Raw genomic sequence first — 576,716 nt, 5'->3', positions numbered from 1 at the left:
TTTGAGAGAAGGCAAACATTGACCAAGATCAAGCACAATGCATTTTACGCATATTAACCTCAACTGATACGAGTGGAATTCTCTGCCACAGATGGCAGTGGAGGCCAATTCACTGGATGTTTTCAAGAGAGAGTTAGATATAGCTCTTAGGGCTAACAGAATCAAGGGATATGGGGATAAAGTAGGAACCGGGTACTGATTTTGGATGATCAGTCATGATCATATTGAATGGCTCGAAGGGCCGAATGGCCTATTCCTGCACCTATTTTCTATGTTTCTATATTGTTCTCCCGCACAGCACATATCATTCATGCATTTCATCAGCCAAATGATTTTTAACCTGCTATCCTTTGGATAAAATGTTAATATTTTTCTTATTCTCTTATTTGGATGTTTACATGATTCCATTACACTATATTAAAAACAACAGAACATTTTACTACCATATTAGTTAGAGGTTTTCCCTTAACCATTATTACAAATATATGCTATCTTTTCATCTCAATTATGTTTATAGAGTCAGAGAAAATTTATGAAATACAGAAGATATTCAACTCATTTTATCAGTACTGGACAAAGAAAGGCTACCATCCAATACCAGGTACACATCTCTGTAGATCACAAATATTCCAGTCCTGTGATAAGTGTTTCTGCCTTTAACATCATTTAAAGCATGAGTTCTAGTCTCCTACCTTCCTCTGGGTGAAAATTATTTCCTCATATCTCTTCTGCATATTAAGTCACGTAAATGCCCCCCCGGTTAATAAATCCTATGTAAAGAAAAAGTGTATCTCATAGAGTCATAGTGATACAGTGTGGAAACAGGCCCTTCGGCCCAACTTACCCACACCGGCCAACAATGTCCCAGCTACACTAGTCCCACTTGCTTGCGCTTGGTCCAAATCCCTCCAAACCTGTCCTATCCATTAGAACCTGTCTAACTGTTTCTTAAACGATAGGATAGTCCCAGCATCAATTACCTCCTCTGGTAGCTTGTTCCATATACCCACCACCCTATTTTATTTAGGCTCCTCATAATTTTACACTTCTCATTTAACCTTTCCATCAGCCAACTCTGTTCCAATGAAAATAATTCCAGCTTATATAATTTTTCTTCATAGCTAAAATTCTCCAGTCCACAACATCTTTGTAAATATGCTCTACACCGTCACCATTGCAATTCCATCTTTTCTTTTGCTGTGGCCTTCCGTTTGTGTATTTGTAACCTAAGTAATTTTTGTTTTATTGGCACACCACCCAATATCCTGCTATTCATTGGATATTCTCTTGTCTTTTTGTGCATCTTCAAAACCATTATCTCACACTTCTCTGGATTAAATTCAATTAGCTACTTTGCCCATTTTTGCATCATCAGCAAACATGGATTTTGTAACCCTCACCTTTAGGTCTAAAATATTAATATATGTTACAAAATTGGAAGGCATCGGGTACCGGGTCCCATAGAATTCCTATGATAATAACCACAAAGATACCCCTAAGGTAATTTTGGATCCTCTGCCTACCATTTAGGATCTTGCTAAAATCTATGAAGGCTACAATAAAAGCATTGCCCTTATCAATCGGGGATAGTCAGCATAGCTTTGTTCAGAGAAGATTCCATATGACTATAATTTTATTTTATTTTTTGAGGAGATGACTAGATGTGACGTTGAGGGTAGAGCTGTTTATGCAGTTTAAATGAACTTGGAAAGGTTTAGACAAGTCCCACATGGAAGATTGGACCAATAGGTAAGACCCCATGAGATCCAGGACAATTTGGCAAGTTGTATTCAAAATCTGCTTGGTTATTGAAGACAGAGACTGGTGGTTGAAGATTGCTACTGAGATTGGAACCATATAACCAATAGTATACCATGGGATCAGTACTGGGACCCTTGCTGTTTGTTAGAAAAAGTAAAGATCTGAATGTGTATGCATGAGGCATGTTTATTGAGTTACAGATGACATGAAGATTGATGGCAAAAAGTGTACAGAGTAAGTCGTTGGCAATGGAATGATATTGATCAAATACTAATTGGGACAGTGAAATGGCAGATCAATTTTAATCCTAAAAAATAAGAGGTGTTACATTTTGGGGGATTGAACAAGTCTGAGAATCCAAATGAATGGTTAGACTCTAGGAAGTGCTGAGGTACACATGGATCTTGTCATACAAGTCTAAGGATCCTTGATGGCAGCAACACAGGTAGATAAAATGGTTAAGTAGGCACATGGGACACATCATTTCATTAACTGTGCATAGAATATAAGAGCAGGGAGGGTATGATACAACTGTATAAAACATTAGTTAGGCCATATCTGAAATACTGTATGCAATTCTGCTCGTCACACAATAGTTTAAATTAATCAGCCTGTCAGTTCCTCCCTTTTTTAAATAGTGGTACATGGTTATGATACTGTTCAATATTAGAATAAAAGATGGATATTTAGCACAAGACATTTAGCATATACAGTAGTTGTTAAATATATAAAATAATATAAATACGTTCTTTGCTTTTGTTCCGCCTTGATAGATGCCATCTGAGGTGAGAGAAAATTAGGGAAACAATAAATCTTCAGATTTGCAATAAGTTAAAATGCAAGCATTTAAAAAATGCAGACAATGGCCACGTGATCAGATTATTATTGGATATATTTAAAGAAACCGGCAATTGCATACGCTGGTTTACCAAAAAAGGCACAAAGTGCTGGAGTAATTCAGCGGGTCAGGCAGCATCTCTGGAGAACATGGTCAAGTTCCAATATATGGCTTCGAGCTTATTTTCAGAAGAGTTGCTTTCTCTTTTGATGCATATGACAGATGTACTTTTAAGGGCGTGTCTCACTTATGCAATTTTTTCGGCAACTGCCAGCGACTCATAGTTGTTGCAGGTTACCAAAAAAATGGCAACTGGACCCCCCTATGGCAATGTCTACGACAATGCCTACAACAACCTACCACTTAGTCGACGTCAAGCTACGGCAAGCTATCAACAACCAGCGACCCATTAGGACGTCCACCTATGACCAGTCCCACAACAACCTACGTCCACCTGCGACAAGCTACTACGACAATGTATGACCCTGCCGGCGACAACTGAAGACAACTTAAGACAATTCAGTCGCCAGTACCTGTCGCTGGTTGACAGAGGTAGTCGCCTATGGAATTCACCAAAGTCAGCACCGGCAACAACCTACTTCACCCTGGTGACAACCTACGACAGCACCTACATCAGGAGAAGTCAAGCAACGCTCATTGGCGTCAAGCCAACTGTCGCCGAAAAGTTTTGAACATTTCAAAATCCAGCGGCGACCAGAAAAACACTACCATTTTTTGGACGACTGAGGAGACTACTCACGACCATTCAGGCGACACACCAACTGCTGCCTGTAGTCGCCTAAAAAATCGCCTAAGTGGGACAGGGGCATTAGTCATATCCCAATGGTCCATCCTGGCAGCCTGGGGAATTTTATCAAAAACTAAAATTCTTGGAACCACTCAGTCATTTTGTAAGTATCTAGGAGAAAAAACAAGTTAACTTTTTAGCGATCAGCTAAACTTAAAATATAATTCATAGACAATAAGAAGTCAGTTTTTTTAAATTCTGAAAATAAAACATGCAAAATAATTACTTTAAATATTAAACTTATGGGCTAATAATGGGAAAAAAGCTCATACTTAAATTCTGGAAAAATGCGCCTACACCAACAATAAAAATGTGGATATCAAATATGTTTGAAACACTACATCTGGAAGAGATGAGATTCCTCTTAGCAGGCAAAGCAGACCATTTCCAAAAGACGTGGTCTACGTTTTTGGAACTATTATAAGCATAAGGTGCAATAGTAATTAAAAATAAATAGATAAATAAATAAAAGGTACCAGGATCTGGTAACGGGGTGTAAAAACAAAACAAAAAAAAAAACAACAAAATAACAAAAACAGACTTGGTTGGTAGTCCCCTTTCTGCGGAGTTTAATGTTATAATAGAGCAATTGTTTCTCCTTTCCTTTTCTTTCTTTTCTAGGGTCTTCTTTCTTTCTTTACTTCCTTCTCTAACTTCTTTTCTAAGGGGCTTTCTTTTCTCAACACTCTCTTGCACCTTCACGACTCTTGCGCACTTTCTTTACTTTATTTACTTCTATCTTTTTCTTAAAGCTCAAAAAATGAAGCGGTACAAAAAATGTATTAAGACATATGTGTTGGGTAGTATTGTAATTTACCGTACTTCTAATAAAAAATAAAAAATAAATAAAAATTTTTTTTTAAAAAAGATATTAAACTTATATATTTCAGGGAAAAATTAGATGGGGCTGTCCCACTTGGGCGACCTAATTGGCGAGTTTAGGAGAGTTTGAAAAAATGTCATATTGAAGACCTCCTTCGACTATGTAGAAGACCTCTTTCGACCTCCTTCGACTATGTTGAAGACTAGCTTCGACTAACTACGACTAATTTCGGGAAAATTGGACACCCGGATAGTAGAGAGTGAAGATGACCTCCTTCTATCTCCTTTGACCTCCCTTCGACCTCCCTTCGACTGTGATGAAGACTATCTACAACTATCTTCGACTACCTTCGACTGCCCTCGATTACCTACGACTAACATGCCGACCTACAGGCAGTAAAAAAGTATCGATTTTTTCCATGGCAAACATTTTTTACTCGCAGGCATTTTTCAACATATTGAAAAATACGCCGCGACCTAGCTGAGGCCTCGAGTACACGGGGACTACTCTCAAGCATGAAGGAGTTACAAAGACATCCTACGACCTCATGCCGACCATGCTGCGAGTATGAGTTGAGGGCAAACTCGACAGAACTCGCGGATTAGGTCGCCCAAGTGGGACAGCCCCTTAAGATTAAAAACTAGGTAAATCATTAATTCAAAGCATGTACAAAGAATGGGGACGAAAAGACAATAAAGGAATATAGGAAATAGAATGAACAGGATTTTAAAATATTTTTAATTAAGATTGTCATTAGCCTTTATTTTAATTTTATACAGCTGATATTATGCAGTTAATTGTGCATGAGCTAAAAATTTGCAAACCATTTGACCCAGGCAGTCTTGTCAGCAGTATTTCATTAGCCTTTATATCTGGAGACTCTACACTATTTTTTCATGATTAATAAATGAATTTGAAACGTTGTTTTTGTCACCATAATAGTCTTAAATCTTGCAGCGAGAAAGAAATTCAGGTTTATTAGGCTGTACGGGAGTAAAAAAAAGGAGTTAAGATGCATGATTAAAAGAGTATAGATCAAATTGAAAACATAAATTCAGGCAGTAAATATAGCAAGAAATACTTCAGTACTTCAACAGTAAGCAAGAAGTCAAAAAGAAACAAACAAGTTTGAATTCAAATGTAAAATATTCTGTGATTTTTTTTTTTTCAGGTTTGTAGATGTGAGACTAGAAGCAACATCTCCCCCTTATCTTGAATGACATAGCATATCTAGTGACTTTGATATCAATGAGATGTAAGTTGCAGAAAGGTTAGTACAGCTCAGAAACAAAACACCCAGAAAAAGAGACAAGATAGTTTTGTGAAACATTATGAGGATGTCACTGGACAATGGGACAAGATTAGGAACAGATGAATATGTTACTCATATTTTAAAAGTATTTAAAATCAGTAAGTCATTTATGGAAGTTTGAATCTCATATAACATTATAATTATCAAATGTAGTTTGATATTCTGCAAGCTATCTACAAGTACATGTTTTATAAAAAATGACACAAGGTGCTGGAGTAACTCAGCAGGTCAGGAAGCATCTCTGGAGAACATGGTTAGGAGATATTTCGGATGTAGACCTTTCTCTCGACCTGAAACGTCACCTATCCCTATTCTCTAAAGATGCTGCCTGACCTGCTGAGTTATTCCAGCACTTTGTGTTCTTTTTGTATATTAATGAGCATGTGCAGTTCCCTGCTTCTGCATGTTTTATAATGCTTACTAAGCTAGAACCATGCTCCCATGGTGTATTACAGATGAAAGTTGAAAAGAGCCATGTGCCTCACAGGGCAATTATGGGGCACACAAGAGTCAAGCAAAGAGTTAAAAGTCATATGTAACGGGAGCTGAACAATGAAATTCTTACTTGCTGTAGTGCAAAATCAAAGTAGGTAGTGCAACCAAAGTCCATTGTAGATGGATGCTGAGATTGGGTTGTGGTTAAACCGCAACCCAATCTCAGCATCCATCTACAATGGACTTTGGTTGCACTACCTACTTTGATTTTGCACTACAGCAAGTAAGAATTTCATTGTTCAGCTCCCGTTACATATGACTCTTAACTCTTTGCTAGGGTTGTGCAATGTGGTTCAAGAGCTTGATAGTTGCTCAGAAAAGACTGCTCTTGAACCTTGAAAACTCAGTCCTCAGGCTCCTGTACCTTGTGATGAATCTGGGTTTTATGAGAGCCCTGTAGGAAGATGAGATGGAGAGGGGGTGATTTAGGCAGGCATTTCAAGAGTATGGGATACAGGCAGCAACAGGCCACCAAATGTAGCCTAAAAGATTCGACCAAGAAAGTCAGAGAGATTGAAAGTGCAGAGCCGTAGAATTGGAACAGATTACAGAGGATCATTTGAAAAATATATTAAAGTCTTAGCAGATAATGCAAAGCCTGTCAAACCATTGGAGAACAGCAATCAACACATTTTATAGAACATTAAATGATATAGAACTGTCAGAATATAAAATAAGAAAAAGATATGATCAAACTTTAAACTTGCATACCATGTTGAGTGCTGGTCACTGAGACAGACAACATTTATAGCTTGGTGAAAGTTCATGCAGAAGCCTCAAAGCAGGTCTTAATATTTGACATCAGATTATAAAGGAAGTTAATGAACCTTGTCCTTTACTGTCTTAAAATAAGATTTTGAATGTTATTCTCCTAAGGGACAGTTAAGACAGGTAATTAAAAATAAATAAACATGGGCCTTTATGTTCAAATTAATGAAAAACAAGTTAAAACTAATATGAAGTTCTGCACATAAACACTGTTCAATGTACAAATAGATCTCCAAGTAGAGTGTGAAAATCCTGAATTGATTTGAGAACGAAATAAATATTACTGCGAGGAAACAATTATTACAGTGAGAAGATTTAATGGTAATTTTAACCTGAGTATTGTGAGCAGTTCTGGTGCCCAATTACAGGAAGGATGTGAAGGCATTGGAAAGGGTGCAGAGGAGGTTTACCAGAATAATGCCTGGATTAAAAGGTATTGCCTGCAGGGAGAGGTTGGACAAACTTGGATTGTTTTCTCCAAAACGCCGTAGGTTGCAGGGACACCTGAGGAAGTATATAAAATTATGAGGCATAGATAGGGTAAATAATCAAAAAAAATTTTACCAGGATGGAAATTTCAAATATCAGTGGCCATATCTTTAAGTTGGGAGGGGTAAAGTTTAAAGAAGATATGTGGGGAGATTATTATTATTTTTTACACACAGAAGGTTGTGAGTGCCTGTAAAGCATTGCCAGGGGTTGGTGGTTTAAGCAGATGCATTAGTGCCATCTAAAAGACTTGTGGATAGGCATGTGGATGTGCAGGAAATGAGGAAGATGGGTTAAGATCAGGTAGATAAATCATGGTTTTGGCATTATGTTCAGCACAGACATCATGGGGCAAAGGGCCTGTTCATGTGTTCGATGAAATGGGTAAAATTGCTTTCTTCTTCTATGAGTGCCTTGTAGTCTTATGAAAGCCAACTAACATATTTCATGCGGCAAGCTTACTCAGCTACCTACAATTAGCCTCAAAGTCAGAGGTCCATTGGTGCCTTCCTCTGAAGTGTCCAGAGCCCAGCACAACTAAGGTACACAAAAATGCTGGAGAAACTCAGCGGGTGCAGCAGCATCTATGGAGCGAAGGAAATAGGCAACGTTTCGGCCCGAAACCCTTGGGTTTCGCCCCGAAACTTTGCCTATTTCCTTCGCTCCATAGATGCTGCTGCACCCGCTGAGTTTCTCCAACATTTTTGTCTACCTTCGATTTTCCAGCATCTGCAGTTCCTTCTTAAACGCCCTGCACAACTAGTTCTGATATATGCCTCAACATTCTGAATAGAGCACATACCAATGAACATCCAGTAACTTAATGGTACTATATTTAATATGTGGACTTTTCAGAGTTCCTGATTAAATAGACACAAAATGCTGGAGTAACTCGGCGGGTCAGGCAGCATCTCCGGAGAAAAGGAACTGGTGACGTTTTAGGTCAATACCCTTCTTCAGACTGAAGACTGATTAATAATACAGACCTTAAGATATTGATGAGCAAAGCAGATTATAATTAAGAGAGAGATGGGATATAATAAGGGAAAATACATAATAGTATAGCTTATTACTTAAATGTAAACGATGTGAACCAATAATACACATTGATGAGGAACTTTATTCCAGTCAACAATATGGAGAAGAAATTATGATAAAAAAACAAAATTCCAATATTAAGGATATGAGCAAAAAGATTTCTGAATGGGGCTGCAAACTAGGCAAATCATACATGCAAATTGATTTACATTGATTCTATACTATATTTTCACCCAGTTTTCTGAATTTAAAAATGCAGCCATTATTTCAATGTCTTTTTTTGTCATTAATAATCATTTTCAATGATTTGATACATTTGATACCTCATTTATCTATCAATTTTACTGTATGCAAAATCATGCATTTCACATATATGGATTAACAGAACCTGTTACGCTGAAAATAATAAAAAAAACATTATTGATGCAGTTTACAATGCTTTTATATGATAAAGAAAATACTTGCTGCCGAGGGGTATCGAGGCTGCCAAATGATAATATTTTGCCCAGATTTTCTTCAATATCAGAAAATGTGAACAATCAGCGGGAGTAAGAGTAGACCATACAACCTCTTGAGGTTGCTCTGCCATTCAATAAGATTGCAGTGAAGCTTCTTCCTCAAATCTACTCTCCTGTCTGATGATACAGATTACAGATATCAGTCACACAATGTAGTCCAATGTAATGTGATTTGAAGATATCCAACAGAGCAACAAAACTATAATAATCTATTTTTACTGAGAAACACTAGTTTGGGAGCAAGCTCAACATATTATTTGACTTAGACGAAAGCGTACAGAAGAGAAAAACAGATATATCAAGACTTAATGGTTAGGTGACATTTAACGGATTTTGAAAGGCTAAGTATGCTTTCACTGTCATTTGCTAAGTCAGTGTGTCTTACAGATATTAGTAATTGTGATGTTTACATTCAGTTACCATCATCAAAATATGGTGATGATTAAGCAATAGTTAGTAATGCTCTGTTTTTCGAGATCTCAAATTAGAATGAGAATAGATATTCTCGGTCTTCCTCTCTTGAGATTAAAATCCCTTTGTTTTTATCCACGTTTACAATCACAAACTGAAAACATATTATGTATAATTAGTTCAGTCACTCATGTATGTCTTTCTCCCGCACACACACCCACACAAACTGTGTTTCAAAGCTTCTTGATTAAAGCATTTAAGATTTGTCAGAGAGTTGCACAACACAGAAGCAGGTCTTTCGGCCCACTGCATCAACGTCAATCAGCAAGCACCTCACTGCTGGTTTTGCTTCTCATATCCCCATTATCTCCCCTTGTGTCTCCTGCTACCAAACTGAATTGGGGGCAATCATCAGTGGTCAATTAATTTATCAACCAGCCCACCTTTGGCATATAGGATGAAAATAGCCCCTGGGAGAAGCCCATGCTGTCGCAGAAGAAATGTGCAAATTCCAGGTTGACAACACCCAAAGTATGATTGAATCCAGGACTCTGGTGCTGCAAAGCATAAGCGCTAATGTCCATACCTGTGCTAGAACCAAGTGGGACTTCTCCATGGAAGTCTCAGTTTCCTGCTCTGTTATGGGCCCAAGGTGGCAACTTCAAAAATGTTCCAGCAAATAGATTTCCCAGCCTGAGCGCTGGGATGTCTATGGAAATTCAAACCACAAGGACTAATGGCAGAATGCCAGAATACCACTCTGGTCAAAAATGTCAAGTTCAAGCTTGCTGGAACTTGAACGAGAAATATTTAGAGAAGGTGTAAAAGGGACAACTGTCAGAGAAAATCTCCTCTTTGGTCACGGTGATTAATAATGATAAATGCTTGTGAAAATGTTGGCTTTTGGTCGTACTCACCTCAACTTAATGGAACCAAATGTGTGTACTACTCCTATTCCTTTCTTCTTCACATTGATTACATATAACAGTGCAGCACAGGAACAGACCCTTTGGCCCAGAATCTCTTTGCCGAACATGATGTCTAGACCAAGTTTTATCTGCCTGCACATTCTTCATTCCCTGCATATCCACGTGCCTATCCAAAAGTCTTGTAATTGCCAATTGAGTACCTCATAGTTATGCTAGTGGAATCTTATGGTAGTGGATAAAACTGGTTCTTCCTCATATTTAGCATTGGCAACCAAAAATATTTATTTATGTTGGTTTAAATATGCATGTTCTTAAAAAGTATTAAACAGCTTATGTTAGACAGTGTAATAATTGCTTCTACTAAGGATAATTTGATTTGCAAAGTGCACCATAAATTAGTTAGTTGCTTTATCTATATACAACGATGATAAAATACTTACATATATTTTCCCATTACAAAGTATTTATATTCAGAATGGGATTTAAAATGATAACATAAAGAGTATTGCAGGAGTAGGAATCAGTGCATTGGAAAATGTACCTCATACAAGGTTTTTAATATTTAGATATGTATAGGATATAAAACCATCTCTTCTGAAACGGAAACTCATGCCATTTAGAAGATTCTCTTAGAGAAGGTGAAATGGAAAGAACTTAGAAATTCTGAAAAAGATAGAACCTTGAAGAGAGAGAGAGAGAGTTGACTATAGTTTCTATTCAAAGTAATGGGAAAATGCATTGGGCCAAATCTTGCTGACTGCGATGGCTGGTTCCAAAGGGAATCATTGGCATCCAGCCATTCAGATGGAATGAAGTCCCAGATTTATGCACACGTGCTGTGCATCAGGGACTTGGTGATTGACAGATGGTACTGTATCCAGCACTACATTCTGTTGCTTGATTCCACATGGAATCCATTGCTGAGGCCCAGACTTGGTGAGATTCCCAGCATTACACTGACAATGTGTTTCTCCATTCAATGCCAAATCTGACATCACACTTAATTTAGCAGAGATTCTAGTGCAAAAATCGATGTTAAAGAAGAAGAAAAGTTTATTTTTGATTATTTGGCTTTCGATTAATGTTTATAGGTTCTAGGAGCAGAATGAGGCCATTTGACCCATCAAGTCTACTTTGCCATTCAATCATGGCTGATCTATCTTTCCCTCTCAACCCCATTCTCCTACCTTCTTGCCATAATCCCTGCCATCCGGACTAATCAAGAATCAGTCAATATCTTGCCTTAAACACATCCATTGACGGCCTCCACAGCCATTTGTGGCAGAATTCCATAGATACACCATCCATTGGCAATTAAATTGTTTTTAATTATGTTTACATATTTCATATGTTTGAAATCGATGTTTTTTTAAACATTTCTATCTTTCCACAGTTATATAGGTCTCTTAGCGCTTTGACAGATGTCCTAAAATTAAAAAGGTCTGATCATTAATTGCCGCTAAATCAAGTTTGGAATTTATTGAAGGAGTAATGACAGTGTATCAGATTCTTGCTTAATCCCACGGAATATAGGTTAATACTGTCAACTCTAGTTCTACCACTAAATAGTGTGCAATTATTACACTTTGGGGCTTTATATCATTACTGTAAATCATCATCAGAGGTTACATATATTATATTTACCTGAATAATGAGAGGATCGTGTCGACCTAATCAAAACATTGTGAAAAATATAATTGTCTTTTTCCAGAAAAGGATAACTGCTGCTCTTGAGAATGCATTATTTCAGAACTCATTTATGTTAAATTAATCAAAGATATAATAAGTTTACACAAACTGAACTTTAAAGTATAACTCAATAGCACAGTGCAAGAGAGGAAGTAATCATTCAAACATATCAAATAGATGTGGAGAACACAATTTAACCAGTTATAAAATTGATGGTAAAATATGGGTTTAATTGTCCTGGAAAGCAAATGATGTTGAGCAATTCATGGAAGGACTAGAAAAGTATTTGGCAGGGAATGACACAAGAATTAGAAGAGCTTTCAGACTTTTGTAACTTCGTATTAAAGTTATTGTAACTTTCAAACTTTGGAACTAATTGGGTGGAAGCTAAGAGCCGGGGTGGAAGATTGCAACCTTCACGTGGTCCACCCTGTTTCGACTAATGCAATCAACTTGACGTGCACAAACGGAAAATCAAATAGAACAAGTTGTCCAACAACTTTAGGCTGTGCACGCCACACGAAAGAAGAAGAAGAAGAAGCTAAGAGCCCTCTGTGAATTTGTAGAAGTAACATTTGATTCTTATGAAGTTATGGGGCATTTAAGGGCTCGCAAAAGTTCATACAGAAAGTCACACAGCCCTCTTAAACAAAACAGAAAATGCTGGGGATACTTAGATATGTTCTGATGAAAGGATTCTGACTTGAAATAGTAATTCTGCTTTTCTCTCCACAGATGCTTCCTGACTTGCTGACAAAGTTTGGCATCTCATGCTTTTATGGCAGATTTCCAGCACCTGCAGTTTTTTTGCTGTAAGTCCTCAAAGTATTTTAATAATAATAACTTTCTAACCCAACCTTCAAATGTGCGCACAAGACATTTTACAACTAGAGCTGGTTGTATCAATTTAAAATATGGTAAAGCAAATTCAAACACATGATTATACAAAATGAAAATATAATGCAGGTCACTCTACATCTGAGAAAAGTAAATCAATGACATGGAACATAGTAAAATACGTCCAGAATGTCTGTGCCGAACATAATGCCGAGATAACTAACCTCAATTGCCTACACATGATCCTTACCCCTCCATTCACAGCATATCCATGTGCATATCTAAAAACTTCTTTTTTTTTTTTTTTCTATATTTTATTTATTAGAAGTAATGTACATTACAGCGATATAAGCCAAAAATAGCATAATACATTTCCTGTACCACTTCTTAATTTAAACCTTAAAAAAGAAAGAAAGTAAATGGTAAATGGTAAATGGTAGGGAATTGAGGAATGCAGTTGAACAGAGGGATCTAGGAATAACTGTGCACAGTTCTCTGAAGGTGGAATCTCATGTAGATAGGGTGGTAAAGAAAGCTTTTGGTGTGCTGGCCTTTACAAATCAGAGCATTGAGTATAGAAGTTGGGATGTAATGTTAAAATTGTACAAGGCATTGGTGAGGCCAATTCTGGAGTATGGTGTACAATTTTGGTCGCCTAATTATAGGAAGGATGTCAACAAAATAGAGAGAGTACAGAGGAGATTTACTAGAATGTTGCCTGGGTTTCAGCAACTAAGTTACAGAGAAAGGTTGAACAAGTTAGGTCTTTATTCTTTGGAGCGCAGAAGGTTAAGGGGGGACTTGATAGAGGTCTTTAAAATGATGAGAGGGATAGACAGAGTTGACGTGGATACGCTTTTCCCACTGAGAGTAGGGAAGTTTCAAACAAGAGGACATGACTTGAGAATTAAGGGACAGAAGTTTAGGGGTAACATGAGGGGGAACTTCTTTACTCAGAGAGTGGTGGCTGTGTGGAATGAGCTTCCAGTGAAGGTGGTGGAGGCAGGTTCGATTTTATCATTTAAAAATAAATTGGATAGGTATATGGACGGGAAAGGAATGGAGGGTTATGGTCTGAGTGCAGGTAGATGGGACTAGGGGAGAATACGTGTTTGGCACGGACTAGAAGGGCCGAGATGGCCTGTTTCCGTGCTGTAATTGTTATATGGTTATATGGTTATGGTTAAAGTAGAGAGAGTTAGATAGGATAGTAAGTGCGTGAAAGAGTGATGAAGAGAGACCCATAGAAACGTAAAACATGAAGAAGAGATAAAAAGAAAATCAAGGAGAAAAAAAAGAAAAATGAAGAAAAATAGAGAACAAAAGATATAAGCAAGGAAAATAATATAAAAGGGATATACCTACTTCGTATCTTTACACACCCCTCACCAAGTCCTGAAACCATTTATTTTCAAAATTAAAAAAATAAAAATAATAACTTCTTAAACATCACTGTCATACCTGCTTCCACCACCATCCTTGGCAACGCGGTCCAGACACCCACCACCCTCTGTGTAAAACAAAGTGCCTCCTCACATGTACCTCTCGCCTTATAGCTATGAGTTTTCAACCCTGGAAAAAAGAATCTGACTGTCCACCCTATCTATGCCTCTCATAATTTTATAAATTTTTATCAGTTCTCCCCTCAACTTCTGGCATTCTGGAGAAAACAATCCAAATTTGTCCAATCTCTGCTTGTAACTAAAACCTCCCAATCCAGGCAGTGCCCCGCTAAACCTCTACTGCACCGTATGGCGCCCTTAATGGCCGCCTCGCCAGCAGTCTCTCTTGTCCCTTCTCTGTTTTTATTATTTTAAGTATGACTTGAATGTTTGTTTTAATGTCTCTTGGTATGTTTTATGTGGGGGGGGGGGGGGGTGGGTGGGATCGGGGAAAACTTTTTCCAGTCACTTACCTCGATGGAGATGCGATTTTTCTCCGTGTCGCATCTCCGTCCCCCCCTGCGATCTACAACGTGGAGTGGGTGCGGCCTTTCCTGGAGACCGGCCTGGAGCTTCAAGCCGCGGGTGTGGCGCTGACTTACCATTATGGAGCCTGGGATCTTTTGCCGAAGATCGCCGGTGTTGGAGCTCCGCGGGGCCTGTGGACTTTAACACCGTGAAGCAGCGGTCTCCGGTAAGAAGCGGCCCGACGCCGGAGTTTCGATCATCCAGATGAGAGGGCTTGAACAGCGGACCATCTGCAACAGCCCCGTTCAAAGGCCCCGACCACGGGTGAAAAAAGGAGGAAGATGACTGAACTTTATTGCCTTCCATCACAGTGAGGAATGTTGATTCCACTGTGGTGGATGTTTATGTTAAACTTTATTTTATGTGCTGTGTGTATTTTTGCTTTTTTACTTAGTATGGCTGTATGGTAACTCAATTTTCACTGTATCTTAATTGGTACATGACAATTAAATTGAATCTTGAATCCAAAGTCATCCTTCCTGTAAAAGAACAACCAGAACTGCATGCAAAACTACAATTGCAGCCTAACCAAAGTCTTATAGAGCTGCATAATGACTTCCTGACTCTTATGCTCAATATCGATAAATATGAGCAAATCATACACCTTCTTTACCACTATCTATTTGTGTTGCCGCTTTCAGGGAGCAACAGGTCTGAATTCCAAGACCTCTCTGCAGGTCAATGCTGTTAAGGGTCTTGCCATCAACCATATACCTTCCCCTTACAATCAACATACTTCCAGTGGATAGCATTCATTGGAATTGATGTTCAGCATTTTTATTTTTTGTTTGATCCTGTAAATTTATGTTGGTCTATAAATTTATCCAAATTTACAATTAAAACACAACTTGTGCTATAACACCAGGATAAGCACTCAACGAAGAAAACCAAGCCCAAAGCCAAAGTACAATCTAAACTGATTATACTAACATATGCTATGGACAATAACTAACTCCTTATGCAATAATCAGCTACCTAAATGTTAACAAGCACATTGAAGAAGGGTTTCGGCCCGAAACGTTGCCTATTTCCTTCGCTCCATAGATGCTGCTGCACCCGCTGAGTTTCTCCAGCATTTTTGTGCACCTTCGATTTTCCAGCATCTGTATTTCCTTCTTAAACCATTAAAAAAACTGATTGTGTAGGAGCAAGTATATAGTTGGGGTTATCAAGTGGGCACCTCCATTCACTGGTGTGGGCTGGGAGATTGCAACCTTCACTTGGTCCACCCTGTTTCGACTAATGCAATCAACCCGACGTGCACAAACAAATAGATGTAGTGTTTAGTTGGGCTGTGCACGCCATACGCAAGAAGAAGTTCACTGGTGTGTCATTGAGTTAGGCCCACGACATCCCGGGAAGGCGCAACAGTTAGTTCTGGCATCCCAGAATAAACCCCCTCAATACCTGCACTCACTTTGTATCTTTAAAAGTTTCTTGGAAAAAAAGGATTAGAGTCACAGTCGTACAGCATGGAAACAGGCCCTTCGGCTTTGCCCATGCTGACCAAGTTACCCTGTCTCCACTCGTCCCACCTATCTGTGTTTGGCCCATATCCTTCTAAATCTTTCCTGCCCATGTGCCTGTCCACATGTCTTTTAAATGTTGTGATAGTACCTGCCTCAACTATCTCCTCTGGCAGCTCGTTCTATAAACCTACTACCCTTTGTGTGAAAAAGTTGCCGCTTGGATTCCTATCATATCCTTTCCCTCACACCTTAAACCTATGTCCTCTGGTTATTGATTCCCTAACTCTGGGTAAAAGATACTGTGCATTTACCCTATCTATTCCCCTCAAGATCTCATATACCTTTTTAAGATCACCTCTCATCCTCCTGCACTACAAGGAATAAATTCCTAGCCTGCTCAACCTCTCCCTCTAGCTTAGGCCCTTGAGTCCTGGCAACATTCTCGTAAATCTTCTCTGCACCTTTTCCACCTTAACACCATTTTTCCTATAACAGGGTGACCAAAACTGAATACTATACTCCAACACTTGACCTTAATGTTAAATGGCTATACGTAGAGCAGTTGCCTGATATTTCTCTATCTGTTCTCAACAAGCAACTTTCATAGCCCTTTTTGAGTTATTCATTAATATTCATGAAATATATCACTGAGGTGTTTCTAATATATTTTCATGTCATAGAAAACCAATGAAATGCTGAAACTATTCTCTCATGCATAAGTGTAATAAATGTTTCAAATTGTTACACTTTACATCCATAGAATATACCATCAACTTCAAAGATAATCATAACCATTGCATAAACTACAGATTTGTGAATCTGGTATAGAATCACATTAAAATTTGTGTATATTATAAATAACTTTTGATAACACTCATATTGCCTTTACTATTGTAACAGTTGCATGTTCAACTGAGGAAATCTAATATTTTCCAATAATCCAGATGAATAGACCAATAAATATAGATAACTTCCTTTTGAAACCATAGGATCATTTCCTGTGTGTTAAATGATTTGCTTAATCTGCATCAGTGATAATGGGTCTGTTCCAGAATCAAATCTACTATAGCTACCTTCATGGATTAAGTGAGATGTCATGCTCTTGAGCAGTCAAAGCATTTTATATCTATAACAGCTGATTCACATGACCAAGATCTATTTTTACAGGAAAAGGACCCAGGAGTGTAACAAATCCAGGAGTGATCTGGACTCTCTAGTACATCCGCACTTTAGCTTCTTCAGAGGCAACTAACAACAAGTGAGATATTTAGTAAGCAGCTTTATAGTAAAGCGAATGGTATGACCAGAGTTCAGCTGATATAAATTACATTTGTGCATCATATGAAATAAAGAACATATGATACTACTTCTTTCAGTTACTTACTATAGTGAGTTTATACAAAATCCACAAACCAGGCTATTATCTACTCTCTGTTTTTTTGTTTCGATATTTGGATAGCAAAGGAATCAAAGGATATAGGGTCAGTGCAGGAAAGTAGTGCTGAAGTAAGAATTCAGCCCTTGTCCTAATGAACGGCTAAAAAGGCACAAAGGACTATGCTCCCATGATCTTATGTTTCCATAGTCACTCTTTGGAATGGATTGAACTGTTATCACAGATTCTATATTCTGATTCTACAGATAACCAAAGCAGTGTAATCCATAGAAACATAGAAAATAGGTGCAGGAGTAGGCCATTCGGCCCTTCGAGCCTGCACCACCATTCAATATGAGCATGGCTGATCATCCAACTCAGTATCCTGTACCTGCCTTCTCTCTATACCCCCTGATCCTTTTAGCCACAAGGACCACATCTAACTCCCTCTTAAATATAGCCAATGAACTGGTCTCAACTACCTTCTGTGGCAGAGAATTCCAGAGATTCACCACACTCTGTGTGAAAAATGATTTTCTCATCTCAGTCTTAAAAGACTTCCCCTTTATCCTTAAACTGTGACCCCTTGTTCTGGACTTCCCCAACATCGGGAACAATCTTCCTGCATCTAGCCTGTCCAACCCCTTAAGAATTTTGTAAGTTTCTATAAGATCCCCCCTCAATCTTCTAAATTCTAGCGAGTACAAGCCAAGTCTATCCAGTCTTTCTTCATATGAAAGTCCTGCCATCTCAGGAATCAGTCTGGTGAACCTGCTCTGTACTCCCTCTATGGCAAGAATGTCTTTCCTCACATTATGTGCCAACAGGACATCAGATCCTGAGACCCTGTCCCTGGTAGCCCAAAGCAGAGTATAAGCTTTAGCTGTCAGATCTTTGTCTGAGAAAACAATCTGCTCTCCCAGGTATTGAGGAAGGAACTGCAGATGCTGGTTTATACCGAAGATAGACACAAACTGCCAGAGTAACTCAATGTTATTCTGCTTTCCTAGGTGTTTCTCATTATCATAGACATGATCCTATTACTGAATATGGGTTTTTTTATGGGACAATATAAATAGTTTGCATATTATTTCAATCTCTGAGACAACTTCAAATTATTATTTAAACGGATTTCATTCAAAATCCAACATAGACCTGTCCTGGACAAATACAAATCCATGCATATCTATCTACATATTTACACCCAATACATATATACATATGTATTTTTATAGATAGATACAAAATACTGGAGTAACTCAGTGGGTCAGTCTTTCCCATACCTCTAGTTTCCCCCTCCCTGATTCCAAGTCTGATGAAGGGTCTCGACCCGAAACATCACCTATTCCTTTTCTCCTGAAATGCTTCCAGACCTGCTGAGTTACTCCACCATTTTGTGTCTATCTTCGGTGTAAACCAACATCTGCAGTTCCATCCTACATATTTATTTTTATTTCTCTGTGTGCCATAATACAATTGGCTCAGCTGAGATTTGAGAATAATGATAACTTGTCATCCTCATTTGATCTGGCCTATAGAGATGATCCCGAGTCCTGGGCCTATGTGATGGATACTTTGCACTGAACATAGAACATAGAACAAGTATAGCACAAAAACAGGCCCTTTGGCCCACAATGTATGTGCTGAACAAGGCAATTAATATTTCACTTGAATGGATTGTTCGGGTACTTGTATGGTAGGAATGGACACATACCTATACTGACTGTGTCCCATCCAAGAGTGAAACAGTCCTTTTCAGGTTAAGCAATGATTCATTTGCACTTCTTCCAAACTAGTGCATTGCATTCAGTGCTCACTACATAGTCTCCTTTACACTGAAGAAACCAAATGCAGTTTGGGTGACAGATTTGTGGAGAATCGCCATTCAATTTACAGAGATGACTCTGAAGTTCCAGTTGCCCTTCACTTTAATTCTCCATTCCACTGGCTCTCAGAGAGAGTCACAGAGTTGTATGGCGCAGAAACAGGTCATTCAGCCCAACTCGTTCATGCTAACAAGTTGCCTGGCTGAGCTAGTTCCATTGCCTGCATTTGGCCCCTATCCTAAACCTTGCCTATCCATGTATATGTCTAACTGTCATTTAAATGTTGTAATTGTCCCCGCTTGTACCTGTGGCCTCCTGCACTGTTCCCTACAGGGCCTAATGTAAGCTTGAGGAACAGCACCACATCTTCTGTCTGGACATATTGCAGTAGGCGAGACTCAATATCGAATAAAACAATTTGCTTTTTTATTTATAGTAGACTGTGAAACATAGACTAAAATTTTCAATTTGTAATCTTCTCTCTCCCTCTCTCTTCCTCCATCAGATGTATTCCTTTCCTTCCTCCACTAAGCAACTTAAAACAACCCTGTTTTCCCAGTTTAATGAAGCCTTCACCAATCTAAAGTGTTTCACTTTTCCACAAGTGTTCACAGCCTTTTTTTTAACTTCAGGCATCTGCAGTTTTCGGATTTTCATAGTGGAAAATTGCCCACTATGTCAACATAGGACAGGATAAATTAATACAAAGGACAGGATAAATTAAATCTAGCCATTTTCCACCTCATTAGTCCATTCACAATTATCAGCAGAGTAATGGAAGGTGTTGTTGAATATGCTATTTAGCAGTACTTGGTCACAAATAGCTCAATCACTTCTGTTCAGTTAAAATTCAGTCAGGATTATTTGACTCCAGTCTAAACTTGAACTAAAAAGTCACCACTTTTTTAATGATTGGAAGTCGGTTGTGCGCAAATGGCCTCCCACAAAAGGAGTTTGACATGGAGAGGTACAGATTCTTTAGTTGAAGGTTGGTGGGGACGCCACACGATGGCTGCCTCGCCAACGGTCTGTCTTCATTCGTCGTTTTCATTCTTTGTGTTTTTAGTTTGTTGTAAAATGTATGTTTCAGTTTATCTTTAATTTTTGTATTTGTGGGGGGGTGATGGGGGGGCGTGGGGGAAACTTTTTTTAAATCTCTTTGCTCGATGGAGGCACGACTTTTTCCGTGTCGTATCTCCCACCACACTGCGGCCAAACATCGTGGAGTTGGCAGCCTCCTGTTTGAGACCTCTTGAGCTCCAAACCGTAGAACCTGTAGACTTTAACATCTCGGAGATCGACTTCGGGGACTCCAAGCCGCAGGAGTTTCGAGTGTCCCGATGCGGGAGCTTAGACCGCCACGGCATGGGAGCCCGATTGGCAGCTGCCAATGGTTCGACTCCCCCGACCGCGGGAGGAAAGGAGGAAAGAAGATAAAACTTTATTGCCATCCATCACAGTGGGGAATGTGGAGGTGCTGCTGTGGTGGATGTTTATGTCACATTTTTATGTAGTTGTGTGTCTTGTTGTTTTTTTGGTATGAATCAAATTCCTTGTATCTTGCAAAACATACTTGGCTAATAAATTACGATTATTATTATTATGATGATTATCATAGATAGTTAATTGACAGTCACCTGACATTCCATGAGAGGAATAAATCGGGTAGATGCACATAATCTCTTGCCCAGAGTAGGGGAATCGAGGACCAGAGGACATAGGATCAAGGTGAAGGGGAAAATATTTAATAGGAATCTGAGGGGTAACGTTTTCACACAAAGGGTGGTAGGTGTATGAAATAAGCTGCCAGAGGAGGTAATTGAGGCTGGGACTATCCCAACGCTTAAGAAACAATTGGACAGGTACATGGATAGGACAGGTTTGGAGGGATATGGACCAAACGCTGGCAGGTGGGACTAGTGTAGCTGGAACATATTGGCCAGTGTGGGCAAGTTAGGCTGAAGGGCTTGTTTCCACACTGTATCATTCTATGATTCTATGACCTCCTGCCTTGGTGTCAACGACAGCAAGTCTCATGTCACATCTAGAAGTCAGCTATCTGACACAAGCTTGGACCAAACCCTGATGAAGCAAGCTCACATAAAACCTTGGGTCATGAGACTCTACACAGGATATTTTAGTTTAGTTTATAGATATTGCCCACCGTGTCCGCGCCACCTAACAATAGATCTATGCCATCCCAGCTTTACATTCCACACACTTAGGGCAAATTTACAGAAGCCAAGTAATCTACAAACCGGCACGTCTTTGTAATGTGGGAAACTGGAGCTCCCAGAGAAAACATACGTGGTCACAGGAAGAACGCACAAACTCTGTACAGACAAGTGAGACAACACCCCGTAGTCAGGATTGAACCCAGGTCCCTGGCACTGTAAGGTAGCAACTCTACCGCTGTGCCACTCTGCCACATTTTGGTAATGAGCACTATCATTAACACAGTTTTGATGAAATATATTCAAAATAAAGAAGTTAACTTTTGACATTATTCTTTTTCCCGAGCATTTAGAATCTGCTGCCAGGGTACTATTTCTGCAGGAGCAGGTGACATCACAGTAGCTTTCAATGACCAAATGGGTAATCTGGATTTGTTGCAAAATTGTGGACTGCATTGCAAAATCTTCAAAAACACTTTACATAAACAGATGGTCAGAAGCAATTTCCGCAACTTTAAAATGGTTAACAGTGATAAAGTGGACATATATTAAATAATTACTTTCCATCAGCATTGAGTTTAGCTGCCTAGTCTAACTGGAAGACTAATACTGAATCAAGAACTTGGATTTACCAAAATTCACTTAAGGGAACCAACTGGCATTGATTAATTGATTAAAAGATACAGCATGAAAATGGGCCTCCCAGACCGCCGAGTCTACACCACCCATCGATCACCCATTCACACTACTTCTATGCTTTCCCACTTTGCATTCACTCCCTACAGACCAGGAATAATTTACGGAGGCCAATTATTCTACAAACCCACGTGGCTTTGGAAACCGGAGCAGTCACAGGGAGAATGTGCAAACTCCACTCCACAGACAGCACCTGATATCAGGGTCAAACCCAGGTCTCTGGTGCTGTGCGGCAGCGGCTCTACCAGCTATGCCACTGTGCCGGAATGAATAAAACAATTGTAATAAAGATTCCATAGAACCAGTTGGTTTCTATCCTTGGGTATTAAAATATGTGACAATATCTCTGATGCCTTGACTTTAATCTGGCACCGATTTTTTAATTCTGGAATGTACTTCAGATAGGAAAATTGCTTGTGTTTTGGCTGTGTTATGAAGGGGAAGTGGGCCAGAGGATTCAGAATCCAGAAAATTATAGATTCGTTAGCTCTGTTCTTGGAATAGATGCATAATTAAGAGTAAAGTGACCATCTTGAAAGATTTCACTTGATCTAAGAGGCTCTTGATCAAAGGATTTGCTGGGAATAGATCTTGCCTGATAAGGAAATGCAGAATAAAATGTGGGTATTTGAAATCTGGAATAGTATCAGAAAATCTGGAAATACTCAGCAGGTCAGGCAGCATCTATGCAGAGAGAAAAACACAATTAACATTTCAGGTTAATTACTTTTCATCTGATGAAAGGTCTTTGAAACTAAAACATTAACTCTGTTTCCCCCGCCACAGAAGCTGTTGGAAATTTACAGAATTTGTGAAGAGAATAATTATGGGTATTACTTATACTTTCATAGCAAAAGGATTTGAGTATAGGAGCAGGGAGGTTCCACTGCAGTTGTACAGGGTCTTGGTGAGACCACACCTGGAGTATTACATACAGTTTTGGTCTCATAATCTGAGGAAAGACATTCTTGCCATGGAGGGAGTACAGAGAAGGTTCACCAGACTGATTCCTGGGATGTCAGGACTTTCATATGAAAAAAGACTGGATAGACTCGGCTTGTACTCGCTAGAATTTAGAAGATTGAGGTGGGATCTTATAGAAACGTACAAAATTCATAAGGGGTTGGACAGGCTGGATGCAGGAAGATTGTTCCCGATGTTGGGGAAGTCCAGAACAAGGGGTCACAGTTTAAGGATAAGGGGGAAATCTTTTAGGACCGAGATGAGAAAAACATTTTTCACACAGAGAGTGGTGAATCTCTGGAATTCTCTGGCACAGAAGGTAGTTGAGGCCAGTTCATTGGCGATATTTAAGAGGGAGTTAGATGTGGCCCTTGTGGCTAAAGGGATCAGGGGGTATGGAGAGAAGGCAGGTACGGGATACTGAGTTGGATGATCAGCCATGATCATATTTAATGGCGGTGCAGGCTCGAAGGGCCGAATGGCCTACTCCTGCACCTATTTTCTATGTTTCTATATGAGCTTTCAGAACACGTTTTGATAAAAGATATCATAAAACAACGTTTTTGGAATTGAAGTAAACTGTTAACAAAATAATTAAGTATTAAGAGAAAGAAAGTCAACTTAATGTAAAGCTACTCAAATTGAAGAATGTGAAGAATGATCTGCAAAAATCTCTGCTTGATTGTCAAATGGTCTTAACCATCTGAATGGTAGGAGGGAAAACGATATATATTTACCAATGGCACAAAGATAGATGGCATTGTCTACAGTATAGATGGACGCATTAAATTACAAATCAATGTCAATAGATTAAAGCAAATGGGCAAAACAGTGGCAAATGGATTTCGATGAAATCGTTCACTTTAGACCTAAAAAGGATAGAACGGAATACGTTATAAATACTGAAAAGCTGGAAACGATGCAGGTGCTAAGTGAAAAAAATTTCTGGGATAGAAAAGAAAACTTAAATTAGAGGGGAAGTGACACTGAGTCCACACCGACCAGCGATCGCCACACATTTACGCTTTCTTACACACACAATGGACAATTTACATTTATACCAAGCCAATTAACCTACAAACCTGTACGTCTTTGGAGTGTGGGAGGAAACCGGAGATCCTGGAGAAAACCCACACAGGTCACGGGGAGAACGTACAAACTCATACAGACAGCACTTGTAGTCAGGATCGAACCCGGGTCTCTGGCGCCGTAAGGCAGCAACTCTTCCGCTGCGCCACTGTGCCATCCATATAATCAAATAATGAGGAGAAATAGTAAAAAAAACATTGCGTTCACTGAAATTTAGCAGATTATAGAGTGGTTTAATTGAAGTTTTCAAGATATAATTGAAAACACGTCTAATATCTATAATTACAATAGGATATTATAGACCACAACAGATCATCAGCAGATGCTATCTCACAGGCTCTCCACTGCTCTGGACCAGTTTGCTTAATAGGAACAGATACGTCAGGCTGCTGTTTATCGACTACAGCTCGGCATCCAGCAACATCCACAAACTCATCACCAAGCACCAAGACCTGGGCCTCTGTACCTCCCTTTGCAACTGGATCCTTGTCTTCCTCATTGGCAGACCTTAATCAATGCATATCGGTTACAACGTCTCCTCCTCACCGACCATCAACACGTGGTCAAGAAGGCTTTCGGCACACTGGCCTTCATCAGTCAATGTATTGAGTATAGAAGTTGGGAGGTCATGTTACAGTTGTACAAGACGTTGGTGAGGCCACGTTTAGAGTATTGTGTTCAGTTTTGGTCACCCAGTTATAGGAAAGATGTGAAGCTGGAAAGGGTGCAGGGAAAATTGACGAGGATGTTGCCAGGACTCGAAGGCCTGCGCTATACAGAGAGGTGCAGGCTAGGACTTTATTCCTCGGCGTGAGGAAGGATGGGGGGGGGGTGATCTTATAGAGGTGTATAAGATCATGAGAAGAATAGAACAGGTAAATGTTCTATTTCCAGAGAAAGGAAATCAAGAACCAGAGGACATAGGTTTAAGGTGAGGGGGGAAAGATTTAATAGGAACCTGAAGGGCAACATTTTTACACAAAGGGTGGTAGGTATATGGAACGAGCTGCTAGAGGAGGTATTGAGCGAGGTACTATCACAACATTTAAAAAATATTTGAATAGATACATGGATAGGATAGGCTTAGAGTGATATGGGCCAAATACAGGCAGGTTGGACTTGTGTAGATGGGGCATTTTGGTCGGTGTGGGCAAGTTGGGCCGATGGGCCTGTTTCCATGCTGTGTGACTCTATGCCTCACCTCAAGGCTGCACATTCTCTGTGCACCTATCACTGTGCTGCTAAGCACAGCTTGAATCTATAAATTTGCAGATGACACCACTGTTGTCCAAATCATGGCTGGTGATGAGGCAGTGTATAGAAGAGGGAAGGAACACCTGACTGTGTGGTGCCGTAACAGTATCATCTTGCTGAACCTTATCAAAACCAAGAAACTAATCACGAACCAGAAAGGGGAAGGTCGAGACAATATATGCCAATTTTTATTGGTTGGTCAGGAGTGGAGAGAGTTTGCAGCTACATTGTCTTGGGTGTTTATTCTTGGATAACATGTCCTGAGACCAGCCCATAGATGTAATCACGAAGACAGCACCTTAGAGCTTCTACTTTCATAGAAGCTTGAAGAGATTCAACATGTCAGTGAACCAACCCTTGCAGATGCTGTGTGGAAAACATCCTGACTGGTTGCATCAAGGCCTGATATGGTGATTCCAAAACACCGGAACACAAGAGGTTGCAGAGAGTGGTGGACTCAACCCTGTCCATCTTGGACACAGTCCTCTCCACCAACATATACACGAAGTTCCACATGAAGTATCTCCATGAAGTTGGCATCTACCGTCAAAGATCCCCATTGTCTGGGCCATGCCCTCTATTCACTGCTACCATTGAGCAGAAAGTGCAGAGGCCCAAAGTTCCACACCACCAGGTTTAGGAACAACTGCTTTCCTACAACTATCAGGTTCTTGAACTGACCTGCACAACCCTAATCCAGCCTCAGCAATGGACACTACAGGCCACCTTTTGCACTACCATTGACTTGTTTTCTAATTGTGTTTTGTACTTGTGTTTTTGAAGTCTTTTTTTTTTCAGTCTTGTGTAATTTATGTATTGTTTGCAAGTTGTGCTTTCTAAGTTTGTGTATCTGTAATGCTGCTGCCCAGCAGGATTGTCATTGTAACTGTACCTCACCGCAGTGGTGCTTATGACAATAAACTGGACTTGAACTGATACACAAATAGAAGCTATTTCAAGGAAGTCCAGTGCAAGGAGACACTATCTAAAAAATGGTGCCACGTCTTTCAGTCGTCAAGTTAGGAAACCTATCTACACTTTAAAGGAGCATTTTTTAAACTTTTAAGCGAGTAATATATAATATTTGGCATGCTGTGTCAAAATCAAATTGACAGATTTTTGTTAAGAACCCTATTGAGAGAAGGGGAAAGGGGTTCTATATCTGTCCCAATAGAGTTAATTAATACATCATATAATAATACTTAAAATGTATTTGAGTAAAACGATTCTGTATTTTGGGGGAAGGGAGTGGTGAGGATGCGTGTCTTCATTTAATGTATTTTGATACCAGTCACATTTCCTGAGGACATTTCTGGCTGTTGATGTCTTCACTGAAATTTGAGATCCTTTTCTCCCGGTGTTTGGAAATAGATTCACTCTGCTGTCTGATTGGGTTGTATATGTTGTGGAAAAGAACAATGAGCCGATGTTACCCAACAAAAATGTAATCACTTTAAGCACCATCGCGCTAAAACGAAAGTTTCATGCGGGGTGAAACAAAAATATAGCAAAGTAAAAGGCGCTGACACTCCAATCTCACATTCGCAAATGTTAGAATCCACTTTGTTCTTTGCTGAGCCCTTTTGGGAAAAGGTCATAATTTAGAATTTTTGCAGTTGATAAATGATATTTGTGTTTGTGTTCACACGCACCGATTGATTTGTTATAGTGAAAATGGTGTTTCCATAATAACATGTAGTGCCGTTAGCTATTAGGTAAACAGAAGACTAGCTGTTATCCAGCTGGGAAGCAAACTGAAACAGATAGCACCTCTTTATGGGCAATAAAATGTCAAAGAGACGCCTTATGTTGGGAGGTAATCAATTTCACCCGGTCTTGACACGTCAGCTGTTCATATTTTTCCCTTCACCCAACCTTTTGCAGCGGCCTGAACTCACTGCACAGCAAAGGAGGCTATCGGTGTGTATGACCTGTGTTGAAACCACTGTTTAGCTCCCTGATAAATCTGCAGTGGTAGAGGGTTGTCAGGGCAATTTTCCCGCCATTCCCAGCCAGGCTAAGACTGCCGTTTCCGGGCATTGCCTATGCATTATGCAGCAGGGCTGCTTTAAACTGACAGCCCCTCAGCCGACATCCACTTGAAAAGCAATGGCGCTAATCAAAGTAGACATATTTGAATGTCCAGACACACACACAGAGAAATTTACTAATCAAAAAGTGTATTTCCTAGGGCTGTCTCCAGAGAAATCCGCGGGAAGAAATTGGAATAATTTATTAGCTTACAAGTTTTCGTTGACAGTTAGCCCAAGGCTATTTATCTCTGTAATAGAGAACGTCTCCAATGTGGCAAAATTGACCAAATCAAACAGCTTTGATCAGAAAATGAATCTGGCAAGCCTATCTGTCTCTGCGTCCCTGGAGGATGGCGGGAAACAAACAAAAAGATTTAACAAGTGGTCAATATGAGAGAACGAATTTGCAGTTCTGGAAGCCAAGCAACTGTGGAACATTCTCACAAATAGGAATGATCTTTGAAAACCAAAAGATGAATTCACTCTCCGATTATTCCCTTCGGCGTTCAGACAGTTTCCCAGCACTGGTCAGCATTAGCTTGGAAGGCCTTCCAAAATACTTAATGTTGTCTAAACAACGGTGTTGTGGACTAATGTGTAATTTTAAGCAGCTAACCAGCATGGTCCTTATTAATTTATCGTGCTCTGACAAAAAAAAAAACCCCGCTCCTCTGGCTTCTTACACGCTCACCTCACGTAACCTGTTTTAAACTCCATTTGGAACTGTGCCTACAATCACCTTTGCAAAATCTCTCAAGTAACCGCGCACAGTCTAATTAGTATGCATTATCAATTAACAAGCTTAATAGCCGGCAGATTGATTAGATCCTCTGTTGTAGGGACAGAACTCATGCGAGACAAAGAATGAAAAATCGTCACATGCTCAGGCTGCAAGGTTTTGCTGTTTTGTAAGCAACCCTCTATCCGACGCCAAATTCCTCGATTCCTGTAATTAATGGCCGTGCAGACTGTGAATGGAGAACAAACGAGTTCACTTTTAATTCTTAAATAAAACTCCGCCAAGTAATGAGTCGGACCGCCATGGCTAGTTTGCCTCTAATTGTGGTTTCCATTATTACAACCATGCCTTGAGTTGCCACAGCTTAAAGACACGACAGAGCAGTCAGTCAATCAGTGGGAAGCAGTTAACAGTGTCTTGAATATGTAATACCCATCCACAAGAAAAAGAGGGGAGAGGAGCCGATAGGAGTGGGCGAGGTGGGCAGATTTCTGGCCACAAAACTAGAAGGTCAGCAACATCTGTTCAACAGAAACCGGATTTTTAAAAAGGGGGCACGGAAGTAAGCAGGTGGATAAGATAAGCTTGCAAAGCTGGGTATCCAAAAACGTGTTAAAATAATGTGAGCTTTGGAGCAAAATTATACTTCAGTGGTGTGAAGGATGCAACAGAGAACGTGCGAGGTCCATCTTTTCTTCCAAGGGCATTGACTAAGAGTGTTGAGATCAAATCCTGTGTTGGCTTGAATTGATCATAATATCAGTAAACAGTATCAAAGTTGAGGATGACGGCAGATGCCGGATCATTCCGGACCGGGCTACTTACACTTCCGTGCGAGTGTGCCAACACGAGTGTGTGTAGTTATTTGGTGGAATAGTGGTGTGTGGGGGGGGACTAGTTGTACCCTGAACATGTACAACGCCTGTGTTAGTTGAAATATGCAGCCCCTTCTGATTAACAACATATAACAACAGATAAATACAGGTAAAATTAAAACAACGAACTGTGTTTGTAACGCAGTATATTAAACAAAAAATATATATTAATCCTAAATTGCGCTGCTTAATTGGATTTATTTTCTTGAGGATCCAGGGCATCGTTAAAATATAAACGTTTCCAAATCATTTATTGAATTCATGCTATAAAAAAAAATCTAATAATGCTCCACGCAGTTCTAATCGAAAATGTTATTAATACACTTGTTTGGTCTACACTGTTCATAACAAAAAAGGAAAAAAAATACTGGAGGCTGTTTAGGATTCATTTAATGTAATATTCTCCTCTGCGCTACTCTTGTGGCCTAGTTTGCAGTCAGTTCATTCAGCACTGATGTATATTTCATTGTCCAAGACTTAATTTTGATTTATTGTCCATCCATAAATTAGAAAAATATGCTTTGGAATTCCATACCGCGGAAAAGCTGTGCCTGTTGTCAGGGGAATGGGTGATATTTAAGATGTCAGAAATACATATTGGATTAGTGTGCTTTGTTTCCCCACAACAGCAGGTGTTTAATCATATCTGATGGCTGAAGTTAAATGCATTAGGACAGCACCAGCTAAAGAGCAGAGAATTTTTTTTTGTAAATCTTTCACAAGTCAGAATAATAATTACAAAAAACCCACCAATTTACTCCGAAGGAAATGTTTTTAAAAATCTATTTATATTGGGGTTTTTTTTTAAAATATTCCGCAAATTATCATGGCAACTGCGAAATCTTCTTGTCGACCTCCTTGTGTGCCGCTGCTTCTTTTTAACTCCTGGATTTTCCAGATGGGGGCCGAAGAGAAGATGTTCAAGAGCGCAAACATTTCAAGGTCAACCGGTGAACTGTTACAAGCCGGCGAGATTCATGGCGAAAATTGTGCGTTTTGACACAACAACGCTTTGATTAAAAGGGAAACTAATAGGTTTAAACAGGCACTATGAGGATGTAGCCAGACTTTGTTAGCTTTCCGCAAATTACTTAGCAGAGCGCGGATGGAACCGAAATTGTGTTATACCTGATAAAGAAAACATACTGTATGCTGATGCACAACATCTCCTATAAGATGCGTGACCTATTATGGTGCAGTCATTTATATAAAACAATGGGATTATCAGGGCAATCAGAAGTTAAGATTCACTCCCTGGTTTATTTATTTATACATATCTAGTTGCTGAATATATGTAAATAGGAAGCAGGCACGATTACTGTCTTCAGAACAGATGTCTGGTATTCAGAACACAGTAAACACATTACTCAAATGTTATTTGGACTGATGTTCTATTTAAACACTGATTTCAGAAGTCATATATTGCTGTTAAATATTGTAAGGCATTATGGAATAATAATAAGGGAGTACATTATTGGTAAGTAACGCCTTTCAGAGATAGATTTAAGAGTCCATCATTTTAGAATAGTGCGTACATTCTCATTCACTGCAGACCAATGACTATGGTAACTTTTTAAACGTCCGTGCAATTAATTTAAGATGGATGTGCCTATTCATAACACCTACAGTTATCATTTCGATTATCTATATTACAGGATCTTGAATAACGCACGTTGTTTATCTGATACTGAATTCATTTATGTGTTTAAAAAAAAACCTTAATACACCTGAAACTTGCCACTTAACAAGATGTTTATCTTCAAATACAACCAGCAAAGTAAAGTCTACCTATGTAATACGGAAGGGTAGGGATGAGTGGGATATGAGATATGTGCATGTATGATCTATGCTTACTGATTTCAAATAAAATAGTCTAAATGCTGTCGTTTAGAATGTTAATGGTTGCAATTCACTAATATTAATTGCACGTAAAATTGTGGCTAATGTAATTGAAAAATAACTAAATAAACTTATAGCAACGCACCTATCTGCATGGTCCAATATTTGCGACCATTTACATCAAACATAATTTCTATGTGTGGAAATGTATCCTATAGAATTGCAGGTGATGAGATAAAGCAAATACCACGTATTAATGTTGGTCATATTTCCTGGTGTCTTCACCTTTCAGTTTTATTATTTGGCCTTGGCCATATTGTTCAAATATTTACCTTTGTATTTTAACATATTACACGTGTATAAATCGGTGTGGACTATTCGCATCCGTATCTATCCATGTATCTTTGTTCCCACCTCCCACCACCCACACCCCTCCTTATACGTCTGTCCAGTTTTTAGTCGCCTCTGGTTTCTTTCCAACACAAGAGGGCTGCTATTTCTCTCTATTCAGCATTACTCAGTTCAATGACACAAAGCAAATTGCATTTAATAAATTAGCTTAATGGATTCCGCAATTGGCTTGTGAGCGCAGTGCTTCCTCTGGTTAAGCAAAACATTTATATTCTATTCCATCTCTTTACTTATAGGGTTTAAATCCTTGCCATGTGGCTGGAAAGCAGTTAGTCTGGCTATTTTATTTGGCCGCCCGGGGCTGTTTTGGCTGCTAATCGCCGCTAATCCTTCAGCCGCTTGTTTATCCGATGCCCGAGGCCAGAAACCGCGGGGGTTTGATAAATTGTTGTACGACATGTTTAATTTCCCTTTCTCACAAGATTTGCTAAAAACACTAATGAAATATTAATTCCTTAAGTAAGTGGAAAAGGGAATTGAATGCGTTGATCGGATTAAAGTGGCAGCCTGCGGTGATTTAGGAGCACTGATAATTGGTTAATAGGAAATGGGTGAGGATAGAGGGTGAACTGTTATTTGTTCACTCATAGCCGCTAGCGAGAGCAATGAACTCGGATCCATAGACTGCGCAATGCTTAGGACATTGCCACCAGTAACATGCTGGCCTGAGGGAGAATAGCCGATCACTTGCTGGATGGATGTTCGGGGTTGGCCGCTTCCAAGCTTGAACCTGATCATATGATTTATTTACAAATCTTTTACAACCTTTTAGTGCCTCGCGTCACTAAATAATGTCGTGGTGGGTGTATGGAACGAGCTGCCGGAGGAGGAGTTGAGGCAGGGACTATTGCAACGATTAGGAAACAATTAGACTGGTACATGGATAAGACAGATTTAGAGGCCAAACACAGGCAGGTGGAAATGGGACATGTTGGTCGGCGTGGGCAAGTTGGGTTGAAGGGCCTGTTTCCACGCTAGAGTCTATAACTTAAAAACAAATGATCCAAACAGTGTCCCCAGTCCAAAGTGGCGCGTGAACTATTATGGAGAGGCTATCGATATAACTCGACTTGCACATCTAAGGCAAAATGTTGTACTCGTCAGGAACTCAGTCATCAAGCCTTGGAAATAAAACTAAAAAGTGTTGTGTTTTTGAAAGCTGAATAAAATGCATTGCTAACAAAATACATTGATTTATTTTAAATGCGAACGCAGAATTGATTTGCAGAAACTAGAGTTGACTGGATGAAGTGGATTTTGTTTCAGGGATTTAGTTCAATGTTAATCGACCCGAAACGTCACCCTTTTTTTAAAATCTCTCCAGAGATGCTGCCTGTCCCGCTGAGTTACTCCAGCATGTTGTGCCTATCTTCGGTTTAAACCAGCATCTGCAGTTCCTTCTTACACAACTGGTCTTTAGTTTACCCATTTGCAAAATTTGTGTTCAAATAAGCTTTACTGATTACAAAAGCTCTTCACTGTACCTCGGTACAAGTGACAACAAACTAAACTTCAATAACAATAACATAATGGGCAGCATGGTGGCGCGGCGGTAGAGCTACTGCAGAGACAAGGGTTCGATCCTGACCACGGGTGCTGTCTGTATGGAGTTTGTACGTTCTCCCCATGACCTGCGTGGGGTTTCTCCGAGATCTTCGGTTTCCTCCCATATTCCAAAGACGTACGGGTTTGAGGTTTAATTGCCTTGGTATCAATGTAAAATTGTCCCTTGTGTGTGTGTGTGGGGGGTAGTGTTAATGTGCGGGGAGCGCAGGTCAGTGCGGACTCAGTGGGCCGAAGGGCCTGTTTCCGCGCTGTAGCTCTAAACTAAACCGAAGAACCCCGTGTGATGCTTATAATTGTCTTTGATTTCGGTCTCAAGTCTTCATACCATGAAACCACAAAACAAGGGCACAACTTGAACAGCCATTTTCAAATATTTTGGTACTTCAGGAGCGAGATATAAAGGGTGTTTTGTATTCTGTCGCAGTACAATATTACTTCATTTTACAATGACATATGGTCGATTTCCAGGTATTTCTTCAAACCATCCACTAACACCAGCTACAAGCAGTAGTTTTGAAATTAATTACTCATTCCCATTCCGAGGGGCAATGTTATGACATCACTATATATTGTTTTATAATCCTTTAACAATCAAAGTGTTTATAAACTGGAAATAGATGAAAGAGATTCAATTCAATGATAGTTCTGAAAGACTGCGCAGTACTTCCATCATAAGACTATGTCATAGCAACAGAATTATACCATTCAGCCCATCTTCTACTCTGCCATTCAATCATGGCTGACTTTTCCTCTCAATCCCATTCTCCTGCCTTCTCCACACAACCTTTGACGTCCTTCCTAACCAAGAACCTATCAATCTATGCCTTAAAATACCCAATATATTGGCCTCCACAATGAATTCCACAGATTCACCACCCTCTGGCGAAAGAAATTCCTCCTCATCTCCATTTTGAAGGTAGGTCCTTTTATTCTGAGGCTGTGCCCTCTAGTCTAGACCCTCCCATTTCTGGAATCATCCTTTCCATGTCCACTCTCACTAGACCTTTCATTATCCGGTGTGTTTCAATGAGATCCCCCCTCATCCATCTAAACTACAGCGAGTACAGGCCCAGAGCTGTCAAACCTTAGGCTTTGGGGCAGTTTCATTTAGTTTGGTTGATGGTCATTGTACCAAGGTACAGTGAAAAGCTTTTTTTTAATGTTTTTAATTTAATTAATTAATTAATTAATTTTTAAATAGGTGCAGGAGTAGGCCATTCGGCCCTTCGAGCCTGCACCGCCATTCAATATGATCATGGCAGATCATCCAACTCAGCATCCTGTAACTGCCTTCTCTCCATACCTTTAGCCACAAGGGTCACATCTAACTCCCTCTTAAATATTTTGTTGCGTGCTAACCAGTCAGTGGAAAGACAATACATGAGTACCATTTAGCAATTCACAGTGTACAGATACATGATAAGAGAATAACTTTAGTGCAAGATAAAGCCAGTAAAGTCGGATCAAAGATAGTCCACGGGCCTCCAATGAGGTAGATAGTAGTTCAGGACTGCTCTCTAGTTGTGGTAAGATGGTTCAGTTGCCTGATAACAGCTGTGAACAAATTGTTCCTGACGCAGCTGTAGAGTTGCTGCCTTACAGCGTCAGAAACCCAGGTTCGAACCTAACTGCAAGTGTTGGCTGCATAGACTTTGCATGTTCTCACTGTGACCGCATGGGTTTTCACCGGTTGCTCTGGTTTCCTCCCGCACTCCAAAGACGTACAGGTTTCTGGGTTAATTGGCTTCGGTAAAAATTGTAAATTGTCTCTAGTGTGTGTAGGATAGTGCTAATGTACGGGTGATAGCTGGTCGGCGTGGACTCAGTGGGCGAAAATCCTTTTTCTGCACTGTGTCTCTAAACTAAACTAAATGAAATGCTCGTATACATTACCCAATCATCCCGGGGATCATTAATGTAAACCTCCTCTGGACCCTCTCCAAAGCCAGCTCATCCTTCCTCAGACATAGGGCCCAAAATCCTCTATATCTTTCTTAACTATGTCCCTGTCAAAATGTTTTTTTTAAATATTGTTCTTTGTTCCTTCCATATTTGTACAACCCTTCCATGTGATGAAGCTGCCTTCGGGTTCATATTAAATTGTTTGCCTCGCACCTTAAGCCTATGCTCTCTGGTTCTTGATTCAGCACCTCTGGGGAAAAAAGACTGTGTGTATTCCCACAGCTGGATACAGCCTTAGCAGAGATTGTGAAGGAACAGGGGAACTTAGACAGCAATTTCTTGGTCACTGGGTGTTGCTGGCCAATTTATACTTAATAAAATTGAACACTCCTTGCCTCAGTGCTATTTCTTCAGCAAATTCTGGCCACATAACAGTGTTTGTCGTTTTACAGAGTAATTTCATGAAATTGTGATCCTTAGAGTAAGCATTGTACGCAGGTGTGCATTAGTAATTCAGGTGTATATTAATCATTATTTAACCTTCATAAGAGTATAGTTTTGAAGTTTGTATCCAAATTACTGGTGGCGTTTCTGACAGGTGAGCGTGCATACTGAAATATTTTAGTTTCATAACATTCAAGACCTCTGCTGCCAGAATAAGAGAGTCTATGTATCTATGAGAGCCAAATGTTATCTAAACTTTAGAGTTCAGCTTGTTCACAGTAGACTCAGGAACCAGAACCAAACTAATGCCAATATATGGAAGTGTGATGGATGTTGTGCTTGGGGAAATGCAGACATTTCCTTTCAGCTAAAGCAGCTTTAACAAGTAGAAAAGTCTTGGTTATCTGTTTTGATTTTACATCATCTGAATGGTAGCACTGCATTTGATCTCAGCGTCTCAAGGGCGACACGGTGGCGCAGTGGTAGAGTTGCAGCTTTACAGTGCCAGAGACCCGGGTTCAATCCTGACTACGGATGCTGTCTGTACGGAGTTTGTATGTTCTTCCCTGGTTATGGTCCAATGATGTTACCACCTGCGTGTGAACAACAGTAACGTGTAAAGTCAGGATCGGCCGTGGTATTCAGACCCGGTGCTGAATGTTCCTCAATTTATTTGGACCTGGACATAACAAATTGCCCTTTGCATGAGACACCAGGCAAGGTTTGATTGCTGAAGAACCACATCCAATGGCTTGGGGAGAGTCAATTGTCGGCAGGACTGAGAAGAATATATCTTTCCACATCGTGCGAGGAAGGGCAATATATGCTGATTGATTGGTAGGGTAGGTTTATCCTGAGGTACCTGCATATGGTGTCATCCAAATAGGTAAATCCAAGACCCCCGTGTGGTTGCAGCCACGTGCAGCCACATGGGACCCATTTAACATGATTTACTAATGAAGTTAATTAAACTGCAGTTATCTCAAAGTTTCTTCAAACACATCTCCAAAACATACAAAGTCCACCGTGATCATCATTAAATTTAATCTCAATATCAGTTTGGTTTAGTTTATTGTCACGTGCACTGAGGTACAGCGTGTGCCCCTTCACCAATGTGCCCATGTTCTTCTGAAGTCTGTTACTGTTTACAAGACGTCTGAAGTTTAGTGTCATCTGCAAATTTTGAAACCATTCCCACCAAGACCAGGTTGTTAAAGGACAACAAAAAGCAAGCAGTGATCTTAATAGCAACCTTTAGAGGACATCACACACAACTCAGTCTGAAGAAGGGCCCCAATCTGAAATGTTACCCATCCTTTTTCTCCAGAGATGTTGCCTGACCCACAGAGTTACTCCAGCACTTTATATTTATCTTTGGTATTAAACAGCATCCGCAGTTCCTTTCTATACACATCTTCAGGTTCAAGTCTCATAAATGAAGGAAGATACCACACGCCAATTCAATGGAAGTGTTGCTGTACTGGTATTGTTCATTGCCTCATGGTCTAAAATATTTTTCCTGGACGTCGATGATGCTTCAACACTATTTTGAAGAACCACAAAATTATTCTAGGGGACATGACCCACAACCCAAAAGCAAAATAAGTGAAAGCGGATTATCTAACCATTGCCATATTAGTCTTTATGAGAGCATGCTGTGTGCAAATCGCTGCAATTCTTCTATATTATAATGTCAATTATACCTGAAAAAAACTTTAGAGCTTTAAACTTTACTTTAACTTTTTGAACTTATTTTTAGTTTAGTTTGGAGAAACAACACGGAAACAGGCCCTTTGGCCCACCCAGTCCTCGCCGACTAACGATCACCTACATTGGTACTGTCCTGTACAGTAGGGACATTTTACTGAAGCCAATTAACCTACAAACCTGTACGTCTTTGGAGTGTACAAGAAAACCGGAGCTCCCAGAGAAAACCCACGTAGTCACGGGCAGAACGTACAAACTCTGTACAGACAACACCCGAGGTCAGGATCAACCCCAGGTCTCTGGCGCTGTATGGCAGCAATTCTATCGCTGCGCCACTCCGCCGCCTATATGGTTCATTGATTTAAACATATAGTGACATCCACAATGGAGTCAAGATATTGTCTAGGTTAGTGCACATCTCTGTTTTTTACAATCCTCCACAAGGGCATAGCAAAAATACCTAGTGTTTCAATCTGGACCAATAATCTACCAAATAAGGAGTTGTCATGGTTGTTGTGCAGCTGGCTGGGTTTGAAGGTTCAGGGAGGAATTGATTGATTGATTGAAAGATACAGCATGGAAACGGCATCCTGCCCACCGATCCCACGCCAATCATTGATCACACTAGTTCCACGTTATCGCACTTTCGCATCCAGACTTGGGGCAATTTACAGAGGACCTTTAACCTGTGAACTTGCATATCTTTGGGAAGTGGGACCCAGAGGAAATCCTCATGGTCATCGGGAGAACGTGCAAACTCCACGCAGGCAGCACCCCAGGTCAGCATTGAACCAGGGTCTCTGACACCGTGAGGCAGCAGCACTACCAGCTGCACCACTGTAACGCCGTAGATCGGCAATGAGGGTTATTGTAGATTGTAAGGAAGCCACAGAGCTTTTCAGCATGGGTGGATTGCAAATACTTAAAACTATGTTTCACTCCATATATTGTTACTAAAATACCTGTACTCTGTCTGCCTCATTTGGTAGAGATCTGTGTGGTCTGCTTGCAAGTGTGGACATAGCAAGATTTTATCCAGCAAATATATTGTGAATTCAACCGTATGATTATAGGTTGTTTGTCCTAAGTCTCTGAACTTGAATAGAAAGCCAAAACCAAAAGTATATTATGTCGATAACTGCCTCTTTGCTAATTTGTCTATGCGATCTTATTCATAAGCAACAATAATTTGATTAGTTCAAGTCTTTGTGAAGAAATGTGAGTTTATATACATATTTTCACTTTTATGGTTGACACAAAGAGGTGTCCTTGACAATCAATCAATGTTCTGATTTGATGCCAATGTTTGACAACAGTTAGAATCTTTAACCGTAAGAAGTACAATATTGATGACAAAGATGGGGGCGGGGGAGAATACCTTTATTTTTACCTGGCCATGTTCAACTGATGTGTTAATCATTGGTAATGTTGGAGTTCAATTCTATCTACCAAAGGTAGATGCTAACATGCTAACAGATGCTAACAAGTCTGTAAGATTTCCAAAACCCTTGCCCTTCTCCTCTACAAAGTACTAGGGTAGATGGAGCATATCCTCCTGAGAGTTCCCCTCCATTTCACACACCATCCTGAGTGTGACTTGCTATTAAATTAAATTTAAAATTAAATTAAATTTCTTTATTTATATAGCACATTTTTAGTCAACTTGCATTGACCCCAAAGTGCTTCACATAATTACATTCACACACACAGGCAAAGGTGGGTGAAGTGTCTTGCCCAAGGACACACTCAGGCAAAGGTGGGTGAAGTGTCTTGCCCAAGGACACAACGACAGTATGCACTCCAAGCGGGATTCGAACCAGCTACCTTCCGGTTGCCAGCCGAACACTTAACCCATTGTGCCATCTGTCGCTATGCCGTTCATTGGTCTGGATCTAAATCATGGAAGTTCCTACCCAACAATATTGTGAAAGCAAAACACAAAGTGCTAGAGTAGTTAAGTTTATTTTATTTTCATGTTACCTGTCCATTCCCTCCATAGACTATCTTTAATTGGACTTTACTGACTTTACCTTGCACTAAACATTATTCCCTTATCATGTAATTTATACACTGAAGATGGCTCAATTGTGATCATGTAGTGCCTTGCCGCTGACTGGTTAGCACGCAACAAAAGCTTTTCACTGTACCTCTTGACAATGCACGTGGCACTAAACTAAACTGAACTGAACTGAATTGGAGAATTCAGTGTCCAACCGAATACCATTGGGTTGGAAGCTACCTGACCAGACCATGAGGTACTATTCCTCCAGTTTGCGTGTAGCCTTACTCTGGCAATGGAAGAGGTCAGGGATGGAAAAGTCGGCGTGGGAATGGGAAGGGGAGTTAAAATGGTTAGCAAGCAGGAGATTCTTGGCGGACAGAGCCAAATATCTTCACCAAAGGGATTATAACACCACCACCATTACAAGGGTGATTAGGCTGGACAAGTGAGCAACATCTGCATTGCAAAGGGTGATTAAAATATAAACATTTCCATGGAAGGTATTGCAACCTAATCATTTTGTGTTTAAATGTCTTCTCAGAATGATATTTTACATTGAATTATTTTACAATGTCAAGGTTCAGCTTCAATGAGATGATGCATGTCTATAGTCATTGTCTCTTGAGTAATTTCCACTGCCCTTTCATATCATTGGTGGAGTACTTCATGCAGGAAGAATCCTATGCAAAACATCTGTTTCCAGTCCATCTTTGCTCAGCGATTTTAAAGCATGAAACACACAAAAGGGTTGAGAGACATCATGTTGGTTTATAATGTTAAGGAAACTGTGGCAGTTCAGACGAACACAGTATTATGTATTCATCCAGCTAAATGAACAGATTTTCTGTTGGAAATAGCCATGCAAGCCATACTAATTAAAAGTAGACAGGTAATTTAGTCTCGATTATAGAGAGACGCAGAGTCATTACAAATGCAGTGCCATCTTAACATAGATTGTTAGGAGTCACTAAAACATATTCACCATAAAAAGTTCCAATTTGTATTTGAAATAGCTTATTAATGTTAATTTTAAACAGAATTGCCTAAAATTTGCAATTGTAACAAAGTTGAAAATCTGTTAACATTCAGAATTATTACTTTGTAAAACCAGCAACAAATCTGGCCTCTATACATGGCACAGAAAAACATTGAATAATCTAACTTGTTGATAATGATCTAATGGTACTGTTCTCATCTTCAAACCAACCAATATACCATTGGATGTATAGGAAGGAGCTGCTGATGCAGGTTTAAACTGAAGATCGACATAACAATTTGGAGTACCTCAGCGGGTCAAACAGAACCACTGGAGAAAAGGAATAGGTGACGTTTCTGGTCGAGACCCTTTTTCATTGGATGTATATGACCAGACACCTCAGGCTGAAGAAGGGTCTCAACCCGAAAAGTCACCTCCTCCTTTTCTCCAGAGATGCTGCCCGACCTGCTGAGTTCCTCCAGAATTTTGTGTTTGTCTTCAGTGTAAACCAGCATTTGCAGTTCCTTCTTATACAACATACTGTTGGACCTTAGTGTACACCTGAGCTCAGCTCTTACTTTAAAGTTTCCTTGGTGCGACGTACCCAAATGGGGTGGCACAATGGCGCAGCTGGTAAAGCCAGAAACGCAGCTTCAATACTGACCTCAGGTGCCGTCTGTGTGGAGTTTACACGTTCTCCCCGTGACCGCGTTGGTTTCCTCTGGGTGCTCCTGTTTCCTCCCACATTCCACACACGTGTGAGTTTGTAGGTTAAATATGTAGGAAGGAACAGCAGATGCTGGTTTACACCAAAGATAAACCCAAAATGCTGGAGTAACTCAGTGGGACAGGCAGCACCTCTGGAGAAATGAGGTTACGTTTCAGGTCGAGTTGCTCCAGTATTTTATGGAGGTTAATTGGCTTGCAGGTTAATTGGCCATCGGCCTAGTGCGTGGGGAGTGGATGCGAAAGTGAGATAACATAGAACCAATGTAAACGGATGATCGATGGTCGGTGTGGATTTGGTGGGTGAAGGGGCTATTTCCATGCCGTTTCTGCGAATCAATCAGTTGGGTCTGACCAGATTAACAAGATAAAAAGAGTGAAGCTTCCTCAAAAAATACATTGACAGCCAGTTAAGCTGTGTCCCTAAACTTACTGTCTGTCAAAACTGTAGAACAGCATGAATGTTTGACAACATCTCTGATATTCATAAATATTTGTTTTAAAAATCACAAATTATAAAAAATAAACTTATTGTACATTTTTAAAGCATTTATTAGGAAAATTAATAAAGCACTAAATAACAGAAACACAATTAAACAAATTCTAAACAAATAAATAACTAGACAGAATCTATGAGATAACTGTAAATTATCTGAACATCTCTGAACTTGCACAAGTCTAATCTCGTACAAGTAAAGTAGGCAGATTTCTTAATTTCCAGATAAATGTCAACCAACTCAACACGCAGTTTAGTTGTCATGAAATTCAAGATTTCATACAAAGCAAGCATTTTTCAAGGCATATATATATATATATATATATATATATATATATATATATACTAGACCAAGTGCAGGCCCATTGGGTCTGTTCCCCCAACGTGCGGTTGCGGCGGGGGCAGGGGGGGCAACATGTGGTGTTACACACACTAACTACTACCCCGCACACACGCTAACTACCCCCCTTGATATTATATTAATATTATTAATTTGCTCCTTTTACCCCATAACCGCCCTATCCACTGACGCATAGCCCCCAACTCGCAGGCACGTCTAGAGAGGGGGGGGGGGGGGGGTAGAGAGTGAGGGCAGATAGAGAACGGGGAGAGACAGGGAGAGAGGGAGAGGGGGGTGGAGCAGAGGAGGAGAGGATGGGTGGGTGGGTGGGGGAGAGAGGGGGAGGGGGAGAGAGTGGGGAGGGGGGAAGGGAGAGAGAGGGGGATGTGGTTGGGGGAGGGGAGGAGAGCGGGGAGGGTGAAGGGGGAGACAGGGGTAGGGGGATGGCAAAATGCCATACACCCACACACACACACACACACACACACAAAAGTTTTAAAAGCATATAGATATATGCTCCATACACGCACATGCACGCACACACATCCGTATACACACACACACACACACACACACACACACACACACACACACACACACACACACACACACACACACACACACACACACACATATATCTATTTATATACCGCAAGTAGGAATTTCATTGTTTCATTTTGGGATATATGACAATAAAACAGTCTTGACTCTGGAGAAAATGGAGTTTCTTCCCAACTGTTATCAGGCAACTTAACCATCCTTACCACAACTAGAGAGCAGTCTGAACTATTATCTACCTCACTGGTGACCCTCGTACAATCTTTGATCAAACTTTACTGGCTTTACCTTGCCCTAAAAGTTATTCCCTTCTCATGTATCTATACACTGTAAGTGTCTCTATTGTAATCATGTATCGTCTTTCCACTGACTGGTTAGCATGCAACAAAAGCGTTTCACTCTACCTTGATACACGTGACAATAAACTAAACTGAAAGGCCATTGATTGCGATGAGTAATGACTATCTTATGATCACTATTTCAGTTGGTCAAAATGGTGCAAGGTCCATCACTTACCAAAGCATAACTGGAATGGCCACAATATCTACAATGTCTACATTCCAAAAACTATTCGAAAAGATTACAGAAACATCGCCTGAGGAAACAAGAATAATTAAAAAGAAAAGAGAACATTGAGCTCCTTTGTGAGGGATGCTAAAATCAAGTCTGTTACTGTTAAAGGATTATAGCAATTTAAATAACAGGAGCTTTATAATAATCCCCATTGCTTATAATATACTGCATGTCAAATTCATCAGAAACAAATTAAAGCTAAACATTATGATATATAGATGTATGAAAATAAATTACACCACCAATAGGAAGAGTTGAAGGATTTAAGTTACGTTTTTCCATCGCTGAAGATGATGTGTGTGTGCGTGAAATGGGGTGGGAATATGGTTATGAATATTAATAAGAATAAAATATTTGGCTGCGACTTGGAAGAAGGCTGAGGGGAAACCGATGCCTGGGATCACTGAAAGACTTAATAATCTTCAGAAAAAAAGGAAGTCACCTCACGACCAGTGCGTTTTCAGAACGGTTCATGTTCATAAGTGATGAGCAGAATTAGGCTATTCAGCCCATCAAGGCTTCTCCGCCATTCAATCATGACAGATCTATCTCTCCTTCCTAACCACATTCTCTTGTCTTTGCCCCATAACCCCCGACACCCATACTGATCAAGAATCTATCTATCTCTGCCTTAAAAATATCCACTGACTTGGCCTCCACAGCCTTCTGTGGCAAAGAATTCCACAGATTCACCACCCTCTGACTAAAGAAACTCCTCCTCATTTCCTTCCTAAAAGAACGCCCTTTAGTTCTGTGGCTATGACCTCTGGTCCTACACTCTCCCACTAGTGGACACATCCTCTCCACATCTATCCAAGCCTTTCACTATTTGGTACGTTTCAATGTGGTCGCCCCCTGATGAGAAGGATGAGATGCGGCAGATTGTCTAGGTTGCCATGTTTAGTTTATACTGGAGTGACTGGCAAGCTGCTGTCACACCTGTTATTTTGTCCTTTTTAAGATGAAGCTTCAGTGTTGGCGTTCCATTTGGTTGTGAGCAGTTTGACTGTTCATCAGACTGTTGCAACTTAGAGCTGGGGGAAGGACCGGCAACACCATTGAGGTGATGTGATCCATGCCCATCCGTCATGCTTGGGGAGCAGTAGGGTATAGAGGAGCAACAAGTGTATCAAAAGGCAGCCACACGCCACACAAACAGCAGCTTTCAAATATCCAATTTGGGGCAAATTGTTTCAATTATTGGTTGTAAAAGGAGAAATCTGCTTACTTTAAAATTTAATGGTTGGTTTTCAGATTGAATTTTAATTGCATGTTCACGCGCGTGATGGGCAAGACATTAACATTGAGGCTGGAAGGATTGCGAGAGGGAGAGAAATTGACTTAAAGTTGGCAAGAGAAAAATGATTTTTGAAGAAAGACAGAAAGTGCTGGAGTAACTCAGCAGGTCAAGCAGCATTTCTGGAGAACCCGGATTTTAATAAATTTTATTGAGCCATCAAAAAATGGGTACAGATTATGTTGCCATATCCAAGCTCATTTTTTCCAAATGTACATATCAAAACAGAACATTTGAGTATTATACAACAATATGGACGGGCACGTTTATAAAAACAACATTAAAAACAAACAAATAAATAAATAAATGGCGGGTGAAAAAAAAGTAAATAATTTTTTTAATAAAATAAATACATAAATAAAGTGCAGACGGAGACTACAGTACATAGGGAGCAGTTCAGTGTAACAATTATTTGTGAAGACTCTTGTTTCTAAAGCTTCTAACTCTCTTGTCTTCTATCCCTTATAATTTCATTAAAATGGATGGTTTAGAGCAGGGGTGGGGAACCTTTCAATGTTGGAAGGCCTCATTAAGTTAGTTGTAATCTAATAAGGCTGCATCCAAGAAACTTCAATTTGATATAGGATTATTTTGTTGAATCTTCTTTTACTCTTTGGTATTTTAAATACGTTCATTTTAAGATTAAAATAAAAATAATAAAAGACGAACAAAAACATATTAATAAAAATAAAAGGATTTGTTCTACAAAATTTGGATTCATTCAAAAGGCCACACTAAATGGCCTAGAAGGCTGGATGTGGCCTTAAGGCCGCAGGTTCCCCACCCCTGGTTTAGAGCGTAGATAGATTTGTGTTATGTGTCAATATTCTTCTGTGCAAGAAATGACATAAATGGTTGCCAGATTTTATTAAATTGGTTGACTCTATCCTTTAGAACATATCTAATTCTTTCTAAATGTAATGTACTGGTCAAGTCATGAAGCCACATTCTGGAATTGGGAGCTGTTGTTTTTTTCCATGACATGAGCAGTAGTTTCTTTGCCGTAATGAGACAGTAGGAGAGGAATTGTCGTTGAACAGTTGTGAGTTGTCTTGATGTTTCAGATACCCCAAAGATGATTAATGAGATATTTTTACATATATCAGACCAGAAAGAGATGAGTTTAGGGCACGATACAAAGTTATGAAAAAGAGTAGCATCTGAGGAGTGACATTTATCACGAAGGAGAAACATTTGGATGTCACATGACCAGTTGAGTTATTCTAACACATTATATCTTTTTTTATAAATCAGCATCTGCAGTTCTTTACTTCTAGAGAGAAAAAAAAATGTGTGTTTAAGTTGTAACTAGTGAAACTAATGTTTTACTTAATAGACAATAGGTGCAGGAGTAGGCCATTCGGCCCTTCGAGCCAGCACCGCCATTCAATGTGATCATGGCTGATCATCTCCAATCAGTACCCCGTTCCTGCCTTCTCCCCATATCCCCTGACTACGCTATTTTTAAGAGCCCTATCTAGCTCTCTGTTGAAAGCATCCAGAGAACCCGCCTCCACCGCCCTCTGAGGCAGAGAATTCCACAGACTCACCACTCAATGTGAGAAAAAGTGTTTCCTCATCTCCGTTCTAAATGGCTTACTCCTTATTCTTAAACTGCGGCCCCTGGTTCTGGACTCCCCCAACATCGGGAACATGTTTCCTGCCTCTAGCGTGTCCAAGCCCTTAACAATCTTATATGTCTCAATGAGATACCCTCTCATCCTTCTAAACTTTAGCCCAGCTGCTCCATTCTCTCAGCATATGACAGTCCCGCCATCCCGGGAATTAACCTTGTAAACCTACGCTGCACTCCCTTAATAGCAAGAATTTCCTTCCTCAAATTAGGGGATCAGAACTGCACACAAGACTCCAGGTGTAGTCTCACTAGGGCTCTGTACAACTGCAGAAGGACCTCTTTGCTCCTATATTCTGTATAATTTTATATTATGTGTTTGTATGTAAATTGTGTTGTGTCTTGGTTCTTTTTCTTGTGTGTATGACTGCAGAAACCAAATTTTGTTTGAACCTCAATGAGGTTCAAATGACACAAATAAATTGTATTGTATACTATATTGTATTATATTATTATATGATATTATATTTTATATTATATATAAATATTATATAATGTATTGAGTATTGAAGTTGGGAGGTCATGTTGCAGTTGTATAAGATGTTGGTGAGACCACATTTGGAGCATTGTGTTCACTCCTGGGCACCATGTAACAGGAAAGATGTTGTCAAGCTGGAACGGGTGCAGAGAAGATTTACAAGGATGGTGCCAGGACTAGAGGGTCTGAGCAATAGGGAGAGGTTGAGTAGGCTGGGACTCTATTCCTTGGAGTGCATATCCTGGGAAGCCACGAGCCACGCACGCAGCAGGAGTGTCCTGGGGAGTCCACCCGCCCCCGAACAACTACGCCGCCGAAGACCAGAACGACGACCGGAACGCACCCCGGTAGGCTCAACTCACCCCACAGGCCTCCCAGGGGACTGCGGTGAAGCCGGGCGGCGAGGCCTGTCTGGGCCGAAGGAGCCTCAGTGGTGGTGGCGATCGGAGCCTCGGCGATGGCAGCGGGAGACTCAGCGGCGGCAGCGGGTGCCTCTTGGGCGGCAGCGTAGGCCTAGGCGGCAGCATGGGCCCACAGCAGCAAATTGGGCCTCAGTGGCAACAGGAGCCTCAGGAGTCCAGAACCAGGGGCCACAGTTTAAGAATAAGGGGTAAGCCATTTAGAACGGAGATGAGGAAAAACCTTTTCACACAGAGGGGTGTGAATCTGTGGAATTCTATGCTTCAGAAGGCAGTGGAGGCCAATTCTCTGGATGCTTTCAAGAGAGAGTTAGATCGAGCTCTTAAAGATAGTGGAGTCAGGGGATATGGGGAGAAGGCAGGAACGGGGTACTGATTGTGGATGATCAGCCATGATCACAGTGAATGGCGGTGCTGGCTCGAAGGGCCAAATGGCCTACTCCTGCACCTATTATCTATTGTCCATTGTCTATTGATTGAACCTGGGTCTCTGGTGCTAGAAGGTGGCAACTCTACCACTGTGCTGCCCGAATAGATTAATTTAAAATGGAGGAAAAAAGTGGGTGGAGTTTGATTTTTGGTACTGTATATACTATGGAGTCGAAAAACGATGCACTTTTGATTCATCCATACCATAGAAAATGCTAAAGCGAAAGTAAAAGCTAAAAGCTAAAGTCAAAAGAAAACCTTTCTTCATACATTTATCTGTCTCTGAATATCGGTCCTGGTCTGAATGTCATTAAAGTGGGTGGTGTTGTAGATAGTGAAGATGGTTGTCATAAGAGTAACTATTTGCACAAAGTGTTGTGGGTGTATGGAATGAGCTGCTGGAGGAGGTAGTCAAGGCAGGCATTATCGCAACGTTTAAGAAACATTTAGACACATACATGGATAGGGTACATTTAGAGGGATATGGGCCAAACGCAGGCAGGTGGGACTAGTGTAGCTGGGACATGTTGGTCAGTGTGGGCAAGTTGGGCTGAAGGGCCTGTTTCCACGCTGTATGACTCTATGACTCTATGTCGCCTGTTCACTCACCTCCCCTGACACCACCTGGACTGACGAGTTCCTTTGTGTTTTGTCCAAACTACCAGTCAAAGCCAATAATTGAAATTCATTTTCCAACCAGCCAGCAATGAATTTGTCCAGCTTTTCTTATCCTGCAATCGGACTGCACAACGGAGAACGTTATGTTTTGGTGCCTGAAGCACATACACGGCTCATTTTCCAATGGTTCAGGTGTAGTTGTCTAACAAGGTCATGCAGGAGAAGCTGCTGGTTTGAATACGTTTTTTAAATGCTCTGAGGAAGTTCAAAGGAGGTCCTAATTGACTTTCGGATAGTGTTTCAGGTCACACACAAATGCACAAGGAAATAGCGACGCAAGGAACTGCAGATGCTGAAATCTGGAGCAAAACACAAAATGTTGGAGTAACTCAGCAGGTCATAGAAACTATGTACAAACAGATCCTTCAGCCCAACTTGCCCACACTGGCTAACATGCCACATCCACACATGTCCCACCTGCCTACGTTTGGTCCATATCCCTCTAAACCTGTCCTATCCATGTACCTGTCCAACTGTTTCTTAAATGTTGGGATAGTCCCTTTCTCAACTACCTCCTCTGGCAGCTTGCTCCATACAACCAAAAAGTTACCCTTCAGATTCCTATTAAATCTTTTCCCCTTCACCTTAAACCTATGTCTCTGATCCTCGATTCACCTACTCTGGGCAAGAGACTCTGTGCATCCTGTCTTCAAGATCGGCTGCAGGAGGCACCTCCCTGTGACACAGCTGTGGTCGGAAGAGGAGAGGGGGTCTTTGGGATGGGCTTACCTCGACTTACTGGATCTTGGACGTCCAGGACTTCTAGTACGTGGACTGGACTTTGCACTTTGGACTGTTTGTGTTTTCTTTTTTTTAAACAGTGCCGAAATTGTGGCGATTGTACATTTATGGCTGTGCAATTTTTTTGTTACTGTGCTGTGCGTACGTGACAATAAAGAACCATCGATCCTGAAACATTAACCTTAATCCTTTTCCCGCAGATGTCGCCTGACCTGCCCAATGACTGTTGCTAACATTTTTGCTGTTTTGGTTCAAATTTACAGTATCTGCAGTTTTCTTCTTTCCCCCTTGGGGGCGGCATGCTGGCTCAGCGGTAGAGTTGCAGCTTTACAACAACCCGGGTTTGCCAAAGCCAAAGACACGGGTTCGATCCTGACTACGGGCGCTGTCTGTATGGAGTTTGCACGTTTGCCCCGTGACCCGCGTGGGTTTTCTCCGGGTGCTCTGGTTTCCTTCCTCACTCCAAAGACCTACAGGTTTGTAGGTAAATTAGTTTAGTTTAGAGATACAGCGCAGAAACAGGCCCTTCAGCCCACCGTGTCCGTGCTGGCCAGCAGTCCTCGCACACTGACACTATCCTACACACTAGATGCAATTTACAATTTTATCAAGCCATTTACCAATCCTGTACTTCTTTGGTGTGTGGGGTGAAACCGAAGATCTCGGAGAAAACCCATGTGGTCACAGGGAGAATGTACAAACTCCGCACTGACAAGCACCCCTAGTCAATATCGAACCAGGGTCCCTGGCGCTGTAAAGCACCAGCTTGGTAAAAATTGTAAATTGTCCCTAGTCAAGTCAAGTCGTCACATTTATTTATATAGCACATTTAAAAAACAACTCTCATTGGCCAAAGTGCTTTACATTTGTTATAAGAATAGTATAAACAAACAAACTACATACATATATACATGTAGCCCTCGCTCAGTGGACGTCAGGAAAGGCTTGGGAGTATAGATAAGTTTTTAGTCTTGACTTAAAGGAGTCGATGGAGGGGGCAGTTCTGATGGGAAGGCGGATGCTGTTCCACAGTCTAGGGGCTGCAACCGCAAAGGCGCGGTCGCCCCTATGCTTACGCCTAGACCGCGGGATATTCAGCAAACCCCAAGTCGGCCAATCTGAGGGACCTAGAGGTGGAGTGGTGGGTGAGAAGACTTTTAATGTAGGAGGGGGCAAGCCCATTGAGGGCTTTGTAGACATAGAGGAGGGTCCTGAAGTGTATACGGAACCGCACAGGGAGCCAGTGGAGAGAGGCCAGGATCGGGGTGATGTGGTCCCTTTTTCGGGTGCCCGTCAGGAGTCTCGCTGCGGCGTTTTGGACCAATTGCAGGCGGGACAGGGAAGATTGGCTGATGCCAGTGTAAAGGGAGTTGCAGTAATCTAGGCGGGAGTAGATGAATGTGTGTGTAGGATAGTGCTAATGTGCGGGGATCACTGGTCGGCGCGGACTCGGTGGGCCGAAAGACCTGCGTCTGCGCTGTATCTCTAAATTAAACTAAACCAAGCCTTGAAATGGGCCCTGGGAGTTGCTGAGGAGAAGCCAGGATGCCTGGTCTTCCAATTGTACCTTTCTGCCCACGGGGAAAGCAGCTGAAAACTGCTCAGCTTCCACCCAGCAGCAGAGCGGTGGTTGCAAACTCACCACATGGGAAATCACAGGCACAATGCCTTCATCCCATCGCAGAGCGGCACAATTTACTGCTGGCCCCATGACCCACTTTCCCCATGGTCTGGCCAGTGTCACCAGAAAATCAGTGCATCAGAATTGGTTTCGAAAATTCTAACGAAAGATACAGGTTCTCAAAAAACAAAAACATGTCACTCCGAGGGTGGTGGGTAAATGGAATAAGCTGCCAGAAGAGATCATGGAGGATGGTAATAACAGTGAAAAGATCACGTACATGGATCGGAAAGGTTTCGAGGCCAAATTCGGTCACACGGGACAAGCGAAGATATGGCGTCTTGGTCAGCACGGGCAAGTTTGTAAATGCAAACCTCCAGATTCAGGGACAGTTTCTTCCCAGCTGTTATCAAGCAACTGAACCATCCTCTCATCAGCTAGAAGGCGCTCCTGAACTACTATCTACCTCATTGGGGACCTGCAAACTGTATTTTATCGGGCTTTACTGAACTTTCTCCGGCACTAAATGTTTTACCCTTTATCCTGTACACTGTGGATGGCTTGATTGTAATCTTGTACAGTCTTTTCACTGACTGGATAGCACGTCAACAAAAGTTTTAAATTGTACCTCGGTACACCTGACAACTAAGGCTGGGCTGAAGGATCTGTTTCCATGCTGAATGACTCTATGACAAAATACCACCAACAAAACCAACAAAATTCAGTTCTGTTATGAACACAATGGTCTGTGGCAAGGGGTTGCAGTGTGACGAATTAAGACCATATAAACATTTATGCGTAGGAAAGAACTGCAGATGCTGGTATATACTGAAGATAGACACAAAGTGCTGGGGTAACTCAGCGGGTCAGGCAGCATCTCTGGAGAAAAGGGATGGGTGACGATTCGTGCCGGGACCCTTCGCCAGACTCTTAAACATGTATTTTTAGTTTAGTTTAGACATGCAGCATGAAAACAGGTCCTTTGTCCCACCAAGTCCATCACCTGTTCACACTAGTTCCATGCTATCCCACTTTGTGATCCATTCCCTGCACATTAGGGCCATTTGTCTGAGGCCAATGAACCTACAAACCAGCAAGTCTTTGTGGGATTTTGGAGGAAACCGGAGCACCCGTAGGAAATTCCACGGCGTCACAGGGAGAACGTGCAAACATCACAGTCTCGTCTGGTAACTCGAATGCCCAAGAATTAGGAAGGCTGCAGAGAGTGGGTGGGCGGCCTTTTTTGGGTGGGCGGCGCGACCCACATCGCAGCGACCTCTGCAGTCCGTCTGTCTTTTTTTATTTTCTTTGCCCCGTTGAGTGTAGTTTATAGTGTTTTTTAAACTGGGTATGTGTGGGGGGGTGGGGGAAACTTTAAAACCTTTTCCCTGTACGGGGGACCCGGCCTTTTCCCTGTCGGGTCTCCGTTGTCGTTGGGGCCTAGCACCGTGGAGCGGCCTCCAACCGGAACGACCTGGGGGCTCCAGTCGCGGAGCCTGCGGACTCACCATCGTGGAGCTGGCCGGCTTCGGAGCGTGGGGAGCAGTGGTGGCGGGCGGTTGCGACCCGACACTGGAGCGTCGGAGGCTCCAGCCGCAGGCCCAGTGGACAGTAACACCGGGAGCCCGCGGGTCCCTGGTGGGAGACCGCTTTTCGGAGCTTCCGCAATGGCAACTCTCCCGTCCGAGTTGCGGGGTTGAAAATGAACTGGAGCGGGGCCTTACATCGCCCGGTGCGGTTTTAACGGCCGCGGGGCCTGCTAGCGCCCGCCGGGGCTCCAACATAAAGACCCGGAGCGCGGCCATGCATCGCCCGGCGCGGCCTTAATGGCCGCGGGACTTACCTACCATCGCCCACCGGGGGCTTTGACATTGACATCGGGAGGAGAACGAGGAGTACAAGGGAGAGATAAGACTTTGCCTTCCATCACAGTGAGGAGGAGATTCACTGCGATGGATGTTTGTGTAAATTGTGTTGTGTCTTGGTTCTTTTCTTGTTTGTATGACTGCAGAAACCAAATTTCGTTTGAACTTCAATGAGGTTCAAATGACAACAAATAAATTGTATTGTATTGTATTGTATTGTATTGTAAGTGGTGGACATTGCCCAGTCCATCACGGATGGGTGTTGACCTTTCCACCATCAAAGGGATTAGCAGGAAGTGATGCTGCAAGTAGGCAGAGCCCTGTCAACTGACCTCAGTCAGGTGAATGACAACAACAGAGAGAGCAGCAGTGCCGCAGCTTGGCGCCAACCCGGAGCAGGCACCATTTTTAGGGCGGGCACCTACGGTTGTCGAACCGGATGGCATCACCCTGCTGTAGACTTTTGCTGCCTCAAACGCAAGAAGAAGAATGCCACGGATGTGGAGAGGATGATTCCACTCGTGGGAGATTCTAGACCAGAGGCCACAACCTCAGAATAAAAGGACGCAGCTTTAGAAAGGATATGAGAAGGAATTTCTTTAGGTGATGAATCTGTGAAATTCATTGCCACAGATGGTTGTGAAGGTCAAGTCAATGGATCTTTTTAAGGTGAAGATTGACATATTCTTGATTAGTACGGGTGTCAGGAGTAATGCGGAGAAGGCAGGAGAATGGGGTTGAGAGAGAAAGATAGGTCAGCCGTGATTGAATGGCGGAATAGACTTGATGGACCAAATGGCCAGTCACATGATCATACTTCAGGTGGTCTAATGATCAATAAACCCATAATGTGGCCAGGTGATAACAAACTTGTCCTCTGGGTTTAGGCCGGCACAGTGCCGGGTTCGATCTTGACTACGAGTGCTGTCTGTACGGAGTTTGCACGTTCTCCCTGTGACCGCGAGGCATTTCTCCAGGGGCTCCGTTTTCCTCCCACTCTTCAAAGGCGTACAGGTGTCTAGGTTAATTCACCCTAGCGTGTAGTGTAGGGGTGATCGTTAGCCGGCGCTGACCCGGTGGGCCGAAGGCCCTGTTTCCACGCCTAAACCAAACTAACCTAAACCAAACTAAAAAGCCGCATGCTGCGGGGGATTTAAATTCCTCATCGTTTTATTTCGGGTTCAGTGGGAGAATTAACCTCTTGACCAGCGGGGTTGGGCCTCTAACCTTGGACCCGTGGGGTCAAACCTTGCTGCCTCCAGCAGCTGTGAAGTGGAGAGCAGCCACCAGCTCCTCACTGCTGTCTGTCGATGCCAGGCCAGTTAGCACATTAATCCAGTAACAATTAGGTGCCAGCAAGCAATGGAGTTTGCTTGATGATAGCCTTGGGCTGTGTGCTTGAAGCCTTAATCAGGAGTGTAAACTCTGCTATATTTCAATTTGGAGAGGCGCTCTTCCGCTCGGAGGCCCGCAGCAGCGCGATAAATAAAACGCCTATTTACTTCATCGCCAACACTTAGACATCCAGTGCACTTACCAACATCTCCCTAATAATAAGCAATCTGCAAACCCAGGCGTAAATCAACCTTTTTTATGCCTAATGATTAGTGAAGCCATTTTCCTAACACCTGACAGAGAGACGGAGAGAGAGGGAAAGAGAGAGAGAGAGAGAGGGAAATGCTAACCCACATTTAGAGGATTTGTTTAATGTATCAACATGATTAACATGCACTGTTCCAAAGATGCCGAAGGAAATGAGGTGTACAGTGAAACCTAACGACGTGCATGTCATAAACATGAAGGTCAGAAACACAACTTTTTATAAAAAAAAAAATTTTAAACAGGGTTTTTAGTTTTATATATGTTTTTCTAATACAGAATGAAGTTTATTTTTGAAATTTAATTTAAAAAAACTTTTTTTTAGTAAAAAAAAGAATATATTTTAAATCCATTTGAAGATGGGGTCTCGACCCAAAACCTCATCCGTTCCTTCGCTCCAGAGATGCTGCCTGTACCGTTGAGTTACTCCAGCATTTTGTGCCTATCTTCGGTATAAAACAATATATAGTTTCCATCACCAGCCACGCAGCAAAAAAGGGTAGAAAAATGCAAATATGTGAAGCAGAGTGAAATGGAAACAAAGGGTGGAAAGCTGAACTAAAGTCGCGTTTTTATTGGGATTATGTTGGGATTAAATAATTCATACAGAATATATGGTGCTGCCTCACTCTTCCTGAATCAAGTGAAGTCAATTTGTGGTGGGTAGATCGTTTATAATCTGAAAATCAATAGCAGACCCCACCGATGATAACAATGTGTGTAAATGACTCCATAAACATTCATTAACCATTTCCAGGTGACAAACAAACAGAGGTGCTGTAAAGTGCATCCTTACTTGGGGGTGGCTGATGTAAAACTGCTGAAGATGCTCTTCTGGGAACATAGAAAATGCATTGCCTGCAAGATATAGAAACATAGAAAATAGGTGCAGGAGTAGGCCATTCGGCCCTTCGAGCCTGCACCACCATTCAATATGATCATAGCTGATCATCCAACTCAGTATCCTGTACCTGCCTTCTCTACCGCTGATCCCTTTAGCCACAAGGGCCACAGCTACCTCCCTCTTAAATGTAGCCAATGAACTGGCCTCAACTACCTTCTGTGGCAGAGAATTCCACAGATTCACCACTCTCTGTGTGAAAAATGTTTTTATCATCTCGGTCCTAAAAGACTTCCCCCTTATCCTTAAATTGTGACCCCTTGTTCTGGACTTCCCCAACATCGGGAACAATCTTCCTGCATCTAGCCTGTCCAACCCCTTAAGAAATTTGTAAGTTTCAATAAGATCCCCCCTCAATCTTCTAAATTCTAGCAAGTACAAGCCGAGTCTATCCAGTCTTTCTTCATATGAAAGTCCTGCCATCCCAGGAATCAGTCTGGTATTAGTATCAGGCATTAAAGCTACAGAGGTTGATTTAGGTTTAGACCAGGGCGGCCTCATTATTCCATTATATGGGTGGAACGGTGGCGCAGCGGTAGAGTTGCTGCCTTACAGCGCCAGAGACCTGGGTTTGATCCAGACTATGGGTGCTGTCTGTACGGAGTTTGTACGTTCTCTCCGTGACCGCATGGGTTTTCTCCAGGTTCTCCGGTTACCTCCTACCCTCCAAAGACACACAGGTTTGTAGGTTAATTTGGCTTTAGTAAAAATTGTAAATTGTCCCTAGTCTGTAGGACAATGCTAGGTGGTCGCCGGGCGGCGTGGACTCGGTGGGCCGAAGGGCCTGTTTCCGCGTGCTACCTCCAAAAACTAAATTAAGTTATTATTGTCAGGCAGAGTGAGGTACTGTGAAAAGCTTTGTTTTGCACGCTATCCAGTCAAATCAGATAATAACACACATGCATAGAATCAATCCAAACTCAAGTATGTATTAGTTTGGAATCTGGGCATCAGTGAATTTGTGCCGTGTCTGGAGAGAGAAAGCAGGATTATGTAGATAAGTGGTTCACCATGAAGGCCGGGTCGGGCCAGTGATGAGGTCGGGTCGAAGCCTGGAGTGGAGTAGGGGCGAGGACGGAGCCTCGGGGGTCGAGGTGGACGGGCCGCATTGCCGGGAACAAAGGTTGACCCGGCGTGGGTCCCGCAGAACGTCACACCCTGGCCACTCCCTCTTCTCCCCTCCCCCATCAGGCCAAAGGTATAGAAGTGTGAAAAAGCACACCTCCAGATTCAGGGACAGTTTCTTCCCAACTGTTATCCAGCAACTGAATCATCCTACCACAACCAGAGAGCAGTCCTGACCTACACCCTACCTCATTGATGACCCTCGGACTATCTTTGATCGGCCTTTGCTGGCTTTACCTTGCACTAAATGTTATTCCCTTATCATGTATCTATACATTGTAAAGGGCTCGATTGTAATCATGTATTGTCTTTCTCCTGACTGGTTAGCACACTACAAAATATTTTCACTGTACCTCGTTACATGTGACAATAAACTAAACTGAACTAAGAACAAAGGGGGCGCTGAAAACTGTTGTGGGGGGGGGGGTGCCAAAAGCTAAGGGGGACCAGGTTGGGTGGGGGTGCGTGGGAGGGGGGGGGGGGGGGGGGGGTGAAGAAGGGATGAGTACTTTTTCTAACTTTGTCGGTGCCTTTGTGGTGACTCTTGTGTACTTTCTACGCAAAACCAACGGATCTCACTACGCCTAGTGAGGTGATAATAAAGTATCATCATGATACTTGTGGTGGTGGTGGAGTGAGGCTGGGAGTAAGGGGCTACGCAGTCAGTAAAAACAAATCTGGACTACAGGCCACTAAAAGGTCTCAATAATCAACAACAAAAAATCCAAACGTGATTTTATTGCCTCAGTTTACGGTCATCAGCGTCTGGAACACAAGTGCTTCGGAAGAGATTGAGTGAGACCCATTAAGGGTGAGAAAAATCACACCATCCAGCTCAAAATGTGCATGTCCCTTGTTACAGAAATAAAGAACAAGCGGGGAGCAGCGCTGTAATGTCCAAATGGTAGTTAGCACCAGTAGTTGTTGATAGGTTAATTAGTATTTTTATTCCACCTCCTGACTGCCAACAATGTGCGAGGGAGAGAATCTGGTCGCTAAAGACCCCAATGATATACGACGTCATTTATTGAAACATGAAATGTACCCACGTGTTACAAACAGCAGTAAAATCTACACCCATCTATTTTAGTGTGAAAGGCACGTTTTAATGACTTATTTCCAGCACATCAATAAATTACCATTGGCAGCATCACCCTGCTCTAATTTACACGTTATATAATGAATAAAATAGTCAAAACGACACGTGGAGAGGCAAGGAGAGGTGCCGAGTTACCATTCCTCCTTCTTTCAAATCGCACGGACAAGTCTATCATCCAACCCTTGGGTCGTTTGACCTGCCTTCAGTAGTTCTAATCTCAAACGGGGGCTGGATTTAAGTGGAGGGCCGCGTATAATCTCTATTGAAACATTACCGTAGGACACAAACTGCTTACAGACCCTACTTATTAAAGCCGACTCTGCTTCCCCGTCCCCAATGCAATCAACGACCACTGGGGAGAGAGTGTAAACAAAGAAATGGTTTAACGCCTTTCATTCTCAATAGCGCCAATGAGCCACGATTTCCTTTTAGCTCTTTGACAAGATCTCAGGTGGAATTACATGGATTAAAGGGGGGTAGCAAATGAGGCTAGTGTATAAATTGAGTCGGGGAGGGGGGGTGGGAGAGAACCCTGCATGTTCCGAGTGTGGAAATGAGATGCACATTTAAATCTCATCCATCCACCGCCTGTGACCACAACCGTGTACCTGCCTGCTTAGCCCAAGGATTAATTAATTGAGGCTTCAGGAGACTATTGGAAGAGCATTATTGCATTTGATACTCTACATCTGTGATTTAAAGCTCTTTTCAGTCCCCTGTCCACAAGGGAGGATTCTTAACAAGGAAATTAGCATTCAGCTTAGAGTGTGGCACTGGATCAGTGAACGGATAGAAATATTAATGATGCCTGTGCACCAGCCAGTCCATAAATCCTGACCCCCTTCCCAGCTCAACTACTCTAACCACATAGCCCCAGGGAGATAAACACAGAGGGCCATTCCTAATACATATAATGATTTAAAAAAGAAACTGTTAGATAAGCACACACACACACGTAATATATTTGTATATGCTAAACAACATATATAAGAATCCAGGTTTGGTTTAGTTTAGAGACACAGTGCTGAAACAGGCCCTTTGGCCCACCGACCAGAGACCATCCTCGTACACTCACACTATCCTACACACACTAGGGGCAATTTACAATTACACCAAACCAATTAGCCTACAAACCTTTTCAAAAGGGAACTGCAGATGCTGGAATATCGAAGGTAAACAAAATTGCTGGGGAAACTCAGCGGGTGCAGCAGCATTTATGGAGCGAAGGAAATAGGCGACGTTTCGGGCCGAAACCCTTCAAGGGTTTCGGCCCGAAACGACGCCTATTTCCTTCGCTCCATAGATGCTGCTGCACCCGCTGAGTTTCCCCAGCAATTTTGTGTACCAGCCTACAAACCTGTAAGTTTTTGGGGTGTGGGAGGAAACTGGAGCACCCGGAGAAAACCCACGCAGTCACGGGGAGAACGTACATACTCCGTACAGACGGCACCCGTAGTCAGGATTGAACCAGGGTCTCTGGCGCTGTAAGGCAGCAACTCTACCGCTGCTCCACTGTGCTGCCCTAGTGTGGTTTACCCCCAAGCTGTAAAGGGAAGCCTTACAGGGAGAGATCCCAGTATTCACATCACACTAGGAACTGGCCCAGTAATATTGCCAAATGTCTCTCAAGAAGCTAATAATATTGTTTTAAAAAATTCAGAAGGCATTAGAACACATTTTGTTCTTTTTAAAAGGGCGGCACCGGAGAACCGGGTTCGATCCTGACTACGGGTGCTGTCTGTACGGAGTTTGTACGTTCTCCCCGTGACAGCGTGGGTTTTCTCCAAGATCTTCGGTTTCCTCCGACACTGCAAAGATGTACTGGTTTGTCAGTTAATTGGCTTGGTATAAGTGTAAATAGTTCCTAGCATGTCTAGGGCAGTGTTAAGTGTGTGGGGATCACTGGTCGGTGTGGACTTGATGGACCCTAGGGCCTGTTTCCGTGTTGTATCTCTAAACTAAACTAAACTAAACTAAACAGTTGGAAAGACTTTAGTTGTGTTTAGAGACACATTGTGGAAACAGGCCCTTCGGCCCACCGTGTCCGTGATAGACTAGCGATCACCCGTACACTAGTGTAGTATCCTACACACTAGAGACAATTTTTACAGAAGCCGAATTAACCTACAAAGGTGCATATCTTTGGAATGTGGGAGGAAACCGGAGCACCTGGAGAAAACCCACGCAGTCATGGGGTGAAAGTACAAACTCCGTACAGACAGCACCAGTAGTCAGGATCGAACCTGGGTCTCTGCCGCTGTAAGGCAGCAACTCTAGCTCTGCGCCACCGTGCATTTGTTAAATATTAGTTGACACCTCACTGGATGATCAGTGAATCAGATGAACGAACTGGACATCAAACTTTATATTGGTATTTAATTCATGGCCATCATGCACTATTATTCAGATTTGCCTATTTAATCCTCTGTTCCTGAAATTTTTCACACACAGAAATTTAGCCAAGTAACCAAAATTAACCATGATATCCACATCACTGTGTGGTAACATTTTAATCGACCACCAGCTATTTCAAAGTTTCGACTCGGATTCATTGCAGGATAAAGTTGACTATATTCAGAGAAGATCAGGAAGGAATACAGGACTGCAATCAGAGTTAATGCACAGACCCAATTACTTAGTTGAAGACACAAGACACTGGGCGTCACAGTGGCACAGTGGCAGAGTTGATGCCTTACAGTGCTTGCAGCGCCGGAGACCCGGGTTCAATCCCGACCAAGGGTGGTGTCTGTAGAAGTGTGTATGTTCTCCCCATGACCGCGCGGGTTTTCTCCGAGATTCTCAGTTTCCTCCCGCACTCCAAAGACGTACAGGTATGTAGGTTAATTGGCTGGTATGAGGTGTAAATTCTCCCTAGTGTGTGTAGGATAGTGTTAACGTGTGGGGATTGCTGGTCGGTGCGGACTCGGTGGGCCGAAGGGCCTGTTTCCGCGCTGTACCTCTAAAACCCTAAAACTAAAAAGAGAATGCAGATGCGAGAATTTTGAGCAAAACACAAAGTGCTGGAGAAACTTAGCGGGTCATGCAGCATCTGTGGAGGGAATTGGACAGATGATGTTTTGGGTCTGAACGAGTGTCGTGACCCGAGCCATTGCCTGTCCATTCACTCCACAGATGGTGCCTGACCCGTTGAGCCTCCAGCACTTTGTGTTTTTAGCAATTAATAAGATGTAATTTTCAGTAAACTGAGTGATATCCCAGCACGTGAAGGAAGATTGAACATAATTGTTTGGGATTTAGGATTGAAAGGAATGAGGTCAAAACCTTGGCCTCTACCACTTCCTTTGGCAGCTTGTTCTAGAGATGCACCACAGAAAGCATTTTATTAGGATGCATCGCAGCTTGGTTTGGGAACAGCTTCGCCCAAGACCGCAAGAAATTGCACGAATTATGGACGCAGCCCAGACCATCACACAAACCAACCTCCCTTCCATTGACTCCATTTATAGCTCACGCTGCCTCGGCAAGGCCAGCAGCGTAATCAAGGATGACTCTCACCCTGGCCACTCCCTCTTCTTCCCTCCCATAGGGCAAAAGGAAAAGTGTGAAAACGCACACCTCCAGATTCAGGGCCAGTTCCTTCCCAGCTGTTATCAGGCAACTGAATCATCCTACCACAACCAGAGAGCAGTGCTGAACTACTATCTACCTCATTGGTGACCATCGGACTGTCTTTGATCAGATTTTGCTGGCTTTACCTTGCACTAAGCATTATTCCCATATCACTGTGAATGGCTCGATTGTAATCATGTATTGTCTTTCTGCTGACTGGTTAGCACACAACAAAAGCTTTTCACTGTACCTCGGTACACGTGACAATAAACTAAACTAAACTGAACTGTTCCACATACCCCTCACCTTCTGTGCTCCCCTGGCAGTGTGTTCTTCCTGGTAACATTCTTGTGAATCTTTTCTGTATCATTTGCAGATTAATAATATTATAGCTAGATGACCAGAACTCCACACAATACTCCGAGTGTGGTCTCATCAATGTCTTGTGCATTTGTAACACAATATCCCAACTCTTCTACTTGAATGCCATGATCAGTGAAGGCAAACCTGTCAGATGTATTTGTTTAGTTTAGATTAGTTTAGAGAAACAGCGCGGAAACAAGCCCTTCGGCCCACCGGGTCTGCACCCACCAGCGATCCCCGCACGTTAACACCATCCTACACCCACTAGGGACAATTTTTACATTTACCAAGTAAATTAACCCACAAACCTGTACGTCTTTGGAGTGTGGGGGGGAAACCGAAGATCTCGGAGAAAACCCAGGCAGGTCACGGGGAGAACGTACAAACTCCGTACAGACAGCACCCGTGGTCGGGATGGAACCCGGGTCTCCGGCGCTGCATTCGCTGTAAGGCAGCAACTCTACCGTGACCGCCCATCACCATGTCCACTTTTGTCTCCACTTTCAGAGTGGCAACTCCGTACTTGTACTCCTGGGTCTCTCTGTCCCACAACAAGTCTCCAGGGCTCTGCCACGTACGGCATACGTCCTCTATGGTCTAACCGACCAAAACATTCTGTCCTTGTCCAAGTTAAATTCCGTGTCTCCCTATGGCTTTAATAATAATAATAATGGATGGGATTTATATAGCGCCTTTCTCAAGGCGCTTTACATCGCATTATTCATTCACTCCTCAGTCACACTCGGTGGGGGTGAGCTACTTCTGTAGCCACAGCTGCCCTGGGGCAGACTGACGGAAGCGTGGCTGCCAATCTGCGCCTACGGCCCCTCCGACCACCACCAATCACTCACACACATTCACACACAGGCAAGGGTGGGTGAAGTGTCTTGCCCAAGGACACAACGACAGTATGCACTCCAAGCGGGATTCGAACCGGCTACCTTCCAGTCGCCAGCCGAACACTTAGCCCATTGTGCCATCTGTCATCCCTTCAAGTCCTGGCAAATCTTATCTGTACCTTTGCCATCTTCCGAGGACATACCCTGAAATGTTGCAATGCGCGACAAGAAATTGCACATACAGAAAAAGACTTGAAAATTTGGATTATTTTTGTTAAAATAATTTATAGTACAAGGCAACACAGATGGGAGCAAATGTCCCAATGGTTCAAAGATGAACAATGAAAACCCATGAGTGGAAAAGGACATTGAGAGATTTGAGGGTAGGAGATGCTCTTTTATTCAGAACAGTGAACTGAGGAATTCACCTCCAAGAACAATACAGGTAAAGATTGTGTCAAGGTTTAACCAAATTGAAGATTAGTGTTTAGTTCAGTTTAGTTTAGTTTAGGGCTTGTCCCGCTTTCACGATCTAATTCACGACCTATTTTACACGTGGACATTTTTCATCATGCTAGAAAAAATGCTCCGACCTACTTGATGCCACAAGTACCTACAACTAGCATCATGGCCTGCTACGACCTACCTACGACCTCCTACGACCTCGTGACGACCGTGTTGCGAGTATGAGTCAAGGGCAAACTCGGTGATGGTCGTGAATTCGGTCGTGAAAGTGGGACAGGCCCTTTAATTGTCACGTGTGCCGAAGGTACAGTTAAAAGCTTTTGTTGCGTGCTATCCAGTCAGTGGAAAGACTATACATGATTAGAAATAGCGCCATCAACAGTGTACATAGCACAGTTAAAGAAAAAATGCTGCTGTTGGAGTGAAGATTTGAAAGAGTGGAGCGATTATAATGCGTGATTGCGGGCCAACCTCTGTGACCAGCACACAAAGAGTCGACTGGCTTGGGCGCCATCATGGATCTGAAATGTATCTTCTCAGCTCAATGTAGTTATGTCTCCTCCACCTTAGAGTCTTGGAATTTTTCAGCACCAAAAACAGGTCCTTTGGCCCATCTTTTCAATGCTGACCAAGATGACCCCTCTATGCTGGTCGCGTTTGCCTGTGTTTAACCCTTATACTGGTACGTGCTTCAACTACCTCCTCGGGCAACTTATTCCATATACCCACCAACCACCCTCTGTGTGAAAGAGTTTCCCCTCAAGGTCCTCTCACCTTCCCCCTCTGACCTTCAACTAATTTCCTCCGGTCTAGATCTATTCGCCTCATGATCTTACACACCTCCACCACACCCCTCAGCCTCCGGTGCTCGAAGGAATAAAGTCATTGCAAGTCATTGCAACGAGCAAGAATAACTGTTGCAGATGGGCTGAAATTCATGCAGAAATTCTGCCAAAATATAAGCTTTATCGAGCCCATTGATGTAGTTTTAATACATCTGATAGTCCTTTTAAAATAATCTCTTCTAAAAAACTGGATGATATATACCCCATGGATTTCTCTTGACACTGTATTTATAGAAACAGCCCGCCGGGGATATTTTAGGGATACAGAGCAGAAACGGGTCAGTCTGCCCTCCGAGGCTGCCTCGACCAGCGACCACCCCGGACACAAACCTACACACTCTAGGGACAATTTAACAACTTTCCGAAGCCAATTAACCTACAAACCCGCACATCTCTGGAGTGTGGGAGCAGCAAAAGAACCAGAGCAGATAGAGAAAACCCACACAGTCACAGGAAGATCGTGCAAACTCCGTACAGACAGCACCCGTAGTCAGGATCGAACCCTGGCGCTGCAACTCTAGAAACATAGAAACATAGAAAATAGGTGCAGGAGGAGGCCATTCGGCCCTTCGAGCCATCCCAGGGACCAATCTCATGAACCTACGCTGTACTGCCTCAATCACAAGGATGTCCATCCTTAAATTAGGAGACCAAAACTGTACACAATACCGCTCCCTTTAGGAGGGCACATTCATTGTGATCATGGCTGATCGTCCCCTATCAATAATCCGTGCCTGCCTTCTCCCCATATCCCTTGACTCCAATAGCCCCTACAGCTCTATCTAACTCTCTCTTAAATCCATCCAGTGATTTGGCCTCCACTGCCCTCTGTGGCAGGGAATTCCATAAATTCACAACTCTCTGGGTGAAAACGTTTTTTCTCACCTCAGTCTTAAATGACCTCCCCTTTAATCTAAGACTGTGGCCCCTGGTTCTGGACTCGCCCAACATTGGGAACATTTTTTTTTACTGCATCTAGCTTGTCCAGTCCTTTTATAATTTTATATGTTTCTATAAGATCTCCCCTCATCCTTCTAAACTCCAGTGAATACAAGCCCAGTCTTTTCAATCTTTCCTCATATGACAGTCCCGCCATCCCAGGGACCAATCTCATGAACCTACGCTGCACTGCCTCAATCACAAGGATGTCCATCCTTAAATTAGGAGACCAAAACTGTACACAATACCGCTCCCTTTAGGAGGGCACATCATCCAAGGGCGTACACACCATTGAGGATAACTGGGGATACTGTGGATAGGGTGAGCTGTTTTAAATATCTGGGAGTCCACATCTCTGAGGATATGACATGGACATCACACGCCGCAGCACTCGTGAGTAAGGCAAGGCAGCGCCTTTACCACCTCAGGCAATTGAGGAAATTCAGAGTGTCTCCGAGGATCCTCCAGTGCTTTTACTCAGCGGCTGTGGAAAGCATCTTGTCCGGAAATATTACCATCTGGTTTGGGAATTGCTCTGCCCAGGACAAGAAGGCTCTGCAGAGATGTAGTGCGTTCGGCCGAACGCACTATGGGAACTTCACTCGCCCCCCCTGCAGGAACTATACATCAGGAGGTGCAACTCCAGAGCCAATAAGATCATGGGAGACCCCTTCCACCCCTGCAACGGACTGTTCCAGCTGCTACGGTCAGGCAAACACCTCCGTTGCCATGCGGTGAGAACGGAGAGGTTGAGAAGGAGTTTCTTCCCAGAGGCCATTCGGACTGTAAACTCCTATCTCACCAGGGACTAACTTTACTGGACCTTTTTCCTTCCGCCCACAATATTTAATATGTAAAAGAATATGTGATTCTGTTTGTAGTTTGTTTGGTTGTTTGTTTGTTTGTCTTTTTGCACAAAGTCCGCGAGCATTGCCACTTTTCATTTCACTGCACATCTCGTAAGTGTATGTGACGAATAAACTTGACTTGACTTGCCTCTGGAGTGATCAGTGGGGTATGAGGGAGTACTGGCTGCCTCTGCACATTGTATCTATGTGCAGATGGAGCTCAGATGGACCCCATTAATTAATAGCACAACACTGTGCTCCGTGCTCTATGCAGTGGAGCCACCTTCCCATCATCAATTTAAAATATTCTGCAAAGGATTGGTTTCAAACAGTGAGCAGAAAATTAAGTGTGCTTGAGCAATTAATTGAGATATTAATGTAATTACCACCCCCACCCCCGCTCGCCCTTACAGTAGCGCAGTGACATAAAGAAACAAAACTCAGGCAGCAGTATTTAACATACTGTTGGCTGCACAAAGGAACATGACTCCAGTCTTGCAAACACTGATGAGCTATGAAACTACATCTATCAGTTAAGAACCTGCTAAGTACATTTCTTTAATGAATGTTGAAGCACATTATAAAGATATTGGGGCTGCACGAGGGCCCAGCGGTAGAGTTGCTGCCTTACAACAGACAATAGACAATAGGTGCAGGAGTAGGCCATTCGGCCCTTCGAGCCAGCACCGCCATTCAATGGCTGATCATGGCTGATCATCCACAATCAGTACCCCGTTCCTGCCTTCTCCCCATATCCCCTGAATCCACTATCTTTAAGAGCCCTATCTAGTTCTCTCTTGAAAGCATCCAGTGAACCTGCCTCCACCGCCCTCTGAGGCAGAGAATTCCACAGACTCACAACTCTCCGTGAGAAAAAGTGTTTCCTCGTCTCCGTTCTAAATGGCTTACTCCTTATTCTTAAACTGTGGCCCCTGGTTCTGGACTCCCCCAACATCGGGAACATGTTTCCTGCCTCTTGCGAGTCCAAACCCTTAATAATCTTATATATTCCAATGAGATACCCTCTCATCCTTCTAAACTCTTTGATGAACTCTTTTTCAAAACTGCTGGTGGGACATCAACCGCCTCAACTTCTCCACTCCCCTGTCTCACTTTAACCTCTCCCCCCCCGAACGTACAGCCATCGACTCACTCCGCAACAACCCAGACTGGGTTATCAAAGCCACCGACAAGGGAGGTGCCGTGGTAGTCTGGCGCGCTGATCTCTACAAAGCTGAGACCATGCGCCAACTCTCAGACACCTCTTCCTACTTACCCCTGGACCATGACCCCACAGACGAGCACCAGGCCACCATCTCCAGCACCATCACCGACTTCATCAACTCCCACGCCCTGCCCTCCCAAACCTCCAACATCATCATCCTTCCCCAGCCCCGCACGGCCCGATTTTACCTTCTCCCCAAAATCCACAAACCTGACTCTCCTGGTAGACCCATTGTTTCTGCCTGTTCGTGCCCTACTGAACTTATTTCCACATGCCTCGACTCCATCCTATCCCCCCTGGTTAAATCCATCCCGACCTCTGTTCAAGACACCTCAGACACTCTCCGTCATCTCCGGGCATTCCATTCTCTAGGCCCCCATCCCCTCATCGTCACCATGGGCGTCCAGTCACTCTACACCTCCATCCCCCACCAGGAGGGTCTCGAAGCCCTCCGGTTCTTCCTTGACTGGAGAACCAACCAATCCCCATCTACAGATACTCTCCTCTGCCTAGCGGAGCTGGTCCTTACCCTTAATAACTTTTCGTTTGACTCCTCCCATTTCCTCCAAATACAAGGCGTAGCTATGGGCACGTGCATGGGCCCTAGTTATGCCTGCCTCTTTGTAGGGTACGTCGAACAATCCTTGTTCGAGGCGTACCAGGGCCCCATCCCCGACCTCTGCCTCCGTTACATCGACGACTGCATTGGTGCCACCTCCTGCACCCACACACAACTCACTGACTTCATCAACTTCACCACTAAAGGGCCTGTCCCACGAGCATGCGACCGCATGCAGCACGCGCGACCTATCGTGGTCACTTGAGCCGTACGGCCTCGCGGGGCCGGTCCCACTTCGATCGCCGGAGCCGTATGGAGTTGTGCGGAGCTGGTCCTGACATCGCACAGGGCTCCTAAAAACTGACACTGTCCAAAAATTCCGTGCGGCAACGGCCTGCCGGCCCGCAGCCGCATTGTGGCCGTACGCACCGCCTCGACGGGCGTGCGCAGCGTCTCGACGCCATACTCAGCGTCTTGACGGCGTACGCCTAGCGCGAACTTCCCGCGGACTTTGCTCGAACTTCACGTCAACTCGTACGGGATCACTCGACCTCTGTGCGGCCCCCGCTTCCGGTTTGGTCGCGCTCGCTGCATGCAGTCGCATGCTCGTGGGACAGGCCCTTTACTTCCATCCGGCACTCAAATACACCTGGACCATTTCCGACACTTCCCTACCGTTCCTTGACCTCACTATCTCCATCGCAGATGATAAACTTCTGACTGACATCCACTACAAACCCACTGACTCCCATTGCTATCGAGACTACACTTCTTCCCACCCTGCTTCCTGTAAGGACTCCATCCCCTACTCCCAATTCCTCCATCTACGCCTCATCTGCTCCCAGTATGAGGTGTTCCACACCAGGGCATCCGAAATGTCCTCATTCTTCAGGGAACGGGGATTCCCCTCCTCTACTATAGATGAGGCTCTCACCAGGGTCTCTTCAATACCCCGCAACACTGCTCTCTCTCCCCATCCCCCCACTTGGAACAAGGGCAGAGTCCCCCTAGTCCTCACCTTCCACCCTACCAGCCATCACATACAACAAATAGTCCTCCGTCATTTTTGTCACCTCCAACGTGACCCCACCACTCGCCACATCTTCCCATCTCCCCCGCTGTCTGCCTTCCGCAAAGACCGCTCCCTCCGTAACTCCCTGGTCAATTCTTCCCTTCCCACCCGCACCACCCCTCCCCGGGCACTTTCCCTTGCAACCACAGGAGGGGCTTTACCTCCCCCCTCGACTCCATTCAAGGTCCCAAGCCGTCATTCCAGGTGCGACAGAGGTTCACCTGCACCTCCTCCAACCTCATCTATTGCATCCGCTGCTCTAGATGTCAGCTGATCTACATCGGTGAGACCAAGCGTAGGCTTGGCGATCGTTTCGCCGAACACCTCCGCTCGGTTCACAATAACCAACCTGATCTCCCTGTGGCTCAGCACTTCAACTCCCCCTCCCATTCCGAATCCGACCTCTCTGTCCTGGGTCTCCTCCATGGCCAGAGTGAGCACCACCGGAAATTGGAGGAGCAGGACCTCATATTCCGCTTGGGCAGTCTGCACCCCAGCGGCATGAACATTGACTTCTCCAATTTCCAGTAGCCCTTGCTGTCTCCTCCCCTTCTCAGCTCTTCCTCAGCCCTCTGGCTCCTCCTCTTCCTTTCTTCTTTCCCCCCCCCCCCCCCCCCCCCCCCGCTCATCTTTTCTACTCTTTTATTTTTATACTGTCCCTGACGTTCCTTGTCTGCCTCGGTCGCCCCTTGGAATCTTTCTTCCTCTTTGGAATGAACTGATCCTGCACCTTCTGTATTATTCCCAGAAATACCTGCCATTGTTGTTCCACTGTCATCCCTGCTAGGGTATCGTTCCAGTCAACTTTGGCCAGCTCCTCCCTCATGGCTCCATAGTCCCCTTACAGCACCAGAGATCCGGGTTCGATCCGTACTACGGGTGCTGTCTGTACGGAGTTTGTACGTTCTCCTCGTGAGCTGCGTGCACTTTCTCTGAGATCTTCGGTATCCTCCCACCCTCCAAACACGTACAGGTTTGCAGGTCAATTTCATATGAAGAAAGACTGGATAGACTCGGCTTGTACACGCTAGAATTTAGAAGATTGAGGGGGGATCTTATAGAAACTTACAAAATTATTAAGGGGTTGGACAGGCTAGATGCAGGAAGATTGTTCCCGATGTTGGGGAAGTCCAGAACAAGGGGTCACAGTTTAAGGATAAAGGGGAAATCTTTTAGGACTGAGATGAGAAAAACATTTTTTACACAGAGAGTGGTGAATCTGTGGAATTCTCTGCCACAGAAGGTAGTTGAGGCCAGTTCATTGGCTATATTTAAGAGGGAGTTAGATGTGGCCCTTGTGGCTATGGAGAGAAAGCAGGTACAGGATACTGAGATGGATGATCAGCCATGATCATATTGAATGGCGGTGCAGGCTCGAAGGGCCGAATGGCCTACTCCTGCACCTATTTTCCATGTTTCTAATTGGATTGGTGTAATTGTAAACTGTCCCCAGTGTGTGTGGGGTAGTACTAGTGTGCGGGGATCGCCGGTCGGTGTGGACTTGGCAACAGCGATGTCAGCATGTTTGCAAGGAAAGATAGCATGAACTGTCAGGGATACTCTCTGAAAAGAGGGAGTCATTTACAAATTGTCATTAGTATTCATTAATCAGTTGACAGTGAATAAATTAATAATATAATGTGTTGGTACATGTTGCAGAACAGTTGCAGAAATCTCCAGTCTTGTGGTCATTGGTGATCATACGCAACTCACACACATAGTAAAGTCCTACTTACTACTCGTCATTTGTTCATCAGTTATAGGAGTCATTCGGCCCATCAAGTTTACTCTGTCATTCAATTATGGCTGATCTATTTTTCCCTCTCAACCCCATTCTCCTGCCTTCTCCCCATGACCCCTGGCACCCTTAGTAGTCAAGAATCCGTCTTAAAGATATCCATTGACTTGGTGTCCACGGCTGTCTGTGGCAATGAATTCCACAGATTCACCAGCCTCTGACTAAAGAACCTCCTTCTCATCTGCTTTCTAAAGGTATGTTCTTTCATTCTGCGGCTGTACCCTCTGGTCCTAGACTCTCTCGCTAGTAGAAACATCCTCTCCACATCACTTGAAGTCCTCCTTCATCCTTCTCAACTCCAGCGAGTACAGGCCCAGTGCCGTCAAACGCTCATCATATGTTAGTAGAATCATTCCTGAGATCATTCTTGTAAACCTCCTCTGGACCCTCTCCAGAGCCAACACATCCTTCCTCAGATATGGGGCCCAAAACTGTTCCAAATGCGGTCTGACCAGTGCCTTATAAAGCCTCAGCGTTACATCCCTGTAATGGTCTTCCCCATGCGGTGTTGGATAAAGCTGTTTTGATAGCCATAAAACATATTATGATATGATGACAGTTAAGACCAATGGTAGGTATACAAAAATGCTGGAAAAACTCAGCGGGTGCAGCAGCATCGATGGAGCGAAGGAATTAGGCAACGTTTCGGGCCGAAACCCTTCTTCAGGTCTTAAACACTAAGACCAATGGTAGTCTGGCGGATGTGGGGAATGGGCCAGTGGGAGAGGGACTGGGGGATTGCCTCCAGCGCCTGCAATGTCGGCTGCAGGAGGCAGTGATGGTTGGTCAGGCGAAGAGAGCAACGTTGGGTCATGGGCCTGCAGCAGCGTGGGGCTTACCTGGGCTTACCTGGATCGGGGGCGCTCCAGTACTTACAGCAGGTGGACCCCACTTTGGACTGTTTCTATGTAAACGGCACCAAAATAAGGTATGGGTTGTGCAAAATAATGTCACTGTGCTCTGCATACGTTACAATAACGAGCTGGGGGTGGGCACAGTGGCGTAGTGGTAGAGTCACTGCCTTACAGCACCAAAATCCAGGTTCCATCCTGACTACGGGTGCTGTCTGTACAGAGTTTGGAAGTTTTCCCTGTGACTGAATGGCTTTTCCCCGGGTGCTCTGGTTTCCTCCCACACTCCAACGACTACAGGTTTGCAAGTTAAAAATTGTAAATTTCCCCCAGTGTGTGTAGGATAGTGTTAGTGTACGGGGATCGCTGGTTGGCACCGGCTCGGTGGGCTGAAGGGTCCGTTTCTGATCTGTATCTCTAAACTAAACTAAAAACTAAATTAAACCATTGAACCATTAAAAGCTTATTTTATACTGTGGTTGATTGGGTAATTATTTTTTATAACTGTGTTTATAGTGTTTATTTTATGCTGCATGTAACCATCTGGATTTCACGTTTGTTCTCAAATGTTTTCCTTGTTGCAGGTAAAGGAATGACAAATGAATAGAAATTAATTAACTGCAAGAGGAAGGATTTGAACTGTCATCTCTGGTCGGTGGACATTTTCTACCAGGAGACTTTATTTGGTTAATGAGTCCGAACATCACCACCACTTGGTGACACTCTGTCGTCCAACATTCAATGTTGTTGGTCATAACTAATCATTTAAAACCTCTTGTTGAAACTGTTGGTGATTTTACAGCAATGGACATAGAAACATAGAAACATGGAAAATAGGTGCAGGAGTAGGCCATTCGGCCCTTCGAGCCTGCACCGCCATTCAATATGATCATGGCTGATCATCCAACTCAGTATCCTGTACCTGCTTTCTCTCCATACCCCCTGATCCCTTTAGCCACAAGGGCCACATCTAACTCCCTCTTAAATATAGCCAATGAACTGGCCTCAACTACATTCTGTGGCAGAGAATTCCAGAGATTCACCACTCTCTGTGTAAAAAATGTTTTTCTCATCTCAGTCCTAAAAGATTTCCCCTTTATCCTTAAACTGTGACCCCTTGTTCTGGACTTCCCCAACATCGGGAACAATCTTCCTGCATCTAGCCTGTCCAACCCTTTAAGAATTTTGTAAGTTTCTATAAGATCCCCCCTCAATCTTCTAAATTCTAGTGAGTACAAGCCGAGTCTATCCAGTCTTTCTTCATATGAAAGTCCTGACATCCCAGGAATCAGTCTGGTGAACCTTCTCTGTACTCCCTCTACGGCAACAATGTCCTTCGCCATTCGACATATCGCCATTAGCAAAAACCTACCACAATCAAAAGGACACAAAGTGATGGAGTAATTCAGCGGGTCAGGCAGCATCTCTGGCAAACATGGATATGTGACGTTTCGAGGCGAGACCCTACTTCAGACTGAGTCTGAGGAAGGGTCTAGACCCGAAATGTCACCTATCCATGTTCTCCAGAGATATGTAGTAAGGAACAGCAGATGCTGTTTACAACAAAGATAGACATAAAATGGTGGAATAACTCAGCGGGACAGGCAGCATCTCTGGAGGGAAGGAATGGATTCATGTCGAGACCTTTCTTCAGTGATGCTGCCTGACCTGCTGAGTTACTCCAGCACTTTGTGTCCTTTAGTGTATTAACCGGCATTTACAAGTCCTTGTTGCTACCACAACTATAGGATGTGGGTACGATTTGCATTTATCACACGCCATCCTTAATTAGCGAGTTCGGTATTCCGATTGAGCATGCCCAGGACATAGGTCACTCGCCATAAACATTGCTGGTAGCTGAGCAGCTGAACCTTCGTTTCATCCGTATTTTCCAGCTTTGATTCTTCTAGACAAGAAAATACAGCTTTCAAACTATGAATTAGTTGTATTAATTGTTCCTTTGTACAAAGCTACAATGATTTTGTCGTTTTTATTGCTTTATGCTTTGGTGAGTGAGCGAGGGTGCAGACCTGCGTTTCGTCTGTGGTCGGGGTTGGGCCCGGGCCTCCGTCGCTGCCATCTCCATCCACTCCCGGGTGTCCCGTCCCTGCTCGGGGATGGCCGGAGATGTCCGGGGTAGCCCTGGGTTGGCGGGGCGCCGGTGGCCCCAGACTTGTAGCCGGTGCGGTGTCGGGGCGCTGGCTCCGGCTTGGATCTGCTCCGGCTCCCGGGGGTCCAGGGACCATCGGCTGTGCCTCTCGCCTTGTCCAGTGGTTGTCGTTTGGCCCCCTCAGTGCCGGTGGGGGCCGAGCGCCGGTCATCGGCGGGGATGCACACTAGGTGCTACGGTGGCTCAGCGGGTCAGGCAACATCTCTGGAGAAGGGTCTCGACCGGAAACGTCACCCATTCCTTTTCTCCGGGGATGCTGCCTGTCCAGCTGAATTGCTGCAGGGTTTTGTGCCTATCCCCGTTCTTGGCTGGGTAGAGTCCAAGGTACAGGCCAGCACTATATGGGTCGGTGCAGACTCAGTGGGCCTGCTCCCACACTGTATCTCTAAACTGAACTAAACTAAACTAAACTCATCCTATCACTTGACACCTTCATTCGCTGAATTATTCACAGTATCTAAAGTATCCACTCAAGGTGCAAGGAACTCCAGTACATCACTTCCCAGGTCGGTCTTCGGATTTTAATAATCTAAATTCTAGAAAAACAGGTTGGCACGGTGGTGCAGCGGTTGAGTTGCTGCCTTACAGCACCAGAGACCCGGGTTTGATCATGGCCATAGGTGCTGTCAGTGTGGAGTTTGCACGTTCTCCCCGTGACCGCGTGGGTTTTCTCCGGGTGCTCCGGTTTCCTCCCACACTCCAAAGACATATAGGTTTGTAGGCTAATTGGCTTCGGTAAGAATTGTAAATTGTCCCTAGTGTGTGTAGGATAGTATTAGTGTGGGGGGGTGACCAATGTCAGCGCGGACTCGGTGGGCCCTGTCTCCACGCTGTATCTCTAAACTAAATTAAACTAAACTAAACTAAACTTATTCTATCTCCTGGCATCTTCATTCACTGATCTATTCACAGTACTTGATATATTCTTGCCACCGTATTATAGGAAAGATATTGTAAAGCTAGAAAGGGTACAGAGAAGATTGACGAGGATGTTGCCAGGACTAGAGGGTGTGAGCTATAGGGAAAGGTTGACTAGGCTGGGTCTCTATTCCTTGGAGCACAGGAGAATGAGGGGTGATCTTATAGAGGTGTATAAAATCATGAGAGGATTAGATCGGGTAGATGCACAGAGTCTCTTGCCCAGAGTAGGGGAATCGAGGACCAGAGGACATAGGTTCAAGGTGAAGGAGATAATATTTAATAGGAATCTGAGGGGTAACGTTCCACACAAAGGGTGGTGGATGTATGGAACAAGCTGCCAGAGGAGGTAGCTGAGGCTGGGGTTATCCCAACATTGAAGAAACAGTTAGACAGGCACATGGATAGGACAAGTTTGGAAGGATATGGACCAAGCGCAGGCAGGTGGGACTAGTGTAGCTGGGACATTGTTGGCCGGTGTGGGCGAGTTGGGCGAAGGGCCTGTTTCCACACTGTATCACTCCATGACTTTATGACTTTAACTAAAGTATCCACTCAAGGTAGGGGTAACTGCAGTAGATCATTTCCCCAGGTAGGTCTTGTATACATTTGGTCTCATTGACTATTTGGCAACAGTTGCCAAAAAATATAATTATCTTCACGACTTGAGAAATCCTAATATGTATTCTGGATGGCCATTGTCTCGGTGTCACTTGCAGGCTCGGAGCTGTCCACATTAACTGTGCACAGAGGCTAATAACTCTTATCAATAGCGACAGAAGTTCTAATTATACACTGTATCTGGTACATTACCCAGCTGTGCCATCCACTCAGTTGCAACAGTCTCTGCTTCAGCTGTTTATTAAATACAAATTCTCCATCATTGTACTTCCACCATGTCTCATCTACGCTCTCACTATGGATATGTACCTTCATTCTTCCGAAATACTGCAGCTGGTGCACAAAGGCGGCATAGTGGGGCAGCGGAAGAGTTGCTGCTTTCCAGCGCCATGGACTCGGGTTCGATCGTAACAAGAGGAGTTGAGTTCAGGAGCAAAGAGGACCTTCTACAGTTGTACAGGGCCCTAGTGAGACCACACCTGGAGTATTGTGTGCAGGAAGGACATTCTTGCTATTGAGGGAGTGCAGCGTAGGTTCACGAGGTTAATTCCCGGGATGGCGGGACTGTCATATTTTGAATGAATGGAGCGACTGGGCTTGTATGCACTGGAATTTAGAAGGATGAGAGGATATGTTATTGAAACATATAAGATTATTAAGGGTTTGGCCACGCTAGAGGCAGGAAACATGTTCCCGATGTTGGGGGAGTCCAGAATCAGGGGCCACAGTTTAAGAATAAGGGAGTAAGCCATTTAGAATGAGGAGATGAGGAAAAACGTTTTCACACAGAAGGTTGTGAATCTGTGGAAGTCTCTGCCTCAGAAAGCAGTGGAGGCCAATTCTCTGGATGCTTTCAAGAGAGAGTTAGATAGGGCTCTTAAAGATAGCGGAGTGAAGGGATATGGGGAGAAGGCAGGAACGGGGTACTGATTGGGGATGATCGGCCATGATCACAGTGAATGGCGGTGCTGGCTCAAAGGGCCGAATGGCAATATTGACAATACTTTCTGAGGAGGCTCAAGAAAGCTCACCTGTCCCCCCAGATCCTGTCCAACTTCTACCGCTGTACCATCGAAAGCATCCTGACCACCTGCTTCACGGAATGGTACAGCAGCTGCACCACAGCTGACAGGAAGGCACTGCAACGGGTGGTGAAAACCACTCAGCACATCATCGGTGCCCCGCTCCCTGCCATGGATGCCCTCCACCGAAAACGGTGTCTGAGACGGGCCGGGAAAATCATCAAGGACCCCTCCCACCCCAACCATGGACTATTTGCCCTCCTCCCATCAGGGAGGCGGTACAGGAGCCTCAGGTCTCGCACAAGCAGGCTGAGGAACAGCTTTTTCAATAACACCATTACACTGCTGAACTCACAGTCCCGTCGCTAGCTATCTTTAGACTCTCCCATTTGTACACATTTATTTGCCTATGTACCAGTTTAATTCATCCACAGTCCACACATTGTTAACCAGTATTTTTATTTTGTATTTTTATTTTTACTTCTACTATCTTGCACTATGACCAGACGCTAAACTGCATTTTGTTGTATCTGTACTCGTATTTGTGCAATGACAATAAAGTTGAATTGAATTGAATTGTCTATTACAGGTGCTATATGTACGGAGTTTGTACGTTCTCCCCGTGACCTGCGTGGGTTTTCTCCCACACTACAAAGACGTACAGATTTGTAGGGTGATTGGCCTGGTGTACGAGTAAAATTCTCCCTAGTGTGTAGGATAGTGTAAGTGTGCGGGGATCACTGGTCGGCATGAACTCAGTGGGGCGAAGGGCCTGTTCCTGCTCTGCATCAATACACCTTACTAAACCTGACATTAAAAACAAAGAACATGCTAGAAATACACAGTAGCACAGGCAAATTCTGTGGGGGAGGAGAAATGGACATCTGATGGTTTTTCAAAGCATTTCCTCTCTTTCCCACTGTTATTTTTCAAGTCATCTCCGTTTTGTGAAATAACATAGAAACATAGAAACATAGAAAATAGGTGCAGGAGGAGGCCAATCGGCCATTCGAGCCAGCACCGCCATTCATAGTGATCATGGCCGATTGTCCCCTATCAATAACCCGTGCCTGCCTTCTCCCCCTATCCCTTGACTCCACTAGCCCCAAGAGCTCTATCTAACTCCCTCTTAAATCCATCCAGTGATTTGGCCTCCACTGCCCTCTGTGGCAGGGAATTCCAAAAAATTCACAACTCTCTGGGTGAAAAAGTTTTTTCTCACCTCAGTCTTAAATGACCTCCCCTTTATCACGGCGCCTCACCGCGCCTCACTGCTGCCTCACAGCGCCAGAGACCCGGGTTCCATCCTGAACTCTGCTGCTGTCTGTGTGGAGTCTGCACGTTCTCTCTGCGACCCCGTGGGTTTCCTCCAGGTTTCATAGTCATAGAGTGACACAGGGTGGAAACAGGCCCTTCGGCCCAACTCACCCACACTGGCCAACAATGTCCCATCTACCCTAGTCCCACTTGCCTGCGCTTGGTCCATAACCCTCCAAACCTGTCCTATCCATGTACCTGTCCAACTGTGTCTTAAACGATGGGATAGTCCCAGCCTCAACTACTGACAGAGTATATCTTAAAACCTCCCCGAACTGTTCAAAGAGATGGCCATCTGCTGAATCGCATGCCTTCAAAGTGTGTAAATAATCACACCTCGCATCTGTCTGAAGGGTTTCAACCTGAAACATCACCTAGTCAAGATTGTTTTATTGTCATATGTCCCAGGTAGAATAATGAAATTCTTACTTGCTGCAGCACCACAGAATATGTAAACATAATACACTGTGAATAATGTGGTAAATGAGAGAGAAAAAACATCCAGTGTGTATGTATGCACATACACACACATACACACACACACACACACACACACACACATACACACACACACACATATACACACACACACATACACACACACACACATATACACACACATACACACACACACATATACACACACATACACATACACACACATATACACACACATATACACACACACACATATACACACACATATACACACACATATACACACACACACATATAATAATAATAATAATAAATTTTATTTAATGGGCGCCTTTCAAACATCTCAAGGACACCTTACATAGTATATCGGAATAACATATAATCGGAATATAACAATAAAGACATCACAGAGACACAAATTAAAAACAGGATTCAATCCAAAAACAGAAAATCAAAAACACAGTGTGAAGAGGGAGCAGCGGCAGCCAAAGCGCGCCAGCGTCCACTCTCTCTTCACGGCAGCCATCTTGGACACAGACCTACAAGACTACAAATAGACAAAAAAACACACACATATACACACACATACACACACACACATATACACACACACACATATACATATACACACATATACATATACACACATACTCAAAAAAACAAACAAACAATAATAGTAATAAGGAACAAACAATATCCATGTTCACCAGTGCCTCTGCCTGACCTGTTACTCGAACACTTTTGGAAATCAGCATCTGCTGTTCCTTGTGTATTAACAGATTTTCCCCCTCATTATGATCAATTTTTCATCACTCACTTCTTGCAACCACAAAGGTTCAATGGTGCTTTATTGTCACGTGTGCCGAGGTACAGTGAAACTTGATTTACCATACAGTCATTCAAAAAAAAGCAACAAGATACAAAACGACATCAAGATTAAACATAAACAGCCTCCACAGCGGCGTGTGAGAATCCCCAGGGCACACGGCATAAGCAGAGACCCACAGCCATCAGTTCAATATCTGGGCCACACACACACACACGCGCTCCTTCACCGTGATGTGACCAGAGTTGTACCCACCGCTGTCACTCTCTCTGCAGTCCCCGTCCACTCGTACAGTCAGAAAGCCGTCCACACTCGCACCAGATTCCGTGATGTCCACGGCACTCCCTCCGCGTCCCCACCAGCGCAGGCAGCACCTCCATCTTGTTTTGTTGGCAAACTCACATTCTCCACTGTGATGGAAGGCAAATAACGTTTACCTTCTTCCTCCTGCGGTCGGGGTGATAGAAACATCCGCAGTTGGCGATCGAAGCCCCCGCAATGGGGTGGTCGAAGCTCCCGCGATCGTGGTGGTCGAAGTGCCTGGGGTTGGAGCTCCCAAAGTCGGTCCCTAAGAAAGCGACCACCAGCTCCACGATGTTAAGGCCGCAGTGCGGATGGAGATACGAATGGACAAAGTTGCATCTCAGTCGAGGGAAGGGATAAAAAAGGTTTACCGTTGAGATACTCCAGCACTTTGTGTCCTTTCATAAATCAGTTCCTTGTGTCTCTGTATAAATAATCCCAATTGTCATAATTCACAATCAAAATGACTCCTTTGGCTCACACTGTTCGCAATGGATGACCCTTCACTAGTCTGTTTGATAAGTTCAGTTTACTGAGCATAATACTCTAAATGCGGCCTCACCAACTGCCACCTAAACAATTGCAACAAGACCTCCCAACTTCAATACTGGAAGATTTTGAAGATTATCGAAGATTATCGCCTCTTCGAGTTATGCCCCTGTCCCACTTAGGAAACCTGAACGGAAACCTCTGGAGACTTTGCGCCCCACCCAAGGTTTCCGTGCGGTTCCCGGAGGTTGCAGGTGGTTGCCGGAGGTTGCAGGTGGTTGCCGAAGGTTGCAGGTAGTGGAAGCAGGTAGGGAGACTGACAAAAACCTCCGGGAACCGCACGGACACCTTGGGTGGGGCGCAAAGTCTCCAGAGGTTTCCGTTCAGGTTTCCTAAGTGGGACAGGGGCATTACTGAGCAGCCAGAAGCACATTGTGCCCGGCTTTAATGCAGGCTTTCATAATGCAAGGGGTGAAAGCTTATTGAAAATAAAGGAATTCCTTTATAGTCGGTAACATTCCTGCCTTACAGCTGAAAAGTAGAAAGCACAGTTAGGTCTGATTAAAGAAGTAGGAATTCTCTGTTCTTTTAACCATTTCACATCATCCATTTGCCGGCAGAGGTAATTAATTTGAAATCTGAGACCCGAGGAGGATGATAAAATGATCATCGAACATTGACACCATCACATTACTAACCACCTGTGTACACTTACCTGCGAGTGACATTAAGAAGATGTGTCACGGTGGGCCATAGTCTGAGCTGCTCAAACAGCGACTTGAATTTCCAAGATGGGCTGCAGAATGATAAAGTGCTTTTATTATATATTATAAATTATCGTGAAGCAATTGTCCAATGGAATTGCTACACTTACGGTTATGAAGCACCTTATAATTCTGCACACAGCGGCTTGACATAGACTGCGCTAATATGCAATGCTATTTAGTGAGAAGCCAAGTACATAGAACATGCTTAATATCCAATTTAAAATAGGTTGCCTCTCATTTGCATTGGGGTGAGAATTGGTTATAGCAAATCTTAACCTGAAAGAAAAATTCCCAATTTAATTGATAAAGAACAATTAATTTAAATCTTGACAGTCCAGCTTGGTATTTTCTCAGTAATTTAGAACGTGGTACATTTAGACCAAATGTACTTCCTCATCCCTCCTTATGTAGAGATAATGCTCAGGTTTTTATTCATCCACAAATAAAGAGGTAATTGAATATATGTTATCAAGCCAATCATTAAGATCGTATGATAGACTCAAAGCGCTGGCGTAACTCAGCGGGCCAGGCAGCATCTCTGGAGAAAAAGGATCGGTCACTTTTCAGGCTGAAGAAGGGTCCCGACCCGAAATGTCACCCATCCTTTTTCTCCAGAGATGCTGCCTGACCCGCTGAGTTACTCCAGCACTTAGTGTCTATCCTTGGTATCTGCAGATCCTTTCTACATATAACATAAGGTCATAAGTGATAGGAACATAATTCGGCCCATCAAGTCTACTCCGCCATTTAATCATGGCTGATCTATCTATCCCTCCTTAAGGGCCTGTCCCACCAGCATGCGACTCCATGCGGCAAGCGCAACCTAACGTGGTCGCTTGAGCCGTACGGCCTCGCGGGGCCGGTCCCACTTTGATCGCCGGAGCCGTATGGAGTTGTGCGGAGCTGATCCCGACATCGCGCGGGGCTCCGAAAAACTGACCATGTTCAAAAATTCTGCGCGGCAACGGCCTGCCGGCCCGCAGCCGCATTGAGGCCGCACACACCGCCTCGATGGGCGTACACAGCGTCTTGACGGCGTACGCAGCGTCTTGACGGCGTACGCCCAGTGCAAACCTCCCGCGGACTTCGCTCGAACTTCACGTCAACTCGTACGGGATCACTCGACCTCCGCGTGGCCCCCGCTTCCGGTTTGGTTGCGCTTGCCGCATGCAGTCGCATGCTCGTGGGACAGGCCCTTAACCCCATTCTCCAGCCTTCTCTTCATTAGCACTGACACCGGAATCAAGAATCAAGAAAGGTGAGAGGAGAAAGGGGAGGAGGGGGGATTGGGCAGTCAGAGAGGGGAGAGTGGGGGTGGGGGGAGGGAGTGGAGGGGATGGGGGAGGGGGGAGAGAGCAGGGGAGAGAAAGCAAGAAGAGAGGGGGAACTGCAAGAACTGACAGAGGTGAGTGAATATGAATCAAATCAGGGACAGAACAAGAAATGAAGCAACTGAATAAGATTTAGAAACAAAGAACTAAGGAGCAAAAAGTGAAATTTCACAGTTTTCATCATCTATATGATCAGGAATGAAAACAAATACTTTAAATTGTTATCTTTCTTCACCAAAGTGATTGATTTACATTTGAATAACAACCATCACATTGAAATTACAGTTACAGATACTATGCAGTTATATTTCAAGACTATATTGGTGGGATGTGTATAATGAGAAATTAACACGATTTTATTAGATATCACAAAGTTGGAACACAACGCACTTTTCAGTTCAGGAAGGAACTGCAGATGCAAGTTTACACCAAAAAGAGACATAAAATGCTGGAGTAACTCAGCGGGACAGGTAGCGTCACTGGATAGAAGCAATGGCTCGAAAGGCCGAATGGCCTACTCCTGCACCTATTGTTTATTGTCTATTGAATGGGTGACGTTTCGGGTCGAGACAGAGTCTGAAGAAGGATACTCCAGCACTTTACTGTTCAGAGTTGTATAAGTAAGTCATTTGGTTTTAGCTGTAGTCCTCAAAAAACATTCAGAAACCCTCCCAGCCACTGGTCAATATGATTACAATTAACTAGTTACTAGTCGGCAGAAATAGTTATGTTCCCGATATTCCAGACGCACGGATTAATAATGCACAAGTTCACATTTAACTATTACAACTAGAGAACTAAAATGGATTTAGTACCCTGAATTAAGGGGCTAGTCTTCGCAATGATGATCAAAGTTATCTTTACTGACCAGACTGGATTGACAGTACAAATCTAGGTGGTTCTTTCATTGAACAAGGAACTGTAGATCAGAGGAACAGGCCCATGGGCCACACTGTCTATGCTGAACATGACGCCAAATTAAACTATCCTCATCTGCTTGACAATGTTCCCTCCATTCCCTGCATATGCATGTGCCAATCTAAAAGACTCTTAAACGCCACTATCAAAATCAAAGTCAAAGTCAATTTTATTCGTCACATACACCCAAAGGTGCAGTGAAATGAATTTGCCAGCAGCGATACACTTAAAAAGAACACACAATACACAATACGATTTAACACAAACATCCACCACAGCATCCTTCACTGTGGTGGAAGGCACAAAGTTCAGCCAGTCCTCCTCCCTTGTTCACCCGTGGTCGGGGCCATGCACGGTCGAACACACTCGGCACTTTCTTATCGGAGACTGCGGCTTCAGGATGTTACAGGCCGCAGGCCGGCGGTCGGAACTCTTCTCCGGCGATCTCCGGCGAGGGATCCCAGGCTCCGGAAGGTAAGTCCACGCCGCGCCCGGGGTTTGTATCTGAATCCACCATCATCCCTGGCAATGCATTCCAGGCATCCACCACAATGTGTAAAAAACATCCACCACAATGTATCTATATACTTTTAAAACTCTGTGTGCGTGTGTGTGTGTGTGGGTGTATATCATTTTGATTTTGCCTTTGATTTTGCCTTTGATTAATTACTCCACAAAAACCAGACGCAAAAACGCCGAGATTTTTACCCTTTCGCTAGCGATTTTACTTTTACATTCGCAAATCCACTCCTCATTAAATTTAGTCATTTTTCTGTACACATTTTTAATAAAATCCTTCTCCCCCCCCCCTCCACAGTAATTTTTTCGCCTCCCACTGGCCACCTTCTCATCACGTGCCCCGCGCGACCATAACGGCTGCTGCCGCCCGGCGCTCCTCCACTTCCCCCCCACAGACGGGCTCTGTCACGCTGGCGGAAGCCACAGATTGGCTGGTCCAAATCGCAACCGCACGTTGCGGGAACAGACCCAACGGGTCTGCACTTGGTCTAGTCTTCTTTAAATTTTGCCCCTCTCACCTTAAAACTACACACTCTTAGTATTTGACATTTCCACTCTGAGAATAAAGGTTCTGACTGTCGACTCTATCTGTGCCTCCCATGAATTTATCTACTTCCACCAGGTCTCTCCTCAACCTCCCGCATTGCAGGGAAAATAAATTCCAAGTTTGTCCGACCTCTCCTTGGAGGTAATCACCTAATCGAAGGAATTACTTCTTGGAAAGAAATCTGTTGAATGAAAATCAAAACTGATCCAAAGTCCAGGGCCTGAGAGGTCAATGGTTTCTCTTTCTGGAGATACAGCTTGAGCTGCTGATTGTCATGAAGTCATAATCTTATGTGCCCCCCCCCCCCCCCCCCTCACAGGTCACCCCCTCAGCCTTCTTCACTCCAGGTAAAACAAGCCCAACTTATCCAATTCTTCCCCATAATCATAGTCCTCCAGTCCAGGCACCACCCTGTTAAACCTCCTCTGCATTCTCCCTGAACAGTGACATCTTTCCTGTTGTGTGGCAACCAGAACGGCAAACTTATGCCCCTGTCCCACTTAGGAAACCTGAATGGAAACCTCTGGAGACTTTGCGCCCCACCCAAGGTTTCTGTGCGGTTCCTGGAGCTTCCCGGAGGTTTTTGTCAGTCTCCCTACCTGCTTCCACTACCTGCAACCTCCGGCAACCACCTGCAACCTCCGGGAACCGCACGGAAACCTTGTGTGGGGCGCAAAGTCTTCAGCTGTTTCCATTCGGGTTTCCTAAGTGGGACAGGGGCATAACAGTCAAATACTTCAGTGGCGCAGCGGTAGAGTTGATGCCTGACAGCGCCGGAGACCCAGGTTCAATCCTGACTACGGGTGCTGTCTATACAGAGTTTGTACATTCTCCCTGTGACCTGCGTGGGTTTTCTCCGGGTTCACCGGTTTCCTCCCACACTCTAAGGTCATACAGGTTTGTAGGCTAACTGGCTTCTGCACAATTGTTTATTTGCCCCTAGTGTGTGTACGATAGTGCTAGTGGCCGGCACAGACTCCGTGGGCTGAAGGGTCTGTTTCTGTGCTGTATCTCTAAACTAAACTACTTAAAGCATACATCTTTATTTTCTCCACAGGAGCCACGTAATCAATGACAATTCTCCCTCCCTCTTACTGTCCCGGTTCAAGAAACAAGCTGATTACTTGTTAAAATAATAATTTATGCATTCTTCTTCAGTAATGACAGACAGAAATGTACCCGTCCTGATCACTTTCAGAGTAATGGAAATGTCTAATCGTTTCATTCTGATCTTTTATCCCACTGATCAACTGAAACAAACTATTAGCTTATTATAACCATTCACGGTCCTGAAGATGGGATGAGCAGCGGGTCATGCAGATGTTTCCCGTAATGGGAGAGTCTAGGACCAGAGGGCACAGCCTCAGAATAAAAGGATGTAGTTTAAATGATGAGGAGGAGTTTCTTTAGCCAGAGGGTGGTGAATCTGTGGAATCCATTGCCACAGACGGCGGTGGAGGCCAAGTCATTGGGTATTTTTAAAGCGGAGATTGACAGATCCTTGATTAGGGAGGGTGAGAATGAGTGCAGGGGAGAGGGCAGGAGAATGCGATTGAGAGGGAAAGATATATCAGTCATGAGTGAATGGCAGAGCAGACTCAATTGGCCAAATGGCCTAATTCAGCTCCTTTGTCTTACGATCTTCTGACCCTTATGCTTATTCCACTGTTCATTTGGATTCAGGTTGATTCTAGCTCCATTTATCTGCCTTGAGTAACTTAATAGAAGAAACTCCATGAGTTCTTTACGGATTATAATATTCAAGATTGATTAATATTGGATATTTTACCATAATGAGTGATATTAAATCAATTATAGCAGTAATGGTAGGAGGGAAGGTCAGCATTTATCACTCTTCCTTAATTGCCCTTAGACTGAGTGACTAATTAGTTGGCAGCCAAGTGCCAGTCTTGGTGATGTGGCTTTGAAACTAGAGTATGTTTAGGCCAGAATGGTCAAGGGCTAAAGCAAGCAGTGCTGAAGACAATCGATATTGTCAAGCTGGAAAGGGTGATGAGAAGATCTACGAGGATGTTGCCAGGACTCTCGGCAACGAAACATCTTGACCCGAAACGTCACCCGTTCCTTTTCCCCGGAGATGCTGCCTGTCCCACTGAGTTATTCCAGCATTTTGTGTCTAATTTCGGCGTAAACTAGCATCTGTAGTTCCTTCCTTATACATGTTTTATATTATATATTTGTCTTGCGGGTTTTATCCGCCTTTAGATTAGTGAGAATAAAACTCATTGTGTGAATTTGTCTTGGAAAAGTTTTGACAAGTTCAAAACTAAAGGGAAGAAAAGCATTGAGTCAAACTTGTGTGGCACGGTGGTGCAGCGGTAGAGTTGCTGCTTTACAGCATTTGCTGCGCCGGAGACTCGGGTTCGATTCTGACTACAGGTGCTCTCTGTACGGAGTTTGCACGTTCTCCCTGTGACCGCGTTGGGTTTTCTCCGAGATCTTCGGTTTGCTCCCACGCTCCAAAGATGTACATGTTTGTAGGTTAATTGGCTTGGTGTAAATGTAAATTGTCCCTAGTGTGTGTAGGACAGTGTAAAGGGCCTGTCCCACGAGCATGCTACGTGCATGCGGCAAGCGCGACCTAAAGGGCCGGTTCACCATCATGCGCCTGCATGCGGCGCGCGCGACCAAACCAGAAGCGGGAGCCGCGCGGAGGTCGGGTAAGTGACATGAAGTTCGAGCGAAGTCCGCTGGAAGTTCGCGCGTGATGTACGGCGTCGAGGCGGTGCGTACGGCCTCAAAGCGGCTGCGGGCCGGCAGGCCGTTGCCGCGCGGAATTTTTAAACACGGTCAGATTTTCGGAGCCCCGCTCCATGTCGGGACCAGCTCCGCACAACTCCATACGGCTCAAGCGACCACGTTAGGTTGCGCTTGCCGCATGCATGTGTATGCTGGTGGGACCGGCCCTTTAGGTCGTGCTTGCCGCATGGAGTCGCATGCCCGTGGAACAGGCCCTTAAGTGTGAGGGGATCGCTGGTCTGCACGGACTCGGTGGGCCGAAAGGGCCTGTTTCCGTGCTGTGTCTCTAAACTAAACTAAACTAAACTAAACTAAACTAAACTCGCCCAAAGATGCAGCATCAGCACAAATGTCAGGATTATGTTTCACAGGAGAAACTGGTTCCATTTTGCACCTTGGTCGTGCGACCAGTGTCACAATCCAACCCCTCTATCTGGTCAATATCCTGCTACCTGGTGCATTTACCCATTAGTTTATAGTAAGAAAGCCGGCAGACTCCTGTTAATGTTGTTTACCTATTCTTGTTATAAAGCATGATGATATATTTTGTTGATTGCACTGTGACAAGAACAATGCAGATGACTGATACAGCAGTTAAATTTTGTTCCGTATTTTATATCGAAGGAGCTTCAAAGGTCTTTAAAGTTCAAGCTGTAAAATACTTGGTAATAAAGCATGAATGAGACAGAGAGGAAAAAGCTTTTAGCATGTATACTGAAATTCCCCTACTAGATTACTCCCACAATTGATATTCCATCCACTCCACTTCATAACGTGCAGTGTTGGAACAGGTAAGCCTCTTTTCAAAATATACGTCTCTACTGACCAAAAAATTCCTTTCAAAGACATACGTTTTAATTTCCTTTTGAAGTTATGGAATTATAGTCATACAGGTCCTTCAGCCCAACTTGCTCATATCAACCAACTTGCCCCATCTGCACTAGTCCCACCTGCCTGCATTTGGCCTATATTCCTCTAAACCTGTCCTATCCATGTACCAGTCCAAATGTTTTTTTTAATATTGTGATAGTCCCAGCCTCAATTACCTCTTCCAGCAGCTCGTTCCATACACCCACCACTCTTTGTGTGAAAAAGTTACCAGTCGGGGTCAGATTAAATCTTTCCCCATCACCTTAAACTTATGTCCTCTGGTTCTCGATTCCCCTACTCTGGGCAAGAGACTCTGTGCATCTACACAATTACAAACCTCCCTTTGTGTAAGACCTGCATCCATCTGTCCCTTTCCAGGCTTTGTCCACCCACCTGTCCACCCCCCCTCCCCCCAACCCCACCCCCACCCCCACCCCCACCACATCTGAAGAAGTGTCCTGAACCACAAGGTCACCTGTCCACATTCTCCATGGATGCTGACTCAGCCGCTGAGTTACTCCAACACTTCGTGTCATTTTTTTTGGATTTGTCCTGCTCAGATAACAAACATTTTGTACACCTTTTCAACCTGTGAACAGCGACTGTTCCTTTTTCTATCAGAACCTACCATGTCCCTTAGCAAATGCGTGGAAAAAGATCAGGAGTTTTGACGCAGATTATTAAATAGACCCCTCGATGCTAGTCATTCGAAGGGATTGAATGCTATTTTTTTAATATCATAAACCAGACAGAATCTTGAAGTAATAATGTATGCAACAAATAGTGAATGCAAATCGGTTAAACAACGGGCTTTCAGGCATTTTATTTGACAAAACTAAAGCAGACAAACGCAAGGTGCTGTGCTGAGCTGGAGCTGTTAAATACAGGCCATGGAACAATAAAATCTTATGGGGTGTTTAAATACGTCGCTTTTATGTCTGATATATTCATGTGCCCATTACTGAAATGGCCTTTAAATGTTGTCCTGACGGAGGTGGGAGTGCAACAATAAGGCAGCTTGTACAGAGTAGCAGAATGGACAGGGTGGCACGGTGGCGCAGCGGTAGAGTTGCTGCCTTACAATGCCACAGTTCCGGGTTCGATCCTGACTACGGGTGCTGCCTGCACTAGTTTGTACATTCTCCCTGTGGTTTCCTCCCACACTCACACTTCCAGGATTAATTGGCTCCGGTAAAAATTGTAAATTGGCCCTAGCGTGAAGAGTGGTGCTGGTGTGCGGGGATCGCTGGTCGGCGTGGACTCGGTGGGCCGAAGGGCCTGTTTCCGCGCTGTATCTTAGACTTAGACTTAGACTTAGATCCTTTATTTATCATTCAGACCTTTCGGTCTGAACGAAATGTCGTTGCCTGCAGCCATACATATAATAATAAACAACAAAACACACAATAAACACAAATTAACATCCACCACAGTGAGTTCACCAGGCACCTCCTCACTGTGATGGAGGCAAAAGTCTTAAGGTTACAGTCTCTTCCCTCCTCATTCTCCCTCTGCGGTGAGGCGATATGTTGTTACCCCACCGGGCGATGGTCAGTCCCGCGGCTCAACCGAGCTCCGTGAACGGGACGGTTCAAGCTCCGCGGCCCGGGGGTGGTCGAAGCTGCCGCCCTCCAGTCCAGCGGACGCAGCTGTTGCCGCGGGAGCTCTGGAAAACAGGCACCAGCCTGTGACCTGTGAGCTCCCGACGATGTCGTCCACTGGCCCGCGGCCGAGCCCCGGATTCAGGTCGCCACCGCCAGAACGCCGCCTCAGCTACCGGAGCACCATCTCAGCCCCGAGCCGGGCCGCCCTCACTGGAGCACCGTCCCAGCCCTGAGCCGGGCCGCCCTCACCGGAGCATCGTCCCAGCCCCGAGCCAGGCCACCCTCACTGGAGCACCGTCTCAGCCCCGAGCCGGGCCGCCCTCACGGAGCACCGTCCCAGCCCCGAGCCGAGCCGCTGCCACTGGAGCGCCCGAACGCCGCCACAGCTCGAAGACAGCCAGCCTCGCGTTGGTGAGTCCTGGCTGGCTCTGCCTCCGGAGCCTCGAGGTCGGTCGCAGGTTGGAGGCCGCCAGCTCCGCCATTAGGCCTCAGCGCAGACGGAGGCAGAGAAGGGGGATCTCTAAACTAAACTAAAAAAAGATTCAGCAGGTTAAACATAATAAACATAAAAACTAAAATAATATAGGCCTTCCAACTTAAATTCAGAGATGTGAAACTTTCTGTGCTGTTTCTCTAAACTAAACTAAATCAAAAAGATTAAATTGTGTTGGTTGTGGTATCGTGTTAAAAACCAGGAGTGTCTTATAAGGAAGAATTGACAAATGTCTGGGATTCTTCACATCAGTCTTCACAACTGAAGATCCTGGTCAATGGCAAAATCCAGACACATTGCTCAGGATTTCACAACATCATTCCACAACGTGGACCCACCACATTTTGAAGAATGTACACCACGCCTCTATGCAAGGGGACCGAGGAAATTTGGCATGTCTCCAATGACTCTTTCAAACTTCTACAGATGCACCATAGAAACACACTGTCAAGTTGCATCACAATCTGGTTTGGGAACAGCACTGCCCAAGACCACAAGAAATCGCAGACACGAGTAGCAAATAATATATGGCCTGGATATAGTGAAGGCGGAGAGGATGTTTCCACGAGTGGGAGAGTCTAGGACTTGAGGTCATGCTTTCAGAATAAAAGGACGTACCTTTAACCTATGATGAGCGTTTGTCGGCACTGGGCCTGTACACGCTGGAGTTTAGATGGATGAGGGGGGGCCTCGTTGAAACATGATTAGTGAAAGGCTTGGATAGAGTGGATGAGGAGAGGATGTTTCCACTAGTGGGAGAGTCTAGGACTAGAGGTCATAGCCTCAGCATTAAAGGACGTTCTTATAGGAAGAAGAGGAGAAATTTGTTTAGTCAGGGAGTGGTGAATCTGTGGAATTCTTCGTCACAGAAGGCTCTGGAGGTCGTCAGTGGATATAGTCAAGGTGGACATAGATAGTTTCTTGATTAGTACAGGTGTCAGAGGTTATGGGGAGAAGGCAGGAGAATGGTGTTGAGAGGGAGAGATCGTCAATGGGTGGCACCTCGAGCCGGCAGCCTCGTCAGCAGCTGTTTGTCCTTGCCACTTTTTTTGTTTTTAGTATGTCTAAAAGTGTGTTTTAGTGTGTTTTAGTGTGGGGGGTGGGGCGGGAATTGGGGGAAACTGTTTTTTAGTCACTTACCTCGGTGGAATGCGACTTTTCTCCTAGTCGTATTTTCGCCCTCCCTCGCGGCCTCACAGCTTGGATTGATGCAGCCTCTCTTGGAGTCAGGGCCTAGAGCTTCAGCAATGGGCGCAGCGCAGACTTTCCATCGCGGAGCCGGGCGATCCTCGCCGGGGGTCGCTCGAAGAAGTGCCCCGATTGCTGGTCCGCAGACTATGACATCCTGAAGCCGCGGTCTGCGGAGCTTCTAGCCGCGGGCACGTTGCGGCTTTCCATTGCGGAGCGGGCGAGCCCTTGCCGGGGATCGCCAGAAGAAGAGCTCCGACTGCCAGCATGCGGCCTATAGCATTGTGAAGGCCCGGTCTCCGGTAGGAAGCGGCCGATTCGGGACCTCGAAGCCACAGAGTGTCTGTCCGTCCCGACGTCGGAGTTTCAAGCATCCTGTACATCGGGCCATCCATAGTGGCGACTGCGGAGGGTTCATGGCCCTGACCACGGGTGAACAAAGGAGGAGGACTGACAAAGTTATTGGCTTCCACCACAGTGAAGAATGTTGATTCCACTGTGGTGGATGTTCATGTTATATTCTAGTGTGTATCGTGCTTGTTTGTTTGTATGGCTGCATGGTTAGTCAAATTCCACAGTACCTCAATTGGTGCATGTGGCAATAAATGCAAACTTGACGAACTTTGAACTTGATCAGCCATGATTGAATGGCGGAGTAGACTCGATGGGCCGAATGGCCGCATTCTGCTCGTATAACCCATGAACTTATGAACGGGTGGATGGGTCCATCACACAGATTAGACTTCCCACCAGTGATTCTATCTACATCTCATGCTGACTGGAGAAAGCAGCCAACATAGTCAAGTGTTCTTCCCATGCTGGCCATTCCTTCTTCTCCCTGCTCCACTTTGCCCACATTTCCACCCAATCCCCATCTCCCTCGATACAGAAGCTTGAAAGCGTACACCATCAGACGCAGGAACAGCTTCTTCCCCTCTGTTAACAGGCTTCTGAACGGTCCTTCCATAAGCTGGGGAACTGTCCTGTTCACCTCTACCCCATTGCAGACAGTGGACTTTGACCATGGAACTGGTGCGCTACAATGCTGAGAACTCTGTATTTGTATCTTACCCTTTGCTCTACCTATTACCTTTGAGTTTGGACTGATTATATTGAAGTACAGTTTTACCCTACCTGATTGCCTTGCGTGTAAAACTAAACTGATGTCTGTACCTTGGTACACGTGACAATAGTAAACCTAAACCTGATATAAAGAGCTGGAGTAACTCAGTGGGTCAGGCAGCATCTCTGGAGAACATGGAAAAATTATGTTTTGGGTCCAGACGTTCCTTGTATCCACCCACACGAAGCCTAAACCTAAGGTTCCCAGGTTCGATCCTGACCACGGCTGCTGTCTGCACGGAGTTTGTACGTCCTTCCTGTGGTGACCGCGTGGGTTTTCTCCGGGTGCTCTGGTTTCCTCACAAATCCCAAAGACGTGCGGGTTTTGTAGGTTAATCGGCCTCTGTAAATAATCTCTAGTGTGTAGGATAGAGCTAGTGCATGGATGATAGCTGGCTGACGCGGACTCGGTGGGCCGAAGGGCCAGTTTCCACACTGTACCTCTAAATCTCAGCTCTGATAGTTTGGCATTATTATTTTGCCTTTCAAAGAGAGCGAGACATGAAGCTGGCAGTTATAGACGACAGCGAGTCGAACGTCTGTAGTGGGGAAAATGCTTGAGAGCGTTATATGGGAGTTATCAATGCTGATCCAAAGTGTGTCAAGACATAAGGAGAAGGCTGTGTAGCTGTATTACTGAAGCAGCATGCCCATGTGATTTGCTGGAATTCTTTGAGAAGGTAACTAAACCTGTTCAATGAGGGGTGCAGGGTGGATACGGTGTTGTTGCGTGTTCACATCTTGCTGATAAGGTTCCACAAATGGGAAATAAATGATTGACTAATTAGCTGGCTGAACAGAAACACAGGTCAGCATTGCAAGGCACAATCAGATGATGGCAAGTTGAAAAGCGTGGACAGGACAGGAAGTAACAAAGTTCTGCATTCATTTTGATGGATCCCCTGCTGTTCAAACTATTCCCAAATCATTACATTTGTAAAATATAAAAGTTGTCAATTATAACTTACTGTGCAACCAGGCAATCGATTTAAGGGAAATAAACTCCTGTACACTAAGTCTAGTTTAGTTTAGTTTAGTTTAGAGATACAGTGCGGAAATAGGCCTTTTGGATCCACTGAGTCCATGCCGACCAGCAATCACCCCGTACACCAGCATTATCCTACACACTAAGGACAATTTACGATTTTTATCGAAGCCAATTAACCCATTAACTTGAGATGGAGACAAAATGCTGGAGTAACCCAGCGGGTCAGGCTACATCTCTGGATAAAAGGAATAGGTGACGTTTCGGGTCGAGACCCTTCAATCTGAAGAAGGGTCTGAACCCAAAATGTCATCTATTCCTTTTCTCAAGAGATACTGCCTGACCTGCTGACTAACTCTAGCATTTTGTGTCAATCTTTGGTGTACACCAGCATCTGCAGTCCCTTCCCACACAACCTCCAAAACTGTACTTCTTTGGAGTGTGGGTGGAAACCAGAGCACCTGAAGGAAACCCACGTGGTCACGGGGTGAACGTACAAACTCCGTACAGACAGCACCCGTAGTCAGAATCGAACCCAGGTCTCTGGTGCTGTAAGGCAGCAACTCTACCGCTGCGCCACCGTGCCACACCTCGAAGAGATTGGTTCAACTAATAGATCTTAATAGATGAAATACTTAGAGATGCAGGTAGGAGCAACCTCCGAATAATTAAAGGCTTGGATAGAGTGTATGTGGAGAGGATGTTCCCAGTAGTGTGAGAGTCGAGCAGGCAAGAAAGATGGAATATGTTGGTCAGCATATGCAAGTTGGGCCGAAGGGCCTGTTTCCGCGCTGTAAGACTCTTATGACTCTATATGTAAATACAATCAAATCAAATTCAAGTACAATAGACAGACCAAAGGGGAAGGTACAGAAAGGAGAAAATAGTTCTCAGCATACATTGTAATGCATCAGCGCCATACACAAAGTCCAATGAACTCAATGGGATCGAGGTGAATTGGACAGTGCCCTGGCTTATGGTGGGAGCATTCAGAACCCTAGGGGACACGGATAGGCAACATTTCGGGCAGGTCTCTTCATCATAGTTTGCGATTAAAAAAAATGCATTAAACTACAGAACTGTGAAACAAGAGAATAAATAGCTGTAGTAAGGAACTGCAGATGCTCATTTATACCAAGAACAGAGACAACATATTGGAGTAACTCAGCGAGTCAGGCAGCATCTCTGGAGCAAAGGAATAGGTGACGTTTCGGGTCAGAATCGCTCTTCAGAATAAATAGCTGGTCATTGTTTCAAACGCTGATTCCATCCGAGATCCAATCGAACTGTTGATTGAATTGCTGCATTGCATGGTAAGACCACAGAACTCATTCATTATTTTATTTATCCGTATTTTATTTTTTAGTTTTAGTTTAGCTTAGAGATACAGCGCGGAAACTGGCCCTTCGGCCCACCGAGTCCGTGCTGACCAGCGATTGCCCCGTACTCCAACACTGTCCTACACACTCTAGGGGCAATTTACATTTGAATCGAAGCCAATTCACCTACAAACCTGTCTTTGGAGTGTGGGAGGAAACCAGAGATCCCGGAGAAAACCCACGCAGGGTCACGGGGAAAATGTACAAACTGCATACAGACAGCACCCGTGGTCAGGATTGAAGCCAGCGTCTCCGGCGCTGTAAGGCAGTAGCTCTACCACAGCACCACAGTGCCACCTAAAATCCAATCCGGCTGTTGATTGAATAGCCGTGTTGCATTGTAAGACCACCATTATTTTATCTGTCTGTATATCCCTGAACAATTGCAGATTTTACTGCTTTAGAACAGGGCATCTTGGTAATGTTAGGGTGGCCGCAGTGAAAGTACTCCTCTTCTTTTGTGAATGTGGGGCAAAAGACAAACACATTTCTACCACCACTCAGCCGTCTGAAATGCAATATCAGAATAAGACAGAGTGAACAAATGCAAAAGAGCTAGATAATTTACATCAGAGTTCAAATCTAAATGAGTACCTAAAAGAAACAACACTTCACTTCATAATACATATTGTTAGTATTATACAACGAATGTTGGCCCTAATTAAAACCCAGAGAATCATCACAGCAAACCATGGTCACAATACATGTTGGAAATTGTGTTACAAATCATGGCTCTCTTTTCTTTCTCTATGCAGGCCATCATTTTCTCAAGTTTACTTGTCCCACCATTTATTGTTTGAGCATTTGGTTCGTGAACAAACCTAGCGGCACATTCTGTTTTATTTTCTGATTGCCTTATTAACAAAAGGCACAAATCAAGTAGGCTGTCACAATATTGAATCCTTTATGCAGCCCTTTAAATGATTTGCTCTCAATATTCTTTAATAGAATGATGAGTATATTGTGGCTGCCTTAAATAAACCAAACACAGAATAACCTTAAGTACAAATGTGGGGGTGGGGTGGGGGGGGGGAGTATGAAAGGACACTTCACGTTGAATTCTCTTTATATTGACAGGACATTGTCCATTCAATGTACGGAACTCACTCACATTTGCTGGCTTTTTAAATATAAAATACAATTAATTAATGTGGCATAAAGGAGTTGGTTAGAAAAGCCAAGTAATGCAAGGCTTGTACTCAAGGGGTTGGTAGCAGCTGGTTGAATGCTCTTATTCATGTCCATCACATGGAGGCAGATTCATAAGTGCACATGTACTGCATAAAACAGCGAGAAGACTGCCTCAAAAGCATCTTTATTCCGACTACGCACGCCCTTCTCCTTTCCAATACAACATCATATTGCTTATCCCAGAGATTACTTTCCACTTTAGAGATGCAGCGTGGAAACAGGCCCTTCGTCGTCCCACCGAGTGAGTCCAAGCTGGCCAGCGATCACTCCGTACTCCAACACTATCCTGCACGGCAGGAGCAGTTTACAATTTTCCAATTTACAATTAACCTACAAACCCGTTCGTGTTTGGAGGAAACCGGAGCATCCGGAGAAAACTCACGCGGTCACAGCAAGAATGTACAAACTCCGTACAGACAGCACTCGTGGTCAGGATCGAACCCGGGTCTCTGGTGCTGTAAGGCAGCAACTTTACCACCATACTGCCCTTCCTCCATCAATTGTACAAACCGGCTTCATACCTCAGATGTTTTAGTATTTCATGAAATAAAAAATGATGACCTATTAAAATAATGAGTTAATATGCAAATATTATTCACTTTCGATTATTACATGGAGAATTACAATTATTACATGGATGTGTATGTGAATGTATGAATGAATGAATGAATGAATGAATGAATGAATGAATGAATGAATGAATGAATGAATACGTTTATTGGCCAAGTATTCCCATACAAGGAATTTGTGGTTCAATTATGTGCCAATTATATGCTTGGACTTCAATCACGGGAATAATTGATGATTATTTCATTTTGTCCTCAGTACCAACACCATTGCTGCTTTAGAGTTTACTTTAGTCTTTAGATATAAGGCATTGGCTTATTCTGATTTGTTATTTTGACGTTATCGGTAGCGGGAAGCAGTTGAACATAGTACGTGAATGTATAGCACAGGAACAGGAACAACAGTGTCTGTGCCAAATATCATGCCAAGTTAGACTGATCTCTGCCTGCCTGCCTGCGTGTGATTCATATCCCTCCATTCCCATTGCCCCCATCACTACCTGAAAATGTGTTTCCCACCACCCTCTGTATAAAACACTTCCCCCACACATCTCCTTTTCACGGTAAAACTCTACCCTCGACTCCTTGACGTTTCCACCCTGGGGGACAAAGTTCCCACGTCTCCTTTAAAGTTTTTCCCCTTCACAGTAAAGCTATTCCTGCTCGTATTTGACATTTCCACCCTGGGGAAAATGCTCTGACTGTCTACCCTATCTCTGCCGCTCAGCATTTTATATACTTCTATCTAGTCACCCCTCACTGTCCAATGTTCCAGAGAAGATGGTCCAAGTTTGTCCAACTTCTCCTTATTGCTCATACCCTCCAAACAAGGCAGCATCCTGGCATTCATCTGAATAAAAATAACCAAGCCATAATGCCATTTAGGGACTAATAGGGTGGCACAGCTGTGCAGCGGTAGAGTTGCTGCCTTAAAACGCCAGAGACCTGGGTTTGATCCTGACTACGGGCTGTCTCTGTATGGAGTTAGTACCCAGTGACCGCGTGGGTTTTCTCCGGGTGCTCCAGTTTCCTCCCACACTCCAAAGACGTGCAGGTTTGCAGGTTAATTGGCCTCTGCAAATTGTCTCTACTGTGTAGGATGGTGCAAGTGTATAGGGTGATCAATGGTCGGCACGGACTCGGTGGGCCGAAGGGCCTGTTTCCACGCTGTATCTCTAAAGTCAACAGTCTAAAGAAAAGACTGGAAAGACACAGAGGTTTGAAAGATAGGGAATGAGGAAAGAACAGAGAGGCAGAAAGAAAATGAGAGTCAGAGAGAACGCGTGTGTGGTCAGTGTGTGAGGGTCATATTCTACACAACTACTACACTGGTTGCGGGAACAAAATCATTTCCGAAGGGTTGCCAATGTGTTCACCAAATCAAACCGCTGGCACAAGTAAACAAAGCGGCTACAAGATAGATGCAGAGCGGTGATGCCTAATAGTTGAAGGTTTTGTAGTTAACTAATTCAGTCTAACCTTAGAGGGGATAGCAATTCATTTGTATTTGTTAATCTATGTATGTCATAGGAGTCTTACATGGTGGAAACAAGCCCTTTGGCCCAACTTGCCCACATTGGCCAACATGTCCCTTCTAAATTAAATTAAATTAAATTTCTTTATTTATATAGCACATTTTTAGTCAACTTGCATTGACCCCAAAGTGCTTCACATAATTACATCCACACACACAGGCAAAGGTGGGTGAAGTGTCTTGCCCAAGGACACAATGACAGTATGCACTCCAAGCGGGATTCGAACCAGCTACCTTCCGGTTGCCAGCCGAACACTTAGCCCATTGTGCCATCTACACTAATCCCACCTGCCTGTGTTTGGCCCAAATCCCTCTACATCCATGTATCTCTCCAAATGTTTCTTAAATTTAACCTCTACATGAAAAATGTCCCGCTCAGGTTCCGATTAAATCTTTCCCCCGTCACCTTAAACCTATATCCTCTGGTCATCGATTTTCCTACTCTGGGCAAGAGACAGGGCGTCTAACTAATCTATTCCTCTCATGATTTTGTACACCTCTATAAAATCACCTCTTATCCTCCTGCGCTCCAAGGAATAGAGTCCTAGCCTGCTCAACCTCTCCCTATAGCTCAGGCCCTCAAGTCCTGGCAACATCCTCGTGTAAGCAAAATAGTTGAAGGGATTTGTGGTTAACTCAGTCAAGTCTTAGAGGGATTAGCAATTCTTTTGTATTTGTTAATCTATGTATGTATTCTATACAAAGATCACAATGCCTTTCCCAATCTGTTGTGCCCTGTTTGAACAGTTCAGTGTTTACTAAAGCTTTGTGGCTTCATACACTTATTACTGCAGCTAATCTAGTAAACCTTTCACACGGCCGTGATCACCCACTTTGGTGCAGATGGGACAGGCTTCTTGTGCCACCAAGCAACAAATGGTTCGGGTATGTTCTTCCATTGCATTTTGCCTATTGAAGCATTTGCAACCTAAGTCAACTTGCCTCATATTTCTTCTTGAAACCTTTAGTTTGGTTTAGTTCAGAGATACAGCGCGGAAACAGGCCCTTCGGCCCTCCGAGTCCGCGCCGACCACCCCGTACACTAACGCTATCCGACACACTCTACGGACAATTTCCAATTTTTACTGAAGCCAATTAACCTACAAACCTGTACGTCTTTGGGGTGTGTGAGAAGCCGGAGATCCCAGAGAAAACCCACGCGGTCACGGGGAGAACGTGCAAACTACGTACAGACAGCACCCATAGTCAGGATCGAACCCGGGACTCTGGCGCTGCAAGGCAGCAACTCTACCGCTGCGCCATTGTGCTGCTTTTCAAGTTGCAGAGCTCTGAAACACTAAGTAATCAGTGTCAAGAATCATGATTACATTTGTATTTATTCCCTGGTTGTGGAAATTATTAACAAGGCCAACATTTCCTTTGCCTGATCTGAATCTTTTCAGAAGGGAGTGAAGAGTGAACTATACCAACCGCTCTGGATCAGATTCAGACCAAACAGGCAAGGGGAGCAAATGTCCTTCCTCAAAGCACGTTAGGAAACTGCACGCCATGTGTGGTCCACGCGCTCGGCCTTTTGGATTGGCCCCTGATCCAGCCAAGCCCCAGGCTGTTGCCGGGCCTCCAGCGGCCCTCTCCACCCTCGATGTGGACTGCACTGCCTCCTGTAGCCAGTCTACTCACCGGCCCTCTGTTCCGATTCCATCCCCTCTGGTCCACGGGGCAAGCAGCGGCTTCCAGGAATCTTTCCCAGAAAGCTGATCCAGGAATGAGTAGGTTAACCTATGATGGGCGTTTGTCAGCACTGGGCCTGCACTCACTGGAGTTTAGAAGAATGAAGGGGGGACCCTCATTGAAACATACAGAAGAGTGAAAGGTTTGGATAGAGTGGATGTGGAGAGGATGTTTCCACTAGTGGGAGAGTCTTGGACTGGAGGTCATAGCCTCAGAATTAAAGGATGTTCTTTTAGGAAGGAGATGAGGAGAAATGTCTTTAGTCAGAGGGTGGTGAATCTGTGGAATTCTTTGCCACAGACAGCTGTGGAGGCAAAGTTAGTGGATATTTTTAAGGCAGAGATTGACAGATTCTTGATTAGTACAGTGGGAAGTGTTGATTCTGCTGTGCGGGTAAGTTCATGTTAAATTCTATCGTGTATTGTGTGATTTTTTCCCCTATGGCTGTGTGGTAATTCAAATCTCACTGTACCAATTGGTGCACGTGCCAATAAATATAACTTGAACTTGAACTACTATCTGATCTGATTGGATAGCATACACGGCAAAGCTTTTCATTGCATCTTGGACTATGTGACAACCACCCAAGACTGACATTTTTAGAGGAATTTGAGAATCTCAGTCAAAAATCTAATCGTGTTATTAGTAATTTAAAATAGCAATTAGTCAGGACAAAAATGCCAGACTATTTATTGGGCAGTGAGATTAAGTTATTGCAAGGAATTAGTTGTTGAGATTTGTATTAGTTAAGTATTATAAAATACACGTTGCTTTTAGTAGAACAGGTCTATGTTCTTAATTAACATTTCAATTCGACCACCACCTGGTGGCGGCGCTGGGGAGTTATCGGTAGAGGAGGTAATTGCTGACATTATAACATTAGGACCGCGATTGGAAATGTTTACTTACGCCTTTCATAAAGCGCGTTTAAATATGGAAGAGCTCGGCGTGTGGGTATGTGCCCAGCATTTGGTTGGGGAGATGAGTCAGTCAGTGTAAAGCGGGCGGAGGGAAGGAAAGGAAAGGACAGAGGCTGGAGTTGGTGTAATATCCCACACAACCCAACTTTCTGTGGAAACAACTACCTCAATATGTCAGTGTCTTTAATGTTGTCCGGGGGTAAAAACCAGCCCTAGTCTTATTGTGGAGGCGCATGGTGTGATCTAGAGGTATGATATGTTGAAAGGAAACCCGTGATCAGTACCTTGCAGGGCTGCTGGAAAGGTTAACAATAGCATAATTCAGGTCTGTTTAGAAATCTGATCCAAATCTGATCTTGACAAATGTCTTCAGCGCATAAAAATATCAATCTAGATCATCTCCGGTTGTCCTTCGGCAGCCGGAGCCCTGAGAGGGTGAGGGGTATTGAAATGGCCAAAGATAGCCACCAGAATGGAAAAAAGGAGAGGGGGAGAGAGAGGGGGAGAGAAAGGGGAGAGAAGAGGGGGAGAGAAGAGGGGCTTATTACACCAACTCCAGCCTCTGTCCTTTCCTTCCCTCCGCCCGCTTTACACTGAATGACTCACCTACCCAACCAAAGGGGGGGGGGGGGGGGGGGAGGGAGGAGAGTGAGGGAGAGAGTGAGGGAGAGAGGGGCAGGAGAGAGGGGGGGGGAGAGAGGAGGTGGGAAGAGGGGGAGGGTGGGGAAGAAAAGGGTGTGGGGGAGAGGGGTGGGAAGAGGAGGGGTGGGGAAGAGTGGGGGGTGGGGAAGAGGGGGGAGATGGAGAGGGGGGGAAGGAGGGCGAGAGGGAGGGGGAGAGGGAGGAGAGAGGGAGGGGAGAGAGAGGGGGAGAAGAGGAAGGAGAGGAGGGAGAGAAAGAGAATGGGAAGGGAGAGAGAGAGAGGGGGGGATAGAGATGGGGGGAGACAGAGGGGGAGAAAGAGAGTGAGAGAGAGGGAAGGAGACAGAGAGAGAGGGAGAGAGGCTATTTGAATACTGATGTGTCCCACAACAGCATCCGTTTCCATTAATGACACGCTCATCAAGGGCGAACAATGGGACCAGCTTTAGCTTTAGCGTTGATGTGTGTGCGCTTGTCAGCGTGTGTGCGGGTAACGCCACCGAGCCTGTCAGTCGCCGGCCCCAGTTAGAGACCTGGACGCTAATGAGAAGTGCTCCCTGCCATCAGCGCAGACAGGTGCTTCCGTAGCTGGGACATGCTCCATTCCCTTCCCCGAAACCGCTCTTTCTCCTCCTGAACATCCCCCTGACAGGACACCGTGAAATGCAGAAATTAACAGCCCCATCATGTTGCCGCCGCTGCTGGCAGGGAAAGCAGAAAATCAAGTTGTCACACACTGTGTGTGTGTGTGTGTGTGTGCGCTGATAAACATTCTCCAGCGCTGGCTGCCCTGTAATAGCGAGCGGGAGCTGGGCGATGGATCACAGCTTCTGGCTGCATTTACCATATCATTAACACCTCGTCCTCCGGCGCCGGAGTCGCCACTAAAGCCGAGCTTCACATAAACAAGCCGCATCATTGATATATTTCACACCGCCAGCGATCTATGTGTGGATAGGCCTCCAATCTTTGCGGCATGCATCAAATTAATTAAAGTACTTAAATAACACAATAACAGCACATGTCGAAAACGCGGAAAAGCTGAACTGATAAATCCGCGCCAGTGCTCGGGATTTATGTAACAACAGCCACCAGAGATGACAAATTAAGGGCACACACACACACAGAGGTGTTTAAAAAACACGGCGGTGGTTATATTAGGGGGCTTGAATACCAAGCATCATCACCACACACCGATCTAAAGAAATGAACCAATGAAGATCAATTAAGTGTTATAATGTAATAAAATGTGTTGGTGTTTAGTGTGTGTGAACCCATTCTAATTAGTCTCTCACATTGTATGAATTAATCCTTTTCCTTCCCCCCCAGGTACAAAGGGAATTGTGATTCCCCCAGCATTGCTTGATAGCCGACCATTAGTGCCAGCACACATGCAGAGAGGGTTGAACTGCATTGCACTCAGCTCCAAACATCTACCATTCCGGCTACTGCACTTTTACTCAATTGGCTCCCACCCTGGGCAGGCTGGTCGCTGCATGCAACCACACTCACAGTGGAGTCGAGCGTGGGCCACTGCTCAATATTTTACTCTTCAGAAGCTTCAGCCGGAGCCACAGCTCGACATTGACCTCCAGGTTCAGCGGCAAAATCATGAGAGGAATAGATCGGGTAGACGCACAGAGCTCTTGGCCAGAGTAGGGGAATCGAGGACCAGAGGATATAGGTTTAAGGGAGGGGAGGGGTTAATTAGAACAGGAGGGGTGACTTTTCCACACAAAGGGTGGTGGGTGTATGGAACGAGCTGCATGGAGATAGTTGAGACAGGTACTATCAGAACCTTTAAGAAACAGTTAGACAGGTACATGGGTAGAACAGGTTTAGAGGGATATGGACCAAGCGCAGGCAGGTGGGACTAGTGTAGATGGTACATGTTTTGGCAGGTGTGGGCAAGTTGGGCATAAGGGCCTGGTTCTACGCTGGAAGACTCCATGACTCTAAAAGAATGGTGGTGCTGGCTTGAAAGGCCAAATGGCCTTTTCCTGCACCTATTGTCTAAAAGCTTCTTCCCAACAGCTATCAGGCTATTGAACCCTGCAACCATCAACTAAAGTTTGAACTACAAACCCCCTTCGTTGCACTAAGCTTTTGTTTTGTTTTGCAAGAATATTGTTTTCTTTATTTATTGAAGTTCTTTTTTTGTTTATGATGTTATCTATTGAGTAGCATGTTATCAGACCTGTTATGCTGCTCCGGGTACAACAATTCATAGAAACATAGAAAATAGGTGCAGGAGTAGGCCATTCGGCCCTTCAAGCCTGCACCGCCATTTAATATGATCATTGTTCCTTTTAGGATTGAATTGTTCAATTCATTGTTCCTTTTAGCTACACTCTAGGTAGCAATAGTAAAAATGCCACCTGCATTGTTCAAAATACATGGGGCTATCACATTCTAAACTTCCATTAGACGTTCATAAGTTATAGGAGAATGAGGCCATTCAGTCCATCAAGTCTACTCTGCCATTCAACCATGGCCGATCTATCTTTCCCTCTCAACCACATTCTCCTGCCCCTAGAACTTTAATATACTCCATATCAGGTTATAAGGTCCACCAAATGGTGTGTAATAATAGATGTAAGCACGGTGGCGCCACATACACTTTGGAGAATGGCCGCCGTCATATCTGGACACAAAGTGCTGGAGTAACTCAGTGGCTCAGGCAACATCTTTGGAGAACATGGACAGTGGATGCTTCAGGTCAGGACCCTCCTTCAGGTCACATCTGTCCATTCCTTGATATAATTACGATGTGTGGTGCCATGATGTGGAATATGAGTGGATTGAGTACGAGTGAAGCTTGGTATCTGCTGGCTTGTGTGGCCCAGAAACCCAGGAGGATATTGTGTATTGAGCTACAAGAGCAGCCAGAGTTTTACATTCTAATTGAATTTAATTGATTTTTTCCACAAACCAGTTGACAGTAGTTGAACAATGACAATCCAATTGCACAAAATCATATTTATCAGTCAAAAAATACACAACTCTTTCAACTTGACAATTTGGAGTATAAAGTTCAGGCTGCATAATTACACATTAGCCTGATGTGTACGGAGAAACCGTTTACTGAAAAAAACAATGTAGGTTTTGGTAATCTCTGCATATTGCTATACCTTACCTTATCTTTTTCCTCAACTCGTCATTCACTGCCATTTGTTTAAAGATGCCAGGTTACAATTTTATTTAATGCCGGGGAAGTTGGGCGGGGAAACAAGTGCCAGATATACTCATTTTATTTCAGAAGTTGAGGGACTATGCCTTTAACACAAGCTGAAGGTGGCTGCTCACAAATCAGCACCACCACCGTAAATAGGTTCAATGGATTGAAAAGGAACCGTGGAAAATATAACAGAAGCATTACAAGGATCAATTTTCAGTCAGATTGCAAAACCATCCTCTGACAAGATTAATGAGAATATGCTCTTAATACTCAGCACATTGATACAGAGAGAAATGTTGAATTCGATTTAAATCTGAATCTAAATATTCACATAAACATTTAGAAGACAGATGTTCAGTTTGAGATGAGGATTTCAATCCTTTCAAAAAGAGTGCAAAAAGCCACAAACTTGTCAGTTAGATTGTTTTAGAAATATTGCTAGGATGTATTTGGGCAGTATAGACTTCATGAAATGGGGTTTCAAATGTATGTTTAACACAAAGATCACCCATCTCAAGCGGAATGCTCAGAAAAAAGGCTTGCATCACTGGTAACTTTGATATTACAAACCAACCATTTCTTTAAAACGCCAGTGAGTGGATTGACTTTTTTTTTTGTAGTGCGTGTGGTCAATAGACTCAATAACTAACCCCATTGATTCAGCCAAGCAGTCACCTACAACAAGTGAAATGTAAACATACCGTGTTTCATCCAATAATTCTCTTCTTGTAATACCTTATGCCTTCGCAAAGTAAATATTCTCCAGTTCACTGTCTATATAACTGATATATATGTGTCTCCTGTAAGTACAGCGGTTAGATAGACAGCTGTCTGCAGCGAAGTGGAGAATATGTTCTCTAGAAATGCAATATTACTACAATTGTAGCGAATCGTGAGTGAATCGCCAGTGAAATATAGCAATTCATATTATACCCAGTAAATACTTCCGAGCCTGCTCCCATAAATGTTGCTGCCAAATCGAGTATGACAAAGCATTAAACAAATGAGGGGTAAAAAAAGGAACAAAGATGGAAAGGCTATTCAAAACTGAGAACATAGAGAAAGATATCACTTGAGAAATGTTATGGTGTGAACTGTGAAGGCTAACTAGCGAGAATGGGGGGGGGGGGGGGGGGGATTAAAGTGGATCAATAACCATTATTTAACCATTTGTACATTTTGCTAAATATGGGGAGCTTATCTTTGGGTACAGTTACTATTCAGAATTGCTGTCATAAACATTGGAGACCAATAAAATTAGACTTTGGATAAATATATTATAAAGGAAGCCCTGATATTTAGAATTTCTAAGCCAGAATTCCAAAAATAAAGTTAAACTGACCAGTCTCCACCGTTATATGGTAAAATATTTAGATATTATCTTTAAAATTGTAAATTATCATTTTATCTTCCCATTTAATCAGATGTTTTTTCCCCTGCAAAGCTATTTCAGCAGATCTAACCACTGTTAAATACTGCACACCAACCCTTGCCTTTTCATAATAAATGTCAACTTGTTAGCGCAGCAGGCTTTGTTTACCAAGCAAAATCTGCCGGTAACAAATATGGTTCAATTATCATGTCAGAAATGTTCGCACAGAACTGGCCCCGAGGTTCACCAGCTTCAAAAATCCTCCAGGTTTTTAAATCCAATAAAATCAAATGAGTGAGAAAAGCCATCAGCCCGTTAAAGTCGAGAGATGTGCCATCTCATCTAGAGAGAAGCAGACCATTTCCATGTCTAGGCTGACAGAGCTGTCTGCACTGGGGATAGTACTATTCTAGTTGATTTATGGTATAATAGTGTGACAAATGATGACAAAAATAAACTTTTACTGCAGTGAACTGCTCCTTTATTTATGAAATTTTGCCAAGTACTGAAATCTTTTATCTGCAAGTTGTACACGGAGTGGAAACGAGTGATTATGGTGCAGTAATAGTAATACAGTGGTGGAGGCAGACTCCGCTGTAAATGGATTGAGGTAAAATAGCTATCGCACCATGATAAATGTGAACAGCGTTTTGCTGACAGATGATCTAACAGGTGTTCATAACAACTATATAAGAGGATTTATTTATGACTGGCCACAGCCATGGTACTGTAAATCAACTGAAGCAGCTGTACACCAGCAAACACACGTCCCTAATGTAACAACTACACACAACATGGGGAAAAAATACCGTTTGGAATCCTAATCATTAAATAATTACTGCACACATATAGACCAAATCTAGCTGCAGCACTCAGAGCCATTTGGAAATTTAATAAGCACTCTTTTGCATTTTACTTCCAAAACAAATGATGGAGGAAGCAAATAAACACTAGTACCAGCATCTCCAAGTACTGTTGGTGACTATTCTCAATAGACTAACAATAGTAATTGAAGAACTGGCACATAATCAAGATTAAGATGCAAGCAAGCTGTTCCATAAACAGCCATTTCCCCCTTTTACTTTGACATGGAAAAAAGCTACCGAGATTTATTACATTATTTTCCAATTTGGTCTAACAAATAAATCAAGCACAAACTGTACTTTTCCCCCTTTATGATTAGGGAAAGCTGCTTTCAACTTCAAGATATTGCAGCCTGTAAAAACCAGCAGAAAAGATCTAAACAGTATAACTACTAAACTCTGTAAGCTCGAACAATCATTGGTAATATATCGTTTGCAAAATATATATATTTGTTGGCATTTTTACCATCAATTACCACAGTGAAGATTCTGTTCCACTGAAAACCATTGCAATATTTTTTCCAGTCTTTAGGAATGCCATGATTCAGAACCATAATAAAAGAGGAAGGAAGGACGCAAAGAACGACGTACCTCTTTGTAGCCCAAAGGCGCGGCTTGGCGTTGACTCCTTTCCACGCAGTAAAGTAGCCACTAGGAGGTGTACAGGAACAATTTCAAGCGAGTTCCCTAATGAAGGAGATGGAATATGAAAGAAAGTGGGTTCTCCATCCAAGTCTGACGTGAGGTTTGTGTGTGTGTAGGTCAGCCAATCTTGGTTGCTCAGGTCGAGGGAGCCAATGTCCACTTGTGACATTTGCAGAATGCATTTAACCACCAGATCACAACCAAATGAATTCTGATAAATGATGATTACACCCAAATCTATATTTCCTGGCATTTCACTGACACACCAAGCATCCTTGTACTTTCACAATTTTTAATTATTTTTTTCCAGAGATCCAATGTTTCACTTTCTTTAGAACTATCCGAGAAGTGAAAGCACCTTATTTGACCACGATTATATAGGCACATGAGACAAAATACTGAGATACACTTTGCAACATGAATGGCTAAAAGGGCATTAATACAACATTGGCGCAAACAATCATCAAACATGACTTTTGGGCAAAGTCATACATTTCTTTGGTTTTTGAATTTTGGACCAATATATCTTCAGTCGAGTGTGGGAGGGTCAGGGATCAGAAGGCATTATGGCACAATCAGTTCTTCTCAAACAATAATCTCATGAACAGATTATAAATCTGCCTTATGATTCTTTTGCAGGCATCTTTACCTCAAGGTGCATTTCTTGGAAACCACACAGTTTTATTATTAGTTGCTCCAACATCTCTGGAGAGAGCTAATACAGAACAAAAGGTTGCGATGTTAACCTGCATTGAACATTTAGCCACTAAAGAAATACACCCCTGGCGATAATACGATGGGAAACACAACCAACTACAAAGCGAGTATCTCAGAGTTTAGTTAGTTATAGGGAAATGCGTTGGTTTATTAATTGGCAAAATTAAAAAGCATTGTGGTTAGGGAAGTGGTGGAATTCCAAGGCGGGATGCAAGATTGAGGGGAGTTTGATTGTAGTTGAGCGGAGATGAAGGTATAGATGAAAATGATAGTAGTGGCAAGCCAAAACGCTGCCTGCCACTCAGTTGCTAGCAGATGTATCCTCTTCACTCTTGAGACAACACAGTCTTAAGGTCCCGCAGCAGTACAGAACCGATCACAGTCTTTTCCGTGTTGATGCTGAGCTGCACCGTTGACCCTTCCTTCACTTGCATTGTGATTAGTACCAAGGCACCACTGTTCACAGTTTTAGCGACAAACCTAAAAGAAAAGTTAATTCAATAAACAATTAAATACTTAATATATCACTTTCCTCGTCCAATTATAAACCCTTGCAGATCACCCACAGATCATGTGCATGTAGCCAAGCACATAAGTGACACAAAGACAAAAGTGCAAACATTATACCCATAGATGAACAAAGATCACAAAAGATAAAACACATCCTCCATCTAAGGCAGACAAAAATGCTGGACAAACTCAGCGGGTGAGGCAGCATCTATGGAGCGAAGGAAATAGGCAACGTTTCGGGTCGAAGCCCTTTTTCAGACCCTTCCTCCATCCAATATTAGTTAGGGGCTACTTTAACTATCTATGTGGAGATTCGGCGTTTAGTACAATTTTTTTTAAATTTACAAAACGAAACTATTCAGAATAAAAATATACAAAACAAGAACTATGCAAAAAAAATCTTCTGATATTCTCAGTGTCTATTCATTCATTAGTATCATATTTCAGTAGTGTTTGCAACTATCCTTAAAACAACAAAGGTACATGGATAGGACAGGTTTAGAGTGATATATGGGCCAAATGCAGACAGGTGGGACTAGTGTAGATGGGGCATGTTGGTCAGCGTGGGCAAGTTGGGCTGAAGAGCCTGTTTCCATGTTGTATGACTTCATGACGAGCACCCTTTCCACTCTTGTGGCACCTGCAGTGATCTCCCTTCCATTGTATGAGGGGGTGCTCCCCACCAAACTCTGCCTCTCAATGTCCTGCAGCTGGAAGTCCCTAGACTGTGGTCCTCCCCCACAGAGCCTTGGCGTTGGCTGCACCGAGCTTCAGCGAGTCCCTCAGCACGTACTCCGGCAGTCTGGAACGGGCCAGTCGGCAACATTCCCCGACAGACATCTCACTCTGCAGGGAGGCCAACAAGTTTTAGGCACACCAATCAGTGTCTTTCAACGAGTTGGTGATCTTCCACATATTAAAAAAAATCAAAATGTTGGGGGAGTCCAGAACCAGGGGCCACAGTTTAAGAATAAGGGGTAAGCCATTTAGAACGGAGACGAGGAAACACTTCTTCACACAGAGAGTTGTGAGTGTGGAATTCTCTGCCTCAGAGGGCGGTGGAGGCTGGTTCTCTGGATACTTTCAAGAGAGAGCTAGATAGGGCTCTTAAAAATAGCGGAGTCATGGGATGTGGGGAGAAGGCAGGAACGGGGTACTGATTGGGGATGATCAGCCATGATCACATTGAATGGCAGTGCTGGCTCGAAGGGCCGAATGGCCTACTCCTGTACCTATAGTCTATAATGAACCTTTTCAAAATAAAAAAATATACAAACCATGAACTGTACAAAGATTCTTCTGACATTTTCAGAGGCTATACATATATTCATTAATGTCGTATTTGGTAGTGATCACGGAAATATCCCTTACACCCAGTACCCTTGCCAGTCATGTGGCCCCCGGGGGTGATAATCCTTCTCTTGTTTGAAGACGTCTCCACCACATTCTACCCCACAATGTCCGGCAGCGAAAGGATGCCTGGCAGGGAATGTTTCTGAATGGCAATGCTCCACACTGCAGGAGTACGTTCTGAGGGAAGTACTGAATCTTGGTCTTCCACATCAATTTTTAATTTTTTTAATTTTTTAATAATGAAACTAGACTTTATTCAAGTAAAATAAATATGTACAATACAGGAACCGTGCAAAAAAAAAAATAGTCCAACATTCTCGGAGGCTGTACATACATTCAATACTGTTTACCCAAATCATTCAATTTTACCCCACACCCTTGCCACTCATGGGGCCCACTGGCGTGAAATCCCGTCCCTTATTTTGAGGGGCGTCTCCACCACACCCTGCCCCCCATGTCCAGCAGCGGGAGGAGCCTAGACTGTGGTCCTCCCCCGCAGAGCCTTGGCGTTGGCTGCACCGAGCTTCAGTGCGTGCTCCTGCAGTCTGCAGCGGGCCAGTCAGCAACATTCCCTGTAGGATATCTCACTCTGCTGGGAGGTCAAGAAAGCTCAGGCAGACCAAAGGGCGTCTTCCACCGAGTTGGTGACCTTCCAGCAGCACTCGATGCCTGTCTCTGAATGTGTCCCTGGGATTCCATATAAAGGCAAATGTCACCTCACTGCCCTGGATAGGCAAGGCCAAGCATGGCCATCCCCGAGCATTGAAGACACTGGATTGTCACCATGTTTGGGCTATGCTAACATGTAATAGGCTTCTCAGCTGCTGGTACTACCCTTAAGCACTACAAACACCAGCAACCAACCATACAGGGTGTAACGTTTCACTTTTGTCTTCCCCCTCCTTTGCGTTGCATGTTTGTTTACTTTTGCATTGTGTGGCTGCTTGGTGTGAATCGGCCTGATTGATGGCTCTTACCCTGAGAATAGCACCACTTGTGAGCACGTCTTTAAACAGGTTCACACTCATAATTTTATTCAATTTTCTGAGCATTATTGCTTCACATTATTATTTACTAATGTGGACGGCACTTTTAATGGATTTTAGAATCACTTGTTGCAATAAAAAATAAAGTAGAAAATGTGCAGACAGGCTTGTTCAGTCTCCAATTCAACAATGAAAGTGTTCCAATCTGCCTAGGCAGAGACGTTTGTTTTAAATGTGATATCGTAAGGTTTTAGAGTCATCGAGTCTTAAAGCACGGAAACAGGCCCTTCGGCCCAACCTACCCACATCGGCCAACATGTCCCAGCTACACTAGTCGCGCCTTGCTGTATTGAGGAAATTCAGAGTGTCTCCGAGGATCCTTCAGTGCTTCTACTCAGCGGCTGTGGAAAGCATCTTGTCCGGAAATATCACAATCTGGTTTGGGAATTGCTCTGCCCATGATAAGAAGGCTCTGCAGAGAGTGGTGCGTTCGGCCGAAAGCACTATGGGAACTTCACTCGCCCCTCTGCAGGAACTATACATCAGGAGGTGCAACTCCAGAGCCGATAAGATCATGGGAGACCCCTTTCACCCCTGCAACGGACTGTTCCAGCTGCTACGGTCAGGCAAACGCCTCCGTTGCCATGCGGTGAGAACGGAGAGGTTGAGAAGGAGTTTCTTCCCAGAAGCCATTAGGACTGTAAACTCCTGTCTCACCAGGGACTAACTTTACTGAACCTTTTTCCTTCCGCCCACAATATTTAATATGCAAAATATGTGATTCTGTTCCATTCTGTTTGTAGTTTGTTTGTTTTTTGCACAAAGTCTGCGAGCATTGCCACTTTTCATTTCACTGCACATCTCGTGTGTGTATGTGACGAATAAACTAAACTTGACTTGGCCCTTTACCCTCTAAACCTTTCCTACCCATGTAACTGTTTAATTGTTTCTGACACATTGCGATAGTCCATGCCTCACCACCTCCGCTGGCAGCTCGTTCCATACACCCACCACCCTTTGTGTGAAACATTTACCCCTCAGATTCCTATTACATTTTTGCCTCCCCTCATCTTAAATCTATGTCTCCTGGTCCTCGATTCCCCTACTCTGGGCAAGAGACTCTATCCGCCTACCGGATCTATTCCTCTCATGAGTTTTTTTGTAGAAAATCTGCCACAAAAGCATGGTTCCTGGAGATTGACAAGGACAAGACAATGATATAGGATTTTTTTCTTCTTAGGTGGTCCTTTGGAATAGAGGATGGCTTGCTTTTGCCGTTGGTTTGTGGGTTCTGAGGCCAAGATGAGAACCATACATTTCCACAGATGGGGCTGTGACGCTTGATAGGGGAGGTGGCTGGGGAGTTTGGGAATTGATACATCTCCTCCTCACGTTTACATGGGGCTTCTCTGTGCTCAGGAGTAGAGACTCCAGATTCGCTATACCGCCCTGCATGATCCTTCCCCACTCTAGGCAAGTCATGGGTCATGGGTCACCATTCCTGGTTGTGTGTTTCTTCAAGGTGGCTTTGTGCACATCCGTGAATCACTTTGTCATTCTTCCTGTGAATAGAGTCTTGGTTGTAGATCTATCGGTTAAACTCACTGCACGATTGCCATCATGATGGCAGTCAAAATGGCGACGAATTTCCGTGGGAAGCTAAGTTTGAGAAGAGTGTTCTGTGGACCGCACGTTCTCATTTTGACTACGTGGGTTTCCTCTGGGTGCTCCGGTTTCCCCCCACGTCCCAAAAACCTGCAGGATTGTAAGGTAATTGTCCTCTAAATTGCTCTTATGCCCGTCCCATTTAGGAAACCTGAACGGAAACCTCTGGAGACTTTGCGCCCCACCCAAGGTTTCCGTGCGGTTCCCGGAGGTTTTTGTCAGTCTCCCTACCTGCTTCCACTACCTGCAACCTCTGGCAACCACCTGCAACCTCCGGGAACCGCACGGAAACCTTGGGTGGGGCGCAAAGTCTCCAGTGGTTTCCGTACAAGTTTCCTAAGTGGGACAGGGGCATTAGTGTGTAGGGAATAGATGAAAAAGAGCTATAACCTAGAACTAGTGTGAACGTGAGAACGATAGTCCATGTGGACTCAGTGGGCTGAAAGGCATGTTTCCATGCTCTATCTTTCAACTCATCAAATGCGTGGAATATCTTTCTTGGAAAATAATCAGCTTTACACCTTGAGTATGTGATGCATTTGTGAATGAAGGGGTTTACGTTGTAATACAGCATTCTGTTTTTCATACAGCCCTTCAAAATAAAGGAATAGTACATTTCATTCTAATCCACATGTATTTAGAGTGAAGATCATTTAAACGCAGCTTGTCATGTCCCACATGCCTAAGAACGAGTCTTGTAACCAATATGAGGAACTTGGCTGTAAGATTTTTACTAAACCAGTGGCCCTATTGCAGGACGTTTGTATGTAATTGAGGGTGCAGAGAGGTACATATATTAGTCTTCACTGACCGCACTCCAACTACTATTGCTATTTCTTATTTACAACAATAAAATGAGAAAATGCTCATTATGAAATCAATTTAAGCTCAAAATTGTGACTGCAATTCCTTCAAATAACACACATGTTGTTAACTAACAGTTTTTCCAATAAGCCTGAAAAAGTCAATACTTACAAAAATTGCTTTTGTCTCCGGTGTGCGTTGAATTAACCAATGTTGACCAGAGTGCCAGTACACTGGAATAAGGGTTAGCATGACTTGAGGAAGAAGCGTCAGCCAGTATACTGGCATTCTGGTGGCATTCTGCATTTCCTTGCTAGGAAGCAGCGTGACACATCAGGCTAAGGACAGAATTAGGATCTTGGTCCAAGCTGTGATTGATCACTCATTATTCAGCCCTTAGGTTAAGAACAATCAACGTGGAAATTGTACCAGACACCAGTACCACCTGCAGAACCACTGCTAAACCATAAGCAAGCTGAGACTAATGGCTGGAAGGAGAGAGAGAGAATAGAAAACCACTTGGGTATTGTGGGGATAGGTGGTGGGAGGAGATGACTTCTTACCTAATATATAAATTTAAGACATGAAACAGTTATTCAGACCAGTAAGTCAGAATGCCTCTGACTTTAAGTTCTGATAAAGGGCTAAGCTAACTTTGTTATTTTAGTTTCTCTCACCAGATGATGTTTAACCCGCTGAATCATTCCAATCAGAGCATTTTCTGCTATTGTTTCAGATTTCTAGCATCTGCAGCTTCTTGCTTCCATTGTCATTCAATTCATGGCCATCGTTTCTGAGATGGGAATATAAAGACTTGATGCCCCGAGGGGCAAGATTTTCCATATAGAAGAATGTGGTTTTATGGAGTGAGTTGCCAGAGGAAGTGATGAAGGTGGGTACAATTACAACGTTTACTAGACACTTGAACAAGTACATGGGTAGAAAGGTTGAGCGATATGGGCCAAACACAGGCACCACTATCGTACCTGCCTCCACTACCATCCCTGGCTCTGCTATGCCCTCTTGTGTTGGACATTTCCCACCCTGGGGTAAAAGGTTCTGACAACCTACCTTCTCAATGCCTCTGCTAATTTTATATATTTCTATCAAGTCCTCCCTCAACCTCTGACAATCCAGAGAAAACAATCCAAGTCTGTCCTACTTTCCCAGTAGCTGAAACCCTCCAATCCAGGCAGCATTCTGGTAAACCTCCTCTGCACCTTCTCCAAAGCCTGAACATCTTTCCTGTAATGGAGAGAACAGAACTGCATGCAATACTCCAAATGCGGCCTAACCAATGTCTGAAGAAGGGTCTCGACCCAAAACGTCACCCATTTCTTCTCTCTAGAGATGCTGCCTGTCTCGTTGAGTTACTCCAGCATTTTGTGTCTAGTTTAGATTACTTTGGAGATACATCGCGGAAACAGGCCCTTCGGCCCACCGAGTGCACTCCGATCAGCGATCCCCACATATTAACACAATCCTACACACACTAGGGACAATTTTTACATTTACCAAGCCAATTTACTGACAAACCTGTACGTCTTTGGAGTGTGGGAGGAAACCGAAGATATCAGAGAAAACTCACGTAGGTCATGGGGAGAACATATAAACTCTGTACAGACAGCACCCGTAGTCAGGATCGAACCCCGGTCTCCGGCGCTGCAAGCGGTACAAGGCAGCAACTCTACCGCTGCGCCACCGTGCCATCTATCAAAGTCCTAAAGTGCGACACCATGACTTACTTCCTGACTTTTATATTCAACTGCTCGTGGTAAACGCTATCTGCCATTTTATAAGCTCATTTCCGTTCACCAATAAATACAATCTTAAATTCATAATTTCATTCCTTCAAATGATTCAAGCCATGACAAGTGTATTGAGGCTGAGCACTGAGATGAAACAGTAGGCTGCCTTTTGCCCCTTCAATCATGCCCAATCTTTTAGCTCAACTCCACTAGTTAAACTAATCTCATGTCCCTCAGTTTCTAACTATTGAACCATCCTCTGCAGCTCTGTTGGATCGAGCATTCAGAAAATTCACTATCTTCTGCTTGGATAAATTTCTTCCAATTTGTTTTTAATGGGTCGCAACATCCTGAGAGGGCAAGATCATTCAGTCTGAAGAAGGGCTTCGGCCCGAAACGTCGCCTATTTCCTTCGCTGCTGCACCCGCTGAGTTTCTCCAGCATTTTTGTGTACCTTCGATCTTCCAGCATCTGCAGTTCCTTCTTGAACAAGATCATTCATTGTTTGGAAAGTGAACCATTTATTTGCTATATTTTTGATATTTATTCAATGGAATTTTCAAAGTCCAATTCTTGAAACCGACAATGCCAATAGCCTTCAGACTTGGAGATACAGTGTGGAAACAGGTCCTTCGGCCAACCGAGTCCGTGTCGACTAGTGATCCCTGTACATAGCACTACCCTACACAGAAGGGACAATTTACAATTTTCCCAAAGCCAATTGACCAACAAACCAGGACATCTTTGGAGTACGGGAGGAAGCCGGAGAAATCCCACGTGGTCACAGGAAGAACGTTTAATACTATACAGACAACACCTGTAGTCAGGATCGAACCCAGGTCTCTGGTGCTGTAATGCAGCAACTCTACTGCTGTTCCACTGTGACGCCCCATTACTTTCGCCTATGTATAATTTTACATTTGAATCTGAAGCTCCCTGTTAACCAAGTAATCTAGGCCTGTATTTAAATAGACTGTGAAAGGAATGCTGGACTGGCAAAAGTTTATCTTATAAACATTCACGAACATGTTGAAGATCTTGTGGCACTGTCTGAACTGTAGAGGAGGTGGTGTCCAATATTTCTCCCAAAGCTTTTAACAGCCAGTGCTCATGAGTCCTTGTGGGTAAACTGGCAACTATGTAACAAAAGTGACGGCACTTCAAGAGTAAAGCACTCTGAAGAATGTTTATTACATCAGTGAAAGTTCTTTTTAAAAGCCATTTTCTTTTATAATGTTGATGATGTACAAATGATCATGCAGCTTGAAGTCGACACAAGCTTCCTTGTTAATGTCTTCTGAATATATATGGAACATTATTTGTACACAAAATGCTTGGAGCTGGCTTCATTCCTAGAGTAAAGAATAGATGTGGTTGTACAGCTACAAAATATAACAAACTTTATTCTGGATCTAATCCTGCAAAATTGAATTCCAAGACACTGGAAACCAGCTAATTACATGGAATTAAAAGCCAAACTGTCTCTTCAGCATTGCAATTGACTGAAAAGCCATTTTAGCCACAATAAACTTCTGTCAATCCTGCTAATTCTTCCTGCATGCAAAGCAAGTCACCAGGGAGACAAGTGAAAGGACAGCACAGTGCCAACAGCCGCCTGTCTTCCACATCCAGAGAATCTCCTTTTGTTGTCACGGCAAAACAAAAAAGTTGTCGCACATGGGTCTTTTGAAAACACTAACAAATGTAGAGCAGTCCCTGACCTGCAGTGACCCCACTCTGCAGGCCGATCTCATTTTCCCCTTTCTGAATGGCACGTGTCTGAATCAGAGCCATCTGCCTCAATTTGCACAACATCTTTCGCCACAATAGGTCCCAGTTAGCCCTGACAACAGCTCACAATGCTCCAACATAAAACACCACTGGGCTGACAGCACGCCTTCAGCTATTCAGCACCAAAGCAAATGGTCAATGTCTCACATCTGACAATTAATGCAGGCCGTGCACAGTGCCTGTGGGGGTCCTGCGGGAGAGGCTTAATTATCATCACCACAAGAGACAGAGTTTATCAGCAGATAATCAAAAACTTTCACTTCAGATATAATTAGAATATTAGCCACTTAAGCAGGGAACAGATTCTTTTTAAATGAGCTGCAATTTTCTTTCAGCCATTCTACCATAGCAACACGACCACCTATCAAAGTAGGACACTAATGGCAATGCCAACAAATATATTTTTACTTGTGTTTAACATATTTGGTTAAAAATAAAGAGCGGATGCTGCTTTTTAGTTAATAATACCTAAATATCATTAAAGATGATATTTCCACTATTCTTCTAATCCTGATTTGATTTTAAAAGGTGGAGCTAAATCATTCATAATAAACCAGCTTAAAGACTATTAATAAATCAGACCTAAATCCTCTCCTAAATAATGCCTTTCATTACCCTGGCTAACAGCCACAGTGAAATGATTTTATCCACTGATGAAGCAGCTAAAATCTTACAAAGAAATCGCTGTTATGATTTGGAACATAACTTTCAATAATGCTCATTTTTATTCAATTAACACATTATTCACGTTACAGAAAAAGCCATATTTTCTCTCAAGAACAATACAATATGACACATACATGAGGAATAAACAGATCAGCTTAATGTACAGATGAAAGGTTTCAGATGTGATGCATTACATTTGTTTCGCCCTCGACGGAACTCAAGCTAACAATGGCGGCACCGCTTATCCAGAAGGTCGTGCGCCGCAGAAAGTGCCCCGGACGCCGCTGAGACAGATAATACTCAGTGAGTTATTCCACGCATGGGATGGGGACGGGGATGGTGATTCCGATTTAAGTAAAATCCAATTTACGTGAGGGTTCACGGAACGTAACCCTTACACAAGTCAAGGTGTGCGTGCATATGCACTAAAAATGATGTGGACTTTTTAAGGATTGCTTAAACTGTTTCATGCACATTGGCTTTAAAACATTGCAAATGTGGAAGAAAGTAAGGGAACTGTGATTCCAGAAATGATGGGAAAAAATGAGAATGAATTGCAGGATTATAGCAGAAAAAGAGAAGGAGGAATGGGACTGATGGGAACCAGCATGGACACAATCAGCTGAAGGGTTCTTCCTGTGCCATAAAAAGTCATAATTAAGTTATAAAATTATACATAGTCTGAATGGTGGGTATACTGACAACTGAAACATCCCTCCACTGGTTTTCCACTTTTATCCAACCTGAATATTTCTTGTTTTTCTTAATCTATTTAAATCACTATCTCAAAGATGTGATTAAGATGAGAGGGTGCAGAAAAGATTTACAAAGAGATTGCCTGGACTCAGAGACGGAAACCGCTGTCAAAATATGGAGGGGACAGCGGGGGACACAATTTTTTGGCGACTGCGCGCGCATGCGCACACTCACAGACACGCGCGCGAGGTTTCGGAGGCTCAATCCAGCGCTAAATGCAGCTCAACTCTGCCTGTCTCGCCGGGTTAACCTACAGCCCTGCGTGGACTGACAGGACACCAGCGCTGCTTCTCCGCGCTGGCCATATTTCCTGCAAGTCCAGGCAGGTTAACCTGGCGGGACATGCAGAGTTGAGCTGGGTTTAGCGCTGCTTCTCTGCGCTGGCTGTGGGCTTGGGAGTACAGCTCGCGTCTGACTCCCGACCTCTCTGGCCACCCGTGGGGGGGGCACTCGGCTGGGGACGGGACAGCGCCGAAGAGCCGGCCGGGATCGATCCTGGCTGAGGCGCAGGTCTGTGTCACGTCTCCCTCCTCCAATCACCGCACTCTATCCTCAGTCCCACCCCCCCCCCCCACTTCTCTCTCCTCCAATCATCGCGCTGAATCATCATGTCCCAACCCCATTGCCTGCTGACCCACGTCTCTCTCGTCCAATTGGCGCCCTCGATCAGCAGTCCCACCTCCACTGTCTCACGGAAAGCGGAGATTGCACTGGGTTTTAAAATCCGGATTACAAAAACTTAGGTGGGAATGTCCCCCACCTCTAAAAACAGAGGGGCCCTGGCCCACCCTGGGTTTTCCGCCCCTGCCTGGACTGGAGGGCTTGATATATATGGAGAGATTGGAGAGGCTGGGTCTGTTTTCCCTGGAACACAGGAGGTTAAAGAAATGACAGGTGGAAGTTTAAAGGGAAACTGAGGGGTAATCTTTTTTTCACACAAAGAGTAGTTGGTATCTGGCATGAGCTGCCAGAGATGGTGATGGAAGCAGGAACAATATTTAAGAGGCACGGGGACAGGTACTTGAAAGAGCAAGGCGTAGATGAACACAAAATTAATGCACGCAAGTGGGATTTGTATATAGATGTGATGGTCAGTATTGATGTGATTGGCCAAAGGGCCTGATTCTATGCTTAATCATAGAATCATAGAAAGTAGGTGCGAGAGTAGACCATCAGGTCCGTCGAGCCCGCACCGCCATTCACTCATGGCTGAACACTAAACAGACACACTTACCCACAAACAGTAGACACAAGACACAGAACACAAGACACTACCCTCCCCTCTATACCGCTATCACCCCTCTCCACCCCAAGAACCGCGTGATCTCCTGGGGGAGGCAAAAAACCGGATAAAAACCCAGGTCCAATTCGGGAAAAAAATCCGGGAAATTCCTCTCCGACCCCAATCCAGGCGATCGACACTTGTCCAGGAGATCACTCAGGTCTACTATACTAACCATACCTAGGTCCATATCCCTGCCCTCTCCCCGTAGCCCCTTATCCCCTTGGCAGCTAAAAAACCATCTATTTTTGACTTAAATAAATTTAACGTTTCTGCTTCCACTGCTCCCTGGGGCAGTGAACTCCACAAACTAACCACCCTCTGGGTGAAGAAGTTCTTCCTCATCTCAGTTTTAAAAGAGCCCCCCCTCACTCTGCAACTATGTCCCCTAGTTCTAGCCTCCCCGATCATTGGGAACATCCTCGGTGCATCCACCCGATCAAGGCCCCTCACGATCTCATACGTTTCAATGAGATCGCCCCTCATTCCTCTAAACTCCAAAGAGTAGAGTCCCAGCTTACTTAACCCTTCCCCATATGTCAATCCCCTCATTGCAGGAATTAATCTTGCAAACCCCCGCCGCACTGCCTCCAGGGCTAGTACATCCCTTCCCAAGTATGGACCCCAGAACTGCACACAGCATTCCAAATGTGGTCCCACTAATACCGTGTACAACGCATTTAGATAAAGCACTTTCAGATGATTTTTACTACCCTTCCTTCCGTTTTTGCCCCTTTTACATCTAGAGCTTTATCTTCACACATTCTGGATCCTCCTGTCACATATTGATTTTCACATTTTAACTCTATGATTCAGAGAAACTTCTCGGTTCCTTCTCACCCGTACAAATCTTTTGCATCAATAATTAATAACACTAGCACCTGAGAAAATCAAAGAGAAGCCGTGTGCATCTGAAGAAGGGCCTCGACCTGAAATGTCACCTATCTGTTTTCTCCAGATATGCTGCTTGACCTGCTGGGTTACTCCAGAATTTTGTCTCTATCTCTGGTATAAAGCATCTGCAGTTCCTTTGATTACATTTTGGGAAAATCAGGACAGACTTCTATGATGAGAGATGCTCTTTCCATCTTTCAGTTTAGTTTATTGTCACATGTACCGAGGTACAGTGAAAAGCTTTCAGTTTCAGTTTCTTGCACTTCCTTTGGTATGATATGCTGTGTTTCCCCAGATAATTGCAAGTTTCTGCAACAGAAGGTTAGATCACATGGGATCCAAGGAAAGATAGCTAAAAGGATATAAATTGGCTCCATGGAAGGAAGCAGAGGGTGATGGTGGAAGGTTGCTTCTCGGACTGGAAGCCTGTGACGAGTGGTGTGCCTTAGGGTTTGGTGCTGGGCCTGTCACTGTTTGTCATCTACATCAATGATTTGGATGAGAACATACATGGCAGGGTTAGCAAGTTTGCTGATGATACAAAAGTGGGTGGTTTTGCAGATAGTGAAGATGGTTGTGAAAATTTGCAGCAGGATCTGGATCGATTGGCCAGGTGGGTGGAGGAATGGTTGATGGAAGTGTGAGGTGTTGGATTTTGGGAAGTCTAACATGGCCAGGACTTACACCGTGAATGGTAGGCCTCTAGGGAGGGTTGTGGAGCAGAGGGATCTAGGAGTGCAGGTGCATGGTTCCTTGAAGGTCGAGTTGCGGGTAGATAGGGTGATCACGTTGGCCTTCATCAGTCAGAGTATTGAGTATAGAAGTCAGGAAGTCATGTGTCAGTTGGATAAGACGTTGGTGAGACCGCATTTAGACTATTGTGTTCAGTTCCGGGCACCATGTTATAGGAAAGATGTTGTCAAGCTGGAAAAGATAGAGAAGATTTATGAGGATGTTGCCAGGACTGGAGTGTGTGAGCTATAGGGAGAGGTTGAGTAGGCTGGGTCTCTATTCCTTGGAATGCAGAAGGATGAGGGTGATCTTTTTGAGGTGTATAAAATCACGAAAGGAATAGATCGGGTAAATGCAGACTCTCTTACCTAGTGTAGGTGAATCGAGGACCAGAGGACACAGGTTTACGGTGAATGGGACTTTTCACATAAAGGGTGGTGGGTATATGGAACAAGCTGCCAGAGGAGGTAGATGAGGCAGGGACAGATAGTTTAAGATAGTTTAACATTTAAGGAACAGTTAGACAGGTAGACACAAAAAGCTGGAGTAACTCAGTGGGTCAGGCAGCATCTCTGGAGAGAAGGAATGGGCGACGTTTCAGGTCGAGACCCTTCTTCAGACTGAAGAAGTTAGACAGTTAGACAGGTACATGGATATGACAAGTTTGGAGGGATATAGCTGGGACATGTTGGCTGGTGTGGGCAAGTTGGACCGAAGGGCCTTTTGCCACACCTTATCACTCTATTCACACATTTTAATTCTTTGGCCATTTTCTCATTTAAATCTCTCATGCTTTCCAACCTACCAGAGATCTTGTAGAAATAAGGAACTGCAGACGCTGGTTTACAAAAATAAAGACACAAAGTGCTGGAGTAACTCAGCGGATCAGGCAGCATCCCCGGAGAACATGGATAGGTGACAATAGACAATAGGTGCAGGAGTAAGCCATTCGGCCCTTCGAGCCAGCACCGCCATTCAATGTGATCATGGCTGATCATGGTGGTGTTTCGAGTTGGGACTCTTCTTCCGACTGAATGACCCAAAACATCAGCTATCCATGGGATGTTGCTTGGGATGTTCCAACATTTTGTGTCTAACATGGATAGGACAGGTTTGGAGGGATATGGACCAAGCTGAGGCAGATGGGACAAGTGTAACTAGGACATGTTGGCCGGTGTGGGCAATTAGGCACGTTTCCACACTGTATCACTCTATGACTCTATAAAGAAGTTTCCTTCTGTTTTTTTCTTTCCCTGACTTGAAATTTTAGCTGTTTGCTCCTCTTTAGAAGCTGCCCAATCTTCTGTTAATTTCCACAGTTTTACAATTGTGTTCCACTTCATTTATTGTTTGATTTGGAAGAGGAAACAACTGCACAGTTGCTGGAGTTAAAATGTGCTTGTAATATAATTACATTTACTGGTCCATATTTTACTGATGCCCCTGTCCCACTTAGGAAACCTGAACGGAAACCTCTGGAGACTTTGCGCCCCACCCAAGGTTTCCGTGCAGTTCCCGGAGGTTGCAGGTGGTTGCCGGAGGTTGCAGGTAGTGGAAGCAGGTAGGGAGACTGACAAAAACCTCCGGGAACCGCACGGAAACCTTGGGTGGGGCGCAAAGTCTCCAGAGGTTTCCGTTCAGGTTTCCTAAGTGGGACAGGGGCATTAATCAGCTTCTGTACTATTTCCATTCTATGAAATGGATAACACTGATTAAGCTGTAATTTTTCTGCAAAATGGAAGAATGCTGATCAATTTTGTTGATTTCTTTTAAACTATCAATCTTTGGTACCACATATCAATTTCAGTGCAGGGGTCCTTTGCATAGTAATATTTCTACTTTCAACCTATTTTTGTATGATGTTTGTAGCTCTAACATAGAACACATTTTATATAATGGTGTCACAGTTGTGCCACAAGGATGTGGCTTAACTTTTACTTGGAATTTTTGAAAATAAAGCAAATATTCTATTCATCTATCCCTCCGATCGCAATACAGATATCTCATTATTGTCCATGCATGTTTTTAGCTTTTAAATACAAAGTGCTCTTCAGTTTAGTTTTTAAGGTATTATGGCGGGACTGTCATATGTTGATAGAATGGAGCGGCTGGGCTTATACACTCTAGAATTTAGAAGAACGAGAGGATATCTTATTGAAACATATAAGATTATTAAGGGATTGGACACGCTAGAGGCAGGAAACATGTTCCTGATGTTGGGGGAGTCCAGAACCAGGGGCTACAGTTTAAGAATAAGGGGTAGTCCATTTAGAACAGAGATGAGGAAAAACCTTTTCACCCAGAGAGTTGTGAGTCTGTGGAATTCTCTGCCTCAGGTGGAGGCCAATTCTCTGGAAGCTTTCAAGAGGGAGCTAGGTAGGGCTCTTAAAGATAGCGGAGTCAGGGGATATGGGGATAAGGCAGGAATGGGGTACTGATTGTGGATGATCAGCCATGATCACAGTGAATGGTGGTGCTGGCTCGAAGGGCTGAATGGCTTACTCCTGCACCTATTGTCTGTGGTCTATTCTACTATCCAGAACATCAACTGGGAACTAACGAACAAAACACACCATGAAAAGAGACTTAACTGCCTGCAATCATAACCTTTTGCTTATTCCCCATGCGAAAAGTATTTTGTCTAAATTTAAGAAAAAAATTCTCGTTCGATCCCTTGAAAAGTTAACGGATGTCACATATACTGGTCGGCTGCACATGATATAAAGGATCCATCATCTGAAACATAGCTAGTCACAAACGTGGCATTTATAAATACTGACAAAACACTTCATCCTATCATAAGCTGGACAGTTCATTTTGAAGCAGTTGATCTCATATTCAATGTTGGCAAATCTATGCTAAGTGTTTAAAAAAAAAGAAGAAAAAAAAGCTCCTTCCTTTTTGTGTCCAACAATTTTACGCCAAATCTGTGAAAGCATTTAGAATTTAAATTAGCAATTAGTAATACACTAAACAACATAGTTTTCCAGGAGTTACAATAAATAATGTTGAGAATTTTGCCCGGGCCTCTGTGCGGTCTCTCTCCAGCTTTTTCTGCCTCAATCTGTTTTTCGTTGAATAGCTCAGTTTTATATTTGTTAGTTAGCAACAGCTGTGACAATGGCCCTTGGAGGGTAACAATTTTTTTGACACGAATCCTTCAATTACTGATTGCTGAAGCAGACACAATCCTATTAGCAAGAAAGATGATCACAGAACGCACTGCCCTGCCCTGGTTTGTACAAAAATAATTAGCCCAAAGTTGTCAAATGTTGAACCAAACCACAGAAAGGGTGGAGATAAAGCAAGAACAGCTTTATGAAAAAGGAAAAATTTACAGAATCTAGGCTGACCATCAGATCAGAAAACAAGATTGTACCCATTACTGCTGCTAAAACATTATATATTTAAAATCGTTCAAATGTTCATTAAAAGATTGCATTCACTGGCGCAAGGACCAAAATGCCTCTACATAAAACTAAAGCACTTCAAACAATTTATCACACTGCTTTGAGTTGAACAGAAATATTTCAAAACTGATTTTCTTTTTTAAACAAATAAGTGCAAAATGGGGAGCAGGAGGAATAGTTTGAGATTAGTGCCTCATTCCATAGTGGGGGATGAAAACTTGGCAGAAATTATTATTATTTTTTAAAACGCAGCATCAAAAAGAATTTAAAAACTGATCACGGACCACTTGGAAAACTATATGCTTCTGATTCCAATGCAATCAAATTCTGCGATGGATTCTAAAGCTGACTAATCCCATCTAAGCACTTCAAACAGAAGCAGTGATGCCCCCTAATGGTTCAGATGTATGTATCTCCCCCAATGTTTTAGTAATGGAATGGAATTTCTCTTGTCGCAAGCTTACCTATTAAGCAGGCAGGCAGCCAGTCAATCGTGGCATTATCAATCAAAATTTAAAAGAGCACAACATCACGACACATTGGCCAATTAATCTAAACTCTCCCGTCACTTCAACCACTTTTACCTTTTATTACATTTCCACATCTTACATGGAAGTAATTACTCCAATTTATGAATTAGAAGATACTTATTTGAATCTATTGAATAAAAATCAGTCAGTTAAACTATTAGAGATTTAAAAAAACCTACTTTGACACTAACAAGCAGTAAATGTGATAAACAGTAGATTAGTTTAGATCTAGTGCAAATATACAGCAAGGAAACAGGCCCTTTGGCCCACCAAGTCCACGCGTTCAGGCACTATTCTGACACACTTGGGACAATTTACTGGGGCCAATTAACCTACAAATGGGATGTGAGAGGAAACCGGAGCACCTGGAGGAAACCCACACAGTCTCAGGGAGAACGTGCAAACTCCACACAAACTGCACCCGAGGTCAGGATTGAACCCGGGTCTCTGGCGCTGTGAGGCAGTAGCCCTACTGGCTTCGCCACTGTGCAGCCCATGGTGTGGACCATTTTTCTTTCACTATCTGGTGAAGAAATTACGATACGATACAACTTTATTAATCCCAGGAGGGAAATTGTTCTGCCAACAGTCAGAAAACACAAGATACATGTAACATGAAATTAAAGTCACGAGTGGAAAGCGCAGGATTGGGGATGTGCAAAGTTTGGGGGGGGGGGGGGGGGGGGGGGAGGATGGAGGGAGAAGGGGAGTCAGTTGACCCCACGACAGAAGGGGGAGTAGATGTAGTTTGACAGCCACAGAGAAGAAGGATCTCCTGTGGCGTTCTGTGCTGCATCTTGGTGGAACCAGTCTGTTGCTGAAGGTGCTCCTCAGGTTGACCAGTGTGTCATGGATGTGGTGAGCTGTATTGTCGAAGATGCTCCGCAGTTTGAGGAGCATCCTCCCCTCCAATGAATCCAACTCCACTCCCAGGACGGAGCCCGCCTTCCTGATGAGCTTGTTGATTGTGTTGGCGTTCGTGGCCTTCTCGACCTGCCGCCCCAGCACACGGCAGCTAAAAGATGGCACTGGCCACCACCGATTGATAGAACATCTGCAGCATCTTACTGCAGATGCGAAGGAGTGGAGCCTCCTCAGAAAGTACAGGATGCTCTGTCCCTTCTTATACAGTGCCTCAGTGTTCCTGGACCAGTCTAGTTGACTGAAAATTAAAACACTTTCAGATTTGATTGCCCAAGTTAAATGGCTGACGACAAGCTAATTCTGTCTGCCCTTTATATCTTGGTTCCACCTTTCAGGTGACAGGAAGTTTTTACAATATTAAGGATAGACAGTTCAGACTCAAGAAATCCAGCTGGAATTCTAAAACAAGCTCAATCTGACGAGAATGCCTTAATTGTTGCAGTGTTGAACTAATTAGCTACGCTGCAATAAGCTTACACTTTATCAAGCATAATAAAATTAGATGGGAGTTTAAGGAGGAGCACTCATCAAACTTAACCTGCACGATTTGTTTTGTCGTAATTTAACCTTTCCATTCTTCAGGTACGCTGCAGTTTCCATGTGAACCGACAAGCCGGTTTAAGCTTTCTAACATTATGTACTCGAGGCTGCCAGGGATTTTCACTCCCACCAGCAGGAATCTGAAGTAGCTCTGCAAAACCCAAGTTCAGCGCTGTGGCACATTTTAAGCACATTTACTTTCATGACAATTTGGCAGGAATTAGATAAATTAAATCAAGCTCATTTTCTAAATCCCCCAAAGATGTTGAATGGGTATTGTCCTTTTTTTTTACCTCGCTTGTAGAAAACTGGTCAGCTGGGAATAACCTGTTACGATTGTTATGGCTTTGAAAGTGAGGATGTTAGAATTATTTCAGGCTAAAAGTGACATATGCCGGGGGCAAGCAATTCTTCAGTTCCATTTTTTCATTGTCCAGGAGGAAGATGTGAAATGGCACGGAAATGGCTCCTTTGGTCCAACCCTTCCATGCTGCGCACAATCCCCATGTATGATACCTATTTTCCCACCATCCTTCCAAATCTTTCCCATGTCTCTGTAATGTTGGTGTAGGACCTGCTTGGTAACTGCTGCTTCTGCAAGGCCTTTCTTGAAATATTGTTGGATATCATTAAAAAAGCAAGTTAACATGTATTTGGGTAGCACTGTAGGTATTTTACAAATCAGCACCAACAAAAGGCTGTATCAGTAAATGAGACAATCATAGGTGATCAGTTTTAAAACATAACTCTAGAAATCAGCAGCAGGTTAATGAAGTAGTTGGTCGTATTAGACGGGGAAGATGAATAAATTAATAACAATGAGGGCGGCACAGTGGCGCAGCAGTAGAGTTGCGTCCTTACAGCACCAGAAATCCAGGTTCGATCTTGACAATGTGTGTTGCCTGTATGTAGTTTGTATGTTCTCCCTGTGACCGTGTGGGCTTTCTCCGGGTGTTCCAGTCTCTCCCAACACTCTAAAGATATACAGGTTTGTAGGTTAATTGGCTTTGGTAAAAATTGTAAATTGTCCTGAGTGTTTAGGATAGTGCTAGTGTATGAGTGATCACTGGTCGGCGCGGACCCGGTGGGCCGAAGGGCCTGCTTCAGCTGTGTATCTCGAAAGTAAAGTAGAGTAATTTATCTAAGGCCAGTAGCAGAGAGTATTCAGTGGATGAGAATGTGGGAATGAAAAATATAACAACTGATGTACATCCTTTTCACAATGGCAGGCAGTGACTAGTGGGGTACCGCAAGGCTCAGTGCTGGGACCCCAGCTATTTACAATATATATTAATGATCTGGATGAGGGAATTGAAGGCAATATCTCCAAGTTTGCGGATGACACTAAGCTGGGGGGCAGTGTTAGCTGTGAGGAGGATGCTAGGAGACTGCAAGGTGACTTGGATAGGCTGGGTGAGTGGGCAAATGTTTGGCAGATGCAGTATAATGTGGATAAATGTGAGGTTATCCATTTTGGTGGCAAAAACAGGAAAGCAGACTATTATCTAAATGGTGGCCGACTAGGAAAAGGGGAGATGCAGCGAGACCTGGGTGTCATGGTACACCAGTCATTGAAAGTAGGCATGCAGGTGCAGCAGGCAGTGAAGAAAGCGAATGGTATGTTAGCTTTCATAGCAAAAGGATTTGAGTATAGGAGCAGGGAGGTTCTACTGCAGTTGTACAGGGTCTTGGTGAGACCACACCTGGAGTATTGCGTACAGTTTTGGTCTCCAAATCTGAGGAAGGACATTATTGCCATAGAGGGAGTGCAGAGAAGGTTCACCAGACTGATTCCTGGGATGTCAGGACTGTCTTATGAAGAAAGACTGTATAGACTTGGTTTATACTCTCTAGAATTTAGGAGATTGAGAGGGGATCTTATAGAAACTTATAAAATTCTTAAGGGGTTGGACAGGCTAGATGCAGGAAGATTGCTCCCGATGTTGGGGAAGTCCAGGACAAGGGGTCACAGCTTAAGGATAAGGGGAAAATCCTTTAAAACCGAGATGAGAAGTACTTTTTTCACACAGAGAGTGGTGAATCTCTGGAACTCTCTGCCACAGAGGGTAGTCGAGGCCAGTTCATTGGCTATATTTAAGAGGGAGTTAGATGTGGCCCTTGTGGTTAAGGGGATCAGAGGGTATGGAGAGAAGGCAGGTACGGGACACTGAGTTGGATGATCAGCCATGATCATATTGAATGGCGGTGCAGGCTCGAAGGGCCGAATGGCCTACTCCTGCACCTAATTTCTATGTTTCTATAGATTAGGAAATAGCTGTCGATAGCATTAATGCAAGTTCACAAAATAATTTGTACATTTTCTTTGCTCATTAAAAGCCAATTTAAATTGTGGAGAGCTATTTTATGATGCAATTAAGCATGGCTTTCAAACAGAAAAAAACTCAAAAAGAAAAATTGCCAATCGGTTATTGGTTTATAAGAGTCAAGAGTGTTTTATTGTCATATGTCCCAGATAGGACAACAGGACTCAGATACAGTGAAAAAGTACGTGTACGTGCTATCCAATCAAATCATACCACTCAACAGTACATCACGAGAGAGAGAAAAAAGGACAGAATGCAGAAAACAGTGTAACAGCTGCAGAGAAAGTTCAGATAAAAAAAGTGCAAGGGCTGCAACAAGGTAGATTGGAAGATCATGATTCATCCTTAGAATACATGAGGTACATTCTAGACACTGATAATGGTGGAGAAGAAGTTGTTCTTGAATCTAGTGGTATATGTATTCAAGCTTTTGTACCTTATGCCTGACGCAAGAGTGGATAAGAGGGAATGACTGGGATGTTGGCTGCTTTCCCAAGGCAGTGTGAAGTATAGTCAGAGCTGATGAAGGGACAGGTGGGAGAGAGGCAGTTAGTATGATGGAGTTAAGGTACACCAGTCATTGAAAGTAGGCATGCAGGTGCAGCAGGCAGTGAAGAAAGCGAATGGTATGTTAGCTTTCATAGCAAAAGGATTTGAGTATAGGAGCAGGGAGGTTCTACTGCAGTTGTACAGGGTCTTGGTGAGACCGCACCTGGAGTATTGCGTACAGTTTTGGTCTCCAAATCTGAGGAAGGACATTATTGCCATAGAAGGAGTGCAGAGAAGGTTCACCAGACTGATTCCTGGGATGTCAGGACTGTCTTATGAAGAAAGACTGGATAGACTTGGTTTATACTCTCTAGAATTTAGGAGATTGAGAGGGGATCTTATAGAAACTTATAAAATTCTTAAGGGGTTGGACAGGCTAGATGCAGGAAGATTGCTCCCGATGTTGGGGAAGTCCAGGACAAGGGGTCACAGCTTAAGGATAAGGGGGAAATCCTTTAAAACCGAGATGAGAAGTACTTTTTTCACACAGAGAGTGGTGAATCGCTGTGTTTACAACGCTCCGCAATTACTAGGAGTCTTGGGAAAAGCAGTTGCCATACCAAGCTGTGATGCACCTGATAGGATGCTTTCCACTGTTCATCGGTAAGAATTGGGGCAGTCACTGAACATATGTTGAATTTCCTTAGCCTTCTGAGGAAGTAGAAGGGTTGGTTTGATTTCTAGACTGCAACGTCAAGGCGGCTTGACCAGAACAAATAGCTGGTGATATTTACTCTTTAGAACTTGAAGCTCTTGACCATCTCCACTTCAGCACCATTGATACAGATTGGGGCATGTACTCCATCCCACTTTGTGAAGTCAATGACTAGCTCCTTTGTTTTGCTAATGTTTAATGATTGTGGTCGATAGGTCAAGAAGTTATTTCGCCCCCCCCCCCTTCCTTTCGCCCCTCCCCTCCATGCTGAAACCTGGCTGACCTGCTAGCAGGCATTCAATGGTCAATTGCTGCACAGATTTATGGTGTATTTTATGCATTGATACAAATATTTATCAACATCTTAAACATCCGTTCCTCCACCATTGCTGTCCTACAGGTGTAGAATGCATTCCTGGTTGGTACTTCACAGCAACAAGGCAAAGCAGCTTGGGCAGGAGCCTCCAACAATTGTCACACCCTAACAGCAGACAACGAATACGTGCACAAGTACACAACAGTTATCAAGTTTTACACCGCCCTGGCTTTCACCGTACTTCGTTTTAACCAGGTAAAAATCCTGGAACACTCCACCTAATAATATTATGGGAGCACCAACCCAACGGATATTACTAGTTAATAAAAATGGCACACTGCAATCTTCGCAGGGCCAATCAAAGATGGAGAATAAATAATGGACTTTAATCTAAACACAAAATGGCTGGAGGAACTTAGCAGGACAGGCAGCATCTGTGGAGGGAATGGACGTACGACGTTTCGTGTCGGAGCCCTTCTTCAGACTGAACAAGCTATGGAGTTCAGTCTGAAGAATGGCCTCAATCTGAAACTACTACTGCCCATTCCCTCCACAGATGCTGCCTGACCTGCCGAGTTCCTCCAGCACATTGGTTTGATCAAGATGACAAGAATACAACTGTAATTTGAGTCTCCAAAGAACAAATTTCAAAGGTATTACCAGTAGCACAACAAGAAAGTTTTTTTTAAACATCCAGTAAAACATGGATGTTAAATGATTGTAAATGCATGTTTATTCCGTTCGATATTATCAGCAGAAAAGAAGTCTAGTACCATTGAAAATATGACATTTCAGATATTGCTTTGTGATTTATGTGGCCGTACTGAGTTTAATTTCACTATTTTCTGCAACATACAGTGCCCTCCATAATGTTTGGGACAAAGACCCATCATTTATTTATTTGCCTCTGTACTCCACAATTTGAGATTTGTAATAGAAAAAATCACATGTGATTGAAGTACACATTGTCAGATTTAAATAAAGGCAATTTTTATACATTTTGGTTTCACCATGTAGAAATTACATAGTAATTTTATACATAGTCCCCCCATTTCAGGGCACCATGATGTTTGGGACACAGCAATGACATGTAAATGAAAGTAGTATTTAGTAATTTCTTGCATATCCTTTGCATGCAATGACTGCTTGAAGTCTGCGATTTATGGACATCACCAGTTGCTGGGTGTCTTCTCTGGTGATGCTCTGCCAGGCCTGTATTGCAGCCATTGCAGCCTGTATTGTTTTGGGGGCTAGTCCCCTTCTGTTTTCTCTTCAGCATATAAAAGGCATGCTCAATTGGGTTCAGATCGGGTGATTGACTTGGACACTGAAGAATTGATCATTTTTTAGTTTTGAAAAATTATTTTGTTGCTTTAGCTGTATGTTTGGGATCATTGTCTTGCTGTGGAATGAACCGCCAGCCAATGAGTTTTGAGGCATTTGTTTGAACTTGAGCAGATAGGATGTGTCTACACACTTCAGAATTCATTATGCTACTACCATCAGCAGTTGGATCATCAATTAAGATAAGTGAGCCAGTACCTTCAGCAGCCATACATGCCCAGGCCATAACACCCCCACCACCGTGTTTCACAGATGAGCTGGTATGCTTTGGATCTTGGGGAGTTCCTTTTCTCCTCTATACTTTGCTCGCCATCAATTTTCTTTATTATAGAGACAATTCTACTGTCGTCAGCTGTGGAGGTCTTCCTTGGCTTGCCAGTCCTTTTGCGATTAGTAAGCTCACCAGTGCTCTCTTTCCTTTTAATGATGTTCCAACAGATGATTTTGGTAAGCCTAAGGTTTGGCTGATGTCCCTTAACAGTTTTATTCTTGTTTCTCAGTCTCATAATGGTTTATTTGACTTTCATTGGCACAACTTTGGTCCTCATGTTGATAAACAGCAATAAATGTTTCCAAAGGTGATGAAAAGACTGGAGGAAAGACTAGGTGCTGAGAGCTCTCTCATACCTGCATTAAGGAGGCAATTAACCATACCTGAGCTATTACAAACACCTGTGAAGCCATGTGTCCCAAACATTATGGTGCCCTGAAATGTGGGGGGGGGGGGGGGGGGGGGACTATGTATAAACACAGCTACAATTTCTACATGGTGAAACCAAAATGTATAAAAATGGCCTTTAATAAAATCAGCCAACGTGCACTTTAACCACATGTGATTTTTTTTTTCTATTATAAATCTGAAATTGTGGAGGACAGAAGGAAATAAATAAATGATGAGTCTTTGTCCCAAACATTATGGTGGGCACTGTACCTTAGATATGATTTCTTAAAAGGAAGGCAGCAAAATTGTGATTGCCAATTGAGATCACTGGACAGAAACGTAAGGAGCTGTTCAAAAATAGAGACTAAACCAGATGACTTAATAATTAAAACATGCCATGGAGTTCAAACCTTTAACTATATACTGATCACTCAAGGATCACTCTCACCTATTCAAATTGGTAGTTACACCTCCATATGAGATCAGTTTTTAAAAGGCAACCAAAAATAATAATTATCACATTTTGCATGCGTATTTTTTCCCTGCAAAACCAACGTTTTCAGGAACAATGTCAAAGTAACTGGGAATGGGTTACCTGTGTACGTTATCTTGGCTGGAAGGCACCACTCCGACGTTAGCCACGCTTACCACCTTATTCACAGTTGCTTGGCAGGAGTTGTTCTGTGGAGCACCTGTTATAGTTGTAGAATTTTCATTCATTCCTGTTAATTTTCCTGCAAAAAGTACAATTGCTCCAGTTACATAAATGACAGTTAAACCAATGCCAATGTATTGACAGCAAAACCTGCACGCATTTCCCACACAGATTCAGAAATCAGTACATCAATATTTTGAGTCACGATGAGAAAAGAAATGTGTCGACTATTCCAGGCATTCAGTATTGGAGATAGCAGGAGTAATCAACAGGAAACACCTGCCAATTCCACAAAGCTGATGCACATTTACTTATGTACATCAAGCAAAATCCAGAGCATAAATGTACATTTCCTGATATATATTTCAGTATGAAACTTAATATACAGGTCGCCAGTTTTTGAAAAAAATGCCAGCCACTATATCGAGAAACAGTAACTGCCATTTGGTATGATAATTTATAAACAAAACAATTTTCTAATAAGGTATATTTTAAACAGCTGAAACCATCAAAAGTGATTTTGCAGAAGAAATGAAAAAAGTTATTGTATTTACAATTTATTTATCTGAATGACATTTTTATGAGATCCCAGGGTTGATGCACATATTGAATCAACATGGCAATGTCTCACATCAGTATAACGATTCTTGCTTGCCTGCCTTATAGCATCACATATAGAAAAGGTAAAATGAGCATAAACGAACACGAATAGACACGTTTTCAATAACAGTTGTTTCGGCTGCTCCTTCCTTAATTTTGTTTGAGGCCAATCTTTTATATATTCTGGCTTTTGCTGCAGATATTCTGCATGAGTTCCGAACAGTAACTGTATTCAAAATGCCACCTCGTACAGTATGATATTAAGGATAGGGAATTAAAAAAAAAAAAAGTTGGATCAAAATTAAATTCACCTAAATGTTCGATAATTTTTTAATTAAAGCTTCCTATCAAGAGAAATTGATACTTCCATATTTTCATGTATATACATCCTTATATAATAAAGAGGGATTGTGAGGCATGTCAACTAATCAGGCTCAATGGATCATAAATACAGAATGCACTACGTCAGGCAGTGAAATAGGAATTTTATTTCTATGTGAGAGTTATGATGCATCTCATGAGTGGAAATAAAAATCCACAATTCACTGCTCTCCATATATTCCGTTTTAAACACTTTGACAAATCTTTTTAATATACATTAATATACATTAAGTAAGCTTTAATGAGGATATTACAAGCATGGATGTAAGCTTCAATTATTCCTATTAAGACATGATACAACTTTATTCCTTGTACCCAATGTATCCAACTGCGATCCTGCAAGCCTCCCAAGCATGAACTCTGCACTATGTTAATGCGATATCAGGTCCGGGTGCCACATGTTACACCAGAATATGAGGAAGGATTGGAACTGAGTCTCCAAGTATTTATTTCCAAATGTAAACACTGTAAGCCGAGACACAACAAGGGTACTTAATGCAGTAAAGCAATGCTGCCAAATCACAAAACTATATTAGATACGCAGGAAAGAACTGCAGATGCTGGATTACAGACATTAAAATGCTGGAGTAACTCTGTGGATCAGGCAGCATCTCTGGAGAAAAGGAACAGGAGACGTTTCAGGCCGAGGCCCTTCTTCAGACTGAGTCGGGGACAAGGGAAATTAGAGGTATGAAAAGGTTCAGAATAAATCAGAGCCGGCACCATATTAGATTATTATTTCCCCATTACCATGAATTTTATAAATCAACTGACATTCATGTACGAGAAGAGTGTTGAAACCAAAAAAAAAGCTTGGAGATATAATTCTTTAAGTCCCTCCTATATGTGCCTTGTGTAGAGCAATGCAATTCTACAGTCCTATTTGCAGGGCCAGATTTAGATGAAGAGAGGCCCTAGGCTATTCCACTTGTGAGGCCCCTCCCAATCTCCTATGTGAGGCCCCTCCCAATCAGCCTATGAAGCCTATAGGTAAATCCGGCCCTGCTGAGGCCCCCCTAGATCTCGAGGCCCTCTTAAGCTTGTGAAGCTTATATGGAAATCCGGCCCTGCCTATTTGGCAAAAGGAAACCAAATAAATCAATGATGTTTCTTAAGGACTGTGATGAGAGGGGGAAAAGTTTAAAGCAGATTTACAAGGCAAGCTTCCTGCACATATATCTGTAGGTGCCTGGAACCCCTGCCAGGGGAAGTGGTGGAAGCAAATACAACAGCAGCATTTAAGAGGCATTTACGAGGATGTTGCCAGAACTTGTGGGCCCAATCTGTAGGGAGAGGTGAGGCAGGCACTTTATATTCCCTGGAACACAGGGGGATGAGGAGTGATCTTACAGAAGTGGATAAGATCATGAGGAGAACAGATAGAGTAGATGCACAGTCTTTTATTCATAGTCGGCAAATCGCAGACTAGAGTACATAGGCTTAAGATACGAGGGGAAAAAGTTAATAGGAACCTTAGGGGAAACTGTCTGGGGGTGGGGGGGGGGGGGGGTATATGGAACACAGTGCCAGAGGAGGTAATTGAGGCAGGTTGACAATATTTCAAAAACATTTGGACAGGTAGATGGACAGGGAGGGTTAAGAGGCAGTACAAGAAGAGGAAGGGTGAGATTGGGGCTGGTAGATGGTCTATAGAGGGGCAAGGGGTGATGGACTGGTGGAGTCAAATTTGGGGGAGGGGGGTTGGGGGGGGCGGGGGGCTCCTGATATTTAGCTTGAAGAATGCAAAAGTAGCAACCTGCTCTCAAGGGACATATCACAATGCAGCATTAATTTAACCGCTAGGGAACTGACGTACTGTTGTTACTTAATGAATAGATACCTCTGTGAGGGAAGGGTTTGAGACTGGTGCTCTTGGTGGATCTGAGGAAAATTGATATCTGTTTAGCGTAGTTTATTTTAACAGAGAGATACAGCGCCGTGCCAAACAGTGACCCCGCGTTACACTTGCACACACGACTCCCTAGGAACAATTCACAATTTTTACTGAAGCCAATTAACCTATAAACCTATACGTCTTTGGAGTGTATGAAGCACCGTGGGGGAAACCCACGCGGTCACGGGGAGAACGTAAAAACTCCGTACAAACAGCACCCGTGGTCAGGATCAAACCCCTGGTCTCTTGCACTGTAAGGCAGCAACTCTACCGCTACGCCACTGTGCCGGCCCTGGGCGAAGGAATATACCTGCAGGAGACGTTCTTTGTGCAAAATAGGGGCCCTGAAGACTCTCCAAGGTCAGAGCTATGTGCTCTTGGCAGGAAATTGCTGGGGGAGGAGCGTTGTAGGGAGTAATAAAAAATAGTTGCTGTCTATGAATGGTTGGATTTTTTTTTTGCAGCCGGCAATGTTTGCTGCAATGGACTTGAAGTCAAAGTTTTATCTTGAGAATGGAGTTTTGGTGAACTCCACAATGCAGACAAGAGCAGTAAACTTTGATGTTGGTGGAGATTGACAGTAGCTGCTTGGAATGATCCTATGGCTTGGAAGCTGAAAGTAATCAGAATCATGACTTAGCGGTATGGTCTTGACTGTCTCTTTGAGTTTGCAGGAGGTCACGGGTCTCAGACCACAGCTTTCATTGCATTAGCATAGATTGTGATCAATTAAACAAAAAAGGTTTTTATGCAGATCAAGATTTGAAACCTGAATCATGGTCTGAACAAGGGTCTCGACCCAAAAACATCACCATTCCTTTTCTCCAGAGTTGCTGCCTGTCCTGCTGAGTTACTCCAGCATTTTGTGTCAATCTTTGGTGTAAACCAGCATCTGCAGTTCCTTCCCACACATAAAGATTTGAAACCTAATGGTAAAACTCAAGGTTTATTGCACAGTGACTTTCTATGGGTTCTGGAACCTGAACAGCTTATAATAGGACACCCGAGGCCCTGGAAAGATGCACCGTTGTCCTCTTCGCAATATTGTCCAGTCAATGGAAGGATAAATACCCAACTTCCGTGCCCTTTCCCAAGATGGTGGTGTAGCGGTAGAGTTGCTGCTTTAGAGTCACAGAGCCAGGTTTGATCCTGACTAGGGGGGGGGCTGTCTGTACAGAGTTTGTACGTTCTCCCCGTGCGTTTTCCCCGGGTGCTCCAGTTTCCTCCCACACTCCAAAGATGTACAGGTTATTTAGGTTAATCGGCTTTGGTAAACATTGTAAATTGTCCCTAGTGTGTAGGATGGTGCTAGTGTACGGGGATTGCTGGTCGGCGCAAACTCGGTGAGCCGAAGGGCCCGTTTCCACGCTATATCTCTAAAATAAACCCGCAGCATTGAGACTAGTTATCCTCAATTAGCTCCCCTTGAGTACTCCATGTCAATCGTCTGTCACTCTCAGAATCATGACTAGCAATATAGTCTCGACTGTCTATTTGAGTTTGCAGGAGCTCACAGGTCTCAGAGAGAACAAAGAATGCAGCTTCTGCCCCTTTGAACTGCAGTTCCAGGGATTGGGAGTTAGTCATTCTTCTCAAAACAACCATGTCATTTTTCAAAGAAGGGTTTCGGCCCGAAACGTCGCCTATTTCCTTCGCTCCATAGATGCTGCTGCACCCGCTGAGTTTCCCCAGCAATTTTGTGTACCTTCGATATTCCAGCATATGCAGTTCCTTTTTGAATAGTTTGATGAGCAAGTTGGTTATGAATTGTTCACTTATTAAAAGTGGCAAATTTCACACTGGTACCGAAACACCTAGAAATGTGAAATATATTTTCAACTGCACAGCACTATTTTTTCTTGGAGTCTTGTGGAAGAATTTCTAGGCTGTTGACTCTTAACTGGCGCTGAAATGGCTGAACAATGTACTCATTTTAAGGGCAATTAGGGATGGGCAATGGCAGCCATAAAAAGATTAAACAGAGAAATCCTAAAGTCATGGATGGTAGAGAAGTTATGGACTTCTTCAAAGCAGTTCGCAGTTTTTGGCTCTGAACTGCACTAACACTGTGATCAGTTGAGTAATACACTAATAGTGGGTTTACAATGAACATACACAAGATAACACCCTCTATCAACCTGTCTGTGGAATTCTCTGCCTCAGAGGGTGGTGGAGGCAGGTTCTCTGGATGCTTTCAAGAGAGAGCTAGATAGGGCGCTTAAAAATAGCAGAGTCAGGGGATATGGGGAGAAGGCAGGAACGGGGTACTGATTGGGGATGAACAGCCATGATCACATTGAATGGCAGTGCTGGCTCGAAGGGCCAAATGGCCTACTCCTGCACCTATTGTCTATTGTCTCCATTGTATAACACTGCTTTCTGACAATAAAGTTCACTATGGTACTCTGGAAAATGTGGACTACCGCTCCTATCTTGCAAGCCACCTCCCAGTAAAAACATTTACCAATGTTTTCATTGCATCAACACAGATTATGATCAGTTGAAGAAAAAGGGTTTATGAAGATCAAGACTTGAAACCCGATGGTAAAACGCATCGTTTATTGGGCAGCAGTGACCTTCTGTGGGGTTCTGGCAGCTGAACAACTTACAGTAGGCACCTCAAGGCCCTGAAAAGGTGCACCATTGTCCCCTTTGCAATATTGCCCATATTCAATGGACACGTCAATCTATGTCAGACTCTCCAGATAAACATTTCATTCTGAGCTCTGTCATGGGACGAGTTTATCAGATGGAGAGCAGAATAGATAGAAGGATGTGCTCCAATCATTCTGGGAAAAATGGTAACATATCAGGGCAGTACAGTCACACAGCTGGTAAAGCCGCTGCCTTACAACGACAGACATCCTGGTTCATCCTAACCTCAGGTGCTGTCCATGTGGAGTTTGCATGTTCCCCTTGTGACTGCATGGGTTTCCTCCAGGCGGTGAAGAAAACTAATGGCATGTTGGCATTCATTGCGAGAGGATTTGAGTTTAGGAGCAAGGAGGTCCTACTGCAGTTGTACTGGGCCCTGGTGAGGCCTCACCTGTGCGTATTGTGTGCAATTTTGGTTTAATTTGAGGAAGGACATTATTGCTATTGAGGTAGTGCAGCGTAGGTTCACCAGGTTAATTCCTGGGTTGGCGGGACAGACATATGATGAAAGAATGGGTCAACTGGGCCTGTACTCACTGGAATTGAGGGGATCTTATAGAAACATATAAAATTCTTAAAGGATTGGACAGGCTAGATGCATAAAAATCTTCCCGATGTTGGGGGAGTCCAGAATCAAGGGTAATAGTTTAAGAATAAGGGGTAGGCCATTTAGGACTGAGATGAGAAAACATTTTTTCACACAGGGAGTTGTGAATCTGTGGAATCCTCTGCCACAGAAGAAAGTAGAGGCCAATTCACGATGTTTTCAAGAGAGAGTTAGATTTGGCTCTTTGGTCTAAAGGTATCAAGGGATATGGGGGAAAAGCAGGAATGGGGTACTGATTTTAGATGATCAGCCATGATCATATTGAATGGCAGTGCTGGCTCGAAGGGCCGAATGGCCTACTCCTGCACCTATTTTTCTATGTTTCTATGCTACGGCTTCCTTGCACACTCCAAAGACTTGTGGATTGTAGATTAATTAGACCTCTGTGAATTGCCCCCAGTGTGCAGGGAGTGGTGAGAAAGTGGGATTACATAGAACCAGTGAGAGCGAGTGCTCGATGGTCCCACGTGGACTTACTGGGCCAAAGGGCCCGTTTCTATGCTGCAAGACTAAACTAAACACAATACCTTGCCCATGACCTGACAAAATGGAGAAGCAGCATTTAGAATGGCACCGAGAATCTAAAGCCCTTGAAGAAGGAGCACACAAATGCCCTGTGTAAATGCATGAAGGAGTGCACCAGCTCACAGGCTACTCAAGTCGCCATCGATGAATGAGGTTTCAACATTGCCCCCATTATCATCACAGAAATAACAAAGCTGGACTGGAAGCAAGTCACCCTCAATCCCGAAGGATTACCCAAGACGACAACAGAGACCCAACATGTATCCACTCAATAAAAATCCAATATAAAATGGTGGGAAGGCATTAATAAAACATTAATAAAACTCAACAAAGAATATAATATTAAAAATTGCACGCATCACGGGCTTTTTTGATGTATCAACACGAATAACAAGCCTGGTAAACCACTGTTCTCAGCTGCAGCTTTGAATACATGCATTTGAACAAATTTAGTCTGCACTGTAGAAGATTGTTGAGACTGACCATCTTGTAACATGTAACATCAATCCATGTAAAATGAACACAAATCGGATAAGAGCTTTAAATTTTACTCCAATGATTTGGACAGGCAATTCATGAACAAATGTGTGCAAGCCCAGGCTTTTATCTACCTGAACGGTTAACAGCAGACAAGAGAAGACAAAAATAATTTGGACACCACCCTGCTGCAAATTACAATCTTAAAATTTAAAAGCCTTAAATTTAACTTGCATGGTAATTTATTTTACATAAACATAACAGGTCAGAAGAAAATTATGCTCTTTATAGATTTCAAGAATGTTGCCTTAACACTTTGTAAATCTCAGCGTTTCATATGCATTGGTCGAAAAAAAGAGATTCCGCAGACATTTAGCATTCACTAGTTGCAGACGAGCTCGGTATAAAGGTAGCTACAAATTTCTGCACTCACGATTTAAACCACCAGCATTAAGCTCTATTCAGCGCAAAGACTGAATAAATTAATGTAACCATGTTTATGTTAAAAGCCTGCTCCCTCAGCATGTAATTAAAGGAAATGTTGCACAAAGCCCGTACTTTTGTCAACCTCCTGTAAATGGAAAGATGGATAGCACTCAGACAAGTGAATGCAATGCTTCATATTTAACCTTAACGCTCTTGTCATTAATGGTTTGCCTAACTTGTTCTTTAAAAGACAAGGTACTGCTCCATTGAAGTAAAATTAAAAATCAACTATACCATGCTTTTCAGAACTGAAGATTCATTATCTTCGGCTAATGTATTGGCATAAAACACAGTAACATCCTATCAAGTGAGGCGCACATTCAATCTGCCTTTTACTCGTGCCGTTTTATTGTTATAGGCAATTTGTACCACTCAGCATGACAGTGTAAACTGAATCAAGATTAATTTACATGGAGTAGAACACTTAGAGGAGCAGCGTGGTAAGCAAATGTATTGTCTTGATTGCTGAGGTGGAAAAGAACCTGGAAAGAAAGAGTGCACTACAATTAAGGAGCATCAAATGTGACTGCTTTAAGATAGCTTGATGATATAAAAGCAAAGTTTATATTCGCTTATTTCTGCCACCGATTCCTTGCCTGTACAAATGTCAGCCTCAATGGAGGAGCTGTCCATATAGATTAACATACGTTAAAAACATTAGAGGATTTTGAAGAATCTAATGGTGGAAAACTAACCCAATTCTTGATTTACAGATTCCCAGAACCTACTGATGGTATTTTGGTAAGTGGCGAAGAAAGCTTTAAATGTGCTTTGATGTTTAAAAAGACAATATTTGACCAGAATACAAGAAAAACTATTAATTCAAAACGTTCAAATAAAATACGTGTTCAGTCTTTTAATGCTATTGGTGAATATAAATGTTTAATATCGGAGACAGTTGACTGGCACAGCGAGCACGCCGAGACTAAACTCATTTATGAACTTGCTCGGCATTAAACAAAAACCTTTGTAATGGAATTACAATTTTACAGATGGATACCAAGAAGTGAGAAGTGTAGAACTGTTGAATAAAGCAATTTACTGTGGACATAACAAAATTGGTACATCTTTTCGTTCTAACTTTCAAAAGTTGATGCTTAAGCCGATAATTTAAAAACTAATAAGGATATAAAGGGAGTTTTACTTCACATGACACTGATATCAAGGGAGTTTTGCTTCGCACTATAGTATCAAGTTTTAAATCCCTGCTAGAGGAACAGTGCGTCTCAGAATTGCTTTTGCCCAACACTATTTTAAATCACGAGTGATAGGCAGCTTTGAAATTCTGTCCTGTCAAACGATTCAGATAGATCTTTATATTAAACACATCAGTTAACGAAGAAATGTGAAATAAAAGCAAAATTCAGCGAAAAGTTAGGAAGTGAGGGCGTATCAGTAATAAACATTAACATTAATGGTTAATGACCACGTCAGAACTGACAGCAAGGGTAAGTTTTAAGTATGTAGGTAACGAAAGGGTGACAGTAGAGAATAACAGCACACGAGAAAGTCTGTGATATTTTGCCCTGCCCTAGATGACTAAATGACAAGAAGCATTGTGTGCAGAGTAAGGAAGGCTAGTGATAGGACAACACAGAGATGAGAGGAGCTGTAATGGAGAACAGCATACATATCAGTAGTTCCTGCCCCCAAAATGAGCACCATTAGTTTCAATTGAAATTTGTACCTCAGTCTGGAAGGCCGCAAAATGACACAACCGAAAATGATTTCTTGAACTTTTGTGAACTTTATCGGAAAAGTGAATGAGGCATTGATTAGAATAGGGTCATTAAAAAGAAAAAAGACGATAATGTTTGCAACTAAACAGATGCTCAACAAAGTGATAAAATAACACAAAATTGGAACGGCGGCTGACACACACACACACACACACACACACACACACACACACACACACACACACACACACACACACACACACACACACACACACACACACACACACACACACACACACACACACACACACACACACACACATACACACACCCCTTCACCAGCCCGTTATGCAGGCGGGGACAGGGCAAGCTGGGGGGAGCACTGTCTGAGTGAAATTCACACGGTGCAAAGCGAAGGTGATATAGACAGACACTGCGATGAACAGGAAGGTTGGCGCTGTAATTAAGATGGCTAAAGCACAGTGTACGGTAAGTCCTTTAAAAGAGGTGGGGAGAGGGAGAAGGGGGGGAAGAAGGAGTGGAGATAACTTTTAAGAAGCCAGAGTTACACGGCTGTGAAGCTCGGCGGACATTTAACATTACCAGTCAGTTATCCTTGGTTCTGAAAATTACTGCTTACGATTTTTTCCCCCAATGAAATTCACCGGTCAGCACCGGCAACAACCTACGCGAACCTTCGATCTCCTGGCAACCCACCAGGACCTCCTGGCGACCCACCTACGGCACGAGAATTCTCGCTACTCTACATGGCGGCTTCATTCTAGTCACCGCTAATTTTTCAACATGTTGAAAAATTCGCGGCGACCATAATGAGGCCGCGACTAGTTCCTAGAATGTGGGAACACCTCACGACCATGAAGGCGACTCCACGGCAACCACCCGCGAACATGTGGCGACTGCATGGTCTCCTGCAGAAGCCTAAGTGGGACAGGCCCATTACAGCGCCAGAGACCCGGGTTCGATCATGACTATAGGTGCTGTCTGTAGGGGGTTTGTAAGTTCTCCCTGTGACCACATGGGTTTTCTCCAGGTGCTCCGGTTACCCCCCCACACTCCAAAGTTTGTAGATTAATTGACTTTGGAAAAATTGTAAATTGTCCTTAGTGCAGAGGATGTTAGTGCACGGGGTAATCGCTGGTTGGCTTGGACTCGGTGGGTTGAAGGGCCAGTTTCCGCGCTGTATCTCTAAAGGCTAACTCAGCGGGTAATGCAACATCTCTGGAGACCATGGACAGTAGACGTTTCGGGTCAGGACTCTTCTTCAGACTAATTCAACAAAGTGACCTCCCCCATTCTTGAGATCATATCATGACCAGTACATATAGTGTCCCAATTGAAATTACAACCGGACTTGTATCTTACAATGGAGCAGTGTTTGAGATGGTGGAAAGGTTTGAGGTGAAAGAGAGGAGGAAAAGAGCAATAATTAAACTGCATTTACCTCTCCCAGTCTATCAATCATATCATGACCCCCCCCCCAGTAATAAATCAGCAAGCTGTGTTAGCACAGGAAGGTGCCGTGGGTGCCAGTTTCTAAGGAACTCGGGGTGGATGGATGGGAAGATGCCAACTAATGGTACGGATCTGATACTGTGGATCATGTGTTGAATGCAGAGACAACGGAGTGGAAGATAAACACAAGGAGAATTCTACACTGGTGCTGGGAGACGGGGTATGCAACAAGGGAATTTCCCACTGTGGAGGCAAACCTTTAGGTGAGCAAAGACCGATCAGAAGCGCAGGCATAGAATCAACTGGCCAAATCAACTGAAATGGAGATGGTGAAACTGAGAGAAAGGAATGAACCGCTTAAAAGAAATGGGGTGCAGTAGAAATAGGACTAATTAAATTAAAGATTATACATTGCATAATGCTCCTCCCATTGAAGAGAGAATTAAAGAGGGAAAAGTGTTCAGATTTTTAAATGTTCCATACAATGCGTACAATATAGAATTGTGCAATAGTCATATTCTAGATTTAAATGTCCACTTGATTCAAATACTGAGCTAATTTAAAAAGCCGAAGAACACAATTTTTTTTGCCAATTACAACTTTCCTCATTTACTTGAAATAAATGGAGAAAATCCACTGAAGCCACAAGTGTAATGCAGTTAAATCTTGATGAACATAACTAATTTGCCAATAAATGTTATGGTTGGTTCAGGATGTCTGGGTAATGAAAGAGAATGAGAATAGTAAACAGGAATATCCTGTTTCGACCTAGTACAGTATTTATTGGAGGACATGGTAACCCGTTGTACTGTGGTAATATTTAGTACACATCTTTATCAGCTAAATGTTGGCAGTCTTCTATAATTAGATACTATACAGGTTGGATCAGGAGCTCATACAATGAATGAAACAATTGCTTAAATAATCCCCATAAGCAGAAGGAGATCAATTTATCAGCAGCGTGCGTTGATATTTGAAATCCCAACGTAGTGTTCGCAGATAGATCGACTACCACTCAGTGATGCCGCTGCATTAGGAATATTGCATAAAAACATATCTTTTGAAAAACCTTATTCAGAGTAACCTTTCTGGTCGATTAAACATCGCACATAGCTGCCACATTTACTCACAGAAGGAATCAACAACCATAGAAGGAAAATAGTGAAAGACAAAGGAGTTTTGGCAACAACTCCATCGAGGTTCACTTCAATTCCCAGGGAGTCCTTCTTCTGTGAACTGATGGTTCTGTTTGACTAATCAGAAAAGTGGCTCACTTACAACAAAAGCAAACAAAATGTAACCAAAAACCTCAGTGCACCAAAAAAAAAAAGCACACAGAGAAAACAAATCTTCAGCAGGCAATATTTTCCTACATTTGTAAAGCATTTAAAATAAAGAGCTCCAGATAATAGTTTAGAGCAGACTTTGCAGCCGCACATGCACTCACCTGGCATTGTAGTAGTACTGGAAAACACAAAGACAAGCTTTTGCCAGCAAAAGAATAAGAAAGGCAATGTTAGTAAGATTGTCTGTAAGGACCATATATCATTTTTTCTAATAGGCACCATTAATTTCATATTTCCTGCGCTGCTTAACAAATGAATGGGGGCGAAAGCATTAATGGTGGAAAAATGTTCATCTGCAGATCATGCTGTGGAAATAAAGCATTTTTAAACACATCTATCTCACTCTCAACCCACACCTTCACTCATATTTTAAGAGAAAAGGAACTGCACGTTCAAAATGTAGATGCAATTAATTTAACTATACCAGGTGTTTAGTAGGATTTCTGTATGGAAATTAGATCAAAAGAATACATTTATAAAGCTTTTGTACACATTTAACAATTTACAGAATAGGCTGACTTAATATCTGAATACAAAGTGCCTAAATCAATTGAGTTTTCCTTTTCATTTGATCTTCCAGTATACATTCATTCTTATACTCTGGAGGGTTTATTGTGCAGATATTTTTTTGTGAATGCCGTTAATGCTACTGGCCAAGCAGTTTCTGGTAAAAACATATGAAGGCCTCCATGATTAGTTGGAAGGACTGACTCCGACTCTCTTGGGAAAATGATTGGGGAAATATCAGTCAGGCCAACTTACCCATGAGAGTTTAGCCATTCAAGGCTCATATGCACCCTTCCTTCCACCCCCATTAACTGGATGACAAGACACTGAAATAAGCTCATGTAAACAGGTCATGAAAACAAAAAGATATATATACTGGTGTCAGAGAGTTACTGTTTTATAACAGATGGGTTAAATTACCGTATAAATCAAATAATTTAATAAGGCACTTAATATTTTTCAACCAAGGTAATTCTCAAAAATTACTTATTAATCTTCTGGAAAGCATTGAGGAAAATGAAACAAACCATGAACATTATAAGATCATTTGTATTATTACATCAGGATGAGAGAAGAACATTGGTTTCTAATATAGATGTCCCATTTTAAGAATTGTATTCATCTCTAAATCAATCCTTCCTTCACTGCGAAGAACCGGTAATGGGAGAGGCCAAACGCAATTTAGGAAACCTGTCAAAAATCCATCTAAATATATAAGCTTCAGAATGCTTCAAACTCTTGCTCATTCCCTCAACTATACATATACAATTTTCTAAAAATATGACTTTTGTTGATGTCCATAAAGACTCACCCTTTAGAACCAATTCAATGTCATTCAACTGGTCAAACACAAGATGACAAAAAAACATATGCTCCAAATTCCATCACCTCATACCATGCAGCTGTTGGTTATATATCCCTTCTACAATGATATAAGATTTCACGTAAATCTAAACCAAAGGCGTAACATTTATCTGCACGCTGCAGTTACAGGCAACAGTAATTTTGCTGTGTTCTTCTTCAAATTTAAAAAAGACTTATGTCTTGCTCATTAATATAAACATAACTATGCCAACATAATTATAGGGTATAGAATTCTATGCTGTTTCATTGCACCCAGTATTTGAAGATGACCGATTTGAAAATATATTATACCTTTGTTCTCTCCATTGCTTCCTACACCCGTTTCTATCACTACATACATTGTGCTCTGGAGTTCTAATGTGTAGGTATTCTAAGATCCCATCTTTTGTTATGCATGGAGCACTTGGGGAAAAGTACTGGCAATGTCATTGATGGATCGCCTGGAGAAGGGACACTGCTTTTTGGGAAAGAATTTGGCACAGATTGCAAATATACAAGAAAATTTTTCTGCTAATCAGAAGCCGTCTACAGAAACCAAAAGCTACTGAATCAAAGAATGATACAGCGCATAGACCAAATTTGCCGCTCATGCTTTTGATGGATGCAAATTAATTTGATGAATATAATATGAAATTAATTCCAGTTCCTAAGACTTTCCCCATTGCCCTGTAAACTTGGTCTGTTTGTTTTTTTGATGTTACTATACAACTCACACTAACCATTTTTGCAGGCATCGCATTCCCGATTACAACCAACTGCTCAAGAGGAATTCTTCTTTATTTTCCCTTTGGTATTTTATCAATCACCATAAATCTTCCTGCTATAATTAATGAACCTTTTGGTACTAGGACACAATTTAATTGATCATGTTGAAACTGTTCCATCTTCTCGAAGGAGAGTAAACGTAGATTGTTCATTCTCTCTGCTAAACAAGCTGCATTATCGCTGATATTCTACCATTGTAGTACATCTGTTCTGCACCATCTCTAAATAATTGACACACCACTTTAACAGAGCACCTAGAACTAAAGGCTTACAAATGTCGATAAAGGTTTGGCACAAATATCTCTATTTTGCATCATATTAATAAATAAGAATATAACACGCAGAAAATATTCTGCCACTCCGATGGCATTGGGTGAGATTGAAGACAGGGTGAGATTGAAGACTCTAAGGCAGCAACTCTACAGCTGCACCACCATGACTGCCCTTCTTTAGATTGACTATTAATGGGGGAGAAAGCTGGAAGAGAGGTGTGGGGGGGGGGGGGGGGGACAAAGCCTGGCAGGTGATAGGTGAATACAGGTGAGAGAGGGGCTTTTGATTGGCATAGGGGGTGGACAAAGGCTAAAGACGAAAAATGAGACAAATGGGTGTAAGATAACGAGAGAAGAGGAGTGTAATGTGGAGCTAGAGGAAGGGATGAAGGTGGAAGGGAAAGGGGACGGAGACGAGGGGAAAGGGGGGCAGAGTGGTGGGGGGAATGGGTGTGCACTTAATGGGGACCATGAAGCACAGAGATTGATCTAAAAAAATTATCAGCTCACAAAGTTCCTTCATGGAAGTAAACCTGCCTTCGTAACATGGGTGGCATAGTGGGCCAGCGGTAGAGTTGCTGCCTTACAGTAGCAATGTTACAACATTTTGCGATTTTTAAAATAAGTCTGCAATTTATCCCATCAGATAAAGCATAAAATGAAGATTAATTTGACACCTAATTCACTTACATATCTTCAGTATTAAAAAAGTTATGGCCATTTTCATGCTCGGAAATTGGCATCTTGTTCCCTATTGCTTTTCCATTGACTTAACTCAAAAGCTGTGATCGAGGACAGTCAAAAGCCCATAACTTTCTTAAAAATCAAGAGAACTGAAAGAAATTTTCAGTTATTATAGATTGAAGCATTCTGAAACAAATATAAAACATCTTACTTGGATGACCTGAAATTAAAGCATATAATTAGTTAATTACCTAATTGTAGCTAATTACAAAATTGACCGTTGTGACGGATATAGTAATAAACACCCAGACTGCCTTGAAAATTCAAAAATGTGATATTCTCAAGATCAGAACTTTAATATTATTGTATTATATGCTGTAAATCCGTAATAGGTAAATAAATTACAATTTCTAGCAATAGACCAAGTCTTTATGGAGAAGATCAGTTGCTAGCTGGTACATTGGCATATCATAATCAGTAGCATCATCATACTCCTCAGATTGTAACCAATAAGCAAATCTGTACACCTTGTTTTTTCTCAACTTTTTAGTTTTGGCATTGTAAACTACAAGTTTTTGCTCTTCAAATCACACATGACACGCCTTTCTGCCCACTACTTTCCCATTAACAATGTCCTGTAGATTCCATTTCTTACGAAAAGGATATTTTTTAAAAATAGCTAAATATCCAAACAACAAACTAATCCCATTCACATAAAAATTCACAATATAACATGATTTTTAAATCTCACTGTCATGAATTTATATCCCAGATGGAAGGAATTTAATGTTTAATTCCCATAAATTAATCTAGAAACATCCAGCCAAAATATAATCAAATTATTGTTTTTTGCACAATACATGTGACTCAAACTGTTGTGAATATTTAGTTTAAAAATAATGATCATGGGGAGAGAGAGAATAACACAATATAGACAATTTAGAAAATGGACATTTTAATCATCTTGCTTCTGGAACGCGATCGATTGGAACGTTGCATTTGCGTTGAATTTGAACCCCATATCGGCAGGAAAAACATTGCCGGTTCGTATGGGGCCAAAATCAAATTTTCGCCAAGTAATTTTGATTATAGTCATCCTAAGAAGCAAGTTTATATGTAAAATAAACTTACATTTAGTTTTGTCCCGTACGTGAGATCCGTCACGTTGTAGGCGTTGACGGCGTTAAAAGTTGCTTTATATTTTAATATAATCATTAAATTGTCTCGCGATTATATTTAAAAAAAAATCGGGAATGGAAGTCCGAACGATTTTTCTGCAACAGCTGGCAGCCCGAGGAAATCGGCCTCGGACAGGCGGCAGAAAACTGGATTTTAATCCCGCCCCCCCCCACCCCCTCAAAGGCGCCAAATTTGCGCACACGGCCAGTGGCAGAACTGCAGCACCACTGAAGGTAAGTATTGTAACATTGCTACTTACAGCGCTAGAGACTGGGTTCGATCCTGACTACGTGTGCTTTCTGTACGGAGTATACACATTCTCCCTGTGACCAGGTGGGTTTTCCCCAGGTGCTCCGGTCTCCTCCCACATCCCAAAGACGTGCGGGTTTGTAGGTTAATTGGCTTCTGTAAATTGTCCCTAGTGTGTAGGATAGAACTAATATACGGGTGATAGTTGGTCGGCGTGGACCCGATGGGACGAAGGGCCTGTTTCCACACTGTATCTCTAAACTAAACTAAAACTAAACTTGCTCAACTTATTTGTGAATCTTGTGGTTGCTACTTAACTATCCTCTGAAGTGACCTATCGAGGAGTGGTTAGGGTTGAATAATAAATTCTGGCCATAACGGCATCATGCAAATAATCAGCTCATTCCTTACCTTGTTCTTTTATGAAATCCTTTTCAGACGTTGTGACCGGGAGCAGCAGCTCCCCGACTGGAGGTTGGATGTTCACACTAAAATGGTCATTGCTTGTACTGTAAAATATTAGAAATTATGAAATTATGAATCAAATATGAACAGTTAACGTCCAATGTATATATTGATACCATTATTTACCCCATATTACCCCATCGCAAAGGATTAATATTGTCACGTTATTTCAGAGCAAACACATTATGACATATGGCGCTAAATAAGGGAATCTTTCCAAAGTTAATTTTTAAAACAGGTAGTTATGATAGCCTAATGTTTTTGTGCAATTCTATTTCTAAAATAAATAATATTGTCACGCCTTTACAGAGCAAAAAAATTATGATATAATAGAATTTAAAAAAAAGATACATTTCTTCCTGGCTCTTCTTGTTTCACAGAAATCTAAAAGATCCACTACAGTCAGACAAAGTGTTTGGCATGCAAAACCATGCACAATGATTGACACCTCAGGCCAATTGATCTCGCTGTAACCTCCATCTCCCCTGCCCCTGCTAGCATTGCTCTAAAGCTATTGATCGGAACACACAGCCGATCAGTTTCCATTTTCTGATTTCAGGCAGGCCAATTAAGGAGGTGAGTAATTGTGATTACACTGCTAAAAGATCAATCGAATTCGCTGGAAGATTCAATACTTCTTCAGAGGGACCAGAAGGCAAACATGATGAGCAGCGGTATTCAGAGATGAGCAAATACTTTGGAATAAAATGAACTTTTATTTCAATATTCTGAGCCATACAAGTGCACTCCAAGTTTCAAATCAATATAAAAATACAAGCGGTGTCACATATCTCTGCTTTTCCATTAAAACCCATTATGTTTTGTATTCATATCCATAACAGTATTCAGCTTAGAATTTATTTTGCTAGTTATGTCAGATAAAAAAAAATTCATGTTGATAGCTGCTCATATCGACTTAGATTTTGAGATGGCAGCCTTGTGTATTGTGAATGGAATCACATTTTAAGTCACAGCTCTGCTTGATCATTCAGCTCACAGTTTAAACCATTATAATAAAGACCTCTTTTTGATGTCTATGCCAAAGCCATTAAAAGCACCTTAATCAAAGAGCAGCGTACCCCAATCATTGATCTGGAATTTATCCTGCAGATGAGGAATAAAGAATTACACTTTGGAAACTCGCATTTTTATTCATTCGGAACAGCACAGACCATAGTTGTCCAGGAACACGGAAATGCATGGTAGCAGGAGACAAAAATCAAAAAATGTAACAAGGCTCAAGTCCCATCCCATTTTCAAAACTCACAGACACACAGTTGTGCTACAATATTCAGGAACACAATAGGTAATCTTTGTTAGATGCAAATTTATTGAATTACTCCAGAACAAATCAGACAGAAATGAGGTAGTGATACAAGTAAAACTTAAAAAGTTGCACCAATTCACGAGGAAATCATGTTCATGGGTTCTAGGAATAGAATTAGGCCATTTGGCCCATCTACTCCGTCATTCAATCATGGCTGATCTATCTTTCCCTCTCAACCCCATTCCCTGCCTGCCTCATAACCCCCTGACACCCTTATGAATCAAGAATCTGTCAATCTCCGCCTTAAAAATATCCATTGAATTGGCTTCCACTGCCTTCTGTGACAATGAATTCCACAGATTCCCCACCCTAAAGAAATGTCTCCTCATCTTCTTTCTAAAGGTGCGTCCTTTTATTCTGAGGCTCTGGCCTCTAATCCCAGACTCTCCCACTTGTGGAAACGTCCTCTCCACATTCACTCTATCAAAGCCTTTCACTGTGTCTTACAAGATAAAAATTTTGCTTGACATTCAAATTTTCGGAGTTCAAGCTGTTAACATAGCTAATCAAAACAGGGTTGTTGCAGTCGTTGAAAAATGGATGCATGCCTCATAATGCAGAGTAAATTTACCGCTTGATAGGTTAGTATATATATACTACAAAATATTTGTTCTAATTAGTCCTCTGAAGCATGCAGCTGTGTTATTGCACTCCCACCAAATGAGATGAACACTTGATTTTATGTGATAGCTATAATTTTAAAACTGCAGTGCAATGATTTTTATTACTGCACCAGAAGCTCAATGTATTTTTTGCTCAGGTCTCTCCTCATCCACATTCCCCAAAAGTGGAAACCCTTCAAAAGAAACTTCAGTTGAAGTCTTGTTCTATATATCATCATCATCGTTGAAAACATCACTGGGTACGGTGCCTTACAATGCTATGTACGACAGTGATCGCAACTTCTACTGAAGTGTGGATGGCCGTTGGCTCGCATGGAGCTCAGCCACCCTTTTGACAGGTCTTGTTTTTGGTTCTGCTGGGGGACCACAGCAGGACCAAAAATTCTATTTCTAAAAAAAATGTTTGCAAAGGATTATCATTTTATTTCAGAGCAGGACCGTCTCCCCCACCTGGAAAAACCAAGTGGGGGAGACGGTTTTGTCGCCGACTATCCGACCACGGAGCAGGTAGCACGGGATGACATGGTACCCATGGTAGGGGGAACTCCCCCGACCTGACCATACAACCATTTCATTCTTCTCAATTTTTTCCAACAAAGTCCCAATTTATTTTGCAGGTTTAAATATTTAGACTATTTTGCAGTTTTATTTTGCAGGTTTTAAATATTTAGGGCGGTCACGGTGGCGCAGCGGTAGATTTGCTACCTTACAGCGAATGCAGCGACGGAGACCCGGGTTCGCTCCCGACAACGGGTCTGTTTGTACAGAGTTTGTACATTCTCCCCGTGACCTGCGCGGGTTTTCTCAGAGATTTTCGGTTTCCTCCCACACTCCAAAGATGTACGGGTTTGTGGGTTAATTGGATTGGTAAATGTAAAATCTGCCTCCAGTGTGTGGGATAGTGTTAATGGCGCGAACCCGGTGGGGCGAAGGGCCTGTTTCCGCGATGTCTCTCTACACTAAACTACAATGTTTGGTGAAAACAAGCACACGATTTACAAGTTGCGTGGCTGTTTGGTTGAAAATCCCCCATGACATTAAAACTCTCTGTCAAATATGGAACAACTGTTGGTAGAAAATGCCAGAATAAATCAGGGCCAGCAGCTGATGACCAAGGAAGGGTGGAGCCGATATTGGCTCATTGTTGGCTGGAGAACTGGAGGGTTCAGTCCTCCACCTAAATCCAATTATCCAAAATGGTGACATATTGCTCAATTTTTCCTCACAGCAGTCACCAATTAGCATTGAGCATTTGAAAATAAACTGGGCCTGTATTCGCTGGAGTTTAGAAGGACGAGGGGACCCCTCATTGAAACTTACTGAATAGTGAAAGGCCTGGATAGAGTTAATGCAGAGAGCATGTTTCCACTAATGGGAGAGTCTAGAACCAGAGGGCATAGCCTAAAATTATAAGGACGTACCTTTAGAAAGGAGATGAGGAGGAATTTCATTAGTCAGAGGGTGGTGAATCTGTGGAATTCTTTGCCACAGACTGTTGTGGAGGCCAACGGATATTTTTAAGGCAGAGAATGACATATTCTAAATTAGTGAGGGTGTCAGGGGGATATGGGGTGAAGGTAGTAGAATGGGGTTGAGAGGGAAAGATAGACCAGCCATGATTGAATGACGGAGTAGACTTGATGGGTCAAATGAGCCTAGAATGTATGAATTAGGTTCACAAACTGGGCACTTGATCATGTTGGATGGAAGTATTTTTTATTAGTGTACTGATGGTGATGGTCCGGAGATTTCCAACTTTCCCTGCCCCATGATTTTAGGTTTTCATCTTACAAATGGACTGATTTTTAAATGCACCAGGAGTAGAATGACCTCATTGTACATCAAGATGTAGAAATGCTGAATTTTAAAACTGAGATTATTCAGCTTTGCACAGTTGAAGAAAACAAGCTAAAAACGGGTGCACTGTTTACTGCTTTCAGGGCAAGTGTCAGTCGAGTTTGCAGTATTCTCCCAAGGCTGAACTTTCAAGTACCTTGGCAGAAGTTTGACCAATCCTCTTGCTCTACAGGAGACTGTTATTCTTTATCTTACATTGTTGCTTCACATTAGAGTCCATCCTTTACTAGTAAGGAGGTTTCAATATTCATTGATCTGCTTTTCACTGGGGTCTGTTATTGTGATGGTACCAGGATTGGCTAGGACTCCTGGTAGCCCTCATTGTGAAAGCATGTGACAAGATTGTTCTCAACATTAAGGTGCTGAATTCAGGTAATCGTGCAACCATGACTTCAAAGTGCAAAAGCTGAAGTGTAAAGTAGGCAACAAGGGCAACATTGATGTGAAAGTGGACCATATTAAACAATTTCATTTTTCAAACTGTGTTTAGCATCAATGTTGCGTTTTGTGCAGGCTTTTTCTTTTTACCATCTTGCCGAATGTGCGTCATTTAAATATGACTTGTGTGTTTGTGTGTTGTCTGGTGCTGCTGCAAGCACGATTTTCATTGTACTTGTACCTCACCATAGTTGTGCAAACAACAATAAACTCATCTTGACAACTTGAAAATAAACATGGCGATCATGCTGCTTTCACCAACAATAAGGGACAGCACAGTGGTGCAACCTGTAGAACCACTGCCTTACAGCATCAGGGACCAAGGTTTAATCTTCATCTTGGGTGCTTGTGTGGAGTTTGCATGTTCTCGATGTGACCTTGTGGATTTCCCCGCATTTCCTAAAGATGTGCAGGCTGGAAAGTTAATTGGCCGTTGTAAATTGCCCTTTGTGTGTAGAATCTTAAAAACATAGAAACATACAAACATAGAAAATAGGTGCAGGAGGAGGCCATTCGACCCTTCGATCCAGCACCGCCATTCATTGGGATCATGGCTGATCGTCCCCCATCAATAACCCGTGCCTGCCTTCTCCCCATATCTCTTGACTCCACTAGCCCCTAGAGCTCTATCCAACTCTCTCTTAAATCCATCCAGTGACTTGGCCACCACTGCCCTCTGTGGCAGGGAATTCCATAAATTCACCACTCTCTGGGTGAAAAAGGTTTTACTGTGGCCCCTGGTTCTGGACTCGCCCAACATTGGGACCATTTTTCCTGTAGGGAAAATCTTGTAGGGAATTGAAGACAATATGGAGGGAATACAATTTGGTTAGATGAATATAGGATTAATGTAAAAAGGTGACTGTCAGTATGGACTTGGTGGGCTAAAAGGCCTATTTCTATGGTGTATCTCTCTGAATCTACAAAGTGATCATGAGATTGGATCGAAAGCACAGCTTAAAAGCAAAATAACAAGTCAGTGTGGCTAAGCAGTGGAGATAACAGAATGCAGACTGACTGCTTGACTCAAGGAGCTTTATCAGAAATATACACATACCTGCATTGTTCATCTCCCAGCAGAAACAGATTAATCTCTGTGGGGTCACAAAGAATGGAGAAGAAAGCTCTGCTGCAAGTCTGAAAACAAATCTAGAAACCCTCACTGCAAGCCATGGCTGTTTTCACCATGCAGGGTAGACACAAAATGCGGGAGTAACTCAGCGGGACAGGCAGCATCTCTGGAGAGAAGGAATGGGTGACGTTTCGGGTCGAGATCCTTCTGAAGAAGGGTAGTGTTGGAAATAGAAGGTACACAAAAATGCTGGAGAAACTCAGCGGGTGCAGCAGCATCTGTGGAGCGAAGGAGATAGGTAACGTTTCGGGCCAAAACCCTTCTTCAGACTGATGCTGTTGATGCTGATAGTGTTGGAAATAGATGCTTTCAAGAACCCACACCTTTACCAATGAGAAAATGCTTCTCGCTTTAAAGGTTTTGAAAGACCACTCAACTCTTTTATTGGGGGCAATATAAAAGGCAACAATAAATTGAAACTTTGCCCATGTGTTCTTATAGTGGCAAATGAGCAATAAAGAATTGCATAACATTTCTTCTCTCACACCAGAAACTCACACAATAGACAGAGCTTCAGTAGGTATTTATAGAGTACCTGGTGCCCAAGATGAAGATATCCAAAAGACCATTTGAACATCTAGATCTTTCATTAAAATAAAGACACAAAGTACTTAAGTAACTCAGTGGGTCAGGCAGCATCTCTGGGGAACATGGATAGTTAACATTTTGGATTGGGATCTTCGTCTGAAGAAGGCCCCCGACCCTAAATGTCACCCATCCATGCTCTCCAGAGATGCTGCCTGACCCACTGAGTTACTCCAGCACTGTGTGTCTTTTTTGTGTCCGCCAGCATCTGCAGTTCCTTGTTTCTTCATTTTACTGCACTACTGAAAAATCTCCTCAAGGCATGCCTCTCCTCCTCTGTATGAAGAAGGGTCCTGATCCATAAACGGCATCTATCCAGGTTCTCCAGAGCTGCTGTCTGACCCGCTGAGTTTCTCCAGCACTTTGTCTTTTTTAGTAAACCAGCATCTGCAGTTCCTTGTTTCTTTATTTCTTTCTTATTTTGGGGACACCAAGCTCATGGACCAAGGCATTAGAGACATTTTTAACACTTACTAAACTTTCTGGACTCTCATTCAGGTAAAGAGAAATCTTGTATCCATGATAGACACAAATGCTGGAGTAACTCCAGCAGCAAGCAGCATCAATGGAGAGAATGAGTGGGTGACGTTTCGGGTCGAGACCATTCTTCAGTCTGTCTCGACCCAAAACGTCACCCATTCCTTCTCTCCGGAGATGCTGCCTGTCCCACTGCGTTACTCCAGCATTTTATGTTTATCATCACTGTAAACCAGCAGCTGCAGTTCCTTCCTACACATTTCTTCTATCCAAGAGTTCTAGAAGAAATTTCACATATTGGATGTCATTAACCTCACTGAAGCTGCAGAGGATGAAGTTTTAGTTAATTGTACAAACAATGGGTGGAATATGTTGATTCCCAGTGCAGTGAATGACTTGGTTGACATTGAACCAATAAGTCAGTGACTCTGTCATGGCAGGTGGGATTTGAGGAGACTGGAGATGATGATGTTTCACAATTACTTGCGTCCCATGCCAAGCTTCTCACTAACAAGATCCTGACAGAGCTTCACATGAGAGCAGTCAACAAAGAGAATTACAATGACAACCTGCTGCTAGAAGATGACAAGAGTATGACAACAAAACGTCTGCAAAAGCTTTTCAGGTGTATTGATGAGGCTTTGAGCATTCCTAAGTGTCACGATCATCTGGCAGATAGCTCTGCCAAAGTAGCATGGTGTGTAAAAGAACAGCCTGTCACATTATGGGGAGATTTATGATGCCAAGCAGCATGAAAGGCAGTCAATGCTGGATTTTTTTTTTTAAAGAGTGAAAACTGCCAATTGATAGCCTTTATGCAGGAGGATGAGGGGTGATCTTATGGTGCACAAAATCATGAGAGGAATAGATCGGGTAAATGCACAGAGTCTTTTGTGCAGAGTAGGGGAATCGAAAACCAGAGGACATAGGTTTAAGGTGAGAGGGGAAAGATTTAATAGGGTCCCGAGGGGTAACTTTTATTTTTATGTAAAGAGTGGTGGGTGTGTGGAACGAGCTGCCAGAGGAGGTAGTTGAGGCAGGTACTATCGCAACATTTAAGAAACATTTAGACAGGTACAGGGATAGGATCGGTTTAGATGGATATGGGCCAAATGCAGGCAGGTGGGACTAGTGTAGATGGGACATGTTGGTCGGCGTGGGCGAGTTGGGCCAAAGGACTTGTTTCCACACTGTATCACTCTATGAAACAGAGGAACCAGGGCACATGGACCTCGATATGAGGACAGAAGAATGGGCCTATTCTGCATGGAGTGGACAATGCCAAATCTTTGGATATTGAGCTGACAATAGACGACCCTCCACCATGGAGCATGCCTCCTGAAGCATGGCCATCCTTCTTCTCCGCTTCATTCACCATCAACATCAGCTCCCGCACAGACCGCCAGCAAGCCAATCCCAGTCATTACAATTATACTAGAAATCTGTTGAGTTTCGACGTATAACCAATTCAACTTCCCTTTTACACCGGACAAATAGCGCACTGGATCACTGGATTCATGGAATAAAAGATCAATGTGGTAATTGTTGCAAGTCTTCTTTCACCCCCCCCCCCTCCCCTGACATCACCAGCCGCCTGTCCTATCCATGTTGTTTGTTCTAACATGTTCTCCGGTGGAGTGTTCCCAACTCGCTGCCATGCAGCAGGCTCCTTTCATAAAATGGTTTCAGCAATGACTTGTGTAGAACACTCTTGTCCATCATCTTCCAGTCTAAAATACAGTTAGTTACCACAACTCACTTTTTCCCCTGTTCGTAGGCCACTTTCAAACCAAAATCCAAACTGACACTAATTCCATATTTCATAATTCCATAAATCCAAACTGACACATCCCAAAGACTGATAAGCCTCGATTTTCTTCATAAGATTTTTATGGCACTTCATCAAATGCTTCGTGAAATATACATAAATTCTTTCCCTTTCAGTTCATAATTACCCGGGTTTCTGTTCGAAAACATCACCTCACCGCCATTTTCTTCATCCACCTTCTCTTTTTGGCCATAAGTAAATTACTGTTTGCAAATTCACACAAAAAAATGACAAAGTGCTGGAGTAACACAGCATCCCTGGAGAACATGGAGAGGCGACATTTCGGGTTCGGACCATGGTTCAGACTGATTGCAAATCCATGCAAGCTCTCCTTAATTAATGCACAGCTCTCTAGGTGCCTATAAAACTTTCTCCTTGATAATCGTTTCTAAACTTTACCTACTACTTAAGTTAAACTGACAGCCAGTAATTACCAGGAATGTCCTTGTATCCTTTCTTTAACAATGCTGCTGCATTTGCCACTTTACAATCCCATGGCACTTGTCCCAGACTTGGGAGGAAAAGACAAGCTCGTCTACTGGAGAAACAAGGAACTGCAGACGCTGATTTACAAAAATAGACACAAAGTGCTGGAGTAACCCAGCGTCAGGCAGCATCCCTGGAGAACATGGGTAGGCGGCGTTTTGGGTCAGGACCCTTCTACAAACTGATTTTGGTGAGGAGGAGGAGGGATAGGTAGATTCATGCTGGAAGAGAGGAGGGGGCAAGACAAGCATGGCAAATGACGGGTAGATACAACTGAGGGGTGGGTGGGGGGGGGGGGTTGGGGAAGGGGTTAATAGCTCTTCTACTATATTGTGCCACTTCCATAAGTAACCTGCATCCAACTTGCTACAATGGGGATATGGTGAGGCATAAAGGCATGGGAAGAGCAAAGGTACCACCAGTAATGACCTATTATTTGGAACTTTTATCTGGTGCGGTGTGCTAGTGCAGCCTAGCCTTCTGAAATCTGGTCCCACCTCCATGCATCTGTGTTATTGCATTCACGTACCAACGTTTTGCCTACTCTTATTGTTGTCAATCAACTCCACTTCAATCCCCTGGCTTGCTGACAGCAGTACTTAGAAAACTCCGAGATACTCAGTAGGGTTGGCAACCTGAACAGAAGGTCTTTTCCAAATTACTTGGGTAGTAAATAATGGCATGAATCATAAAAAAATGATGGAATACCAACTTTAGAAATGGTTAGATTAATTTATGTGAATAGACAAAAACAGGTACAAGCTATAATCACTGTATATATTTAAAATAAGCAAAGGAGGCTGAGAATATGAATACCATTTGTAAATTTTATGGTATTTGAGACGTATGGACCTAAGCTTTCTTTGTTAAGAGATGCTGACATCCAAGATAAAAACGTGAAAAAACAAACTAGATTACAATGCCAGTGCATAGTTCCATGGTTTAAATAAAAACATGAAATACCCGAGGGACAGCCACTCAACAAATGTAGCACTGGTGATTTTTAAATGTGCATTATAACTGTTGAAATAAATAACACTAAAACAAGCTACCTAATTTAACAGAGACTGACATTTGTCTTGCAAATACACGCTGCTTCCATTTTATGTAGATTCGGTGGATTTTCACTCTCTGTTTATGAATTCAGAGCTGGGAGACAGATTACAAATCTAAAATATTTCTGCTGCTTTCAGCAAACCTACCATACTTGAAAGTTAGCAGCCTGTGTGGAGTCACAGAAGTCGATACCCATTGAAACGGTTTTTGATGTCCCAGGCTCAAGGTTGTCTGCAAAAAGAAAAATATATGTTTTTGAGTAAATGGCAACACAAGATCAGTTTACAACATGGCACATTGTGCTTAAGCATTGCTGTATCACACCATGCAGCCAAGACATTGCGTTCGTCCTTATGACTTAACTTTTCTAAATAACAAATATTCACTTTCTTTCGTCCATCTTTCAGTGTCAGAATTTTCCACTTTTGGCCATTTCAAACATATATGTTAACCAGCTCAGGGTTTCTTAGTCTTCTTCTTCTTAGTTTTAGTTTAGTATAGAGATACAGTGCGGAAACGTGCCCTTCGGCCCACTGAGCCTACGTTGACCAGCGATCCCCGTACACTGGCACTATCCTACACACTAGAGACAATTTACCATTTACAGTAGCCAATTAACTTACAAACCTATACGTCTTTGGAGTGTGGGAGGGAACCAGAGCACCCGGAGAAAACCTATGCGGTCACAGGGAGAATGTACAAACTCTATACAGACAGCACCCGTCGTCAGGATCAAACCCGGGTCTCTGCCGCTGTAAGGCAGCAACTCTACCGCGCTGCCCTTATGTTAGCTTGCATCGTAACTGTATTGAACCATTGGATATCGTACAGTCAAGCCCAATTTTGTCCTTGACTGATATTTACAAATATATTTCCTTCAGGATGAGGTAAACAGGAAATTAGCCAAAAGACCAAGCCCTTTCTACACTAAGATGCTAAAATTGTAAATTACCTACCACTGTTCAGTAACAGTAAATTATCTAAATGCACAGAGAGGGGATTGGTGACTTTTACATATGTTACAACTGTACAAAGACTGCTATAATCAGCAAACCCTCATGAAAAATGTATTTGAATTCCCTGAAACTTAATTTGCGATTTCTCGAAAAACTCTGTACTTCCACAACCTAGATTTCCTTTCTCATTTGTTTCATTAATGTCAAAACATTTTTTTTCCAATAAATTCTCATACTCTGCAACTCCAATCAAAAAGGTGATCTTGATCTCAACTATACATACTAAAGGGAAAATACAAGTAGATTCCAGATATAGAAAGGGTCCAGATGTTTCGACGACTGCCATAGCCTCAGAATAAAAGGATGTTCCTTTAGAAAGATTAGGAGGAATTTCCTTAGTCAGAGGGTGGTGAATTGTGGGATTCATTGCCACAGAAGACTGCAGCTGCAGTTAATGGATATTTTTAAGGCAGAGAAGGTGTCGGGGGATTATGGGGTGAAGGCAGGAGAATGGGGTTGAGAGGGAAAGATAGATCAGCCATGATTGAAAGGTGGAATAGACAATGGGCCGAATAGGCTAATTCTGTTCCGAAAACGTATGAACATATTCTCTCATCACAGATGGAAAAAGACTTGAGGAAGGGTAAGATAGAAATGCCTGTGCATACAAATATGCAGATTCATTCTTCAATTTTAGAAGTGAATAGGGCTGAAAATGTATTTGCTGTCTTATTGTTAGAAAATAGATGTTACAAAAGGAATCCAGAATATGCAAGCTTACGCTGTGTAAAAGCGGACATGGTCACAACAACTGTATTTCGGTACCTATTTCATGGAAATCATGCATTTTCATTCCCGATGCAAGCTTCCGCTCTCCGATTTTGATGTTCTGAATTTCTTGGTCAGAGTTGTTCGTGAATGTGATATGAACGGACACCATTTTGGAATTGTAAATGCACGGCTGACGTGGAAAGTGATAACGTGCGCCAAGACCCTTTCCAGACATACGGTGAAGCAGCTCAAATGATTTCTCTGGGACAAATACAGGAGTGATAACCTAAACATTAAAAAAAAACACCAACTCAAACAGGGAAAAAACATCAATACAAACCACACTTCTTTTTCTATTACATTTCAAAGTGGTTAAAAGTTCATAAAACATGGAGCGTTTCCTTTCTGCCGATTCCCAAAGTTAAATTCCGTATTCCTTTTAGAGTTCAATTTTCTTATTTCATACAAGAAATATGCAAACTATATTTCAATAATGAAATATGAGAATATGAAAACAGATAAGTAGATACCATATTTATGAACTTTTGTAATGTATTTCCTTAATGTGCACCTAGTTAATGTTAGTAAAAACGAAGCCATGGAAATAACAGGGCAGTGACAATATAGCAGTATGGGGAGTCACACAGGAGTTGGAATTGTGAACAACAGTTTTTGAACAACAGTCACAAACAGTTTTGTGATGGATTGATTTCACAAACCTGGGTATCGGAGCTCTAATGTTCGAGCTAATAAGCAACGTAAGTTAGACATAGCTTGTGGTGCTGGAGAGATTAGCAAACTCCTATAGGAAACCCATGCAAGTCACGGTTAGAACGCACAAGCTGCATACTGACAGCACCCGTGGTCAGGATCAAACCCGGGTCTCTGGTGCTGTAAGGCAGCAACTCTACCTCTGTGCCACCGTGCCACCTGACGACAGTAACTGGCAAAGAAATCCTGAAGTGTGGAATGTTAGGGAGGAGTATAATTTGTTTTGAGTTATAATGACCTGTATGAAAAAGATGCAATTTCAATACTAACTGCCAAAAGGCAATTATGTTTACATTAGAACGCGAGAAACCTACAGGAATGTAGGGGGGGACAGGTGACTAAGACTAACTGGATGGCTCTTTCACTCCGTGCTGATGGAATCAATATTTTGAGGATGCATTTTATCTAACTAGAAGCAAATAACTGAGCAAAACACACCTCCAGATTCCGGGACAGTTTCTTCCCAGCTCTTATCAGGCAACCGAACCATCCTTCCACAACAAGAGAGCAATCCTGAACTACTATCGACCTCAGTGTTGACCCTCGGATTATTTTTGATCGGACTTCACTGGCTTTACCTTGCACTAAACGTTATTCCCTTATTACTTATCTGTACACTGTGAATGGCTCGATTGTAATCACATATTGTCTTTCTGCTGACTGGATAGCATGCAACAAAAGCTTGTCACTGTACCTCGGTGCACATGACAATAAACTAAACTAAAACAGAACTGAAAGCTGCTATATAATGTACTTTTTAATCCCTTTTCTCTTTTTTTTTAAATCCAGACATGAACATGAAAATGACCAGTGCTCTGATCCCCATAAACCCATTCAAGAGCAAAATATACATTCTAATAATATTTTTGAACAAGTTGTAATCTATCACATATTCCTTAATTACTTACTAATAAAAATAGGTGCCTGAAAAATTTATGGATTACAATAAACATTCTACTGTTTTCCTTTCACAATTCATAAACAAACTGGGCATAAATTGGCCATTTTATGATCCATTATTTCCACAGCAGTCAATACTTGCAAATTTATTTAAGGGATCTTCAAATGACTATGTTTATCTACAATCTTTAAAATTACATCAGTGGTTCGGTTTTGGAAATGCTCTTTTTATGCAACTGCTGGTCACTCTGCGATTATTCCTGGGGTGTTTTGCACGAGGAAGCATGAAGAGTGTAAAAATTCTGAACAGAACACTTCAAATGAGGAAAATCACATAATGCACTGAAAGGACACCACAGACTACTCACATATTTCATCTGTTTATTGCGATAAGCAAATAGCCCATGGAATGACAGCACACATAACTGTCAAATGAGTAACACTTAGGTTTAGTGAAACATTTATATGGGCCTTTACCTCTCTTAAAAACAGACAGCATCTCTCAATGTCATCTGAAAGAAAAGTCTTACATTTTTAACACCACTAAAAAATAACTGAAGAGTGTAAAATGACAAATACCTTGTGCAGTTAGCTGGTAATGGACCATACTCTCAACTCATTTAGATTTATGCAATATAAACTTGTCACTAATAATTAATTTATGAGACAGCTGTTCCCAGAATCTTCCAAGTCTATCGTTATGAAAGCTCTTAAGCTATACCTTCAAAAAGTGGAGGAGGTTTCAAAGCAATCTTTTAAATAAATAGACAGATCTCTAATAATCTAAAAGCAAAGGAAAATCTTATAAACAACAGGTAGCACAATGAACTAAATTAGGTTAACTGGAAATAATATTACTGAATGCACAACTAAGCACCTCTGAAAATTAAAGGCACTGTTCTGTCTCCACATATGCTTTTTGGTAATGGTAACTTACAGTGGCTCTGTTTGTAAAGCACTTAGTGTCACTTATAGTTAGTGCAAGCAATAGTTCAAACAATTTGTCTATTTTGTATGAAATAAAAATCTATTTGCAAGTTGCTGAGTTTTATGAGGTGATGCCTTTGCTTCATTAATAATCAACAGTTCACCGCCCAGTCATTTTTCACAGGAATTGCACCCAAAGCAGCAAAGACAAGTTTTATTTTTGAATTCCCTTTTTTTTTTTTTTTTTTTTAAAAGAAGCGGTGCACGGCAAGTCATATTGTTAACATAATACGTTCCACTTTAAGTGCCGAACCACTGGTTTGCTTAAGTTGATTTCCAAGCGGCCAGTTCCCAGCTTTACCCGAGATATCCAAGGAGCACAGCAAGTCTAAGTAAAAGACTCGCAATGAGAACCAGTCGGAGCACTGACACAGGCCTTTAAAGGCATGCGATCTACTAAGATTAAACCAATATACGCACTACCCGGCTTACGTTAGGGTTTATGCTTCATGAACCGTTATTTACAAGAATGATCCCAGAAATGAGTGGGTTAACATATGATGAGCGTTTGGGGCCCTCTTTGAAACGTACAGAATAATGAACCGCTTGGATAGAGTGGATGTGGAGAGGATGTTTCCACTAATGGGAGAGTCTAGGACTAGAGGTTATAGCCTCAGAATTAAAGGACGTTCTTTTACAAAGGAGATGAGGAGGAATTTCTTTAGTCAGAGCGTGGTGAATCTGTGGAATTCTTTGCCACAGACAGCTGTGGAGGCAAAGTCAATGGATATATTTAAGGCAGAGATTGATAGATTTTTGATTATTACGGGTGTCAGGGGTTATGGGAGACGGCAGGAGTATGGAATTAGGAGGGAGAGATAGATCAGCCATGATTGAATGGCGGAGTAGACTTGATGGGCCGAATGGCCTAATTCTACTTTATCACTAATGCTCTTATGATGCAAGGCAGATTTTACGCAAGCTATGCCAGTTAACTTTGGTGGGGGTAGGATTTGAGAGTGGGTTCATGAGGTTCATTCACGGGATGGCGGGATTGTCATATGATGAAAGAATGGAGCTAGTGGGCTTGTATTCACTGGAATTTAGAAAGATGCGAGGGGATCTTGCAGAAACATATACAATTATTGAGGGATTGGACAAGCTACATGCAGGAAACGCGTTCCTGATGTTGGGGGAGCCCAGAACCAGGAGCCACAGTTTAAGAATAAGGGGTTGGCCATTTAGAACTGAGATGAGGAAAAAACCTTTTTCACCAGAGAGTTGTGAATTTGTGGAATTCTCTGCCTCAGAAGGAAGTGGGGGCCGATTCACTGGATGCATTCAAAAGAGAGTTAGATAGAGCTCTTAGGGCTAGCGGAAACAAGGGAAGTGGGGAGAAAGCAGGAATGGGGTACTGATTGGGGATGATCAGCCACGATCACATTGAATGGCGGTGCTGGCTCGAAGGGCCAAATGGCCTACTCCTGCACCTATTGTCTATGTATCTATGAGAGGGTAGCATTGTGTGAGGCTTGAAATATATAGAAGGGTGCAAACTTCTACCGCTATTTTTCACAATTAAACATACAAGTGCACAATTTACTTTCATTACTTCAAATAATATAATTCTAAGTAATGGTTATCATAAATCAGCGTCAGAACTGTACGGCAAAGAAACAGGTCATTTGGCCCATGTCCATACCAATCTTTTCGACCTTCTTGCACATTTGATATTGATATTGGTTTATTATTATTACTTGTACTGTGATACATGAGCACATCAGGTCATATGAAAGAATAAACAGAGTGCAGAGTATAGTGTTGCAACGACAGAGAAAGTGCAGACGAAAAACTTTGCACTGATGATATCTTCCTGAATTAGTCTATATCATGTGTAGGAAAGAACTGCAGAATGGTTTAAATGAAGGTAGACACAAAATGCTGGAGTAACTCAGCGGAACAGGCAGCATCTCTGGAGAGAAGGAATGGGTGGCGTTTCGGGTCGAGACTCTTCTTCAGACTTAGCCTATATCATTCAGACTTAGCCTATATCATTCTACACATTGTCAATTTAAATACCCGGTCTGAATGCATTTTAAACATTGTGATTGTGTTAAAACAGGCAATGGTACGGAACGAGAACAGACCCTTCGGCCCTCAATGGCTGTGTTGAACATAAGTAAGTAAAGTAAGTAAGTTTATTGGCCAAGTATTCACATACAAGGAATTTGCCTTGGTGCTCCGCCCACAAGTAACAACATGACATACAGTGACAGTTACGAATGACTAAGAAAACACTAAACATTAATAATAATAAAACATTAATGATAAAACACCATTGATCAAGCATGTGAACCAACAAAATACTAGATCAAAGTACCAGATCAAGTACGTGATGCCAAGATCAGCTCTTATCTATCTGCATGTAATCCATACCCCTCTATTTCTACCTATATGCCTATCAGAAATGTCTTAAATGTCTTTGTCATATTTGCCTCAACCATCACCCCTGACAGTGCATTCCCAGCACTCACCATCCTCTGTGCAGAAAAACTCGCCTGGCACACATTTAAATATTGCTCCGTTCACCTTTAGGCTACGTCCTCTAATATTTGGATTTTTCCATCCTGGGACAAAGTTTCTAACTGTCTACCCCATCGATAACTCTCATAGTTCTATATACTTCTGTGAGGTCTCCCTGCAACCTACACCACTCCAGAGAAAACAATCCAAGTCTAGCTAACATCTCCTTGTAACTAATACCCACCAATTCAAGCATCATTCTGGTAAACATCTTCTATACCTTCTCCAATGTCTCCATGTATGTTCTGTAATGGGGCGAGCAAAATTGCACACAATACTCCAAATGCAGTCCACCAAGGTCCTATAAAGCTGCATCACGACTTTCTGACTCTTATACTCCGTCCTATGAAGGCAACTATACTGTATACCTTCTTTACCAGTCTACCTACTAAGGTTGTTGCTTTCAGGGAGTTATAGACTTGGACCCAGACAGTTGTGAATTTGTGGAATTCCCTGCCACAGAGGGCAGTGGAGGCCAAATCACTGGATGGATTTAAGAGAGAGTTAGATAGAGCTCTAGGGACTAGTGGAGTCAAGGGATATGGGGAGAAGGCAGGCACGGGGTATTGATTTGGGATGATCACAATGATCAGCCATGATCACAATGAATGGCGGTGCCGGCGCGAAGGGCCGAATGGCCTCCTCCTGCACCTATTTTCTATGTTTCTATGTTTCTATGCCATTAAATGTAAATTCCCCTTGCATTCAACCTCCCAAAACGCAACGTCTCACACTTGCTCAGATCTGGTATATCACCGCCCAGTTTTTGAAGGTATATCTTAACAGATTCCATAAAGATAGATTTGAAAGATTCTGGGAGCAGTTATCTCATAAATTAATTGCTAGTGACAGATATCAAGCACGATTGGCGTAAAAACCGTTCTCCTCAAATCCTCATTAAAATCTCTTCCTCTCACCTTAAAACCTTTGCTTTTGAAACTATGGGGAAACTGATTCTATCAATCCTAACTGTTCATTATTTTATATTCCTCTATCAAATTACTTCTCAGCATCCTTAGTAACAGGGAAAACAAACCCAGAAAAGCAAGCTAACACCATTACCCTCTGTTTCCCATGATCAGGCCAATTTTGGATCCAATTTACTAACTCAGCTTGCATCCCATGAGCATTAATCTTCTGGATCCTGCCACCATGCAGAATCTTGTCAAATGCCTTAGTGAAGTCCAATCAGACTGCATCTACCACCCCGCCTTCATCAATCGTCTGAATAACAAGTACTAAGCACATGTCCCCAACATCCCTCCTCATGTCCTCAACAACCCCCACCAACTTCTACAGATGTGCCGTGGAAAGCATTTTATTGGGATGCATCACAGCGTGGTTTGGGAACAGCTCTATTCAAGACCACAAGAAATTGCAGAGTTGTGAATGCAGCCCACAGCATCTTGCAAACCTCCCTCCCTTCCATTGACTCCATCTACACTTCATGCTGCCTCAGCTAGGCTACCAGCAGGATCAAGGACGAGTCTCACACCGGTCACTCCCTTTTCTCCCCTCTCCCATCAGGCAAGAAGAGGTACAGAAGTTTGAAAACGCACACCTCCAGATGCAGGGAGAGTTTCTTTCTAGCCGTTATCAGGCAACCGAGTTGTCCTCTCATTAGGTGGAGAGCGGTCCTGACCTCCCACCTCACTGGAGACCTTTGAACTATCTTTAATCGGATTTTATTGGACTCTATCTTGCACTAAACATTCTATGTTTTATCCTGTATCTGTACAATGTGGACGGCTTGATTGTAGTCATGTATAGCCTTTTCGTTGACTGGATAGCATGCAACACAATGTTATTCACTGTTGCTTGGTACATGTGATAATAAACTATGAAAATATCCACTCAAATATAGCTGCAATTTCAGCCATGATATCATTAGAGATCACTAAAACAACTGCAATAAAATCATAATCAATATTAATGCTTGAGCAAGCAGGAGATCAGTCTAAAATCAGAGATCTGGAATAAAATATGCATTCATTACTTGATTAATTCTTTCAATTTTTTAGCAGAATTATGATGCTATTAATAGTATCAGATTTTCTTTTGCAGGTACAAATCCCATCGTCTGAAAAGCAGCTAAACTAATGTGACACTATTAACTGTAAAGGGCCTGTCCCACTTTCACGACCTAATTCACAACCTTTTTTACTCGTGGACATTTTTCATCATGCTAGAAAAACGCCCCGACCTACTTGATGCCACGAGTACCTACGACTAGCATCACGGCCTGCTACGGCCTACCCACGACCTTCTGACGACCATGCTGCAAGTACGAGTCAAGGGCAAACTCGGCAGAGGTTGTGAATTAGGTTGTGAAAGTGGAACAGGCCCTTAACTGTATCACAGTATGGTATGGCAACTGCTCTGTCTCCGACCGGAAAGCACTGCAGAGGGTGGTGAAAACTGCCCAACGCATCACCGGTTCCTCGCTCCCCTCCAATGAGTCTGTCCAGAGCAAGCAATGTCTGCGAAGGGCGCGCAGCATCGTCAAGGACTGCTCTCACCCCAGCCACAGACTGTTTACCCTCCTCCCATCCGGGAGGCGCTACAGGTCTCTCCGTTGCCGGACCAGCAGGTTTAAGAACAGCTTCTTCCCTGCGGCTGTTACACAACTTAACTCTGCACGTGGGTGATTGCCAGTCACCCACCCCCAGACACTCCTTCCCCCAGAAAAACTGCACTACTGCTACTGTATGTACATATATATATTTTACTGTTCCATTATTCTATGTTCACTCTTCTGGGGGAGATGCTAACTGCATTTCGTTGTCTCTGTACTGTACACTGCACAATGACAATAAACATTGAATCTGAATCTGAACTCTACCAATGTCTCATTGTGGAGGGAAATCAAGAACGAGGGAGGGAAAAGCCAGCACTTGAGGCAGTGCCGTGATGGGAGGGGGGGGGGGGGGGGAACAAAGGAGCAGCCGGCGGGGGTACTTTGTAACTTTATCAGCGCCGTTTATGTGGTGACTATTTGCATACCTTGAGTAGGCAAGCAAAGAATTTCACAGTGACTTGTCACATGTGACAATAACATATTCCATTCCACTGTGCAGTGGAGAACTAGTCATCAGTGATTAAGAGCAGAGAAGCTTATAAAAAGCCGTGGAGCAAGGTACGACCTGAATATACTATTCTACCATTTTTGAAAGGTGCATAAAGCAGAGAGCAAATATCACTCACAGAAAAAACACACAAATGCCTGTATTTCCTCAAAAGACCAAGGAATTACAGAATGTCTCCTACTAATCTCTACAGATTACTAATTTCTACAGATGCACAATAGAAAGCATCCTATCCAGATGCACACCATTAAATAATCCACCTAAGACCACAAAATAAAAACATCGCTGAAAGTGGTGAATACAGCCCAGTCCATCACACATATACCTGCCTCCACCCACCATCGACTCCAGTCTATACTTCACGCCGTCTCAGGAAAGCAGTCTACGTAATCAAGGACAACTGGCACCTTGGTCATTCTTTATTCTTCCTCCTCCCAGAGTGCAGAAGATACAAAAGCTTGAAACCATGTACCACCCGAACAGCTCCTGCCTGCTGTTACAGACTCTTACATAGATCTCTTATGTGCTTGGATGAATCTAACCAGCTGTGGCAATGACACTTTTTTTTAAATCTGAAGTTTCTCTGCAGTTGTAACACTTTATTCTGCACTCGGTTTTCTCTTTGTATGACCTGTTGGACTCATGTATTTCGGTATTTGTGACTAAAATAAACCAATATCAAGCTTGTAACCACCTTATTTTACAACCTCAAGACAACGGCAATAAAATATAAAACATAACCAAGAATACATCCCTTCACAAGGAATATGCCAATGTTAAACTCTCTAACTAAATTCCACCAGTAGTTTGATTTTAGATCAGGTAATTATGGTAATCTGAAATAAACTGCCAGAAAAACATTGTCAGAAACAGATTAAAATGGAATTTCAAAACAAATCTGGTTATTGATTGAAAAGAAGAAAACACAGAGCTTTGAGAAAAGTGCAGGGGAGCCGAGCCAAATAAATACTTCGTTCAAAAACCCAGTGGCATTTTGGGCTGAAGAGTCAACACGAGAACAATTTGTTGCAGAGTCTACGATCTTGAAAAGCAACATTCTGCAAGAATATAGATGCCTTGCTAAATCAGATCACTGCCTTCCATATATAATCAATTGCTAGAAAATAAATCTTACTTGAAACTGTAAAGCAATGCCAATATTTTAATCATTATATTTGTGCTTTAAAAGATGTCACATACAATAAGCAATACATAGTCATTTGAAAAGGCAGGGTTATAAAAATGAAATATTGAAGAAATAAGATGTAAAAGCTGCTGTAATTTAGAGCTGTGTTTACATATGGTCAACTTATAGTTTCTTAAAGGTAATGCTATTTAAACTGACCTTGCTGATACAAGGTGGATATACATCACTGCAGTTTGACTAACTCATTTTGGCTGTCAATAAGTAACATCTTAATCTTTGCTTTAGCTTGTCCAGAATTACAGCTCAACAATGCTGTCATTTTTCAAGGTCTGAATTTAGCTTCAACTGCATATCATCACCAGTTGACAAAATGGACATCCTGTGAGCCCTTATTTCACAAACTCTCTTCTCCCCCCCCCCCTGTAATGTAACTATAATTCAGAACAAATTACCTAGCCTTGACTTAGCAGTCTATCTTTGATTTTTCACCCCTTCTTTATGAACAAGTGATAAAGCATTTGGAAATGTTGATTGAGGGGGTCTATTATGCTTCAACTTAAAGCTGAGGTGATTGATGCACAAAGTAGTCACCTTCTGAGCATGCTACAAGGCAGATATCCTTTTTGTCAAATGACCTGAAAATTCTGCTGACGTTCTAAAAGAACCCTCAAGGATACCAGGTAAGAGAATCACTTTCATATTATACACAAAATGCCCTGATGCAGGAGCTGCTTTTGCTCCAATAACCTTTCTGTGACATTCATCTTGAATTATGTAAAAACTAAAATGAAGGAAGTAAACAGTAATCATTTCAGCCCTGAGGCACAACTTTCACCTACTGTTGCAACATTAATTTTGTGTCGAGCTAAATAATCATGGAATGTTTCTGACGACAGTTTTGACTGAGGGATTTTCGCTATTCTAAGGGGGGAGAGATGTTGACAAAACCACTTTCCCAATCACTTAAGCTGGAGAGAGTGCAGAAAGGATTTACGAGGATGTTGCCAGGAACCGAGGGCTTCGGCTATAGGGAGAGGTCGGGCAGGCTAGGCTTATTCTTTGAACTGTAGGAGGATGAGAAGTTAACTTATGGAGGTGTGTAAGACCTCTCTGGGTAAGAGTCTTTTACCCAGAATACACGAATCAAGAACCAGAAGACACGAGTTTAAGGTGAGAGGGGAAAGATATAATAGGAACCTGAAGGGCAACTTTTCAGTACAGTGGGTGGTGGGTGTATGGAACAAGCTGCCAAAGGAGGTAGTTGAGGCAGGTACTATAACAACTCCGGGTGCTCCAGTTTCCTCTCACATCCCAGACATGTGAGTTTATAAGTCAATTGGCTTTGGTAAAATTGCCCTCTTATGTATGGGGAATGGATGAGAAAGTGGGATAACATAGAACTAGTTGTGAACTCGTTGTAAATGGGGCATCTTTTGACCTATCCATGCACCTGTCGGAATATTTCTTAAACGTTGCAATAGTGCCTACCTCAACTACCTCCTCCGGCAGCTCGTTCCACACATCCACCACCATTTGCATGAAAAAGTTACCCCTCAGATTCCTATCAAATCTTTCACCCCCTCACCTTACACCTATGTCCTCTGGTTCTCAATTCCCCTATGCTGGTCAAGAGACTCTGTGCATCTACCTGATCCATCTATGACAATTTTATACACCTTTGTAATATCACCCTCATCCCCCTGTGCTCCAAGGAATAGTCCTCGTCTGCTCAATCTCTCCCTAAAGCTCAGGCCTTCGAGTCCTAGAAGCATCCCTGCACCCTTTCCAGCTTGACAACATCTTTCCTATGACATGGTGCCCAGAACGGAAGACAATACTCTAAATGAGGCCTCACCAATGTCTTATATAGCTGCAACATAACCTCCTAATGTCTATACTGAATACTGTGAGTGCAGTTGGTGCTGTACTCGTGCAGGGAAGTGTATATTATCACATTCCTGTTTAAGAAAGAACTGCAGATGCTGGAAAAACCGAAGGTAGACAAAAATGCTGGAGAAACTCAGCGGGTGAGGCAGCATCTATGGGCGAAGGAATAGGTGACGTTTCGGGTCGAGACCCTTCTTCAGACTTATCACATTCCTTATGCCTTGTAAGTGCTGGAAAATTTCTACAGAGTTAGCCAAGTCACTCACTACAGGATACCTAGCCTTGCACATCTTCTTTTAGCTACCGTGTGAGTGGCTAATGCAGTTGTGTTTCTGTCAACACTGAATCCCAGAATGTCGATGGTAGGGTCTCGGTAATGGTAAAGTGGTTAGATTCGATTGCTGAAGATGGTCAAAATTACGGCATTAAGATTATTTCCCACTTATAACCCACGGCCGAATGTTATTGGGCTGAAATTGGGGTAACAGTTGTAGAAAAGATCTGAAGGGCAAGCGTTGGTTCGCATAGTTGAACCGTCTGTTCAATAAAATAGTGGTCTGCTTTCATCATATCAGGTTCCAAGTTCCACAGACTGCAAAACAGACTACAAACATGATTGAAGATGCCATTTATTGCATTGGCAAAGGTGACCTGCAAAACAATTAATGTCAGTGTGTCATTTATTTGTGATCCCAATTATTTGTTTTATTTTTTATATGGTGATGGTGAGGGCGGCTGGGAGAGAGAAACAAACAAAGTTGGCTTTGCGTTCAGCCAGCTCACAAGTATGAGACAACTATTCTCATGTTACTGCACAGAACCAGCTGCTATCAGGCAACTGAACCATCCTACCACAACCAGAGAGCGGTCCTGAACTACTATCTACCTCATTGGTGGCCCTCGGACTATCTTTGATCGGACTTTGCTGGCTTTACCTCGTACTAAACATTATTCCCTTATCATGTATCTGTACACTGTAAGTGGCTCCACTGCAAACATGTATGGTCTATCCACTCGCTGGATAGCACACTACAAAAGCTTTTCGGTACACTTGACAATAAACTAAACTGAACTAAATCCCCAATTTTGAGAAATATTCGAATCGGAGGTTTGCAAAAATGATTCTAATAAATCCACACGAGAATTAATACAGGTATTTTAGAATCTGTATGAATGCACCATCCAAGGTTGTTTCCGGAGGAACAAGTTTGAATGAGTACTTGGTGGAAGTTGTGTAACAGATAACTGGCATTTGGCCTGAGTCAGCGAGGGATAATATTAAAATTGTAAGGCTTTCAGGTATTGTGTCTGCACAGATAAAACACAGCAATCACTAAATCACTTCTATCATACTTGTGATTGCTATTATGTTGGTGAAAACATTTAGAACCATATGCTTGCAACCAAACGTATCCAGTTAACATCTTTACCAATAAATCAAATGACAGATTTGATACTATTTTAAGATCTTTAAATTGTAGAAACCAATTAACAGAATAGCATAATTTCTTCCAATACATTACCACTGACATCTTGTAAGAAGGCAACCATTTGTATTTTACATAATCTGTAAACAATACATGATGGCACAAGAGGTGACACTTTGCGGGTAGCATGCAGAACACTTGTCTGTGGAAGAGTCCCAACCCAAAACGTCATCTATCCATGTATAGTTTAGAGATACAGCGTGGAAACAGGCTCTTCGGCCCACCGAGTCTATGCTGACCAGCAAACCCCTTACACTAACACTATCCTACACCCGAGGGGCAACTTATAATTTACAGAAGCCAAATTAACTTACAAACCTATACGTCTTTGGAGTGTGGGGGGGAAACTAGAGCACTCGGGGAAAAACCACGCAGTCACGGGGTGAAGTACAAACTCCTTACAGACAGCACCCATTGTCAGGATCAAACCCGGGTCTCTGGTGCTGTAAGGCAGCAACTCTATCGCCACTGTGCCACCTTTGTTCGCCAAATATGCTGCCTGATCACTGACTTACTCCAGCACCTTGTGTTTTCACTTGCCTGCACACGTTCTGACTTTTTAGAGCTGACATTGCAGCTAGACTACAGAAGTGGGAAACAGTTTAAGCCATTTAAATGCACCGCCAATCTTCCAATCGCTCCGACGGTCTCAACCCCTGGAACACAAGCACAGCACTTGCAAAATGGACACAAAAAGCTGGAGTAACTCAGCGAGACAGTCTGAAGAAGGGTCTCGACCCAAAAGCAAACCCATTCCTTCTCTCCAGAGATGCTCCCTGTCCCGTTGAGTTACTCCAGCTTTTTGTGTCTATCTTCGGTTTAAACCAGCATCTGCACTTCCTTCTTAGGAGCCTGTCCCACTTTCCCAAGTTATTCACAAATTCTCCCGAGTTATTCACAAATTCTCCCGAGTTTTCCCCTTGATTCAAACTCGCAGAATGTTCGTAACGAGTCCGTAGGAGTCTGAGGATATATCGTAGTGGCTCGTTATGCCAGCTGTAGGTACTTGAGGCTATATTTTTACTCGTGGACATTTTTGATCAGGCTGGAAAAAACGTCCCGACTTACCTGATGCCCCGAGTACCTACGCCTGGCATAACGAGTCGCTACGATATATCCACAGCCTCCTACGGACTCGTTACGAACATTCTGCGAGTTTGAATCAAGGGGAAAACTCGGGAGAATTTGCGAATAACTCGGGAGAATTCGTGATTAACTCGGGAGAATTCGTGATTAACTCGGGAAAGTGGGACAGGCCCTTTACACAGCACTTGCAAGAGTCTGGTAAACCTCCGATAAGCTCGAAATCATGGTCACCAGAGAGGCCTTCAGGTAAGATTCATCCGACAAAACACATTACCCTCCCTCCTTCGCATTCATCTGCAGAACAAGACAGAAGACCAAAGAGGAAGGCTGCTGTATCAGAGGGATACAAGGGACTGCTGTGCATTATGTTTCAGAGAGACATGGCTCACCACCCAACTCTTTGGACACAGGTCTCCAGCCCGAGTGTTTCCCATCCACTGCATGGTTTGATGTCAGGGTCAGAAAAAGAGATGAGACGGCTTTGTCTGCCTCATGATGATACTTGCCATGGTGTTTGGTCTTGCCCCATTCCTGCTTCCCCGTCCCCGAACATCTTAATTGCTCTCCTTCCTAATTACCGAAGAATTTATCTGCAATCAACCTGCAGTTAATATGCCAGCTCAGGCAGACATTAAGGCAACAACGCAGGTATAATGTCTCTCCGGAGACATTAAGGCAACATTTGAGGTCTGAAAGTGCCACAACAACTAGAACTACACAGCTTATCCCGGAGCCTTCCTGTGATTGTTGGGGACTTCAGCCAGGCCAGTTTGGAGCAGTATATGCCAAGCTACCTTCAACAGATCCCATACAAAACTGAAGACCCAACATCCCGGTTGTTAAACACTTTAATTCCCTTTCCCATTCCCACACAGACCTTTTAGTACTAGCTAGGTCTCCTCCATTGTCAGAGTCAGGATAAATGCAAATTGGAGAAACAGCATCTCATACTTTGCTTGGGCAGCTTACAGCCCAGTGGTATGAATTTTGATTTATCTTACTCCAAGTAACCCCGGCATTCCCTCTCGCTCCATCACTCCTCCACCAAAGTCGCACCAGTTCTCATTTTCACCCAACTTACAACCTGTTTCCTTATATGCATCGTTATATGCATATCTTTCATTCATTGATCTTTATCTCACCATCGTCTATATCTCTCGTTTCCCTTATCCCCAACTCATCTGAAGGGTATCGACCGGAAACGTCACCCATTCCTTCTCTCCAGAGATGTTGCCTGTCCCGCTGAGTTACTCCAGCTTTGTGTCTAAAAAGTGTCTTACAAGTATGTATACTCAATTGTAACGTGTATTCCGTTACAATATACGGTATTGCATAATATAATGTTATATTACATAAGATATATATTGTATATATGCACAGTATATGTACATATATACAGTTTCCTCCATAATGTTTGGGACAAAGACTCATCATTTATTTATTTGCCTCTGTACTCCACAATTTGAGATTTGTAATAGAAAAAATCACGTGTTTAAAGTGCACATTGTCAGATTTTATTAAAGGCCATATTTATACATTTTGGTTTTACCACGTAGAAATTACAGCTGAGTTTATACATATTCCCCCCCTAATTCAGGGCACCATAATGTTTGGGACACATGATGTGTCTAAATGCCTCCTTAATGCAGGTATAAGAGAGCTCTCAGCACCTAGTCTTTCCTCCAGTCTTGCCATCACATTGGGAAACTTTTATTGCTGTTTATCAACATGAGGACCAAAGTTGTGCCAATGAAAGTCAAAGAAGCCATTATGAGACTGAGAAACAAGAATAAAACTGTTAAGATACATCAGCCAAATCTTAGTCTGACCAAAATCAACTGTTTGGAACATCATTAAGAAGAATTAAGAATTAATGCATTTCGTTGTCTCTGTACTGTACACTGACAATGACAATTAAAATTGAATCTGAATCTGAATCTGAAGAAAGAGAGCTTACTAATCGCGAAGGGACTGGCAGACCAAGGAAGACCTCCACAGCTGATGACAGAAGAATTCTCTCTATAATAAAGAAAAATCCCCAAACATCTGTCCGACAGATCAGAAACACTCTTCTGGAGTCAGTTGTGGATTTGTCAATGAACACTGTCCACAGAAGACTTCATGAACAGAAATACAGAGGCTACACTGCAAGATGCAAACCACTGGTTAGCTGCAAAAATAGGATGGCCAGGTTACAGTTTGCCAAGAAGTACTTAAAAGAGCAACCACAGTTCTGGAAAAAGTTCTTGTGGGCAGATGAGACACAGATTAACTTATATCAGAGTGATGGCAAGAGCAAAGTATAGAGGAGAGAAGGAACTGCCCAAGATCCAAAGCATACCATCTCATCTGTGAAACACGGTGGTGGGGGTGTTATGGCCTGGGCATGTATGGCTGCTGCAGATACTGGCTCACTTATCTTCATGCTGATGATAGTAGCATAATGAATTCTGAAATATATAGACATATCCTATCTGCTCAAGTTCAAAGAAATGCCTCAAAACTCAATGGCCGGCGGTTCATTCCACAGGAAGACAATGATCCCGAACATACTGCTAAAGCAACAAAGGAGTTTTTCAAAGCAAAAAAATGGTCAATCCTTGAGTGGCCAAATCAATCACCTGATCTGAAGCCAATTGAGCATGCCTTTTATATGCTAGAGAAATCTGAAGGGGACTAGCCCCCAAAACAAGCATAAACCAAAAATGGCTGCAATACAGGCCTGGCAGAGCATCAACAGAGAAGACACCCAGCAACTGGTGATGTCCATGCATCGCAGACTTCAAGCAGTCATCGCATGAAAAGGATATGCAACAAAATACTAAACATGACTGCTCTCATTTCATGCCATTGCTGTGTCCCAAACATTATGGTGCCCTGAAATGGGGAGGACTATGTATAAACACTGCTGTAATTTCTACATGGTGAAACCAAAATGTATAAAAATGGCCTTTATTAAAATCTGACAATGTGCACTTTAACCACATGCAATTTATTCTGTTACAAATCTTAAATTGTGAAGTACAGAGGCAAATAAATAAATGTTGGGTCTTTGTCCCAAACATTATGGAGGGCACTGCAGGTATGTGTATATCTACAAACATCAGCAGTCAACACACTCATCCCCTCCCAACTCATCACCAATTTCCTTAGTCCTGAGCCTCTGTACCACCCTTTGCAACTATCCCTGACTTCGTCATCAATCATGATGGATTAGTACCAACATCTCCTCTTCACTGACCATTAAGGTGCACCTCAAGGCTGCATACTTGGCCCTCTGCTCCCCTCTCTTTATACCCATGGCTGTGTGGCAAAGCACAACTCCAATGTCATCGACCAATATGAAGACGACACCATAACTGTTGGCCGATTTACAGGAATTGATGAGACTGTGCACAGGAGGGAGAGATGACACCTGGTTTAGTGGTGCAGCAACATCTTCTCACTCAACATCAACAAAACCAAGGTTGCCTCAGAAAGGGGTAGTCAGCTGAGCACTTGACTGAGGAGCAAACCTGTTTATACTACTCATGTTCAGAAGTCCACGGAGCATAATTAGACCATTCAGCTTATCAAGTCTACTCTGCCATTCAATCATGGCTGATCTATCTTTCCCTTTCAACCGCATTCTCCTGTCTTCACCCCTTAACCACTGACACCCTTACCAATCAAGTATCTATCTATCTATCTATCTATCTATCTATCTATCTATCTATCTATCTATCTATCTATCTATCTATCTATCTATCTATCTATCTATCTATCTATCTATCTATCTATCTATCTATCTATCTATCTATCTATCTATCTATCTATCTATCTATCTATCTATCTATCTATCTATCTATCTATCTATCTATCTATCTATCTATCTATCTATCTATCTATCTATCTATCTATCTATCTATCTATCTATCTATCTATCTATCTATCTATCTATCTATCTATCTATCTATCTATCTATCTATCTATCTATCTATCTATCTATCTATCTATCTATCTATCTATCTATCTATCTATCTATCTATCTATCTATCTATCTATCTATCTATCTATCTATCTATCTATCTATCTATCTATCTATCTATCTATCTATCTATCTATCTATCTATCTATCTATCTATCTATCTATCTATCTATCTATCTATCTATCTATCTATCTATCTATCTATCTATCTATCTATCTATCTATCTATCTATCTATCTATCTATCTATCTATCTATCTATCTATCTATCTATCTATCTATCTATCTATCTATCTATCTATCTATCTATCTATCTATCTATCTATCTATCTATCTATCTATCTATCTATCTATCTATCTATCTATCTATCTATCTATCTATCTATCTATCTATCTATCTATCTATCTATCTATCTATCTATCTATCTATCTATCTATCTATCTATCTATCTATCTATCTATCTATCTATCTATCTATCTATCTATCTATCTATCTATCTATCTATCTATCTATCTATCTATCTATCTATCTATCTATCTGTGCCTTAAAAATATAAATTGAATTAGCCTCCACAGCCTTCTGTGGCAAATCAATAAACTCCACAGATTCACCACCCTCTGACTAAAGAAATACTTTCTCATCTCCTTTGTAAAAGTACATCTTTTATTCTGTGGCTACGGCCTCCAGACCTAGACTCTCCCACTTGTGGAAACATCCTCTCAATATTCATTCTCTCCAGGCCTTTCACTATTCGGTAAGTTCCTGTGCAATTTTGGAGCACAGTATTACAGTATTGCAAAAAATAAATAAATAAATAAAAATAAAAAGGTTTGTGTTTTAATTTTATAGGACTCTGCTGAAGTATTTTAAATAGTGAAATAAAGGTTGTATGGAAAATAATGCAAATGCCAAAATCCAATTACTGGGTTTGTGATTAAGTATGGGAGCACTTCCAATGATCTGACAAACAATATTAATGCACAGTGTTTTGTGCCCTTTGGTATTGTTAGCAATTCAAAGTAAAGCAAGTGGCACAGCGAGGCTCACTTAAAATGAGCTCAACTCATTTAAGATAAATTCACACCGTAGAATGGAGAATTAGAATGATTTAAATTAATTGTTGCTGAGACAGTCTTGAGTGTTAACATCACAATTTCCACAATGTGTAAAATCACTACATTTCTTTGATGGAAAGACAAATTCTGCTTAAGATTCAACGACAGCTGCACGTCCCACTCAAGTGCTTTCAGATTCTTAAGAAAGCAAAATTGCCACAAAACATTGCACTAGTTAAGGCCGTGAATACATCAAAATAAAGTACATTATTGTTATCGTGAACCAGCGATGTTCCTATCCCATTATAATACTTCAGGATTAGGGATGTTAAAATTTGACAATAACTATTTTGTGTACATATTAACTATACAATCTTGCATCTACTTCAAACCCACTGACTCCCAAAGTGAAGATAGACACAAAAAGCTGGAGCAATACAGCGGGACAGGCAGCATCTCTGGAGAGGAGGAATGAGTGACGTTTCGGGTTCTTCAGACTCCCAAAGTGGACTTGACTACACCTCCTTTCACCCTGCCTTTTGCAAGGATGTCATCCCTTACTCTGATTCTCCATCGCCGCCACATCTGACCCCAAGATGGGGCTTTCCATTCTCAGACATCTGACATATTCTGTTGAAGACACAAGGAACTGCAGGTGCTGGTATACAAAGTAAGCCACAAAGTGCTGGAGTGACTCAGCGGCTCATAAGTTCATAAATGATAGAGGCAGAATTAGGCCATTCAGCCTATCACGTCTACTCCGCATTTCAAACATGTCTGATCCATCTCTCCCTCCTAATCCCATTCTGCCTTCTCCCAACAACCCCCGACACTCGTACTAATCAAGAATCTATCTATCTCTGCCATAAAAAATCACCATTGACGTGGCCTCCAAAGCCATCTGTGGCAATGAATTCCACAGATTTACTACCCTCTGAATAAATAAATTTCTCCTCATCTCCTTCCCAAAGGAACGTCCTTTAATTCTGATGCTGACCTCTGGTCCTTGACTCTCCCACGAGTGGAAACATCCTCTCCATATCCACTCTATCTGGGCCTTTCACTATTTCGGTAGTCACGCAAGCTCATGGAACATATCTGGGGAACCTGGATGATCTTTTGGGTTGGGACCCTCCCTTAGACTACGAAATGTCTCTTTCTCCCTTGCTGCTGTATATGGACCTCTCGCCCCATGTCTCCTCTTTTTCTTCAGAGTTTTCACGCTGGATACAATGCCTCCAATGAATGAGAGTCGTTAGATTTGTATCTTGTTTGAAGCCTGCTATTCATCAATAATTCAACTCCAGTCATTGACTGTGCTGCTGTCCGTACGTGAAGAAATGTGCAGGTTGTTGAGTTTGTGGATTCCTCCCAAGTTTGAGCCTTCAATGCCTCTGGGAGCTTGCTCTACTCCTCCATTATAGCTAAAATGGGATGGCAGAATTAGTGTGTCTCATTCTGCTACATTGAAGGAAAGATGCAGTGGAAGTGCAGGGAATGGTTGGATATGGGTCGTGTACAACTTGTGCCGAAAGGCCCATTCCTGTGCTGCACTGTTTTATGTTCTATTTTAAGTTCCTTTGCTCCTTGGCTACCTCTAGTTATTGTTACACTTTTTGTGTCCCTGTTATTCCTCATAATTAATCCCTGGGTTTAAGCCTTTCCAGCAGTTAAAAGAATTTGTTTTGAAATCATAAATGTGGCTTGACACGATCCTGACTCCAGTCGGAGAGTGGAGCACACCGCGGCTCAGTGAACATCTGGGTCATTGTATCCAAACCAAGGTCGTTGCATCATCTTAAAGTTGATAAAACGTTAATCCCACAGATTGGACGGAGGTCCCAAAGATTTATAATTGTGAACTAATCTGACTATTTAGGTATTTTGTCCTCATCGGCCACTGTCCAGGGAAAGTGTGGTCTGCACAAATTAACCATGTACGTTGGGTTACAGTAGAAGTGGCTGCATTTAACTAATTCAGGATGAGAGTTAATACATGGAGAAATAAAAAAGAGGAAGGGAAAATTGGATCGATTGTGTCAACATGAGAGATTTATCTGGAGAATTAAACAATGACAAAGGCTCACAAAAGTGCTGGAGAAACTCAGCGGGTGCGGCAGCATCTATGGAGCGAAGGAAATAGGCAACATTTCAGGCCGAAACCCTTCGGTGGCCTGTTTTATATTGTAACTCAGTTAAAGTCAAACAAAGGTTAGAAACATTGAATGAAGAACCTTAATTACACATAGTGAACAACCAACTGGCTTGCTCAATGTTCGGTTTTGGCTCAACTATTCCTTGCTTGCTTTTACTGGCTGACTTTCCCCAAACAGGAATATGACCATCCCTCCCTAATCACAACACAAATTACATTTATGAACAAATTGTGCTTGGATTTTATTCGTGGTGGAAAGCGTCAAACATTGGAATGGAGAAGACTGGACCAAAAGGGGAAAATTGATAATAATGGCAAAAAAAAAGGAGACTCAATATTAGCCTTTAAAGAATGCACTAATAGTGTTTTGAAAAAACAAAAAACAGGTTATTTAAAGAAAAAGGAGCTAAATGAACAGTTTGGTCAGACATACTCAGTTATCACACAAAGAATGAGCATAAAATTGCTAAGATTTCAGCATTAATTACACAATTTCAGGCAGATAAACCATAAAAATAGCTGATGTGGAAAATGGAAATGTCATAACACGTTGTGGGTGGTGGGGGTGGGGTGGTGTTACTCTTGTTTGGTTAAAGGACGCAAGTAAAAGCAGGCAGGGAACAGCTGACTGTAAAATGAGCACTGCATGGGATTTGAGATTGAGCAAAGAAATGTGATTATCATAGTATTGACCTATAAATGATCATAGCAACTATTGCGTAATATATATAGGGAAAAAAGAGAATATTTGATTTTAAAGGGGTTTTGCCATTGTCAACATCACATTAGAACAAGTAAAACACGTTGTTTATGCTTATGTGTGCAACACACGGCACCATTTCCTCAGGGCATTTATTACCTGTTAAAAAACAATCTTTTGGTGAGTGGCAGTTCAGGGTTTTTGAGAGCAGGCTGCAATATTTCTTCGGGTCTGCTGAGTCATAATTAAAGCTGAACCAAGCGGAATTGGAGAGGGAAGGTCAGCAAGGTGGCGTATGAGAGATGAGGCTGGGCTGATGGGCACCAAATGAACAAATTATGATGGGCCCCACTCAATGTGATGAGGTCAAATGCTTGTTTCTACCCACTGACAGTTCAATTTCCCTGAAATGTCTCTTGATTCACTATGACCTAATTATGAATGAAAAGTTATCAACTGCCCACACTAAGAAGATCTTAAGTACTATTTTGCTAGAGCTCCTAATGTCAAAATGTTATTGGAAATTGCATGTTGGCCTGAAGATTTTCCAAACAGTGCAGGTTAATCTAAAACAGGAGTGATTGCCATGTAATAATTTCTAAGAGGGTATGTAGTACACCCAAAAATATTTGATTTGATTTGATTAAGTCAAAGAAAACAATGTATAATTAGCAACATTTAAACTCCCTATAAAATGTTTTTACTGATACATTTTTCAGTTTTTCCACCATTTTACTCCATTTGGTTAAAAAACATTTACATGCGGAGCTGATTAACATTAAATAGTTAAACTTTTCTTGCTTCATATAAAAGATTCCCCAACGTGCTACACACTTTAAGTACTATTTCATTCCAGATAAGATTCAACCCTCGAGACTAATTTTTCTTATTAATAACAAAATGAAGTTAATCTTAAAAAGTCTTTATTGCATTTAATTTATCATCTGCCATCAAAATGATGGATTACAATTAAAATAAAATTACGCAAATCCAAGAAAGGAACTGTACCCAGCCTAAAATGAGCATTATTTTAAAGCAAGGTTATAATGATTTAAAAAAAAGATCCGCACTTGCTTTTTCTCATTTTGTGCAGATTCATTATTTGACTGTGGTTGCTTAACAAATAACACATTCAATTATTTTCTGCATAAGAAAGAGCACATTATAATTAATCACCCACAAAGCTGAATTAATCATCCAGACCACTGTGACAAAAGTATCCAAGAGATCTACAACCTATTGGTTCAATATCCTTTTGAACTAATTTACTTCACATACCCAAGTGTTTTTTTCCCTCCCCATACATGAATCTAAATATGACTGTTAATTTATACAATGAAACTAGAAAACTGGCCAACATACAATAATTGAATATACATAAATGTTTAATTTTAAATGTTAATATAAATAAATGTTTAATTTTAAATGTTAAGGTTTACACTTGTTTTACAGCCTATAGAGAATGAATGTACACCCTCAGGACAGGATGGCTTTGACTTTATGATATCAAGGCTAAAATGAGCAATATTTGTATAACCATGTACATCCTTCCTGTTCAAGAAACCTGTTCTCAGCCTTTATACCCCCCTCCAGGGGCAATGTGATTTTGGACAGACTCAAGTACAAATAACCGACCAGAAAGATGGCAAAACTACTTAATATCTTGTCAATTAAAGATTTGTCATACAGCATATTGCTGTGACTTGCACGTGCTCCGTATGTACATGGGTGTTCTGCAAGCAACAAGATCATGTCTTTTGTTTGCAAGAAGCTGGGAGAGTTGAGTGGTCTGAGCACTTCAGGCAGCACCCACATGCCTGCCAAAGGTGGATTACATCTCAAAAGGCAGCAATATTTGGCAAAGCAATATGGCTTTAACCAAGGCAAGAGCAGAAACTGTGTTTAAGTCTTAATAGAGGGAACAATATTTTACCGCTAAGTCTGAAGAAAGGTGTCGATCCGAAACGTCACCTACTCCTTTTCTCCAGTGATACTGCCTGACCCGCCTTTATTTCAGCAATTTGAGTCCATCTTTCGAACTGTATTCCACGTTCAATGGTGCTTTATTTTCATGTGTGCAAATGCAATGTGAAATTCCTTTCTTACAAACAGCCCAGCAGAGTAATGACATACCAAAGCACATCCCAATTAACAAAATGTACAGAAATAGTCCACAACAGGTGCCATGATTTGGCACAATTTTTGAAGTCTAGTCCACGCTCTAGTTCTTATGAGTGGTGCCAGTTCCAGGCAAGCCCCAGGCTACTGCACGGCCTTCAGCTATTGCCTTCCTTGGACATGCTTCCCCCCCCGTTTCTCTCCCTTTGCTCTATCTATTATACATGAGTTTGAACTATTGTATCTATGTAGGGCATATCTGATTTGTTTGGATAGCATGCAAAATAAAGCTTTTCACTGTACCTCGGCCAAAAGTTGAACTTTCTTAACTTGTCTCAATCTCACCTTCTCCAAAACCTTTATTTCACTGTAAGAGCACACATTGTTGCCTTTTATTAACAAGTATTGTTAGTCCAAATACTTTAATATTCTTCAGACAAGAAGAGTCTCGACTCGAATTGTCACCCATTCCTTCTCTCCAGAGATGCTGCCTGTCCCGCTGAGTTACTCCAGCTTTTTGTGTTTATCTTTGGTTTAAACCAGCATCTGCAGTTCCTTCTTACACACTTTAATATTTGAATTCCACATCCCCTCCAGTATACATGAAGAGCTAGGATGTGATTCTCTCTCTATCCGTGGCAAAAATCAGTTACAGGTGTGTGGATTTTGTAGGCTGATCATCCCTTCATCATTTCTGTTATCATTACCTAAACCTTAGTCCAATAATTCCTCTTTTTTTGTGGATCTGATCAATGGAGAAATATGTGCAGGAGAAATATATTCAGCTATATTTTAAGTGGCATAGATTGAGTTGTTTTTTTTTTAAACAGGGCTGCAAATAAGGATATAGGAAATTGCAAAGTAGATTATATTCCCCTCATGCTCGCCTGATTTCAATAGGAACAAGATTTATATTATACATCAGTAACACCTTCTATTTGGTCATTTTTCAGGATCTTGGGTCAATAGCAAAACCAGCATTTATTTATTCCCTATTTCTAACAGCCCTGAAGCAGCTGATAATGAGCTGCCAACTTGAACTGATGTGGTCCTTCTTAGTTTAGAGATATGGCGCGGAAACAGGCCCTTTGGCCCACCAAGTCTGTGCCGTCCAGTGATTCCCATACACTTGGGACAATTTACAAGTTACAATTTACACACACTAGGGACAATTTAAAATGTTACCAAGCCAATTAGCCTATAAACCTGTACATCTTTGGAGTTAGAGGAAATCAGAGCACCCACGCAGGTCACGGGGAGAACGTACAAACTCCATAGAGACAGCACCCGTAGTCAGGATCGAACCTGGGTCTCTGCTTCTGTTATGAGCATGTTCCATTTTGTAGGAGCGTAATGCCACATGGGGCAGCACCGCAGAGCAGCGCCAGAGACCCAGGTTTGATCCTGACTACGGGTGCTGTCTGTACGTTCTCCAAGTGATCACGTGGGTTTTCCCCCGGCTGCTCCCGTTTCCTCACACACTCTAAAGACCTACAGGTTTGTTGGTTAATTGGCTTTGGTAAAAACTGTAAGTTGTCACTATTGTGTGTGTGTGTGCGTGTGGCTAATGTACGAGGATCACTGGTCGGTCCGAACTCGGTGGGCCTAAGGGTCTGTTTCCGCGCTGTATCTCTAAACTAAATTAAGATGATGGATGGTGTCCTTGAAAAAAACCAAGGAGTGACTTTACAAAAATTGTGCATTTAATTGCTTTATTGATGCTGTCGCGGACTTGGAGGGACTGGTGTAGATGAAATCAAGTAGGCTAATTCCTCATGCTGGTTCACTCTTAATCCAGTGCAGTCCCCCATCTAGAAGCCTTTCATTCTTCTGCCATTTCGAACAGGAAGCTACCAAGCTCCTCTTGATTTCTGGATTCTGTCCCCATTTAGAATAAAGTCTACTCCTCTATTCCTACTACCAAAACCATGACTCCACATTTTGCTGCACTATATTCCATCTGCCACTTCTCTGCACACTCTCCCAACATTCTAGGCCGCCATTCCCACATCTTCACCATGGATGTCCAGTCACTCTACACCTCCATCCTCCACCAGGAGGGTCTCAAAGCCCTCCGTTCCTTTCTCGACCGCAGAACCAACCAATCCCCGTATACTGATACTCTCATCCGCCTGGCGGAGCTGGTCCTTACCTGTAACAACTTTTCGTTTGACTCCTCCCATTTCCTCCAAATCCAAGGTGTAGTTATGGGCGCGCGCATGGGCCACAGCTATACCTGCCTCTTTGTAGGGTACGTCAAACAATCCTTGTTCGAAGCGTACCATAGCTCTATCCCCGAACTCTACTTCCACTACATCGACGATTGCATTGATATGGGTGCTACCTCCTGCACCCATACACAACTCACTGATTTCATCACTAACTTCCATCCGGCACTCAAATACACCTGGATCATTTCCGACATCTCCCTACCGTTTCTAGACCTCACTATCTCCATCGCAGGTGACAGACTACTGACCGTCATCTACTATGAACCCACTGACTCCCATGGCTATCTGGACTACACTTCTTCCCACCCTGCTTCCTGTAAGGACTCCATCCCCTACTCCCAATTCCTCTGTCTACGCCGTATCTGCACCCAGGATGAGGTGTTCCACACCAGGGCATCGGAGATGTCCTCATTCTTTAGGGAACTGGGGTTCCCCTGTTCAATTATCGATGAGGCTCTCACCAGGGTCTCTTCTACACCCCGTAACTCTGCTCTCACTCCCCATCCCCCCACTCGTAACAAGGGCAGAGTCCCCCTTGTCCTCACCTTCCACCCTGCCAGCCGTCACATACAACAAAAAATCCTCCGACATTTTTGCCACCTCCAATGGGATCCCACCACTGGCCACATCTTCCCATCTCCTCCCCTTTCATCTTTTCACAGAGACCACTCCCTCCGTAACTCTCTGGTCAATTCGTCCCTTCCCACCCAAACTACCCCCTCTCCTGGCACTTTCCCTTGCAACCGCAGGAAATGCTACACTTGTCGCTTTACCTCCCCTCTTAACTCCATCCAAGGGAACATACAATACACAATAAGATTTAACACAAACATCCACCACAACATTCTTCACTGTGGTGGAAGGCACAAAGTTCAGTCAGTCCTCCTCCAATGTTCACCCGTGGTCAAGGCCATAAATCTCTGCAGTCGCCGCTACGGACGGCCGGATGTACAGGCCCTCTCGTCGGGACAGTCGAACACACTCCGCAGCTTGGAGGTCCCGAATCGGCGCTTGCTTACCGGAGACCACGGCTTCAGGATGTTGTAGACCGCAAGCCGGCGGTCGGAGTTCTTCTCTGGCTATCCCCGGCGAGGGATCCTGCCGATGGTAAGTCCACGCCGTGCCCGCGGCTAAAAGGTCCGCAGACCGCGAATTCAGGTTGTTATAGGCCGTGGTCCGGCGGTCGGAGCTCGTCTCTGGGGATCCCCGACGAGGGATCCCAGGCACCGGACGTCGCGTCCGCGGCTAGAAGCTCCGCAGACCGCGGCTTCAGGATGTAAGAGTCCGTGGGCCAGCGATCGGAGCACTCCCTTCTGGCGACCCCTGGCATGGGCTCGCCCGCTCCGCTATGGAAAGTCCACGCTGCGCCCCACTGCTGAAACTCCGGGCCCGACTCCGTGAAAGACCGCTCCAATCCACGGCGTTAGGCCGCGAGGGAGGCGACATGGAAAAAGGCCGAAAGCGGTTTCCCGCTTTCCCCCCCTCACCACCCCCCACACAAGACACACCGAGAGACACAAAAAAATCATTTCGACAAAGTTGAAATAACGAACATGCTGCTGGCAGGGCAGCCGTCTCGCAGCGCCCCCACCAACCAGAACTATTGACTATTGATAATTTACAATTAAGAATTAAATTGTGGATTAAATCAAGAGATTTTCTGTGAAGATATTAAGCAGCTTGCAAGATTTTCACTGGAACCTTGCAGCAAAATGTGGTAGTTTCAATGCTCGTTTCAATTTTTACAGATGTAATTGAAGGTTAATTCACTGCCTTGGGTTTAACAAGAAGAAGAACTACTGATAGACATGCAGTTGGCCTTTCATTTTGTGGGATTATAACCACAAAATTACAACTGAAATTATAGTCATCAACCTATATGGATGGCACGATGGCGCAGCTGTAGAGTCGCTGCCTTACAGCGCCAGAGCTCCTGACTACGGGTGCTGTCTGTACAGTATGTACGCTCTCCCCGTGACCATGTGGATTTTCTCTGAGATCTTCGATTTCCTCCCACACTCCAAAGACGTTCAGGTTTGTAAGTTAATTGGCTTGGCATCAATGTAAATTGTCCCTAGTGTGTGTACAATGCTGTTAATGCGCGGGGATCGATGGGCGGCACGGACTCGGTGGGCCGAAGGGCCTGTTTCCATGCTGTATTGCTAAACTAAAAAATGCCTCTAAAAAGGTCCAGTAACCAATTTAATGCAAGTATAATATATAAATTAATCAATCAGCAAAAACCACCAATGTATTTGATCCATTAATTGAGCCCTTTGTCTTTTCTTGCTTCTTCTGATTTTCCACTTCCCCTGTGTCACCCACCTGGTTCCAGATGCCTATCAACGACATACTAAACCTTCTGGTTCTTCTCATTCCGCCCCACAACTGGCTCCATTTGCCACCATCCCTCCCTTAGCTGGTCCAACTTATTACTTTATCTATCAGATCCCATCTCTGCAGCCACTAGCCCCTCCCCACCCCCCCCCCCCCATCCCTTCTTTTCACCTTTCAGTCTCTATGTCTCCATCTCCACCCTCCCTTCCACTTATCACTTTATCAGATTACATCTCTGCCACCTCTTACCCCCACCCCCCTCTGTCTCGATACCATCCTCCCCTCCCCCAGGCTCTATCTACCCATTTCTGTTCTTTTCCTGTCTCCACCATCACCCAACAGCAACAGTAGTCTACCTCTACCCCTCCACTCACCTGGTTCCATCTGCCCATCATCTCCCTTCTCATCTGGTTCCCCCCCCCCCCCCCCCCCCCCATCTCATGCTAGCCCCTCTGCCTCACATCTTCATACCGGCCCCCTCCCTCAGCACTGTCCTGATGCAGGGTCTCAACCCGAAGTGCCAAAATATCCTTTTGCCTCTGACGATGCTGCTTGACCTGCCGAGTTCCTCCTGCACATTGTTTTTCACCGTTTCCACACCCTGGCCTCTTCGGCATATTTTTCTTCACCATACATTTATCCAATTCTGTCTTGAAGGCTACAATGTCCTTTCCATCACATCTGAAAGCAATGCTTTCCTGATTCCAACTACACACCATGTAAAAACAATCTTTGTCACTACTAATTCACTTCTCCTTTCTGAAGGGTCTCGACCCGAAACCTCACCCATTCCTTCTCTTCAGAGGTGCTGCCTGTCCCGCTGAGTTACTCCAGCTTTTTATGTCTGCCTTTGGTTTAAACCAGCATCTGCAGTTCATTCTTACACACTTCTCCTTTATATTTGTGACCTCTTTTCCATGATTCTTACAACAAAGTGAATAGCTCCCATTATCCACTCTGTCATTTTAGATACTGATATTAAATTTCCCCCTACTCCACCTGCACACTGCCACTCCCAAATCCTGACTAAACCTGTTCCAGACTCTCCAATCTATCTCTGTAACTCTATGAACAAGAGCTACTGAACTGGTATCAGTCCCTCACCCAACCATCAAGCAGCATCTTTGGTGCTGGAACCATGCTTCAAGCACGACTGTGTGCAAGCAGATGAAGCTGGCATGCTGGATGCAGTCAATGGACAGAGACTATAGGGCCGGTCCCACCAGCATGCGACTGCATGCGGCAAGCGCGACCTAACGTGGTCACTTGAGCCGTACGGCCTCGCGGGGCCGGTCCCACTTCGATCGCCGGAGCCGTATGGAGTTGTGCGGGGCTGGTCCCGACATCGCGCAGGGCTCCGAAAAACTGACACTGTCCAAAAATTCCGCGCGTCAACGGCCTGTCGGGCCGCAGCCGCATTGAGGCCGTATGCAGCGTCTCGAAGGGCGTACGCAGCGCCTTGACGGCGTACGCAGCATCTCGACGCCGTGCCGTTGCATGTTGACGTAACCGCCCGACGCCGTGCAACATCCAAATTCAGTCGGCCCGCCTCCTGCCCAGCTGATTGGTGAGTATGATGTCGGGATCAGCCCCGCACAACTCCAAACGGCTCCGCGGTTGGAAGTGGGACCGGCCCCGCGAGGCCGTACGCCTCAAGCCACCACGTTTGGTCGCGCTAGACGCGTGCAATCGCATGCTGGTGGGACAGGCCCTTAATTGCACATCACAACCTCCGGTCCATCTTTGGGGCTCGAGCTCAGTGGGAAAATGGGTAACAAAAAAAAATCCATCACAAAATTATAAAGGGCTTTCATGACTGGGCAAACTGTTTACACTCCATGATTTAGAATCAGGAAAACAAATCTAAATCATCAGCAAAAGTATAATGAGGTTAAAAATTACAACTTACAAATTACAAGCCAATTAAAAAAAAAAGGCTTGTTGGAAGGAACTGCAGATGCTGGTTTACACCAAAGATGGACACAAAATGCTGGAGTAACTCAGAGGGTCAGGCAGCATCTCTGGAGAGAAGGAATGGATGACGTTTTGGATATTCCCTAGGACATTGAGGGAAGTTAGTGTATAAATAGCAGGGGCTATGACAGAAATATTTCAAATGTCATTAGAAACGGGAATAGTGCCCGAGGATTGGCGTACTGCGCATGTTGTTCCATTGTTTAAAAAGGGTTCTAAGAGTAAACCTAGCAATTATAGACCTGTTAGTTTGACTTCAGTGGTGGGCAAATTAATGGAAAAGATACTTAGAGATAATATATATAAGCATCTGGATAAACAGGGTCTGATTAGGAACAGTCAACATGGATTTGTGCCTGGAAGGTCATGTTTGACTAATCTTCTTGAATTTTGTGAAGAGGTTACTAGGGAAATTGATGAGGGTAAAGCAGTGGATATTGTATATATGGACTTCAGTAAGGCCTTTGACAAGGTTCCTCATGGAAGGTTGGTTAAGAAGGTTCAATTGTTGGGTATAAATGCAGGAGTAGCAAGATGGATTCAACAGTGGCTGAATAGGAGACGCCAGAGAGTAATGGTGGATGGCTGTTTGTCAGGTTGGAGGCAGGTGACTAGTGGGGTGCCTCAGGGATCTGTGTTGGGTCCACTGTTGTTTGTCATGTACATCAATGATCTGGATGAAGGTGTGGTAAATTGGATTAGTAAGTATGCAGATGATACTAAGATAGGCGGTGTTGTGGATAATGAAGTAGGTTTCCAAAGTCTACAGAGAGATTTAGGCCATTTGGAAGAATGGGCTGAAAGATGGTAGATGGAGTTTAATGCTGATAAGTGTGAGGTGCTACATCTTGGCAGGACAAATCAAAATAGGACGTACATGGTAAATGGTAGCGAATTGAGGAATGCAGTTGAACAGAGGGATCTAGGAATAACTGTGCATAGTTCCCTGAAGGTGGAATCTCATGTAGAAAGGGTGGTAAAGAAAGATTTTGGTATGCTAGCCTTTATAAATCAGAGCATTGAGTATAGAAGTTGGGATGTAATGTTAAAATTGTACAAGGCATTGGTGAGGCCAATTCTGGAGTATGGTGTACAATTTTGGTCGCCCAATTATAGGAAGGATGTCAACAAAATAGAGAGTACAGAGGAGATTTACTAGAATGTTGCCTGGGTTTCAGCAACTAAGTTACAGAGAAAGGTTGAATAAGTTAGGTCTTTATTCTCTGGAGCGCAGAAGGTTAAGGGGGGGACTTGATAGAGGTCTTTAAAATGATGAGAGGGATAGGCAGAGTTGATGTGGACAAGCTTTTCCCATTGAGAGTAGGGAAGATTAAAACAAGAGGACATGACTTCAGAATTAAGGGACATAAGTTTAGGGGTAACATGAGGGGGAACTTCTTTACTCAGAGAGTGGTAGCTGTGTGGAATGAGCTTCCAGTGGAAGTGGTGGAGGCAGGTTCGATTTTATCATTTAAAAATAAATTGGATAGGTATATGGATGGGAAAGGAATGGAGGGTTATGGTCTGAGTGCAGGTAGACGGGACTAGGGGAAATAATTGTTCGGCACGGACTTGTAGGGCCGAGATGGCCTGTTTCCGTGCTGTAATTGTTATATGGTTATATGGTTATATGGGTCGAGATCCTTCCTCAGACTCAATAGGTGACATTTCCGGTCAAGACCCTTCTTCAGACTCAAATGAAGAACTCTAAAAAGAAATTCTGATCATGCAGAAAGAATGGCGAAGCATAATCCAGAACAGGGTTTAAGGGAATAAGTAGTCAAAAGTTAGGAAGTTTTAAGGCTACTCGTACAAAATAAAAGATGATTATTTCTTCAGTAGACAGCCTTCTGCGATGTGAAGGGCCCAAGTGGATCCTTCAGTGTTGAAAAATATGAAAGGTTGGCCCTGAGTAATATTCAGGAGCAGTAATGGGAGCATCTAAACTGACCTCACCTTGCTGGTTAAACGGCAAAATACAACGGAAACCAGTGAATACATTGATTGCTGACCAAGGAAAAATACCGATGGACTTTAGGAGAGGGCAAGTGAGAACTCGGCTATGATATGGAGGAGGAGGCGCTGTCCTGAACGGCTGCCTGTCCTGCAGCTGTCCGTTTTTTTTCACTTCTTTTTTATTATTTTTAGTATGTCAAAGCATCTAGTCAGGGGGTCTAATCTTTTTATGTGTGGGGGGTGGTGGGGGGGAAGGGGGAAACTGCTTTTCAAGTCCCTACCTGGTCGGAGGGGCTGCCTTCCTCCGAGCAGAGCCTTCGACCTGTCCTCGCGGCCTACCAGCGGGTCCTGGAGCGACGTTTCCCTGAGGTGACCTGGCCAGAACCTCGGCTTTGGCGGCGGCGCAGCGCTGGAGCGCTGTTGCGGAGCGGGCGATGCCTTTCCTGGGTCGCCGCGCTGGAACTTCAGTATGCTGGGACCGCCGATAAGAACATTGTGGAGCCGCGGTTCTGTGGAGCGGCCAGCTGCGGCGCTGAACTTTACATCCCGGAGCCTGGGATCTCTCACCGAGATCGTCAGTGTGTGGAGCTCCGTCCGGCGCGGTCTATTGGCTTGGAAGCCGCGGTCTCCGGTGGGAAGGCGGCCGTTCCTGGCACCCCAAGCCGCTGGGGGTTCTCCCGACGCCGGAGTATCATCACCCGGCGAGAACATCGGGCGCCGTGGCGGCGACTGTGGAGGCCTCAATAGGCCCGACTCTGGGTGGACAAGAGGATGGGGACTGGACTTTGTGCCTTCCCAGTGTTTTGTTTTTGTGTTTTGGTGTTGAACTTCTTGAATGCTATGTTGTATTTTTATTAGTGTGCTGCAAGGATATCTGAATTTCCCCTGAATAAGGGGATTAATAAAGTCTAATCTAATCTAATCTAATATCCTTCACCATTAAATATTCTATGATATCGCTGCTGTGAAATGGAAAGGCAACCCAGGTCATGAAATAAATGCTGTTTTCTGGAGAAATGTTTTTGAGAATAGAAATCAATTTTCCCCTCAGCACAACAGCATTATTCAGTTACGTATAATCTGCAGCCAATCTGAGGAGGCAGAAGGTAATGGACCAGGGTTGTTTTTGCAATTGGAAGCCGATGAACAGGGGTGTATCACAGAGCTCAGTGCTGGGACCCTTGCTTTTGGTTATTTCTCATATTTCCTTATGACTTTGAAGTCGGCCCTTCATCGGGTCTGAGCCGGTTTCCAGAGCAAACAGTCCAATTCTCCCCCTTCCCCCGACACAATTTATTTTCCTCTAATCCATTCCCTCTCGCATCCTTATCAACACCCTCCCAATTCCACTGCCATTCACCGACATGCGAGGCAATTTAAAGCAGCCGATTAAACTACCAATATGTCTTTTGGGACGTGGGTGGAAACCAGGGCGACATAGTGGCGCAGCTGCTGCCTAAAGGGCCTGTCCCACGAGCATGCGACTGCATGCGGCGAGCGCGACCAAACCAGAAGCGGGGGCCGCGCGGAGGTCGAGTGAGTGACGTGTTGTTCGAGAGAAGTCCGCGGGAAGGTCGCGCGTGACGTACGGCGTCAAGACGCTGCGTATGCCCGTCGAGGCGGTGCGTACGGCCCCAATGCGGCTGCGGGCCTGCAGGCCGTTGCCGCGCAGAATTTTTGAACACTGTCAGTTTTCCGGAGCTCCGGGCGATGTCGGGACCAGCTCCGCACAACTCCATACGGCTCCGGCGATCGAAGTGGAACCGGCCCCGCGAGGCCGTACGGCTCAAGTGACCACGTTAGGTCGCGCTTGCCGCATGCAGTCTCATGCCCGTGGGACAGGCCCTTTACAGCGACAGAGACCCAGCCTCGATCCTGACTATGGGTGCTGTCTGTATGGAGTTTGTACGTTCTCCCTGTGACCGTGTGCATTTTCTCCAGGTGCTCCGGTTTCCTCGCACATTCCAAAGGCGTGCGGGTTTGTAGGTTAATTGGCTTCTGTAAATAGAACTAGTGTGTGGGTTTTTGGTGGATGGAGCGTACTCGGTGGGCCAAAGGGCCTGTTTGCACACTGCATCCCAAAACAAAATTAAACACAGAACCTGGAGGAAACCTTCCAGGTCACAGAGAGAGAGCACACAAACAGCACCCGAGGTTAGGATCAAACCCAGCTATCTTTTTTTAAAATACATTAACAATCTGGATGTGAAGATACAAGGAACCACATGTGCTGGCTTGCAAGTAAAAATCAAAGTGCTGGAGTAACTCTGCCGGTCAGGCACCATCTCTGCAGGACATGGATAGACGACATTATGTGTCAGGACCCTTCTTTACATTGGAGATGAAATGAGGTGGTATGATTGCTGCTTCCACCATAAAGATTAGCCGTGGTGTTGGTAGTGACAGTAATCTTCACTCACTTGTTGTCCTTTGAACATGTTGGCCTTTATAACAAGAGGAATCTAATATAGGAGCAAAGAGGACCTTCTGCAGTTGTACAGAGCCCTAGTGAGACTACACCTGGAGTATTGTGTGCAGTTTTGGTCCCCTAATTTGAGGAAGGACATTCTTGCTATTGAGGGAATGCAGCGTAGGTTTACAAGGTTAATTCCCAGGATGGCGGGACTGTCATATGCTGAGAGAATGGAGCAGCTGGGCTTGTACACTCTGGAGTTTAGAAGGATGAGACGGGATCTCATTGAAACATATAAGATATCAAGAGAGAGCTAGATAGGGCTCTTAAAAATAGCGGAGTCAGGGGATATGGGGAGAAGGCAGGAACGGGGTACTGATTGGGGATGATCAGCCATGATCACATTGAATGGCGGTGCTGGCTCGAAGGGTCAAATGGCCTACTCCTGCACCTATTGTCTATTAAAAGAGGACACTTGTTTGAGTGAATTGATCCATCAAGAGAAACTTGACATATTCCAAATGAAGTGGATTTCAGGAAAGATAAAATTAAGGACAATCACATTGAAATTTACGGCCAAAATTATACAATATTTGGAAATCAACATTTTGAGATGCTTGAAATCCAAAATAAATACAGGGAATAAAAGGCGCCATTCCACAGGTGAGGCTGCATCTGCAAGAAGAGAGTGTTGATGCATTTATGATCAACAATGCATTGAAGGAGGATGATTTCATCTGATGTTCACCAACCTGAAATGTTAATTGTTCCTTTTTATGGAAGCCTTCTGGCCTAATGAGAGTTTCCATTATTTTTGTTTTTTTATTTTAAAAAAAAAGAATCATACAGCAGCTTACTATGCCATATTTCTCCATTACCAGCTCAACTGAACCGATGTAATCTGTGGTCGCCCCCACCTCGTGTTCTACCCTAATGATCGTCTCAACTCTGGATGCTGGATAATTGCCGTCCTTCGTCCCCATGGCAATTATTTCCAAAGTCATGAGAGTTCAATTCCCTTCCTTTGTTCAAGCTGCAAGCCCAGCGTCCAATCTGCAATGGCAGCCATTTCTTATGGTCCATGAGACATAATGGACACTATGTCCAGCTTTTTAAGCTGGAAACACTTAAGTCACTGGTTTTGTTTCCCACTTGCTCCACTTTCTACCCCAGAACACACACACACACACAAACTAAGCTGCAAAGATAGTCCAGATGCATAACGGAAACTACTCTCACCGTAACTAGGAAGGACTGGCATTGAACGGCTAACTCATTCATGCTAATTAGAGCATCTTGATGGGGTTACCAATTCAGAGAAAAAGTGGGTAACCATTTTAGGAGGACTGAATATTTGTAACATTTAAATCTGTTTAAAAAAAGTCAGGGGATTTCATAGCGTAACAACCAGATCCAATTCGCTGCTCGAAACCAACTCTGCCTCACCAAATGTCTGTTTAATGTGGCGGATCCGTTTCCCCATCCATCTCTTCATTATATGGATAAGTGGGTGAGCAAGTCCAGGCAGCGCAATATTAATCGAAATTCAAAGTAGATAAAACTCAAGTCCGAAGAAGGGTCGTGACCCAAAACATCACCTATCCATGTACTCGAGAGATGCTGCATGAACTGCCGAATGAGCAGGACTGGGTCTTCTTTTTAAAGAAAAATAAATAAATTGAGGAAGGACATTCTTGCTATTGAGGGAGTGCAGCGTAGGTTTACAAGGTTAATTCCCGGGATGGCGGGACTGTCATAGGCTGAGAGAATGGAGCAGCTGGACTTGTACACTCTGGAGTTTAGAAGGATGAGAGGGTATCTCATTGAAACATATAAAATTATTAAGGGCTTGGACACGCTAGAGGCAGGAAACATGTTCCCGATGTTGGGGGAGTCCAGAACCAGGGGCCACAGTTTAATAATATGGAGTAAGCCATTTAGAACGGAGACGAGGAAACACTTTTTCTCACAGAGAGTGGTGAGTCTGTGGAATTCTCTGCCTCAGAGGGCGGTGGAGGCAGGTTCTCTGGATGCTTTCAAGAGAGAGCTAGATAGGGCTCTTAAAAATAGCGGAGTCAGGGGATGTGGGGAGAAGGCAGGAACGGGGTACTGATTGTGGATGATCAGTCATGATCACATTGAATGGTGGTGCTAGCTCGAAGGGCCGAATGGCCTATCCCTGCACCTATAGTCTACTGTCTATAATATAGGTAAAATGGAACATTACCATAAAAATTATGCACTTTGAGATGGCAGATAAGGCTAATATATATACAATGAACAACAGGACCTGGGGAAATACAGAAGATGGATGTTGGCAGGCAGTCCAAAGTAACAGCAACAGATTGATTAGGCGATTAAGATGAATGGGAAACTTGCTTTGGCACACACAAGAGCAGCAGGGATATTATGGCACAACAATATAAAACATACTAGAGGAAGCATGTAATTACACAGGATGGGGTAGTTCATCAGAATGTCGCCTGGGAAGGAGCGTTTAGTTAAGAGGAGGCTGGTCAGGCTACATTTGTTGTCCTGGGTTTGCTATCAAAACAAACGCAGGACAATCCAAATGCTGTAATTTCAAGGGGCATTTGGAAAATTGAATTAGTTTAGTTTATGATTGTCATATGTATCAAGGTACAATGTAAAGCTTTGTGTTTGCCTGCAATCCAGTCAAAGTGACGACCATATATTACAATCAAGCTGTCCACAGTGTACAGATACAGGATAAACAGTATAACATGTAGCGCAAGAAGACATGACACAAAATGCTGTAGTAATTCAGTGGGTTAGGCAGCAACTCTGGAAAAAGAGAATAGATGACGTTCGTTTAAGAAGGAACTGCAGATGCTAAAAAATCGAAGGTAGACAAAAACGCTGGAGAAACTCAGCGGGTGAGGCAGCATCTATGGAGCGAAGGAAATAGGCAACGTTTCAATTCGAGACCCTTCTTCAGACTTCTTCAGAGTCTGAAGAAGGCATACAGCATAGAGCAGCCACACCACTCATCCCAGCCAGCACAATACCAACCTTCAAAGATAGCCTCTCCATAACATGGGGCGATTCATTATAGCAGATAACGTAGTTGTAGGACAGGGGTTCACACTGGGTTCCTGGTCCAGTGGGATGCAGAGTGTAACCTGTCTTGTTATTAAAGAAAGTACTACTGAGGAGCACAAAATGCTGGAGTAACTCAGCGGCTCAGGCAGCATCTTTGGAGAAAAAGAATAGGAGATGTTTTGGGTTGAGACCCTCCTTCAACCCAAAATGTCACCTCTTCCTTTTCTCCACAGTTGCTGCCCGACCTGCTGAGTTACTCCAGCATTTTGTGTCTATCTTCAGTGTAAACCAGCATCTGCAATTCTTTCCTGCACTATTAAGGAGCATTTGGTCTGGAGGATCAAGAGCGCAATGAAACAACGCGTGGGGCTTGATTGGGAGAGCCGGAGCAAGGCACTAACCTTTTCCTAGTCACCACAAACCAAGACATCATCTCTCTCCAACCAATTATCCTACTGAACATTTCCCAACAAATTTCATGAGCCCTTAAAAATGGCAGATGAGCTAACCTTCCCTCTCATGGGCCAGACAGTGCTGAACAATGCCTGATGCTTAAAATCATGGTTCACAATCCCTGGATGCTAGCATGTACCCGAGCCAAACAGAACACCTATCTCAATGATCCTCTGCACCCAAGACTCTAAAGGCATGGTTTGAATGGGAACTCGGTAGTTGGTGGCAAAGTACTAAGGCTCTGGCATGCTTGTCTGTGGAATTCTCTGCCTCAGAGGGCGGTGGAGGCCGGTTCTCTGGACTTTCAAGAGAGAGCTAGATAGGGCTCTTAAAGATAGCAGAGTCAGGGGATATGGGGAGAAGGCAGGAACGGGGTACTGATTGGGGATGATCAGCCATGATCACATTGAATGGCGGTGCTGGCTCGAAGGGCCGAATGGCCTTCTCCTGCACCTATTGTCTATTGTCTACATGGTAAAGCTGGGGATAGAGCTTTGCCAGCTACGAATCCCACATATAATTTTGTCACCTATTCCTTCGCTCCATATATGCTGCCTCACCCGCTGAGTTTCTCCAGCATTTTTGTCTACCTTTTGGTGACAAGCAGACACATTTTCAAACTATCATGGTTATTCAGCACTGTTACTAGATCTTGCTGCTGAGTTATCAGGGAATGAGAGGGTAGACAAAAGTGCTGCAGCAACTCAGCGGGTGCGGCAGCATCTATGGAGCGAAGGAAATAGACAACGTTTCGGGCCGAAACCCTTCTTCAGATTAATGGAATGAGAGGGTGGGAATGTGGGGAAAATAGTTATCATGGAATAATTAGTGGGGGAAATGTGATCGAGTTGTGAGCAGTGTTAAATTAGATGGGCCAAACGGCTTCCTCCTGCATCATTAAAAAATAGGATATATAGGAATAATTCCTTTAAAAACTGCCATTATAAATGCACATAAATGCAATTGTATCTCAGTCCCATTTTTCATTTGACTTTAATCACATTTTTATGTGTTTGAGGCAAAAACCTGGCACCTTAAGTTTATGCTGCATGCCCACAAGATCAGAAACACAACAATTGGGCGGCAGCTGGTGCCTCACAGCGCCAGAGACCCAGAATCGATCCTGACCTAGAGTGTTGGCTATGTGGAATTTGCACGTTCTCCCTGTAACACCGTGGATTTCCTCCATGCTCCGGTTTCCTCCCACATCCTAAAGACGTTCAGGTTTGTTTCTTAATTGGCTTCTGTAAAATTGACCCTAACGTGCAGGGAGTGGATGTGAAAGTGGGATAGCATAGTGTGAAGAGGGGGTCTGTGGGCACTCAGTGGGCCAAAGGGCCTGTGTCCATGCTGTATCTCTAATCAAAATCAGTATAGAAACATAGAAACATAGAAAGTAGGTGCGAGAGTAGACCACCAGGTCCGTCGAGCCCGCACCGCCATTCGCTCATGGCTGAACACTAAACAGACACACTTACCCACAAACAGTAGACACAAGACACAGAACACAAGACACTACCCTCCCCTTTATACCGCTATCACCCCTCTCCACCCCAAAAACCTCGTGATCTCCTGGGAGAGGCAAAAAACCGGATAAAAACCCAGGTCCAATTCGGGAAAAAAATCCGGGAAATTTGTCTCCGACCCCAATCCAGGCGATCGACACTTGTCCAGGAGATCACTCAGGTCTTACTATACTAACCATACCTAGGTCCATATCCCTGCCCTCTCCCCGTAGCCCCTTATCCCCTTGGCAGCTAAAAAACCATCTATTTTAGTCTTAAATATATTTAAAGTTTCTGCTTCCACTGCTCCCTGGGGCAGTGAATTCCATAAATTAACCACCCTCTGGGTGAAGAAGTTCTTCCTCATCTCCGTTTTAAAAGAGCCCCCCCTTATTCTGCAACTATGTCCCCTAGTTCTAGTTTCCCCGATCATTGGGAACATCCTCGGTGCATCCACCCGATCAAGGCCTCTCACGATCTTATATGTTTCAATGAGATCGCCTCTCATTCTTCTAAACTCCAAAGAGTAGAGTTCCAGCCTACTTAACCTTTCCTCATATGTCAATCCCCTCATTGCAGGAATTAATCTTGTAAACCTTCGCTGCACTGCCTCCAGGGCTAGTACATCCTTTCTTAAGTATGGACCCCAGAACTGTACACAGTATTCCAAATGTGGTCTCACTAATACTGTGTACAGCTGCAGCAAGACCTCCGTGTTTTTATACTCAATCCCCCTAGCAATAAAGGCCAAAACTCCATTGGCCTTCCTGATTGCTTGCTGCACCTGCATACTAACTTTTAGTGATTCATGTACTAATACCCCTAGATCCCTTTGCGTTGCATTACAACGCAGCTCCTCCTCATTTAGAAAATAACTTGCCCTATCATTTTTTTTCCCAAAGTGAATGACTTCACATTTATTAGTATTAAACTTCATCTGCCAAGTTGTTGCCCACTCACCTAGCTTATCTATATCCTTTTGCAGACTCTTCCTATCCTCCTCATCCCCTACTTTTCCTCCCATTTTTGTATCGTCCGCAAATTTTGATATATTACACTTGGTTCCCTCCTCCAAATCATTTATATAAATTGTGAACAACTGGGGTCCCAGCACCGACCCTTGCGGAACCCCGCTAGTTACCGGTTGCCATCCCGAGTATGAACCATTTATCCCCACTCTCTGCTTCCTATTTGTTAGCCAATCCTCTACCCATGCTAATATATTACCCCCAATCCCATAATTTTTTATTTTTAGCAATAGTCTCTTATGTGGCACCTTGTCAAAAGCTTTTTGGAAGTCCAAGTATACCACATCCACCGGTTCCCCTTTATCCACCCGGGTTGTTACTTCCTCAAAGAATTCGAGCAGATTCGTTAAACAGGACTTCCCCTTCACAAAACCATGCTGGTTCTGTCCGATGAAGTCATGTTTATCCAAGTGCCCCGTTAGTGTTTCTTTAATAATTGTCTCTAACATTTTACCCACCACCGATGTTAGACTAACCGGTCTATAGTTACCCGCCTTCTGTTTACTTCCTTTTTTAAATATAGGTGTTACATTGGCCATTTTCCAATCCACTGGGACCGTTCCTGCCTCCAGGGAGTTTTGGAAAATTATCACCAATGCATCCACAATCCCCACCGCTATCTCCCTCAAGACCCTTGGATGTAATCCATCAGGCCCAGGGGATTTATCCTCCTTCAGTCTCATTAATTTCCCTAATACCACCTCCTTGGTGATCTTAATAGTATTTAGCTCCTCCATTCCTACCGCCCCCTGTTTATCCAGCGTTGGAATATTTTTTGTGTCTTCTATGGTGAAGACTGATACAAAATACTCGTTTAATGCCTTTGCCATTTCCATGTTCCCCACCAACAACTCTCCAGTCTCACCCTCCAATGGACCAACGTTCACCTTAGCCACCCTTTTTCTTTTTATATAGCTATAAAAACTCTTACTATTAGTTTTTATGTTGTTTGCTAATTTCCTTTCATAGTCTATTTTCCCCGTCTTAATTAATCTCTTAGTTATTTTTTGCTGACCTTTAAATGCTATCAGGCAAATACACTGATTTGAAGATGCATTCCCCTCTGGCTTTTCAAGCAAACTATTCAAACTCACAATCAAACTGTACAGCATAGCCCGAGTTGTTCAGCCATCAACTGTTTTTAGCTGCATGGATACGGGCTAATCATAAGCTCATTCAAGTAACTTTTAAGTGTAATCAGAGTTTTAGCCTTAATCACCTTTTCAGGCTGTGAGCTCCAGAACCAATTTACATTGCCCTGCCCTTCAGTTCCAAAATACCATTCCTCACATGAAAAAAAAAGCTTTTCCTAAAATACCCATGATACTTCTAAACCACCAGTCACCCCTTCACCCTGCTTCGGGAAATAGCATGATTAGGAAGGACATTTACACATCAATAAAATCTTCCTCCAGCCACCTCTGCTTCATAGGAAAATTATGTGTTTTCAAGAGACTTCCTGTCACAAAGCATTGACATGCATCAATGAACAAAGTCCATGAGAGGTTTAACACAGCAGCAGAGGAAGAAACCTATACATACTGTATTGGAAAATGAATACACTTTGACTGTATAAAAGTGAGGAATGTTTAAAATTACATTTCACGAATGCTTAGTTTCATCTTAATGTATCTTGGGAAACATTTTGGGATATGTTATATTCACAACTTGACATATGGCAGCAGATATATTAATCAGGCTCATGCATCTTTCCCAAAAAACGCCACCATGTGTGTTTTGCTCACTGCGTGTCAAAGTCGGATTCATGTTAGTGCTCGAGGACTAATTGTTATTTTTGTCACCAGCCCTCCGCTCTATCATGGAGGGCAGGATGGAAACAGGCCGATTCGCTGGCCATTCCTCGTCCAACAATTTCACTTAACCATATAGCCTTGAATAAGCTTTAAACTTACATTTATGGTAGAAGAATTACTGGAAAGTGATAATCCTTCCAAATCCGCAGCTAATCTTGACGTCTTTGCTGGCTTTGGGACCGCCACTGGTGTTGACATATCGGAGACTAAAACAGGAACAAATCCCAATTAGGATTTTTTTTTTAATAACTTAATGAAGAAAGTTGACCGATAGAAATTCTTGGTGTTGCTGACATTTGTTTTTTTTAAATGAAAAAATGCAAATAAAAAAATGGAGTCATAATTTTACCAAATCAAAGATAAATCGTAAAATTAGTTGATCCACAAAGTATTTTCTGTGATTGACAAAGCATTGACTGCAGTTGCCTGAAGAGTCTACTGTCACAAATGTTCATGATGAATTAAATGGTATTCAACTGTTTAAGTGTCCAGTTCCAACACATTACTTTTCATGTCTTAGTATAAATACTTACGGTCAACCAGATCGAGCAGTGAAACGTCCTGCTTGATGGTGCCCATGGCCCGTGGCACTGATTTACTCTCCTCTTTCTGTCAAGGAAGAACATTTATTTGTAAATAGTCATTATTATCAGATAGTCGGAGAAAATCATACTTAAATTCAAGAAGATTTACGGCAAAATAAAAAAGCCAAAATATATGTTTAGGATTGGGAGGGGTAGGGGCGAGAGTGTTACAGATCTGCAAAAACAAACTTATTTTTCCTGCAGGATTTAAATATAAGTAAAGTCCTTTTCAATAGCAATCAGTTTATTTATATTTGTTGATTGAGTTTAGAGATACAGCGCGGAAACAGAGCCTTCAGTCCATCGGGTCCGCAGCAACCAACGATCATGCGTACACTAGTCCCACGTTATCCTTGTATCGCATCTTGCACAAGCAGGGCAATTTACAGAAGTCAATTAACTTAGGTCTCTGGTGCTGCAAGGCAGCAACTCTACCACTGTGCCGCTGCAAGCTAAAGGCTGTATGTTATATTGTTAAACGGAGTATTATTATAGACAATGGACAAAAGACAATAGGTGCAGGAGTAGGCCATTCGGCCCTTTGAGGGTTTCTATTGCACCAGTGTCAATAGAAACCATTGTTAAATCCAATGGCCACTTGTGGTACAAGACAAATGGTGTTGCGATTACTGCGGGGAGGTGATAAGGAAACCATTTTTTCTTAGGAAGTTTTCTCATACCAAGTCAGCTTTTTTTCAGTTTATTAATTTCTAAAGTAACTTTTAAGTCCTTCTCCATGACACAATTGAAATTACGCTAGAACCAACTCGGCCGCATAATGCAAATAGTGTTCCCTAAAACATCACTGTTACGGAAATACATTGTAGCAGGAGTACTGAATTTATAGGCGAAATCTAGTTGAGTAGTTCCTTATTGTTTTAATTTTGCAGCATTTTGTTAACATTCTTAAGAGGATTATGAATTACATTTAATACAGACTCAATAGCATTTATTTCTCAGGGTATCTTCAAAAATATATAAAAATTAAGGGCGCTTAAGAAAGAACTGCAGATGCTGGAAAAATCGAAGGTAGACAGTAGACAAAAAATGCTGGAGAAACTCAGTGGGTGAGGCAGCATCTATGGAGAGAAGGAATAGGCAAAGTTTCCCACCCCCCCCCCTTCCCCTCCACCTTCCCAGCCCTCCCACAAAGCCTACCGTCACTGCCTTTTTCTTTCTTCCCCCCCCCCCCATCAGTCGGAAGAAGGGTCTCGATCCAAAACATCGCCTATTCCTTCTCTCCATATGTGCTGCTTGATCCGCTGAGTTTCTCCAGCATTTTTTGTCTACCTTTAAAAATTAAGGACTATGGTTTAAAGTATTAGATTATACAAATTTTACTCCAAATCCTTCAACCCAAGATGTACGGTTTTATATCAAATGTATGAGCATTTTAATGCAACATTTTTGTTGGTCGCCACTATATATGTGGAGGTAGACTTGGTTAGAGTCTGCAGTTTAATCGCTCCAGGGTTTGGATGAGATGACAGTCTCTCTGTGATGCCACAAAGGATCCAAAGAAAAATGAGTTTGGACAGTCTTAATGCAGTTTCGAACAGGGCAGAGGTCGACAGCAAAAAGAAACTGCCTGTCATTTAGGAGTCCCAGGTTAGTTGATGTGAGAAATTGAAATGTCACACTGGTGAATCAGGAAAGTTCTTAAATTCAAGATAAAACAATGCTGAATTGAGTGAAATTATAATTTGCTTCCCATTTCAGATATAGCTAATCTGCAAGTATTTTACATTAACATAAAATACAGCTACATTTAAAGTGCGAAGAGCTTCATCGAGAGCAATAAAATTCACAATTACTCTCTTTTAATAAATGTTACAAAATTTCAGAACATATTTATTACTTTCTATTAATAAATGTTATAAATTTTCAGAACATAAAGCAATTATATTTATTAAAAAATTGCTCAGAAACTTAGCTCAACTCTTTCTAACTCACTGCAGCTAATGCAGCTCTGATTCTTGGTTATACTTGTTATTGCGAGTCAAACAATGCATTAGGGAGCCAATGACAGAAATAACCCATCCTTGTGCATGTTTTTCTCACCTTTACCGAAGACATGATAACTTTTGAACATAGGGATCTATAGATTGCAAACTTATCCCATGGGTGAATATTCTGTACACAGGGACGGACAGCGAGAGCTGACAAAATGCTCAATTATAGCCAAATTGATAGCTCAGTCATTTTTGGTCTCATTCAACGTCGACATCTGTGGACTTTCTATCAGAGGGACAAGCTGGATATTAGCATGAATCCAAGCTGAACTTTCTCTCTCCAGCTAGAGGATGCTGATGCCAAATGATACAATACCGTATAGTTTGGAGATACAGTGCGGAAAAAGACACTTCGGCTCAGCGAGTCCGCACCGACCAGTGATCCCCGTACACTGGCATTATCCGACATACTGGGGACAATTTTTACCAAAGCCAATTAACCGACAAAGCTGTTCGTCTTTCGAGTGTGGGAGGAAACCGGAGCACCTGGTGGAACCCTCTCCAAGACAGACGTGAAGCTCACCGTTTGACCTGTTTTTACAAAATGTTAAATGGTCAGCTCGACATAGACTACAAGACCTACACCAACCCCAAACCAATTAGGAGCAGACGAGGGCATTCGATCCAATTTGTGATCCCAGCTACAAAGACAGATGTATACAGCAATTCGTTCTCCCCCAGCACAATTAAAGCATGGAATAATCTCCACCCAACTATAGTTACCCAACCAGATGCAACTAAATTTAAAGTAGCTCTTTCTTCCCAATAACCCTTTCTGGCTTAAGCCCTCCCTTCACCACCTCCAGTTTAAATTCCATTTGGAATATTTTGGAGGACCAAGAAACCAAGAACCACCTGGGGAAAACCCACGTGGTCACAGGGAGAATGCACAAACTCTGTACAGACTGCACCTGTAGTCACAATCAAACCCGGGTCTCTGGCGCTGTAAGGCAGCAGCTCAACCGCTGCGCCACCGTGCCATCCCAATGAAAATGTGAAAATAGTGCAATAGTATAATACTGTAATATTGGACACAGTGTTGTTTACAGTGTTTGGGGTATGTAGTTCAACCATTCTCTGATTTATGTATCCAGGTCATTTAAGAGCTACCCCTTGGCTGTATAAAGACAAGGGAGCTTCATCCTTTGCACTGCCATTTACATACATTAGCAGCTGCAGCAAGATATTGCACAGCACTCTGGGAGTCTGAACAGAGTTATGCTATCAATTGGAGAAATGTTTTTCAATTCTGGCCACCTCATCATGGGAAGAATATGGAGAGACTGGAGGAGATTTACAAGAATGTTTCTTGGGATAAGGGACAACAGATACAAGAATGCACTGGCGAGGTCAGGATGAAAGAGTTAGTTATTAATCGATTGTTGTCATATTTAAGCTCTCCTGTTGTAAAGAGCCAATTGCTATTGCATTGATAGCCATCAGATCTGCGAGAAACAGAGTATGCCGATGTAAGGCAATGTGATGGCGATGGTGGCATTGGCAGATTTGCAAGTGACGCAGGGCTGGGTGACTGCGAGCTGTGGGAAGGATGCTCTGAACTGAGGGTGACCACAGGCTATGTACCCACTGGTGGTGCGACTCAAGTATGGAAGTTTCACCTACAGGCCCTCAGTGATTAACTAATTATGTATACACAGCAATTAACCCATGCCTTGCCAGGTCTGCATTCTAAGGCACGAGAAGCGCAGAAGACACTACCAGTTGAACACAGGGTTGAGTTGATACTGTCAGACTACATACTGATAAGGTATTGGGACGGAAGAAATTGAAACTGTGTTGAACAGAACTGTACCAAGTGGTATCAACAATATCAACCGCCAAGAAGATTGAAGATCACCTCGTTGGATTAATCTGAGTGACTGTAAATGGTTCGGAGAACCAAGAAGGACAATGTGGCTATTGACCCTACTTTTATTCTGGGGTTGGACCTACTCTGTTTTCACTACAGCATCTAGTAGTTCCCGAGTGATTAAGCCGCGGGTAAATGGGACCCGTAGATATGGGGGGGGCATGTATGATAATTAAAGGATGGTACAAAACCCTGTTTAAACCAGGGTGGAAGGTGAATTAAACTAAGGCATGGAAGATACCTTGTTTGAGAATAACGAGCAATTCCCATGTACCATTAAATACCTAATGTCATTGCAACTGCCCAGAGAACGGGGTATAGTTTATTCGAAGGAATATGTGGAATGATAATTCACTATGGATCTATTGTACTGCCAATCGCGGTATTAACCTGTGTATTGAAATACCTGAGACTTCCTTATGTACTGAAATGTCTGAAGCCTCTACTATGTACTAACCAAGGACTGTAATGGTTATCAGATTCTGATAAAAAGGAAGGAATGAAAGAGTTAGTTATTAATCGATTGTTGTCATATTTAAGCTCTCCTGTTGTAAAAAGCCAATTGCTATTGCATGATGGGATACTTGGCCAAAATCATCATGGCAAAGTTTTTTTTTAAACTTAAGTTTAATAGTTCACAGTTAAGAAAGGGGCCAAGGGAGATTACTAATGCCATTTGAATGCCTGGCTTTTGGCAAAGAGTGAAAAACAACTCCATATTCGTAGGTGGCTGATGGTCCCTGGTACATTACCTCATGCAATTGATATTGTCTGCAGGTATATTAACCCCGGTTTTCTGGTATTTCTATGTGTGTTGCTGGAGTACTCAGAAATGTAAACTGTTGCCTCTGGGTCTCTAGAACTACACCCGTCAGACGTTAAAAATTAAAGCTTTTGTATGGTCTTAACAATTTGTACTTTGTCTGTTTTTAAGGAAACTTTTTCAAGGACGCTTTTCTTCGAAGGAGAGAACGCCAAATGGAGATCTGACAAAAACTTATAAAACAATGAGGAATCTAGAGAGTGTATAGTGGGAGGCTGTTCCGTTTGGTGGAGAAGTCAAGGACTAGAGGTTGGAAGCAAAATACTGCAAAGACTGGAAATCAGAAATTAAGCAGAAAACTCCAGAAATATTTTGTAGTTTAGGTGGCATATCTGCAGAGATGAAAACAATGGACATTTCAGATCAACTATGATTGTAGTCAACTTGTAAACAAGGAGAAATTGAAATAAACTAGAATTTGTAGTGCACTAGATCAACTAGGATTGTAGTCAACTTGCAATCAACTATTAACCATATAACCATATAACAATTACAGCACGGAAACAGGCCATCTCGGCCCTACAAGTCCGTGCCGAACAACTTTTTTCCCTTAGTCACACCTGCCTGCACTCATACCATAACCCTCCATTCCCTTCTCATCCATATGCCTATCCAATTTATTTTTAAATGATACCAACGAACCTGCCGCCACCACTTCCACTGGAAGCTCATTCCACACCGCTACCACTCTCTGAGTAAAGAAGTTCCCCCTCATGTTACCCCTAAACTTCTGTCCCTTAATTCTGAAGTCATGTCCTCTTGTTTGAATCTTCCCTATTCTCAAAGGGAAAAGCTTGATCACATCAACTCTGTCTATCCCTCTCATCATTTTAAAGACCTCTATCAAGTCCCCCCTTAACCTTCTGCGCTCCAGAGAATAAAGACCTAACTTATTCAACCTATCTCTGTAACTTAGTTGTTGAAACCGAGGCAACATTCTAGTAAATATTGATTGCCTCAAACTAGAAAAAATTGAAGGCAAGTCTGATTTTATAAAGGCAAAGCAAGAAGTGTATTAATAGGAGCTGAAAATGTAAGATCTAGAATAGAGAAGAGGAGAAAAGAGATTCAATGAGAACAGGATTGATGGAATGCAACCAATCTTTCCCAACAGGCTAAAAAAAATTGTGGGCCATTAATGTGCGGCCCTTACCTTCCAAATCAAATATTCTAAAGTGTTTCAAAAGACATCAACCGAAGAACATAATATTGGAAAGGACAGCTAAAAGTCTGGTCAAGTAGTAGTTTCATAATAGTCTTATTGAAGACAGGGAGGAGTAGGGATAATAAAACACAAGGAAATTGCAAATCATAGAACATGCGTATCTCAGGAGACATTAGACAATCATAGGGAAGAGCAAGGGTAATGCATACAAGGCCAATCGAATCATCGTCAGGATTTAAAGAAATATGTAAAGACCAAATCCATGAAGAAAATGAAACAGAGGATGAAAATTAAAAAATTGACTCCATGTCCTCAAATATGTCAATGAAGACATGATACAGAATTGGCAAGAATTTCAGCAAAGATGCACCATATCAGAATATCTGATCAGCTGATCAGGGCGGAAATGAGAAGTGTCTTTGTCCAAAGAATAGAAAATCCAGAAGCTCAGTGGATTCACAAGGGGCTCAGACATTTAAAAAAAAAATCTGTGCAGCAGTACTCACCATGATGTTGCGAATGGCAGCCCCATACGGACATATGGGGTCCGCACAATACCTGTGATATTTGGCGCCTGCCATTTTTCTTGGCCATTTATAGAGGCAGACGTGACCCAGCTATTGCTGGGTGCAGATTTTCTCCGGGCGCAATATCTGCTGGTGGACGTGAGGGGACAGTGCCTTGTCCACGCTTCTACGCTCGAAGCAATGTCCTTGCGCCTGGCTGCATCTGTTGTGCCAATTCACAACCTGGTGGCGGTGGTGGACAATATTTAGGCACAAATTTTGGCAGAGTACCTGGCTAACCTGACCCCTCTGTTTGACTTGATCAACCCAAAGCATGGGGTCCAACATCACATTCTGACTTCAGGACCATCGCTTCGCGCCCGCGCCCGCAGACTGGCCCCCGACAAACTCCGGCTTGCGAAGGCAGAGTTCCAAAAGAAGGACGCAATGGGAATTGTCCGGCGATCGAACAGCCCACAGGCCTCCCCTTTGCACATGGTGCCCAAGGTCTCCGGCGGCTGGAGGCCTTGTGGCGACTACCGCCGCCTGAATGATGCTACGATTGCAAACCGGTACCCCGTCCCACACATTCAGGACTTCTCTGCCCATCTAGCTGGAACTAAAGTCTTCTCCAAATTCGACCGGGTCAGGGGATACAATCAGATCCCCGTGCGACCGGAGGATGTGGCCAAAATGGCGATCATCACACACTTTGGGCTTTTCAAATTTGTGTGTATGCCCTTCGGCCTTAAGAACGCCGCAGGCATTCTAACGTCTGATGGACACTGTGGGACGGGGGCTGGATGGTGGGGCACATGCTGTGGGACACATCCTGGTGGTGAGTCATTCACGGCAGGAACATTGCGCACACCACCGGTTGTTGTGCCAGTGCCTGAGCGAGTTCAGGTTGGTATTAAACCCGGATAAATGCCAGTTTGGACATCGGGCCATCGACTTCTTGGGCCATCGTGTGACGCAGCACGGCGCGGTCCCTCTACCAGACAGGGTGGATGCCATTCGCTGGTTTCCACGGCCAACCACAGTGCGGGGCTTGCAGAAATTCGTCGGAATAATAGTTCTACCACCGATTTGTGCCGGCGGCGTCGAGATTACTGCGGCCGCTATTTCTGTTGTCAGGCAAGCGGCGGGACGTGCAGTGGACTGACGTTGCCGTGGCAGCCTTCGAAGGGGCGAAAGAGGCATTGGCTCGGGCGATGATGCTGGTACATCCACTGGTCGATGCCCCTACAGCACTAACTGTGGATGCCTCGGCCTCTGCGGTTGGTGGTGTATTGGAACAGTTTGGAGACGGTCACTGGCGGCCTCTCGCTTTTTTCAGTCGCCAACTCAATTCGGCGGAGCATAAATACAGCACGTTCGACCGGGAACGGCTCGCTTTATAATGAGGCATTTCCGTTATTTCCTGGAGGGCCGGAACCTCGTTGCATTTACTGACCATAAGCCCCTCACTATCACCTTTGCCAAGGTGGCCGACCCTTGGTCCGCTCGGCAGCAGCGCCACCTCATCGCTATTTCCGAGTTCACGACAAACATCCGCCACATCGCCGAGAAAACTAACCTGGTCGCGGAAGCCTTGTCCCGCCCGGCTGTTATGGCCGTTCTCGACGCATCTCCAGGAATCGATTACTCCACTTTGGCAGCGGCACAGCTAACGGACGAGGAGATGAGAACGTACCGCACTGCCATCACAGGGCTGGTGCTCGAGGATGTGCCTTTGGGTTCCGCTGGCATCACCGTCCTGTGTGACATCTCCACGGAGCAGCCGCGGCCTATTGTTCCGCCGGCCTGGTGTCGTTGGGTTTTCGACGCCATTCATGGTTTGGCCCACCCATCCATCCGGCGACAGTGGCGTTGGTTGCTGCAAGATTCGCATGGCACGGATTGCCGAAGCAGGTCGGTTATTGGGCCCGGACGTGCATTCCCTGTCAAACATCGAAGGTTCAGCGGCATGTCCGGGCGCCAGTTCAAGACTTTGCGTTGCCTCACCGACGTTTAGACCACGTCCACGTGGATATCGTGGGGCCGCTGCCTCCATCCTGCGGCGTTTTACACTTGCTTACGGTGGTGGACCATTTCACCCGGTGGCCGGAGGCCTTCCCGCTTGTCCATACCTCGACCATGTCATGCGTGCGTGCCCTGGTGGCCTATTGGGTTGCCAGTTTCGGGATATCGCTGGACATTTCATCTGACCGGGGTACCCAATTCACGTCGGAGTGGTGGTCAGCAATGGCTCGCCTGTTGGGGCTCAGCTCCACCGCTCATGGCCTATCGCACCCAGTGGAATGGGTTGGTGGAACGTTTCCACCGCCGGATTAAGGACGCTTTGAAGGCTCGCCTCACCGGTCCCGGTTGGATGGACAAGTTGCCGTGGGTCCTGCTAGGGATTGGCACCGCCCCAAGGGAGGACTTGCAGGTTTTATCAGCCGAGTTGGTTTACGGCGTTCCACTGACCGTGCCCGGGGAGTTTATCCCAATCGCTGGCGGCCCCCAGTTGTCGCCGTTATCCATGTTGGTCTGACTGCGGGAGAGGGTCGGCGCCCTGTCTCCTGTCCCAACGTCTCGACAGGGTATCGCTCCATCTCACGTGTCGCCGGCTCTTGCGGACTGTCAGTAAGTCTTCCTCTGCCGCGACGCCCACAGGTCGCCCTTGCAGCGCCCTTATGAAAGCCCTTTTCGGCTGCTACGGCACGGGCCCACGACTTTTGAATTGGACATGGGGGGTCGGGGGGGAAGACCGTATCGATGGCTTGTTTGAAGCCGGCCCATTTGGACCTGAGAGAGCCAGTCCAGGTGGCCCAGCCTCGCCATCGAGGGCATCCACCATCTCGGGTCCCACCTAGTTCATCCTTACCAGAAAATAAACTTTTGTGTGGGGACGTACATACGAGGTCCAGCCACCTTGTTCGGCTGCCTGTCCATTTTTGTGCCTCCGGTTCTGGGGGAGCAGGGGTAATGTGGCGGCACTGGGCGATGAGCCACGCACTGTACATAACCTTCGACTCTTGGGGGGGGGGGGAGCGGATACGTGTCCCAATGACGAGAGACAGTGTGGTCACGGGTGCCCCTGGGGAGTATTTAAGGGTTAATCGCGTCAACAGTGTTGGTGAGTGAGGAGAGTTAGTGTACAATAAAGAACCAGTATTTCGGACAAACTTCGAGTCTGCCTCGCTCTTTAACGGACAACTCCGCGTCCGCTACAATGATGTCAAGTTAGGAAAAGGGGAAGTACAACGAGATCTGGGTGTCCTTGTACATCAGTCACTGAAAGTAAGCATGCAGGTACAGCAGGCTGTGAAGAAAGCTAATGGCACGTTGACCTTCATAACAAGAGTACAGGAGCAAAGAGGCCCTTCTCCAGTTGTACAGGGCCCTGGTGAGACCACACCTGGAGTATTGTGTGCAGTTTTGGTCTCCAAATTTGAGGAAGGACATTCTTGCTTTTGAGAGAGTGCAGCGTAGGTTCACAAGGTTAATTCCCAGGATAGCTGGACTGTCCTATGTTGAAAGAATGGAGCAACTGGGCTGGAATTTTGAAGGATGAGAGGTTATATTATTGAAACATATAAGATTAAGGGATCGGACACGCTAGAGGCAGGAAACATGTTCCCGATGTTGGGGAGTGCAGAACCAGGGGCTACAGGCTAAGAATAAGGGGTTGGCCATTTAGAACGGAGATAAGGAAAAACATTTTCACACAGAGTGTTGTGAATCTGTGGAATTCTCTGCTTCAGAAGGCAGTGGAGGCCGATTCTATGGATTCTTTCAAGAGAAAGTTAGATAAAGTTAAAGATAGCGGAGTCAAGGGATATGAGGAGAAGGCAGGAACGGGGTACTGATTGTGGATGATCAGCCATGATCACAGTGAATGGTGGTGCTGGCTCAAAGGGCCGAATGGCCTACTCCTGCACCTATTGTCTGTTGACAAAAAAAAAGGCGTAATTCACAACAGAAATCTTGGCTTTGATTTCAAGAGGCAGGAAGCATTGCTTCAAGTTTATGAACACTGGCAAGAGCATTAGCATCAGTTTTGGGCATCAAACCATCTTGAACAGATCACTGCCCAGTATTTCTCAATAATCACATTGTTCAACTGCCCACGAATCTCATGGAGTCAGTCATACAGCGTGGAAATGGGCCCTTCGGCCCAACCTGCCCACGCTGACCAACATGCCCCATCTACACGAGCCACACCTGCCTGAGTTTGGCCCATTCCATCTATCCTATCTGTGTACCTGTCTAACTATTTCTTAGACATCGCAATAGTACCTACATTAGTATCTCATTAAACCTGTGTCGAGCACCCAGAGAAATCCTTTTGAAAGCACATGGCCTTTCTAACATGGATTTCATTGAAACAATTAACACTGAAAATTTGAAGAGCTTGATAGCTGGCTCGCGGCAGAAGGGTGACAACGTTGCCAGCTGGAGGCACAAACTGACCTGAATTTAACACATGGTGAAATAGACTTAAAACAACACAAAATCTACTCCTTTACCAACATTCCTTGATCCCCATTTCATAATCTGTGAGGGACAGATTGCATACAGAATGCAGCACAGCACAGCACAGCACAGGCCCCTCGACCTACAATGCCCGTGCCATATTCTCCTCTGCCTGCACATGGTCCATATCCCACCATTCCCTGAATATCAATGTGCCTATCTAAATATCTCTTAAAAGCGATTGTATATGCTTCAATAACCACCCGCGGCAGTGAGTTCCAGCCATCCACCACTCTGCACACAATACTCCAAATGCAGCTGATTCAAATTTTATAAAGCCGCTACATGACTTCCCGACTCTTATACTCAATGCCCCGACAGATGAAGGCAAGCATAACATAGAAACATAGAAAAAAGGTGCAGGAGTAGGCCATTCGGCGCTTCGAGCCTGCACAGCCATTCAATATGATCATGGCTGATCATCCAACTCAGTATCCTGTACCTGCCTTCTCTCCATACCCCCTGATCCCTTTAGCCACAAGGGCCACATCTAACTCCCTCTTAAATATAGCCAATGAACTGGCCTCAACTACATTCTGTGGCAGAGAATTCCAGAGATTCGCCACTGTGTAAAAAATGTTTTTCTCATCTCAGTACTAAAAGATTTCCCCTTTATCCTTAAACTGTGACCCCTTGTTCTGGACTTCCCCAACATCGGGAACAATCTTCCTGCATCTAGCCTGTCCAACCCCTTAAGAATTTTGTAAGTTTCTATAAGATCCCCCTCAATCTTCTAAATTCTAGCGAGTACAAGCCGAGTCTATCCAGTCGTTCTTCATATGAAAGTCCTGACATCCCAGGAATCAGTCTGGTAACATATGCCTTCTTTACTTGTGTTGCCACTTTCAGGGGAGCCACGAACTTGGACCTCAAGAACCCTCTTGTACATCATTGCTGCCAAGAGTCTTGCCGTTAAATGTATGCTTTTCCCTTACATTCGACCTCCCAAAACGCAACACCTCTCGCTTGTAATTGTGCAACTCACGCAATCAGTTCAATCAGATAAACTTTTAACAATTTATTTTACTTTAATGTATCATTAGTCCGCTCTACACAAAGAAATGGATGTGTAGTTTAATTTTAAAAAGTCTGAAGTAAAAAGAAGCAGATTATTTTAACAAGAGTGACAATCTCAACTGTCAGGGATGTTAAATACCTCAGGTTTATATTTTTCAATGCATTTGTCTAAAATGTCAGATGTAACTATTTCAATAATAAAAAATTCTATTAAAGAAGAAAAATGCATGACAATCCAGTCACCAGCTACCTCGATTTCCCTGTGACAGACAGACAAAGTAACAGTCGCCGAAAAGGCTTAATAACAGAAACAAATAATGAAGTTAAAACCATATCCGATCAAATATTCCTGAATCAGAGATTCATTCTGGTAATAGAGATGGAACCTAGATAAGTGCATTTGTGGCACAAAGCCGGAGAGTGAGGATTTCTCCAGCTCAATGCATAATTTATAGCCTATGCTTGCAAACTGTGTAAAATGAAAATTTCACACCACAGCACGAGCAATGGAGCTGCTGAGAAGGCAAATGAAATCGTATTTTACTGTGCAAATTTTATTTCTTACTCTGCCCACATTTATACACAATCATTGACAAACGAAATGCATTGACAGGTCTCCCACTGATACCACTTTGTTCACACTTATAAACAGATCGGACAGAAAGATATAGACAATTTGTTTCTTTATATTTAAAAATAAGGATCAGAATTTTTTTTTTCAATACTCGGTGCCTGCACTAGATTCATTCATGAAGGCACCATGCGCCTGTTTATTTCCCTTTGTATGATCACACAATCATCATAGCAACCATGTTTCCCTAAATTATGCATTTGAATGTTAGTCCATGCATTTTGTTTTCAATGGTACTTTGTCACATGTATCTAAGTACAGTGAAATTTATTTTTTGCATTTAATTTAATAAAAACCTTATTATAGGTAGTAAACAATAATACTCAAGTACATGAGTGTAAGAATAGAGGCAATACGCAAAAGTCACCACATGAACTATTAATCCTGAATGGCCCATTTTTCTCATTAAATCCATTTTGTTCTGATTAGGACACATTTCGGCTGAGCTTCATGAAATATTTGCTTAAGGAATTGTCGTGTTCATCAACTGAGCTTTCCTAATATAGACAAGTCAAAAGTCAAGTTTATTCGTCACATACACATACGAGATGTGCAGTGAAATGAAAAGTGGCAATGCTCGCGGACTTTGTGCAAAAAAAACAAACAAACAAATAACAAACTACAAACAGAATGGACCAGAATCACATATTCTTTTACATATTACATATTGTGGGAGGAAGGAATAAGGAAAAAAACAGCAATTTAAAAAAAACAGTAGATTGGTACAGTAAAGTTTGTCCCTGGTGAGGTAGGAGTTTACAGTCCTAATGGCCTCTGGGAAGAAACTCCTTCTCAACCTCTCCGTTCTCACAGCATAGCAACGGAGGTGTTTGCCTGACCGTAGCAGCTGGAACAGTCCGTTGTAGGGGTGGAAGAAGTCTCCCATGATCTTATTGGCTCTGGAGTTACATCTTCTGATGTATAAATCCTGTAGAGGGGCGAGTGAAGTTCGGCCGAACGCACTACTCTCTGCAGAGCCTTCTTGTCCTGGGCAGAGAGTAGTGTGTATTCTTGTAATTCTTATTGAACGACAACTCTTTCAATAAGGGCTCAACTTATTAAAGTTGAGGACATTGGTTCTGTATCCAACATGTCCTCTTGAACTGTATTTGGATTTTCACAATGTAATCATTTATTTTTAAGAGCATCCTTAACAACAAGATCCCTTATGGGCCTGTCCCACTTTGGCGATTTTTTCGGCGACTGCCGGCGACTGTCATAGTCGTAGCAGGTCGCCGAAAAAACGGCGACTGGACCCCCCTATGTCAATGTCTACAACAACCTACCGCCTAGTCGACGTCCAGCTACGGCAAGCTACCGACAACCGGCGACCCATTAGGACGTCCACCTACGACCACACCTATGACAACCTACGACAACCTATGTCCACGCGCGACAAGCTACGACAAGGTAAGACAATTCAGTCGCTGGCACCTGTCGCCGGCTGACGTAGGTAGTCGCCAATGGAATTCACCGAAGTCAGCACCGGCGACAACCTACGTCATCCTGGTGACAACCTACGTCATCCTGGTGATAACCTACGATGGCACCGACGTCAGGAGAAGTCAAGCTACGCTCATTGGCGTCAAGCCAACTGTCGCCGAAAAGTTTAAAACATTTCAAAATCCAGCAGCGACCAGAAAAACGCTACAATTCTTTGGGCTGAGACTACTCACGACCATACAGGTGACACCCCGGCGACCATGTGGGGACAGCATAGTCGCCTAAAAAAAATCAGGGACAGGGACATTAATCAACCTATCACAAGACACATGTCTCTAAAATAGTCTACTCCTGGATAGATTCCATAACATATTACTCTGAGAAATGTTTCCCGACACATTTTGCAGAATAAAACTACCCATGATAATTGTAATTCTTTTCTTACATGCTTTTGATATTTCTCTACTTACTATTTGCCTTAATATGTCGAAACAACTTAAGCGACTCTTTGTGGAGTTTGCACATTCTCCCTGCGACGCATGGGTTTCCTCCGGGTGCTCTGTACAATAGGTGCAGGAGTAGACCATTCGGCCCTTCGAGCCAGCACCGTCATTCAATATGATCATGGCTGATCATCCACAATCGTTCCTGCTTTCCCGCCATATCCCCTGAATCTGCTATCTTTAAGACCTCTATCTAACTCTCTCTTGAAAGCAGCCAAAGAATTGGCCTCCACTTTCCTCCCACATCCCAATGACGTGCAGGTTTGTAGGTCAATTATACTCTGTAAATTGTTCTGATGTGCATGGAGTGGATGTGAAAGTGGGATAACAGACTAGTGTGAACCAGTGCAATGGTCAGCGTGGACTTAGTGGGCTGAAGGACCTGTTTCAACGTTGTATCTCTCAACTAAATGGGCCGCATAGACCACTCTCAACCACATCTTTTTTCTCCCTACTATACAAAATTCCTACCTAAACAGATTGCACCCGTTTCATTGATCAGTCCACAGATACTGTCTTTGATCAACATGCCTCCTCCTCCTTTTAGCCTATCCTTATGAAACAACAAATAATTTGGAATATGGAGTTCCCAATCCCAGTCACCCAGCAACCACATCACTGTAATAGCTATTAAATCATGCTCATGTATTTCTATTGGTGCTGTCAACTCATCTATCTTGTTACAAATGCCTCGTGCATTCAGATAAGGAGCCCTAAGCTTTGACTTTTTACAATTGTTACTTTCTCTGCTTTCAATTTCTGCTGCGCATTTCTGCTTACATTTTCTGCCCTTCCTGTCAGATTTGATTTTCATTCACCCCTTAACTTCTCTGTGCTATTGCCCTCTCGTTTCTTTTTGATTTATTAAACGTCCCCTCTCTTGAAAAAGCAACCCCTCCCCCCCAACTAAAATTAGTTTAAAGGCCTGTCTGTAAATCCCAGTGATGTGATTCATCAGAACACAGGTCCCATTGCAGTTCAAATTACTCCAAACCAGTGCCGGTCCCAGTGCCCCATGAATCAGAACCCATTTCTCTTACACTAATCTTTGAGCAACGCATCTTTTTTAGCCTCTGTCAAATTGCAATACATTATATAATTGCACAAGATCAAATAAAACAAAAGCACTTTTCCACACAATAAAGTTTAACTTTAGCTTACAAGTATTTCTAGGAACTTGCAGATCACCCTGCAGAATTTTACAAGTAAAATCTAGGAACTTGCATTGACATTTATCTCCAAGTGCACATTGGATCTGAAGATCCAAAATGACTGACGCATCGAGATTGAGACTTCCCAAACGCTCCTTCGATCTGGCAGAATGTCAGCTTGGCAGGAGCAACAAATTCAGGACATGTTTGGAACATATCTAAAGAATGGTACAGCACAGGAACATGGAATAGTACAGCACAGGAACAGGTCCTTTGGTCTACAATGTTTCTGTCGAACATGATGCCAAGTTAAAAGGACCTCATCTGCCTGTACCTAATCCATATCCCTCTATTCCCTGCACTTCCACATGCCTATCAAAATATCCCTTGAACATCACTGTTGTATCTGCCTCCATTAACACCCCTGGCAATGCATTCCAGGCCCCCATCATTGTGCAAAACAACTTGTCCCAGCCAGTTCCATAAACTTCCCTCCTCTCACCTTATAGCTATGCCTGCTAATGTTGGACCTTTCCACCCATATTGTCTATTGTCTTTAAGAAGGAACTGCAGATGCTGAAAAATCGAAGGTACACAAAAGTGCTGGAGAAACTCAGCGGGTGCAGCAGCATCTATGGAGCAAAGGAAATAGGCAACGTTTCGGGCCGAAACGTTGCCTATTTCCTTCGCTCCATAGATGCTGCTGCACCCGCTGAGTTTCTCCAGCACTTTTGTCGACATTGTCTATTGTCTTAGAGCTATGCCTGCTAATGTTGGACTGTCCACCCTGGGATAATGGTTCTAACAATCTTCCATATCTATGGCTCATAATTTTGCACACATATTATATACATTTTATATAACTATAATGAAAGTTTAAACTAAAACTTCTATGCATTAATGATAAAGATATGGTGTAAACAAAGTCTTTAGTGTAAATATGTAGACGTGTTTCATTTGACAGAGCCCTGACGATGTTGCATGAATGTTTCCCCTGGTGGAAGTGTAGTAGGGACTGCATTCTCATGACAAGGATCAACAAGACTGAGAGGAGGAGAAATCCAACAGAAGGTATGAATTTTAGAAGTCCTCCGTTGCAGTAGGTCAAATAATTATACTCAAGGCTCAAAAAGAATTTGAAATTATATGGATGCAAGGTTTATCGAGGTTTTGCTAAAAAATAGAGCCAAGGGGTCAAAGATCATTTGGGCAGCACAGTGGCGCAGCAATAGAGTTGCTGCCTTCCAACGACAGAGACCCAGGTTCGATCCTGACTACGTGTGCATGTCTGTGCGAAGTTTGTACGTTCGCCCCGTGACCTGCGTGGATTTTCTCCGGTTTCCTCCCACACTCCAAAGAAGTACAGGTTTGCAGGTTAATTGCCTTTGTATAATTGTAAATTGTCCCTAGCATGTGTAGGATAGTGTTAGTGTGCAGGATGGTGCCGAAGGGCCTGTTTCCGCACTGTATCTCTAAACAAAACTAGACCAGTTAAATGGCAGCACAGGTTCTACTTCCATTTCTATTTCTTTCATTAAAAAAACAGAAAATATTGGAAACACTCGGGTCAGGTAGCATTTGCGGAAAGTAAAGGAAAATTAATATTTTAGGCTGGAGGCCCTTAATCAGATCCTAAGTGTGAACTTTGTTTCTTTTTCCACAGATGCTTCCTGACCTGCTGAAAGTTTCCAGCACAAAAGTTTTCTTGTTTATCGTAAAAAAATCTGAAGTTAATTTCAATCTCAATCTTGAGAAAATTAAAATTTAACAAGTTTTAATCAATATAATTTACAAAAGAAAACATTGCAATTATAAAATGTCATCAGGTATTTCAAATGCAAATGTGCCAGTAAATAAATTAGAATATTAATAGGAACCTGAGGCATAACTTTTTCCATCTAAAGAGTGGTGGGTGTATGGAACGAGCTGCCAGAAGTAGTAGTTGAGGCTGTTACTATCGCAACGTTTAAGAAACATTTAGACAAGTACATGGATAGGACAGTTTACTGGGATATGGTCCCAACACAGGCAGATGGGACAAGTGTAGATGGGACATGTTGCTCAGTGTGGACAAGTTGGGTCGATGGGCCAGTTTTCGCACTGTATGACAACAAAAACTTTTCATTGTACCTCAGTACACATGACTATAAACTAAACTGAACTGAACTCTTTGAAAATGGTCCCGACCTGAAACATCACGTATCCATCTCGTCCACAGATGCTGCCTGACCTGCTGAGTTACTCCAGCACTGTGTTTTAGTTGAATTCAATATTCTTCCGGAAATTCACAATGTATTTTAACATTACTCCTCTATGAAGCATTTTCTGATACGGATCATTAAAATTATCGATATGCACGAGAATTTTCATCCCAACCAATGGCAGTTTGCTTATTTATCTTCGTCAGAATATGGCTGGACATGTGGAGTTGCTCACCACTTGCTGAGCTAGCACACCCACAACTACGTGCTTACTGGTAAAATCAGTCCCTTACACTTCAGGGAGCAAGGAGTCGGCAGGCCTTTCTGTAAATGAGCATAAACTGCTGGGAGGAGGATGGCATCTGGCTTGTGCGTTGCAGATAGTGGAAGGGCTCAGGGAATTCCAAGAGATACGAGAGACTGGGAAGAAATGGGTTCTCTCTCAATTTGAGCTGACCTGGGCATGTGTGGCGGGATGTCAGGGGAGGGGGCCATGTGAAAAATCTGTGTGACATGTTAATTGGAGAACACAGAACAGTGCAGCACAAGAATAGGCCCTTCAAAGTCTGTGCCAAACATAATGCCAAGACCAACTCTTATCCGCCTGCACATAGCTGATATTCCTCCATTCTCTATATATCCATGGGGCTTAAATCTCTTAAATGCCACCATTGTATCTTTCTCAACCAGCACCCCCTGGCTGTGTGTTCCAGGCACCCACGGCTATTCGATGCAAAAAAAAAAAAAAGTGATCAGCGCATCTCCTTTAAACTTTGTCCCTCTCACCTTTTTATTTATTTAACCTTTATTTAACCAGGAAAAGTCTCATTGAGATTAAAAATCTCTTTTACAAGAGAGTCCTGACCAAGACAGGCAGCAACACAGTTCCACAGTTACAGACAATAATTTAAAAACAACAGAGAACATATAAATAGAGTCACAGTCAGAACATCATCAAACAAAGCATGTACAGACAGAAGAGCCCACTTCAACATCATTAAGAAGGGATTTAAATCTGTTTAGAGAAACCAGCTCCTTAAGTTTCGGTTCATTCTGCAGCTGGTTCCATGCGAAGGGAGCAGCATAACTAAATGCCCTTTTCCCCTTAAAGCTATGCCTTGTAGTCTTTGATGTTTCCATCCTGGAAAATAGTTTCTGTATGTCCACCCTATTGTGCCTCGAATTAAATGCTTTCTTCAATTAGTTCTATTTATTATAATGCTTGTGTTAATTTATTTAAATAATATTTAAAATGTTCAACATATTTTAACTGCAAGTTTTGATCCTGTACACAAGGTACAGAGTGAAATAAAGTAAAATTGCACTAGCTGAATTGAAAATACTTTGACAGGGAAGTTTGCAACTCTGCTGGCTATTTGTTTTATTCACCACTCAAGGTTTCTGGAGCTGAAATTACTTAGAAGTGGAAAGGTACACGTTGATTAGGGGAATACCATATTCAAGCCAGTATAACATCAATCCCACGCTGAGAAAAAAAAACATTAACTGAAATAAAATGGTCTTCAATATTATTCTCTACTCTGCATTCCACCTTGGCTCTGGCTTACAATTACATTCACACTTTTACCGACTAAACCTGGAGGAAATGAATGTTCAGGCTGGTAAATGAGGACCATTGGCTGCTCTCTGGATGATGTTAAGCAGTTACTCACCGAGGCTCCTTTGCCAGCTTCTCAAACCCACAAACGACAAAGAATAATAATACTTGCTAAGAGGAATTCTACGACCTGTCGCTTCTCCTCCAATTCTCACTTCATTCAGACATGGTAATAGTATTTTTGTTGCAGACACTGTAATTCTGTTACACTTGGCCAGCATTCCCTCCTACGTGGATCAGCAGATAACTTAGTAAAATGATACTGAATCGGAATCGAGGGGAAACAGAAATGGTCTGAAATATTTCCTTGTTTTTCCTCCACATTTGCTATAATGTTCTCATCAATCCTTGATGACTTCACAAAAGTGCCAGGCAGTTAGAGTCAACAGCAAGAGACAATCCAACCAAAGATCTTTGACCATCAGAGTCTCCCACCATTAATATTTCCATCGTTACCATTGACCATTAACTGAATTGGACCAGACAAATAAATAATGTGACCCTAAGAGCAGGTCAAAGGCCAGGTATCCTGTTGTATTGGCTCACCCTCCTGACACATCAACAAGTCTAAACACCATCTGTAACACACGTCCAGAATAGGATGGAATACTCTCCACTTGCCTGGGTGTGCACAGGTCCATCAACAATTGGGAAGATCACACCATCAAGAGAGTAGCCTATTTCACTGCTCCTCATTTACCACATTCAATGCCTCCACCTCAGCACTCCAACACTGTGGCAAATATCATCAACATTATAGACACAAAAAGCTGGAGTAACTCAGCGGGACAGGCAGCATCTCTGGAGAGAAGGAATGGGTGACGTTTCGGGTCGACATCCTTCTTCAGACCATCAACATTATACTCTGCAGTTACTCATGGGGCTACTTTGCCCGTACCTCGCAAACGTACACATTTTGTGCAGCGCAGTGGCGCAGCTGCTAGAGCTGCTGCCTCACAGAGCCAGACACAAAAGTTTGATTCGGACCGGGGGTGCTATTCATGTGGAGTTTGCATATTCCACCTGTGAACGTGCGGGATACCTTAGGGCATTCCAGTTTCCTCCCACATCCCAAGGACAAGCAGGTTTGTAGGTTAATTGGCCTCTGTAAATTGCCCCGAATGTGTAGGGAGTGAATGCAAAAGTGGATAACATAGAACTAGTGTGAACAGGTGATCGATAGTCGGCATGGACTCGGTGGACAAACTGGGCTGTTTCCATGCTGTGCCTCTATAAACACTAACAAATGGAACCATGAAGGGCAGGAAGACCAGGTACATGGAACTCCACTACTACAGGCCTTCCTCCAATTCTCCTTTCACCCTGACGTGGTAATTGTTTGTCATTCTGGTCTTCATCATCAATGAAATAAAAATATATTCTTCTACATTGGTACCAACTGCTTACACCATACAAGAAGAAAATCTCCCTCCAAAGAGGAAGATGAATTGTCTTCTCAATTAACAAATGGTTAAATTACCTTTCGCTTTATGGTGCTGTCCACTTCAGAATCGCTCTCAGATTCAGAACTATCTTGCGATGAACTTTCCTCAGACTCACTAGTAGTTGCAGATTGTACGTTTTTCGACTTGGTTTGGCCGTTTTCTGTGCAGCTGCTTTCACTAATGATGAAAACATTGCAAAAACAAAATCAATGAATATTGTTTCCACGTTATCTTTTTCAAACTAAATATACAAATAACTAGGCTTCTGAAATAAACTAATTCTGGCACAATATTTTTGCCCAGAATATACAATCACATGAAGAAAAGTAATAAACTATTACACACAGTACTCACATGATGAACCTCTAATGTATTCGAAAAACAATTTGCTGATCAGAATGAGAATCAGAATATCAGCACCTCATATTTCGCTTGGACAGATTACACCCCAGCAATATGAATATTGACTTCTCTAATCTCTTTTGATGTCTCATTTTCACACCTTACCCTTCCTTATCTATGCGTCGCCCTCTCCCCTGATTTAGTCCGAAGAAGGGTCTCGACCCACAACGTCACCCATTCCTTCTACCCAGAGATGTTGCCTGTCCCACTGAGATACTCCAGCATTTTGTGTCTATCCTTTTTATATTTAAATGCTTGCACAAGACTAGCTGGTAAAAGCTGAAGATTTTAGCCAGCGACCTGTTACCACCTTCCAAGATTGTGAATTGTTCTGAGAGGGATGAGTATTAGATTACAACCAGTTGCTGCAAAAAATAATATCATGGCAAGTTTAAGACAAAAGTACGCAGAAGGGGAAATTAGGAAATATTCTTTAGACTTTACTTTAGAGAAATAAGTGTGGAAGCTTTAGCCCATCAAGTCCGCGTGGACCAGCGATCACCCCGTACACTGGCACTATTCTACACACCAGGGACAATTTACACTTTTAACAAAGCTAATTAACCTATTTACCTGTATGTCTTTGGAATGTGGAAGGAAACCAGGGCACCCGGGGAAAACCCACGCGGTCCCAGGGAGAATATACAAACTCCCTACAGACAGCACCTGTAGTCAGGATTGAACCCGGGACACTGGGGCTGTAAGACAACAACTCTACCGCTGCCCCACTGTGCCGCACAAGTGAGGATGGTGAAAATTTCAAGGAATTTAATTTAGGAGAAATTCAATTGCTAGATATTAATGGTTACAGAAAAGAACAGGTGAATGCCTTGTTGCAAATTGTGTGTGAAGATCATTGCAGGTACAAAATCGTTCTAAAAACCACATTTCTCCACCCTGAAACCAAACAAATGTGAGAGTAATCACGATGCCTTATCTATCCTGAGACAGTCAATATCTACGGGACCCTCCATAATGTTTGGGACAAAGACCCATCATTTGTTTTTTTGCCTCTGTAATCCACAATTTGAGATTTGTAATAGAAAAAAATCACATGTGGTTAAAGTGCACATTATCAGATTTTATTAGAGGCCATTTTTATACATTTTGGTTTCACCATGTAGAAATTACAGCTGTGTTTATACATAGTCCCCCCATTTCAGGGCACCATAATGTTTGGGACACATGGCTTCACAGGCGTTTGTAATTGCTCAGGTGTGGTTAATTGCCTCCTTAATGCAGGTATAAGAGAGCTCTCAGCACCTAGTCTTTCCTCCAGTCTTTCCATCACCTTTGGAAACTTCTAATGCTGTTTATCAAAATGTGGACCAATGTTGTGCCAATGAAAGTCAAAGAAGCCATTATGAGACTGAGAAACAAGAATAAAACTGTTAGAGACATCAGCCAAACCTTAGGCTTACCAAAATCAACTGTTTGGAACATCATTAAGAAGAAAGAGAGCACTGGTGAGGTTACTAATCACAAAGTGACTGGCAGGCCAAGGAAGACCTCCACAGCTGATGACAGAAGAATTCTCTCTATAACATAGAAAAATCCCCAAACACCTGTCTGATAGATCAGAAACACTCTTCAGGAGTCAGGTGTGGATTTGTCAATGACCACTGTCTGCAGAAGACTTCATGAACAGAAATACAGAGGCTACACTGCAAGATGCAAACCACTGGTTAGCTGCAAAAATAGGATGGCCAGGCCTGGCAGAGCGTCACCAGAGAAGACACCCAGCAACTGGTGATGTCCATGAATTGCAGACTTCAAGCAGTCATTGCATGAAAAGGATATGCAACAAAATACTAAACATGACTACTTTCATTTACATGACATTGCCTTGTCCCAAATATTATGGTGGGCTGAAATGGGGGGACCATGTATAAACACTGCTCTAATTTCTACATGGTGAAATCAAAATGTATAAAAATGGCCTTTATTAAAATCTGACATTGTGCGCTTTAACCGCGTGATTTAAAAAAAATTACAAATCTCAAATTGTGGAGTACAAAGGCAAATAAATAAATGACGTGTCTTTGTCCCAAACATTATGGAGGGCACTGTATATAATGGCACTGTTTAGTGTTCAGTTAGAAGGACCTTCAATGGGTATGAGGAGCAGAAGCAGCATTGTCATTTCGACATCGGCGTACGTGGAAGCACATCTTGACTGATAGTAGACCAAAATTACACACCAATGTGAAAACATCCATCACATACAAACCACTGTGAATCCCATTAACTTCAGTTGGAAGCCCCCCCCCCCACCGAATTCTTTAACAAAAGATGTACAACTTTTCAAATTCAACTCAGTGGAAAATTGGCACATTTCCACCATCTCTCCTGATGATTAATAGTGTTGATCTTACCACGGATAATTTCCAAAGATAATCTAAAGAGTGGTCTTTATTGGTAACTGTGTTTGTAAAGTTTTACAGCAATGAAAAGCCAGAATTAATTTAAACTGCAGATATCATTTGTTCCATACAAGAAAAACAATATAAATCATTTTTTTAAATCATTAAGACCTGACTTAAGTTAATAAAGTTATAATTAGGGCATTATGTTGTATTTGCTACGAGGTGGCAGGTCAAGCTGCCTTAATTACTGTCTATAATAGATGGAGCAGAGTGCGTGCTAAACCCCAATCAGTGCTGTCAGCTACAAAGAAAAAACCAAGGCAGCACATCACCAGCATCAGCAGCAATCAATGAATGAAAGGCCAATGATCTCTGCAATTTCCGACAAGCAAGAATGCAGTCTGTCAAGTAAGGTTCTTGATTTTCAAATTAGTAGTACGCATGTACTACTTAATATTAGAAACTGACATAATAAATGCATTCAGGAAAAAAAAACTCTACTAGTTACATGATTAAAGCAATAGCACAAATTTCATCAGTAAAGTCTGCCAAATTGTCTTGCACTTAAAAACACGACCCTACAATTAGCTGAACCCCAGTCCCCGTTTCAAGAGAGTAAAACACAATGCTGAGTAACTCAGCGTGTCAAGCAGCATCTGTGGAGGGACTGGATCGGTTACGTTTCGGGTCTGAATCCTTTTTCTGGTTTGCTGTATTTTACTGGACTTATTTGACTGTATTTGACTTATTTTAGTCACGTCACAACGCAAAGGTATTCCCCATCAGGCTGGCAACACTCTTCAAATTTAGTGGAGATTTGAAACAAGCTGAAAGAAGAATGCAAAGCTTTTAAAAATTGAGGGCGGCACGGATGGAGCTGCTGCCTTACGGGGCCTGAGGCCTAAGTTCAATTCCAACTATGGGTGCTGCCTGTATGGAGTTAGTACGTTCTCCCTCTGACCACGTGTGCTTTGCTCGGGTGCTCCGGTTTCCTCCCACACTCCAAAGACGTAGATGAATTTGGCTTCTGCAAATTGTAAATGGTCCCAAGTGCGTAGAATAATGTTGGTGTACTAAACTCAGTTACCAGTTTAATCTGCCCTACCTCTGGGGAAGTTATTAGAGATATCAATTTAAATCTTGACACATTATCGCAATAACAACATAGTGCCATGATAGGAGCTTGGTAAATACCCTTTGTACGTTCTCCCTATGACCTGCGTGAGTTTTCTCCAGGAGCTCTGGTTTCCTCCCACAATCCAAAGACATGCTAATTGGCTTGGTATAATTGTAAATTGTCCCTTGTGTGTGTTGGATAGTGTTAGTGCATGGAGTGATCAAAGGTTGGTGTGGACTCAGTGGGCCGAAGGGCCTGTTTCCGCGCTGCATCTCTAAACTAAACAATTGTGGGCTGCATTTTTACCTTCCTTCACTCTTCTTCTCTTTTTCTGATTCACTGTCACTTGAATCTTCACTTGAACTTTCACTGCTCTCTTCACTCTTGCTGCCAGATTCACTCTCGTTACCAGATGCTGGAAATTGAATGTTAAAGAAGTTTAAGACCGTTTTATTTCCGACACTTCGAAATTCAGGCCAAGTTCACCAGTAATACTGAACCACGTCTTATCCATCCAGACACAATTGTGCCAAGGTTTTTTTTAAGATATATTAAAAGCTCAGATATTCCAAAACCACTCAAACATAAATACAAATGAAGATTAAAAATAAGCATTAGATCCTGTTGCAATATTGGAACAAATATGAATAGGATCATTTGTGTACCATTGTTTGCTTACAAAAAGGCTTAACTCATAATTGTAGTAAGGAATAGGGCATAAGTGGATATGCACCTCCTAACATGATACGTAGTTTATTGGACAAAGATAATATACCATTTCAACCTCAAGATTATTTTTTAATTACCTGCTGTTTTTATGTATTTGTTATATGTTTAGATCAGCCTTGGAATCAAGAAACGGAGGACATAGGTTTACGGTGAGAGGGGCCTGAGCAGTGCTTCCACACCTCAAAACATGTTTTCCTTAAATAATCCCAAATTTCATGGAATTTTATGGTATTTCCTGAAATTTTCAAAAATGCATCCTGCGTGCTATTTGTTGTTGGGGATTTTTTCGCGGGCACACGTTAACAACACAGAGAAGAACAAGGCAAAACAAATCTATGTAACTATACTGTATCTGCCTGCTTCTGTTACTCATTTGTACAGTGTTTTGCAAGGCAGCTTTCGTTGCCTCCAACAGTTTTCGTGGCCTTCGTTTTTTCAACCTGCTCTCATGTGTCTCAGTCTCTGCTTTCTCTCCCTATCTCTCTCCCTCCCTTCCCCTTTCCCTCCCTCCCAACAGGGGGCGCTGACCTGTGCGCGGCTGCCCAGCCTGCAGCTGTCTGTCTTTTCATCTTTTTTTTTTTTTTTAGTTAGTTAGTTAAAGTGTTTTTGTTTCTGGAGTTCTAGACTTTTTTATGTGGGGGGTGGGGGGGGGGGGGGGGGGGGGGGGGGGGGGGAAGGGGGAAACTACCTTTCAGGGTCCCTACCTGGTCGGAGAGGCAGCTTTTCTCCGGGCTGCAGCTTCGACCCGTCCTCGCGGCCTACCAGCGGGCCTGGAGCGGCGTTTCCTGTCGGGCACTGCCCAGAACCACGGCTTCGGCAGCGGCACAGCGCTGGAGCGCTATCGCGGAGCGGGCGATGCCTTGCCTGGGTCGCCGCGCTGGAGCTCCGGTGAGCTGAAGACCGCCGAGTAAAACATCGCGGAGCTGTGGGTTTGAGGAGCGGCCAGCTGCGGGCGGCGGTGCCGAACTGTACACCGGGAGCCTGGGATCTCTAGATGAGATCGCCAGTTTGGAGCTCCAACCGGCGCGGCCTTGTTGGCTTCGGAAGCCGCGGCCTCCAGTACGGAAGCGGCCGTTCCAGGGTTCCCAGGCCGCTGCGAGGATTCTCCCGACGCCGGAGCAACATCACCCGGCGAGAACGGCCAGGAACATCGGGCATCCGTAGAGGCAACCGTGGAGGCCTCAATGGACCCGACTATGGGTGAACTGGGGTTGGGGACTGGACATTATGCCTTCCCTCATGGTGGGAGCCATTGTGGGGGGATGTTCTTTATGTTTAATTCTTATTAATGTTATGTCTGTATTCTTTCTTTATGTGCTGCATTGGCAAGAAGCATTTCACTACACCTAGGTGTATGTGACCAATAAATAACCTTTGAACCTTTGAACCCCTTCCCGCCCTGCTCCCTCGCGCCGGCAAGTCAAGAAGCTGCAATCAACCCCCCCGCCCTCTATCGAGCGCGCGCGCCCCCTTACTTTTTTTCTCTCCCTCCCTCCCTCTCTTATTCCCTCCCTCTCTCCCCATCCCTCTCCCTCCCTCCTCAAATTGTAACTGCAATCCCACCGCCCACAGGTAACTTTTCACCACTAGGATTATCCAGAATTCTACTACTGCCTGAAAAATAATCAAAGACTCAACTTCCACTGAGAAAGAGAATTCCAAAGACTAATTGTTATACAAGAATTTTCCCCGACCAGTCTATGATCCATAGCGCTGTGGCCATAGCGCTATGTTTAAAGCCCATAGTGCTGCAGCCGGCAGCACTATATTTAGAACCCATAGCGCTGCAGCCAACAGCTCTTTGTTTAAATTCCCACACGTTAAACTGTTTAAACCTTTGAGCGCCAAACCAGCCAAACATTACACCCCTTCGTGGGCCAGATGCGGAAATTTCCCGAAATTATTCAATTTCCCGAAATTATTCAATTTCCCTAAAATTACCCGAAGACAGCCAGAATTTCCCGAATTTCGGGTAATTTCCTTCAAAGTGGAAACACTAGGCCTGAGGGACAACCTTTTCCACTCAGGTGGTGGTGGGTATATGGAACGAGCTGACAGAGGAGGTAGTTGAGGCAGGTACTACAACAGCATTTAAAAGACACAGGTACATAGATAGGAGGGATATGGGCAAAACAGAGGCAAATGGGACTCGCTTAGTTGTGTCATCTTGGTCAGCATAGATTGAACAGCCTGTTTCTGTGCTTTATGACTGTGCAAGCCAAGCACTGATAAAAAAAAGTATAATGAAAGCTGTTCAACACCAAACGCAGAGCTCACTAGATTTTTAAAACAAAACCAGAAATGTAAATGCAAACATTTACAAACAGACGATTTCAACATTGGAATGACAATGTTCATGTTACATGAACAAGACATAAGACACATATCAAACGCCAAATAACATGTCAGGTAGAGTAAGCTCATGACAATCTCTCCAAGCAATCACTCACCTTCGCTGGATTCTTCCTGCTCTTCAGAATCAGAGTAAAACTTCTCAGCTGAAGTGTCTTTCTTTGATTTTAGTTTACCTACTGGTGTTACCACTTCTGTAATCTGTGAATGAACAGAAAAATAGATCAGATACTTTGTAAATAGATCAGATACAGAAACATAGATCAGATACAAATGAGAAACTCAAAAATGTCTACATTTAGATCAGTGGCGGACTGGCCAGGGTGTCAGCTTGCCCGATGGCAAGTGGGCTCCTGATGAAGTGGGCCCCCTATATCAAGTGGGCCTCTGATGAAGTGGGCCCCCTTTGTCTCCTGGCAACCAATATATTTAGACCCAGTCCGCCACTGTTTAGAACTGAACAGTTTTATCATAATGATCAAGGACACCAACTTAATTTACACTGGTATGAACCATTATATTTTTGTTCTTTCATTTAGTATATTTTGGTAAGTTTCAGTGTCAGTACAGTAAATGGAATTCTAAAAGTAAATGGCATATATTTAAATGATGGCTGCCTGACTTTATTTAGGAAGTGTTGGGAGAACAGGATTGTTTAGTTTTATTTTAGTTTATTGTCACGTGCGAAAAGCTTTTGTTGCATGCTAACCAGTCAGCAGAAAGCCAATGCATGATTACAATCGAGCCATTTAGATACTAGCCATATAGATACATGACAAGGGAATAACGTTTAGTGCAAGGTAATGCCAGTAAAGTCTGATCAAGGATAGTCCGAGGGTTGTCCAAAGATAGTCCACAAAGATTGGGGCAAGGATGGAAAATAAGTTTCCTCTAGACTACTGAAGGGGCTGGCTTGGAAGTCATTGGTCATTTGTATTTTTGAGGTTTAGCAGCAGTGTTTATGAACAGTTACAACAGGAATAATTTCATTCATAATCCCATAGAAAATAAAAACAAAGATAAAAATATTGCAAAATATTTAATATATCTAGAAATGTAATCCTGCTAACATTAATGTTTTAATATTTATGGATATACCAATAATCTTTAGGGTTTTTTTTGAATAGTACTATGTATAAAATCATTTTAGTTTGGTAACTTTCCATCTCAAGTTATTTGCTTTTTCTCCTGCATCAATTCTCTGCTCTGTATGTAGGCTTTGAGAGGGTGAAGAGAAGGTTTACCAGAATGCTGCCTGGATTAGAGGGTTTCAGCCACAGGGACAGTTTGAATATTGTTTTCTCTGGAATGTCAGAGGTTACATAGAAATAGGTGCAGGAGGAGGCCATTCGGCCCTTTTCGAGCCAACACCGCCATTCATTGTGATCAGTGGCGGACTGGCCAGGGTGTCAGCTTGCCCAATGGCAAGTAGGCCCCTGATGAAGTGATAGCAAGTGATGGCAAGTGGGCCCCTGTTAAATGATAGCATTGTAGTTGTGGATGGGCCCCTTTGGCTCCTGGCAACCAATATTTTTAGACCCAGTCCACCATTGATTGTGATCATGATTGATCGTCCCCAATCAATAACCCGTGCCTGCCTACTCACCATATCCCTTGATTCCACTAGCCCCTAGAGCTCTATCTAACTCTCTCTTAAATCCATCGAGAGACTTGGTCTTTACTGCCCTTTGTGGCAGGGAATTCCACAAATTCACAACTCTCCGGGTGAAAAAGTTTTTTTTCACCTCAGTCTTAAATGGCTTCCCCTTTATTCTAAGAAGGTTGAGGGGTGACTTGATAGAAGTATATAAAATTACGAGAGGCATAGATAGGGTAGACAGTCAGAACCTTATTCCCCAGAGTGGAAGTTTTTTTTTGAAACAGAGGAGGCAGATACGATGGCGGCATTTACGATAGGCACATAGAAATGCAGAGAATAGGGAGATACATACGGATCATGTACAGGCAGATCAGATTAGTTTAACTTGGCATCATGCACGACAGATACATTGTGGGCCTGTGCTCCACTGTCACAGTGAAGCCACATGCAAATTGAAGGAACAGCACCTCATATTTCACTTAGGCAGCTTACACCCCAGCAGCATGAATGCTGTTTTCTCTAATCCCTAGTCATCCTACTAGTTCCACTGTTCGCATCCCTGTAAACCTTCATTATCACCTCTTCCCCAACAATGGGCCATTATGGGCTCCACCCTTCCTCGGTCATCTATTGCTGGCCCTGATTTGTTCTGACCTTTTCCTACTTCCAGTTCCCTCTCTCCCTCCCACCCCCCATCCACTTTCAGTCTGAAGAAGAGTTCCGACCCAAAACGTCACCCATCCTTTATTCTCCAGAGATGCTGCCTGACCCACTGTGGTACTCTAGCACTTTGTGTCCATCTTCGGTATAAACCAGCATCTGCAGTTCCTTCCTGCACTGTACTGTCCCATGTTCTCCTATTTACATAACCTAGCCGGGCCATTGACAATCAGTAAACTTAAAAATGTCATACCTGCTGAATAACTTCCACATTTCGGACAGAAGGATCAGGGGCTGTCTGTGGCCAATCTGGAAGCTCCAGATACCCATTTGCTTTTGTATTCAACGAGTGAGATAACGTGCTCAATTGGAAACGATCTCTATCTGTTGAATAAGAATAAAAAAGAGAAAAACAATAACATGGGCTTTGTGTCAGAGCCTTAATCAGCACTAGTGATAATTGGTACTGCATTATCTCAAATGCCATTGTGTAAATAAAAAGGGGAGATGATTCTTCATAGGTCAGAAAACTGATTTCAGACCATAGATTGCAATAATCTCACCTATAATGGTCCAATAAAAAAAGCTAATCATTCAGTGTGTTTGGAGGTGTTGCTGTGAAATGCAGCTCCTCTAAAAATTACTTTACTGTGAATATTAAGAATGACAGCGCAGCTAAACAATCCGAATACATGTCTTGGTACAAAACCCGTGCAGAATTTTAATACTATTTTGCTGCCAAGCTTATCGCTTTCCTAGTAAGCTTAAAAGTTAACTACAAAATAAACACATTTATTAATTTATTAATAGCAATATGCTCCATTACAATAAACTCAACTATAAAAGTACACATGTAAAATTCAAGAACCTAAAGTTAATATCAAAAACAAAAAGTAGGCTTTAGTACACAACAGTGGTAACTTTGTCATCTTAAAGTGTTCACATTATTAATGTTATCTACATCTTGCAGCGTACACATATGGGCTGCTTCATTTGCTGACAAGTTGCAAATGGAATTGAATATCCTGCAATCATCAGCAAATATTATATTCCCACTTCTGAAGATGGATGGAAGGTATTTGATGAAGCAGCTAAAGATTGGCCGAAGACATTGCCCTGAAGAATTCACGTGGTGATATTTTGGGGTCAGATGATTGTTTTCCAACAAACAAGCACATGATCACAACCATTAGAATGTTTCCCACATGACATCCAATGTCTTTCATTTCACCAGGCTTCACACTTGGGACCATGCTGTCCTGCCGCCAAAGGCAGTTATTCCCACTTCACCTCAGGAATTTAGCGGGTTAGACTAGGATTATGACATTTCTGGAGCAGAGCGATCCTGGTCCATCGGTAAGCAAGATATTGACGAGGAAGTGCTTGACAGCACTGTCGCCGACACCTTACACCACTTTGCTCCTGAATGAGTGTAGACTGATGGGGCAGTAACTAGAATTGGATTTGCCCTTGTGAACAGAACATACACAGCATTGTGACTGTGATGGACCAGAGGTACAACTAGCCCTTAAGCAAGTCTTCAGTCCACCAGCTGGGATGTGGTCGGATTCTAGAGTCAGGGTCACGCAGGACGGAAACACGCCCTTCAGCCCAATTTGTTCATGCGACCGTGACAATTTGTCTGCCACCCGGCCCATACCTCTCTAAGCCTTTCCAACTCATGTACCTGTCAAAATGTCTTGGAGAGGTTGTTTTTGTACCTGAATGAAATAGTTAATCTGATATTTTGTTCCATATACCCTGTGTGGAAAAAGTTGCCCCTTAGATTTCTACCAAATCATTCCCCTCTCATCTTAAAGCTATGTCCTCTAGTTTTTAATTTCTGTACCATGGGAAAAATAAACTTTGCATTCACCCTATTCCCCTCAAGATTTTCTCCACCTTTATAAGTCTTCACTCCATCCAGTGCTCCCAGGGTGTTTCTTACACCAGCAGCAAGTGCATGCAATACTGATGTCTCTCTCAAAACTGGACATGTGAGTAAGGCTTGGAAATATCATTTTGACTATCTTGACAAAAATGTGCCTGTCTAACATATTAAATCGGAACACAAGTTCATCAATAACAATTAACGAGAAGAGTGGGATAATGAAATGGGAAGTTAAGACCATATTGAACGATACACAGTTTTTAGAAACATGTGGAATGAAATAGGATCTGAATTTTAATAATGATGTTGAATATGCATGAAGAAGTAATCATAAAGACAGTAGTCATTGGCCTGGGGGAAAAAAAACAATGTGCTGGAGTTATGCCCCTGTCCCACTTAGGAAACTTGAACGGAAACCTCTGGAGACTTTGCGCCCCACCCAAGGTTTCCGTGCGGTTCCCGGAGGTTTTTGTCAGTCTTCCTACCTGCTTCCACTACCTGCAACCTCCGGCAACCACCTGCAACCTCCAGAAACCGCACGGAAACCTTGGGTGGGGCGCAACGTCTCCACAGGTTTCCGTTCAGGTTTCCTAAGTGGGACAGGGGCATAACTCAGCATGTCAGGCAGCATCACTAGAGAACATGGATAGGTGATATTTCAGATCGGGGCAATAGCAGTGAGGGCCCAACCCCCAACGGCTTCTCAAATATGTGAAAACTGTGTATTAAATAAAGAATTAAATAAATAACTTGGTCAATATCTCTATTTTATTTAATGTAGAACATAATGGCATGGATTGTGATGCAGCTTTTCAGCCATCTTTGGTTGAAATCATTGGTCTGGATGATTTCTGATGGTCCAGATTTCCAATGAAATCGTTAGAAATTACAACAAAAGACACTTGTTAGCATTGTGCGTACTTTCTGGAATTATTTTTTTGTGGTTTTCAATGAAAATATTCCACAACTGTTCATCTCAGTTTCTACCGTTGATTTGAAAGGAGGAAACGTGGTAAATTAACACTGTTCGCTGCCACATGTATTCCTGCCTTACAACTCTGTTGGAGTCAGAAATTATAACCAACGGAATGAAAATATACATGTGACACCTGTTAATTAGATTAGAGAGCATTAGTAGAGAGGGGAGGGGGCAAAGTGCAACAGCAAATCGATGGAAACACATATCTGGATCCTAACTTTTGACTGCCATCCTAATATGACTTTTACGTTCTGACTGCAGACACCCAGATTCACAATATAGCAGTGTCCTTCTGCTTCATTTATGAAGCAACCATAAAGACTAATTAGTTCTTCCGCGATCATCAGGCCTCGTTGCACAGTTTAAAATAATTCTGTCATATTGCAGAAGGATTGTGGAGGAAAGTAACGATGTGCCCTCGTGACAAAAGGAAAAGCAATAATTTAATAAACTCCTACTTTTTGCCTCATTGAGGAGCTTAATGGAATGCAAGCAAGCCCAAGACAAAATTTTCCGTGGATGTCAGGATAGGATAAGATGGAAAAGTGTTCCGAATGCATACAAGAGATTAAAGATTATTAGAAATTTATATTGCACAATATTTTTAGTTGAATACACCATCAAGGAAGTTTATTATAACATTGCAGACGTCCATTAATAAATTTGTTTATAATGTAGTCAATTGATAAATATAATTTTATGATACTATAAACATATCCTTTTCTGAATATAGGATGTGATTTGGTCAAGCATCTCAAATCAACTACAGTGTTGTCTGATCCTTATAATTCTAATATACGTGACATTGTAACTGCTGATAAGTACAAAATAAGCTACAACTACAACAAAATAGCTCCTACGATCATCCAGACATTAGAGGAAGTCAAATAGCCTGCCAAACATGCACTCAAGTGAAAAATATCAACTGTTTTGGATTTCATAGCATTCACAGTTGGAATATACAATCGTAGGCATATTAATGCTGGGATAGCAATTATACTCGTCAATCCTCATGGATAAAGCCAGAGTTTGAAATGCAATGAATTTTTTGTTTTAAGTACCTTTAAATGGAGAATCGAGGATTGGTGCTGGCTTTTGGACAAGGAATATTTTCTTGGCATATTTGCTTAAAGCTCCACTCTTCTCATTTGGAACTATCAGCTGCTTGATAAATCTTGTACGATCTCTAATGTCATAGTTCTGATCATACTTGGCTACATTTAATATGTACTGCATAAGCAATTTTGTCTGTTGGCAAAACAAAACAAGAAAATAATATATGTTATTTACGATTATTGATAACACTGAATAAACATATTCAGAGCTGTAATAAGAATGAATGGTCATGGCCGACAAATGTGGCTCCATTGGGAATACACATTCCGAGGCAGCAAATGAAATTTTAGCTAAGGCACATGTCCTCATCTGTGCTGAGTAGGTGAATGCTGAATTCTGAGAAGAAGCCAGGCGCTAGATTATTAAACTGCTGAAGTGGAAAGAAAGGCATCATTAAAAAATAATCATATATGGCAAAGCTGGTGAAGAGTCTACATGAGGATAATGAATCTAGAAATATAACTAAAAACATAGCACTCAAATGTTAATCTGAAAAATATGCAGGACATCAACATATCAGATGATATTAGGCCAGGCACATTTCTATGAAAGAGGTAAGCTTTATGAAATAACACTGCCCCAAAGCATGCACAGTGCCTGGAGCCTGAATGCACTTAGCTGCTACTCACTGAATTATGAACCATTAACTAAGCCATATGAATCAGTGAACTGTATTATTGCAAATTATTTGCAATGTATTTAGCCATTTCTATCTCAGGGCAACTCACTGCTGATGTCCTTTACAACCAGGCTAAGTGACTCAGTGTCATGGGCTTCGTCAATCATTACCAGTATTTCTGAAAGAAAACAGCCCTGCTGTCAATCCATTTGAATTTCATCTGTTGAGAGCTACTGATCCATTCCATGTAATCACAAACAAGTGTGCAAGCTAATACTTAAAAAATTTGGCTTTGTGATGCTATGAGACTTTACTCCCTTAAATGTTGTCACTATTCCAAGCAATAAACACAACATACATTTCCAGATTTAAACAACATTTTCCAAAGTGAAAATATTTCCTACTACTTGTAGCAAATGGAATAAAATTTGTTAATGTGACTTCCTGAAAAACATGGAACAAAATTGCAAATTATTATTTTGGGGGTTCATTGTCCCCCAATGCAATATTGGACAATAGACAATAGGTGCAGGAGTAGGCCATTCGGCCCTTCGAGCCAGCACCTCCATTCAATGTGATCATGGCTGATCATCCCCAATCAGTACCCTGTTCCTGCCTTCTCCCCATATCCCCTGACTCCGCTATCTTTAAGAGGCCTATCTAACTCTCTCTTGAAAGTACTCAGAGAACCGGCCTCCACCACCCTCTGAGGCAGAGAATTCCAGACTCATAACTCTCTGTGAGAAAAAGTGTTTCCTCATCTCCATTCTAAATGGATTACCCCGTATTCTTAAACTGTGGCCCCTGGTTCTGGACTCCCCCAACATCGGGAACGTTTCCTGCCTCTAGCATATTCAATCCCTTAATAATCTTATATGTTTCTATAAGATCCCATCTCATCCTTCTAAATTCCAGAGTATACAAGCCCAGCCACTCCATTCTCTCAGCACATGACAGTCCCACCATCCCGGGAATTAACCTTGTGAACCTACACTGCACTCCCTCAATAGCAAGAATGTCCTTCCTCAAATTTGGAGACCAAAACTGCACACAATACTCCAGGTGTGGTCTCACTAGTGCCCTGTACAACTGCAGAAGGACCTCTTTGTTCCTATATTCAACTCCTCTTGTTATGAAGGCCAACAAGCCATTCGCTTTCTTCACTGCCTGCTGTACCTGCATGCTTATTTTCATTGACTGATGAACAAGGACCCCCAGATCCCGTCGTACTTCCCCTTTTCCCAACGACACCACTTAGGTAATAATCTGCCTTCCAGTTTTTGCCACCAAAGTGGATAATCTCACATTTATCCACATTAAACTGCATCTGCCATGCATCTGCCCACTCACCCAACCTGTCCAAGTCACCCTGCATTCTCATAGCATCCTCCTCACACTTCACACTGCCACCCAGCTTTGTGTCATGTTACTTTGAATCCCTTCATCTAAATCATTGATGTGTATTGTAAATAGATGCGGTCCCAGCACCGAGCTTTGTGGTACCCCACGAGTCATTGCCTGCCATTCTGAAAGGGACCTGTTAATCCCTACTCTTTATTTCATGTCTGCCAACCAATTTTATATCCATGTCAGAACTCAACCCCCATTACCACTTGCCCTAATTTTGCCCACTAATCTCCTATGTGGGACCTTATTGAATGCTATTCTTCTGCTTACTTGCAATTAAACGATCCCACATAAAGCTGAACATAGTATTGTTCACAATCAAGCTTCGGTCATGTGTCTCTGACTGTGAGGAAATGAGTTCCAGAGTAACATGTTCTTTGTTCATCGCAGTTTCAGTTTAAAAATGAATGATCTGACACAAATTGCCGATTTTTATTCAATGTTCCCACAACCTGATTGCACTGATTAAATCTTATACTCTGAATTCATGCTGTTTAATATCAAGGTGACAAATTGAATATTTCCACAGCACATCTTAAATCTGGGCTTCCATTGCGTCGAGTTCTGGTCACCGAGCTCCACGAAGGATGTCATTAAGCTGGGAAGGTTGCGGAAACGATTTGTAAGGATGTTGCCAGGGCTGGAGGGTTTGAGATACGAGGAGAGACTGGATTGACCAAGATCACTTTCCCTGGAGCAAGGAGGTTGAAAGATGACCCGAGGTTTACGAAACATAGAAACATAGAAACATAGAAAATAGGTGCAGGAGTAGGCCATTCGGCCCTTCGAGCCTGTACCTTATATATAGCTGAAAGAATGAGGGCATGGATAAAGTGAATGGCCACAGTCTCTTTCTTAGGGTAGGGAAGTCTAAAGCCAGAAGACATAGGTTTAAAGTAATATTTAAAGGGGGCCCAAGGGGCAACCTTTACACAAAGGTTGTGTGTGGAAAGGTGGGTGTGGGGAAAGACTTGACAGAGGAAGTGGTAGAGATGGGCCCAATTAAAATGTCTAAAAGGCATTTGGACAGCTGCATGGCTAAACAAGATTTAGAGAGATAGGGCTAAATGCAAGCAATTGGCACTAACAGGAGGCTAGTCTTTCAGCATGGGCAAGCAGGTCAGGCAGCATTTCTGGAGAAAAAGGATGGGTGACGTTTCGATCCGGGACCCCTTTTCAGCCTGAAGAATCACCCATCCTTTTTCTCCAGAGATGCTGCCTGACCTGCTTACTTACTCCAGCACTTTATGTCTATCTTTGGTACAAACCAGCAACTGCAGTTCCTTGTATATACATTTTGTCTGCTCTTGAAGAAGATTACAACCCAAAACTTCACACATCCTTTTTCTCCAGAGATGCTGCCTGACCCGTTAAGTTACTCCAACACTTTGTGTCTATCTTTAAGAATAAATGCTTGCTGGGCACCACATCTAACATTGATGGTGTGAGGTCTCATTGCAGTCAATTCTCTTTCTCTGGTGACAGTATACAATAGGTGCAGGAGTAGACCATTCGGCCCCTCGAGCCAGCACCGCCATTCAATATGATTATGGCTGATCATCCACAATCAGTACCCCTTTCCTGCCTTCTCCCCATATCCCCTGACTCCGCTATCTTTAAGAGCCCTATCAAGCTCTCTCTTCAAAGTATCCAGAGAACCAGCCTCCACCGCCCTCTGAGTCAGAGAATTCCACAGACTCACAACTCTGTGTGAAAAAGTGTGAGACCACACCTGGAGTATTGTGTGCAGTTTTGGTCTCCTAATTTGAGGAAGGACATTCTTGCTATTGAGGGAGTCCAGCATAGGTTCACAAGATTAATTCCCAGTATGGCAGGACTGACATATGATGAAAGAATTGATCAACTGGGCTTATATTCACTGGATTTTAGGATGAGAGGGGATCTTATAGAAACATATAAAATTCTTAAGGGATTGGACAAGCCACATGCAGGAAAAATGTTTCCGATGTTGGGGAGTCCAGAACCAGGGTTCACAGTTTAAGAATATGGGATAGTCCATTTAGGACTGAGATGAGGACATTTTTTTACACCCAGAGAGTTGTGAATCTGTGGAATTCTCTGCCACAGAAGCCCGTGGAGGCCTTTTCACTGGATATTTTCAAGAGTTAGATATAGCTCTTAGGGCTAATAGAATCAAAGGATATGAGGAGAAAGCAGGAACGGGGTACTGATTGGGGATGATCAGCCATGATCATATTGAATGGTGGTACTGGCTCGAAGGGCCGAATGGTCTACTCCTGCACCTATTGTCTATGCTACAGTTGGATTAATAAGAATGAAACCAGACAGACACAGTGCCATCTAATTGGCCAACTGTGCAGAAGCATCAAATGGCTTGATTAGCAATATCGAAGGCAGCAGACAGGTTGAGGAAAATGTGGGAGCGTGGATTAACTTTACCACAATTATGCAGGACACCATTTTTTGCCCGTTCATTTATTAGCGTTTCTTGTTCATATTAGTTTTGTCACAAATGCAATTAATCTAAAAACAAAAGCAGAAAGGACAACCCTACCCACTCTTTCCACCGGTTGTCACAGCGATTCTCAAATATTTCAAGTATTTTACAATCCTTGTATTTTTATAAATCGTCTATCATGGAGAGATTATGCAACAACTATATTCCACACCCAAAATAACAGGGAATGAATTGTCAAGACAACCTGGCTTGGTCAAACAATTAACAGTGAAGGAAATCAATGCAGAAACCTAAATGTCAAAATTTGACATTCTACGTTTGGCGTCTGTTCCTTTCACGGTTATATATAACTTGCCAGAAAATTTCAAAGTAATAAAGCACACGCAACTGTTTCAAATATATCATCAAGATTGTAAAGGCCAACTCGTAACTCTGAATGATTCATAGTAGGGAGAAAAGGGAGGGGGGGGGGGGAGCAATTTTACTTTCGTACAGTTCTTACCTGCTTGGGATTGGTAAGATAGAGCTTAGCTCCCAGATTTAGAATTTGCAGTTTCACTATCTCCTCTTCATTCATAAAACCCTTCGCCATTTTCCTCAGGACATCCGGTGCAATCTTTGGTACATGCTCGCAGTATTCACCTATCAACCACAGGATGCTTGCACGTGCCATGGATACCTTGAGAAACAGAGAGCATGGAAAGAAATAGAAAATGTAAAGTAACAGGGAAAAAAAGCAAGGATAAAATAAGCATAGAAAAATGTTTAAACTTCACGATCAACAGGAATCATGCTCATAAGTTCCAGGAGCAGAATTCGGCCATTTGGCCCATCAAGACTACCCCGCCATTCAATCATGGCTCATCTATCTTTCCCTCTCAGCTCCTTTCTCCTGCCTTCTCCCCATAACCCCCGACACCCTTCCTAATCAAGAATCTGACAATGGCCGCCTCAAAAATATCCATTGACCTGGCCTCCGCAGCCGCATGTGGCAATGAATTCCACAGATTCACCACCCTCTGACAAAATATATTTTCTCAACATCTCCTTTTTAAACGTACTCAAATTTAATAGTACAACAGATCAATAACAGTACTGAAGGAATGAACAATTAACATCTGAGATACAACCAATTTGGAAAAGATCAATTAAACATTTTTGACATAAATATTCTGAAATTAAAATATTGCAGCTAAAAGAAATTGATATGTTAAAAAAACATTCTACAGCACCAATTCATTTTATCAACATGCATGAAAAAGTAAATGGACAAAAGTAAATAAAGTCTTAACATACTAACATGCAAAAGGAAATGCAGTGACACAAATGTACAGTTTGTCTTTAGTTTAGTTTAGAGATACAGCATGATAACAGGCCTTTCGACTCACCGAGTCCATGCCGACTAGCGATCCCCGTACTCTAACACTATTCCGCACACACGAGGGACAATTTACAATTTTATCAAGCCAATTAACCTTCAAACCTGTATGTCTTTGGAGAGTGGGAGGAAACCAGAGTTCCCAAAGAAAACCCATGCAGATCACGGGGAGAACATACAAACTCCGTACAGACGGCACCCTTAGTCAGGATCAAACCCAGGTCTCTGGTGCTGTAAGGCAGCAACTCTACCGCTACGCCATCATGTCGTCTTGAATTTCCAATTAGATAAATGGAAGGGGATAATGACCCTTCGCACAGAGAGGATCATTGGCGTCTCCCTACAGTCAGTACAAGAACTGTTCCAGAGCCGCTGTCTGAAAAAAGCTCAGAGAATTGCTAAGGACAAACTGCACCCCCTCCACATACACCTGGATCTCCTGCCATCAGGCAAGAGATATCGAAGCATCAAAGCCCGGACCACAAGACTGCTAAACAGTTTCCTACCACAGGCTGTGAGGCTGCTAAACAGTCACTCTGTACTCACAGTCACTTGATTCTGCGGCTGGCACGGACACTTTAATAACTGGCACTGGCCACTTTAATAACTGGCACTGGCCACTTTAATAACTGGCACTGGCCACTCAAATCAGCTGCCCCGGACATTTTTATGATTGGGTTATTGTATTTTAACATTGTGTTTTACCTGCTTTTAACTATTTATACTGTTCCATCAGGGACTGGATTGTTTTTATTGTTATTATGGGTGAAATGTTTTAAATTTCATGTGCGATGCTCCGCTATTCCCTGGGAAACGTCTTTTCATTTTGCACTGTACACTGTTGCTTGCAAGATGACAATAAAGGTTGATTGATTAAATGAAGGAAATCTAATAGCAGTCACTGGAACATGCCCACGTGCAGAAATACAGAAAATTCTGCCAGCAACACTGTGCATCTTCACCAGGCTCTTTGCTTTGCAACCTATTGAGTTTAATCATCTGAAATCCATAAAGTTATAAGAAATTCAACTGTTTGCAAACCATTCTCACCATAAAAATGCCTGAAAATGTTAAGCTTTGCACGTAAAGTTCACTCTGTATGGCAATTTAATTGTATTTATGTATTGTATATCTAATCTATTTGGATATCACCCAAATCAAAGTTGACACATGACAATAATAAACCTAAACATGTATTTGAATAGAGTAAAATATCAAAATTACTGGTAATCATCTTTCCCCACTAAATATAAATTCTAAATTCCAAGGATATAAGGGTGGCACGGTGGCTCAACAGTACAGTCGCTGCCTTACAGCACCAGAGATCCAGGTTCAATCCTGACTGCGGGTGCTGTCTGTACATTCCCCCCGCAACCATGTGGGTTTTCCTCGGGGGCTTCGGTTTCCTCCCACACTCCAAAGACATACAGGTTTGTAGATGAATTGGCTTTGGTAAAAATGGCAAATTGTCCCTAGTGTGTAGGATAGTGATCGCATATGGGGATCGCTGGTCGGCGAGGACTCGGTGGGCCAAAGGGCCTGCTTCTATGCTATATCTCTAAGCTAACCTAAATTAATAATTTATTTCAGTTGATGATATTTCATCCTCTAGCTTAATCTCATACTCCTTTATTTTTTTTAAAACACGACCAAAACAATGTTGAAAAGTTAGTATAAAATGAACAGCTTTCACTTTCTGGTTTGCTGCCAGGGAATTATTCAATGTGACCAGCTGCTCAGCCGGCATGGTGATATTACTTATTGCTACGTGCTCAAAAGACCCTAACAACTGACAATGGGAGAAATAAAATCCATACCAGTGAGACTGCCAAATCCATGTGAACAGTATTGTTCAAGTTGAATTAGTTACATGCTGATGAAAGTAAAATCTGGACCATTAAATAGTGTGGTTAAAACATATATTCAATTAAGCCAATAACGTCAAACCAGACAGCAAAATAAAATCTCTCACAAAGATAATTGCTAAAAATTATCAGATGGGAAATACATTTTTTAATAAATATTACTGTGAATATAGTGGAAAAAATCTGCCATGTGGAGCAATAAAGACATTTCAAAATGTTGCTGGATGTTTTAATTGAGTTAAGGTCTTGAGAGTTAAGCTTAGAAGATTTAAATGATCTACGATTATGTCATAAACATTACTTTTAATCAGCATGGCATAATACAAGTTTGACCATTCACGGCGTTGGGAGATTGGGGTGGGGGGGGGGCTGAGAAGCAACTTTAATGGCACCAAATACATTTATTTTCTCAGCTGGCACGGAAAGTATTGATTCTGCTCTTCAATCTGGCATAGATCAAACTTTGATATTAGAACACTCTAAATAGTAAAAGGAATGCAGAACTGCCAACACTCACAATTTTAAAAATATAATTTATTGATTTTGCTCTAGCGTATTAAAGTTACGCGAATGACTTGGATGAGAGGAAATGGCAATGAGGAAATTCTCTCCGACACCTCCCGTGCATTAAAACAAAAATACAAAAATCAATAAGCCATGAATAAAATCACAAGCGCTGGAACAGTAGGATATCACAGCCAAATTAACAGCAAATATTGTGATAAATTGAAATCAGTTGAGTTTGTGATCAAAGAAGCATTTCAGAAGATATGTCGTACAACCAAACATGCATATGGGCCAACGCATAGTGACAACGAATGAGTAATAAAATGCAGATATTACTGCATGTGGTACTGTTAACTAGTAAATATGAACACCCATTTTCCTTGAATAGTTAGAGTTTAATGTGCACTTACTGTGATTTTATCTAGAAGCTTGGCCATATGTTTGATGATTTCACCGTGCTGTGATGGTTGTGTCTGGAGCAGTTTCTTAATCACCACGACACTTTCGGCGACAACATTTTCTGTAGAATGTTAAAAAAAAACCTTAAGCAAGCAATACTATAACCAGGCTTCAACAAAAGCAGTGATCAATTTATTACAGTTTCTCTCAGATATTAGTAAGAAAAGTTAACAAATTGGGCACTGGTTATGCAGCGTGTCTGGGAATTGAGGTAAACAAGGAAATAGCATTCAGCAATGTTTTGCATCAGTCTCCATTATATCCCAGAAGTATCTGTAAATTGGAAAATGGAAGAAGGGAAGGAACTTGGGAAAATTACAATCATTAAGGAACTGGTATTGAGCAAAATGATTGGAACTGTAGGTTGACAAGGCTCCAAGTCCAGACAGACCGCATCCCAGTGCATTAAGAGACGTTCCAGTGATTTTTGATCTATTGGTTTTTAATTTTCCATCAGAATGGAAGGACAATTATAACTCTTGATAAAAAAAATGTGCTGGAAAACCTCAGTGGGCAGTGGGCAGGCAGCTTCCCTGGAGAAATAGGATGGTGATGTTTCAGGTCTGAACCCTTCTTCAGTATAAACCAGCATCTGCAGTTTCTTCCTACACAGATATAATTACTCTTCAAGAGAAGGACAGGAAGCTATAGTCCAATCATCCTAACATCCATTATTGGGCAAATTCTAGAAGAGTTATTAATTTTTTTAGAGCTGGACAAAATTTAAAGGGGAATGTTTAAAGAGAACAATTACATCTGAACAATGTGTCGAACTTATTGGAAAAGGTTACATCTGCGATGGAGAAATGGGAATTGACAGACGTACTTTTCTAAGATTTCCAGAAATAATTTTATAAAGTTCTGCATAAAATGCTGTTGTGAAAATGAAGTTTCATAGGCGGGGAATGGAAGCAATTTTGGGTTGGTTAGAAAGTTAGCTGGTTATGACTGTGGATGTTTTGGGATCAGTGCTGCGCACTTGATACAATTTACATAAATTACTTGGATTTAGGCACCAAAGGCAATGAATGCTAAATATGCTGATGACACAAAGATAGATGGGAAAGTAAGTTGCGGAGAGTTGAGGAAGGAGGCTATAAGAGAAATACCGATAAACTGAGAGCGGGCAAGAGCTAGGAGTTGTAATCTCAAAAATGTGAAACTGTTAATTAAAACATTATCCAAATGGCAGAGATATTGCAGAACTCAGATGCAGAGAGGATTCCCCGAGTGTATGATTTGCAAAGGGATAGAAATGCAGGTACAGTTAGTTATTACGAAAATTAACAGAGGTTTCAAGGGGACCTGCATGTTCTTGTATATGAATCAATGGACACAAAGAGGAGGCGCCGTTGTGTTTTTGATCTGGGGGAACATCGCGGCAGTACTTAGGATATTCCTGGGGAATGTCCAGTGATGCTGTATAGATAGAAGTGTTCTTCATTTGATTTTTCAAATTAACATGGAATTTGATAACGCCTCCAATTCTCTCAAATTATCAAGGTATATCAATCACATTGTACAAATGGTATGATAAGATCCTTAGAGTCATCGAGCATGGAAGCAGGCCCTTTGGCCCAACTTGCCTGCACTGACCATCATGTCCCATCTACATCACTTACCTGCCTGAGTTTAGCCCATATCCTTCTAAACCTGTCCTATCCATGTATCTGTCCAAATGTTTCTTAAACATTGTGATAGTACCTTCCTCAACTATCTCCTCCCGCAGTTCGTTCCATACACTCCTTGTGTGGAAAAGTCTCCCCTCGGGTTCTTATTAAATCTTACCCCCCACTTTAAACTTATGTCCTCTGGTTCTCTATTTCACCTCAAGATACGCCTCAATTTACAATCTTTCGATTTCTGAAGCTTTTTCAGTATAATGAACAAGACTTAACCTACGAGGCGGAGATATATAGTCATAAATTTTAATTAATAGCAAAGATTAATAGAGTACCAGCCCTTAACCCATTTCTATTGTACTCCATATTGACAGTGTGAAAGCTACTGTTGAGCCATTAATGATATTATAATACACAGCAACTGAAAATCATAGGTGCAGCTGTGTCAACAAGATTGCTCTCAGCAGTTTGACAGCTGCGCTAGGTTGACAAAAATGCCTTGAACAAACTGCAGCCACTTGACATAATGGGTTCCACTTGACATAATCAGCCCTTGAAACCAACCACAGTATTTGCACAGAACACGACAATGGAAATCGCTCCCTGAAGGGTGGAGAAAATGGAGTTATGGAGAGAGAGAGAGATACAACACAGAAACAGGCCCTTCCTTGCACCAAGCCTGTGCTGAAATTAAGCACCCACTTTTGCACTAAAATTGCTAAGTTCATAAATCCATGACGTAAGAGCAGAATTAGGCTATTCAGTCCATCAAGTTTACTCCGCCGTTCCATCGCTCCCGGCGAGAGGGCCTGAACATCGGGCCGCCCGTAGCGGCGACTGCGGGGGGCTCGGGAGGCCCCGACCACGGGTGAACATCAAAGAGGAGGTTGACTGAACTTTGGTGCCTTCCCTCATAGTGGGAAACTTTGATACCGCTGTGTGGGGATGTTTATGTTATAGACTATCGTGTTGTGCGTTCTTATTTTTTTTTATTCGTATGGGTGTTTGGTGAAAAATAGCATTTTGTTGTCTCTATACTTGTACAATTACAATAAAGTTCAATCTAAGCTAAAATCTAAATGACTGATCTATCCTTCCCTCTCAACCCCACAACATAAACAATGTAATGCAGATGCTGGTCTACAAAAAAAAGACAAAATGCTGGAGTAACTCAGCAGGCCAGTCAGCATCTCGGGGGAACATTGATAAGTGAGGTTTTGGGTCAGGACCATTCTTCAGACTGATTGGAGGGTGGTGGGGAGAGACAAAGAGAAAGCTGGAAGAGAGGTGGGGCAGGACAAACCAATAATGTGGGATGCCCTGACATAAGCCTGCTCTATACCTCCAGCATCACAGATCATGTTCACCTGTTTAGTTTAGCTTAGAGATACAGCGTGGAAACAGGCCCTTCAGCTCACCGAGTCCGCACTGACAAGTGAGGCCCGCACATTAACACTACCCTAGACACAGTAGGGCCATTTTCACATTTACACCAAGCCAATTAACCTACAAACCTGTACGTCTTTGGAGGAAACCGAAAATCTCAGAGGTCATGGGGAGAAAGTACAAACTCCGTACAGACAGCACCTGTGGTCAGGATCGAACCCGGGTCACTGGTGCAGCAAGGAAGCAACTCTACCACTGCGCCACCATTTTTCTTGGAAGTCATACTGAGGGCGAAGAGTGGCTGGAGTCATTGTGGTGCATCAACAAAGATGACCACTGTGTAAATTGCACATTTAGGGAGAAGGTCATACTGAAGATTAACAGATGAGAGAAGAGACATGGGTGACCACCAGAATAACTCAGAGGAGCAGGCAGCTAAAATAGGGCCCCTGAGTCAATCTCACTTTTATGGAAATTGTTGGGGTTGATCGTTCCTCAGTGATGCTAATAAAAGTGAAAAAGCAGAACTTTAAAAGGTGGTAAAAGGTAGATTAATCCTTGTTCCATGCACTTACTGGTAGATAATTAAGAGTGTGGAGCCGATAAATGAGGCTGAAGAGATGATGCAGGAGGATGGACTTCAAATTTCTGAAGCATTAGAAGTGTTTCTGGGGCACGTTGGAACTGTACACATCAGACAGGTTGCAGTTTCGTACAGCATGGACTAATATCATTGCTAGTGCGATCGACAATTTAAATGAGCTTGATAGTTAGCTGGGAACCACAAAAACATCAAAAGACAAATAGTGCAGAAAGAGAAATTAGAAAAGTTAGAAACCGAATAAATGATATAGGTGCACAGCAAGAACACAGTGAAACAGCAAACGTGGTCAAAGTACAGACAAATATTAAAATGACAAAATTAAAGGTACTGCACCAGAATGCCCACAAAGGTGCACAATAAGATAGATATATTAATGATACACAGAATAAATGGGTACTATTTCATTGCCAGAAAACCAAAGGGAATGGTTATAGTAGGAATAATAAAAGAGATCAGTGCAATGGTGAGAAATGATCTTGGCTTGATAGATTTGAATCAACGATACAAAATAAGAAATAGTCTGAAGGGTCTCGACCCAAAACGTCACACATTCCTTCTCTCCAGAGATGCTGCCTGTTCCGCTGAGTTACTCCAGCATTTTGTGTCAACACAAGAAATAGTAAAGGGCAGAAGTAGGAGTTATATTGGGCCTCCAAAGAATAATTATAATTTTGGGCATGGTATAAATCAGGAAATTAGTTGTGCGTGTAATAGGAGTAATACAGTAATGAGACATTTCTACTTGCACGTTAATAGGACAAATCAAATGTTGCTGCAATTACGAGCAAGATGAATTCATGGAATGTGCACAAGTTGTTTTTCTAGATTTGAAAGCAACTACAGAAAAGGCCATCAATGGACCCCATCGAGAATGGTTGGTTGGGGAAGAGTGTACCAGAATATGATGGAACCGAAATTAATTATGTTAAACTTAAGAAAAAGACTTATACAGTTGCCAGAAATAGCAATTTCTGAGGGTTAGGAACATATTAGAACTAAGCAAAGGAGGGCCTGGGAAATAATGAAGAAAGTAAAAAAAGAATCAGAGTAGATGGTTGAGAATAATTTACAGTTATGTTAAAAGTGAAGTTGTGAACGCGAATATGGGCCGTTTATAGAAGAATTTATGCTGAGGAATAAGGAAATGTCTGATGTATTAAATAACCCTTTTTCACCTGCCTTCAAAGACATCCAAAAACCTGCCAGATATATTAGCGAATCAAGAAACTAAAATGAGAAAAGTCTATTAACTATTTGTCAAAGTGCTGGAAGATGTGATTAGCATGGAAGTTAATAACTCCCAAGTACCCAATGATTTACATCCCAATGAATGCTATGATTATCATCTTCCAACGTTCTATCGATCCTGCAATAGTTGCTGTGGATTGGAGAATAGCAAATGTGATAGTGCGAGAATGAAGAGAGAAAATGGAACTACTAAGCCAGTGACCAAACACAGATGGTAAGGAAAATATTGGAAACTATAATGAGGGATGCAATAGCAGCATCTGGAAAAGAATATTAGGAATAGGCACAACTTAACTTATGAAAGGCACCCTTTGAATATGACTCTAGTTGAACAGGTAAGGTGAACAAGTGGATGGAGTACATTTGGATTTCTGGAAATAGACACAAAGTGCTGGAGTAACTCAGCAAGTGAGGCAGCATCTATGAAGAAAAATGATGGGTGACCTTCAGGTAGGCACTCTTCTTCAGACTGAAATAGATGACCAAGGGTGGAGCCCATCATGGCCCATTGTTGGCTGGGGAAGAGATAATAATGAAGGGATACAGATTTCTGAAAGGCCTTCTGTATGGTTCAGTACAGGAAACCGATCACCAATGTATTGCATGGAGCGGAGGGAAATTGGTCATCATAAATAGAGGATTGGTTATTAGGCAGAAAGCAAGTGGGAATAAGCAGAACCACCTCAGGATGGCAGACAGTAACTAATAAGGTGCCGTTGGGCTCAAGGCTTAGCTCCAGTCCCTGCACAGGTTCTGAAATCATGCGCCAAACAACTGATCCCAGTTTTTGCCAATGTCTTCATCCTCTCATTTCAGTCTGTTATTCCCATATGCTTCAAGGAAACATCCATCATTCAAGTCCCCAAAATAAGTAAAGTGACGCGAGTCAATGGTGACCACCCAGGAGCTCGAATATTGACCATAATGAAGTGTTTGAAAGATTGGTAATGTCCCACATCTCCGCCAGTCTCACAGACAATCTAGACCCCTTGCAATTTGTGGATAGGAAACATAGGTCGATGGAGAAAACCATTTCCCAAGCACTACATTCTTCTCTGGATCCCCTTGACAATAAAGAACACCTATGTCAGGATGTTCAGCCTTCTACACCATAATACCAAATAATCTCATCTTTAAATTCCTGGACTTTGACATTGGGCCTCCATCCGCAATTGGCTTCCAGGAATGAGTAGGTTAACCTAAGACGAGCATTTGTCGGCACTGGGCCTGTACTCCCTGGAGTTTAGAAGCATGAGGGGGGGACCTCATTGAAACATACAGAATAGTGAAAGGCCTGGATAGAGTGGATATGGAGAGGATGTTTCCACTAGTGGGAGAGTCTTGGACTAGAGGTCATAGACTCAGAATTAAAAATGTTATTTTCGGAAGGAGATGAGGAGACATTTCTGTGAAATCTGTGAATTTCTGTGAAATTCTTTGCCACAGAAGGTTGTGGTGCCAAGTCAGTGGATATTTTTACAGTAGAGATAGATTCTTGATTAGTATGGGTGTCAGAGGTTATGGGTAGAAGGCTGGAGAGTGAGGTTAGGAGGGAGAGATAGATCAGCCATGATTGAATGGCGGAGTAGACTTGATGGGCCGAATGGCCTAATTCTACACCGATCACATGACCGTATGACTTCCTGACTGGCCAATCTCAGTTGGTTCGAAGTGGGCAGAGGTTATTTTGGGACGATTTCTTTGGTTAAGGTTACTTTGAGAAGATTTGAATACAGGAATAAAGATGTTTTACAGTACTTGGGCGGAGTTTTGATGAGACTTAGTCACACTGTACATTTTTAGTCAATTTCTGAAGTATCATTTCAGTGGTTCTCTAGTTCCCAATCAAAATAGCGTTATAACAAACCAAAATACCCCATTTAAGGTGGCCCCAAAATGCCTTAAACTTCATTATACCTGCTTGATAGACTAAATGCAGAGATGCCTTCCATGACCCAGGGATCTATGTTCAGGGCACATATTTTAGTATAAAGAATAGAACAATTATTTGTAATGGGAAAATAAGTTTCTTCACTCAGACCGGTGAAGATTTGTAATTCTCTACCCTGGAGGGCTGTGGAGAATCTATTTCTATGTTCAAAGTGCAGTTTGTGAAAGATGTCTGCTTATTAACAGGATATGAAAGTAAGCATGCAGGTACAGCAGGCAGTGAAGAAAGCGAAAGGCATGTTGACCTTTATAACAAGAGGAGTTTAGTATAGGAGCAAAGCGGTCCTTCGGCAGTTGTAGAGGGCCCTAGCGAGACGACACCTGGAGTATCGTGTGCAGTTTTGGTCCCAATGTTGGGCAAGTCCAGAACCAGGGGCCACAGTCTTAGAGTAAAGGGGAGGCTGAGGTGAGAAAAAACTTTTTCACCCATAGAGTTGTGAATTTGTGGAATTCCCTGCCACAGAGGGCAGTGGAGGCCAAATCATTGTATGGATTTAAGAGAGAGTTAGATAGAGCTCCAGGGGCTAGTGGAGTCAAGGGAGATGAGAAGGCAGGCACGGGTTATTGATTGGGGACAATCAGCCATGATCGCAATGAATGGCGGTGCTGGTTCGAAGGGCCAAATAGCCTCCTCCTGCACCTATTTTCTATGTTCCTAATTTGAGGAAGGACATTCTTGCTATTGAGGGAGTGCAGCGTAGGTTTACAAGGTTAATTCCCGGGATGGCGGGACTGCCATATGCTGAGTGAATGGAGCGGCTAGGCTTGTATACTCTGGAGTTTAGAAGGATGAGAGGATATCTTATTGAAACATATAAGTTTATTAAGGGTACACAAAATTGCTGGGGAAACTCAGCGGGTGCAGCAGCATCTATGGAGCGAAGGAAATAGGCGACGTTTCGGGCCGAAACCCTTCTTCAGACTCCGACGTTTCGGGCAGTAAGTTTATTAAGGGTTTGAACAGGCTAGAGGCAGGAAACATGTTCCCGATGTTGGGGGAGTCCAGAACCAGGGGCCACAGTTTAAGAATAAGGGGTAAGCCATTTAGAACGGAGACGAGGAAACGCTTTTTCTCACAGAGAGTTGTGAGTCTGTGGCATTCTCTGCCTCAAGAGGGCGGTGGAGGCCGGTTCTTTGGATACTTTCAAGAGAGAGCTAGATAGGGCTCTTAAAAGATAGCGGAGTCAGGGGATATGGGGAAAAGGCAGGAACGGGGTACTGATTGGGGATGATCAGCCATGATCACATTGAATGGCGGTGCTGGCTCGGAGGGCCGAATGGCCTACTGCTGCACCTATTGTCTGTTGATAGTGCAAAATAAGTGATACTGACGTAAAAGATGTTGCCCTGATTGTAATGATTGCTACAAGAGGCTCGAAGAAAAACTCCTTGCTCAGTCTTTTATTGTCTTTTTCGTGACTGTAAATTTTCTGATCAATCACTCAAAAGATTCCAAAAGGAAATTCAAAACGACTCCAAACGAGGTCATGCAGCCTCTGTGGAGGTAATGCATAGTTGAAGTTTTGGGCCGGGACCCTTCTTCAGACCTCCTTCTGTCCAATTCCTCCACAGATGCTGCCTGACTCACTAAGTTCGTCCAACACTTTGTGTGATGACCTCCAGGGTTCTTAGATGCTTTAATTGTTGAATACCCTGTAAAGTCTGTATAATGCTTGGTTTTATCATCTTCAATTAAGATTTCATTGTTAATGTACTTAGTACATTATTTCAAACACTTCTGTGGGGGTGTTTTTAAATTGCTAGATTTCTTTCAGTCTTCGGCTGTGGAATACACAGAGATTTCTTTAATTGAAACTAATGGGAAACTCTTCAATTTACCCATTTTCACCTAATATGAAGTTGTATCATAATCTTACTCGTTGTAGTTTGAGGAACATCCGTATCTAAAAGGTAACATGCAAATCTCACAAATACTAACAAAATGCTTAAGTTTGCACAATATACCCGTATAATTCCCAATGGATATACAGGTTGGAATGTAGCAAAGCTTCGAGGTAACCAACAATGAAGAATCACGAATCACTTTTTATTTTAGTAGAATATTGTCAATTCAAACCATTAGAATTTCTTTTTGACCTTCATAAACTGAAACATCACTACAAGCAGGTATTGGTATAAAGCACAGAAAAGACTGATGTATTAAGGAATGGTTTAATGGTTTAATTAAGATTTAGATTAATCCCCAGGACTTTCTTCTCTGATGCAGTCCAAGGAGCAAATGACAAAACCATCTTAGTTTTGTTATTTTGCAGCAGGATTGAATGGTGTGTAATTTTCTGCTCCATCAGACCTGCATTTAAAACAATACATGTGGTATAAATAAAGTAAAAGTCATTTTTGGGGTCAGATATTGTACAATCTGTGCATATAGATTTGTTCTAAGAATTGTGATTCTTCTATGGTGCTTAAGGATTTTCCTGCATTACATGCCATATGGCAATTTAACAGTAAATGAACTAGGAACTGCAGATGCTGGTTTACAAAAAAAAAGACTCAAAGTGCTGGAGTAATTCAGCGGGTCATGTCAAGTCAAGAGTCAAGAGAGTTTATTGTCATGTGTCCCAGATAGGAGAACATGAATAGGTGACATTCCAGGTCATGCCCTTCAGAGTCTCACAAAGGGTCCTGATTCGAAACGTCATATATCCATGTTCTCCGGGGATGCTACCTGACCCACTGAGTTACTCCAGCACTTTGTGCCCTTTTAAAAAAAAAACTTTAAATGAAACTAACCAATACTAACCCAAGCCCACAGCATGGTTTGAGCTGTGAGATCTCTACCATATGAAAACAAGTGCAATACACTGGTCTTTCCAACTGCCCACCAAGAAAACCTCTTGAAATTTGTTTCATTTACAGAACTTGCGGAGAACCTACATCGTCTGGAGATGCAATCCTATAAATTATTTTAATGCATCCTTCTTTTCACCATGTTGCTGATTTGGCAGGCTATGCCGATCAGAGCAAGGACATATAACAACAAGACTCAAGGGAGAAGAAATGAAGCTTTGCAAGTGACATCCAGATGGTTTCCTGATCTGTTCGGGATATTCAACATTGCATAGCGATGCAATTTTGATCACATACACAGATTATTTCAAGAAGACATTTAAATAGTGTGCAGGTACATGCAGGATGTTTATATGATCAATTTTGATAAAGCATTTTGCAGCATCTAAATTGTGAATGTTTGTTGGGTACTTTCATGGAATTGGTCTTGTTTTTAGTTGAATAGAAAATATGATAATATAAACGTGTTGCGAATTAATGATCCAAGAAACCCGAGATCAGAAAATTGGTAAATGTGTTGTGTTATAATAGATGGATGGGAACATTCAGATGGATTAGGGTTGGGTTTATGTTTATTATTGTCATGTGTATCAAGACACAGTGAAAAGCTTTGTTTTGCATGCTATCCAATTAGATAGGATAATGCCATACATAACTGCATTAGAGTCAAATTCAAGTGCAATAGGTAGAGCAAAGGGAAGATACAGAGTGCTGAATATGGCTCTAAAATAAATTATTAAAATATTTAGATCTGGTGCTAGATGTACAGGTAGAAGAGAGAGTGATTTGATCAGATGATATTCGATCCCCCTCTGGGATAAGCATGCAGGGTCACCATGTTCCAGCCCCATATTGGTAGTTTAAAGTAAGCATTCAAGCAAATGGAAAAGCTTGCGAATCCTACTTTGGGGAATGGGCCATTTTGAAGCAGTTCTCACGTTCGGGTTTCCCAGACAAGCCCAGGAGTCCAAGGCTTGAAGGCCACATTGTGCTGGCATTTACACTCTGATGTTGGACATCGAGTGGGGATCAGCAATGTTCCAGCAATTCCCCAACAGTTCAACGGGTTAAAATGTGAATAAATTCATGCATGTAAATAAAGAACAAGGGCTGTGGCAAAGGTGATTCCAAAATAAACTTCATTTAAAAAAAGTTAGTTGTTCAAAGTTTAAAAATATTTTGTTTACCTTTACATTTTTAAGACTTTTTCAATTTTTAAAAAATTGTTTAAAAAAAAACATTTGATAGATGCATTAAAAATCATTCAACATATATTTTTGACAACATCTGATTAGCCATGGGCTTTTTAACTCCTGTATGGACAGAACTTATTCTAGTTCCCCAAGCGACGGCATTCACATAGACAAACAAACATAGCCTTTTCCTTTGCGATGTATTATGATTGAACATTAGGCTGGCACAAAGCAGCAAATTGAAATTTATCTCCACACCACCATTCCCTGTTATTTACACTCCATTCACATCATGTGGCTGCTTTGTAGAGGCCGATTTTGGCTTTATTTCTAATTCTAGCCCAAATGATAGGGATTTCCGGATTTCCCGGCAATGAAGACGCACCCCCATTTTGAATTGCTAAATTTTGAAAAACAAGGCTGGCGGGACAGGATCAAGGGTTTGATTTAGTCAGTAGAAAGGAAGATGTGAAACTCCTTCAAGGAGGCAATCAGGAATCACAATGCGCTGTGTGGTTCAGGTCTGAGGGATGGGGACTTCCTGGCTCAGGGAGATCACATAACAGGGAGAGAGAGGCAATAGAGCAAGAGAGCCTGGGACGGAGCAGCCAGCCTTACGCCCAGTCACTACCCTCCGACCACCACCTGCACCGGTTGCGCCTGTGCCGAAGGACACCGTGGCTGGCTGGATGGCGGGCAGAAGGCGCTGAGGTGGCGACCGGTTCCGCTGTCCGGTCCCGGCGGCCGCTCGCAGCCACCTAGGTCGGCTGCGTGCCCCGCGAATGGCTGCAGTCCCCAGGTCGGCTACGTGCCCCGGGACTGGCTGTTGCGCCCAGGTTGGCTCGCTTCCCCCAGTTCTGGCTGCAGTCCCCAGGTCGGCTGCGTGCCCCGGGACTAGCTGCAGTTCCCAGGGAGCGAAAACTAATTGAAAAAAATACGCCTGTGGGCCACATGAGTTTGTGTTACGGGCCGGATCCGGGCTCTATGTTGCCAACCCCTGTGTTAGGCCTCATTGTGGTGCCCCCCCCCCCCCCCCCCATGTTTAAAAGCGATTTAGCCCAAGTCTTTTTTCTTGACTAAAAAGCTAAACTTTGGCCTCCAAGATGCAGGTACATTTTCGGGCCTTATTTTAAGGTAAAAAATAGCGTCTTCATTGCCGGGAAATACGGTAATTTTGAATCACCTCCAAGATACTTTAAGCAGCATCAATTCAAGCAATTTAACCAGCAAGGCAACAGCAGATGGCCCAGGTCACACTGTTGCCTCCAATGCCACCCAGCAGTCTTAGATGTCCTTAAGCTACAGACCATTAGCATACAAAGATACCAGTCACAGATGTGTAGGAATGAACTGCAGATGTTGGTTTACACCGAAGATAGACACAAAAAGGTAGAGTAACTCAGCGGGTCAGGCAGAATCTCTGGAGAAAAGGAATAGGTGACACTCAGTCTGAAGAAGAGTCTTGACCCGAAACGTCACCTATTCCTTTTTTCCAGAGATTCTGTCTGACCTGTTCAGTTACTCCATCATTTTGTGTCTACCAGTCACAGAGGCTGGTTTCCTGATCTTGGTGCTGAACAGAGGACTTACAACTCACACAGTGATCAATTAGGGGAAGAGTAGAAGTACAGTGAGGAAGGCCCTCAAATAGGCTGGTTTTGGATGACACCCAAATATGATAGAACAATTTATTTGGTCTTAGAAAGTCCAAAGGAAGAATAGGCTTAATGCCAGCAATTGTGAGCACAGACATTTAGTAAAGAAAACAACAGCTATAATGTTCTGCAAAGTGCAACTGGGTGAGTGACAAGATAATCAGCTGAAGTAACATTGATGGAATGATAAATCCTGGCCTGGACACCGAGGTTTATAAGCTCCAAGCACTACCATGAGATGTTTGACATTCACCCAGGAGGACTAATTGAGCCTCAGTTTGATATCTCAACTGAATGATGGCACCTCTATCAGCCTCTCGTCTCAAGAGAGCAACTTAAACCCAACAGCTTCTGTGAGAGAGGACATGAAAGCACAAGTAAATGACAGTGAGAGAATAACAGAGTGAGACAGAAGTACCAATCTCTCACGATAGAGCCTAGACCGCATCAAGGATGAACTCAAATTTGGTTTGGTTGAGTCCATTTACCCGTTCACATTTGTAACTTTTAAGCATTTTAATGAAACCTCGGCGTTGCACCTCATCACATTTATAGAAATAGTCCAGCTCATTCATTGTAATGAAGATACCCCTCTCCAAGTGCCTAGTTATTGGTTTGATCAAAAAGAACAAGGTTCTGCTTCCAAAACAATTCCTAAGTGTGCAGCCGGCAATGAGTAAAGTAATGTTTTACCATCTCTATTGGACAGCAGATACACCAACCCAGAGAGACATGTATCGGTAACCTCCGAAATATTGGTCGCACATCTTCCAATTGCCTGAATTGTGGCTGCGGCAAATTGTTTGTCCTGGCTTTTCACATAAGTCTGAGTATGAAAAGAAATAACGAGAACATTACTCAGATCAACTTTATCGTTATACACATTGCATCACCAAAATGCCAAAATAAATATCAATGACGTTCGGAAATTATGACTTAAAATTCTGGTCGCATTAACTTCTAGACATTAATTTAAATGCTATATTTTGGTAAAATACAGAGCAGCACGGCGGCGCAGCGGTAGAGTTACTGCCTTACAGCTCTTGCATGCCCGGAGACAGGCGTTCAATCCCGACTACAGGTGCCATCTGTACGGAGTTTGTACGTTCTCCCCGTGACTACGTTGGTTTTACAATAGACAATAGGTGCAGGAGTGGGCCATTTGGCCCTTCGAGCCAGCACCGCCATTCAATGTGATCATAGCTGATCATCCACAATCAGTACCCCGTTCCTGCCTTCTCCCCATATCCCCTGACTCCACTATTTTTAAGAGCCCTATCTAGCTCTCTCTTGAAAGCATCCAGAGAACCTGCCTCCACCACCCTCTGAGGCAGAGAATTCCACAGACGCACCACTCTCTGTGAGAAAAAGTGTTTCCTCGTCTCCGTTCTAAATGGCTTACTCCTTATTCTTAAACTGTGGCCCCTGGTTCTGGACTCCCCCAACATCGGGAACATGTTTCCTGCCACTAGTGTGTCCAAGCCCTTAACAATCTTATATGTTTCAATGAGATTACCTCTCATCCTTCTAAACTCCAGAGTATACAAGCCCAGCTGCTCCATTCTCTCAGCATATGACAGTCCCGCCATCCCGGGAATTAACCTTGTAAACCTACGCTGCACTCCCTCAATAGCAAGAATGTCCTTCCTCAAATTAGGGGACCAAAACTGCACACAATACTCCAGGTGTGGTCTCACTGGGGCTCTGTACAACTGCAGAAGGACCTCGTTGCTCCTATATTCAATTCCTCTTGTTATAAAGGCCAACATGCCATTCGCTTTCATCACTGCCTGCTGTCCCTGCATGCTTACTTTCATAGACTGATGAACAAGGACCCCCAGATCCCGTTGTACTTCCCCTTTTCCCAATTTGACGCCATTTAGATAGTTTTCTCCGAGATCTTCGGTTTCCTCCACACTCAAAGAGCCTTCTCCCCATAACCGTCGACACCCTTCCTAATCAAGAACCTATCAATCTTGGCTTTAAAAATACCCAATGCCTTGGCCTCCACAACCATCTGTAGCAATGAATTCTACAGGATCGCCACCCTCAGAGCGGACTCGGTGGGACGAAGGGCCCGTTTCCGCACTGTATCTCCAAAACAAAAAAATTGGCAAGTCATTGATATCCTAACAAACTACTACAGACACACTGTAGAAGGCATCATGGCCTAGTACGGCAATTCCAACACATTGAAAGGCAAGAGGCAACAGGGAGTGGTGAGCTCAGCCCCATCCATCACAGGCACAACCCTCCCCATCATCAAAAGCATGTACACGAGGCGATGTCTCAAGCAAACGACACCCATTTTTAAGGATCTCAACGTCCCTTCCATTAGATAAGAGGTACAGGAGCCTAAAGTACCTCACCACCAGGTTCAGGAATAGCACCAAACATCAGGTTCTTGGACCAATCTGCACAACACTAATCCCACTAATCAGGAACAGAACATCACGGACAACCTCTTGCACTACCATGGACTTGTTTTCTCATTGGCTATTTTTGCATTGACGTCCGTTTTTTTTGCAGAGTCTTGTATAATTTACGATTGATGGTGTCCGAGTCAAGGTGCTTGTGATTCTGCTGCAAGATTTTCCATTATACGTGTACCTCACCGCACTCATGCAGATGACAATAAACTAGCCTTGACTTAACTGGAAGATGTTACTGGCAAATTTCATAAATTTTGTATATAACTTGAAATTTCCCTGAGAAATCATACTGTAAAAAGCAAGGTAGTTATCTAGATACACTGTGTAAAATTCTTGTTTATGAGCTGTATTATGAACAGATACAATAGTGGCATTAAAGAGGTGTTTAGATAGCTACATGGATATGCAGGGAGTGGAGAGATATGGATCATGTGAAGGCAGATGAGATTAATTTAATGTTAATTATGTTCAGCACAGACAGGGGGCCAAAGGGCCTACTTCTATACTGTGGTAGGCCCCCCTCGGTCATGACTGACCATGGATGATGCATCCTGGTTGGATGCAAGCCTGGGCAATGTCATATGGAGGACAGGTTGTTGCCCATGCAGCACGTCCCCCCTCTCCACGTCGCTGATCGATCCAAAGGAACAGCAGGGTCGTTGCAGTTTGGCACCAGCGCCGTCGCAGGAGCTGCCAGAGCGAGGTTGTAGACAACGACAAACTGCCTTAGGGGCTCAGACTCCGGATTTTCTTCAGGTTTACTCCAGGAGCCTTTTCCATGACTGGATATGGCCACAAGGCAGTAGAGGTTTTAAATCAGAGTTTTCCCTCTCCTAGATGGACTGCCTTCCCAGGCTGACGAGCCCCATCTGCCTGAGAATTCTACACTGTATTGTTCTATTTTATCCCTGACAAAATATTAACGAGAATATTGAAAGATTCAAAGGTATCCACCACGTTGGATATTAACCACCACTGTACTCACCTGAAACTCTCGGAGGACTATCGAGATGTTGGTTTCACTGGCCAAGTTAGTCAGAATCTCGAGCTGTTCATAACAACAAAATATGTTTATCAATTAAATTAACAAAGGCACTTTCCGGATGGACATATCCAACACATGCTTTCATCAAAATGCAGACAAAAAAAAACAAAATAAAACACTATACCTTCAAAACTTTTATCTGTGTTGGATCAGTTGACCGAACATAAAAACTTTTCAAATATGGCTGAAACATACCCTAAGGAAAAAAAAAATGTTAAGAGTTTTTGCAAAGATAAAAAAAATTAAAAGATTATTTCTTTCTATATAAAAACTAACGCAATCATACCTTTTTTTGTATAGACATTGTGGCAATGTTCTGTAAAACAATGTACTGCACTTCTCTGTATAAAGAGAGATCAGAGTTAGAAAACATAACATTTCCCATTCAATATAACCTTTAGGTAATAGTCTATGGAACTGTTGCGCTACAATGCTGAAAATTATATTCTACACTCCGTATCTTCCCGTTTTGCTCTACCTATCATACTGGTATCTGATTTGATTGTATTAATGTATAGTATTATCTCATCTGATTGAGTAGCAGGCAAAATAAAGCTTTCCACTGGAAAGACACAAATTACTTGAGTAGCTCAGTGGGTCAGGCAACATCTTTGGATAAAGTGGATAGGTGATGTTTCGAGTTGGGACCCTTCTTCAGACCTTTCTGCAATTTGTGCCTTTCCTTGGCAAACCAGCATCTGCAGTTCCTTGGTTCTATATTTTTAAAGCTTTTCACTGTAACGTGGTAAACGTGACAATAATTAACCTAAATCTAGGGAGCACAAATTGACAAAGCCAGCCAAGAGGAAAACATACAGTGCCCTCCATAATGTTTGGGACAAAGAACCATCATTTATTTATTTGCCTCTGTACTCCACAATTTGAGATTTGTAATAGAAAAAATCACATGTGGTTAAAGTGCACATTGTCAGATTTTAATAAAGGTCATTTTTATACATTTTGGTTTCACCATGTAGAAATTACAGCAGTGTTTATACATAGTCCCCCCATTTCAGGGCACCATAATGTTTGGAACACAGCAATGTCAGGTAAATGAAAGTAGTCATGTTTAGTATTTTGTTGCATATCCTTTGCATGCAATGACTGCTTGAAGTCTGCGATTCATGGACATCACCAGTTGCTGGGTGTCTTCTTTGATGATGATCTGTCTGCCCTGTATTACAGCCATTTTTGGCTTATGCTGGTTTTGGGACTAGTCCCCTTCAGTTTTCTCTTCAGCATGTAAAAAGCATGCTCAATTGGGTTCAGATCGAGTGATTGACTTGGCCACTCAAGAATTGACCATTTTTTAGCTTTGAAAAACTCCTTTGTTGCTTTAGCCGTATGTTTGGAATCATTGTCTTGCTGTAGAATGAACCGCCGGCCAACGAGTTTTGAGGCATTTATTTGAACTTGTGCAGATAGGATGTGTCTATACACTTCAGAATTCATTATACTACTACCATCAGCAGTTGTATCATCAATGAAGATAAGTGAGCCAGTAACTTCAGCAGCCATACATGACCTGGCCATAACACCCCCACCACCGTGTTTTGCAGATGAGGTGGTATGCTTTGGATCTTGGGCAGTTCATTCTCTCCACCATACTTTGCTCTTGTCATCACTCTGATATGTTACTCTTCATCTCATCTGTCCACAAGACCTTTTTCCAGAACTGTGGTTGCTCTTTAAATTACTTCTTGGCAAACTGTAACTTGGCCATCCTATTTTTGCAGCTAACCAGTGGTTTGGATCTTGCAGTGTAGCCTCTGTATTTTTGTTCATGAAGTCTTATGTGGACAGTGGTCATTGTTAAAATCCACACCTGACTCCTGAAGTGTATTTCTGATCTGTCGGACAGATGTTTGGGGATTTTTCTTTATTATAGAGAGAATTCTTCTGTCATCAGCTGTGGAGGTCTTCCTTGGCCTGACTGTCCCTTTGTGATTAATAAGCTCACCAGTACTCTCTTTCTTCTTAATGATGTTCCAAACAGTTGATTTTGGTCAGACTAAGGTTTGGCTGATGTCTCTAACAGTTTTATTCTTATTTCTCAGTCTCATAATGGCTTCTTTGACTTTCATTGGCACAAGTTTAGTCTTTATGTTGATAAACAGCAATAACATTTTCCAAATTTAATGGAAAGACTGGAGGAAAGACAAGGTGCTGAGAGTTCTCTTATACCTGCATTAAGGAGGCAATTAAACACACCTGAGCAATTACAAACGCCTGTGAAGCCATGTGTCCCAAACATTATGGTGCCCTGAAATGGGGGGGACAATGTATAAACGCTGCTGTAATTTCTTCATGGTGAAACCAAAATGTATAAAAATGGCCTTTAATAACCATCTGACAATGTGCACTTTAACCACATGTGATTTTTTTCTATTACAGATCTCAAATTGTGGATTACAGAGGCAAATAAATAAATGATGGGCCTTTGTCCCAAACATTATGGAGGGCACTGTATATATTTTTTGTTGGACACAAGAGGTACACCCAGTTTATTTAACTTTAACCCGAACAATAAATAGCATCATCTTTGGATGCTTTCAGAACGAGATTTACACCTTCATTTCCTTTCACAGCTGCTCAAGTGACAGATTACAGCTGGGCCCCATTCGTTTTGATGGCATGTTGCCACTTCAGACTGGCCTAGAGTCAATGTTGAGCCTCTTAACCCCAGAAGGACGAGTAACAGTTGAGAATGCAAGGTAATCTGCTGGAATAGAACTTCCCAACTCAGGGTGTTCCAACTCAATTTGGGATGAGTCCAAGTGCAGGACACAATTAAAATTAATGATATTGCACAGGAACAGAAACAGTAAATATGTACAGTGTTACAGCTTGAAGACTTCTCAACTAATGAAATGATATTTTGTAATCTTATTTGTCCAATATTTACTAGTGGACATTTTTAGGTTTCTATAAGTAGCATTAATCAATTCAATAACCCGTTCTAATCAGTCACCTTCCCTCGTCAATTGAGATTTGTTAACACAGTACAGAACAGGCACTGAACCTGGGAATCTTCTGAGCTGAATGGCTCAACAACACACTCTTAACCAGATGGGGCAGTGTTAAATCACCTGCACAGATCTACAGAAAACCCAAACCAAAAGGTAGATTTTTAACGCCGCAGATATTCACTGAAGCCAACAACCTATTTTCACAATTTAAGTTTTTCATCAATCTTTATTTGATAGCTTCAAATGAATGAAACCTTCAACACGTGAAAAGTGGAGGGATTGGACCAGTGCCACATTCTTGCAAATAGATTTAAGCAAGCAACTCACCTATGGCTTCGAAGCAATCGAACCAGAGACTTTGCAACAATGCTGACCTCTGACTTTGGTGCAATATGCCAGTAAAGCTGAGCAACCCCCATTACAACCTGAAGATAAAAAAAAGCAGACCTCAGCAGGGAACTTTTAAAGCCCAATTATTAAACATCACCAGCAATTTATAGTGAGCATGTGAGGTCATTGGGTGAGGAAAGGAATTGCCTCGCGTATGTTATGAAATAAATGTCCTACAGCACTCAAACTAAAGTTATAAAAAACACCAATGCTCGTCACACCAAAGCATTGGTTGAAGAAATACCTATGAACTTTCAAGGCGGGAGATAGACAAAAGGAGTTGGAGGAGTGTTGCAGACTCAAGACAAAGATCTAAAGACCACAAAACTAAGGATGGAATTTAGTATGGATTTGAAACAAAGTATTCTGCATTCAATGCAATGGTGAGGATCTAGGGGAGGAAAGTAAACAAAGCTTGGGGAGGGCTATTAAAGATGCGATTTAGAGAAGGGTATGTATGCTCCCAGTTTTTGGATGAGCCCAGAACTAATAAATGTTGCAACTGGACGGATTATCAAAGTAGTTATATCTCGAGAAAACAAGATGCAGGCAAGACACACAAAGGCTTTGGCAACAATATCAAGATGAAAGCTAACGGCTCAGATGTGGCATCGATAAAGGGTTACAAACTTTGATCAAAATTTTGTGACAAGAACAGAGAACACAGGATTAAAGTTGAAGATTTCGAATTACGGCACGAGCCAAATACATTTTGTTCAATCTTCTAGATGTTAAATGAGAGCAAATTATGTTCCATTAATAACAGGTATGGCACAATCAGATATTGCCGTGTTAAATGTAGATCTGAAGAAGGGTCTCGACCCGAAACGTCACCTATTCCTTCGCTCCATAGATGCTGCCTCACCCGCTGGGTTTCTCCAGCATTTTTGTCTACCTGGTTTTTTCCAGCATCTGCAGTTCTTTCTTAAACAGTGTTAAATGATTTGTGTATGGTGGCCGCAGAAGTAAATCACCTTTGCTATGAAAATGTAACAATGTCTCTGATAAGATAACTACAAACACAACCGTGGTGGGTCAGAAAGGAGTTCATATGGAATAGGGTGAAGTGGTGAACTGTGTGGAACACCATGCTGGAAAATAAAGGATAATGTGCTACAAATCAAATTAGATAATGGGTCCAGGTCAGTCTCATTTATTCGATCAGCACAGAAATCAGGGTGAAAAGATTTGGCCAGATATTACCAAGGGGCCCGGCCCAACTTATTTGTTAAATTGCTATTAATCCTCTTATCAGTGCTTCTGTCCTTCAGATTCAACCACTAAAATGTTCTCAACTTGCCTCCCATCCACCATAAACCAAATCTGACTGCATCCCTTTCATATTATGCAACACTGAACCATTATCAATTACTTGCCATTTCATTTCTTGTTCCCAGACCTACTGTATCTATGTATCCTCAAGCTAGAAACAAAGTACTGGGTGAACTTGGCAAGTCAGGCAGCATCTGTGGGTGGAATGGATGGATGACGTTTCGGGTCGGAACATTCTTCAGACCTTTCCCTCCACAAATATTGCCCGAACTTGCTGAGTTCCTCCAGCACCATTTTTGGTCAAGAGTCCAACATCTCTCCAATATTTGGTGTCCATCCTCTCCCTTCCCAAACTGGCAGAGTGGGGCCCGACAAAAACTGGCACCACCTGTCCTTAACCTCTCCTCTAATGGTTCTCATTATCACCTTCTTTAATTAAAAACCACCAGTGATTAAATCTGATGTGTTTCCGCTTAACAGCTTCCAGCAGCCAAATCCTTTCATCCCTGCCACGACTGACTCCATTTGCCGCCTTTTTCCCCCCCTTCTTTTCTTCTCTTCTGAGCATCTCCATCTGTCATCTGCCTTCCTCTGCTTCCCACCTCTACCCCTCCCGTACATGGCTCCTCATGCCCATTATTCTCCCCCCCCCCTCCTCAGTCCGTCAATCACCTCTCACTTCAGTCTCACCCCTCCCCATCTTAATTTGCACAATCTCCCCTCTCCACTTTCTGATGTCGAGTTTTGACCCGAAATGTTGACCATTCCTTTCCATCCACAGATGCTGCCTGACACGCTGAGTTCCTCCAGCAAATTGGTCATCTATCCTTTGCAGTCTACTTAGTTTCCAACCACCATTACATAATTCCCATCCCGCAGATCAAAGTTTCCACACAGCCCCGACTCAAAATCTTAAAGATAAATTTTCTGGCTTAACCCAAAACAAGGAATATTCCTCATTCTTGCTTTCCTTCTATCCTTCATTATCCTCACGTTATTTCTGATGACCCTCAGTCTTTTTCTTTGACATTGTGATGACTCTAATCTTTTTATACATTTGAAGATGACTGGGGGAGCTTTTGTTATTATCAGTTAATCATGTTTTAATTTGAAGTGGTAGTAAGAACTGTATTCTGGAAGAATTCGCTCCCTGAAAGGAGCCTGAAAACTAATGTCCAGGGAAGAGGTTCTAGAGCAACCTCTTCCTTGCGACCATCAGACTATTAAATACTGCAACCTCCAAATAGGCTCTGAACTAGATAGTTAGAGATATTACTTTTGCACTATTATTGTCTATTTATTTGTCTGGTTTTTTTTCATGAACCTTCTTTGTTGTTCATTATGGGTTTTACAGGGTACTATATTTACATATCTGTTGTGCTGCTGCAAGTAATAATTTCACAGTTCGTTTTGGGACATATGACAGTAAAACACTCTTGATCAAGGTCAGGATTTCACCTAGGTCCCTGGACCTGCAAGGTCGCTGCACAACTGAGCACCATTTTGGTCTTTTGGAAAATAGTTGAATGATATTATTGTAAAATTGATGGGTAGAACTGGAATGCTATCCAGAGGAGCTTGAATATGTATTGACAAAAAGGAAAATGTTCATTGTATTTTGCAAAGTCAAAAACTTTTTTTAATTGTGCATGTGATCAATCATCCCACATTGCAAACATACCGCCTTCATTCAGAAGTGTGCAGCAGAAAGTAATAACGATTTCACTGAAATCTAATTATCTACCTACATTTAAATGAAGCCAAAAATTTGCATCGGGCGGGAGTGTCGTGCAGTGGTAGAGTTGCTGTCTAACAGCGCTGACATTGCCAGAGGCCCAGGTTTGATCCTGACTATAGGTGCTGTCTGTATGGAGGTTGCACGCTCTCCCCGCGTTGGTTTTCTTTGAGATCTTCGCTTTCCTCCCATACTCCAAAGACATACAAGTTTGTTGGTTATTTGGCTTGATATAATTGTAAATTGTCCTTAGTCTGTGTAAGATAGTATTAGTGTGCGGGGATCGCTGGTCGGCGCGGACTCGGTAGGCCAAAGGTCCTGTTGTCTACCTTCGATTTTCCAGCATCTGCAGTTCTTCTTGAACATTTTGTCTACTCCACTGCGATATCTGCTCAAGGTATGCCTACTTTGAAGAAGTTCCCCTCCTCCCTCCGAAGTTTTACAACCTCCCCCCGCACCCTACATCAGTCTGAAGAAGGGTTTCGGCCCGAAACGTTGCCTATTTCCTTCGCTCCATAGATGCTGCCTCACCCGCTGAGTTTCTCCAGCACTTATGTCTACCTTCAATTTTCCAGCATCTGCAGTTCCTTCTTGAATGCACTGTTTCCGCATTGTATCTCTCAACTAAACTAAAAATCTGTAATGTTGGTCAAAGCTTATTAAATGACACGCATTTTTTCCCTTCGTGGTGGTGTCCGTCCAAAAAGCAGAAAACTCCAGTAAAATTCCCCAAGCTGAAAACTAAGTCAGATGCTCCAATGCCCCAGGCCTGTTTTCTAAAATATTTCAGATGCCTTGTAATGTTACAGTGCGCCAAGATACAAGAAACTTTTGAGAAGTTACAATGTACATACTGCAGCCAATCTGCTGTTATTTAGTTTAGTTTAGACATACACCATGGAAACAGGCCCTTTGGCACACCTAGTCTGTGCCAACCAGCGATCCCCATACACTAACACTATCCTACACACACTAGGGACAATTTACAATTATACGGAGAGAAGGCAGGTATGGGATATTGATTTGGATGATCAGCCATGATCATATTGAATGGCGGTGCAGGCTCGAAGGGCCGAATGGCCTACTCCTGCACCTATTTTCTATGTTTCTAGCCAATTAACCTACAAACCTGTACATCTTTGGAGTGTGGGAGGAAACCGGAGCTCCCGGTGAAAACTTACGCAGGTCACGGGGAGAATGTACAAACTCCGTACTGACAAGCACCCGTAGTCAGAATCGAACCCGGGTCTCTGGTGTCGTAAGGCAGCAACTCTACCGTTGTGCCGCCGTGCTGCCCTCGATTTAGATTGCCCCCTTTTTTTCAAATGCCACACAGTTCTACTGCACTATTTCATTTCAGTCACAACTGAAATCACTGGAATGCTGCAACTGGCTGATCAGAGTTGAATACAGTTGACAGTGGTCGGCATGTGCGTGGCCCTTCCATAACCCGAATGGAACAACAATGCCAGTCAACCAGCATAATTGCTCTTCCTCTACCTTCACTGCTGATCTAATGATCCAACAGTGACATGAAGCCGCTGAACATGATCTAGAGTTGATCTGTACAGAGGAGAATTACACTGTATGTGCAATTTTTCTTTCCTTGTTACCCACCAAAATTGGCATAAATGTACTGATTTATAATAATTAATATAGTACAGCATAATACATACAGCTGCATTTCTGCTTTGTAATAAAGGCTTGGTGTTACGGAGGAGCAGTCGGTGATCTGGGTCCATGATATAAGGTGTTTTTGCAGCAATGCCATCATTGTTGTTCTTTTCCTCATCAGAATGATAGAAATCTTTCTCATTGTTTGCTTCATGGAAATCTTCCTGAAAGTAAAAATATCATTAATTGCAACAGAAACATCATGTTTCCATAAGCTTTACAGGTCTTTCAACATTTCTCAATGTTCATACATTGAAAGTATAAAATCCAAAATAGATGAGTTTAAACAAAGTCTTGCAAGTATGTGCTTTTGTTAGAGCCACTGTGAAAGGTTGTGTATTTTCATTCCATCTGCACACAGTATTAACAATTTGCCTGAAACCAGCTCACATTTTACTCAAAAAGTGCCATTGTCTAATGGCTGAAGAATTTCTTTCCCTGCTGTAAATATCTATGGTTATAATTTATATGTCCCGTACACAAATCTACTTATAGAACATTCATCTGAAATTGTTTAAATATAATTCAATACCATATTCATTCCAACCATTGTCCTGTAAAAGGATGAATTACATTGTACAATTGTGTGCAATCTGTACAATTCTCAAAAGCTTCAGTCCATATGCATTACTAATAAGTACATATATTTATCACAAGTGTGAAGCCTTCTGCAACCTTAATGAAGCTATTTCAAGATTATTCATCAACTAATCACACAAACCTTGGCCAGGTTACCCGATAAGTTTATTTGTCCATTTCTAACTGCTTAGAGCCGATTTTTGCCCATGTTGCATGTATGTGGTTCTACTCATAACTAAATTATTCTTTGAAAATACATTAAAATGTTCAGGCAAATGCACTCATTTGAAGCATTATCAAGGATGTTCTTCTTTAAAAATCCACTCAACTCACAGAACCAATTGCCTTTCCTGTCAAAAGCACAATAAATGAATTTACTACCCTTAAGTGAAGAAAAAGCAGACCTAAATCAGTCGCTTCGTGAGCCCATATAGTACACAACCTAAAATTACTCTATTTTCACGACAACAGGCTTTGGTGCGGGCGGCTGTTAAGTGCATTAGATGTCCATGGAGATGACAGCAAGCCATCAACTCCACTGAGCAACAATAAGCTGCACTTTACTGCTGTACATAAACGTAAATAACCTCCAATTAGGAGTTAGATGTGAATTGGTTGAAATATTAACTTACTGGGAGCGGAAATTCTTCAGCATGCTTATCAACTAGTAATTTGTTTCTAAAACACTTTCAGGAGCTGGAAAAAGTACAAGCCTTTTTCAATTTATCCTCATCATGATCTAACCTTCAGCAGAATATTTCCATATATTAATCCAGTATCCATACAATCCTTTTGTTTACAAAACCAGAACCAAGAAATCAATGCGAACAAAGAGACATAATTTATTTTTAAAAATGGCCATCATAAAAAACGGTTCTGTAAACTAGGAGCCAAAACAGTGCACCAAGCTTAATTTGAAAACAAATAAATGCATTTTAGAGATCCTTTCTATAACTGACACACTGTTTTGTGTATTAACTAGAACTTGCAAATCAAGTTCTCAGAGAAACAGTACTCAATTTTTTTATTTTTTTTTATACTTTAGGATTTACAATTTGTCCAAACACCTCTCAAACAAATCATTCAGCTTAATCTAGCACAGAACACTGACATGCCAATATAAAGGACAATATTTGTGACCAACATTGCACAGGCTGCTGAGTTGCTAATGTTAACCTCATTTCAGTGAGAAAGTGGAATAAAAGCCAAGCGCTCCGTCAAAGGAGGAAAGAACAATAGCAAAGATTCAATTGGGCAAATGAACAAAATAACAAAGCAGTCTTAGTCTCCGAACAAAACAACAGCAGCGGCTGTGATTTTATTCAGATGGCTAGACTTTGTTCGCTGGTGAGATTTAACTTTAGATCTTATCAAGGAAAATGCACCTTCAATCGCAGGTTCCACAACACAGATACAACTGCCATAACCCAACAACGCTAAATTGTACTGATCAAAAGTAGATGGCGTAGTATTATACTGGTATGCCCCGTGATTCACAATCTGGAAATCAAATTTACCCATCTAAACAGATATAATGCGCGTTCCTTTCTGCTTCTGCAAATTAATTTTTGCCTTAAGTGGAACAACCCATCAATCTGATTTTTTTTTAAGTTTGAGGGTGGTAGGAGAAAGGGACAGACAAAGAATGAACTACTCTGCTGCTGCAAGATTAGGCTGAATGGCACTGTTTTTAAATTTCAAATCTCAAAATTAATGGAAAAGTATAAATTGCAACCATGCAAAATCTGTAACTGTAGTAGATCCTTTAAATGATTGAAAAGGCTTAAAGGCCTGTCCCACTTACACGATTTTTTCGGCGACTGCCGGCATCCATCATAGTCACAGCAGGTCGCTGAAAATTTTCAACATGTTGAAAATCCAGCGGAGACCAGAGAAAGGTGCGACTCTTTGGGCGACTACTCACGACCATACAGGTGTCATCCGTCGCCTGTATGGTTGAGAGTAGTTGCCCAAAGAGTTGTACCCTTTTCTGGTCGCCGCTGAATTTTCAACATGTTGAAAATTTTCGGCGACATGCTGCGACTATGACGGGTGTCGGCAGTCGCAGAAAGAAATCGCATAAGTGGGACAGGCCCTTTAAAAGTTTCCCATTTGGCAGCATAAACCTAAAACTGTACTTCCATTCTTAATTTCACCCACAAGTTATGATCAGGGTAGCTATAAAAGCTGAAGGTTCAATACAGGTTGTGAAAAGTTAATTTGCAAAAATAAAGCCAAGAAGGGGCATTTAAATATATCATGAGACAGGAGTAGAATGAGGCCAGTCAGCCCATTGAGTTTGCTCCACCATTCGATCATGGGCGATTTACTTTTCCCCAATGTCTTGGCCTCCACAGCTCTGCGGTAATGAATTCCACAGATTAATACTTGGTTAAAAAAATAAATCCTCCTTGTCTCCATTCTAAAGATACGTCCTTTTATTCCGAGGCTGTGTCCTCTGGTCCTCCCCGACTCTCCCACTATTGGAGACATACTCTCCACATCCACTCTATCCAGGCCTTTCATTATTCGGTATGTTTCACTGAGATTCCCCCGTCAACTGCAATTGCTGATCCCAAAATACTGTACTGGTGCTGTAATGTGCCTCGCCATGACTGCACTATTGCAGTATCCATGTCAGTTGGCTGCAACCAGCAGCCATGGGTAAAAAAAAAAACAATCTCTTCTGATAGCAGCACACACACTGTGAAGCATATATTACCTTTTGCAAGTGAGCATAAAAACGAGTAATTCCTTTAGAGAAATAATGGTGGGGAAAAACTCAAATTATTAGACTATCTTGAAAATCAAACACAATCATGGCTTCTTAATCCATACAGATGAGAATCGTGATAAAGGTTTGATAGGCTAATCATAACTCTGCTCACAAATGCTCCAAGCACATGGTGTTTTATTGTTTATTGTTACAGATAAATCTTGGTTTAACTACAAGTTTTAAACATGTAAGCCATTTGAACACAAGGGTGCGTGGAATGTCTCTCAAAGCAGCACATCATCCCAACTTGGATATCCCAGAACGGCAGGTCGGCACACCAAGGATGGCACAGTCGTGCAACGGTAGAATCACTGCTTTACAGCGCCAGAGACCTGGGTTCAACCCTGACCACAGGTGCTGTCTGCCTGGAGTTTGTATGTTCTCCCTTTGACCACTTGGTCTTCTCTGGGTGTTTCGGTTTCTTACCACATTTGAAAGACGTACAGGTTCGCAGGGTATTGCAAAATGTCCCTAGTGTGTACGACAGTGCTAGTGTATGGGGATCGGTGCGGACTCGAGATGGACTGGGTGGGCCGAAAAGGCCCGTTTCCGGCCGTATCTCTAAAACAAAAACTTCACACGCAGATTGCAGCTGTGCAGCTCATCATCTTCTTCGAGGAATTAAGATAAGTACAATGAAACATGGCTATGCCCATGTACAAAAATGAATATAAATGTGGAGAACCACAAATTTGCTTCATTTGCAGAACATAGAATACGCATAGAGCATTATGGCACAGGAACAGACCATTCAGCTCACTTTGTCTATGCCAAACATGATGACGAGTTAAAATAATCTCTTTTGCCTCCACATAATCCATATCCCTCCATGCTCTGCATGTCCATGTGCCTACCCAAAGCCTCTTTAATGCCACTATTCAATCTAGCACCACCACGACCCCCGGCTGTGTGTTCCAGACACCAGCATTCTGTGTAAAAATACTTGCCGTACACATCTTGTTTAAACTTTGCCCTTTCTCACCCGAAAGCAATGTCCTCTAGCCCTTCACATTTGCATTCAAGGGAAAAGATTCTGCAAGTGATTATGGTAAGCAGTAAACAAAAATGCTGAAATCTAATCAAGATGCTTTAGTCAAATTGTAAACTGTCTTCTCTATAATGCACCTATAACTGAAAAACATTCAGTGATTTGTTACTAAGTGTGGACTTCACTTGTGTCATGTCAAATAATGAATGCATTGTTATATTCTGCTAACGTTTTGCAGTATGATTAGACAATGCAAATTAGATTTCTTGGTTCACAACATGGAGATAGCCACATTAGCAGAATACAAACTCAAAATGTAGTTCATGGAATAACTATAGAAAATCCTATTTATAGCATTAAACATGTAATATTGGATTCAGTTTGGATCAATGACAAACAACGTGATCGCTCAGGGTGTTTATAAAGGGTTTCCCTGGAGTGTTTTAATACAATAGGAGGTATTGAATTACCTATCTATTCGATAGTATTGATTACCAATTGGATATTTTGTATTAGGGCATTAATACTATCCTGAAGCAGAATTCACAGCCAGAATCTGCTCCAACAGAATCTTCTTCCAAACATATTTGTTTGAAACTTTGATGTTTTGTACGATAATGTCCAAAATTTTGTTAGTTTTAATTAAATGCCAGCAAGGCAGATTTTACATTAATATAGATTTCCAGAGCCAATCAAGTAGACCAGACCAAATTTGGTTTCCTTCACAAAAATTATAAAAGTACATGAAAAAGGCCATTCTTTCCATCAATAACATGCAATCTAGACAAACTCTCTTCCCATCTGCTTCAATAATCACAAATAGAATTCCAGAATCCCTAATATGTTGCCAACATATTTCAATCCATTACCCAAAAATGTCCACGTGGCCTGGAGGTCAATCCTGAATTTATCTTTCAGCCAATTTTAATTCAAAATTCAGTATTTCAATACAATATAATTAATACACCCCGGATGACTCATAGGAGTGGGGAGTTCAGGTGACGACTTTTGTGGCTTAGGAGTCCAAGTTTTAACTAATCTTCCCTTATATCTAAATGCTTACATTACCTACAATCGTGTATATGGCTTTTCGTCAAACTCTAAGCATTCAATATCTACTTTTTGCCTCAGTGACCAAAAGCAAACAGCACTCAAATTGCACTATGACCAAAGCAGTGCACAGTTTCAGCATGACACCTTGACTTGCTTTTGCTGCTCTGCCTGTATAATTCATCATTCTATTTCCTTCATTGATTGTTGCGCCACAATAACTGGACATCTTAAGTGCCAAGTGTATTACCATCCCTAAATCTTTTTCAGCTTCACCCTCGGCTAATTCAACAAACATGCTAGCTTTTTTTTTCCCCCCACTGTGCAAGTACATACCTGCACACTGTGAATTTAATCTACCAAGGGCTATTCAGCCATCCATGTCTACTTCATGAATTTACATTGCTGAAGCCAGCAGCTTCTCTACCCTGAACAACTAATGTTTATATTGAGGAATTAATGTGGAGAAAAATATGCAACTGCCTTTCACAGGCAAAAAAAAAACGAATACCCAGCCGTAGCAATACTGCCAGAGATGATTTGCAGTTTAAGTGTCAAAAAAATAAGCAAAATAAATAACACAATACAAATCAATATTTCATGGTAAGCGGCAGTAGAAAGGTTGAGAATTAAGATGTTAACAAGAAGATTTAGGACACCTTATGTACCAGTTACCTCAGCAAGGTTGGGTTAGGGCACCAGAGTTTTGGATGAATCAAGCATACGATGGACAGATGACAGGAAACAATTCATTAAGTCACGCAGGACAGAAATATGCCTGTCGGCCCACTAAGTCCATCCCTACCATCAATTCTAAAGAATAATCCAATAGCCATGGCTGGTGGTCACACAAGGCAATGAGAAGTGATTTTATCAGGTTAAACTGGGATGGATCAGGCATAGGTACGAAATGCATGGGGGAAGTAGCATTGATAGTGATTTTGATTGGGAATAATTCGTTTTAATTAGTCTGAAGGGAGCCACCCCAAAATATTGTCTGTCTATTCCCTCCACAGATTCTGCCGGACCCGCTCAGTTCTTCCAGCACTTTGTGTTTTGATCATTTGTCAACGTGGAGCATAAAACGTACAGTGGAATGCAAGGAAGACTCAAAGACCAGTATCCAAATCAGAGCTGCCGAACCTACCAAGTCTGCAGGTCCTTGACCACTTGCGTTCAATTTGGGTAGGGTCAAGTATCAAAAATGGACTTGGGTCAAATCAAATTTGAATTTTCTACCCTACAAAATCTCCAATCCAAATTAGCCTTAACAAATTTACATTTCCACTGTAAAATGCAAATATTTTCCTGCTGAGAGTAGAGTAATAATGCGATCAACTGCTGATTTGGAGACATCATTTTGAATCCCACAGGAACAGGCGGGGAACTTAAATACACTAAACCTGAAAAGCAAGTGTCATCAAGGGTGGTCACAAAACCTTTCTATTGGCTGCCTTTACACATCTCACCCACAGTCACATGGCTGATTGTTAACTGGCATCTAATATAACCAGCAAGCCATTTAGTGCAAAGTGAAATTAAGCACTGATAATAAAAGCATACATTGAAGGAAAATAAATTCTATAGAGTTTTGAGGTTACCACCTCTGATGAAATCTTGTGTATCAAATTAAACATATTTCAATGGCACTGGGTTGGGTATTTCAATGGCACTGGGTTGGGTATTTCAATGGCAAATCATCATTGATGAAACAATGGCAGGTTAAACTTCCTTTCGACCTCTGCTATAAAAGTCTCAGCAAAAGGCTTTGAACAACTCCCAACTTGTATCACTGCTATTTTTCTGGAACAACGGTCCTCATTGCAGTTATTTGGAAAGGGTGCACATGAGATTCACCAGAACTTGAGAGCTTGAGTTTGTAGGAGTTTAGGCAGGCTGAGATTTATTTTCTCTGAAGTGTAGAAGGGGGGACCTTATTGAGATGTACAAGATCATGATAGAGATGGATACATTGAATTATTTATTCAATATCAGTGTTCTTCCCAGCTACAAGATTCCAAAAAACTGGAGGGAATATGCTTACAGTGAGAGGGGAGAGATTTAAGTGGGATTTCAGGCGTAATATTTTCACTCCGTGGGTAGTCCGCAACTGGAATGCGATGCTACATGAAGCCACAGATGCGGATACAATTTTGACTTCCAAAAAGCAGTTGAATGGATATGGATAGGGAGGGTTTAGAGCGATGTGAGCCAAATGCAGGCAAATAGGATTAGCTCAGAAAGACAACTTGGTCAGCATGGATAAGGTGGACCACTAGGCCTGTTCCATACACTAAGAATCTATTTCTAACACACCAACGTTTATTTTTTAAACCAGTTGCCAGATCTGTACCAAATGAGAGGCTATAAAAGGACAAAGTTATTTAGGTTCAAAATTATCTTCCGAGATAACATATCATTTAAACATTGGGGTAGAATGCTTATCATTTTTTCGATTAATTTATGTTTCCTTTTTCTGTGACCAACACTGACAATGTATCAACTGGTGCTTAAAGTAAATACCTGATCTTACAGTCCACAAAATTTTTTTATTTCAAACTTATTGGACAAGAGATGACCAAAGACCATTGCAAGAAAGAAATAGTCATAACAAAAACACAAAGAATTCAAGGAACCTTTCATAATTTTAGCACATATTAATAAATTCTCTTTTAATAATTATTATATAGATGTCGGGAAGCATTTCAAATTAACCACGGGACAATTGCAATTGCATATTCTGTAGAGAATAAATCTTTACCCTGCCTCTGAGATCATTGCCACGCAAATCAGTTTTCTTACTCTTGCCAAAATTTCAGATGCTAGTCTATGCAATAAATATCTTTCAATAATGATGTTTATACTCAAGATACATTTTTAAACAGTAATTATTAAACTATTTTTTCTACCATTTTAAATGTATTTACCTTTCAACTATAAGTACTTTACTTTAACAAAAGTATTTTTAAACATTTAGAAACCGAAACATTCATTTTCAGTCTTGAAAATGTATTAACTTAAAATATTTAATCACTGTTTTCCTACATTAGCTCCATTTATAATTGTCAAACTCTATAAATATGTTTTTATTTTCTTATAGTCAAGGACCCCATTAACAAACCTCCTCATTAATATGTAAATCTAAAGTCAATCAGTCTTCTCTTTGACAGCACTATGAATTCTGAGTAGTGCACTGTGTAATCGGCTTTGCTTAAGCTAGAATATTCATCATAAAAGTTGTCATTTAAGAAAAATTGCACAAAATATGCCATAATTGATCTGACTGCTATCTAGTTAATAGCCCTTTAATTGTCACAAAAAACACATACCACTGGATTTAATTTTGGCAAGTCAAATCTATAATGCAATGTTTATGCAAAATAAATGCTAAATATGAAAAATGCAACTGCACAATTTTTAATGTAATATTTTTTTCTTTGCCTATTTATTATTAGCCTCCGCTATTTACTAAAAACTCAAAAGAGCTCAAATATAGATTTACAGAGGAACCATGCAAATCTTGTAAAGTTTGGGACTTTTTTTTTAAAGGAAAGTGTATGGAACAAGCTGCCAGAGGAAGTAGTTGAGACGGGTACATGGATAGGACAGGTTTGGAGGGATATGGACCATGTGTAGGCAGGTGGGGCACGTTGGCCGGTTGGCCATAATTAAAATTATGTCGTAAATATAGAGAGAATATTTCGCATTGTGGGAGCAGGTGAAACCAAAAGGTCATAAACATAATGGCAATTATGTTCCACAATTGAGGAATTGAGGACCAAAGTTGTGGCAACGAAAGTCAAATAAGCCATTATGAGACTGAGAAACAAGAATAAAACTGTTAGAGACATCAGCCAAACCTTAGGCTTACCAAAATCAAGAGTTTGGAACATCATTAAGAAAAAGAGAGCATTAGTGAGCTTACTAATCGCAAAGGGACTGGCAGGTCAAGGAAGACCTCCACAGCTGATGACAGAAGAATTCTCTCTATAATAAAGAAAAATCCCAAAACACCTGTCCGACAGATCAGAAACGCACTTCAGGAGTCTGGTGTAGATTTGTCAATGACCATTGTCCACAGAAGACTTCATGAACAGAGGCTGCACTGCAAGATGCAAAGCACTGGTTAGCCGCAAAAATAGGATGGCCAGGTTACAGTTTGCCAAGAAGTAGTTAAGAGAGCAACCACAGTTCTGGAAAAAGGTCTTGTGGACAGATGAGACAAAGATTAACTTATATCAGAGTGATGGCAAGAGCAAAGTATAGAGGATAGAAGGAACTGCCCAAGATCCAAAGCATACCACCTCATCTGTGAAACACAGTGGTGGGAGTGTTATGGCCTGGGCATGTGTGGCTGCTGAAGATACTGGCTCACTTATCTTCATTGATGATACAACTGCTGATGGTAGGAGCATAAGAAATTCTGAAGTGTATAGACATATCCTGTCTGCTCAAGTTCAAATAAATGCCTCAAAACACATCGCCTGGTGGTTCATTCTACAGCAAGACAATGAACCCAAACATACTACAAAAGCAACAAAGGTGTTTGTCAAAGTTAAAAAAAGATAAATTCTTGAGTGGCCAAGTCAATGAACTCAATTGAGCATGCCTTTTATATGCTGAAGAGAAAACTGATGGGGACTAGCCCCCAAAACAAGCATAAGGTAAAGATGACTAAAATGCAGGCCAGGCAGAGCATCACCAGAGAAGACACCCAGCAACTGGTGATGTCCATGAATCGCAGACTTCAAGCAGTCATTGCATGAAAAGAATATGCAACAAAATACTAAACATGACTACTTTCATTTACATGACATTGCTGTGTCCCAAACATTATGGTGCCCTGAAATGGGGGGGACTATGTATAAACACTGCTGTAATTTCCACATGGTGAAACCAAAATGTATAAAAATGACCTTTATTAAAATCTGACAATGTGCACTTTAACCACATGTGATTTTTTCTATTACAAATCTCAAATTGTGGAGTTCAGAGGCAAGTAAATGAATGATGGGACTTTGTCCCAAACATTATGGAGGGCACTGTATGTACAGAAACAGTATTTGAAAACATATACACAAGTTTAAATCTTAAGCAAACCAATTGAGCAGTAATAGCATGGAAGAAGAATTCACAATCATCCAAGAGATATTTCCCTTATTCTGTGTGGAGAAGGAATAGACCATTTTAGTTCTAGTAAAGGCCATCCCTGTGCTATGCAAGGGCTTCATTCTTGTCAATGATCTGGGAACCGATTTCTCTGTAACATCCTTTTTCGATAGCTACCCACATTGTATCACTGTATACACTTCATATAATTCTCTCATTTCATTACGATCATTTCAGTGTCAGTGTCATGTTTTCAGAAACCCTGGGAGCCCCAGCTCTATGTAATGAGTACATTTAATGACAATATGGCTGTCAAGTGATCTGTAGAGAATTGAGATCAAGGTGTCTGCGCCTCGCGGCAGCAGCCTCTGCAGTCCGTCTGTCTTTTTTAATATAATTTTATTTTTGTCCTGTTGAGTGTATAGTTTGGTTGTAGTTTATATATTGTTTTTAGCTGTGTATATGTGTGTGTGGAGTGGGACTTGTAAATCTCTTTCCTGTACGGGGAACCCGACCTTTTCCCTGTCGGGTCTCCGTTGTCGTTGGGGCCTAGCACCGTGGAGCGGACTCCAGCCGGAACGACCTGGGGGCTCCAGTCGCAGAGCCTGTGGACTCACCATCGTAGGACTGGCCGGCTTCGGAGCATGGAGAGCTGTGGTGGCGCGCCGCTGCAACCCGACTTCATAGGTTCGGAGGCTCTCCAGCCACAGGCCCGGTGGACAGGAACATCGGGAGCTCGCAGGTCCCTGACGGGAGACCGCTTTTCGGAGCTCCCGCAACGGCAACTTCTCCCGCTCGAATTGCGGGGTTGAAAACGACCCGGAGCGGGGCCTTACATTGCCCGCCGCGGCTTTAACGGCCACGGGACTTGCCATTGCCCGCCGGGAGAAGAATGGAAAACAAGGGAGAGACAATGACTTTGCCTTCCATCACAGTGAGGAGGAGATTCACTGTGATGGATGATTGTGTCAATTGTGTGTCTTGGGGTTTTTTTCTTGTTGTATGACTGCAGAAACCAAATTTCGTTTGAACTTCATTTGAGGTTCAAATGGCAATAAACGGTATTGTATTGTTTTGTAAATGCGAGTATACAAAAACAAACAAATTACGTGATTCAATCTCAAACTGCCTTGTTAAATCCAAATAAAACAAACGACAAAGGCCTAAAGTATTAGTTGACTTCAGTAGAATGGGAAATCATGAAATGGTTTGAGAGTTAAGAATACATCATTTGCCAAGTGATATATTTTTCTTCAAGATGAAAAAATAGCCTGACCAAGAGGTTAAAGATACCTAAATCAAAGGATCAGGCTTATATAATGTTATCAAAAATGTAGTCATCTTGAAGATTGGAGAATCTTCCAAATTCAGTGCATGTGAACCAAGACGAGTCTAAGGGAAATGAAAGTAGTATATGAGGGTGTCCTACACCACGGTGAGTGCTTCTATACAAAAAAATAGCTAAGGTTAATTTAGATACCTTATGGAGAGAAAAAAATTACATGAGAGAATGAGTAAATGGCAGAGTAATTAACTAATATTTTGTATGCATCTTAACATAAGATTCGGAAAACCTCAAGGAACGGCGGAGAACTATCAGTGTAGAATGACTGAGGAATTCCAAAGAAATTAGCACAAGTTTATGAAAAATTAAGAGACTAATAGATTTAAAGCTAGATAGGGCGCTTTAGCGGAGTCAGGGGATATGGGGAGAAGGCAGGAACGGGGTACTGATTAGGGATGATCAGCCATGATCACATTGAATGGAGATGCTGGCTCGAAGGGCCGAATGGCCAACTCCTGCACTTACTGTCTACTGTCTATTAAACCCAATAAATATCCACAACCCGATAACCTGTATCATAGGATTTTAGAGGAGTTGGCTATGGGAATAATGGATGCACAGGTTGTCACCTTCTGAAATTCAAACATCAAAGATCTGCTTTAACATAAGGGATAACTGCAAATATAACCTTAATTTTTAAGTCAAGTCAAGTGAGTTTATTGTCATGTGTCCCAGATAGGACAATGAAATTCTTGCTTGCTGCAGCACCACAGAGTATTGTAAGCATAGATACAGAACAGTTCAGTGTGGCTGTATAGCATAAACCATATATATATACACATAAATAAACAGATAAAGTACAATAGGCTGTTATAGTTCAGAGTTTGTTTGATGGCAAGTTTAATAGCCTGATGGCTGTGGGGAAGTAGCTGTTCCTGAACCTTGATGTACCATATTTCAGGCTTGTGTACCTTCTACCTGATGGCAGCGGAGAGATGAGAAAGGAGAGAAGAAAAAAAGGGCCATGTAGAACTGTCGGGCAGTCCGCTCACATCAGTAGGAGGAAAATGTTGGAATCTGACGCTCATGAAGTGGTAACAAGTTATTTATAAAATAACAACAGGATAGAGTCAACATGGAAGGAAGATCATGTTCTGTCTATGGACAAGGAGGAACCAGCTCTCAGAAGGTACCCCATAAAAGAATCATGAACAAACTTAGAGTGCACAATATTGGGCATAATGGATTGAGAATTTGTTAATGAGGATAAATCAGGAATAAAGAGGGCATTTTTCAGACACTTGATGTTAAATGGGGTGCCACAGAAATCAGCACTGAGGCTCTAGATGCTCATGATCTTTGTCAATTATTTGGATGAGGGAATCAAGTGTAATATAATGTCAGGCGGCAGTGTGAGCTGTGAGGAGGATGCACTGAGTCTTCAGAGGGATACAGACAGATTAGATGAATGGGCAAGAGCGTAGCAAATGAAAAATATTTGTGGGGGAAAAAGCAAGACCATTCACTTTGGTAGAAAAAAGAGAAAGGTGGATATTTTAAATGGCAAAAATATGAACTCTATTGCTGTTGGGTAATCAGTTATCCTTGTAAAAGAATCAAACATACAGGTGCAACAAGTAATTAGGAAGACAGATAATATGCCGGTCATTATTGCAATGCGTTGAGTGCAAGAGCAGAGACATCAAGCTATAATGACATTAGATTAGCAACACCAAGGTACAAATCTGACAGTACAGCAAGTTGATTTTAACATAGAAACATAGAAAATAGGTGCAGGAGTAGGCCATTCGGCCCTTCGAGCCTGCACCGCCATTCAATATGATCATGGCTGATCATCCAACTCAGTATCCCAACCCTGCCTTCTCTCCATACCCACTGATCCCTTTAGCCCCAAGGGCCACATCTAACTCCCTCTTGAATATAGCCAATGAACTGGCCTCAACTACCTTCTGTGGCAGAGAATTCCACAGATTCACCACTCTCTGTGTGAAAAATGTTTTCCTCATCTCGGTCCCAAAAGATTTCCCCCTTATCCTTAAACTGTGACCCCTTGTTCTGGACTTCCCCAACATCCCGATCTTCCTGCATCTAGCCTGTCCAACCCCTTAAGAATTTTGTAAGTTTCTATAAGATCCCCCCTCAATCTTCTAAATTCTAGTGAGTACAAACCAAGTCTATCCAGTCTTTCTTCATATGAAAGTCCTGACATCCCAGGAATCAGTCTGGTGAACCTTCTCTGTACCCCCTCTATGGCAAGAATGTCCTTCCTCAGATTAGGAGACCAAAACTGTACGCAATACTCCAGTTGTGGTCTCACCAAGACCCTGTACAACTGCAGTAGAACCTCCCTGCTCCTATACTCAAATCCTTTTGCTATGAATGCTAACATACCATTCGCCTTCTTCACTGCCTGCTGCACCTGCATGCCTACTTTTAATTACTGGTGTACCATGACACCCAGGTCTCGTTGTATCTCCCCCTTTCCTAATCGGCCACCATTCAGATAAAAGTCTACTTTCCTGTTTTTGCCACCAAAGTGGATAACCTCACATTTATCCACATTATACTGCATCTGCCATGCATTTGCCCACTCACCCAGCCTATCCAAGTCACCTTGCAGCCTCCTAGCATCCTCCACACAGCTAACACTGCCCCCCAGCTTCGTGTCATCCGCAAATTTGGAGATGTTGCATTCAATTCCCTCGTCCAAATCATTAATATATATCGTAAATAGCTGGGGTCCCAGCACTGAGCCTTGCGGTACCCCACTAGTCACTGCCTGCCATTGTGAAAAGGACCCGTTTACTCCTACTCTTTGCTTCCTGTCTGCCAGCCAGTTCTCTATCCACATCAATACTGAACCCCCAATACCGTGTGCTTTAAGTTTGTATACTAATCTCTTATGTGGGACCTTGGCGAAAGCCTTCTGAAAGTCCAGATATAACACATCCACTGGTTCTCCCTTATCCACTCTACTAGTTACATCCTCGAAAAATTCTATAAGATTCGTCAGACATGATTTACCTTTCATAAATCCCTGCTGACTTTGTCCAATGATTTCACCACTTTCCAAATGTGCTGCTATCCCATCTTTAATAACTGATTCTAGCAGTTTCCCCACTACCGACGTTAGACTAACTGGTCTGTAATTCCCCGTTTTCTCTCTCCCTCCCTTTTTAAAAAGTGGGGTTACATTAGCTACCCTCCAATCCTCAGGAACTACTCCAGAATCTAAAGAGTTTTGGAAAATTATCACTAATGCATCCACTATTTCTGGGGCTACTTCCTTAAGTACTCTGGGATGCAGCCTATCTGGCCCTGGGGATTTATCGGCCTTTAATCCATTCAATTTATCCAACACCACTTCCCGGCTAACCTGGATTTCACTCAGTTCCTTCATCTCATTTGACTCCCGGTCCCCTGCTATTTCCGACATATTATTTATGTCTTCCTTAGTGAAGACAGAACCAAAGTAGTTATTCAATTGGTCTGCCATGTCCTTGTTCCCCATGATCAATTCACCTGTTTCTGACTGCAAGGGACCTACATTTGTTTTAACTAATCTTTTTCTCTTCACATATCTATAAAAGCTTTTGCAGTCAGTTTTTATGTTCCCTGTCAGTTTTCTTTCATAATCTATTTTCCCTTTCCTAATTAAGCCCTTTGTCCTCCTCTGCTGGACTCTGAATTTCTCCCAGTCCTCTGGTAGGCTGCTTTTTCTGGCTAATTTGTACGCTTCATCTTTTGTTTTGATACTATCCCTGATTTCCCTTGTTATCCACGGATGCACTACCTTCCCTGATTTATTTTTTTGCCAAACTGGGATGAACAATTGTTGTAGTTCATCCATGCAGTCTTTAAATGCCTTCCATTGCATATCCATCGTCAACCCATTAAGAATCAATTGCCAGTCTATCTTGGCCAATTCACGTCTCATACCCTCAAAGTTACCTTTCTTTAAGTTCAGGACCCTTGTTTCTGAATTAACAATGTCACTCTCCAGCCTAATGAAGAACTCAACCATATTATGGTCACTCTTGCCCAAGGGGCCACGCACAACAAGACTGCTAACTAACCCTTCCTCATTACTCAATACCCAATCTAGAATAGCCTGCTCTCTCGTTGGTTCCTCTACATGTTGGTTTAGAAAACTATCCCGCATACATTCCAAGAAATCCTCTTCCTCAGCACCCTTGCCAATTTGATTCACCCAATCTATATGTAGATTGAAGTCACCCATTATAACTGTTTTACCTTTGTTGCACGCATTTCTAATTTCCTGTTTGATGCCAACCCCAACTCCGCTACTACTGTTAGGTGGCCTGTACACAACTCCCACTAGCGTTTTCTGCCCCTTAGTGTTTCGCAGCTCTACCCATATCAATTCCACATCCTCCAAGCTAATGTCCTTCCTTTCTATTGCGATAATCTGCTCTCTAACCAGCAACGCTACCCCACCTCCTTTCCCTTTCTGTCTATCCCTCCTGAATATTGAATATCCCTGGATGTTCAGCTCCCAGCCTTGGTCACCCTGGAGCCATGTCTCCGTGATCCCAACTATATCATAGTCATTAATAGCTATCTGCACATTCAACTCATCCACCTTATTACGAATGCTCCTTGCATTGAGACACAAAGCCTTCAGGCTTGTTCTTACAACACTCTTACCCCTTATACAATTATGTTGAAAAGTGGCCCTTTTTGATTTTTGCCCTGGATTTGTCTGCCTGCCACTTTTCACCTTGCTACCTATTGCTTCTACCCTCATTTTACACCCCTCTGTCTCTCCGCTCACACATTTAAGAAACCCTTTCCCTTTAACTCCATCCTCAACTATCCCATTTGATACCCAAATGTCATGTATTCCACTTAAATAGAAGACATAGAAGGACACAATGTGCTGGCATAACTCAGCAGGTCGGGCAGCTTCTCTGGAGAACATGGATAGGTGACATTTTGGGTCGCCACCCTTCTTCAAACTGTCCAATCACAAAACGTCACCCATCCATGTTCTTCACCAGAGTTACTGCAGCACTTTGTGTCCTTTTGTGTAAACCAGCATCGGCAGTTCCTTGTTCCTACAGTACGGCAGAGAAAGATACTGTCCAAATGTAGACAAATTGATTAGTGTGGATGGGTACAAAGGTAGGGATAGACATGGCGGGCATATTATTGTGCTGCATAACTATGACTGTAAACTGTACTGTACACCGAGTACAGCAAAACTGCCATACTGTTTGCTTTTCCGGTGCCTGCAACATACTCCAGACAGTGGAGACACCACACTGGGAAGCGAGTCCAATATCCAGTCACAGAGGAAACAAAAATCTAACGAAAGTGTTAGGATTGAGACCTTCACCATTTAAAATAAGTGTTATGTTCACATTCAAAATGCTGGACAGAAAATGTGAGCTCAGAACAAAGGATCCAAGATAACCGGAATAAACCGTGGATGTGTGAGGGGGAAAAAAGACGACACGATCACTATTTATTATGTCGTTTCTTCTAAAACATTGCTATAGATCAACCATTTCACATTGCTTTGCAAGCAGTACCTTTAATCAAAAGGTACTTTATTGCTTCAGACATAATTGATGACAACATTGGATAATTCAGTTTTCTGAATTTCCAAAGCAGTTTACAAAAACTGAGATGACCGTATTATGTAGCGTCAAGTAAATGTGATTTTAAAATAATTTGTTTACTATAAAACCTTTCAGAAACCAATAATTAATTATCAGTTGACTGTAATTCAATCTAATCATATTAATATTCAAAAACAAATCAATACATAATTTATTATTTCAACACCTATGCGTTAGGACACACACCCTGTAACTCTCAATAGCATTTCCATGCAGCCAATTAATTTGCGAACAGACTAGCACGAGATACAATCAAGAATACTTTACCTACCTCTTTCCAAGGGCTGAGGAACTGTGTCCGGGCATAGCGAGTGAGCATGTTGATGATGACCACTTGCCCCCACTCCTCCACATCCACCAATAAGTTACATAGCTTGCGGTAATTCTTGTGAATCAGGTCAATTCGTTCTGGGCAGACTTCCTCAAATGACATTACAACACTTCCAGCCACTAACTGTGAACAGACAACACAAAACAACATGAGTGAAGGGAAATCTGAATCAATTTGTAAAAAGTTATCATTTTCCGACACGGCATTATTACCAACAGCGTGAAAATGTTTCCTGAACTTCCCTCCAGGGGTTCTCGACTAATTTCGAGAACAGCACAAGTGGTAACACAAAAACACACAGAAGTGTATAAAATAAGTCGTAAAAAAAGTTAAAAAAGGCCAAAGTGCTGAAGTAACTTTGCAGTAACAAGGCTGAAGTAACTCAGCAGGTGCAGCAGCATCTCAAAGCACCATATGCGGCAACTATTTGCATAGCCTGGGCATGCAAGCAAAGAATTTTGCTGTGCCTTGTCACATGTGACAATAAAGTATTCCATTCCAGCTATCGCTGGAGAAACGTAATAGGGACATTTCGGGTCGAGACCCTTCTTCAGGTTGATTGTGTGGTGTGGGGGGGGGGGGGGGGAAGGGGGAAGAAGACAGTTGGAAAAGGAAAATATAGTCTTCCTTGAAATATAATTGTCAACTAAGAAAGAGCCTTGGCACGTATAAAATGCCTTGCAATTCTCCTTAAACCCACTTGCCAATGGCATTTCATGTCTGCTTTTGACCCAGCAAATTTCCAGCTTGAGATCTTTTGTATTTTCTTAATATTCAAGGGGGCGATTTCATCTTCCTAAACGTTACACATGTTTATTTTTCCTTTCTGACCAAATTTCCAACCTCTTGTCATCTAACATTGGATACAGGAAAGATTCCCGAGTCTTGTCACCCTTTCCTTGCCCCTCCTCCTTACTGGAACATGTCGGTTCCAAACTCTGATCAATAACAAAATGCCAGTCCCGAAATCTGGCCAGTTGGTCTTTCAATGGCTTCCACACCAACAGTGTACTTATCCAACAACAGCTGCTCCCAATTTACTCCCACCTGCGGCACAACTGCTGCCTCACAGTGCCAGAGACCCAGGTTCGATCCTGACTACGGGTGCTGTTTGTACATTTTGTACGCTCTCCCTGTGACCACGGGGGTTTTCTCAGGATGCTCTGGTTTCCCCCTCACACCCGAGAGATGTACAAGATTATTGGCTAATTGGCTTGGTATAATTGTAATTTGTCCCTGGTGTGTAGGATAGTGCTAGTGTATGGTGTGATCGCTGGTCCGTACAGACTCCGTGGACCGGAGGACACGTTTCCGCGCTGTATCTCTAAAGTCCAAAGACTAAAGTCTGAGGTTCCTGTGTAATAATATTGCAATTTGCCCCATCACAATATAGTACTCCCCCACACCAAGATCTATAGTTATCTTTATTCATAACTATCTTAAAACATAAGGAGCTGGGATCATTGTTCCCAAAATACTCTCTCACTTAAACATCAGTCATCTGGCCAGGCTCGTCCCCAAATAAAAGGTCCAGCATGGTTCCTCCTCTCGTTGGACTGTCCACATACTGTTTCATAAAATCATCTTGGATGCAACTAACCCATTCCGCCTCATCTAAAGATTCTTGTACTAAGGAAGTATCAGTCAATGTTGGAGAAGTTAAAGTCACTCGCTGCGACAATCCTGTGGCTTTCATATGCTTATCTTAGTTTTGTGATACCAAGCATAAATTCTGCCCTCCCTGTGATGCAGAGCACACCACATTAGTTTAGATAGAATATGCAGCAATAGGCCAGTGCCGATAACTGTGCACTCCGAGCCTCGTGAAATTGTTTTTTTTTAGACATTTCTGTGACATGTTGTGACTAGTGATGTGCCTCAGGGTTCGGTGCTGAGCCCATTACTGTTTATCTATATCAATGATTTGGATAAGAACGAGCATGGCGTGGTTAGCAAATTTGCAGATGATGCAAAAGTGGGTGGTATTGTAGATAGTGAAGGTGGTTGCCAAAAATTGCAGCAGGATCTTGATTGGTTGGGCCGGTGGTCTGAGGAATGGTTGATGGAATTCAATAGAGGAATGTAAGGTGTTGCATTTTGGGAGGATTAACATGGGCAGAGCCGGCACAGTGAATGGTAGGACTCTGAAGAGTGCTGTAGAGCAAGGGATCTTGGAGTGCAAGTACACCAGTCAGAGTATTGAATATAGAAGTTGAGAGGTTCTGGTGCAGTTCCATGAGATGTTGGTGAGACATTTAGAGCGTTGTGTATAGTTTTGAGCACCATGTTACAGGAAAGATGTTGTCAAGCTGGAGAGGTCGCAGAGAAGATTTACGAGGATGTTGCTGGAACTCAAGGGCCCGAGCTGTTGGGAGAGGTTGAGCAGGCAAGGTCTCTATTCCTTGGAGCACAGGAGGGGTGATCTTATGGTGGTGTACAAAATCTTGAGAGGAATAGATCAGGTAGACGCACAGAGTCTCTTGCCCAGAGTAGGTGAATCAAAGACCAGAAGACATAGGTTTAAGGTGAGGGGGGGAAAGATTTAATATGAACCTGAGGGGTAACCTTTTCACACAAACGGTGGTGGGTGTATGCAATGAGCTGCTGGAGTAGGTATTTGTGGAGGTACTATCACAAAGTTTAAGAAAATTTTGACAGGTACACGGATAAGACAGGTTGAGGGATGTAGGCCAAATGCAAGCAGGTGGGACTAGTGTAGATCAGACATGTTGGCCGGTGTGAGCAAGTTGGGCCAAAGGGCCTGTTCCCACATTCTAAGAATTTATGACTATATTTTTACTTGAGTATTCAGAACTTGTAATTTAATATAATGACCTTAAATCATACTTGTATCAAGTTTGCACAGTTAATTACACCGATTAAACACTTTGGGTCCTGCGAGGCACCATACATGGAAATGAAAATCTGAATAATACCTTGAGTAGATACATGCACTTAGATGACATTTCAGTAGATACAACAGGACTAATAGCATTAATAATTTTTAACATGTTTTCAATTTTGACTTTGTACTTAAAGGTCATTAACTTTAATGTTATTCACAACACTGGACATTATCAGGAGGAAAACATCTCTGAATACAGCTTTAGTCATTATTCCAGACATTGTTTTGATCATGCTGGGATTTTATGCATTGCCTGTTGAGAATAGACGTGGAGCTGCATTTATTGACTATGGTGATCTTTCCCTCTTAAAATTCTGGTTTAAATTCTTCTCAGGCACATTTTCTCATCAAACCAAAAGCAAGGGGTTTTATTTCTACCACAAATGCAATGCAATTATTGGTTTTGTTTTCACATTCTATGAAGGAGTACAAAATCCTAAACTACATGTAGATACATTCCTATTGACATCCTTGTTGTTGATAGCGTCCGACAAATTGAGCAAGGCATAAATGCATTTACCTTTGCAAACAAAATTAACTCCAATTACAAACAACGCTTATCTTTTTATTCTTTGATTTCACACTCTATTGATCAGCTAGGACATTTAGTGCCTTGCAAGGTTAACCACAGACACAGGTGTGTCTTATTGTCACATGTACCTAGGTACAATGAAATTCTTTGTATTGCATACAACCCTGTAAAATGATACACCAGATCTCACCTAGCCAGTACACATGGAGTCGCCACGTTTCAAATTCAATTGGGTTGGAGTATGTTCAGCCTCATTTTACAGTTTCACCACAAAGAAAAATGCATAATGACGATCCTTTGTCAAAGTTTTGGAAAAACGGTTTCAATTCAATATGTTACTATTTTTATTTCTACGATACCGCCTGACCCGCTGAGTGTTTGCAGAATATTTTGTTTATATTTTAGCTCTTGCTGGACTGATGAATAAAGAAGAAAAACAGTCAAAAGGCTGAAGAGAAAAGCTGTACAAGATTCCAATCAATAAAATTGAGGGCACATCATTGAACAATGCCAATTTCAAGTAAATTCTATGTTAATATTTCACCATTTTGTGGAGACTTCCAACATTAAGTACCAATTGGAATCAAAACTATTTAGGAACAAAACTTCAACTGCTCCTGACCAGAGGAATACAAAACAATGCACGGAAATGCTACGGTTTAGCAACAGGACTGGATGTAGCTGGTTGTGGAGAAATTTGCGACACCATAGTGGAAGTAATTCAGTTGAGCGAGAGATTTCGATCAAAGTGTTACACAGCACTGAAACAGGTCCTTTAGCTCAACTCTTCAACAGTGACTAAGTTGCCCACCTGTGCTTGTCCCATTTTTCCCAAAACCTTCTGAACCATTCCTAACAACAAAAACAAAGAAAGTGTCTTTTAAATCTAAAATCGCAAAAATCGATTACCTAACTCTCACTGTTCAAGTACCCAGGATAGGAGGAGATAAAAGGAAGCTTATGACACATTACTTGAGCTCAATACTGCAGAAAATCTATGGAAGCTTTCGAAAGTCCAAGTTTAAGAAAGTTACAAAAGTAGAAAAATGTCTTCTGGTATTGTTTATGCAGTCATAAAAGCTCAAGATTTATTGAGTATGTAACAGGAAAGCAGATAATAAGAGTAAACATAAAAAAAAAAAAGCAATCCCAATGCAGATGCAATGGCATGGGTATGATTCAAAATGTATGATTTACATCTGTCTCGGTGGAAGAGTAAGACACAAACATTAGTCAAGGAGAACATAAAATATGGGGCTAGATCTTTTCTTGGTAGCTGGCTGGCCAAGTTCTCTCAAACCTTTGAAATTGTATTTTATTTGGAGCTGTCATTTGCCGGGAAGCCTTTGCCTGCTAATTAGTGAAACCCAGTGCAGCACAAGTCTTCCCCCGAGTCTAACCGTCAGGCTCCATTATCAGTCACGGTGGCGCAGCAGCAGAGTTGCTACAAGTCTGTGTCTTTCGTGAGAAAGACACCCAATAAAGCTACAGAAAGGCCTAATGAAGCATACCCTCAGGAGGTCCCGAGAAGGGGGGGAGGATGAGATCTCCAATAGGACGGACCAAAGCTTATTGACCCACGCAAACGACCTGACTACGAGTATAAGATGCATTTGCAGAAAGCTGTGCAATAACCACCATGGCCTAAATATCCATCAGGCGAGAATGAAATGCTTGAAGAAGGAGAAAGAGGTGCAGCGCACAGGCCTTGAACCTGGTGAGACGCAGGAGGAGCCCGGCCAGGAATCGCCCCACAGAGCCCAGTCCCTCCACGCACTAGAGTCTCCCAACCCCTGGCGAATAGTTCCACAGCAACGGATTGAGTGGTCCCCAGCCAGCAACCAGAATGAATGGCTGCAGCTTGACAAAGACGTGACCAACATCATTCAAGCCACAGCCAAAGGAGATGTAGATCGCCGACTCATAAAAATGACTGCCATCATAGTCAGTTATGGCTAGGAAGGATTTGGCCATCGCGGGAAAGGTAACACCAAGCCCACCACCTACACCATGAACCGCAGGGCCACCAAAATACATCAACTGCGGCTGGAGCTTCGAACCCTCAAAAACCAGTGCAAGACATCTACCGAAGAGGAGAAGCAAGCCAAGGCCGACCTACGAAACATCCTAAGGAAACGGCTTATGACCCTCCGCAGAGCAAAGTGGCGCAGGAGAAGAGGAAGAGAGAGAGCTAGGAAGCGAGCTGCGTTCATTTCCAATCCCTTCAGCTTTACCAGGCGATTACTTGGGGACAAGCAAAGTGGCCGCCTCATGTGCTCAACAGATGAAGTAAATCGCTTCCTCCATGACACCCCGAGCGATCCAATGAGGGAACAGGAGCTCGAACCCAACAAAGCTCTCATCAGCCCAGCCCCCCCAACAACAGAGTTTAATCTGAGGGAGCCGAGTCTGAAGGAGGTTGAGGAGGTCATCAAGGCAGCACACTCAGCCTCTGCTCCAGGCCCTAGTGGCGTACCATACATAGTGTATAAGCCCTGCCCAGAGCTCCTTCGACACCTATGGAAGATCTCGAAGGAGGTATGGCGAAGGGGGAGAGTTGCTGACCAGTGGAGTTGCGCTGAGGGAGTTTGGATCTCGAAAGAGGAAAACTCAAAGAACATCAATCAGTTTCGGTCAATCCCGCTACTATGTGTCGAAGGGAAGGTGTTTTTCAGCATTGTCTCCTGAAGGTTAACTGATTTTCTCCTCAAAAACAGCTACATTGACCCCTCAGTGCAGAAGGGTGGGATTCCGGGAGTTCCGAGCTGCTTGGAGCACACTGCAGTAGTCACACAGCTCATCAGAGAAGCCCATGAAAACAGAGGTGACCTAGTTGTTCTGTGGTTGGACCTGGCCAATGCCTTTGGGTCCATACCGCACAAACTGGTTGAGCTTGCACTACACCTACACCATGTTCCCAGCAAGAAGGTCAAGGTCCTGATCCTGGATTATTACGATAATTTCAGGCTGAGGGCGACTTCTGGGTCAGAAACATCAGATTGGCATCGGCTTGGAAAAGGAATAATAAATAACGGGCTGCACCATTTCTGTTATTCTTTGTTGCTCTTGCCATGAACATGGTAGCCAGGTGAGCCGAGGTGGAATGCAGAGGCCGCCTAACCGAGTCTGGTGTACGACAGCCCCCAATAAGAGCTTTTATAAACGACCTATTAACCGCAATTTTCTGAACGCACACCTCCAGATTCAGGAACAGTTTCTTCCCAGCTGTTATCTGGAAACGGAATGGTCCCCTCATCGGCTAGAAGGCAGCCCTGAACTACCATCTACCTCATTGGAGACCTTTGAACTATCTTTAATTGTACAATATATAGAGCAGTTAATTGTTGGCAGCCTATTTGGCCAAGGGAGAGACGTTTTCTTTAAAAAAAAAAATCTGATATGGTGCAATTTTAACCTGTCAACTTTTCCTCAGGCAGCAATCATTCATACTGTGGAAACCACAAGCATCACATGGATGCACAGATAAAAAGAATTTTAATTTCTCTCTCACTGGGAACACAATGGCTTTTTAGAAGGAACAGATTTCACTCCTAACAAAATCAGCAGCATGCTTATCAAATTGAAATTGCAATTTTTCATTTATAGCTTTTTTTGCATTAACCCAATAAACATGGTTCATTTTTCTTCTCCCGGGGACTGCTGATTTTCTGTGCTGTTGCTAAGAACTTCAGCCATTAGCTGGGCTCCTAGGTAAACTACATGCACCATCAACAAAAGTGACACCCAATCTATGGAGTTCATATTTTCTCCAGATTATCTATGCTAGTTGACAAGCTGGTAATGGAAAAATCACACGAAGCAAATGGTTCCTCTAATAACAATAAATTTCCTATAAAATTATGAAGGGTACAAAACGTTTCCTTGCATCTATTTTGTCATGAATTCTAATTAGCGCTTCACAAACCTGAGAGTGCTAGGTCATCAGGAGAAGAGTGGTGTGATGTGATTGATAATAGAGTACAAGTCAGCCCTTTCTGCCAACGCTCCCTTCTCCTAAATTAATGGCCATCCCACCTGCCCTAATCATACAGCCCAAATTATATTCCCTTCTTATTTCAATTTTCTGCAGGCATGGAAAACTGGAAAGATCAGTCATTTATCTTGTAATAGCTGGATAATAGATCTATCACAATGAAACATCTGCACAAACTCACTGTATTTTTTTTTCTCACAACAGTGAACAGTTGCAATCAAATCAATGTTCATGAACTATGGCTTAACAAATATCGGACTGAATAAGCAAATGTTATACTAACACATTACACACAAACATGCATGTGGACACGTTAGAGGGAGCACCGAAATCTGAAACTTCCTTTTGCTCTTCACGTTTGCAATTGTCACTTTCAGTTTATTTTGTATTACTTCAAAATGATATTTTTTTTTTATCCGTGGCAGGCTTTTAATCAATAAGCAGATTAATGCAAGATTAATTTCCAATTGAAACAAAATATAAATCAATTTATTTTGGTCCCTCATTTAATACAGACTGAATAAAAAGGTTTAAAATGTAATCTAGACACATTTTATGAACAACAATAAATTTACCTTCAATATATACCCAAAAAATTGGAAAGGAAGCATATATTAGTCTGCAAAGTGACAATGGATTTCTAAATGTTTGTATCCAGCTACTGAGGTGCTGTTCTTCACACATGCATTTTTCAAACATTTTTGATTTTAATTTACATTAATTGACAATATGTCATGTTCAATGGTTAAAAGGCAGCCGTTGGCTCGCAAGGTGGACATTTATTCATATTCAGGTGGAATCCCGATGTTTGGTGAGTAGCATGTAAGATGGTGGTGGGAGGTAGCTATTTTGGATTGACTGAGATACAAAGTATTGCAAACAGTATCTTGGATTATGCCAAGTAACCCACCACCCAAACTTGCCATTGAACTTCTTCTTAGACCCCCTTCGGTCATGGCTGACCATGGGTGTCTCCAGGGTGCTATTCCCTATATAGAGGACGCCTGTGCGTGACTTTGTTTAACGTGGGGAGACTGGTCTGGTGCACAGACAGCCGCCCCACGGTCCTTGACAGATCTGGGTCAGGATCCAGTGGCATGGAGTCCAAGACAACCGGAGACCCTTTTCTGCTGCAGCCTTCATCCGCCTTCCCAGCCGTTGTGACGCTCCATTAAAGTCAGCCATCGTCCTCCGCCTCTTCCACCGTTGAGGTCTTGGTTGGATTTCTCTTTGTCAGAGACCTCCCCCTCGACCTTACCGCAATGGGTGGCCCTACCAGAAGCATAGCTCCAGACGGCATCGCTCTCAGGATCTCAGGTCCACACAAGCTTCTCCACCACGACAAGGTGACAATCCACGGAGAAGCCATTGAACATAGCTTGTCAAATTTGAGGAATTGCTGATTGAGATAATTTACGAGTTAAATGCTACCATTGCGAGCAATGTATTGAGCTGAACAAGCCCCACATACTAAATTCCTTTTAAAAGTGCTGAGGGTATTAATAATGAAATTACAAAAATTCCCAGAATTAAATCAAATCTACTAAAATATTTAAATATCCATGAGTGAGTAAAAACACTGAACACAAATGATTAAATGTCCCTGTAGTCAACATGGCCTTGCACTGGGGAGGTCGGATCTTACAAAACGGATGACATTTTATTATTAATTGAAGATTATTGTGGAGGGCAGACCAATGTATGTGGTCTGTGGAGTAAAGGCTTTAGTAATGCTTTCAAGAAGGTCCCTCATGGTAGAAGATTAGAAGATTAAGTCACTATATATTGTAGTGTGGTGTAATGTTTAGGTCAGAAGATTAAGTCAAATGGGATCCATGTAAATTTGGTAGGTAGTATTCAAAATTAGTTTGGCCATAGAAGAGAGGTAGCGGTGGAGGAATATTATTCTAACTAGAGGTCTGTGACCAGAAGAATATGTGTTAGGACTTCAGTTGTCAAATAAGTTGTTGGAAGGTTGGCAAAGGATTCAGCGGGATATCGACCAGTTGGATACATGGACAGATAGAATTTAATCCAGGCAAGGGTGAGATATTGCACTTTGGAAAGTCAAATGTAAGAGGAAACTATACAGTAAATGGCAGGGCCCTTCGGAGCGTGAATACACAGGGATGTCGTGGTGCACTTCCATAGTTTCCAGAAAGTGGCAACGCAAATTAGAAAGGGTGGTAAAACAGTGTGGAGCAAACCTGCCTTCAACGGTCAGGCATTGATTACAAGAATGGGGAAGTTATATTGCAGCAATATTAAATGTTGGTTAAGCCACCTTTGGAGCATTGGTGGACAATAGACAATAGACAACAGACAATAGGTGCAGGAGTAGGCCTTTTGGCCCTTCGAGCCAGCACCGCCATTCAATGTGATCATAGCTGATCATCCCCAATCAGTACCCCGTTCCTGCCTTCTCCCCATATCACCCGACTCCGCTATTTTTAAGAGCCCTATCTAGCTCTCCCTTGAAAGCATCCAGAGAACCTGCCTCCACCGCCCTCTGAGGCAGAGAATTCCACAGACTCACCACTGTCCGTGAGAAAAAGTGTTTCCTCGTCTCCGTTCTAAATGGCTTACTCCTTATTCTTAAACTGTGGCCCCGGGTTCTGGAGTTCTGGTCACCACATAACCAGGAGGATGCAGAGGCTTTAGAAGATGCAGAATAGGTTCAGCATCACGTGGCTTGGATTTTGCAGCATATTAGTTACGTGGTCAAACTTGGATTGTTTTATCTGAAGCATTGAAGGCTGAGGAAAAACCTGATAGAAGTGTATAAAAGTATAAGGAGTATACATAAGGTAGAAAGTCTTTGTCAAATTCTAGAGGACATTGCTTCATAGTCAGAGGTGAAATGTTTATGAAGCTAATTTTTTTAAATCAGTGATAGGATGCCGATTAACCAGAGCATATTGGTTAATGAACACCAGATCATAGGGTAACTTGGATTTGGTGAAGTTTGGTAGGAAAGCAGAATTTTTCCTCCATCACAGCAGACAGACTATCAACAGATGTCTTTAAAAACCTACCGACTCCCAAAGTTGTTCGGATACACTTCTTCCCACTCTGCTTCTTGCAAAGATGCCATTCCCTATTCTCAATTTCTCCATCTCTGCCGCATCTGCTCCCAATAAACCAGCATCTACAGTTCTTTGTTTCTACATGGAAAGGCCTATATTTGACTCACTGCCTGACCACTACCTGACCCCGAGTTACTCCAGCACTGTGTCTCTTTATTGTAAACCAGCATCTGCATTTCCTTGTTACTATATTTGAATGGTCATGTTGAGAGGTAATTAAGACATGGATGAAAGTTTCAGTGGTTGAGATGAAGCAGAAATGGAATTAGACAAATCAATAATGTACTTGGAACAGTGTTAAGGGGCTGTCCCACTGCGGCAACCTAATTGGCGAGTTTAGAAGAGTTTGAAAAAGTGTCATGTTGAAGACCTCCTTCGACTATGTAGAAGACCTCCTTCGACCTCGTTGAAGACTAGCTTCGACTAGCTTCAGGAAAATTGGACCCCGAATAGTGGAGAGTGAAGATGACCTCCTTCGATCTCCCTCGACCTCCCTTCGACTATGTTGAAGACTATCTACGACTACCTTCGACTATCTACAATTACCTTCGACTACCCTCGATTACCTACGAATAACATGCCGACCTACTACGACCTACTTCGACCAAACCTACAAGCGAAAAAAAATATTGATTTTTTTTCCATGGCGACCTTTTTTTACTCGCGGGCATTTTTCAGCATGTTGAAAAATACGCCGCGACCTAGCTGAGGCTTCGAGTGCACGGGGACTACTCTCGAGCATTAAGGAGAGTTGCAAAGACCTCCTAGGACCTCGTGTCGACCATGCTGCGAGTATGAGTCGAGGGCAAACTCTTCTAAACTCGCCAATTAGGTCGCTGCAGTGGGACAGCCCCTTTAGTGGTCAGCAAATTGAATTTGTGCTAAGTATCAAAGTCAACATAACGTGGTAGAACCAACTTTTACCAACATACTTGTACAGATTAACAGGGTTTATACAAATTTATTTTAATAATGTCTTTCAGTTGCTTTTATAAGCTTATTGCAAAAACTAGATGAAGAGTCTTTTAAAAGAATAAGAACCACTGCTAACTCTTTCTTAACAAGAATACCAAGGTGTTAAAATTAGCATTAGTCAGTGCTATTTAGTAACATGACTTCTATTACAGAAGTGTGGAGCTTTTATCATACTGGTCCATCATACAAGACATTGTCTATGCTGTTATCTAAAGCATGGGAAGAGAGTCACTGCACTTATCCTCATTTCAGAAATGGCATTAGTTGAAGGGAGAAAATAAAATAAATAAAATCTCAAAAAAGATTCTGCAATAACCATTCCATCTTTCTTTGAGCATCTGATTTACTTTGGACACAAAGGATGCAAAGACTGGTTTTATTTCTAGACCCAAAATAAACTTGTACACTTCAACAGCCTGTCGATTTGCATAGTAACTGGTATGTTGTTTAACAGGCACACATTTAGTGTTGAAACAACAGTTTACAAAGACAGATGAAAATTACACTGTCAGGTAGCTCAAACTAAAGAAAATAGGTTACATTAAACTACTTTAAAATGTCAGGTTAGTTTGGACTTTCACTGTCAAAGCCCATTAATACAAGAATAACAGCAGCACTGTTAAATGGCTTTGTCTGGTCTGCCATGGTTTGGAAAAAACCCCACAACCTTCTAATAATTAAGGATTTAAGTTTATTTCACTGGTTTAGCTTCAGAACTTCGTCAACCAATGGACGATCATCAGTAATTGAATGACACAGATGGATCAAATTACCAACAAGGTAAATGAGAATTTTAACTGCATGTCAAATAACTTACAATTTAATGAAACATTATTATTTGGGGAAACCTTCGAACAAAACAGTCAATTCACTGATTCAAACCAAGCAGGAACCTTATAAAATAAAAACTATGTACAAAGGGACCTGGACTGAAGATTTGTTCCTCTTCCCCAGGCTACTGAAGAATCATTGTCCAACATTGAATGGTGCTGCATATCATTCGACTGGTTGTGACTTTGTCAGATAGAAGAACATTTTTATTCATTCATTTGCATATTTAAAAAAGATTTCTTCAAATGATTTCCTCATAATTCATTTGCGAAGACCTGTTCTGCATCTGTGATATTTACTGGAGGCCAGTAAATGTAGATGGGAGGATCCTTAAGGACAAAGACAAAACTCTGCACTTGTCACCAATTTACTATTGAAGAAAACAATAAAATGATTCATGGAGCATTCAAGAGACGGTAATAGATTGATGCAGAGCAGTGTCCAAAATAATCCACTTACAGTGCCCTCCATAATGTTTGGGACAAAGACACATCATTTATTTATTTGCCTCTGTACTCCATAATTTGAGATTTGTAATAGAAGCAAAAATCACATGTGGTTAAAGCGCACACTGTCAGATTTTAATAAAGGTCATATTTATATATTTTGGTTTAACCATGTAGAAATTACAGCAGTGTTTATACATTGTCCCCCCATTTCAGGGCACCATAATGTTTGGGACACAGCAATGTCATGTAAGTGGAAGTAGTCATGTTTAGTATTTTGTTGTATATCCTTTGCATGCAATGAATGCTTGAAGTCTGCGATTCATGGACATCACCAGTTACTGGGTGAGTTCTCTGATGATGCTCTGCCAGGCCTGTATTGCAGCCATCTGTAGCTTATGCTTGTTTTGGGGGCTAGTCCCCTTCAGTTTTCTCTTCAGCATATAAAAGGCATGCTCAAGATGCTTCAGATCAGGTGATTGACTTGGCCACTCAAGAATTGAAAATTTTATTGGTTTGAAAAAATCAAATACTGCTTTAGCAGTATGTTTGGGATCATTGTCTTGCTGTAGAATGAACTGCCAGCCAATGAGTTTTGAGGCATTTGTTTAAACTTGACCATATAGGATGTGTCTATACACTTCAGAATTCATTATGTTACTAACATCAGCAGTTGTAACATCAATGAAGATAAGTGAGCCAGTACCTTCAGCAGCCATACTTGCCCAGGCCATAACACCCCCACCACCATGCTTCACAGATGAGGTGGTATGCTTTGTATCTTGGGCAGTTCCTTCTCTCCTCCATACTTTACTCTTGCCATCACTCTGATACGTTAATCTTCATCTCATCTGTCCATCAGACCGTTTTCCAGAACTCTGGTTGCTCTTTTAAGTACTTCTTGGCAAACTGTAACCTGGCCATCCTATTTTTGCAGCTAACCAGTGGTTTGCATCTTGCAGTGTAGCCTCTGTATTTCTGTTCATGAAATCTTCTGCGGACTGTGGTCATTGACAAATCCACACCTGAAGAGTGTTTCTGATCTGTCGGACAAGTGTTTGGGGATTTTTCTTTATCATAGAGAGAATTCTTCTGTCATCAGCTGTGGAGGTCTTCCTTGGCCTGCCAGTCCTTTTGCGATTAGTAAGCTCACCAGTGCTCTCATTTTTCTTAATGATGTTCCAAACAGTTGATTTTGGTAAGCCTAAGGTTTGGCTGATGCCTCTAACAGTTTTATAATAGCTTCTTTGACTTTCCTTGGCACAACACAATTTTGGTCCACATGTTGATAAACAGCAATAACAGTTTCCAAAGGTGATGGAAAGACTGGAGGAAAGTCTAGGTGCTGAGAGCTCTCTTATACCTGCATGAAGGAGACAATTAAACACACCTGAGCAATTACAAACGCCTGTGAAGCCATGTGTCCCAAACATTATGGTGCCCTGAAATGGGGGGACTATGTATAAAACAGTTATAATTTCTACATGGTGAAACCAAAATGTATAAAAATACCTTTTAATAAAATTTGACAATGTGCACTTTAACCACATATGATTTTTTCTATTATAAATCTCAAATTCTGGAGTACAGAGGTAAATAAATAAATGATGGGTCTTTGTCCCAAACATTATGGAGGGCACTGTACATCCACAGATAAGAGAGCGAGAGAACGAAGTAAAGATTTTTGCAACACACTCCGAAGTCTACAGAAAAAAAAAGTTATTTTGACGATTTCCTACATGGTACACAGAGTAAAAATGGATTTAACTTCAAAGTGTATATTTAAAACAGATTGGAGAGATGAAATACTGACTAAGGTGACAGACATTTCTAATGATTTACCAAGCAAGACCGTGATATAAAAAGGAGCTTCAAGTTGCAGTTGAATGCAAGGCTGAACAAGTTGAATTTCTTGAGGGACAAACCCAGTGGACCCAACAGCTTTTGTCATTCTCCAGTTTCTTACACTATATTAATAGCATCTGTCTGCTAGTTAGAAGGACAGAAACCTCTTGTAGCCCTCTCCAACAACCATCTGAAGATAGACGCAATAGATATCCATCTTCAACACACGCCAAATGCTTTGACAATTATATATATTTCAAGTAGCACAGCACACAAGTGTGATTCCTCGGGCATTGCTCATCAAAAGTCAGAGCCAACCAAATACCTTACAGAATGGGGATGAGTGCAGAAGAGAACCTTAAACACACTCAAAAGTTGTGAAGTGAGTTAAAGATGAAGGGACTATTCTTATTCCATTGCTGCAGACCATAACAATGATTTTAAAAGGTCAGATTTCATGTCGTAAATCAAACTGTTATAAAGTATAGAAAAGATAGACACAAAGTGCTGGCGTAACTCAGCTGGTCAGGCAGCATCTCTGGAGAAAAATGATGGGTGACATTTTGGGTCCCGACCCTCTTTCCCGACTGAAAGTAAAGGAAGGGGTTGAAGAACTGGAGGCAAGAAAAGACCAGGAACAATCAGGGACAGCCACAAATGAGCTCAGGCAGGGCGGTGCCCTGGGAGGCCCATTGTGTCATGGATTATGGGGAGAAGGCAAGAAAATAGGGTTAGGAGGGAGAGACAGATCAGCCATGATTGAATGGCGGAGTTCGCATGATGGGGCAATTGGCCTAATTCCGCTCCTATCACTTTTGAACTTATTGTTGGCTAAGGAAAGTGTGATCCCAAGGGGGATACAATGTGGCAGACTGTGGGCGGAAGAAGTGGTCAAGGAGAATGTAGGTAAAAGTTACTTAAAATTAGAGAATTCAACTAAAGTGCAAAGTTCCTCCAAACCTAGACAATCGTTCTAGTAAACGATCTCGAACGATGCCAGTGTTCACCTAGCCATTAATTGCCAGTTTGTCCTCCAAGGTTCAGAAGAAATATGGCATCAGAAAATTGAAGAGATAAAAATCATGCATACGCATTATTTTTTAAATGTGAATCTTTTTTTTTTAACAATAAAAGTTGCTCATAGCAGCACAGCAGTCTAAACTTTGGCTTTGCTAATCAATTTTGCAATAGAATTGCCAACAAGCAACTCTGAATCAAACAGATATTTTGAAACAAGGTTTTTAACAAACATGTCTCAATTTGAATTTACAACTTTCATGTTAAGGACATTCACTAGAGCTCAATATTGAGAAAATTCATTTTTTAAATCATTTAATTGAATTATACCCAAAAGGTAGAGGGCAAACGAATCTCCTTGGATTACTCCAGTCAATAAACCTTTAGTTGCTTCCATGCAAGGAGAGAATTCAAGGCTAGTCAATACTACTATTGCAATTAACCAAGTATTTCATACAAAGTAAATACCCAACTTCATCTACAAAATCTATTTGTTCCACTAAAATTCACATATTTTAGAACTGATCTGTTTGGGTAACCAAGCTCATACAAAAACTTAAATCAAACTAACAACGACCTGGAATTCTATGCTTCATTTTGGCACCTCATCTTCACGCCTTACCCTTCCATATCTCTCGTCTCCCTCTCCCTTGACAACAAGCACAACAACCTGGCTCTCAACACCAGCAAAACCAAGAAACTGATTGTGGACTTTGGAAGGGGTAGGACAGTGACCCACAATCCCGTTTATATCAACAGGACAATGGTGGAAAGGGTCCAAAACTTCAAATTCCTGGCCATGCATATTTCCGAAGATCTTCCCTGGTCCCAGCACACTAATGCAATTATAAAGAAGGCACATCAGCGCCTCTACTTCCTGAGTAGATTACGGAGAGTCGGTATGTCAAGGAGGAACTGTCTCAAACTTCTACAGGTGCACAGTAGAGAGCATGCTGACCGGTTGCATCGCGGCTTGGTAGTGCAACCCGAGTGTCCAGGAGATGAAAATACTGCAGAAAGTTGAGACCACTGCCCAGTCCATCACCGGCTCTGACCTCCCCACCATCGAGGGGATCTATCGCAGTGGCTGCCTCAAAAAGGCTGCCAACATCATTAAAGACCCACACCATCCTGGTCACACACTCGTCTCACCGTTGCCATCGGGAAGAAGGTACAGGAGCCTGAAATCTGCAACATCCAGGTTCAGGAACAGCTACTTCCCCACAGCCATCAGGCTATTGAACACAACATCAAATAAGCTCTGAACAATAACAGTCTATTAATAATACTGCACTATATCTGTATATATTTTGTGCATTTATGGTCTATAGACACACTGAACTTTTATCTTCTGTTTTGTATTGCATATTCTGTTGTGCTGCAGCAAGTAAGAATTTCATTGTCCTATCTGGGACACATGACAATAAAACTCTCTTGACTCTCAGTCTGAAGGGTCTCGACCTGAAACGTCACGCATTTCTTCTCCCCAGAGATGCTGCCTGTCCCGCTGAGTTACTCCAGCATTGTGTGTCCCTCCACCTATCACTTACCAGACTTTGTCCTGTCCCCACCTCTTTTCCAGCTTTCTCTCCACATCTATAATCCGTTTGAAGGGTCCCGACGTGAAACATCGCCTATCCATGTCCTCAGATGCTGCCTACCCCGTTGAGTTCCTCCAGGACTTGGTGTTCTATGAAATAAAGTCAGGGTTGGACAAGAGACCAAAACATTACCAGGTCCCTTGCCACAGCCACTGAAAGGGGAAGGATATCCGACTTTCCTCTCAATTCCTTGTCCATAAGGAGACATGGATCATGATAAAGTAACAAAATAAATTACTTTCTTCCAACTATACCAGTGTCACAATGGAAATGGAAGTAAATTGCCCATGTCTTACCAAGCAAACTGGGTAGGGAGACAAGATAGGCCGTGCATGATGGAATAAAAGGCAATAAAATAAACACGCAACTTATTTTAGGGAAAAACACAGAAGTTCAAATATCTCATGTTTTCTACAAAGTAGATCAAGAAAAAACATAACATAATAAAAGCTGCAAGAGTAGAATAATGTCTCCTCCTAGAGGAGTGCTCAGGTTACTACTGGGAGATAACGATTAGAAACTAATCTAATACCTTCCTTCCCGTTTTGCTTTGACCATGGAACGATTACCATTTTAACTACAGTTCACGATATACGCTCAATTTTGCTAATTGTGACAGATATGCATTATAGAGCAGGAATTAAAATTCAAACTAGGAAAGAAGACTTCAGCAAAAATCTATGCAGTTGTGTATTTTCTGTATTCTTAAGATAGCTAAATAAACCACCCCATGGATTACTTGTTGAACTGACGCTCCAAAGACTGGTTAGAAAATGTAATTGTATTAGCTATTTGGTACTCCCTTAATTGAATGAATTAAACAATGTTAGTGATCAAGGCAGGCCTTATACCCGAGCTGCATCTTCTCAGCCAACCATGATCACTGCAATTGATGTCTAGTATCTGTAGAACTGACAGAAATCACTCGGGGTAACTATGACTATTACTACCCTGTGATCACAAGTCACGTGGATATAATGAATCAGGACTGCATCAGGTACAGATGCAAGGTCTTGAACACTAGGTGTAAAATAGTTTGTAGATACCATCTAAACGCCACAAGTTAATGATTTATTTGTATATTTTTGCCTGTTTTGCCAATTAGTTATTTTATTAGCCACTTGCCATTGTTCCACTTTGAAATCAATTGTATTGATAATCAAGGATACCCACAGAAGCTGTATCCCACAAATACCTGCAGGAGGCAGATGGATAATATGTCGACAGTCATCTCATTATTGAGATACAAAGACTACATCTTTTACTTACAAATTGTCCATGCATCCTTTAAAAAGGTGAAGATTAATTGAAAGAATTTGAAAAGTATGCCTTCAGCAAAATAAAGTCACTTTGCTACATAAAAATAGTCTTTGGTTCACTCATGGATATCAAATGTATAAAGACTTGACGGCACGGTGGTGCAGCGGTAGAGTTGCTGCCTTACAGCGTCAGGGACCTGACTACGTTCGATCCTGACTACGGGTGCTGTCGGTACAGAGTTTGTACGTTCTCCCTGTGACCGTGTGGGTTTTCTCCGGGTGCTCCGGTTATCTCCAAAGATGTACAGGTTTGGAGTTTAATTGGCTTTGGTAAAATTGTAAATTGTCAACAGGATTGTAATAGGGTAGTGCTAGTGATCACAGGTCAGCTCGAACTCTATGGGCCGTGGGGACTGCATCCACGCTGTATGTCTATCGTCCAAAAGTAAAGACTTAAACACCCTAGCCATTATAACCAAACCCTTTTGAATGTAGTTGAGCTGTAAAATATCTTTTATAATACTAAAGTAAATATCAAAAGCCAGGCAATATTCAATGTATTTAGATCAGATGTAGACAGAACAAGCAGGCAACAAGATTGTAAGGAGCTTTTGCAAAATAGATGCTGTGGAGATGGTTCCCTGGTTAGACAATCAAGAGCTCCGGGTACAATCTCACCAACAGAGGCAACCACTTAAAACTGAAATTAGTACAATTCTTTCCTCTCAGAGGACTGCAAAGCTTTGCATTCTCCATCCCAGAGGTCTGTAATATTAGGTTGCCGTATTTAAGATTAGATGGATAATTATTTTGGGTTATAAAGTGTTAGGGGATATCAGAACAAATTAGAATTGAGGCCGAGGATCAGATCAGCCAACAGTGGAGCAGCCAAAAAGGATCAAAGATAGACACAAAATGCTGGAGCAAGTCAGCGGGCCTGGCAACCCTCTCAATCTGAAGAAAGGTCTCGACCCGAAACATCACCTATTCCTTTTTCCCAGAGATGCTGCCTGACCGGCTGAATTCAGCATTTTGTTTATCTTCGGTGTAAACCAGCATCTACAGTTCCTTCCTACACAGCAGTAAAGGACTTGGTCCGGTCATGCTTTTATTTCTTAAGTTATTGTTTTCAAAATAGGTCACATGTCTTGGCTTAAATATTCCTCAAGATCAATCCAACGCTAGAACAATCCGGCAAATGTAGATGAGCACTCACCGTACTTTTGTCTTTCAGTAGCTTTTCAATTGCTTCCACTAAAGGTTCTTTCTGCTCTGGATCCAGACTGCGGGTGTGAATGGAAATAAAATATGGATTAACGGCAAATCTTCGCATTTTAACTTTGATACTGCAGGTGAACCTAAGCACTAAATTTAACTCTGTGAGCAAGAATATGCAAGGCCGTGGCTTGTTGCTCTGAAGGTGTAAACTAGCGTTCAGCCGTGCACACTGAAGTCTCCTTTGTGTACGGACTCACTGAAAGTCTAGGTCTTACTGTGCAACAAATGCTGTGGCACAGTGCTGTTGCTGGACACCACAACCCCTCCAGGAAAAATACAGTCTTTGTGCCCCTGGGTCTTAAAATCAGAAACGGCATTAGGTGGAATGGGAATTTCTGGCCCGAGGATTGTTCCAAAGCAAATATTTTAGTTTAATACAGTTTTTAGTTTTAGCTTTGGAGAATTTAATCACTTTTATAAAAGTCTTTAAACATTTCCCCATATTTAAATGAATTGTAAGATTTGAAATATTTATGAATGTCAGCAATTAATACATTTTACCAGCTTTGATAGAACTTCTTCATCTTTGTTTTTTTTGTTTAAAGATAAAGCCTGTCAAGCACATTGGAGTGGCCCGCCACAGAACAATCGCACCCGTTGCCTCATCACGGCACTGCAGAAGCTTCATTACAGCCCACTGGATAAACCTAGGTTCCAGAGGCACAACCAGATTCCAACTGGTTAAATAAACATGTGGAAAGTGAGCAGATGCTGGCGGCCCAGCAACATTTCCCAATTAACTTTCCTCATTTAATTTCAGCCTTTCGATATGATTGTGGCTGACCATCTAAAATCAGTACCCCATTCCTGCTTTTTCCCCCCCATATCCCTTGATTCCTTTAGCCCTTAGAGCAAAATCTAACTCTCTCTTGAAAACATCCGGTGAATTGGCCTCCACTGCCTTCTGTGGCAGAGAATTCCACAGGTTCACAACTCTCTGGGTGAAGACGTTTTTCCTCATCTCAGTCCTAAATGGCCTACCCCTTATTCTTAAACTGTGACCCCTGGTTCTGGACTCCCCCAACATCGGGAAATTTTCCCTGCATCTAGCCTGTCCAATCCTCTTAAGAATTGTATATGTTTCTATGAGGTCTCCTCTCATCCTTCTAAATTCCAGTGAATACAAGCCCAGTCAACCCATTCTTTCATCATATCTTAGTCCCACCATCCCAGGAATTAATCTGGTGAACCTACACTGCACTCCCTCAATAGCAATAATGGCCTTCCTCAAATTAGGAGACCAAAATTGCACACTATACTCCAGGAGCGGTCTCACCAGGGCCCTGTACAACTCCTTACTCCTAAATTCAAATCCTCTCGTAATGAAGCTTTCTTCGCTGCCTGCTGTACCTGCATGCTTGCTTTCAGTGACTGATGTACAAGCACACCCAGGTCTCGTTGCACCTCCCATTTTCCTAATCTGACACCATTCAGATAATAATCTGCCTTCCTGTTCTTGCCTCCAAAGTGGATAACCTCACATTTATCCACATTATACTGCATCTGCCATGGGTCTGCCCACTCACCCAACCTATCCAAGACACCCTGCAGCCTCATAGCATCCTCATCGCAGCTCACACTGCCACCCAGCTTTGTGCCATCCGCAAACTTGGAGATGTTACATTTAATTCCCTCATCTAAATCGTTAATATGTATTGTGTCTAACTGGGGTTCCAGCACGAGCCTTGCGGCACCCCACTGGTCACTGCCTGCCATTCTGAAAAGGACCTGTTAATTCCTACTCTTTGCTTCCTGTCTGCCAACCAGTTCTCCATCCATGTCAATACCTTACCCCCAATACCATGTGCTCTAATTTTGCACACTAATCTCATGTGGGACCTTGTCAAAGGCTTTTTGAAAGTCCAGATACACCACATCCACGACAGCACTAGGGGCGCTGCACTGGCAGCAGCCTCTACCTACAGCCTGTCTGTTATTTCTATCTTTTTTTTAATTTTTAGTTAGTCTAAAGTCTTGTGTTGGGGGAAACTTTAACTTTTCTATGTGGGGGAGGGGGTCAGGGTAAGGGGGAAACCGTTTCCCAGTCTCTTCCTGGCGGGGTCGCGACTATTTCTCCGAGTCGCGTCCTCGCCCCCCACCTCGCGGCCTACCAACTGGATCGGAGCGGCCTTTCCTGCCGGGGACCGGGAACCGGACCAGGGCTGCTACAGCGGCAGCGCAGCGCTGGAGTCACCGCGGAGCGGGCGATGCCTACCTGGGTCGCCGTTTGGAGCTCCGAAGCGTTGAGCCGCTGCTCCAACATCGTGGAGCTCTGGTGCGGAGAGCTTCCAACGCGGGCGGCGTTGACCGTCATCGTGGAGTCCTGGGGCGCCTTGCAGAGGGTCTGCAGCAGCAGTCTCCACCCGGCGCGGCCTGCGGACTTTGGAAGCCACCGACTCCGGTAGGAGGGGGCCGACTCTGGTGTCCACGCTGCTGAGGACATCCCGCAGCCCCGACGTCGGACTTACAACACCCCGGCGAGCGGTCCTGAACATCGGGCCGCCCGTAGCGGCAACTGCGGAGGGCACGGGGAGGCCCTGACCACGGGGAACAATGGAGGAAGAGACTGACTTTGGTGCCTTCCCACACAGTGGGAAACTTTGATTCTGCTGTGTGGGGATGTTTTATGTCAAACCCTATAGTGTGTTGTGTCCCTTTTTTTATTGTATGGCTGTATGGGAATTTCATTTCACTGTGCCATCTTGCACATGTGATGAATAAATCTATCTTGTATCTTGTATCTTGTATCTTTCCCTTATCCATTCTACTTGTCAGATCCTTAAAAAAAATCCAGAAGATTAGTCAAGCATGGTTTCCCTTCATATATCCATGCTGACTTTGACCAATCCTCTCACTTCTTTCCAAATGCACTGCTATAACATCTTTAATAATCGACTCAAGCATCTTCCCCACTACCGACGTAAGGCTAACTGGTCTACAATTCTCAGTTTTCTCTCTCCCTCCTTTGCTCCCCTCCAGTCTATTGGCTCCCCTCCAGTCCACAGGAACTGATGCAGAGTCGAGAGAACATTGGAAAATGATCAACAATGCATCCACAATTTCTGAGGCAACCTCCTTGAGTACTCTGTGATGCAGACCATCAGGCTCATCACACCATCAGACTCTCTGCCTTCAGTCCCAACAGTTTACCTAACACCATTTCCTGACTCATGTGGATTCCCTTCAATTCCTCCCTCCCACTAGATCCTTGGTCCCCTAGTATTTACAGGAGATTGTTTGTGAAGACAGAACCAGAGTATTCGTTTAACTATTCTGCCATTTCCTTGTTTCCCCATTATAAATTCGGCCTCACGTGTCCACGCCAAGCAACTAGAATCTTGAGCAAAAAACACAAAGTGCTAGAGTAATTCAGCAGGTCAGGCAGAATCTCTAGAGAACATGAATAGCCAATGTTTCAGGTAGGGACCCATCTTTGGATAATGGTAGCGGTGGAGTGGGAGGGGAGGGGGGGAGAAGGGAAACGAGGAGAGAAGAAGGGAATGAGAGGAGAGGAGACGCTGGAAGAGAGGTGGGGGGGGCAGACAAAGCTAGGTAAGTAATAAGCAAATACAGGTGAGCGGGTTTGATTGGCAGATTAGCAGACAAAGGCCAAAGATTAAAAGGAGACAAAAATGGCCAAGGTAAGGAGAGAAGAGGCATGAATTGTGAAGGGATGAAGGTGGACTGGTCCAGGAACACTGAGGCACCGTATAAGAAGGGACAGAGCCGTCTGTGTTTTCTGAGGAGGCTCCGCTCTTTTAACGTCTGCAGTAAGATGTTCGACCAATCGGTGGCAGCTAGTGCCATTTTCTATGCTGCCGTGTGCTGGGGTAGCAGGCCGAAGGTCGACGACTCCAATAGAATTGACAAGCTCATCAAGAAGGCTGGCTCCGACCTGGGGGTGGAGTTGGATTGACTGGAGATGGTTTTGGAGGGGAGGATGCTTCTCACACCGTTTCATGTATCTTGTTGTGTTGGAGGAAGATTTCCCTCCTGGGATAAATAAAGTTCTGTTGTAACGTACCGTATCGAATGGGATGGGGGTCAGGGGAAAAGGGAAATGATGCATCTAGATGGGCCACAGGGAAGAGATGGGTGTTGTTGGTCAGTTGACTAAAATTGAAGAATTCAATTTGGGTTGTAAGCTACCCAAATGAAAAATGAGGTGCTGTTCGTCCAGTCTGCGTGTGACCTCACACTAGCAATGGAGGTAGCCTAGTACAGAAAGGTCTATATGGGAATGGGAAGGGGAGTTAAAATGATTAACAGCAGGGGAGATCCGACAGGGCTTGGCGGACTGAGTGCAAATTTTGTAGTTCGAGGCAACTTTGAAAGGTATGTCTAGGAAAAGGCAGTGCAATTTTTCCACATCCAGCCAAGCAACTAGAATATTCCATCACCTACTTTCCAGAATTTTGAAATGACCAATTACAAAGAAAGTACACTATGATCAAATTCAAATAAAATTCATTAAAAACTATACCTACCTGTAGAGTTTCTGAATAGCATGGGCAGCAGTTTTCCGGACGTATGGAGAAAGGTCCCTGGCAGCTTCCTGAATGGACAGCATCATTATTGGAACAATGATCGATACTCTGATACTGGACAGAACTCGCAAAGCACTTGCCCGAATCAACTGGTTAGGGTCCTGGGATAAAGAATAAACTGTTAGCTGAAGAACATTTTCTACTCCTATATCTACACGACTTCTTTCAGTTTCATTGGTGACAACAATCTTTCAACATTGATTGGTATTTTTAATGTAAGCCCATATGCATTAGAGAGACACATGCCAATGGCCTGGATCAGGCTGAGTGGGGCTCACTCACTGCTTAGATCCTGCAAACTGCATCATAAGCCTTGCCACATGCCATAGATGTAGAAACAAGGAACTTCAAATGCCGGTTTACCAAGAAAATACACAAAATGCTGGGTCAGGCAGCATCCCTGGAGGAGATGGAAAGGTGGCATTTTGGGTCAGGACCCTTCTTCATCGACTCTGTTTCAGGGACGTTGCCCGACCCGCCGAGTTACTCCAGCATTTTGCGTCTTTCCTTGGTAAATCGGCATCTGCAGTTCAGTGTTTCTACATTTTAACTACTCTGCTGCAAAATCAGCAGAAGAAAGGTCCTGACCCAAACCGTCACCTATCCATGTTCTCCAGGGATGCTGAAGAATAAATTGCAGCAGAGTCCTGATCAGCTCGGAGCTGAGGAATGGCAAATTGTAATTTCTCTTCGCCCCCCCCCCCTCCAGAGCAGGGTAGACCAGAAGTAGAGGTCATAGTCTCAAGATGAGAGGCAATAGATTTAAGAGAGACCTTATGGGAAACCTTTTTACTCGAATGATAATTTGAGTATCTGTAACGAACTGCATTTAGGACTTTCAAGAGACATTTAGACAGATATAGATCGGTAGGGTTCAGATGGATATGGTCCAAATGCAGGAATATGGTACTGGCGTGCCCGAATGCCAACTTGGTCGGCATGGACATTGGGTCAAAGGGCCCTTTCATAAGGTCAGAAGGAATAGGAGCAGAATTAGGCCATTTAGCCCATCAAGTCTACTCCACCATTCAATCATTGCTGATCAATCTGTCCCTCCTAGCCCCATACTCCTGCCTTCTCCCCACAACCTCTAAAACCTGTACTAATCAAGAAATATTACATATTTTCCAAGTTCTATACTCTAAATGGTGTTCAACTCAGGAAATGTTGAGGTGTTGTATTTTGAAAAGGCAAACCAGGTAGGGCTTTAGCAGTGAATGGTAGCGTCTTGGGGCCGAGGAATACATAACTTCTTTAATGTAGCCACACAGGTAGACAGGGTAGTGGAGGCTGCATTTGGCATGCTGAACGTCATCAATCATCGCATTGAGAACAGGTGTTTGAATGTTGTACAAGAAGTCAGTGAGGCTGCATTTGGAGTACTGGGTACAGTTTTTATTATTCTGCTTTAGGAAAAATGCCACTAAGCCTAAAGGGTGTAAAGTATGTAGCCAGGACTTAAGGGCATAAGTATGAGGGAAAGGATGGGCAGGCTAGTATTTATTCCTTGGAGTATAAGAGACTGAGGAGTGATCTTACATGCTTGCATAAAATCACAAGGGGCATTCATAAGGTGAATCCAGAGTATTTTATCCTCGGGAGGCGGAATCAAAAAGTCCCAAGTTTAGAGCAAGAGCGATATGATTTACAAGGGACATGGAGGGCAACTGTTGGGCCATGACCCCACAGGTGATCACCAGGCCATAATCTCACAGACCATTTCTGATACCTTCCTACTTATTTCCAGAGTTTGGTTTGCACGTGGAACAAGCTGCCAGAGCCAGTAGTTGAGGCAGCTACATTTACAACATTTCAAGGGCATTTGGATTGGTTTGTGGATAGGAAAGGTTTAGGGGGAAAGGCATTAAAAAAAATATATATATATATTAAATTGGAAACTAAGCTATGTTTTAAACAAAATAATGCACTTATACTTTTCGTATCTTAATAAAAGATGGTTGTTTTAACAATAATAAAATTCCCTTACAAATTAAACATGCTAAAATTATAACTGTCTGAAGAAGGGTCTCGACCTGAAATGTCACCCAACCTTTTCTCCAGAGATGCTGCCAGGACCCGCTGAGTTACTCCAAAACTTTGTGTCTATATTTGCTATAAGCCAGCATCTGCAGTTCTTGGTTTCTAAAATTATAACTGGTCTCATTCTTAACTTGGTTACAAATGATGGAAATTGAAGAGGAAAGATGAATATTATTATACAAAAGAAAACAAAGCTAAATTTAAAAAAAAAACTAATGGTGTCATAAATGCAATTAGAAAAGGAACGTTATTTTCAAAATTCAAATTACTTGGTTAAGTTTAATTTGCATCAATGTTTCATGAATACTGCTCCCAGGCCTTTGGCAACACTGACCTTCAATGCACGTTGAAACGTGCTGATTGACAACAAGGCCAGATCTTGTTGCTCCTCTGCATAACGTACAAGGAAAACATATACCAATTTCTTTAGCTGCAAAAGATTAATGCAAGATTAAAAAGATTAATGCAAGAAAGCGAATGGCATGTTGGCCTTTATAACAAGACAAATCAAATATAGGAGCAAAGAGGTCCTTCTGCAGTTGTACAGAGCCCTAGTGAGACCACACCTGGAGTATTGTGTGCAGTTTTGGTCCCCTAATTTGAGGAAGGACATTCTTGCTATTGATGGAGTGCAGCGTAGGTTTACAAGATTAATTCCCAGGATGGCGGGACTGTCATATGCTGAGAGAATGGAGCAGCTGGGCTTGTACACTCTGGAGTTTAGAAGGATGAGACGGGATCTCATTGAAACGTATAAGATTGTTAAGGGCTTGGACACACTAGAGGCATGAAACATGTTCCCGATGTTGGGGGAGTCCAGAACCAGGGGCCACAGTTTAAGAATAAGGAGTAAGCCATTTAGAACGGAGACGAGGAAACACTTTTTCTCACAGAGAGTGGTGAGTCTGTGGAATTCTCTGCCTCAGAGGCGGTGGAGGCAGGTTCTCTGGATGCTTTCAAGAGAGAGCTAGATAGGGCTCTTAATAATAGCGGAGTCAGGGGATATGGGGAGAAGGCAGGAACAGGATACTGATTGGGGATGATCAGCCATGATCACATTGAATGGCGGTGCTGGCTCGAAGGGCCAAATGGCCTACTCCTGCACCTATTGTCTATTAAAAGAGGACACTTGTTTGAGTGAATTGATCCATCAAGAGAAACTTGACATATTCCAAATGAAGTGGATTTCAGGAAAGATAAAATTAAGGACAATCACATTGAAATTTACTGCCAAAATTATACAATATTTGGAAATCAACATTTTTAGATGCTTGAAATCCAAAATAAATACAGGGAATAAAAGGCACCATTCCACAGATGAGGCTGCATCTGCAAGAAGAGTGTTGATGCATTTATGATCAACAATGCATTGAAGGAGGATGTTTTCATGAGATGTTCACCAACCTGAAATGTTAATTGTTCCGTTTTATGGAAGCCTTCTGGCCTAATGAGAGTTTGCATTATTTTTGTTTTTTATTAAAAAAAACATACAGCAGCTTACTATGCCATATTTCTCCATTACCAGCTCAACTGAACCGATGTAATCTGTGGTCGCCCCCACCTCGTGTTCTACCCTAATGATCGTCTCAACTCTGGATGCTGGATAATTGCCGTCCTTCGTCCCCGTGGCAATTATTTCCAAAGTCATGAGAGTTCAATTCTCTTCCTTTGTTCAAGCTGCACGCCCAGCGTCCAATCTGCAATGGCAGCCATTTCTTATGGTCCATGAGACATAATGGACACTATGTCCAGCTTTTTAAGCTGGAAACACTTAAGTCACTGGTTTTGTTTCCCACTTGCTCCACTTTCTATCCCAGAACACACACACACACAAACTAAGCTGCAAAGATAGTCCAGATGCGTAACACCGTAACTAGGAAGGACTGGCATTGAACAGCTAACTCATTCATGCTAATTAGAGCATGTTGATGGGGTTCCCAATTCAGAGAAAAAGTGGATAACCATTTTAGGAGGACTGAATATTTGTAACATTTAAATCTGTTTAAAAAAAGTCAGGGGATTTCATAGTGTAAGAACCAGATCCTATTCGCTGCTCAAAACCAACTCTGCCTCACCAAATGTCTGTTTAATGTAATGGATCAGTTTCCCCCATCCAATAGACAATAGACAATAGGTGCATGAGTAGGCCATTCAGCCCTTTGAGCCAGCACCGCCATTCAATGTGATCATGGCTAATCATCCCCAATCAGTACCCCGTTCCTGCCTTCTCCCTTATATCCCCTGACTCCGCTATTTTTAAGAGCCCTTATTAGCTCTCTCTTGAAAGCATCCAGAGAACCTGCATCCGCCGCCCTCTGAGGCAGAGAATTCCACAGACTCACCACTCTCTGTGAGAAAAATAGTTTCCTCGTCTCCATTCTAAATGGCTTACTCCTTATTCTTAAACTGTGGCCCCTGGTTCTGGACTCCCCCAACATCGGGAACACGTTTCCTGCCTCTAGCATGTCCAATCCAGCTCTTCATTATATGGATGAGTGGGTGAGCAAGTCCAGGCAGCGCAATCTTCATCGAAATTCAAAGTCGATAAAACTCAAGTCCGAAGAAGGGTAGTGACCCAAAACATCACCTATCCATGTACTCGAGAGATTCTGCCTGAACTGCCGAACTACCAAGACTATCTCCTTTTAAAAAAATAAAAAATAAAACTGTGGCTCCGGTCTTGCTCCTGTCTGGAGAAACAGCACCAAGCTGAAGAAGTCAAATCAAACAAACTTTTGTCACTTCCACATACCACCCGGTAAGCCAATGCATTGGCAGAGGTTCACAGTTGAGCATCTGCTATCCTATCAATAAAAGACAAGAGTGTGCAGGGAGAATAGAACAAATCTTAGAAAGGAAGCAAGAAAAATATTGAAAAATGCAGTGGAGGTAAAATTGATTTTGGTGGTAATCAAAGTGAAATCAGCTATATCAAAACCTTAAGTTTAGGTTTTACTGTTTCAATCTAAAATAATTTGATAACAGTCTCCAGTCCATCATGAGAATAATAAATTCAGTAATTAAACTACAGATATCTAGGTTTATGATTTTTGAACAAAAAGGATTTTCAAAATACAAAAATCTTTACAATGTTTTTTGTACAACTGCCAATGTTAAATCATTGAAGGTTGTAAAATAGTCCATTTGCTCTTGGCCAGGTTTAGATTAGATAAAATCAATGCTAGCCATGAGAGACCCACATAACCTGACTGCAAGTCCACAGCACTAGCCGTCTTTCTCCAAAAAAACAATGTGTGACCAGAAACAGGAACATGCTGGATGACGTGACTATACTCGGAGACTAAGTGTTATTTCGCTCCATGCTGTGACGCTTCCTGATGCGATGTTAATCATAACACCATTGTGTTCGGCTTTAAGAACTCGGGGAGACTGTCCTAAGCAAGCAATTTAATTAATCCATCAATTCTAGTGCATCAAACTCCGTGACATTCTGCTCAAATCTTCGATTTTTTTTAAAACTGCATGCTGATGATTCATTAATGCGTTATTTTTGCATCATCTTCTATTCTCATCTTATGACTGAATACCACATCCTCAAATAAAAAATCTGCATAATTTCAACCACAATCACACGTCGCAGAAAATCTGATTTGATTCAACAAAATGAGAATTCTATTACTAACCCAACTGAGGATAAAAGAGATTGATCCCAGAATGTATTCTTCAAATAGAAATAAACCATACAGTCTGACCTTTGATGGAACAATTTTTAATAAAGGTCATTTTCTATGTATTAAAAGTTCACAACAAGGCACTGGCATTATATCCATTTACATGCGTTGTGTTTGACTGTCTATTTTACAGTATCATGAGGAAAGAGAAAAGGCTTTCGTACATAGTCAATGGAACATACCTCAATGTTTTTACTGGCCACATTCTTTACCACAGCGGGAAACAATTCAGAAGCATTTTTTCCTTTAGCAATCATCTGCAACATGAAGAATAGTCTGCATTACAAAGCAAGATGTACTCTTCTGCATTAATTACACAATGTCTGAAAGGCATGCTAATCTATTTAAATGTGTAAATGGCTTAGGTTTAAGTTTACAGAAAACCATGCAAGCTTTAAACAACCTTTTGGCCGTAGCTGATTCCCGGTGATTTTAAAAGGAGATGGAAGGACAATAATGCTGATACTCAATTATAAATAAAAGATAATTCCAGCTTTAATTCCCCATTGCATTTCATCTTAAATGTTAGGCTGGAGTACTTGCTGCCAGAGTGCCCTTTATATTCTCTTGCATTGCCTGGCTGGTGGGGGGAGTACCAAAGAAGGTACCAAATTAAACCATACTTATCAATCCCAAATGCCATCTCAGTGATATCAACAGCAAAACTGGAAGCCTGCAAATAGCAAAGAAAACTTAAGAACGACAAGCAAAAACAAAGTTGATGTTTGTCTGCACATCAACATCATCATGATTTTACATTCCAGTGATTTGTTTTGCAGAACAGGGAAGCATCTCAGTTTTATCATGTCAAGGAGGGGAGAAATTTCTTCAAATCCTTTATCCTTTTATTAAGGAAAGTGGCACAGCAGATTCACCTTTTCCCTTGCACAATACAACTTCCTAAGATCCACTCAATGGTGTGGGCAAGTTGGGCCGAAGGCCTGTATCCAAGCTCTATGATTATGAGCTTCAGAGGCTCCGGCCGCAGGCCCTGTGGACGGTAACATCGGGAGCTCGCAGGTCCCTGGTGGGAGACCGCTTTTCGGAGTTCCCGCAACGGCAACTTCTCCCGCCGGAATCGCGGGGTTTAAATGGCTAGGAGCGGGGCCTAACATCGCCCGGCGCAGCTTAACGGCTGCGGGACTTACCATCGCCCGCCGGGGGCTTTAACATCGGGAGCCCCAGTCGCCTCGACGCTGCAGTTGGACTGCTGGACCCCGGGAGAAGAGCAAGGGAAGAGATAATACTTTTGCCTCCCATCACAGTGAGGTGTTGGAGATTCACTGTGATGGATGTTTGTGTAAATTGTGTTAAGTGTGGGTCTTGTTTTTTTTTGTAATTGTTAAGACGGTAGAAAATGCAATTTCGTTCAAACCAAGCTGTTTGAATGACAATAAAAGGCATTCTATTCTATTCTTCTATTCAATTGCCTATCTCCGTTATTATCTGTTTAACTCAATCTCTACACATTTCCAATATTATTTATCCCTTGTATGTGTGAGTTCATTTTACAACCTCCACCACCCAATGTTTGTCTGCAATGGGGATTAATCCACAGCCTACAACCCTTCTTAAAAATCAAAAACTTTCCATCCATAATAGCAAATGTCCTCCCCTCGTCCCATCCCAGATCTTTCATCATACTATAATTTCCCACCTGTGTGAACCTCAATTAAGCTTTTGCTCAGGAAACTCAAATAGCAGCTTATACATTTGAAATGCTTCACCTCTCGATGTCTATTTTTTCTGAAAATCCTCCTTTATCCACATCTTATTTTTTCATCTTTGTGGGCTCACATGATTCTGTTTCTAGTTAAAAGATCCAGAACAAGAAGAGGGGAGTGAAGATTCGTTTGCTATTATGAATGGCAGGTTTCTAATTATTTTAGTAAGGGCTGCCAATTTCCTTCAAGCTTGACTTTATTTTACTGCACACTCACTATCTAGCCCAACATGCTCTCTTTCTCATCTACATCTTTTGCACGCCTTCATCTGGACACAAAATGCTGGAGTAACGCAGCGGGACAGGCAGCATTTCTGGAGAGAAGGAATGGCTGACATTTCAGGTCGAGACCCTTCTTCAGACTTCATCTTTTGGGATTCAACAATATGAATGTCCATGTTCTCAGATATGTTAACTTTTTATCCAAAATTAATACAAAGGCTACCAATTTTGGATAGGTTGATTGTGTACGAACATTTTTCAACAATTTACTGAAGCTTTTGATAATGGAGAAATTAACAATGATCTTAAAGTTTTATATGTTTTCACACAAATCCTAGTGTCAAGAAAACTCATGATTATCATCACACATATTAAAAGATCTTGGGAATACCACAGATTAAAACAGGTGGCTGAATTAATGTCCTGAACCACTCACCTAATCTCAATCTCATTATTCAAGATTAGCATGTTCAAATTATATAAATTATTTTTTTATTTACAGACAGCTTTGCTGAAACAGTACCTGTTTGCTTGCTGTATTGTTCAAATCAAAATTAAATATAGCAGCCATTTCTACAATTTTATGATCTGCAATGTCTAATTAAATCCTACAAATTATGAAGAAAAGGAATATGTGACATTTCGGGTCGAGACCCCTCTTCAGACTGAAGAAGTCTGAATAGGTTGAAGAAAGGCCTGGACCTGAAACGTCACCTATTCCTTTTCTCCAAAGATATTTCCTGACTCGCTGAGTCACTCCAGCTGTTGTGTGTTTATCTTCAGTTTATACCAGCATCTGCAGTTCCTTCCTGCACCTACAAATTATGATATTCCTTTCACATTGCACATCTCATGTTGAGACTTGGGGTTGGTGTAACAGCATCTTCATTGCAATCTAAAGCATTAAAAATAATTACAATACATGATTCATCATTGAGTTCACACAACTTTCATCACATTTTGACTTACCAACCCTGACACATCTTTTCTTTTTTCCATATGACCCAGTCTACATTTGTTATGATAAGGCTATCAAGGTTAGATGCCATAATTCTGTAAAACTGACAACAAATCTTGGCATGCAGACTTGCATTGCTACCCTGAGAAATCCAAAGGGGTTTGCGATAATTGATAAGCTGCAATATTTACAAGTGTAGTCAGAGAATCAGTTATTTCACACGAAAGTGAACATGTACTGACAGTGCTGAAAAAACATTGAATGAATTATTACTGGTGTACAGCAACCTCTCCGAACCTGGAAAACTTCAACAGAACATTTCCAAATTCTGGCTTCATAATTCTTTCACAATTAAATAATTTGATTTCAAAATTGCTGCTGACTGAAAGTTTTTAAGAGAGGCAACAATTTTACCTTACTTTTCCCTTTACCAGCGTTTTTAACATATCATAATATAACATTTTTTACCCTTTAAATACAGTATTATCTGCTGCAATATGTCCTGCCATTCCCCTCTTCTCCACAATCCTCCCTACAACAACCTCTCAACAACAGCCACAATATTGTGAATCCGCCATTACACATTCCTTCCAAAGAGGTCTTGTATGTAACAGTCTGGAACCCATTGAATTAGAGCAACATTGAACAGACAAACTTCTGAAAAGGCCTATTTCTCTTCTCTTGTATTGTCAATTACTGCACGGTGCATTAAAATACTAATCCTTGGATATCTTCAATTCATATGTTGACTACACTCAACACATTTGTCTCCACCCCAATAGACTTGTGACGTTATTAATGTTAAAATATATACCGCGACAATTCTCTTCATGGCCTCCAGTTTAAGTGAATCCTTGTTGCTCTCCAGCATCTGATGCAGATCTTCATTCCTGAAAAGAAAAATAAATAAAATCAGGAAAAGGAGCAAATCCAGCACTTTTCCACAGCTTGCCATGTTGTATAGACAAAATATTCAAACACATTCGGAGGAATAGCAATGAAAGCTACACAGTAAGTGCACGTTAAATGAAACTTTGCAATAAATTATGCTTTAAAATCCTGACATGATGAAAAATGGAGATGCTAAATTTGTCAACCAGGCAAATAGACTTCAAAATTGACATGGCTTGCAACTGTAACCACCTGCTCTGGTTCACATTTAATACCTGGTTTCTATCTTCCACTGGTTAATGTAATAAACTGATCACCCCATTCACAGCCTCTTACCAGAGGTGCTGCCATATATCGTTCTTAGCTCTACCTCACTTTATTATTCTGTTAAGATAATTTAAGGGGTTTTTTTAAAACCACATCAGGTTGTATTACAATCTTTGCACCCTCATGCTTTGAAGGGATTTCCAGAGGGGAAGGTTCCAGAGGGGAAGGTTCCAGAGGGAAAGGTTCCAGAGGGAAAGGTTCCAGAGGGAAAGGTTCCAGAGGGAAAGGTTCCAGAGGGAAAGGTTCCAGAGGGAAAGGTTCCAGAGGGGAAGACCCGAAGGTTTGTTGCTCAGTGGAACCTGTAACCCTGCCAAAAGCACGACAGACAACGGGACCAGGAGGGAGTCGCTGGAGACGTGGGATGAACCACGAGGAGGGTGAACCAGGGTAATGCCTTCAAGGTCGGCTGCAGGAGGCAGCCACGGGACACAAAGGTGGTCGGGCGAGGAGAGGGACATTAGTTTGCAGGCCGAACCAGTCGAGGGCGATGGAGGAAGGCCCTGCAGGAGCCTGGGGCTTGCCAGGATCAGGAACCGCTCCAGTAGACCGAGCGCGCGGGCAGACCAGACTTTGGAAATGGCGCCAAAACGTGGCAGCGTCTGCTTGTGTAAATATGCAACATGAATATCACTGTGCAGTTTTATACGTGATAAAGCACGATTGAACCAAGTACCCAAAATAATCAGACTTTAGGGCTTCCTGATAATTCTGCAAACAATGCATTTCGTTGTCTCTGTACTGTACACTGACAATGACAATTAAAATTGAATCTGAATCTGACAAGTTCAAGTGATGAAATCATCATCAGGAGTTTAATTCATTGTATTGTTGAGACATGAGCAGCTGGCATCAAGAACAAAATACCATAATATTATTTGAATTTGATTCATGCCGATCATAGATTTGCACTCAAAACTCCTTGAAATGCTGTGCAAATTGTGGACACATTTCACCAAAAACAAAATAGCAACCTAGAGGAAACCCCAAGTCATTATCAGTAATGTAACCACAGTAGTAACAACGTTGACCTGTGGATACATACCCAATCAATTGCTGTTCACTTCCATTGCTACTATCCGTCAGCCCCCTTTCTTCTGCAGTCTCCTCTGTTTTCCATGTTAGCTGAAGACTATCTGCGGCCACCAATACAATTTTCACCGCAGCCATCAAATTGGTTTCCAAGATAGAGTAACTTCTAGGTTTTTAATCAAATGCCGGTTTCTGCTGGGCTTACGACAGGTTTGTACAGTGCTAGGGCATTCTTAAAGGTCACCTGACAGATAAGCCAGCAATAATAAACATTCCGATTGGATGACTTCACTCAACCTTTATTACAACATTCACTCCCATCTCAGACCTGTGTCCACTCAGAAGCATTCTCTATCAACAATGTGTAGAAACACTTAAGTTTGTGACCAGAGTCACAAACATCTCTTCCAGTCCTATTCTAAGAGTTTGAAAGCTTTATTGTTTTTAATACATTTAAGAAAATATAAAGTAATATTCTGTCAAGGTGTTGTGTAATTTATAAAAAAACTTTGAATATTAATAAGAGTTTTAGTTTTTAGTTAGTTAGAGTTGAATAACTTAAGTGATCCAGAAAAAACAAAAATTTTATCAAACCGATAGAGAATACACACACACACAACACTTATGTTTAATTGCAAGAACTGATAAGAGTGGCCCCTAAAAGATAACTAATGGACAAGGATATTTAAAAACTAATACACATAGGATGTAGACCAGCAAATCACTCAATAGGATTTCCTGTGGAAATATAGTTACAAACTCAATTTGGTTTATAACCCAATTTTAAGTGTTTTCAAAAACACCCAGTGATGCAGATGTAATTCCCAATTATCCACCGTTGCCAGTTTAAAACAATTCCTTATAAAACTTAAGTTAACAGATGAAGGAGACAATTATTTTCCATGCATTCGTAGGTGTCAGGAGTTATACTTTAATTGCCCTGAGCTGTATTTGTAAACCTACAACAGACTAACACATAATTTAGCAGTATGCTTTCTGAATGAACAATAGCTAGGAATGAAATGAGTCATAATGCTATCACTGTAGTTGCTAGTCAAATAGCAAATCCAATAGAAGCATGGGTGCGCAGACAACTGATAATTATTAATATAATGTGAAAGTAAATTACTAACCTTTTGTGCACTATTTATTCAATTAGCTGATTAAAAATGAGTTATTACATTAATATCAAAAGATCTTTCAGCATCAATAATAAATTCCTGAAATGAATTTTAATATTGTTGATCAAAGTCTTAGGAACTCTTCTACAGACCCCTTCAAAGACATTCCAAGGAGCAGTTTTGATCCCAGTCCAATTGAAGTAGAATTTGTCCTTTCTCAGCTGTACTTTGGTTTAGCAATTATGCCAGTTTGACTATTACACAAGGCAAAAACCAAAATGATGTTGATACAGGCTTCAATCAACAAAGAAAACAGAGTTATCTAGATCTTCAATGCACGGGGCAGTGGAATAAGTCAATATAATGACGATGCTTTCAACTTCTGAAATATAAGATTGAAGGAATAATCCAGGCAAAAACATTGTAACAACCTGGGACATTTTAATTACATTTTTTGATAAAGCTCCACCCACGAACAAAATAAATCGAGCATGTGTAGGTGTGAACCGCAAACATTTGCAGACCACTTATTCATAGCCAGTTCCAAACGTCCTCCTGAAAATTACACACACACAACAATGGTTTTCCAAGAATGGCAGGAAATAGGAAATTTGGCAGATATTTACCACTATGCCCAACAAAGGGTCTCAGATCAATCATAAATGAAAACATATAAAAGTTTGAAACAAAACATGTTGGAAACATTCGACCAACATTGCGGAAAGGGACACGTAATGTTTTAGGTTGAATACATTGCGCAAGATGAATCTTTTGGTTTCATTCAATCAACAGGGCGTGACGGGGGAGTGAAGCAATTCAATAGACAATAGACAATAGGTGCAGGAGTAGGCCATTCGGCCCTTCGAGCCAGCACCGCCATTCAATGTGATCATGGCTGATCATCCATAATCAGTACCCCTTTCCTGCCTTCTCCCCATATCCCCTGACTCCGCTATTTTTAAGAGCCTCATCTAGCTCTCTTGAAAGCATCCAGGGAACAATTCGAACTTTGAGGTATGCTCAGTCACAGCACAGTAAACCTACTGATTCAAGAGGCTAATATATGAGACTGAAGTATGGCAGCTTTGAGCCCGTGAGCACTTCCAGAGTTAAAATGGACAACAATAAAACACGAATGTTACCCTTTGTATTCAAATACATGAACATCTCTGACAAAGTCAGCATTTGTTGCCACTGTGGATATGACAATTAAATTCTCTTGACTCTTGAAACTGGACCATCTGAAATAAATCCACAGTCATTTCTTCCAGAACCATAGGGACAGTCAGACCCGCTGAGTTACACCATTTTTTGTGTCCATCATAGGTACAGTAAATATCTAACAATTTAAAAACAAATGCATCAAGTAGAATAATGCCATCAGTTTTCCTGCACAAAGTGGTAATTTGCAGGGACCAATTAACCTGCAAGCTTTGGGATGTGGGAGGAAGCCAAAGCCCCTGGTGGAAACCCACACAATCACAGGGAGAACATGCAAACTTCACGTTAAATGTTGTGCACTGTTCTGATTCAGGTAGTTTCAGGAACAAATTAAGAAACTGCAAAATATGACCATGTCAAGATGCACAGGAAAATAAACCTACAATTGGAGGCACTACAACATATCTCTCGCCCTCTTCCTTCTTGGTGATAGAGGTTGCAGGTTTGCGCAGTGGCGATAGAATAACTTTGCAGTTTGAATTCATATCCCTCATGTATATTGGTCTGGTAGAGGAAGAGTTGAATGTTTAGAGGGGAGTCAATCAAACAGAGAGCTTTATCCTGGGTGGTGCTGAGCTTATTGTTGCTAAAGTTGCAACGGTTCCAAGCAAGTGAAGATTATTCTTTCACACTCTTTATCCATATCTTAGATAGTGGATAGGTTTTGGAGAATTAGAAAGATGATCATTCACATGGGAATGAGCTGAACAATCTAATTCTGCAGTTGTGTCTTATGGATATTCATCCTCTGATTAACTGTCCCCATCAATGAAATAACTGGGTATTTGTAGAGGATTTGCAGGTAACATTGTTCAATGTCTAAGTTAGATGTTTGGTCATTCTTGCAATGAGGATGATAATCATTTGGTACTTACATGGCCCAAATGTAACTCGCCATTTATCATCCCATGTCTAAATATTGTTCAAGTCTAGCTGTTATGCAAGCAAGGTCTGTTTCATTTGATGAATGCCTGTAAACAAAATGGAGCATTATGCATTCATCGGCAGAAATCCCCACTTTGGACTTCAGAAAAGTTGAAGGTTGGGTCGGGGACACTGCCCAGAGTCAGTAACGGCCTGAGGCCAAGACCACCAACCTCCAGTAATCAAAACCATTTTCCAATGGACAAGATGTGGCTACAACAAGCAGATAATATTCCCCCAATTCCATACATTTGCTTTTACTGGGCAACCTTGATGCCACACTCAGTCACATCCTGCCTTACAGCAAATGGGAGTAATATTTAACTGACAAGTCCAAAAAAAAGTAGCTTTTCATAATGTTTATAGATCAGAATTCTCAGCCCACAGCCTCACTTTCACACACATTCCAGTCATCAACTGTCCCAAGGGACTGCCAAGAATTGGATGGCTGTCAGCCAGATTAAGTTCATTTTATTTTTGATTTTGAACTGTATGTCCTTGGATATTTTCCCATATTAAGAGATACAGGTGTTGTAACCATACTGCATTAGCTTGATTAAAAGCATGCCTATTACTAGAGTGCGAGTCAGCACTGTGGTCTTGCCCAAGCCCACTTGCTCCATCCTGAGACCTTAAACATTTCTTGACATCAAGTGAGGCACAAATGAAAATATGATATGAAGACTAGCTTCTGTGATGGCACCAACCTTAGAAGGTGCATCCAGTTACTCTTCATCTAAATTGCAACCCGAATAGGGTTGCATGTGCTTTAATCTTATGGTTGCCACCCAATCGATTAAACTTTTGACACAAAGCTGGGTGGCAGTGTGAGCTGCGTTGAGGATGCTCTGGGGCTTGGATAGGTTGGGTAAGTGGGCAGATGCAGTACAATGTGGATAAATGTGAGGTTTGTAGAGGCACCAAACGTGGTGAACAAATGGATTTCTTTATTCAGGCATAATAGGTTCGTTATACATGCACGTTGGTCCTCTCACACAAAGTTGTTGCTGCTGCGAGGCTGTTGCCTCGTGGGCTCGAACTGAGCCCCTGCAGAGATGGAAGGACACTCACCCCTAGAGAGAAGAGAGCTGGTCAGCTCAAATGTAGAGAGAGTGAGAGAGAGGGTTGTCCCAGGGTTCATTATATATCCCAGGACACACCCCTGCATCCCATGACAAATCCTCCCTGCCATTGCCCAGTCACGTGACCGACTGCTGAGGGTTTGTGTAGCTAGTGGCACAGCCACTGGGTGCCGCCACAGGACCCCCCCAGAACCGGAGGCAGGAAAATGAGCAGTCTAACAAACCGCAGCAGCCTGACTCGTAAATTTATAGGCAGACTATGAGGGCAGACGTCGAAAAGGGATGGAGCGCGCTCACCTTTTACCAGAAGGTGCGCGAGCAAGGTCGAGGGCGGCTCTTGCTGTAGGTCGGGGGCACCCCGGCTGTGGGTCGGGACGGTGGGTCCCGCGGACACAGTCGACGCTCCGGCTCTGGGCCATCCCAAGGTAAGTCGAGAGGTGCAAGGAGACCAACACAAAAGCCGCAGGACGGACGAGGTATAGACCAGTCACGTCGGCCAGCAGGGGATCGTGTCCTGAGAAAGACATCGGCGACAATGCAAATACAACAAGGAACTAACAGTAATGTTAAGCTCGGTGATTACAGTGTACAGTGGAAAAAAAACTACAGTGAGCAAATAGCAAAGATACAGCAAAGTCCAAAGTGGTCGGATTAGCTTTGCTTGAAACTGGATGATGTGGTAACACCAACCGACCAGAGGTGGCGCTGTAGACGATGGTTAGACTGCAGAGTCGCCACTCGACCAGAGGTGGCGCTGTTGACGGCGGTCAGCAGCTCGAGCGTCGCTTCCAGCCGGCCGCGGCGGCCATTTTTGTAGTCGCTGCAGCGGCCATGTGGGAGTAGGGCACGGCGGCCTTTTGGCGGCTGGCTGAGGCGACCTTCACATGGCGGCCAACCTAAGCATTTCCAAACGCGTGCAGGGCGGCCGGCATCGACGGGCCTCGCCCCACCGCTACAGGTAGGTACTCCACCCACCGTCGCCAGTGTCGTCGAAGACCAGCCACACCCGAGGCTGGAAGCTGCCGGGAATCTGTCGCGGGACCGCCGACTCACGACTGGCCGAGGCTCCATCCCGCTGCTGGGCCGGACGGCGAGGACGTCTTCGGGCAGCTGCCCCAGGTAGGCCCGCCCTATCGGATGTCTAGGCCTTGAGCAGCTGCCGGCGGGGTAATGGGCGGGCCCGCTCTCTCCCCGCTCCCGGAGCCGTTGGGAGGGTGTTGGTGATGCTGGGGGCAGGGGGCTGCTACACTTGCAGCTCCTGCAGCAGGTGGTGGGGGAGTGACAGCTGGTGGGAGAACGACGGCAGCCGCAGCCACTCAGCCCCAGTGGGCAGCAGTTTTCTTCAATAATTTTAGCTCCAGCAAGATTACCTTTTTTTAAAAAAATATACATCTGAGCATCGGAGGACAAAAATTGGTTCCCAGAAAATGCAGCTTTTCACCTTTGCTCCTTAATCTGGAATAAAGAAAACTCTTCTGCTGCAAGCCAAGTTTGGTTTGCTGCTTTCCCTTACCCCAGAAGTTGACAACCTATGGCCCCCAGGGGTAACCCGAAATCATCCGGCCCGCAGGCAGATTTTTTTCCCCGTAATTATCCAGCCCGCCGAGCGAGTGCAGCTGAGCGGCGAGCTCTGGCTGTACCGCATCCTGCACAAAGCCGCCGGCACGGCCGCGCACCTTCTGTGAACATGTTTAAGAAAGAACTGCAGATGCTGGTAAAATCGACGGTAGACAAAAATGCTGGAGAAACTCAGCGGGTGAGATATACAAGGATTGCATGAGGCTGCCTCACCCGCTGAGTTTCTCCAGCATTTTTGTCTTCCTTCTGTGAACACCTGATTTGATGCCTGCCATCTGGGGTGGGATGGGGGCAGGATCCATGTGTACATGTGATAGTTGTGGCCCGCCATCCACTCACAGACATGCATCCTGGCCCCTATGCAGATCAAGGTTGCCGACCCCTGCCTTAGCCTGTTACTCTCAACGATAAAATTCATAATGCAAGAAATACAGCAAAACTCTGACAATCCATGATCCACTATTCCATAATGCCAACAACTTGGTTGCCGTTTTTCCACTCTTAATTCACCAGGGCAACTAATCAGTTGGACCACATGGATTTCTGAATACATCTTATTTGATATCATGAATGCAACTGATGCTATCCAAGTTTAACAGATGAGCATTTGAGGTGGTACACCAAACACTGAGATTTTTGTTGTTCTTAAAGTTTCTTATCGTACAAAACTCATTCCAACATCTTGACAAGACTTGGAAACTTTTTACTGTGCCATTTCCGCATTAAGGCAACACTGCCACTGCCTCCATCCTCCACCCACCATAAAAGGCAAAAGCTTTGCAATTGCCTCACTTAGCATTCCCACTGCTATTTTTAGATGGTCCTCAAACCCCAACACTATGGCCAAACATTTGATCCATTATTCCAATACCCGTTTGCACATTTTCTACCATAGGTAGAGCAAAGAACAAGATATAGAGTGCGGAATATAGTTCTCACCATTGTAGCGAGTCAGTTCCATAGGCAAAGTCCAATGTCCATAATGAGGTAGATGTGAACTGGACAATGCCCTAGCTGATGGGAGGAACGTTCAGAAATCTGATAGAGGGGGAAGAGCTGTTCGTGTGTACTCAGATACAGTAAAAGCTTTTGCGTGCTACCCAGGCAAATCACACGATACACAAGTACAATCAAACCATACACAAGCACAACAATATATAGTCCTGGAGGAACTTGGTAGGTCAGGCAGCATCTTCGGAGGGAATGGAAGAACGATGTTTCGTGTCGGGACCCAACCTGAAAAATCTGTGCGATGGGGTCAAAGTTCAGCAAAGTTCAAAGACCCACACCATCCTGGCCACACACTCATCTCCCTGCTACCTTCAGGTAGAAGTTACAGGAGCCTGAAGACTGCAACGACCAGGTTCAGGAATAGCTACTTCCCCACAGCCATCAGTCTATTAAACCTGGCTCGGCCAAAACTCTGACCATTAATAACCCATTATCTGTTATTTGCACTTTATCAGTTTATTTATTCATGTGTGTATATATTTATATAATGGTATACGGACACACTGATCTGTTCTGTAGTAAATGCCTACTATGTTCTGTGTGCTGAAGCAAAGCAAGAATTTCATTGACCTATCAGGGACACATGACAATAAACTCACTTGAACTTGAAATTGGTGGATGGACAGGAGAGGGAGCACAAAAACAACAGAGGTATGGGTTACCTGAAAATCTGAAAATTCAAGACTCATGCCATGGGGTGTGGACTTATACCTTCCATGTTCAATGGATTATTTCCATTCAGGTTGTATATTACCAAAGGTAGTAGCTAAAAATTGATAACTTTGTCGACACCCTATATGTGGCAACTCTTTGCATACTTGGTGTATGAAATGCAAAATAAAGAATTTCACTGTGACATGTGGCAATAAAGTATCGATCAACTTTAGCTACTCTCCATTATCAGAAGGCCACACTAACATATGGCAATTAAAAAAATATATATACAATTTGCTGGCTGCTTGAACTGCCCGTATAAGGAAACAACTCAGATCTCACTTTGAATTTGGGCTTTACTTGAATTCTGTAATGAACTAGCACCATCGTGTGGTTCAAATTAAATCTACAGTTTTAGGCAGCGCACCATTTAATCCACAAATTCAACGGTTGAAGGTCGGCCAGGTGTTAACAGGCCAAATAGATGATATACAAAATTACCATATTTTCTGAGAAGATTTTAATAAATTTGGTTGTCTTTCAAGTGAATTGAAGAGAAAAAAAGTTCAACGGGCAGGGTAATGTAGAAGCATAAATTTAGTTCATGTACAGGCATGTGCAAAGGTCTAACTAACAGAAACAGTCAGGATAAATGGGTTATTTTTCGATTGGCAATTAACAACTAGTGGGGTACCTTTGGGATCTGTATGAAGCCTCAACTATTTGCTGCACAGCTCAGTCATCGAGTCATGCAGCACAGAAGCAGGCCCTTCAGCTCAGCCAAGATGCCCCGTCCAAGCTAGTCCCATTTACTCATGTTTGACCCACATCCCACTGAACCCAAGGCATTAAAACTTGTCTATCCAGTTACAGGTCATTATAAAATATTAAATGCCTTGGGTAAAGCAGCTGAAAGTACTGTACCCAAATTTCCTGAGGATACCAAGATAGGTGGATTGGAAAGGCATGGGGAGGTCACAAAAGGTCTGAAAAGTGATAATTGTAGACAAGTGAGTAGGAAGTTGGCAGATGGAATATAAAATGGGAATCATGAAATTATCCACATTCAAAGCACAAATTAAAGAGCAAATTAATATTTAAATGGAATTAGCCTGGAAAATTGGGATATCCAAAGGTCCGAGTACATCAAACACATAGAATGGCAGGTAGGTACAACAATAGTAAGGTTGATAGGAACATTAGCCTTGATGGCAAGGAGTATGAAATATAGAAGTATGGATAGTTAATGCAACTTTGCTGGATGCTTGAGTGTAACTAGAATACTGCAAATCGTTTTAGATTCCATATTTAAGGAAGGATATATTGAAGTGACCCAAGTGTTTAGAGTCACAGAATCTGGAGCAACTTGATGAGATATGGAGAAAATTAAATAGAATATGATAGGATCAGATCAGTGTCAAAATGGGCACCTGATGCAAAACAGTGCCAGAGAAACTCAGTGGATCAGCCAGCATCTGGGGAGGGAAAGGACAGGTGGAGTTTCGGGTCGGGACCCTTTGTGAGAGTCAAGAGAGTAAATTACCATATATACTGACAAAAGAACTATGAAATTCTTACTTACAGCAGCATTACAGGCATGTATAAAATACAGATAATATATAATAAACAAAAATTCTACAAATTAATAAAAACGTACTAATGCAAAAAAAAGTCGTTAGTGCCAAAGGTCATAGTTGAGGTTAGTGTTCTGTGGTGTTCAAAAGCCTGATGGTCGATGGGAAGCAGCTATTTTGAAAACTGGTGGTCATGGTTTTCAGATTCCTTTAGGTCTGTTACTGTCACGTGTACAATTAATAACTTGTTTTGCATGTTATCCAATCAGATCAGATAACCTATATTACTAATAATCTGATCTTGACCACTTTCTGTTGTTCTGTATATTGATTTTAGAAAGAACGCTGCCACTTACGGCTGTGATTTTTGGCCATCTTACTCAGAGTCCCCCTCCACTGCGTAGGACAAGAGGAGTTTTCCCATCAATGAAAAATAAGAGTTATTAGTGTTTAAAAAATGTTGAGATTCTCTCTTGAAGGCCATGCCCCTTCCGGAGGGACTATAAAACCCGGAAGTGTTGAGTGCCTCAGTCAGTCTCTGCAAGATGGGGGAGCGAGAGGGTCACGTCTCTCAGTCTGAGCTGTGAATAACACTGAACACTTGTCTACTAAACTGTGAGTGGCTTTACTGACCTGTCAGTGTCCTTAATGTGGTTTGAAAATAGTTTAGAAATGCTAAAGCTGTGTTGCCTTTGGTTTGGAAATGCTAAAGCTGTGTTGCCTAATGAAAGTTATCTTGCCTAATTAAAGTTGCCCTGCCTTCTATATAATTAAAAGACTAATCTTGACCACGTCCTATTTGCGCTTTATATTGATTTTAGAAAAAACGCTACCATGTACGGATGTGATTTTGGCCTCTTACTCAGAGTCCCCCTCCGCTCATCAGGTGCCGAGGATTTTTCCCATAGATGAAAAATAAAAGAGTTATTAGTGTTTAAAAAATGTTGAGATTCTCTCTCCAGTCAATCAGGCCATGAAGGCCACGCCCCTTCTGGTGGTGGGGGGGAGGGGCTATAAAACCCAGAAGTGTGGGCATGGCTCAGTCTCTGCAAGATGGAGGAGGGAGAGGTCATGACTCGTTGTCTTTCAAGCACCCTGCTTGAAGTGGTATGAAACTGCACTTGAATTTGGTGGCCTTGCACCCTGCTTGAAGTGGTAAGAAACTGCACTTGGACCCTACTTGATATGGAATATCAAGGAATAGCCGTGAGTCAACTGCCAGCCCACCAGCCGTGAGTGAGTGAGCTGCCAGCACAACAGGCTTGAGTGACTGAGCCACCAGCCCAAGAATCCATTCGGCCCACAATGTCCATACTAGCCCTCTGGAAATCAGTCCTTTCTGCCCACAACACCCATACCACCGCTCCAGAAAGCCCCCCCCCCCCCCCCCCCCCAATATTGGAATTGGTGGAGAGGTGGAATATTGCGTTGGGGGATCAGCCCTCCCGTGTGATGCTGGGATCTAACGGGTCCCACTTAGTCTAGTACTACATATAAATACAATCACATCAATCTCTAGTACAATAGGCAGGGTGAAAGAAAAAAATACGGAGTGCAGAATCTGGTTCTCAGCATTGCAGCATAACAGTTCCATAGACAGAGTCCAATGTCCACAATGGGGTAGAGGTGAATCAGACTGCACTGGCTTGTGGAAGGACCATTTAAAAGCCTGATAACAGAGGGAGATAAGCTGTCCTCGAGTCTGGTACTGTGCACTTTCAAGGTTCAGAATCATCTGTTCAATTGGGAGCAGGGAGGAGATACAGCTGGCCTGAGAATGGTCTTTGATGATGTTGGTTGCTTTGCCGAGGCAGCATGAAATGTAGATCAAGTCAACAGTGGATCTGTGCGATGAACTGTGCTACATGCGCAACTCTACAATTTCTTGTGACTTGGGCAGAGCTGTTCCCAAACCAAGCTGTGATTCAACCCAACAGTACCCTTTTTAGTGCATCGCAGACCTTCTTCCCTGTGGTAGGAAGTGAGAGCATAGCCAAGGTGATGTGCACATTTAATGATGCTGGCTGCCTTTTTGACACACCTCCAAAAGATCCCTTTATCGGTGGGGGAGATTGCTATTGAGGCAGTGCAGCGTAGGTTCACAAGGTTAATCCCCAGGATGGCGGGAATGTCATATGAGGAAAGATTGGAAAGACTGGGCTTGTATTCACTGGAATTTAGAAGGATGAGAGGTTATCTTATCGAAACATATAACATTATAAAAGGACTGGACAAGCTAGATGCAGGAAAAATGTTCCCAATGTTGGAGGAGACCAGAACCAGGGGCCACAGTCTAAGAATAAAGGGGAAGCCGTTTAAAACAGGGATGAGAAAAAACTTTTTCACCCAGATTGTGAATTTGTGGAATTCTCTGCCACAGAAGGCAGTGGAGGCCAATTCACTGGTCAAATTTAAATGAGAGTTTGATAGAGCTCTAGGGGCTAGCGGAATCAAGGGATATGGGGAGAAGGCAGGCACGGTTTACTGATTGTGGATGATCAGCCATGATCACAATGAATGGCGGTGCTGGCTCAAAGGGCCAAATGGCCTCCTCCTGCATCTATTTTCTATGTTTCTATGCTTACCCATGAAAGACTGGGCAGTGTCCACCACTTTTTGTAATCTCCTTCGTTCCAAGACATTCGACTTGCCAAACCAAGTTGTGATGCAACCATTAAATATACTCTCTACCAGACACCTGTAGAAATTCAAGTGGGTATTCGTCGACTTACTGAATCTCCCCAATCCTCTCAGGAAGTAGAAGTATTGAAGATGGACACAAAAAGCTGGAGTAACTCAGCGAAACAGGCAGCATCTCTGGAGAGAAGGAATGGGTAGAGACCCTTCTTCAAACTAGTCAGGGGAAATGGATACATACAAGAGATATAGACGATGATTTAGAGAAATAAATAACAATGAATGAAATGGCCTGTTTCCTTTATCATCGTTACTTTTTTGCATATCTTTCATTCATTTATCTTTATCTCTCTACATCATTGTCTATATCTCATTTCCCTCATCCCTAACTAGTCTGAAGAAGGGTCTCGACCCAAAACGTCACCCATTCCTACTCTCCAGAGATGCTGCCTGTCCCGCTGAGTTACTCCAGCTTTTTGTGTCTGTCTCTAGAAGCACTGCATGACGTGCTGAGTTAATCCAGCACTTTGTGTCCTTTTGAATACATGTAATAGTTCGATTTAGTGATGTAATCATTGGCAAGGAAACAATCTGAGGCAGCGCTGAAGGTTAATTAAAATTGGAAAACTGAAAGAAACTAAAATTCATTTTTACTGGATGTCATACAAGACAGCTGGCAACAAATATAGTGAAGAAAGGCCAACTGAGTGTTTCTTGCATGCAAATCTGTCTCCATACGACATGGTAGAGACTAAATGCTGGAGTAACTCAGCGGGTGAGGCAGTATCTCTGGAGAGAAGGAATGGACAACGTTTCAGGTTGAGACCCTTCTTCAGACTGATGTCAAAAAGGGGGCGGGACAAAGATAGAATGTAGGCGGTGACAGTAAGACTAGTGGGAGAACTGAGAAGGGGAAAGGGATGGAGAGAGAAAGCAAGGGCTATTTGAAGTTAGAGAAGTCAATGTTCATACCGCTGGGGTGTAAACTAACCAAGCGAAATATGAGGTTCTGTTCCTCCAATTTGGGCCTCACTCTGACAATGGAGGAGGCCCAAGACATATTAGACACAAATTGCTGGAGTAACTCAGAGGGTGACATGGGGCTGGGATTTGGAGTATGAAGGATGTAGTAACAGTAAATATGATGAGAATCTTCCCCAGAAGCAGGTATGATTGGATTGGGCAAATATGGATGTGGTCCACTCAAAAGGACATGGAAAGTTTATGGGATTCTGACATGGGGGCCTCAACAATTTACAATTTTTTTTTATTCAACATCTTGAATGAAAGTAAAGATAGACACAAAATGCCTGAGGAACTCAGCAGGACAGGCAGCATCTCTGGAGAAGGAATCGGTAACCTTTCAGAAGAAGGGTCTCGACCCAAAATGTCTCCCATTCCTCCTCTCTACAGATGCTGCCTGTCCCGCTGAGTTACTTCAGCATTTTGTGTCCACTTTTGGTTTAAACCAGCATCTGCAGTTACTTCCTACACATCTTGAATGAAAGTATTGTCTATTGTGAGCCACATTTGACGAAATGACAACACTAAAGAGATTCAGCACACTCCCAATGACCCGCAGTGAATTTTACAAATCATCCTATCCTGATGCACAGCTTGGTATGGCAACTGTTCCGCCAAGACCATCAAGCAAACCAGCCTCTATCCCCATCACAGCCATCCCCTCCCTGCTACCCCCTCATCTTAGCCCCACAGAGTCCATTTACACTTCAAGCCACATTGGGCAAATCAGCCAACAGAATCAAGGATCACAGAAGAGGGGCATTTCCTCTTCTAACCCTCTCCCATTGGGCAGAAGATACAAAAGTTGAAACTTCAAGATCACCATCTTTCCCTTTGTTCTTCGTCTCTTGAATGGACTTCTCATGTCCTCCAGATGCATCCCAGATGCATCCCCGATCTTCCAATCTACCTTGATACAGCCCTTGCACTTTTTTCTTATCAGAGGTCTCTCAAATACTCATCTATGGCATGATCCGACTGGATAGTATACAAAACAATGTTTTTTTCGACACTATCTCGGTACACGTGATATAATTAACCAATACCAAAGTGAAAAAGATAGGTTATCAAATTGCAGGAAAGATATAAAGAGACTGCAAAGGGATATGCAGTTAAATTCCAATAATCCAGAAGTCAGTTGTTGAAAAATCCCAATGGTTCAGTAGTTGGGTCATTCGTTAATCCAGATGTGAGCCAGGGGTGAAGGCTAGGTGCCTGCACAAAGCCTGGGTCTAGAGTGTTTATATTTGAGCTAGTTTTAATAAATTGAAATTTACAAGCTGACACCCAACATATTCTACATTGTTCCAGATTCCAGCGTCTGGAGCCTTGTTTCTCTAGATTCTATTTTCAACTCCCTTTAAAAGCGTCAGATGTGTTTGACCATTGTAATGGCATACAACTCAAAAAAAAAAGTAAAAGCAAATGTGCTGGAATATTTATAAAAATAAGACTATTATTAGTCACAAAATGCTGGAGTAACTCAGCAGATGGAGTAGGTGAAGATTTTTTCCTAACCATTTGTTTGGTCTTTCAAGTTCATTTCTGCCTTCTGTTTCCAGTGTTGCTGTTGCCCCTTCTGAAACTATGCGCAACTGTCAAAATGGTTTAAACACCCTTGAAGAGTAATTACATTTCTAACTTAATCTGTGCATTTATCTCCATCTTTTCCTTGCTCTTTGCAAATGCTTAAGTTTCAAAAATAAGAACTTTTAAACTTGCTGGTTAACTATCAAAAGTCTATAATTTGATTGTCGGCTCTGTTGATTTCACTCTGCTGGACAATACAGATTCCTTACAAAAGATCCAAGTAATACATCAGAAAAATCCACATCACAGATACCCATCACAAATCTTCAAGCAGAATTCAAGGTTAACTGCGAGTGCTGACCCTTCACTAATGGTCATAAACACAAGCCAGGGAATGTCTCCGTAATCAGTGATTAACTCAAACTCAATCAATCCCACAAAACAGACAATACTAAACCAAATTTAGAGGGGTTTTGATTTCTTTATCCCCAAAAAGCTTACTTTACCATAATTGAAACCACAAATACTTCTGCAAAGAAAATAAAGACCAACATTACCTTAAAAATAAAAAAATAAATGCTGGAAACATTCAGTGAGTCAGGCAGCAAATGACCAATATAAACAGAGTTAAACCGCTGTCCCACGGTACGAGTTCATTCCAAGCGTTCTCCCGAGTTTGCCCTGATTCTAACTCGGAGATTTACGGTAATGGCCACCATTACCGTAATGGTCGGTACTCGGGGCTCTCGTGGACATTTTTCAATATGTTGAAAAATCTTCACGAGTCTTCCCGTGCTTACCTGCCGTTAGCGAGTCTTCCCGAGTACCTGCCGTTAGCGCTAAGAGACGTCCCCGAGCTCCAACGTACCCGCTACGTTCATTCTCCGTGCTTACCACAAGTTTGATTTTTTATAAACTCGGGAGAGCTCTTGGAATGAACTCGCACCGTGGGACAGGGCTATGAATGTTTCAGGTCAAAGGCCCCCCATGTCAGAAATGGGAAAGTGAAATAAAATTAGTTTCCAAAACGGATGATGGGGGACTGGATAGAGTCATAGAGTGATACAGTGTGGAAACAGACCCTATGGCCCAACTTGCCCACATTAGCCAACATGTCCCAGTTACACTAGTTCCACCTGCCCGCGTTTGGTCAATATTCCTCCAAACCTGTCCTATCCATGTACCTGTCCAACTGTTTCATAAATGTTGGCATAGTCCCTGCCTCAACTACCCCCTCTGGCAGTTTGCTCCATACACCCAGCACTGTTTGTGTGAAAAAGTTACTCCTCAGATTCCTATTTAATCTTTTCCCCTTCATCTTGAACCTATGTCTTCTGGTCCTCGATTCCCCTACTCTGGACAAGAGTTTCTGTGCATCTACCCGATCTAATCGTCTCATTATTTCATACACCTCAAAGATCACCCCCTCATCCTCCTGCGCTCCAAGAAATAGAGACCCAGCCGACTCGACCTCACCCTATAGCTCAGACCCTCTAGTCCTGGCAACATCCTCAAAAATCTTCTCCGAACCCTTTCAACCTTGACAACATCTTTTCTATAACATGGTGCCCAGAACTGATCACAATACTCTAAATGCGGCCTCCAGGGCTCGAAATTAACGGTTGCCCGGGTGCCAATGACCACCTAAAGTCCCGCCGGTCATTTTCCCCGGCTTGACAAGCACCCGGGACATCTGCCGTTCAACTCTGAGTGGGCCCCCTCTCTATCTCTCTCTCTGTCACTCTCCGTCTCCACCCACCATCCATGTCTGGGTCTCCGCACTCAGGCCACTTGGATTGGGCAAATATAGGTGTGGTCCACTCAAAAGCACATTCTATGGAGCGAAGGAATAGGCGACGTTTCGGGTCGAGACCCTTCTTCAGACTGATGTCGGGGGGCGGGGGGGGGGGGGGGTTGGGAAGAAAGGAAGAGGCGGAGATAGTAGGCTGTGGGAGAGCTGGGAATGGGAGGGGAAGGAGGGAGAAAGCAAGGACTGCCTGAAATTGGAGAAGTCAATGTTCATACCGCTGGGGTGTAAACTACCCAAGCGAAACATGAGGTGCTGTTCCTCCAATTTGCGGTGGGCCTCACTCTGGCCATGGAGGAGGCCCAGGACAGAAAGGGCAGATTCGGAATGGGAGGGGGAGTTGAAGTGCGGTGCCATCGGGAAATCAGGTTGGTTATTGTGAACTGAGTGGAGGTGTTGTGCAAAGCAATCGCCAAGCCTGCGCTTGGTCTCACCGTGGTTGATCACACGCTGAATAATCCAACTACATTTTTGTTTGGAAGTGGAAAGAAATAATAAAAATTGCATTCATTGTAATGTGTAAAAAGAGTTGAGATACTGTATTATAATTTTGCTGCATGTCATTGTGGTATATATCATGTCTTGATTGGTGAATATGTTTAGTTTGTGATTTAATTCGAAGCAGAAATACGTGAATGCTTCATTGAGCATAATTCCGACTGGTAACTATGCACTTCGTCTGAGCACATTATCACACGCGTCTTGCAAGCCATCTTAAATGACCACCTAAACTGTAATTTGGCAACCTAAAAAAGTGCCTACGGTTGCCCGGCTGGAAACAGAGGAATAAATTAAGTGAGAGCCCTGCCTCACTAACATCTTCTATAACGAGAGTCCAGAACCAGAGACTTTTTTTATGTGCTGCATGGCAAAAAGAATTTCACTACACCTAAAGGTGTATGTGACAAAATAAAAATTTGAACTTGAACTTGAACTTGAGGGGCCACAGTTTAAGTATTTAGCACAGAGACGAGGAAAAACTTTTTCACACAGAGGGTTGTGAATCTGTGAAATTCCCTGCCTCAGAAGGCAGTGGAGGCCAATTCTCAGGATGTTTTCAAGAGAGAGTTAGATAGAGCTCTTAAAGGTAGCGGAGTCAGGGGATATGTAGAGAGGCAGGAACAGGGTACTGATTGTGGATGATCAGCCATGATCATATTGAATGGCGGCGCTGGCTCGAGGGGCCAAATGGCCTACTCCTGCACCTATTGTCTATTGTCTATTGCAACTTGATCTCCCAACTTCGATACTCAATACTCTGAATGATGAAGGGCAATGTGCCAAATGCCTTTTTAACCACCTTATGTGCCTGCAATTCCACCTTCAAGGAACCATGAACCTGAACTCCTAGATCCCTCTGCTCTACAACACTTCCCTGAGCCCTACCATTCAATGCGTAGGTCCTGCCCATGTTGGACTTCCCAAAATGCAACACCTCACATTTCTCTGTATTAAATTCTATCAACCATTCCTCAGCCCACCTGGCCAATTGATCAAGATCCTGCAGCAATTTTTCACAACCATCTTTGCTTTCTGCAAAACCACCCACTTTAGTATCTTCTGCAAACTTGCTAATCTTGCCGTATATTTTCTCATCCAAAACTTTGAAATAAATGCAAACAGTAACGAGCCCAGCAACGAACCCTGATGCACACCACTCGTCACAGGCCTCCAGTCCAAGAAGCAAACATCCACCATCACCCTCTGCTTCCTTCCATAAAGTTAATTTTCTATCCATTCAGCTATCTCTCCTTGGATCCCATGTGATCTAGCCTTCCAGAGCAGCCTACCATGCAGAACCTTTCGAATTGGACAAAGAGAGTAAAAGGTAGTGTGCGAGTGCTGGTGCTGAACAATTCTGATTAACAGAGAAAGCGAATTGCCTGAAGATAAGGAAGTAGATATTAAGTCCTGATGGCTGCTCCATGACTCTGGATAGAAAAGCAGCTACTGTTCCTCAAGCTTATATTGGGCCTTGTTACAAGTGCTGGAAACAGAGTTTAGAGTAGGAGTTGGTTGGGGAATCGATGTAGCAGGTAACTGGTTCTTATGAATTGAGTGCAGGTGCTTCACAAAACCAACCTATATTTTGTTTCTTTGGTGTGGAGGAGACCGCATTATGGGCACTGAATGGAAGAAATGCAAATAGATTATGGGATCCCTGAAAGCAAGGGAACAAGGACAGGTGTTCCCTCTCCTGCAATTGCATGGCTGCCATTCATTTGACAAGCATTCAAAACGATTTTCAAGCTGGTCTGATAGTGACACTTCATTCATGGCAGTCACAGCCCGAAACTGATTCGTGTTGATCACTGAAGAAATCCTTAAGTGACAAGTGGCAGAAAATTGCAAAACATCAAATCATTAATACCTTACAACTTCATAATGGCTTAAATCTATTTTAATCACAAAACCTTTATCCAACCTTGGCAGTGAAAGCATCCACTGAATCACTAGAATGTTGACAAGAGACTGCTCAATGACAGAATCTCAAGCAAAAAAAAAGAACTGCTGGAACTCAGTGTGTCAAGCTGGAGGCAAACGGATGAATGGTTGTCATTTCAGGTCGAGACCCAGCAACAGAATGCCTTGATGGCATTCATCCTTCTTCAGTTTTCCTTCAAAACAGTTTGGAAGCATCTGGCAAGGAAGCCTTCATAAATATCCACTTCTTAAATAGTTCCTCAGGATTAAAATGACTTACTTCCACTCCAATTTTGTGGCTTCGAAGGTGGATAGTGACACAAACATAGAAACTGCAAACTAGTCTACAGGACAGGTGTGTGGGTAGTCTGCTGCCTCCGCCCATTATGAAGGGTATCTATGTGCTCCTCATGTAAAGCCTAAAGATTTTCAGGACTACAAAGGCTCTCTCAAATATATATATGACTATCTTCAGCAAAAGAGACATGTCCAACTGCAGAGAAGTCTCCCTTCTATCCACGGGTCAAATCACTATCAGGATCCTTCTGGAATGTTTCCAACTGGCCACATAGCTGCACCCTAAATAACTGCTCATATATCGTTGACATGTTCTTCTTTTGTTCAATAACTCCAGGTGAAACGCAAGGACTGACATCAGCCAATGTGCACAAGCTTTTTCAGCCTAACATGAACATGGGTCTAAAACATGAATCTATCAATCAGGCTGGACTTGTCCTTGATTGTGCATACGAGCCATGATACAAACCAATGTATCACAACAGAATCATATTCAAACCTGCATTATTGTTCCAACACTTTTTACTAAATCTACAATGCATAGCTTTCGGTAGACAGATGGTTAGAAACTGCCACAAAATTATTTCATGCACGTCAATGGAATATGAATCGCATACATGGAGAAAGCTGTCCCACTGAAGCAGCAACGCAAGAATTTCAAGTCAAATTATTTTTGAGTCCTGACTCGAAAAGCCAAGACATTATACCTTGAATCAATAATTCTGAATGTGGTGGGGAGAATTCCGCAAACTTTCAGGGCGAGAAGGAATGAAAGGTATTTTTGCTCTCTGCACTCCACCTTCAATCCAGAGAAATGAAACCACAATCAATGCTAGTTTAAAAGCCATGAACTTCAGAGGAACAATACCTCAAGGTATGCAAATCAGAAAAAAACATAAATGTCTCCAGCAAGGTTTCATATTACCCTTCAAATCAAAACTTGAATGCATTTACTTTCAATATAATGATCATTGCAGATTATCCTACTTGGCTTTGAATGTTAACCTTAGCCAAGAAAAGAAAAACTCACATGTTCTCATCAGAACATAATATTTTAACAGTACTTTCTCTTTTTTGCCTTGATAGACAGCAGGTGCAGGAGTAGGCCATTCGGCCCCTCGAGCCAACACCGCCTTTCAATGTGATCATGGCTGATCATCCCCAATCAGTACCCCATTCCTGTCTTCTCCCCATATTCCCTGACTCTGTTATCTTTAAGAGCCCTATCCAGCTCTCTCTTGAAAGCACCCAGAGAACCTGCCTCCACTGCCCTCTGAGGCAGAGAATTCCACAGACTCACCACTCTCTGTGAGAAAAAGTGTTTCCTCATCTCCATTCTAAATGGCTTACTCCTTATTCTTAAACTGTGGCACCTGGTTCTGGACTGCCCCAACATCGGGAATATGTTTCCTGCCTCTAGCGTGTCCAAGCCCTTAACAATCTTATATGTTTAAATGAGATGCCCTCTCATCCTTCTAAACTCCAGAGTATACAAGCCCAGCTACTCCATTCTCTCAGCATATGACAGTCCCGCCCGCCATCCCGGGAATTAATCTTGTAAACCTACGCTGCACTCCCTCAATAGCAAGAATGTCCTTCCTCAAATTAGGGAACCAAAACTGCACACAATACTCCAGGTGTGGTCTCACTGGGGCTGTGTACAACTGCAGAAGGACCTCTTTGCTCTTATATTTGATTCCTCTTGTTATAAAGGCCATACATGCCATTCGCTTTCTTCACTGCCTGCTGCACCTGCATGCTTACTTTCATAGACTGATGTACAAGGACCCCCAGACCCCGTTGTACTTCCCCTTTTCCCAACTTGACACCATTTAGATGGTAATCTGCCTTCCTGTTTTTGCTACCAAAGTGGATAACCTCACATTTATCCGCATTAAACTTCATCTGCCATGCATCTGCCCACTCCCTCAACCTGTCCAAGTCACCCTGCATTATCATGGCATCCTCCTCACAGTTTACACTGCCAACTTGCTTGTGTCATCTGCAAATTTGCTAATGTTACTTTGAATCCCTTCATCCAAATCATTGATGTATATTGTAAATAGCTGTGGTCCCAGCACCGAGCCTTGCGGTACCCCACTAGTCACTGCCTGCCATTCTGAAAAAGACCCGTTAATCCCTGCTCTTCACTTCCTGTCTGCCAACCACTTCTCTATCCATGTCAGCACTCTACCCCCAGTACCATGTGCCCTAATTTTGCCCACTAATCTCCTATGTGGGACCTTATCAAATGCTTTCTGAAAGTTCAGGTACACTATATCCACTGGCTCTCCCTTGTCCATTTCCCTAGTTACATCTTCAAAAAAATTCCAGAAGATTAGTCAAGCATGATTTCCCCTTCATAAATCCATGCTGACTCGGACCAATCCTGTTACTGCTATCCAAATTTTCGGCTATCTCATCTTTTATAATTGACTCCAGCATCTTCCCCACCACCAAACTTTTCCACGATATCTTACAGAGAGGAATCTCACTATTGCAGTATTTGTACACGTGCAAGTAATTAACAACTTTCCAAAATTAGATTTTTGACTAAACATAGTTTGAATGTTTTGGGGGGAAAAAAATTATATACCAATTTCAATCAATAGATGAAACTTTTTCTGTGAAATCTCATTATGATGCTTTACTATACCATTGTCCTTAAGCAAATCATAACATTTTTCTTAAGTTTGCCATATAAAGATATAGAAGATGCAGTACAGGAACAGTACAGAAAAGGAACAGCCCTTTGGACCACAATGTCTGTGCCAACAGTATGACATTAATCTCCTTTGCCTGCTCGTGATCCACATTGATAATTTTCCTGCATATTCATGTGCTTATATCAAAGCCTCTTAAACACTACTGTTGTATCTGCTTCAACCTCCTCTTCTGGCAGCACATTCCAGTCACCCATCATTTTCAATATAAAAAACTTACCGCACACATAACTTTTAAACTTTCCCCCTCTGACCTGTAGTCTTGAGTCTTTGGCACTTGCAACCTGGGAGAAAGGGTTCTGGCCATCTACCCTATCTACACCACTCAATTTTGTAAACCGCTGAAGATAGACACAAAATGCTGGATGGGCAGCAGGATGGGCAGCATCTCTGGATAGAAGGAATGGGTGACTTTTCGGGTCGAGACCCTTCTTCAGACTTCAGACTGTAAACCTCTAGCAGGTCACCCAAAGCCTTTGACATTCCAGAAAAAAAAATCCAAGTAACTCAGCAGGTCAGGCAGCATCCCTGAGAAACATGGATAAGTGGCATTTCAGGTCAAGATTCTAATTCAGAACAATCTCAGCTCAAAGCCAATACCCTCAAATCCAGGCAACTTTCTTGATTAGGAAAGGTGTCAGGCGATACGGGGCAAAGGCAGGAGAATGGAATTCCCTGCCACGGAGGGCAGTGGAGGCCAAATCACTGGATGGATTTAAGAGAGAGTTAGATAGAGCTCTAGGGGCTAGTGGAGTCAATGGATATGGGGAGAAGGCAGGCACGGGTTATTGATAGGGGACGGTCAGCCATGATCACAATGAATGGCGATGCTGGCTCAAAGGGCCGAATGGCCTCCTCCTGCACCTATTTTCTATGTTTCTAATGGTGCTAGGAAAAGATAGATCAGCCATGATTGAATGGCAGAGTAGACTAGATCGGCCGAGTGGCCTTATTCTGCTGATTGAATTTATGAACTTTCATATAAATTATTACATCAATTTATGTCTCCTGTGGCAAATAATGTCAGTGGTAAGACTGAAAGCTTTCGAAATATTGCAAGTGATAGAAACATAGAAACATAGAAATTAGGTGCAGGAGTAGGCCATTCGGCCCTTCGAGCCTGCACCGCCATTCAATATGTTCATGGCTGATCATCCAACTCAGTATCCCGTACCTGCCTTCTCTCCATACCCTCTGATCCCCTTAGCCACAAGGGCCACATCTAACTCCCTCTTAAATATAGCCAATGAACTGGCCTCGACTACCCTCTGTGGCAGAGAGTTCCACAGATTCACCACTCTCTGTGTGAAAAAAAGTTCTTCTCATCTCGGTTTTAAAGGATTTCCCCCTTATCCTTAAGCTGTGACCCCTTGTCCTGGACCAGATACATAATCTATTGCTTTTGCTCCATTTCTTGATGGGAAAACTAGGCAAAGCTGCACTCTTCAGCATCTCCTCTATTTCTCCAAAACCCTGCGTTGCAGTCACTTGACAGCAAAGATACTATTGACAGCGTGTGCGCCTGAACTTGAATTAACGTGAACAAAGTTTTTGTTTCCGGGAAACTTCCGTGTTCAAACCTGCCGTTTTGGTGCGGCGAAGAGGAGGTGGGTGACTTACTTCTTGTAGTCTGTGCTGAAGAGGCGAAACGTCGAGCTGGCGGCGGCTCCTGAAGTCATCGCCGTGGCTTCTTGGCCCAACTCAGTCGACTCCCCTCCCAGGCCCCGGTCGCCCTGGTCGTTGTAGGACACGTTGTTACTCGCCATAATCCGGCCGCAGCAGCAGCTCTCTCTCTCTGTCTCTCTCCGCCGCGACTCCAACTGCAAACACGTTGAACTTCACTCTTTAGTTTTCAAGTTAAAGTTCCACAGGAGAGTGTTTCTTCTTCTTCTTCTCCTCAATCTGCAGAGACCGGAAACAGCGGGGAGGGTGAAAGGTCACGATGCCCCCTGGTCACATGATGCAGCCGCTGCCATGGAAACGGCCGCCCTGACGTCACGCGCACCGTCAAACGTCCACTCAGATCCCCCCTCTCAGTGCAAAGATGCTCTGGCCCAGGGCAGCAAGAGCCAGGAGCCAAGAGCCAAGAGCCAAGAGCCAAGAGCCCAAAAGGTCAAGAGCCAAGAGCCCAAAAGGTCAAGAGCCTGAGCCCAAAGTCCAAGAGTCAACAGTTCAAAAGCCCAAGAGGTCAAGAGCCCATAGAAACATAGAAAATAGCCAGGACCCAAGAGCCAAGAGCCAAAAGGTCAAGAGCCAAGAGCCAGGAGCCAAGAGCCAAGAGCCCAAAGTCTAAGAAGCCAGGAGCCAAGAGCCCAAAGTCTAAGAAGCCAAGAGCCCCAAAGGTCAAGTGCCTGAGCCCAAAGTCCAAGAGTCAACAGTTCAAATGTCCAAGAGGTCAAGAGCCCAGAGAATCACTCACAAATACTTTTTCTTGTATAAGAACATTGTCTTAGAAACATAGACAATAGGTGCAGGAGGAGGCCATTCGGCCCTTCGAGCCAGCACCACCATTCATTGTGATCATGGCTGATCAAAGCCCAAGGGTCAAGAGTTCAAGAGCCCTAGAGCCAAGAGTCAAAGAGTTCAAGTTTGGCGGTCTGAGAAACGACTACTGGAGTTTTCAACGTATCTTTATTCAAAAGCTCAAGTTGCAGCATACAGGTTAATCAGACACGTCTGGCCACATCGACGGTCAGCGCTGAACAGCCGCATGCAAAGGAAAAACCGCGCGAAAACAACAGCCCCTCCCGAGTCACGTGACCGCGGCTTCCGAACGCCCAGTTCGATATCTGCGTGCGCTAGCAGGCGCCGCTACACAAAAGTATTTTATTGTCATATGTCCCAGATAGAACAATGGAAGTGTTCATGTATTAATTTTATGTATTTTGTGTTTTTTATGACTGTTGGCAGATCAATTTCCCTCCTGGGATAAATAAAGTTCTATCGTATCATATCAAATTCTTACTTGCAGCAGCACGACAGGATTTGTAAACATAGTACACGATAAACAATATAATAAACAAGGGGAAAAAAAGTTCAGTGTGTGTATATATACACATACATTTACACATATATACCAAAGTTCAGTGTGTGTATATATACATATACATTTACACATATATACAGATCATGTATATATAAATATGTCTGAGGAAGGGTCTTGGCCCGAAATGTCACCCATTCCTTCTATCCAGAGATGCTGCCTGCTCAATGAGTTACTTCAGTATTTTGCATCTATCTTCAGTTTAAACCAGCATCTGTAGTTCCTTCCTACACACATACGTATATATATATAGACACACGCGCACACATGCATGCATACGTACACATAAAAACAAACAAACAATAATATTGCAATAATAACAATAATAGTCTATGTAGTTCAGAACTTATTTGAGGTTGTAGTGTTTGATAGCCTAATGGCTGTTCGGAAGAAGCAGTTCCTGAACCTGGGTATTACAGTTTTCTGGCTCCTGTGCCTTCTTCCTGATGCTGGAAATATGCAGTTCCTTCCTGAACCCTTCTTCCTGATGGCAAGGGTGAAAAAAGTGTGTGGCCAAGGCAATGAATGAATGAATGAATGCTCACTAAAAAACTTAGTCAATGGTGCTTTATTTGTGACATGTGCAACTGTACAGTGAAATTCATTGTGCATATATTACATATGCAGGCGCCGCCATTTTTGGAGCCATTACACAAAGTCCAGTCTACCCCACGCGTTCGATGTACTGAAGCAGTTCCCGCGAACCGAAGTCCCATTCTCCTCGCCTAGCCATCCTTGTAACCCGGGCCACCTCCTGCGGTCTGCCTTAAGGCATTATCCCTGTTCACCCTCGTACTGGTCCTTGCTTAACATATCTGACCTCTTCAGTTCCCTCCCGGTTACGCCATCAGATATGCCTTCAAGAGCATTACCGGATCCACCGATCAATGGCCCACTGGGCAGATTACCGGTCCCACCAGACACTGACGGGCGAGCTGGGCCTACCGGGCGGGTCCTCCTGGAGAGTCCTCCTCCGAAGTCGGTGCGTGGCGTGTGAGTCAGGCCTGCTTGCCGGGAGCATCCCGTCCTACTGCTTCGAACTTGCCCCGAACATCTCTTGAACTTCCACAGGTGTACAGTAGAGAGCATATTGACTGGACAGAGTGATCTGGACACGTTGAGTGAGTGGGCAGATGCGTGGCAGATGCAGTATAACATAAATAAATGTGAGCTTATCCACTTTGGCAGCAAAAATAAGGGGGCAGATTATTATCTCAATGGGGTTAGGTTAGGCAAGGGGGAGGTGCAGCGAGACCTGGGCGTCCTTGTACATCAGTCACTGAAAGTTGGCGTGCAGGTACAGCAAGCAGTGAAGAAAGCTAATGGAATGTTGGCTTTCATAACAAGAGGATTTCAGTATAGGAGTAAAGAGGTTCCTCGGCAGGATTGTCATATGAGGAAAGATTGAAAAGACTAGGCTTGTATTCACTGGAGTTTAGAAGGAAGAGGGGGATATCTTATAGAAACATATTAAATTACTAGACTAAGTGGGACCCGTTGGGTCCCAGCATCACACGGGAGGGCAGGTTCCCCCAACGCAATATTCTACCTCTCCACCAATTCCAATATTGGTGGCCAGTGGGGGGGGGGAGGGGGGGGGGGGCTTTCTGGAGCTGGGTGTTGTGGGCTGAAGGGACTGGTTTCCAGAGGGCTAGTGTGGACATTGCGGGCCGAATGGATTCTTGGGCTGATGGCTCAGTCACTCAAGCCTGTTGTGCTGGCAGCTCACTCACTCACGTCTGGTGGGTGGCAGTTGATTCACGGCTATTCCTTGAAATTCCATTTCAAGCAGGGTGCAAGGCCACCAAATTCAAGTGCAGTTTCTTACCACTTCAAGCAAGGTGCAAGGCCACCAAATTCAAGTGCAGTTTCATACCATTTCAAGCAGGGTACAAGGCCACTAAAGACAGCGAGCCGTGACCTCTCCCTCCTCCATCTTGCAGAGACTAAGCCATGCCCACACCTCTGGGTTTATAGTCCCTCCCACCAGAAGGGGCATGGCCTTCATGGAGTGATTGACAGGAGAGAGAATCTCAACATTTTTAAAATACTAATAACTCTTTTATTTTTCATCGATGGGAAAGATCCTCGGCACCTGATGAGCGGAGGGCGACTCTGAGTAAGATGGCCAAAAATCACAGCCGTACGTAGTAGCGTTTTTTCTAAAATCAATATAAAACGCAAACAGGAAGTGGTCAAGATTAGACTTTTAATTATATAGAAGGCAAGGCAATTTTAATTAGGCAAGGCAACTTTCATTAGGCAATACAGCTTTAGCATTTCCAAACCAAAGGCAACACAGCTTTAGCATTTCCAAACTATATTTCAAACCACATTAAGGGCACCGACAGATCAGTAAAACCACTCAGAGTTTAGTGGAAATGTGTTCAGTGTTATTCACAGCTCAGACTGAGAGATGTGACCCTCTCCCTATCTTGTAGAGACTGACTGAGGCACTCAACACTTCCGGGTTTTATAGTCCCTCCGGAAGGGGCGTGGGCTTCAGGAGAGAGAATCTCAACATTTTTAAAACTCTAATAACTCTTTTATTTTTCATCGATGGGAAAGATCCTCTTGTCCTGCGCAGCGGAGGGGCACTCTGAGTAAGATGGCCAAAAATCACAGCCGTAAGTGGCAGCGTTTTTACTAAAATCAATATACAGAGCAACAGGAAGTGGTCAAGATCAGACTTTTAGTAATATAGATAAAAGGACTGGACAAGCTAGATGCAGGAAAAATGTTCCCAATGTTGGGTGAGTCCAGAACCAGGGGCCACAGTCTTAGAATAAAGGGGAAGCCATTTAAGTCTGAGGTGAGAAAAAACTTTTTCACCCAGAGAGTTGTGAATTTGTGGAATTTCCTGCCACAGAGGGCAGTGGAGGCCAAGTCTCTGGATGGATTTAAGAGAGAGTTAGATAGAGCTCTAGGTGCTAGTTGAATCAAGGGATATGGGGAGAAGGCAGGCACGGGTTATTGATTGGGGACGATCAGCCATGATCACAATGAATGGCAATGCTGGCTCAAAGGGCCGAATGGCCTCCTCCTGCACCTATTTTCTATGTTTCTATGTTTCTATGACTGGTTGCATCAAGGCCGGCTTTGGCAAATTGAACGTCCAGGAACGAAGCAGACTGCAAGAAGTGGTGAGCACAGCCCAGTCTATCACAGGTATTAACCTTCCCAACATCGAAGGGATTTACAGGAGTCACTGCATCAAAAAGGCAGCTAGCATCATCAGAGACCCACACCACCCTGGCCATACACTCATTGCACTCCTGCCATCGGAAGAAGATACAGTTTTTTGGCTCCTATAACGTCATGGTTCAGGAACAGCTTCTTTCCTGCAGCTATCGCGCTTTTAAACACTACAACCTCCAAATAAGTGCTGAACTACATGGACTTGGGAGTGTTCAAAAGGGAACTGCAGATGCTGGAATATCGAAGGTACACAAAATTGCTGGGGGAACTCAGCGGGTGCAGCAGCATCTATGGAGCGAAGGGCCATTCCCCTTCGCTCCATAGATGCTGCTGCACCCGCTGAGTTCCCCCAGCAATTTTGTGTACCTTGGACTTGGGAGTATTGCTTTTGTCTTTTTGCACTTTATTGTTTGTTGTTTTTATGTGTAATGTATGTGTATACATATACTGAACTTTTTTTTATTTGTTTATTATGTTTACAGAGTACTATCTTTACATATTATGTTGTGCTTCGGCAAGTAAGAATCTCATTGTTCTGCTTGGGACATATGACAATGAAAGATTCTTGACTCTTTAAATGTTCCCCTCCCTACTTTTAAGCAATGCTCTCTACTCTTTGATAGCTCATTCCTTGGGAAATAGGTTCTCTGCCCTATCTATGCCTCTCATAATTTGATATACTTCTGTTAGTTCGCCCCTCAACCTCCGACACAGAGAAAATAATGTATGTTTTCCAATGTTTCCTTATATCTGCTGGAAAACCAGCCAAGTTTGTCCAACCTCTCCTCATAGCTCCTTATACAGTAGCTAATACCCTCTAATAAAAGAATCCAAGTTTGTCCAATCCCTCCTGAGAGCTATTAACCGCAAAAAAAACAATCCAAGTTTGTTCAACCTCTTAAAAAATAATAATTTATCAAATACAAAAATCCAGGTATATCTAATAACAGAAAAAAAGTGATAGAAATTGCAGAACTGTGGTATTTTAGACAAATTAGTGTTTCTATTTTCTTCAGAGCATGTCAATTGCAATTGACACAAGGTGGCACTCTGTTCCCAGCTCCTGGAGGTGATCACATTTTCATTGCTGAAAAATATACAGGGGTAAAAATCCCCAAGCAGCGATCCGATGATAATGTTGGGATAATTCGCCATGCAGCCCACAGTATTGGCCAAGCAGAATTCCATCATTTAATTACACACAAAAAAAGTCAGACTTTTAGTACCTTTTACAGCATGAAACAGCAAATTGTGCTAATAACACACCCTGGACTTTAGAAAACATCCCGGGGGATTTAACGACTGCATTATCAAATAACATTCGACTCCAAGTCACGTAAGAAGATTTATGAACAGATGACCTAAATCTTCACCAGGGAGGTAGCTTGTACGGAATTACTTGTAGACATTAAGATGTAGAAATATATTTAAAGAGGAAATTCCAGAAAATAGGGTAATCACAGCTGGGCATGCTATCTGTGTTTGATCAATTGAATTCATTTCTGATGAATGGCTGATGATCAGCAATGGCTGATCAACAAGCCACAACTGGAGAAATCCAGATGCCTCGGAGAATTATCGCTGTTGGAGATTGCAGTGCTAAAGGAAGAGCAAGATCTCAGGGACATTTGAAATCAATGATGCTAATTTGTAAATAAATGCACTATTAACTAGATTCAATGTAAGACAGGAGCACATTGATGGGGGGGAACATATTGGGAGTTAGAGTACTGCCAGCAGAGATTTAGATGACCGCATGGTAGAATGAGGGAATCTGGCTAGATGGTTGAACAGACTAATTAAAGACCTTCCACAGTGCTTCACGTCCACTGAATTATTTTAAGAATAACCATTTTCATTCTGCCATTCGCCTGATGTGATGTGGATGGACTAAATGATATTGGACTCATACTTCTTCATGACAATGAAATTAGATTATTCACATCGATCTAAGAGGGAAGTCAGAGCCTTTGAACGCAAAGTTCAAAATGCGCCACAGTACTGCGCTAGAGTGTTGATCCAAATTTAATGCTCATGTGTCAGGAGTACGATTTTAACACAAAATCTTTTCCAGAATTCAGGCATTACAATAAAGGCCAGATTTATTGCACAATTAAGAAGAGCACAAAAGAGGGGTAAAGCAACCTGACCATCAAACTACCTGTGGCAAATGCATCTGTCCATTTGAATGATACAACTGACCAGTCTTCAGTCATTGTGGAGACAAGGTCCTCCCTTCACCCTTTATTGTTCTGTGCAGCATGAGAATCATGTTAAGAAGAATTGGCTCAGCATAGAAAATGTATCCAAATCTGGTCATTCAATGGGTGCAGTGAATGAATAGCAGAAGCAGAACTGTATGCCACCCTCTTATCCCCTCCTCTTAAAATAAAAGATCTCAAATTATTTTGGGGTCAGCACGGTGGCACAACAGTAGTGTTACTGCCTTACACGTCAGAGATTCTGACTATTGGTGCTGTTTGTGCAGATTTTGTACGTTCTTCCCGTGACCTGCATAGGTTTTCTTCGGGTGCTCCGGTTTCCTCCCACAGTCCAAAGACGTACAGGTTTGTAGGTTAATTGGCTTCTGCAATGTTGTAAATTGTACTTGTAATTGTGGGATAGTGTTGATGTGCGGGGAGCGCAGGTCGGCGCAGACTCTGTGGGCCAATGGGTCTGTTTCCATGCTGTATCTCTAAATTAAACTAAACTAAACTAAACCACAATCTGTAAGCACACCCTATCGCTATTCATATGCCATGAGATCAATCCTGGTTCAATATGGAGTGCTGTGAGTTTTAAAATGAGGTATCAGTCCAGTGAAATTGCGACACAGCATGGAACAGCCTTGGGACTCCATTACAGGAGTCCCTGAGGGCCATCCATGTTCTGCTGCTTCATCAATGACCTTCCTTTCATTATTACTTCCACGGTGCATATTTTCACAGTTGACTGCACAACGTTCATTTCCATTGGCAACTTTTCAGAAAATGAATTTAAAAAATGCAAATGCTGGATATCTATATTACTAAAAGTCTGTTCTTGACCGGTTTTGGCGATCTGTGCTGCGATTTCCGAGAGAACGCCGCCACCTACGGCCGTCATTTTTGGCCACCTCGCTCAGAGCCCCCCTCCGCCGCAAGTGTGCCGAGGATTTTTCCAGTTGATGAGAAATGACAGAGATATTAATGATTTTACAAAATTCCTCATTCTCTCTGCTGCCCCCGCTGGCGGCAGGGGGGATGGACTATAAAACCAGGAAGTGGTGTGCCTCAATTAGTCTGCAAGCTGGAGGAAGGCAGAGGGTCACGTTTCTCTGAGCTGTGAATAACACTGAACACATGTCCACACAACTGAGTAAGTACCCTTAATGTGGTTTGAAAATGAAAATACGGTTAAAGTAAAAAAGCACTGCCTGCAAATGGTTGTTTGGGGGGTTTGGGTTGAAATAAAAAGACACTCTCTCTCCCCCCTCTCCTCTCCCCCCCCCCCCCCCTCTCCTCCCCCCCCCCCCCCCCCCTCTCCTCTCCCCCCCCTCTCCTCTCCCCCCCCTCCTCTCCCCCCCCCCCCCCTCTCCTCTCCCCCTCTCCCCTCTCCTCTCCCCCCCCCTCCTCTCCCCCCTCTCCTCTCCCCCCCTCCTCTCCCCCTCTTATCTCCCCCCCTCTCCTCTCCCCCCTCCTCTCATCTCCACTCCCCCCTCTCACTCTCCCCTCTTTTTCTCCCCCTCCTCCCCCACCATCCCTCCCCTAAACCCCCTCCCCTCCACACACCCGTACCCCCTTCCCTCCACCCTCCCTGCTCCCCACCTCTCCCCCTCACCTCACCCCCCTCTCAGCACACCCTCTCTCTCCCCCTCCCCCCCTCTCTCCCCCTCTCTCTCTCCCCTCCTCTCCTCCATCCGCTACCCCATCCTTCCTCCCCTAAACCCCCACCCCTCCACACCCCCTACCCTCTTCCCTCCCCCTCCCTCCCCCTCCCTGCTCCCCACCTCTCCCCCTCACCCCCCTCTCAGCACGCCCTCTCTCCCCCTCACTCTCACCCTTTCTCTCTCCTCCCCTCCTCCCCCACCTTTCCCCCCTCACCCACCCTCCCTCTTCTCCTCCTCTCCACCCCCCTATCCCTCTTGCCCCTCTCTGTGTGTGTCTCTCTCTCTCTGTCTCTGCCCCTTCTCTCTCTGCCCTCACTATCTACCCCCCCCCCCCCCTCTCTAGATGTGACTGCAAGTTGGGGGCTATGCGTCAGTAGATAGGGTTGTTATGTGGTAAAAGGAGCAAATTAATAATATTAATATAATATCAAGGGGGGTAATTAGCATGAGTGCGGGGGGGGGGGGGGGAGATAGTTAGTGTGTGTGACGCTGCATGCCGCCTCCCCCCCCACAACCGCACGTTGGGGGAACAGACCCAACGGGTCTGCACTTGGTCTAGTCTGAAATAAAAACAGAAAGGTCTGGAAATGGCAATGAGAGAGTTAGATTTAGCTCCTCGGGCTAACGGATTAAAGGGATATGGTGAGAAAGCAGGAACAGGGTGCGGATTTTGGATGATCAGCCATGATCATATTGAATGGCGGTGCTGGCTCGAAGGGCCGATGGACCTACTCCTGCACCTATTTTTGATGTTTCGATGTTTCATACTGTGCAGAGGGAAACATTGATAATGTTTCTGGTCAATGATTTTTGATCAGAACATTCACCCCCTACACAATTGGCGCACAGTGGCTGCGATGTGTTCCATCAACAAATTGCACTGTTGTTACCCACCTAGGATTTCCCAAGCCCACAACCTCTCCCACCAAGAAGGGCAACGTGTGTAGGAAGGAACTGCAGATGCTGGTTTAAACTGAGGATAGACACAAAAATCTCTGTCGTTCAGACTCCATCTGAAGAAGGGTCTTGACCCGAAACGTCACCCATTCCTTCTCCCCAGAGATGCTGCCTGCCCTTCTTAGACACTTTTTGTGTCTAAGAAGTACAAAGAGTTCAGACACATAGGGACATGCCCATCAGCGGGGTTCCCAGCCAAGCTGCACAGTATTTTGATTTCATTGGTACCTTGTCTAAATTCTTGATCACCTTCCCCAACTTCACACAAGGAATAACTTGATTAGAAGAACTGCAACAGTCAGAGAAGCTCCCATGCACCAAGCCCTTGCAACACAACCATTATCCGCCTTGGTGCTAAATGTTGTTGGTTGGGGAAGCGTTATTGGTGTTGCTGATGCAAATAAGTCAAGAGTCAAGTCATGAGTGTTCTATTGTCATATGTCCCAGACAGAACAATGAAATGCTTCCTTGCTGCAGCACAACAGAATATGTGGACATAGTACTCTGTAACAATAATCGTGCAAAAAGACAAAACCAATTCCCCCAAGTTTATGTAGTTCAGAGTTTATTTGGTGGTTGTAGTGTTTAATAACCTGATGGCTGTAACGAAGAAGCTGTTCCTGTACCTGGATTTTACTGTTTTCTGGCTCTCCTTCCCGATGACAGGGGTGAAATGAGTGTGTGGCCAGGGAGGTGTGGGTCTCTGATGATGCTGGCTGCCTTTTTGAGGCAGCGACTCCTGTAAATCCCTCAGATGATGGGGAGCTCAGAACCAGCATAATATACATACAGTTGAAGATGTCACAGACCACAGATGTGATGAACACAATGGTGGAGGGAATGAATATCCATCGTGATGAATGGGATGTAAATCAGGTGGGCAACATTAACTTGGCGCTGTGAGGCTTCTGGGAACTGCACTTCAAGGGTTTCACAGGTCAAAGGTCTTTATTTGTCACGTACCAATTAAGGTACAGTGATATGCGAATAACCATACATCCATACTAAAAAAACAACAAGACACACAACTACATAAAAGTTAACATAAGCATCCACCACAGGGAATTCCACATTCCTCACTGTGATGGAAGGCAATAAAATCTAATCTTCTACCCTCATTTTTCTCCCTCGTCGGGGCGATCGTAGGTCCTGCAGTCGGCGGTCGAAGCTCCCGCATTGGGGCGATCGATGCTCCCCCGTCAGGGCGGTTGAAACTCCTGCGGCTTGGAGTTCCCGAAGTCGGTCTCTGACCAGAGACCGCGAGCTCTGTGATGTTAAAGTCCGCAGGCACCCACGGCAGAGCTCAGAGGTCTATCCCCGGCAAAGGGATCGTGCGCTCAGCGATGTTAAAGTCCCACAGGCACCAGCGGTGGAGCTTCTCGAAATCAGTCTCCAGCAAAGGCCGCCAACTCCTCGATGTTTGGCCGCAGTGCGGGCTGAGATACAGGTACGGGAAAAAATCACATCTCCGTCGAGGTAAGAGTTTAGAAAAAGTTTCCCCCAACCCCCTCCCCCACATAAAACAAGCTAAACACTAAAAACATACATGATTGAATTTAAGGTAGACAAAATTGCTGGAGAAACTCAACGGGTACGGCAGTATCTATGGAGCGAAGGAAATAGGAAACGTTTCGGGCCAAAACCCTTCTTCAGACCCCAACGTTTCGGCCCGAAACGTTGCATATTTCCTTCGCTCCATAGATGCTGCCGTACCCGCTGAGTTTCTCCAGCAATTTTGTCTACCTTCGATTTTCCAGCATCTGCAATTCTTTCTTGAACATGATTGAATTTATATATGGCATTATCTGACCTGTAAGGATAGCATGCAAACCAAAACTTTTCACTGTACCTCACTATACGCGAGAACAATAAGCCTAAACCTGAAGACGGTTACTTACCCACATTACTCTGACAGCCCCACCCAAACCCACAACCTTTACCACCAAGAAGGACCAAGGCAACAGATGGATAGGAGCACCATCAGCAACATCTTCTCTGGAACAATAAGTTATGGTCAATTAAAGCTGGCTATGCTGCAATGCCCAGATCCCAAAAGAGGAGTAATTGTGATCCAGTATTGCATTAGGTATTCCAGTGACATTGGAGAAACCAAATGTAGATTGTTTGACTTCTTTGCCCAACCGACTCCAACTGGTCCAGAATGCAGCTGCCCGACTCATCACCCACACCAAATCCTGGCATCACATCACTCCATTCCTCAAACAACTTCACTGGCTTCCCATCTCCCACCGGATCACCTACAAAATCCTGGTCCTCACCTACAAAGCCCTCCACCATCTGGCCCCCCCATATCTCACTGACCTCCTCTCCCCCTACCAACCCTCACGGTCCCTCAGATCCACATCAGCCGGTCTCCTCTCCATCCACAAATCCAACCTCCGCAGTTTTGGGGACAGAGCCTTCTCCAGGGCAGCTCCCAGGCTCTGGAACTCCCTCCCCCAACTGATCCGCAATTCCGTGTCCCTCACCATCTTCCAGTCCCGCCTCAAGACCCATCTCTTTGCCTCTGCCTATCCTTAGCCCCACGTCCCCCTCCCTTTTCATCTGCGCTTGAATTGCCCCATATTGTGTTTTGAATTGAATTCTGTCTTTAATTTGTGTACTAGTCATGTCTCTACTATTTATTTCATTCCACTTACATGTTTTTCCTCTACTTGCTAAATTTTTGTAAGGTGTCCTTGAGACTCTTGAAAGGCGCCCATAAATAACATTTATTATTATTATTATTATTCTTTGTGGAATGCCCATGTTGACTCTCGAGAGGTGACTAAGAGCACCCTGTTATCTCCCACTTTAATTCTCCATCTCATTCTCTCTCTGGACTCCTGCACTGTTATAACCATGCCGAACATTAGCTTGTAACACAACACACCATCTTCCAGCTGAGCATATTGCAGTCGTCCAATATTGAATTGGACTTTAGGTCACTCGGTTTCAATATCTACATCAGAACTAGGTATTTCTGCTGCAAATCATCAATCTTTGTGTTGAGTTTGGTCAAAAGCTGCAGCAAGGACGTGTTGAAGCTGGAAAGAGTGCAAAGAAGAATTACGGGGATGTTGCCAGGACTTGAGGGCCTGAGCTATAGAGAGAGGTTGGACAGGCTAGGACTCTATTCATTGGAGCACGGAAGGCTACGGGGTGATCTTATGGAGGTGTATAAAATCACGAGGGGTGCAGATATAGGGTGAATCCACAGAGGCTTTTATCCTGAGGAAGGGAATCAAGAACCAGAGGACGTAGGTTTAAGGTGAGAGTGGAAAGATTTAATAGGAAACTAATTGGCACCTTTTTCGCACATAGTGTGAAAGGTTCATGGAAGGAGCTGCCAGGGGAGGTAGCTGAGCCACGTACTATAACAGCACTGAAAAGACATTTGGACAGGTACATGGATAGGAAAAATTTAGAGGGATAGGGGCCAAACACGGGCAGATGGGATTAGCATAGATGTGGCATCTTGATCGACATGGGCAAGTTGGGCCGAAGGGCCAGTTTCCATGGCTTGTGTGACTATAATTTTATCTCAAATATGTGATATTGACACTGTTTTCCTGTCTCCGCTAACACAGCTGGGAGCATTCTCCAACCCTGCAATCTGCAGCTTTATATGTTCCTTTGTCTCTACTCATTCTCCAAATGCCTTAGTTATTCTATTTTTTCTCGACTGTCCTCATTAACCCATCAAGCAGATAAGCTCTACAATACATCCCCATGGCAACCTTGGGCTCACTCCTCAAATAATTAAACAGATTAAAAAAAATCTATAAACAGAGGATGGTGAAGCTGACACTTCCTCTCAACTAAGGAAATGGCTCAGCATTTACAGCCTCAATGTAAACTCCGCATGCACAATCATTTTACAGGAAAGTCCTTTAAAACTTTATTTTGGCAATAAAAAAAACACACTATTAGATTGAAAGAATGACTGAAATGCAAATATAATAGTCCTTCTACTTGCATTCCTGTTAAAATTCCCGTTCAGTGGATATTTTTAAGGCATAGACAGACATTTTTTTGATTAGAACGGGTGTCAAGGGTTATGGGGAGAAGGCGGGAAAACGGGATTAGGAGGCAGCGATCAGCCATGATTGAACGGCGGAGTAGACTTGAAGGGCCGCAAGGACTAATTCTACTCCAATAACTTGTGAACGTGAAAATGTGAGACCCTTATAGAAACAAAGAAACATAGAAAATAAGTGCAGGAGTAGGCCATTCAGCCCTTCGAGCCAGCATTGCCATTCAATATCATCATGGCTGATCATCCAAAATCAGTACCCCGTTCCGGCTTTTTCCCCATATCCCTTGATTCCCTTAGCCCTATGAGCTAAATCTAACGCTCTCTTGAAAACATCCAGTTAATTGGCCTCCACTGCCTTCTGTGGCAGAGAATTCCAGATTCACAACTCTGGGTGAAAAAATTTGTCCTCATCTCAGTCCTAAATGGCCTACCCCTTATTCATGTGACATGGGCGGAAATCCAGGCGGGGTGGGGGGGGGGGGGGGGGACGAGAGGTGGGGGACGATCCCCCCCATGTTTTGTAATCCGGATTTTAAAATTTGGTGGAAAAAAATCTAGTAAAATCTCCGCTTTCCGCGAGATAGTGGGGGCGTCACAGTTAAGCGCTTGTTAAATGTCTCTATTAACATCGTATTAACACGATGTGTCACCATTTGTGTTTTGACCTTCAAGTATTACTGAAGGTATTCACAGAGAATTTCTTATAGCTGTCTGATGCGGGTACAATTACGATTTGAACTAATTCGATGTATTGGTGGATGGGAAAGATTTAAATGGGTATCGGATTTAAATGGGTCAGGTCTTTAAGAGCTTTGGTCGAACGGGTTTCCTGGCTGGCTTGCAGGTAAGTCCTTCATTCACTGTCACACGTTATTTTTTTTTTTGCATCATTCTCTCTCTTCCCCCTCCAAGGTTGGTTCTTATGTTTGCCTTTATTTGTTTCAGTTTTATTTGATTAATTGTTATTTATCACATTGTAGCTTTTGAAAGATTCAAGCGGGTATCAGACACTTACTAAGCGCTGTATCGGCCCGTTTGCGGGGCCTTTCATCGCCCGCCGTGGCTTAAAATCAAACTGCTGCGTCGAGACGATCGAGGCTCTCGATGTTGAAGCCCTGCTGGCCGATTTTAAGCCGCGCCCGGCGATGAAAGGCCCCGTGAACGGGCTGATTCAAACCCCATGATTCGGGGCGGACGAAGCTGCGGTTGCTGGAGTTCGGAGTCGGTCACCAACCATGTCAGCTCCCTATATTACCGTCCACAGGGCCCACGGCCATAGCCTCCTAAGCCTTGTGCGTGTGTGTGGCTGCACCTGTGCGCGGCCACCAAGAAGCGGTAACCCCAGAATTGTGTCCCCCCCCATGGTTTGATAGCGATTTCCGCCCCTGAACTGTGACCCTCTGGCACTGTACTCCCCCATCATTGGGAACATTTTTCCTGCATCTACCCTGTCCAATCCTCAAAGAACTTTATATGTTTCTATAAGATCCCCTCCCATCCTTCAAGATTCCAGCGAATACAAGCCAAGTTGACCCATTCTTTCATCATATGTCAGTCCCGCCATCCTGGGAATTAACCTGGTGAACCTCCACTGCACTCCCTCAATAGCAATAATGTCCTTCCTCAAATTAGGAGACCAAAATTGCACACAATACTCCAGGTGCGGTCTCACCAGTACAACTGCAGTAGGACCCCCTTGCTCCTAAACTCAAATCCTCTCGCAATGAAGGCCTACATGCCATTAGCTTTCTTCACTGCCTGCTGTACCTGCATGCTTACTTTCAGTGACTGATGTACAAGCACACCCAGGTCTCATTGCACCTCCACTTTTCCTAATCTGACACCATTCCGATAATAATCTGCCTTCCTGTTCTTGCCACCAATGTGGATAACCTCACATTCATCCACATTATACTGCATCTGCCATGCTTCTGCCCACTCACCCAACCAATCCAAGTCACCCCACAGTCTCATAGCATCCTCCTTGCAGCTCACACTGCCACCCAGCTTTGTGTGAATTTACAGATGTTACATTTAATTCCCTTGTCTAAATCGTTAATGTACAGTATATTGTAAACTATGGGGTCCCAGCACTGAGCCTTGTGGCACCCCACTAGTCACTGCCTTCCATTATGAAAAGGATCTGTTAATTCCTACTCTTTGTTTCCTGTCTGTCAACCAGTTCTCCATCCATGTCAATACCCTACACTATTGCCATGTGCTCTAAATTACCCTACACCATGTGCTCAAATCTTGCACACTAATCTCTTGTGTGGGACCTTGCCAAAGGCTTTTTGAAAGTCCAGATACACCACATCAACTGTGATTTGGACAGGTTGGGGGAGTGGGCAGATGCATGGCAGATGAAGTTTAATGCGGATAAATGTGAGGGTATCCACTTTGGTAGCAAAAACAGGAAGGCAGATTGCTATCTAAATGGCGTCAAGTTGGGAAAAGGGGAAGTACAACGGGATCTGGGGGTCCTTGTTCATCAGTCTATGAAAGTAAGCATGCAGGTACGGCAGGCAGTGAAGAAAGCGAATGGTATGTTGTCCTTTATAACAACAGGAATCAAATATAGGAGCAAAGATGTCCTGCTGCAGTTGTACAGAGCCCTAGTGAGACCACACCTGGAGTATTATGTGCAGTTTTGGTCCCCTAATTTGAGGAAGGACATTTTTGCTATTGAGGTAGTGCAGCGAAGGTTTACAAGGTTAATTCCCGGGATGGCGGGACTGTCATATGCTGAGAGAATGGAGCAGTTGGGCTTGTATACTCTGGAGTTTAGAAGGATGAGAGGGTATCTCATTGAAACATATAAGATTGTTAAGGGTTTGGACATGCTAGAGGCAGGAAACATGTTCCCGATGTTGGTGGAGTCCAGAACCAGGGGCCACAGTTTAAGAATAAGGAGTAAGCCATTTAGAACGGAGACGAGGAAATACTTTTTCTCACAGAAAGTGGTGAGTCTGTGGAATTCTCTGCCTCAGAGGGTGGTGGAGGCAGGTTCTCTGAATGCTTTCAAGAGAGAGCTAGATAGGGCTCTTAAAAATAGCGGAGTCAGGGGATATGTGGAGAAGGCAGGAACTGATTGGCGATGATCAGCCATGATCACATTGAATGGCGGTGCTGGCTCGAAGGGCCGAATGGCCTACTCCTGCACCTATTGTCTATTGTCTTCCCCACTACGGCTAACTGGTCTATAATTCCCCGTTTTCTCTCTCGCTCCTTGTTTAAAAAGTGGAGTTACCCTCCAGTCCACAGGAACTGGTCCAGAGTTGAGAGAACATTGGAAAATGATCACCAATGCACCCACGATTTCTGGGGCCACCTTCTTGAGTACTCTGAGATGGGGTCCTGGGGATTTATCTGCCTTCAGTCCCAAACACCATTCACTGACTAATGTGAATTCCCTTCAGTTCCTCCCTCCCACAAGATCCTCGGTCCCCTAGTATTTCTGGGAGATTGTTTTATGTCTTCCTTCGTGAAGACAGAACCAAAGTACTCGTTTAACTGTTCTGCCATTTCCTTGTTTCCCATTATAAATTCACCTGTCTCTGACTGTAAGGGTCCAACATTCGTTCACTAATATTTTCCTTTTTACATACCTAAACTTTTACAGTCAGTTTTTATATTCACTGCAAGCTTTCTTTCCTGCGTTTTACCCGTCTGAATTAACCCTTTTGTCCTCCTCTGTTGAGTTCTAAATTTCTCCCAGTCCTCCAGGGTGCCGTTTTTCCTTGGATCCTTGATTTCCCAAGTCAGCCACGGTTGAGCGGTTTTATTTTTTCGCCAGACAGGGATGAACAATTTCTGGAGTTCATCCATACGGTCTTTAAATCTTTGCCATTGCATCGCCACTGTCAACACTTTAAGTATTATTTGTCAGTCTATCCTAACCAATTCCCGTCTCATACCTTCAAAGTCTCCTTTATTCAAGTTCAAGACCCTAATCTGTGAATTAACCGTGTCGCTCTCCATCTTATCACATAATCCACCATATTATGGTCACTGATGCCTAAGGACCTTGTACAACAAGATCGCTAACTAATCCTTCCTCATTACACAATACCCAGTCTTGGTGTTGCCCTCTTGTCGGTTCCTCTACATATTGGTTTAAAAACCCATCCCTTATACATGTTGCTTCTATCCCAACATGCAATACATTCATATCCAATATTTAACATCTATCGTCACATATGCACTTGCAATATCGAAGCACGATCATAAATAATGCTTCATTCATCACATTGTGAAAAATATATTTTATGTCAAAATCAAAACTTTCATGTTATGCAACCCCAATTAAACCAGAATGTTCAACTTATTAGTAAAAGGCTCTAAAAAGTTAATATATTTTTCAAGCATGTTGGTTACCATGGGTAAGTACGGCCGAAGATCCTATTTTCACATTGTATGACTCTTCTATGTCATATTTGCTTTCAAACTTCTATGCTTGAAAGCAAATAACACCGGACTCTTCCCCTGTTATTAGGCTCCTGAATGTTCCGTCCGCAAGCTTGGGTACTGTCCAATTCAACTCTACCTCATTGATGATATTGGACTTTGTCTGTGGAATTGAATTGAATTGAAAGATACAGCTTGGAAATAGGCCCTTTGGCCCACCGAATCTAAGCTGACCATTGACACCCTGATGCACGACAATGCTGAGATGATATTCTTCCCCCTTTACTCTATCTATTGTGCTTGAGTTTAACTTACACTGTATTTATGTTTGGTATAATCTGATCTATTTGGATAGCATGCAAAATAAAGCTTTTCACTGTACCTAGGTAAGTGACAATAAGTCTTAACTGCCTGACCCTCTGAGGTACTATCGGCGCCCTATACGTGGCAAATCTTTGCATACCTTGTGCATGCTTTGCGAAACAAAGAATTTCACTGTGACATGTCACATGTGATAATAGAGTATCAATCAATCAATCAATAAAGAATCAATTAATCATTTTGTGCCTATCTTCGATGTAAACCAGCATCTACAGTTCCAAGGGCCAAGTTTGGCCAGGCTGTCCCTCAAACTCCGCCAGGACAACATGCTTTCGTGGTCAGGTCAGGACCCCTGCACGTACAACAACTGAGACTTGAGAATGGTGCCAAACTGGCGATAGTGTATACTGTCTAAGTGTACCACTGCTATACACCTGTATTGTATCTGGTTTGTAAGAAGGAACTGCAGTTGCTAGTTTACACCAAAGGTAGACACAAAATGCTGGAGTAACTCAACGAAACAGGCAACATCTCTGGAGAGAAGGAATTGGTGATGTTTCCTTCTCTCCAGAGATGCTGTCTGTTCCGCCAAGTTACTCCAGCATTTTGTGTCTCCCTTCGGTTTAAATCAGCATCTGCAGCTCCTCCCTAGACATGTATCTAAGTGCTTATGATACATATGATACTCTATACAAAAAGTGAATTTCACTGTACCTCGGTACACATGACATATAAAGTACCATACCATAAAATGGCATACCATTCCTCAAAGTACAATGCCATACCATACCATTTCTTTCACACAAAGGGTGGTGGGTGTATGGAATGAGCTGCCAGAGGAGGTAATTGAGGCAGGTACTATTGCAACATTTAAGAAATAGTTAGACAGGTATGACACAAAATGTTGGAGTAACTCAGCGGGACAGGCAGCATCTCTGGAGAGAAGGATTGGATGATGTTTCAGGTCGAAACCCTTCTACACATGGATATGACAGCTTTGGAGGGATATTGACCAAACGTGGGCAGATGGAACGAGTGTAGCTTGCACATGTGTAAGAAGGAACTGCAGGTGCTGGTTTAAACCGAAGATAGACACAAAAACCTGGAGTAACTCAGCCGGACAGGCAGCATCTCTGGTGAGAAGGAATGGGTGACGTTTTGGGTCCAGATCCTTCTTCAGGGTCTGAAGAGTCTCGACCCGAACGTCACCCATTCCTTCCTTCCTTCCAGAGATGCTGCCTGTCCCACTGAGTTACTCCAGCTCTTTGTGTCTATCTTCTGTATGATGATGTTGCTAAGGAAATCAAGGGATATGGGAAAAAAGCCGAAACGATTTTGGATGTTTAAGAAACATAGAAATTAGGTGCAGGAGTAGGCCATTCGGCCCTTCGAGCCTGCACCGCCATTCAATATGATCATGGCTGATCATCCAACTCAGTATCCCGTACCTGCCTTCTCTCCATACCCCCTGTTCCCCTTAGCCACAAGGGCCACATCTAACTCCCTCTTAAATATAGCCAATGAACTGGCCTCGACTACCCTCTGTGGCAGAGAATTCCACAGATTCACCACTCTCTGTGTGAAAAAAAAAGAAAGAACTGCAGATGCTGGAAAAATCGAAGGTAGACAAAAATGTTGGAGAAACTAAGCAGGGGCATTGAGAGGGGCATCTTCAGACTCATATCGGGGGGAAGGGGATACAGTCATGGATGATCGGCAATGATCATATTGAATGGCGGTGCTGGCTCGAAGGGCCGCATATGGCCTACTCCTCCCCCTCAACCTGCACCCACGTCTGTCAATCAGCAGTGTGGCCCCGCCCCTCGCGGGAAGCCCCGCCCCGCCTGGGATGACGTAATGCAGCGGACTGAACGTTCGCGACGCGCGGCCGCTTCCGGCGCCGCCATTTTCTCGCCGTCTGATGTGATCCGAGGGCGAAGGAAGCGCGTCTGTCAGTCCGTCCGTCCGTCTGCCGGCCCGGTCCGGCCCCGCCCCGCACGTCCCCAGTGCCCGCACCGACACCGACACCGACATAGCGACCACGCAGCGGGGCAGGCAGCAGACAGCAGGCGGCCTCACGCCCACCCACCCACACGAGAGCAGCCGACATGTCCGACTTCGACAGCAACCCCTTCGCCGATCCCGAGTTCAACAATCCTTTCAAGGTAAAAGGAGGAGGCTGGCAGCTGTGTTGTTGATCAGCGGGCCCGCGGCCTCGGGGAGAAGGGAGGCGAGAGGGGAGGGAGGAGAGACTGGAGAGGAGGGGGGGGGGGGGGACGGAGGGAGAGACTGGAGGGGAGGGAGGGTCTGGAGAGGGGAGGGACGGAGAGGAGAGGGGGGGGGGGACGGAGGGAGAGACGAGAGGGGGGGGAGGGACGGAGAGGATGGGGGTCTTGAGCAGGCAAAATAAAAGGAGGGACCGGGGGGGGGGGGTTAAAGGGAGAGGATGGGAGGGGTCTGGAGGAGGGGAGGTTGGAGGGGGTCGCATACAGAGGAGGGAGAAGTTCAGGATTGGGAACAGGAGGAGGAGATGGGGGTCAGAGAAGGGGTGAAGAATGGTGTGATGGGGAGAAGTGGGGGTGGAGGAGGGATGGTCAGTGGAAATGGTTCAGATTAGGGGTAAGAGGAGGGTCGGGGAGGGGGGGGTAGAAGGTGACGTCAGTGGGGGGGAAGGGGTCGGAGGTAGATTAAGGGGTTTGGGGAAGGTCACGGGGGGGGATGAGTGGAGACTGTATGGGAATGAAGGGGAGGTGTAAATGTCGGGGAAGTAGCGCACTTTGAGAGATATTGTGTGTTTTTCTGGGGGGGGGGGGTTGTCAGTGAACGAATTATGATCTCGCTGACTTCCGCGTATTCACATTGATATCTTGTGCTTTTCTTTGGCGGGTGGCGTTGTTTAAATGTCACACCCAATGGGCGGGGGTCTTCCCTGTTTGTTTTCTGCGGGTCCTTCCAGTTCGCTGAATCCTCAGCGGTAAAATGTTGAGACGATGAACAACAACGTGTGTTTATAATACGCTTTTAACCTAATGAGTCGTCACGAGACTCCAAAGAGGAGCGCAGTCAAACAAAATTTGACACCAAGTCATTTGGCAGCGGTAGGGCCAAATTTAAGCCCAAATGCAGGGCAACTTAAAGTCGCTCACTCTATGATTGCAATATGACCAAACCGGTTAAGATAGTCCTTTTCACTGCCAAGCAGGGATGAAATTAAGTTATTTTTAAAAGAACTTTGTAGCAAGAAGATTTGAATGTATGAGTAGAGATGGACGTGAATTCAACATGGAAGCAGGTTCTCTTGCCCACTGAGCCCATTTAAATACCAATTTACGTTAGTCCCTTTCTATTTTCTCCATATTCTCATAAACACTTTGCCCCAGGATTCTACCACTTTTAGTTCTACACCAGGAGCAAATTACAGTGGACAATTAACTTGCTGGCAATCTTGGTGCCATCGAGCTGTACAAGCATGGAAATAGGCTCTTCGGTCCATGGTGATTATGCCGACCAAGTTGGCATATTGGGCTAAATCCATTAGCTTGCATTTGGCCCATGTCTGCCTGAACTCTTCCTCGCCATATATCTGTCCAAATGTCTATTAAAAGTAATAATTGTATCTGCTTCTATAGCTGTTTCTGGCAGCACATTCCAGATGCAGACTTTCCTATGTGTGGAAAATATTGTGTCTGAGGTCCCTCTTAATTTTCTCCCCCCCTCATCTTAAGCCTTCTAGTTTTGGAATCCTCTAGCCCAGTGGTTCCCAATCTTTTTTAGTTCTTGGGCTCTTTAATTTTTCTGTGCCCCCCCCCCCCTGACATTATTAGCGGGGAAAAAAGTGCCCCCCTTCATTGAACCTGTGGCCCCCTAAATCCCCAAATTTTTCTGTGGCCCCCCCCCCCCCCGAAATTTGCCATGGCCCCAGGTTGGGAATCACTGCTCTTGCCTATGGAAATAAAAACTTTCTCCATTTCACTCATGATTTTGTGCATCTCAATGAGGCCGCCCACTCAGCCTCCTATATTTCATAGAAACATAGAGAGTAGGTGTAGGCCATTCGGCCCTTCGAGCCAGCACTGCCATTCAATATGATCATGGCTGATCATTCAAAATCAGTACCCTGTTCCTGCTTTTTCCATATGTCCATTGATTTCCTTAGCCCAAGAGCTAACTCTAACCCTCTCTGAAAGAAAGAAAAGTCCCAGCCTATCAAACCTCTCCCTGTAACTTAAGCCCGGATAATATCCTGGTCAATCTCTTGCTCTATTTCCAATTTACTGGCATCCTTCCTGTAGTTGCACAACTAGAAGTCGGCATGGTCCACTAAGTGTGGTCTCACCAACAGCTTTTACAGCTTAAACGGATGTAGAGGAAATCAAGCTATTGCAAAAAATATGTGAAACATGGCACCAGAGGTCAGGATTGAATAAGGATCACTGGAACTAAGGCAGCAGTGTTTTGCCTAATTGTACAATAATTATGTATGGTCTCCAAGCCCCAATGTTGAGTTTTGCTCAACAATACTTGCAGAATTAATTTCAGCCAGGAGATTGCAGCAAAGATTTCCCAGATTGTTTCTGCTACCAGATCTGTCAAGTGTAGACAGTCTTAGTAGGTTATGTCTTCTATTGTATTTAGTTTAGAAGAATGGGAGATATAAAGAAATTCAGAGAATGTTTTTCCTTCATCTTGGGCCTAGTCTCCGCCTCAAAATAAGTAGGAATGATGCAAGTTTATTTTTGGTTGATCGTAAACTGATGAATCAATGAAATTCTTTATCCAGAATGGCTTTTGGGGTTTGTCATTGATTGCATTCAAAATGGATGTCTTAGTATTAGGATTATATTTTGATGTAGACAATCAAACAGGACCTTGTTTAATTGAGTAGCAGTTTTGAAGAGCTGAATGGTGTATCTCTTTTTCTGTAATTCTTGTCGTCACTATTGTATTATGCAAAGCTTTGTAGCTAGTTTGTTGACAGGATTTCCCCCCCATATATAATAGCTTGTTAATGGCCAGACAATCTGTTGTGGAAATGTTGATTTAAATGGTGGGAGGCTGATCTTTGTCAAATTGAGAATAGACAGGATTTCTGAACCAGTGGTTTATAACCTGGGTTGGGAGGGGGCACCATGCATACCAGGAGTTCTCAAGCTGTAATAAGAAGTTTACAATTATTAAAAAGTTTGTTAAAGTGGTAAGAAATTAACACTCGTGACATGTGAGGTGTGCTTGGCTTGTAGTTCCAAGCTGTCCGTACAAATCTACATGTTAGTTCCAGCTCCTTCATCGCTCCTTTATTCAGCTTTTTCGACAAGGAGCACATTTTTTGGAGTGGAAACAAATATCGCTTTCATTCAAATGGTTGGACCCACCGTTCTAGTCAGCACTTCTGAGAACATAAAAAGGAAAAAAAAAGCAAGAGTGAGCTAATTTACTACTTGTGTCTTGTTCACTTTTCAGTTAGATTATGGATGTTCTGTCTTCCCAATGTTTGAAATAAATTTTCTGCTCATTCAGAACAAAGTGTCAATGAAAAGGTGACAAATCTGAAAATGGATGTGTCAAGAGTATTGTTCACCATGATGGGTATTTGAAAGATTTTGTTTCTCTGTGGCTGGATGGCAGGTAGATGTAAAATGGGAGATCACGGAAACATCTGTTGGAGAGATCAGAATGGGTTGTGTGACTACTGAACTCGTTTATTTTTGAAATGTATAATATTTCATCTTTGTGTACCATGCAGCCAGAAAGTTGACTAAATATTTTGAAAGCGACCTTGAGGCTGATGTTGTTTTGAATTATCTTCCACTCCCCCCCCCCCCCCCCCCCCCCCGTCACCTCTTTTATTTTTGTAGAGACAGATCACAAAAATTGAGTGCCAGGGCCAATTGTCACATTTTAAAAAAATCTCCTAAAATTTCATACTATTGTGGAAAACTTGCAGTTTTGAAGGAGATTATTCAGCCCATTGTGTTGGCAGCAGTTGAGAAAGCTTTTAAATATATATTCCTACCTTCAATACTTGATCCATAGCCCTGCAGGCATTTGCTCTTCAATTATGCATCCAATCACATACAAATGTGAGGGTTTCTGCCTCTAAACAGTTGCTGACAGTGAATTCCAGACTCCTATCATGAAAGAACATTCGCTCGTCTTCCCTGAAATTCCTCTGCTAGTTACTTCAAGTCTATCTCCCTTGTCTAAGGAAAATATATTTTGGTGATCTGGGCATCACAGGAAGACCAATATTTGTTACCTATCCTTGTAGTCCTCATTGCCCTTGAAGGTTGTGGAGAGCAGTTGCCTTTCATTGCTAGTGTGTTCCACTGATTAGATTAGATTAGATTTCCTTTATTGTCATTCAGACCTTTCGGTCTGAACGAAATGCTGTTGCCTGCAGCCATACATGTAATAATAACAACACACAATAAACACAAATTAACATCCACCACAGTGAGTTCACCAAGCACCTCCTCACTGTGATGGAGGCAAAAGTCTTTGAGTTACTGTCTCTTCCCTCCTCTTCTCCCTCTGCGCCGAGGCGATACCCCACCGGGCGATGGTATCAGTCCCGCGGTTCAAGCTCCGCGGCTCGGGGGTGGTCGAAGCTGCCGCCCTCCAGTCCAGCGGACGCAGCTGTTGCCACGGGAGCTCCGGAAAACAGGCACCAGCCTGTGACCTGCGAGCTCCCGACATTGTCATCCACTGGCCCGCGGCCGAGCCCCGGATCCAGGTCGCCGCCTCAGCAGCTACTCTGCTGATGGGGAGAGTTCTAGGATATAAACTTGCAGGAACAGTTATGTATTTCCATGTTAGGATAATGTACAACTTTGAGGAGGACAGAGAGGTGGTGGTATTCCCATGTGTGTTGCCATTGCCTTGTATGATGGTAGAGGTTGTGTATTCGAGGGATGTTATCGGAGTCACTTGAACCATTTTGTTGATGGCATGTTCTGCAGCTACTCTGTCGCAATGGTGGAAGGAACAGTGGAGTAGGTGCCCATCAAGTGAGCTGATTTGTCCAGAGTGGTGGAAATCTTGCATTCTTGGAGCAGCGTTCATTTAGGCAAGTTGAGCATATTCTTGACTTGTAAATGGTGGAGGGACTTTGGGTATCTTGCAGTTAGAAACTTGGCTCTTGACACTTCAGCCTTTGTCTCATTCTTGTAGTCACATAATTTTTTGTGGATGGTCTACTTGAGCTTCTGATCAATGCCACTCCATTGAATACTGATGAAGTAGGATTTGACATTCAGTGACATTGCCATTGTTAAGGATAGGTAACTATCATCTGTGTGAAAGAACATTTACTGATCTTCCTGGAAAAAAAGTTCTGCTAGTCTATGCCTCCTCAGCTAAGAAAAAAATATATATTTTAGTGATCTGGGTGAGGCCAATATTTGTTGCCTATTCTTATTATCTCTGGAAGCACAAGGAACTATCGATGCTGGAATCTTGCTTAGGACAAAGTGCTGGAGGAACTCAGCGGATCAGGCAGCATCTCTGGAGTATATAGATAGGCGATGTTTGGGTCAGAACCCTCCTTCAAAGTGATTGCATTGGGGGGGGGGGGGGAGAAACCTCTTTGCAATGGTCATTGACAGACGCATTGGCACAATTATTTGCTACTTATCAGGGCTGTCTGAATAATATCTGGCCTTTGCTACAATTGGACAGCGAGCATTTACAAATGGATTTGAACATTGCACAGCCATCAGCATCAACTTTGCTTGTGGGTCACATTTCTACACCCTGTCTCCCTCTGTATCTGATAAATCATCATCTGATAAATCATCTAAAATTTTTGACTTGTTCAATGTCCTATACTATACTGCATAACCGTAACTATACATGAGCCCAAATTTCCATTGTAACCGCTTTGCTTTATAACCTGGCTATTAAAGGAATGCACCGTATGGTTTATTTAAACCATCTCTTCTATCTATTTTGCTACCTTTTTAAGTGTGCATTTCATTCCTCCACATATTACAATTCTGTTGTGGTGCATCTCTTCCTCCCACCATTCTCTGGATTAAATTCAATTTACTACTTTGCAAATAACATCCATCCAGTCACAAGAGCACCCATGAATCATCAACTTCCTATTCTTGAGCCAATTGATCCAATTCCCCACTTTCCCTTTCATCTCATCTTAACATTTTTGACCACTTAGTCATGTGGGATCTGTTTTTGTCTTGCAGACTACATCAAATGCACTGCCTTCATCAGCTCTCCTTGCTATCTCCACAGCTTTCATTTTATTAGTCCGAGGTAATTTCAAGTATGCCCTTAATTAATCTGTAACTGCTCTGTGAGAAACGGCTACAATGTGAAGTCCAACTGGTATTTTTGCTCAGTATTTTCAGCAGTTTTTTACTTTGGATTTTCAGCAACTGTAGTTTTTGATTCAATGTTGGTATTACTTTAATCCTTTGACACTAGCCTCTTATCAGATGTAAACTTCCAATTTTCTTTTCTTAATTTGAACCCCAACTGGAATGATTTTGAGTCAGATATTTGAGTTTTGGTTGTTGGCAAAGGGGGCAAATGGAAATCCTGTCCGAGAGCAGAGACTTCTTCAAGAATTGCATTCCTGGAAGAGAAGTGGCTATGAATTCAACTGTCATTTTTTTGTGAGCCTTTTCATTTGGGTGGCCATTAATTTGGTGATTCTGCCAACGGAATTAATTCCAGTCCACTTTCTATCAGGCTCTTTAATATGCGAGGGATGAATTCATGATCTTCCAATCTTATCGCTTTGCACTGTCTTTTTATCTGCACTTTCTTTGTAGCCATAACACTACATTCTGAGCTCTGTTTATTTTTTCATTTGGACTACCTGATGCATCCATGTATGGTATGATATGCCTGGATAGCAAGCAATGATAAACTAAACCAAATCACAGTACAAATAGCCTTGCCTCCTATTTTTTAATCTCTTATTTTATCTTCATCCTTTTCCACGATTATTTAAATCTAATTGAGTTTTTAGTGCTTTGTCCAGTGTTCAGTTTTGTTACGGCCAACTCAATATGGGCTTACAACAAGCAGGCTAAAATAAGTTCTGATTGCATGTTGGGAAATCTGTGATGTTCGCATCTTTTACATTAATCATTCTGATAATATTTGGCTAATTAAAATCTCCCTTTACTACTGTCTTTGTATATTAAAGAACAATCTCTTCAAAATTCCTTGGACTGTTTGGCAATCTATTGAACATGTCCAGTAATATGATTGCACCCAAGTGGGTCCATTTGAAAGAAATGTATTCTCCTTCTCACTGCAATATTGGTTTGAAAGCCAATGTTGCCATCCTTTCACCTTTTGATTTTCCTTTGTTTCACTAAAAGCTCTGCAATCAGTACCTCAAGTTGCCATTCCTGCTCTTCAAGCATGTTTCAGTAATAGTTATAATATCATCCTTTCACAGATTCTGGCCAACAATCCAGGAGCTGACAAACTGATACACTTGTGCAACTGCACAATATCGCAAGATTAAAAAAAGGACATCTTTCTAACATGGTGTGATTGAAAAACGAGGAGTAGGGAATGCAAATTCCAACGGGTTATCCCATTGACAAAATGCAGGGCGATCTATCTTGTAGTTAAAATAAATTATAGACTATAGGGGAATTATAGACCGGTTGCCTTACATCGGTAGTGGGGAGGATGATTGAGTCGATTACTAAAGATGTTATAGCAGTGCATTTGGAATCTTTTTTCACCAGAGAGACAATCAACAGGATTTGCATTATGACAGCCTTTAAATCCATCTTAATTAGTCCCTACAAGGAGGTGTTCTTGACTCTTGTTGCCAGAAAGAATCTATGCAGCTTTGATAAGTATGATAATTTGATAAGAATTCTCAAAACTACTGGTTTTAAAAATCTCTCCCCAGAACTAATTATTTTCAAGCGTGTTTTTTTTTAAATTGGTAGCTCCACCATGCCTCGAGGGAAAATAAACCACCCTATAAATGTTTGAAGGCTGAGGTCCAATAACAAAACCCATGATGTAAAGAACAGACGGTGGGTGCATGAGATTTAGCAACTTGCTAATATCCATAACATCCATAACATCTGGATTATTCATTGTAAGGGCCATCTTGGCAGAAGGACTACTTCAGTCCATTAACATGGATTCTGGATCAGTTCCTATTGGCTGGAGGGTAGCCAATGTAGCTCTACTTAAGAAAGGAGGGAAAGAGAAGATGGGGAATTATAGACCAGTTGCCTTACATCGGTAGTGGGGAAGATGCTTGAGTCGATTACTAAAGAAGTTATAGCAGCGCATTTGGAAAGCCGTGACTGGATCGGTCAAAGTCAGCATGGATTTATGAAAGGGAAATGATGCTTGACTAATCTTCTGGAATTTTTTGAAGATGTAACAAGTAGAATGGATGTGGTATATCTGGACTTTCAAAAAGCCTTTGACAAGGTCCCACACAAGAGATTAGTGTGCAAAATTAGATCACATGGTATTGGGGGTAGAGTATTGACATGGATAGAGAACTGGTTGGCAGATAGGAAGCAAAGAGTAGGAATTAACAGGTCCTTTTCAGAATAGCAGGCAGTGACTAGTAGGGTGCTGCAATGCTCGGTGCTGGGACCCCGGTTATTTACAAAATATTAACAATTTAGACGAGGGAATTAAATGTAACATTTCCAAGTTTGCGGATGACACAAAGCTGGGTGGCAGTGTGAGCTGCAGAGAGGAAGCTATGAGGCTGCAGGGTGACTTGGATAGGTTGGGCGAGTGGGCAGATACAGTATAATGTAGATGAATGTGAGTTTATCCACTTTGGTGGCAAGAGCGGAAGGCAGATTATTATCTGAATGAGGAGATTTATTGTCGGATGAGCAAAAGGGGAGGTGCAACGAGATCTGGGTGTGCTTGTACATAGGTCACTGAAAGTAAGCATGCCAGGTACAGCAGGCAAGAAGAAGAAAGCTAATGGCATGTTGGCCTTCATTGCGAGAGGATTTGAGTTTAGGAGCAAGGAGGTCCTACTGCAGTTGTACAGGGCCCTGGTAAGACTGCACCTGTGGTATTGTGTGCAAATTTGGTCTCCTAATTTGAGTAAGGACATTATTGCTATTGAGGGAGTCCAGCATAGGTTCACCAGGTTAATTCCCGGGATGGCAGGACTGACATATGATGAAAGAATGGATCGACGGCTTGTATTCACTGGAATTTAGAAGGATGAGAGGCAATCTTATAGAAACATATAAAAACCTTAAAGGATTGGACAGGTTAGATGCAGGAAAATTGTTCCCGAAGTTGAGGGTCCAGAACCAGGGGTCACAGTTTAAGAACAAGGGATAGGCCATTTAAGACTGAGATGAAAAACGTTTTCCTCCGGAGAGTTGTGAATCAGTGGAATTCTCTGCCGCAGAAGGCAGTGGAGGCCAATTCACCGGATGTTTTCAAGAGAGAGTTAGATTTGGCTCTTAGGGTGAAACGAGACAAGGGATATCGGGGGAAAAAGCCGGAATGGACTATAGATTTTGGATGATCAGCCATGATCATATTGAATGGCAGTGCTGGCATGACCTTTTCTGTGTTTCTCTGCTTATCCATCTAGAAGAACAGTCAACTGTGCGACAACTAGAGAAATGTTAGGTGGAGAATTAAACACTACATGTGTTCTTTTTCAACTGCTCTGAAATCTTTACACGTGTAAATTTGGAGTAGGAGTAGGACATCTGGTGCCTTCGGCCTGAACAAAAAATAATGTACTTTTATGATCTGATTGAAACCTCAGTCCAGTTGGGTATGGCTGCCCTGCCTGCAGCTGTCCGTCTTTTCACTCCTTTTTTTATTTTAAGTATGTTAAAAAGTGTTTTGTTTCAAGGTCTATTCTTTTTATGTAGGGGGGTGGGGAAGGGGAAACTGTATTTCTCAGTCCCTACATGGTCGGAGAGGCAGCTTTCCTCCGAGCAGCAACTTCGACCCGTCCTCGCGGCATACCATCGGGTCTGGAGCGGCTTTTTCTGAGGGAACTGGCCAGAACCACGGCTTCGGCGGCGGCACAACGCTGGAGCGCTATCGCCTTGCCTGGGTCGTCGTGCTGGAGCTGGGTCCGCCGGTTTGAACATCGCGAAGCTGCAGGTCTGTGGAGCGGCCAGCCTCGGGCGGCGGCGCTGACTTTAACATCGGGAGCCTGGGATCTTTCGCTGAGATCGCCAATGTTGGAGCTCTGGCTTCGGAAGCTGCGGTCCCAGGTATTCCAAGCCGCTGAGAGGGTTCTCCCGACGCCGGAGCACCATCATCTGGCGAGAGCCTGAAACATCGGTGCCGCCGTAGCGGTGACTGCGGAGGCGTCAATAGGCCCGACTATGGGTGGACAAGGGGGATGGGGACTGGACTTTGTGCCTTCCCCCACAGTGGGAACCATTGTGGGGGGATGTTTTCATGTTTAATGTTAAATTCTTCTTTAATGTTGCGTTGTATTCTTATTAGTGTGCTGCAATGGCAACTAGAATTTCACTACACCAATTGGTGTATGTGACAATAAATGAACCTTTGAACCTGATTCAGTTTGGTAGTCATTCACTTCTGACTTATTTCGGAAAAGAGTTCAAAGGGCTCTCAGTCTGCATCTGTAATGGGTTATCATAAGGTCCGAAGCAGGGTCTCGACATGAAACATCACCCATTCCTTCTCTTCGGAGATGCTGCCTGCCAGCAGAGTTACTCAAGTTTTTTGTGTCTATCTTTGGTTTAAACCAGCATCGGTAGTTCCTTCTTACACATAAGGTCGTAAGTGATAGGAGCAGAACGAGGCCATTCGGCCCATCAAGTCTACTCTGTCATTCAATCATGGCTGTGAAAAAGTTACTTTTATAACAACTAAACAGGTTCGCTTCTTAATAAGCAGACAACACACAAACTGTTTGGTAGACCAGTTCAAAACTTTACTTATTATCGGCCGATGGAAGGGAGGGAGAACTCCAGTCAAGTGACCAATGTAGACACTTCACTGTCCTCAGTCCACTTCTCTGAACAACAGAATGACATTGTATTATATAGTGTTTTTTTGTCACCTTAGCACATTCCACAGACATTAGTCATGGTCAGAGGTACAGGAGAATAAGGGTTTCTTCAGAATGCATCACATCAAAGGCATTTTGTCACAATCCCTTAGATCAATCTAGCTTCTCCTCTCTCGTCACCTCCTCCCTCATAAACATAGGACACTTGGTGCCAGGCATTTTACATCAAAGAGATCAATCTAGCTCCTTCTCTGCTTCCTCTCTCGTCACTTGGGAGACAATGTTATAGTATTTATTATCTCACACACCGCAACCTGAGGCAAGCCTAATTTGAGACTAAATATAAGCTGTAAGCTAGCCCAGAAACCAATTTAATATATTCTTATATTTTTAACTTAATTCGGCTTTATCAATTAATACCATATTACATCACAGTTTCTAGTAACATTCTGTTTCAAATAGCTGCTGAGAAGAGGGATGGCATCAGCTGACTGTATGCCTGGAAACTTGAGGTTGTGATAGGGACTGATGCCAATAGCTGCAGCGTTTCAGTTGATGGATATACAGGGCCCTCCATTAAGTTTGGGACAAAGACCCATCACTTATTTATTTGCTTCTGTACTCCACAATTTGAGATTTGTAATTTTTTTAAAATCAGACGTGGTTAAAGTGTACATTGTCTAATTTTATTAAAGCCATTTTTATACTTTTTGGTTTCACCATGTAGAAATTACAGCAGTGTTTGTACATAGTCCCCCCATTTCAGGGCACCATAATATTTGGGACACAGCAATGTCATGTAAATGAAAGTAGTTATGTTTAGTATTTTGTTGCATATCCTTTGCAAGCAATGACTCCTTGAAGTTTGCGAGTCATGGACATTACCAGTTGCTGGTTGTTTTCTCTGGTGATGCTCTGCCAGGCCTGTATTGCAGCCATCTTTAGCTTGTGCTTGTTTTGGGGCCTAGTCCCCTTCAGTTTTCTCTTCAGCGTATAAAAGTCATGCTAAATTGGGTTCAGATCAGGAGATTGACTTGGCGACTCAAGAATTGACCATTTTCTAGCTTTGAAAAACTCCTTTGTTGCTTCAGCAGTATTTTTGGGATCATTATCTTGCTGTAGAATGAACTGCCGGCCAATGAGTTTTGGGGCATTTGTTTGAACTTGAGCAGATAGGATGTGTCTATACACTTCAGAATTCATTATGCTGCTATCATCAGCAGTTGTATCGTCAATGAACTTAAGTGAGCCAGTACCTTCAGCCATATATGCCTGGACCATGATACCCCCACTACTGTGTTTCACAGATGCGGTGGTATGCTTTGGATCTTGCGCAGTTCCTTCTCTCCTCCATACTTCGCTCTTGCCATCACTGATACAGGTGCACAACCTTTTATCCGAAAGCCTTAGGACCAGACACTTCTTGGAGTTCGGAATTTTTCGGATTTCCGAATGGAAAATTTTAGCGTAGATTAGGTAGGTAGCGTGGGCGGCTTGAAAAGTCTGGAGCGGCTGTCTCCTCCCCGGAGACCGGGGAATCATTGTAAATCATTGCTTAAATGTTAGTCAGTTAGTTTGGAGGGATTTTATGTGGTGGGGGGGGGGTGAAGGGGGAAACTTTAATTCTTAGTCCCCTACCTGGTCGGAGAGGCGGAGAGCGGGCAATGCCTTACCGGGTCGCCGCGCAGTAAGCTCCGGAGCGCTGTGGCCGCCGACTCCCAACATGGCGGAGCTGGGGGCAGCGGGCGTCCGGCCGCGGGCGGCGCCGGTTGGAGCTCCGACCCCGGCAACTCTACCCCTGGTTGCGCGGCGCTCCAAATCCAGCGCCGCCCGCAGGCCGGACGCCCTGCAGCCCCAGCTCCGCGATGTTGGGAGTCGGCGGCGTCGCAGCGCTGGGATACCAGCGGGGAACGGGCAATGCCTTACCGGGTCGCCGTGCGGTAAGCTCCGGAGCGCTGTGGCCACCGACACACAACATCGCGGAGCCATCCAAACTAACTGACTAACATTTAAGCAATGATTTACAGATGTTTAAGTGTCTCCCCGGTCTCCGGGGAGGAGGCAGCCACTACAGTAGTACAGACCTGGGTTGACCGTGGGTCGTTTCGGGTCAAGTTTGGCGCCAAACGCGAGCTTTGGTGTGCAGACGACATCCTGGAAAAAATGTCCGGTTTTCGGAGCTTTTCGGTTTCCGGAACTCCGGATACAAGGTTGTGCACCTGTATAAGTTAATCTTCATCTCCTCTGTCCACAAGACCTCCTTGGCAAACTGTAAGCTGGCCTCCTATTTTTGTGGCTAACTATTGCATCTTGCAGTGTAGCCTCTGTATTTCTGTTCATGAAGTCTTCTGCGGACAATGGTCATTGATAAATCTACACCCGACCAGAAGAGTGTTTCTGATCTGTCGGACAGATGCTTGGGGATTTTTCTTTATTATAGAGAGAATTCTTCTGTAATCAGCTGTGGAGGTCTTCCTTGGCCTTCCAGCCCCTTTGCGAATAGTAAGCTCACCAGTGATCTCTTTCTTCTTAATGATGTTCCAAACAATTGATTTTGGTAAGCCTAAGGTTTGGCTGGTGTCTCTAATGAGCCTGTCCTACTTGGACGATTTTTTTGGGCTACTGTCATAGTCGTAGCAGGTCGCCGAAAAACCCGCGACTGGACCAATGCGCCTATTCCACTTAGGCAATGTTTTCATTTAGCATCAAACACAAGGTCGCCACTGTTGTGGAAAAATTGTCAACAAGTTGAAAAACTGTTGGCGACCAGAAAGATGACACGACTCGCAACCATACAGGCAACACCCCAGCGACCATGTGGCGACCAAATAGTCTCCTGGGGTCGCCTAAAAAGTTGCCTAAGTGGGACAGGCCCACAACAGTTTTATTCTTGTTTCTCAGTCTCATAATGGCTTATTTGACTTTCATTGGCACAATTTTGGTCCTCATGTTGATAAACAGCAATAAAAGTTTCCAAAGGTGATGGAAAGTCTGGAGGAAAGACAAGGTGCTGAGAGCTCTCTTATACCTGCATGAAGGAGGCAATTAAACACACCTGGGCAATTACAAATGCCTGTGAAGCCCTGTGCCCCAAACATTATGATGCCCTGAAATGGGGGGACTATGTATAAACACAGCTGTAATTTCTACATGATGAAACCAAAATGTATAAAATGGCCTTTAATTAAATCTGACAATGTGCAATTTAACCACATGTGATTTTTTTTCGATTACAAATCTCAAATTGTGGAGGCAAATAAATAAATGATGGATCTTTGTCCCAAACATTATGGAGGGCACTGTGCATTTCATTCACCGCTTCCTTATCAGATAGTCCCATTTGAACCGTTTTATCCTTGCTTATCACCTCTAACTTTGGTTGCTATCTTCACCCTTCTTTCCCCCACCTCGCTCATCTGTCAATCCATCCCTTCACCTGGATCTACCTATCATCTGCCAGGTTTTGCTCCACTCTTTCCCCTATCTTCCTGCCACCTATCCCCCATTTATACCATCAGTCTAAAATTGCACCATTGAATGCCACCTATTGAGATGCATCACAGCTTGGTTTGGCAACAGCTCTGCTCAGGAAACCAGCCAACATAAGCAGCCAGGCATCATCTCTCAAGAAGGGTCTCAACCCAAAACGTCACCTATTCCTTCGCTCCATAGATGCTGCCTCACCCGCAGAGTTTCTCCAGCATATTTGTCTACCAACATAATCAAAGATCATTTCCCTGGGCATTTCCTCTGATTCCTGCTCCTGGGCAGAAGATATAAGAGCTTGAAGATAGACAGAAAATGCTGGAGTAACTCAGCGGGACAGGCAGCAACTCTGGAGAAAAGGAATGAGTGACGTTACGGGTCGAGACCCTTTGTCAGATCAGTCTGAAGAAGGGTCTCGACCCGAAACGGCACCCATTCCTTCTCTGCAGAGATGCTGCCTGTCCCGCTGAGTTACCTCAGCAGTTTGTGTTTACCTTCGATTTAAACCAGCTTCTGCAGTTCTTTTCTAGATATAAGAGCTTGAAAGCTCGTGCCATCATATTCTTTCCTCGCTGCTATCAGACCACTGAATGGACCCTTCATAAGCTAAGAGTGCTGTCCTGATTTCCCATTCTTTCCTCACTGCGACCCTTGCAGTCTTTTAAAAAATCTGCACTTTTTCATTTCATCAACAATACATTATATTTTGCACTTGTGTTTTCCTCTTTGCACTGCCTGTTACACTTGTTTGGCACAATTGAACTCTTGCATGGTATGATTTGACTGACAAATGACAGTACACATGACATAACCAAACAGTTGTGACTCTAAAGATTCTGTCCATTTCCCTCCACAGATGATGTTTGGTCCTCTGAGTTCCTCCAGTCACTTGTTTTTGTCCTTTTTAAACCTCTGCTCCAACAAGATCATAACAGCTGAGGAAATAACGGGGACTTTTGGCCTCAGATTTCCTTTTGCAAGACTGGATGCAAAGAATGGCAAAGTGCTGGAGTAACTCAACGGCCAGGCAGCATCTCTGGAGTACATGAATAGATGACCCATGTTGTCCAGAGATGCTGCCTGACCCGCTGAGTTACTCCAGCACGTTGTCTTTTTTTGTGTAAATCAGCATCTGCAGTTTATTGTTTCTACTGGATACAAAGAGTATTTCTCCTAGAGAGGGTGTCACAAACAAGGGGGCATAGATTAATAATAAGAAGGAGGATGGGTCACATGTTTCAGACAAAGATGGTGTAATTTCTTCCTTCAAAGGAAAGCTTCTAGTTTGCATAAATTTTGCAGGTTCACTATTTAGTGGAAACTTTTGGTTCACTTCTGATTCTACACCTTGCCCACTTTTGAAGGTATGAAGTCACCCATAGTCATTTGGCCCTCCATTAACGATCCAATTTGTTGTGATTCATGTGATGCAATAAACTATTTAATTTTAGGAGGTTCTGCAACGCGAGTTTAGAGAGTTAGGAAGAAGACTGAAAAGCAGGACATCTAGGGTGGTTAACTCTGGATTGCTTCCAGTACCTCGTGCTAGTGAGGGCAGAAACAGAGAAGCTGGGAAATCTGAATGTGTGGCTGAGGGGCTGGTGCAGGGAGTAAGGATTTAGATTTATAGACCACTGGGATCTCTTCTGGGATAGGGGTGACCTGTACAAAAGGGACGGGTTACACCCTAACTGGAGGGGGGCCGACGTTCTGGCAGGCAGGTTTGCTAGGGCTACACATGTGGGTTTAATCTAAATAGTGGGGGGGAGGGGTTGACAAATTAGGAGTATAAAGATGGAGTTAAAGGGTAAGTGAGTACAGGAAAAGTTACAAAAGACTCCCGAATTAATGGGAAGGAAAGTTCGAGAAGGGATAAGGGAGTAAGGTCAGGGTCAATAGCGACCGGTGTGAGAGAGGAGGTGAATACCAAAGTTAGTGTTGTATATGAATGCGCAAAGTAGAAGAAATAAAGTGGATGAGCTTGAGGCTCAGTTAGAAATTGGCAAGTATGATGTTGTGGGAATTACACAAACATGGCTGCAAGAGGACCAGGGGTGGGAACTGAATATTCAAGGGTATTCGTCCTATCGAAAAAACAGATAGATGGACAGAGAGGGTGGGGTAGCTCTGTTGGTGAGGAATGAAATCCAGTCCCTTGCGAGGGGTTACATAGAATCTGGAGTTGCAGATTCAGTATGGATAGAACTGAGGAATTGTAAGGGTAAAAAGACACTGTTGTCTAAAGGCCCCCAAACAGTAGCCTGAATATAGGGTGCAAGTTGAATCAGGAGTTAAAATTGGCATTTTGCAAAGGTAATGCTAAGGTGGTTATGGGAGATTTCAATAGCAGGTAGACTGGGAAAATCAGGTTGGTACTGGACCCCAAGAAAGGGAGTTTGTGGAGTGCCTCTGTGATGGATTCTTAGAGCAGCTTGTACTGGAGCCTGCAAGGGAGAAGGCAATTCTGGATTTAGTATTGTGTAATGAACCGGATTTGATAAGGAAACTCGAGGTAAAGGAGCCATTAGGAGGTAGTGACCAGAATATGATAAGTTTTAATCTACAATTTGAGAGGGAGAAGGGAAAATCGGAAGTGTCAGTATTACAATAGAACAAAGGGGACTATGGAGCCATGAGGGAGGAGCTGGCCAAAGTTGACTGGAAAGATACCCTGGCAGGGATGACAGTGGAACAACAATGGCAGGTATTTCTGGGAATAATACAGAAGGTGCAGGATCATTTAATTCCAAAGAGGAAGAAAGATTCCAAGGGGAGTAAGGGGCGACCGTGGCTGACTTGGGAAGTCAGGGACAGGATAAAATAAAAGAGAAGTATAACATAGCAAAGATGAGGAGGAAGCCAGAGGATCGGAAAACTTTTAAAGAGCAACAGAAGATAACTTAAAAGGCAATACGGGGAGAGAATATGAGGTACGAAGGTAAGCTAGCCAAGAATATAAAGGAGGATAGTGAAAGTTTCTTTGGGTATGTGAAGAGGAAAAAATTAGTTAAGACCAAAGTTGTATCTTTGAAGACTGAAACAAATGAAATTATTGTGGGGAACAAGGAAATGGCAGACGAGTTGAACAGGTACTTGGGTGGATCCATCTTCACTAAGGAAGACCACAAATAAGCACCCTGATGTACGAGTGGCCAGAGTATCTAGGGTGATGGAGGAACTGAAGGAAATTCACATTAGGCAGGAAATGGTGTTGAGTAGACTAATGGGACTGAAGGCTGATAAATCCCCAGGGGTTGATGGTCTGCATCCCAGGGTACTTCAGAAGTGGCTCTAGAAATCGTGAACGTATTGGTGATCATTTTCCAATGTTCCTGTGGATTGGAGATTAGCTAATGTTATCCCACTTTTAGAATGGAACGGCTGGAATTTATACTCTGGAAGTTAGAAGGATGAGAGGGATCTTATTGAAACATATAAGATTATTAAGGGTTTGGACATGCTAGAGGCAGGCAACATGTTCCCGATGATGCGGGAGTCCAGAACCAGAGGCCACAGTTTAAGAATAAGGGGTAAGCTATGTAGAATGGAGATGAGGAAAAGCTTTTTCACATAGAGGGTTGCTTTTTGTTGTTGTTTTTTTTGGGGTTTTTTTTCACATAGAGGGTTGTGAATCTGTGGAATTCTTTGCCTCAGAAGGCAGTGGAGGCCAATTCTCTGGATGCTTTCAAGAGAGAGTTAGATAGAGCTCTTTAAGATAGCGGAGTCAAGCGAGATGGGAAGAAGGCAGGAACGGGGTACTGATTGTGGATGATCAGCCATGATCGCAGTGAATGGCGGTGCTTGCTCGAAGGGCCAAATGCCCTACTCCTACACCTATTGTCTATTAATTTTATATCAGGGCTGATCCTATTTCTTTTGGTAAGGCATCGCAGGTTAAATACATGCATTTGGAACTGAGCAGATGGAGGGAAGAGGAATGATAATTATTTTAAGATTGCATTTTGTTTTAATTGCTTCTTTTTTTTCCTCTGAGCAATATTGTGAATTATGTTTTCTAGCAAAGGTGTTTATTGCATAAAATCCAACAATTAGTATTCATAAAATAGTGGTAAATTAAAGCTTTGGTCCCTTTTCAAACTTGTTATGAGCATGTAATCACTAAGTTAATATTTTGACAAATGGTGGTGTATTTTCACTTTGAGATTAAATTGTCTGAATTTTATTAGGTAACAAAATGTGTTAATATGTCCTGTGCGGTTATTGGAGTCCAATGGCTTTCACTAAGTCCTTTTCACAGTCTCCCATTGGAAACCTGTCCAAAATGTTTTTATCCATTTGAATTGAAGATTAAAAAGTAAATTTAATTTGAAACCAGCTTCATTATAGGAGGCAGGGGGATGGTAGTGAGTGAAATCTGTGAATGGAATCCCCACGACTAGTGGTGTTCAAGAAGGGTTGGTACTGTTACAGTAATAGATATGACCAAAGATCTTTGGATATGACTGTGAATATACAAATAAGTTTTTGTAAGCTTGCAGATGACCTGCAAATTGGTAGTGCTGCTGATCGTGAGGAGGGTGGTCTACAGGATAATCCGTTGGCATGATAAAGCAATGGCAGTATGGAAATGAGGTTTTGTAATTTAGGATGATTAAAACAGTAGGGTACAGTGAGTATTGAGGAACCTTGGTGCATGCACAGGTCTAAGGATCCTGAATGTGGCAGTGTCAAGAGAGTCACGAGTGTTTTGTCATATGTCCCTGACAGAACAATGAAATTGTTTGCAGCAGCATAACGGAATATGTCAATATAGTACTCTGTAAATAATATAATAAATGAGGAAAAAAGCTCAGTGTGTATAGGTAGACAAGGTGATGAAGACGGCACATGGAATACAATGCACATGGAATGTAAGTGCAGAGAAGTACAACCTCCATTAACATTGGTTATGCCACTGTTGGAATCATAATCATCATAACATCATACTTTATTAGCCAAGTATGTTTTGCAACATTGGAGGAATTTGGTATGACGCATTAAGAACCATAATTAAGAACCTAGCGTGACCCGTTAAGTCACCACACGAGAAATTATGTAATTGCGCTGGAGTGATGCAGAGCAGATTCACGAGGATATTGTCTGAGATGGAGTATTGTGCAACTGGTTGGGCTCTGTTTGTTTTCTTTGGAGTGAAGGAGTGGGTAGGCAGGAAGAACCTTTCCTCTAGCAGATCTGAAGCTAATAAGGCAGGTTTAGTGTAAGCAGTAGGAGGATTCGTTTGGTCTTGTGTTAGACGAAGCATAGCTAGCTGTTGGCTTGCGTCGTCGTCCAACATGTTGACAGAATTGGTCGCCCGACGCGTCACTGAGTGCATCGTGTTGTCGTTTCCAGAGCGCCACAAGGAGGCTTCTGTCATGATCCCCAGTAGGAGGGTGAGAGAGGGTGAAGGACGTTTTTTCAGAGGTTGGGTAGAATCTAGAATACATTGCTTGAGGGTGTGTAAAGATAAGTAGTCTCACAGCATTAAAGCAGTTGGAGGAGCATGTGAATCGCTTAAGGCATAAAGGCTACAGATCGATGAAGTGCTGTTAATTGTGATTTGTTTAGAAGGGTATTTACTGGTTAACATTGACATTGTGGCCTAAGGGTCTGTTTTTGTGATTTACATCTCTTGATTTGAACATATGTGAGGAACAGTCTTTAAAAAATATTTTGGGTCAATTATTTCTTAAGAACTAACCTTATTTCCAGAACTTTCTATTTAAGATTTCAACCATCTGCTTTTTTGATTTTTCAATGCCTCTGATTTAATTTTTTTCTAAATGTCTTGTCTGTTTCAGAGTTAACTTACTAGCATGCATCCAGATACTTCAGCCAGTCTTGTAGTGCAGTTGTTTAATGTAGTGTCAGGCATTGGGAAACATCAAGCAAGTTAGGTATCTCTAGTACTTTAATGTTAAGTCCTATTTGCAAATTATTTCAAAGGACAGAACAATAGGGTTTACCCATGTGTTATCTTAAGATATTTAGTGACTCATTGAATACACGCCCTTGTTGTTAAAGCATTTTTTTCTTCAAGGATCATTTACAATTTTTTTAATAGTTGAGTATTTGCTGTAAAATAAGACCAGTTATCACTTCAACTAGATGGACAAGAATATAATTGCATTATATATATGCTTGCTCCCCTACTCCACTGTCTGTTATTCAAGCTTACTTGATTTGTAAGGGTAAAGCTTGCCATGTTGAACTGTCTGCTTCCAAAGGTTTCTTGTACAGAAACACAATGATTACAGCATGGAAGGAAGCTGCTTAGTCTGTACAAACTCATTTGTAAGAGTAATGCAGCTAGTCTTGCTACCCACCCCATAACCCCTTAATTGTTTAAGTTCAAAACTCATCCAGCTGACTTGAACTGAATTGGCTTCCACTGTTTTCCCTCGCTGTGCATTCTAAACCCTGATCATTCACCATGTTTAGATTTTTTTAAATGTCATATGTTTGTTCTCTTAGCAAGCCTGCAGTGGCACTTTATATTTTGGGAGTCTGCATGTCAAAAGCCAAATTTGTCTCATCAACCTTGCTTCACTTAAAAATTTCAGATTAGATTGAGCCATGTTGGTTTTATCAGAATTACGCTTGTCCAAATGATTTCCCTGATTCTGTCCCTGATAATTGTTTCTATAGCTTCCCTGGGATGTGTGATCCTTTTTTTTCCTGTTATTTTTATATACCTTGTGGACTACTACTGAACCTGGAGATGTTTGGAAGATTACGGCGAGGCACTCTATGATTTATTTTTTCTCTCATTATTCCCTTCAGCAATTTATGCAGGTGTCATCTGCCCGAGCATTCCTCACCATCTATACATCATTTACGAAACAGTGACTAGTATATCCTATCCAGACAAGTGAGATGCAGTGCCTATTCTTTTAGTTTCTTACTTCACATTATTGAGGTTCTCAAGCACACTACCCAAGACCAACAGAGAAATTGATTTTGCTTCTTTTTTTTTTAAGTAATGTTCTGAGAGCAAACAAACGTATTTGGGAGAGTACTTTCTAGGACACCTTCATTCAGTTTTCAAATGCAATTCTGAAGTTCTATTTCTCTGTCATACTTCTTTCCCAAACACATTCTGATTTCTCCCTGATGCGCAATTGCTGAGCTTCACCTTCGTTGTCCTGAAAATGGATGTTACAGCCCTCTATACTCCATTTGAGTTCAGCAATTTTGGATACAGTGGTGCACCATTTATCACAACTTAGAGGAGTGTTGAAATGTTCTTGGTCCTCCAGTCCAACCACTTATGTACCCCCACTCTCCATACATTTCTTTTGTGGGGAGTTGGGGGGAGGGGGGGGGGGGGGGATATAATCACTGAGACTGTGTTCTGTTGTTCCAAGAACCTGTTTAAAAAAAAAAAAAAAAAATCCTTAAAAGATGTGCACCGCCATGTTGGGAACCTAGGTCAACTCTGCCTGAAGTGTACAGCAAAGGTCCACCTGCAATCCACTGGGGAGAAGCTGCCTGGGCTAATAAGATGGATGCTGGCCAATGCTGAGAATGAATCGTGCTCTTTCATACCTCCTAATTTCTATGTTCCTCCTATCATCTTGTGTTGGGTGTAAAGGAAGCTACTGGTGTCCTCATTTTTATATTGGGTTGCAAAGCTTTCCTAGCCTTAAGATTTCTCTATAGTTGTGGCAGATTATTATGTCGTTCAAGAGATCGCTCCGTTATCTCTCTAGTCACTCTGGAGAAAACATGGTATTAGGAGAATGTCGTTTCGTTACGCATGTGAACTCTCCACGTCCTTCAGGCTCAAAGCTTCTCGAAAGATAAATCTTCATAACACAGTCTTTTGATTAATAGTTTCTTTATTGTTGAAGAAAAACAGTAAGATATCCATCCAACCTTCTTCTTTTACTGGTGCATTTTAAACTTCGTCAAACTTCAGTTGTAGCTTAAAAACGTTAGAAAATTCCTCATGGTCAAAAGCTAAACTCTCAACCGTGGTCCTCCGAACTAAACTAACTAGCTAACAGCTTCTGTGCAAGAAGCCCAGCAGCAAACACGCCACCGACTACGTAGTATATCCCACCAAGGCAAATGCCATAATTAATGACACACAAAATAAAGCCGAATGCTGCTACAATAGTAACAAGCTCAATAGTGGTCTCTTCCCCTCTGCTCTGAGCTGTGGGGCAGTAGGTACCATTGGATATTTTTAAGAGTGATAGATTCTTGGTTAATAAGGATGTCAAAGGTTAAGGGGAGAAGGCAGGAGAATGAGGTTGAGAGGGAGAGATAGATCAGCCATGATTGAAAGCCGAGTAAACTTTGGGCCGAAAGGCTTAATTTTGCTCCTATGACTTATGAACTTGTGTCAATGTGAGTGCAACAGAGGGCAGGGTTTTACGTATTTCCTACTGTCAGCAAAGGATCTCCCCTGAGATCTGAGTCTATTAATGAACAGTGGAGTTATGCATTTTGGTAATAGGAATAAAGGTGTAGACTATTTTCTAAATGGGGCAAGCATCCAGAAATCAGAGGTGCAAAGGGACCTGGGAGTGCTGGTGCAGGATTCCCAAAACGTTAATCTGCAAGTCGAATCAGTAGTAACGAAGACAAACGTAATGCAAGCATTTATTTCAAAAGGGCTGGAATACAAAAACAGTTATGGAATGCTGAGGCTCTATAAAGCGCTGGGCAAGCCGTATATGGAGTGTGAGCAATTCTGAGCACCATATCCAAGGATGTATGTGCTGACCGTGGAGAGGGTCTAGAGGAGGTTGACAAGAATGATCCCAGGAATGGGTGGGTTAACATATGATGAGCGATTGACGGCACTGGGCCTATACTCGCTGGAGTTTAGAAGAACGGGGGAGGGACCACAATGAAACATACGGAAAGGCTTGGATAGAGTGGATGTGGAGAGGATGTTTTCACTAGTGGCAGAGTCTAGGGCTCGAGGGCATAGACTCAGAATTAAAGGATGTTCCTTTGGGAAGGAGATGAGGAGGAATTTCTTTAGTCTAATATCCTTTGAAGGCCACTGAAGGATGTGAGGCCTTCAAAGGATATTTTAAAGGCAGAAATAGATAGATTATTGATTAGAGGGTTCTCCCGACGACAGAGCACCATCGCCCGGTGAGAATGGCCTGAAACATCGGGCCCCGTAGCGGTGACTGCGGAGACCTCAATAGGCCCGACTATGGGTGGACATGGGGATGGGGACTGGACTTTGTGCCTTCTCTCATAATGGGAACCATTATGGGGGGATGTTTTTATGTTTTATGTTAAATTTATTTATAATGTTATGTTGTATTCTTATTAATGTGCTGCAATGGCAACTTGAATTTCACCACAGCAATTGGTGTATGTGACAATAAATGAACCTTATGAGTACTGGTGTCAGGGGTTATGGGGAGAAGGCAGGAGAATGGGGTTAAGCGGGAGAGATAGATCAGCTATGATTGAATGGCGGAGTAGACGATGGGCCGAATAGCCTAATTCTGTTCCTATCACGTGACCTTATGGAAAAAAGTATCAATGTAAGGATTCTGATACTGAAACTCTAGCAGATCCATGTTTTCATTTCTACAACTTTACCCTTTACCATGCCTACTTCTTTCACTTGAGTGCAGCTGCCCAGTGTCCATGGAGGCATTTCAGTAGATTTTCCAGTTAGAATGATATGTGCCTTGAAAGAAAACTTGCATGTGGTACCAATTGAACAGAAAAGCTACTAGAGAGACACAAGGTACTGTTCCGACAAAGTGCTGGACTGCATGTTGCAGCATTAATGCGCAGGTGGCAAAGGGAACAAGTACTTCGAGTGCTGATTGAGGTGCTAGGCAAACTCATTCGCCCAGCTTAGTGTCAAGCTGCTTGGATCTTGGTGTTAAGCTGCTTGTCTATGAAAGATTCCACTTAATTCCTGGTTTATGCCTTGTGGATGGCACAAAGGCATTGGAGATTTTTTGTGGCTGCTCCTATTACATTTATTGGCCTGGTGATGTTGACGGGAAATGTGATAAGTTGAATTATCATGGAGTCGTCGGATACAGAAACAGCTCCTTCATCCCCACCGATGCTACCTAAAGCCACGCTGAAGATCAAGAACCCACGTAACCATTATTTTGGTGAAATCACTGCTCACAACATGGCATAAATTTTATTTTGTTCCTGTGAGGCCAATCCTGAATTTATTTTCTAACCGAGCTGCATTGAAACACAAACAGCCTCTTGACCTGAGATGGTAAGACCTGAGCAGCAAGCATCATGATCGTCGGATTTCCCAACTTCTGAACATACAAGGGATTATTTGGCCTCTGAGCTATTGCACCACTCACCTTGGGCCGAGATTGCATTCTGTTAAATGCAGCTATTCTTCTTAATGGTTGTAGGTAGGAATTCTTATCAATAAGGAACTTCCCCCAGTTCTCATTCAGTTTTACAAGAATTTCTTTGTTGTCAACAAACTGCTCCCAATTGGTCCAGAGCAAAGTAGTCCTGGTAGAAAATAATGTGTATGAAGGAACTGCAGATGCTGGTTTAAACCAAAGATAGACACACAAAGCTGGAGTAACTTGGCGGGACAGGCAGCATCTCTGGAGAGAATGGGTGATGTTTTGGGTCGAGACCCTTCTTCAGACCTGGTAGAAAATAACTGTTATTAGTTCAATGATACTTTTTTTTGCATGTTGTGCAATCACTGTCCCAACTCTGTCAATGATGGAGAGTAGGCTGGTCATAATAGCTCAACATTCAGCAAAGGCAGGCATTGATGATGAATTTCCCCATTGATGCACTAGCATGGCCTTTGGACGAATGAGGTCAAGGATGCTTGAAGACTTTGTATTGGGCATAAAACGTGCAGCCTATTGGCAGCAGTGAACACCCACCCTCCTACATGCTCTCAAGGCCTAGGCACCCTACAGCAGTCATCCCAAATTTTGGAAAGATGTCTCCACAAAATTATCCAAAAAACACTGGATGGAAGAGAATGGGTTAAAGTTGAAGCTTGAGCAATTAGAAGGAGGGATGTCAAAGGGAGCAAAGATTGGAAAACCAAACTTGTTGAAAGGGGTCGAAATGCTAAAGCTTGTGCACTGAAACTAACTCATTTTTATTTGTGTACATCTCTGGAAAAGTTTGTGTAAAACCTATGGACATTTATTCTACATTATTTATTTGGATCTCTGGAGTGTATCCTAAACCTCTGGCTTCTCAACCATGGCTGACATTCACACCAGCCGTGTGCATTACTGTTGGACTGTGTTCCAGTCATGCTGCCATTCTGGATTATTTTTAAATTGGTTATCTGAAATGGTCATACTAAATAGAAAGTCCATTCTCTTAATTTATCTTTTTTAATTTTTCATATACAATTGCTTTGCATTCCTTTCCACCTCTTCTTTCTTCCTATAAATCCACTGTACCCCAGCTTCTTGTTAGTTCTTGCACACCGTTCCGTGTTCGCATGATTGATATTCCAGTTCCTTAAACAAAAGGCAGACCACTCAAATATTATTTTTATTCTGGCTAATTTCTAGCATTAGGTATATGTAGTCATTCAAATCCAGTTGTGTATAAAGAACGGATAGCATTTGAAGGAAGGTATCCTATAATTTGGGCAGAGTTGTGTCAGTGATTTTGTACTTAAATATTTTTTAAAAACTGCTATGAATTATTGTTGCTTTCCACCCTAGGATCCATCTGTTACACAAGTGACAAGAAATCCACCACCAGCATTGGAGGAATACAATCCTTTCACAGATGGGCAAAAAGTATGAAAACTTCAAATTGTTTTTATGTGTCTCTAAGGATGATAGCACAACTATTAAACATGATCTTACATGAGAGGAATTAAATTGAAGACAAATTGTTATGTTGCAGAGATCAGATCTAATCATAGAGCTATCTGAGTGTCTAAAGGCTAATCGACTTGCATTGCATATCATGAATTCACTGGGTTCAATATAAATAGCTAGTCGTAATATGTATAAACGATGACACGACTTTGATTGGGGCATTTGAGGATACTTGTCAAATGCTCAATTTTTCCCATATGTGTTTCTTTATCAGATTGTTTTTTTCTGTAAAAGACAGATTAAACCCACATTCCTACATAGATCATGATGCTAAGACCAACACTTAACTGCTTGCACATCATCCATATCTTTCCATTCCCTGCATATCCATGTGCCTATCCAAAAGCTTAAATGCTACTTTCCTATCTGCTTCCACCACCACCCCTGACGGTGTGTTCCAGGCACCCACCAGGTGGTGTGGTTAATCTGTACAACACACCAACTACAATCAGGGTGTATTAGAGTTGGAGTTAAGATAAAAAGTAATTGCATTCAAATCCTTTGTTTTTTCATTAGTCTTAATTCAGCGGTTGGATCTAATGTAGAAGATCAGTAATTCATGATTGATTTGTTTTCCTCGCCATAAGCTTTGAACTTTTGCCAACTTTAATCCATTTTGGCTCTTGAATGTTGTTACTTACTAAGGTAAATAATGGTGGTGAGCTATCAATATAATTTCCTTTTTGTTAGAGAATGTAATCTCTCAACCATGCCACATTCTGCTACAATAGTGTATCAAAAGCCATAGCATGTGATACACTTAAAAAAAAAAAAACCATACACTTGCACTTGTTTCCACTCCATTCCCTTTCCAGTGATCCTGCAGTATTTCGTTTGTATAATTATTCTGCTTCTACCACTCTTTTAGGGTAATCGATACCATATTGTCAAAAACTGCAAATTGCTGCGATCTGTATCCAAGCTCTGCCACTGGATACCTTTTTCTCATCACTTAATTTCTAAAACCAAACACTCATTAAATCTCCCCATAATATTTACCACCATAAGGAGAAAACCCTAACCTATTACATTTAAATTTCTTATACTTTTCTGGGAATACTCGCTGGATACATGTTAATTGGTGTGCCTGGAGTTCGGAATCGTACCCCACCTGAGGACTGAAGGTTGAATTTTTTTCCTCATTTAGCATAACCTTTTCAACTGTTTTCTTAACCATCCATTCATTAACTTTCAAACATAAATTATTTAGTCCAGTTTTTAAATAACTTCCAAAATCTATCCTGCTTTCAAATGCAAGTATAGATGTACCTAAGAGCATATTTATTCATGTATACTTGAATTACTTAAGTTATTGTTCTTTCGAAATCTATTGTGTTATTTACCTGATCTGCTATCTTTAATTCGCACCTGTAGCAATGTGTTTGCTTTCTGAAAAGGCTAAGAAAGCAACTCAAATGTATAAACCACAATTAAAAATAAAATAGCATGAATTTCAATCCTCCTAAAGACCAGATGCAATAAAAGCACTTTCAATTGACATTCTCATTAATGTCCAATTCTCATTCATGTTTTTGATAGTGGCTCCAAAATCGATAGAGCTGCTCTGCAATTGCTTCAAGCAGCTGAATAAATTTATCATACTCGTAGAATGAAAAAAATAATTCTAGTCAAGTGAATGACTACTTTTGACATCCACCCAACATTTGACCCAAGGACTGATCAAGGAAAACTCTAGTGACTAGAATTGGATCTTGCACAAAGGAAGATGGCTGTGATTGCTGGAGGACTATCCTCTTGGCTGCAGGACATAATTGTAGAATTTCTTCAGAGCATTGTCCTAATACCATCTATCTTCAACTGCTTCATCAATTACATTTCCTCTTAGATGCCAGCAGCAATATATTATAGATGAAAATCTGAAATTGACCAAATCTTGTAAAGGGAGGGAAAAATTAGTAATTCAGTTTGATTTCCTGTAACCAGAACTATAGAAGTATCTGTATATAAGGATGTTTGCAAATTCAACTGAACATTGCATTCATTTGCATCATCATAGCCAATCCATGTTCACATTTAGCAAAACTTGGGTGATATTTGGATTTATGCTGACTATTTCCAATAACACCTTGAGCAGCCTGAGATTATCCAGGACAAAGGAGCCTGGTTAATTTGCACTGTATCTGCCACAGACATGCATAACTTCCCCAACACCTCTCACCGCCATCATCACCATTGACATGCTATGACAATGGCCATCTTGCTGAATGCCCAGCATGGAGCTCTAGAAGTTACTTGTTCCTTACCTTTGATTAGATCCATGTTGGAAGAAAATTTAACATCAACAAATATTTTAATCCTTCGTGCCTTACTTGACAGTTTTAGTGTTTCAGAGAAAGCTTGAAACTAAATGAAAGCTGTCTTGTGAACATGGAACAGTTCAGCACAAGAACAGGCCCTTCAGCCCGCATTGTCTGTGCCAAACATGATGCCATGACCATCACTTATCTACCTGCACATAATTCATATATCTGCATTTTCTGAATATCCATATACCTATCCAAATGTTTCTTAAAGGTGCTCACTTGCCCTGCCCATCTCCTTTAAACTTTGCCCCTCTCACCTTAGTATTTGATTTTTCTATCCCGGGAAAAAAATTCCGACTGTCTACCCAATGTATGCCTATCATAATTGTATGTACTTTTATTATGTCTCCCCACAACCTCCAACATTGCAGAGAAAACAATCTCCCTGTAGCTAACACCCCCTAATCCAGACATCATACGGGTTAACCAAAGCCTCCACATCCTTCCTGTAATGGGGCTACCAGAACTGCACACAAAATTCCAAATGCAGCCTAACCAAAGTCCTATAAAGCTGCATCATGACTTCCTGACTCGTACCTATTGCCCCAACCTATGACGGCAATCATACCGCATGTCTTCTTTACCTCTCAATCTATTTGTGTTGCCACTTTCAGAGAGTTGTGGACTTTGTCCCCAAGTCCATATTAACATGGTATTTTCTGCCACCGAGTTGTTAAGTGTACTTGGCATAAGTGTTCCGATGCTATTTCATTTTGAGAAATGAACCTTTCGCACCCATACATAGAGGTGAGGAGTGGACGAATAATAGTGATAATAGGACTGGAATGATTCTTGGACAAGGGAAAACTAGTATTAAGCACTATCTTGTGTAAAAGATTAAGAGTTTAAGTACAATTTTTTTCTGTACCTAGCCATAGGTATTAATTAATGTGTAGGTATACCTTTGGGCTCAGGCTCCTGAGATACCAAGATGACTTTGTCTTCAATCTGTCCCCATTTGCTTTTCTAGGCAGTCCTTAAGACTGTAAGAATCTTCCACACGTTTAGTGTTATCCTTTAATCTTCGGATAAAGGCCACTCAATCAATATCCATAAATAGTCCTTCACAATGCCCACTTGACCCATTGACTCTTGCAGGTAAAATATGTAACTACCACTTAATGTTTCGTTCTCACTCCATCCCTGTCAGTGCCTCGGGTAGTTTTCCCATAGTTTACCATTATTTTTCTTACTCAATACTTTGTCTTAATTGGAAAACAGAGAACATGTTGATGACATTTAATAGGTTGCCACTGACCCAATCTCTGTTCAGTGGTTTCTGATTTTGGAGTGTCCTGTTCATGCCATTACTTCCTTTGCTCCTTTAATCTCCTGAACATGTGCTGATTTCAACAACCATATAATGTTGACCTGGCCCTATTTTAGTTTCTGTTTGCAAGCTTTCCAAGTAACAAATTGGCATGTTTTTTCATTAGTTGATTACTACATAGCAATCTCACTTTAACAAAGAACCGTATCTTCAGTTTTGCAGCATTTTCTTAGGTAGTTATAAAATCAAAGATCATTCATGAGCCAACAAGCAACAGTCTATTTATGTAACACAAGTCACAAGGTCATAAAGGATAAGAGTAGAATTAGGCCGTTCGGCCCATCAAGTCTACTCCGCCATTCAATCATGGCTGGATCTATCTCTCCCTCCTAACCCCTTTCTCCTGCCTTCTCCCCATAACTTCTGAAACCTGTACTAATCAAAAATCTATCTCTGCCTTAACTAAATATCCACGGACTTGGCCTCCACAGCCTTCTGTGGCAAAGAATTCCACAGATACACCACCCTCTGATTAAAGAAATGGTCTCCTCATCTCCTTCCTAAAAGAACGTCTTTTAATTCTGAGGCAATGACCTCTAGTCCTAGCCTCTCCCACTAGTGGAAACATCCTCTCCACATCCACTCTATCCAAGCCTTTCACTATTCTGTACATTTCAATGAAGTCCCCTCTCATTCTTCTATACTCCAACGAGTATAGGGCCAGTGCCGACAAACGCTCATCCTAGGTTAACCTACTCATTCCTGGGATCATTCTTGTAAACTTCCTCTGGACCCTCTTCAGAGCCAGCACATCCTTCCTCAGATATGGTACTCAAAAAGTGCGCACAATATTCCAAATGCAGCCTCATCAGCGTCTTATAGAGCCTCAGCATTTCATGCCTGTTTTTGTAATCAAGCCCTTTTGAAATAAATGCTCGTATTGAGTTTGCTTTCTTAAAGATTCTTAAAGATTTCTTTGCTTTCTTAAAGACTCTAACGTCTTTAACTTGTTACGGCACAGAAGGAGGCCATTTCAGTCATTGGCCATTCCCAGCCGAACAATAAGTCTCGTTCCCCCTCAACTCTGCATCTAATTCTTTCCCTCATGCCCATCAACTTTCTTTTAGTTCATTTTGCAACTTAAATTTGAGTTACACATTGTACATGAATTTGACTTGTTTGTATTTACATGTAGTATTACCTGATTTGATTGGACAACATGCAAAAAAGCTTTTAATGCTACCTCTGTACACGTGACAAAAATAAACCTAAACGATCACTAGAAGCTAATTTGCAGGAACCAGATTAACCTATTATGGTTTGTTTGGGATGTGGGAGGGAACCAGGGCACCCGACATCCCAAACACATCAATGCAGACCCCATGCATACGTCATCCCAAGTCAGGCTCTAACCTGCAACTATGAGGCAGCAGCAGTACTTGCTGCACCATCATGGTACCCTAGTTCAGTTCTCGCTTGACCTTTATGAGTACACTTATTTACTAATTAAAGACCCGACCTAAAACATCACCTATCTGCATTCTCGCTGAGTTACTCTAACACATTGAGTCTATTTTGTAAACCAGCATCTGCAGTTCCTTGATTCTACATTCTTCAAATGCCCTGCACCTATGATTATTCTCCAGTGCCCCCTGTACTCCATCAAGATTTGAAGACCTTCAGATGGCAACGTTAATGATATTTATATCATGACCATGCAACTGGATTTAGCTGCTCATTCTATCAAATTAAATTCTTGTCTGATCAATTATTTTCTTTTACAGGCACCGCCAGGGAATGTTGAAAAGCCTCCAATGCCCAGTACACAGCCAGCTATTATGAAACCTACAGAGGAGCCTCCCACATATGCTCCACATACACAGGCAAGTTGAAAGTCATTAGTGTCTTCAAATTTTCATGGGAATTTGTGGTGAAGTAGAGTTTGAATGCTTTCTCGAGAAAGAATCCTGAATATGTAGTGCTTTTTGAAGCCGTGGGAGTGGACAATTTTCTTTTGTTTTAGTGTTACTCCACCCTACATTTGTTTTGTAAAATATTCAACATGAATTCAGAAGAAATTATATAAATTCTCAGTAATTTCAAATATATGACATTTGATACAAAAGCTGGTATCTTGTGTAATTGATGCATATCTCCTTTTTAAATAAAGTAGAAAACTTTGAGTTCTTTCTATCATTCTGGATGAGGAGAAAATTAAAAAGTAACTTCTGGTCGCTTCAGACACATGTTACAATCTAGCCCCTTTAGGCCATTTCTTTCTTGAACAAAATCTTTATTAGCTGCATCCTAATTTGAACTGTGTCCCATGTACCCACCAGCTCTTTACATGCTTACCTGTATTGGATCGAATTTAAGCCAAAGTTTGATTTTTAACTTTTTAATGTCTTGTGGTCCCTAACTTTAAATATCTATGCTCCTTTAATTTATTGCCTTCTGGTCATTCCTACATGGGTGTTTCCATTAATACAGCACTCAGTAGTGAAACTGAAAGACTCTAAAGCTCCAGGTTATTTTCCTGTTTTTTATGTAATATTCCCATTGTTTCATATCCTGTATTTTAAGTAGTACTAGACTAACTGGGACCTGTTGGACCCCTGTCACACGGGAGGCCTAGTACCCCAATGCAACCCGTTCCCCAACGCAATATTGCACCACTAACCCATAGCCCCCACAGGAGGCGTGGTCCCCCAACTCAATCCGTTCCCGAAGTAAGATTCCAGCACTCCTCTTCTTCTCCCAGTACTGGACTTTAAAAAAAAATCCAATTGCAATACCAATTCGCCCTCCCCCTCCTGTCCTGCCAGGAGCTGGAGTAATGGCCCTGTCCCACGATGCGAGTTCATTCAAGAGCTCTCCCGAGTTAAAAAAAAAAAAAAATCAAACTCGTGGTAAGCACGGAGAATTAACGTAGCGGGTACGTCGGAGCTCGGGGACGTCTCTTAGCGGCTCGTAACGCTAACGGCAGGTACTCGGGAAGACTCGCTAACGGCAGGTAAGCTCGGGAAGACTCGCGAAGATTTTTCAACACGTTGAAAAATGTCCACGAGAGCCCCGAGTACCGACGAGTGGCCATTACCATAAATCTCCGAGTTCGAATCATGACAAACTCGGGAGAACTCTTTGAATGAACTCGTACAATGGGACAAGGCTTTTAGTGTTGTATGATGTCAACATTGTTGCAAATGTCAGGTGGAGGACTGTGATATCCCATTCAGGTTGGTGGAAGCACAGAGTGTTCCTGTATTGCAACTTTGTACCGAAGTTTGTTGGAAGCTAGCAGGAAGGATTTTAACAGTAAAAACTTTGTTAAAGTTGGCTTTTTTAAACCTTGAAATATGAATAACGTGAAACATAACATTAAAAGATGAAGTAACTTGAGACGAACGACCACGGGAAAAAGCTGAGTAAGATTCTGCAAAAATCTTTCGCGCTATTGTGTACCGTTTTGGCGTAGCTCCTGAGATCATAGACAGGCAGACAAACAAGTCAAGACTTTTAATGGTATATAGATAGATCATGGTGTATAGCCAAAATAATGAGATGAAACAAAAATAAATAAATCTGTTTTTACAAGGAAAAATGTCCCTGTGTTTTCATCAAATCCTTAGGTTAATCTATACCAGAAAGGTTACATTAATTTTGCAATTAAATAACTATATAAGCCTAATTCTGATTATGCTTAGAATAGAATAGAATAGCCTTTTATTGTCATCCAGACCGAAGTCTGAACGAAATTTAAGCAGTCATACATATAATACAATACAATAAAAAACAACAATAAACACATATTAACATCCACCACAGTGAGTCCACCCAACATCTCCTCACTGTGATGGAGGCAAAAGTCTTAGGGCTGCAGTCTCTTCCCTCCTCTTCTCCTTCTGCGCTGAGGCGATACCCCCCGGGCGATGTTAAAACCTGTCCTGCGGCTCAAACACCGCGGCCCGGGGTAGTCGAAGCTGCCGCTCACCAGACCTGCTAACGCAGCCGCTGGCCCGCGGCCGAACCCCCGGTCTCAGGCCACCGCCACCAGAACTGCCGTCCCAGCCCCCGGAGCATCGTTCCAGCCCCGAGCCGGATCGCCCTCACGTGAGTACTGCCACCGTCTCAGCCTCGCGCCAGGCCGCCGCTCCTCCCTCGGGCTGGGCCGCCCGACTGGGCGCCGCTCCTCCCTCGGCTGGGCCGCCCCCCGGGCACCGCTCCTCCCTCGGGCTGGGCCGCCCCGACCGGGCACCGCTCCTCCCTCGGGCTGGGCCGCCCCGACTGGGCGCCGCTCCTCCCTCGGCTGGGCCTCCCCGACCGGCGCCGCTCCTCCCTCGGGCTGGGCCGCCCCGACCGGGCGCCGCTCCTCCCTCGGGCTGGGAACGCCGTACCTCCCTGAGCTCGGCTACTCCGACGGGAGCACCGTTCCTTCCTCGGGCCGGCCGTCACAGCCCCTCACGAAAGCCCTGTTCCAGCCCCGAGCCGGGCCGTCCTCACGGGAGCGAGCTCAGTGCGAGTCCTGGCGGGCTCTGCCTCCTGAGCCTCGAGGTCGCCAGCTCCGCCATTAGGCCTCAGCGCAGACGGAGGCAGAGAAGGTGAATACGACAAAAAAGTCGCATTCCCCCGCAGGGAGAGACAGCAAGCCCCGTTTCAACCCCCCCCCCCCAAAACACAAACTAAAAACCAAAAACTAGACTAACTAAAACGAAAATAAACAACCCAAAAAACACAAAACAAACAGGACTGCCGGAGAGCCGCTGCAGCCAGAGCCGCGCCGCCACTTATAATTTTTTTATCATTTATCACCCGATAAGATGGTTTTCTGATGCCCCAAATTTTTGCAGCAGAACATGAGTAGCAGTGTCCATTTGGTCACGTGTTAAATGTGCGAATTAAAAGCAGAGTAAACGTTTTTATGTTGTTTCTTTTTTTATTGTTTATATTTTATGTTTAAGCTTTCCATTGAAATACAATAATGAATAGAACAAAATCATGAAATAAAAATGTAGTTTGCTCACCTATTTTAGCAATGTCTCATACTGTTGTTTTCGTTGTCGTCGTTCATCCGTCTCCCCGTTGAGTAACGTCGTGAATGCTTTTATAGCGCTATAACGGGGTGCTTTTTTGCCTTCGTCGCGATTTAAAAATAAAAATTAAAACCACAAGATTATAATGACCCTGGTGGAAACTTCGGGCCTCGTGGTGGGTTAGCTGCTTACATTTTGTAAGGGAGCTTAGAAATCAGTAAGTGTCCCCATATATTTTATATGCCTTATAAATAATTTTTCGTTTCTCATTTTTTTTTCCTTACAATTTTGAAAGTTTTACATTTTGGTCCATTTTGATCACAAATGAGCTCGAAAGAATCATAGGTAGGCCCATTTTTTATACTGTGGTATTTCATTATGATTTAATAACTTTCAAATTAGGCCACCCATGTCACAGGTTGGTTCCCTTATTTACGGAAACACCAATATATTTGTCTACATTGGTGGCCATCCTTTATCTGCTGAATGTTTTTCATTTTCCGTGGTGTGGCAGCGCCTAACGGCAGCGGCTCGACTGCAGTCAGTCTGTCTTTTTTTTTAAAATTGTCTCGTTAAATGTATGTGTTGATTCTAGTTTTTATTATTTTTTAGTTGTGTATATGTGGGGGGGGGGGGGGGGGGGTGGTGGGGGAAACCGTTTGATCTCTTCCCTGTAAAGGGACATGACTTTTTCCCTGACGGGTCTCCGGTGTCGTTGGGCCTAACATCGTGGAGCCGGCGGCGGCCTCCAACTTGAGGGCTCCAGTAGCGGAGCCTGTGGACTTGCCATCGCGGAGCTGGACGATTTTGGAACGGGGAGAGCTGTGGTAGCGCGCTGCTGCAACCGGACTTCGGAGCTACGGAGGCTCCGGCCGCAGGCCCGGTGGACAGGAACATCGAGAGATCGCAGGTCCCTGGTGGGAGACCGCTTTTCGGAGCTCCCGCAACGGCAACTTCTCCCGCTTGAATCGCGGGGTTTCAATGACTAGGAACGGGGCCTAACATCGCCCGGCGCAGCTTAACGGCCGCGGGACTTACCATCGCCGCCGGGGGCTTTAACATCGGGAGCCCCAGCCTCGACGTTGCAGTTGGACTGCTGGACCCCGGGAGAAGAACAAAGGGAAGAGATAAGACTTTTGCCTTCCATCACAGTGAGGAGGTGTTGGAGATTCACTGTGTTGGATATTTGTGTAAATTGTGTTAAGTGTGGGTTTTGTTTTTTTTTTTGTAATGTCATGACTAGAAATGCAATTTTGTTCAAACCAAGCTGTTTGAATGACAATAAAAGGCATTCTATTATATTCTATCTAATTTTTTTTTCCAAACCCACCTGCTTCTCATTCCCTCTTAAAATGTTCCTCATTGTAGAGGTATTTTGGGAGTATTGTTGCTGTACCTGCAATAGGCTTCCTTATATTATCCCTTTTTGATACATAAATCAGATAGTTATATCTTTTCACAAAACGGTCACAAAATTTAAGTGCAACCTATTAAACTGTTGAATGGTTATTAATCTTACTGTCATTTTTACTTTATAAAACTGGCAAAGTGAGCTTGCATGTTCTTTTATTTAGGAAACCGCCGCAGCCCAGGCGGAATTGTTGAGACGCCAGGAAGAACTAGAGCAAAAAGCAGCAGAACTTGATCGGCGGGAACGGGAGATGAAAAATCTCAGCTATGATCGTATGTTGTCACATTTTCCATTGCATTTAGGAATGAGGTGTTTTGCCTTGCTTGATTTGACTTTGTTAGCTGCATAAAGTCATGAGGCGAGTGGACAGAGTCTTTTCCCCAGAGCAAGGGAATCAGGAACCAAAGGACTTGGGTTTAAGGTGAGAGGGGAAAGGTTTAATAGGAACCTTAGGGTCAACATTTTCACTGGGAGAGTGGTGGGTATATGCAACGAACTGCCATAGGAGGTAGTTGAGTCAGCAACACAAAAGACATTTGGACAGGTACATGAGTAGGGAAGATTTAGAGGGATATATGGGCCAAACGCGCTAGGTGCGATTAATGTAGATGAGGCATCTTGGTCAGCATGGGCAAATTGGGCCGACTAATCTACTTCCATGCTGTTATGACTCTAACATAGTTAACAAATTAGGGTAGGAGTTATCAAATCTTGCAATATTTGTTTTTGGATTGTTAGTTATAGAAGCATTGTTTATAGCTGCAATTTAATTTCATTCTCTTCTGTGCTAAAGCAACAAACATTCCCTTTTATCACAGTTAAAATGAATTTAAATATCCATGAAAGGAAGAAGCACAATTAATATAATAATTAACATTTAGTTTTAGTGGTTTTCTCTTGTCCAATTATTGTCCAATTATGAATCTAAGACAGCATTCCAAGAATCATAATTGTACCTACAAAATATCTGAATGATCTCAGGTTTAACGCCAAAGCAATCATATTCATAAAGGTGGCCAAAACAGTGCTTGCAGATTTAGTAAATTGTAGGATATTGCTGGCTTTAGTAAATCTTAATTTATTTTGAGACGGTTAAGTTTTCTGCGATTTCATTATTATTTTTCCCTCCACTATGGAAAATGTTAATTGCGGAGCAAGATGGAAATGGTTGTGTTTTATTTTTCCTGATTTCAGTTGGTCTACAGAAGTAGACATAAGAAGTAATTACTCTCTTTTCAGCTCGGAAGAACAATTGGCCTCCACTTTCTGAACGATGTCCTGTGGGGCCATGTTTCTATCAAGACCTCTCGGTAGATATCCCTGTTGAATTTCAAAAGACAGTCAAGATGCTCTACTACTTATGGATGTGTATGTAAATTCTGCAGTCTACTTCATTAGTGTTTAATATTTATAATATCACAGTTTGCAGTGTTTAAAATACTTTATATTTTCATGAAGTGCTCTGAATTAACTGCATGGCTCATTGTTATCAGTGTGGTACGTTCTCAGTAAATTTACTGTGATTATAATCTACTGAATATTTACAACTTTAAAGCATTTGCAGATCAACTGTAAAACAATCTCAAAATTGCACGATAACAGCCGAATAATGAAAATCTACTATTTCTTTATATATTAGTATTTAAATAACCGTTAGAAAGATAACGTTGATTTTTTTCTCTTTTCAACCAATCTCCCCTTATTACTGTGCAATATCTCTAAAAATGTCAATAAAATCATGACAGGGTTAGCTTCAAATATGCCTTCTAATTGGATCTTGTCAGTTGTCAGGCATCAAGATAATTAAATTGAAGAGGAATATTAAATAGACTCTGTGCTATTCATTAGGAATTGTTGGTGAACATGCACAATAGAATCAGATGAATGCCATTTGACCCCTCAGGCCTCCTCTGCCATTCAATAAGATCATGACTGACCTGATTTTTAAATCACATTTCAGAATACTTGTAATTTTCACCCCCTGGCTAATCGAGTAACCACTTTTCCTCTAAAAATAGTCACAGACTCTGTTTCCACCTCCCTATGTCTTAAAAGGATTTCCCTTATTTTAAAGAGTGATCCCTTTCTTTTACATTTTCCCACAAGTTGAAAAATCCTCTCCGCTTACACCTTGTTTATACTTCTTGGGCTCTTGACTGCTTCCAAGTCACTGTTAACATTTCTAAATCTAATCTAGTCGCCCCACCCTTTCCTCATAATAGGAGGCTTGTAAGATATGAGCCTAGTAAAGCACCTCAGAACTGCTACCAGTGTGTTGAGAAACAAAACAAAGTAGCGTGCCTTAATGACTTAAAGCACTTACTGCCGTAAAGTACTTTGATAAGCTGGCCATGGCGCATATCAACTCTAGCCCTCCAGACAGCCTTGATTCATTGCAATTCATCTGCCGCCGAATAGGTCAGTGGCAGACACCAGCTCCATGGGCCTACACTTAACTTTAGAACATCAAAATGACAAGGACATCTACGTTGGACTTCAATTTATCGACTATAGCTCTGCATTAAACACGATAATCCTAACCAAACTCATCTCCAAACTCCTGGATTAAGGAATTGGCAAAGATTCAAGATTCCAGAGTTTATTGTCATGTGTCCCAGATAGGACAATGAAATTCTAGCTTTGCTTCAGCACAACAGAATATAGTAGGCATGAATACAGAACAGATCAGTGTGTCCATATACCATTATATAAATATATACACACACGAATAAATAAACAGATAAGTGCAAATAAACAGATAATGGTCTATTGATGTTCAGAGTTTTGTTTGAGTTGAGTTTAATAGCCTGATGGCTGTGGGGAAGCAGCTATTTCTGAACCTGGACGTTGCAGCTGTACCTTCTACCTGAAGGTAGCAGGGAGATGAGTGTGTGGCCAGGATGGAGTGGGTCCTTGATGATGCTGCCAGCCTTTTTGAGGCAGCGACTGCGGTAGATCCCCTCGATGGTTTTTGTAGTCTTTCCGCTCCTGGGCGCTCAAGTTGCCGAACCAATAATTGATGCCCTTTTAAAGCAGGTGGAAACCTCAGACCTCAGAAATGAGAGGTTGAAAATGTCCGTAAAAACTCCAGCCAGTTGGTCCACATAGGTTTTTAGAACACGATCGGGTATACCATCAGGTCCAGGCGCTTTTCGAGGGTTTACCCCTCTGAAGGATTTTCTGATGTCGGCCTCTGTGACTGACTGAAATACCATCACAGCGAATGGGGGCTCGAGAAGGCACATCAGTGTTCTCCCTATCAAAGCGTGCGTAAAACGCATTGAGCTCGTCAGGGAGTGATGTTTCGCTGACATTCGAGCTACCTCCTGATTTCGCCTTGTAGGAGGTGATTGTATTCAGGCCCTGCCACAGCTGCTGAACATCTGTCTTGTCCTCCAGCTTGGAGCAAAAGTCCCTTTTGGCCTTTTTGATGGCCTTACCACGGTTGTATCTGGACTTCTTGTAGACCACTGTATCATCAGACATGAATGCCCGGTGTCTGGTCTTCAGAAGAGTGCGGATCTCAAAGTTCATCCAAGGCTTTTGATTGGGAAACATTCAGAAGGTTTTTGTAGGGATGCAGTCCTCCACACTCTTTATGAAGTCTGTAACGACTGTGGCGTATTCGTTCAAGTCCGTTGCCGAATCCCTGAACATTGCCCAGTCTACAGACTACAAACAGTCCTGGAGTTGTTCCTTTGTACCCCCCCCCCCCCCCACCCCCGACCTAGCTCTGTACAGTCCTTACCTCTGGGGGTGCGCTCTTCAATACCTATAGACCACAATCATGATAATTCTCAACACAGGTGCCTCACAAGACTGATTTCAGCCCCTTATTACATAGTCCTTATACACTCACTACGGTGCAGCCAAATTCAGCTGTAACTCCATTTACAAATTTGCAGATGACACCCGCTTAGTGGGCTGCATCTCAAACTATGATAAGAAGGAGTATAGGAATGAGGTAGACAGCATAGTAGCATGGTATCAAGACAACGACCTCTCCCTCAGTCGGCAAAATGAACAAACTACTAGGGCAGGTATTTCTAGCCACATCCTGAAGTTGGGTGCTGAGTCTGTGTTCCTGGTGCTCCAGTGGAGATGGTTGAATACTCCAAGTTCCTTGGTGTAAACATCATCAACAATTTGGTCTGGTCCAACCACACTGACACTAAGGCAAAGAAACCACACCAACGCCTCAAGTTCTTCAGAAATTTATGGAAATTTGTCATGTCTCCAATTAGCCTTACCAATTTCTACAGATGAACCACAGAAAGCATCCGGATCCGTCCAATTAGTTTGGCAAGTTAATAACGCAGCCCAGTCTATTACACAAAAGAGCCTTCCCTTCTCCACCTATATTTCTCTCCTCTCTTGTCGGGCAGAAGATTAAAAAAAATTAAAGTATATACCACCATATTCAAGGACAGCGTCCTCTTATCAACTTTTGGACGGACCCCTCGTATTCTAAGAATGAATTCCCAATCTTTCCATTGAATGATTTCAATTGATGTAGAGGCTGCATTTGTGCTAGATTTCTTGATTACTTGATGTACCTGTGAGCCAGTATTTTGTATATCAAGTGCTAGGACATCTAGACCCCCCCATGATCTGCGTTCTGTACTCTCACAGCATTTAGATAATTTGCTGATCTTTCATTTTTCTTGCCAAAGTGTACATTTTCATATTTTCTTATTTAACTCCATTTGCCAGATCTTGGCACGTTGTCCTTTGAATAATGCTTTTAACTTTGCATTGGATACCATGGAATTCTGGTAAAAGTTGCATGCTGAAGTGCAAGCAATTTGGTTTTGTTAACAACATATGATAAATATGAGGTCTTTTAATCTTTGCAATCAGAAATCACACCAAAGTTTAATTTCTACTATAGTAACATTATTTTATGTACTTTTTAAACAGTTCTGTTTTAAGTCATTTTTCTTTTCATCCTGCAGTTCATTCTGTAACTCTTCTGGTAAATATTTTTGGTTGCCTTGCCTGGTTCTGTGTTGATAGCTATCGAGGCGTGGACTTTGGCCTGTCCATTCTCTGGTTCTTGCTTTTTACCCCCTGTTCGTTTGTTTGTTGGTACAGACCACTCTACAAGGCTTTCAGGTTAGTGAATTTACGTTTTTAACATTGCTGCATTTATAATATGAAATTGACAGGTGCTTATCCATAGCAATTTAAAGGGCCCAATGTCGAACTCTATACATTGTTTGCAGGAGAGCCCAGCACCGCACAAATATATTTTCTGGAGATTTTTTTTTCCCCTCCAGTAAGTCTTCTGAAATAATGCTAATCTGATTATTTTCTTCAAATACTGTTTAAAGCAGATGACGTTCAAATATTTCATAAATCATGTAAATTTACAATTCAGTTGATTGCACTTTTTTTACAAGCCCGTGTTACTTCCTGATTTACACACCATCTTCCAGCATGGCTACTGTTGTATTCTACACACTATTACTACCTCTGGCTTTGTTCTCTTTGTTTTAACCAATATGCAAATTACATTCAAATCTAAATACTCTTTCACAATTATACATCAATGCTTATTAGCAGAGGTATTCCTACTCTTTCTCACCCGTCTTCCTTAAAGTTAAATAATTCTGAGAATTTGGTTCCCAGCTTTGACCATCTTGCAACCATGTATGAGTTCATATGTGTTACATTCCTATTAGTGCTGTTCAATTTTTATTTAATATATTATGTTTCATATAGACCTTTTAAATTTGTCTTTTACCACCTTTCTTTATATAAATGCTGATTCCCGAGATCCCAAGCATTTTTTTTATTTTTTAGTATGTTTTAAAGTATGTGCTTAATGTTCCTTTGTGTGTTTTGTGTGGGGGGTGGTGTGGGGGGGTGAGGGGGAAACCGCTTTCGGTCGCCTCCTCCATGGAGAGGCGACTTTTTCCAGGTCGCCTCCCCCGTGGCCTAACATCAAGGATTGGCGCGGCCTTTCCCGGAGACGCGCCCGGGACTTCAGCGGCGGGCGCAGCGTGGACTCTCGTTGTGGAGCGGGTGAGCCCTCACTGGAGGGGAGCGCTCCGTTTCGCTGGCCCGGGGCAGCCGGCAGCCTGAAGTCGCAGCCTGAAGTCGCGGTCTGCAGAGCTCCAGCTGGTGCGGCATCTACAGCCCGGGATCCCTCGTGGGGGACCCGGGGGAAGAAGAAGCCATCACTGCCGGCCCGCGGCCAACTTCTACCGCGGGGCCGGCATGGACTTACCATCACCCCTGGAGGGGAGCTTCGACCGCCGGCCCTGCAGTCTACGGTGCTTCTGGCTGCGGCGGGGACTTTAAATCTCGACCGCTGGCCTACGGCCTACAACAACTTAAAGCCGCGGTCTCCGGTGAGGAAGAGCCGATTCTGGACTGACTCTGGACTCTGGTCCTGTCCACGGGGGGGATATGGAGGAGGACTGGTCAAATTTTTGTGCCTTCCACCACAGTGATGAATGCTGTGGTGGATGTTTGTGTTACATTTTTATTGTGGTTGTATGTTCTTTATTATTGTATCGCTGCCGACAACCCAAAATTCCACCAGCCTGGCTGTGTGGTCATTAAAATACAATACAATACAATACAATACAATACAATCACCATCAAGGAGGCTTTGCTTAAATTTCTACTAAACTTCCTCTCCCCCACCACATTTAGTCTGAAGAAGGTTCCAACCTATCCATGTTCTCCAGAGATGCTGCCTGACCCACTGAGTTACTCCAACACTTTGTGGCTTGTTTTTGTAAACGAGCATCTCCAGTTCCACGTGTCTCCAATCAGTTATATCATTGTCTTTAAGACAGCTAGCTGCTGGTTCACAGTAGAAGGTCAAAAATGAGATTTGCTTTGGAAATTCACAATGCAATCTCTTTTATTGATACATAAAATAATTTATCAAGCAAAGTAACATCCATTGATACTTCAGGGAACATTGTGATTCTGTACCATTTTAACTACACAGGGGAAGACAATAAATGCTCGTGTTAATTAACTAATTGAAATCGTTCATTTCTGACAAGCAGAAATTGCGGACAATTCTCAGCAATGGAACCCTTGTGTAACCCAGAGACTGCCTGTGCTTAATTGCAACCTTTTTATAAATCTGCATGTTACGCTATTTGGCCTTGCATGAATACAGCCTGTCAATTACTTGAATTCACTTCCTCGGATCTTTGACATTTGATACGACTTTTCATGACTGGTAGATGTTACAAATTGCTCTTCTACATTATTTTGTTGTTTTCCCCATTAAAATCATTTGGTATAAAAGGGCCATGCCATTTATCCTTTAATTACTCATGTCGATATGTTGACTTGATGTGAAATAACACGGTCCATTTTATTCTTTGCCTCTATCCGATTTATCTTGCTACTTTGCCTTTCCCTACTTCAAGAAATATAGAAATTCAAGGTTTGCAGAGATCATGGTTTAATTAAGGTACGTTATATTTTCAGGAGTGACAGTTCCTTCAGCTTCTTTCTATTCTTCTTCGTATTCATATGTCAGTTTGCAGTCCATGTTCTACAATCAGTAGGAATTCCACAGTGGGGGAACTGGTAAGTATTACTCACTGGCTTTTAATAGCATTACCATCTGATTGTTTTCAATAATTAGAAAAGCGTTGTGATCTTGGTTGGGTGATATGCCAGATGAATTAATTATGTTTATAAGGAAAGTTAATTCACTTCAGAGGAAACCTGCATGCATGCCTACAGAATTATTCACTTGTTTGTGTGATTTCATAGACCCATTGATTTGTGCAGCACAAATGGTTCCTTTGGCCCAATGCCCCCAGGCCAACTGTGCCTTTTCCTTTGCTTCTTTATATAATGAGTCAGAGAATGATACAGAGTGGAAACAGGTCCTTCGGCCCAACTTGCCCACATCGGTCAACATGTCCCTGCTACTCTAGTCCCACCTGCCTGATTTGGTGTATATCTCTCCAAACCTGTCCTATCCATGTACCTGTCTAACTGTTTCTTAAATGTTGGGATAGTCCCAGCTTCAGCTACCTCCTCTGGCAGCTTGTGCCATACACCCACCACCCTTTGCGTGATAATGTTACCCCTCAGATTCCTATTAAATCATTTCCCCTTCATCTTGAACCTATATCTTCTGGTCCTCGATTCCCCTACTCTGGGCAAGAGACTCTGTGCATCTACCTCTCTACCTACCCGTGCATCTACCTATCTATTCCTCTCATGAAAACAAAACTCTAAATATTGCCAGCACAATAACCTGGCCCTCAACATCAGCAAAACCAAGGAACTGATTGTGGACTTTGGAAGGAGTAGGATGGGGATCCACAGTCCCGTTTATATCAATGGGTCGATGGTTGAAGGGGTCAAGAGCTTCAAATTCCTGGGCGTACACATCTCTGAAGATCTTCCATCGGGGGGATCTATCACAGTCGCTGCCTCAAAGGCTGGCAGTATCATCAAAGACCCACATCACCCTGGCCTCACACTCATCTCCCCGCTACCTTCAGGTAGAAGGTACAGGAGCCTAAAGACTGCAACAACCAGGTTCAGGAATAGCTACTTCCCCACAGCCATCAGGTTATTAAACTTGGCTCGGACAAAACTCTGAACATTAATAACCCATTATCTGTTATTTGCACTTTATCTGTTTATTTATTCATGTGTGTATATATTTATACAATGGTATATGGACACATTGATCTGTTCTGTAGTCATGCCTACTATGTTCTGTTGTGCTGAAGCAAAGCAAGAATTTCATTGTCCTAACAGGGACACATGACAATAAACTCTCTTGAATCTTGAACCAATGTCCCCCCAACATCTATACTCAATACTCTGACTGATGAAGGCCAATGTGCCAAAAGATTTCTTGACCACCCAATCTACCTGCGACTCCACCTTCAGGGAGCTAGACACCAGCACTCCTAGATCCCTCTGCACTGCAGCACTATCCAGAGCCGTACCATTCACTGTGTAGATCCTGCCCATGTTAGATTTCCCAAAATACAACACCTCACATTTTTCTGCATCCTCAGTCCTCTTCGCCAATTGATCAAGATCCTGTTGCAATTTTTCACAACCATCTTCACTATCTGCAAAATCACACACCTTTGTATCATCTGCAAACTTGCTAGCCTTTTTGTGTATGTTCTCATCCAAATCATTGATATAGATGACAAACAGTAACTGGCCCAGCACCGAACCCTGAGGCACATCACTAGTCACAGGCCTCCAGTCCGAGAAGCAACCTTCCACCATCACCCTCTGCTTCCTTCCATGAAGCCAATTTTCTAACCATTCAGCTATCTTCCAATCCAATCCAATCCAACTTTATTTGTTAAGCACTTTAAAACAACCAATGTTGACCAAAGTGCTGTACAGAAGAATAAACAAGACATCATAAACAGACAACATAACAGCTCACATGAGGCGCAAAAATTACATATGAAATACAACAATAAATTAAAAGACATAAAACATGAGTAAAAATAATAGCCACGCAATAAAAGCAATCAAAATAAGAAATTAAATCAAGTAAATAAAGTCGACATCTTACTGGGTATCAAAGGCCACGGAGAAGAGATGGATTTTAAGAAGTGATTTAAAAACAGACAGAGAAGAGGCCTGTTTAATGTGGAGAGGCAGATTGTTCCATAATTTGGGTGCCGACACAGCAAAGGCACGGTCCCCTCTGAGCTTCAGCTTAGTTTTAGGCCCACTCAGGAGCAGCTGATTATCTGACCTGAGAGAGCGGGCGGGTGTATAAGGGTGTAGAAGCTCAGATAGGTAGGGCGGGGCAAGACCATTCAGGGATTTAAAAGCAAATAAAAGAATTTTAAAATGGATCCTAAACTGAATAGGCAACCAGTGGAGTGAGGCTAAAATGTGCGAAATGTGCTCATGTTTACGTGTGCCAGTTAAAAGACGTACAGCTGCATTCTGTACCATCTGGAGACGGGCGATGGAGGACCCACTAACCCCCACATACAGTGCATTGCAGTAATCCAGCCGAGTGGTAACAAAGGCGTGGATTACCGTCTCAGTGCTGCCTTGACAGAATTGGCTTTATTTTGGCCAGCTGCCTCAAATGGAAAAAGCTTGATTTAACAACAGCCTTGATCTGACTGTCAAATTTAAGCTCAGGGTCCACTTTAACCCCTAGGTTTTTGATGCTTGGTTTGATATACTGGGCCATCTTTAGTATGGTTTAGAGATACAGCACGGAAACAGAACCTCCGGCCCACCGAGTCCGTGCCGACCAGTGATCCCCACACATTAACACTATCCTCTACACACTAGGGACAATTTACACACACACCTAGCCAATTAACCTACATACCTGCACGTCTCTGCAGTGTGGGAGGAAATCGAAGATCTCAGAGAAAATCCACGCAGGTCACGGGTAGATCGTACACAAACTCCGTACAGATAACGTAGTCGGGATCGAACCCGGGTCTCCAGCACTGCAAGCGCTGTAAGGCAGCAACTCTACCGCTGTGCCACCGTGCCGCCCAAGGAGGATCACTCCTTGGATCCCATGTAATCTAACTTTCCAGAACAGCCTACCATGAGGAATCTTGCTGAATACTTTACTGCAGTCCATTTATACAACATCTACAGCTCTGCCCTCATCCACCTTTTTGGTCACCTCTTCAAAAAACTCCAAATCAGATTTGTGAGACACGACCTCCCATGTACAGATCCATGCCGACTATCCCTAATCAGCCCTTGCCCATCTAAATGAGGGGAAGATGTTTCATGGTTTAATTTGAAGAAATATTTGAAACTTAGATCTCTTGTATACATGTTGTTGCTTGTCTTAGTTTGCATTTTAAAAGATTACATTTAACGTTATGTTGTTGCAGTGGTTGGATTTCAGCACTAACAGCTCTTAATAAAAGTATTCCTGTCGGTGTTCTGATGATGATTACTGCAGCAGCTTTTACTGGCTCGTCTGTTGTCTCACTAATCATGTGTAAAAAGGTAAGCAATTGTTGCCTATCCATCATACAGTAGTACTTTGCTTTATCTGGGTATTCATTCACTTAACCAATTAAGAATGAAAGCATTTTTTCAGGGAAAATATCGCTCTTATTCCATCTTATTTCTTCGTGTTTGAAAATGAAATATTTGAATGTGGATATTTTCTAAAGTTCTTCATGAATTGTTATAAAACTCATATTTATCAATATCCTACTTCTTTATTCAAGATTCAGGAAAAACGACCTATTTTACAGTTTTATTTTACTAATTGCTAACTATTTGGAAAATTAATTTGTAACATACTGATATATAATTAGCATAAAATTACATGGTTCTTCTGTGAATGAAATTAGCCTAATGTGATTTAAGAACAATAGATCATTTTGCAAAATGACCAAGAATGTGAAGAATTGATAGGAAACACATCATATCATTCAGTCAACCATTCCACTGAGTCCCAATTTATTTCCTTTTAAAAGTTTTTTTTATTCTTGGGGTGATAACGGAACAGTTTTCTTACTCAAGCCATTGTGTTTGACCTCCTTCTTAAACAAGGTTGCATCTTCCTTAGATAGTTTGTTGATACGGGCCACACAATATCCCAGTGCCAATGTTGATCATTTGTGCTGAAAGTAGCCAAGTTGGTCTCTCTTCCAGAAAAGCTAAAATGCTGTCAAATACTCAGCTATGTGAACTGAGTATTGGTACTTCAGCTCATGACAGCAACTTGAGGGAGTCACGGAGGCCTGAAGTGGTTACTTGTGGAATCTAAATCTGTATTGCTGGTGCCTCCCGAGTGTCCACCTTTCTGCTGCCAGATCAGGACCTCTTTGCTCTTATACTCAACTCCTCTTGTTACGGTAGCATGTTGGCCTTCATAACGAGAGGAGTTGAGTATAGGAGCAAAGAGGTCCTTCTGCAGTTGTGCAGGGCCCTGGTGAGACCACACCTAGAGTATTGTGTGCAGTTTTGGTCTCCAAATTTGAGGAAAGACATTCTTGCTAATGAGGGAGTGCAGCGTAGGTTCACGAGGTTAATGCCCAGGATGGCGAGACTGTCATATGTTGAAAGAATGAACGACTGGGCTTGTATAGACTGAAATTTAGAAGGATGCTCCCCCCCCCCCCCCCCAGTTAATCTCCCTTCCCCAAGTCCCATATTTCCTTTTAGGAAAGTTGAACTCATGGTTTTTCCAGGATCATATTCATAGTTATTCTCCCTGGAGGAGATAAGTTGCCCAATTTTGTTGCTTCCATTTACTGTCCAGAGTGGCCATCGGATCGATATTCAATAATCTGTGACTATCTAGCGGAAAGCTCTCAGCAAAAGTTCTAATGGGCATTAATTTCTGAGACCCTTGATAGGTGATTGAAAATCTGTATTTTCTGATCAATGACAAAATGCACGTTTGTTTTGGCAATATTTTTTACCCTAAATCAAGAAATGTGCAATAAATTGCTTTGGAAAAAATAGCCTTTTAACATGGCTAAAATGATCACTTTCTTGTGTTCAAACGGGGTGATTCAGTTGGAATTACAATTTTTAAGGACGTGTACGTTTGCAGCTACAAACCAGATCTCTAGATGGCAGTCTGCTCACTAATATAGTCACAGTGCCCAAGTTGTGTTACCTAAAATATCCTGCATGATATTTTTGAAGTTGAAATAATTTTGTATCCTGTCAATTTTCCGTTTAGTATTGTCTTGAACTCCTGACCATAAGTTTATTTCTAATGCAGTAGGTGTAGCCCAGTCCGTCACAGAGACCAGACTTCCCACCATTGACTCCAACTGCATTTTACATTGCCTCGGGAAAGCAGCCAACATAATGAAAGACTGAGTCCAACTCCGGTCATTTCTTCTTTTCCCTGTACCCGTCCAGCCGAAGGTACAGAACCTTGACAGTGTGCACCCCCAGATTCAGGAACAGCTTCTTTCCCACTGTTATTGAGAGGGAGTTACATTTTTCTCTTCGGGCTAAAGGAATCAGAGGATACGGGGTGAAAGCAGAAACGGGGTACTGACTTTAGATGATCAGCCATGATCATATTGAATGGCGGTGCTGGCTCGAATGGCCTACTCCGGCATCTATTTTTCTATGTTTCTATCAGGTTTCTGAACAGTCCTTCCATAACCGAGGGTACTTGTCTGATTCACCTCCACTCCATTGCTGGACTTTGTCTAGCACTGCTGTACTTTAATGCTGAGAACTATATTCTCCACTCTGCATCTTCCCCATTTCTCTGTCTATTGTACTAAAGTTTGATTGTATTTATGTAAAGTTATCTGATCTAATTGATTAGCATAGCAAAACAAATCATCACTGTACCTCGGTACACGTGACAATAATAAACGTAAACCAGCTTGTTTGGCATTGGAGTTCAGTGTACTTTCGTTTGGATTATTCATTGAGAACTATTTCCTCCTTAGGTGCATGGAATGTATCGTACTACAGGAGCTAGCTTTGAAAAAGCTCAGCAAGAGTTTGCGACGGGAGTAATGTCGAACAAAACTGTACAAACCGCTGCAGCGAATGCAGCCTCTACTGCTGCCCGTGGTGCTTTCAAAGGCAACCAAATTTAAAGGAGATGGGGAAGCACACCACCTCTCTACTTGATTTCATCTGTCCATGTACTGCTCCAGTCATTACAACCATACTGATATCTATAAACATGGTCTCATCATAACTTCAGCATGACCTTTATAAGGGAAAAAAATTAAAAATCTTTATGTAGCCCTTGAATTAGGTTTTCGCATGGGCTAAAAATTGACAAACAGTACTTGCTTGACTGAAACATTCTTTTTTAATCGCTTTTTATTTTCCCTAGATATTTTGGAACAATCATACTGACCTTTTTTCTCTTTTTTTTGTTAAAGCTGTAAATAGCATGTTTCATTTAATATTGTATTTCTGAATTACTGGAGAATCTTGCATCTTCTGTGCTACACTGGATTGCTGTCTAATTTGCACGCAAATTTGTGATATTGAAGAATTGTTTGTGCTACCAGTGTACATTGGATTGGATTTTTTTTTTCCCTGTGTGTCTGATGCATCATCTGTAACTGCCCCGATAAAACCCCACTTCCAAGTCAATACTCAAGTACCTTTAATCATTTGCAATTGTTTGTAGTTTTTCCTCTTAACTTTTTGTCTATTAACTCAAAATGTCATCTATCACACTTAGACATTTTAGTGGTGTAATCACATGGTTGATTTACTATTTCTAGCATAATTGAGTACATGATCCAAACCAAGAATCCTAAATAATTGGAGTGTAAGCTGTGTGGCACAGTATAATTTGATGTTGTCAATTACAAGTGGAGTGAATTGTTTGGAATGTCTTTTGGAAATTGAACTGCAATAATTGAGTATGTTGTGCCTTCAACTATTACAAATTGACAGTGCAAAACAAATTCCTGCCGTAAGAGTCTTTGAGAAATACGAATTCTGCTTGTAAAGGGTTGTACTTGCCCGTTTTAATTTTGATTTTTTTAAAAATCAACTATTGACATGTTCAATAGCATTTTGGGCTCGTCTGGCATTTCAGTTTATTGGATCATGTTTTGGAAATAATAATCTTTTTCTTTCCAGTTAAAATATTGGTTTAATTAGATTTCTGAAGGCTGTTCGAATACAAGATTGATAAATGGTTGAATTGACAGTTTGCTCTTTAAAATGTGACATCGATAAGTAAAGCAACTGACTGTACTACTGTTAAGTGTTTCAATCTTGTTGATCAATGAGATCATCTCTTGCATTCGCGAAGATAGTTCTTATGATTGGCTGTTGGTTACGTGCGTGTCTAACCCTATTGCAGGTCTAATCTAGAAGCGGTGATATCTACATTTTTCTTCTTGCTGTTGGTTATTTTTATACCCACGCTGCTCCTTCCTAAAATCAGCGATGCCACTGAAGAAAATCCTGCTCCCATGATGGGCCTGAAGAAGAAAGGACTTTCCATTTTGAAAAATGGATACCGTAATATGTGAACGGATATAGTGAAAATTGCACTGTATAGGTTACCTTGTGTATAGAGAATTCTTCAACACTGATTTAAGTTTTAATCTGAAGTACTCATTGAGTGCAGATATTTCAGAAGCAGAAGCTGGATTCAGTCAGCCAATCGATAATTACACAAGTATTCAAATGTAGATCATGACAGCTTTGGTAATGTTTGCAGTTGCGGTGAGTACAGCAGATTGCAATTCTTGCCAGGTCCGCATACCTGTTACAAATTTCCTTGCAATCCTGGATCTTTGTTTTCCATTTTATTTGACTGAAGTGCTATTGAAGTGTGCAGTTTAGGTTCATTTTGTGTGTGTGTGTATGTGTTAGCTTGACTTAGTTCCGGTTGTTGGTTTCGTAAGCTGATCAAGCATCATTGAAGTGTTGTTTTATTTATTTTGCTTATGCATCATTTTTTTTTTCTTTTCTGAGTTCATTGTTGTATAAATTGTATTTTGAGGGATAATGTACACACTTGATTTTCAAAGCAGTTGTAACATTTTAAAGAAATTCAAGGCATAATATGCATTGAAATATACATTGTTTATAATGTCATGACTGAGTGTTGGACTAGACAGTTTCAGTTTGTAATGCCTCGAGTTTGTATGCACAAGTATCATAAACCTACCACTGCGGTTCCATCACCCATGACTATTAATTGACACTTTTGAACCAGTCAAGAGAAAGCAGAGAATTTAGTTGAATCCTGCAATTGGAGCATGGCATTTGATGCAACCAGGTGAACTCTATATTTCTGGTCACAGCACCACCCATTTACCTGTAAGTAGCAGGCACAGACAGAATATATCAATTAATTAATGAATTAATTGAAAATAGGATGTCAGGCAAAGCTAATAATGCAAACTTTAATAAACCCCAAGCTTTGAACAAATTAGCTTGTAATAAGAGCATTTCCTCGCTTGCATATTTTAAACAAAATTGCAATTAAAATATATTTTTAAAATAAAATTGAATGAAATCTTGATTTATACATATTTGAAAGATTAGTTATGGATATGTGAATGGAGTGCTTTTTAGTAGAATTATCATGATAACCAAACATCTTGTTTTGAATGGAATCAATGGTAACAAATTGTTCTGTTATTGGTGCTTCTTATGTTAAATGTTATACTAAATATTTTAATGTAGCAAGAGGCATTGAAGGAAATGTCATCCTTTGTTAATTTATATAATTAGTGATATTGGTGTATTTTCTACTTTAAAGAACTTTTGTTGTGCAGTACTGTGATAAATCTTAATTAAATTGTGAAATGGTGCAGAAATGGCAATGTTTGTTAAACAAAACTTTTGGGTATGCAAGACTCAATTTTCAATGGTAAATTCTTCCTTTGAAGTAAACTGGAGCAAGCTTTATCCCACACTGCCGCAGATGATTGTGGAATTTCTGCTAAATGTGGATATGGACTCTGATGTTATCTTGGTGGTGAAGATTGAGTTTATGAATCCTCTGGGGTGTCACTGTCTTAAATGACAGTCTTGTTTATGAATTGTTATTGATTTGAAAAGTCTGAAAATCGATTCTCAGTGTTAAATGTGGCATTGATTTGTGTACTGTTAGGGATTTTGGTGACATTTGTAGTCTTGCCTTTTATATAAAATAAGTGCAAAACTTGAATCGTATGAAAAAAACGTGATTGGTAACAGATGATGATGAATTTCTGTTTTGAAAGTTGAGTTGATTTATTTTATTTGATTATGGAGTAAATATAAATTCAATTTTACTTAATACGAAATTGAGAAACCTACAAGTTCTGTTTTTCCATTCTGCTTCTTCAAAAAAGGCTGAAGTCAATCAGGAGAGAAGCTTAATTAAATTTGCGAACCCTTATAATGAGCCCGAGCAGTATGTCTGCATGCAGCTATCCAAAGTAAATAATAGCTGGGAGCACATGGATCAAACAATTGATAACATTGAGAAACTGCAGCAACACTATTAATCAAGGTATCCGACATATGTTTCCTTTTGGTGGATGGGGAAGAAAGAGAACAACTATGCACATGGAAATATGCACAAGAATGGCTATATGTCCCCTTCAGGCTTTAAAATCACTTGACAGGGAGCATTCCCCATACTTTGTCAAGGGATATGTAAGGAGCTGACACTTAAATAAATTCAAAATGTGGAAGCCACTGAATGATTTAGAGTATATAATGTAAAGTAATGTGGTTTATTGTTAAGCATCGAAGAATGGAGAACAATAGACAATAGGTGCAGGAGTAGGCCATTCGGCCCTTCGAGCCAGCACCGCCATTTAATGTGATCATGGCTGATTATCCCCAATCAGTACCCCGTTCCTGCCTTCTCTCCATATCCCCTGACTCCGCTATTTTTAAGAGCCCTATCTAGCTCTCTCTTGAAAGCATCCAGAGAACCGGCCTCCACCACCCTCTGAGGCAGAGAATTCCACATACTTACAACTCTGTGAGAAAAAGTGTTTCCTCGTCTCCGTTCTAAATGGCTTACTCCTTATTCTTAAACTGTGGCTCCTGGTTCTGGACTCCCCCAACATCGGGAACATGTTTCCTGCCTCTAGCGTGTCCAAACCCTTATTAATCTTATAAGTTTCAATGAAATACCCTCTCATCCTTCTAAACTCCAGAGTGTACAAGCCCAGCCGCTCCATTCTCTCAGCATATGACAGTCCCACCATCCCGGGAATTAACCTTGTAAACCTACGTTGCACTCCCTCAATAGCAAAAATGTTCTTCCTCAAATTAGGGGACCAAAACTGCACACAATACTCCAGGTGTGGTCTCACTAGGGCCCTGTACCACTGCAGAAGGACCTCTTTGCTCCTATGCTCAACTCCTCTTGTTATATAGGCCAACATGCCATTCGCTTTCTTCACTGCCTGCTGTACCTGCATGCTTAAGAAAGTCATCTGTTGGAAGCTTTGTGCTCGAAGCAGAAGGCTAAAAAGCAAATAGAGGCTCTGAACTGAATATATTAAGCCAGAGCTCCTGAAAATGTTTAAAGGGTTTGGGGGACATCTTTATCAGGGGATACACATTGAGTTGACTGAAAATCAAAATCACACTATTTGGTGGGCCATTCAAAAGAATAAGGGTCAACCCTTGATCTGTAAGGTTGCTGAAGTCATGTAAATATATTTGCTCTCTACCTTTGGATATAGTCCAAGATCATTTGAAGAGTAATTATTTGGGCAGGTCAGCAGCAAATATCTGGTTACCGGTATTCTCTCTGGGTGTAGAGAAAAAAAAGAAAAAATAAGGGAATCTTCGCAGTTGTATAAGACGTTGGTGAGACCACTTTTAGAATATTGTGTTCAGTTCTGGGCACCATGTTATAGGAAAGACATTGTCAAGCTTGAAAGGGTTCAGAAAAGATTTACGAGGATGTTGCCAGGATTAGAGGGTGTGAGCTATAGCGAGAGGTTGAGTAGGCTGGGTCTCTATTCCATGGAGCACAGGAGGATGAGGGGGGGGTTCTTATAGAGGTGTATAAAATCATGAGAGGTATAGATCGGGTAAATGCACAGAGTCTCTTGCCCAGAGTAGGGGAATCGAGGACCAGAGGACATAGGTTCAAGGCGAAGGGGAAACGATTTAATAGGAATCCGAGGGGTAACTTTTTCACTCCAAGGGTGGTGGGTGTATGGAACAAGCTGCCAGAGGAGGTAGTTGAGGCTGGGACTAGCCCATTGTTTAAGAAACAGTTAGCCAGGCACATGGATAGGACAGGTTTGAGGGATATGGACCAAGCGCAGGCAAGTGGGACTAGTGTAGCTGGGACATTGTTGGCTGGTGTGGGTGAGTTGGGCCGAAGGACCTGTTTCCACACTGTATCACTCTATGACTTAAAAATTAACTAGTGAGGAAAAATGGAATCTGGGTGACAAGCCTTCCAATTGAAGTGTTACACTGACAACATTTATTTTACAGTTTTTATTTGATGTTAAAATTCTCATATCTGGGTTATTGAGAAAATTATAAAAATGTTAAAGATCAATTGCATTGTATTAAATATCATTGAGCTATTTGTTTTTAAATAGTCATTTTATAATCAGATACATTTTGATTTACCCCAATCGCAATGGGAGCTTCTGAGAACTTGTACAAGAAAAATAAAGGAAGACTTGAAACTAAAAAGTATTTTTTACCCTGGCTTGAAGCTGAATTTCAGAATTAAGCATGTTAAAATATGGGCTTTAATCAGGAGGATTATTTGTCATTCCTAAACTCATCAGAACTCGTTGCTATATGTTTGTTTTTCTTGCCACATCTTGTTGAAAGAATAAGCAACTTAATTTCTCCCTCAATTCTTTTGATCTAACTTTTGTAATGAGCAGTTTAAAAATCTTTCCACATTCATGTTTGGTGAAAATGTGTCACCTTATTCATTCTTTTGATTATAGTATCTCTTAGTACTATAAATCTATCGTTCTCTGGCTTGTACGAAGAAACTGCAACATAGATTTTTGCAAAAAATAATTTTTTAGCGCCCTTCAATTAGATAGATGCTTTTATGGCTGGATCCCTTGTTGGCGTTTTATTGTTGATTTTGTTTTGTGAAGTTCTGACAGTGAAATAAACAGCCAGTTTGGTGAGGGCTATGATCATTTTTGGATTCTGATGTGAAACTGGATTAGTCCAATGCTGGGATTTGAAAGTTAAAGGTCGATTGGAAATTTACAAACTGGTACATGTGCAGGCAAAGTTTTTTTTTTTCTCCTCCCAGAAGGGTTTTTTTTCCAGGATGTAGGACTCTTTGAAGAAACTGGATGATGTAATGGGATGCCAGATGGTATGGTTTTCTAAAGGGGTAAACACAAATGGACCAAGAGGATGTTTTCATTGAAGTTTATCTTGTGAAATTCTTTCCAAATTGATTAAGAAGGAACTGCAGATGCTGAAAAATCGAAGGTAGACAAAAATGCGGGAGAAACTCAGCGGGTGAGGCAGCATCTATGGAGCGAAGGAAATAGGCAACATTTCGGGTCGAAACCCTTCTTCAGACTGGATCAGTCTGAAGAAGGATTTCGACCCGAAACGTTGGCTATTTCCTTCGCTCCATAGATGCTGCCTCACCCACTGAGTTTCTCCAGCATTTATGTCTACTTTCCAAATTGATGTTACCACAGCACGGGTAACATCGGTTTTAGAAACAGTAAACTTAAGTGCAATGAATTAAGGCAATATTTGACCAACAAATTTTGCTGTGTGATGTATTTATAATCTAATTTGGCAGAATGTATACATTTTGCACAGTCTCTAACTTTTCAAAATGCAGTGTTTTATCTAATTTCAATCAACCGATCGTAGCATTATGATTTGTACGGTTCTGCATCAAAAGGAATTTTTTTTCCCAAAAAAAAGTAACATGTTGTTCACCCTTCTACAATAGTCTGTTAGAGCATAGTTTTAATTTGTGGACTTGAAATGCTAACGTGAGTATTTTAAATTCATCTTGCATTAAAGATCTGGAATTATTAACTTCACCCTATTAATTTGTATATTTTGTAAATTGCATTCTGCCATTGTTCGGAGTTGCATTATAATGTACAAATGCGCTTTCCACCCGAAAAATAAAAATACAAACAACTGAAGAGCAGTTCGATGGTTATTGTTTGTGTTCACTTTGGTCTTGCTGTTTTGAAGGATATGGCACCTAATTCTACAAAATGTTGCAAAAGAACATTTGACAAAAATGCTTCATTTTGGTGCACTTTTGTATAATCATTACAAATTCAGGGGTTCATGATTTAGGGTAGAGATATTTCTAAATTGCAGTATCTAATTTGAAGGGTTGTATTTATGAAACCCCCTCTTTCTATTTAGCAGAAGGAGAACATGAAGGAATGTTTTTTTTAAAAAAAGACAAAATGTTGGAAATGCTTGGCAGGTCCAGCTTTGCTAGTGCAGAGGGAACAATTTGCCCGCATTACATATGGGTGAGGTACAGTAGAAATGACCAATTGTGATACTAACAGAAGAAGTGAGTTCCCTGAAGTTTTTGAATTTAATGTCAGAGTTGGAAAAGCTGGATGTTGCTGAATCAGACACTGAATGGTGTTTCTCGAGCTGGTGTTGGGCTTTGGTATATCAGTGCAGGAGGCCGCAGGCATGTAGTTTTAGTTTTAGACATACAACATGGAAACAGCCCACCGAGTCCACACCATCACAGGGAGAACGTGCAAACTCCGCAGTCTGCACCCGAGGCCAGGATCAAACCCGGATCCCTGGTGCTGTGAGGCAGCAACTGTGCCACTGTGCTGCCAAAATTAGGTACCTGGATAGTAGAGAGCAGGTAAAATAGCTGGTTTGGGAAGTTACCCGAGGTGTGGGTTGAGACTGATGAATAAACCATTAGTGTGGAGGGTACAATCATATCAAAGCATCCAACGGGAAGAAGATGATGTTTGTTGGTGTCATCACATTGAGAATTAATGGAGGATGAACTATAACCGTGGAGGCTAGTGAATTGAAAGGCAAAAAGAGGAAGGAATAGGCTGAGACCAAAAGAGCAGTGAATGGGGCAGACACTGTTAAAACCCCTGTCAATGACAGTGGAACAAAATCCTAGGTTGGGTTCTATTGTCCGCCCTTTAGTCTTCAACAATTCTCCTTCCCAGTTCCATGTTACACCTCTCCAGAGCTGCCAAGTTTTGTCAGTATTCTAGTACCAGAAAGTCAGTATTTTGCTGAGGAGATCAGTATTTTTACCCGTTGCCATTTTGCTGATTAAAAAAAAAAAGATTATTCTCTCTGTCTCTCTCTCTCTGTCTCTCTCTCTCTGTGTCTCTCTCTGTCTCTGTCTCTCTGTCTCTGTCTCTCTCTCTTCTCCCCTCCCCCCCCATAGAGCTTTGTTTAAATTACCACGCACTAAACTGACAGCGCTGTTTAAAGCTGAAGCGGTGTACATCCGTATTGTTATCGCATTTCCGTACAAAATATGGGAAATCCGTACTACATGGCAGCTCTGCCGCTCCCTTTACCTCCTCCATTCCCACCATCCATGGACCCTATTCTTCCAGGTGAAGCAACATTTTACTTGTACTTGTTCAAATCTAGTGTATTGCATTGCCCATCATGGCCAATTCTTGTGTGAGTATATAAATAGTATGTGATGAAGGATGGATGCCTGAAAAAAAATGTTTTCGTCTGTCTCTTACAATGTTAACTGGCCTAATATTTTATTTTCCTAGTTTCTAATTCCTCATAGCTAACCATTTCAACTATGCATCCCATTCACATACTGACCTTTGTGCCCTGAGCCACCTCCACTGTCAGAGTGCGGCCACGTTAACTGGAGCACCTCATATCCTGCTTGGGTAGCTTACAACTCAGTGGAATTCTCCAATTTTGGGTATCCAACCCCAACAATCATTGGCTAAACAATTTGCACTTCTTATCCTCTTATCTCGCAACCTCTTATCTACTTCCCATGTCTGGCCCTCATCCACCCATCTGCAGATCAAACCCCACTCATTCATCACTTGCCAGCCTTTATCCCATCACCACCTCTCATCTAGCTTTCTCCCCACTACTACAAGGTGAAGTCTGAAACGTCACCTTTCCATGTCTTCAGAAGATGCCGCCTGACCTGCTGAGTCTCTTCGCCACATTGTGCCTTATGTTATTTCTTTTCGTGATTGTCAATTTGGTAGTTTCAAAATTCCGTTGTGAAGAAAACAGTCGCACAACACACAGAGCCATGTTGTAGTTATGAAATGCACACAGCTTTAATACTCCAAATTTGCCCACAAATTTCAGCATTTTTGGAAACACAGAAAGAAATACAAACAGCACAGCTGAATTTTCTTGTTACGAAAGCAATAGGGTAAATGGCCAGCTTGGACAGTTCCTGGAATGCTCAGCGGAATCATTAAACTAGGTTGGCAGAAACAACAGTGAGACACAAAGGGTCCCGACTGAAACATCACCAGTCCATGTTCTCCAGAGATGCTGTCTGACCAGCTGAGTTGCTCCAGCACTTTGTGTGTCTTTTGTAGCAGAAATGTCAGCTTGGTTTTGTAGCTACAAACACCGTGGCGGTATAGTAATAGTGGTTACTGGTGTCGCAATCAATTTTATTGTCGCTATTAATGGAGAGCCGTGGTTATATTTTGCTTTGGAATTTGTGTTTAGTAAACCTCCATCAACAGGTAGAAAACTCAGTTTAACTATAGAAAAGAAACGGTGGTAACTGAGCCTAAACGAAAAAAGCACGATATCCAGCTGACCATTTAACAATCAACTATCACAGTATTCCATCATGATGGCCGAACACAATCATCACACAGTGTAAAATAGCGTGCAAAGTAACTTTGAAAGAGGGCTGAACAACACAGTTTTTCTGAAAAATTTATTATACCGATTTCCCCCCCACAATTCGTACCTCATTGTCCAACAAAGCAGAGCCTGAATAGTGGAGGTTAATATAGCAGAAATGTCATTTAAAAACAATATTGATTGTTCATGATTAGTGGTTGAATGTTACATCCTTTATCAATCATTCTTCATGTACATATTAAATTTGGTATAATAAAACGACATCGAAAATGATGAAAACCACATACATTTGTCAAAGGGCACATTGGCAGTAAAATAAAAGAGTCACCAGCATCTGAATTGTTCCTAGTGTATTACTAAATTGGTCCCTACAAATCCTACACCACACCACCATGGATGCTCCCCACTTGCACTTGCATCTTTGCTCTCTCTGAAGAAAGGTCCTGGGTCTGCACTTGAATTGGCAAGGAGAACTCGGGTAAGAGTCACATCTGCCTCCCTTTACTCACCAACTAGTGGTTTCTTTGGCAGCTCTTGTCCAATCCAGCAATAGCCTTAGAAAAAAACAAAGCATGAGGCTGGGGATTTGGCTGGAGTGAACGCCTGAGATCATAACTTTAATAACACATAAGTTATAGGAGCAGAATTAGACCATCCAGCCCATTAAGTCTGCTTCCGCCATTCAATCATGACTGATCTATCATTCCCTCTTAACCCCATTCTCCTGCCTTGTCCCCATAAGCCCTGACACCGTTAATACTGTTAAGGAATCTTAAAATATTGCTGGAACAAGGGATATTTTTTTTTTTTTTTACAAAGTGGCTCCAGGAACTAAAATGTTCACTGCAGCTCCAAATCAAAATCCACTTCCCTTCTACCATGTACGAATGTTCCATAAGCAATTTCAATTTCTTTATTAATTATTGCACATATTTCACACATGGTGGAAATTTTAAATAATGGCTAAAATCTTAAAATACTATGGCACCTAACATTAAACATATTGACTTAATGAACATCGGCCGGGACTTTTTTTTATTTAAAGGTGGTCAAAATACAATCGCAGATCTTACAAAAAAAAACCCACGGGTTTATCAGCACAGATAATATTTGGCAAGCCAATTTCTGCAGCCCATTCGCTTTTCCTATTCACAAAAACAGCCTGCGAGTCTTCGGAAAGCCTTCCCGCCTATTTACTTTCGCAACAGTTCAGTCCTGACGTTGCATCACCACGTTTTGGACGCATCTTTGCCATCAGTGCAACAAACAAACGCAATTAACAAACCTGGTCAGTTTCAAAGAATGCACAACTTCTGCTTTCCCTTCCCAAACTCAATTCTCCCCATTCTTGCCCTTCCACATAAATCAATTATTTTGGCAATCTTAAATTCGAATTCACAAATGCCCGTAATTTTCCTTACTTGAAATGATATAAGGTAGAATTTTTTTTAATCAAATTCAACTCCTGAAATTCTTACACTCACAGTATCATATCTAACTAGCAGTGGTGGATCATGACTCAGGCATGCCGGAAGGATAGATTTGACAGCAAATGGAACGTACCCAGTGATAATTTGCATTGAAAATTGCTCACATAATGGTTAATGTTTCTCGGAATAGCCAAGGACGGCCAAAACTCACTAATATTAAGGTGTGATGGTTCTCAAGTCATTCACAGTGGTTTTAAGCATTTTGGCAAATGCCATGAATGCCTGGATCAGAAATAGCATCAGCAATTAATAAGTTTAATATTGCTGGGACCAACTACTGTATTACAAGTTGTTTATTAACATTCTTCAAATGTTCGCTTCATGCTGACCTTGGACGTGACCATCTCGGCAAGTATTACTGTGCATTAAAACCAGCTTTATCTGAAAGATATTACTCATGCCATTTTTTTCAGTTGACCTCATAAAAAAAAGTTTACAAAAACATCCTTTCAACTTAAGAGATCTATAACAAGGTCATACTTTGATCTCCCCATTACTTTCAACCAAATATCTTATGCATGCTCGAAGTCTATATGCCATAGAAAATAACTTGAAGCAACTGCTGTACTCTTCAAGGGGGTTAATGTGCAACAATTTCATGCACTTTTATCTTAATAGTTTGGGTGATTTTCTTACTAAAGTGCGAGACCATTTGATTAAGGAATGAACCGCACTTTTTTTTGTCTTGGAAGTTGATTCATAAACATGCTGGTGAAATTGGAAATAAGATGCTGCACAAATGTTATAAAGGTTCTTGGTTGTAATGGTGGAAGATGCAGTCTGCATTCCACTGCAAATGAAAGTTTAGACTGGAACTTGTTTTCCTTTGACAATTTAGAACATTTTTCGGAATTATCCATCAGCGTTTTGAATGCATACAGAAGAGCTTCAATCACCTCTGTCATGTCAAGTGGCTTTAACGTATTAACTCTTTATATGTCCAAGACTGTGTGGTGTTGTTGCAGATAGTTTCTAAAAGGAAATCCCAGAGTCAGGAATGAAAAAGCAAGTTCAAAAGTTTCTCCATGACAGCTCTGGGTTTTTGTGAGACATTTGGATGGAAGTCAGGTCCAAATCACTGCCAAACGCATGAATTTTAAATTCAATAGGAAGATAGCAAGTGGCCATAATTTCCGGTGCCCCATTTCAAAAACAAATAGAGAATCGCTGAGGTGTAAGGTTTTCTCACAGCAAGCAGATGAGATTCTTCCCTTCTTCAATTTCTTCCTGTACTTTATCACTCGATGTTGCGATTTCTGCTTGGGCTGATAACACCGCACAAAGGAATGTGAGGACTGTTCCACCAACTGCTGTGTAAAAGGCCCAGCCCAGAGAACAGGCACCTAACTGGTAAGGTGAAACGTCTGGTCCACAGTAGTCCACCACCTTCTGAGAACCCCATCCGGCAGGATGCAGGATGAGGCCAAGAATTAGAAAGAGGCCTGAAAGAAACAACAAATGAAATGCATAAGCATACACCAGATTAGCACGGTATGGCTGATCAAGCATTGTGGATAGTTTTTAATGGGGAAAACTCATAACTATTGAAGCGTTAGAGACCCAGGTTTGATCCTGACCTCTGGTGGCTGCCTATATGGAATTTGCACTCGTGCATGAAATTCCATCTACAATAACTTTCCAGATATGCATTAAAATAATTGTGCTACAATTGTAATTTAAGTAATAACTGAAATTCTTGTTTAAAATATGTAATGCAAGATTCTGTTTTAATTGGTCATATGACAAAAATCTACTGTCGGATAAAATCGCCCTAGACCAGTTTAGTTTAGCGATACAGCGCGGAAACAGACCCTTCGGCCCACCCACCGCGTGGACCAGCGATCACCCCGTGCACTAGTACTATCCTACACACTAGGGACAATTGAGAATTTTTCCGAAGCCAATTCATCTACAAACCTTGTAAGTGTTTGGAGTGAGGGAGGAAACTGGAGCACCGGAAGCAAACCAACGCAGTCACAGGGAGACCGTACAAACTCCGAACAGACAGCACCCGTACTCAGCATCGAACCCGGGTCTCCAGTGCTGTAAGGCAGCAACTCTACCGCTGCGCCACCGGGCCGCCCCTAATTCATAATGGGTCTCTCTACATAATGTGACACATTTTAAAGAATCAGGAATGTCTACAGGGAATCATGCGCACAATGTTATCCCTCAGTGCCCATACAAACAACTCAAACGCATTTGCTACCATACTAGCTCGAAAGGATGCAAAGATTTACAAGGATGTTGCCATCACGTGAGGGCCTGAGCAAAAGGGAGAGGTTGAGCAGGCTAGGATTATATTCCTTGGAGCGCAGGAGGATAAAGGGTGATCTTATGGAGGTGTACAAAATCATGAGAGGAATATATTGGGTAAATTACAGAGTCTCTTGCCCAGGGGGGGATCAATAACCAGAAGACATAGATTTAAGATGAGGAGGGAGGGGGGGAGAGAAGCTTTAATAGTAACCTAAGATGTAACTTTTTTTTTGCACAAAGGGTGCTGGGTGTATGGAACGAGCTGCGGGAGGAGGTAGTTGAGGCAGGTAATATTGCGACATTTAAGAAACATTTAGACAGGTACATGGATAGAATGGGTTTAGAGGGATAAGGTCATAAGGAATAGAATTAGGCCATTCGGCCCATCAAGTCTACTCGTCTACCCTGCCATTCATTCATGGCTGATCTATCTTTCCGACCTAACCCCATTCTCCTGCCTTCGCCCCATCACCTCTGACACCCGTACAAGTCAAGAATCTATCTATCTCTGCCTCAAAGATATCCACTGACTTGGCCTCCACAGCCTTCTGTGGCAAAGAATTCCACAGGTTCACCACAGTCCGACTAAAGAAATTTCTCCTCATCCCCTTCCTAAAAGAACGGATATGGGCCAAGTGCAGGTGGGTGGAAGACGTGCAGATGGGACATTGTTGGCCGGTGTGGGCAAGTTGGGCCGAAGGGCCTGTTTCCACACTGTATCACTCTATGACTATGACATCATCAGTTGAATCAAGAAATCTGGAACCTCTATTCCCAACAGCAAGCTGTGCTTGAAACAATTTACTTCTGGGAATTTGCATTTTATCAACTAATAGAGAACACCAGGCGCATTAGAAATATTTGGCATTGAAGATCAAAAGGATGTAATTAGCAGAAATTAACGTGGAGATTAATCTTGAGACAGCATAACAGTGCAGTCTGAGCTGGCCCTGAAACCTATGAGTGCGTGCAAGTGGTTATGTTAGCAGTTTAGTAACCAGGGACTTGGACTAATAGACCAGAGAAGTTTCACCAAGGAAAGAGAATTTGAATTTCATTTTAAAAATCAAAAATCTGGAATTATTCACTGGCATAATTAAAATGCACACAAAACTCTCAGATTATCTGTAAAACCATGCTGGAGCAGTCGTGTTCTTTGGGAAGGAGACTTATTCTGACACACTCCACCCACATATAAATCCAGTCTCAGTTAATATAGTTGCTGTCCTAGCAAACCCTGTTAAATTCTGCTCCAAATGAAATTGATTGTGCTGGTGATAGACAGAAATCATGATGATTTAAAAAATCCATCAGCCTTTTATTACAGGTGATAGGAGCAGAATTAGGCCATTCGGGCCATCAGGTCTACTCTGCCAATCAATCATGGCTGATCTATCTCTCCCTCCTAACCCCATTCTCCTCCCCATAACCCCTGACACCCGTACTAATCAAGAATCCATCTCTGCCTTAAAAATATCCATTGACTTGGCCTCCACAGTTTTCTGTGGCAAAGAATTCCACAGATTCACCAAGAGTCAAGAATGTTTTATTGTCATATGTCCCGGATGGGACAATGAAATTCTTACTTGCTGCAGCACAACAGAATATGTGAATGTGTAAACATAGTGCATAATGGGAAAACAAAGAAAAAGTTCAATAAATAGCAAATATAGTGGAAATAACAAATAATAGTTCAGAGCTCAGAGCTTATTCGATGTTGTGTTTAATAGTCTGATGGCTGTGGGGAAGAAGCTGTTCTTCCCCACCCTCTGACTAAAGAAATGCCCCCTCATCTCCTTCCTTCCTTTAATTCTGAGGCTATGACCTCTAGTCCTAGACTCTCCCACTAGTGGAAACATCCTCTCCACATCCACTCTATCCAAGCCTTTCACGATTTGGTAAGTTTCAATGAGGTCACCTCATTGAATCAATTGGTCATTTAGATTGGGCCTCATCTTTCAACTGGGCAGATAATTGGTGTAATTATGATATAGTTTCCTTGGTAACGGAATTGTAACTGAATGGAACATTTACACATTAACCTCGTAAAGACACATTAACAGAAGCTGCGGTGACCATTTATCACAAAATGAGTCAACTGTTCACTTCCAATAAAACCAAACGGTTGTCTACACAGTTCCCACATCTAGTAATTTATCAGCTACAAAGATAAACAATTAAGCACTAGCTTTCAACTTCATGTTTCCTGTACAGTAAAATTTAGTTTAGTTTAGAGATACAGCATGGAAACAGGCCCTTCGGCCCACCGAGGTCACGCCAACCAACGATCACCCACACATTAACACTATCCTACACACTCGGGACAATTTACAGAAGCCAATTAACCTATAAACCTGCACGTCTTTGGAGTGTTAGAGAAAACCAGAGCACCCGGAGAAAACCCACACGGTCACAGGGAGAACATACAAACTCCGTACGGGCAGCACCCGTAGTCGGGATCGAACTCGCATCTGTGGCGCTGTAAGGCAGCAAATCTACCGCTGCGCCACCAGGTCGCCCACTAAAGGACCAACAAACATAATGTTTATTTTCTAAGCTTGCATTCCTTCTCAATTCTTTGTCAGAGAGAAAGGACTAAACCACTTCTTAGTGGTTAACCTTCAATTAGTCTCCGTGGGTTGAAAGACCTAGAAGACCAAGGTCCTGATGCGGTCTGACAAAGAACTTAACACTATTCAAGGGTTTCATAAAATTATACAATCTTGCAGAAAAGATGCCTTTTGGGTTAAGGAGCTGACAAACCTGTCGCAGTGAACCCACCTTCTTGTACTTCACCCACAGCTCTGCAATTGTCCCCCTTTCTTTAAATGGGAATTTAACCCAATGCAGAGAGATTGAAGATCAAAGTTACACTTAGTAACGGGAATACTGCTCGTCAGGGATGGGAGAACTAACTTTGTGTCCCCTGAACATAGAAAAAACGGGCTAAATAGGAAATGGTATTGCAATAGTGCACGTTATTAGTGGATCTAAAAGAATAACGCTGTGCGACGTACATTTTTGGAGATGTAAAATAGAATTAAGTTCATAACATACGCTTTATGTTTCCACACTTCTTGCATTCTTGCAAATAATAACACAGATGATAACTCGGTCAGGTCATCCCGTGCTACCCGCCCCACGGTCGGATAGTCGGCGACTAAACCGTCTTCCCCCACCTGGTTTGCCAGGTGAGGAGGGGGCTGTGGACCCCCAGCAGGACCAAAAACAAGACCTGTCAAAGGGCAGATGAGCTCCTAGCGAGCCAACGGCCATCCACACTTCAGTAGAAGTTGCGATCACTGTCGTACACAGCATTGTAAGGCACCGTGCCCGTTGATGTTGTCAATGATGAAGATCATTGATGACTTGATATTTTTCATTCCTGTCGTTTATCTAAACATCATGCCATGTACGTATGTAATAGAGAGCACAGGCATTTGGGCAGTTAGAGAAAAATGTCTTGTATGATCTCTGAGGTTCATGTACACTGTCAGGTCAGGTCAGTCCATCGCACACTTGTTATTCCCTTATCATGTACTGTATCTGTCCACTGGATGGCTCGATAGTAATCACATAATCCAGTCATTCTTTCGCTGACTGCATTGCATGCAACAAAAGCTGTTCCCTGCACAATAAACACGTGACAATAAACTAAACTAAACGAAACTCAGACTCCCTACCACAAATTCCAGCTGCACTATCCGCTGCCTCGGGAAAGCTGCCAGCTAATTCAAGGATTAGTCCCACCCTGGTCATTCCTTCTCCCTGCTCCCATCAGGCAAAAGGTGCAGAAGCTGGAAAGCGCACACCACCACCAGTCACAGGAACAGCTTCCCCCCCCCCCCTCTGTTATCAGGCTTCAGAACGGTCCTCCTATAGGCTAGGGTACTGTCCGATTCACCACCAACTCAACGCAGTCATAGTGCTTTGGCCATGGAACTGATGCGCTACAATGCTGAGAACTATTTATTTATTTATTTATTTAAAAAAATATTTTTATTAGAAGCAATGTACAATAGTATAAACCGCAGAATAATACATTTATTGTACTGCTTCCATTTTGATTTTAACAAAAATGAAATAGAAAAAGAGAGAAAGAGCAGGAAAGAAAGAAAGTGAAAGAGAGAGTGCGTGTGTAAAAATAGAAGCCCTAAACTACCGAAGAGTGTAGTCACAGAGTGAGTAAAAACTTAAAAAGATAAAAAGACAAAAACGAAAAATAATTTAAAAAAACCCCAAAATGTGTTGATATACCTACTTCATTTCTCACCACACCCACCATCACCCTGTCCCTAAATCGGTATCATTCCAAAGTTGTGTTGCACCATACTATCCTTGTAATGTATCAATGAAAGAAGACCATATCTTTGAAAATTGCTCTGATTTTCCTGCTAAGGCAAGTCTCAAGATGTAGCGTCTCAGACATGCTTGTGATCCACATTTTAAGAGTTGGGGTAGATGCATTTTTCCAAAATTTAAGTATGCGCTACAATGCTGAGAACTATATTCTGCGCTCTGTATCTTCCCCTTTGCTCTACCTATTGTACTTGAGTTTGACTTGATTGTATTTCTGTAGAATACTTATTATCTGATCTAATTGAATAATATGCAACACAAAGCTTTTCACTGTACTTCGGTACATGTGATAACAATAAACCTAAACCTACATATTGGCCGTGGACTTTATAGAATGCTATGAACTCACTGAGTTCACATACATTCCACTGACAAGGAGGATAAGATACCAAAAGATATTTGGACAGCTTGATTCTATTCATGTATAGTATTATCCAATTTGATTGGATAGCATGCTAACATACATTTTTCATTGCAGACCTTTGAACTTTCTTTCATTGGGCTTAAGCAGACTTCAATGTTATATGTGTAAGAAGAAACTGCAGATGCTGGAAAAGATAGACAAAAATGCTGGAGAAACTCAGCGGGTGAAGCAACATCTATGGAGCGAAGGAAATAGGCAACGTTTTGGGTCTGAAGAAGGGTTTTGGCCCGAAACGTTGCCTATTTCCTTCGCTCCATAGATGCTGCCTCACCCGCTGAGTTTCTCCAGCATTCAATGTTATATCTTTGCATTAATTCTACCTTTCATCTGTGCACTGCGCATGGCTTGATTGCATTCATGTACAGTTTTTCTTCACTGGATAGCACACAGAGGAAAGCCTTTCACCGTATCTCGGTGAAAATAATATTCCTAAACAGTGAAGGAAAACTGCCCAGCCGCAGAGAGGTTTTATTGAAAAACTTGGTTCAGACAAAGAGATGGGTCTGGCAAATTTATTCTGGAAGGAGATTTTTTTTTAAATTTGAAGTGAATGTTTTTACTTGGAATGCCAGGATGAAAATGATAGGGATGAGGCTACACACAAACACAGAAAGGTAATCTGTTAGTGGAAAGATGATCATTTATTTATGCAGACTTGAATTGCTAAAAGAGCACCGTCGGGGACTGTAGTAATGTTGAAAGATTGGATTCCACCGTTAGGGGTCGGGAGAGATTTTTAGCAACTGATATTGACGACACTGGGCCTGTACTTGCTGGAGTTTAGCAGGATAAAGGGGAAGCGAATAGGGAAACGCCTGCACAGAGTGGACATGGAGAAGATGTTTTCATTAGTGGGAGAGTCTAGAACTAGAGGTCATAGCCTCAGATTTAAAGGACATTTCCATTAGGAAAGAGATGAGGAGGAATGTCTTTAGTCTGAGGGTGGTGCAAGCTGGTGTACTTCATTGACTTCTTTCTGTTAGGCAACTGGTCCAAGTAAGCAGGGGCGGAAATCGCTATCACAACATGGGGGGGACACAATTTCTTGGTAGCCGCATGCGCACACACGCGAGGCTTCGGAGGCTTCGGCCGTGCGCTGTGGACGGTAACATCGGGAGCTGACCTGGTTGGTGACCGACTCCGAACTCCAGCAACAGCAGCTTTGTCCGCCCCGAATCGTGGGGCTTGAATTGGCTCGATCGCGGGGCCTTTCATCACCTGGCGTGGCTTAAAACCGGCTGCGGGATCTTCCATCGCCCGGCGGGGGCTTCAACATCGGGAGCCTCGATCGCCTAGACGCAGCAAGTTGACCGCGGGTCGGTGATAGATCCCGCAGCCGATTTTAAGCCATGCTGGGCGATGAAAGGCCCCGCGAGCGGGCGGATTCAAGCTCCGCTCTATGATCTTTTCTCCACCAGGATGTCACCCTCCTCCAATCACCGTGCTGTATCCTCAGTCCCACCCCCCTACTTCCACCTCTGACCAACACCTCCCTCCTCCAATCATCGCGCTGAATCACCAAGTCCCGCCTCCCCCCCGCCCCCCCCATTCTCTGCTGACCGACGTCTCTCTCGTCCAATCGGTGTCCTCGATCATCAGTCCTACCCCCACTGTCACGTGGAAAGCGGAGATTTTTAATAGTTTTTTTCACCAAATTTCAAAATGCGGATTACAAAACATGGGGGGGGGGGGGATTTACCCACATCTCTCAATACATGGAGGGGGAGTGTGTCCCCCCCATCCCCCCCTGGGATTTCCGCCCATGCAAATAAGATATCAAGGAGTGTGCATTAAAATTAAATGTACAAAATTAAAACATATTAAAAGTCTAAAGAACATGATTAAGCTGACTGCATGTCCACAAGAATTGACATGACCGTTTAAAAAAATCTCAAATGATTTCTGATGCTGTACTATTGAAGGCTTCCTCAACTATTTCCCTCCAGTTGCCTTTGATTTAGTTTAGTTTAGACATATAGCGCGGAAACAGGTCCTTCGGCCCACCGCGCCTGCGTCGACCAGCTATCCTCATGCACTGGCGGGGGGCTTCGCCCGGCGGGGGCTTCAACATCGGGAGCCTCGATTGCCTAGACGCAGCAAGTTGACCGCGGGTCGGTGAAAGATCCCGCAGCCGATTTTAAGCCATGCTGGGCGATGAAAGGCCCCGCGAACGGGCCGATACAGACTAGGGACAATTTACAGTCTTTACCGAAGCCAATTAACCTACAAACCTGTACGTCTTTGGAGTGTGGGATCTCGGAGAAAACCCACGCAGGTCACGGGAGAACGTACAAACTCCGGGCAGACAGCGCCTGTAGTCAGGATTGAACCCGGGTCTCTGGCGCTGTAAGGCAGTAACTCTACCGCTGCACCACCGTGTAGCCTCAAGGTTTGTTGGTTGGCCTCAGTTTAATAGAGTTCATTCTACTACTGTCATACAAGCAGGAGGTCAGATCATCACTTCATCACACGGGGAATGGTATGTTTTCCTTGGGTCTGCAGATCATTCCTGAACACAAAGATAAGAGTACGCACAGACCAAATGATTCATAAGTTCTGGCTAACAAATAGGAACCCATCACAGTGGAAATAACATGACTACATCTCCTTATTAATCCAAAATAACATAAGCGGAATAAATCAGGCAGACGCACAGAGTCTTTTGCCCAGAGTTGGAGAATCGAGAAGTAGAGGACATAGGTTTAAGGCGAAGGAGGGGGGGAAGGGGAAGATATTATAGGAACCTGAGGGGTAACGTTTTCACACAAAGGGTGGTGGGTGTATGGAACGAGCTGCCGGAGGAAGTAGTTGAGGCAGGTACTATCGCAACGTTTAAGAAACAGTTGGACAGGTGCATGGATAGGACAGGTTTAGAGGGTTATGGGCCAAACGCAGGCTTGTGGGACTAGTGCAGATGAGACATGTTGGTCGGTGTGGGCAAGTTGGGCCGAAGGACCTGTTCCCACACTGTATCACTCTATGACTCTGCCTTGTAGAATACTGGATATAAAGGAAGCTAGAATCCACTGCATGATGCTGGGAGTCACTGCTTGTTGCCTACCGCATTACCAGAACTCATTTGAAACTTTCCAAAGGTAGTGACTAAGCCTGGAATAGTACACTCACCCAAAAAGCTGCAGTCCTTGCGTAAACTTTTCAACTGAATGCCAAGAATGCGTTAGAGACTTCACAGCTAAAATATTTTATCATGAGATCTTTAACGTCAAAATATTGTATCAAAATACGTTGAGATACTATGTGTGGACTACCAGATATTTGATTTGCTTCCCTAGGTATTCAAAGTGTATAAATACATATATTTATCTGAGAGCTTTGAATGCCGTAAACTTAAAATGGTAAAATGGGAAAAGTTTAATGAAATGGATTTCATCCCCTCAATTGTTGAGTGTTTAAAGCAGAAAGATTGACCTTCTGAAAAAAACCCATAACTGGTTCTTAGCCGGTCAAAGTGCAGACACTTGGTTCTTTTGTGGGGGATAAACCTACAGCAAGGTGGCATAGCGGTAGAGTTGCTGCCTCACAGCGCCAGAGACCCAGGTTCGATCCTGACTACGGGTGCTGCCTGAACAGTTCGTACGCACAGACCAATTGATTAATAAATTCTGGCTAACAAATAGGAAGCCAACGCAGTGGAAATAACATGACGACATCTCCTTGCTAATCCAGCTAAAATCAAGACCTTTGTCTTGTTGAATACTGGATCTAAACGATGCCAGAGTACACGTTGCATTAAGCTGGGATACAAAGGGCGGCACGGTGGCGCAGCAGTACAGTTGCTGCCTTACAGCGCCAGAGACCCGGGTTCGATCCTGACTATGGGTGCCTGCTGTACGGAGTTTGTACGTTCTCCCTGGAACATGCGTGGGTTTTCTCCGGGTGCTCCGGTTTCCTCTCACATTCCAAAGACGTACAGGTTTGCAGGTTAATTGGCTTTGGTAAAATTGTAAATTGTCCCTATGTGTAGGATAGTGTAAGTGTACGGGGATTGCTGGTCGGTGGGGACGTGGTGGGTCGAAGGGCCTGTTTCTGCACTATATCTCTAAAGTGTAAAGCTGTTGAACACTGAATCAAAAGGATTTTGTGCAGCAGAAATTATTAAGCATTTTACACCTAAGCGCTCTGTACTCATAGAAACATAGAAAATAGGTGCAGGAGGAGGCCATTCGGCCCTTCGAGTCAGCACTGCCATTCATTGTGATCATGGCTGATCGTCCCCTATCAATAACCCGTGCCTGCCTTCTCCCCGTATCCCTTGACTCCACTAGGCCCAAGAGCTCTATCTAACTCTCTCTTAAATCCATCCAGTGATTTGGCCTCCACTGCCCTCTGTGGCAGGGAATTCCATAAATTCACAACTCTCTGGGTGAAATCGTTTTTTCTCACCTAAGTCTTAAATGACCTCCCCTTTATTCTAAGACTGTGGCCCCTGGTTCTGGACTCGCCCAACATTGGGAACATTTTTCCTGCATCTAGCTTGTCCAGTCCTTTTATAATTTTATATGTTCCTATAAGTTACCCCCTCATCCTTCTAAACTCCAGTGAATACAAGCCTAGTCTTTTCAATCTTTCCTCATATGACAGTCCCGCCATCCCAGGGATCAATCTCGTGAACCTACGCTGCCTCAATCACAAGGATGTCCTTCCTCAAATTAGGAGACCAAAACTGTACACAATACTCCAGATGTGGTCTCACCAGAGCCCTATACAACTGCAGAAGAACCTCTTTACTCCTATACTGAAATCCTCTTGTTATGAAGGCCAACATTCCATTAGCTTTCTTCACTGCCTGCTGTACCTGCACGCCAACTTTCAGTGACTGGTGTACAAGGACACCCAGGTCTCGCTGTACCTCCCCCTTACCTAACCTAACCCCATTGAGATAATAATCTGCCCCCTTGTTTTTGCTGCCAAAGTGGATAACCTCACATTTATCTATATTATACTGCATCTGTCACTCAACCTGTCCAAGTCACCCTGCAACCTCCTAACAACCTCTTCACAGTTCACACTGCCACCCAGTTTTGTGTCATCCGCAAACTTGCTAGTGTTGCTCCTAATTCCCTCTTCCAAATCATTAATATATATGGTAAACAGTTGCGGCCCCAACATCGAGCCTTGCGGCACTCCACTCGCCACTGCCTGCCATTCTGAAAATGACCCGTTCACTCCTACTCTTTGCTTCCTGTCTTCTCAGAGAATGACTATTCAGCACAGCACTTCAAGAACAATGCACTCGCGCTTACATCATCGTTTTCCAGAGGGAAAAAAAAACTTTCTACATGATCACGTATCCCAAAGAATCCGTCTTTAACCCCAATGTTTATGAAAAAATGTTTAGTTAGAATCTAAGCTAATGTTCTAGACATCTTTTGTTGACCATATGTGTTGATGTAAATCAAAAACTCAGCAGCTTGTCCAAATACTGAGAGAAGAACAATATTACTCATCCTGCAAACACAAATTGAGATGCTACTGTTTCAAATCAGCAGATCTAGTCATTACTGTGTGCAGTTCTGGTCACCCCATTAGTTAGTTTAGTTTAGTTTAGAGATACAGCGCAGAAACAGGCCCTCCAGCCCGCTGAGCCCGCACCGAACAGCGGTCCCTGCACATTAAAGGGCCTGTCGCACATTCACCACCTAATTCATGACCTTTTTTACTCATGGACATTTTTCATCATGTTGAAAAAACGCTCCGACCTACTTGATGCCACGAGTACCTACGACTAGCATCACGGCCTGCTACGACCTACCTACGACCTCCTACGACATCGTGACGACCATGCTGCGAGTATGATTCAAGGGCAAACTCGGCAGAGGTCGTGAAAGTGGGACAGGCCCTTAACACTATCCAACACACACTAGAGACAATTTTACATTTATTATACCAAGCCACTTAGACGACAAACCTACTTGTCTTTGGAATGTGGGAGGAAACCAAAGATCTCGGAGCGCGGACACAGGGAGAACGTACAATCTCCGTACAGACAGCGCCCATAGTCGGGATCGAACCTTGGTCTCTGGCACTGTAAGCGATGTAAGGCACCAACTTTACCGCTGCGCCACTGTGCAACCCTTAATGGGAGGATGCAGAGGCTTTGGTGAGGGTGCAGATGAGGTTTACCACAATGCCGCCTGGATTAGAGGAAGCATTCCTCAAAGGAGGTTGGATAAACTTAGATTGTTTTCTCTGGAGTGTCAGAGGCTGCGTGGTGACCTGATAGATGTATATAAAATGATGATGGGCAGACAGGTAGACAGGGTGTGCGGACCTTTATAAATCAGAGCGTTGAGTATAGAAGTTGGGATGTAATGTTAAAATTGTACAAGGCATTGGTGAGGCCAATTCTGGAATATGGTGTACAATATTAGTCGCCAAATTATGGGAAAGATGTCAACAAAAGTACAGAGGAGATTTACTAGGATGTTGCCTGGGTTTCAGCAACTAAGTTACAGAGAAAGGTTGAACAAGATAGGTCTTTATTCTTTGGAGCGCAGAAGGTTAAGGGGGGACTTGATGGAGTTCTTTAAAATGATGAGAGGGATAGACAGAGTTGACGTGGATAAGCTTTTTCCATTGAGAGTAGGGAAGATTCAAACAAGAGGACATGATTGGAGAATTAAGGGACAAAAGTTTAGGGGTAACATGAGGGGGAACTTCTTTACTCAGAGAGTGGTAGCGGTGTGGAATGAGCTTCCAGTGGAGGTGGTGGAGGCTGGTTCGATTTTATCATTTAAAAATAAATTGGATAGGTATATGGACGGGAAAGGAATGGAGGGTTATGGTCTGAGTGCAGGTAGATGGGACTAGGGGTGAATAAGTGTTCGGCACGGACTAGAAGGGCCAAGATGGCCTGTTTCCGTGCTGTAATTGTTATATGGTTATTTGGTTACTATCAGAATCTTTTTCCCCAGGGTGGAAATGACAAGGACTAGAAGACATAACTTTATGGTGGAATGGGAAAAGTTGAAAGGAGGTGGGGGGAATCGAGAAACTGAGGGCATTGGTTTAAGGTGAAGGGGGAAAGATTTTATAGGAGTCTCAAGGGTAACTTTTTGACGCAAAGGGTCGTGGGTGTATGGATCGAGCTGCCGGAGGAGCTGGCTGAGGCAGGGACTATCGCAACGTTTAATAAATAAATAGACAGGGACAAGGATAGGACAGGTTTACATAGAAACATGGAAAATAGGTGCAGGAGGAGGCCATTCGGCCCTTCGAGCCAGCACCGCCATTCATTGTGATCATGGCTGATTGTTCCCAATCAATAACCCGTGCCTGCCTTCTCCCCATATCCCTTGATTCCACTAGCCCCTAGAGCTCTATCTAACTCTCTCTTAAATCCATCCAGTGACTTGGCCTCCACTGCCCTCTGTGGCAGGGAATTCCACACATTCACAACTGTCTGAGTGAAAAGTTTGTTCTCACCTCAGTCTTAAATGGCCTCCCCTTTATTCTAAGACTGTGCCGCCTGGTTCTGGACTCGCCCAACATTGGGAACATTTTTCCTGCATCTAGCTTGTCCAGTACTTTTATAATTTTATATGTTTCTATAAGATTCCCCCTCATCCTTCTAAACTGCAGTGAATACAAGCCTAGTCTTTTCAATCTTTCCTCATATGACAGTCCCGCCATCCCAGGGATCAATCTCGTGAACCTACGCTGCACTGCCTCAATCACAAGGATGTCCTTCTTCAAATTAGGAGACCAAAACTGTACACAATACTCCAGATGTGGTCTTACCAGAGCCCTATACAACCGCAGAAGAGCCTCTTTACTCCTATACTGAAATCCTCTTGTCATGAAGGAAAACATTCCATTAGCTTTCTTCACTGCCTGCTGTATCTGCACACCAACTTTCAGTGACCGGTGTACAAGGACGCCCAGGTCTCGCTGCACCTCCCCCTAACCTAACCTACCCCCATTGAGATAATAATCTGCCCCCTTGTTTTTGCCGCCAAAGTGGATAACCTCACATTTATCTATATTATACTGCATCTGCCACGCATCTGCCCACTCACTCAACCTGTCCTGGTCACCCTGCAACCTCCTAACATCCTCTTCACAGTTCACACTGCCACCCAGCTTTGTGTCATCCACAAACCTGCTAGTGTTGCTCCTAATTCCCTCTTCCGAATCATTAATATATATGGTAAACAGTTGCGGCCCCAACACCGAGCCTTGCGGCACTCCACTCGCCACTGCCTGCCATTCTGAAAAGGACCCGTTCACTCCTACTCTTTGCTTCCTGTCTGCCAACCAATTTTCTATCCACGTCAACACCCTACCCCCAATACCATGTGCTCTAATTTTAGTCGCCAGTCTTCCATGCGGGACCTTATCAAAGGCTTCCTAAAAGTCTAGATACACTACATCCACTGGCTCCACCTCATCCATTTTACTTGTCACATCCTCAAAAAATTCCAGAAGATTAGTCAAGCATGATTTCCCTTTCATAAATCCATGTTGACTTGGACTAATCATTTTACTGCTATCCAAATGCCCCATTATTACCTCTTTATTTTATTTAGTTATATTTAGTTGAAACACGTTGGTCGATGTGGGCAAGTTGGGCCAGAGCCTGTTTCCACACTCTATTGGTAGTTGAAGCCAGTTCATTGGCTATATTTAAGAGGGAGTTAGATGTGGCCCTTGTGGCTAAAGGGATCAGGGGGTATGGAGAGAAGGCAGGTACAGGATACTGAGTTGGATGATCAGCCATGATCATATTGAATGGCGGTGCAGGCTCGAAGGGCCGAATGGCCTACTCCTGCACCTATTTTCTATGTGTCTATGTTTCTATGACTTTATGAGATGCGCTGGGCTAAGTTTTGTGACACAGACGGGAGGGAGTGGGTTCCTAGAACTCACTGCCGGGAATGGTGATGAAGACACAATTGTTGCAAATTGTCCAAATGTGGCAATTATGAGCCTCTTAGCTATCCAGAACATGGAGGGATTTGAAACACATGCAGGCAGGGTTGATCTGTTTAACTTATCATCGTGTTCGGTAAAGACATTGTGGGCTGAAGGGCCTAGTTGTGGGCTTTGCTGTTCTATATAGAATCTAAACTAATGTTCCAAGTATCTTTAGTCGAGCAAATATGCTGGTATTAAAAACTCAGCAGCAGGTCAAATGATCATTTAAGATGGGGGTGGGAACCTTCTGGAACAAAGGTTAAAATCTTTCTGCCTCTGCTACTGAATTGACCTGCATTTAATATTGGGCATCTGAAGCATTTGCTAGGCAGATTCTTTATGTTCGTATGAACTTCATAAGTTATCGGAGCAGGATTAGGCCATTTGGCCCTTCAAGTCTACTCACCATTCAATCATTGCTGATCAATCTTTCCCTCTCAAACCCATTCTCCTGCTTTCTCCCCACAATCCCTGGCACCCGTACTAATCCATCAATCTCCACTTTAAAATATCCATTGACTTGGCCTCCCCGGCCTTCGGTGGAAATTAATTCCACAGATTTCTGATCAAAGACATTCCTCCTCATCTCCTTTCCAAAGGTACGTCCTTTTATTCTGAGGCGATGGCCTCTGGTCCTAGACTCTCCCACTGGTGGAAACATCCTCTCCACATCCACTCTATCCAGGTCTTTCACTATTCGGTAAGTTTCAATGAGGTCTCCCCCTCATCCTTCTAAAGTCCGGGCCCAATGCCGTCAAATTATAGTTTAGAGATACAGCGCAGAAACAGGCCATTCGGCCCGCTGAGCCTGCTCCGACCAGCGATCCCCGCACATTAACACTATCCTACACACACTAGGGTCAATTTAAACCTATACCAAGCCAAGCCTACATGCCTGTACGTCTTTGGAGTGTGGGAGGAAACCGAAGGTCTCGGAGAAAACCCGCGCGGTCACGCGAAGAACGGGTCTCTGGCGCGGCAAGCGTTTAAGGCAATAACTCTACCACCGCGCGGTGGGTACCCTGACCCTATTTTAATGCTTAATATTGGGGCCCCTCAACTATTAAATCCAGCTGGACCTTCGGCAGAAACCCACCCCCAAAATAAATGCCCAGAAAAAAGGCCATTGTGTGTCCAGGTGTCGTAACGTGCAGGCGAGGGTTGAGTTACTCCAGATGTAATTTGGGCGGTTCATCTGTAAAATAAAACTAAGCTCTCTGAATACATCACCTCGTCAACCAAAAGAAAGAAAACCGGCCAAGCAATCCAATCGCACAATACTCTCATTTACAGCTACAGGGGAACGAAAAAGCAGTGAATCAGATAAGAACCATTTCCAGTCATCTTGTGTCATTCCAGAAATTTGACTAGACACAAGTCACGGCTTGCGCTCCGGACAAGATTGCCACATCCCTGATCCACACGGGATGATGCCATTCCCTTTGGGAGTATTGAGGGGAAACCTGAACCACGATCTCCCAGGAAAATCAATTCCCAGGCCTGGATAGAGGATGTTTAGACTAGTCTGGACCTCTAGGACCAGAGGTCACAGCCTCAGAATAAAAGGACGTTCCTTTAGGAAGGAGATGAGGAGGAATTTCTTTAGTCAGAGGGTGGTGAATCCGTGGAATTCATTGCCAAGAGAAGTCTGTGGAGGCCAAGTCAGTGGATATTTTTAAGGTAGAGATGGATAGATTCTTGATTAGTACAGGCTTCAGGGGTTACGGGGAGAAAGTAGGAGAATGGGGTTAGGAGAGATCAGCCATAATGGAATGTAGACTTGATGGGCCGAATGGCCTAATTCTGTTCCTATCACTTATGAACTTAGGAAAACCCCGTAGTTTGGCAGCCGAGCCAACAAATTATTCTGATGGCCCTTCTCAAGACTGTGTCCAATCTCTTATGAAACATGGGCCTGCCGATGGTGGGTGCCTGGAACGCGTTGCCAGGGGTGGTGGTGGAGGCAGTTACGATAATAGCATTTAAGAGGCCTTTAGTTGGCATATAGTTATGCAGGGAATGGAGGGATATGGATGACATGAGGACAGAGCTAAATTTCATATCATGTGGGCCGAAGGGCCTCTTCCTGGGTTGTACTGTTCTACGATCTATGTATTTAGAATTGCCAACTGTCCCGTATTAGCCGGGACACCCAGTATATTGGACTAAATTGGTTTGACCCATACAGGACCACCCTTGTCCCGTATTTGACTGCTACTACTCGGGTCGAGGGGACTGTCGGAATATGAGGTGCTGTTCCTCCAATTTCCGGTGTTGCTCGCTCTGCTCATGGAGAAGGCCCAGGACAGAGAGGTCGGATATGGAATGGGAGGGGGAGTTGAAGTGCTGAGCCACCGGGAGATCAGGTTGGTTAATGCGGACCGAGCGGAGGTGTCCGGCGAAACGATCGCCAAGCTGCGCCACTGTGCCGTCTAAATAGGGTATATGAAAAGAGTTTTTTACCCCTAGGTTTAATAGGAACCTGAGAGGCCAATTATTTTACACGGAGGATGGTGGTGTTGTGGAACGAACTGCCAGAGGAAGGAGTTGAGGCAGGTGATCTTGGTGACCAGCGATAGGAAAATACACAGGCACACATTTAATTTCCCTACGCTCTGAGCCGTGACTCAAACCATTCAATCAATCTTTACCTGAAGAACATCACGGGGTTGGGACACGTTGCAGGTAAAGCCAGGCGTAACTGGTAAACTTCTGGACCATAGACCAGGGCGACAAAATAAATCTCCATCAATCTTAAACCGCCTGGCATTCTGATACCAGTTTTAATTGCACTGAATGGTTCCTCCGTTTAGGGTCGGCACGGTGGCGCAGCGGTAGAGTTGCTGCCTTGCAGCGCCAGAGACCCGGGTTCAATCCTGACTATACGGGTGCTGTCTGTACGGAGTTTTTTACGTTCTCCCCGTGACCTGCGTGGCTTTTCTCCGGGCGCTCCGGTTTCCTCCCGCACTCCAAAGACGTACAGATTTTGTAGGCTAATTGGCTTGGTATAATTGTAAACAGTCCCTAGTGTGTGAAGGATAGCATTAGTGTGTGGGGGGGGGGGGGGGGGGGCGGCTGGTCGGCGCGAAATCGATGGGCCGAAGGGACTGTTTCCGTGCTGTGTCTCTAAACTAAACGTACCTGAAAATGTACGCGGAATTTAAGGTTTATGTTTGCTTCTGAAAAGGCAAAATCACTCTTTCACGCATTTTGGGTGGGGGTGGGGTGGGGTTTGGGGGTCGGAGGGTCGGAGAATGGGAGGTTGGTTATTGTTCTTGTTTAACCTCCATACAGAAAGTAAGTTCGTGCGTTATCATAAGGCCACACTTGTAGCATTGCGTTCAGTGTTGGTCACCCTGCTATAGGCAGGATGTCATTGAGCTGAAGAGAGTGCAGAGATAATTTACGAGGACGTTGCCAGGATTTGAGGGGCTGAGCTATATATAGGTGGAGGTTGGGAAGGCTAGGATTTTATTCTTTGGAGCACAGGAGGCTGAGGGGTGATCTTGTAGAGGTGTATTAAATAATGAGGGAAATAGATAAGGAAGTTTGTTTTCCTCAGAGTAGGGGCATCATGAACCAGAGGACATATGTTTAAGGTGAGAGGGGCAAGATAGATCAGCCACGATTGAATGGCAGAGTAGACTCGACGGGCCGAATGGATTAATTCTGCTCCTATGACTTGTGCAGATTTAATATGAACCCGAGGGACAACTTTTTCACTCAGAGGATGGTGGGTAGATGGAACAAGCTAGCACTTCAACTCCCCCTCCCATTCCCAATCCGACCTCTCTGTCCTGGGTCTCCTCCATTGCCAGAGTGAGCAACAGCGGAAATTGGAGGAACAGCACCTCATATTCCCTCTGGGGTCCTTGCGCCCTTATGGCATCAATATTGAGTTCCCCCAATTTGGCTAGCCTGTGCTGTCCCCTCCCCTTCCTTCACCCTCTAGCTGTCTCCTCCCACCCTCCCATCCGCCCGCCCTCGGGCTCCTCCTCCTCCCTTTTTCCTTCTTTCTTTCCCCACCCCCCATCAGTCTGAAGAAGGGTTTCGGCCCGAAACGTCGCCTATTTCCTTCGCTCCATAGATGCTGCTGCACCCGCTGAGTTCCTCCAGCAAGTTTGTGTACCTGCCAGAGGAGATAGTTGAGGCAGGTAGTATAAAATAATTTAAAACGCATTTAGACCAGTACATGGATTGGAAATGCTGGGAGGGACAGGGGCCAAATGCAGGCAAACGGGACTAGCTCAGATTGGGCATTTTGTTCGGCATGAGTGGGTTGGGCCGAAGGGCCTGTTTCCGTGCTCTGTGACTGATAATTGCCACAGTTGTAAATATCAATACACAGAGGTGCTTTGCAGGATCTCCTCTTTGCAAAGGCATCAAGTGATTCTGGCTGAATTGTGCCTGTGCAGCTTTAGATTTACTGTAAAGGGCGTGGGACACATTTCCCAATCATTCCTGAGCATGCCCAACAGCAAAGAGGGAAGTGGTTGCATAACCTGGGCTTATTGGAACAGGTATTAACACACGGCACTGTATCTTGACAGTAAGGGAGAAGTAAGGAAGGCAAACACAATGTTTATTTTGACAGGACTGGAACACAAAAACAGGGATGTAATGCTGAGACTCAGACCACATTTGGAGCATTGTGAGCAGCTTTGGGCCCCATATCTGAGGAAGGATGCACTGGTGCTGGAGAGGGGTCATAGAAACATAGAAAATAGGTGTAGGAGTAGGCCATTCGGCCCTTCGAGCCTGCACCGCCATTCAATATGATCATGGCTGATCATGCAACTCAGTATCCTGTACCTGCCTTCTCTCCATACCCCCTGATCCCTTTAGCCACAAGGGCCACATCTAACTCCCTCTTAAATATAGCCAATGAACTGGCCTCAACTACCTTCTGCGGCAGAGAATTCCAGAGATTCACCACTCTCTGTGTGAAAAAAGTTTTCCTCATCTCGGTCCTAAAAGATTTCCCCCTTATCCTTAAACTGTGACCCCTTGTTCTGGATCAGAGGAGGTTTACGAGAATGATCCCAGGAATGAGTGGGTTGACATATGATGAACGTTTGACGGTGCTGGGCCTGTACTCGCAGAAGTTTAGAAGAATGGAGTGGGACCTCAATTAAACGTACCGAATAGTGAAAGACTTGGATAGAGTGGATGTGGAGAGGATGTTTCCACTCGTGGGAGAGTCCAAGGCCAGAGGTCACAGCCTCAGATGCTCCTTTGGGACGGAGACGAGGAGGAATTTATTTCATCAGAGGGCGGTGAATCTGAGGAATTCTTTGCCACAGAGGGCTGTGGAGGCTGAGTGAATGGGTATTTCTAAGGCAGAGATGGATAGATTCTTGATTAGTGCGGGTGTCAGGGATTATGGGGAGAAGGCAGGAGAATGGGGTTAGGATGGGAGAGATAGATCAGCCATGATTGAATGGCGGAGGAGACCTGATGGGCTGAATGGCCTATTTCTGCTGCCATCACATATGACCTTATAACAGAGATGGGAATAAGGGCTTCTAATGTGCAGTGGACTCCTGTGTTCTTCAAGCGATTCTTCGCATTTCCCCTCCTATAGGCATTGGGCAGTACTGGGAGTAAAGGGCCTGTCCCAAGAGCATGCGACTGCATGCGGCAAGCGTGACCAAACCGGAAGCGGGGTCCGCGCGGATGTCGAGTCGTCCCGTACGAGTTGATGTGAAGTTTGAGCGAAGTCCACGGGAAGTTTGCGCGTGACGTACGGCATCAAGACGTGCGTACGGCGTCGAGGCGGTGCATACGGCGTTGAGGCGGCTGCGGGCCGGAAGGCCGTTGCCACGCGGAATTTTTGAACACGGTCAGTTTTTCGGAGCCCTGTGTGATGACGACACCAGCTCCGCACAACTCCATACGGCTCCGGCGATCGAAGTGGGACCGGCCCCGCGAGGCCGTACGGCTCAAGCGACCACGTTAGGTCGCGCTTGCCGCATGCAGTCGCATGCTCGTGGGACAGGCCCTTTAGGCACAAGTTTCTATGTGTAGGATGCTGTAGGAACTACAGATGCTGGTTTGAAACCGAAGATAAGACGCAAAAAGCTGGAGTAACTCAGCGGGACAGGCAGCATCTGTGGAGAGAAGGAATGGGTGACGTTTCGGGTCATCCGACCCGAAACGTCACCCATTCCTTCTCTCCACAGATGCTGCCTGTCCCGCTGAGTTACTCCAGCTTTTTGTGCAAGTTTCTAATTTTTGCCAGCACAGATTCAGTGGAAACACATTTAAATTTAAGGTTCCATCCGTCTCCAGAGCTGCGGTGGGAGAATCTCCGAGGAACGTTTTGAACCTAGTTCTGGCAAAATGACAGAAGGAAAAGCTGCATTCCACCGCCCCCTGCCAAGGGCTAGCCCACATGTGTGAACTAACGTGATGGATGTTGACAAACTACTGATTTATTCCCCTGCAAACAAGCGACACAAAGTGCTGGAGTAAATTCAGCGGCTCAGGAAGCATCTCTGGGGATCACTTATATACCAATATTGAATTCTTGACTTCCTCAGTATTAACCGACCTTCACCTTCACTCCCCTCTCCCCCTTGCCCCCTTGACTCCCCCCCCCCCCCTTGTCGTTTAACCAGTTCCTGAGCTCTCCTGATTGCATCCCTCTTGAATTCACCCCATCCTTAGCCTACGATGGACCCATCATCACCGACCATGGTCTCATAGAACATAGACATAGAAACATAGAAAATAGGTGCTGGAGGAGACCATTCGGCCCTTCGAGCCAGCACCGCCATTCATTGTGATCATGGCTGATCGTTCCCAATCAATAACCCGTGCCTGCCTTGTCCCCATATACCCCTTGATTCCACCAGCCCCTAGAGCTCTATCTAATCCCGCTGTCCCACTTAGGAAACCTGAACGGAAACCTCTGGAGACTTTGCGCCCCACCCAAGGTTTCCGTGCGGTTCCCGGAGGTTGCAGGTGGTTCCCGGAGGTTGCAGGTAGTGGAAGCAGGTAGGGAGACTGACAAAAACCTCCGGGGACCTCCGGGAACAGCACGGGAACCTTGGGTGGGGCGCAAAGTCTCCTGAGGTTTCCGTTCAGGTTTCCTAAGTGGGACAGGGGCATTACTCTCTCTTAAATCCATCCAGTGACTTGGCCTCCACTGCCCTCTGTGGCAGGGAATCCCACTGTGGTAGGGATGCGGTGGAACCGAGAAGCCGGCCGAAGTCTCATCGGTCGATGGGAACCCACCCGAAGTCTCGGCGGATGACGTAACCGGGAGGGAGCCACTGGAGACGTCGGATGTGAGGAGCAAGGGCTGGTGCCAAAGATGGCGGGGCGAGGAGAGGAGAGGGACTTTGGTTCACGGGAACTGCTCCAGTACATCGAGCGCGCCGGCCGACCGGACTTTGGACTTTTGAGTAATGGTGCCAAAAATGGCGGCGCTAGACCTAATTTGGACTACGCAGTTGCAGCGTGGGACCCATACACAAATAAAAACATTTCTTCCATCGAACGTGTCCAAAGACAGGCAGCTCGATTTGTTACTAACACCTATGAGAGAGAAGCGAGTGTCACCAAATTTCTGAATTGTCTGGGGTGGAACCCTCTCCAAGACAGACGTGAAGCTCACCGTTTGACCTGTTTTTACAAAATGTTAAATGGTCAGCTCGACATAGACTACAAGACCTACATCAAACCCAAACCAATTAGGAGCAGACGAGGGCATTTGATCCAATTTGTGATCCCAGCTACAAAGACAGATGTGTACAGCAATTCGTTCTCCCCCCGCACAATTAAAGCATGGAATAATCTCCACCCATCTATAGTTACCCAACCAGATGCAACTAAATTTAAAGTAGCTCTTTCTTCCCAATAACCCTTTCTGGCGTAAGCCCTCCCTTCACCACCTCCAGTTTAAATTCCATTTGGAATATTTTGGAGAACCAAGAAACCAAGAACCAAGAACCAAGCCCGCATGAGTAACGTATGCAAAAAGAATTTCACTGCGCAGTTGCATGTGTGACACATGAGGCACCATTGACACTATTGCTTCAGCTACTATACACAAAGTGCGGTGGGTGTATGGAACAAGCTGCTAGAGGAGGTAGTTGAGGCTGGGACTAACGTTTAAGACACAGTTAGATAGGTACATGGATACGACAGGTTTGGAGGGATATGTGCCAACCACGGGCAGGTGGGACTATTTTGATGGGACATGTTGGTCGATGTGGGCAAGTTGGGCTAAAGGGCCTGTTTCTATACTGTACCACTCTGATTCTAAGCAAAAAGTAACCTCATCAATGCTTCTACTTCCTTAGAGACCTGAGAAGATTCTGTGTGTGAATTAATGCTCCATCCATCCTCTACAGGTGTACAGGAGAGAGAATACTGACTAGAGAGTGATAGACACTGCCTGGTCCACCCTGGGTACTGACCTCCCCACCATCGCAGGGATCCACGGGAGGCACCACCTCAAAAAGGCATCCAATATCATCAAAGACGCACACCATCCTGGCCACACTCTCGTTCCACTACGACCATCGGGCTAAAAGGTACACGAGCCTGAAAACCTTGACCACCAGGTTCAGGAACAGCATCTTCCCACAAACATATGGCTCTTTGATACTACACAGCACTAACCTTAGCGTGTTTGGGTTTCTATGGGCTGTGTCTTTGACTGCAAATATGGACTTTGGTTTTTGCACCATTATGGTTACCTTAATGTAGCTTTATTGTACTTTTGATTATGATATATTATCTTTGCGTCATTGCATTTACTGGGCTGTTAAACTGCAGACAAGTACTAATTTTATTGTTCCTTGTGGGTACTTCTAGCAATTAAACACTCGGGACTATTTCAACCGACTCTTTATGTGCTGGGGAGAAAACCTGGGTTGAAGGTCACACCCTCATCTCTGCTGAGGAGGTCATTGCCCCCAGGTTAACTACAGAGACTCAAGGACCTTTAAACAACAGGAATATCCCTGCAGCATTGAGAGGGATGCCCGCTGTCAGAGTTCTGTACAATGCAACTTTAAAATCCAAAATCTTTCTTCCTTTAGGGTGCCAGTTAGGGTTGTCGATTTTCTCACTCCCAAATAAGGGACAAAAGGTCAAAATAAGGGACAAATAGTAGCAGTCAAATACGGGACTCGTTGCGAACATTCTGCGAGTTTGAATCAAGGGGAAAACTCGGGAGAATTCGTGAATAACTCGTCCGTGAAAGTGGGACAGGCCCTTCAGGCAGCAACTCTACCGCTGCTCTGCTGCGCTGCCCTAACATGGAACTAGTGTGAACGGGTGATCGATGGCTGCATTCTCTAAACTAAATTAAAACTATAGAAGGTCATCTCCTCCCGGAAACATTCTGCAAGATGGGCATATGGCGTGTGTTCAAAAGCAAATGTTTTAAAGTTTAGTTCATTAAAGATTAAAAATTGAACAAACGTATAAACCTAGTCGATGTTTATACAATGAGTCATAGCACCAAGTGTGTGGGACTTAGGTTGCCATGGAGTGGCTCATGTGTGGAAACTGCAGGATCTATGGTGAGATGTGAGTGTTGAGGTTTGACCTTTACTTTGTCATTTCCTTTCTCCAGTTGCTTATGTGGCATTGTACGATTGTAGTCCAAGGGGAAGGTTTTCTTTTAAGCAACTTTAAGCAAGCTTTTCATCGATTGACTGAAAGATAGAGCATGGAAAACAGGCCCTTCACCCCCACCAACCATCGACGCACCGACCATCGATCGCCCATTCACACTAGTTCTATGTTATCCCACCATCTCACCCACTCCCTACACGTTAGAGGAGCAATTTGCAAAGGCCAATTAACCTGCAAATCAACGGGCTAATAATGGGAAAAAAGCTCATACTTAAATTCTGGAAAAATGCGCCCACACCAACAATAAAAATGTGGATATCAAATATGTTTGAAACATTACATCTGGAAGAGATGAGATTCCTCTTAGCAGATAAAGCAAACCAATTCCAAAAGACGTGGTCTACGTTTATGGACCTATTACAAGCATGAGGTGCAATAGTAATTTTAAAAAAATAAATAAATAAATAAATGGTATCAGGACCTGGCATTGGGAGATAAAACAACAAAAACAGACTTGGTTGGTAGTCTTTCTGCGGAGTTTAATGTTATAATAGAGCGATTGTCCTTACTTTCTTTTTCTTTCTTTTCTAGGGTCTACTTTCTTACTTTACTTCCTTCTCTAACTTCTTTTCTAAGGGGCTTTCTTTTCCCAACACTCTTCTGCACTTCACAACTCTTGCGCACCTTCTTTACTTTCCTTACTTCTATCTTTTTCTTAAAGCTTTAAAAAAAAAAAAAAAAAAATGAAGCGGTACAAAAAATGTATTAAGATATATGTGTTGTGTGTTATTGTAATTTACCGAAAAAAAAAAAAAAAAAAAAAAAAAAAAAAAAAAAAAAAAAACCTGCAAATCAAAGATCGACACAAAAAGCTGGAGTAACTCAGCGGGTCAGGCAGCATCTCTGGAGAAAAAGAATAGGTGATGCTTCGGGTCGAGGCCCTTCAGGGAAACGGCAAACGAGAGATATAGACGGTGATGTAGAGAGATGTGGAACAAATGAATGGGAGATAGACAAAAAAGTAACGATGATCAAGGAAAGGTGGAGCCCACAATGGTCCATTGTTGGCTGTGGGCTCATTGATAACGAGTTATACAGACAATGAAACTCAGCAGGGCGACAGTGAAACTGGTACAACGACTAGGGTGAGGAAGGGATGGAGACCGAAGGGATGCATGGGTTACTTGAAGTTAAAGATACATTTCCCTTTCCCCTGACTCTCATTCTGAAGAAGGGTCTCAACCCAAAATGTCATCTATTCCTTTTCTCCAGAGATGCTGACTGACCCGCTGAGTTACTCCAGCATTTTGTGTCTATCTTCGATTTAAACCAGCATCTGCAGTTCCTTCCTTCACATTTAACCTGCAAACCTGCATCTTCTAGTGAGGAGTAGAGAGGGGTGAAGAAATACAAGGTAAAGGAACCTTAGATATCAAAGAGGTTGGACATTTTGAGATTAAAAAGGAAGAACTTGCAAAGTTTAAGAAGATGGAATCAGACAGTGCCTTTGAGGAGTATAACGAAGGGAAGAAAGAACTCGCGGGCGATTAGAAGGGCCAAAATAGGAGCCGCTAAATAGCTTTGAGGTGACAGATTAAACAGACCCTGTTTATGTAATTAGAAACATAGAAAATAGGTGCAGGAGGAGGACATTCGGCCCTTTGAGCCAGCACCGCCATTTATTGTGATCATGGCTGATCGTCCCCAATCAATAACCCGTGCCTGCCTTCTCCCCATATCCCTTGACTCCACTAGCCACTAGAGCTCTATCTAACTCTCTCTTAAATCCATCAAAAGGATTTAGATTATCAGAAGGATAAATTGGAGAAATACATGTATTTCATTGATCATTCGGTTATTATAAGTTTCATAATTAGTCCCAGGTAATTTGACATGGAAAGTCCATTCTGCTTTGGCGACTAAAATACCAAATAAATATCCATTCATACACATGCATTTTTGTTTTCAGTTTAGTTTCGGTTTTGGAGATACAGGCCCTTTGGCCCACCATGTCTGTGCCGACCAGCGATCCCCAATAACTGGTTCTATCCTACACTCTGGGGACAATTTACAGAAGCCAATTAACCTACAAACCGGTACATCCTTGGAAAGCGGGAGGTAACTGGAAACCGGGTCACCCAGAGAACACCCACGCGGTCACTGGGAGAACGTACAAACTCTGTACAGACAGCGCCCGTAGTCAGGATTGAACCTAGGTCTCTGGTGCTGGAAGCCAGCAACTCTACCGCTGCGCCACTATGCTGCCCATTTATAAAACAGTATATATTAGCACCAACTATGAAACTGCCAAAGATCACTAAGAAACACAAAGGGGTTATATTAACATTGGCGTTGGCATTGGTTATTTTTCTCACATGTGAAGCTTTGCATGCTATCTAATCAAATTATATTATATATGGGTACAAAGTAGTCATAAATAATTGCACTGTGCCATGCAAAGGGAGAAATACCAGCGGGCAGGATATACTGTGGTGTTACACAGTTATGGTTACAGAGAGAGTGCAGATAAAAAAAAGTGCAAAGTCCACCATGAAATGTGTCAGAAGATTAGGATAACGCCCTAGATTGTGGGAGGAACATCCAGTGGTCTGATAATAGCAGGGAAGAAGCCACAATGGCCAAGATCTGTATGCATTCTGAAAATTCACAGACGACACCACCACTGTGGGCCGGATGTCACATAATGATGAGATGGAGTACAGGAAGGAGATCGCGAACTTCGTGTCGAGACGATAGTGATCGTCTTCAGGAAGTGAAGCGGTACACACACCCCGGTTTGCATTGATGGTGCCGAAGTAGAGATGGTTGAAAACCTCAAATTCCCAAGAGTCAGTATCGCCAACAACTTCTCCTGCACCACCCATATTGAAGCAACGACCAAGAAAGCACACCACCAGCGCCTCTACTTCCTTAGAAGGCTGAGGAAGTTTGGCGTGTCCCCTACAATTATCACCAACTTCTACAGATGCACTATAGGAAGCATTTTATCAGGACGCATCACAGCTTGGTTTGGGGAACAGCTCCATCCAAGACCATTGCAGCAAATTGTGGACGCAGCCCAGACCATCACACAAACCAACCTCCCTTCTATTGAATACATTTATACCTCACGCTGCCTTGGCAAGGCCAGCAGCATAATCAAGGATGAGTCTCACCCTGGCCACTCCATCTTCTTCCCTCTCCCATCAGGCAAAAGGTACAGAAGTGAGAAAACGAACACCTCCAGATTCAGGGACAGTTTCTTCCCAGCTGTTATCAGGCAACTGAATCATCCTACCACAACCAGAGAGCAGTGCTGAGCTATTATCTACTTCTTTGGTGACCCTCGGACTATTCTTAGTCGGACTTTGCTGGCTTTACCTTGCACTAAATGTTATTCCCTTATCACAGAAACATAAAAAATAGGTGCAGGAGTAAAACGATGTATCAACTCAGACATACCAATGACCAAAGGATTTAACTGCTTGAAATTGATTTCTTTGGTAGAGAAAAAAGATGGGGCCAAATCCAATCCAAGATGGGTGTCACGGTGGTGCAGTGGGCAGAGGTCCTGTCTGTGTGGAGTTTGCACGTTCTCCCTGTGACCGCATGGATTTTCTCTGGGTGCTCTGGTTTCCTCCCACACTCCAAGGGCGTGCAGGCTTGTAGGTTAATTGGCATCGGTAAATTGTCCCCAAATGTGTCGGACAGAACAATGTATAGGTGATCAATTGTTAGCACTGACTTGATGGGCTGAAGGGCCTGTTTCTATGCAGTAGCTCTAAAGTCTAAAAGTCTAAAGATTCATATCATAACTTAATTATGTTATGTATTATAGATAATATGCTGTTACATGGAAACATAGACAATAGGTGCAGGAGGAGGCCATTCGGCCCTTCGAGCCAGCACCACCATTCATTGCGATCATGGCTAATCGTCCCCAATCAATAACCCGTGCCTGCCTTCTCCCCATATCCCTTTACTCCACTAGCCCCTAGAGCTCTATCTAACTCTCTCTTAAATCCATCCAGTGATTTGGCCTCCACTGCCCTCTGTGGCAGGGAATTCCACAAATTCACAACTCTCTGGGTGAAAAAGTTTCTTCTCACCTCAGTCTTAAATGACCTCCCCTTTATTCTAAGACTGTGGCACCCAGGTTCTGGACTCGCCCAACATTGGGAACATTTTTCCTGCATCTAGCTTGTCCAGTCCTTTTATAATTTTATATGTTTCTATAAGATATCCCCTCATCCTTCTAAACCCCAGTGAATACAAGCCCAGTTTTTTCAATCTTTCCTCATATGACAGTCCCGCCATCCCAGGGATCAATCTCGTGAACCTACGCTGCACTGCCTCAATCACAAGGATGTCATTCCTCAAATTAGGAGACCAAAACTGTACACAATACTCCAGATGTGGTCTTACCAGAGCCCTATACAACTGCAGAAGAACCTCTCTGCTCCTCTACTGAAATCCTCTTGTTATGAAGGCCAACATTCCATTAGCTTTCTTGACTGCCTGCTGAACCTGCACGCCAACTTTCAGTGACCGGTGTACAAGGACGCCCAGGTTTCGCTGCACCTCCCACTTACCTAACCTAACCCCATTGAGATAATAATCTGCCCCCTTGTTTTTGCCACCAAAGTGGATAACCTCACATTTATCTATATTATACTGCATCTGCCACTGCATCTGTTCTGGCAGTGGGAGAGTTAATCCATTCTCTGTACTAAATAGTTAGCTGTGTTCCGCATAAAATCATTCGGTATTCTCAAATATCGCCTCTGGGCAGTGGTTGCAACACTACCTTCCCACGCTGCTGATTTATTTTCTTCTGTTGGAACACTCAATCGACAACTATGTTCCCACCACACCCACCTGTGGTCTGACAATCTATTGCTTAAGAACTGAAGCACAAAGTCCAAGCAAAGCCCATGTTGTCAGTGGGGTGGGTGGCAGGTTGGATCCCAGCTGGCACTGGGTAGCGACTAAGCTGGGACGGCGAGGAAGGTGAATACCACCACTGTTCTCAGTGCCCCTGGCTCAGGGAAGAGGAAATTGTGAGTGAGTGAGGAGAATGTGGAGATTAGAGGTACTCTCTAATCCGGGCAGCATTTGTAGGTGAATTGGCTTCTGTAAATTGCCCCTAGTGTCTTGTTCTAGCGGGAACACCAGAACAATTCTTCAAGATATGGTCGCCTTTCATTGATTTATTACAAGTGTAATATGGTGCAACATAACCCTGGAAAGTAACCGTTTTAGAACTAGGTGAGGGGTGTGTAACGTTATGAATTAGGCACATTCCCTATCTTTCCTGTTTAGTTCTATCTTTTTTGCATTTTCTTCTTATTTCCTTTCTTTTCTTAAGGCCCTTTTATTTTCGGGGCTTTTTTTTCTACACTTCTAAGGACGCAGTCTAATTATCAATCACTAACCGTCAATTATTGCGCCCTACCCATCACTACTATCCTCAAGCTTCTCTTTTTTCATTCTTTCTTTTCTATCAAAAAAAAAAAAAGAGATGTTATATACCATGATTATTATGTATGCACATTGCTTCTAAAAAAAATATTTAAAAAAAATAAAAAATTTGCCCCTAGTGTGTGGGACGAGAAACTGGGACAACGTGGAACGGGTGATTGTTGGTCAGCATGGACTTGGTGGGCCGAAGGGCCTGTTGTGTGTCTAAACTAAACTAACATTAAACAATTCACCACAGAAGCACGTCCTTCAGCCCACAATGTTTGCACAGAACTTAATTCCAACATAAACTAATCTCATGTCCCTGCACATGATTCATTCCACACCTAATTAAAGGCCTTGAATGCCACTATCATATCTGCCTCCACCGCCAACCATGGCAGCTGGTTCCAGGCACCTATCACCAACCCCCTTTGAACGGTGTCCCTCTCACAAAGCTATTTCACATTTCCACGCAGGGAAGAGGTTCTGACTGTCTACCCTGTCCACACTTCTCAGCCTCTGATAGTATCTGATACTCCCTAATCCTGGCAGCTATCGGACAAACCACTTCTGCACGCTCTCCACACATGTGCATGGAATTTAAGTACAGCGAGACTCACCAAAAATTTAAAGTACCAACAAATGAAATCAAACCAATTATGATCTTCAGATAGATTCTTGATTAGTACGGGTGTCAGAGGTTATGGGGAGAAGGCAGGAAAATGGGGTTAGGAGGGAGAGATAGATCAGCCATGATTGGACGGCGGAGTAGACTTGATGGGCCGAATGGCCGAATTCTGCTCCTACCTCTTATGATCAAATCTGCATCATAGTTCTTAAGTTTACTGGGTGTATCTTGCCCTAAACGTTATTCACATTATTCCCTTGATCATGTATCTGTACACTGTGGTTAGCACAATTGTAATCATGTATTGTCTTTCCGCTGACTGGTTAGCACGCAACCGAAGCTTTCCACTGAACCTCGGTACACGTGACAATGAACTAAACTAAACTAAACTAAGGCTTAGCTCGCTTCCTTGTCGTGGTGAAGGAAACAAAACAGCACCAGGCACTGCCGTCTCTCATTCTCTCTGTTGAGCCGCAGTGCAGAGCGCACAACATGCTGGAAATACATTTGAGACATTGTATTTTAAGGTTGTTTTATCTTTCGAGGAAGGAACTGTGAACAATGCGCATTGTACGAGAGGTCAGGTGGAGTGCAGCCCTTGGACAAAATAGCATGTGTTCAGGGGGCGGCGCGGAGGGGCAGCGGTCGAGTCGCTGCCTTACAGCGCCAGAGACCCGGGTTCCATCCTGACCACTGGTGCTGTGTGTACGGAGATTGTACGTTCTCCCCCCGTGACCTGCTTGGGTTTCCTCCGGGTGCTCCGGTTTCCTCCCACATTCGAAAGATGCACAGGTTTGTAAGTTAATTGGCTTCGGTGAAATTGTAAAACGTCCCCTGTGTGTAGTGCTAGTGTGCGGGGTGATCATGCTGGGCGCGGATTCGGCTGGGCCGAAGGGTCTGTTTCCAGGCTGTATCGCAAAAGTCTAAATCTTGATCATCTGTGTAGTAATATTCAGTGCAAATTTCAGCAAGACCTACAAATAATCCAAAAATAAGTCCTGGATACAAGAAGTCTGGTCGTCACTCACTTCTCAGTTGGTTTACACACTTTCCCCCGGCTGAAACCACCCTATACGTTAGTGACAACAGTTAGTATCAAGATGGAATTTAAAGATATATTTCCATATGTAACCTTCCTGAAAAACAAAGAATTTAGGCTGGTACGGTGCGGTGGTGCAATGGTAGAGTCGCTGCCTAACAGCGCTTACAGCGCCAGAGACCCGGGTTCGATCCTGACTACGGGTGCTGTCTGTACGGAGTTTGTACGTTCTCCCCATAACCTGCGTGGGTTTCCTCCGAGATCTTCGTTTTCCTCCCACACTCCAAAGACATTCGAGTTTATAGGCTAATTGGCTTGGTGTAAATGTAAAGTGTCCCTAGTGTGTGGTGGATACATAGATACATAGAAAATAGGTGCAGGAGTAGGCCATTCGGCCCTACGAGCCTGCACCGCCATTCAATATGAGCATGGCTGATCATCCAACTCAGTATCCCGTATCTGCCTTCTCTCCATACCCCCTGATCCCTACAGCCACAAGAGCCACATCTAACGCCCTCTTAAATATAGCCAATGAACTGGCCTCAACTACCCTCTGTGGCAGAGAGTTCCAGAGATTCACCACTCTCAGCGTGAAAAATGTTTTTCTCATCTCGGTCTTAAAGGATTTCCCCCTTATCCTTAAGCTGTGACCCCTTGTCCTGGACTTCCCCAACATCGGGAACAATCTTCCTGCATCTAGCCTGTCCAACCCCTTAAGAATTTTGTAAGTTTCTATAAGATCCCCCCTCAATCTTCTAAATTCTAGCGAGTATAAGCCGAGGATAGCGTTAGTGTGCAGGAATCGCTGGTCCACGCACATTTGGTGGTCTGTTTCCGAGCTGTATCTCTAAACTAAACTAAAATTCCTAAGATGTCTGTGATGGTTTAGTGACCAAACCATTTGGAGTTAAACGTACCCGCAGATAGACACAAAATTGCTGGAGTAATTCAGCGGGTCAGACAGCATCTCTGGAGAAAAGGAATGGGTGACGTTTCGAGTCGAGACCCTTCTCCAGTAATGGAGGGGGAACTCTAGGTAGGAAAAAGGCGTTGGCCTACGCCATCTCCCACGCTGACCTTTCTGTCCTGGGCCTCCTCCACTATTAGAGTGAGGCCCAGTGCAAATTGGAGGAACAGCACCTCATATTTTGCTTACAACCCAATGGTATGAACATTGATTTCTCTAATTTCAAGTCACCCCTACATTCTCTCTCCCTCCGCCCCTCAGCCCACCCTAGTCGTCCTGTCAGTTCTACAATCCACATACCTGGATTCCTTCGTTATCACCTCCAATTCTCAACAACTCTCAGTCTGAAGAAGGGTCTTGACCCGAAACGTCACCTATTCCTTTTCTCCCAGATACGGCCCGCTCTGCTGTGTTATTCCAGCAATTTTTTGTCAGTTTAGAGATTTTGGAGAAACAGGCCTTTCGGCCCACTGGGTCCGTCCCGACCAGCGATCCCCGCATATTAACACTATCCTGCACACACTAGGGACAATTTACAATGATGCCAAGCCAGTTAACCTACAAACCTGCACGTCTTTGGCGTGTGGGAGGAAACTGCAGAGCTTCTGGGGAAGACCCACACGGGTCACGGGGAGAACGTACAAACTCCGTACAGACAGCACCCAGGCACCGTAGTCAGGATTGACCGCGGGTCTCCGGCGCTGCGAGGCAGCAACTCTACCGTTGCGCCACCGTGCCGTTCTATCTTCGGTGTTGAACGGCACTCGTGGCCTTTCCCGCACTTACCTGCAATTCCCTGTAGTAACCCACAAATGTTAAAAATGCTCTTCTTCAGGAAACTCTGCACGCACATGGTGAAGACGGACACGAACGCCACGGCGCAGAGGATGAGGATCCCCGTCACCAGGAAGATGGCGGTGGCCTGCCAGAATCCGCTGGCGATCTCGCCGAAGCTCTCGGCGTAGGGGCCGCACAGGCTGCCGCGCTTCACGCTGACCAGGTGCGACAGCTTGAGGCAGCGGCTGTAGATGCCCAGGGTCGGGCGGTAGGGGTCAGTCAGCGCGCCGGAGCGGTTGGCAGGCGGAAGGGTGCCGTTCGCCCGGGGCCTGCCCACCAGCCAGTCGGCGCTCATGAAGGCGATGAGTTCGGCGAAGGCCACCACGATGCTCAGCAGTGTCCACAGCATGGAGCGGCAGGTCACAATCACATGGCACATGGTTCAATCCCAGGCGGGGGGGAGGGGGGGGGGCACGCCCTTTCCCGAGCTGCCTGACCCCAGGAAAATCTCCCAGCAAGTACGTGTCAGCTAACGTTGAATTAAACGTCCCTCAATACTCTCCACACTGCACGGCAAATCCCTCCTCCAACAAAGAGAAACCAAATAAATGCCACAAAATTCTTCAGATCTGCTCATTGACCAAACTGGGTTATCTTAGGAGTTGCTGGTTGTCCAGGTGACACTCTTCCTGGTTCTTGTCCGCCGACTGCTTTAGGTCGGTACGTTTTTGCGCCTCTTTATCGGCGTGCAGGCCAGCCCGCAACGTCACATCACACGAGGGGACATTTCAAGGTCTGCCCGCAATCCTGTTCATTATCCGTCGTAAAACACACACCTAGGAGGAGGAGGAGAGAGAACAAGCGTCAGATTAGCAGCAACCCCGCCCGCGAGAGGGGAAAGTGATCCGACTTACACGTCACCTCATGAAGCAATACTCATAAACGTCGGAGCCAGAGGTTGGCAAGCAAAGAGCTGGCTCGGAACTTCCAACACTCGAATGTGTCCTGTGCTTCTTTGTTGCCTGGGCAACCGCAGCTCCCTGCTCTTTCACCGATTGCTGCAATTTGGGAACTCGATTCAAAAAACAGGTTTCCTCTTACTATTCCCAGAACTGCAGCGTTTTCTTTGTGGAAAATTGTTCCACATAATCAGGCAATGAATGAATGAGTACGAGCTGCCGGCACTGGATCGGTGCCCTGTGTATAGAACGAGCTGCCGGCACTGGATCGGTGCCCTGTGTATAGAGCGAGCTGCCGGCACTGGATCGGTGCCCTGTGTATAGAACGAGCTGCCGGCACTGGATCGGTGCCCTGTGTATAGAACGAGCTGCCGGCACTGGATCGGTGCCCTGTGTGTAGAACGAGCTGCCGGAGGAGGTAGTTACTATCACAACATTAATAAAAACACACTTAGACAGGTACATGAATAGGACGTGTTTGGAGGGATATGGACCAAGTGCAGGCAGGTGGGACTGGTGTCGCTGGGACATGTTGGTCGGTGTGGGCAAGTTGGGCTGAAGCATCTGTTTCCACGCTGTATCACTCTATGACTCAGGCTCAGCTGCCTTTTCCGTCATCAGATTCAGTGGATGAGGGTGGAGTTAATAAAAAGAAAAATCTCTGCTGGTTTCTCCCCATTCATGCTCAAAAAGGAAGACAAAATATAGGTAAGTTTACCTCAATGGGCCACCTCCAACCTATTGAATTCTCCAATTTTCAGTAATAAATACCCTTCCCTCTCTTACCCACCCTCCCCAGTGTACACATATTTATACCTTCATAAGATATAGGTGCAGAATTAGGCCATTTGGCACATCAAGTCTACTCTGCCATTCAATCATGACTGATCTATACACCAGGTTAATTCCCGGGATGGCGGGACTGTCATATGCTCATAGAATGGAGTGGCTGGGCTTGTATACTCTGGAGTTTAGAAGGATGAGAGGGTATCTTCTTGAAACATATAAGATTGTTAAGGGTTTGGACACGTTAGAGGCAGGAAACATGTTCCCGATGTTGGGGGAGTCCAGGACCAGGGGCCACAGTTTAAGAATAAGGGGTAAGCCATTTAGAACGGAAATAAGGAAACACTTTTTCACACAGAGTGTGGAATTCTCTGCCTCAGAGGGCGGTGGAGGCTGGTTCTCTGGATGTTTACAAAGAGAGTTAGACAGAGTTTTTAAGGGATAGCGGAGTTAAGGGATATGACTATCGTCCGGAGACTATCGTAATGTTTAAGAAGCAATTTAGACAGGTATGTGCATAGAATAGGTTTGATGGATATGAGCCAAAAACAGGCAGATGGGACTAGTACACATGGGGCATGTTGGTCGGTGTGGGCAGGTTAGGCCGAACGACTTGTTTCCACACTGTGTGACTGTGATCTGAAATGTCACCCATCCAAGTTCTCCAGAGATGCTGCCTGACCCTCTGAGTTACTCCAGCATTTTGTGTCTACCTTCGATTTAAACCAGCATCTGCAGTTCATGGATTGGACAGGGTTAGTCGGATATGGGCCAAACGCAGGCAAGTGGGACTAGTATAGATGGGACATATCGCTTGTTGTTGGACAGAAGGGCTTGTTTCCACACTGTATGGTTCAATGACTTTATAACTTAATTATCAGCACTCTGTAAACTGAAAAAAAAACGCTTAAAAAGAAGGGGCAAAAAGAATGATGAATATCTGAAGCAAGAGGTAAAAATGCACAGCTCCAGATTCAGGGACAGTTTCTTCCCAGCTGTTATCAGGGAACTGAACTGTCCTCTCACTAGCTAGAATGCGGTCCTGACCTCCCATCTACCTCAACCATCTTTAATTGGACTTTGCCTTGCATGAAATGTTGTACCCTTTACCCTGTATCTGTACAGTGTGGATGGCTTGATTGTCATTGAGAGCCATAGAGTGATACAGTGTGGAAACAGGCCCTCACCGGCCAACAATGTCCCAGCTACACTAGTCCCACCTGCCTGCGCTTGGTCCTTATCCCTCCAACCCTGTCCTATCCATGTATAAATGGTAATCACGTATTGTCTTTCCGCTGACTGGAGAGCGGGCAACAAAAAGCTTTTCACTCTACCTCGCTACACGTGGTCATAATAAACTCAACTCAACAGTGGGGTGCGCAAGGCGAAAGAAAAGCACTGGTTCATGTCACTGATGACTCTAATCAGAGGACTTTAACAGGGTCTAGGAACGGGCAATGTCATTTCCCCCAACGACCGTACCCACCCTATGAATGAGCGGGTGAGGGCAACAAGGTCTTGAATGAATGATCGAATACTTTATTGTCACATGTGACAAGTCACAGCGACATTTGCAAGGTATGCAAAGAGACGCCACATAAAGGGCGTCGACAAAGAATGCCTCCTTTGTTCTCCCCAAATTTGGCTATTTGGTTTCGGTAAAAATTGTACATTGTCCCTAGTGTACAGCACCAGAGACCCGGGTTCGATCCTGACAATGGGCGTTTGGCTGTACGGAGTTTGTACGTTCTCCCTATGACTGTGTGGTTTTCCTCCGGCAGCTCCGGTTTCCTCCGACACTCCAAAGACGTACAGGTTTGTAGTTTAATTTGCTTCGGTAACTTGTCGCTAGTGTGCAGAGGATAGTGTTAGTGCTAGTGTACGGGGTGATCGCTGGACGGTACGGACTCACGGGTGGGCGAAGGGCCTGTTTCTGCTTGTTCCAATTGATATTGGGCTTAGCTCACCACAATATTAAGCAATAGGAAGGGAAAGACTGGTTCGCACTGTTGCCGTTGAAAAGCTAATCTCAAGAGCAGTTGCAGTAAATATTAGAACAGCCTCCGCCTCCTGATAAGATTAACGCTAACAGCGCTACAGAAACCAACTGGAGTTTGAACAATGACGAGACAGAGTACAGTGAGGAGATAGAGCGTTTAGTGGGCGACACAAGTAGGCACAACGCTTCGATTTCCTCATTGGTGACCCTCGGACTATCTTTGATCGGACTTTACTGGCTTTACCTTGCACTAAACGTTATTCCCTTATCATGTATCTGTGCACCGTAAATGGCTCGATTGTAATCATGTATTGTCTTTCCGCTGACTGGTTAGCACGCGACAAAAAGCTTTTCACTGTACCTCGACACACGTTGCAATAAACTAAACTGAACTATTTTCTCGGAAGGCTAATGAAATTCGGCGTATACGTCCAACAACTTTTACATCATCCATATTCCACAATATCATGCATATCTATGCGCCTATCTAAAAGCCACTTAAATTACACTGTCGTATCTGCATCCACCACCACCCCTAGAGATACAGCACGGAAACAGGACCTTCGGTCAACCGAGAACGCGATCATCGGCCATTACTACTATCCCACACACTGGGGACATTTTTACCGAAGCCAATTAACCTACAACCTCGAAGGTGGACACCAACCTGTATTTCTTTGGAGTGTGGGAGGAAACTGGAGCGCCCGGAGAAAACCCACCCTGTCACAGGGAGAACGTACAAACACCGTACAGACAGCACTGGTAGTCAGGATCCTACCTTGGTCACCGGCGCTGTAAGGCAGCAACTCTACCGTTGCTGCCACTGTGTCACCCTATTCCTCGGCCAAAGTTAGAGTGGCACAGTGGGCAGCACAGTGGTACGGCAGGTCGAGCCGCCACCTCACAGCGCCGGTGATCTGGGTTCGATCCTGACCGCGGGCGTTATCTGTGTTGCGCATGCACGTTCTCCACGTGACCGTGTGGGTTTTCTCCAGGTTCTCCGGTTTCCACCCACAATCCAAAAACATGCAGACTTGAAGGCTAATTGGCCCTCGTGTGTAGGGTGTGGACGCAAAAGTGGGATAGCAGAGAACTAGTGTGAATGGGTGAGCAATGGTCTGTGTGGGCTGAAGGGCCTGTTTCCATGAGTTTATAAACTGAGAGATGTACTCCAGCATAACAATGAGTGCTATTTTGCAATCAGTACATTTTTCAAATGCTCAATTCCGAGACGGCAGACAAAGAACAGCCCGCTAGCATGTGGCTATCAGTAAAACTCTGTCAACAACTTTACAGTAAATCAGTTCAGTTTAGTTTATTGTCACATGTACCGATATGCAGTGAAAAGCTTTTCTTGCGTGCTAACCAGTCAGCGGAAAGACAATCCATGATTACAGTCAAGCCATCTACAGTGTATAGATACATGATAAGGGAATAACGTTCAGTGCAAGATCAAGCCAGCAAAGTCAGAGGGTCTCTAATGAGGTAGATACTCATTCAGGGCTACTCTCTGGTTGTGGTAGGATGACAGTTGCCTGAAACTGTCCCTGAATCTGGAGGTGTGCGTTTTCAGCTGCCGGCACTGGATCGGTGCCCTGTGTATAGAACGAGCTGCCGGCACTGGATCGGTGCCCTGTGTATAGAGCGAGCTGCCGGCACTGGATCGGTGCCCTGTGTATAGAGTGAGCTGCCGGCACTGGATCGGTGCCCTGTGTATAGAGTGAGCTGCCAGCACTGGATCGGTGCCCTGTGTATAGAGCGAGCTGCCGGCACTGGATCGGTGCCCTGTGTATAGAGTGAGCTGCCGGAGGAGGTAGTTACTATCACAACATTAATAAAAACACACTTAGACAGGTACATGAATAGGACGTGTTTGGAGGGATATGGACCAAGTGCAGGCAGGTGGGACTGGTGTCGCTGGGACATGTTGGTCGGTGTGGGCAAGTTGGGCTGAAGCATCTGTTTCCACGCTGTATCACTCTATGACTCAGGCTCAGCTGCCTTTTCCGTCATCAGATTCAGTGGATGAGGGTGGAATTAATAAAAATAAAAATCTCTGCTGGTTTCTCCCCATTCATGCTCAAAAAGGAAGACAAAATATAGGTAAGTTTACCTCAATGGGCCACCTCCAACCTATTGAATTCTCCAATTTTCAGTAATAAATACCCTTCCCTCTCTTACCCACCCTCCCCAGCGTACACATATTTATACCTTCATAAGATATAGGTGCAGAATTAGGCCATTTGGCACATCAAGTCTACTCTGCCATTCAATCATGACTGATCTATACACCAGGTTAATTCCCGGGATGGCGGGACTGTCATATGCTCATAGAATGGAGTGGCTGGGCTTGTATACTCTGGAGTTTAGAAGGATGAGAGGATATCTTCTTGAAACATATAAGATTGTTAAGGGTTTGGACACGTTAGAGGCAGGAAACATGTTCCCGATGTTGGGGGAGTCCAGGACCAGGGGCCACAGTTTAAGAATAAGGGGTAAGCCATTTTGAACGGAAATAAGGAAACACTTGTTCACACAGAGAGTGTGGAATTCTCCGCCTCAGAGGGCGGTGGAGGCTGGTTCTCTGGATGTTTACAAAGAGAGTTAGACAGAGTTTTTAAGGGATAGCGGAGTTAAGGGATATGACTATCGTCCGGAGACTATCGTAATGTTTAAGAAGCAATTTAGACAGGTATGTGCATAGAATAGGTTTGATGGATATGAGCCAAAAACAGGCAGATGGGACTAGTACACATGGGGCATGTTGGTCGGTGTGGGCAGGTTAGGCCTAAGGACCTGTTTCCACACTGTGTGACTGTGATCTGAAATGTCACCCATCCAAGTTCTCCAGAGATGCTGCCTGACCCTCTGAGTTACTCCAGCATTTTGTGTCTACCTTCGATTTAAACCAGCATCTGCAGTTCATGGATCGGACAGGGTTAGTCGGATATGGGCCAAACGCAGGCAAGTGGGACTAGTATAGATGGGACATATCGCTTGTTGTTGGACAGAAGGGCTTGTTTCCACACTGTATGGTTCAATGAGTTTATAACTTAATTATCAGCACTCTGTAAACTGAAAAAAAACAACGCTTAAAAAGAAGGGGCAAAAAGAATGATGAATATCTGAAGCAAGAGGTATAGAAATTTGAAAATACACAGCTCCAGATTCAGGGACAGTTTCTTCCCAGCTGTTATCAGGGAACTGAACTGTCCTCTCACTAGCTAGAGTGCGGTCCTGACCTCCCATCTACCTCAACTATCTTTAATTGGACTTTGTCTTGCATGAAATGTTGTACCCTTTACCCTGTATCTGTACAGTGTGGATGGCTTGATTGTCATTGAGAGCCATAGAGTGATACAGTGTGGAAACAGGCCCTCACCGGCCAACAATGTCCCAGCTACACTAGTCCCACCTGCCTGCGCTTGGTCCATATCCCTCCAACCCTGTCCTATCCATGTATAAATGGTAATCACGTATAGTCTTTTCACTGACTGGAGAGCGGGCAACAAAACGCTTTTCACTCTACCTCGCTACACGTGGTCATAATAAACTCAACTCAACAGTGGGGTGCGCAAGGCGAAAGAAAAGCACTGGTTCATGTCACTGATGACTCTAATCAGAGGACTTTAACAGGGTCTAGGAACGGGCAATGTCATTTCCCCCAACGACCGTACCCACCCTATGAATGAGCGGGTGAGGGCAACAAGGTCTTGAATGAATGATCGAATACTTTATTGTCACATGTGACAAGTCACAGCGACATTTGCAAGGTATGCGTAGAGACGCCACATAAAGGGCGGTCGACAACGAATGCCTCCTTTGTTCTCCCCAAATTTGGTTATTTGGTTTCGGTAAAAATTGTACATTGCCCCTAGTGTACAGCACCAGAGACCCGGGTTCGATCCTGACAATGGGCGTTTGGCTGTACGGAGTTTGTACGTTCTCCCTATGACTGTGTGGTTTTTCTCCGGCAGCTCCGGTTTCCTCCGACACTCCAAAGACGTACAGGTTTGTAGTTTAATTTGCTTCGGTAACTTGTCGCTAGTGTGCAGAGGATAGTGTTAGTGCTAGTGTACGGGGTGATCTCTGGACGGTGCGGACTCACGGGTGGGCGAAGGGCCTGTTTCCGCTTGTTCCAATTGATATTGGGCTTAGCTCACCACAATATTAAGCAATAGGAAGGGAAAGACTGGTTCGCACTGTTGCCGTTGAAAAGCTAATCTCAAGAGCAGTTGCAGTAAATATTAGAACAGCCTCCGCCTCCTGATAAGATTAACGCTAACAGCGCTACAGAAACCAACTGGAGTTTGAACAATGACGAGACAGAGTACAGTGAGGAGATAGAGCGTTTAGTGGGCGACACAAGTAGGCACAACGCTTCGATTTCCTCATTGGTGACCCTTGGACTATCTTTGATCGGACTTTGCTGGCTTTACCTTGCACTAAACGTTATTCCCTTATCATGTATCTGTACACCGTAAATGGCCCGATTATAATCATGTATTGTCTTTCCGCTGACTGGTTAGCACGCGACAAAAAGCTTTTCACTGTACCTTGACACACGTTGCAATAAACTAAACTGAACTATTTTCTCGGAAGGCTAATGAAATTCGGCGTATACGTCCAACAACTTTTACATCATCCATATTCCACAATATCATGCATATCTATGTGCCTATCTAAAAGCCACTTAAATTACACTGTCGTATCTGCATCCACCACCACCCCTAGAGATACAGCACGGAAACAGGACCTTCGGTCAACCGAGAACGCGATCATCGGCCATTACCACTATCCCACACACTGGGGTCATTTTTACCAAAGCCAATTAACCTACAACCTCGAAGGTGGACACCAACCTGTATTTCTTTGGAGTGTGGGAGGAAACTGGAGCGCCCGGAGAAAACCCACCCTGTCACAGGGAGAACGTACAAACACCGTACAGACAGCACTGGTAGTCAGGATCCTACCGTGGTCACCGGCGCTGTAAGGCAGCAACTCTACCGTTCCGCCACCGTGTCACCCTATTCCTCGGCCAAAGTTAGAGTGGCACAGTGGGCAGCACAGTGGTACGACTGGTCGAGCCGCCACCTCACAGCGCCGGAGATCTGGGTTTGATCCTGACCGCGGGCGTTATCTGTGTTGCGCATGCACGCTCTCCCCGTGACCGTGTGGGTTTTCTCCAGGTTCTCCGGTTTCCACCCACAATCCAAAAACATGCAGACTTGAAGGCTAATTGGCCCTCGTGTGTAGGGTGTGGACGCAAAAGTGGGATAGCAGAGAACTAGTGTGAATGGGTGATCAATGGTCTGTGTGGGCTGAAGGGCCTGTTTCCATGAGTTTCTAAACTGAGAGATGTACTCCAGCATAACAATGAGTGCTATTTTGCAATCAGTGCATTGTTCAAATGCTCAATTCCGAGACGGCAGACAAAGAACAGCCCACTAGCATGTGGCTATCAGTAAAACTCTGTCAACAGCTTTACAGTAAATCAGATCAGTTTAGTTTATTGTCACATGTACCGATATGCAGTGAAAAGCTTTTGTTGCGTGCTAACCAGTCAGCGGAAAGACAATCCATGGTTACAGTCAAGCCATCTACAGTGTATAGATACATGATAAGGGAATAACGTTTAGTGCAAGATCAAGCCAGCAAAGTTGATCAAGGATAGTCCGAGGGTCTCTAATGAGGTAGATACTCATTCAGGACTGCTCTCTGGTTGTGGTAGGATGACAGTTGCCTGATAACAGCTGGGAAGAAACTGTCCCTGAATCTGGAGGTGTGCGTTTTCACACTTCTATACCTTTTGCCTGTACACAAAAAAGCTGGAGAAACTCAGCGGGTGCAGCAGCATCTATGGAGTGAAGGAAATGGGCAACGTTTCGGGCCTAAACGTTGCCCATTTCCTTCGCTCCATAGATGCTGCTGCACCCGCTGAGTTTCTCCAGCTTTTTTGTGTACCTTCGATTTTCCAGCATCTGCAGTTCCTTCTTGAACACGTATACCTTTTGCCTGACGGGGGAGGGGAGAAGTGGGAGTGGCCAGGGTGCGTCTTGCCCTTGATTGTGCTGCTGACCTTGCCGAGGCAGCGTGAGGTATACATGGATTCAAAGGAAGGGAGGTTGGTTTGGTTGTGTAAATCACAGGCCCAGTGCTGGTGTGGAAGGGTCTGCCAGTCTGAATCTAACCACACTGCCCTTCAGCTCAATGCACCTGGTCAGGCTGCCCTGGAGAGAGACTAAAGAACGAACAGCACGAACAAGCACAACACAGGACTTCAAACACACAGCCTTCTGATTGAAGATAGAACTCCACTGTGACATTAAATCAAAGAAATTAAAGCTTGCAGCATCAATAAATCAGCCAGGAGCAAAAACACCAAGATTGACACAAGATACTGGAGTAGCCCAGCAAATGGATGGCAGGGAGAGAGAGATGAGCGAGGGGATGGGGGGAGGAGGGGTGGGGGTGAGAGAGGGGTAGGAGGGGAGAGGGGGAGAGAGAGGGGGAGAGGAGGGGGGAGAGAAGAGATAGGGGGGAGGAGGGGTGGGGGGAGAGAGAGGGTGAAGGGGTGGGGTGGGGATGGGGGTTAGGGGATAGAGAGAGGGGAGAGGAGGGGTGGGGAGAGAGAGAGAAGTTGGGAGAGGAGATAGGGGGGAGAAGGTGCGGGGAGAGATCTCTAATATCTGCAACATCGTGGGAGTGCGTTGGCTGGCGCAGTGGTAGAGTTGCTGCCTTAAGGGCCTGTCCAATTTAGGCGACTGTTTAGGCGAGTGCAGGAGACTCAGCGCTCGCCTCATGATCGCCACATGGTCGCCAAATGTTCGCTGGTGGTCTCTGGTGAGTCTCCTTCATGGTCGTGAGGAGTTCCCGCATTCTGGGAACTAGTCGCGCGGCCTCAGTATGGTTGAAACGTTTTCTGCGAAGACCAAAAATTGGTCGCCATGGAGAAAATCGATAATCCTGTAGTCGCAGGTGCAGTTGTAGTGGGGTCGCCATGTAGCTATGGGTAGTCGTAGGTAGTTTTAATTAATCGCCTTTGCTGACCGGGCATTTTCATTGGCTCATTGGGGGAAAAAAACGTAAGCACGAGTTTTCAGAACCAAGGAGAACCAACTGGTAATGTTAAATGCCTGCCAAACTTCATAGCTGTGTATCTCTGGCTTAGTAAAAGTTGTCTGGCTTCTTAAAAGTGTCTCCACTCCTCCCCCCCCCCCCCCCCCCCCCCCCTTCTCCCCCCCCCCCTTCTCCCCCCCCCCCCCCGCTCTTTTAAAGGACTTACCGTACACTGTGCTAGCCGTCTTTAACCTTCCTGTTCATCGCGGTGTGTGTCTGTATCACCTTGGCTTTGCACCGTGTGAATTTCAGACAGCGCTCCCCCGCTTTCCCTGGCCCCTGCCTTTGTGATGTGTTCGTGTGTGTGTGATGTGTTCGTGTGTGTGTGATGTGTTCGTGTGTGTGTGATGTGTTCGTGTGTGTGTGATGTGTTCGTGTGTGTGTGTGATGTGTTCGTGTGTGTGTGATGTGTTCGTGTGTGTGTGTGATGTGTTCGTGTGTGTGTGATGTGTTCGTGTGTGTGTGTGATGTGTTCGTGTGTGTGTGATGTGTTCGTGTGTGTGTGTGATGTGTTCGTGTGTGTGTGATGTGTTCGTGTGTGTGTGATGTGTTCGTGTGTGCTCCACTCTGTGACAGTCGCGTTCAAGTTCCCGGTTTTTCAGGCGAGTGCCGCAAACTCGACACTCGCCGGCAGTCCGCTGAAAAATCACCTAAGTGGGACAGGCCCTTTACAGTGTCAGAGTCCCTGGTTCGATCCCGACTTCAGGTGCTGTCTGCACGGAGTTTGTACATTCTCCCCATGACTTTCTTGGGTTTTCTCCGAGATCTTCGGTTTCCTCCCACACTCCAAAGACGTGCAAAGACGTGTAGGTTTAATTGGCTTTGGTGTGAATGTAAAAATCGTCCCTTGTGTGTGTGTGTGTGTGGGATGGTGGTAATGTGCGGGGATCGCTGGTTGGTGCGGACTGGGCAGGCCGTGTCTGCGTTGTATCCCTAAACTAAACTAAGCTGAATTAAACGCAGTTGCTACTGAATCTAGAACAGGGTTGACTTACAGCGCAGTCACGTATCAGTACATGTCACCAGCTAACACAGCTCCAAGAGGCTAGTCCAATTTCAGAGCTCTACTGTGCAAGAGGAAGCCTCATGTGCATTACATTACATGTGCATTACATTACAGCGCAGCTCCAATTTACACTGAGGTTATTGATGTCAATTTGAAACAACTTCAAAAACCATCAAGGACAGAGCTTCTTTAATCCATTATGTGCAGCGCGGTGCATAAACTGTCTTGGAGTCGCTTCAAACCATGACTCAAGCAAGTTCAGGGATGGTAGATAAATCAGAAACAGCAAATGTGCATTCACGCAGCAGCGTTGGTTATAGATTTACTGAATTTGTCCATTTTTGTGGCAATAAGAAAGAGATCAAGGAACAAAGCCAAAACATCCACTGCACTGGTCACAGAGTCATAGAGCGACACAGCGTGGAAACAGGCCCTTCACCTCAACTTGCCCACGCCGGCCAACATGTCCCCTCTACACTAGTCCCACCTGCCCACGTTTGGCCCATAACCCTCTAAACCTGTCCTATCCCTGTACCTCTGTCTAAATATTTCTTAAACGTTGAGAATTCAAACTGCCTCAGCTACCTCCTCCGGCAGCTCGTTCCATCCACCCACCACCCTTTGTGTGAATAAGTTACCCCTCAGATTCCTATTAAATCTTGCCCCACTCACCTTGGAGATTGACAGATTCTTGATCGGTACGGGTATCAGAGGTTATGGGGAGAAGGTAGGAGAATGGGGTTGGAAGGGAAAGATAGATCAGCCATGATTGAATGGCAGAGTAGACGTGATGGGCCGAATGGCCTAATTCTGCTCCTAGAACCTACGAACATGACTCAGAAGAAATCTACTAATTTTACAGTGTTGTGCGATTGTGTGTGTAGTATGATTTTACTGAATTGCATGCAAATAATTTCACTGGATCAGGGTATATGTGACACTAAAACAGTCTGAGGAAGGGTCTCGACATGAAACATCACCCATTCATTCCTTCTCTCCAGAGATGCTGCCTGTCCCAGCTGAGTTACTCCAGCATTTTGTGTCTACCTTCGATATAAACCAGCATCTGCAGTTCCTTCCTACACAAAATATGATTGACTATTGACTTAGCCTGTCTCTGTCATCCCTCCAATCCCAACTTTCCCATGCAATAGCTAGTGGTCTGAAGGTGGCAGAAAGATGGGAAACAGAAAAAACCTACGCCTTTATCCCTGAAACATAAGCTATGTTTCTACAGTGCATTGAGAAAGTATTCAGACCCCTTCACTTTTTCCACATTTAGTTACGTTACAGCCTTATTCTAAAATGGATTAAATTCATTTTTTTTATCAGCAATCTACACACAATACCCCATAATAAAAAAAGCGAAAACAGGTGTTTAGGAATTTTTGCAAAATAATTAAAAATAAATAACTGTAATATCACATTTCCATAAGTATTCAGACCCTTTACTCAGTACTTTATTGAGGCACCTTTGGCAGTGATTACAGCCTCAAGTCTTCTTGGGTATCACGCTACAAGCTTGGCACACCTGTATTTGGATAATGTCTCTCATTCTTCTCTGCAGATCCTCTCAAGCTCTGTCAGGTTGGATGGGGAGCGTCAATGCACAGCTATTTTCAGGTCCCTCCAGAGATGTCTGATCGGGTTCAAGTCCGGGCTCTGGCCTGGCCATTTACGGACATTCACAGACTTGTCACAAAGCCACTCCTGCGTTGTCTTGGACGTGAGCTTTTGGTCGTTGTCCTGTTGGAAGGTGAACGTCTGCCCCAGTCCGAGGTCCTGAACGCTCTGGAGCAGGTTTTCATCAAGGATCTTTCTATACTTTGCTCCGTTCATCTTTCCCTCGACCCTGACTAGTCTCCCAGTTCCTGCCGCTGAAAAACATCCCTACAGCATGATGCTGCCACCACCATGCTTCACCGTAGATATGGTATTGGCCAGGTGATGAGCGGTGCCTGTTTTCCTCCAGATGTGACACTTGGCATTCAGGCCAAAGAGTTCAATCTTGGTTTCATCAGGCCAGGGAATCTTGTTTAGGTGCCTTTTGGCAAACTCCAAGCGGGCTGTCATGTGCCTTTAACTGAGGAGTGGCTTCTGTCTGGCCACTCTACAATAAAGGCCTGATTGGTGGAGTGCTGCAGATATAGTTGTCCTTCTGGAAGTTTCTCCCATCTCCACAGAGGAACTCTGAAGCTCTGTCATAGTGACCATCCCTGAATGTGTCACCTCCCTGAATATGTTAGTAAGTCTCTATCCTAAGGCCCATCTCCCCTGATTGCTCAGTTTGGCCAGGCTCTATGAAGAGTCCTGGTGGTTTCAAAGTTCTATTTAAGAATGACGGAGGCCACTGTGCTCTTCGGGACCTGCAATGCTCCAAAAAATGTTTTATACCCTTCCCCAGATCTGTGTCTCAACACCATCCTGTCTGGGAGGTCTACAGACAATCCCTTCGTCTTCATGGCTTGTTTTTTGCTCTGACATGCACTGTCAACTGTGGGACCATATATAGACAGGCGTGTGCCTGTCCAAATCATGTACAATCAATTTAATTTACCACTTGTAGACTCCGATCAAGATGTAGAAACATCTCAAGGATAATCAATGGAAACAGGATGCACCGAAGCTCAATTTTGAGAGTCACAACAAAGGGTCCGAATATTTATGTAAATGTGATATTTCAGTTATTTCTTTTTAATTACTTTGCAAAAATTTCTAAACACCTGTTTTCGCTTTTATATTATGAGGTATTGTGTGTAGTTTGATGATTAAAAAAATGACTGTAATCAATTTTAGAATAAGGCTGTAATGTACCAAAATGTGGAAAAAGTGAAGGGGTCTGAATACTTTCTCAATGCACTGTATGTTTCTATGAGGAGAATTTCTTCCGAAGGAGGACTTCTTGCCTGTCCTGCTGAGTTACTCCAGCATTTTGTGTCTCTTGGAAGTAACATTCTCCATTGTGCTGGGTGAACACAGCTCCAGAGATAATGAAGAGGTTGCACACCATTCTGGATAAGAATATCCTGAAAGGCATTCTATTTTCCACCACAAACATTCACTCCCTCCGCAACTAGTCCACCACTTTCTGCAAACGGTAAGATACCCTGGAGTAATTCATCAAGGTATCTCCAACACCACAACTTTTGTCACCTGGTAAGTAAAGTTCATAAATTCATAAGTGATAGCAGAATTAGGCCATTCAACCCATCAAGTCCACTCTGCCATTCAATCATTGCTGATCTATTTTTCCCCTCCCAACCCCATTTGCCTGCCTTCTCCCCATTACCCCTTAACACGTGTGCTGATCAAGGATCTATCTATCTCCAGACGTGAACACCACAGTCTCCAACCTCTCTTCTCCATCTTGTCATGCACCAACCCGAGTTGGAGATATATTGCTGACCCTTTGAAATGTTTTGGTCAAAATCTCAACTATCTCCAGTAGAAGTTAACACTTCTAGTACCTGCAGAAAATTGCAAATGTGCAACAAGGGAGGTCACCCGCAGCTTGTCAAGAGCAATTGGGGATGTCCAATAATTACTGACTGTTCAATGATGTTCACATATTATGAATAATTGAAGTAAAAAATGCCTCAGGCTTACTTGCCAATCACCTTATATTTATGTCCTCTGGTAAATAATCCTCTACCCACTACCCACTAGTCCCACCTGCCCACGTTTGGCCCTTGTCCCTCTAAACCTATCCTTTCCATGCGCCTGTCCAAATGCTTTTTAAATGTTGTGATAGCACCTGCCCTGATTTTCACTCATTACACAGAACATAGACCAGGAACAGGCCCTTCGGCCCACAATGTCCGTGCTGAACATGAAGTCAGGTTAATCTAATCTCCTCAACCTGCACGTGATCCTTATCCCTCTAATCCTTGCTTATCCACGTGCCTAACTAAAAGCCTCTTAAATGCCACTATCATATCTCCTTCCACCACCACCCCTGGCAATAGGTTCCAGGCCCCCACATGTGCCACGCAGAGATTGCATGGCCAACATGTGTCCGGGCTCCTCTGTGACGGACACATGCAAGGCAAGTCACGGACCGTGTGATTCTTGCACAAAGTCCCCAGATTGATTTTCCATTGAAGTCAGATTGCATCAGGCACAGTAACGTCTTTTCCTGAATTAAAAACAGATCACGCTGGAACTAATCAGTAAGTCAAGCTGCTTCTGTGGAACGAGAAACGGAATCAACTTTTCAAATAGTTGAAGCTTCAGTGGAATGATCTGAAAAGTTAACTCTGTTTCTCTTTCCACAGAGTTACTCTGAGATCTTCGGTTTACTCCCACTCACCAAAGACGTAGAGGCTTGTAGGTTAATTGGCTTGGGTTTGTGTACTTGGTATAAGTGTATATTGTTCCTAGTATGCAGGGTAAGGTTAATGTGCAGGGATTGCTAGTAGGTGCGGACTAGATGGGCTGAAGGGCTTGTTTTTGTGCTGCATCTCTAAACTAAACTAAACTAAACTCGTCCATGCTGAACAAGATGCGCCATGTAAGCTCGTCCCATTTACCTGCATTTGGTCCATATCCCTCTAAACCTCTTAATTATGTAAGTGTCCAAGTGTCTTTTTAATATGTATATTAAAAACAAGAGGGTGACCAGGAAGGATGAAGGAGGGAATCTATACTTGGAGTCGGAGGATGTAAGTAGAGTACAAAAGAGTACTTTGCGCCATGTACGAAGGAACTGCAGATGCTGGTTTACACCGAAGATAGACACAATATGCTGGAGTAACTCAACAGGATAGGCAGCATCTCTGGAGAGAAGGAATGGATGATGTTTCAATAGACAATAGACAATAGACAATAGTTTCGGGTCGAGACCCTTCTTCATACTGAGAGTCAGGGAAGAGGGAGACACAGAGAGATAGAAGGGTAAAGTGTGAAAACGAGCGATCAAAGGGAACGAAGCTCATTGAAAATGTAGAATATATCATTGTTAGCTAGGAGAAGTTGACAACGAGGCATGTAAGATAAAATTTAATCAGGAGGACAGTCAGACTGGTTGGGGAACTAGGGTCGGGGATGCATGGAGGGAGAGGGAAAGCAAAGGTTACTTGAATTTAGAGAAGTCAACATTTATACTGCTGGCTTATAAGCTGCCTTACAAAGTATAAGGTATTTGTAGGAGCCATTTATGCTTAGGTTAGTTACTGTTACAGGAAATAACAGGAAGGCAGATTACTATCTAAATGGCGTCAAGTTGGGAAAAGGGGAAGTACAACGGGATCTGGGGGTCCTTGTACATCAGTCTATGAAATTAAGCATGCAGGTACAGCAGGCAGTGAAGAAAGCGAATGGCATGTCAGCCTTTATAACAAGAGGAATCGAGTATAGGAGCAAAGAGGTCCTTCTGCAGTTGTACAGAGCCCTAGTGGGATCACACCTGGAGTATTGTGTGCAGTTTTGGTCCCCTAATTTGAGGAAGGACATTCTTGCTATTGAGAGAGTGCAGCGTAGGTTTACAAATTTAATTCCCGGGATGGCGGGACTGTCATATGCTAAGAAAATGGAGCAGCTGGGCTTGTACACTCTGGAATTTAGAAGGATGAGAGGATATCTCATTGAAATATTGTTAACAGATTGTTAAGGATTTGGACATGCTAGAGGCAGGAAACATGTTTCCGATGTTGGGGGAGTCCAGAACCAGGGGCCACAGTTTAAGAACAAGGAGTAAGCCATTTAGAACGGAGACGAGGAAACACTTTTTCTCACAGAGAGTGATGAGTCTGTGGAATTCTCTGCCTCAGAGGGCGGTGGAGGCTGGTCTCTGGATGCTTTCAAGAGAGAGCTAGATAGAGCTCTTAAAAATAGCAGAGTCAGGGGATATGGGGAGAAGCAGGAACGGGGTACTGATTGGGGATGATCAGCCATGATCACATTGAATGGCGGTGCTGGCTCGAAGGGCTGAATGGCCTACTCCTGCACCTATTGTCTATTGTCTATTGTCTATTGTTAATACTTCTGTATCTTTTTCCTAGCTTGTGGGTGGGATGACATACGTAGATGGGTGTGTCTACATTGTTAGGAGGCTAGCGCAGACTCAGAGATTGGGTTTTTAGTTTGCCTCGAGGGATGGTGAGGACAACAGTATTTACCACGTTCACGTTCACGAGACGTCACACGGAAGAAACAGTCAGTAAGAATGAAAAGTTATGAATTATTTCTCTGTTTTGTGTTACTTCAATAGAAGACCAATTAATCAAGAACCAACGGCTGGGAAGATTCGTTTTTGCTATCTGTTGGTGCGTAAACTAAATCTCCACCGCATCCCCGAGTAGTAATAGCAAGTAAAAGTTGGGCATTGATATGTTAAGAAATCGCTATTACAGTAGTCAACGAGGAGATGGAGATATCAGTGTGGAGAATCCAAGTGTGGAGAAATAAGCTAGGGCAACTTGAGATCAAGACGGACTTGGTGTTGAGACTCTTGAAGAGCATTAAGGTGGATTGGATCTGCCTACCTGTCCCACTTGTAGAAGAATCTGCAGTTTCCAAATTAATCACCTCAGAGCCCACACCAAGCAAGTTATCCATCATCCCAAGGAGCTGCCTGGGATGAGAAGGAGCAAGAATTTTCTGCTGACCTTTATTCATTCTGCAGGAATGATTTAGCCTCTTATGCGCATACCAGTTGCTCAATACAGCCAATTAATTCTCCCCCCGCCAGCCCCCACCTGGAATCGCACCTATATCTCTCTTCGCTCTCCCCCTCCTCCCACATTCACTCCTCCGGCTTCACAATGCGGAACTCTTCAATCTGTTTGTCTCACACTTTCTGTCCTAATCTCTGCTCTTTGCTTATCCCGTCTACCTCCCGCAGCCCCCACTCACCCATGTCCACCTATCACCTGCCACGCTTTGTCCTGCTTCTCCTCTCTTCCAGCTTTCTTCCCCACTCCCCCCCCCCTCCCCAACAATCAGTCTGAAGAAGGGTCCCGACCCGAAACGTCACCCATCCATGTCCTCCAGACCTGCTGAGTTACTCCAGCACTTTGTGACTTTGTGCCCTTCTGCGTAAACCAGCATCAGGGGGGAGGGGGGTACCTCATTGAAACGTACAGAATAGCGAAAGGCTTGGATAGAGTGGATGTGGAGAGGATGTTTCCACCAGTGGGAGATCCCGGACTAGAGGTCATGGCCTCAGAACAAAAGGACGTTCTTTTAGGAAGGAGACAAGGAGGAATTTCTTTAGAGGGTGGTGAATCTGTGGAATTCTTTGCCACAGAAGGCTGTGGATATTTTGCCCATCAGTGGATATTTTGAGAGCAGAGATAGATAGATTATTGATTAGTATGGGTGTCAGGGTTTATGGGGAGAAGGCAGGAGAATGGGGTGAGGAGGGAGAGATAGATCTGCCATGATTGAATGGCGGAGTAGGCTTGATGGGCTGAATGGCCTCCTCCTATTCCATATGACCGTATGATCGACAGTTCCTTGTTTCTACAACTGATTTGCTCTGCTCCACCTTTCCCTCTCTCCAAAGTCCCGCAAAACTTTCCCTTTCACGTATTTATCCAATTCCCTTTGCAAGTTGCCTGTGGTTTAAGCACTTTTCAAGCGGTGCATTTCTTTTTAACAACAAGAGACACATATTGTAAATACATTAGTGAGTGGAACACATTTAAGTTGGCTGAACCCATAACAAGAAGATACAGATCTCATTATCGTATCATCACAATGGGACTCAATACCATTGTTACTTAATTAGGAATTGAGACTTCATGGAAAGCAATGGGGTTACTTCCTCACTAAAAAGATTGCACATTACGTTAATAATAGCTTCTGGAACCTTCCCAGCTTGTTGTATCAGAGTCATATGATGTAGAGCAATACTCCCACAGTTAATCTTCTAGTCGTTTAAATAACAAGTATAAAGAGTAAAATAATAACTCATTTTAATGTGCAGGAAGGAACTGCAGATGCTGGTTTACACCGAAGATAGACACAACATGCTGGAGTAACTCAGCGGGACAGGCAGCATCTCTGAGGTCTGATCATTGTCTGATGTCAACCTGAAATGTCACCTATTCTTTTTGTCTCCATAGATGCTGCCTGACCCGCTGAGTTACTCCAGAATTTTGTGCCTAAATCATTTTAATGATCGACCATACACCTAGTTGAAGTTTTAGAGATTTTTAGAGCTTTAGAGATACAGCGTGGAAACGGGCCATTCACCGAGTCCGTGCCGACCAGTGATCCCCGCACACTGGCACTTTCTTAGACATTTGGGATAATTTACAATCTTTACCAAAGCCAAATTAACCTACAAACCTGTACGTCTTTGGAGTGTGCGTGGAAACCGGAGTACCCGGAGAAAACCCATGCAGGTCACTTGGGATAACGTGCAGTTCGCACTCATAGTCAGGATTGAACCCGGGTAGGGGTGCCAACTTCCTCACTCCCAAATAAGGGACAAGAGGTCAGAATAAGGGACTAATTCCCAACGGCAATTCGTTGACCGACTCGGCCGTGGCTGGGTGAATGATGAGTTGGCCCGGGTGCTGGACTGCACACAAAGCCCAGCCGGCGGGCCAGCTGAGGAGTCTTGGCCAGGGGGCACACAAAGTCCGGCGCCCCATCCAACTCATGAACTGATGATCGACCATGAGAAGGAGGGGTGGTGGCGGTGTCGGCGGTAAGCGAAGGTCCGAAGGTCGGACAGCTGGCCGGGCTGCCGACCGACGTGGCCACGGGCGAGGTGATGCTGCTGCTGCACTCCATTGGCTGCACTACGTCGGGACGGGTGAGGCGGGGCTGGACGCGGAGCTCTGACCCGACAGTCCCCTCGACCTGAGTAGTAGCAGTCAAATACGGGACAAGGGCGATCCCGTACGGCGACAAACCAATTTAGCCCAATATACGGATAAACCCGGGTGCCTGGCGCGTAAAGGGCCTGTCCCATGAGCATGCTGCTGCATGCGGCAAGCGCGACCTAACGTGGTCGCTTGAGCCGTACGGCCTCGCGGGGCCGGTCCCACTTCGATCGCCGGAGCCGTATGGAGTTGTGCGGAGCTGGTCCCGACATCGCTCGGGGCTCCGAAAATCTGACACTGTCCAAAAAGTCTGCGCGGCAACGGCCTGCCGGCCCGCAGCCGCTTTGAGGCCGTACGCACCGCCTCGACGCCGTATGTCACGCGCGAACTTCCCGCGGACTTCGCTCGAACTTCACGTCAACTCGTACGGGATCACTCGATCACCACACGGCCCCCGCTTCCAGTTTGGTCGCGCTCGCCGCATGCAGTCGCATGCTCGTGGGACAGACCCTTAAGGCAGCAACTCTACCGCTGCACCACCTTGCCGGCACATGAGTTCAGTTTAATCCGGCATCATGATCAGCACAGACATTGTGGGCCGAGCGGCCTGTTCCTGTGCTTTACTGTTCTATGTTCTATGAGGGGTTTTATACAAGGATATGACAAAGGGGAATTTCTCATGAACTTAGACGTGAAAATGATAGATTGTCAGTGAGAGCCACGGTTAAAGAAAATCTTTCTTGGCACTTGGAAGCAAGTGGAAACATATTTGAGTGGTCAGCACTGTAAAAGTACAGGATATGTTATTAAACACAGCTAGAGGAAATAGGTTTGAGAAGTTTCCATAATACCCTGCAGCACCTACAGCATTAACTCCCAAATCACTGAACATATTATGGAGATGACAATTCAGTTTCCCTTTTCAAAATGATTTAATTGAAATAAATGACCAGCAAAGGGTGCTTATATCATGTGGAACAAATAAGTTGCACTTCAATAGAGTCAGTCATATAGCATTGGAACAGGCCCTTCGGCCCAACTCCAGGGAGAGGCTGAGCAGGTTAGGATTCTATTCCTTGGAGCGCAGGAGGATGAGGGGCGATCTTATAGTGTAAAAAATCATGGGACGAATAGATCGGGGAGAGGCACAGAGTCCCTTGCCCAGAGTAGAGGGAATCGAGGACCAGAGGACATAGGTTTAAGGTGAAGGGGGAAAGATTTAATAGGAATCTGAGGGATAACGTTTTCACACAGAGGGTGATGGGTGTATGGAACAAGATGCCAGAGGAGGTAGCTGAGGCAGGGACTATCCCAACATTTAAGAAACAATTAGATAGGTACATAGGTAGGACAGGTTTAGAGGGACATGGGCCAAAGGCGGGCAGGTGGGACTAGTGTAGATGGGACATGTTGGCCGGTGAAGGCAAGTTGGGCCCAAAACCCTGTTTCCACACTGTATCACTCTATGACTCTTCCATGTCGACCAATATGGCCCATCTAAACCACTCCCATACGCCCGTGTTTGGTCCATGTCCCTCAGAACGTTTCCTATCCATGTAACTGTCCAAGTGTCTTGTAAATGCTATTACACTACCTGCTTCAACAAACCTCCTCTGGCAACTCGCTCAATGTACTTGATTGACAAACATGCCCCTCAGGCTGCTATTAAGTCTTTCCTCGCTCACCTTAAACCTATGTTTAAGTTTAGATTTATTATTAACACATGTACTGAAGTACATTGAAAAGCTTTGTTTTGCATGCGATTCAATCAGATCAGGTAATACTACACATAAATATAATCGTCAAACTCAAGCACAATAGAGCAAAGGAGGGCGGTCACGGTGGCGCAGCGGCAGAGTTGCTGCCTTGCAGCGAATGCAGCGCCAGGGACCCAGGTTCGATCCCGACTACGGGTGCTGTCTGTACGGAGTTTGTACCTTCACCCCGTGACCCGCGTGGGTTTCCTCCCACACTCCAAAGACGTACAGGTTTGTAGGTTAATTGGCTTGGTAAATGTAAAAATTGTCCCTAGTGGGTGTAGGATAGTGTTAATGTGCGGGGATCGCTGGTCGGCGCGGACCTGGTGGGTCAAAGTGTCTGTTTCCGCCCCGTATCTCTAAACTAAACCAAACTAAACTAAAGAAGATACAGAGTGCAGAATATAGTTCTCAGCATTGTAGTGCATCAGTTCCATAGACAGTCCAATGTCTGCAATGGGGGTAGAGGTGAATTTGACAGTACCCTGACTTATGGAAGGACCGTTCACAAGTCTGATTTCAGAGGGGTAGAAGCTGTTTAACTTGGTTAAGCTGAGAGATAGATTGTGGAAACAGGCCCTTCTGCCCACCGAGTCCATGCTGACCATCAATTACATGTACTAGTTCTATGCCCTACACACTAATTTACAGCAGCCAATTAACCCTACAAGCCCGGATGTCTTTGGGATGTGGGAGGAAACCGGAGCACCCGGAGGAAAATCACGCGGTGGGTCGCAATAGTGCACAGAAAGCACCCGTAGTCAGGATCAAAGCCGGGCCTCTGGTGCCGTGAGGCAGCAGATCCTGAGTCTGGTGGTGCGTGCTTTCAAGCTTCTGTACCTTCTGCCAGGTGGGAGCAGGGAGAAGAAGGAATGACCGGGGTGGGACAAGTCTTTATGTTGACTGTTTTTCCGAGGCAGCGTGAAGCGGAGGTCGGAACCCTTCCTTCTGAAGTCATCCACTTCAGCAGAAATGGGAGAAGCCGAATATTTGTTGAAATGGTGAGAGCGGGAATGGTGTTGAGCAGCAGGACACGGGTGTCTCTTTACATGGAGCGCCAAAAGCTAACACACAGTGTAAAGCAGGCAACGAAACAGGTAACACACAGTGTAAAGCAGGCAACGAAACAGGTAACACACAGTGTAAAGCAGGCAACGAAACAGGTAACACACAGTGTAAAGCAGGCAACGAAACAGGTAACACACAGTGTAAAGCAGGCAACGAATCAGGCAGATAGTATGTTTTACCTTCATTACAGGAGAATAAGTGTACAAGAGTGGAGATGTCTTACTCCAGTTATAAATGGCCCTGGTGGCACCACATCGGGAACACTGTCCAGATTGGTCTCACTATCACAGGAAGGATACACTTTCAATAGAGAGAGTGCAGATGAAGTTCAGTACATTGATACCTGGCAAAATGGCCGCCACTCTCTCAGCTTATTCAGCTCAGTCTGATGAAGGGTCTCGATGTCACCTATTCCTTCTCTCCAGTGATGCTGCCTGTCCCGCTGAGTTACTCCAGCATTTTATGTCTATCTTCGCCATTCTCTAGTTTTGGCAAACGAGAGATGATCTCATTGAAGCACAAAATTCTTAAGCTGTTTGACAGGTTAGATGCAGCGATGATGTTTCCTTCACTTCCAAGAGAGTCAATAGTCAAGAGAGAGTTTATTGTCATGTGTCCCAAATAGGACAATGACATTCTTGCTTGCTGTAGCACAACAGAATATTGTAGGCATAAATACAGATCAGATCAGTGTGTCCATATACCATAGAATATATATATACACACATCAGTAAACAGATAAAGTGCAATAGGTTGTTATAGTTCATACTTGGTTTGAAGTTGTGTTTAATAGACTGATGGCTGTGGGGAAGTAGCTATTCCTGAACCTGGATGTTACAGATTTCAGGCTCCTGTACCTTCTACCTGAAGGCAGCGGAGAGATGAGTGTGTGGCCAGGATGGTGTGGATCTTTCATGATGTTGGCTGCCTTTTTGAGGCTGCGACTGCGATAGATCCCCTCGGTGGAAGGGAGGTCAGAGCCGATGATGGACTGGGCAGCGTTTACAACTTTTTGCAGCCTTTTCCGCTCCTGGACGCTCAAGTTGCCGAACCAAGCCACGATGCAACTGGTCAGCATGCTCTCTACTGTGCACCTGTAGAAGTTCGAGAGAGTCCTCCTTGACATACCGACTCTCCGTAATCTTCTCAGGAAGTAGAGGCGCTGATGTGCTTTCTTTATGATTGCATCAGTGTTCTGGGACCAGGAGAGATCTTCGGAAATATGCACGCCCAGGAATTTGAAGATCTTGACCCTTTCCAGCATCGTCCCGCTGATATAAACGGGACTGTGGGACCCCATCCTACCCCTTCCGAAGTCCACAATCAGTTCCTTGGTTTTGCTGGTGTTGAGGACCAGGTTATTGTGCTGGCACCATTTGGTCAGTTGCTCGATCTCACTTCTATACTCTGACTCGTCCCCATCAGTGGTACATTCCACAACAGTGGTGTTGTCAACGAACTTGATGATGGAGTTCGCACTAATTCCGGCTATGCAGTCATGAGTATAGAGTGAGTACAGCAGGGGGCTGAGCACGCAGCCTTGAGGTGTTCCCGTGCTGATTGTTATCGAGGATGACACATTTCCACCAATACGGACAGATTGTGGTAAATGTATCTTGTATCTTGTATGTTGTAGCTGGCAGAGGAGGCAGTTGAGGTGGGTACTATAACGTCATTGTTGGTCACGTTGTATCTCTGAAGTCTAGAAACATAGAAACATAAAAAATAGGTGCAGGAGTAGGCCATTCGGCCCTTTGAGCCTGCACCGCCATTCAATATGATCATGGCTGATCATCCAACTCAGTATCCTGTACCTGCCGTCTCTCCTTACCCCCTGATGCCTTTAGCCACAAGGGCCACATCTAACTCCCTCTTAAATATAGCCAATGAACTGGCCTCAACTACCTTCTGTGGCAGAGAATTCCACAGATTAACCACTCTCTGTGTGAAAAATGTTTTTCTCATCTCGGTCCTATAAGACTTCCCCCTTATCCTTAAACTGTGACCCCTTGTTCTGGACTTCCCCAACAACGGGAACAATCTTCCTGCATCTAGCCTGTCCAACCCCTTAAGTCTATAGTAATAAAGGGTCACCGTGGTGCTGCCTTGTGCAATGAGGAGAGAAATAGACGTGTTGAGTTCCTGGTTGCTATTCAGCAGTTCTTGTTGCTGAGGGTAAACTGGATGAGAAGAGGATTGGCACCCAGCCAGACCACCATCGATTCCAGTCTCCGCTGGTTACCGAGAGGGAAGTAACCAGCTGTAGAGTTTTCCTCTCTGCCCGTCGAGAGTTCCTTGTTTTCTTTCCGCTAACTCCTCACGGAATAGCTGATACACGGGAAAGCGGCCAAGTTATACCGTAAACCCACATGCATTGTTCCTTAAGGCTTTTAAAGCTCCACATTTAACAGAGTGAATGTTGGCAGGCATCCTGTGAAGAGACATTCATAAGTTCTAAGAGAAGAATTAGGCCATCTGGCCCATCAAGTCTACTCCACCATTTAACCATGGATGATCTATCTTTCCCTCTCAACCTCATTCTCCTGCCTTCTCCCCATGACCTCTGACACCCATATGAATCAAGAATCTATCAATCTCTGCCTTGAAAATATCCATTGAATTGGCCTCCACAGCCTTCTGTGGCAATGAATTCTACAGATTCACCACCCTTGGGCTAAAGAAATTTCTTCCCATCTCTTTTCTCAAAGGTACGTCCTTTTATTGCAAGGCTGTGCCTTTCTAGTCCTAGACTCTCTCACTAGTGGAATCATTCTAATTCTTGAATTTAGACGCAAATGTTGCCGGCAAGATCAGTATATGTTGTCCATCCTGTAATTGCCTATTGAACTGCAAGGTATGATTGGCCATTTCATTGGGAAGTGAAACATCAAACCACAGTGCTGTGGGTTTGAAGTAACGGAGAGACCAGACCAAACAAGGCAGCACCATTCACTCGTACAGCACGGGTGGCGCAGCGGTAGAGTTGCTGCCTTAAAGCGGCAGAGACCCGGGGTTTGATCCTGACTACGGTTGCTGTCTGTACGGAGTTTGTACGTTCTCCCTGTGACCGCGTGACTTTTCTCCGGCTGCTCCGTTTTCCTCCAACAATCCAAAGGTGTACAGGTTTGTAAGTTCATCGGCTTCGGTAACATTGTAAATTGTCCCTAGTGTGTGTAGGGACACACTGGACTTTAACTGGCATACAATGTTATTCCCTTTATCCTGTATCTATACGCTGTGGACGGCTCGAATCTTAATCATGTATAGTCTTCCCGCTGACTGGATAACACGCACCAGAGAGCTTTTCCTGTACACATAATAATAACCTAAACAACAATAACGTTGACCATCGATTATTTGTTCTTATGTTAGAAACAAAGAACTCTACAGAGGGCGATCACGGTGGCGCAGTGGTGGAGTTGCTGCCTTACAGCACTTGCAGCACCGGAGACCCGGGTTCGATCCCGACTACTGGTGCCGTCTGTACGGAGTTTGTACGTTCTCCCCGTGACCTGCGTGGGTTTTCTCCGAAATCTTCGGTTTCCTCCCACACTCCAAAGACGTACAGGTTTGTAGGTGAATTGGCTTGGTGCATGTGCAAATTGCCCCAAGTGTGTGTGTAGGGTAGTGTTAAGTGTGCGGGGATCGCTGGTCGGCGCGGGCTAAGTGGGCCGAAGGGCCTGTTTCTGTGCAGTATCTCTAAACTAAACTAAATAGTATATAAGAATATTTGTTTTGATCAGCCATGATCACAATGAATGGCGGTGCTGGCTCGAAGGACCGAATGGCCTCCTCCTGCACCTATTTTCTATGTTTCTAACTGCAGGTGCTGGTTTAGACCGAATATAGAAACAATGTGCTGGAGTAACTCAGCGGGTCAGGCAGCATCTCTGGAGAAACAGGATAAATGACGTTTCGGGTCAGGACCCTTCTTCAGACCCTTCAGTTGTGTTATCCTACTTTCTCATCCAGTTCCCGACACACTAGGGGCAGTTTTACAGACCAATTAACCTGCAAACCCACACGTCTTTGTGATGTGGGAGGAAACTGGTGCACCCGGAGGAAACCCACGCTGTCACAGGGAGAACGTGCAAACTCCGCACGGACAACATCCAAGGTCAAGATCGATGGAGGCAGGTAATAGATGGACACAGGTGAGGGTGGGTGGGGGGGAGGGAGGCTGATAGGCAGATGGTTAGAACAAAGGCCAGAGATTAAAACAGGTGTGTGACAAAAGGATTGTGAAGCCAGAGGAAGGAATGCGAGTGGAAGGGGAGGGAAAGAAATAGGTGCTAGTCCAGGTGAGGTGGGGGTGTAAAGAAAGATAAAATATATGTATGAGAAACTCGAGGTGGGTTTATGAACACAGAGGCTATTGAGGCATCGTACCAGCTGCCTGATCCTCACCATTACGGGATAATTGTTCTGTTCAGCTTTCACACTCCATGTGTAACTTCATTACAAAGGACACCTGCCAGATTAAGATCAGCAACTTTTCTGCACAATGTGGTTGGCATGCTTCGAAAAAATAAAAATGGAATCAAAATGATTTAAAACTGCTAGCAGACAGGAACAGTTAGGCAATAAATCCTTTCAGACTTGGTGGAAAAAAAAGGCGTGAATACGAATGTTTTATACACTTGTTTTTCCTTTCAATAAATCTCTAAAGAGAATCACAGCACAGAAATGTTGCGCAGTGCAATATTTTGTACGTGCTTATGCATTGAGCACTTGACCAGATTTTAGGCATGGTTGTGGAGGATATACTTATATCATCCAAATATGGACATAACAAAGAGTTTTGTTTAGTTTTAGTTTAGAGATACAGCGCAGAAATAGGCCCTTCGGCCCATCTATACCGCACCGGCCAGCGATCCCCGCATACCAACACTGCCCTACACACACTAGGTAAAATTATTTACATTTATACCAAGCCAATTAACCCTACAAAACTGTATGTTTAAGAAGAAACTGCAGATGCTGGAAAAATCGAAGGTAGATAAAAATGCTGGAGAAACTCAGCGGGTGAGGCAGCATCTATGGAGCGAAGGAAAAGGTGAGGTTTCGGGTCGAGACCCTTCTTCGGACTGATGTGGGGGTGGTGGGGGCGGGAAGAAGAAAGGAAGAGAGTCAGAGACAGTGGGCTGTGGGAGAGCTGGGAAGGGGAGGGGAAAGAGGGAGAAAGCAGGGACTACCTGAAATTGGAGAAGTCAATGTTCAAACTACTGGGGTGTGGGCTACCCAAGCGAAATATGAGGTGCTGCTCCTCCAATTTACGGTGGGACTCACTCTGGCCATGGAGGAGGCCCAGGGCAGAGAGGTCGGATTCGGATTGGGAGGGGGAGATGAAGTGCTGAGCCACCGGGAGATCAGGTTGGTTAATGCGAACTGAGCGGAGGTGTTGGGTGAAGCGATCGCCAAGCCTACGCTTGCTCTCACCGATGTAGAGCAGCTGACACGGAGAGCAGCGGATGTACTAGATGAGGTTGGAGGAGGTGCAGGTGAACCTCTGCATCACCTGGAAACTGTAGGTCTTTGGAGTGTGGGAGAAAACCGGAGCACCCAGAGAAAACCCACGCAGGTCACGGGGAGAAGGTACAAACTCCACACAGACAAGCAGCCGTAGTCAGGATCGAACCCGGGTCTCTGGTGCTGTAAGGAAGCAACACTACCGCTGCGCCACCATGCTGCCTAATTCTCAGCAGTTCTAAGTTCTAAGCAAAACATTACAGGTCTGAACTTAACACTGTGAACTCATGTTTTGACTATTACATTGTAGATGAACAACCCAAGCAAATGGCAATGGATTAGTTTTAACATCCCTCATACCTCCCGGGGTGAGGAGTTATGGGGAGAAGGCAGGAGAAATGGGGTTGAGAGGGAAAGATAGATCAGCCATGATTGAATGGCAGAGTAGACTTGGAGTCATAGAGAGTCATAAAGTCATAGTGCTTCATAGTCCTTCGACCCAACTTACCCACACCAACCAACAGACTGTGAACTGTAAACTGTGACCCCCCTTGTCCAGAACAAGGGGTCACAGTTTAAGGATAAGGGGGAAATCTTTTAGGACTGAGATGAGAAAAACATTTTTCAAACAGAGAGTGGTGAATCCATGGAATTCTCTGCCACAGAAGGTAGTTGAGGCCAGTTAATTGGCTATATTAAAGAGAGATAATAATAATAATAAATTTTATTTATGGGCGCCTTTCAAGAGTCTCAAGGACACCTTACAAAAATTTAGCAAGTAGAGGAAAAACATGTAAGTGGATTGAAATAAATAGTAGAGACATGACTAGTACACAAATTAAAGACAGAATTCAATTCAAAACACAATACGAGACAATTCAAGCACAGATGAAAAGGGAGGGGGACGTGAGGTGAAGAGATGGGTCTTGAGGCGGGACTGGAAGATGGTGAGGGACACGGAATTGCGGATCAGTTGGGGGAGGGAGTTGTGGCCCTTGTGGCTAAAGGGATCAGGGGGTATGGAGAGAAGGCAGGTACGGGATACTGAGTTGGATGATCAGCCATGATCATATTGAATGGCGGCTCGAAGGGCCGAATGACCTACTCCTGCACCTATTTTCTATGTTTCTATGTTAACATGTCCCATTTACACTAGTCCCATCTGCCTGCGTTTGGCCTATGTCCCTCTAAATCTGTCCTATCCACGTACCTGCCTAATTGCTTCTTAAATGTTGCGATAGTTCCTGCCTCAACTACTTCCTCCGGCCGCTCGTTCCGTACACCGACCACCCTTTGGCATGATGAGCCGAGTGGCCTAATTCTCCTCCTAGAACTGATGAACCTTCTACAAGTGTATGGTAGGGAATGTACTGACTTGTTGCCTCACAGCCTAGTTTGGCCCCTCAATGTCCACAAGGAAGGAGACTACAGAGAGTTGTAGACGCTTCCCAGTCCATCACGGATACTGACCTCCACATCATCGAAGGGATCTCCAGATGGTGCTACCTGAAAAAGGCAGCCAACACTATCAAAGACAAACACCATCTTGGCCACACTCAGAGATCGCCCCAACCTTTGAGAAGAAGGTACAAAGGAATGAAAGCCGCTGACCACCAGGTTCAAGAGCACCCTCTTCCCAACAACTATTGGGGTCTTAAACATGAACCTTAACTATGAACTTCTATACACCATGTCTTTGGTTGCACAATGGACTTCATTTTTTTCTAATATTACAGTTATTGATTTATTGAATATTTAATTATTAACCTATCCACCCAAAGCCAAGTGATTCTCCGCGTGCTGGTTCCAGAAGTGGACCTGTAATCACGCAATACAATCACTCCACTCTTTTCATTTTTCGTTATTCTGTTTACCCTGTATCTGTTCACTGTGGACGGCTCGATTGTAATCATGAGTGGTCTTTCTGCTGACTGAATAGCACGCTATAAAAAAGCATTTTACTGTACCTCGTTACACGTAAACTAAATTAATTATTATATTTATCTGTGTGTATTGTGTTTACAATAGACAATAGGTACAGGAGTAGGCCATTCGGCCCTTCGAGCCAGCTCCGCCATTCACTGTGATCATGGCTGATCATCCACATTCAGTACCCCGTATCCATATCCCCTGGCTCCGCTATCTTTAAGAGCTCTATCTAACTCTCTATTGAAAGCATCCAGAGAATTTGCCTCCACTGCATTCTGAGGCAGAAACCTGTTAAGTAAGAATTTCAGTGTTCCATTGTCAGTATGTTTGACAATGACCACATTTGATCAGCCATGATCACTTTGAATGGCTGTGCTGGCTCTAAGGGCCGAATGGCCTACTCCGGCACCTATTGTCTATTGTCTATTTGCAGTTCTTTGTGCCTCTGATAATTAATGAGGTGACACGGTGGCTCAGTGGTAGAGTTGCTGCTTACAGCGCCAAAGACCCGGTTCCATCCCAACTACGGGTGCTGTCTGTACGGAGTTTGCACGTTCTCCCCGTGACCTGCGTGGGTTTTCTCCATGATCCTTGGATTCCTCCTACACTCCAAAGACGTACAGGTTTGTAGGTTAATTGGCTTGGTGTAAATGTTAAATTTGTCCCTAGAGTGTGCGGGGTAGTGTTAATGCGCGGAGATCGCTGGTCGCCCTGGTCTCAGTGGGCTGAAGGGTCTGTTTCCGCGCTGTATCTCTAAACTAAACTCAACACTCTTGACATGACACTTGATCTTCCTTCAACCAGGAAGCATTTTAAATATCCAACACCAGGGGGCACTCAAGTCAGTGCACCGGGAGCATGTCATGTTATTATAGAATGAAAGGTCAGGGAAAAGACAAAAATGAAGTTATCCATCCCAATGCTGCTACTCAGACCGGGTGCAATAAGCCAGCTGCCTAATTCTGCTCCTATCACTTATAACATGACTTATGAGATACAGTGCTATATTTAAGCCATACCAATGTCACCAATTGACTTTCATGTTACCATAAGATCATACAATCATACGATAGGAGAAGAATTAGACCATTTGGCCCATCACGTCTACTCCGCCATTCAATCATGGCTGATCTATCTCACCCTTCTAACCCCATTCTTCTGCCTTCTCCCCATAACCCCTGACACCCGTACTAATCAAGTACTATTATAATATTTGGTGAAAGGGAAAAGGTGTATGGCTAGTAACAACAGCTAACATGGAGTGTAGATAAACCTTTGTTGGTCTAAAACAGTTCATGCAATGCTTGCCTACATCCATTACTTCAAACAAAATCAGATGGGTTTAACATAGCAACCTGGAATGTTTACATATACACAGCATTTCAAACAGGATGTAATACACACATGTATTAACTCTTCATGTACATATGCAGGGGATTGAGGGATATGGACACACTGATCTGCTCTGTAGTAAATGCCTACTATGTTTTGTTGTGCTGAAGCAAAGCAAGAATTTCATTGTCCTATCAGGGACACATGAAAATAAACTCACTTGAACTTGAACTTGGATCACTTGCAGGCAGAGGAGATTAGTTTAACTTGGCATCTTGTTCAGCACAGACATTGTGGGCCGAAAGGGCTTTTCCTGTGCTGTACTGTTCTATGTTTTATGTTCTAAAGATATTGTGATCTTTCCTGTACATCGCATATATGGAGATTCATGTGTGCTGTGATTCTCCAAATACATACAATGTATTAATGCACCCCTTCATGTACACAGAATATCCAGTCGTACATGTGCACACTAAGCAGATTCCACATACACAACAGCACACGGTCTTTCATGTTTACATGGTGACACGGTTGTGCAGTGGTATAGTTGCTGCCTTACAGTGCCAGAGACCCGAGTTCGATCCTGACTACGGGTGCTGTTTGTACGGAGTTTGCACGTTCTCTCCGTGACACTCGTGGGTTTTCTCCGGGATCTCCGGTTTCCACCCGCACTCCAAAGACGCACAGGTTTGTAGGTTCACTGGCTTGGGTAAAATTGTAAATTGCCCCTGGTATGTGTAGGATAGTGTTAATGTGCGGGGATCGCTGGTCGGCGCGGACTCGGTGGGCTGAAGGGCCTGTTTCCACGCTGTATCTCCAAACTAAACTGAACGAAAAAAATTGCAAATTGTCTTTTATATAGATAAACATGCAGTGATTCTTCACACACACACATACTTAGAGTCATAGAGTGATACCATGTGGAAGCAGGCCCATCTGCCCAACCTGGCCACATCGGCCAACATGCTCCATCTACACTAATCCCACCTGCCTGCGTTTGGCTCACATCCTTCTAAACCTGTCCTGTCCATGTGCCTGTCCAAATGTTTCATAAACGTTGTGATAGTACCTGCAAAGTACTTACAGAAATACATACTGTATACACACAGGGCTCACTCCATGTACACACTGATTTTCATTTGGCAGCAAAAAAATCAAGTAGAAATGAGCAAATTACAGGAAAGATAACCATGTGTTTAGAGCCCAGAGCATAGAACGATGCAGCACAAGAACAGGCCCTTTGGCCCATAATATTCATGCTCAACAAATTAGTCCTCGTATTCTATCCAAAAGAATGTTCATACATTCTGATGTGCTCTGGTCAATGTAAATAACTTCACATAACGTAACAATATTTCCCGCATATTTCCCCAATCACAATGAGTTGATTATACTCCGTATGCTTCTACGATGCTGTTCATTATAAGCTTCATAAATAGCTTGTGCTTGGTTGCCCGTCACCGACTGTGCCACATTCAATGACACAGGGTTCATTGTGTGATATGGGAAGCAGGCACGACATGTTTATTATTCACTAATGGACAATCAACCCACGACCCTTAACACGTCCATTGATTAAGGGCAAGGCAGCCCAGAACATTAATGAGTAGAAGCAAGGAACTGCAGATGCTGAGGAGATTTACTAGAATGTTGCCTGGGTTTCAGCAACTAAGTTACAGAGAAAGGTTGAACAAGTTAGGGCTTTATTCTTTGGAGCGCATAAGGTTAAGGGGGGACTTGATAGAGGACTTTAAAATGATGAGAGGGATAGACAGAGTTGACGTGGATAAGCTTTTCCCACTGAGAGTAGGGAAGATTCAAACAAGGGGACATGACTTGAGAATTAAGGGACAGAAGTTTAGGGGTAACATGAGGGGGAACTTCTTTACTCAGAGAGTGGTGGCTGTGTGGAATGAGCTTCCAGTGAAGGTGGTGGAGGCAGGTTCGTTTTTATCATTTAAAAATAAATTGGATAGTTATATGGACGGGAAAGGAATGGAGGGTTATGGTCTGAACGCAGGTATATGGGACTAGGGGAGAATACGTGTTCGGCACGGACTAGAAGGGTCGAGATGGCCTGTTTCCGTGCTGTAATTGTTATATGGTTATATGGTTATATGCTGGTTTACAAAGGGCGGCATAGAAGACAGACGGGTGGCACGATGGCGCAGCGGTAGAGTTGTCACCTTACAGCGCCAGAGACACGGGTTCCATCCTGACCTCGTGGGTGCTGTCTGTAGGGAGCAGTTTGTCCTGCCTCTCCTCTCCCCCAGCTTACATTTTCTCCCCACCCACCCTCACGCCCCCTCTCCCCCACAATATCTGCCATATAGTGCCATTAGGATTCAATGAAATAGTCAAAGGGTGGTGAATCTGTGGAATTCGTTGCCACAGGTGGCTGTAGAGTCAATGGATATTTTGAAGGCAGAGTTTGACAGATACTTGATTAGTAAGGGTATTAGGGGTTATGGGGAGAAGGCAGGAGAATGGGGTTGAGAGGGACCATGGTTGAATGGCGGAGTAGATTTGATGGGCCGAATGGCCTAATTCTGCTCCTAGAACTTACGAATTTATGAAAAACGATGCATGCCCAACCTCAAATCTGCTCTTACTCGTATTCAAGAGGAACAGGTAACATGTGTAGGAAGGAACTGCAGATGCGGGTTTAAACCAAAGATGGACACAAAAAGCTGGAGTAACTCAGCGGGACAGGCAGCATCTCTGGAGAAAATGAATAGGTGACGTTTCGGGTCGAGTCCCTTCTTCAGATTCAGGTAACATGTTGACTGCTGAATACGGGAACAAAACAAGGCATTGGACGGCAAACTCTTCACAAAGCCACCATTGTTTCTGAATTCATAGCAGTTCCATACATGAAATATTGAAGGGAATTATATCAATTATCCTAATTATATTTAACATATCATGGTACATTTAATTTTGCGAACATAGGAATTTACATTTTGTCGCATCGGACCAAAACCAAAGTTTAAATTGAATTCTATTTTATGCTCTGAGTGTCCAAACTTTGAGTTTAGTTTAGTTTATTGTCACGTGTACCGAGGTACAGTGAACAGCTTTTGTTGCTTGCTAACCAGTCAATGGAAAGACTATAATATGATTACAATCGAGCTATTCACAGTGTACAGACACGGGATAAAGGGAATAACGATCAGTGCAAGATAAAGTCCAGTAAAGTCTGATTAAAGATAGTAAAGATTTAAGACCGTCTCCAATGAGGTAGATAATAGTTCAGGATCACTCTCAAGTTGTTGATAGAATGGTTTAGTTGCCTGATAACAGCTGGGAAGATGGTAAAATGGCACCTATCCATGCCCTGCATAGATGCTGCTTGACCGGCTGAGTTACTCCATCCAGCATTTTCTGTTTTCACAAGTTCACTAGTTATTGGGGTAGAATTAGACCATTCGGCCCATCGAGTCTACTCCGTCATTCAATCATGACTGATCTCTGCCTCCGAGTCCCATTTTTCTGCTTTCTCCCCATAATCCTTGACACCCGTTCCAATCAAGAATTTGTCTATCTCTGCCTTAAAATTATCCACTGACTTGGCCTCCACAGCCCTCTGTGGCAATGAGTTCCACAGATTAACTACCTTCTGACTGAAGAAGTTCCTCCTCACCTCCTTTCTAAAAGAGTGTCCTTTAATTCTGAGGCTATGACCTCTGGTCCTAGACTCGCCCACCAGTGGAAACATCCTTTCCACATGCCATTCATTAAGTTTCAATGAGGTATTACTCAAGAATCCAACATCTGCAGTTCCTTGAGTCTCCAAATAACCTTCAGACCTCTGCATTCCTATGACACTGGCCTCTAGACAGAATTGGCAGTCCACAGTTCTTTAGTAACTTGTCAGTTTCTTTGTTGAACTAAATTAAGGCGCATGTTGCAATCAAAAGCGCTTGAACAATTGGTTGGGAAGAAAGCCAAACTGTAAGAAAGACGACTGCGCCTCCTTTTCAAGAGCAGTCCACAGAGTTGGTAACCATTCAACTCAATGAGACTTAGCACAGATGGTGAAGTGTAAATAAACTCTGTGACCAAGTTGGATGTAGTCCCTCAAACTATTGTGACTTTTGTGCACATCAACAAAACAGCAAGCTTCCATTTAAATATAAATATACATTTAGATTATTCCACATGCTTCCTATGGTAGAGTATGGTGAGCAATTTAGGCCCCCATATCTGAGGTAGGAATTGTTGGCATTGGCGAGGGTCCAGAGGAGGTTTACAAGAATGATTCTCTCAGGTATGAGTGGGTTAACATATGATGAGCGTTTGATGATACTGGGCCTGTACTCACTGGAGTTTAGAAGAATGAGGGGGGGCCTCATATGAAACTTACCGAATAGTGAAAGGTGGATGTGGATGTGGAGAGGATGTATCCAGGAGTGGGAGAGTCTAGGACCAGAAGCCATAGCATCAGAATAAAAGGATGCACCTTTAGAAAGGAGATGAGGAGGAATTTCTTATTTGAGAGGGTGGTGAATCTGTGGAAGTCATTGCCACAGAAGGCTGTGGAGGCTAAGCCAATGGATATTTTTAAGGCGGAGATTGACAGATTCTTGATTGGTACGGGTGTTGGGGGTTATGGGGAGAAGGCAGGAGAATGTGGTTAGGAGGGAAATATAGATCAGCCATAATTGGATGAAGGAGTAGATTTCTGAATAGCCTAATTCTGCTCCTGGAGCTTATGAATTTATGAACTTTTCTAATGGAAACCGTCGACACAAACGATCTTCCCATAACTGGTGATAAGGTATGATTTAGTTTAGTTTAATTAAGAGATAAAGCACAGAAACTGGCCCTTCGGCCCACCGAGTCCGCACCGACCAGCGATCCCTGCACACTTCCACTATCCTACACACACTAGGGACAATTTACAATTATACCAAGCCAATTAGCCTACACACCTGTACATCTTTGGAGTGCGGGGGGGGGGGGGGGGGGGGGGGGGGGGGGGGGTGGTCCCAGAGAATGTACAAACTCCGAAGAGACAAGCACCACCAGTCAGGATTGAACCCTGGTCTCTACCGCTACGCCACCGTACCGACCAAAAATCTCAGTTGATTTTTACCCACTCACGGTTTGCAACTCAGAAAATCTAGCCTCTGCAGTTAACATCTCCCCAAACTGTTCGAGATTTTGACAAACTTTTCAGAAGAGCTATAGACAGAGAGCATGGCTTAAAACGACATCTAAATTGTATTTGCAAACCCTGCTCCAATGATCTGCCACGTTCTAATCCCAGTTGTTTGAAGATTATAAATACTACAGATTTATAATTCAGGGAAACGGGTGCATAAAGCCCAGACTAGAATAAACAAAACATGCCGTTGAAAGGGCAAAATATAAGAATAACGACTTTGCAAACAGCAAAATCGTATAATATTTATCAAACATCTCTTCGTGGAAATAATCATCCCACAAACTTGACTTGCCCGAGTCGGAACTATCTGCGTATTAATCAGCCCTTAGAGACCACCACCCACTTAGAGGAAATATCTCATCTAAAATCTGCTTAATGTTAAGCTTCACCAGATGTAGCTGAACGACCACCAAAGACCAACAAGTGGTGGTCTGTTTATGCCCAAAGGTTTCAATGTCTTTCTATCCGTTCAGTTTTAGTCTCTTAATCTGAGGAAGGACAATCTTGCCATAGAGGGAGTACAGAGAAGGTTCACCAGACTGATTCCTGGGATGTCAGGACTTTCATATGAAGAAAGACTGGATAGACTCGGCTTGTACTCGCTAGAATTTAGAAGATTGAGGGGGGATCTTATAGAAACCTACAAAATTCTTAAGGGGTTGCACAGGCTAGATGCAGGAAGATTGTTCCCGATGTTGGGGAAGTCCAGGACAAGGGGTCACAGTTTAAGGATAAAGGGGAAATCTTTTAGGACTGAGATGAGAAAAACATTTTTTACACAGAGAGTGGTGAATCTGTGGAACTCTCTGCCACAGAAGGTAGTTGAGGCCAGTTCATTGGCTATATTTAAGAGGGAGTTAGATGTGGCCCTTGTGGCTAAAGGGATCAGGGGATATGGAGAGAAGGCAGGTACAGGATACTGAGTGGGATGATCAGCCATGATCATATTGAATGGTGGTGCAGGCTCGAAGGGCCGAATGGCCTACTCCTGCACCTATGTTTCTATGTTTCTATCCGATGATGTAACTCACACCCACTGGATATCCGAGTAACCAGGATATGTTCTGAAGAAGAGTCTCGACCCAAAACGTCACCCATTCCTCCTCCCTGTCCCGCTGAGTTACTCCAGTATTTTGTGTCTATCTTCGGTTTAAACCAGCATCTGCAGTTCCTTCCTACACGGGATACATTTGTCGCCCTTTCCATTCCCCTTTTAGTCGGCCGAGACAGAAAGTATTTTGAAAGGGGAACATTCATGTTAATATCAAAATTATTTGTAAGAAAGCTTGGATGGAAAACTCAATGAGCTTGAACATCTAACGTACATTTCAGGTGAGAGTGTGGCTGGATTGGCCACTTGTTTCCCAATGAGGCCAATCTCTTGGTGGACTTCCAAGTTCTACAGGTGTCAGAGGTTATGGGGAGAAGGCAGGAGAATGGGGTTCGGATGGAGAAATAGATCAGCCATGATTGAATGGCGGAGTAGACTTGATGGGCAGAATGGCCTAATTCTACTGTTCCTTATGACCTTATGACTGTGGCTCAGGAATCACTAAGATTTAAGATAGACACAGAATGCTGAGGTAACTCAGCGGGTCAGGCAGCATCTCTGGTCTCCGAAGGGTCCTGACCCGAAACGTCACCTATCAATTTTCTCCAGAAATGCTGCCTGACCTGTTGAGTTACTTCAGAATTTTGTGTCTATCTTTGGTGTAAACCAGCATCTGCAGTTCCTTGTTATTATGTTAAATCACGTAGACTTGTTCTTTGACTCAGGAGCAGCTTCTTCCCCTCTGTTATCAATTGTAAATTGTCTCAATTGTCCAGGACAGTGCCAGTGTTACAATTTTACCGAAGCTAATTAACCTACAAAAACCTGCACGTCTTTGGAGTGTGGGAGGAAACCGGAGCACCCGGAGTAAACCCACGCAGGTCATGGGGAAAACGTACAAACTTCTTACAGACAGCACCCGTAGTCGGGATCGAACCCAGGTCTCCGGCGCTGTAAGGCAGCAACTCTACCGCTGTGCTGCCCAGTAGGAGAAACATCAGCAATTCCTCCCTACACAAGTAAATGTTTCATTCCCCCGTTGCTGGTGAATCTGTGGAATTCTCTGCCACTGAAGGCAGTGCAGCCAAATTCGCTGGATGTGTTCAAGAAAGTTAGATTTAGCTCTTAGGGCTAACGGAATCAAGGGATATGGGAGAAAACGCAGGAACGGGGTACTGATTTTTGATGATCAGCCATGATCATATTGAATGGCGGTGCCGGCTCGAAGGGCCGAATGGCCTACTCCTGCACCTATTTTTTATGTTTCTGTGATAAGGGAATAACATTTAGTGCAAGGTAAAGCCAAGGTATGTTCTATTTTTCTATCTATGACAATTAAAGGCTCTTGAGTCTGGAGGGTGTTGCAGGGAGCTCCACCACAAGTGCTGATCCAGCAAATATGGGTGGGCTGGAGAGGAGGGGGGGGTGCTTGAATTTTGCAATCAACAAAAGTAAATCACAGACACGTTTACTTTGCTGCTTCTGATGCAGTGAAACCTTTGTAATGGAGATTCAGAGCTCATGGGAAATTCAGTAAAATTCAAAGCACATTTTCCCACAAACTACATCATTGCTCATGAAATGCTCGTGATAAATTATTGCACTTTCTAACATTGGTGGAGTGTAAGTTTATTTACCCAGATGGGCTGTATGGTATAAAGCTGCAATTATTTACTCTGAAGAAAATCACTGGCAAACACGATCATGGATTGGAATGTCCAATGTAATCCAGTGATATTAAACGGTGAAGTCTTCAAAGAGAGTCGATTCATTTTTGGACTTTAGAGGTACAGACCCTTCGGCTCACCGAGTCCACGCCCGAACAGCGATCATCCCGTACACTAGCACTATCCTACACACCAGAGGCAATCTCGAATTTTAACCAAAGCTAATTAACCTACAAACCTGCACGTCTTTGGAGTGTGGGAGGAAACCCGGAGCACCTGGAGAAAACCCACACGGTCACAAGGAGACCGTACAAACTCTGTACATACAGCACCCACCCGTAGTCAGGATCAAACCCAGGTCTCTGGTGCTGTAAGCTGCAGCTCCACCCCTGTGCCTCTGTGCCGCCCCCAGTTATGCCTTTCTCAGCTTGACATCAGCTTTGGTAGATTGTAAATTATCTCTGGTAGTGCTAGTGTACGGGGATCGCTGGTCAGCATGGACTCGGTGTTTCAATAGACAATAGGTGCAGGAGTAGGCCATTCGGCCCTTCGAGCCAGCACCGCCATTCAATGTGATCATGGCTGACATTGCGCTGCGCTGAGATTCACTGCATCTCTATTATTCTATTCCTTGGAGCACAGGAGACTGAGAGTGATCTCATAGAGGTGTCTAAAACCATGTGGGAAATAGACAGGTAAAAGGCACAGAGAGAGGAAACAAAAGTAGATTGTTTGCTGAAGCAAGGTATCACTGGAATCGGCAGCTTGGCATTAAATCCTCATGGCTTTTATGTTTAGAGCTTTCTCCTCTCAGGCCTCCACAATACGGCATGGTGGTGCAGCGGTAGAGTTGCTGCCTCACAGTGCCAGAGACTCGGGTTCGATCCTGACTACGGGCGCCGCCTGTACGCAGTTTGTACGTGGGTTTTCTCCGGTTTCCTCCCACACTCCAAAGACTTATAGGTTTGTAAATTGTCCCTAGTGTGTAGGATAGTGTAAGTGTGTGGGGTGACCGCTGGTCGGCATAGACGCGGTGGGCCGAAGGGCCTGTTTCTGAGCTGCATCTCCAGTCTAAAAGCCTAGAGTGATGAAAAAGAACCCTTTTGCACATAGAAGAGAAAAGAGAAGGGAACAAAAATCTTAAGAGTGTTTACTGAAGCAAACGCTCATTGGAGTTGGCAGCTTTGCAATAAATGGCTTTTACTTTTAGAGCTGACTTCTATCCGGCCTCTACAATACAGTTATGTGCAGTTTACTGACTAGTAGGTGCCAGCAACAGTGTGTCCACATTGCCCTTCATTTGATGTCTATAAATGTCATCACGCTGGTGAAGTTGATGTGATTACCCCACTGCCAGGAATTGTTACCCAGTGTCCATTAATTAGTCTCCAGCCAAAGAACAACACAAGTTCTCCGCCTCTCGGGATACCCACTTCACGTCAATCACGTCAGCTGAAAGTTTCTTATCCACATCTGTTAATCAGATTGCTTTTTAAGCTCTATTTGCAAGAATTAACCCTGTTTAGGAGCAGTGCCAAACTCCTGAGGCACAATTCACTTACCCTGTTTATGTGTGGGAAGGAACTGCAGATGCTGGTTTACACCGAAGATAAGACGCAAAATGCTGGAGTAACTCGGCGGGACGGGCAGCATCTCTGGAGTTAAGGAATGGGTGACGTTTCCGGTCGAGACCCTTCTTCAGACTGGTAGGAATAATGAAGTGGAGTCTGAAGAAGGGTCTGAAGACCTGAAACGTCACCCATTTCCTCTCTCCAGAGATGCTGCCTGTCCCGCTGAGTTACTACAGCAACTTTTCTCCTCCCATTTATGGGCATCTGCAACTGATCCAAGATGGCGTCCAAGCCAGGCGAGTCTTTGTGAGTTTGTCACGGAACTGGATCTGGAATCATGCATTACAATCGCTCCACTCTTTTAAATCTCCACTCCAACAGCAGCTGTCTCGAATGGCTCGAATGTAATCATGTATTGACTTTCCACTGACTGGTTAGTAGGCATCAAAAACTTTTCACTGTACCTCGGTACACGTGACAATAAACTAAACTCAACTCTTACCTTTCACCATTGCCCCAGCCCTGTGTGGATTTACTGGCCACACAAACAAGTGGTTAATGGGGACTGAAGAAGGGTCTCGAGCCGAAACGGCGGTTATTCCTTTTCTCCAGAGATGGTGCCTTTGAGTGTGGGAGGAAACGGAAGACCTTGGGAGAGAACCCACGCAGGTCACGGGGAGAACGTACATACTCCGTACAGACAGCACCCTTGGTCGGGATCGAACCAGGGTCTCTGGTGCTGCAAGCATTGTAAGGCAGCCTCCAGCTTTTTGTGTCTACCAAATGGTTAATGGTCTGACTTTCTCCAATTACTGCAAAACATTAGGCACTAAAGACTTAAAAGTGATTTTCTGTGTGGAGTGTTTTAATACATAAAAACGTACACAATTAACATGCCTGTATCCTTCTGATTGCTATTATACTGCAATTATATTGTCAAATTACCACGAGATAGGGTAAAAAGGTTAATAGCCAAGGGGAAAATACTCCAATGTTGGGATTGTTACCTCATACAATGGAAGATGATTGTGGTGTTTGAAAATTAATCATCCCCTCTCTTGAATGTTCATGCAGGACTTCCTTAGGGCTTTGTCCCAGCCCAACTATCTTCAGCTGCTTCATCAAAGGGCACTAAATGGCGATGGCATAATTTAATTCCATGCACAACTCCTCAGCAAATTATGGAGCCTGTGTTTACATGCAGCAAGACCCGAGCACCATTCAGACGTAGATTAGAACATAGAACAGCACAGGAACAGGCCCTTCAGCCCACAATGTCCGTGCCGAACATGATGCCAAGCCAAAGTCCTACCTGCCTGCACATACTGCACATAATCCATACGCAGGCACTATCAGAACCCTTAAGAAATATTTAGACAGATACATAGATACCCTCTAGAGTCAGTCAGAAGAAGGGTTTCGGCCCGAAACATTGCCCCTATCAGTCTGAAGAATGGTTTTGGCCCGAAACGTTGCCTATCTCCTTCGCTCCATAGATGCTGCTGCACCCGCTGAGTTTCTCCAGCATTTTTGTGTATCTTCGATTTTCCAGCATCTGCAGTTCCTTCTTAAATACCCTCTTGAGGACATAGGTTTAAGGTGAGGGGGGAATGTTTTAATAGGTACCCGAGGGGGTCTCATTTATACAAACATAGGGTGGTGGGTGAATGGAACGAGCTGCCGGAGGAGGTAGTTGTGGCAGGTAGTATCGCAATGCTTAAGAAGCATTTGGACAGGTACAGGGATAGGACAGGTTTAGAGGGATATGGGCCAAAGGCAGGCAGGTCGGACTCATGTAGATGACACGCGATGGTCGGTGTGGGCAAGTCGGGCTGAAGGGCCTGTTTCCACGCTGTATGATTCTATGACTCTATTATAATTTTCTGAACATTCAAGGAAACTGGGAATGGGGCAGGGAAATGTTGGAGAGTGGCACGTGACCATTCGTGTGCATCATTCCATCAGCTTTAAAACAAGTATAGAATAGGTTAGGGCCTGTCCACAAGGTAAATTCCTAATTTGATGGCTAGAGAGGAATATGAACCTGTTTCCCTCCTCCCTCCATGTGGCTTTGCATTTCACTCCTCCTCTCCTTAGAGTTTTAGACGTAGACATACAGCGTGGAATCGGGTCTTTCGGCCCGCGCCGCGCATCGATCACCTGTACACTAGATCTATGTTATTCCACTTTCGCATCCTACACACTGGGGGCAATTTACTGAAGCCAATTAGCCTACAAACCTGCACGTCTTTGGAGTGTGGGAGGAAACCGGAGCACCCGGAGAAAACTGAACATCACCGGCATGGTGGCGCAGCGGTGGAGTTGCTGCCTCACAGCGCTGGAGACCCGGGTTCATCCTGACTAGGGTGCTGCCTGTACGGAGTTTGTACGCTCTCCCCGTGACCTCGTGGGTTTTCTCCAATATCTTCGGTTTCCTCCCACACTCCGAAGATGGACAGGTTTGTTGGTGAATTGGCTCGGTACAAGTGCAAATTGTCCCTGGTGTGGGCAGGGTTGTGTTAGTGTGGGGAACGCTGGTTGGCACGGACACGGTGGGCCGAAGGGCCTGTATCCCTAAACCTCCTCTGGACCCTCTCCAGAGCCAGCACATCCTTCCTCAGATATGGTGCCTAAAATTGCTCACAATATTCCAAATGCGGCCTGACCAGCGCCTTCCAGAGCCTCAGCATCACATCCCTGTTTTTGTATACAAGCGCCTCTTGAAATAAATGCTAGCATTGAGTTTGGTTTCTTTACTACCGATTCGACTTACAGATTAACTTTTTGGGAATCCTGCACCAGCACTCTTTGCACCTCCGATTTCTGGATTCTCTCCCCATTTAGAAAACAGTCTATGCCTTTATTCCTACTACCAAAATGCCTGACTCCACACTTTGCTGCACTCTATTCCATCTGCCACTTCTCTGCCCACTCTCCCAACCGGTCCACGTACCTTCCAGCACTTCTCAAGCAAGACGGCACCTACAAAATCACGATCTAAATCGCGCAAGGCCAAAGAGCAGGGAGATGATTCAGAAGCCAGCAGCCAAGGCTTCTGCTGCCAGGACCTTATAATCCCACAGCAATTCAACTAACATTGTTTATTCTTCAAACAATAACATCGTAGCAGTTTATGGAGCTTATTCCAAAATTTCTTCCTTAAAAATAACACAAACAATATGACTTTAGTTTAGTTTAGTTTAGAGATACAGCGCGGAAATAGGCGCCTTCAGCCCACCGGGTCCGCGCCGACCAGCGATCCCCGCACATTAACACTGTCCTATACCCACTATGGACAATTGTTTACATTTACCAAGCCAATTAACCTACAAAACCTGTACGTCTTTGGAGTGTGAGAGGAAACCGAAGATCTTGGAGAAAACCCACGCAGGTCATGGGGAGAACATACAAACTCCATACGGACAGCACCCGTGATCGAACCCGGGTCTCCGGCGCTGCATTCGCTGTAAGGCAGCAACTCTACTGCTGTGTCAAACATATTCATCAGTTTTGGAATGGTACAAATTTTGAAAATCACCACGAGGGGAATAGATTGCACAGAGTATTTTACCCAAGTTAAGAGAATCAAGAGGTCGCAGGATTAAGGTGAGAAGGGAAAGATTTATTAGGAAACTAAGAGGCAATTTTTCCACTCGGAATGTGGTGAGTATATAGAACGAGCTGCCAGAGGAGGTGGTTGAAGCAGGTACTGTAACAGCATTTAAAAGACGTATAAAAGTTGGGAGGTCATGTGTGTGGCGGCGCCTCTCGGCAGCGGCTCGACTACAGTCCGTCTGTCTCATTAAATGTATGTCTTGACTCTAGTTTTTATTATTTTTCTTTAGCTGTGTATATGTGGGCGGTGGGGGGTGGGGAAACCGTTAATCTCTTCCCTGTACGACCCGACTTTTTCCCTGTTGGGTCTCCGATGTCGTTGGGCCTAACATCGTGGAGCCGGCGGCGGCCTCCATTAGGAACCAACCTGAGGGCTCCAGTCGCGGAGCCTGCCGACTCGCCATCGCGGAGCTGGCTGTCTTCGGAGCGGGAGGAGCTGTGGTGGCGCGCGGCTGTAACCCGACTTTGGAGCTTCGGAGGCTCCGGCCGCAGGCCCGGTGGATGGTAACATCGGGAGCTCGCAGGTCCCTGGAGAGTGACCGCTTTTCGGAGCTCCCGCTGGAATCGCGGGGTTTAAAGGACATGGAGCCGGGGCCTAACATCGCCCGGCGCAGCTTAAACGGCCACAGGACTTACCATCGCCTGCCGGGGGCTTTAACATCATGAGCCCCAGTTTAACTCAACGCTGCAGTTGGACTGCTGGACCGCGGGAGAAGAACAAAGGGAACAGATAAAGACTTTGCCTTCCATCACAGTGAGGAGATGTTGGAGATCCACTGTGATGGATGTTTATATAAACTGTGTTAAGTGTGGGTCTTGGGATTTTTTGTAACATAAGACTGTAGAAAATGCAATTTTGTTCAAACCAAGCTGTTTGAATGACAATAAAAGGCATTCTATTCTATTCTATGTGGTAATTTACATAAGACACTGGTGAGAGGGTGCAAGTTGGAAAAAGTGAAGAGTAGATTTAGAAGGATGTTGCCAGAACTCAAGGATCTGAGCTATAGGGAGAGGTTGAATGGACTGGGACTCTATCCCTCTGGAGCACAGAAGAATGAGGGGTGATCTTATAAATCATGAGAGGAATAGAATGGGTAGACGCACAGAGTCCGACTTGCCCAGAGCAGGAGAATCCAGAACCAGGGGAGCAGGGAAAGATTTTATAGGAATTTGAGGGATAACGTTTTCACACAAAGGGTGGTGGGTGTATGGGGAGAAGGCAGGGACGGGGTACAGATTGTGGATTATCAGCCATGATCACATTGAATGGCGGTGCTGGCTCCTGCACCTAATGTCCATGTATCTATGGAACGAGCTGCCACAGGAGGTAGTTGAGGCAGGGACTATCGCAAAGTTTAAGAAGCAATTAGACAGGTACATGGATTGGACAAGTTTAGAGGGGTATGGGCCAAACACAGGCAAATGGGGCTAGTGTAGATGGGACATGTTGGTCAATGTGGGCGTTGGGTGGAAGGGCCTGTTTCTGTGCTATATGATTCTATGACTCTAAGACACCTGGACAGATTCATGGATAGGAAAGGGATATGGGCCAAAGACGGGCAAATGGGACTCGCTTAGATGGGGTATTGTGGTCGGTATGGACAAGTTGGGCCAAAGAGTCTGTTTCTGTGCTCCATGACTCTATGACCAGTTAAAGTTGCACTGCGTCTTAGCAGAAGGAAGACAAAAAATGGTGAAGTCGATTTTCTCAGGCTGTTTAGCTGCTGCAGAGAAATCGCTCCGACATCCGTTCTATCAAGTTTATAAAAACATCGCTGGATAATTTAATTGCTGGAGTAAAATAAAAATAGACTTCTAACGCCGTCAACGCCGACAACGGGACGGATCTCCCGTAGGGGACAGATAACGGTAAGCCATTTATTTTACATATAAACGTGCTTCTTAGGATTACTTTAATCCAAATTTTACGTTGCGAAAAGGTGATTTAGGCCCCATACGAACCAGCAGTATTTTTCCTGCCGATATGGGGCTTAAATTCACCGCAACCGCAACGTTCCAATCGATCCCGTTCCACAAAATCCCACTCGCAAGATGATTAAAATGGCCATTAATTTACGGGAATTAAACACTAAATTCCTTCCATTTGGCCTATAAATTCATGACAATGAGATTTTAAAATCATGTTATATTGTGAATTCTTGTGTGAATGTTATTTGGACATTTAGGCTATTTAAAAATGTTAACCTTTTCTTAAGAAATGGATAGATGTTTAGATCTAGTAATTGAATTTTGTAATTAGCTACAATTAGGTAACTAACTAATTATATGCTTTAATTTCAGGTCATCCAAGTAAGATTGTATCATATTTGTTTCAGAATGCTTCAATCTATAATAACTGAAAATTTCATTCAGTTCTCTTAATTTCTAAGAAAGGTATGGGCTTTTGACTGTCCTTGATCACAGCTTTTGAGTTAAGTCAATGGAAAAGCAATAGGGAACAAGATGCTAATTTCCGAGTATGAAATCGCCATAACATTTTTAATACTGAAGATATGAAAGTGAATTAGGTATCAAATTTAACTTCTTTTTATGCTTTCTCTGATGGAATAAATTGCAGACTTGATTTTTAAAATCTCAAAATTTTGTGACATTGCTAATTCAGAGGCCGTGAAGTAGGCTCGGCCGCTTGCCCCCTCGACAAGGCGGAGGCAGCCCCACCCGTTCTCCAGCCAGCGGAGCGTTAGTGATGCTCACTCCGCTCCTTCAGCTTTATATTCTCCTTGCCGGGAGAGGCGGGCGTCGCCCGTGACTGACTGCGGACCCGGCCAATCAGTGCGGCGATGGTGCAGGAAGAGGCTTCACCGTCCCGGCCGTGGCGTTGACTGACAGTAGAAGAGACCAATCAGTGTGTCGTTGACTGACAGGAGAGACGACCAATCTGCGCATGTGCGGTTTCTAAGGTTTTTAAACCTTAATAACTTTTACAATATACCATCAATGAGAACAAAACTTGGTGTACTTGGGCACAGGAGAATGGTGAGTAAGGTGGCGAAAATTCGTAGAGCTATCGTGTACCAAATAGAAAAACCACGCAAACCGGAAGAGCACAAGATCAGAGTTTTAGTTATGTATAGATAGATGGACCAAATGCCGGTAAATGGAACTAGCTGAGATGGGGCGACCATGGTTGGCATGGGTGAGTTTAGTTTAGTTTCATTTAGTTTAGAGAAACAGCATGAAAACAGGCCCTTCGGCCCACCGGGTCCGTGCCGACCAGTGATCACCCATCCATCCTACACACTCGGGACCATTTCCAATTTACAGAAGCCAATTAACCTACAAACCTGCACGTCTTTGGAATGTGGAAGGAAACCAGAGCACCCGGAGAAAACCCACCGATCACAGGGAAAACGTACAAACTCTGCGCTGACAGCAGCCGTGCTCAGGATCAAACCCGGGTCTCTGGCCCTGTGAGGCACTAACTCTAATGCTGGTCCACTACATGTAGATTTACATTAGTCATAGAGAACTGGAGTGCATGCTCTTCAGCCCATCTTATCAATACTGACCAAACCACCATTGGTTTGTCTGCATTTCAGTTTAGTTTATTGTCACTTGGACCAAGGTACAGTGAAAAGCTTTTGCTGCGTGCTAACCAGTCAGCAGAAAGACAATACATGATTGCAATGGAGCCATTTACAGTGTACAGATACGTGATAAGGGAACAATGTTTAGTGCAAGGTAAAGCCAGCAAAGTCCGATCAAAGATAGTCCGAGGGTCACCAATGAGGTCGATAGTAGTTCAGCATTGCCCTCTGCCTGTGGTAGAGTGGTTCAGTTGCCTGATAACAGCTGGGAAGGAACTGTCCCTGAATCTGGAGGCGTTTGGCCCACAGCTCTCTGACCCCATCCAAAACATCTGTCTGAACATCTTTTAATAGTTGTATTCGCTTTCATGGTTCCTCTGGCAGCTCATCCCAGATACAGACCACCCTCTGAGTGGGAAAAGCTGCACCTGAGGTCCCTCATAAATCATTCCCCTCTCACGAGGGGATCTCTTTATTAAGAGTCAAAGTACAGGTGCAGCACATGAGGCAAATGGCATATTGGCCTTTATCACAGGAGGATTGGAGTGCTGGAGTACAAGTGTTTCTCTGAAATTACAGACCACACTCAAAGTACTTTTAGGAAGGAGATGAGGAGAAATTTCTTTAGTCAGAGGGTGGTGAATTTGTGGAATTCTTTGCCACAGAAGGCTGTGGAGGCCAAGTCAGTGGATATTTTTAAGGCAGAGAGATAGATTTTTGATTAGTACGGGTGTCAGAGGTTATGGGGAGAAGGCAGGAGAATGGGGTTAGGAGGGAGAGATAGATCAGCCACGATTGACTGGGGTAGTAGACTTGATCGGCCAAATGGCCTAATTCTACTCCTATTCCTGATGACCTCATGACCTTACTGTGTATCGTTTTGGTCTCCATACCAAAGAAAGATATTCTAGCCATCGAGATAGCAAGCGAAATGTTATTGGAGCCGGTGGGTTTGGTCCATAAGGAAAGATTGAATAGACGAGATCTGTATTCTATGGAAGAATGAGGAAAGATCTAATTCAAATGTATAAATTGGGGGAGCTGCCGGCGAGAGCTGCTTGGTCGTGCTGGAGTGGACCAGGCCGCTGGTCTCGAGCCAATCAAGATTGGGGTCGGTCGGCAGCCACCACAAACAAGCATGAGCCCGGCAACCAAAGTGACCGCCCAGAACAAGGTCATGAGGCCATGTGATGGGAGCGGAATTAGGCCATTCAGCCCATCAAGTCTACTCCGCCATTCAATCATGGCTCATCTATCTCTCCTTCTTCCCCATAACCCCCGGCACCCGTACTAATCACGAACCTAGCTATCTCTGCCTTAAATATATCCATTGACTTGGCCGCCACAGCCCTCTGTGGCAATGAATTACACAGATTCACCACCTTCTGGCTAAAGAAATTCCTCCTCGTCTCCTTCCTGAAGGAACATCCTTTAATTCTGAGGGTGTGACCTCTAGTCCTAGACTCTCCCACTGGTGGAAACATCCTCTCCACATTCACTCTATCCAGGCCTTTCACTAGTCAGTAAGTTTCAATGAGGTGGCCCCTCATCCTAAACTACAGCGAGTACAGGCCCAGTGCCGTCAAAGGCTCATCATATGTTAACCCATTCATTCCTGGGATCATTCTTGTAAACCATGGGGGGACCCTCTCCAGAGACAGCACATCCTTCCTCAGATATGGTGCCCAAAAATTGCTCACTATGCTCCGAACTGCGACCTGACCAGTACCTTATAGAGCCTCAGCATTGCATCCATGTTTTTGCATTCAAGCCCTCTTGAAATAAATGCTCGCATTGCGTTTGCCAAGGGCAAGGACAGGCCCAATTAGTGTGAATGGGTCGACATGGCCTAGGTGGGCCGAAGGGCCTGTTTCCAAGCTGTATCTTTCAAACAATCAAGTATTTCAGAGTCTTACAGCCAAATGGTGGGGAGGGAATAGGACTTGATTAGGATGATAAGGTTTAAACATTCTGAAAATAAATCTGAGCAGACCACCAAACAGCAAGTATGGCATTTCTAAATTAAATTAATCTGTACATCCAGTGAAGCATTCTCTGTCCTCAGCATTAATCCTTTCATTTATCCTGAACTAACCACTGATTTTATTAAGTCTGCAATATTATTGTTCAGACCCAAGCATTTAGATTTTCACAATGATACTTGTATTAACTGTCCGACAGAGACTGTGGTCTAACCATGATGGGAAACACAGATAATATCTCTTCCATTATGTATCTTGTCATTAGTATTTGTGAAATACGAATGACAAAAATCATTCGGCCCATCAAGTCTACTCCGTCATTCAACCACGGCTGATCTATCTTTCCCTCTCAAGCCCATTCTCCTCCCTTCTCCCCATAACCCCTGACGCCCATACTAATCTAAAATCTATCTGTCTCTGCCTTAAAAATATCCATTGACTTGGCCTCCACACCAGCTCCACTATTCGATTAGACCAAATTGCCTGCATTTGGCCCATATACCTCTGAAACTTTCCGACCCATGAATCTGTCCAAATGTCTTTCAAATGTGACAATGGCTTCCAATGCTACCGCTCCTTCTGGAGGCTCATTTCATGTACCCTACATTCTCAGCATCTTGCGGCATGGTGGCGCAGATGGTAGAATAGTGGTCAACATGGACCCGGTGGGCCGAAGGGCCTGTTTCCAAGCCGTATCTCTAAACTAAACTATTAAACGATAAGATGGTTCATTGTTAGCTGAGGAGAAGGTGACAACGAGGCATACAATCAGTAACATTTAATCAGGAGGGCAGTGGAACTAGGATGGGGGAGGGACGGAGAGAGAAGGCAAGGGTTACTTGAAGTTAGAGAATATTATTAGACATGAAGCGTGCAACAATAGAAGATCCAATTGAAGATCTGTGGTCAAAATTGAATCTTTTAAAATAAAATTTAAATTGATGCTTAGGTCTCAGCGTCTTCTATAATTGCTGCAATAACTTTGAGATTGAATTTACTCAATTTCAACTCTGACTGAATCCACACTCACTGTACCATGTAATGTGCTTAACGCTGGTTAGGGTCTGAAGAAGGGTCTGAAGAAGAACCAAAACTTCACCCATTCCTTCTCTCCAATGAAGCTGCCTGTCCCACTGAGTTACTCCAGCTTTTTGTGTCTATCTTCAGTTTAAACCAGCGTCAGCAGTACCTTCTTCCACAAACTCATAGGTACTCCTGGTTTATTTCCCCTTTCTCGTAAACCTCTAATATATCATTCGTAGATTACATTTTTTTTTAAAATCATCAGAGAGATTAAAGTTTAAGAAGGAACTGCAGAGTTTCGTTTGAGCCTCACTGAGGTTCAAATTACATTTAATAAATATTGTATTGTATATTGTATTGTAGATGCTGGAAAATCGAAGGTAGATAAAAATGCTGGAGAAACTCAGCGGGTGAGGCAGCATCTATGGAGCGAAGGAATAGGTGACGTTTCGGGTCGAGATCTGAAGAAGAGTCTCGACCCGAAACGTCACCTATTCCTTCGCTCCACAGACGCTGCCTCACCCGCTGTGTTTCTCCAGCATTTTTATCTACCAGAGAGGTTCAAGTGATAACTATTAAATTAAATTAAATTTCTTTGTTTATATAGCACATTTTTAGTCAACTTGCATTGACCCCAAAGCGCTTCACATAATTACATCCACACACACAGGCAAAGGTGGGTGAAGTGTCTTGCCCAAGGACACACACAGGCAAAGGTGGGTGAAGTGTCTTGCCCAAGGACACAACGACAGTATGCACTCCAAGCGGGATTCGAACCAGCTACCTTCCGGTTGCCAGCCGAACACTTAGCCCATTGTGCCATCTGTCGTCATGCTATGGGCTCAAAGCGCCACATGGTATATTGGATAATGAATGACCGACAGAGAGTGGACGTGGAAAGGATGATTCTAGTAATGGGAAAGTCTAGGACCAAACGGCACAGCCTCAAGGGCATGTCCCACTTGCCGATTTTTTCGGCGACTGCTGGCATAATTGACTGACATATCAGGTCGCCGAAAAAGTTGCGGCGTGATGCGGTGTGACGACGTACTGACCCCGCGGCGTTTCCTCAAGTGTCGCAACATTTTTTTTGGGTCACGGCTGGATTTTGAAATGTTCAAAAATTTTCGGCGGCCCTGATACGTCAGTCGATGACGCCGGCAGTTGCCGAAAATATCGCCAAGTGGGACAGGCCCTTCAGAATAAAAGGGTGTACATTTAGAATTGAGACAAGGAGTCAGTTCAGTTCAGTTTGTTGTCACAGGTACAGTGAAAAGCTTTTGTTTGTTTGTTTGTTGGTTCTTTAGCCGGAGGGTGGTGAATCTGTGGAATTCATTGCACATTTTGAGGATATTTAAAGTGGAGATTAATAGGCTCTTGATAAGCAAGGATGGCAAAAGTTATGGGGAGAAGGCAGGAGATTGGGGTCGAGGGGAAATTTGGATCAGCTGAGATTGAGTGGCATAAAATCATAGGCTTAAAAGTTTTAGGGGCCGGGTGAGAGGTGGGTAAAGATACGAAGGAGGCATATCCCTTTCAATTTCTTTCTTTTTTTTCTTCTCTCTTTTCTCTCCGCTATTCTTTTTTCTTTTTGCTTAGTTCACATCACCTTCTTCTTTTCTTTTTCGAGCTATATAATATTCTCTCTCTCCATATTTCTTGCTTTTCTTACTCTTTTTTTCTACTATTAAATTTAAAACAAGAAGTTGTACATGAAATATAATATGTTATTCATGTCTTATATTATTGTACATCACTTCTAATAAAAATATATTTTTTAAAGTCTTAGGGGCAGAATAAGGCCAATTGGCCCATCGAGTCTACTGCACCATTCAATCATGCCTGGTCTATCAAAGCTGGCTTGAAGGAGAGGGAGGCCACGTTTAAAGGTGATGTGTGGGGATAGTTTTTTATTACACAGAAAGTGTTGGGTGCCTGGAACACGCTGCCAGGGGAGACAGTGGAGGCAGATACGATAGTGGCATTTACGATTTTGGATAAGCGCATAAATATGCTGGGAATGGAGGGAGGGATATGGATCACGTGCAGGCTGAAGAGATTAGCTTGTCTTGGCATCATGTTCAGCATGGACATTGTAGGCCAAGGGGCCTGTTCCTGTGCTGTAATGTTCTACAGTGGGTTTAAGAGAAATGGCAAAATAGATATGATTTTTTTAATGTATGGCAGGAAGACTTTTATTTGTAATGTTAGTGTTTAAAAGTTGACTATAAAACAAGTCTGGTTTCTAAATAGTGGTCATACATCAAGGAAAATTATAGTTAGAAAGATTACCCAGATGAAACTTGCTTCATAAAACATTAGCAACATCTGATGCGTGCATGTAGTAAGGAACTGCAGACGCTGGTTTACACTGAAGATAGGCACAAAATGCTGGAGTAACTCAGTGGGTCAGGCAGCATCTGTGGAGTACACAATGGGTGGCGGGTGCATGGAATGAGCTGCTGGAGGAGGTAGTTGAGGCAGGTACTATCACAACGTTTAAGAAACATTCAGACAGGTACATGGATAGGGCAGGTTTAGAAGGATACGGGCAAATGGGACGAGTGTAGAGGGGACATGTTGGTCTGTGTGGGCACATTGGCCCAAAGGGCCTGAATCCAAGCTGTTTGACTCTATCAGTCGGTGACGTTTCCAGTCGGAACACATCTGGTTCCGACCCAAAAAGTCACCTACTCCTTTTCTCCACAGATGCTACCTGACCCACTGAGTTACACCAGCATTTTGAGTATATCTATGATGCATGTACAGTGGCTTGCAAAAGTATTCATACCCCTTGAACTTTTCCACATTTTGTCACGTTACAACCACAAACGTAAATGTATTTTAATGGGATTTTATGTGATAGACCAACACAAAGTGGTGCATAATTGTGAAGTGGAAGGAAAATGATACATGGTTTTCAAATTTTTTTACAAATAAAAAACTGAAAAGTGTGTCGTGTAAAAGTATTCAGCCCCCCTGAGTCAATACTTTGTAGAACCACCTTTCGCTGCAATTACAGCTGCAAGTCTTTTGGGGTATGTCTCTACCAGCTTTGCACATCTAGAGACTGAAATTTTTGCCCATTCTTCTTTGCAAAATATCTCAAGCTCAGTCAGATTGGATGGAGAGCGTCTGTGAACAGCAATTTTCAAGTCTTGCCAGAGATTCTCAATTGGATTTAGGTCTGGACTTTGACTGATCCATTCCAATACATGAATATGCTTTGATCTAAACCATTCCATTGTAGCTCTGGCTGTATGTTTAGGGTCGTTGTTCTGCTGGAAGGTGAACCTCCGCGCCAGTCTCAAGTCTTTTGCAGACTCTAACAGGTTTTCTTCCAAGATTGCCCTGTATTTGGCTCCATCCATCTTCCCATCAACTCTGACCAGCTTCCCTGTCCCTGCTGAAGAAAAGCATCCCCACAGCATGATGCTGCCACCACCATGTTTCACAGTGGGGATGGTGTGTTCAGGGTGATGTGCAGTGTTAGTTTTCCGCCACACATAGCGTTTTGCATTTAGGCCAAAAACTTCAATTTTGGTCTCATCTGACCAGAGCACCTTCCTCCACATGTTTGCTGTGTCCCCCACATGGCTTGTGGAAAACTGCAAACGGGACTTCTTATGGCTTTTTTTCAACAATGGCTTTCTTCTTGCCACTCTTCCATAAAGGCCCGATTTGTGGAGTGCACGACTAATAGTTGTCCTGTGGACAGATTCTCCCACCTGAGCTGTGGATCTCTGCAGCTCCTCCAGAGTTACCATGCTTGGCTGCTTCTCTGATCAATGCTCTCCTTGCCCGGCCTGTTAGTTTAGGTGGACGGCCATGTCTTGGTAGGTTTGCAGTTGTGCCATACTCTTTCCATTTTCGGATGATGGATTTAACAGTGCTCCGTGAGATGTTCAAAGCTTGGGATATTTTTTTATAACCTAACCCTGCTTTAAACTTCTCCACAACTTTATCCCTGACCTGTCTGGTGTGTTCCTTGGGCTTCATGATGCTGTTTGTTCACTAATGTTCTCTAACAAACCTCTGAGGCCTTCACAGAACAGCTGTATTTATACTGAGATTAGATTACACACAAGTGGACTCTATTTACTAATTAGGTGACTTCTGAAGGCAATTGGTTGCACTAGATTTTATTTCGGGGTATCAGAGTAAAGGGGGCTGAATACTTTTGCACGCCACACTTTTCAGTTTTTTATTTGTAAAAAAATTTGAAAATCATGTATCATTTTCCTTCCACTTCACAATTATGCGCCACTTTGTGTTGGTCTATCACATAACATCCCAATAAAATACATTTACGTTTGTGGTTGTAACGTGACAAAATGTGGAAAAGTTCAAGGGGTATGAATACTTTTGCAAGCCACTGTATGTGGTAGTCAAATCTTCAAAAAGTCTACCTTCACATCAAAAGACAATATCATTCATTAATAGTCTGTCGTACAGTTCTGCATTTGGTCATGTTTCTGACTAAAGACTCTTTGAAATAGTCTCACAGAGATTGCACACTTCCAAACATTTGGAGGAAACATGTTTGGCTGCAAAGTTTATGTACTCGTTGGAGTTCTAATTCTGGTTTTCATTTAGCTGGTCTACTGTTTTATGTATTATTGAGTGCTAATGTTCTGCATATTTTTTACCACCTGTAAACATTTTAAGCTCGGAAGATTATTCTGTCTTTTGATGGTGAAGGGAGAATCACACATTTTACAAACCAAAAGCAAAATATTGAAGGGTGCTGGAAACTAGAAGGTACTAAACATGCTCAACAAGTTGGGGCATGTTGGTCGGCGTGGGCAAGATGGGCCGGTGGGCCTGTTTCCACGCTGTATGGCTCTATGTTAGGTAAGCATGATGAAAGAGCATCAGTTTTAAACGTTAACCATTCTTTTCTCTTTAAGAAGTTGTCTGGCCTTCAGTTCACTCTTCGTTATTACTTTACTTAAAAGCCCTGTCCCACTGTATGAGTTCATTCAAAGAGTTCTCCCGAGTTTGCCCTGATTCGAACTGGGAGATTTACGGTAATGGCCGCTCGCAGGAACTCGAGGCTCTCGTGGACATTTTTCAACATGTTGAAAAATCTTCACGAGTCTTCCCGAGCTTACCTGCCCTTAGCGATTCTTCCCGAGTACCTTCCCTTAGCGTTACGAGCCGCTAAGCGGCATCCCCAAGTTCCGACGTACCCGCTACGTTCATTCTACGTGCTTACCACGAGTTTGATTTTATTTTTAAACTAGGGAGAGCACCTGAATGAACTCGTACAGTGGGACAGGACTTTAACTGTAGACTGTAGGCAGTGTGGAAGCAGGTCCTTCGGCCCACCGAGTCCACACCGACCATTGTCCCCAGTGTGTGTAGGATAGGATTAGCGTGCGGGGATCACTGGTCGACAAGGATTTGGTGGGCCGAAGGGCCTGTTTCCATGCTGTATCTCGAAACTAAGCTAAAAACTAAATGACCAAAATGCAACAAAGGGTAATTATATGCAATTTTTTAAAGTTTATTTCTAGAATAATTAGTAATCCACCCTTAAACATGAATAAGCCTAAATTTCAACATGATGACAAAAGTGGTGCATTAATCACTAATGGCCTCCTATTTAAAAATGTATGTTTCTCGACATCTCCCTGTTGGTTACTGATCACACAGCCAGCATCATTAAGACTCATTTGAAGGGGAAGTCATTTAATAGCCAGCAACATTATTTTCGTTTCAAGGCCTGGGCAATCAAGAAAATAGCATTTAGACCCAAACTGCAGCGAGTGATGATGATTTAGCATCCTCCAGCTACAGTGAAAGACTGCATGAGGGCAGGCACCCTGACCAAGGCCAACTCTCCTAAAACCCCTTTTACACCCACTTCAGACAACGGGAAGTGTCAAGTCGAGTATATTGTCAGGTGTAGTTTACAGTTTAGAGCTCACGGAACTAAAGTGAGCGCAGTCCAGTTTAGTTTATTATCACGTGTACCGAGGTACAGTGAAAAGCTTTTGTTGCGTGCTAACCAGTCAGCGGAAAGACAGTACATGATTATAATCGAGCCATTTACAGTGATAAGGGAATAAGGGATAAGGGATATATGGTAAGGGAATAACGTTTAGTGCAAGGTAAAGCCAGCAAAGCGCAATCAAGGATAGTCCGAGGGTCACCAAAGAGGTAGATAGTAGTTCAGACAGATCTGGGAGGTGTTTAAGAAAATCATAGTTCAAGTAAGAAATGGTGCTGTAGGAATAGACATGTAAGAGTGTGGGGCGATTGTAATGAGCTTGTAGATCTGCTTCCGTGGCCAGCACTCAAATAGTCGCCTGGGTGTGGCGCCATCTTGGAAGGAACTGCAGATGCTGGTTTTACACCGAAGACCTATTCCGTCTCTCCAGAGATGCTGCCTGACAAGCTGAGTTACTCCAGCATTTTGTGTCTATCTTCCGAGTTTATGGTCACATGCACTAGTAGGGTGAGGTACAGATACAATGAACTGCTTGCTTGCGGCAGCGACACATAGACATAGGACAAAGAAAAAAATGTGCGGTAGAGGGCAGGCCTTTCGGCCCACAATGTCTGTGCCAGGACTCAAACAACACACTAAATAGATAGATAGATAGATAGATAGATAAATACTTTATTAATCCCCTTATTCAGGGGAAATTCTGATGTCCATGCAGCACACTAATAAAAAAATACAACACAGTATTCGTAAAGAAATTCAACACCAAAACATCCCCCCACAGTGATTCCCACTGTGGGGGAAGGCACAAAGTCCAGTCCCCATCCCCTTGTCCACCCAAAGTATATAAGCACCACAAGACCGTGAACAGAAATGATTGCAAAAATAAAAGACATTAGTGCAAAAATATGCATTTTGAAAGCAATTCCACGGTAGTTGTTTAGGTTTAAGTTTATTATTGTTATGTGTAGAGGGACAAAGTGCAGAGCTTTGGTTTGCATGCTATCCAAAAAGATCAGGTACATCATGCATAAATAGAATCAAGTCCAACTCAAGTCCAATGGGGAGAGCAAGGGAATATACAGAGGGCAGGATATAGTTCTCAGCATTGCAGTGCATCAGATCCAAAGACAAAGTCCAATGTTTCAGTGGGAAGGAGAGACTACTTCCAGAAATGTTATTGCCACAGCAGTATGTGTTCCGAATGTGAGGGTATCGAAGGGATTTACAGGAGTCGCTGCCTCAAAAAGGCAGCCAGCATCATCAGAGACCCACACCACCCTGGCCACACACTCATTTCACTCCTGCCATCGGGAGGAAGATATAGGAGCCTGAAAACTGTAACGTCCAGGTTCAGGAACAACTTCTTCCCAACGGCCACAAGGCTATTAAACACTACAACCTCCAAAAAGCTCTGAACTACATAGACTTGGGGGCATTGGTTTTGTCTTTTTGTACTATTATTGATTATTTGTTTTTTATGTGTACGTATGTGTGCATGTGTGTATATGTATATGTGCGTGTGCGGTGTGCGTGTATATGTATGTGTGTGTCTGAAGAAGGGTCTCGACCCAAAACGTCACCCATTCTTTCTATCCAGCTGAGTTACTCCAGCAGGTAGACAAAAATGCTGGAGAAACTCAGCGGGTGAGGCAGCATCTATGGAGCGAAGGAAATAGGCGACGTTTCCGGCCGAAACCCTTCTTCAGTGTTACTCCAGCACTTTTTTTTGTCCATCTTCAGTTTAACCCAGCATCTGCAGTTCCTTTCTACACATATATATGTGTGTATATCTATGTATGTATATGTGTGTATGTGTACATATACACACACTGAACTTTTTTCTCTCGTTTATTATATTGTTTACAGTGTACTATGTTTACATATTCTGTTGTGCTGCTGCAAGCAAGAATGTCATTGTTCTATCTGAGACATAAATATGACAATAAAACGCTCTTGACTCGCCATTAAAGCGCTGTGTGAGTCCTCAATCAATTCTCACTGATTTATACTTTGTAATTAAATTGCCATTTTCCGCTGTAGGTTCATTGTTGAGCAGCAGAACACAATCCCATTGGAAACACACTCTGGGGAGAGCAATCTACCAACTGTCGCACTGAATAACCAGAGAGTTATAAGGCAGGAAGTATAGAATTACCAGCAGTACTGAGATCATCACTGGCTTTATATCCATGTGCTGCATAAGCAGTTCCCGTCATAAAACAGAATTTTTTTAATTATAAAGTTGAAACCACATCACATGGGGCTACATTTCAAGAAAGACTGCTGGGAATGTTATGGTTACAATTACAGTAGATTCTACAGCCTTCAACAGCAATGGTAAAATGTGGCTGAATACTTATAGGGGAACAGATGCCTTACACTGTAATGGGCTGACATGCTTATTTAACCCATTGTGTTATTGAGTCATAGAGTGATACAGTGTGGAAACAAGCCCTTCGGCCCAACTTGCCCACATCGACCAACATGTCCCAGCTACACTAGTCTCGTCTGCCCGCCTTTGACCCATATCCCTCCAAACCTGTCCTATCCATGTACCTGTCTAACTGTTTCTTAAATGTTGGGATAGTACCTGCCTCAACTACATCCTCTGGCAGCTCGTTCCACACACCCACCACCCTTTGTTTGAAAAAGTTACCCCTCGGATTCCTATTAAAACCTATATGTCCTCTGGTCCTCGATTCTCCTACTCTGGGCTAGAGACTCTGTGTATCTACTCGATCTATTCCTCTCACGATTTTATATACAGTTTCGAACGATCTTTATAAATGATCTTTAGCTAATGTTTTCAAGTCATGGAGCTGTACAGCATAGAAACAGGCCCTTCGGCCCACATTGTCCATGCCAACCAAGATGGCATACTAGATGGTCTAGATTAATTTGCCTACATTTGGCCAATATCCCTCTAAACTCCTCTACATAGCCATATGTCTGTCCACATGTCTTTTAAAAGTCACGACTGTCAGGTGTACCGGGAACAGAATGAAATTCTCACTTGCTGCAACTTTACAGGCACGTTAATAGGGGCTGCCCGGTGGCGCAGCGGTAGAGTTGCTGGCTTACAGAGCCAGACACACAGGTTCGATCCTGACTATGGATGCTGTCTGTACGGAGTTTGTACGGTTCTCCCCTTGACCTGCGTGGGTTTTCTCCAGGATCTCCAGTTTCCTCCCTCCAAAGACGTACAGGATTGTAGGTTGTATTAAATTGTATTAAATTGTCCCTAGTGTTAGTGGAATTGAGGACTTTCCAATGTGTTGCTGGTCTTGGTCCCATCTCATAGTTTGCTGACGACTACTGCATTAGAGAAGTCACCTAAAATAATATGCTGGGAGAGAGAAAGACTGCTTAACTTTTCCTTCTGCCAAGGTTGGTGTGCACGAATAGATTTCTGTAAATATTATATCTATAAACCCTCCCAAGTCAGCATTTCATTTGGCTTCTCAGTTGCTTGCCACACCTGCACACCAGCATCCTGTGCAGGGAGCAACCGATGATGCTGGTCTATACCGAAGATAGAGACAAAATGCTGGAGTAACATGGTGGGTCAGGCAGCATCTCTAGAGAAAAAGTATACTCGAGGCTCCGGAGGCAGCCTGTCAGGACTCGCCCTGGGCTCGCTCCCGTGAGGGCGGCCCAGCTCGGGGCTGGAACGGCGCTCCCGTGAGGGGCTGTGACGCTCCCGTGAGGGCGGCCTGGCGCGGGGCTGAGACGCTCCCGTGGGGGCGGCCCAGCTCGAGGGTAACGGCGCTCCCGTCGGGGCGGCCCAGCTCGAGGGTCCTGTGGGGGCGGCCTGGCGTGGGGCTGAGACGCTCACGTGAGGGTGACCCGGCTCGGTGCTGGAACGGTGCTCCGGTGGCTGAGACGGCGTTCTGGCGGTGGCGGCCTGAGTCCGGGGTTCGGCCGCGGGCCAGTGGACGACGTCGTCAACAGTTGTGTCCGCTGGACTGGAGGGCGGCAGCTTCGACCACCCCGGGCCGCGGTGTTTGAACCGGCTCGTTTGCGGGGCTCGGTGAGCCGCGGGACTGTTTGTACCATCGCCCGGTGGGGTATCGTCTCAGCGCAGAGGGAGAAGAGGAGGGAAGAGACTGCAGCCCTAAGATTTTTGCCTCCATCACAGTGAGGAGGTGCTTGGAGGACTCACTGTGGTGGATGTTAATTTGTGTTTACTGTGTGTTCTGTTGTTTATTATTGTATTATTGTATGTATGGCTGCAGGTAACGACATTTCGTTCAGACCGTAAGGTCTGAATGACAAATAAAGGATCTAATCTAGTTGATCTTTCGGGTTGGAACCCTTCTTCTGAAGAAGTTCCATGTTGCAAGGCTTCCACATCTCTCTGTATCTGTACATTGTGGATGGCTCGATTGGAATCATGTATAATCTTTCCGCTGACTGGATAGCACGCAATAAAAAAGGTGTTCACAGTACCTCGGTACACGTGAACACAATGATAAACTAAATTAAACTCGCCTCCCTGCCTTCATTGATATTATTAGCCAGAACGCTCAGTCCCTTCATCCTTGTGATTACCATAGATAGACAAGAATGAAACTCATCTTGTGGCACCTTAAGTCTTATAAATGCCCCTTTTCTCCTAACTTTGTCTTATATTACTTAACCAATCCTCCATACATGCTAACACATTGCCTCCAACGCCACTTCATGCTGTGATCTTTAACTTTGCACCCATATGACCATGTACTGAAAATCCAATTCCATTTACTGTTTCCCTATTGTCCATCCTCGAAAAACTCTAATAAATTTGTCAGAAACAATCTCCCTTTCATAGTATCTTTTGACTTTGTTTAATTAGAGTGTAATTTTCCAAATGTCCGACCATCCCTTCCTTAATAATGGAACCTAGCATTTTCCTAATGACAGGTGCTGGTTAACTGACATATATTTTTCCTACAAACATGAAAGAGAGGCCAAAAAAAATCTAAGTAGCGAAGGATGGTCACGAGAAGGTTGCAGGCAATTAAGAATCAAAATAGGACATTTTATTTTGGAGACAGAGGTACTAGACGAGTACTAGGCATCCATTTTCAAGAAACTAGTCAGAATCAGTCTTAAGAAGTGTCCCGACCTGAAACGTTGACATTATCTGCCTCACAGCACCAGGGGTTCGATCCTAACTACAGGTGCTGTCTGTGCAGAAATAGCATTTCTCAAAACAATACACTAAACTCAAACTCAAGTCAACTCAATGCCTGTGGCCCCTTGAGATGTTAAGTTTTTATACAATGAAGGAGAACTTTTCTGTGAGTCATTAGATGGAACATCCGGAGAGTTGATTTTGTTTTTGATAGCGCAACAGTTTCCAATATGAATGCATCAGTTAATGAGAAAACCTTACACACAATCGCACTGAATGAACAAACAGACAGACATCGCTCTTTCCTGTTGAAACCAAAATAGATATCACCTAACACCTGGCCACCTTTTAGCAACCTATTTGATATCAGAACTCAGACCAGCTCAATCACTGATGCAGCTCCCGCACTGCATGATAAATACTAAATGATCTGTTCAGTTCAAATCGGTTTATTGTCACGTGTACCGAGGTACAGTGAATAGCCTTTGTTGCGTGCTAACCAGCCAGCGGAATGACAATACACGATTACAATCGAGTCATTCACAGTGTACAGATATCGTTATTAAAGTAAGAAATGTTGCTGCAGGAGTAGAGATTTCAAAGTGTGTAGCGATTGTAATATGTGATTGAAGATCGGCCTCTGTGGCGAGCACACAAATAGTCGCCTGCGTTGGGCGCCATCTTGGAAGCATCATGTTTCCCTCTCTTTCAGTGCCATGTTCTAAATGCTTCAAATGTCAGTCTACAGCCTGCATATTATGAACCATTCACTGGTGCGGCACGGTGGCGCAGCGGTAGAGTATAATGCCCCTGTCCCACTTAGGAAACCTGAACGGAAACCTCTGGTGAATTTGCGCCCCACCCAAGGTTTCCGTGCGGTTCCCGGAGGTTTTTGTCAGTCTCCCTACCTGCTTCCAATACCTGCAACCTCCGGCAACCACCTGTAACCTCCGGGAACCGCACGGAAACCTTGGGTGGGGCGCAAAGTCTCCAGAGGTTTCCGTTCAGGTTTCCTAAGTGGGACAGGGGCATTAGATAGAGCTCTAGGGGCTGGTGGAATCAAGGGGTATATGGGGAGAAGGCAGGCACGGGTTATTGATTGGGGACGATCAGCCATGATCACAATGAATGGCGGTGCTGGCTCGAAGGGCCGAATGGTCTCCTCCAGCACCTATTTTCTATGTTTCTATGTCTATGTTCTATGAGACCAGGTTTCAGGTTTCCTAAGTGGGACAGGGGCATTACTGTTTTACAGCGCCAGAGGTCTGGGTTCGATTCTGACTATGGGTGCTGTCTGTACTACAGAGTTTGTACATGCTCCCTGTGACCACGTGGGTTTTCTCCGGGTGCTCCGGTTTCCTCCCACATTCCAAAGACAAGCAGGTTTGTAGATTAATTGGCTTTATAAAATTGTAAATTGTTCCTAGTGTATAGGATCGGGTCAGTGAATGAGGTGATCGCTGGTCAGCATGGACTCGGTATGCTAAAGGGCCTAATTTAAAGTAAACACTGATTTAAAAAAACGTTTTGACTACCCGAGTTTTGTCGAAATCTGGAGTCATGTTTTATATTGTGATCAAAAATACAAGTTATCCTGCACATTTAGTTTAGTTTAGTTTATTATTGTCACGTGTACCGAGGTACAGTGAAAAGTATTTGTTGCGTGCTAACCAGTCAGCGGAAAGACAATACATGATTACAATCAAGCCGTCCACAGTGTACAGATACAGGATAAAGGGGTATAATGTTTAGTGCAAAATAAAGGCCAGTGAAGACTGATTAAAGATGGACAGAGGGTCTCCAATGAAGCAGATGGGAGATCAGGACCACTTTTGAGTTGGTGAGGAGAAGATGCCACTGTGAAACCCATTGTACTCCAATCCTGGTATGTTCATAAGGCCAGCAGTAAGTATAGTTGCCAACTGTCCCGTATTATCCGGGACATCCCGTATATTGGGCTAAATTGGTTTGTCCCGTACGGGATCGCCCTTGTCCCGTATTTGACTGCTACTACTCGGGTCGAGGGGACTGTTAAGTTGAAACGCCGCGTCCGGCCCCGCCTCACCCGTCCCGACGTAGTGCAGCCCATGGAGTGCAGCAGCAGCAGCATCACCTCGCCCGTTTCCCCGTCGGTCGGCAGCCCGGCCAGCTGTCCGACATTCCGACCTTCGCTTACCGCCGACACCACCACCACCCCTCTTTCTCATGGCCGATCATCGGTTCATGAGTTGGATGGGGTGCCGGACTTTGCGCGCGATGTCACACGGCCCGGGCCAAAACTCCTCAGCTGGCCCGCCGGCTGGGCTATGTGTACAGTCCAGCACCCGGGCCAACTCATCATTCACCCAGCCACGGCCGAGTCGATCAACGAATTGCCGTCTGGAATTTGTCCCGTATTTTGACCTTTTGTCCCTTATTTGGGAGTGAGGAAGTTGGCAACCCTAGCAGTAGGGCACATCCTCCACCATTTTCCAGCAGCCACAATAGGAATTGTGCACTACATCAGTGTCATCGACTATGCTTACACTCTTGTGCTTATATATGGTTGCAATTATGTGTCGTAAGATTTTTACTGAACTGCAAAAATAAATTCACTGCACCTCGATACTTGTGACAATAAAGAACAATTGAACCACTGAAATCAGTTAGGCGCAAAATGCTGGAGTAACTCAGCGGGGCAGGCAGCATCTCTGGAGAGAAGGAATGCCTGTCCCGCTGAGTTACTCCAGCATTTTGTGTCCATCGTCGATTTAAACCAGCATCTGCAGTTCCTTCCTACACATTGAAAACAGTTGCCTGCCTGACACATTCAGGGACTCGGTGGATTTCAATAGAGAGCAACAGCTGCAAGAAGGAAATATTATTTCAGCTAAATTACATTGCATTTAAATTGTCATTCATTTCAAACATTTTATTTCTTATGGTTCAATCTGATTTTTTAATTTCATAATTTTAAGAGTCAGAAACAGGCCCTTCGGCCCAACTCACCCATGTTGACCAAGATGCCCCAACTAAACTAATTCCTTTTGCCTGGATTTGGCCCGTATCCCTTTCCTGTCCATGTACCTGCCTGAATGTCTTTTACCTAGTACCTGCCACAACCATTTCCTCTGACAGCTCGTTCCATACACTCACCACCCTCTGTGTGAAAAAGTTGCCCCTCAGGTTCCTATTAAATATATCCACTCTCGCCTTAAACCTCTGCCCTCTGGTTCTTGACTCCCCTACTCTGGGTAAAAGACTCTGTGCATTCACCCTATCTATTCCTCCCAAGGACTTTATACACCACTATAAGGTCGCCCCTCAGCCTCCCGCGCTCCAAGGAATAAAGCCCTAGCCTGCCCAACCTCTCCCTCTAGCTCAGCCCCTCTGGCCCTGGCAACATCCTCGTAAATCCTCTTGGCAGTAGTGCTTATTGGAAGCGTTAATTTTTAATAGCTGTGGAATGTTTATGTATGTCTGGTATGGATTAAATTGGTACAGGAAATGGAAGTAAGAGAGAGAATGTTCGTTGCATTGGAGTTCTGTTCCCTGGGATAACTTTTATAACACGGGTCTGGATTCTGAATAAACACTTTGGTGGCAAACTAGCAAAAAAAGGAGATCTGATCAACTGAAGTTAGTGCTCATGTTTCATTTTTAAATCGCAAATAGGACCGAAACAAAGCAATCACAGACTACACTCTGCAACCCCTGGCTTCATTCATCTCTTTCCAAACAAAGCCCACACCCTGCCCAGGTACTTTCCCCATGCATCCGCAGGAAAGGCAGCACCTGTCCCTGTACCTTGCTCCTTCCTCTCCATCCACAGCAGCCCTTCCAGCTGAGGCACAGGTTCACATGCACAAAAACTGTTTATGGAAAGACAGGGCGGGTACAATTTGAGAGGGGAACTTAATTTAAAAAAACTCAATGTCAGAACAACTCTTAAAAGTATGTGCATAGCAATCTGTGGGGAGAATTTGTGGAACGGTCTGGAACAGGAGATAAAACTTAGCACAAACATAATTCAGTTTAATAAGATGTACAAAAACACTTTTTTTTAAAGGATATTGGGATGAGGATAGGTGATTATGAGTGGAATATTTGTTATACTGATTGTATTGGGAAGGGTGATTATAGGGTGATGGGTTGTCTAAGAGATACTGTATAGTCCAGGAGGATTTTTTCTTTCTTTTTTCTCTTTTTTTTGCATGGCTTTGCAAATATTTGATTAGTGTATAAATGTAAATAATTTGGTGTACGAATGGAAATAGGTGTTTATAGCTGCTAAATTTGTATAAGATAATTATAAGCAGTTGAATAAGGGGTGGGAATTAATAAGCTTTGGCTTCTTCCTGCTCCTTTTCGGACACATATGATTTCATTTATTTATAGATATTGTTTATGACACTTTATAAATATTCTTGTTTTGTTTTTTTTGTTTTTTTGTATGCTGTTTCATACTTGCTTTTTATTTTTTAGTCTGTTTGAAATAAAGGATTTATTATTATTATTAGTATTATTATTATCATCTCCTCTAACCTCATCGACTGCATCCGGTGCTCTCGATGTGGCCTCCTTTACATCGGCGAGACCCAGCGTAGACGAGGTGGCCGTTTCACCAAACACTTGCGCTCGGACCGTCGAGGCCTGCTGGATCTCCCAGTTGCTAGCTATTCTAACTCCCCCTTCCATTCCCATACTGTCATTGTGCATAGGAAGGAATTGCAGATGCTGGTTTAAACCGAAGATAGACACAAAGACCTGGAGTAACTCTGCGGGTCAGGCAGCATCTCTGGAGAAAAAGGAATGGGTGACGTTTCGGGTCAAGACTTTTCTTCACACTGCCTGAAGTCCTTCAGATTGACCCTGAAGAAGTCAAGTCAAGTCAAGTCACGTCAAGTCAAGTTTATTCGTCACATACACATACGAGATGTGCAGTGAAATGAAAAGTGGCAATGCTCGCAGACTTAGTGCAAAAAACAAACAAACAAACAAACTACAAACCGCATGGAACAGAATCACATATTCTTTTACATATTAAATATTGTGGGCGGAAGGAAAAAGGGGAAAAAAACAGCTATTTAAAAAAAAACAGTATAATGGTACAGTAAAGCTAGTCCCTGGTGAAATAGTTTACAGTCCTCATGGCCTCTGGGAAGAAACTCCTTCTCAACCTCTCGACCCAAAACGTCACCTATTCCTGCAATCAGTCCGAAAAAAGGTCCCGACCCGAAATGTCACCTTAGGTTAAGGTTTAAGTTTATTTCTGCCACGTTTACCAGATACAGTGAAAAGCTTTTTGTTTGCTTACGATCCTATCAGATCAGACAACACTATACATATAGACAATCATGCCAAGTTAAATTCAAGTACGATAGGTAGAGCAAAGAGGAACAACAGGATGCAGAAGATTCCTCTCCATTCCCTTCTCCTATGCTGCCTGACCCGCTGAGTTTAGTTTGATTCAGAGATACAGCGTGGAAACAGGCCCTTCAGCCCACTGAGTTCACGCTGACCATCGATCACCCATTCACACTAGTTCTATGTTATCCACTCCTCACACACTAGGGGCAATCTACAAAGGCCAATCAACCTACAAACTTGGACGTCTTTGGGATGTGGGAGGAAACAGGAGCTCCCGGTGAAAACCCACACGGTCACAGGGAAAACTTGTAAACTCTGCACAGACAGCACTTGTGGTTAAGATCGGACCCAGGTCTCTGGCGCTGTGAGGCTCAGCAGCTCGAGTGCAGTTCTGTTTATTGTCACGTGTCAGGTACAGTGAAAAGCATTTGTTGCTTTCTAGCCAGTCAGCAGAAAGACAATACGTGATTTACACAGCTGGGCCATTCACTGTGTAAAGATACATGATAAGGGAATAATATTTAGTGCAAGATAAAGCCAGTAAAGTCCAATTAAAGATAGTCCGAGCGTCAACAATGAGGTAGATCGTGGTTTAGCACAGCTGCGCCACTGTGCCATCACAGTGTCTCCAGCATGTTGTGCTTTACTCAATCTGCTTTCCAAATTCAAAAGAAAGTAGAACTTGCAATACAACCCTGCCAGCTTCAAGCTGAAGTCTGCAGGTCATGTGGGCAAGCAGTTAACTCATTTAATTTGCACGCTGTATTATGTTTCGGCACTTGAACGGAATTGTCAAATCCGTCTCGAGAGCATCCTTTCAGGGTGATGAAAATAATTGGCTGCTTGTCAGGAAACTCCCCGTTGGATTGCAACCTTGTCGTGGTCGGGGAGCGTGTGTGTGTCTCAGTGACCCCTAGAGCTATGCCAGCGGGAGATTCGTCTCCTGTTAGGGTCTCCCATGCTGGACAGGTCGAAGGGTAGAGGAGAGACGAAGAGCGATCCACTGGTCCTCCAGGTTGGAGGTTGAGCACAGGGCGAACAACCCTGTCTCGTAAAACAAATATGTTACAGAAACAGCAACTGAAGGAATCAACACTACCGGGCATGTTGGAATTCCAGGGCTATCGACAGATACTAGGATGAATAAAAGAACCGGACAGCATCCCAAGAATAGCCCTGCACTGGACACCGGAAGGGAAAAGGAAAAGAGGGAGACCCAAAATCCTCCTGGCGTCAAACTGTAAAGGAGGAGATGAAAACAATGGACCTGACCTGGGGTAGTGTCCAGAAGTTAGCCCAGAACACACAGGAGTGGAGGACCTTTAGGGCCGGTCCCACGAGCATGCGCCTGCATGTGGCAAGCGCAACCTAATGTGGTCGCTTGAGCCGTACGGTCCCACTTCGATTGCCGGAGCCGTATGGAGTTGTGCGGAGCTGGTCCCGACATCGTGCGGGGCTCCGGAAAACTGACCGTGTTTAAAAATTCCGCGCGGCAACGGCCTGCCGGCCCACAGCCGGCTCGACGGCGTGTCACTCACTCGACCTCCGCACGGCTCCCGCTTCTGGTTTGATCGGTGCTTGCCGCACACCGTACGGCTCAAGTGACCACGTTAGGTCGCGCTTGCCGCATGCAGGCGCATGCTGGTGGGACCGGCCCTTTAGGTCGCGCTTGCCCCATGCAGGTCGCATGCTCGTGGGACCGGCCCTTTAGGTCGCGCTTGCCCCATGCAGGTCGCATGCTCGTGGGACAGGCCCTTTTGTTGCTGCCCTACATGCCAGGAGGCATAATAGGCAGTAAGTCAAAAGTAAGTTGTCAGGAAAGGGTGGCCAAGTGATTATATCATTTGTGTAGAAACCTTCTGCAGGAAATGTGGATGTGGCAGAAAAGGAAGTGGAACGATGGCAAATAGAGTTTCAGCTTGTTCACTGGTGGCGGTGGGGAGGGGACAAAAACATTTTAATTCTCACGTCAGTTTGGTTTAGTTTATTATCACGTGTACCGAGGTACAGTGAAAAGCTTTTGTTGCTTGCAAACCAGTCAGTGGAAAGACAATACATGATTATAATCGAGCCGTTTACAGTGTATAGATACGTGATAAGGGAATAATGTTTCGTGCAAGGTAAAGCCAGTCAAGTCCGATTAAAGATAGTCTGAGGGTCACCAATGAAGTAGAGAGTACTGAAGAAGGGTCTTGACCTTGAAATGTCACCCATTCCTTCTCTCCAGGGATGCTGCCTGTCCCGCTGAGTTACTTCAGCCTTCTGTGTCTACCTTCGGTTTAAACCAGCATCTGCAGTTCCTTCCTACACAGTTCAGCACTGCTCTCTGGTTGTGGTGGGATGATTCAGATGCCTGATAACAGCTGGGAAGAAACTGTCCCTGAATGGTGGTGGTGAGTGTTTTCACACTTCTATACCTTTAGCCCGATGGGAGAGGGGAGAAGAGCGCGTGGCCAGGGTGTGACTCGCCCTTGATTATGCTGCTGGCCTTGCTGAACTCTCGACTTTCTTCCAAGGAAACATTCAGTATCAGCTGCAACTAACTCCTGGTTTATGGTGATACAAAATAACAGGTGTAGTTTACATCCGTGGACAAAAGAGCGGAAGTCACGGACTATAAGTAGCTGATGTGAACTGACCTTTCAACATAAAATAACATTCTCTGCGGAAATTGCGGATAACATCACCATGGTGTTCCGCACAATATGGTTTATCAAGTTTAGGCTTGTTCCAATCGTTTACAGCCCAGTGGTATGAATATTGACTTCTCTCACTTCAGGAAGCCCCGGCATTCCCTCTCTCTCAATCCCTCCCCCACCCAAGTCGCGCTAGCTTCTCTTGTTCACCCTACAAATGGCCTGTTTCTTTTATCATCGTAACTTTTTTGCATATCTTTCATTCACTGTTCTTTATTTCTGCTGCTATCTCTGTTTGTTGTCGTTCACCCGCCTGAGGTCATTTGACAGGGCTCACCGCGGGGGTGGTCGACAACATGCTCCGCAGAGAGTACTTCACCCACAGGCTGGTTGGTGTGCAAGGCCCCATCAGACGCCAAACATCCTCTGCACCACCTCGCCCAGGACTCACAGCAACCGGGACCTCAGCTCCTGTCATCTCGTCGCCCCCTTCTCCCGTCACGCGGCGACCCTCTGTGGCTCCGGTTTCAACACACCAGGAGCTTGGAGAACCAGCTGGGAACAGACTTCGCCACCTCCACAATTCACTGTTGCACTGAACACCACAGCCCCACTCAGCTCGGACCTGCCCCGGAAAGAGTGGGTCGCCCTGAACCAGCTCCGTACAGGGGTCGGCCGGTTCAACGCCAACATGCACAGCTGGGGGCTGCGTTCATCAGCAGCCGGCGTGTGTGGAGCAGACCAGCAAATAGCGCTACAGCACATCATTTTCGACTGCGCCAAACCTCCGCCCCCCCTGGTGGAGGGGTAGACCTCACGGCCCCCGACAATGGCACATTGAACTGGCTACAGCGCTGGGAGGGGGTTACATAACCTCTGCTGCCTCAAACGCAAGAAGAAGACTGTTCTTTATCTCTCCACATCACCGTCCACATCTCTTGTTTCCCTGATCAAGATGCTTTCAAGAGAGAGCTAGACAGGGCTCTTAAAGATAGCAGAGTCAGGGGGTATGGGGAGAAGGCAGGAACAGGGTACTGATTGGGGATGATCAGCCGTGATCACATTGAATGGGTGCTGGTTGGAAGGGCCGAATGGCCTACTCCTGCACCTATTCTCAATTGTCTATCCATAACCAGTCTGAAGTGGGGTCTCGACCCGAAACGTCACCCATTCCTTCTCCCTAAAGATGCTGCCTGTCCCGCTGAGTTACTCCAGCTTTTCGTGACTTTTATCTTATGCAATAGGTTTTAGTTTAGTTTAGCGATACATTGCAGGAACAGGCCCTTTGGCCCACCAAGATCGCACCGACCAGTGATCCCCGCACACAAACACTATCCTACACACACTAGGGACAATTTACATTTATACCTAGCCAATTAATCTACAAACCTATACGTCTTTGGAGTGTGGGAGGAAACTAAAAATCTGACCCACGCGGTCACGGGGAGAATGTACAAACTCCCTACAGACGGCACCTGTAGTCGGGATCGAACCCGGGTCTCTGGCAGCAACTCGACCACTGCGCCACCGTGCCACCTCCAAAGAGAAAAAAAATCGTTACAACACCAGCGGGCTGCTGTCTACATGGGGAAGCTTGCGATCCCTGAAGACCATCGATGAGGAGGGAGCTGCTGGTGACGAGGGTCGTGAGGAGTGAGCCGGTAGGGGAGGGACTACTGGGGTATTGCAAGGTCAGTTGCAGGAGGCTCCCCTAGGATACAGAGGTGGCGTTCGATCGAGGAGAGGGGCGTTGGGTAACAGGCCTACAGCAGCTTTGGGGCTTACCTGGGTTTACCTGGATGAGGGGCAGCAGGCGGACCCGACTCTGGACTGTTTTTCTTTTCTTTGTAAATGGTGTCAAAACATTAACTGACGATGAGCGTTTGACGGCACTGGGCCTGCACTCGCTGGAATTTAAAAGAATGAGGGGGGACCTCATTGAAACTTACCGAATAGTGAATGGCCTGGATAGAGTAGATGTGGAGATGATGCTTCCACCAGTGGGAGAGTCAAGGACTAGAGAACGTAGCTTCAGAATAAAAGGGCGTACCTTTAGGAAGGAGATGAAGATAAATTTATTTAGTCAGAGGAATCTGTGGAATTATTTGCCACAGAAGGCTGTGGGGGCCAAGTTAATTGCTATATTTAAGGCAGAGATAGATAGGTTCTTGATTAGTACACGTGTCAGGTTATGGGGAGAAGGCAGGAGAATGGGGTTCTGAGGGAGAGATAGATCAGACATGATTGAATGGCGGAGTAGACTTGATGGGGCAAATGGCCTAATTCTACTCATCCATCGACTTGGTTTCCACAGCCTTCTGGTGCAATGAATTCCACAGATTCACCACCCTCTGACTAAAGACTAGAAACCTAGAAACCTAGAAACATAGAAAAATAGGTGCGGGAGTAGGCCATTCGGCCCTTTGGGCCATTCAATATGATCATGGCTGATCATCCCCAATCAGTACCCCGTTCATGTTTTTTCCCCATATCCCCTGATTCCCTTAGAGCTAAATCTAACACTCTCTTGAAAACAGTAGAGTAGACTATACTGTCTAACTCATCCAGCTTCACACTGGAACTTGGCAGATTCTTCAATATTAAGGGTGTCAGGGGTTATGGGGAAAAGGCAGGAGAATAGGGTTAAGAGGGAAAGATAGATCAGCCATGATTGAATGACGGACTAGACTTGATGGGCCTAATGGCTTAATATTGCTCCGATAACTTAGGAACTGATTTTTGTTTTATTTTTAAAAATATGAACTATTATTTTCTCAATAGAGGGTTGCATTAGAAAAATAACCATAAACGGTCTCTTTTAAGCTGAGATTCAAAAATGCTTTGTCCCTCAGTTCTTCTCTTCCTCCAACGTGCAGGTTCACAAAAGCATACTGGTGCTTCCCACCTCCTCTGCTATTCTATGCTAATACTCCGGTTCAGTCGTGAGTAAGTGTTGCAATTGCGCCTCTTAATTGAAACAAATCTTCGATTTCCTCCCACACTCCAAGGACGTACAGGTTTGTAGGTTAATTAGCTTGGTAAATGTAAAAATTGTCCCTAGTGGGAGTGGGATAGTGTTAGTGTGCGGGGATCGCTGGTCGGCGCGGACTCGGTGTGCCGAAGGGCCTGTTTCCGTGCTGTATCTCTAAACTAAACCAAACTAAAAGCATGGTCTTGCTATTACATGAAATGGGCCGAGCAGTTTGCATCCAATATTCTGGCCAGCATTCGATTCTCAACCAAAATGCAAGATGGAGTAGATCACTGTCATGCCGCCATTTTGGGAAGCTGCTGTCTACTTTAGTGCAGTATAGTTTAATTTATTGTCACGTGTACCGAGGTACAATGAAAAGATGTTTTATTGCATGCTATCCAGTCAACAGAAAGACTATACATGATTACAATCAAGCGTTCCATATGTGTACAGATACAGTTGAAAAGCAATAAAGTTTAGTGCAAGATAATTCCAGTAAAGTCAGATGAAAGATTGTCCGAGAGTCTCCAATGAGGTAGATGGTAGGTCAGGGCCGCTCTCCAGGTGATGATAGGATGGTTCAGTTGCCTGATAACAGCCGGGAAGAAGGATTTCTACACAAAATTGGACACAAAAACCTGGAGTAACTCAGCCGGTCAGGCAGCATCTCTGGAGAAAAGTAATAGGTGACGGTCCTTTTCTTCAGAGATGCTGTCTGATCCGATGAGTTACTGCAGCTTTCTATGTATATTTTTGGTTTAAACCAGCATCTGCAGTTCCTGCCTACACAAGAATCTCTACACATTGATTTCCTTGTTTCCTTTCACATAAACAGTAACTGCACTTCAAAGGTATTTCATTCTCTGTTCAGCACATCGGGTCAATCTCAGATTATAAATACATTTCCTGATTGTCTGATTTTTTTTCCACTTTAATATTCAGTCTGGGTTGTATTACATAAAGCAGAACAGAAGCACAGAGACCAGGAACAGGCTCATCGATTCACTATGTCTGCTGCAACCTTGATGTCAATATGAACTCATCCCCATCTGCCTGCACATGGTCAAATGGTTTAGTTTAGTTTGCTTTAGGGATACAACGTGGAAACAGGCCCTTCGGCCCACCAGGTCCGCTCCGACCAGCGATCCTCGCACATTAACACTATCCTACACACGCTATGGGGCAATTTATATTTACACCAAGCCAATTAACGTACAAACCTGTACGTCTTTGGAGTGTGGGAGGAAACAGAAAATCTCGGAGAAAACCCACACAGGTCACGGGGAGAACGTACAAACTCCCCAGACAGCACCCGTGGCCGGGATCGAACCCAGGTCTCTGGCGCTGTACGGCAGTAACTACCGTTGCACCGCCGTGCCCCCCTCTGTTGGTGTGGATGGGGTGCCTATCAAGATGGTTGCATGTCCTGCATGGTGCAAAGCTTCCTGTGTGTTGGAGCTGTACTCATCCCAGCAAGTGGAGAGTACTCGAGATGTGTGTGTATACTGATAGTGCTGTTAGGGAGGGTGTTCCAGGATTTTGATCCAGTGACAGTTAAGGAACAGCGATTATAGTTCCAAGTCAGAATAGTATATAACCTTAGTTTAGTTTAGTTTAGGGATAAAACGTGGAAACAGGCTCTTCGTCCCACCTAGTCCTCACCAACCTGCGATCCCCACACATTAACACTATCCTACACACACCAGGGACAATTTACAATTTCACTAAGCCAATTAACCTAAAAGTCTGAAGAAGGGTTTCGGCCCGAAACGTTGCCTATTTCCTTCGCTCCATAGATGCTGCTGCACCCGCTGAGTTTCTCCAGCCTTTTGTGTACCTTCGATCTTCCAGCATCTGCAGTTCCTTCTTGAACAACCTACAAACCTATACGTCTTTAGTGTGTGGGAGGAAACCGGAGCTCCCGAGCTCCCGGAGAAAACCTACACGGTCACGGGGAGAACGTACAAACTCTGTACAGGCATAGTGGTCAGGATCGAACCTGTGCCGATCTTCTTGAACGTTGTTGGGCCTGCGCTCATGCATGCAGGTGGAGAATGGGTCGACTGGGCTTATATTCACTGGAATCTAGAAGGATGAGAGGGGATCAGTTGTGAATCTGTGGAATTCTCTGTCACAGAGGGCAGTGGAGGCCAATTCACTGGATGTACTCAAGAGAGAATTAGATTTAGCTCTTGGGGCTATTGGAATCAAGGGATATGGGGAGAAAGCAGGAACGGGGTACTGATTTTAGATGATCAACCATGATCATATTGAATGGTGGTGCTGGCTCGAAGGGCCGAATGACCTACTCCTGCACCCATTATCTATGTTTCTATGTTAAACAACTAGGGTGGAGGAAGGAGGAAGGGGGGAGGGGAGGGGAGTGTTAGAACAATACTGTAGTCAGCGGGTTCTATGAATTGGGAATGGTTTTTATCTTTAGATAACACTACATGATGAAGATAACTGTACATGATGATATTTAGTGGCGTAATATATTTGTTTATATTTTGATTAACTAACCAATGGGATAAGTGGGCAAGTTGTAATTAGTAAAGTCATAAGAAACTGCAGGTGCAGGAATCTTGAACAAAACACAATGTGCTGGAGGAACTCAGTGCCCCAGGCAGCATCTGTACAGGAAGGGACAGACAATGTTTTAGGTCAGGAACCTTCTTCAGACTGGAAAAGACGTTTCCGGTCAGCGTCCTTCTTCAGGCTACGGACGATGTTTCGGGTCAGGGCCATTCTTTTGGACCAGTCTGAAGAAGGGTCCTGACACCAAAACATCATCCCCTCCACAAATGCCTGACTTGCTGAGTTCCCCCAGCACTTTGTCAGCGCGGACTCAGTGGGCCGAAGGGCCTGTTTCCACGCTGCATCTCTGAAGTCTACAGTCTAAAAGTATTATAGCCAAACTTCAAACTGATACAAAGGGCAGGTGGAAAAGCAAACTTGAGGAGAACATAAAGTGCCTATGTCGATCTGCCAAATAATCTGAAGATTAAGTATATTGTAGGGAAAATGACGTTACCCACCAGTGAGAAGAATACTCTCAGAATATTATATGAATGGAGTCAGACAGTTCAGAATGCTGCTGAACAGATAGGTCGCAGTATAATTTTACTTAGGAGTCACGTGAGTGATTCCGTGAAGAACCCGTTCAGCACGTATGCGCGGCATTACGTCCAGCAGAGCAACAGCGGCACAGCGGGAGTCAGGCGCTCCTGCTATGGAGGTGAAAGAACGGACCGTCAGGTAAGCTGACGTCGGGTTTTTCTTTCCCAGGGAGCCTTCTGCTTTCAGGCAGAGATGAAAGGCTCTAGAACAAACCTGTCCCCCGCTCGACTCCACGGAGGAGCGTTCCATCTGGGGGGGGGGGGGCAGCATCAAGGCGGTAGGACCGCTTACCCGGCGCTCCGCTATCCCGACACCGTGCCGAGCCCAGCCTGCTAGCGCCTGAGCAGCGGGCTGGAAGTACCGCCACGGAAGAGGCGTCCGGCCGGTGGCTCCGACTTATCGGATGGGACGTCTTTCCACCCGCACGGGGGGAAAGACAGCCGCCTGAACAGACCTGCCCCCCGCCCGACTCCACGGAGGTGCGTTCCATCTCGCGGGGGCAGCAACAAGGCGGTAGGACCGCTTACCGGGCGGTCCGCTACCCCAACACCACGCCAAGCCCAGCCCGCTAGCGCCTGAGCAGCGGGCTGGATGTAAAGCCATGGAAGAGGCGTCCGGCCGGTGGCTCCGACTTATCGGACGGGGACGTCTCTCCACCCAGGCGGGGGAGAGACAGCCGCCTGAGCCGCATGGAGCGGCTCTTGGAGCAGGAGCTCCAGCGAGGTGTACCCCAGGAGGGGCGCTCTCGCAGAGGGGGGTCAGGCACTCCCTCCACAGTGCCTTGTGCACTGTCCATTGCTTCCTCCTTTCCAGAGGATAGCTTTGGTGACCAGGACTGGGCTGGTCAAGAACAGGGGCAATGGCTGAAGATCTCCGGAGTATGCAAGGGGTGCAGGAACAGGAAGAGCTGCTAGGTGTGGTGGACAGCTACGTGGAAACCCCACGTACAGGAGGCCGTTAAAAGCCTGACGTCAGCCATCACATCGTTTTTCCTCGTTCCATGGACAAATACGGAGATGACCACAACCTTCGTAAACAAGTCATAAGACCTGCCATAAATCCTACATTGCGGGGTTGTGCATACCCCAGCCACTGAGCCAGACCCACTGCTCTTTGGCAAAAACCTCACAAAGCATATGAAGGACATGCAAGAGGTTTTACAAAACGTTCGGCTCATGAGGGCAGGGCCGGGACGAGCAAACCAAAAAACAGTCATTCCTACGCAGCAGCACCCCATCGCGTCCATCAGTCAACGTCTACCATATCGGACTGATGAAAGCTCGGGGTCCGCATTCTATCACCGGAAGTCTTTTTTAGACCAGGGCCCAGAGCGGACCCCATAGAAAATGTGCCACCCCCCAACGTCACCGCCACGTCAGACGACGTGCAACACTCGTTGGACCGGCAGGAAACAGAAGAATACCCATAACCATGGAGGTAGGTGGGTCTGGTTCCTAACAGTATATAGAGTAATACTAATACATTGGAGTCTATCACGAATGATCAGTATATACTCAATGGCATTAGTGAATACAAATACAATTCATACTAGAAAAATTGCCACCAGGTCAACATTCACCCCAGAGGGTATTTTTCCCCTCTCCGTTAAAGAAACAAGAGGGACAAGCTGAACTGGTGAGAATAATTACAAAGGGTATCATGGGAAAACCTGAACCCTTGCAATTCGTATCAAATATATTCACTAAACCCAAAAAAGATGGTGGATGTCGCATCATCATTGACTTAACTTCACTAAATATGTTTGTTAAGTATATACATTTCAAAATGGAACCGGTTGTTACTGCCAAACAACTAAATTCCAAAGGGTACTTCATGGCAAGCATTCATCTGGTTGCGTGGCAATTAAAGATTCTATTCTATTCTATTCTATTTAGTACCATTCACAAGGATCATCGCAGATACCTGAAATTTACCTGGATGGGGCAGCTATAGCAGTTTAAAGCGTTACCCAATGGGTTCACATCAGCCCAAGAGTGTCACCAAGACACTAAAACCAGCTCTGGCAATATTCAGAAGACAAAAACATATTGTTATGGCATATCTTGATGACATCCTAAATGGTAGGCAAGACCATGAAATTGACTATGTTAGCTGTTCAGCTACCAAACAGTTATTCGAAACCCTGGGGTTATCTTACATCCAGATAAATCTAAGTTGAAGCCATCCACTATCATGGACTACTTGGGCTTCACAATTAATTCAGTCTACGTGACTGTAACATTGCCAAGAGACAACATAGTTGAATTGGCACAATCATGCAACAATTTAATGGTCACCAAACTACCAACTACTCGACAAGTAACAGAGTAATTGGGAAAATGGTAGCAGCATTTCCGGCTACATAATTCGGACCTTTGTACCAAAAACGACATACAGGTCATTATGATCATTTCATGAAGTTACCCACTGAAGTAATATCAGAACTACAGTGGTGGGCAAAAAGCGTTTGACATAGTTTCAGCCTATTATCATCACTAACCCTACGTCAGTTATCCAAACAGATGCCAGTGCTCAAGGCTGGGGAGCAACTAACTCTATATCCAGCACAAGTAGTAGATGGACTAACCCAGAATCATCGTTACCACTTACACTGGGCATTAATTATCTAGAGATGTTGGGTGACTTTTATGGTTTAAAAGCATATGCATAAATATGCATCACTTGCATGTACGGTTATAAATAGATAATACTACGGTGGTGGCCTACATTAACCATATGGGCGGCATAAAATCGGTATCATGCGACAAGTTGGTCAACACAATTTGGCAATGGTGTGTCCAAAGACATATTTGGCTATCAGTAACTTACCTGCCAGGTAAGCTAAATACAGTGCAGACACCAGGTCACGTAAATTTAATGACAACATCGAATGGATGTTAAAACCCCCCCAAAAATTTTTTTTCACAAAAGTTATCAAGCAATATGGCACGCCAGATATCGATTTATTTGCATCAAGGCTAAATCACCAGGTACCTATGTATGTCGCTTGGGAACCAGAACCTGAGGCAGCAGCGGTAGATGCGTTCGCGCTGGATTGGGGAAATTCTTCTTCTATGCATTTCCTCCCTTCTGCCTCATCAGTCGGGGACTACGCACAGTACAAATGGACTCTGCTTCAGGTATTTTGATAGTACCCGACTGGCCTACACAGCCATGGTTCCCAATACTCCATGACATGGTTGTTGAAACTCCGATGGTATTCCCCAGTGACCCAGAGTTATTAACACCCAGTGTCGGGCACAAGCCACCCGTGCCATGAAAAAATCAAACTCCTGGGTTGCAGATTCTGCACAAACCACTTCTGGGACTGGGATTATCAGAACAAACCGTCGACACCATGTCAGCATCCCTCCACTAAAAAACAGCACTTGTCCAGCATCAAAAAATGGGAGAAGCACTGCTTGGATACAGGGACCACCTACTCAACCACTACAGTTACCAACGTACTGGAATTCCTGGCGAACCTTCACCACGATGAAGGACTCAGCTACAGAGCCATCAACACAGCTAGAATTGCCCTGCCTGTCTATTTAAAACCAGCTCCAGGACAACAGGCCATGGGGTCCCACCAGCTGGTGGTCAAACTAATGAAGGGTATTTACAACTCTAAACCCCTAGACCAAGGTACACTCATATATGGGATGTCAGTGTGGTCCTGACATACCTCAGGGGATGGCCACCAGCCAGATCCCTCAACCTGGAACCATCTATGCTCAAAACACTCATGTTGATGGCACTTGTAACTGCACAGAGGGTCCAGTCACTACACCTATTGCGACTGGACACCATGCTCACAGCTCCAGACCAGATCTCTGCCGTTATCCAGGGAATGATCGAACAGAGCAGACCAGGAACACCTAATCCAGTCGTGGAATTCCGGGCTTACCCGCCAGAAACACGGTTATGTGCCATGACCCACCTACTATCCTACATAGACACAACCAAAATATTCGAGGGAGATGAAAAGCCTTGTGGGTCAGTCATAAAAAACCTTATGGTCGGGTGACAAGCCATTTCGAGATGGCTCAAGCAGGTGTTAAAAGCTGCTGGGATAAACACTAACATGTACAAATTTCATTCCAGCAGGGCAGCATCCATGTCGACGGCTAAAAGAATGGACGTGCCTATAAACCACATCCTGGCTACAGCAGGATGGTCGGGCGAAAGACCAATCAGAAATTTTATAATAAGCCGTTGGCAAAACCTGTTTTATTTGCAGGAAAGATTTTACAGACTGCAAATATTTAATTTAAGCCCAGGGGAGCAATTTAATTTCTTTGTTGTTGTTAAAAAATACCATTGTGTTTTTCTACAAACAGATTCATTGGTTGGTTACGATAACACACTTCCTCCCTCAAAGACTTCGGCAGTGATGTAGTAATAACTGTTACACGGTTTGAAATCACAGAGCTTTGAAATCTTCACGGAATCACTCACGTGACTCCGAAGTAAAATAGTAAGATTAAACGAGAACTTACCAGTTTGAAGTTTGATCTGTATTTTATGAGGAGTTACGATGAGGGATTACGTGCCCTCCGCTCCCACCCTCAATATATGGATCAAATTCATAAACTGATGTCTCCTTATCTTTACTATGTTTACTTCAATAACTGTGTCTATCTGTGATTCCACACCGCTGCTTTGAAGTATGCCGCGCATGCGTGCTGAGCGGGTTCTTCACGTAATCCCTCATCGTAACTCCTCATAAAATACAGATCAAACTTCAAACTGGTAAGTTCTCGTTTAATCTTACTATTATACATGAGACTCAAAGTTAGCAAGCTTGTACACAAAGTAGTGATATGGATCATGTGTAGGCAGATGAGATTAGTTTATTTTAGCATTCCGTTTAGCATTGACTATGTGGGCCGAAGGTCCTATTTCAGTGGAGGAAGGAACTGCAGATGCTGGTTTACACCAAAGTTAGACTGGGGGAACTCAGTTGGACACCAGCAGGAGAGAAGGAATAGGTGACGTTTCGTGTCGAGTCCCTTCCTCAGACTGAGAGTCAGGGAGTCAGGGAAGCTAGAGGCACAAAAAGGTACCAAGCCAGCAATGATGGGGAAAGGAAAGGTAGAGCCCACAATGGCTCATTGTTGGCTGTGGGAAAGGTGAAAACGATACAGTAGATACAAACAGTGAAACTAGTAGGGCGACCAGGGTGGGGGAAGGATGGGGAGAGAGGGAAGGACACTGTTCCTGTGCTGTCTTTTGCTATGTGTAAGAAGGAACTACAGATGCTGGTTTAAACCGATGATATAGACACAAAAAGCTGCCCCTAACTCAGCGGGGCAGACAGCATCTCTGGAGAGAAGGAAGAGGTGATGCTTCGGGTCGAGACCCTTCTTCAGTATTTTTCTATGTTCTATATAAACAGGCAGGAAGGCAAATGGATATTCAATCTTCATTGCGAGGGGAATTGAGTAGAAAAGGGGGGGGGGTTGTACGACTGATATTGCATTGGTGGTAGCACATCTGGAGTATAGTACAGAGTGTGGTCACCTTACTTATACAGCGATGTTATTTCAATGGCAACTGTGCAGAGAACATTCAAACACTGCCTAGAAGAACAATTGAGTACATTCTATGTGTTGGGAGGAACTGCAGATGCTGGTTTAAACCGAAGATAGGCACAGAAAGCTGGAGTAACTCAGCGGGACAGGCAGCATCAAAGAATAGGTAACGTTTCAGGTTGAGACCTTTCTTCAGTCTGACAGTCAGGGGGGGAGGGGAACGAGAGATATAGACGATGCTCTCTAAGTCCTCCACATCCTTCCTGTAATGGGGAGAACAAAACTGCACACAAGCTGCCGGGGGAGGTGGTTGTGGCATGGACTATCACAACATTTAAGAAACAGTAATGCCCCTGTCCCACTTAGAAAACCTTAACGGAAACCTCTGGAGACTTTGCGCCCCACCCAAGGTTTCTGTGCGGTTCCCGGAGGTTGCAGGCGGTTGCCGGAGGTTGCAGGTAGTGGAAGCAGGTAGGGAGACTGACAAAAACCTCCGGGAACCGCACGGAAACCTTGGGTGGGGCGCAAAGTCTCCAAAGTTTCTGTTCAGGTTTCCTAAGTGGGACAGGGGCGTTAGACAGGTACATGCATAGGACAGGTTTAGAGGGATATGGGCCAAACGCAGGCAGGTGGGACTAGTGTAGATGGGACATGTTGGTTGGTGTGGGCAAGTTGGGCAGAATGGTTGTTTCCACGCTGTAAAACTCGATGACTCTAACATCACAGTAAAATATTACTCTCAGAAGATAGTCTGAAGAAGCGTCTCGACCCAAAACGTCACCCATTCATTCTCTCCAGAGATTCACAAGTACACAAGTTATAGGAGTAGAATTAGGCCATTCGGCCCATAGAGTCTATTCAATCTCTGCCTCCGAATCCCATTTTCCTGCCTTCTCCCCATAGCCATTGACACCAGTTCTAATCAAGAATTTGGCTATCTCTGCCTTAAAAATATCCACTGACTTGGCCTCCAACAGCCTGAGTTCCACAGATTAACTACCCTCTGACTAAAGAAGTTCCTCCTCACCTCCTTTCTAAAAGCGCGCCCTTTAATTCCGAGGCTATGACCTCTGGTCCTAGACTCTCCCACCAGTGGAAACATATTTTCCACATCCACCCTCATCCATACATCCTTTCATTATTCTGTAGGTTTCAATGAGGTCCCCCCCTCAACCTTCTAAACTCCAGCGAGTAGAGGCCCAGTGCTGTCAAGTGCTCATCATATCGAGATTCTTCCTGTCCCGCTGAGTTACACCACCATCTTGTGTCCATCTTCGGTGTAAACCAGCATCTGCAGTTACGATACGATATGATAGAACTTTCTTTATCCCAGGAGGGAAATTGATCTGCCGACAGTCATAGAAACACAAAATACATGAATCATCCGAGGGCGTACACTCCATTGAGGATAACTGGGGATACTGTGGATAGGGTGAGCTGTTTTAAATATCTGGGAGTCCACATCTCTGAGGATATGACATGGACATCACACGCCGCAGCACTCGTGAGTAAGGCAAGGCAGCGCCTTTACCACCTCAGGCAATTGAGGAAATTCAGAGTGTCTCCGAGGATCCTCCAGTGCTTCTACGCAGCGGCTGTGGAAAGCATCTTGTCCGGAAATATTACCATCTGGTTTGGGAACTGCTCTGCCCAGGACAAGAAGGCTCTGCAGAGAGTAGTGCGTTCGGCCGAACGCACTATGGGAACTTCACTCGCCCCCCCTGCAGGAACTATACATCAGGAGGTGCAACTCCAGAGCCAATAAAATCATGGGAGACCCCTTCCACCCCTGCAACGGACTGTTCCAGCTGCTACGGTCAGGCAAACGTCTCTGTTGCCATGCTGTGAGAACGGAGAGGTTGAGAAGGAGTTTCTTTTGTCTTTTTGCACAAAGTCCGCGAGCATTGCCACTTTTCATTTCACTGCACATCTCGTATGTGTATGTGACGAATAGACTTGACTTGACTTGACATGAAACTAAAGTGACAAGTGGAAAAAAATTGGGGATGTGCAAAGATTGGGGGGGGGGGGGGAGTCAGTCTACCCCATGACAGAAGGGGGAAGAGTTGTACAGTTTGATAGCCACAGGGAAGAAGGATCTCCTGTTGCATTCTGTCCTGCATCTTGTAGTTCCTTCCGACACATTACTCTCAGAAGGCTGATTACAGTGTGGGTAGCCCAAGATGTTCTCACTGTAACTATTTCCATCTTCAGCAATGACTATATTTAGAGGAATGGACTTTGCTGATATCGGGTGCATCTGCATTATTGACTTCCTACATATTTTCCGAATGTCATTTAAGAAGGGGAAAAAAATGCTGGGTCATAAGTGTGGCTATCTTGATAGCCTGACTAGTTTGGAACAGTTCTGGCTTCTACAGAACAAGCAACCTACTGTTTGCATTGTTGGCAAGGAACTCTGTGGATAGAGAAATCTATTCAGCACATCCAAGATCATTTGACCAGCAAGACCTGAAGACATCTGTCGAATTATCTAATTAGTTTCAAATAATACATGTTTTTTCCATCCATCACTTTATCCGAAAATGTATTTAGCTTTGGTTCAGTTTACTATTGTCACGTGAGATGCAATGAAAAACTTGTGTACAGAATTTCTGCCTGCGAGCTATAGATTCAAGGCCTTTTGTCCTTCTCAAATTTCGACAATGAATTTCCTTACTTGGTTCTTCAAGCCTTTAAATTCTTAAAAGACAGTTCCCCAAAATGTTTCTTCAAGACTGAAATGTACCGGTTTTCATGAACCCCTTCACCAATGCTGGAGATGGGGGAAACTTGCCCTGTTTACTAAATCTTGGTTCTTGGTTTCTTGGTCCTCCAAAATATTCCAAATGGAATTTAAACTGGAGGTGGTGAAGGGAGGGCTTAAGCCAGAAAGGGTTATTGGGAAGAAAGAGCTACTTTAAATTTAGTTGCATCTGGTTGGGTAACTATAGTTGGGTGGAGATTATTCCATGCTTTAATTGTGCGGGGGGAGAACGAATTGCTGTACACATCTGTCTTTGTAGCTAGGACCACAAATTGGATCGAATGCCCTCGTCTGCGCCTAATTGGTTTGGGTTTGGTGTAGGTCTTGTAGTCTATGTCGAGCTGACCATTTAACATTTTGTAAAAACAGGTCAAACGGTGAGCTTCACGTCTGTCTTGGAGAGGGTTCCACCCCGACCAGAGAATTCAGAAGTTTGGTGACACTCGCTTCTCTCTCATAGGTGTTAATAACAAATCGAGCTGCCTGTCTTTGGACACGTTCGATGGAAGAATTTATTTTACCTGAAATCCTTTCAGGTAAGGAAATCTGGCATCCACGGACTATGTGTGTAGGAAAGAACTGCAGGTGTCGGTTTACACCGAAGATAAATGCAAAGTGCTGGAGTAACTCAGCGGGACAGGCAGCGCCTCTGGACAGAAGGAATGGACACAAAATGCTGGAGTAGCTCAGCCTTGGTCTGAAGAAGGGTCTCGACCGGAAACGTCACCTTATTCCTTCTCTCCAGTGATGCTGCCCGAGCCGCTGGGTTGCACTGGCATTTTTGTGTCTATCCTTGAACTGTGTATGATGCCAGACCACAGACCATCAACGTGACCGACTCTTTACTGTATTTGGGCCGACCATCTTCGGGTGCATCATCAAAGTCCTTGAGGAATTGTAAGGCCAGAAGGCACGAGGCATGACTATCATTGCAACCTCCACTGTCAATTTCTCAGGGATTAACTGAACTGGAGTAGCCATATATACACAATGTGGCCACAAGAGCAGGTCAGACCCTGGGAACACTGCAGTAGCACACCTCCTAACTCCCACGAAACCTATCCACCATCTACATACCTGAAGCCAGGAATTCCACAGATTCACAAATTTCCAGGTGAAAATGATTTTCCTCATCTCAGTGCTAAATGGCCTTACCCCTTATTCTTAAACTGTGACCCTTGCTTCTGGACTCCCCCAACATGGGGACCATTTTTCCTGAGTCTAGAATTGTATATGTTTCTAGATCTCCTCTCATCCTTCTAAATTCCCGTGAATATAAGCCTAGCCAACAATGGGCCCATATGAGGACATTTGTAAGTCAATCTATGTACTTCCCTCTTTGTCTTTTTGGGCCAACGTTTGCTGGTTTCCAAAAACAAACTTTGACAATTTTTGCAACTGAAATGCCTTTTTTTTTAACATACCAAATTGAAACTCTAGAATCAATTAATGAAATACATCTTAATTGAAAATTACAAAATATCCTCCAAAAATGTCTACTTTTCCTTGCTATACCTCCACCCAACCTATTTCCTAGCCTTGTCTTTCCGATTCATGATACCACTTCTCAATTTCTGCCTTATCCTTCCGAAACTCAGAAGGATGAACAGAAAGAAAACTCATATACTGAAGAAGGGTTTCGGCCCGAATCTTTGCCTATTTCCTTTGCTCCATAGATGCTGCTGCTCCCGCTGAGTTTCTTCAGCATTTTTATCTACCTTCGATTTTCCAGCATCTGCAGTTCCTTCTTAAACAAACTCATATACATGCAGGTTTGTTGCACAATTGCCCCTTTGTACGTGGCCTTAAGGATGCGAGGAGTGGATGCGAGAGTGGGATAACATGGTTTAGTTTAGAGATACAGCGTAGAAACAGGCCCTTTGGCCCACTGAGCCCGCGCCAACCAGCAATCCCCCCGTACACGAGCACTATACTACACACTAAGGATATTTACCATTTTCACCGTAGCCAATTAACTGACCAACCTATACGTCTTTGGAGTATGGGGGGAAACTGGAGATCCCGGAGAAAACCCACGCCGGTCACAGAGAGAACGTACAAACTCCGTACAGACAGCACCCATAGTAGGGATCGAACCCGGGTCACTGGCGCTGTAAGGCAGCAACTCTACCGCTGTGCCGACGTGTGTGAACGGGTGATCGATGGTCAGCGTGGATTCGGTTGGGCCGAAGGGCCTATTTCCACATTGTATCTCTAAACTCTACAGTTGTTTACGCAGTGCCAGAGGCAGCAATCAATCCATGGTTCGATTCACAAAGGGCTTGCCTTTCAGTTTTCAATCGCACGGCCCCACTCTGATCGTTTGTGAATCGGCACATGATGCTCAGCTGAGATGATTGCCCCCCAGGGCCCTGCTGCTGGCAAATGCTACAGTGCAGATGTCCAGCCACACACGATTACCATCCCGGTTCAATTCCGACTGCCTCCTCTAATTTGACCTTGACCATTCGCTTAACTGGCCGTGCTGCACATGGACCCCATGCTGTTCTTTTGAATACCGGTGACTAATGAACGGCGATCGACAGCATGTCATGGAAGCAACGACCTAAATTACAATTCCTAACGTTTGAATAAGCCATCTGTTTTGTGTTATTAGTGGTGCCATTCTCTTGTGTGGGGGGGGGGGGGGGGGGGGGGGGGGGGGGGTGGTGCCTGCCGGCCTTCCTAGTGCCACTGGCTTCCATCAAAGCCAGCCAATCGACCTCAATAAAACAGACCACTTTCTTAAATAAAGAAACCCTATACATGTTCACACTACATCATTATAATTCTGTACGGAAATGTGTTTCAGATTATATTTTTTCTTCTCACAAAGTGAAGTGAGGGTGTCAAATATAACATCCTTCACTGTATATACACAATAAGGGTAGTCTTCATAAATACTGTTCGGCTGTGGTATCCGACTGTTTTCAACTAATTGACCACAGAGCCTTGGATGAAAAAGGGTCAACCACGAATTTTATAACTTTTCTTATTAATTTCTACGCGTACATTGTTTCTGTTACTAAATACTCTGTGCTCCAACAGAGTATTTTCCATTAATGAAACAATTTTCTACGGTCATTAATTGATTGATTTTTTGATTATTATATTTAGCTGTGTGTATTGCATTATTGGCCTATTAAGCAGCTGCAAGAAAGATTTTATTTGTCCCTCTCTCGGTACATATAACAATCAAACACTCTTGACTCTTGGCATTTACCATGAAAATATTCACAACTCCGAGCAGTATTAGAGTCAAAAGATTCATACAGGCCCTTCGGCCCAACTTGCCCACACCGACCAACGTGTCCCATCTACACTAGTTCCACCTGCCTGCGTTTGGCCCATATCCCTCTAAACCCGTCTTGTCCATGTACCTGTCTAATTGTTTCTTAAATATTGCAATAGTCCCTGCCTCAACTACCTCCTCTGACAGCTCGTTCCATACACCCACCACCCTTTGTGTGAAAAAGTTAGCCCTCAGTTCCCTATTAAATCTTTTCCCCCCTCACCGTATTAATATCACCAGGGAATCAGGCATTTGACCTCCTTGAAGTTGAATTTCTAAAACAGATCATTTAAAATATATTGTTTCAAACGTCCATATATTTCCTTGAGAAAAGCAAATGCAAAAATCCTCGTGTGTCCTCACCCATGTTCTCCAGAGATGTCACCTACCCATGTTCTCCAGAGATGTCACCTACCCATGTTCTCCAGAGATGTCACCTACCCATGTTCTCCAGAGGTAACATAGAACATAGAACATAGAACAGTGCAGTTCAGGAACGGGCCCTTCAGTCCACAATGTCTGTCTGTACATAATCCATATCCCACTATTCCATGCACGTCCAAGCACCTGTCCAAGGCCTCTTAAACGCCACTATCGTATCTGCCTCTACCACTATCCCTGGCAATGCTTTCCAGGCCTCTACTACGCTCTGGGTGAAAAACCTGCCCCGTCTGCACACCTCCATTAAACGTTCCACTTCTCACCTTGTAGCTGTGCCCTCTAGTGATGGACAGTCCCACCCTGGGTAAAAGGCTCTGGCCAGCTAGCGTATCTATGCCTCTCATACTGTTATATACCTCTATCAAGTCTCCTGTCAACCTCCGACATTCCAGAGAAAACAAACCCAAGTCTATCTGACCTCTCCCTGTAGATGAAACTCTTTAATCCAGGCAGTACTCTGGTAAACCTCCTCTGTACCCTCTCTAAAACCACCCACACCTTTCCTGAAACGGGGCGACCAGAACTGCACGCAATATTCCAAATGCGGCCTAACCAAAGTCTTCTACAGCTGCACCATGACTTCCTGCCCCGCTGAATTGCTCCAGCACTTTGTGTCCTTATGTCCATGGCTTCTCCTGATGGCATAGTTGGTAACTGGAGAGATGAATATCCACCAGCATTGCACTGCCAAACTGTTTAAGAAGGAACTGCAGATGCTGGAAAATCGAAGGTAGACAAAAGTGCTGGAGAAACTCAGAGGGTGCGGCAGCATCTATGGAGCGAAGGAAATAGGCAACGTTTCGGGCCGAAACCCTTCTTCAGACTGATGTAGGGTGGGGATGGGGGGGGGGGGAAGAAGAAAGGAAGAGGATCCAGAGGGCTGTCGGCGAGCTGAGAAGGGGAGGAGACAATAAGGGCTACCGGAAATTGGAGAAGTCAATATTCATGCCGCTGGGGTGTAAACTGCCCAAGCGGAATATGAGGTGCTGCTCCTCCAATTTCCGGTGGTGCTCACTTTGGCCATGGAGGAGGCCCAGGACAGAAAGGTCGGATTCGGAATGGGAGGGGGAGTTGAAGTGCTGAGCCACCGGGTGATCATGTAAGTTATTGCAGACCGAGCGGAGGTGTTCGGCGAAATGATCGCCAAGCCTACGCTTGGCCTCACCAATGTAGAGCAGCTGACATCTAGTGCAGCGGATGCAATAGATGAGGTTGGAGGAGATGCAGGTGAACCTCTGTCAAGCAGTCGTTCCCCCCCTCCCACCCTACAAATGTCTACCTTGCTCTGCCAAAGTGTCAGGTTATGGTGTTGCAATGAAGGAACTTGATGACAACACAATTTGCAAAATAGTTTCCACGTGAGTGAAATTGGAAGGTAAAATGGTAACGCCAGCACACTACTGTTTCTCATTATTTTGTCGTGAATTTAATCTTTAGGCAAGATTCATATTTTCCCAGATCCATTCCAACCTGGCACGGCTCCCAGAGTTTGCTACACCATGCTCAGATTGCACTGACACCTCCGTGTGCATTACTATCCAGTTCCCTGTCTTCTGATTTCTTCATAATCGGGAAGAAATACTTCTCCAACCCTCACTCCACTTGTCCCATCCAAGACCATCAGAAGTATCATTTAATAATAATAATAATGGATGGGATTTATATAGCGCCTTTCTAATACTCAAGGCGCTTTACATCGCATTATTCATTCACTCCTCAGTCACACTCGGTGGTGGTAAGCTACTTCTGTAGCCACAGCTGCCCTGGGGCAGACTGACGGAAGCGTGGCTGCCAATCTGCGCCTACGGCCCCTCCGACCACCACCAATCACTCACACACATTCACACACAGGCAAAGGTGGGTGAAGTGTCTTGCCCAAGGACACAACGACAGTATGCACTCCAAGCGGGATTCGAACCGGCTACCTTCCGGTTGCCAGCTGAACACTTAGCCCATTGTGCCATCTGCCGTCCCACGGAGGACTTAAGCATTTAAGGGACCTGGTGGTGCAACGGTAGAGTTGCTGCCTCACAGCGCCAGAGACCTGAGTTTGATCCTGCCTACGGGTGCTGTCTGTATGGAGTTTGCACGTTCTTCCTTTAACCGCGTGGGATTTCTCCGGGTACTCCGGTTTCCTCCCGCACATCGAAGATGTACAGGTTTAGAAGTTAATTGTCTTCTATAAAAAAATATAAACTGGCCCTAGCATGTAGGATAGTGTTAGTGTACGGGGTTAGTCTCCGTGGATTGTCACCTTGTCGTGGTGGAGAAGCTTGTGTGGTCCTGAGATCCTGAGAGCGATGCCGCCTGGAGCCATGCTCCTGGTAGGGCCACCCATGGCGGTAAGGTCGAGGGGGAGGCCTTTGACAAAGAGCAATCCAACCAAGAACTCAACGGTGGAACAGGCGGAGGACGATGACTGACCTTAGTGGAGCGTCACAACGGCTGGGAAGACGGATGAAGGCTGTTGCAGAAAATGGTCTCCGGTCATCTAGGACTCCATGTCACTGTATCCTGACCCAGATCTGTCAAGGACCGTGGGGCGGCTGTCTGTGCACCAGTCTCCCCACGTTAAACAAAGTCACGCACAGGTGTCCTCCATATAGAGAATAGCACCCTGGAGACACCCATGGTCAGCCATGACCGAAGGGGGCCTCAGGCTAAGGATCGCTAGTCGGTTGAAAAATCGGCGGGGATTTGGTGGATTGCTAAGCTTATAGTCATGGAGTCATACAGCATGGAAACAGGCCCTTCGGCCCAACTGGTCCAACAAGATGCTACATCTAAGCTGGTCCCATCTGCCTGCATTTGGGCAATATCCTTCTAAACATTTCCTATCCATGTACCTGGCTATTGTAGTATCAGCCTCAAGCTCGTTCCATGTACCCACTGGCCCTCTGAGAGAGAAAGTTCCCCATCAGGTTTTATTTAATCTTGGCTCTCTCACCCTCAACCGATTGTTTCAATCCTCTTGTTTTGAATCCCCTTACCTTTAGGAAAAGACTCTGTGCCTTCACCCTATCTATACCCCTCATGATGTTATACTCCTCGATAAGATCTGGGTGCTCCCTTTTCCTCCCACACTCCAAAGACATAGAATCATAGAAACATAGAAATTAGGTGCAGGAGTAGGCCATTCGGCCCTTCGAGCCTGCACCGCCATTCAATATGATCATGGCTGATCATCCAACTCAGTATCCTGTACCTGCCTTCTCTCCATACCCTCTGATCCCCTTAGCCACAAGGGCCACATCTAACTCCCTCTTAAATATAGCCAATGAACTGGCCTCAACTACCCTCTGTGGCAGAGAGTTCCAGAGATTCACCACTCTCTGTGTGAAAAAAGTTTTTCTCATCTCGGTTTTAAAGGATTTCCCCCTTATCCTTAAGCTGTGACCCCTTGTCCTGGACTTCCCCAACATCGGGAACAATCTTCCTGCATCTAGCCTGTCCAACCCCTTAAGAATTTTGTAAGTTTCTATAAGATCCCCTCTCAATCTCCTAAATTCTAGAGAGTATAAACCAAGTCTATCCAGTCTTTCTTCATAAGACAGTCCTGACATCCCAGGAATCAGTCTGGTGAACCTTCTCTGCACTCCCTCTATGGCAATAATGTCCTTCCTCAGATTTGGAGACCAAAACTGTACGCAATACTCCAGGTGTGGTCTCACCAAGACCCTGTACAACTGCAGTAGAGCCTCCCTGCTCCTATACTCAAATCCTTTTGCTATGAAAGCTAACATACCATTCGCTTTCTTCACTGCCTGCTGTGACGTACAGACGTACAGGTTTGTCAATTAATCGGCTTCGGTAAAATTGTAAATTGTCCCTAGTGTGTGTCAGATAGTGTTAATATGCGGGGATCGCTGGTCAGCACAGACTTTGTGGGCCAAAGGGCCTGTTTCCGCACTGTATGGAAACATATAAAATTCTTAAGGGATTGGGCAGGCGAGGAAAAAATGTTCCCGATGTTGGGGGAGTCCAGAACCAAGGGTCACAGTTTAAGAATAAGGGGTAGGTCATTTAGGACAGAGATGAGGAAAAACTTTTTCACCCAGAGAGTTGTGAATCTGTGGAATTCTCTGCCACAGAAGGCAGCGGAGGCCGATTCACTGGATGTATTCGAGAGAGAGTTAGATATAGCTCTTAGGGCTAACGGAATCAAGGGATTTGGGGAGAAAGCTAGAACGGGGAACTGATTTTGGATGATCAGCCATGATAATATTGAATAGCCAGGACCGAGTGGCCTACTCCTGCACTTATTTTCTATGTTTCTAAGAACAGCCGTCAAAGACTTGCACAGTGTCTAATTAGAAGCTTTGGGTTCGGGCAGTCGGTGAGGTTTGGTGTGTTAAGTGATAAGGGGTTGAGGTAAACAATGAACAGATAAATACCCCATGGAGAGTGGTGAGGAGATCCGACACATTGTGCAGACCACGGTTGTCCTGGGAGCGCTGAAAAGCGCCGAAAATTCGCGGAGTGCAGCACCACGTGGTTCCACGGCTAGCAACATTCAGATAAGTCCATCACTAAATGAGCGTTGGAGGTAGAGAACATGCAAGCGTGACACATGATGGGAAATGGTCATTTTCGCATTGCACGCCTTGTTAAGAACATTCCCAGTTCCATGCCAGTCAAGTGAACCACCCGACACACTCTAAACTCCCAGCCAGGTATTCTTTTCAAAACAACGGAGTACTCGCGTTTCGGAGAAGAAATATACACGAGCCCACATCCGCTCAGTGTTTGAGGTCTCAATGTCACAGCTGTGGATTATTGCTTTTACCCATTAGTAAGACTAATCTTCTAGCCCAGACCCAGGCTGGAAGTTGCTGCAAGGTAACTGAAACCATACTTTTACAGTCTTCCTACAAACCTCAGGCAATACACGTCATTATAGGTAGGATTAAAATAACCACCAGGCAGGAAATACTGAAAATGGTGTGAAAAAAAACAATTTTTACACCCTGCCCAATTCTAGTTTCAGTCAATGCTGCAATAGACGATAGACAATAGGTGCAGGAGTAGGCCATTCGGCCCTTCGAGCCAGTGATCATCCCCAATCAGTACCCCGTTCCTGCCTTCTCCCCATATCCCCTGACTCCGCTATTTTTAAGAGACCTATCTAACTCTCTCTTGAAAGCATCCAGAGAACCGACCTCCACCGCTATCTGAGGCAGAGAATTCCACAGACTTTCCACAGAGAATTCCGCAGTCAGTTGAGGGTAGATAGCAATTGTGTTCAATCTCATTTGATTAGTACGGGTGTCAGGGGTTATGAGGAGAAGGCAAGAGAATGGGGTTGTGGGGGGGGAAAGGTAGAGCAGTCATGATTGAATGAGAGTAGGTTTGATGGGCCGAACGGCCTACTTCTGCTCCTAGAACATAAGAAATTATGAACGTCACTCAACTAAGAAGAGTTTAATTAAGGTTATCTTCATTTCAAGGATAGATTATAACAAGCTTGAGGCATTTTCCCTTCCTGTGGTTAACTTCCTGTAGTGGGGCAGCACGGTGGCAGAGTGGTAGAGTTGCTGCCTTACAGCACCAGAGACCCGGGTTCAATCCTGACTACGGGTGCTGTCTGTACGCAGTTCGTACGTACTCCCCGTGACCACGTGGGCTTTCTCCGGTTTCTTCCCACACTCCAAAGACGTACAGGTTTGCAGGTTAATTGGTTTTGATAAAGACTGTAAAATTGTAAGACTGTAAAAAGAATAAGGGGTAGGCCATTTAGAACGGAGATGAGGAAAATCTTTTTCACCCAGAGAGTCGTGAAACTGTGGAATTCTCTGCCTCAGAAGGCAGTGGAGGCCGGTTCTCTGGATGCTTTCAAGAGAGAGTTAGATAAGAGCTCTTAAAGAAAGCAGAGTCAAGGGATATGGGGAGAAGGCAGGAACGGGGTACTGATTGTGGATGATCAGCCATGATCACAGCTGGCTCGAAGGGCAGACTCCTTTGTCTATTGTCTATTATCTATTGTCCCTAGTGTGTGCAGGACAGTGCTGCTGGATGGGGAGATCGCCTGCCGGAGCAGGCTCGGTGGGCCGAAGGGCCTGTTTCTGCGCTGTATCTCTAAACTTAACTAAACTCTGGGAAATCCTGATACGCACTTGTTTACCTGGGAAGGAGCAGGGAGAGGGCAAAGTGGGATTTGTGCAGTTCAACAGTGGAAATTACAACCAACGGTAGTTTTGTCTTTTGCATCTGTCCAAGACACAAAAGGAAAAGCTATGTTAATTTTATCGACGTTAGAGGAAACAAACCGAACATAAACAGGAGACTGTGTGTTTGATCCTTTACTGCAGTTCTTTACAGAGATAAAGTGTTTTATGTTTGCAGAAGCTTTGTTTAGTTTAGTTTAGAGATACAGCAGAGAAACAGATCCTTCGGCCCACCGAGTCCGTGCCGACCAGCGATCCCCGTACATTAGCACTATCCCACAGGCTAGGGACAAGTTATAATTTGCAGAAGCCAATTAACCTACAAAGCTGTACATCTTTGGAGTGTGGGAGGAAACCGGAGCACCCGGGGGAAAACACACGCAGGTCACGGGGAGAACGTACAAACTCCGTACAGACAGCACCAGTGGTCAGGATCGAACCCGGGTCTCTAGCGCTGCAAGGCAGCAACTCCACCGTGCCTCCTTCATCAGTCACACCGAGGACCATGACAAAGGGAGGCTCCAAAAACACCAGCGCAGCTGATTCCCTTTCTACAATTTAACCGATCCTGCTTTGCGATGAGAACAAAACTTCCTATTGTTGGGACGAGGAGAATCCAGTGGTGTGAGTCAAGGCTGGAGCGGTGAAGCCAAACATCTCGGCATTCCTTTGTGGCCTCGGCTTGTGTCTGTTCTTGAAAGGACCCATTGAGGTGCTAAGTATGTGCACAGACTATGTACACCTACAGATTCCCCGCAGCGGCATTCTCAGCTTCAGTGTGGGAGTTACCATTCTTCACAGCTGCTCTCTGTACTTTGCGAGTGAGATTTCCAACCAGCACGTAACTATTTCCTTGCTGGATTGCAATGAATTCATAATCCAATAGTGAAGACACAAGGAACTGCAGATGCTGGTTTACAACAACAACAAACAACATTCCTGGCACAAAATGTCACCTATTCCACCTTCTCCAGAGTTGCTGGATGCTTGAACAGTGAAAGGCCAGGATAGAGTGGATGTGGAGAGGATGTTTCCACTAGTGGGAGAGTCTAGGACCAGAGGCCATGGTCTCCTTTAGGAAGATGAGGAGGAATCTCTTTAGTCAGAGACGATTGTGAATCTGTGGATTTTTTTTGCCACAGAAAGCTGCCAAAGAAAATGATGGATATTTTTAAGGCAGAAATAGAGAGATTCGTGATTAGTACAGGTGTCGGGGGTTATGGGGAGAAGGCAGGAGAATGGGGTGGGGAGGAGGGGAAAATAGATCAGCCATGACTGAATGGCGGAGTAGACTTAATGGGCCGAATGGCCTAATTCTATCACTTACGAACTTATGAAGATGCTGCCTGACCTGCTGAGTTACTCCAGCACATTGCGTCCTTTTTGATTCAATCTAATACTGTTCATCTCTTATTAACATACGAGTGCAAGACATGGCTACAGAAGCAGGGCATGCAGCCCCTTGGACTTGGGTTAATGTTTATTAATGTTGCATGTACCGAAATACAGTGAAAAGCTTTGTTTTGTATGCTTTCCAAAACAGATCAGATGTACCACACATGGATACAATCAGTTCAAGCACATAGAGTGAAGGGGAAGGTACAGTTCAGTTTAGAGATACAGCGTGGAAACAGGCCATTTGGCCCAGCGAACCCACGACGACCAGCGATCCTCGCACACTAACGCACACACTATCCTACACATACGAGGGACAATTCCTAATCTTTACCAAAGCCAATTAACCGGCAAACCTGTCCGTCCTTGGAGTGTGGGAGGAAATCGTAGCAAACCCGGAGAAAACCCACGCAGGTCACAGGGAGAGCGTACAACCTCCGTGCAGATAACACCCGTGGTCGGGCTGGAATCCGGGTCTCTGTCGCTGTAAGGCAGCAACTCTACCGCTGCGCTACCATGCCGACCTCGACTGGTGAATACAGAGCAGAAAGGAACTGCTGATGCCGGTATATATCGAAGATAGACACAAAGTGCTGGAGTAATTCAACGAGTCAGGCAGCATCTCTTGAGAAAATAAATTCGGATGGTGAATGGCCTTCATAACAAGAGGAGTTGAGTACAGGAGCAAAGAGGTCCTTCTGCAGTTGTACAGGGCCCTAGTGAGACCACACCTGGAGTATTGTGTGCAGTTTTGGTCTCCTAATTTGAGGAAGGACATTCTTGCTATTGAGGGAATGCAGCGTAGGTTCACCAGGTTAATCCCCGGGGTGGCGGGACTGCCATATGTTGGTAGAATGGGGTTGGAATTTAGAAGGATGAGAGGATATCTTATTGAAACATATAAGATTATTAAGGGTTAGGACACACTGGAGGCAGGAAACATGTTCCCGATGTTGGGGGAGTCCAGAACCAGGGGCCACAGTTTAAGAATAAGGGATAAGTCATTTAGAACAGAGATGAGGAAAATCTTTTTTACACAGATGTTTTCACAAACTGTTTTCACACAGAGAGTTGTGAATCTGCGAAATTCTCTGCCTCAGTGGGCGGTGGAGGCCAATACTCTGGATGCTTTCAAGAAAGTGTTAGATAGAGCTCTTAAAGATAGTGGAGTCAGGGGATATGGGGAGAAGGCAGGAACGGGGTACTTATTGTGGATGATCAGCAATAATCACATTGAATGGCGGTGCTGGCTTGAAGGGCTGAATGGCCTACTCCTGCACCTATTGTCTATTGTCTATTGACCCGCTGAGTTACTCCAGCACCTTGCATCTATCTCTGTTCAGAATACAGTTGTCAGCATTGTAGCACATCAGTCCCTTAACACATAGTCCAATGTCCTCAGTGCGGTAGAGGCGATCGAACAGTACTACTGAAGACAAGCAAGGCTGATATGATCTCTACCTCAATTACATTTATCCATTCAATCCCCACACCACCTGCCACTCCCCCTCCCCCCCACCCCACCGAGAATCTCGGAAAAAATCCGGCTCACTGCTTTTGTCTAAATATTCAATTGTTTAAATGATGGATTGAACTGACAATAGATGGAAATCAGTATGTAGTAATTTATTTTCCGACGCAGAAGGAGTTGGAAACCGCACAGGGAGCCCATTCATCCCCATCGTCAGTCTGTCGTCCCAGGCAGCAACCTGTCGCCTTGTTCCCTTCAATCCCTTTCCCTTCATCCACTGACCCCAGCTAGTTTACTTCAGTTTGGAGATACAGGGCGGAAACAGGCCTTCGGGCCCACTGACTCCGCACTGACCAGCAATCACCCTGCACACTAACACTATCATACACAATGGCACGGTGGTGCAGCGGTAGAATTGCTGCCTTACAGCGCTTGCAGCGCCGGAGACCCGGGTTCGATCCCGACTACGTGTGCTGTCTGTACGGAGTTTGTACGTTCTCCCCGTGACCGCGTGGGTTTTCTCCGAGATCTTTGATTTCCTCCCAGGTATGTAGGTTAATTGGCTTGGTAAATGTACAAATCATCCTTAGTGTGTGTAGGATAGTGTTAATGTGCGGGGATCGCTGGTCGGCATGGATCCGATTGGGCGGAAGGACCTAATTCCGCGATGTTTCTCAAAACTACACACTAGGGACAATTTACAATTAAACCAAAGCCAATTAGCCCACAAACCCACACGTCTTTGGAGTGTGGGAGGAAATCGGAGCACACGGGGAAAACCCATGCGGTCACAGGGAGAGCGTACATAATCCGTACAGACAGCACTGATAGACAGGATTGAACCTGGGTCTCTGGCGCTGTAAGGCAGCAACTCTACCGCTGTGGCACTGTGCCGCCCTTAGACTTCTTGTCCACCACAACGAAAATAGATGTTTCTTGTAATTCCGTTATCTGCTGTTTTTACGGATTTTGTTAAATTTAGAGACACAGCATGGAAACAGAGCCTTCGGCCCACCGGGTACAATGATCACCTGCTCACTCCCTACACACCAGGGCTCATTTAATGAGGCCAATTAACTGCAAACCTACAAACCTGCACGTCTTGGGATGTGGGAGGAAACTGGAACACCTGGAGGAAACCCACTCGTGTCCTCATACATCCAAAATGCCCTTCAGCCCACCGAGTCCACCCCGACCAACCCTCACCTATACACTAGTTCTATCCTACATATTAGAGACAATTAACAGAAGACAATGAACCTTCACGTCTTTGGAGTGTGGGAGGAATCCAGAGTACCCGGAAAAAACCCACGCGGTCACAGGGAGAACGGGCAAACTCCACACAGACAGCACCCCAAGATCATAATTGTACCCGGGTTGATTGAGAATAGTGTTCTCTCTCTCTCTACTCCTCGAAATGATTCTGTGGGTGCTGAAAATTAACTAAAATTAACAGTATTCTTATCATTTTTACTTAAGCCCATCATTGACAGAATTAGCCCACAGCTTGGGTTGAACATTGCCTCTGAAAGAAGGCAGCTCTAACAATGTAATAGTTCCACAGTACTGCACCAAAGTGTCCACTCTGATTCTGCCCTCTGATCATTACCATTTGGGCCCTAACCTGTCATCTTCCACTTCAGTCAAAAATAAAATCAGCAAATGACTAAAGCAATGTGGTGCAGCAGTAGAGACCTGGGTTTGATCCTGACTATGGGTGCTGTCTGTATGGAGTTTGTTCCTTCTCCCTGTGGCAATGTGGGTTTTCTCGAGGTGCTCCAGTTTCCTCCCTTCGAAAGACAGGTTAAGTCTGCCTGAGCCGGCTGCCTGCACCTTTTCCAGGGTTACGTCCACGCCCGGGTGGTGTTAGAGACGGACTGCGCGCTGTCCACGGGCGCCCTGGGGGATTTCCGGGGCCGCTGGGCACCAGGGGAGGTTGAATGCATCCTTGACAAGGATTGTAACATAATTGCATAGTAGTTTGTTTAGTATATTTGTTTGTCTTGTATTATGGTGGTGGGTTCTGTTGTGTTTTATTGTATTGTAAATATCATTTAAAATAATTTAATACATGTTTTGATTTTTTTAAAAGACAGGTTAATTGGCTTCGGTAACTTGTCTCTAGTGTGTAGCTTTGAACTAGTGTGAATGGGCGATCGCTGGTCGGAGCGGGCTCGGTGGGCCGAAGGACACGTTTCCACGTTGTATCTCTAAACAAACCTAAAAAAACTGATAAGCTGTAAATCCACCGTAAATATTCTTTATAAGAAGTACATGTACATAGGGCAGCGGTAGAGTTGCTGCCTTACAACGCCAGAGACATGGGTTCGAACCCGACTACGGGGTGCTGTCTGTACGGAGTTTGTACGTTCTCCCCATGACTGCGCGGGTTTTCTCCGGGTGCTCCAGTTTCCTCCCACATTCCGAAGACGTACAAGTTTGTAGTTTAATTAGCTTCTGTAAAATTATAAATTGTCCCTAGTGTGTGTAGGATAGTGCTAGTGTAGGGGGTGATCGCTGGCCAGTGCGGACTCGGTGGGCCGAAGGGCCTGTTTCCCCGCTGTGTATCTAAATTAAACAAGGTGATAAGATGTAAATACACCTTAAATACTCTTCCTAAGAAGTACATGTACATGCTAACAATGGAGAGTGCAACTATTTCCAGTAGGTACCATTGTGCAATTCATCAGTAAATACTAACTAGGTTCGGGGGTGGATGATAGACCTTTGAAACAGAGCCCTACAGAAGGAGTGGAGCCTACAAGTCTGCAACCAGAAATGCCTCTGTGGTTTCGCTAAATAGCCGTATCCTCATTCATCCAAGATGATTACAAAACCAGGTTGCATCTGGAGAAAAGCCACTAAAACTCCAAATAAATGTCAAACAACACTCTCCCTGGACACCGTGCACACACACACACACTATCCCAAAGGTTGTCAGCACGTACAAAGAGAAGTAGACCACAATTCATATTGCATGAGCGACGTCACTCACTTGGCCCAGTTAGTGTGTTGTGTTCATCCTCCTCACAAAGCAGGGAGCCAAAATCCCATGTGTCTGACTTCTTCCCACATCTCATGCTCAGAGGCAGCGTGGAAATGTGCCCTTCAGCCCACCGAGTCCTCTCCGACCAGCGATCACCCATGCATTAACATAGAAACATAGAAAATAGGTGCAGGAGTAGGCCATTCAGCCCTTCGAGCGTGCACCGCCATTCAATATGATCAAGGCTGATCATCCAACTCAGTATCCTGTATCTGCCTTCTCTTCATACCCCCTGATCCCTTTAGCCACAAGGGCCACATCTAACTCCCTCTTAAATTGTAGTTCTATCCTACAAACTAGGGACAATTTACAATTTTTTTTTACATAAGCCAATTAACCTACAAACGTATATGTGCCTTTGGAGTGTGTGACAGAGCCTGAGCACCTGGGGAAAACCCACACGGTCACGGGGAGAACGTACAAACTCCGTACGGACAACGCCGGTAGTAAGGATCGAACCTGGGCCTCTGGTGTTGTAAGGCAGCAACTCTACCCCTGCGCCACCTTGCCACCCATGTGTCTCCCTTCTTTCCGCAGCTCCTCATTTCCCCCCGAGTTTAGTTTAGTTTATTAATTCAGCTTAGACGTACAACATGAAACGGGTGCTTCAGCCCACAGAGGGGCAATTTACAGAAGCTAATTAACCTACAAACCTGCATGTCTTTGGAGTGTGGCAGGAAACTAGAGCGCCCGGAGAAAACCCACGTGGTCACAGGCTGAACATGCAAACTCCATACAGACAGCACCCGAGGTCAGAATGAAAGCTAGCGCAGTAAAGCAACTCGAGCTCTGCGCCACTGTGCACCTTCAACTTGCAACCAATGTAAACTACCTTTAACCTAAGCAATCTAAACCACTTTCTAAACTTCCTTCCCACATCAGACACCAACTCCAGTGGTCCACATTGGAATGAATGGAGAACATTTTTCTTCAGCTCCTTCTTCTAAAGGCCCTGTCCCGCTGTCCCGAGTTACTCACGACTCTCCCGAGTTTTCCCCTTGATTCGAACTCGGGGAATGTCGGGGAATGTCCGTAGCGAGTCCGTAGATGTTTCGTAGCGGCTCGTAATGACAGCCGTAGGAACTCGGGGCATCAGGTAAGTCGGGACGTTTTCTCAACATGTTGAAAAATGCCCAGGAGTAAAATAAACAGCCCCGAGTACCTACGAATGGCTATTACCCTAATTATCCGAGTTCGAATGGAGTTGAGAGAGAATGGGCAGGAAAATGAAGTTGAGAGGGAAAAATAGATCGCTCATGATCGAATGGTGGAGAAGACTTCATGCGCCAAAGGGCCTAATCCTTATGACCTTTGTTATATGATCCACTGGTTTAGATCCTGCAAATCTTAGTAATAGATAAATCGTATTCTCTGCAACTGAACCATGCTTGCTTAACTAAAACAGTGTAAAACAATCAATGGTCTACGCAGGGGCGGTTAAGGGTCTGTCCCGCTGTACGAGGTAATTCACGAGTTCTCCCCTGATTCGAGCTCGTGTAATGTACGTAGCGGGTACATAGGAGCTCGTAGATGTCACGTAGCGGCTCGTACGGGTAACGGTAGGTGCTTGGAAAATCCGGTAAACTCGTGACATTTTTCCAAAACTGTGAAGAATGTCCACGAGTAAGAAAATACTCGTGATGGAAAAAAATGGTTACTTATTACTCGTACGAGCCCCTACGTACCCGCTACGTACATTACACAAGCTCGAATCAGGGGAGAACTCGGGAATTACCTCGTACAGCGGGACAGACCCTTTAGAGGAGGCTGAATGGGGTGCAATGTCATGACCTGTTTAACAGATTGAAGGTGTTCTTGTTAGCTAAGATATGAAAGAGAATAATTTTCAGGGAGAAAGAGCAAAGAGATGGGATGAATGGGAACAGGGAACTTGTGCAGACATGATGGGTCAACTGGTGTCCCTTCCGTGAAGTTACAATTCAGTTCAGTTTAGTTTATTGCCACGTGTACCGAGGTGCAGTGAAAAGCTTTTGTCGCTTGCTAATCGGCCAGCATCGAGCCATTTACAGTGCACAGCTACATGATAAGGGAATAACGTTTAGTGTAGCAAGGTAAAGCCTATAAAGTCTGATCAAATTTAATTCAATTTAAACTATTACATAGACTATATTATTCAAAAACGAGGTTGAACAAATTCTACCCAAACGTCTCTCCCAGATGCGATAAATGTTTGTTTCAAAATGCTAATGTAACACATTCATTTGTAGGATGTACAAAGTTGAATAGATTTTGGAGCGATATATTTGATATATTTACAAAGCTTTTCAAGTCAAGAATAGAACCTAATACGGAATGGATTATATTTGGAATAATAGGAGAAGATATCAATTTAAATAAAGACCAAAAAGTATTTTTAAATTATGGGTTAATAATTGGAAAGAAATCGACTTAAATTTTGGAAAAATACAACCATACCAACTGTTAAAATGTGGATTAGGAATATGATGGACATAGCACACCTTGAAGAAATGAGACTCCGACTAATAGATAAAGATGACCAATTCTTAAGGAGTTGGTCTCCTTTCATCGACTTTTTGGAATCATGTGATGCAGCGGTACCGTAAGGATTGCTGATTACATCTCCGAATAAAGATTTGAAAATTTCTTTTTTAAGGGTCTTTCTCTCCTATTTCTACTTTCTACTCTTTCTTTTCTTATATACACACTTCACGTTTTTCTATTTTCTATTATCTATTTTTCCTCTTTTCCTTCTCTCTATTTTTTTTTTTTTCCTGTCTTTCTTACTTCTTTTTCAAAAACATAAAACTAGAGGTTGTACATAGAATGTATTACGTTATGATATAGTTGGCACCTAAAATTAGGTACCACTGTATTGTTTTGTATTGTATTAACTTCTAATAAAATTTAAAAAATTAAATAATTATCTGATCAAAGAGAGTCCATGGGTCTCCAATGAGGTGGATAGTAGTTTGGCACTGCTCTCTGGTTGTGGTAGGATGGCTCAGTGGCCGGATAACAGCTGGGATGAAACTGTCCCTGAATTCTGTGATTCTGATCTATTATAGTGCCTGTGGTCTTAATGGTTTACTCTATCTGCTGGGGTAGTTCACAACCCAATGGAATGAACATTGAATTCTCCAATTCCCCCACCCCCCCCCCAATTTCTCTTCCCTGTGTCCCACTAAGGTGTTCCTACTGCACTGCCATCCCCCCATATTATTCTCTATCTATACCCCTTCTTTTGGCTTCATTTTACATTCCCCATCCAACACTCTTTTTTCTCTTTTATATCTTTAGTCTGTGTTCACCCATGTCAATCAACCCCCCCCCCCCCCCTCACCTGCATCTACCTGTCACTTCAATAGACCCGCTGAGTTCCTCCAGCATTTTGGGTCCACCTTCGGCGTAAACTGGCATCTGCAGTTCCTTCCTACACGTTTTGTCCACCTATCACTTGTCCTGCCTCCAACTCTTTTCCAGCTTTCTCCCTGCCTACTGCTACAATCAGTCTGAAGAAAGGTCCTGACCCCGAAACTTTGTCAGTCCATGTGCACCTGAGATGCTGCTGCCTGATCCGTGGAGTTACTCCAGCACTGTGTGTGTTTCTCTACTGTTCCTTCAAGTTTATTGTCTCCGTGCAGTGTAGCAAGATAGTTAGATGCCCCTGTGCGACAACACTAGAATTATCAGGCCATTTAAAAAAAAAAAAATCCTGCTCTTCTGATCTTCCGACCAACGTGAATAATTGTCTTTTCCCCACGTCTTTTACATTTCATCTGCCACCTTCGTGTCCTCCCACTGAAAATGTCTGCTTTCCTGTGTCTTCCTCACAGATCACTTTCCCATCCAGCTTGTCTTGCCAACAAACACGAGTAGATTACGACTTTGTCAAAGTTCGCGATTCGAACAGCAGATTATTTGCCCAGAAAGGTGAGGCAATATTTGCCACCGAGCAGACAAGTGTAAAAAGGAAAGTGATTTGGACTTTAGAGATACAGCGCGGAAACAGACCCTTCGACCCGCCGCGTCCACGCTGACCAGCGATCACCCCGTGTGCGACCACTACCCTTACACACGAGGGACAATTACAGTGGCACGGTGGCGCAGCGGTAGAGTTGCTGCCTTACAGCAGCAGTGACCCAGGTTCCATCCTGACTACGGGGGCCGTCTGTATGGAGCTTGTACATTTTCCCTGTGACTACGTGGCTTTTCTTAGGCTGCTCCGGTTTCCTCCCACACACCAAAGATGTACAGGTTTGTAGGTTAATTGGCTTCAGTAAAACTATATATAAATTGTCCCAGGTGTGTAGGATAGTGTTAGTGTACAGGTCGACACGGACTCGGTGGGCCTTTGGACTGGTTTCTGCACTCTAAAGGGCCTGTCCCACGAGCATGCGACTGCATGCGGTGAGCGCGACCAAACCGGAAGCGGGGGCCGCGCGGAGGTCGAGTGACCACCGTACAGGGCCTGTCCCACCAGCATGCGACTGCAGGCGGTGAGCACGACCAAACCGGAAGCGGGGGCCGCGCGGAGGTCGAGTGATCCTGTACGAGTTGACGTGAAGTTTGAGCGAAGTTCACGCTAGGCGTACGGTGTCAAGACACTGCATACGGCGTCAAGACGCTGCGCACGCCCGTCGAGGCGGTGCGTACGGCCTCAATGTGGCTGCGGGCCTGCAGGCCGTTGCCGCGCGGAATATTTGGACAGCGTCGGTTTTTCGGAGCCCTGCGCGATGTCAGGACCAGCTCCGCACAACTCCAGACGGCTCTGGCGATCGGTGGGACCGGCCTCGCAAGGCCGTACGACTCAAGCGACCACGTTAGGTCGCACTTGCCGCATGCAGTCGCATGCTCGTGGGACAGGCCCTTTAGCTAAAAATATTTCGCAATTTTACCAAAGTCAATTAAGCTACAATTTTGCTGTCTCTGTACTGTACACTGCACAATGACAATTAAAGTTGAATCTGAATCTGAAACCTGTACGTCTTTGGATTTGAAGCACCACTGAGACTTTAAACATTATCCAGAGCAGTTTGTGATGCCACTCGTTGTGTTTGAAGGAATTAGAAACGTTTGAAGAGCATACAACTGAGATTCCACATACACAAATGCTTGAAGCCATTCATACAAGTTGATAAGATGAGAGAAACATTACTGCACAGGGTTATTGGCCTTCCCAAATGGAGCTAAAAGCCAGGTTCATGTCATCCAATTTCAATTATCAGTTAAACTTAGCACAATATTCTTCTCCACTTCTCAGCAGATGGTGGAATGTTATTTAATGTCAAGAAATTGAAAACATCAGTAAAAAGAGAAAAAATATTAATCTTTTGGGGGGGAAAAGCAAGGGTGTGAGACAAGCCAAACTCATCACTCAAAGAACAGTTACTTGTCTAGTTGAGTTTAGTTTAATTTATTATTGTACCAGGGAGAAGCTTTTTGTTACGTGCTATCCACTCAGCGGAAAAACTATACATGATTAAAATTCAGACGTCCACTGTGTACAGATACAGAATAAAGGGAATAATGTTTAATGCAAGATAAAGTCCACTAAAGTCTGATTAAAGATAGTCCAAGGGTTTCAAATGAGGTCGTTGGGAGGTCAGGGCCATTCTCTAGTTGTTAATGGGATGGTTCGGTTGCCTGATAACTTCTGGGAATCTGGAGGTGAGCGTTTTCACACTTCTGTACCTCTTGCCCGACGGGAGAGGGGAGAAGGGAGAGCGCCTGGGATGAGATTTGTCCTTGATTATGCTGGCAGCCTTTCCGAGGCAGCGTGAGGTGTAGATATCAAGAAATTGAAAACATAATTAAATGTAGATTAAAAAAAGTTATTTCTTAATTGGGAAACAAGGCAAGAGGGTGAGACTAGCCAAAGTGACCATTCAAAGAACAGGGACTTGTCTAATGAGGTGAATGGCCTCCTTTTTGTGATCAAACAATTTATTTGAAGCATTGAGAATGGAGTGGAAAAATAGATAGATACAACGTGGGAATAGGCCCTACAGCCCACCAGATCCACGCCGACCATTCATCCCCGCACATTAACACTATCCTACATACTTCCATTTACACCAAGCCAATTAGCCTACAAACCTGTTGGTCTTTGGAGCTAGCGAAACCAGAGCTTCCCCGAGAAAACCAACGCAGATCACGCATGAGAACGTACAAACTCTGTACAGCCAGCACCCGTAGTCAGGATGGAACCCGGGTCTCTGGCGCTGTGAGGCAGCAACTCTACCGCTGCGCCACCGTGCTGCTCCATGTTCTATGACGGAGGGGCCGACAGGAGCTCTGGAGATTAATCTGAAGCTTTCACAACTATGTTCTAACAGAGGTGCCAAGTAGATGATCCATTTCAGCTTCTTCCGAAAAACCTCCACCATCACTCAAGCCAGTCTTCTGTCAATCTAACTCCCTCTTTATCATATCGAGAAATAGCTGGGAGCAGTGAAGGTAGCAAAGGCCGAGGAATCAGACAACAGCTCAACTGTCATAAGGATGGCCTGAATTCCAGAACTCACCTCAAACCAAATTATCCTGGTATAGTTTTAACTTTGGCATCCAGCCAACATTGTAGAAAATAGCCCAGGTGCATCCTGTTCACAAAAAGGATAATTCCAATCCAATTAATTAATACACAGTCTCGACCTGCAGTCTCAGACAAAGTCTGACTGAGAGACCGATCTGGATTTGTTCACCCATGCCCAGTCTGAGTTCACTGGAGTCACTTCATCCCAGAGCTGGGGGGGGAGATTGCAACCTTCACGTGGTCCGCCCATTTTCGACAATTGCAATCAACCCGGCGTGCACAATCAAATAAGATCAAATAGAACAAGTTGTCCGACAACTTTACGCTGTGCACGCCATACGCAAGAAGAAGATCCCAGAGCTCATGATAGTCTTGCTGAGATACATTCATAGTCATGGTCATAGAGTCTTGCAGCGTGGAAACAGGCCCTTCGGCCCAACTTGCCCACACCGACCAACATGTCCCATCTACACTAGTCCCACTTGCCTGCGTTTCACCCATATCCCTCCAAACCTGTCCTGTCCATTTACCTGTCCAAATGTTTCTTAAACATTGCGATAGTACCTGTCTCAACTATCTACTCTGGCAGCTCGTTCCATACACCCACCACTCTTTGTATGAAAACGTTACCCCCCAGGTTCCTATTAAACCTTTCCCCCCAATGTCCCCTGCCTTCAAACCTATGCCTCTGGTAAGACTTTAGACTTTAGGCTCTTCGGCTCAACTAATCCACACCAACAACAATCACCTCATCCACTAGCACTATTCTACACACCAGGAACAATTTCTTTACCAAAGCCAATGAACCTACAAACCTGTACATCTTTGGAGAGTGGGAGGAAACCGGAGCACCCGGAGAAAACCCACACGGTCACAGGGAGAACGTGCAAACGCCATACAAACAGCACTGGTAGTCAGGATTGAACTGACTCTGGTCTGTGGCAACTTCTCACCCAAGGTAATCCACCATTGCATCGAGGACTATACTCAGGCATAGGCTGAAGTGCTGCAAATGGTGGTAAGAGTGATACGATAGTGGTGTTTAAGAGGTTTATAGATAGGCACAAGAATATGCAGGGAATGGAGAGGTGTGGATCACGTGCAGGCAGATGTGATTGGTCTACCTTTGGCATGGCCATTGCGGGCCGAAGGGCCTGTTCTTATGCTGTACTGTACTAGGTTCTATGTTGTAAGTGCCAGACAAAAACATCTTCGTTGCCGGTCCTTCAGTGTTGCAAAGTCTAAATCCAACAACATCTTGCTCACCAGCTCGGAGAGGACCCTCACCACAACTACAGCTGTTCAAGATGACGGCTCATCACCACCCATTAGGGAAGGACAATAAATGTAAAACCTCCCAAACAAAACCCAGATCTTGAAACACGAGTAAAATGCTTGTCATTGATATTCATCTTAAGGTTTGAGGCCTGGATATATTATTTTCCCTTGCACCAAAGTACAGTGAAAAGCTTTCTTTTGCATGCTATCTAATCAAATCAGATAAAACTATGAGTGTACAGTTGCTGCCTTACAGCGCCAGAGACCCGGGTTTCATCCCGACTGCGGGTGCTGTTTGCACGGAGTTTGCACGTTCTCCCCGTGACCGCATGGGTTTTCTCCAAGATCTCCAGTTTCCTCCCACAAAGACGTACAGGTTTGTAGGTTAATTGGCTTGGTATAAATGTAAATCGGCCCTAGTGCGTGTATGATAGTGTTAATGTGCGGGGGCCGGTGTGGACTCGGTGGGCCGAAGGGCCTGTTTCCGCGCCGTATCTCTAAACTAAACAGAAAGCTAAACTCAATACAATCAAACCAAACTCAAGTACAATAGGTAGAGCGGAGGGAAAGGATATAGTTCTCAGAAATACGGCATCTTTCCATTCTCCGAGAGGTAATGAGATTGCTCTGAACTCTATGGCCCTGTATTGCATGCCTTATTTTTGGGCAAACCGCTTAATAAATGATGGTTTTATTTCCATCCATCTGCTTCCTGGTGGATGATTTACCGTTGAGCGCTGATTTTTGTCTGTACTTTTTACACTGTTGGTGGATGGTTCACAAGATGATGTGAAAAGTTCTGCATTTGTCTTGATCTACGGCACCCTCAAACTGAAAGATTAAAGATCCTGTCAATGATCGAGACTGCCAGCCGCACGATAACAAAACCAATCCACATTCAGCAATGCAGCTGCTCTCCAGAATAAGATTCCAAGATAACCCCAGCCAGTAAAGCTTGTACAATCTCCCTAGTGACGAGAGCACAAGGGTTCTTTCAATAATGTGAATGAGTGATGTTTCTGGCAAATCTGAAGTCTTCAATGCATATGGGAGTGAAGGCAGCAATCAAGTCAGACATTGGCACTAATCATCACAACTAATATAGATGTATATTACACACACACACACACACACACACATATATATATATATATATATATATATATGTTTTAGTTTTAGTTTTAATGATACAGCCCGGAAACAGGCCCTTTGGCCCACATAGTTCGCATCGACCAGCGATCCCCGCACATTAACACAATCCGACACACACTAGGGACAATTTACATATATAGTAAGTAAGTAACTAAGTAATTTTTATTTATATAGCACTTTTAACTCAAATCTTGTTGAAGCCAAAGTGCTTTACAGAGAAAAAACTTAGATTACCATACATCCATATAAAATAAAAAAGTTTAAAAAAAAGACACATACACTATAGGATTCAACATGAACTTCCCCCCAGCAGCAGAATCAACACTTTCCACTATGAGGGAAGGCACCAAAAAGTCCAGTCCTCCTCCTCCTCCTAGTCCACCCGAGATCGGGGCCTGTTTGAGGCCTCCGCAGCCAGTTGCTGCAATGGCTGCCCGATGTTATCGGCCCTCTTGCTGGGAAGATGGAACTCCGGCGTCGGGTGAATAGTCCTCAGCGGCATGGAAATGTCTGGAACGGCCGCTTCCTCCCCGGAGACCGCGGCACCCGAAGTCCTCAGGCCGCGCTGGTTGGAGCTCCGACTCTGGAGATCTCGGATCCCAAGCTCCGCGGTGTTTTAAATCCAGCGCCACCCACGGCTGGACGCTCGCAAGTCAATTAACCTAAAATTACTATAAGCCTACCAATTAGCCTACAAACCTGTACATCTTTGGAGTGTGGGAGAAAACCGAAGATCTCGGAGAAAACCCACGCAGGTCACGGGGAGAACATACAAACTCCGCACCGACGGCACCTGTAGTCGGGAACGAACCATTCAATGTGATCATGGCTGATCTTCCCCAATCAGTACCCCGTTCGTGCCTTCTCCCCATATCCCCTGGCTCTGTTATTTTTAAGAGCCTCTTTCTTGAAAGCATCCAGAGAAGCTGCCTCGCACGCCCTCTGAGGCAGAGAATTCCACAGACTCACCGCTCTCTGTGAGAAAAAGTGTTTCCTCGTCTCCGTTCTAAATGGCTCAAGGGCCTGTCCCACGAGCATGCGACTCCATGCGGCAAGCGCGACCTAAAGGGCCGGTCCCACCATCATGCGCCTGCATGCGGCAAGCGCGACCAAACCAGAAGCAGGGGCCGCGTGGAGGTCGAGTGAGTGACATGAAGTTCGAGCGAAGTCCGCGCGAAGTTCGCGCGTGACGTACGGCGTCGAAGCGGCTGCGGGCCGGCAGGCCGTTGCCGTGCAGAATTTTTTTTAAACGCTCAGTTTTTCGGAGCCCCGCGCGATGTCGGGACCAGCTCCGCACAACTCCATACGGCTCCGGAGATCGAAGTGGGACCAGCCTCGCGAGGCCGTATGGCTCAAGCGACCACGTTAGGTCGCGCTTGCCGCATGGAGTCGCATGCTGGTGGGACAGGCCCTTTACTCCTTATTCTTAAACTGTGGCCCCTGGTTCTGGACTCCCCCAACATCGGGAACATGTTTCCTGCCACTAGCGTGTCCAAGCCCTTAACAATCTTATATGTTTCAATGAGATCCCCTCTCCATCTAAACACCAGAGTGTACAAGCCCAGCTGCTCAGCTATCGTATATGAACGGTCCTGTGCTGTATTGTTCTTTGTTCTATGGAATACAGTGTTCATCTTTCGAGTCTAGTTCTGGGAATGCAATGAATGTGTTCTGCACAACATAATTAAGAAGGGCTTCAATGTTGGGGATCTTAGCCTGGGAAAGGCAACTGAATTAGGAACAGTTATCTATCACACCACCACATTAAGTGTGACATTACAACAGCAGGAATTTGTACTATATTAATTGGCTAATTTAGCTTTCTCACAGAAGATAGACACAAAATGCTGGAGCAACTCAGCGGGGCTGGCAGCAACTCTGGAGAGTTGCGTGACGTTGAAGAAGGGTCTCGACCCGAAACGTCACCCATTCCTTCTCTCCAGAGATGCTGCCTGTCCCGCTGAGTTACTCCAGCATTTTGTGTCTATCTTTGGTGTAAGCCAGCACCTGCAGTTCCTTTCCACACATTAGCTTTCTCACACCCCTGAAATGCTTCAATGAATCCTTTATATCTTAACTTTGCACAATCTATAGGGTGTTATAAGTCCAAGTGCCTCTGTAGATGAGGTTCAGTTGCAAGCTGCTGACACAAATGCACGTGGAATGCCTGGAAGTTGTCAGGAGTGGGCTCGGCTGGAAGCTATCAGTCTTAAGAGATAATTTGCCAGCTGTTTGAATAAAGAAAGAATGCAATCTGTCAGAACAACCCAACACTGCATGCTGTCAGGACAGATCAAAGAATGCCTGAAAACTGATATCTACAAGATACAAGTGAGATAAGTGCAAAATATCCACGAGCTGAAGAATGATCCCAGGAATTAGCGGGTGAACATATGATGACACAGGGCCTGTCCTCGATGGAGTTTAAAAGGATGGGGGGGAGGACCTCATTGAAACACAGAATAGTGAAAGGCTTGGATGGAATGGATGTGGAGAGGATGTTTCCACTAGTGGGAGAATCTAGGACCAGAGGCCATAGCCTCAGAATAAAAGGACGTACCTTTAGAAAGGAGATGAGGAGGAATTTCTTTAGAGGGTGGTGAATCTGTGGAATTCATTGCCACAGATGGCTGTGGAGGCCAAGTCATTGGACGTTTTTAAGGTGGAGATTGGCAGATTCGTGATCAGTACAGGTGTCAGGGGTAGACACAAAATGTTGGAGTAACTTAGCGGGACAGGCAGCATCTCTGGAGAGAAGGGAATGGGTGATGTTTCGGGCCGAGACCCTGTCTTCCGGTGTCAAGGGTTATGGGGAGAAAGCAGGAGAATAGGGTTTTTTTTAAAAATAATTTTATTTATTAGAAGTACAGTTCATTACAATAGTACAAGCCAAATATATCTTATTACATTTATTGTACCACTTCATTTTTTAAGCTTTAAAGAAAGTAAAGAAAGTGAGAGAAAGCCGTGAGATTGTGTGAAAGAGTGATCAAAAAGAAAGACCCATTGAGCAAAGAGTTAGGGAAAAAAGTTAAGAAATAGGCCATAGAAAAGAAGAAAAAGAAAAAGAAAGAAAAGCTCTATTATGAAGACCACGCAAAAAGGGAGAATGGGGTTGAGCGGGAAAGATAGCCGTGATTCAACGGCGGAGTAGACATGACGGGCCAAATGGCCTAATTCTGCTCCCAGAATATATGATTAAATTGCACATCAGTCCAATTCATGTCTTCAACAGTGGAACGGAAATGGAATGTGTGGCACTTGGAGCCTTGAAGGTAAAAGACTGCTACATGGACAATTCTATTTGTCAATTTTGCAACTGCGTTCTAGCACCCAATAGCAAAGAGAGTTCCAAGGGATTGTAAGGCAAACCCCAAACTCACTGCCGAAGACAGACATCAAAAAGCTGGAGTAACTCATCGGGACAGGCAGCATCTCTGGAGAGAAGGAATGGGTGGCGTTTCGGGTCGAGACCCTTCTTCCTCAAACTCACTAAGAGTGGACTGAACTGCACAGAAACACACTGGGTGTGACCGGTTTATTCACCAAGAACACCAATATAGACATGTGTGTGAACTAAATTGTTTTGCCTGTGATAAGTAACTCTGGAGATTAAGGCAGAACCAGGAAGAGAAAAAAAAAATATAGGAGGAATGAGATAAAAGAATATTGAGTGTTTTCACAAATACTGCATTGTGTTAGTCTGTGAATGTGAAGGCCACCGACAATACCTGGTATATCAAAATATTTACAGTGACAGGCTATTGTACTTGCTTTAGAAAGGTCACCATGGGAAATTCTGTCTGAAAATAACTGAAAACATCCCAGGCCCCTAATGTTTTTGTTCCGAGCAAAACCTTTACTAGACTAATTATAGTATTATAATCCCCACACTGGTGGTGGCAGGAAAAGTGCTCTTGCTACGATTCTCCACATAACAGCAGCTAATGGGCTTCAGATAAAGTCCCATGGCACTGCATGTTTAGTTTAGTTTAGTTTAGTATAGAGACACAGTGCGGGAACAGGTCCGTTTGCCCACCGAGTCCGCGCCGACCAGCGATCCCCGTACACTTGCACTGTCCTACACACACTGGGGACAATGTTTTACCGAAGCCGGTGTTCGTACGTTCTCCCAGTGACCGAGTGAGTTTGCCCCGGGTGCTCCGGTTTCCACCCGCACTCCAAAGACGTAGCGGTAAAAATTGTAAGTTGTCCCTAGTGTGTAGGATGTTGTTAGTGAATGAGGCGATCGCTGGCCAGCACGGATTTGCTGGGCCAAATGGCCTGTTTCACCGCTGTATCACTAAAGTCCAATGTCTATTTGAAAGGTGAGATGCGTAAGGAATTAATTCAAAGTATTGTATATGAATGCGTGAAGTATAAGAAGTAAAGTAGATGATCTTGAGTCTCAGTTAGAGGTTGGTAGATATGACATTGTGGGGATTACTGAGACGTGGCTGCAGGAAGATCGGGCCTAGGAACTTCATATTCAGGGTAATACATCCTATAGAAAGGACAGGCAGGTGGGCAGAGGAGGGGGGGTAGCTCTGCTGGTGAGGGATGGACATAGGGACTGATGAGGTAGAGTCATTGTGGATTGAGTTGAGGAATTGTAAAGGCAAGAAGACACTAATTGGTGTTATCTACAGACCCCCAAATAGTAGCCCGGATGTAGGGTGTAAGTTGCAGCAGGAGTTAAAACTGGCATGTAACAAAGGTAATGCCACTGTGGTGATGGGGGATTTCAATATGCAGGTAGACTGGGAAAATCAGGTTGGTTCAGGACCCCAAGAAAGAGAGTTTGTAGAATGCCTCCGAGATGGATTCTTAGAGCAGCTTGTAATGGAGCCGACCAGAAAAAAGGCAATTCTGGATTTAGTGTTGTCCAATGAACCAGACTTGATAAGAGAACTCGAAGTACAGGAACCGCTTGGAGGTAGTGATCATAATATGATTAGTTTTAATCTGCAATTTGAGAAGGAGAAGGTTAAATCGGAAGTGTCAGTGATGCAGTTGAACAAAGGGGACTATGAAGGCATGAGAGGGGAGCTGGCCAAGGTAGACTGGAAAGGGATCCTAGCAGGAAT

At 43.6% G+C, this 576,716-nt stretch overlaps 3 protein-coding genes across 3 annotated transcripts in view; 1 reads left to right on the top strand and 2 right to left on the bottom strand.

Moving 5' to 3' along the window:
- Nucleotides 1–104,115: 104,115 nt before the first annotated feature.
- ap3b1 (adaptor related protein complex 3 subunit beta 1) lies at nucleotides 104,116–346,212 on the bottom strand. The gene is made up of 27 exons (XM_033018603.1): nucleotides 345,842–346,212; nucleotides 321,183–321,258; nucleotides 317,648–317,722; nucleotides 314,108–314,203; nucleotides 311,674–311,834; nucleotides 307,125–307,191; nucleotides 287,358–287,540; nucleotides 269,636–269,797; nucleotides 264,890–264,987; nucleotides 261,880–261,934; nucleotides 261,718–261,789; nucleotides 261,534–261,596; nucleotides 258,810–258,942; nucleotides 245,599–245,708; nucleotides 241,941–242,117; nucleotides 236,918–237,104; nucleotides 233,240–233,370; nucleotides 230,825–230,927; nucleotides 227,952–228,060; nucleotides 223,796–223,937; nucleotides 202,801–202,876; nucleotides 202,367–202,473; nucleotides 159,679–159,910; nucleotides 158,044–158,128; nucleotides 148,035–148,132; nucleotides 130,921–131,059; nucleotides 104,116–106,365 (listed from the first exon to the last, which is right to left on the bottom strand). The coding sequence occupies exons 1-27, from the start codon at nucleotides 345,985–345,987 to the stop codon at nucleotides 106,212–106,214; spliced, it is 3,237 nt and encodes a 1,078-aa protein (XP_032874494.1). The 5' UTR covers nucleotides 345,988–346,212; the 3' UTR covers nucleotides 104,116–106,211.
- A 19,741-nt stretch (nucleotides 346,213–365,953) lies between these two features.
- scamp1 (secretory carrier membrane protein 1) lies at nucleotides 365,954–419,027 on the top strand. Its single transcript, XM_033018601.1, has 9 exons — nucleotides 365,954–366,219; nucleotides 392,213–392,290; nucleotides 397,753–397,851; nucleotides 402,573–402,681; nucleotides 403,649–403,777; nucleotides 407,365–407,524; nucleotides 409,871–409,972; nucleotides 413,263–413,380; nucleotides 415,810–419,027. Exons 1-9 carry the CDS (start codon nucleotides 366,163–366,165, stop codon nucleotides 415,960–415,962), a joined length of 1,005 nt encoding a protein of 334 aa, XP_032874492.1. The 5' UTR covers nucleotides 365,954–366,162; the 3' UTR covers nucleotides 415,963–419,027.
- Nucleotides 419,028–425,084: 6,057 nt separating this feature from the next.
- The window catches only part of lhfpl2 (LHFPL tetraspan subfamily member 2), a 202,189-nt gene continuing 50,557 nt past the window's right edge, over nucleotides 425,085–576,716 (bottom strand). The window contains exons 3-4 of the mRNA XM_033018602.1: nucleotides 461,606–462,432; nucleotides 425,085–428,591 (exon numbers count right to left, since the gene is read on the bottom strand). Coding sequence (XP_032874493.1) covers nucleotides 428,335–428,591; nucleotides 461,606–462,035 — 687 coding nt within the window. The 5' untranslated portion in view covers nucleotides 462,036–462,432 and the 3' untranslated portion in view covers nucleotides 425,085–428,334. The remainder of the gene's footprint in view (nucleotides 428,592–461,605; nucleotides 462,433–576,716) is intronic.

This window comes from Amblyraja radiata, chromosome 3 (genome assembly GCF_010909765.2).
Source record: "Amblyraja radiata isolate CabotCenter1 chromosome 3, sAmbRad1.1.pri, whole genome shotgun sequence".
NCBI classification, from domain to species: domain Eukaryota; kingdom Metazoa; phylum Chordata; class Chondrichthyes; order Rajiformes; family Rajidae; genus Amblyraja; species Amblyraja radiata.
Note: the sequence above shows the minus strand (reverse complement) of the source record. Positions and strands in the feature narration are given on the sequence as shown.

What these genes read in the sequence shown, in the direction of transcription:
- ap3b1 (XM_033018603.1), bottom strand. Translation starts at nt 345,987, where the DNA reads ATGGCGAGTAACAACGTGTCCTACAACGACCAGGGCGACCGGGGCCTG. An exon ending in TTCAGCACAGACTACAAGAA is followed by an intron (nt 321,259 to 345,841) that starts GTAAGTCACCCA and finishes TTTTCTTTTCAG; the next exon opens with GAATGAAGATCTGCATCAGA. An exon ending in CACAGATAAAAGTTTTGAAG is followed by an intron (nt 261,597 to 261,717) that starts GTATAGTGTTTT and finishes TGTTATGAACAG; the next exon opens with CTCGAGATTCTGACTAACTT.
- scamp1 (XM_033018601.1), top strand. Translation starts at nt 366,163, where the DNA reads ATGTCCGACTTCGACAGCAACCCCTTCGCCGATCCCGAGTTCAACAAT. An exon ending in GCTCTACTACTTATGGATGT is followed by an intron (nt 403,778 to 407,364) that starts GTATGTAAATTC and finishes TTCATCCTGCAG; the next exon opens with TTCATTCTGTAACTCTTCTG. An exon ending in ATTCCACAGTGGGGGAACTG is followed by an intron (nt 409,973 to 413,262) that starts GTAAGTATTACT and finishes ATGTTGTTGCAG; the next exon opens with TGGTTGGATTTCAGCACTAA.